This window comes from Hetaerina americana, unplaced genomic scaffold (assembly GCF_022747635.1).
Source record: "Hetaerina americana unplaced genomic scaffold, ioHetAmer1.1.p SCAF_3, whole genome shotgun sequence".
Lineage (NCBI taxonomy): Eukaryota > Metazoa > Arthropoda > Insecta > Odonata > Calopterygidae > Hetaerina > Hetaerina americana.
Genome location: NW_027286874.1, coordinates 49,500,113 through 50,076,828, shown reverse-complemented (window position 1 = coordinate 50,076,828; position 576,716 = coordinate 49,500,113). Strand labels below are relative to the sequence as shown.

The following is a 576,716-nucleotide window of genomic DNA, read 5'->3' as shown; positions in this document are numbered from 1 at the left end:
AGTTCGTCAATTTCTCGAACGTTTCTGACTCATTTTCCTGCAATGTTCCCGGAATGGCGATTGGAAATTGCCGCACGTATTCCTCTATCTCCGCCCTCCTCGATCATCCTTCCAGTTTCAATCCGTTCCCTAGCCCCTTTCTCATCTCATGCCCTCCCCCCATCATTTCCTTGGCTTATGCCGCACCGCCCATCCTCGAGGGAAAGACATCCTCCGGAGGGGGAGACTTGCACCCCCCTTAACCTCCTCTCTCGCGTCTCGCTTCCTCCTCATCCTCACTTCCCCTTCGCATATCATCGTGGCCTTCTTTTTTTCGTCTCCACACCGGGGAAGAGCGTCGACGCCTTCCTTCCACGCCGCCGCTCGATTGTCTCGTGTTTCTTCCGTGTCACGCCTAGTGTGCCTTCCTCCTCGCGCTCTCGCCAATGTGTGTGCCTGCCTCTACTGCCCTACGCCCTCCCAACCTCGTATCTCTCTCAGCAGGGGAAGGAGACAAAAATAAAGAAGGAATGAAAGGACCATGGGGAGGGTTGGTTTTTATAAATATATTTTTTGCGACGAGGTAACTGCCGACGTCGTAACTGCGCATGTTTTTGGGGATTTCACCTCTCGTCGCCTGCACGGAAGCGGGCTCCAACGCAGGCATACTTGCCTTGAAGGCCGTTATTACTTAAAGTTGGCCTCGTCATCGCTTTTTCATCGAGCAAGTCGTGAGGGACTTTATGAACTGGTGATGACACTGCTCGATTCATCTCCCTTGACGTAACTAAAAATTTTGAAATGCTTGTTTTGAACACTAGCATTAAGTTTAATATTCCGGGGAAGCAAATCCCCTTTATTCACGCAATCCATTCTAGTGAGAGTCATGTAAATGGCGTTTCTGTAGAAAATTTTCTCTCCCATTATTAAAATCTGATAGTTGCGAATATTTTCAAGTAAATGTCAAGCGCCTCTCCTTTAGGGGCCATGAAAAGGTGAATTCACGCTTGTACTCGTATTATGTATACTTGTATAAGTATATGTATATTTGTATGTATGTGTATATGTATATACACATATACACACACACATGCTAACACTTTTTGAAAGTCTCACGGACGTGAATAATAACGTATAACACTTAGCACTAGTGTACACAGACAAAAACACAGAAGCATACAAAAAAGAGATTCACTAACTTTCGAATTTTCGGTGGTTGTAGCCACCTTCATCAAGGAAGATAGGGATAGAACTGAGAACTGAGCTTCAGTTCTGTCCCTCTCTTGTGCTAAGTGTTATACATTATATATATATATATATATATGTAATGTACGTATATATGTATAAATGTGCATGTATATATATATATATGTATATATATGTTTTTTATGTATATATATATATGTAATGTACGTATATATGTATAAATGTGCATGTATATATATATATGTATATATATGTTTTTATGTATATATATATATGTGTGTATATATATATACATATACATATATATATATATATATATATATATATATATATATATATATACACACACACACACACGCATACATATGTGTTTGTGTATAAGTATAGGGAAAACGGATAGAGACACACCGAAACATGAGGATGGTGAAACGGACGGGATTCCAAATAGAATTAAGTTTCCTTTAGCAGTTCTCTAACAATAAGCTATCGAGGAAGCAATTTAAATTGAAATCCGCGGGATTTGATGCAACCAAGAGTCCCAATTCTTTGGTATGCAGGTGACGCTCGGGACCTGTTTAACCTATAAATAGAAATGAACGAGCACTCGAGGGAAGAATAAAATAGGAAAATGTCATATATTGTCGCAAAGGGTAGGTGCAGTGCGTTTAAAGGCTTGCATAGATAGAAGAAGGAAATTAGCTATTTTGGCCAAGCCCACATTGAGAAACAAAAACCCACCAAACGGTGGAAACATATTAGCACGGATGGAGATATAACGGAAATTTATATAAATATACACAGGACTAAAACAAGGTCAGTGGGGAAGGCGGAAGCGTGAGGATTTAAAGCAAAAAAAAGTGTCTTTGACTATGACTTGAACCACGGACTTGCCGAGGCTGTATAATTATTTTGGTAATTAGTTTTGGAAATTCTAAAGTTGGCTGCAGGAGAAAGCAGATGTGGCATATTTCTAATGCAGGAATAGATAATAATAGAGGCCTCTGCCATATACCAAGCTTGCATTAAACATGGGCAGCCGTTCTATTCCTTTAATATTCTAATGAACAGCAGAATACCTTATAAAAGAAGAAATTGTTATCAAAGTCCATGGAGCGCGAAAAAAAGCATGCAAAATCTAGTATGCTGAAACAAAATCATGCGAGCGCAGTGGAAATAAAATAATCTTTACCTCACGATACATGCATGTAGGTGGGCGGAATCAAAATGAAGAGAAAAAGACAAAACAAAATATCATACGAACCGACATGAGGAAGATGTCTTTTCCCACGCAATCGCGAAAGTAGGAAACCACATGAAAATTTATTTAAATACTTGAAAATTTATTTACTGCGGGAAAATACCATTCTAAATTTTAAATGACCATATCAATTTACCTTAACCCCCATGACAAAGTACTGTGGCGGCTTGTCGGATAGTTAATATTTTCATATTTTTAATTCGAAATAACTTTATTATAAAAACAATATATTAAAGTTTATATGCGTTTCTCGCAATTTTTGAAAAATAATTTTACAATGCTGCAGTTGAAGGAGGCAAGTGAATTGACGAGTGGTGATTAGTGGAAGAATACGTGGCTTACGTATTGCTTAGTGATTTTGTGTCTTTCAAATATTTTTGACTGCAACTTTTATGACGCTTAACTGAATCAGCCCCACGGTGTTCTCTGCCCTAAGGCATTCATTTTAGTTTTTCTTTTGAATTACAGTGATTTTCCAAGAGGCTGTTATTGAAGTTCTTTTAAAATCTCCTCATTATTATTAGTACCTGCATAATATATCGGTTGCATATTTTAAATAGTTTTATTTTACTAATCGTTAATTCATAGATAATTTTTTTCCTTATTTATTTCCTAAGAATAAGTATTATTCCTATAGGGCAAGATTCTGCGTATTTGCTCCTACCTGTATTTCAATGCCTGTTTAAACTATAGGTCTTTGCTAAATATATACTTATTAGGACAATTAATTGATAGAAAAATAGGGCCAGTTTAGGACCATAAGGTTCGTGTAAATCGTTGAATTTGAAAAATCAAGCCAATTACTAAATTAATTGTAACATATAGATAGTCTATTGCATTTCGCAGGGACAAATCCCGTGTAAAAGTGAGGGAATAGACCTTTTTAACGGTAAATAGTTTTTTGAGATACTCCGATGAGAAATCGATATGTAATACGGCAAGGCGCTTTTTTTAATAATGTAGAATCCCCTTCATTTATTTTATATTATCCAAAATTGAAGTTGACGCCGTCGTGTTGAAATTATGGACACCTTGCATTCAAACACCTTTCTTTGTCGAAAATAATAAATTTGGCCATTAGCTACGTAACCCGCATCAGTGGAAGTGACATAAAGCGAATGTATCTTTATTATAGTTGACAATAATATATTTATGGTGATTTCTAATTTTATTCCACTCATTAATAATTCAGAATTGTTTCATCGAATCATTTTACTAGTTAAATAACTAATCACGTTTGGTTCGTCACCAACTGTCATTATGAATAATTCTTATGTATCGTTATCATAGACTGTTAGTCGTTTTTAATGCTCAGTTTGCAACTTGGTTTTTGAATTATCGTGGTAGCTCAATGAGAGATGCATCAGTTTTATGCTTTGGTGAAATGAGAGCAAGTCTCCATCCCCCCCAATCCTCCCCCCGCAATGTTATACATGCTTTTAAACCTTATTCATTCTTTCCGTCGCTTTTCACCAACAAATATCTTCCTCATGCCTCCAGCATTCTCCCTAGTCTGTGATGCTCGTAGCGAAGGGTTCCTCTCCCCTGCCTCGCCCGTCTCTTCCCTCACTGTTTTAATCTTTCTACCTTCCGCCCCCCCGCACCCCTTCATGTCGGCGTCCCCTTTCGATATCCTCCCCACCTGCCTCTTTCCCAAAGTCTCCTCCTTCATTTCTTCCACCTCGCACACCTCGATCTCACCCCCGCCTTTCTCTTTGCTCTTCTGCCCACCTCCGTACCGAAATCCCTCCCACCCACCCACTGTACCTATTCCGACCTCCGCTCTTTCCCATATTGAATTTCGCCTTTCCGACCCCTACGACTCTCTCCATCATACCTTTGCTCTCAGCCCACTCCCGTCGCAGCCTCCCATCCCTGAAGCCCCATCTTCTCTCCCCTGTCTGCCTATTTTCTTCCCTCTTGTCCCTTTCCTTCCTTCCCTCCTCTCGTCTCCTCTCCCTGGTGCTATCTGTGCCGTCGATGCATGTACTCTCCTTTGACACATGTCCACTCTTTCCCGAAGATGCTTCCCCTTCGCTCTCACTCCCCACTCTCAACTCCCCTTTCTCACTCTTTTCGCACTCTTTTCTTAAGGGCCCCCTTGTTTTCTCCCTCAAACCACCCCTCACCTGACATCTAGCGCTGATTCCTTCGGCACGATGCCTTTGACCGAGCGGTACTATCGTCAACCCGCCGTAGGCATCGAAGTTCCTCATCCTCTTTTTTTCGGAAAATATTCTCTCTCGTATAGTTTTTGCTATTTGAATCAGATTTTAAACAATAATCAGATAACTAGTATATGCATGCATGTGATTTACTTCTTTTCTGTGATAAAAATTCACTGTCTCCAGGCTTAACTGAGATTTCCCTACAGGTCTATAGGCATACACCATTAGAATCGCGGAAAGAAAATGCATGGACGATATTTTCCTGCACCGTTTCTAGTACTTAAACCTAAGATATAGAGGGTACAGTGAGAGAGAAAGTAACCTTCTATTGAGGGGTTACCCGGAGTCGTCTGCTGTTGCTTAAAATATATTCTAATTCTCTCTGGTTTTTATTGCATTCCCATGCAGTTGGTGTCATTTAAAAAAATGCAGCTAGAAGAATTTGGTTATTGTCGTGAAACGGCTTTCCTATTGTGGCATGTGAAACGTAATACTTAGGTGTAGTGCTGCAGTAATCTATCTGTAAAACATGTAGTGCATTGTTGTAGGGAAGTTAAAAATTGAAGCCCTTCAAGTGAAATTAGTTGGTTTGGAGAGTTAATTGGTGTTATAAACCTCGCTCACTCGTGAAAGGAATTTAGACCTCCAAATTTATCATCGATTTTTGTTATCAACCCTAAAGGTTGATGACGGGGAGTTACAGCCCACTGACTGTTAAGCTCCACGACGTGCAATTCACACGTAAATGGGAAGTTCCTTTTCTTATGACGTCTTCGCTTTCTCGAAAAGTCAATACACTCAAAAATATCTCTCCCGGCTCCACCTTCGTTTGAACCTAGGAGCAGACCAAATGACTTGGTCACCGGGCTACTGCGCCGCCGTCGCCGCCATCATATTAATTTTTTCTACATTCAGTCTCTAAGAAGCAACCTTCGAGCTTTCGCCCTTTTGGATTGCGCTCCATGATTTCGTGCAGTGAGTGCGAAGAATTCTTGAACTTTTACTTTTTGTTGAACGCCATTGCAAGTCTCATTAGATCTTATTTAGTGCTTTTCGGTTTTTCATCTCATTTTTGGAACAAAGCAATATATTCTCTCCCATCGCCTTCCGGCATTTCTTGTACATTGGCATGAGGTATTTTTTTGTTATTTTCGCATTATCTCGCTGTCTTCCTTAACTCGTGTCTCTTCTAGGTTCCCATTTTTATGTAATTTATGTGTTTTCCTTTCCAGCAGCCTTTTTGGCTCCATCCAAATTCATTCAACCATTGCCAAGGGTTTGTTTTTAGAACGCAGCTCCAACTCTTCTTCTACTCCTTTCCATTCTCATATTTTTTACCTGTGTACCTGCTTTTCCATCTCAGTCTATTTAGGACCTTCCTACATGTTCTCCCGTCTATTTTTCGTATTAGATGCACCTTTCGCTGCTGGATTGTGTATCAAATGCTCAAATAAATGAATGCTCAACTGAAGAAATGAATATTGGCCCATTAATGTGTATGAGAGAAAATACAAGCTTGTAGCTAATTATATGTAATCTTCAGTAACTCGGTCTAGACGTATTTGGACCCATTTTTGGAATTATATACCGTGAATTTCCGTAAGCTCTTCAAATTTTCTGGGTAGTGAATTCATTCCAGAAAATGAGCGAGCAATGATTGAGCATTTCTTGTTTTGAAAATATAAGTTTCGTGTATATTGTCACGTATTACTTTCCAGTGTCAATGTTCTTATTTTAAAAATGATTTTCAATTGCACAAAAGCTCCCAGAAAATTCACCTGGAATTTTTGTCCGAGTTATACCATTCGCTACATAAATAACGAAACATGAGCCCTGTGGTGGTGATTTTTTGTCTGTATGCGTGCCTGGAAAAAGTTAACGCCCCATACCACGACTCCAGTAACGGATGTCATATCTTTCGTGTTTATAAATGAATCGGTCTGCTTGGTGCATTATATTGGCCTATTTTAACGTCAGTGATTTTCGTGGTTGTCAACCTAATGCATCGTCAGTTCTGTTCTCATTCCTTTGAGCCTTCATGCCCAAACTACCCTATATTTCCCACCTATTTCAAAATGTATGAATGGGATGATTTCAGGCTCTACTTGTGAAACTTCATAATGGTTTTCATAGAAATAGTTTTTAGATATCTCAGATTTTTTTTCACCCGACTGGTTTCATCGAATAACGGACATTTTCAGGTGCTCTCGGATAATGATACTGTAGACTTATGATTTCGGCATTTCGATGAAACTCATTCGGTGATATTAAACTCTGTGGGTATTTAAAGGTGATATGTAATCATTGGGTCTTAAAATGAAAAAAAAAGGACGTATCGGTGGTACTTGCTTGCGGTATTCAACGAATAGATGGTTTTTACATCAGGTATTACAGTAAGCTTAATCCATGATATTGAATGGTTCACCTCTTGATTTTTTTCAAGAATGCTAAACATTGCAGTAAAAACAGTACCAAAGAGAAGCAATTTGAAAATAAATGCTGATTAGAGTGCAGTATTCAATTACCATTAATTGAAATTGAACGAACATTTTCACCTTGGAAGCTTCTTCTCTTCAGAGCTTCTTTTGAATTTGAAATTATGAACAGAATACGTTACTTGACAGAGGAATTATTTATTCATGAAAGAAGGAAAATATTCATGAAGTATGTTTTTATACCCTTATGACCCTCGAATGAAGAAAGCATTAGGTAAATTAATCCCATCCTATAGTTACTAATTCAACTTTTTCATTGGTGGTTCATATTGATGTTTACTTTCCTTATTTTTTGATGCTATAGCCAGGTGCTCATTAAAACCACAAATTCAACCTTTTATGGTCATAAGTAGATCATATTAGAATTAAATAAATCATTTAGAATTTTTAAATCTCCGAGCGCATGATGCTGTTACAAACTTCACCCTGGAGCGTTGTATGTTTTCTGTTTTATATTAGGAGATTTCATGTTACATCTCCTCAGAGTTGAGTATGGGTAGAGCTTCATTTTCAAATGCACCTTGTTTAATAATGCGTTCATAAAAGCATTCAATCAAGTAAGACATATCTCATTGCTTCCGCGTGGTTAAAGTTGAGCATTTAAATGATCCAGGAAATCATGCTTTGTTTTCGCCTCCCTTTGGCCGCACTCACGTGAATTTCATCATATATTCGTCGTGACCCTTGCCGTTCCCTTAATTCCAGAGCCTTCAATTAACGGGCGCACCCACGAGCCATCCCCGACGTCATATCCACCGGCCAATCGCAAGACAACCGCTCTATTCGAAATCTGTGTCCCCGTTCCCCCGCCACCTCCCAGCTCCTTTGTGTGCACCAGACCATCCGTGGCGTGGGTTCAGTCGTGGTCGGACTCCCGTCGGAGGATCCCGACATGCATCCCAAGCGATTCGCCGCGGGGGAGAGTGAGGGCGAGGGACATCCCCGACCGCTCTTGTCGTGGTTTCGATTGTTTGGCCCCTTCTCCTTGGGACACCGAGCTCTAAAACTTCTAAGCTGCTGGTTTCCCCGCCGGGACAAGTGAAGGAGTCCTCTTTAGTAGCCTTCGAAGACGGATCCGTAACCGTAATGATTCATGCATCCAGGTCGTCACGGAAATCGACCTGAGAAGATGCCATTCACCCACGGCTTGGGGTGGTTGCAAAAAACATCTCTACCGTCGCCGCCTCGTCTTCCCCACATTCTGTCCAATGAAGCTACCACACGGTCGTCTCTTCCACCCTCCCCAGCGACTTAGCCACTCTCTCTCACTCCCATCGCCTGTCGCTTCCGCATATCAGCCCCCGGTCCCTCCTAATCTTCGACCAAACAGTATCCTCAACCTCCCTCCCCCCTTCCTATTTTTGTCCGTCCTCCCTCTTTTCGGAATAAAATCTTTCCCATCTTCGTCTTGAGACCAAAATATCCCTCACTTTTCTCATCTTACAAATGTTTTTATCGGAAAAGTTTTTCTTTCGGCTTTGGACTCATCGAATTTATCTTTATTTTGGGAATCCAAATGATCTCCGTATCTCTATCATATAGAGGGCATTCATTTTTTGTGGAAGAAATCATCGATATTCCAGAAACTCGGTATAATAGAGGTTTTACAAGGTTTCGTGGTTAATTACTTTCGAAGAAATCTATTAGGTCGATGGCACTGTGTGCCAGTGTTGAAGGGACCTCATCGAATTTGCTGATCTAATTTGTGCGTTAAGAGGTAATTAAATTTTCTTCTATGCATCAGTTACAAGTTCAGACTCAATATTAAAAATGTTACTATTTGTGCATCAATTCCCATAATTGTTCAGGCATTACGCCGTCCTTGCGTCCTTTCCTGTCTTTTTGCCATGACATTCATTCTCACAGCAGCCTCAAACTTAGGAGAGTATTTAATTTTCCCATGAAATCTATACATGTATACCAGCCCATTGAATGGGCTCTTCGTTAAAATTCGAATTGGAATTATTCTACACTATTGGAATGTATCCCTTCGCTGTTTTTAACTTCAAAATTACATTTCAAAGACTAATGAAAGCAACGGAAGCCGAGACCTCTAAAGAAATGAAAATATTATTGGTATTTCCACGAGTGCCGCTATCGATCTTATGACCTCGTTTCACGTCGAATCGCACTCGAGTTTTCTAAAAGAAAAATGATGAGGAAGAAGAAGTGGAAGTAAATTATCGTATGTCACTGTCTTTCATTCGTTTGCGTCGTGTGAGGAGTAACGAAGGCGTTCCTTAATGGGAAATCTTTGGCACATCACCAACTTTTCGCTAGCCGTCTCTCCAGTATTCGAAGAATTTTAACGACACTTCAGTTGTATCCGGAAAAACAAAGTCAAGAACAACCTTCTTAATTGATATTTTCCACTTCTCGATGAATTTTTTTCCCATATCATTTCAAAAACAGGCTAAAATGTGCGTACCATTTGTAGATATCTTAGGATTCATCTGTTCTGGTAATGCCTCCTGATTATGACAGGGAAAAGGAAGTTCTAAATCGCCTTCGCTCTGTTGCTGGGGCAATTTTATAACACGGAGAAAATGTTGCACGCAGCAGGAGCATTCCACTATCAAATTTGATCAACTTGGGCCTCAGATTTTATCGTCATGCGTTATATTCTCCATTCTTACTTCGATTGGGTTTTTGTGGAATTTGATCACTGTGCAATTGGACTTGTTGAACTAAAACTGTCTAGCAATTGTGATTTTAATTTGGCTCGTTTCCGGAAATAGCATGTTTCATTGTTCATCGAGTCTGATATATTCTTCCAGCAACACTAAATAACTGCGAAGTCCGCCCCCAAAAGTAGTAGGACTTATTTTTTCCCAGGCAAACAGGCAGATGGACGGGCGGGCGGCGAGTTTTGTGGCTAGTGTAGAGGGTGGGGAATCTCAAGAGATGCTAGAGGCCGGTGGCAGTTGGCTCCTAGCCTTTGAGGAGTGTGGATCGTTCGTTTGCGAAACCTCTACATGATGGCCTCGATACAATTTCAGCTGGTGTTTTATCAATATTCCATTCTCAAGATATCTCTTTTACTACGTTATCTTGAGTATAAAAGCATGTGTAAACGATCAAAAACAGTCCACGCAAAAACCTGATGATTTTCAAAATATTAGCTGTTTTGAAAATCAATGCCTCAACATCCGCTGAAGTTATCGCCAAGATCACTTCTTTGTTTCCTCTGTTAGATTTTCAATTTGAGACATCCAGGGTATGGAATTCTTTTGAAATAGTATTCGTAAAAACATATTTTTATCTGTATAATTCATTTTAAAAATACAATATTACTTGATAAACGTAATTATCGGAGGCATCCGGTGTTAAATGGCATTAAATTCACGATTCATCTTAATCGTTTCCGATCGAGGAAATTGTAGAGCTCATGATTCAATTCAGTATCTCTTAATATAGATTTAAAAAGTTCTCTAGCTCGTACATATGGCAGCTGTGTTGAAATGACGGTTTATCCTGTTAAGATATGGGCAATGAAATAGATTATGTCGTTTCTACTTGGAGATTCACATCATTTCATTTTGCTCCAGCCATTAAAAATGTGACATACGATTAAAAGATTGGCTTTTGCAATGTACAATTCACCACAAATATGACTGGATACAAAGTACTTATTTTTATCATAAACACATTCAGTTTGCTTTTGTGACACCTTAAGCACGCATGAAACATGAAAGTATTTACTTTCTCAATCACTGATTGAATTTATAAAAATTGATGCGAGAGCAAATTTATATATTTGCAGCAGTATAGTGATCACGTAGGCGTTGATGCTTTGCGCCGAGTTTTGTACACAGTTAGTGAAAATGAAGAATTAAAGCCCAAATTTTGTCCAAAGAGTAGAATATTTTAATTATCTAGGTGAACACACCCCCATATATGACCATAAAAAACCATAAAAGGTTTCCCAGGAAGATCTAGTACCCGAAAAATCCCATCACTTGGGCGGAGCTGCAGGTGCCCAGAGACTTGCCCGGGAATTGAACCCGGGACCCTTCGTTCAGTAGTCCAACGCTGTACCCCCTGGACCCGACCGCGACCCCCCCATATGTGACAACAAGTCTATATTGTTTTCAGAATAGAAAATTTGGACAAACGCTCATAACTAGATGCTTGATAAGCCAACATAGGGTCTTCATAATTGTTACTGGTTTATTTTTATTGGGAATCGTATGTCCGATACGGATACAAAACGTAATTTGGAATCTGTTCCCCAAAATAATTCCAATGCCGTTTTATCGGTTTAGTATTTGCCACGGAACAAACAAAAAATGTCAGTAATTGATATAGATGAAAATTTTATTCAGTACGGAGATTAATGTTAAAGGCTTGAACAAACACTATTGATGTTTTCGGTTGGAAAATGCAAATAAAAAAAAGGGCATTCATCGCCTTAGAACCAGTAAACTTAGACCTTATCGAGGAAATGCCGTCCTCTGCCCACGAAGCTGTTACTCAGACTGAGACTCGAACCAATTTCAACTTTATAATAATCGCATACCATGATGCTCAGTTCATTTATGGTTTTTCATCATGTCATAATATGTTAATAAGCAGATTTTAATCTGTATTCGGCATGCATTGTGATGCGACCGTTAAGGCCATCATGTGATGAGAGGAAGTTGTATGTACTCTACATTGGCATTAAACAGAATGAGTGTGTTGGGTTTTTTAGATGTTGCAAGTAGCCGAGTACCCTATGGTGCATCGACCGAGCGATATGGCAAGTCCAATTTAAAGAAGTTATTTTCGAGATACTTCAGCGGATTTAACTCAACTTCGTTTGCCCCTGTTAAAAAACCTATTGTGATATACTACGTCGGATACAGTATACCTAACGTACATGGACTCTAACCATCTATTTCATCGCCCGACAGCTAAACACGAGACATGGAGAAATGCAGTTAATTTTGCCATTCACGTGTGGACATCTTGGTCATAGCATTAAGTTAGCTGTTTCATGGTAGTTATTCCACGTCCGTGATCTTCTTCGTAATCAAGGAAAACGGGTAAGTAATTCTAAGATTGGGAAAGGAAAGAAGGGAGTTAGAGGCAAGAAATGTAGTTACGAGGTCAGCCAAAAGTCAAAGAAATACTTCAATGTATTCGCTGTACTCTGTCTCTTGTTGCTTCCTCAGTTGTGCTACGTCCATTGTGCATCCGCAGAATTATCTAAAATTAGTTACTACATCGAAAACCTCTTGCCCCCTGACAAGGTGTGACTAGAATCGTTCGTAAGAGGCACAATGCGAATGATTTCTCTGTCAACTAGGGATATGTTTTTTGCATATTCATCAATAAATAAATAGCATCACATTTCCTTGATGAAATTTCTCATTATTGTAGTTCACAAAAATCTTAATGTATTTCAACTTGTCCACCTGTGTGCGATATGATTAACTCTACAAATGGGAATAGACACGTTTGATGGAATTTTTATCGAAGGTTGAACCTTGTGTTTCATTCTCTGTATTTACTTTTTTCGAAATCTATTTTTCCATTGAAATCTAGGATGTTCCCCGAAATTTGGCGTGTTAGTATATCGCGAAAATAACGTCATTAAGACCTTCAAGGGAATTTCAAATTTTTATCTTCAGAATCTTGTTATTTCCATGACTTAGTACTGTTGAAACATTATGCTACAGGAAATAATAAAAGTAGTGCATATTAAAAAGAGGTATAAAATAAAAATAGTTTATCCTGAATTCGAACGCAGATGTTGACAGTACTGCCACACTTGTGTGTGAATGAATAAATTAGCGTCGGCTGGGTATTCATTTTTTATCGTTCACCTATATGCGTATTAGATTTGTGTGAAATTTTGTCTGTCCTAATATCTAAGCCGCCTAAGACTCGGGGCATGCATCGTCTGAAAGGTGGACATTTTTTGTCACTTACTTTAAAATAACAATAAATATATCTCAAATTATATTCTTCGAGTATTTGAAATCTTGTGAGCTCTGGAGCATTCTCATGAGCATTTTTCTATAAATTATTGGCCCATCGAAACGTTGTCAAGGCCAAAGAATTATTGATGGCACGTAGTGCCGTTTTTATTCTTGATAAAATATGCATGTGATTTTACAAAATGTTATTTATTTGCGCAACGCGCGTTGAAGGGTACCTAGTGTATTATGATTTTATTGCCCGCTAAAATGATTTGATAAAAATTACAAATTCTATTTTATTCAGAAAATTAATGTTAACCACATAGATAGACCGTATTAGCTCATACCCAAAATTCCCATGAAGATCATCAAATGACTTCTAGAGAAGTTTATTTCTAGAATATTTTGGCTAGATGTTTTGAACCGTTATAGAAAATATGGAATTGTCGTAAAATATAATTCGAAAACTAATTTAAATAGTGTTGATATTAATATTTATGTACATTTCTTTTCATTATACTATTTTGTCGGAGTTAATGTAGTAGCTTAATATTCGGGTTAATACTTCATTAACGCCCTAATGTTGGAGTTCAAAAGCTAACCCTGATGCCTTTCATGCAACACACTTAGCAGGCGTCACCGATCGGCACCTGTGTTTGAGAAATTCATTTCTAAACGTATTATTATGATCTTTGTTCACTTTAAATTTTGAAAACAATATGTACACTCATATATAAGCCATTACAGTAATATATGTGTATTAGATGAAGTTAACATATTGTAGTGCTTAGCTATAATGTAAGAACTCCTGTTAACCCTTCAGTTATAATCTGGACTTGAATATTCTATTAGACAATGACAAATTGTTAGTGTAAGTACATGCAGAATTAAAATAATCAATTATACAATATAACTTCCTAGTTAAAATTTATTGCATGAATGTAAGTGGCTATGGAGAGGTAAACATGAAAAATGATTCCGAGGAGTAAACATACTCAAACCAATAACCAAGGAGGTGTAAAAATATAAAGATCAGCGAAATCAGTTTATTTCTGTTTTTCCAATGAGTTTCTGCATCCTGCAAACTGGTAGCTCACGTAACAGCCAAACTCAAAGCCTACTGCACTTTGACACGGCCCCTCAGGGGGCTCTCAATCGGCCCACTACTCTCGACCGCCCGTGCTGCAAAGCTTGCGCCCCTATCTCTTGCGCTCCCTTCCTCCCCAATCCCTCACACCCTCAAACCAATGGGCTAATGCCCTCCCACGCTAAACCGCCCAACCATAATCGTAACTCACGTGCTCATTTGCAATCTCTGTCCCTCGTGCTACATTGTGGATTGCGCAAATTCCCTTTACCTCCGTTAAAACAATCATGTGTATTTCACCGAATCCGTGTTCACTCTGTTGATCTTTATGAATTTCTCATTCCATGCCGTCTTTGGAAAATGATTTTCCTGCATTAGTGTTAGGCTCCTCCCTAAATCCACCGATAGCATGACGTGAAGTCTCGTGGTCGGCGAACATTTGGACGTTCAGAGCTTCGGAATCTCGCCCTACCTAACCTGCCCTAAATGACCTCCCAATCCCCTTCCCCGTGCATCTCACCTCCGAAACAATCGTATACGATTAAGTGCCCTTTTCATGTGCCCGTGTGTATTGTGGATGACAATGGAATTCGGTGGCAATGGAATGATGAAGAGAGGAGGGAAGAATTGTATGCAAGCGAGATAAAAGCGGGAGAAGAATAGGTATATTAGACGGAATAAAAAGGGATGCAGGATGAGTGTGAAGTCGAGAAATAGATTACGAGTATCGCGAGTCAGGGTGTTAGGGTATTTAGTGTCATTTTATGCGGGACATAGAGGTGTAGCAGTCTTTAGTCCATCAAAACCTAGCGTTTTTGTAGACTGCCTTAAATAATGATATGATTGTTGTATCTACGTATATCCATGTTCACCTCTTGATTTATTGAGAGATTATCAGGTGAGAAATAAATACAGTTATTCAGTTGTAATTGACATTTAACATTCATTTAAATAAAAACATTTCGGTTCATCCGATTAATGCAAGTGGAATGTTGATTCCTACTTCTTGGAGTAAAGCTCAGATGCCTATAGCTAATGTTTACTCATCTCAATTTTATGAATCGATAAATATTTGCTTTTATTGTGTAAGAATGCTACGAATTGGAAGTAAATTTTCGGCCAATTTTATTTAAGCATCTAAGGTCTGCAGAAGGTCAATTAAATTACAACCGAAATGTACCTAAAATTTTTAAACTGCCGGAGAAGAAGAAAAAGTGAACCTAATTTCCAATTTTTAGCGAAAGTGTACCAAATGAATCGGAATTTTCATTAAAGGTAACACCAGGCGACATGCTCAGAATTCATCCATGTAAATATATCATAATTTAAAACTTCTTACTTTACCTCTGTTTTATTTCTCGGTCATTAAAACCTCGCATTTGTATGCGAGTGTTAAAGAGAATGATACGTAATATTTCCATTTTCAAAATTGGGTTTGTCATTTTAGCTCATATATCTTCTGTATTATTCTCTCGAACAATAGAGCAAAGTCAAAACAAAAAGGCCACATCATCGAATATATTTCCAGTCTTTTGTTCTATTATTCTCATTTCATACGCGAATTTTCTTCTTCATCTTATCAATAAATTTCGCTTGCGACCTCTTTGTTTGGGTAGATATTTCGTACCCAAAGCATTAATATTTTCTTAAATCATTTCGGCTGACTTTCTAGTTTACTCGTCGACATCGATCTTCCGTCTTGAGTGCCTTATACCGTGACCCATTTAAACGAAAAGTAATTCCCACCATATGGTCTGAAGGTTTCAAGACGAGTCTTCCCGTCGTTTGCTCTCCATGATTGGCGACCTCTTTCGTTTGAGTCTTGGAAATGATTTTCTTTACACCACCGTAGTAAAATTATTTACATTTTCATACCAGCTCTCTCCACAGTGGAAATATAGAGGGTAAGTCTCGCTGAGAGACTTTTTTATCTTAATTTAAAAGAAATAAAAGGATCTCATATCCCTGAGATTCAGAGATTTTAATTGATATTGGTTTATCTTCATGGGGTCATGATCACATGCCCCAGGATTTTAAAATTTATTTGCCGAGTAATGACTCTGTAACTCAAAATATTTATTTTATTCGCTTCCCTAATAGTAAATGCAAAACGATATATCGCAATTTAATGTATTGGCTAACACATTTGCATATAAAAGGCACTTTTAAGAGTATAAGCACAGAAGATAATATTGTAGGTATTCATGAAAAGGACACTTCCATTATTTTGGGAAAAAATTTAAAAAGCGTTCAGTCAACACTCGTAGTAGCTTTTATATATATATATATATATATATATATATATATATATATATATATATATATATATATATATATATATATATATCAATATTAATAAAACAAAGGTTATGCGATTTTCTAGAAAGAAAAAGGCCAAGCTTAACATTAAAATAGGAGGGCAAAAACTAGAGCAGGTAGAACAGTTTAAGTATCTCGCTAGTGTTTTGGACCAACACGGTCAAAGTAGTCGGGACCTTAGAAGAAAAATTGCGTTTGGCAAAGAGGCTTTCACGCGAAGGAAGTTGATGACAGGGACGTTGAGTAAGGATGTTAAGAAAAGACTCGTAAAAACTTTGATATGGAGCGTAGCTATGTATGGTGCGGAAACGTGGTCATTGAAGCAGGAGGATGGACGTAGATTGGAGGATTTTGAAATGTGGGTGTGGAGAAGAATGGAGAAGGTGAAATGGACAGAGAAGAAAACAAATGAGGAAGTACTTGGTATGGTGGGCGAAGACAGGGGTTTGTTGGGAGCAATCCTATGGAGGCAGGAAAAGTGGATGAAGGGGGTGTTGACCGGCAGTGGGATGTTGAAGACTGTGATAGAGGGTAGAATGTTGGGCAAAAGAGGAAAGGGAAGGAACAGGATAGGGATGTTGGACGGGATGAAGGGAGGAAGAAAGTACTCAGAGATGAAGAGGGACCTGATATAGAGTAGGATGATGGATTTTGTGTTTTGTTAGGAGTAATAAAATATTTGTTTGGTAGTTGTGTCCATCCAAAAACCTACCTTAACCGGTAGATTACCTTAAAAAATATATATATATATATATATATATATATATATATATATATATATATATATATAAAATATATAACGATTGTACGGAAAAACTCACGCGAGCGGCACAATAATGGGCTGACACAATATAACACAAATAGAATAGAATAGCAACATTTAAAGGGACACTCACACGGATAATTGTTCGAGCTTTCGGCCCTCTCAGAGGCCTTCCTCAAGAGAGACTGGTCTCTCTATGTGTATATATATATATATATATATATATATATATATATATATATATATATATGTGTATATATATATGTATATATATATATGTATATATATATATGTATATATATATATATATATATATGTATATATAAATTAACTTTTATCTTGCCAAAGGACAGTTTATGCTATTCAACAATAGATTTCTAAGCATGCGCGCTTAGTGCTAAATGCTAGGGAATCTGTGATATCATCAATTTTTATTTTTTATTCATGGGTGATATACCAGTTAAGTTAGGTTTTCGATGGACACAAACTGCCAAATAAATATCTTTTCTCTCCTTAGAAAACACGACCTAGCAAGCCCCTCTTCATACTCCGTATATTTCCTTCCTTCTTTTCTCCCTCCCCATCCATTTTAACGAGTATGATGGATTTCATAATTATGTAGTATAAATTTATATTTATATCTGTTGACGCTCGAGTGATTAATTTTCTGGCAGCCATTTCTCAAACCAGACGAATTTAAGTGTAAAATTCTAATTAACATTATTCTTGCTGCAAAACAAGTTGGGATGTAGTTGCTAAATCGTGGCTCTGTCGAAGGTGGACCAGGATCTGGGAAGTGTAAGAATCTTTAAAAGGAAACTATTTTTTATTCGGTGGAGTTGAAGGTGAAGATATAAAGAACCGTATTCTTACAGTTTTAGAAATGGTAATTATAATTTAATCGGTCCAAATTCCTATCTAGTGATCGTCTCCGGGGCAATTGGTAATCAATAAAGTTGTTGGTCTCCAGCTAGATATTGCTTGGATTTGTAGGTTTTGCTACTCCATAGATTAATAATATCAAAAAAATTGAATAATTTCGGCGCCAATCGAAAAGGCAGTACTTATATAAATGGTAATTAATAGTGCCGAATATTGGAAGAGTAATTTTTGGAAGGGAACTAGCATTGCTAGAGACTGATACGTTGTAGAACTAGTACATTCATCAACCTATTCAGAATTTCGATGCCCAATATTCACTATTCTATTTACCAAGCCCACCCCCATCGCAAATGAGTACGATTTTATCGCATTTAAAAAGTACTTCACCTGTGCTGGGATATGAATCCTTGAAAGTTTTCTTTGGAAACTCTGGATTCTGCGAAAACTATATTGATCCCTGTAAATGCATGAATATACTACGGGGCACGCGATCCCACAGTTTCACCGAGAAATCTTTAAGTGGTGTGGTCTCTTGGTAGGGTTTTGGATTAGATTTAGTGCTAAAATGGAGCGTAGGGAAAGAATCCCTTGACAGCAATTTGCCTTCAATAGAAGAAACTGGAAAGATATCACTTCCAGGACGAAATGGTTGCCATCGAAACGTGACTACCGAGCCCTCATTTGATTTCTAGAAAACAAATGCGCTATTATTTGTGCGTGAAAATGTTGGTATGTGAGAAAGAATTATGGTAATTAAAAAGCGGTTTTTAAATTTAAGTGTTCATGAAAACACAATTGATTGGAATCTAGTACTTCGTAAACTATCTTAATCTATTTTATATTTGATGCTGTTGTATCAACTTACTGCCTACTACTCTTAGCGAATATAACAAAAGCTTAAATAGCAGTAATTTTTGAGATAATTTATGATATTTACCCTGAATAATGAAGAATGGAGGGCTGCAGTAAACCAATCATAAGATGGAAATACTGATGACGACGATAATATCGTAACTTCATGAAATAATTTTACCCAGGAATTTACTAAATTATGGCAGTGAGTAGTTTTGCAAACAAAATACTTTTCGTTGAAGGGGATTGAATCTATTCATGACGCACTAAAACCGATTCCGTGCTGAATCACGCGACGATGCTTATCCATTCTTTCCTCACATTTCGTTTCGGGGTATCCGCACTTTTGATCCTACATGACAAGTCACGCAACCGTATGCTTTCAATTCAGTGCCTCCCCAAGTTTTTGCATGCCTACGCCTCAAGGAAGTTGGGAATTCTTGGGGACATCTCACCTCAACAATAGAGCAATTGATGAGAAATCGATGACAGTGTGTTCATCAGCCACAATTAAAATGAAGTTGTCGTAAAAGCAATCCAGTGTGTACTGTCGGTGTTAATGTTGACCAACTGGTTATTTTTTGCAAGATGAATTAGAAATGTTCGTCTCACGTAGCTACGTGAAACAATTTGGAAATAGTTTCTCTTCAACCATCTTCTTAGTTTTCTAAAAGTAATTTCCATTCATTTAAATAGGTTGACAACAATGTATTTTCTTTATTTGCTTATGAATTATGATATGGTTACGGTCATTTTCAACTTTAATGCAGAGGAAATGGTTAAAAATATGTATGGAAGGAACTGGAGGTTGGAATATAAGTTGGTGGAGGATCAAAAATAATTAAGCTGATTGAGAAAATAAAATGTTTTGGGTTTGCAAATGACAAAGCTTTAATTACCCAGTCAACCTAGAAGTTAGAAGCATTGTTTAGTGTATTATAAAATCAATTTCCTAGATATGGGAAGATAATCGATGGATGAAAAAACAGATACTATAAGTTTTTAGAGACTAGGGAAGTTAAGTTCAACGTTAAACGAGGAGGGCAAAAACTTGAGTTAGTGGAACAATTAGCTTGTATTATTAGTATTTTGGTCAAAGATGGTTGTAGCAATAAGGATATAAGAGGAACTGCGTTTGGTAAGGAAACTATCAACAAGAGGGAATTGATGATAGGGACTCAGGGTATGTTAAGAAAAGAGTTCTCAAAACTTTGATATGGAGCTTACTTAAGCACGGCGCGGAAACATGGTCATTGAAGCAGGATGATTGGTATAGAATGGGGGCTTGTGAGATGTGGGTTTGGAAAAGGTAAAGTGAAGAGGCACTAGGCCTGGTGGAGTTAGAGGGAGCATTGTAGGGAGAACTACAAAGAAGGAAGGAAAGATTGGTGCAAAAAATGTTAAATGACGATGGAATGCTTAAGACTGTGATACAGGGGTGGACTTCAGGCAAGCGAGGTAGGAATAGGATAGGGATATGGGCGAAAAGGAATTTATGCTGGATTGAAGAAGCGTTCATTATAGTGTGCAGTGTCCCGTAATTTCTTGTTAGGCGAGCCTGATAAATGCAGGAGTGGGCAGCCTTGTCCTTCCAAAGCCTACCACAAACGGTAGACTATCCAATAATGATAATTTCGCCGATGCGGATACTTTATTCTGTAGACTAATGTAATTGGTGCATTGCTAAATGCGCTCAAGATGATCTTACCATGTACGAGCTCATATAAACTGTATATTGAATATCATTTAATTCCATATAGTTTAGCCTTTGACTTGAGCATAATTTACTTGTCTTCATTGGAGACCTAAATATATTTGTAGGCTGTTGAAGTTGGTATTAATTTGCCGTAAGTCAGTATACCTAATAAGTCGACGGGTCAGAATGGAGCTTACATGTTTCCCAACTCCAGTTAGTAGTGGGTCTCGTAATCGTTCCGTATAATCCAAGAAATTGGGCTAATTAAAAGGGTGATGTGAGCCGAATCTTTTCTTGAATTATTTTATTTACAATTATAGAATCCTGAAGTTTTATGAACAATTTTACAAGGCTTGTATTCCATAACCGAAGTGGGGTACTTGTGGCGGGTCTTATTATAGCTAGCGAAGCTCTCATCTTATTATCTCAAGCGAAAGTACGGCGTTATGTGCAGGGTTCGTCCGGAAAGTAAGTGTACTGAGCTCAGGAAAAAAAAATTATTACACTTTTACATATCTTAAGCTAATATTCCTCAAAATAGGACCCTTTTGAGTCGATACACTTGTTCCAGCGGCGTTCCCATTCCTGGAACGCTCGGGCGAAGGCATCATCGGGAACCTCTCGAAGACTCGTCGTCGACCTCTTCTCTGCCCTCCACGAACATCTTGTGCCACCGAAAGATCATGTTTCTGGACATGGCTGACTCCCCGTAAGCCTGGTTAATCATACCGACAGTTTCGGTAGACGATTTCCCAAGCTTTACCGCAAATTTGATGGAATAACGCTGCTCCAAAAACTTCGGCATCGCGTTCCGTGACGTGGGTCGAGCGTGGAGGTTCGCGTTAACAGAGCTCCTCACTACACCACAGCTCAGAGCCGACTGCCTTTTTCAGCGTCGCTTGCCAACATACCCCCCTCCAATCGCAGCCCGTCAGAGCGGTGCTGGGCGCGCCGCTCCAGGCGCGCCCAGCCAAGGAGTCAGTACACTTATTTTCCGGACGAACCCTGTATAATTAGCTGCTAAACAGCAGCGACGCACGATAGTTGATAATTTAATATAATTAACATAAATGAAGGCTTTTACGTCTGTACTGTTTTTTTTGCATGTACCTTGCCTGTATCCTACCTCATTCGACACATACTCCTGAAGTGAATTAGATAACACCAGCGAGAAAATAATGTCGATAAAGCACGTGTGTCCAAGAATATTGTAACCCCGAACCGATGCCTTGCTATTAAATAATAATGGAGTCACCCACCACCGAGAACCAATGGACTCGCGTTCGTTGAAGTAAATATTTGCAATTTTAATGATCGCCACTAGCGGGGCAATCGCGTGGAAGTAGTCCTGATGGTGTTGCCCATCCAGCTGCTTGACGTGATAAAATCGATCACCTGCTTTTGCATCTTTTCTTTATTTAGCGTACCCAATTTAACACCGATGCTGATTTCATGAATAAGTGAGTGGAAGGTAATAATTACACCTAGCGTTTCAATAAAAGTAGAATTTAATAATTGTCTTATGTGCTTAAAGGGTAAGATTATTTATCCTGCAGAAGAAGTAAGTGTAAAAAAAGGTCACCAAAATAATTTGTTTCAACCTCGGCCCAGAATTTCTTTTTGTCTGTTTGTTGATCTCGTAAGTCACTCTTCCGTGGGGCACTAAATTTGATGATACCATTGTCGATGACTTTAGTGAACTTTTATATTGACCTAAAAATGCTCATTAATGTTTGGTTTCTGTTTCCCTATGTATTTCCATACCCAGTGCAAGCTTGATGTATCATATCACGTCGTCAGGAATTAAAGAAGTTCAATAAAGAAAGCTAGTCAATGTAGGAATGGAGTCCAATTTAGGCCTGCCACAACTATTTCAGGGGAGCAAGGTAATTTGAAAAGCGATTATTTGATCTCCACTATATTGTTAATTTATTTTGGTTGCCCTTCAATTATGATTGAAATTGGTCATAAGTAGATCCAATTGTTAAGAGGCTAAAAATTAATTTAAAATTTATCTTTTGTCTTTGGAATAGGAAAAGGATAATCCGCCTAAAGTAACAGCCTGTTAACATGAATGAGATAATCACTTTTTGTTACCTAATACATGTCCACCGGATCAAATTGTTGTAAAATCGAATTTGATGTAATGTAGTTTTCTTTAATGCTTATATGTGGAAAGTAGTTCCAATTTTTTCGTTAATTCAGCGAAAGCCATAAATTGGGTGTCGCATGGAACTGGATTCAGTAATATGCATTGCGAACCGTAGCTGTCATAGTGTGGAAGACAATCCAATGAGCCACGACGTAAATATCGAGGAACAGAGAAATGTGAACTCAAATAACTATCGAAATAAGCAAAATAAACGGATTCGGAACGTTTATGACCCCTGTTTACTCTGTACAGTGTCTATAAAAAAAGGACAAATTAGTGAAAAAATTGAGCTGCAAAATGAAAAAATAAGGAAATGGATTAAAATCCTGAAAAAGTATCATTATGATGTAATAGTGAAAAAAATGCCGTGGTAAAACCCACCAGGGAACTCTCCTGTAAACGTTTAACGGTAAACTTATTTAGACTCCACATTAATATTTTTTTGAGTTATTAAATTTTAAAGATGTGCGGAAGATGTTGCGACGGTCACCTAAACGGAGTTATCAGGTAATATGTTTTTAAAAAACCGGAGTTTCTTGGTGTAAAAATTATTCGCCATGGCGAGGATTCGAATCCCAGGTTGTCAAATCATAGTGTTCGAATCCCTGCGAATGTAGGCAAAGGATTTTGACGCTGTGGAATACCTGTATGTCTAATATCTTCACATAACTCGGAAAGGTCTTCATTAACAATTGAATTTTTGAGTGATAGTCAAGGTTTCGCGGCTTCTTATCTGTCTAACTTCTACCATGTGGAACTCTCTTCGCCGTTTTTTGGTGGAATTTTTTCATCATACTGATAAAGATAAATAGAATTCCACAATCAATATTAATTCTGAATTACCATGGATTCCGTGATTCGTCACTGTGTGCCATTGTCAGGTGGACTTTGATTTACACTTATCACGTACTTAGGGGTGATTCCAGGAGCGAGGCATTGACCGTTGAAGATGCTTAGGGATGCCATCCGTGCTTGATAATAAGTTTCCGAAAGATGCTGATTTTTTCTGCATTTATAGAGTGATTAACCCAAGAAACTGGTTTAGCCGTTACTTGCTATAATATTTCCACCGTACAGACTAACAGGTCTTAAAGTCCTTAGACCTAAAGATGCCACACAGTAGTGAAATCAAGTTCGTTGGAAGTACATATTAATCTAAGAATTGCTTTTTCATTTTATCTGAACCGTGTCTATTTTCTTTGAATTCACTTAGCACAGCCGTTTGCAATAGATGTTCCAAATAAGGTTTCTTCCTTGACAAATTCCAAAGAAACTGCGGGAGATGCCGCAACAGTAACTTTTAACGGAGTCATCCGCTAATGTGCATTTCAATGCAACAGTTTCAGAGTGTAAAAATCATTCGCCTTGACTGGGATTCGAACCCAGATCCCTCAAGGACGCCTCGGTAGCTTAAGTGGCTAAAGCACTCGACCGGATATTGAGGGATCTGGGTTCGAATCCCAGTCAAGGCGAATGATTTTTACACTCTGAAACTGTTGCATTTCTTCCTTGTCCTAAATCTCATCTATATATGTCACCGGCATTCAGATAATCTCGTTTTAATGGTTAAGTTTGCTACTAGAACAATATAGCATAGTGATATTTATTTTTAGGCAAGCAACGGTTCTGTTGCTGATGAATGAAATTCATTATTATTTAGAGAAAATCCTGTGTTTAAACAAGCTTGCGGACGTAATTAGAGGCCTAAGCTTCACGAACTCTTTATACTATATGTTTAATAACGTCTCAGCTTCTTTTAGGTATAGTTTAAGTTAACAGTCGAGTTACCCATTGGAGATTCCCCAACTAAGGACTGAAATATACCTCTAGAATTATTTGTTTTACACCCGGTTACCATACTTAATGACATAAATAATGTAATTCTGAGGAATAATCGAGGTAGAGGCAGAAAATAAAAAAATAGCCGCTTATATAATGAAAAATATGGCGTCGGATTGTTTCTGGGTCGTTGGTGTGGAATCAGAGCTCTTCTTTAAAATTTATGGTTCAATTTTGGCTAGCGTTCAGGAACAAGAAAAACTGTTTTGTTCTCCGAAAACAATATGCGATCCATAAAATATTTTTACATGCCATCAAATTGGGCAAATTATAGGTTGAACTCGATCTGTAATTGCTTTTCGCCGTTATGGGTAAGGATTTGTTAAGGTTTAATTGGTTGTGGGGTTGATTTAAGCCATATCAAATATTCTTTTTCCTCATTTACGTAATGGTGTCATCCTATTTCAGTCGCATGGTCTATTTTAGTTATCTGGGATTGAAAATATACAATCGTACTCCGTGTTTAGCCTGCTCACCAGTAAAGGTTGCCTTACAATGTTCATGCATGTTGCCGTTCAAAATTCAGCAAAATGTTCTGCTGCTTCTATGATCATATGTTTGTAAAAAATGTATATGAAGTAAATTTGTAATTTAGAGTACATGTTAGCGATTAGAACGAACTTTATGTGTAATAAAACTTCATATTTTTATTTTATAATATTATTTATTTTGTCGACCTAAATGTTGTTGCTGTGCAACATCGCTAGGTGTTGACGTAATGTGGAGCATCAAGTTGATCTCATGATGTTGCCTTGGAACGACACTTAGGTCGTGGAAATAAATAGTACGTACGAAAGGATATCGTAAACTTTTAATTGTTACTGAGCAATTAACGAAAGAGAAACTTTTTTTAAGAGATATACATTTTTTTTGTTTTTCTTAAGACAGCCTTACATAGCCATCATTCAGAGTTAAACATTTCTCCCAGCGTTTCTTGACTCTTCGAAGGCCGTCGTTGTGAAACTTAGCTGATTGCGTTGAAAACAGTTGTTCTCCCTTTTGAAGGACATCGTTCTTGTTGTTTAATCTCCGAACACGCGTTTGGTTTTGAATTCTGGTAATATGAAATATTCGTATGGGGTGGGAAGGGGAGATTAGGGCGGATTTGGTAAATTTTCAAACCCAGAGTTCCTTTTTTAGCTAGTCTCACAATTTGTTCGGCAGATGCAGAATAGGCATCAGTGATGGTCTTATCCTTCTCCAGATAATCTGTTTTCTTGCTAATTCTAAACCTCTTTCTTCTTTCTTCAAAGATTTTTATTGGGTCTATTTCATATAATTGATCTACCTTTTTTTTATAAATTTACGAATGCGTGGGAGAAGAGCTATACCACTGTGAAAATTTGATTGTTGAAGGTAGAACTTATTAGGCACAAATTGTAATCCCTACGATGTGTGAATAACAGACATTCGATGGGAGAGAAAGAGCAGTTATATTGCCTTTACCGATAACATTTTCCCTGAAACGTATGGCTCATAGCAATAATACACTTTTGGTTTTAGCTTGTGTCCAGGTGAATCACCTTAATTCAAAACCACGTTAGGCGCTTAACCACGGCCCCACCACGTAGTAAAAATGGAAATTAAATGAAAGCACAGCAAAGAGAGCCGGAGATCCTTGTACGTATCTCACTGGAATGCAAACTAGAACATATGAATTTAGTATTTGACACCTTGTTTACTTCAGTATATGGAAAGACCGAAGCGGAAAACCATCAACTGTTTGCATTACCAATTAATATTGTTCATTATCACGGATAGGTGGATTGATATTAGTTGATTTGGGGGAAAATATCTCATGGGCGAAGTGATAGAAATGGTCGAAAAAAATGGGATACAAGTGTGAAATATATCGAACATCAATCAATCATAGTGTAGTTTTTACGGCAATTCCGTTTTTTTATATCTCGTTTAGGTAAGTGTCTTATGTATATTATCGTATACTTGGGAAATCTCTATTACTTGTGGGTTTTTATGAATTTATCATGAATAAGTCGTTAAGAAATTGCCTTCCATTTCCTCCTATTAGTGTCTATTCTGTGTACACCATCATTCCAAATTCAGATCCCTCGTATCCCTTCGTTGTCTATTTAATTTTTTCCGTGAGGTTGGTTGTGCTCGATAAGCTGTGGAGGGGTATTGGGCTCCGCTGGTCGTTAATAATAGACTTTAATAGGTCATTCTTTAATAATGACTTTCCCTATTCTTGTCACATCCTTTCGAATTTGTTTTTTTTTCTTGTTTTTGTTCCCGTCCGTTACAGCGAGAATTTTTTTCTTTTTCTTCAATCATCATCAACCTCTAAAAAAAGATTGCGGGCATGCTCGTGTGGAAATACTGTTATTATGAATTTCAGTGGGAGTGCTTAGAGTTTGAATTCGAGTGTTAACATTTGCTTCTCTGCAGTTGTTCTATCCAAAACGATATTTGGACCAGGTTTGCCATTCAGGGGTCACGGGTACAAATTGAACCCCAGGCGTGGAATTTGCTTTGTGTTTCGGGAATTCTTTAAAAAGGGGTTGACTCATCTGTTTCTGAGGCCCGGCTTTGCCAAATATCACTGCCACTGGTTGCTATCTCTTGACGGATGGTATGCGGCCTTAGGAAAATTTTGGACGCCTTCGTTTCGGTGAGAAAGTCATTTACCCTGCCGTGCTTCATGTTTTATATCACGTCCGACGTAAACTTTCTTATTATGGCTTCTTTATCCGCATCTCAACTTTATTAGATTTTCGTTGGCAGTAGCGGCGTCGGTGACATGGTCTTATTTCAACTAACTGGCTCGCATCTCAAACCAAACAGCTCACGCCCACAAATGGTGGTTGGCATCCCTCGAATGAAATGTCCTCCGGCTTCTTACTCACTCTTTAATGCCACTCAGGAGCTTCCCATTTCCCTTTCATACGCACTCATGAGTCCTGTTGACGTGATTTCTCGTTTGAAAACATTAAATTGAAAAATAAACGTTGAAAAACAATGTGACCCTTTAAATGGCATCCTCGCTGATTCTAGAGTTTCAAGGAGATCATTTCTTCACTACCTCTGGACCATGTGATGGAGTGATTGAGTTTATTTATTAAATTTTCGAGAAGAGCGAGGAGTACGATGGATTAAGGATGAAAGATAATTCAGGAGGGGCGATGGGGAGTGGTAGCATGAGGTGCGTCATATATTTTTCCCCATTTTCGGGTGTATATCGCCCCAATCTCACTCTCGTTGGTCTAATAGTTTTTTGTTTATTGTTTGATTTATGTAGTTTTTAGAAACTTAACACCTGAATATTGTCGAATTGATCAAATGCCAATGTAAATAAGCATAAGAATATTTTGGGAAAGATTCGGAATATATTTTTCGAAGTGCGTTGATCAGAACGAAATTACTAACGCCACGGAGGAAAATTTGTGGTACAGAAATTTAATTTGGAGTGTTTTCTAAACACAATGAACTGCGAGTTAAACGGAAAAGTCTTACCATTTTCTATATTCATTTTTATACATTCCCATGGGTACTTCTTACCGAATAATTTACTTACATTCAGGGATGGTTAATTTGACTTACCAAATAAATATTCAACTCCATAACCACAGTTATTTCATGTTCCTTCCTGTGCCGAGGTTTTTATTGTTGAACATCGTATTTTGGAACATCATGCTGGAATATTGGTCTTATGAGTGAGAGTTAACATATTATTTGCGGTACTCCACGTAATGCTCCACGGTTTTTGCGCCTATTTTAATGAGAAGTATTGTTGGGTTAAATATTGCCTGCAGTAGAGTACTCAATTTTATAGATTAAAGTGAAAAATGGTATTATTTCACTTGCAATTGTTTTGAAAGCGTTGGTTTCAATTGTGTTTTTCTTCCTTGGGTGTATTTTTAAATGTTCTTCCGCGTGCAAACTTTTCTGTTGTTTTATTTCTTAATTAAATCTCTCTCTTTTCTCCCATCGCATGTGTTCAAATTATTTTTACTGACGCGCGTTCCTTTGTATTCCGACCTAATGAAAGTAAAGATCCAAAATAATATTATTTCAGTCCTTTCCCTGTTATTTATTTCGTTTAAATTCGGATTGCTTTCCTTATCCCTCGCCACATTTTTAGCTTTGTCAATACGCCTGCACAACTACAGATCTCCTTGCCCAGGCCCCATTTTTTTTAAATTTATTTCATCTCACTCTTTTTCCCCGGATGCATCTCTCCTTCCCTACCAAATTCATTTCCCTCGCCCTTCATGCTCATTTTGTGTAATTGAACCTCCGCTCGCTCGTTTCCGCAGCTTCCTCGATAATTTTGGTAAAGAAACTCAATGAAAAATGTACAGCAGTTTACAAGATATGTATTTGTTTCTGCAAGAAATGTGTAAATTCACGAGAGTGCAGGCTCCGGAATTCTTGTCGAACCCTTCCGTTCTGTTCACCATTGCCATGAGCCTACACGCCCGTACTCTCCGCTCTTAAATTAATTTCTCATGCTCCTCAATTAATCTCTTGTTTCTGCCCGTTTCTTTTTTTTTTTAATTTTTGCCCGCACCATTTTCCCACCCCGGTCCACATTTCGCTCCTTCCCCCGTACCCCCTTCCCTTTCCCGTTCCTTCGGCGTAAGGGCGTAAATTCTTCTCCCGGCGCAGTTACACCCACTCGCCTCGTGCCTCCACCTGTAATTCAGAAAAAAATGTCCGTGTGTCCTTAGCCCATCTTTCCACCGCCTCACTGTCTCTACCCCCCACTCGGGGGAAAGAGAGGGGGGGGGTGGGGGAGAGAGCGGAGGGAATAATTAACCTGCGACAACAAGAGAAAGGAGTGCGAGGAACAGGTGGCGTGTGCGTGTACGTATGTGTTTGGCCGAATGAAGTGGGTAGGGCGAGACGTGTGGCCCTCGCGGGAACGCGTGCGCCCGTGTGTTAGTGCGTGTATACGTATGCATGTGTGTGTGTGGGGAGGCGAGTGTTTTGAGTGCGGGTGTGTGCGGCCTCGCTCGTTTGAATAAACCCGACCCAACTGCTTTCGCGACCTTTGACCCTTTGCGTGGCGCGTCGGCGGGTTCACTCTCCTCCCGTTAAAGGGTTCCGCCCCGCCGTTTGAGCACCCCTGCGTGTTTTCTTCGTGCGGGTGCGTGCATGAACGGCGCCTCCAATGCAAGGTTGGGCGTGTTCGAAAGAGTGTGGAGGAGGAGGTAGTAGATAAATGAAAGAGGCAGAGAAAGTGATGGGGACACTCAGTTCGAAGGGTAGAAGAGGGAGTGCGTGGGTGCCCTCAAGGAATAGACGAAAAGACGGCGGCCAGGGTAAGTTGGTTTTATGGAAACCAGGGTTGAGAAAGGTCCTTTAGAAAACTTGGGAAAAGATTCCGAGTCTGTCAGATGCAATTAAAATTAAAGGAGATTTGCTCTTTTTTGTCAGCAAAATTGTGGTAAATAAAATGAAAAATAATTTTAATACTTTCCTTTCATTTGCAAAGATTAATTTACCGTAATAGAACTCGAAGATCATCATTCAGTCGAATAAATCATTTATGGTTTAAATTATGTTTTATCGTAATTACATGTATAAAGGAAATTTTTGATGCAAGTGCGTGTATGTAAGCCTCAACCTTATATTTTCGATGTTAATCAGGGAAAATATTTTTGGTCCGAAGCATGTTTAAGGTCAGTTATTTAGTAAATCTGTTATCACTTGTTTTTTAGCATTGTGAGTCAAACTTGAACTAAAAAATTTTTTGCCCGACAAAAACAATTTTGGTTCTGAGTCAGCTAAAAAATCGGATCAAACAACATATAAGCCTCATTGGATGGCAGATTTCTATGCTTCTTTCGCAAGCTGTCTGCAGAAGCCTATTTGGCTTATTGAAAGCTCGTTTAAAATTTTAAACTCTTTGACTAAAGAGCAATGGAGGGTTATGGTAAGATAAATTGGATTGGGCCTTTTTGAAAAGCAACTCTGGTGGAATTATATGTACGATTTTTGAGGATCATTTGAGAAGTTTCCGCCATCGGCCTTCCTGAATGTATTAGAAGGTTGAAAAAGCTTACAGTTTTTGTACCCCGCTTATTATTGCAGCCTGTAAGGCCGAAGAAATTCCAACCAGGCATATGAATTCAATACGCCTAAATAATATGAGAAGTTTGAACCATTTCATAGAACTTTGAGCGTTAAGCGACGGATTTCCGGAATGATTTTCGGGGAAACCAAATTTTTCAATTAATAGCATATTGTTTCTTTTGCCCTGACTATTTTGTCTCTTTATTTTCTCTGAAATGTTTTCTGAGCATATTAAAATGTTCTTTGTAAATAAAAAAGGACTCGTGAAAGTCCTGAGGTTTCACTTTCTTTCATTAGAATTTTTGTTGTGGTTGTTCATCATTCTCATTCTCGGTTTGTTGTTATTTTCGTATTTATTTTCTGCTAAATACTGTAAGGTATCTAAAAGGCTAAAAACTATATGCACGCTATCTTTCTGTCACGTATTTTATTGATTTTCTTCATCAAAATACTGCAGCTACTCCGGTGTACGCATAGATAATGCTTACACGTTACCAGCCTACGATCGTTGTAAGTTGTGTTTTGTTTAAGAGAGATATAAGGAATTGATAGATACTGGAATATTCCATTAATTTGTCTAGATGTGCGAGGCCTCTCTGAAGTTATCTCGGGAAGGACGGAATCCCCAGGACCGTTGCTTACGCCCAAGGGTTGGAGGAGTTCCTTTCGCCAGGGACGAATGGGTGAGTTGCTATGAGAATCCGCGTTGGGGAGGGGTGAAGGGGAGCAGGGTTGTTGGTGGGAGAGGTTTAAAGGGACGAGGGATGAGGTGTGGCTCCAGTGGTGGCTTAATGTTTAACCCGTTCTCTACCTCATTTATCGATTAGGGACTTGGCCGTGATGTTCTCCCTCACTCTTCCCATCGTACTCTCCCTTGCCCGCCCTCCCCAAACACCCGCCCCATCACCTCATCCGCAGGTCGACTATTCCTCCCAACCTCACGTTAGCCTCCTTTGAAAATGATCGCCCACGTCTCTTGCCTTTCTACCAACTATGCATACGCACGACTTTCCATCTTCATCGTTGATCCCAGTCAATCATTCGTTCCTTCCCCTTTCGCCGTAGATTGAATTCGTGTTACCTTCCCAGGGAGTGTGTTCTACTATAGTTTGTTTGTTCCTGTTTAGGCTCCTGACTGTGAAAATGGTTTCCGTCGGTCGACTTTCGAGGGCGTGTAGGTAGTGGAGCTGCACACGCACGGGAACTCCAATCAGACTCGATTGCTTATTTGACCGTTTTTGTCATCATGTGTTTTCCGTTCTCCCCTTATGTTTTTTCCCACCCCCCCCCCTGCTCCCACTCTCTTAATTTCGCCTTTTTCCACCTCCGTCCTCGGCCCCACCCTCCCAGCCCCACTCTTCCCCTTCCTCCACGGAAGCCCACCCATGCGCACCTCTGGCTGCTCAGCACGCAACTCATTACGACGATTGAATTCCACTCGCCAAAGTGGGTCGCATTTATTTCGCGCCCGCATGCAAGAGGGAGCGCGGCGAGCAGCCCCCGCCCTCCTCTCCTGCCCCTCACCCTCGCTCCTCCTTTCTTTTCAGCACCACCCTTCGGGGTCGCTCTTCATCAGCCCCTCGCGAACATTCGTTTTCTTCGCCTCCTTCATCTTCTTCCTTTTGTGTTCTCTTGACATCACATCTCTTACCTCTCCTCCTCTCTCCCGTTAGTCTTTTCATCCCTTTCCATTTCAATCACTCCCAACCCTGCTCTCTCCAACCCTCGTTTGTGAGATTTGAGGATTGTGCATGGCTTTTCAGCTGGGATTCTGCCCCAGTGACAAACATGGTGTGAGGCAGTAAACTTGCGTTTGATCTCGTCGCACTCGCTCTCTCCTGTGAAGTTCTATAAGAACTCGTAGTTTGTCAACTCCCATGCTCTCAGGGACGAGGGATTTTGTATGGATTAGAGAAAAGGCTACAATTTTCTGACAATGTGGCAACGTTGGATTTCTTTGCAGCGCTGAGAGCACTGACCGCCATACTCACTTCAGATATTCAATTCCAGATACTCACTTCTAATCATCAAATATTAGCGGACTTCCTACCATTTTCATTTGTGCGACTTCGACGAAATTGTCCGTGATAGCCTCATTCTATTGCAACATTCAATTTGCCGTTCATTCAATGGCTAGAGTTTCGGTTCATTCTGCTGATATCTTTTTGTCAAACAGTTGAATCAGTGAGTAAAGTTCAACTAAAAAAATCCCAGGTGCCCTACCATATTTATTTCAGTAATCTTTTACCTAAAATCGTTTTATTTACTGCATGCAATTTGGTTGCTGATATTTTTATTTAGCTAAGAAAAGCGCATTCGTTAGTGTAGGTGCGTGTGTTCCAAGTAAGTAAGGGTTGTAAATTCCCGTTTAAGCATGCTTCCTTTGTGAAATGCTTTAGAAACCTCTTGTGATCCCACCAGCATTTTTTTTACTCTTCTCTTCCTCGTCATTATTCACACTCTATAGAGCCTCCTCCTCTTAAGGAAATTTCTTTCCCTGCGTCTTTCAACACGATTCCACACAGATTTTTCCCCGCAGCATTAAATTTCTGGGTAATTCCCGCTGTAAATCATTAGCACCCAGCTGCTTTCGTGCTTCGCTTTCTCGTATTTATTTTTAGTAATTGTTGTGACGCCTCCCGGGTGAGTAGTTTTACTCCTTCGTTCGCGAAGGAAATAAGATTCGCGGCGGGCTCTTGCAAAATATTTTCATGTCTATTCTAGCATTGCATGAATCCATCAATTTTTGCTGGCGTGCTATCTTAATTATCCCCATCACGGCAGCGTATATATTTTCATTTCGTAATACCTTGCGCATTTCTTTATTTATTGGTGAGTTTGAATGTAGTCAAGGAATATTTAATGCTGCAATTTATCTTATGACGACTTTCCTGTGAAATACTCGCGAATTACAACGCAAAAACATTCATTAATTCTGATTATTTTCATTGCGGTCGTTATTGAATGTATTATAATGGATGTTAGCTTTCATCCTTCTTTCTTCCATCATTGCGTTTGTGTTAATATCTATTATGGAATGGCACAAATCAGAAAATGGGCTAATTCAAAGTGGAGTAATTCGAGTGATGCTTTCTTTGCGGAGAATTTTTTCAGTCATAAAAAATGTAAGCATATCGCCAGCTTCTCGTGGGGGATGATGATATTTTTTCGGCGACACTTGTGGCGTGCGTTCCACAAATATAGTTGAAAATTGAGGTACTCTTTCAAATTAGCTTGTTGTCAGCATGTTGTCAAGCAAAGACGATTTGGCTTCCGCGCGGGTCGATTTGGGAATGTGCTGTCCGAACGTGTGAAGTGAATTCTCTCTAAGCTTGTTACTTACTCATTTTTAATTTACTTTTTTGTTATTCTTACAAAACTATAGTGAGATGAAACAGATTTTTTTTGTTTACAAAGGTTTCGGTCTAAATTGGGCTATCTGTTGGTTTTTTATCTACAGGTATAACGTCTTGGTTTTTAAAAACTGAGTACTTAAAAAGAGATTGTAATTTTTCTTATTTATTTTATAATTCTTTTTGATTTTACGTCGATAAATTACATTTTATTGGTTAATATGATAGTGATTTTATGTTCTCGAGGCATCCGTTTTCCAAATTTTCCCTCTGACGTTGTTAAAACCCCTGATAAAGTGTGTTTTCTGCATTTAAGGTGGCCATTATTCTTAATGCCCCTTTTGCGTTGGCATTCATTCATTTATCCTTGGTGAACCATGTCTCTGACTCCTCATGGCGCAGTTTTATCTATTTGTCATCGAGTTTGAGTAAGGTTGGCACCTGACTAAGGATTCGTTCAAGGAAGTCTTATTGGAGAGTAAGTGGCGCTCGTGTAATCCGATAATTTTATCTGTTCTCTGTGGCCTTATTGGATAACTTATCAGTGAGAATTCTTCCACGATTGGAGGCTTTGGAAAAATGAATTCCCTCTGCTCTACGCCAGTTAATATAATTCCGCATATTCGAAGGAGGGAGTGAGAGGAAAATTAATGCTTTTATTGTCTACTTCGAACAGTATACATTATTTTAATCGTTTAAAAAAACAGTACGATTATCTCACAATTTTTTCTTTAAAAATTCTTTCTGTCTATGATGTCAGAAAAATATTTCTTCTTTGTAGTTACATATCATACAGTGCGTATAAAGATTGTTATGTGAGCTTATCTGCTTTAAATTGATAGCTTTTTACGGCTATCAAATGAAAAGGTTTTACGGATTATTTTATGAACGGCGGATACTTTTTTGATGCTCGAATAATGTTACTATATAAAGTGATCATAAACTATTGTCGTGCCTGAACGCTGTAAGTAATCGCGAACTCAAAGGTCAGAGGCTACCAAAAATCTTAATGTTTGAGTGCACAATGAATTGCATTGTGAGATGAAGATTAATCATTAGTGGTACAATCAATGTGATTCTCATGAAGGAAGTAGGTGTAAAAACAAAACATTAGTAGGGTATAAATTAGAGCTTATGGAGGATATCACTCATACGGGCAGCATTTTGAACGAAAATTGACGTGGGGGTATATTTGCACTAGAAAAAAGAGCATTTTTAAAGAGAAGGGAATTGATGACGAGGACACCTAAAGAAAAGAAAATTTAAGGAAAATTAATTCTTGTTCTTAATGTTGAAGGGTTTAAAAATACCTGAGCCATTGATTCTTGATGATGAGTTGAGGTCGTAATGATCTGGGTTTGGAGGAGGAGGGAGGAAATAAGTTGAGCCTTAAGGATAAAACGAAGAAGTGTTGGTTTTGGCTGAGGAGGAGAAAAAATTCTTGAAGGTAAGTTAGAAAATGAAGAAAAAGTGGATGGATGTGATTTTTAGAGGCATTGGAATGTCGAAAACTGTTATTATAAATGAGAGAATATTGAGCAAGTGGAGAAGAGGAGAGGTGATAAAAAACGGAGGTGACTTTGTAAAATAAATGAATTTGTTGATGTTTAAGCTGAATCTTAGCTGGTGTTTTGAATACATACAGAATGTAGATTAGTGGCACTATTTTCGCAGTAGAAGATCTTTGAGTAACTAATTTAGTTGATTTTTGGTGATTTGCAGGGCTCATTCCATCTGCTCCAATCGGTCGACTTATGCTTTATGATTCATTAATTTATAATTTCCTCAATGTAAAGCCACAAATTTTTTTCATTGGGCCGCATTGTAAGCAAAACCTCATTGTAATTTTACCCATATTATTTAATCAATTTATTTTGGGTACATCATTATTCCGTCCTAGGGATTATCCTGTCTTTTTAAAAAGTATTTTACCTTTCTTTTCTTTCCATTAATTGGCCATATGGGTAATTTTGATCGAAGAATATCTGTGCGATATTTCTTACTTATAGATTGAATGCAAATATAAATTTATTTCTGGAAGGAAAAAAATTGTCTTATAATAATTACTTTTCTGAAGATTTAGTCGGCGTATGACGAGAAAATTGCCATCTTTGTGAGGTAAACTGTTGAATGGGAACTTCTATAAATACGAATTTTGTGAGATTTCTTGGTTTTTGGCAAGGCATATTAAACATCCCATGTGTGGATCAGATAATTAATATGCGTGCTTATACGCCAATAAAATTATTCCTTCAATACTGAGCCAAGTTTTATGCTGTTGCAAAATCTCAACTATCATCATACCTTATGTCTCTTGATATGTCATAACAAAAGGATAAAATCATGTGCTGAACAAAGACTGAGCCACATTTTAATACGCTCAGTAGGAGCTTAAGTACGCTTCTTAGAGTCGTGGAGAATTGGAGAATGCACTCATTAAGAATAAAAAGGAAAATTTTTAATATTTTTAGCTAATATCGGTACTCCTTTTTTTACTTCGTTGGGAAGCGTACTATATTTGCCACTCGACTTTGATTGAGTTACTCAGCCACTCCTTACGGCATATTTTATAAATAAAATAAAGTAGATAATGTTCTGTTTAGCACAGTTTGGCTTCATGACCTAAAGGAATTTCTGTATGAAAATCATCATGCAGTGTATTTTCCTATCGTCTCATTCGTTTACACTCAACTGTGTGTCCCTCCTTTCCGTTCCCCCTCTTTAGTATACCCTTTAACACCTTTGCTGGTCTGTTTGTACTCTATTCTTCGAGGTCCTGGACTCAAGCGTACCCTCTCCGAACTTCCATTACAACTTCTAATTTTTTTCCCTTCTCTCCCGCGAGCACACCGCATCGCCTTGCGCACATGCTACTACTTCCCACTCCCCTGCCACCTCCAAACAATCTACTCCTCTTGCCACACTTCTCCACCCGGGCAAACCATCTCCTCCCACCTCAGGACGGCCCACCAACTTCCCCTCTTGTCGCCAACTCCTCTCCCACCCCATCAAACCCATTAGTCGTCTGAGCCTCTTTCAAGCCTCTTTACCAAACCCTGGGCCAAAGACTCCCCTATCTCCTACCTTCCAAACTCGGTCCCTAGGAGGGTTTTCCCCTCCATGGTTTCGCTGATGGAATCTCCCCGGTTCCCGCCGACCCCTCTCCCACTTTATCTCTTGCCCTACCGCGCCGCGTTCAGCAACTTCCTCCCTCTCTCTCACCCCTTGCCCGCCCAGCTCGTCCTTGCGGGCCTAGCTTAGTCATGCTTTCGACGGGAGAAGTTTGTTTTCCTCTCCTTCTCAGGTTTCTTATCTCTGGCCATTCCGAGCTTTCGTCAATCGGACGCAAGTACCATTTACTCCTCTTGGACCTATTCATTTTCACTGTCCTATCTTCCTCCATTCCCTTTCGCTGTGTCCTAACCTCAAAGGGCTGATCAAATTGCCATCGCATCCAAATTCGTATCCGATCTAGTCTCGTAACGAAGGTTTAATTCATAATTGGATAAAAACCTGGCATTTTGGAAACTTAAGATGAAGCTACTTTTTTGTTACAGAATAGAAAATATGAATTCAAGTGAAACATCATAACATACTTTATAATTGACAGGAAATTAGGAATGGCAGTGAACTATTTTTGGTAGAATATTTCACTGTCCAAATTAATACTAAAGGGATGATCAATTTGGGCTCGAGAAAGGGAGAGGCACGCGTGATGTCATTGTAGTAAAAGGTCACCAATAGATATGAATAGAATACAGTCAGCATGCATTTGCCTGCTTCGTTGATTTCAAATGGCGTTCAATAGAGTGATTTGGGAAAACTATCGAATATATTGCAGAAAATAGGAATAGATTAGAGGGATAGGAAGATAATCGACAATCTGTACTTGTATCAGACTGCTCAGGTGCGAGTGGGAGATGGAGAGTTCGGATGGGCAGTGTTAAGAAGAGGGGTAAGGCAGGGTTGTCCTTCATCACCTGTTTTGTTGAACGTATATGGGGAGGAAATGATTAAAGAGGCATGGGAAGACCTGGAGGTAGGAATGAAAGTCGGGAATCTCATAAAATCAGTTAGTTTACCGATGACCAAGCTTTCATTGGTCATTCAACCAAGTGGTTGCAGACATTGCTTTGAGAATGAAAACTTCAGTGCGAAATATATGGGATGGGAATAAATATAAATAAAACTAAGGTTATACGGTTTTCTAGAAAGAGAAAGTTTAAGTTAAGCGTTTAATGTGGAGGACAAAAACTTGCAGGTGGAACTGTTTACGAATCTCGGGTGTGTTTTGGACAAAAGTGATAAAAGTAGTAGGAGCATAAGCAGAAGAACTGTGTTAGGCAAAGAATTGATTAGGAAAGATTAGAAAAAAATGGGTCTTTTTTCTTCATTCAGTTAAATCTGCCGATAATTATCTCTCTCTGAAGAAATATTTAGGTTCGTAGTATTGTTTTAATATATCATTATTCAATTTCGTTACATTTTTTGATAATCTCATTTCTTTATTTTTATCGTTGTATTCTTACGTGTTTCCATTGCTGAAGAAGTCATCTTTTTTCGTCTGCTTGCAAAAAGATTTTAAAAATAATTTTATTCCATATTGTCCTATTACATCATATATTTTATTAACCGAATCAAACTTACGCGTTACCTTTTGAATTATAGACAATAGCCCATGCCTAAAATAAATGAAATAATTATATATGGAAATGGAACCTAGATACGTTATTTGTATGCCTTTCTGGATCATTCTGTTCTATTTTGCTTGCTTATCTGTGATTTGTTTTCATGGCAAAAGTGGCATACGGTATGCTATGACCTCGTTTAGGCTGAATAGTTTACCTGCCTAGCCTTTTTTGGCATCCAGAACGGAGTCTATCTATATTTTCATCGGCCTCGTATTCACGGTGCTAGAGGAGGGCAAATTCATTCGATCGTAAGTTGAGAAATTTAACTATTTCATAAACGATCACCGTATTACGGAGCCCCAAAGCGCTCCGCAGACCACTTTAAATATGCTATCTACTACTCAAGTGAGTTAGTTCATATTCATACTCAGGCGGTGAAGAAGAATTGGTCTTCAAGAGTCTTTTATTGAGAAAAAGGTTTAGTAGAAGTGTAAACCCACAGAGGTGAGTAGCGTCTGGAAAATCATTATATTTTTGGATCGGTTTTCAAAATATTGCGATCATCACGAAGAGTTTTTTTCGAAATGACTTTATACCAACTGGATTCGATTACCTACAAATTAGTCGCCAGAACCGTAGCAATCGCACTGTCACATTTTTATATAATCCTATCATTTCTTTTAATATTTTAGTTTGTATTAAAAACATTTAAATTATTGATTGACTTAGAAGGTATCTTTAATTTTTTGTAGAAAATTTCACTGTTCATATTTTACCGACTTTTTTTTACGAACATGCTAGAGAATGTGAAGGCCGTACGTTTGTGTGTTTAATGCATAACCTTATCAGAGTGGAACATTTGTACTTACTTGTTTTTGTTGTATAATTTTTTCCGTAAAATGTTGTATGAAAAACTAGTTCATTCAATGGAAACATTTATAGCCCTAAAATTTTATCACTAGGTTTTAAGCCCTCTTTTACTAAAGAATTATTGTGTTTTTTCATTTATAGTTACACTGAATAATCTGTTACTCAGATAAGTTAGTAACCCTGTAAGCTGCTAAAATATGTTATGCTATGCTGGTAATAATGTAAGTTAGCAAATATGGTATTCGATGTTGACGATGTTGTAATCTGGTAATAGGTAAAACCAGTAAAATGTCTGAACCATGGTATGTGCATTTTAAAGCAAAGCATTTCTGTCCCTCCTCCATTGGTACTTGTAAAAGATACTTTAAACTCTTCACGTGTTGATTGGTGAACGGAGAGCAGAAAATGTTCCCTTTAGTATTTAAAAAGTGGAGGAGTGCTCTCAGGCATTAAAGTAAGTCATGGGATATAATCATGTGAACTCGATTAATCGATTGTAAACGTTCATTGCTCTGATTGCTGCGGATGCAGTCGTTATGCTTAGGTGCTTGTTAAAAAGTAAATTGGGAATTAATGCAATCCTCTCTTTTTTGCTCTTAATTGTAAATTTAAGAAAATATGGCTAAAGTTAGTATTTTTATGAACAATTCACATGTAGTCTTAGGTTATAATAGATTCCTGAAAAGGTTTATTGCATATGAGAAGTGATTGGTTTTTCATGCCACTGCTCACTACTGCTGCCAACGCGTGGTTTTAAAAATGTCGTGCGTCAATCGTTTATATTATGAGTAGCCACCGAAGAATGTATATCGCCTTTTGACATTTTGAATATACGGATTCGTTCGCGTGGATGTCAGTGGGACCCAATTTTTTTGCGCTCTTCGCTCATCACGGCTGTCCGATGCGGAATTCGTAATGGAGCGATCGAAGTCTGAGAGGACACTTTTTTTGTCAACTGGTGGAGTGTCAGAATTGAAATTTTTGTCGCGTCATTTTACTGTGCGCATTTTCGCTTTCGTGCTTATTCCCTCCCCATCTCTTCTCCTGTCCTCTTCACATCAGCACACCCACCCAGTGCTCCCATCCTCTTTTGCTCTTCCGGGTGTCTCTCAATATCTCGAATCCTTACCCTCCCTCTCCGTTTCATATTTCTTGCATCCCTTTCCCATCCCGTTCATAATTTGCATTTCGCGCCGCCACCATTCTCATGCCCTCTTAATTCGTTATATCCTTCCCTTCTGATTAAAAAAAAAATATTTCTGCTCTGTCTGTTTTCCGCAATAAAAAATTGAATTCCAGATGCCTCTTTTCAGTTTTGTATTTATATCATCAAATATTTTTTTTCGAAAAAGGAAGTAGCTCAGAGGTTCGGGGTTGAAAATTGAATGAATGCATGTGAAGGATTGAGGTGCTCTCTTCGGAAACGTTGCGTCGACAGTTTGCCTTCAGTTTGCTGTATATTTTTTGCCTTTTTGCTTCTAGTGAGCATGTTGACGTAATTTTCGCTATCGTTGATTAAATTCTATTGCACTGCAAAGCTAGACTAATGAAATAATTATTAGTGATGTTATTTATTTTACTTGGGAGCGGTGTATTTAATTGTAAAGTGCTTTCTTTTACAGTTAATGTGATACATTGGAACATTGTATAAAGTTTAACTTTGTAATAGAAAGACAACGTCGATGCTGCAGTAAGGTGAGAGAGTAGAGGGATGTATGGATGTCTTATACCAATGCTAGGAATATTGAATATTTTTAATTGCCTTGATTTACGAGCTTTTCATTTTAATTCTCCGTGGCATTTCGAAGAAGAATTTTTTCCGATCCTTCTTCCGGAGGTTTTTTGTTTACTTTCTGTTGCTTCATTTCATTCTTTTGGAGTAATTTGGAAAAATTGCAAAATTCATGGATTTTAATATCCCCCAAAAAAATGTTTCACAGTAATACATGTATGTATTCTCATATGTTGATCATTGCTCTTTTTACTTCTCGAATATGGCCTGTTGAGTGCTCTGTGATGCGTAACTTTTTTTCTGGCTAGTTCTAAAAAAATCGAGAGGCAACAGTTTATAAGAAGTTGAATAATCCATTTCACTTCCTCAGCTTTCTTTAAGGAATTTTTCCTTTGAGAATGTTGATTTCATTAGTGTGTTTGAAGATTAATATAATAATTTCCTCCATTTCAAATAATTACTTATCTAATGTAGCTTTTACACTGTGTGATGCGAAACCTATGATGATACGAAATGAAGACTGTCGTTCGTAATGCTCCGCGTAAACGTTTATTCAATACGCGTTTCTGCTTCTCGGTGTCATTGTCACGTATATGTATTGATGAATAATTATGACGATTACGCATAGTAAATGAACTCAAAATAAGTCAAATATGAACCACTTAATTTTGTCACGAATTTTGATGAGCTAATTTTGTGAAGCAAACTTACATAATTTGTTGAGGAAGGCAAGAGTCCTCATCCGCTTTTCCATTTTTTCTTTTCACTGCGCTATCGTCCTTGATATCAATTTCTCTTTGTGATCCCTGGTTTTTAAATTATGATTTCTCATTGCTCCATCAAAAACCCTATCTTGTATACCCATTTGGATGGGATGGCATCTGAAATCGTTTTGTCTGAGGGTGGGGCAAACTTTCTCCCGCTCAGGAAATGGAATCCGTTAGTCAATCGGACGTGATTATGCGGAAAGTGGCAGCCCGATCAGCAATCGAGGTGCACGGGAAATCATCACGACGTTTTGCATCCGACATATCGACGTCAAAAGGTTCCTTTCGTCCCATCCGTCCCCCCCTTTCTAATGTCGCCAGAAACAGAAAATTTGCTCTTCAGGGCTTCTTTATTTTTATTTCGGCGACTCTTCATTGTATGAATTGTTAGCGTCTCTCTTTTTTGTATGTGTAATGGGAAGAGATTCGCATAAATTCAACATTGTGCTTTGAAACAAAATAATCGTTATAATTCCGTAGAGGTGTATATTTAAAATCGTGTGAACTGAACTGCATTATCACTTGAAAAATTCACGTTTTTAAAATTAGTAGGCTAACTTTTTGAAATCGTTTCGTATTAAATATAGTTTCTCGTCTGAGGTATTTCTCTTCCCCGCATATTAAAGTGTTGTTAGAATAATATCCGCCTATTTTTTTGTTTTATTTTGCCGGGCTAATCAACTTGCGCCCCCTGCCTACTTAAAGGGTCGGGTTCCACTTGGGTTGGATTTTTGGTAACTCAAATGGCATGAGCTCTTGGAAACTTGTTGACCAGCGAAGGACAGAAAAGGGGTTCCCAGTGAGCATACGATCCAATAAACAAACATGAATCAAGTACATTCCCGATCAAAGAGGAATCATCAGCAATGAGATATCTAGCTTTCTCATGACCAGTGTATTGAGAGCTACCTCTTGTATCATCTAATACATGAATACGAAAACGTTGCGACCGAATTAATGCCTATGTCCTATTGCTTATTATTATCCTCCTCGAAGAGGTGGTAAAGTTGAGAACCCTTGTCATACTCCGCATATAAAACAACTACTGCAAATAATATGAGGGAAGCAAAGGCTTCTTACATGTTCTACTTTAAAACATTATTGATGCCTATACTATCGCACTCGACACCATTAGTCATAACCTTAAAATTCAAATCCCAACGTGTGTCTTCACGCCGGGAGCCGCATAATTTCTCGTCGATTGCATTCGAGAGCGATTGGGGCACCCGTCTATTTGCTTGCCCTTCATTCTGTGGCTCCTTATTGAACGCGCATAGTCTCCAGACTTATGTTCAGGCAACAGATCAGGCATGTGTGCATTTGTGGAATTATTTCCATGCACCGCACGTGATGGTGACAGGTGGCGCGGGGAAAGGGACGGATCGAACAGGAGGGGAAGAATTGCGCGGGACGTGATCTTAGATGCAGATCGCCGGATGTAGGGAAGCGGGTTGGTGTGTGGATGTGCGGGACAAGGGGAGGGAAGGGAGAAGGCTCCACTTGGAAGGAGAAGTGGGCAGAGAGGTAGGGAAAAGAGTTAGAGGCTGCATAGGATGAGGGTGTGGGGATGAGCCTTGGATAGCCTGCGCGCGTGTTCGGTCGGCTGCCTTGGACGCCATCCAAAGGATATCAACCCAGCCATCCCCCACACTCCTCCCCTTTCATCCCTCTCCCCTTGTCTGACACATATTCCCTCACCCTTTGGAATTACGTGCCCCTCTCCTTTCGCCATTTCCCTCCCTTGGCGGCTGCCTTTCTTCCTCTTCCCGCTCCATCCTTCCCGCCCCCACCACCCGCCTCTCTCACCTCCTTCGCTCCGAGGCTCAACCTGCACTCATTTCTCTCGATTCTCTAACCCTATCTCCATTTTCTCTTGCTGTGTCCAGGCTCCTCTCTAAGCCCCCGTTGCCCATCCCCCGACCCCTTCCTCCGTCTTCCTGGGCGACTTCCCCCTCTAGTCTCCGTCTATACTCTGTTCCTCTAGCGTCTTACGCTTCCGTTTCCGTTTTGGCGCAGACGAGGGCATTGCGGGAGTGGGTGCGGAGGAGGGATATGCTGATTTCTTCCTTTTTTTCTGAGACCTCGGTGATTGTCCTCGGATTTCCTGGCCCCCTCTCCAGCAACATACTCTGGTCCATCGTCTCCCCGTTCACCGGTTGCTCTTCGCCAACGTTCGAACCCATCTTGGTGAGATTCGCCATCATTTCAAGCACGTTAAATCGCAAGAGTGGCACTGTTTCGCAGTGTCGACTGGTATATATTTACTTGCGATTTGAACTGAACGGAAGCCTGAGTGAAATTCATAATATATATATATATATATATATATATATACATATATATATACTACCTTGATCAAAAGGTTCCCGGAATAACCACCGTGTGGCGCTCCCATCGTTCCGATTTGAGTTCTGTTTTTTTTGTTAAATTGGTACATCTGTTGTTGATATTCCCTTTAAATCTTAGTGTCATAACTTGACATTTGCAAAAGTTACGTAGCCAAGAGTACATCTATCTCTGTGTGTGTTGGCGATTTTTTACAATTTCAGAAATGGATTTAAATTTGCAACAACGAACTTGTATTAAATTTTGCGTAAAAAACGGATTTAGTGGCGCACGGACGTTGGAAATGTTGGAAAAGTGTTTCGGCAACGATTCTCTAAAAAAAACGGTCGTTTACCAGTGGCACGAGCGGTTCAGAAGTGGTCGTGAGTCAATCGAAGATGATGAACGCAGTGGCAGACCATCGACATCGAAAGTCGGTGAAAAAATTGATGAAGTAAAAGAAATGTTGGTCAATAACCGCAAATTAACCATCAGAGAAATAGCGGAGGACTTGAACATTGCCTATGGATCCGCCCAAGACATTGTGGTTAATGATTTGGGTTTCCGTCGTGTAGCATGCCAAAATACCTCAATTTCATGCAAAAAAGAGACCGTGTTGACGTCGCAAAAGACATGATTTGCGAGGCTGAATCCGATCCCACATTCATCAAAAGGATCATTACTGGAGACGAGACGTGGGTTTATGAGTACGACACGCAATCCAGACATCAGGCAAGTGAATGGCGTTCACCAAATGAGCCGAGACCAAAAAAACCACGTCGTTTTCAGTCAAAAAAGAAGGCAATGCTGACGGTTTTCATGGATTACAACGGTGTAGTGCATCATGAATTTTTGCCAGAAGGCCAGACAGTAAACAAAGAGTATTATTTGGGCGTTATGAGACGTTTGCGTGAAGCAATTCGCCGAAAGAGACCAGAAATGTGGGCAGAAAACTCGTGGATTTTGCACCATGATAACGCACCGTCGCACAGTGCTATCATTATTCGTAATTTTTTGACGAAAAATGCAACAAATACCATCCAACAGCCACCGAATTCACCTGATTTGGCTCCCTGTGACTTCTTTCTGTTCAATCGAGTTAAAAAACCATTACGGGGAACGCGTTTTAGCAGCCGAGAGGAAGTAATGGAAAAATCGCAGGAAGCACTGATGGACATACCGAAAACCGAATATAAAAAATGTTTCGAGGATTGGATCAAGCGCTGGCATAAGTGTGTTGCAGTCGATGGGGATTACTTTGAAGGGGACAATATAGATTTAGATGAATAAACTTGTATTTTTAATTTTCTGAATAAATTCCGGGAAATTTTTTATCAAGGTAGTATATATATATATATATATATATATATATATATATATATATATATAACGATTGTACGGAAAAACTCACACGAGCGGCTCAATAATGGGCTGACACAATATAACACAAATAGAATAGAATAGTAACATTTAAAGGGATACTCACACGGTAAATTGTTCGAGCTTTCGGCCCTCTCAGAGGCCTTCTTCAAGTCAGACATATGTAAGTATGTGGGGATCGAGATGGTACGGGGGCTAACGTACTAGCTTCCCACACAGGAGGCCTGGGTTCGTATCCCGGAAACGGCAGACACTTTTCACGGAAAACCCGACCCCTACTTGAGGTGCTTTGTGGAGGGCATTTTGAGTGAGTACGCCTTCCGACGAATGGGACGTTAAGCTGCGGACCCCTTGGCGCCTTTCGTAAAGAGTAGGCTAATGCCGACGCCGGGTTTCTCTCCACCCTTCATGCTTTCCTGTCCATCCCCTATGGCGCAAATGACCTCGGCTGTCGGTCGCCTCCCCTCAGTACTACTACTATGTAGGTATGTATACAATACATTTGGATTGAAATATATGAAAAACAAGGCTAAATACTTAGCTTTTTTCTTTGAAACTAAGTAATGACATTGGTGCATTAAGAGGAGATGTAGGGAGAGAAAGAAGAATGATAAGTTAAAAGAATAGCATAGAAAAGGTACCCGTAAGTAATTAATAGCATTTTCATTTGAAATTAGCTAATGATTCTGATAATCAAAAAGGAATTATGATTGAGAAAAGATAATTAAAAGACGCTTATCGCCACTACTGTGTTTGTTGATTTGTTTTAGAGGTCAAACGAATATTAAGCATCTTAATACTAGAGGGAAATGTACCTGGGGCAGATGACACGGATTGATATATTGAGATGTCTGGTTGATGATGAAGATTTTTAGGGGCCATCAAAAGACATGACTGAGGGTAAAAACTACGTTAGTTACGAACTACATAAGAGGATTAATGGCAAGCGGAGTTGATAAGCTTGTGAGATATTCATGCGACCAATCATGATGTTCGCATAATGGTTTAGTACTTTGACGGCAATAAGAATTAACTTAAGTAAGAAGCATATCGCTCCTTGAAAAATGCCATGAGAGGTAATTCGATTTCACACAATAGCGTGATAGAAGTAATTTTCTCTGAGATATATATTTTTTAGATTGCAGCGGAATGCCGTGGATCAGTTGAGAGTACAGTTAACCAATAATCTCATAGTTTCACGTGGTAAAAATTGAGTACAGAGGAGTTTTTGGCTCTGCTTTACTTGTTCATAAGCTCTGCCACGTTTTTTTAGAGTCACAGAATTAGCTAAAAACCGTAAATAGATGACACTATCGTATTAATCCATTTTTCGGGTCACTGGCATCTGATTTAGGGTTGTAACGTGTTAGGTGATTTAGTATGAATGGTGGTACTTATGGTTATAATCATCCAAAACAAAGCTACTCTGACGAGACTCCCAGAAGGGAAGGATGAATGCAGTGAACAGCTGGAGCTATTTGAAGGCGAATAAAAATATCAGAAAAAGTTACAATATAATACTTATCTGTTATATTTGTACCCATGTTTTGAATGAGGTATATTTAGATTTTCCATTGCAGCTGGAATGATATCTATGAGGTGAGCATGGTTATTTCAGAATTATCAGCTGTGAACGATTATTTCATTGAGAGTATATCGTCTGTTAGCTGCCCATTTCAAAAGTATGACTCCGTTGGAATTATTCAGCCAACCCATAAGAAGGGTTAGTTGGTACTTTGGAGGCACAGTATGCTTTCCTGTGCCTTCGTTGGTTTAATGATGTCTGTGAATGTCGTACTCTCCTCCGTGCTCATTTTCCGCAATTAATTCTGTTAAGCTCAGAAGTCACCGTGAAGTTCTCTCGTATTTATTTTGGCAATTGTTCAGAAGCATTCGGATCGAACGTTTCTGAATTTTTTTTTAGATTCATCACTCTCCAACTTTTATAACTTTTCTTGCATATTACCCTAGCATTGCAATTAAAGCCAGAGCGCTTGTTACAGCCGTAATGGCTACATCCTAAACAGCGAAGTACCTTGCATTCCTTCGCTTCACTCGTGCATCTCCTTTTGTCTCATTTCCTGCTGGCGGGACTCGTTTACTACCGGGCACCATATCCCTTTACGAGGGTGAATTTTCCCGCATATTTCCCCGATATGTTACATCTCCCGAAAAGTTGTCTGGGTGAAGAGTTCACTTTGCCTGTAGTCGTAGGAAATGGGATAGGCGAAAATCCTCTCTTTCTTTATTGCCGCTCTTATTGTACTCCCCTTCTCCCTTAGCTACGGTTTTAATCCCTCGTCTCGTCCGTCTGTTTTCCATTATCCGGGTTCTCCTACCATCCATTTCTCTTTTATGGCTTACTGCGACATTTTGTCAAGCTTTTAAGACGGCCCGCCGTAAAATAACGTTGATCCAACTCTCCGGGTCCTTCCAAGAGGGAGGTGGGATCGTATTCCGCCACCAGACATCCACTCTGGGTCCGGGAAGGGGTGGAGTGGAGTTGGGGGGCGGCCCTGGGTCCAGGAGGGAAGGAGTACGTGGCCGCCGCGGATGTCTCTCCCACTACAGCCTTCCGCATGTAGTTAAGCTCTCCGCCCCCCCCCCTAATCACCCGCCCCCAGAGTGTGAAGTTTTTGGGAGCTGCGGTAGTACTCCAAAGAAAACGGATGCTATCGCAAAATAAATATGTTATATGTAAATATGCGAAGTTTCATGCCGACGGAAAGTAAGGCAGCGGGTGAAAAAGAATTAATAATCCAGATATCCTTATGAATGTTTCATTATTCTCAGCTATTAATGTAATTTCATTATTTCTGCAGCAGTGAGCTATGCTTCGAAATAATTTTTGTTAATGATTATATTTTTTTTTGTTAATTGTTTTCTTTTGAATGCTTTTGGAGATAACCCAAACCTGATTTAAACTACTAACCTAACTAAGATTGGTTATAACAAGGACTTTCTGAGCTATCTAAACTATCAGAGTTCCAGAATTCTCATTGGCAAGGCATATTTTGGCTATCAGGCGAATTGTTATTGGTTATACCAACAAGCTTCACTTTATTTTAGGCAATGATTCGGTAAGTGTTGGTGTATGTAGTTTATCATTAGATTCCAAGACTTTCAGCTAGTCGTTAATTGTTATTTCATGTGCATTGATATCGAATTAGGGGTATTATCACCGAAGTTTGTTTTTTTGTTTCAATCATAAATTTATTCTTTTAAAATTAATGTTAGTATATAGACTAAAAGAATCCTACCAACTCTGTCACTTTTTTGCTGTCCAATACGTCTGTGCTTTCATCTTTAAAACCTGTTCAACAGAAATTGCTTATGAATATCGGGAAACATTTATCTGTCTACGAAAAGCTTTGTTCCTATTTTATTGCTCTTTCATTTAATAGAAAATTATTGGCGAAAGTATATTACCTCTTTTTTCCACTCCTGCGGGTGAAAACTTGGAAATCATGAATTTCTTCAAGAAATGTGGCTTTAAGTAATTTGATAAAAATCCTTATTAGAGGTTGGGAAAGCTTGTATTAACCTTATCACGGTGAAGATGTCGACCCTCTCTTGGTTGTACATTCTCATATAACTTCCCGAATGAAGGACCGACTTCAATATTATTCAAAAGTAATCTCCCTACACAATCTCGGTGTCGAAAAACTTAAGCATTCTACCCGGATATATAGTATATGCTTGCTTACGGAACATTTTAACTTTTCTTTCTCTTGATCCAGAATAATCTACGCATTGCTTGCTTCATCAATAATAAAAATGATGTAATCTCCATAAATAAAATAGAAATCTCCATTCATTTTTCACATGATTTTGAAAAAGGAAATTGTTGTGTACGATAGCTTTATGTGAACCTTCTTTTAATTATAAGCATTTTCAGGGCATCATTCATTTCCCTTCCCCCATTTCCTTCCGTTTATGAGTAATTGGACTGATTGTACAGTGATATTTCTTTCGTTATAAAATTATAGTGTATGCTTCTCTTCATTAAAATCTGGGCCAACGGGCATGCTAAAGCCATAATACAATTTTAATTGTGATTTTTAATTATAAGAATTTCATTTAATTTCAAAATCATTAATTAAATTTTACCATTGTATTATTCTATAAAGTGTATTAGTTTGTTTTACGCGTAAGCATGCAAAACGGTGAGATAAGTTTGTGGAAACGTCCGTGCAGTCATGATAAGAATAATTACACCACTTTCGATGTTGAAGACCCATGCTAAAAATGATTGGTAATTTTTGCGTGGAGCGTAATTTTATCAGTAAATGCATTCCATTCTTTAAATAACACCACCTTAATTGTTATTCGAGTTTCAGTATACCATTGGCACACGTTGTCATTGACTACGGAAATTGCTCATATTGGTATGAGAACTGCTTGTTGGATGTACTTCTTGCAGTTAATTTACTGAATTACTCGTTACATACTGATTACTTGGAAAATTAGGGAAGTTAATTGGTGGATAATATTTTCTCACTGACTTTCATGGTTTCGTCTCTTTCTGTTTCAATTCATAAGGCTAATAGACCTTTTTTACTCTAGTAATTGTACTTTGCGCCATAAGAAAACTTTTACTTTCCCAATATTTGTGGAAACTGCTTCTCCTGTTGTTAATTGATATTTCTTCTCTAAGCATGATATTTTCTCTCTCAAGTAGATATAATATTGTATATTTTATAGCTGCTTTGAACGACGAATTTTATTTGGTTTAATAACAGAAGCCCAAGGGATTGAATGTTTTTTTCTAGGAACAAGAATAGACTTAACTATGTTTAAACGATTTTGAGCACAAGAGTCTTAGACCCATAATCGTAAGTGTTACTCTTCCCACGTCCCCAAAGTGCCTCAAGTGTCCTCAAGGTCCTGGGTGAAGCCTGTTTCCTCCGTCATATTCGGTTTTTAAAAATCCCTCATGATACTACGTCACAGGTTTTTTTACGTTAACTGGAGCAATCAAACACTTATTTCTGATATTCAATTGCTTTTTGAACCATCTGCAACACAGGGGTAAAAACAGCATGTGATTGTATTCTATGTACCTGCTTTCCAAATTTTATTTTTCGAATCTTAGGTAAAACGATATATTTTTGGGAAGGGATTTCCATTATTATGCCTTGCAATATTGTCATGTCAACTGAAGTGAATGCAAAATACGGCGACATATTAACAGTTAGCAATCTCGTAACTCGTATTAACGGTAGCAATTAAGTATAATTGGGAAGATAATTAGTATCAACCACTCGTGTTATGTGAGACATTTTACACGACCGTAAATGATACTTACTGGTATCCTAAGACATGTACATGTAACATATTTAAACATATTATTTAATTTTATTTTCCATGTATCAGTTACATTATGTCTACTGGTTTCGTATTTGTGATTAGTTTAGTTTAACTCGTCGTAAATTGTTATGCAACATTTGGCAAAATTTTCTGTTCAGAAATGCATTAAAACTCATAATGATATATACTGCATTGGTTAGGTGTCTAAAAATTGAGTGTTACATTGAGTCAAAGTCATTTGAGCAAAAATCTATATTTTTGCTTAAATTTCTTTGACTCATTTCAACTGAAAAATTAAGGGGAATTGCACGCAAATTATCGAGGAAAGATAGTAAATGATGGAGAAACAAGAACACTATGTGTCAATATCAGCATTAACTACGCGAGGCCGTATTGTTTTTGGGCTTGCTATATTTTGTCTTCATCGCTACTTTCCTTTCTGCATTGTGTCCTTTTGTTTTTTGTGATGCACAAAATGAATAAATACCTCAAATGTTTTGTTTGCTTTCGTAGTAACGTTGAATATGAAGGAAGTCGATACACTTCATGGCACTTTAATGGTGTAAATACTCGGTGAAGAAGTAATTGGAATTATCTTTCAATTGCGTTACATTTATTCCTGTATTTATGGCATAGTGTTCAGAATATTGGATTCTAGATTGAGAGAAAGAGCAGACATGTGACTCAAATGTAGATAAGGGCCTATCATGGAGAGCGGGGACATGCGCGATCTGTTCATTCCTCCGTTATTTGACATTGAGCCGGTAAAGTTTTTGTGTCATCTTGCAAGCTTGAATTTTAGAGCCATTATATTAATGAATAAATATCAATACACCCCTCATTTTTTCCTCCTGAGAAAAATATTCCAGTGATGCTATTTTTCTCGCAATTCGGGACGACTACACTCATCCGAAAACGTAATTATCTCGCAAAACTTTCCAAATGCGGTTTTGGATTTGAATAGGCGTGAAATACGGTTGGGGATTGCGACAAGGAAACGAATCAATGGGGATTGTAGGCTGAGAGGGACGGGAGAAGGCGAAGGGAGTGCGGTGGAAGAGTCAAGAGAGACAATCGTGGAACGAAATTCGCGGATATTGGTTGGGATGGAGGAATGGGGTGGGATTGAAAGGAGGGTTTCTGGGGCGGATTATCCCTCCCGCCTCTTGTCTCCCTCTTTCCGTTCCGTCTTTCTCTCTCTCCCTCTCTTCTCCCCCTGGCCCTGTCGTATCTTTCGTTCCTCTCCTCGGCAAGACGACCGTAAGGATTCGGCGAAAGAGAGTGCGCTGGAAAGCGGTCGAGTTGCGTCTCCCTTAGATGGAAAGGTGAGCGCTGAGAACGGTAAAAGGGTCGCAGGGTAGTAATGTGCGGTGGGGATCCCAGATAAGGAGATAAATGGCCTGGAACAGTGGTCCTCAATCTTTTTCAGCCCGCGGGCCAAATTAACCTCTCTCCCGTGCCCCAAGTTCGAAGTTCCGGTCCGAGGGGTCCTCTAAGTTTTTGTATTTGCCGGCTCTGGCTTAAACCATTTTCGTGTTGCCTCGGAAAAGTCGGGTGGCCATTCGATGCTAAATCATTTTCGCTCGTATAAAGGTGGTTCAGCAATTCCACGACTATTGCATCAGGAATGGTTTATCCTGCTTTATCGAAGTTGTTAAAAATGCTTTTAAAGATAGCAGTTATCTTGGATCCCAACTATACTCGGCGTGGAAAATTGTGTTGACTTTGATCTTAGCGTATTGAGGAAGGAGAGCATTTGGTTAGGAAAATCGGGAGACAGAAGAGAATAACTCAATTTTTAATTCGACTCAGAAATTCGCGATGAGCACAAAATTTATTTATAAAAATCTTTTAGTTGTGACATGAATTTGTGTTTGCCACAGGGCATCGCGCGAACAGGCTTTCGGTACAAACCGAAAATCTAGTTTCGGTTTTTAACGAACCGAAGCAGGATCGAGGTAATAGCATTAGCCTGTCCAGTGATGAGACAAAAAGTATCTAAAAGAATATCAAATTCGTTTGTGTGTTCTCTCGAGAGAAGAATCTGAACAAGAGACAGCATTTTTATCGGGGGCATTGGGAAAAAGTCTGGAATGGAAATTTAGAAAAATGAGTGGTTAGCATGTATCACGTGATTGATTATTTGAATTAATTAATAGTAGGTGCATGTTTTCGGTAGATGAATATTTGAGAAATCTGATAATCCATTAAAATTCCGGATTAAGAAATGTTTAATTTTAGTAAAGTTAATGAGATTTCCATCCTTCCACCTCTTCATGGCTGACTTCATAGGCAGCATCCGTTTCTAAATATCTAAAATGACATAACACGGTTAAATACTTACATCAATCACGCCACATTCTGAGAAAGTACCAAATCGTTCATAAATGTGTAACAATCATTTTGTATCAAAATTCCGAATAAGGGACGACTGAAATAAGTTTCCAAACGGTGTACCTATTTTTATGTGTGTATATATCGCATTTTTTTCTAAATATTTTTGATCAAGCACTGCCGCAAATGAAGTTGGAATAAGAGTCATGCCTGGTTTCAATTTTTTCACGTGTGATACGATTAATTAGTCCATAGGAATGAGTAACAGGAGTTCTTGAATTGATATATCTACGAATTAATTTCATTAAGTTGGATTAAAATTATAAACTTTTAAAATTAGTTGACTTTAGTAAGCGTTAAGAGACTAATTAACTGAAATTTACTCTTAAGCGTCGAGGCTCAAGGTTGCCACATGCCGGCTCTCTTCGAATTTGCCAAATGAAATTAATGACACTCCAGTGGAGGATTTACTTGATTCTAAAATTAGAGGCATTGATGAATGAGAATCCCAGAATTTTTCCCGCCAAACTTTTAATTTTTTTAACGAGGAAATCCCATTTTAATGTTTGGCATCGAACACCCCAAAACGTCCCATTCATGAGTGCTGCATCAGGGTCGGCCTCCTGAGCCCCTCCGCGATAATTTCGCATTGCTTCTCCCACCCTCGCCTTTCTCTCGCCTTTTCCTCTCTTCAAAATTTCGGTTTTCATTTATGAATTTTTTTCTCCATTCACCCCTCCCTCTCATTCAATCCCCCCTCCGCAACACATGCCACCTCTCTCCACCCCCGTTGCCTTCCGTGGCGCCCCTCCCCCCGTAATTAGAATTCCGCGTTCCCCATGTTCTTTCTGCGGGAACGCGATCACGAATCATGGGACTTGACATGTTGGGTTCCCCCTCTTTTGCCTCTCTCGTCCCTATTGTTCGAAACTTCCCCCTCGATAATTTTTCTTCCCCTTCACTCTCTTTCTCTCTCTCTCTCTCTATTATTTTTCGCCAAGCGGGAAGGGTAGGAGACAGGGAGGGAAAGAATAAGCGACGTCGAGGAAGAGTGAGAAAAGGAAAGAGAGAGAGCCCCTCCCCTCTCTCACCCTTCCGGTGAGAGAGGGGAGTGAGCCAGCAAGCCCTCTACCATGTGATGCAAATGTCAAAGGTCAAGCTTCTCTGGAATACCCTGAGAGAGGGAGGGAATGAGAGGTTCCCATAGCTCCGCGTCACTCTCTGCGTCAACGCAGATGCGGACCAGCGGATAACGCCCCGAGTGTAAGGCATATTCACGTCATTTAGTCCTGTGCAACCATCCTGTCCCCTCACCCCCCCCACTCCTCATTTAATCGCGCCGCCACCCAAGGGCGCTAACGCTTTGGATTCGAGCCCCGCGAGCTGGAAGCCCAAGATGGGTCTCTAATTAGTGCCGTCGCAGCGTTTACCTTCCGTCCATGTAACCTACCGTCATACTCTTCCTTCCTGTTCTCCTTTACGAGAAATGGTTATAGCCAATGAAAGAAGTGTTCTGTTTATAGTGTAAACCAGTAGTGTGCCTTAATGTATAAGTCTACACTAGCATTAGTATATATTCGTCACAGATTTGTCCGGTTTAGTTAGAACGGAGCAGTTAACTTCTAGCCATAAACGCCGGTGACCTCGTGCTTACAGTCTCGACTGTACTCGTATACAGCATATTAAGCACATTTCTTCTCCCATTGGATGCTCTTGAGAATAGTCACCGTCATCTGCTTGTAAAAAAGTTGCATTAATCGGTTGGAAAATATTATCCAGGTACTGCGCTCATTTAGTCAGCCATAGTTCATTATAAATGAGTTTGAGGGTGTTCGGTAAGCAAAGTTTTCCCAAGAAGCGATTCATCATTCCCTGGATCGGCCATGATATTTCTGGAGAACATTACGTAAATAATGTTTTAATGTTTATATGCTTGCAAATTATTGCGCGCGGGGGCGCTGCCATAGCTTTGCAGTGAACGAGTAGTAAGTGTGTATGCATGCTCACTTCTATTGCAAAACTTTCTGTTCTTGAAGTACTCCTCGCAAATATCTGAAATATGGGTATAAAAATAATCCCGGGGAAAATTCATTGCCGTTGAATATGATGCCGCACCCGTTGCACGGTGCCGGGTTTTGACATCCAGACAGGGTGTGTATAATTAGTCTGCGAACTCCCGTGGATGTATGTATGGCTCTCGCATATGATATAGGCAAAGTATGATGTAATCATTTGAAAGTAGGTCTGTCCCAAATTAGAATCGATGCATCAAAATTTTATAATCCAGCGGAACAATTTTAGATAACTATTTTCTATCTTTCAATTTGCATGAGAATGATGTTTTTGATTCACAGGTCAATATTTTAAATCGCTTGCATTGGTGAGGTATTCTTTTTCTTGGTTTTGGGTATATTTCCTGGGACGTTTCAAGGAAAAAGTGTTTGAAATTATTAAGATTATCTCCAGTACGTACATGCATTTAAGTGGACATTTTCAAATGATTACACGAAATGTAAAATTATACCCAGCTGCTGATTATAGGACATCCTTATGAAGACTTTTCTTCATTTTTTTAATGAAAGTTGATTACGATTAACAGCCATTAAAAAACTTTCCCGGTTTGCTGAATCCTCGGAATCCTTCTCTTTCGTTCATCCAATGACTAAGGGGCACCCTGAAGTTTTCCTTATTTAAAATAATATCCCCGATAAAAATTTAGTCATGCCATCTTGTCCACAACTAGACAGCATGTTGACTGTGCATGTGCTACCTTCAATTATCGACTAAAAATATGCAACCATGTTCTACGTTCTTCTTTATCTCTGGTACTTTTTATGGCTGCGGTTCTTCAGAGAATTTAATCCTTAAATAAACGATTTAAACTCGAATAATGCAGGAAGTAGCCACTACGTTCTACTTTCTGTGGCGTTGGGAGTGACTTCTGCATCCTTAAAATTCCTTCGAAATACGATGCTAATGTGCGACTTTTATTCATGGCATTTATTCTACCCTAGCGATAAAACATTCAGTTGTGCTAAATTCATTGCTACCGGGACACGATAATTCAATCCTATAATAAGATTTTGCATACCACATTTCCTTGGCTGTGGTGACACAATATAGCCAGATTATTGCAAGCAATTCCACGTATTTATGACGTTTAGAATGGCAAAATAATTCAGCTTCTAATGTGCTATGAATATTCATTATTCTAAATTAAAGTATTTAGAACTCGTGTCTAGTTTTGAATCTCTCACGTGATCGCATATTTGTAACGGGTGCAGATGTGGGACTCTTACTTAAGTAGCACAGAATAATAGTTCTCCTTTAGCTTTTGTATCCTAACTCTTTGAGGCATCAAAACTTAATTCCGTGTCTATGAATTTTTAAAACATTCCTTCACCTGAGTTTATTATAATGTATCAAACCTTCAACACTGCCATATTTCCTTTTTATCAGGCAATTTTTTCATAAATGGAGTGCCGTTCTTCTCTTCGTACTTCATTATAACTCGATCTTCCAAGTGTGTGTTTTTAGTGATGTGTTTCTTTTCCTCCGTCTACCCCACTTGAGGCGTCGCTCTTCCGCTTGAACCCTTCTTCGTGAGAAGAAATAACAATTTATGGAAGAGTTCGATCGCTTGACGTCCAGCTCTCTTTGCCATTGAACGGCCAAAAATACCGATCGTTTTGTTTATGCCGTGTTTTTTTCACCCTCTGGGCTATCACGGCCCTGCACGTTTCGCGGAGCGGCTAGCGCGGCAGGAGGCATTAAGGCCAGATTTCCGACGCTTTTATTATTGATAGACTGCTTTTTCGGTCTAGAGTTGAGTAAGCAGATCCGTTCTACAAATGGAAGGTAAAAACGAAGTTCTTTCCGTCTTTCTGAGTACTAGACGATCGCTTTCCTCTTTACATATATCCACACGCGTGGCCTTTCGCCAGGTAACTAGACGAATATCACCGGATTATCCTTCGCTATGGCAACGACAAGAGACTTTAAGTTTATGCTCCCGGTTATTCATTTGCCATTTTATATCTCAAATCAGCGTTTATCTTTGCCAGTTCAATGGAAAATGGTCGGTATGTGGTGTGCTCTTTAGGGCCACTCGTTTTTCATCAGGCCGATGCTGTAGTAAATGTGAATCTGTATTTGCTCATGATTCCACTCCATATTAGGTATTAGCGGACGGACTTTTTAATTATATTTTTATAAGTTCGTCTAGCTCATTGGTCATAGCAGTTCATTCATCTAGCTCAAAATTTCATTGATGGAAATGTTTCCAGTTCTTCGATCAAAGTTTGACAGACCCACAAAAGTTCATTGATTGCCCAAGCAGGCAAGTATAAACCGTCCCGGTGAGTGAAGCGTATAGACTGGACTTGGGCATCATATCATCTTTTCGTCAGCACCTTTCTAAATGCACTGTAGAACAGTTCAGAGAAAAATGGCGTATTCCATTTATCATAATGACATTTCCATTTTCTAAGCCAAACTTATCCCTCCATAGGTGGTTAAGATCGCGAACTGCACTCTTCTTAAATTCAGCGTGGCGCCAAATGTATTCATACGCCATAGGGCTTAGTAAGGTGTTCATTTCTTTTTATAATGTTATCAATACAATTCGTTAGCAGTTTAAATATTAAAAATGAGCTTGCAGGACGTTTTACATCAATATTGCTCATTTGTCAGGAAAACGCTATAAACGTCCAAACTCATTGCCATAAATAATGCCATAGCTCATAGCTAACGTTTCAGAGACTTGACTGTGGTATGGAGGCAGTTGAAGAATTCCTTCCTTGATAATATTTTTAATAGTTAATTAATGGTTTCTAATAACTGAAGAATACCCTCGCCTAGATAATATTCCATCAAAAACCGATCTCCGTAAAGAACGCCTCCTTAAAAGGTGGAAGTAGATATCACCTTGTAATAAGCACAATGGGGTATATGCAATTGGATGATATTTCCTCATTTTGTTCCCTCTTTCGGTTGCCCTCAAAGACTTGATTTTCGAGTGAGTATACAATACAGACGCCATCGCCAGAGGAAAGTGGCACCGAGTACCCGGTCGAAATGTAAAGAGAGAAATGGAACTGACAGAATCTGATGACTCAGGCAAAACTTATATTTTGTTCAGTGATTTCCTAATGTACATTTCTGACGGGTGTATTGCAGTTAAATCTCGCGAAAACTATGTTATCACACGTATCAAAAACCGTGGTATGAATTGAATGCTAAATTTTGGAACCAGTTTAATCTGACAGCAAGAGAAGAGAATTCTTACGATAGATGTTATCCCATTAAAACATTCTAAATAGCAAAAATGCGAGAATATGAAAACATTCTGTCTACATGGATATTTTGTGATATATCTGTAAACAACTTTAAAAAAGGAATATTTAAAATTATCACTGTCGGAGCTTAGTGTGTCTGACATTTCATCTGGCGTTAACTGACATTATATCGATCAATATTTCAATGCTTTATCTATTTTGCAGGATTTAGAAATGATTGCACGACGTTATTACGTATGGAAATATTTAGGAAGGTCTACCCAGGGAAATTTGTATGCGTAATCACTTTTTCAAACGTAATTAAGCTTGCTATTTCTAGCACTTCGTAAAAATAATGATTGCAGAGGTCTGGCAAACCTCATGTTCTTATCTATTTTCATGCATTTATTTCACTTAAATCTTTACACTTGTATTCTCCCAACTTTGCCCTCTCTGTTGTCTCTCAAACTCCTGTCCTCTCATGAATTTTGGCATGCTGCTTATTCGAAAAATAAAGCCGATTAAATTAATTAAACTGAAAATAAAATATTTTTTTGTAATTGGCCAAAGCAATCTCTCCTTTGTTTACGTTTTAGCTCTTCGAAATTAATATCTTCTTCCTTTGAAGCATTCAAACCATCTGCTACTCTTGGAGATATTCTTCTAGATCTGGAGGCATTTTTCTAGATCTATTTTTGTCATTTAAAGAGGTGCAAACTGCCCCAATAGCTCAAAGCGCGAGGTTTACATTTTATTTGCCTTGTAATAATACCATTTGATTTTCAACAATGGTAGTTAAAATGTTTGAAAAGATGCATCGGCTTCTTCAATTCTTAGTGAACTAAAATTTCTCTTTGGCGCTCTCTCCCAAATGTCTCTGTACAGTAAGTAGGAATGTCCAAGTGGTCATATCTTTACCAAGTTATGCAATAGTTCGGCCTGAATAGAAATAAATTAAATGTATTTAAATTCCTATGGCATTTTCACTTGCCTTTCGCAGTTTTATTTCCGTGACTTGCGGAAATGTTGCGAATGCATTGCAATTAAGGTGCCTTCCATTACCAGAAATTGTTTTTTGAAGTCACTGTCACTATGTGAACTTTATTGGTGTAATGGTTGCAGAATATAAATTAAGGCAAAAGCCTTTAGCAGTTAACGCGTGTATTAGAAACATAAAAGACTAATTAATATACTCTTGAATTTATTTTTAGAATCAAAATATGTTAATAGAAGTGACTCGATCTTTTATAAAAGACAGTCTGCTTTATTTGGCAGCGTTGCATTCACGGGTAATATCTCTGTCAATGACTTAGGAAGTTTAGGGCCATACCGCGTTTGAGGGGACAACGTACTAAAATCATGCATGTAGAGTGAAAATCTTAAAACAATATTTGCTACCATTAACTTATTTGCTTTTACTGTTCATCTATGGCAGCAATTCACTTCAGATGTAGCTGCGATTAAATAAAAGGAAATTGTGTTCATCAATGAAACTTTGGTTCTCTAGTATTCATCGAATTTTTCTGTGATTATTGTGAGCTATAATATGCTACACGAAGATAATCTGATGTACCGTCATAGTCGATGACTTCAAATCCAGGCATCTGCCAATGATTGAGGTGGTTTACGCTGCTAGAAGGCACTGTGGGTAAGCGCACGTGCACAGGATTATAGGAAGTCGAGTGGGGGTAGATGCAAACGTAGCTTTATCTAAGTGAAATTTGCCTCAGGTGGCACTTTTCACGCGACATCTGGGGAACGGATGTTAATTCATGATTCTCTTTCGGTTCCACTTCCTTTCATCTCCACAGCTGGAATCGTTTTCCTATTTTCCTTCTTGAGATTATTCAATAAACTTGTTTAGCGCGTGTGCTCGTCCATCTCTCTAAAATTACTCCATATCCTCTTTTACCTTCGAATTGTAGTCTTCATTATGTTAATTTATCTCTATCTTGTGTAATATTCAATTCTATATGCACTTATTTGCATTATTTCCCTTACCTTCAGGATCTTTAGTGTCTTTCTCTGCTCTACGCGTATTAATTTCTGTCTGTTTTGTTATCCATAGATTCTTAATTATTTTCAGAAACTCTTCTCATAGTTTCGTTTCCAGCTGACGTCTTTTTCAACAGCCGTACCTTTTTATGCTTTGCCCATCCTTATACCATTAGGTAGTATTTCATCAACCGATTCTTGATACTCCGCTCTTTTTTTATTATTAAACCGCCTCGATTCCGATTTCGCCACATGTTAACATTTTAATACTGTCGAATTCAAATTGAATTTGACATCCATTAAATAGTAATCCGTATTGGGATTCTTCCCCATTAAGTTGTGCAAAATATCTTTTGTCGTAAAATTGTACAGTAGTATTTCAGGTCGTCGGTCAGCATCCTCCATCAAAATGGCCATTTTCTGATTACTTATGCCGACGCGTACACGTCCTCCTTCATCACATTGCTGAGCTGTATATTCTTAAATTATGACTGTTCTTTTATAGTCATATCTGCAATGGGTGTGGAAGAGGGTATGCACTTGACGGTTCAAAAATATTTTACAGCGAATAGGAGTCAGAGAAATTCGAGGGAGCAATACAGGGGAGTAATGTATCCTGCCGCGGCCTACGCAGCTGCTTGCAGTATGAAGTGAAACGCTTATTTATGCATAAGTGTTTTTTAGATGCAACAAGGCATTTCAGAGAGTGGAACAGTGCTGTAATTAGGTAGGATTTCACTGAGAGAGTGTAGTTTTGAGAGGAACCTGACATCTGTGATGTTAAACAAATATTGACGAAAGGTGTTAAAGGTTTTACAGATCAACTACCCATCCTCCGGTGAGTTAACTGCGCTAGAAGTACTTTACTTCAGGCGTTAATTTATGATCGCAACACTTAAATACTCACCTGCAGCCGATTACCACTTCTCTAAACATATCGTTTGTTAGCTGTTTATAAATGGATGGACTCTTTCTATACGAACTCAACTCTCTAGACTGTTTAAGTAATGTAAATGATTGTGATAAATTTAGGCTCCTTCAGCAGAGTTACTTAACGTATTCCCAACTCCTTTTGTCACGCAGTTTGATGGATGCTTTTAAGTTTTGCTTGAATGCGAAGGTTGATCTCCTATTGGCATTGGTCTCCCTCACGTCTACGTCTCCTTCAGAACATTAGAGGTTTTGTATTAATTAACCTGTATATTGAACAGATTTTGATGCACACAAAATTGAGAGTATGTTACCATTTTAGTCTCCAGTGAGTCGCCGGGCTAGGTAATCAATGGGCAGTGGGGTATTGTAGGCAAGGAAATAATCATAATGATTGGAATTAACTCGGATCGAATTCTTTATTATATTTATTTAAAATTTTAATTGCATAAACTAAAATTATGGCAATTATGGCTGTATAATTAAGGGCTGAAATTTATCTCATTTTGTGTTTCAAATGCGATCGAAGAAAATATTGTTTTTTAAAAACGAGACATTGTTTAATATGCTTCGTAAATATGACTAATTATGTGCAGAAGTGTAAAATAGACGTAATAGTTAATAAAAATGCTGTCTAATACTTTTGCTCTCTTTGAGTTTTTGTTCATTTTAGGAAATATTTTTTATAAGTTTTTATTCCTCGATGCCATCTCAGTTACTGTTATTTGCATCTTTTGTTCCTGGCCATCGAATTGAAACGCTAGGACTGCCTCCCTCTCAGTTATGTGTGCTTTTAATATGTGCGAATTAATGAGCTACTAAGGCTATATATATATTATTATTATTATCTGCTGATATATCCCGATGATTTTTCTAAAGACTAATTAAGCATCCTTTGCTACCAGAATAGTAATTTTTTCGCGAAATGGAATGTCATCGACTTTTCTTTGTGTAGTACCGTGTATAGCGTTTGGCGCTCTGTTCAATGCGAATGCGCGCCGCGCAATTTTAATACAGAGTGGAGGACATATAGTTCCCCGTGTCGTCGATAGGTAGCGGTGGTGTTCCGAATAGGCTCCGCCGCGCTTTAGTTCTACGGAAGTGTGTGGGCGTTGGGGTCGCAGTTCAAATATTTTGGCGGAGAAACTTTGGAACTTGGAAACAATTTCTTTTACAAAAAAACATTCTTTAGCTTAGGAATTGTATCATGTTGGAACATCAGCTTTATGATAAAATGAAGGGCTTACAAAGGACTACTTTCTCGATCTTTGAGGTGACAGTATCTCTGGAAGTTTCCTTTTAATCTAAAAAATTTCCTCCTTGACTAACTTTTATATATTTGAAACCGTGGCGACTTTTTTTCGAGTAAATTCAATGTCCTTAAACATAATAAATACTTACTGGCCGATTGACTCTCGCCGTGGTTGTAATTAAACTTCTTTGATCGTGTATTTATTTTTGTTTGCAAATAACGAGAATATTTTGTTAAAATATTTACGTTAGTAGAATCATTATTGAACTAGACCTCTTAATAAGCTCTAAAAACAATTACATTGTGTGGATATAGCATTAAACCTTTGCGCTATTTATATAAATTGTGCTATGGAAATAGTTGCTTCAAAAAGCAGAGAATGAATTGCAGTTAATGGGAGGCACTTTTGTTGTCTGTTGAATCCTTTTTCGCCCATATTATGGAATGATGGTTTTAATTACTCTAGAGGATATCTTGTCATCTCGGTAAATACTCAATAGACTGCACTAAATATCATTATGTTACACATACGAATAATGGTAGATGATAACCATCTTTGATATTTATTTTATTCTGGCTGGCAGCAAAAATACAAGAACTGCAAATATTATAACACATCTCCCCTTTAAGGATTTAATCTCGAAACTTTCAACGGTTAATAGCATTTTTGAGAAGGCAATTCTATGTTACTTATACGCTTAGCTGTTCACTGGTTGTATGACTATTGGTGTGCGGAATTTCTTCAAGTACATCGGGATCATTAGAGTTTGCAATGTTATCATCGTATTTTAGTTTCACAATATCATATGCAGGCGAATCTTAAAGAGTTTTCACATCGTTTATTTGAGTTTTAATGTGTTTCACCGGCGTTATATTATTGGGAAGTAATGCACGAAACCAATCGATTGAATCATTTTTAAATGCCTCTGGACACTCATATTACTCATATTCTAATTTTAATCGGGCAGGAATATCACTCTTACCAGTTTAAAATTGATTAAGCACGGATGTTTTTATTTGAGTTTAGAGGAGGATGAACCTGAAGAAAAACTGAGTTTATTGTCTACCTCGAGAAAAGGCGTCAGAAAATCCAACTTGAAGCATCCTCTTTTATTGAATATTATATGTGGTTTATTCATAATGGTCAACAAAAGTCCGGGTTCTGAAAAATTCTTCTATCCCCAGAAAACAAGTCAGGTTTTAGATTGGAAAATGTGAGCACTGAGTTCACGCAAATTCCGTCCTAAAACTATAGAAAGATTCTATTGAAAGCTTCGTATTTGGAATTGCGGAAAACAGTGATATGTAAAATTAGTTGGTTGATTTTCTCTTTTCAATATCGGAGTGTTTTCGGTTCCTCTTACTCGCCTCGGTATCCTTACTGGCTGGAGCACTCGAGGGATCCGGGTTGGAATACCGGTCAAGGCGAATGATTTTTACCCTTTGAAATTGTTGACTTGTTATTTAAATTCAAGAAAGATCGACTTTGATGGCGGATAACGTATATTTCGGTGTTTAAAAGAATATATTCATTTTCTGGTGTACCTTTTTTCACAATAATCTGTCTCCCTCTTGAGTTTCTAAAAAAACATAGTTCTGCGTCGGTAGCGCCAGGGAAGCATTTATAACCGTAACTCTTCGTGTATAGAAGGTATTCATTCGAGATAATGAGAGGATGTCGAAGACTAGCATTCAACGACCGCAGAGTTCACAACTGAAAGGGGCATCTTTATAGACTGCTCGCTATTTCACCTCGCCGTATCACACATTTCGCGTCATTTTTCCTCCTCTCCCCAACCACTTTCACACATTTGGAGTTTTTTTTATCCGTTACTGTCATCACTTCGGTGTTTCACCTCGTTTTTAACTGCTGATGTTTTGCGCCAGCGCCGCTACCTTCTCCGACCAATCATATTTACTCTTTCCTCCGTCGCCCTCTGGAAATCCTTCCTCTATAGCTCATCGGAGAGAAGACGCCGTTGCGATACATTATTCAAGACCGCCGTGTTCCATTGTTTACGTCTTTTCAGGGAAAGGGAATCTTGACGCTAGCGGGTGCGTACACCCCAAGTACGGTGGGGATAAGGGTGGGGGGCGCCTTTCCATCTCCCCGCCCGCGGCCTATCCGGGCGCATCCCCACGCCCGTAGAATTCCCTCCTACTCCCCGACCCCTCCGCCTCCCATGCCCAGCCCCTCACGACCTCACAGCTCACCCGGGCAGTGCCTCCTTTCCCCGCCCTCTCGTATTATATCTCCCTTTTTCTTTCCCTCTTTTCTGTCTTTTTAATTCTTCATTCCCTGGATCAGCCTCCCGGCGATTCCCTTTTCTTTCCTCCGATTCCATTCCCCGTTTCCTCCCTCTCCTTACCGAAATATCCTTTCATGCTCTCAGGAGGCTGCTGTGGGGTTATTTAAAAAACCTGTCTTTCATTTCCGTACACTCATTTTATCTTTTCATCTCTGTCTTCCACTTCTTTGCGCGTTTAGCACACAGCTCTTCTCTCTCGCGTAGTTCGTCTCTCTTTCTCACCTTTTAAATCTTCGTTCAGTTTTGCATATGTTTCCCGTTCTCTCAATTCAACTTAGTTTTCATCTATTTGTATTAAATTGTAAAAATATATGGGCTATCGTATTTGAAATTAACAAAGTTCAATCAACGCTTATCAATTTTGATTTCTCTTGCTTGATATTATATCATGAGATATGTTTCTCGTGTTGTGAAGTTTTTAATTTATATGGTGAATCTTCCAATCGTAATATTAACATCTACGCACAAAATACTGACGACAATTTTCTCCGATTTCGTCGCTTCCATTTGGTCGGGATACGAGAAATTATCTTGATTGCCAGCATTAAGTATGATCAATCGCCGTTGAAAAGCCCGTTTAAATCGAAAATTTGAGATGAACTTCATTAATCCATGAAATTGATGATGTAAATATTGTAATTAGCAATGCAAACAGAGTATAACTGCCACTCCAAAAAATAAAACGTTCAATGATAAACCAAATCCTCTTTGCAAACACTATAAATTGACGTCACACACTTGTTTTCACAATTTTGCAGATTCGTCTGTTTGCCTCTCATTAATCGCATGATCGGAGGCTTTTACAATCACCCCCGTCCGGAGTCGAATAAATGGGACGCAGCCGGCAAGGACTTAATTTCTTCATTCATGCCTTTCTCATTTTCTCGTTTCCTCTGTCTGACCTCTATACTCCCGGTTACGATTCTCACTACCATTTCGTTTCCCACTTCCTCCGCATTCTGTTCCTTTATATTCTCAAGTTCTCTCTTCTCACGAATATATCCACTGTGTATCACGTCGGGACACTGGACCACGGCGATTTCTATTTCCCAAGTCCAATCTCTGCTTTCCCTGTCCCTCACATCAGTTATTCTGCCCCAATAGACCGGACGTCTCTGGTTTGATATATTAGTCGGACAGAGATGAGAGTGATGGTGAGTGGAGTTAGTGATGTTGGTGAGGATTCAGTTTGCTGTGTTTGAAATTTGAATTTAGAGCATCCAACTAGGTAGCCTTGGTTACTTCTAAGACTTAATTTCGATTCGCATTTCATTACTTTTATTTCTTCAGCTAGTTTTTACTCAATGTGCTTAAAAAGGAACATCGTTCCTTTTCTTTATTCTTTTCATATGCTGTACATGTTTTTTACGCTTATATTTGCTGGGAGTGCCAAGTAAGACTGTAGTTCCTCAGGGCAATAACTGGTAGAGCTACTGAGCCGACTATGTATCGGCCACCTTTCGTGGAGTTATCGAATATCTTGATGAACCAAAAGCATTAATTAAGAGAGAAATCCAATATATTTTACGTAAACCCACAAAATCTTTACGTTAGTATAAGGGCACATAATAAGAAAGTGGGCAAAGTTGCCGAAGTGGGTAACATTAATCTATTTTTGTTGAAGCAGTCATTTTTAACAGATTATTTACTTATTCCCTAAATGTTTTCGTGACATATTTTCAAAGAGTAATTATTTCTTTCTATTTGATTACATCATTATTAGTAGATATTTGTTCGAAAAACTGCCGTCATTGAATTGAGCTTTAGAATCTGGGCGTCTCCTTCATCCAAATAACATGTACTGCAATGACCCTGTGACATGTTTTCAAAGTAACTAATGCAGCAAACCAAGTTTATGTAATTTTACCTCTCGCCATCGGTAAAATACTGGTGTGCCATTTATAGAGTAACACGAGGCAATAATTTGATTAACGCCTCTGGTGTATTATTAGGTCTTGTTTAATTTAAACTTTTATCCTCGGATTATTTGAGGAAAAACCCGAAGGAAGTTATTTTCACCGATCTGAGTAGTCTTGGGTCTGAAAGAATGCCCGGAGGATATGGTTAGCTCGCAATCATATCCTACTTTAATGTTTTGAGTTTTCTGGAGGCAGCGACATCAACTTAACCCATTGTGTAAGCCATACTCAACACGCTCCCTCACCCAAATTATTTAACTCTTTAGGTATATATTCCAGTGCCATGCCACATATGGAAATAGTTGACCCAATACTCGTGTACATCAAACCGTACTCGTGTGCATCATCGTGTACTCTCTCATACTTTTGCACAACAAAATCATTCCTGTGCAAAGCCATACGGATAACTTCTCAAATATAAACGATATCATCATCATTGGTCGTTCCATCCTAAGATTGGTTGACGGCAGCCCTCCATCCTACCCTATCTGATGCTAATTGGCTTACTTTCTGATTTTTTTTGCAATGTACTTTCTTCTTTATTTATCCCATGTATTTATCCCTTGGCCTTCCTTTTGGGACTTTTCCCTCTATGTTCCTTCTATTATATTCTTCACGAATCCATTGTGCCTCAGGGTGTGGCATATCCATCTGGTACTTCATTTCTCTATGGTGTTCCACAAGGGCTGTTCTTCGTCTATTCTTCTGTATACTTCTACATTTCTTATTTTATCCGTCCCTTTAATCTTAAGCATCCTCCTCCGGCAGCATGTTTCGAAGGATTCAAGTATTTTCTGGTCTACTTTTCGATGGTCCTTTTTCGTCGTCGAAGTCGATGGACTTTTCCATGCTTTTGATCCGTAGAATTCCACGCTCCGTACGAATCTTTTTGTATTATCTTCTTTCTTCTATTAGTTCCGTCATTTCCCTCGTGATCCATGGTTTCTTCGTGTCGGCTCTCTTTCTCACAAGTTGCTCTTCTTCAACTTCTACGATTGCCCTCTTCAGTTCATCCCATCTCTCTTCAGAATTCTCTTGTTGATGGTTAAGCCGGAAGGAGAGCCCACGGACACCGCGATCGGACCGCGTGCAAGTATAGATGCCGACGTCTAGCCATACAGAAGAGGAAAAAGAAGAGTACGATCAGTTGGAAGAAGTCCTCGGATTGGTGAAGGGGAAAGAAAATCTCATCATAATGGGAGACTGGAACGCAGTCATAGGAAAAGGAAAAGAAGGATGAAGCGTCGGAAATTTCTGGCTGGGAAAACGGATCGCTAAAGGAGAGACTAGTCGAGTTCTGTCCTGAGAAGAATATGGTATTGGCTGACACACTCTTCGAACAACATCAATGAAGGATGTACATATCGAAGATGCCAGGGGATATCGCAAGATACCAAATAGACTACATACTAGTAAGAAGGAGATACAAGAGCAAGGCGAAGCAGTGCAAGAGCTACCCCGGTGCAGGCATAAATAGTGATTACAACCTAGTAAGCATATAATATATAACGATATAAATATAATAATTCAGGATGACGGTATTTCGAGCCTTTAATTTGTGATACGGGCGAACCCCTCCATAAACCGCTTTTGCAGGCTTGCCTTGTGCGCGAAGCGACATTTCCATCATACCCTTGAGTCTGCTGTATGTACTTGGTTAAGTGGGTTAATTAGGCAGTACGGTAATTGCTGTTTTTAAAGATTAGGTGTGATATTATCATATGTTGTTTAAAATTGTCCCACGTGATGTTTTGTACTCTAACAACTATTATTCCCTTACTGTGTTGATAAATGAGAGTTTGTTCTAATAATGCCTAGGTTGATTCAAAAGTTGGTATTTTCTGCATCCCGTAATACCTCCTCATAAGCAAGACTCGTCCTAGTGCTGAGATTCGCCGACGCACCCCTTCCTCTATTTGCCATTTTTTAGAAATTGCTCATCGCTGGTTTTTACAGAAGTCGCTGTTGTAGTGTTTAACCTCTTTTTATGAAAAATCCGGAGCAAGAAGTAAATTATCGCCCCATTGGAAATAAATGCCTCACTTTTCATCCCTCTTCTTTCTTATTATTAATCCGCCCAAAATTATATGAATCTTGTACGAAACGGGCCTGGTGTGTCTTCAGAGTTTTCTGTGCTTTCATGTGAGGCTTTTTATAAAAGTGCCTTTTGTGGTATACATTTATATCCATAGCACATGCCATCATCATTTCGTTACATTAACTGATTCTCGTTCAGTAGCTACTAACGCGTTCTTGTTTTGCGGCAGACGGTGTTTCATTTGGGCCATCGCGTGCTTTTCTCTCTACGGCGTGACTTATTTCAGTTTTGGGGTTTATTTGTTGCTGTTTATTTGTATTCCCTCCACGCCTATCTTATCTCCTTGCTGCCTGAACCCCCTGATCTCTACGTGCACTTAACTTAATTGCAACTCTTACGCGCTACGCGGTAGTCTGAGAGGTCGTGTAATCTCGCTTAATGCCTTCTTGAAAGCCCTCAGATCTCAGCCCTTTGAGATTGGAGGTGGAGGATTTTCGCTGATTTTCGCCATTAGGTTTATGAGTGGTGGAGGTAGTTGAAATAAAGGGCTGAAGAGAAATAAAGGTGAGACGAAAGGGCGAAAAGAGCAAAGAATTATAATTTTCACCGTCTAAATATCCTATTTTTATGCTCAACGACGTAGTGAAAAATTGTGAATAGTTCAAAACACATGAGATACCTACTTTTTCATTTACTGTCTTGCGTTTGCGGTGACGTTTTTTTTTCTTCTCCCACACTTTTAGTTGGATTTTACCCTTAATTAGTCCTCGTACTGAAATGAAGAGATCTGGTGTTCGGATGCGGATACTATATTTCTTAACTCCTAAATCCACGGTTTTAAAGCCCTAATTGCATCTCTAACACGCATGCGCGCGCACACATTTTAACACTTACGTACTTTACGCTTGCTTTTGTTGAAACCTACGTTAGTATCCGTCGTAAAGCAGGGCTGTTAATAACGAGCTTAAGTAGGGAAACACTTAGAGAAAGTCTGAAGGTCGGTGCCCTCGTCTGACCTCTGCCCGTAACCCTCTCTATATGATAGTTCGTAGGGCTCTTTCATTTTTATTTTCGTACGTTCTTTTTTCCTTTTCCATCTCTTCCCTTTGATTTCTTTTATTCAGGGATGTCTTGTATACTTGTTATAATCTCATAGCGCGTGTTTGAAATGATTCCTCTTATCGCTGGTTTGTCTCATGCTATCTTTCCGGAAGCAGTGGAAATCCATGGATTATCTTTTTCCTTCAATCCACGTCTTTTTAAAATTTTGATTCACCTGATCTTTGTTAAAGTTTTGAAAAAGCTCCTTTAACTCGAAGTTGATTTTAATATTAAAGGTGTGGTGGTTTATTCACCTAGAAATGGAGAAGAGAGTTTCCCTTGCTATAAATCCCGCCGTGGGAAAATTTCCTAATTTTTTTATGTGGAGTTGCATAATTATTTATAAATGAACTGAATCGTTACGTGTAATTCCAGGTTTATCACCCTTATGCTGCCTGTTATACCTTTTTTGGCTCTGTACATCCGCATACAAGTAATGACGCGTTTACGTGTCATATTTTATCAGTCATCATAGTACATTATGAGTGATATTCTCGGCATTTGAACTGGCCCTTAATTCCATCTTCAATTTACTCATTTCATAGTAATTTCATAGTTCGTCAGCTCTACAAACAAATCTTTAAAAAATAATATGATTTAGCTTATTTTTACGCAAATATGGTTTTTGTGATCTTACGGCGAGCATTTGGAGTAATAACAAAATATTTCCTAGTACTTATGAATGTTAAATACCATTTAACCGAATTTCGTGTCAGGTGAGAGCTTATTGCGTTTTATATCGAGTCCATGACCTTCAATACAAGTATTAGAGAACTGTTTTCTTGCTTGTGAAATGCCGCACCGGCTCTAATCGCGGCCATTTATCTATCGGATGCCCATGCGTCATCACCTAGCGCTTCATCGTCCTCTCTCCCCGGACATCCCGTTCGCTTCAGTTGCTCCTCTGCCCTCGTGCGAATTCAGCTGATGGCATCACGGATTTATATATTACACTTATTTTCTCGTAGTTTTATGCTTTAAAGTGGAAATTCTTATTGAAGTTATGTCATCCATTGATTCAGTTAGTGAACCCTCACGATATTTTTCGTTTTCCCCGTATTTACGTCAGTTCTAGTTCCTTTAGCTCCTATATCCCCATTCACATGAGTTCTCAATATCCGTAGTGACCAGGGAGCTAACAGTATTTAATATTTTTAGGAAATCGTAACGCAAAGAATGTAAAGTAACGTGGCGTTAATGTTAAAAATAAGCAACATAAAATAATTGTATAAAATAAGGCATAGCAGGTTGATAATAGGGGAATTAAATAATCGTTTTTTCATAGCTTCCAGTTTGTTTACAGTTTGACGAAGTTGACGTATTTAGGATCTTCCTTCGGCATGAATTTCATCTTTATGGTTACTTATCGGAAATTTCCGTAGCTCTTCTGACTTTTATGACGTAAGAACTCCACTTGATTTAGTAAGATAAAGGTTTAGTATAACATCAAATGCGTTACCTTATACTATTGCTATGTTTATTATTATGGTGTGTCAACCTGGTTTGGTGGTTAAGGACTCCGTAATTGTCAAAATACCCTCCCCAGTAATCTTCAACCCAACCATTTGGTTGATTATCCTGTATTATTTGGTTGTTAGGATAATTCTACAGGATGTTATATAAATTGTTGTTCGATTGTAATAACCCTTTAAATAAATAGGCCATGCATTTTTTTCAAATTTATTTGTGTCATTTTAATAGGTTCAGGATAATTCTGGTACCATGTAGCAATGATTCAAAATTTTTCGTTCAATCCCTTTACTGCGATCTTCTCAAAAAATATTTTTTTCAATTTTTGGCTTTGTGTGAGGAACTAAAATATTTTGACATGTAGATATTATATCCATTCAGAAATTAAATCTTTAATATCTGAATCATTTAATGTGTATTAATGTAAAACCTGAGAAAAGTTGTTTGCTTGATCTAATTTTAAATCAGTGGATCATGATTGGATGGTTGGGTTCTTAACAAAGGAGGTTGTCTTTATGTTTTCGAATTTACGTTCTTCAAAAATCGACAAATGGTGTTAAAAAGACACATTCTTGCTAAATTCCATGTAATAAATGACGTAAATAAAATAAAGCCTAAATAAGTGCCATATTCACGTTCTATTCCTTTGCTGTGTGAAAGATATGTCGGTATTTACTGATATTTTGATCTTATGTGCTTGAATGGAATTGGTAAGTCACTTAGTCATGTTGTCGATATTTTTGTTGTGGATAAATTTGTAGGGGTTAATTACCTTTAACAAGCGAAGTTTATAATTTATTACTTCCCTCTCTTAACGTTTCCAAATGTGGGCTTATCTACTCATCGGTGACTAACATACGTACTTTATATATTCATAAATGAACTTTAAAAATATAAATACTGTAATAAGTGAGTAGTGTAGTAAAAAAATCGCATTAAAGTGTAATTCTCTTTCCATAATTTGTGAAATTTAAAAGATTTACCAAGATTAGAAAGGTTAGCTCGAAATATTCGAAAAATGTCCAAATATGTCCTTCCTCAGAAAAGTATTTGTGAGGCCTTTATGCGATGAAATGTGCTCATTTTAATTTATTATTTACATATTCTTGAAATATATATATATATATATCCGAGCGTTTCGGAATAAATAAATTCCATTCTCTATAAATACTCTTATCTCGTTTTTGGTGAATTCATGGATAATGTATAGATATATATCCTCAATATAGGTTGGAATTAATTTTCTCAGCCCGAAGGTGGTTGGCATATGCGTCGGAAGGAAGTTGGCGTTGGGTAGCTCAAGAGTGAAATGCTTATCGCTAGTTAGCGGGTGCATCGGGATGTTGGAAGGTTCTCACGGGTGAGTAGTCAAAGCTTAGGTTAGGGTGATGTCGTGTACGGTGCGGAGGAAGAGTAAGTGTCAGAGAGCTTCTACGAGCTTGGGAGGTAAAGGAGAATGTCGCTAGCATACATGCGACATCAAAGCAAAGCCCACTATTGTGGCAACGGTGCGACATTTTTATGTGAGGCTGGGGTGAATTAGAAAATTCGTCATTCGTAATTGGTGACTGCAATTACATTACAGCTTTTCTTTTGTATTTGAATATGAGTGGCATTTTGCCTTTCCTAGGACCAAGAAAACGCCTATTTGAATCTTTCAGGATGCTTCATTAAGTTAATGTGCGAGCGGTTGGTTTTTGTTCTCATCGATGGTTTTAAATCTCAAATTATTCTGTGTTACAAATTTTTTGAACTGAAAATTAGAAATCCGCCCAATTTTGGAAAATTAATAATCTCTGTCAAACAGTACACTGTGGATGTGTGTTAAATATTTTAGCATCAATTGTACGCCAGTTTAATTCAGATTCATGCATTTCATAAACTCATGCATATAAAAAAATACTTGCCTGAATGTCTACTACAAAGAAAAAACATATGATATTCATTTTGCGCGAGGTATATATCATTAAATGTAAAATTAAACCCTTCTCCCATGCATCTCGCATGTATTCAACTGATGGAATGGCGAATACTTTTCGATTTAAACTTAGCTTATAAATGAGCTATCAGCCACGTCTTTGTAACATTTTGTCGTGACACAATTTATAATGGATAAACAAAAACATTTCTTGGTCAATGAGTCGCTATATCATGCGGTTGAAATAATGTATAAAAGCTTTGAGAAGATAAAACTTAATCAAATACATCCAATCGTGTTTGCAGAACTTATTTCGTAATAGTATATGATATTTTTGTGATTTCATATTTTATGGTTGGTAGTGCATGCAATTTTCTGGCTGGTCCCCTTTTAGATATGTTTTTCAAACTAACATGTAAAACTTTTTTGCTTGAAAAAGCCATTTAATGCGTTGTGAGGATGGCACCTGGAATTTAATTACTACGAATTTGCTAACTTATGTTTTCTTATGGCTTTGTGTGCATTTAGTACTCATTAAAATTTAGTATTCGAAATAAGCAAAGCTGGCATACAATACTGTCGTTTATATATTATTTTTATTTCTCTTTTTATAACATTTTTTTGGTGAAAGTGTATTATCATTTTAAATTAAATTTAGAATGATGAAAGCAAACACTTTACTTTTCCACGTATAATTTTTTTATATTACGACCTAGATTTCGTTACAGCGTAACATCTTCAGGTAAAAACCATAACCAATGCCAATCCAAACTCCATCCAAAACCAAATACCAATTCATAAGATCGTATTTTCTGTTTGAACTCCTGAGGGCATTATAGTTTTCCGGAAATAACCTCTTTCATTTGTAAAATGAACACCCATGACCCTTTTTACATCGTATACTTAAATAATATATTGTTGATTAATTAAAAATAGCAATTTTCCACAAAAATAAAATTTAATGCGACCGGTTTCAATGTTACTACATCATCATCAGGTGATAGTTAAACCTCAGAGTCCAGTATATATATGATTAAAGGCAAGTAAGGGGAGGGTGGAGGAAAAGAGGGGAAGAGGGGGGAAGGTGGAAGGCAGAATGGGTGACTATGTGAGTGGGGTGGGGGGAAGAGGGTTGGGGAAGACAAGGTGCAAAGACCCTAGGAGTCCGGAGAGCGCGTCGTGGCCGAATGGAGGGGGGTGTCTCGTTGAGGGTGTCCCACGGTGCGCCGCAAAGCTCTTCGGGCCGCGGGGGAAGAGGACGGGATCGGGGGTTTTTCCCTATGGTCGTGGTCTGGGAACAAGGTATCAATACACAAATAAGCACTGAGTTGAAGGGTAAAGATTGGGATCACTGTATAGTTTTAAGGGGGCGCCCTAGCGAGGTTTTAGGGAAAGGGTGTAGGAGGGAATGTTATCACTATCACATGCCGAATAGGGGGGGGGGGTTGGATTGTCCCGCAGCGGTGAACCTTCCCTCCTCGTCCGTGAGGAAAGGGGTGGGGACTCGGGGTTTCCCACTTGTCCGGGAAAGCATGGTCTCCGTCTGCAGAGGGGGGGGGGAAAGGAAGGAAATATCCAATGAGAAGGGGCAAGGGATCACTGGTCACATGTACGTCTTGGGAAGGTGATGGAGAGGAGGGGGGAGGGTGAAGATAAAAATTGGACTTCGTTGATCAGCTCCAAGTCCTTGCGATGTAAGATTTCCAGCTGTTCCATGGCATCCAGCTTCCTTCCTTTTTCCAAATTGTGAAGCACTTTGAATTCGAAATTGCTGAAATGGTTAGAATCGAGAAGATGTTTGGCAAATAAAGAGTTGGTATGACCTGTTATGTAGCCTTTCCTATGTTCCCCGATACGTGTCGAAAAACTCCTGCCAGTCTGACCAATGTAAATGGCCCCACAATCACACCGAATTTCATATACACCACTTTTGGTGTTGCAGTCTATAGGATCTTTGTTTGAGCATAGGGCTTTATATAGAGTATTGGGGGTATAAAAAGAAATGCGGAATTTGTCTTTGGGAAACCTGTTCGCGATTTTATATGACACAGAGTTATGGAATGGAAGTTTGCACCATTTGCGCTCAGAGACTGTAGTGACTGCAAGGGAGATGTTTAATTTCAGGGTCTGTTTCTTAAGTTTTTTCTTCAGTATATTATCAATTATGCGGACATGGTAACCGTTCTTAAAGGCTATGTGCTTGATCGTATTGAGCTCTCGTTCGAAGTTGGATTTGGACAAGGGGATACTGATTAATCTGTGGATCATGGAATTGAAGCTGGCTAGTTTGTGGGTGAAGGGATGGCAGGAGTCTGAGGGTATCACTTGGTCTGTATACGTGGGTTTCCGAAATATTGAAAAATGATGTGTGCTTCTTTTTATTTCAATAGTGAGATCCAGGAAATTGATTTTATGGTCCACTGCCGATTCCATGGTGAAAGTTATAGATGGGTGGATGGAGTTTATGAAATGTAAGAAAAGGTCTAACTGTCTATCACTGCCTGTCCAGCAGCATAAGATATCGTCCACATATCTAAACCAGTATAAAATGTTATTCTTGAATCTATTTTCACTTAGGATCTTGTCCTCTAAATTATCCATAAAAACTTCTGCGAGGAGAGGGGAAAGGGGTGACCCCATAGCCAGACCATCCTTTTGTTTATAGTAGGTGCCACAGAATAAAAAATAATTTTGGTCTACACAAATTTTGAGAAGTGAACTTAATTCATTAATGTGGTGTTGGTTCACATTAGCGTTGATTAATATATTTTCAGCGTAAATTAAAGTTTCATGCGTCGGAATGGAAGTAAAGAGACTACACACGTCAAACGATACTAGCTTAGCGTTGGGTGGTAAGGTGAAGGGCAGAAGACGTTCAGTTAAGGAAATGGAGTTTTCTATTGAGAATCTGGGTTTGAAGCCTGAGAGTTGTCGATAGATCGAGTTTAATTTTGCTGCTAATTTTTGCACTGGAGCACTGACACTAGATACGACTGGTCTAATGGGCACGTCTTTTTTATGTAGTTTAGGTAGACCATAAAGTCTTGGGGGTAAAGGGTTCATGGTGGTTAAGAAGAATTTTTCTTTATCGTTGAATATGTGGACGCAGGAAGCGATGGCCTCTTTGACACGCTTTTGATAATTGGGAGTAGGATCTTTCGGGAGTACATCAAAGGCGTTGGCGGATATGAACTTTAGGCACTTACTGGTATAATCGTCCCTATCTAGGATGACAGTGCAGTTTCCCTTGTCAGCTTTACTGAGCACTAGTTGGTTTTCTGCCTTCAAATCTCGGAGTGACTTTAAGATCTCACCTTCGGATGATCTTCGGGCAGGGATGGAGTGGTTCTTTATGTCTGTTATTATGGTATCGGCGACCAGATGCTTGATACCACGGGGTTGATTGGATAGAGCAACTTCGCAGTCCGTTGCCAAGTTTTTATAACCTTTGGAAGAAATCGGGATGGCCGGTGCAAATTTCAGTCCCTTATTAAGGAGTGAAAGAACGTCAGGGGAAATTTCACACTTGGATAGATTTACAACTCTCGTGGCGAATTGGTGTTCACAATGAATTTGGGGGGATGGATCACTGACGGAAGACTCTTGGCTAACACTAGTGAGCCGAAGGAGCTTATGGTTAATCACTGCACGTTTTTTATCAGCAACTGCCACTGCGAGGGACCTCACACGATCATCGAGGACACTAAATTCGACGGGATGCAGTTTGTGGCTGAGTTCTGCATGGAGGTGGTACAAATAGTAATACAAGGAATCCCGTTTCCTGTACCACGTTTTTAGCTCCGTCCGGATCCACACCTTTTCCGCAATGGAGACTGCGCGTTGAGCTGCTGTAGAAGATGAGATAGCCTTGATGGATATGTACTTAGGGGTTACTCCGTATTCGATGCACTTGCTATTAAAGTAAATGTTTAAGGACGCTATTCGGCACTGAACGGACAATTTGAGAAATAACTTTGCCTGGATTGCCATGCTAGCATTACGAATAAAAAGAGACGTTTCAGGCGTGATATGGTGGAATATCATGATTAATTAAAAATAGCAATTTTCCACAAAAATAAAATTTAATGCGACCGGTTTCAATGTTACTACATCATCATCAGGTGATAGTTAAACCTCAGAGTCCAGTATATATATGATTAAAGGCAAGTAAGGGGAGGGTGGAGGAAAAGAGGGGAAGAGGGGGGAAGGTGGAAGGCAGAATGGGTGACTATGTGAGTGGGGTGGGGGGAAGAGGGTTGGGGAAGACAAGGTGCAAAGACCCTAGGAGTCCGGAGAGCGCGTCGTGGCCGAATGGAGGGGGGTGTCTCGTTGAGGGTGTCCCACGGTGCGCCGCAAAGCTCTTCGGGCCGCGGGGGAAGAGGACGGGATCGGGGGTTTTTCCCTATGGTCGTGGTCTGGGAACAAGGTATCAATACACAAATAAGCACTGAGTTGAAGGGTAAAGATTGGGATCACTGTATAGTTTTAAGGGGGCGCCCTAGCGAGGTTTTAGGGAAAGGGTGTAGGAGGGAATGTTATCACTATCACATGCCGAATAGGGGGGGGGGGTTGGATTGTCCCAATTAATATTAATCATGATATTCCACCATATCACGCCTGAAACGTCTCTTTTTTAATATATTGTTGCATTCGTTTTCTTCTTGGGCTCATTATTTTCGGCCACTTGTGAATTTTGTGATACCAGTAGTAATCTCTCCCCTTGCTGTGTACAAATATGAATTTATTATTATAAAATAAATTGTGGGTGTGACTTGTTTTTGAAAAATATGCACAATGACAATTTTCCTACATCATCGATGAGCAATGGTGGAATGTCACTGTCAAAAAATTCTGTCGCCGGCTATCTTAAGTTCACACTTATATGTTAACGTCCCGACGGCGGTGGAAGCTGGATTCACCGAGGAATACGCCCACCCATGTTAGTCGTCTCATATCTGGGTTTGCCCCCGAGTTGCAGCTTGAAACGGAAGGCACAAATTCAGCCGGATCACCGCTCATCCTACCTCGACACCCGTCTTCCTGTCCTCGGTTCCTCTTCAGCCCCACTTCCCTGCCTTATCAGTATGAACTTCTCTCTTCTGCTATTCTCTGGGAAGCCTTAGATATGGTTTTATGGCTCGAATGCATATATAAATTACACGTGGTGCTTGCCAACTCTTTGTTTATCCTGTGTAAGTCTTTGACTACTCGCGATGTCTTTAGATACATTTCCCCCTTTTAGTATCCAAATGGTTACAGGCTCTTGTAAAATTTTTAATGCCATGCATGCTTCTAGAAATAGAATATGATAGAAAAGGAGATAATATCGTTTTAAGGGAAGAATATTACGTCATTAACTATTTGACTGCGCTTTACTGTGTTGTCACAAAGAGCCTGTTTATACCGATAATAGTATTCATGTGATCACCGTTGGGAACGTTGCCCTGAAATTTTTTGTGTCTTATTGTTTAAGTTTTTGCTTTAGATTACAATGCAATAGTTTCATTATTATAATGGTGTGGCATATCTAATCGATTTATTGACGAAAAGGTGATTTTTAACGTTATGAATTTACAATGATTAATTTAAAATTCGTTCATATTTAAATTAATTATGAGTTAAACTCGCACGATATTATTTCGATAGCGTATACATATATGTAAACTTCATTTAAATTTCATTTTTTATTTGCAAAATCAATATATACAGGCTTAATTAATCCTGTTGTGATTTATTGCTGGCATACAGCACATTTTTGTTGCATTGGAGAGTTTTAATATATTTTTTATGAAGCAAAATCATGAATGATGACTTTTCAAGTGCATGAGTGTAGTTTTTTGTATGTTTAATATAGTTGTGGCAGTATATCCTTTTAATTTAGTCTCTCGATAGTTTTCATAGACGACAATTGTTTAACCATTTACTCTTTCTCCGTGTGGCTGCCTTTTTCTTTATTTTCAGATTCTTTTTTTTCGCCTTGGATCCTGCTCAATTCTCGCCTGCTCCACCCTTCCAATTCATTCTCCCTAGCTTTTCTCCCTGCTGAATTAGCGATTTCTTTTCAATTTTCCCGTTAACCGTGTTCCAGTCTTCAGTTTTCATTGCCTTTAAAGGTTTGCCAAGCAAGTGTGAGTGAAATGAGCAATTGTGAAATGACTTTTTTTTGGAGGTTGAAATTCTGTCGTTCCCATCTACGCCATAGCAATGTCCTCTTTCCCTATTAAGAGATTCGATACGCTTCAAAATCCGTTTTATTTGCTCTAGACTTGTTTTACATGCTTGTGATGGAGGATTTTATGAAAGTTGCTCGTCAGTCATGTATATATTTTGATCTTTACCTTTGAAAGTTTTGTTCCTAGATTTTTCTGGTCGAAAAAAACTTCTGTTCTGAATTAACTATGATGGTGTTTTAAAGATGCATAGGAAGGCATATTATTGTCATGCGAAGTGGTAACTTCTTCAATATTTGAAAATTTAATTTTTATGAAAAATGATAAAATGTATTTTTTATAGATAAGTAGTGGTTTTAGCAAAACTATTTTGACAGTATCATGGATTCGGTTTTCTTCCCGGCACTTTTGGTCTACTGTGTATTTTTCGCGCTCTCTTTATTGTATTTGCGTGTAAGTTTACAAAATATAGTAGTTTGGCTTTCATTACTTTAGTGCGAGTTAAACGATGAGCCTGCTTTAGAATTAGAATTTTCAATTATGTCGTTGTATGTTCGTTTGCTTTTGCTTTATATTTTGTATGACTTTTCAATAATGAATGAAAAAGAAATACCCCTGGATCATAAAAAATTGCATACTTCGTTTGCAAATTAATTAAATACGGATTCTATGAGCTCATTGTCCAGTCTAAGACGAAGTTTCGGCTTCTTTATCAATTCGATAGAGCCATTTGTATTCGGGATAATAAATGTTATCCATTTAAATTGTAACTTTTCAGAGACGATTTTGGTTTTTGCCTTTATTATATATCATGGTAACTGAATATTCGCCATTTATTCGGCATTTTTGACGAAGTAATAGGGCTAAATGTTTTTTTGAAAATAATGCCTTTAGGTCTTGAAAGGACCCTGTTGTGGACTAGTTGTCTATTATTCGTTAGTCTGGTCCTTAACTTAATAGCACAAACAGTGTTGATATTAATTTTCTTTTGCAAAGAATACATATGCTACTCCATGGTATTGGATTTAGGTATGGTAATGGTTTTAATACTTTCATAATATAATCAGCTATTTAGAATATTAAATTTCCTTTTTAATGCTTATTATTTTGTTTAAAATGGAAACCCAAGACTGACCATGTTATAATGGCATTACTGCTCATAGGAATTGTCCACGAAGTTAAAATTTTGGTTTATATTGCACGCACTCATCATATTAAATTTTAAGTACTTCACCAGAATCTGATTTTTCGTGATTCATATTGTGGGTCAGATTCTGCATCTTTAGTCGTTACTATCATGTTTTCTACCGGACAGCCATTTTTACGCTCGTTCCAACCCCCTCCTGCTCTCTAAATGATTGCCATTTTTCGTCTTTTATTTCACGTTCGTCATGCAAATATTTGGGAAATGGAAACCTTACCGTTATCTTCGGTTTCGATCACCTTCCGTTCTCATAACAGCTTTTCGCATGCTTTCGTCATTTTATTTGCTCGGCTTTGTGTGTATCCTCTGCCTGTGGTAAATTTACTGTTCGTATTTTATTTTTCACTGGCTTATCCACAGTGTTGCACTTTTCATCGTTCTCTTTGGAGCACCTTTTTACGGCGTTAAAGCGGAGTGGAATTAAAAATGGAAGGGAAGTATTTTTTTCCTTCATATGTTCATCGTTTCACAGATGCTTGATCCTTTTGTCGAAACGCCTGCCGTTGTACGTTGATATATATTCGCGTTTAGTACCTGTAATTGTTTAATCTTAGTTACTAAAATTCATGGAGTACTCATATGCATTCGCTCAAATACATTGTTTAGACTTTGACTTTTAGTTGACCGAAATGCTTAATGGGTTCTTGGGTGGTGTTGTACTACTTTGGCAATCATTATTTGATTATTTTATAAATTTTGCTCATTAGCAGTAATTTTTGACTATTTTGCTTGATGCATTAAAAGTTCATAGAATTTTGTTCGTGATTTGAATCCTGCAGATGGTGTGGACTCCTATTGTATAGAGATTATGTGTAAATGATTAGCAATCAGTGAATGTAATCCATTCGGACTGTACCTGCCCGAGGTTAAATGTAATCATTCATTAGCCGGTCCGAAAATATTTTCTCCAGCGCCATACAAAAATTTAAATATGTGTCTAGTAATTTTTTTGTATTTATTGATTTCCTTTTTTTCCTCTTATGATGAAAAAAATTCATTATATACACAGAATCATTCTTGTTAGTTTTGCTAATATCTTCTGATTTTTTTATCTATCTCCTGGTTCATCCATAATTCGTTGTCTTTTGTCACAATGGTGACTAGAATCGATTACAGTACAGCTTACTTCCTTAAATTACCATGTACAGGTAATGAAAGAAAATTACGTGCCAATAAACTTATAATGTAGTCTGTCATACTGCGGAGGTATTTTACACTCATACATCTTGAAGAAACCGTCATAACTATGTTGTTATTTAAAATCATTCAATACTCGAATTCTCTTTACCAACACTAGATCTGAACTGTTATCATACGATCAGCCAATGTGTTGTAGATCCTCTGGAATAATCCGGTATATTTATTTGTTAAATTTTGATTAACAAAAAAATGTTTGCCTTTTTTATTCGATAGAAATATAATTCCTTTTATATCGCTATACTTTTATGTTCTTTCAGAAATTTTTGTATTTATTGTGATGAAATATTCATTAACTGCTTAGCTTAGTTATTTCGTTGAAAAATATTTATCCCCGATTTTGCATTTGTATCGGTATTATTTGTTGCATTGAACTTTATTTTTCCCTAACTTCAAAGGTTGGCTTGCCATAAAGCATATTGTTTATATCACATTCAAGTTACTTTGTACCTCTATCGCCCTTCATTTGATCTTTCCTCTCTCTTAGTAACATGAATATTGATTTTTGTTGACTTGTTTACGCTCTTCAGGATGGAGACCCAGGAATCATTTCCGGTGGACATTGGCGGCAGTGACTTGCAGATTAATTTCGCACCGTGCCACCCACACCTGGGAAGGAGGAGGAAAAGGTGAGTCTTCTCTTCCTACCTTTACCCTATTTTCCAGGGTAAATATTTTTATACACATTGCGGGGACGATAAACGTATTTCAGAATAAGTCACTGTAGATATATGATGCACTTGCTCCATGTAGGGCTAATCTATATATAAGGTTCATTTTTTACATGACCACAATGTAGCTCTATTTGCAAACACCTGTTTAAATATAAAGGGCATTGAATAAGCAAAAAGCCATTTCTTTGTATATGCTTATTTTCTTATTAAGATTGAATTGGTACCCAAATGTATGATCTTGCGTTTCACTCATGAAGTGGACGGTAGTTAAAAAGAGGAAAAATTGAGTTATGAAGTTCCCCAAATATCAGATATATTGGATTTGAGAGGAGCATGTATTTTAATTAGAATCTGATTTATACATGTTGGTAAAATGAACCAAATATTTTTGCGGAGGCGGAGAAAAATTCGGATTTCCCGAAGGTGGGCGAAAGAAGTTTGAGATCCTGTCGCAAGATGGCGTCGGCGCCCGTATTGCGAACGAGGTTGGATAAGAAGTTCGAATGAATTGGTGGCGTTGTGATGTTCATGGATACAAATCGGTGCTCAGGATCATCATTATATTGGAACAAGACTTGTTTACGTCGCCAACTTTAATACCTAGCTGCATTACCCATTTAAGTTTTGATGCTAGTTATGTTTAATTATGCAGGCGCATAATAAGATTTCTAAAATGCCGTATCGCGACTAAAAATCTATAATTCATTTGACTACGTGATTCACAATCAGTGGTGTAAATTACATTTTGGGTATTTATCTAGCTCGGTTACGTTTATTAATGAAAATATGGTGAGTGTTACTTCTGGCGTGAAAACTAGGATTTGTTTGTCTTGATAATATCGCGAGTCATTGAAATTTTACTACCAATAATTTCAATAATGTTTACGAAGGTCTAAATATGAGTTTATTCATGCAGGCCGAGAAATAATAGTTTGAAATGAAATTTAGATGATTCACATTTGCCGAGTCAACCTTCTTGTAAAAATATGGGACTGAAAGTTTTAATGCATAATTGTTGAAGTAATTTTTCTGTGCTTTAAGCAATATTGTAATAAATTTCGTTTTAGAGACTTATCTGTTTTTTTTCAATTGAATTAAAACTTTATTTCGCGTTTATAATGAAGCATAGTGTTGAATAATTCTTTCTTCTTTCATTATTTATCTTTCTGTTTCGCCGAGAAAGAAAATAATAAACTTTAAATATATTTTTAAAAGACCATTTGAGCCTGGATTTGGAGGTTTCCGTAATCATACGTCAGTGCTAATGTTTTGTGTTAATATTCGAATTATTAATTACTATTTTAACAACTCCTTGTACTGGTTGAAAACTTTAATTCTTTTGGCATGATATGGTCACAAAGTCAGATACATATTTACTTCTTTTCGGTAAACTTTTATTCAAACTGCATGCTGTTATAGAAAGTGCCATCGTCTTACAGCCGGTTTACAATTTGTTGTGAAGTCGCTTGAATAGTTCCAAATTTAAATTTTTTTAAACGCGTTACCTTTTGGTATTATGTTTGAAATCAAATTTCCGGGTAATTTTGTATAACAGGATTCCCGAATTCTTGTTTGCTCCACATATGATCATAAGTTCGATCGAGGCCGAGGTAAATGCGGTATTTTTCTTCGTTTATATTGTTTTTCTTTTAACATCTACCTTCTTTACCGTCTGGCCACTCACTGCGCATGGGCGTACGTAGAACGATGTACCCCTGTGGAACTTTGAGATTTCACCAGCAGATGACGACGCTGTTCATTTCTCTCCCTTCTAAGAATCCGTTGTCCTTGAAGGGGTGCGTCTGATCGCCAACCTTATTTCACTGTCAGATTTTGTGCCACAAAACCTCGGACTCCTCACGTCAAACATAAGCTCTGAAATTTTCATCGTTTTCGTTCCATTTCCTTTTCACCAACCCTGTCTCAACAAATGATGTATAGTATGCTTTCAGTTTCTTTAGCAATTTACAGTGGAAGTCCATGTGGCATGGTTCATTGATAACAGGAGGTTAGACATGAGTTAGGCTCGGACGTGTCTTGTCTGAAGTTGCTACGTGTTCATAGCTACATGTTGCTATATTTATTGCATTTATTTTCTGTCCTTAGTTTTTCTGGTGAAATTATGAGCGATAAAATGATCTCGGAAAGATAAAATGTGGTGCATAAATTTATAGTTCCTTAGCTATCAAATTCCCATTGTCTTCTTTTTATTATTATTAAAATTATTTTTGGTTTTTAAACTGATAGAGCTGCATAGCGATAATCTTGCGTCTAAGAACTACGGACCTTGTGATTTGTCGAACGTGCATTCAAACAGGGTATAAACTTGAGTGGTCGTTCATTTCATGTGTCGAAACGGATTGTGGTCACACAACTTTGGGTCGTTTTCCATAAACTCCTCTCTTCCATAAATATCTATGTATACATGTAAATATGCATATATATATATATATATATATATATATATATATATATATATATATATATATATATATATATATACATATATATATATATATACACACACACGCACAAACACTCCCTTTTTTCTCTTTTTTTGCGTGATAATGTGTTGGAAAATATTCCTAATATTTGAGTAATGTAATGTTAAGCTAAGCTGCTTATGTTCTTATCTTTCTTAACTTCCATTAATCTGTTTGAACACTAACAAGTTGTCATAAGGTTGATATTCTATTGGTTATGTCTTAACGCATAATTTAAACCATTTCGGGTTTTGGCTCATACATTATAGTATTCCAATGGTACTGGTCAATATCTGTGATTTTCAGACACTTATGTCCAGGCAGGCAATATTTTTTACGCGGCGTCGAAATTCCGTGGTAATCGACATAGTTTGTGATTCACAAGTAAAAAGTAAGAGTTTAATAGGAAAGAGCATTTACAACTCCGGCTCCCTGGTAATTCACTGCTTTCGGTCGCATGGCCTCGGTCGTTTGTAACTTCTATTAAATTACTAAAGCCTTTTGCGTTCCGGACTGTGTTCCAAAGCCTCGCTTTCTCCCTCGCCTTCTCGCCGTCTCCCCTTCGGCTAACTCTCCCGCATAATTGAACGCATTTCTAGAGAAACTTATCCTTCCAGCCGCTTCCATCGAGCCTCATCAATCTCGCAAATTCTTGGAAATGCATCCGGACACTAGAAAGAGATTACACACACTGTTTGAAGTTGGTGGTCGCTGTGAAAGTGTTCAACGCGTGGTGTTATAATGGATTTCACAAAAGCGGCTGTTTGTGAGTTTCAGCGAGTTTAATTCTAATGGTGACATCTGGAGATTCCGCCGGCAATTATTCCCCTTTACTAATAATAATAATGCTTGCTTAATTTAATTGAAATATTTTTGAAATTGATTTAAAAGTGATAAAAAGTCTTTTCAGACTCGGGCCAAAGCTTGGACTCATATTTTGATTCTGGAAAAGTTTGTCTAAGTAAACTTCCGCAGGAAATTATTACTCTGGCCAATACTTCCTGTGAAAATTTCGGCGATGGTTTTAGGAATTTTCTTCAATATTCGGGAGTGATAATTTTGTCCTCCGATTCAAATTACAATGGAAAGATTGAGGAAAAAATACTCATCTATCCACACTCGAATAGAAATGCCGCCCTACGTTGATTATTTAACAGAAACCACTGCAGCGGTCGTATTCGTGGGGTAATAAATTGTAGAATTCGTGTTCCCACGAAAAGTACCTTTCCGTGGTAATTTTAGTAACAACCTTCTGCCAGACGTTTTAAGTTAAAGATCTTGGTAATATTTAAATATGCTATTTTAATATATGGGTCGTGGTAGTCCAGTGGGTAGAGCGTTGGACTGCTGACCGGAGGGTCCCGGGTTCGATTCCCGGGCGAGGCACTCTGGGCACCTGCAGCTCCACTCAAGCTTCAGTGATTTATCGGGTACCAGGTCTTCCTGGGAAACCATAACCAGCACAGGGAAAGGAACTGGCCCCCCTACCCTGATGTGTGAATTTCACACGCCGTATAGGGTTTAGTACTGGGTGATCTCTAACATCACCTACTAAACCGACCTTCGGGTTGATTACTGTGTTTATGGTTTTTTTTATTTTAACATACATGCTATCAGGGGGATGTAAATGATATCTTCTGGTTCTTAATTTGAGATATATTACTGGTGTTTTGCAGTATATGAAATGAACACGTGTGAACCTAGTGAGGCTGAGTCCAAATAAGGTGTTTCCCTAGTACATAATCTTAGCGTAAAATAAAAGTTTCTGGCGTGACTTGGTGGTAAATTTTTATATTGAAATTGAAATTAACAACTTGGCTTTTTCACATAGAATCAATAAATAAATGAAGTAAATGAGTAAATACAAAATTTTCTATGTGGAAAAGCCAAATTTTTTCTTTTCAATTTCCATTACAATAGAGTTATTATGTTTAGGGCGTGGAATTTTAGGAAGATCAATTTATTTCAGATATTTTTACAATGGCTTAACATTCTTCAAAGTACATCCCGTGAGCATCTTTTGCCACTGACTTTTCGACGACTCTCCCTGGTAGGTGAATTCCGGGTAGGTCATTAATCATACAAAGGCAAGCTTCTTCGTCGGCACTTAGGGTCCCATGGTATTGCCCTTAGAGTGAGGCTTTCACTTTTGGGAATAGGAAAGAGTCTGCTGGTGCCAATTCGGAATTGTAAGGGGACTGGGGAATCGTCGCGATGTCGTTGCAGGTCTTTGCAAGCAGACCCTCGGCTCTGCCCTTGGTCGTCCGTGAAGACCTTCGGGACGAGTGCAATTTTCAGTGGTAATAGTGAGCACCGGAATCTTATCAATGCTAGCACGATCTGCGATCATGCGCACACGTCAGGAAATAATTGTTAATCGTACGTTTTATGCGAACTTTGTATATGTGTGTGTGTGTATATATGCATATATATATATATATATATATATATATATATATATATATATATATATATATATACATACATATGCTTTTGTCCATTGTAAATATGCTGCCATCTTCTCAGACACTCCACATCCCTTACTACCAACTCCAAACCCGACGCCACCTGCACATTAAAAATAATGTAACTTCTGCCCTGCCTTCTACGTGGGCGAATGTGCGACGACCACCCTTTTCCTCCGCATGAATAACCACCGCTATTCCATCAAATCTCCCACCTTTCTTAATTATCCCATCTCTACTCATACTGCTTCCAACAAACAACCCTCGGTGACAGCATCTCTGTTTCAGAGGTTGAAACCCTTCCCAAATCTGCAAGTAGCATAGGGGTGAGAACCCGCGAGATGGCGCATATCTGGGTGTCCCAGTCTTTTAAACCCCCAAGGCTGAACCAAGTCCACTGAATGCATCCAATAGCTGCCTGCATATCCACTCCCTCCCCCTTGTCTATTTCATATTTGTCCCTCACCTCTATTTCCCTCACCCTTCTTCCGAATATTTCCTCTCCGCTCTCCCCCGAGAACGTCATTCTGATGACGACGGTCGTGCCGACGAAAGGTCAAAACTACATATGTGAGTGTCCTTTCTTTGTGTTTCTAAGCTTTAAAAATCTACACCTGTGTTATACATATATAAATGTGTTCGACCACGGTTGTTCTTATTTTATTTCTTGTTTTATCTAAATTAATTTCTTGTATTCCACCATATTTATATGTGAAACAGGCGGGTAAATTTGCAGTGGTTCCTTCTTTTGGTTAAAATTCTTCTTAGCCTACCGCATTCCCTCCTCAAAATCCTCCCCACCTAAAATATTGAACCACAGTGGGTTATTCCCGTGAGGCACGCTGCGGGATACGGGCAATGTCTGGCAGACGTGTGTGACGTAATAGGAGGGGGATTTCAAATGGGAGTGCGCCCTTTCATGGTTCGTGGGTTTCACGGAAGATCATGGAATTGAACTGTGCACGCGCACGGGGTCGATTGTGAGCGCCCAGGAAAATTCTGACTCACACCGGAACACGCTGAAGGCAGTGTAGGCGCTGTGGGGTAGAACATGATAATGGAAATTTCGTTCCAAATTGATGCCGTGGTGTTTTAATGACTTATGAAATGTATTCGGGAATCAAATTGCGAAATGTGTGAATTGTATTGGAAGCTACATAACATGCGTTGAAACTCCTGAGTTACTATGAAATGCTGTTATGTTGTTTCAAATTTCTATGACGTTTAGGCCATAATTAATGCTGATAACTCGCTAATGAATTGAGTGAATTAATTCAATTAAATGTGTTCTGACTATTTTTTATTTCCCTCTCATGGTGCAACATCATAGATTAGGAAAATATTGGGGACTCGTAGAATATTCTTGTGGTTCCTTTTCTGTAATTTCTGCATAGGATTCTTACTAATAATAGCCATAGTAATATTAAAGGCATACTTTTATTGTACTTGTTATGCAATGTGGCATGAACTCTCATTTTAATAATAATAAAACCATGTTATTTTGCTATTAAACTGTTCGCTTTTGGTATTAAAAATTATTTTTAAAAGCATTTTTTCCTTTAGTTTATGCCAAGCAATCAAAACTCGAATTATCTAAGAGCTGCGCTCAATTATTGGTCTACCTTATCCTTTGTCTTCTAGAGTTTAAGGATGTTAATTTAGCGTATTTATTAATACACAATTTTATGTTCATATTAACAAATTTTCTCTTTAAAATTCTTATATTTATTTTGTCTTCGGAAATGTGAAAAACATTGCCTTTTTTCTTTACGCTTTAAAAGTTAATATTGACTGGTTCCTCCTTACGCAGTGACATTTAATGCTTTCGTATTTTTTATTTTATTTGTCCACATACTTTCGGCATTTCGAACTTATCATTGCAGTTGTTAGTTGGAAGTTATAATATTTCCTTACCTATGAATTATTTTGGTTTCACAATAGGTGGGAACTAATACCTGTCCTCGACCAGCATAAAATACTACTGGTACAACTGCTACCACTAAGATGTAGAGCTTTTCTTTAATTTATTTAATATTGTTGCCAGAATCCGTGAGAGATTTTGATTTCGAATTTTGTCATGTTTCTGCTGGTAGTAACTAGAAACTGTACCCTACGAGCTGTATACCGTCATCATCTTAAAATTTTAGTTTTACAACTTAGGGCTCTCGTTCTGATGACACGTTATAAAATAAATTTTATTCTTTAAATATATTGGATTAAGTCCTCGCTCACAATGAGGACAGGATCAGTCCGATACGGGTTTATATCCGTGTAATTATTTTTTCTCGCCATTTTATACATTTTCATTAGTCCTCAACGTAGCTCGTTTTGTCCTAACTAGCTTTGCTTGCCTTTTTATGCTCAAGGCATAACCCTTTGTACTCAGCACTAGAGAACGTAATTATTCGGTCTCGGGAGAGTGCTTAATTGCACGAATGGAAGTGAATTTTGTAGTTGAGGATGTGCGCATAAACTCTAACCTGCTCTATTTACTCTTATTATTTAAGAAAAAACCGTTGTAATTTTTCGATATTTCATCTGCCTTGCTCCAAAGAATAGATTTTGAGTCATTTGCTCAAAAATGTAGATCAAGAAAAAGCGCACACGAGCTCTACAATATCTTCAATATTAATATGCAGTAATGGTGGTCTCATGGCCAAATATGTACGGCAATATGACTCAAAAGAGTCGCGGAACATCGATTTTTTACATGTTGCTTTGAAAGCAAGCCCTGGTAGCATTGATTTTACTGGTCCGGAACCCTTTATTAATGTGAGAGATTACGATTGTTTATTAAGTCTTCGTGAATGAAAAGTGCAGATGGTGACACATTCTTAATATTACTAATGGTATTTGGTCAACTTGCTGTTGGCTTTGAGAATTAAAAACATTTATGTCTCTGTTTACATGTAGTTTTGAGCTTTTTTCTAATTCTTATGTTTTACGCGGTAAGTCTTATTTTGCGTTTAATTAGGGGACTTTAATTATTTTCTCCATGTTTGAAATATAATCTAGTCTTGAGTCTTTGTAAAAGTGTTGATCAAGGCTTTTTATTCCCGTAACTGAATGAGATTTTATTTTTGGGTTTGTTATGTTACTGATAATATGTGTCCATTCAGGAAGATATTTTGATACAACAAATCATGTATAGGATATTCATGAAAATTGTCGCAATTTATCTTTTTAGAATTTCTGCAATAGGCTGTCCACTTTCTCTTGCATTCCATTTGTGTCGAAGTGTGGTCAGAATGCGCCCGATCTTATTTTAATTGTTAAAATATTATATTGTAAAAAGAGAATTTTTGTTTATATTTCGGCGATTTCTTATAAAAAAACTATTAACAAATGTAAACTGCGTATATTATACGGTTGGGTATAAGACCGCAACATCGTTACTTGCAGATTTAATGGTCATCGTTTATAATGGTTAGCTATATACGCACAACTCTTAAGTTAAGATCTTCTGAAATGTCAAAAGTTTTTATCAGAAAATGGTAGTTTAAGTATTTAATTAGAATCAGGGGTATTAGACAATTTAAAACAAAATCTCCACATTTTAAATATCTTCCATTTTTCATTTTCAATATCCTATTTTATGTGTGGAAGGCGAGGTAGATTGGTCTACTAGCGCTATGAAATTATGCAGAAGCATCTGTGAATCATGGTTCTTCCTAAACTGAACGCTCCTTTTTTATCTTAGCCCTTTACTGCCCAAGTTGATGTAAATTTTCAGTCTACGTATTTTCCGCTAGATATTATTCAAAAACTTTCTTCCATATTTCCTCGGCTTTCTCACCATCTACGCCGCGGATGGCTTTCTGCTCCGTTCTGCGTCTTTAGAATAGTCCTCATTTTCTCTTTCATTGCCTTTTTTCTCGTCCCTCCGAATTCTTTCGCGTTTCTTATACTGCATCCGAATTCGATAAAATGGAAGGGAATGAGAGAGGATGGAAGTTGAGCGAGAGTGCCTGGGATGCGAAATATGAAGAAAAGTGGGGACGGAGGAGGTTGTAAGATTCGAGCGGTGAAGAGGATAGATGGGGGAAATTTAGTGAGGTCGTAGATCCGCAGCACCTTTTTCCCCTTCCGAATGCCGTATCCTCACCATGTATTCCAACTTTCTCTTTCCTCCCTTCACATATCTTTGTCCTCTTCCTCCGACTCAAATCGCCGTTTGATCGCCAAGCTCGTGATCGGTCTCCCATTTTTCCTGGGCCTCTCATTTCACCAATCCTTTTCCTTACATCCCCATCTCATCATCCTTACCATTTTTTTCCGTGTCACCTGTCCCGATTTTTTTCCTCTTACTCCCTCGGCCTCATCACCCGAAGCGATCGGATTGTGTTTTCGATTGAGGGGAAGAGTGAGGGGACGCGTGTGAGGGGATGGAGATCGGAGAATAAAGGGAGGGTGAAAGAGATTGATAACGGGCTCAGATATTTACTACAAGGGGGGAAAACGTCGGATAAAAGAAGTTGGCGGGTGGATTCGCAGAATGGAACGGCTCCGTGGAGATTTAGATCCCCATCGGTTCGGCTTGGATGAAAACACTGCGCGAGACTGGTTCTCTCTCTATCTCTCCATGCGTTGTATTATGGCGCTGTCCTATAAAAACCTATCTAACACTGATCGGATTAATTTTTCAATTTCCTATCTTTGTCGGGTCACCTTACGTCTTCAGAAGCAATACACTGTAGATTGATTTAGAATTGAAGCTTGCGTTTACTCTGGCAATGAAAATGAAATTTATATCGTATGATTAGTATAACAATCGCTGACTATGAATTAATGACATAGATTGTTAACCTCAAATGGAACAAGTAAAGGGTTATGGTCTGAATGACCTGTAGGTCATTCAGATTTTAGGTTTCAATCCTGCCCTCTCTTTCTCTTCCTCAAGATCCATGTTACATAATTGTTCATCATGGCACTATTAATGATAGAATTTCGTAACATTTATCTTAAAATTTGAGTTGAGATCCTGCCAGAAGAAAAATCCGAGAGAATGTACTTGTGGGAAATATAATATTGATTTTTTAGTGGGTACACGTTACGGAAAGGCGAAATGTCGGTATTCCTACTCAGTGCTACTAAGGCTTTATTTCTGGTTATGTTAATAAAAGATTTGTTAGTAAAAAATATGTTGATAAAAAATTGCAGAGGACTGAATAAATTATCTGAAACACGTTGTTCCCATCACACGGTCGTGACTAGCAGGCCATGGCTGGTGGAGGTAAACCCACGCCAGAGTTGGACAAAAAAAGCGCAGATGTGCTCGCAAAGTGTTTCGTCAGGATGGGCGTAGAGACCTTGGGTGTTAATAAGAATCGGATACTTTGGAAAGCGGGAAATAAAGACATACGGGTGGACGAGGCAAAAGGCTTGAAGAGAAACGGGGAAGGAATATGCTTCGTTATTGTGTGTGCACGTCGGCAGTGAAAAAGAAGGATGTGGGTGGAGAGTGTGAGGTGGCCCCGGTGGGAGGGCCTGGAAGGAAGAGACGAAGAAAGAGGGCGTGTGTTTGCGCGGGCTCTTGTGTGGGTGGGGGTCATGTGGTGGATGGAGACGGGCTATACCAGACCCTCCTCCCTTCTTCTTTCGTATTTATTTTGGCGGCACAGAGATCGAGCAGGAGAGAAGACCGCTCTCACGTGTCCGCTCTCACACAGCCTTTTCATCTTAACGCGGAATGCCCGGAGGGCACTCACATTGCTTCCGCAGAGAGCAGCAGCCTCAACCACCACAACCCGTCACAAAATGCGACGTAAAAGGTTACGTTTTCATTTCACGTTCTGGGTGTGTGTGTGCGTTTGTACTCGTCGCTGCGGCGCGTGTTTGTGTGTGTGTGCTTGCGCGTGCGTGGTTGCTTCAACTCTCATTTTTTCTTCTATTTTCCCAGATTCACGATCACACTTGCGCCACTACCACCAGCGTTCCCTCGGCTCTCTTTCGTCTCCGCTTCTTTTTCGTCTCCATTCTTTGGGTCCACGCCAGTCTAATTTTGAGGGGAAGCGAATAAATTAGATTCAGTGCGGTTGTGATTCTGGGATGGATCCTCGAATCTCATTTTTATAAGCTCTGAAGTGATTGGATTTAAGAAATTCAATTTCGACGCTTCTTGTTTGTCTTATGTTTTTGTCGCTTTGCATTGTGTTCGGGATGTCTCCCCGCTACCGTTTTTACGATGAATAATTTATGCTTATACAATTTATGTCTTTCGAAAAGAAGTTTATGGTAAATCTTAGATAAAGGAATTGATGAATTGAATTAGGATTTTCCTGTAAAATAAGGTGTTTACTTTTGACTTAGCATAAATACCAATTTATAATCTCTTTAGTACACATTTCAGTCATTTCAAAGTTATGTTGATAAGGCCTCTTTATGCCGGTGGAAAGGTGAATATGATTTCTAATACTTAAATTTAATAAACTGTACTCATAACGTCAACGAAATATCGCATTCGGTCGTTCTTGTAAGATTTTTCCAGCTCTCGTCGTTAACAAACTACATAAATTGCAAATCCAATGGCATCCTACGTATCTTGTACTAATTATTGATCATTTTCTGTTTGCATTTTGAAAATGTAATTGATTCATTTTAGCAATACTGTCGCTTATTTATGTTTTGAAATTTTCGGAGATCCCTGCCCATTTTCTTAATCAATTTTGCATCTCACCCTTTAATCAGCTTCGTTTCGCCGAATATTTTGTTGCCTCAATGAACAAATGTTTCGCGCCAACGCTGGTGTCCGTAAGCTTGACTTGACACATGACATGAACAGATAATTTTCTTTGACCTTTAAGCTTATAAATATATGATTCTGCCCTCCAAATAGTTTTCCTTTAAATCGATTGAATTTTGTATAATGTAGGACCACGTTAAATTAAATTAGGTAAAGATTATACTTCTGACTAGTCCAATTTCTTAATATTGTGTATTCTATAGGCACCGTTGCTTTCACTGAATGTCGAAGGCATCATTAAGGACGCAAGATTCTTGCATTTAATCCAAAAAATTAAGACTCCTATAAATTACGAATGGCTTTTAGGTGGTTCCCTTCTAGGATTCCACAAGTTTGTGGAACTCTCGTGTGGAGCATTTGACGTAAAGTTTTCCACTCACGAACTCTCCTCTTAAATGACCCTACGGCTCTCTTAGTTCCAGTATCGCGTGAACCAAACCTCCATGTAAATGACGTCACTTGTTAAATATACTGCATTAATTATCCCTTTCCAAATGTGGCCGCCTTGAATGTAGAGCACCTGTTTATCGCTCTTGCCTTGCGGGTTGCCTAACAAGTTAGGAAGAAAGCTGAGTAAAACTCAAAATGATGCCCGTTTAAGTACGGATATAATGTCCCGTATTTGTTACTTTTTCATTGGGAGAGGAAAGGTAGAACCACTCTTAAATATCCATATAGTTATTAATCGCTACGAATTCTTTCAATAACCCGTACGGTTTCAAAAGTTTACTGTGCAACAGGAGAAATTTTGACGCAAAGTCGAAAGAATGTGATTTTTTGCGAATGAACTTCGGGCGTAATTTTAATTTGGACGGAAAGATATTTTTTATTCAGTGCTTTCGCTTGATCTTTAAAATAATATTGATTTCCAATCATCCCGTAAAGTATTCCGTTTTTCCTTTTTTGCCCGTAGTAAGGAAAAAAGTGTAATGTTATCTCTGTCCTCTCTTAGTCAATGAAGTGTCGTTCCGATACTGTTGATTTTGTTCTGTGTGATTTTTACTAATTCTTTATTAGTCATTCAGAATATTTAAAAAGAGGCACGTTAAGTTCGATGCTATACGATTGGAATATTTAATGCTAATAAGACTATTTCTTGTCAATTTTATGCTAATATTGAAGATGCAATAATATTTTACTTCACTGGAAGGTTCGGGTAAGCTCATAGGTACTTTTTAATGAAAAATTAATGAATTAAAATGAAAACTTTATTTTTTTTAAATTATTGACTGAATTCTGTACCTTGTATGCCCTAATAGTTGTTATTTTTGATTCCTCACACATGCTTTATATCCTGGCATCATGCGTTCCTCTTTATTCCTCTATATTTCCTTACTTTCACGTCTGCTATCTTACTTCGCATGTATATGTTTTTTTGTTTCCCGTCCACCTTGCCTTGCACACACAAATAACTGGAATCATCTCGCTTCGTCATATCTATGATGAACTTTACTCGTATTTTCCAAGCAATCCCCTCATTACTCATTTTTCCAAGACGTTTTTGATAAATTCTGTCGAACACTTAGATATTCATCGCTAGCATTTGTCACCTGATATCCATTGATTTCTATCCTCTTTTCTTTGCTGCTGTCAACATCAATACTTACCTGATGAATTTACTGAGCAACATCACACTATTAACTGATGAATATTTCTAAAATATTTGAATAAATATTAATATAAGTTGAAGTAATGAATTGTTTTCATTTATGCTTAAGTTATTGACATTAGGTTTCCTTCTTATCTGCCAGAATATATTAGTTGTAGTGAAGTAATGCAAATGCAAACGATTCACCTTGCAGGACAAGTTTATGAAAGTCCATATCAACCATTTGTTTTGGGTGTATCGCTCAATTTATTGCCCTGTCGTCTTTGGAATGAGCTACCCATTAATATCAAAGAGCTGACATCGAAATGCATCAATTTCCTTCATGTATTGATACCTGCGTGACAGAGTAGTAGCTGGCGCTATTAAAGGATTCCTTCCTTCGCATTCCATTTATATCTCGCTCCAGCATTTTAAAGGTTTTCAACGCCGTACTGTACTTCATTGGAGCGTTCATGTAGGAAGCAACATCAGGTAACCAATTTGCAAAGTGCAAGAGACTAGAAGCGTTATTCAATGGATGGATCCAAATTGTTGGTAAATGCGTTGAATTGCAGTAACATTAAGGGAAATGCATGCATTGCCACGGATAAATTATTGACAGAAACGCTCAGTTGGCGGTACTTTTTGTTTGAGTTTAAAAGTAAAATAGAACTGTATAATGTTTCTTAGTCGTAACTGAGGCCATTTGCACCTTTAAGAATCATCAGCGTTGCGATATCGGTTACGCTTGCGGCGTAAAAGGTAGTAGTGAATCTTCCAACACGTCAGGTTAGTCGTCTTTGGCATCACACATGCGTCAGGAACGGCTTAGAGTAAACGGATTACGCGGCACGTCTTGCCTGTCACGTTCGCAACATTTGGTTATGTTTGTATGTTCAGACGCTCTTGCATCGTGCGTCAATCTCCAATACAGACAAATAGCGATGGCCTTACGTGCCGGTAGCAAATTGCTTCTCCTTCCATTTTATGAAATTGGATGCGATCCAGGAGATGGAGGTGTGATCGGCTTAGGTTCATCCCCTTCTAAGGATCTACATGCCTGGAGTGTTTGGTGTTCCAGTACTCCTAGTAGTCCCATTCGTATGTAGAGGTACTTAAGACTGCGTTTTTTATACAAAATCAAGAACATAAAAACAGTGTAATAGAGGAAAAATGTAGTCTTGTCAAGGTCCTACTTTCGTTTTTGCTCAATTCAAACGAAGTGCATGAAACGTTTGTTTTATCTATCTTAGCTTTCCTAGTATTTATTGATAAATAATTCTTGATGCATTTCAAAATTTCAATTGAAATAATATTTGTGAAAAAATAACTTCAATATTTCGCAGAAACATGCTGGCGTAACGATTAAGTGAGTATGTCTAGCGTGATACAAGGATTTGAACCTAAAATCCTTTTATTTTAGTTGCAGAAAATGGGTGTAGATATTTGCAATCATGTTGCAAGCTGTTATGTAAAAATGATTGATCATGGAATTTTTCCTGGCCATTGCTATAATATTGTTAGGGATACCGAAATTAGTCAGATAAGAGTGTGAGAGAACGTGCATTGGTCTAAATTGGTTGGTGCTACTAGTTGCTGCGCGTCGTTGAAGCCCGTACATATGTCATCTAGTCCATTAAAATATGCAATACTAAAATTTTACAAATTAGGGGTTCTGTTAAGTTTTTTAGACAATAATATTTGAAGTTCATTAGGGACAATAAAGAATCCTTAGAATTGAAATGATTTCGGGTAACAGAAGAAAATATGTTTTTAATGTCTATCAAACAAATAGATAGGATGTAAGTCATAATAGTACTATACACCCTACAACAACACTCCAATTTCACTAAATACTAATAGTATTTTTTGCCCAATTGATTTAAGCAAGTAATTCATAAAGTAAGCGAGAGCATCCTTTTCTTGTATACTGACCATATGTTTGACCGACTGTTGCAATGCCGCGATTCATATTCTGATCGGTTTACATGTTTTGTTTTCAAAGCACATCATATCCTATCGTCTTTACTTTAAAATTTGACTGAAAAGGATATTTATGTAAAATTTATCCATCATATTTATTTTTAATACTTCTTACTATGGGTAAATATTTTTCTAGGATGACATCTCTTCGAATTTTGGATGTTATTAATATTTTTAAATTCGTCCGTTTCCTGCATAGAATATGTTGATATAATTTATTTCACTTTATACTCTTATGTGGATGTATTTCTCCAATTCCGTATGCGTAATCAGTACCACTTAATTGGAAACCTTTCGGATATAATTTGACTTCATTTTATTGTATTTTGTACTTTGTTACTTTAATAATCATTCGCAATACTTCTAAATGGTCTTGAGGAGCCAAGCTACATTATCATAGCATTCATCGTCCCCGATTGTAGGTGGTATTTATGTTTTCAGCAGGAAAAACATTTACGTGTGTATGCAGTGCTACTACTTACGAGCTGTTCCGCAGCGCAGCAAGTTTACTTTCCTCTTATCATTACAGCACTTCAGCGGGAAAAAATACCTATTCGAGCCGTCTTCCTCCCCTTCCCCTTTATTTATGTGTCATGCCACGCAGCCGCCGTAGCGTCCCCACCTTTTGCAACCCTCCCTGACTTCAATTTCGAATGCGAACCTCCTTTTTCCCCATCATTCCGAGCAAGTACATCCAAGTGCCAGTCTCCATGCATGTGTCGTGGGAAATGTCCGTGTTGTGGGCCGCTAGGTGGAAGTACTCGGAACATAAGCATTATCCTCGGTGTCCACCCATAAAGCTACCGCATGTATACCTCTCATATACTCCGCCTCGCCCAAAAACCTCTATCCTCAGAAAGCATTTGCTTATATTTTTTTCCACCGTTTTCCACCGCTGGTGGAAGCTTTCCGTGCGATTCAGCCGAGCTTGCTGTGTTTTAGTACCATGATTTCTCCGTTGTTTCATTTTCCCATACTTTGAGCCTATTATGCCCGCACATTTTCGCCCATTTACCTTATTTCTTGCAACGCGGTGTGTGACTACCGGACCTTATGCGGTATTCCTCTTTCCTTCTGAGTTTGCCTCTCTGGGAAGGAGAGAATCAACCTAGGGAGGCCTTTCTTATCTTGCGCAGCAATTTATTTTTGATTTCGTGAAATTTTCTCACATTTTCTTGACCTCTATTAATATGAAAAGTTAAAACATATAAATTGATCTGGAATTGTTTTCATTATTACTTTTTTTTGGACGTGTAATATTAGGAGCGTCAAGGTGACCCTGTCAACACACTCTTTTCTTAAATAGTTTTTATACTTGGCTACAAGTTACTTGTATATTGCAATCCGACTGTGAAAACACAGCAAACAAACATTTTTAAGTATTTTTAAATTAAATACTTGAATTTTTACTAGGCATGGAAAATCTGAAGTTATGTACTCGAAATATATAGCATTCTTGGGCTATTTCCTTTTCGTGCGGCTACTTTGCAAGTTGCTTTATTTAATCTATATTCATATTATATGCTAATTCATCCTTTCAGTATAATGGCATTGACAGTGTTTCTCGATAAGCATGCCTGAATATAAAAAATATTGATGCGCTATGATGCGGTAACCTTAATTATCCGCAATTTCTCTTAGTTCAAGAAAGTAGTACTTAGGTTTTATTTTGAGCAATTTGATATCGTCCTTGCATCTTGGGAGATTCGTGCCTATCGCTATTTTACGATGAGCGTCTGAACTACCACGAAATCGAAATCGCGGACGGATGTCTATAATGTTGAAACCACCGTCTCAGCCTGGCAAAAAAATATGATGGAACCGAAGACAGCCCCCCAAGACCCACTTACCCCTTCTCTCCTTGTCGGCGACTGACATGTAGACGGAGGAGTAGACTCGGTCGTAGATTATGTCAGCCTGTTGGGAGTCCTCTGCTTGGAACGATGTGGCCCATGCCCACGTCTGCCACGAAGGCTACATTACCTTTGATGCCGCTTTGTCATGCTGTCTCCGCCATTATGTGGTATTGCCCTCGCGGTGAGAAAACGCTAGTTCAGTTGTGTATACCGCCAAAGGCAGTACGTGGTGCCGCCGGCTGTGCTATGTTGAGAACGTAACTAGTGGATATCACACGAACAGAAAAGGGAGAGTTTCGCTAGTGTGTGCGAGGGATGAAGAGAGATGTCGGGTGAGGTAGAGGCCAGGTGCCGAAGGATGTTTGTCTTACTACGGTGAGGGAGTCCACAGGACAAGCGGCGGCTTGTGGCGAAGCGGTTAGGGCAATTGCACGTGTCTCGCTTCGTTTGTGGAGTGCTTGCTGGGTGTGGAGCGGGTTTGGGGCAGCTAGAAGGGACGGAGGTGGACGGCGTCACGCTCTCTCAACGGCCCTCTCGTTCGTCCCCCAAGGGACAAGCTTGGGAAATGGCGTGGAGGTATGCCCTGGGGAATCTCATTTTAGCGTGGATTCTCGGAAAGGGACAGAAAGCTGAATCAGTGGGTATGGTCAGTCGCGTCCTCTCTACAGCCGCTTTGCATCTTCAAAGTAATTTGGGGAAATCTATTACAGCATAAAACAGTGACCTTGCTTGGGACGGGATCGAAGTCCTGGTCCTTCAGATTTGCTGATGGAAAATAGGGGAGAATGTTTGGGTGAGTGAAAATAAAAAGTCCCTTTGTGAGCTTCCATGAAAATAAGATTAGGACATCATACGAATTCGCCATTTGTCTTGGAACTTTTATGGTACGTGGTATAATTTAATAATCTGATTGTTTTATCCTTGTTTACAACGATTAGTCTAAAGATTTTAGGGAACTCATAGCCTTCTGAATGCTCTTTCCTACGTTTTATGTTACTTGGGATTGTATTGTTGAAGTAAAAAGTACTCGTGAAAATATACAGTAAATAAAAAAATAGCATTGTCTTGTTTTATACTAAATATGACTTCCCACCATTTAAAGCGAACTTAGTAAATCTTCCCGTATTATTTCATATAACTAAAGCTATATTTTTCTACCATTTCAAACCATGTCTGCTGTAAAATATCAGTATTGTTGTACGATACTACTTAACTGGTTTGTTAAGTGTAGATTGTTCTTCATAACTTCCTAAAATAGCCGAACTTTTTGTTAAATATGACACTTTACTTAAGGTCCGGGAGTCAAAGAGACAAGGAATAAAACATTTTATTTTATGGGAAAATAGTGGTAGTTGTTAATTTTCTCATCATTGCAAATGCTGATGAATCTTTGTATTCACCGCGCAGTCGTAAGAAAGAAAAGCAAGGAACGTTTCATTGATATACCCTGAATTTATTTACGTTACTTTATCTGATAATTTCCCTAGGCGTAACTGTTTATGATATTTAATCGGGCATGCAGACCCACCCTCAATAAAACCTAATTGAAGTGAGATTAATAGAATAAGTCGTTTTCTAACTTCGGTATTTATATATACTTACTTTAATGGTCATATTAAGTTTTAATATTTCCAAAATGCAAGTAGCAAACTTAGTTCACTTTTTGTGTTAATTTCAACGTAAAAAAAATGTTTTTAAAATATTTAATTCTCTAACGTTTTAATCATGTGTATAATTAGGCTTTAAATTCTACGTGTCTGATAAAATATGTTAAAATACATACGTTTACATAAATGTAATCAAAGTTTACCGACATTGAGTGGGTTTTTCATGATGGCTGATGGCATTTGGTAGAAAACCTCGTTGAATTTTCATGGCTTCTCAAAACTTGATTCATCCTAGAGTTTACATCTCCAAAATACATTACATCCACGCAAGCATTTTAACCTTGCTTATCATGAATGAATATACCAAAAGAATACTTAAGAAGGTATCGCCCGCAATGCAGACATTTTTTAAGCTCGCTTCGTCCATATTTTAAAGGATGCTCTCTAAATTATATAAAAGTGTGTGTAAATGTTGGCTAATTTTTTGACCGTCGTTTGGTGGGAAGCAACGTTAAAAAATATCTGGCTGGTTTTTCTATGTAATTTGAGAAAATATAAAAAAGGTTTGCTGATATCGACACATTTTTAATCTTCGTGCTCTCTTTTATTATTTATTCGGTTTAATTTGCGATCATGAGGAGTAGTCAATCGGATTATCGTAGATTCTTAATGAAAACTTGCTCAGCGCACTACTGCACTCCTATAAACTGATTAACATCAAATCAAAATATATAGTATCCTTAAATTCCATGCATACATTTTAAAAACTCATTCTTTAGCTCTGCATACGAATGACCCCATAAATTCTCATCATTTCCCGCTGTGCTAACTTCTTGAGTATTTCTCGTCGGATGTTATCTACCCCATCAGACTTTTTATATTTAATTTCCTTAGATCCTTTTTTCTATCCCGCATTCAAGTATTCCTGGTCATAAGATATCCATATCGACATCATATTCCCTTTCTACATCCAAACTCACCATATAGTTCCTCCAAATATTATTTCCCTCTCGTCAGATTCTCTTCTGCTTCGATTAATATTTTTCCCATGGCATCTCTGTAGGCGAAATTTCATTTCCTCGAGCGTGACAGTTCCTTCACCTTTCTCTGTAGCGCGTCTATTTCGTCCTGCCTCAGTAAACTCTTCTTATCTTCGCACTGAAACTTCCATCTTGTTTCTTTCATCCTGTTATATTTCTTGCTCAGTGTATTGTTTATCTCTTCGTAGTTTATTATCCATACTTTTCTGTTCTCGTTCTTTAATTCCTTTTTTCATTCATCGTCATGTACATGTCTACTGTAATCCTAACCCCTTTTCTTTGTACCTTTAATTTTGTTTCATTGCCCCATTTCGTTTATTATTGTTTCCAATTTTTTTCTACCGTACAAATACCCTTATCCTTCCTCAGAATTTTATCTCCTCTTATTCCTTCATTTTCTTCCCATTAACGTCTTCTACATTTAATTTTCTTGTGCTCCTTTCTTTTCTCAATTTCTAAATTAACATTATCTTTCATGAGTACCAAATTTTGATCCAAATCTTTATCTGCTCCCGCAAGACTGTATGAGCTGGTCACACTATTCCTAAATATATGCCCTGCCATAATATAATATAATTGATATCTTTCGGTTTTTATTTTTATGTCTATTTTGGTCTACTGTGGTGTTTAAACCAGGTGTTGGTTTAAATTAATTTAATCCTCCTTTGGCTTTTCCCTTGGTCTTTCCTTTTTCTTAGACGGTACTGTCTCACCTCATTCCTGTCCCTCCCTTCACCTGCCACCGAATTCAAATCCTTCATCACCATCAAGGGCTTTCTTCCACGTACTTTCGAAACACTTCCCTCTACCTGATCCTATACACAATGAGTGTTTACCTCCCTATGACTGCTTGTCGGTAGGTACACCTGGAATAGTATGAAATTTTCCGGGTCAGCCCTTATTCTACTAATTACATTGTCATTCACCTGTCCCACGTTCACTACCCTTCTCCTCAGTTTCCTAGTCAGCACTATCACTTCAACAATACCTGGTACCTTTCCATTTCACATCTCCCAGGCCTAACGTCTACAGCTCCTTTCTCCCTCTCTCGCTGGGATATTTTCCAACTGCTCTGTCCTCGGCAACATTCTACTATTCTAAGGCACTATTTTCACTATTTGGCATTCGTCTTCTGTCTCTTCTTTTCTGCTGTGAAAAGATTTCGTGTGATGGCGACTGCGGAAACTTTGCCTTTACTTATATCGTGATTGACATTAGGGTCCGGTGGCTGTCTCTCGTAGTTGTCCGGACTCATTTTCTCATTCGATTCCATTATATTTTCTTGGACTAAATAATTGAGATGATTCACCTCAATTACTTTCTCATTAGTTTTTTTAACGTGACACAGTCACTCAGACGACGGTGCCACTGGGGTCAGGCGCCTTTGTAGCCACCTCACCGAGGAACTGACTCTGCGCGGATGACCATTCGTTGGCGCCTGCCCTTCGACCTTTCTGGCGTGGTTGCCCCCACTACGAGCAATCCTAATAGCCCCGGCCAGCAGAGCTCTGTGAGTCATAAAAACACGCAAGCCTTCCCAGCACGTCAATAGTGTAGCCCATATGGGATGTAGTTTGTGATTCAAAAGTTTTAATCAAACCAAAGTTTTATTATGTAAGAAATTCCTTCTTTTAATACTAATTACATTATGAAAAATTGAGTTGAGGAAGAATAAATCATTATTTAATGGTCTCTTGCATTACGATCAGATTCTGGACGTACGTTCGTTAACTTATCATTATAGTCTCCCTCATCTGATTGGAGTGTTGTCTCAAAGACCCACTTTTCGTGTGACAAATAGCCGTAGTAGTTAAAGAGGTTAAGGCTATATAATTAGCCTTTATAACAAGCAGTTTCTCCGGTTGCTTCCATACCCGGTGATAAATCAGTCAATTCAATTTTAGGGTGCTCACGTTGTGACCTTCTTTAAGTATCTATTACTCAAGTTTCGTGTTATCATCGTATCATTTGATGGCTTTTGAATCACCCCTGAAATGTTGGCATCTTACCGCATGGTCGAGTATAAATGTTTTGACTTAAAAGTATGAGGTTGGATGACATTCAACTCATTTACACTCTCCGTTATTTTGACAGTTCTCTTTCAGCTGCATTACTAATACTCCAATTTTATTGAAAAATTTGGGGAAATGTATCTATTCTACAATTGATTGAGACAGGATTATCCCTAAGTTATTATGCCATTAATAAAATATCACCTGGCAACTGCCTGCATGCTTTGATTATAATAAGTGCCTTGCATCGAGTTGTAGTAAATCTGAATCCTCAGGAAAGACCTTCATAGTAAAATAAATTCATGGACGTAAAATCTTCTTTGCGACTTTGGTTGCCATTGCTGACTTTCTATTTACACAGCTAAGGAAAACGACTTTGGATAAAATTCTTTACGAGTGCATTTCCGCCCTCTCCGTCATGCCTTCGCCACGTTTTATTTAAAATCAAAAAAAAATAACCTTTTTACGATTACGAAGAAAAAAAAATAATTTTCGTACGAGATGAGATATTTTTAAGGCACCTTTACCGTGAATGAAAAATGTAATTCAATATCCGTTTTGCCCCTCTGCACAGAATTTAATCGATTCACATGAAATTTGATTGAAGGGAGAATTATTCTCATATTCCACATGTAAACACTTACTGTGATAATTTGATACAATACGTTTCTATGGAATAATGTGTGTATTGGCTGTTAGTTTTCGGATAATTTGGGGTATATTCTGTGTGAGTTGAGAATATTTTACTGTGGATAATTCATTAATACTCCATTAAGTTTGAGTGAAAGAGAGAGAGTAGATTATTGAAGCGTTTGCCACCATGTCTTGATTCTTTCAACCCCTCGCCACTCGACCGTTAAAGTAGGACACCCGTGTGAGGAGTTGGCGTGACTGCGCCCTTATCAGCCTTCCTACCCCCCCTCACCTCCTCCCTGCACACACACATCTCGGTTGGCGCTGCCGGAGACTACTCCCCTCTCTTTCTCACTCTCTTGGCGACGCCTCCTTGACCTCCTCACACCCTTCATCATCATCCTCCCACCCCTACTCCCTTCCCCCGTCCCTCCTCCTTCCAACCCCAATACACGCTTCGCCCGCTCCCCTTCCCACTCCCCAGCCACCACCCGGGGGCAGGAGGTTACTGCTCGGCCGTTGGTGCTGCCGTTACAGGCCGTGCCGGTGCCATTAGTCGGCAAGGGGAGGAGAGGTTTCCCGGGTGAGGGAGTAGGCGGGCTGGCGGCGGTGTGAGGAAGAGGGTCGGGGCGGGGCAAGCTGGGACAACGCTCTCGTGCGGGGGTTTCACCTGCAGATGACATGATTAGGGGAAGAGAGGGTGACATGAGGGGAGAAAGAATATGACGTTAAATAAAATTTTCCGGGGGGATACATTTTTTGTGCGAGAGAAAAGAAGCGAGCCCAAGGTGCAGCTTACGACGTGTTCAATTTGACGTAACTCGCCGCGAGGCACGAGTATCTCATTCTACCATGAAGACTATTTTCATGCGTCGGAAAGCACATTTTTGCTTTAGTATTTTTTTCATATTTCAACTGTTTTCCTGTGCAATATATTCGTCCAAGTCTAGTGCGGGCCTGCGTAAATAGCCTCAAGTTCTCTTTATAGTCGAGCTCTCCGCGTGTGGCAAATTCAGTTCCAAGTTATTTTTCTTTTTTTTGTGTAAAATTGAGACTTGGATATTAAAGTGAAATATTGTCATTTCACCTGGAACTGTTTTCATCCCTAAATTCGAGCGGCGTCCAGTGTGCCGTCACCACGAAACAAGCGTGAAAAATTCTTATTTTTTCCTCTGTAGAATTCATTTGAGAGTGCTAAGTGCATTCCCTTTCGTCTGAAAATCCATATTTGTACTGCAATTAGTGGCGTCGTAAGTTCTTAATTAATAGTAATCAATTCTTCCGGGCATTTTTTTATTATTTACTTCATTGATTATTGTTGGGAATGTATACTTTATTAATACCATCGATTGAATATCACAGCGCAAAAGAACGAGGAAAACGACTGGAAAATGTTTCTGATAATTTGTATAACGCTGCGTTACATTTTCTGTGACTTAAAAGACAGCTCGCCGTAGGAAATCTTACCGACTAGGACGTTGCCATTACTCGTACTGAGCTTTGCAAATAGATATACATATGCCCACATTACAAGCCTAATGCATTTTTTCCACCCAAAATAATACGTTGAAAACATTTTTTCTGAGTAGCAATAATTTGGAATCGTTAAGAGACTACTACTTTTATAATAATTAGACATGTATATTAGGAAAAGGAAGGTATTTGAAAACATCTGACGGGGCCATTAAGTGTTGGCGTGTGTCAAAAGAATAATGGTATTGATCGCTCTGTTTAAGGTGGACCCTTATTTATTGCCTACATACATGCGTATGTAAATAATGTTTGCTTCACAAGAAACGCCAAAAATATGCTAAAATTTAGCTGGCAGCAAGATGATGTTTAAACCTGCGATTGCTAAGAAACATAGTAACACTCTCAAAATCGTATGCATATTTCCTCTTATATTTTTATTCTAGAGGGAAAATTGAAAACGACTAAATTAGTAGGATCATTTGCAATATAAGCATATAAAGCTTCGGTTCAACAGTTCAGTTGATGACACAATGATAAAGGAGGCAGTGGTTTTAATCGTTTTTTTGTTTATTTAATTGTTAAGTTCGTCACCAAGCGATATCAATGACAAATTATCCAATTCCATTATAGTAAAGATTAGTTAGTCCTCAAATTTACCATTACCCACCGATTTAACGCTATCATCCAACCCATCTCCCATGCCAACATCTTACCGGCTCCATCCAGGTGCACCAAATCTCTGTCTCGTCCCTCTTCCCTTTTTCTCAGGTCTCTATACCCCAGCGAAAGAAGTCATTCAGCCTACGTTTACCCTTTCCCTCTTATCTTGTCCGAAGAATTTCCCAGCTCAAAAGGATCGTCCATTCCTTCGCCTTCCATGCTTCATTTTCGTCTCGGATGATTATTTCGCCACCAACTTCGAGAAGGCGGGTGCTGAGACGGAAGATGCGTCCCTCTCCTCGAAAGCCTTCCTCCGTCATTCTCCCATCTCTATCTCTCGCTCCCTGTCTCCACCGCAAGCCGCTATCTACACTCGGATGTCTCTCAGGCGGTCGGACCGTGCCTAACGAGCCTTTATAAGGCCGCTTCCAGTGCATTGAACTAGTCATAAACCTCCCGCAACCTTTTCCAGTCTTATTTTTCCCCTCTCCAAATCCCTCACCTCCCTTCCGTTCTTTCTTTTACAGCAGAGACACAGCTTTAACTCCCCACCCATTTAGACAAACATATCCGCCCCTCGTCGATTTCGCCTCACTCAATGTGTCCGGTACCCCTCCTTCCTAAATCCCTTATCCTCCCTCTCTCTGCCTCTGCGGTTCCAAACTGTGTCCCGAGTTATCCCATTGTATCCACCTCGATGGCACCCCTCTTATCCACCCACCTCCCTTACCCTCACCGTTTCTTCCACCCTCACCTCCCTACCCACATAGCGACGCCTACACCCTCCGCACCCGGTACAGGGAGGATGACGTGCCGAGGAGCGCGGGGTGCGGGAAAAAAATCTCATCTTCCGCTTCACTGGCTCGATCTCAGCTCTCCCATTTATCGTACGCTGCGGCTGCTGCGTGTAAATTCCTCCTTTGCAACCGCGTTCGCTTCCCCCTCGGCATCCTCCCACCCCTCTCCCCGACCCTTCTCGCACCCTCTCCCCACTCCCGTGGGGTGTGGAAAAGCGAAAAGGTGGTGTATCACGTGACGAGCCCCGTTGACAAGCCCTCTTGAATCTTTGTTGCTTGCCTGTCGAGGTATTTTTATGAGGCATCGTAGAGTAATTGCCTTCGGTCGACGCAACCTCCTTTTTTTTACGCCTGCGTCTTCAGACGAGGTCGCAGGGCTTCAGAAATGTGGGCTTTCATCGTCTATTTGTCTTCCTTTTTGTCCGCACTCCATAATGGAGAAAGATTACTCATGCAGGATTTTCATCAGAGGTAATAGCGTTTTCGTACCATTTGGTGGCTCTAATGCCTGACTTGTTGCTGGCGCTTCTTTGTCTGCGTTACGTTTCTTTTGACGATAGTGGATCTAGTTAAGTATCCTTGATTAGACTCGTTGTAGATTATGTTGAAGAGGTGAATGGATTCTAGGTGAAGCGTGGATTTATTCACATCTTCAGGAGAAAATTTACATTATTACAAAAGAACTTGGTTATTTCACACTTATCTTACACCTGACCAAGGTTCTGGCACCGAACACCACGTAGAATCAAGGAGTGCCATGGTCATGGCACTCGGTCCCCAAACCATGGGGATAATCGAAAGAAGTGTGAACCTTTAGTAAGTGATTTTAAATTATTATAATGAACTATTCCCTAAGGTCTGTAACATAATTTAGAAAGTTAATGTTTACATTAATTTAGTATAAAATGTATATACTTACTAAAGTGATTGCCCGGCTGTTCTAGACAATTTTTTTAACAGTTTTCTGACTATTCACTCTCTAAACATATTGTCGATTGTTTGACCGAATCCTGTGACTAGTGGGAATATGCCAAAATAATTTCCTTAACTGTTAATTACCAATAAAATGAAAAATATTGTATAAATGGAGATAATATCAATCATAGCTACATGCATTACGGTATTTTAGTGCAAAATACTTCTTTACGAATGCAAGACAAGCTGCTAGTAAACAGTAAAATAAAATGACTGAACTTCTGTAAAACAGCGGGTACTATTCTATTTCTGAGCTACTTAGAATTTAAAGAAATGATAATTTTCCCTCAGCGAAGTCGTTAGCAGATATTCTGATCCCTTTTCGTTCGCAGGAAAAGTGACATCTTCAGTCTTTCGGTCCTACACTTGATCTCTCTAATCTTATTTTCATCCTCTCCTACCTTTGTATTAACCTCTACTGTAATGATACATTTTCATCATCATTGAGACAAGCTTCCTATATGTGCATGAGATTTATTCTGTAAGTTAACCTTCGCCCAGCCAGGTTTTCCCAACAAATCCTCTAGTAGAGTATATCGCATTCATCATATCAGCATTGTACTAACCTAGCTTCTTTTTAATGCCTAAAGACTAATTCACAATGGGAGAAAATTCTTCTTCTTAAGAAAGACATATATGAAGTGAAATATTTTGCAGATTGAAATATGTGTAGTCTGCGAAGAAAAGTGTTTTTCCATTTTATCAATTGTCACCTTTGCAAAATTAGAATACTTGTCATAAGCTAAACGAGAGTTGTTAAAGGCATAAAATTCAAATCTAATTCTCTAGTTCTAATGGTATATGTTGACTTATGGGTGACTGAACATTTTTTGCAACAAGGCACCCTAACATTTGTAGGTTGTTGAAAACATTTCGAGCTACATCTGCTGCGTTTGCGTCACCTTGATCACGAATAAAAATGCGAGTTTTTCGATGTTTTGAATCTCTTTCGTTTGTGGACTTCGGTTTGTCCCGAGAGATTTTTGCACGTGTGGCAAGGCGAAACTCGGTCCAGTGCATTCAGATAGTGAAGTCGTGGACATTTGCAGAGGAATTTGCCTCGCTAATTCAACTGCCTATTGGGCACCCGAATGGAATTGAGGGATGACGAATGGTGGAAGGGGATCGGGGGATTTTGTGGCGGTAACAGAGGCCCAGCGAGTCGACCTCGAATTGGTTGGGAGTGTTCGAATAGGTTCGGGTTGCCGTCGAACCGGGAAGGTGAAGTAATGAGATTATTCCAGGGTGCGGGGCGCGGCGAGGGAATGGTGAAGTAGTGGGCGGAGACGCCTGGGTAAGGGAAGCAACAATGTCGCCTGGTCGCTTTGTTTTGGTGGGGTTCGGAGGAAGCGAGGAAGAGAAGATGAGCCGCGGGAGTGGCTGATAGTGGCCTTGGTTTGGCGGAGGGAGGGGGAGGGTCGCAGGGTGTCCGCTTCCATCTGGAGCGAGCGTCGAGGGGAGGGTGACAAAAGGTTGGTCGGGGAGAGTGAGGGAGAGCGCGCACACGCACGCCGCCATTTCCTCCCTCTGAATGGAGATAGTGTCGTGTTTTGGTCGAGGTGTGAGTTAAGGGCACGGGCGTGCTCGTGGTCGGGGGGAGGGAAGAGCGGTAGTGGGTGTGGCCTGGGTCAAATGGAAGCGCGACGCGGCATTGTGCGGGGACGGACGCAGATTGGCGAGGGTATCTTCCTCGAAGGGGGGGGTCTAAGGGGAGATTTGAATTGTGCCAACAGCGGAAAGAGACCGAGGTGAAATATTGTTCAGAATACGGCATTGGTTCGGCCGCGTAAGTGTCATAGTTGACAGTTGTTGAGATTTGATTTCATCTAAAATTGACCGAGAAACTTCAATCCTCTGGAAAATAGCATATGTACGTATCGTACTAAATTTGTTAAACAAGTTGAACAAGTTTCGCTGCGTTACTGAGGAGAGGGAAAATATGAAAACAGTTACGTAAGGTCGAGAAGGTGGGAGAGAGATGTCGAAGATACAATATTAATTGTACTCGTAATATAGTAGCTCTAAACACGCATTATTGTAATGATGCATGTTATGAGGGGCAGTCAAATGAAAACCGAACACGCGCTACAACTACTTGTCTGCGCACCAAGACGGACATAAATTATCAGCTACGTGCGCCTATGAGTTGTCACTATGCAGTTTTCCCACTACAGCGATGGCAGTATAGATACGTATTAAAGCTTGCTTTTATCGGACAGGGTCATGGCGGGTGTTCGGTTTTCATTTGACTGCGTCTGGTACTATACGCTCCGTGTTTATGGATCTATTGTTTCCGCACATTCTATCATCGTTAATGTAATTATCTACCAAACGTTCTGATGTGGCCGTAATAATATGAAACCTGTTTTTCAAACCCTTAACTTACCTCTCGTCTCTCTTTCCGTTCTTTGTCATGGTTTGGTTGGGAGAGAGTATCACATAAGTATAGTAACTTTTGATGAGGGAGACTACTCTGTCTGACTTAAAAAAAACCATTTTGCAGAAAACCTCTAATGCCCGTTGAATTCTCTGTTTCGCCCCTGCCGTTACCGTATATTGTAACCCTTAATCTCGATGCAATAACACATCATTTTACGAGCCTAGCTAGTAATGGGGAAATGGGATCCCCTTTGCAAGTGATCCCATTTCCTCTCAGAGGGGAAATGGGGTTATACTATATTACTCTAATAGATATACTTATGATTTCATGCTAAAACTGATCATGGACGCACAGGTTCGATGTTATCAGCTCTGAATATTGTATTCACTGCTTGCCTCTGTACCCCTCTTCTATTTAATTTTTTTAAAAAATATCAATATGCTCCCTTCGTGTTCAAATTTTCAAAACTTTTAAGTCAACCCTTGTCACGGCTCTTTCTGCTTTCCGAAAGATATTATTGCTCCGTAAATTTATATCAATATTCTTCTATCAACATGACTTTAAACTGGGGTTCATAAAATTTTTTTAGAAACATTTATATCTTTGGAAAATTACCAACGTTAAAGGATATTGTTCAGAACTGTTTCTGAATCTCACATCTTGAAGTCGGCTTTTCTTTAAATATCTTCCCCCGGAATATCCGTTTCTTGCATAGAATTTTTTGCTGATAAATCAATTTTTGCTCTAACCTTATTTTTTATTATGTACGCTTAAATCAAATTAATATTCAAGCCATAACTCTAACTAGATCTTTCATTGTTCATGTACTCTATACTTTCCGCTATTACGTAACTTTGAGACATTCAGTCGGGAAACATTCCAAGTTCCTTCGAATACTAGGACTAATTTTTCATTAAGTCCCAGTGCTAATGTTTTCTCTGTTTGTTTATATACCTAATGATTTTTGTTAAGTTTCCACCGTGTATTCGACCAAAGCGCAGAAGTTGTGCCGGCCATTTTGTTGCGTCAATTTATTTCCAACCCAAACTTTATAACAACTCCTCCAATTAGTAACTTACCCTTCCCCGCGCGTTTGCTTTGGCCCCCACCGGGGATGAGGAACGGTAATGGAAGTGGGCAGCATCCCTCCCACCCAACCCGAATTGATCCTACAGCTCCACAGCCTTGATCAACTCCTCCCTTGCGGCCATGAGAGAAAGAAGTTTCTCTTTTTTTCGCTCTGCTCAGCCTCCTGAGCTATCGCTCCTCCAACATTAATTAAAATTGAGCATTACCATAAGCACTTGCCTTGCAGTAATATCCACGGCGCGCCTATCAATAAAGCCGCCATCCTATAATTTAATCCGATCCTCTGCAACAGTAATTGCTTTCTGTTTAATACCATCATCCATTCAATGCCACCGCTGAGATATTCTACGTGATCCTAGTGCGCCATTTAATTTCGATTCTCTGTAGTGATTCCTTCAGCACTACCTTTTTTAGTCATGATTGTTACATTCATTGTTCATAAATCATTCCTTTCGTTGCACTATGCTTTACAGCAATGCATTATTAAAAAAGCTTCAAAATCAAGAAAAGTAGGTTAAGACAAACACTGTATAATACAGCGTGTGCAACGTTTATTTAAAGATATGTTTTTAAATACATTGTTTAGTAAGCGTTGCAAAGTCAATGTCTTCTTTATTCAATCATGGATGTGCACCATTCAGGATGTCTTTGTTTTTTTGTCATTTGATTTAATTCGCTAATTTTTTTGTAGTATGTGCTGCATGTGAAGTACGCCAGGCAGCACTCTAGCCGCAGGCATATTTAAAACGGGAAAATCTATCAAAGTATTTACTTTCGGACGAACCTTATCAGTGCAGTTTAGCAAGCGGTCTTTTTTTGCAACCTCATATAATTGAAATTCGCGTATTCGGTCCCTTTGAGTTTGTGATTTTAATTATTCAACTACTCTTATGAATGCATCTAGTAAGTACTCTTACAGTTCATCTAGTATAATATAGTCCTTTTTGCACCAGTGCCGTTTCTGACTTCCTTTAATTACAACGTTGTCAAACTAACAAGCAAAGCATAGCAAACTCTGTCAAACAAAGCCTATGCTTTGCTGAGCTTTACTAAAAACTACCTCCTAGAATGAAAATGCAACAATTTAAAATTGTAAAAATCATTCGCCTTGACCGGGATTAGAACGCGGATCCCTCGATGCCCGGCCGAGTGCTTTAGCCGGTAGAACTACGGTGGCGTCCTCATGCGCTTCGAAATTTTGAGGGAGTGCATTTTACACTTTGAAATTGTTGCATTGTAATGCGCATCACTCCGTTAAAAGTTACTATTGGGTATCCCCCGCAGTTTCATAGATTTTGTCCTAGAATTTAGTGGCACAAAATATGTTGAAATGAAATTTTTCAGTTCTAATATGGCGCTGTAGTTTTCACTTATGATTATGTTCATTAATGTGGCATGTTGATATAATTTGGTAATGTGTTATGGGCTTTGATCCACATAAAAAAGGACATATTTCCATCGATGACTCGTAGAAAACATGTCTGTGATTAATAAAAAAATATTTGTATTTGCCTGTGTTACTATTTTTTGAGAGCAGTGCATGCCTTATCTCTTGATTTTGCGTCTAATTCCGATTATGTGGATGAGGATGAGAGTTATCGAATTGACGAGAGAGAGAGAACCGAGTCATGTAATCTATGATATGCTATGAATCAGTAGTCTGGCTCCTTATAGCATACGATACTTGTTATGTTTCAATACATAAACTATCTTAAAGGAGGAATGATTTCTACATAGCATAAAGTATGTCGGTATGATATACTCAACAAGCGGATTGGGAACAAAAATCGTCGGGTAACGTCAGAGGTGGATATGGTCGCAGTTATTGAATCGATTTAGTTTAGTTCTCTTGGTTCACCAGCATCGATTCTCGTAGCACCACCCTGTAGACTCTTTTTCCCTGCAGGCTTTTAATTTCCTTTTTCTCCCTGTCTTTTGCCAAATTATTTTTTTCACTACCGTATCAGAATGCTCCTATATTTCGCTCTTTAATTTTTTTCCCGCTTGTTTCTCTTGTCTCATTAATCATTTCGTTGAAAGATAAAAAAGTTTTTCCTATCATTTGTTAGCGGGTACCATCCAATCAAGCGGTTGAATTGTATGCTATAATCATGCAAGGAAAAAAAATATTTACCACATTGAGAAGAGCCTAATACATTTCATATTCTTTCGTCCGCATTCTTTTTCTAATTACTATTTTTCTTTGAGTTTCGTTTCGTAATTTATTTTTAGTATTCATAGTATTTTTCTCTTTGGCGCCAGTTGATAATTGCTGCATTGTAAATGTCAAACCTTTGATTTAAATATGGATATTTTTAAGTCTTTCCCTCTTGCTTTCTGATTAAAAAATCACACTTATTTTAGATTTGATTAATTTAGGACATTTAACTGTTTTGATCCATTTGTTATAATTTATCTGGTTTCATTTAAACTAAATGATTCTTATTTTTCCAATAATCATGCTACTACGCCACCATTTTCGTTCTTCCTGGGCTCTCTCCACTACGCCTTTTCATACTCCGGTTTCATTTCTTACTGCTTTTACCTAGTAAAACATTTTACAAGTGTACTTGTATGCTGTTGTAATCTTAAGCATAGAAGTTCTCGTCAGGGGACTATATATATATATATATATATATATATATATATATATATATGTGAGTGCGTGCCTTTATTTGTATGTGTGTGTAATAAGTATAGTTGCTCTAAGAGTACCAGCCACCTATCCATTAGAAGTAATCTGATTCTTCAGAAATTAAGTCGGCTCATGAGTTTCTCAGTCCCATTCTAAGCATTTCCATCTAAGAGTTTTCTCTCGGTTTTCACGTTAATATGTCCCTCCATTCAGCCTCTCTCGTCTTCCTAATCACCTCGCCGGGTACTCGTCCTATCATTTGCATTTCTCTTGCTATATTTTTTCCCCTCCCCGTGAGAACTTTTGAGCCACCTCTCCTTCCACTGTCCCACCCTTCTCACCCCGTGTCTTTCATTACTGCAGTCCCCTTCCGCGCACCCACCCGCCTCTCCTCTGCTCCCCGCCTCCCTGTTCTTGTCCTCTCACTCCCCCTAGCCTTCCCGAGGCCTCCTTTTTTCCGAATCCTCTTACCTCGATACTTACTTATTCCTTTCCGCTCTCTTACTTTTTCATTTCTACTCCCCCTTCCTCCTAAACACCACCTCTCCCGTCTCTTTTAAGATGCGCCCCTCTCGTCCTCCAGGCACCAAACCCAACCCCCCCCCCCACCTCAGCCTATTTTTTTATTCCAATCCCCTCCAACCCCCGTCGCGAACTTTCTTATATCATCCCTTCACCTCTCTCCCATACCCCCATCTCCCATCTCGATCCTCTCGAACCTCAACCCAGCCAACACGGACCACTCGCCGCCCGTCCTTCTCACCCCTTCCACTTCAGCCGAAAAACCCATCACTTCATCTTCTTTTCTCAATTTCATCCCTTGAGTGCTCCTCTTTCTCACACTCTGTCCCCGTCTCCCGGTAGCACAGTTCCTCGGGATTTATTCTCTCGGAGACAAAAGGGAAGCTTCGAGGGGGCGGATGGGGGATTTAAATTCTTTCTCCCTCCGCCCCTCTCCAGAGTGGGAGTGATGTGGTCCCCACTTGCGGCGTGTGTGTGTGTGGGCGGTATCGGTTGAGTGTGCGGTGGGGCGGGTTGCCCAGAAGGGTGCGGGGAGAGAAGATGAAAATGGAGAGGGATGGCGCGCTGGATGAAGAATTCAAAGGCTCCTGTCGCGAAAATGAAAAAGGAGTGGGACGAAGAGGAGTGAGGAGGGCCGGGGTGGGGGAAAGTATGTATAACGGATAATGTTGTGGTTACGTGTGCTCCGGGGTTTGTTTTTACTGGAGTGCCAGTACGTGCTGCCATGTTTTTTTAAAGCCTTTTATTTTCGCGGGTTGGCTACAAGGAGGATGGGAGGGAGAGAGGGAAAGTTTTTACCGGCCCTCAGGATACGGGCCATGCATTATGCAGAAGCCTCAGATGGGATGCATCTGACGGGGTTTTTTGGAAATCTTATCCGCGGAGTGTTTCCAGCTGAGTGGTGTGTGCTTCCTCGTGCAACTCCGAAGGCGGACGTTTGAAAAGTCAGGCTCTCCTCGGAGGATGTTACTTCCCTCAATAGATTTAGTCCTAAAAAAAGACCCGGAGACTTTCTTCTCGAGTTGAAGTTCCAGCGCGAGTTTAAATTCATATTTGGAATGGGTGCTAAAACTTCTTGAGGGGACATTTTCTCCCTAGTATCATCGCCCAAATAAGTCCACTCCCTTCGAGGACGTTTTATAATGCCTTCAAAAAGAATGGCTGTCGCCGTAAAATTTAAAAATGTAAGTTTGGGATGAGATTTAATGAATTGCTATTTTTATATTTTTTCCAACATCCAGTTTTCGTCCGATTCCCATCACGTCTAATCTTAACTGGTTCATTGCTCAGTCTTACGGAAACATCCGGAAATCCTCTCTCATTCCTCTTTCCTCACCATTCCATCGTGGAAGGAAAACTTCTGATCCGCTCACCTGCCCTTCGGCAATAGAATGAAAGCCATTCTATCCCGTTCTCCGTCTCTTTTTCTTTCAGGCCTCTTATTCCTCGCTCACGGTCGAGATCAGTTTTCTCCCCTCGGCCTAATCTCCTCATCCTTCGTATTTCATGTTCCCACCCCCACCACAAATTCCCTAATGCTCCCCAGCGACTGTAACTTCCATTGCCACCGCCGTTTCTTGTTTTCGCAGACGTATTTCTCGTCTGGACTGGGTTTCCTTCCCAACCACTTTCTCCTTCCCATTCTTCTTTCCTACCCTCTTTTTCTAACTGTCATGAAGGTCTCACATCACACGAACCCCTTCCAGCTGTCCCTTTTTTTCGTCCATTTCCGGCCAATATTTGCCGTCCCCCCCCCTCCTTTCATTTGCCAGAATTTCCACCAATCTCTCCGAATGCATCTCTCTTTAAATAGCCTAAGCACACCTCTTCCCTTACTTCCCCCCTCTGACTACACCTTCGTCTCAAGCGCTCGATGTCTTTACTTCCTCCCCTCCCTACTCCTTAGGGTAAAAAAACCACATTTCGGCCCGCGTTACGTCACCGTTCGCTCGGCCGACGACCACCTCCGACCACCCATCCCCTAAGGATCTCCGGCATCGCTCATACTCTCACCCCGTCCGAAAGGCCTTCCTCTCTTCGCCCCCATGGCGACCAGGCCCCCACTCCCGTTTTGCTCCCCCCTTCCCCCAGAGATCGGAGTATTACGCTCCGATCTCTGAGGTTGGAGTCGGTGCCGACCGTTAAGATGGGCGGGGAAAATGGGAGAGAGTGGGGGAAAGATTAAAGAATGGATGGTGGGGATCTCGGATAAGGGAATTTTAGGGTCCCCTCGATTCTTCACCTCACTATCTCTCTCTTTCTGTCTTTCTTTCCTCACCGCCCCGCCGCCATCTCCTTAATTGACGGAACGTCAGTTTGGACGGCATCAAGGGGGGTGGGTGCATGTGTGCACGGCTGGGAGTAACGTTACGATTCCTCCTTCCGCATACTTCGCCCGTCGGCGCGGTGGTGTCGGTGCCCCCCGCTTCCTGTAATCAGACTTGTTATGCCCTTCTGACGAGTAGGGGCGTGCGCCCGTGAGGCAAAGCTCCTTGATTAATAGTCGTTCGTGAGAAGGCAGTGGAAAAGGGGGGCGGATAGTTCCGGCTCGCACGCGATGAAATGTTTCAATCTCCTTTTTCACCCCCCCCCCCCCGGCCTTCCTTCTAGCCCTTCGTCGTGGTACTCATATTGTGGCCTTGTGCCGCGGATTCTATGCTGTGCTCGTGCCCCATTTATTCATTCCTCATGGCACCCCACCCCAATCCAGTGTCCTGTCTTCTGGATCTTGTGGTACCATTTTTCATCTTTTCTTCAAAATCTCTTGACGGCCTGAATCGTTGCATTTAGCTGCACGCTGTATCGCGTTCGGATGGATCGGTGTTCTTCGATGAGATCGTGATAAGATAGTAGCACGAGCGAAATGAATATTAATGGATGGATCTTTGGAACTGAGAGTTGGTTTATCTTTGCGTTTCACGCCTATCAAGTGGCTTGCACGATTGGAATTATTTATTACTTTTTACTCGTTGATATTCTGTCGTTCTACAATTCTGTACATTTTTCCAGTAGCCCTAGGTTGCTTGTATGTCTGCATGGCTTCCATTAAAACTACTATTTAGTTTGAATCGTTACTGTGTGGAAAATATTTTCTGTCCCAGTTACTCTTGGCGTTCCATTTTCGCTTGGAATCCACATATGCCCAATGTTTTCACTAGACTTCCTATGAATCGTTACACACCGTACCATTGTACCAATCAGGTCTCTCACCCAATATAACGTAAAGAATTCGCGAAATACCGGACACCAGACTCTAGGATTGAAATACGAACACGTTATCCGACGAATTAATTTGGCCGATCAATATTTTTCAAGGATTCAAGGAAGGTTGGGTTTTATAAATTATCGTGCGACAGGGTTCTCGAAATCCATTCGATAATGTGTAAAGGATTAGCCGAATGAAGACTCTTTGTGGGTGTTTCGTGAAATTTCGCTGGTGAAAAGTAAACGAACATGTATTACTAATAAATGTTCGTTTATAATATATAATATATAAAATATAATATATGTTTTGTGGTACACCTGATGATTTTTTTTCAATCGGTGTCTGAAATACTCATAGTATGTGCTATAGAAAGATGTCGTGGAGCATTGCCTTGGAGGCTCAAATCTTTCTCGCTAGTATTATTGGTGTTGTATTGTTAAAGGTAGTTTTTGGCAGGACACAGACTGAACACCGTTACAACGATGCCTTCTTTACTTCTCTCCTAATGAAAAAAAAACAAATATTCGGCACAGCAATAAGCCCCTCTGCAGTTCAACATACTTCCTTCCCTCATTCCTTCCAACATCTCTATTCTGTCCCTGCCCCTTCCTCGTTTGCGTAACGTTCTCCCCTGTGTCACAGTCTTCAGCAACCCCTTGAAAATCAAAATTGTCTGCTCCCATGCCTCCTTTGGTTTCGCCAAACAATCTCCTCGCCTCTCAGACCATATCTATCATTTCCTCATTAGTTTTCCTCTCTGTCCATTCACCTCCTTTTCCTCTCCATCCATCCTTCTTCCCGCCAAAATGTCAAAATTCTAACGTTTACACTTGTCCTCTTGCTTAAATGACCATGTTTCCTGGCCGTATAAAACCACACTTCACATCAAAGTGTAAACGAGTCTTTTCTTAATATTCCTACATAATTTTTTAACTTAGACTTTCTCCCTTTTAAACCGCACAACCTTAGTTTTGTTTACATCAATTATGATCATATACCATACTGGGTTTCCAATGCCCTCAGCAATTCGTGCACCCTTTCGCTGAGTGACAAACAGCTTGATCATCTGCAAACCTATCTGATTTTATTAATTGCCCTGCGACTTTCATTCCTATCGCCAAGTCTTCCCATACCTCTTTAATTATTTCCTCCACGTTTACATTGAACGGCAAAGGTGGTAATGGACACCACTGGCTTACTGCTCGTACTAACACTGCCCATTCAGTCTCTCCATCCGCCAGTTCTACCTGAGCAGTCTGAGGCAGTCTCATATTATTCCAATATTCTTCTCTCTTCGGCAATACATTCCATAGTATTACCCGATTCACTCTATTAAATGCCTTTACGAAATCTACAAAACGGACAAATACATCCTAATTATATTCTTCATTTCTCTTTCTTAGTGCCATTTCTGCTATGGCATCACACGTGCTTCATCCCTTCCTGAATCCAAATTATTCATTCTCTAAGTAATCGTTTTTGATCCTGAGCAGCACTTAAGCTTCGTTTGGAGTCAAACTTATGGTTTTATTGCCCTAAAATACGATTTCCTTTTTTTGGGGATGGAAACTTTTACTGATCTGACGAAATCTTCCGGCGAAATTCCTTCCCCATAAATGCCACGAATTAACCCATAAAAAGTTTTCCTCTCACGTTTTTCTAAACCAGTAATTAGTTCCTTGGGGATGTTATCTTCCTTCGTGGCCTTATTTCATTTCACTCCCTTAATGTCTTTTTTTATCTCGCCATAAAATATGCCTGGACCTAAGCTATCACCATGCACGTCATATTCTCTTTCTCTGTCTAAGGTTGCTGGCCTAAAATCTTTCCATATATATTTTTTTTACATATCTCATGAATCTTTCTTGGTTCAATTAATACTTTTTGTGACTTGTACCTGATAGTTTATACGAACTTTCTCTTCTTACTTCCCTACAGTTCTGTCACCTTATTGTACAGCGCACCGATTTCATCCTACCGTGGTAAACTTTTCATATCTTCGCACTGGGTCTTCCACCGCGATACTTTTTTTTCTATTTTTCTCTATTTTTTCCCGCCTCTGTGGATTATTCAACTCTTGTAATTTATTCTATCTCTGTGTTTACATTCTTCTTTTTCCTTCTCTAGTCTATTTCTGGGAAAATCTAGGCTATAATCCATGGTTTCCTTGTCCTTTTTCCATTTAATTTTCCTATTACTTCGTTTTCGTCTTTCATATGCATGAATATCGAAATTACATATGGCTATTACTGTTGGGCGTCCGTGATCGTAATCTGGCCGGGTTAGTTTGGAGGAACTGCATCCTCCTGGTAACCCAAAGTCGCGTGTTGGTATATCATCCATGGAGTTTAATACTAGTGGTTGAGTTCGTTGGAAACCTGATGACATGGGGGATATTGTGGGTCACAGGATTCACCTGAAAAATCAAAAAGCACGAAAAACTTAAAGGGCAAGCCTTTTGTCCCGGGTGTCCCAGATATTGAACTGAGCCAGGTAATATGGCTCCTGGCCGGTATCGGCATAATAGGGGTTTAAGGACGTTTTATATAATTCCAGCCTGCGGCGAAGGTCCTTTCTAGAGGTCGATGCCATTTTCTTCGCCCTTCCTTTCCATCCCCGAGAGCAACTCCCCGGCTTCTCTCGGTCGTAATGCCCTGCACTCTCGCCGCATGGCTCTCTTTGGCGTAATAGGTTTGTGAGTTCATTATACTATGCGGGGGATAGCTGCCGTCTTCTCTTGTGCGTTTGGAGCTCCTAAGGAACTTTGGTGGTTGCCCGAGAGATGATATCCTTTTCGGCGGATACCGATTCGAGGGGTCTTGTGGGCCGCTCGGGAATCTTGGGCTCACGGAGAGTCTCCCTTCAGCACGTGGGGAAAGTGTGGCGTGGGGTAGAAAAGGCCCAACCCTGCGGCGTAGGTGGGCGGTGGGATAGGCGGGGAAGAAGGGAAGGTGGAGGATATACGAGACTTTGGCGTCTCTTGGGCGGCGGTGGTGGTGGTGGCGGCGGCTGCCGCCTGAATGTAGAGCCGAGATCTCATTACGGTAGACCCCCCCTCGGGGCAAGCGCAAGGCGTCATTAGGCGCCTCTCCGCAACTGTAGCGCCTTCTTCGAATTCCTGGACTAGGAGAAGAGGTATATTAAGGTACCTTAAAAGGGAGGTTAACCCGAGGAAGGAGATGAGAAACGCCCTCGTGATTAAGGGACGCCGAGCTCTTTTTTGCTGGCGCGCTTACAACGGCTTAAGTGGCGGCAGTGAGTTCGGATAAAATGGGTTGTCACATTTTTCTTAATACTTTCTTTCGAAAAATTGTGATGAGACCGAATGGCAGGGAAAGAGAGAGAGAGAGGTAAAATATTGGGAAACGTAAATTATCTTTTGCTCTACTTAATGTCCGTCACCTTTTGCAATTATGATTACATTTTTTTTAATATTAGTAGAAGGTTTTGTACAAAGCAATACGTAAAGGTCCGCATCTTTATTGTTGAAAGTTTTACTACCTTGCAATTTCTGATGACGGGTCTATCTTATAATCATCATCATTAAGAATCATCCTTAGCTCCTCAAGTGGGGAAGCTCACTTGCGTGGGATATTCAGACCACCTCGGTTGAACCCGTGTCCAACATTTACCACTTACCCCGAAGGTTGTTGTTTGAAAGCGTGCTTCGACAGTACTACCGTTAATGGTTTTTCTTCTGCTGTACTAACGATAGAATGGCCGAATTTGTGGACACCTCTCTGTCTTAAATCCTCATATCCATTATCGAAACCTAATAAGCCTTCATTGAGCTTAAAGATAATTGTTATGGATTGGTAACTCCGTCTCTTTACATCTTTTTTATTGAATCAATTTCATGTACTTCTGAGTATTGATTTTTGTTCATTTATTTGCCAGCTTTCTTATTATTTTGTCCGGCAAAAGCATTTTTTTTCAATGTGCAATTATTGTTTGAGATGTATTGGAAGAAGGTTTAAAAAATATGTTGTAGTATATCTGTCGTATGGGTATTATTGTACATTTAAAAAAAATTTTAATAGGTAATACCAGTTGAGGTAGGCTTTGTATGGACACAACTACCGATGCCTGTCGTAAGAAAACACAACCCAACATCCTACTCTAACCCAAGCCCCTCTTCATCTCTGTTTACCTCCTTCCTCTCCTCCTACATCCCTCTCCTATTCCTGCCCTCTCCTCCTTTTCCTAGCATTCTCCCCTCTATCACAGTCTTCAACATTCCGCTGCCTATCAATATGCTTTGCATCCATTTTTTATGTCTCCCTAGGATTTCTCCAAAAAATCGCTTCTCCTCCCCCACCAAACCTGTTACATCCTCCTTTGTTCTCTTTTCCGTCCACTTAACCTTATCCATCCTCTCCACACCACTTTTCAAAAACTTCCAATCTACACTTATCACCCTGCTTCAATGACCATATTTCCGCAGCGGGCACAACTATCCTCCATATCATAGTTTTCACAAGCCTTTTCTTAACAACCTTACCCAACGTCCCTATCATCAATTCCATCCTCCTTGGGAAAGCTTTTTTGCCTAAATTTCCTCTTCTTACGCCCCTACTACTTTGACCATTTTGGTCCAAAATACTTCCGGAATATGCCAACTGATCCACCTGTTCCTAAAGTTTTTCCCTAATTTTATCGTTTAACTTAGCCTTTCTCTTTCTGGAAAACCACTTAACCTTTTTTACATTTATTTTCATCCTATATCTATCATACTTAATTTACAATTCACTCAGCAATGCTTGCAACCCCTTGGCTGACTGACAAACTATAGCTTGGTCGTCAGCAAACCTAACTGATTTACGAATTCCCCACCGACTCTTATTCCTACCTCCAGTTCTTCCCATGCCTCTTTAATCATTTCCTCCACATACAGGTTGAACAGCAACGGTGATAATGAGCAACCCTGCCTTACACCTTCTTACTAACACTTCCCATCCGGACTCTCCGTTCCCCACTCGCACCTGAGCAGTCCGAAACATGTACAGGTTGCGGATTAGCCTCCTGTCCCTCTAATCCATTCATTTTGCCGTCCCCGGTGGCGGCGGGGTAACGTCCTCGCCTATCAACCAATTCAATTTTAGGACTTGGTTGTATGTGATTGTTTTCAATGTAATGTCTGTAATGTAAGAGTTAGGTGGAAGAAGGGACCATAGGTTTCAACCTCGTCCAATTAAGTCGATAAATAAATAAATAAAGTAAATAAATTTTCTCCAATATACTCATTAGTTTTTCCCAATCCGCTCTATCAAATGCTGTTTCTAAATCTACGAAACAGGCAAATACTTCCTGATTGTATTCTATATTTCTCTCTATTAGAGATGTCATGGCTGCCATGACATCAAGCGTACCCATCCCCTTCCTGAACCCATACTGATCATCCCCCAGGCAATCATTTTCCCTTCTCTCCATCTACGTTCTGATGATTTCGAGAACCACCTAAGCTGCTTGCGAAATCAAACTTATTGTGTGGAACACGCACAAACGCTGTTTAGACTGAGTCTTCCGGCCAAATTCCTCATAAATGCTACAAAATAGTCCATAAAATATCTTCCTCCTACATTTCGGTAAACCTTCATGTAGTTCCGCAGGAATTTTCTGTACTCTCATGGCCTTATTTTAATTCCATTAACGCCCTTTCTATCTCATCGACGAGTATACCTGGACTAAGCTGTCTTGAGCTACGTCATATTCTTTTTCTATGTCTAACTTTGTTGGTCTAAGTTCTTTACTAAACAGTTCTTCTATATATTCCTTCCATCTCTCTTGAATCTTTTGTTTCAACTATTATCCTATCCGACTTATCTCTATCAACACATCTTCCCTTCTTACTTCCCGAGAATGTTTTGATCTTATTGTATAGCGCACCAATTTCACCCTTCCTCTGCAAACTTTCCATATCCTCGCACTACGTCTTCCACCACGTTTTCCACTTAATTCTGTATTTACATTATTCTAATTCCTCCTCTCATCTAGCTTTCTAATAGTCTCATCCGTGATCCATTGTTTCCTTGACATTTTCCTATTAACAAATCATAGTGTATCATTTGCGGCTTTCGATATCCTTTTTTTTATGTATTTCCTTTTTCCGTGATAGCACTCTGCTCTTCTCCCTCATCCATAGGGGATCGCGATGGTGCGGTGGCTTTCATACTGGCTTGTCACACAGAGGGCCCTGGCTCAAATCCCGGTGGTGTTGAATGTTTTTCAGTGGTATCTCGATCCCTACTTGGGGTGCTTTGTGGAGGGCACTTTGAGTGAGTACGCCGTCCGTGGAATGGGACGTTAAGTTTGGGGCCCCTTGGCGCCTTTCGCTAAGAGCAGGCTAATGCTGACGCCGGGTTTCTCTCCACCCTTCATCCTTTCTTGTCATTCCCCAATGGCGCAGATGACCTCAGCTGACGGTCGCCCCACCTAAATACTTGTACTCCTTCATTCATAATTTTCGATACGGCCTGCTGATACTCCTTCCTTGTCACTCCAGTTAATGCTTCTACATTCAATTTTCTCACCCGCCTCCCCTACCTTATCTTTTTTAATCGCACACTTCACTTCATAACTACTAAATTTTGATTAATGTCCGCATCGTCTCCCTGGAAGCCGTGCCACTTGATTACGCTGTCCATACCTCTGTGCCTCGCTATAATATAATCTGATATCTTTCTGTGTCGTCTGTCATTTTCCATGTATACATACGCCTTTTATAGTGTCTAAAATAAGAAAATATTTTTTTGAGCTATAAATTAAGTTATAAGCTGTTTTTATTTGAATATTTTCAATCCAACCGATGTAGTGCAAGGCGTAAATGAAGGAAGAATAACTTTGCTTCTTCCACTAGAAATTTTATTTTTGACGATCACGGTTTAGTATCACGGCAATTTCATCAGGTCCTGATGATCGAATGATAATGTTACCTTGCGACGATACAATGGTCGTCAAAAATAAAAATTATGGTGGAAGTAGCTTAATTACTCATCCTTCATTAGCGCCTAATATAAAATACTTCCACCAAGTATCGTATATAGTGCCTTAGACCGGTAAAAATCGGAGCCGATTTTGAGTTGCTATTATTATTATGAGTATTTTTTCAATGGCAATTATTATTTTTGCTTGGATCAGGGTTCCGTCTTCTATGATTTTTGGAGAGGTTAGGACAAATATACGTTTCATCTTAATTAACTCAAGGGATGTGCTATCTTCTTCCTTACTACATTTTTTTACCGTAATGCCATTAGCGTCCAGAGCGTGGCATCCCATAACATGCTCATGTATTTATGTGTTTGTGCGATGGACAGAATTGACCATTACACATTTCTATAGGATTTCAATTATGTTCTTTTTCTGTTTCTATGTGCAATTAAAGTTATATAATTGGATTTTTTCCTACTTGTCGCTTTTTTTTGTTAACCCACATTTAAGTATTTTTGACGGAAGAAGAACTGCTTCCCTAATTAACCGCGCCGTTTGAAATTAAAGAAATTAATTATTTTGACGTGCACATGTTTAGGAAGGTATTTTTAAATATTTTATTGCAACATGTGATTTGCATTTCTTGAAATAAGCTACTAAATTTTTATCTATTCAAAAATTGCCGTTAAATGTTTATGCGTGGGAATGGGAATATTCCTCATGGATATAAATTCATGCATTTTTAAGAAATATTATTGTCAGTCTTCACAGTTAGGCTTCGCTCTTTAACATTACTATGTTAGATATTTATAATTTTTTCACCCGAAAAATAAACTATTTCAATTAAAAAGTCATATGTTTCCTTTGAACAATATTATAAATTTCTAGGAAATAGTTGTTTATATTTATTGGGTAATCATTCGAACCTGCTGGCTACATTTTTTTTGCCTGTAACATACGAGTATGTTGTCATCCGTGAGCAAGCAAGTAATTTTAATTTAATTTTTTATTTGTAATTTTGGACTAAACCACAAAATAATGGAATGAAGAGGCCCAATCGATTCCGAATGTCAGAAATGAATTTTAATTTGAGTTGAAGCCCCAAAGTTGAAATCGATACGCTCTGTTTGTTATACGATGGATGGTGTACAGCTTCCAAACTGTGTGGATCCAGTTCCCCGGAAGGAATTATTGTTATGACGCATTACTCTTTTTTGGGTTCCACCAACACCTCACCTTTTACCAGATTGGACACGAATCTGTGGACCTATTGCCGCCTCTTTTAATCAGTGGAGCTACTCTTGATTTATCTCCGTTCGTCCTCACACCCTAGCTCCTACCACCCTCAAATTTTCAACGTTTTATGCTGAGTAATTAGTAGTTCGTAAGATTAAGCATGTCTCTCCATAGAATACCGCTATTTACCGTATCTTTATCAACACCACGCTCATTTGAGTTCATCGGGATCAAATTATAATTGTCGTTTACATTTTGTGCTTAGTTCTCCACGCATTGAGTTTTGTGTTCGTTTGTAAGGTTTCCTTACTTCTTCCTTTTGCTTCTTGTGCTCCTCTTGTTGCATTGAAAGTATTTCTCTCGATGGAGGACGTCTCCATCTGTCTTTTTTCGTCTTTTGAGCATGGGTTTTCCCAGGGCAGCTTGAGAGGTAGAACATCAATCGTGCGGATCGAGAATGGGGGAGGTGGGTGAAACAGGAAGAGGTTACCTTACCACCGCATTTGGAGCACTTGAGGTGCTGGATATTTGGTCAGCGTTGGGAATCCGGTTGGAAGGACGTATGTTTTTATCGGAGTCCAAAGTGATGGGCGCGGTGAAACAAAGGAGAGAGAGGCAGAGTATGCATCGGATACGGGCTGGGGAGGAAAAGGGGCGGCGGACGCAGGAGAGTGTTTGAAGGCATGATGTTGTTTGTGAAATGGAAGCTGTTAGAGTGGATAGGGAAAAAGGAGAGAATGAGGTTGTGGCTACTCAGGGGATTCTCATCACGGGGGTTGCAGGACCCTGTAACTCCATTTCTCCTACGGTGGTGGCACTGTGTGTCAAGAAAGATCGTCATTAATTCCATTACAATAGAACCCCAATTTAGTTTACATTTTGGGATTTGTCACATGCACTATATCGCGAGATTTGCACGTTTGTACAGCAAATATCGGGAAAAGTTTCGGAAAAGTAGATTCATTTCAGATATTGCTACAATGCCTCAAAATTCTTGAAAGTGAATCCCTTGAGCATCGACACCCTTTTTCCAGCGGCTTATCCACAAATTGAAGGTTCCCTGGTTGGCGGTTTCTGGAAGGTCCTTAAGGGTGCCCCTGCAAACTTCTTTGACGGCACTCAGGGTCCCATGGTGGTGTCCTTTTAGGGAGGACGCTTTCACTTTCGGGAATGGGAAACAGTCTGCTGGTGCTAAGTCGGGACTTTGAAGGGGTTGGGGAATCGTCGCGATCCTTAGGTCTTCGCAAGCAGATACTTGACTCTGCTTTTGGCCGTTCGTGAAAACCTTCGGGACGAATGTAGCGCACATCTTTCGCATCGCCAAATTTCGGTGATAATAATGGTGTGCACTTGTCATCTTATCTATGCCAATACGATCAGCGATCATGCGTACACTAAACCGACGGCCTGAAATCAGCACTTCACGCACACATTAGGAAAAAATTGTCGCCGAAGTTCGAAGGAACATATCTTATCGTCAAGTGACTTTAGAAAATATGGTATTTAGGATTATGATTTACGTCGTTTTATACCCTAAATATTGATATTTGTTTGTCTCAATCAGCTAGAGCGGCTGAGAATGTCAACTTGGCATGATAGGAGTGTTGAAAGAGGCTCAACAAAGCATACCTAATTGCTGATCGACCATGCTTGTGGTTACAAGGTCATACTTAATAATACCAATGAACTGGTTTAAAATGTATTGGCATAATTTTACGTATAGGTAGGCATTAACTTTTCGTATATTCTGGTAAATCTCATAAAGTGGCACTGTGGTGAGGTTTAAATTGAAAAACATCTAAAGCCTACAAAAAGCGATTATGCGTGTGGTTTCATTGATAAACCAGATATAATTACGCGGGAGCGTTCTGAATACCAAGGGAAAGTCATTAAATCTGGAGACGAAATTGCTAAATTGCCAGTGTTGGTTAGTATCGCGAAGAGGCGATCAAAAGGGTTGGAGACATGGAGGGAGTTAATGGGAAATGAGGTAGACATGGAGCGACAGGGGTATTACCAGGAGGAAGAAAGAAGAGCCGATAAAGCCGAGTGTAGGGAGCGTTGGGAGAAGATGTAACGGGGCGTCGGGCATGTAGCGGGAGACTGCAGGAATTGATACGAGGCGGGGGAACATGTGTGATCGGGTGAGGATGGTTCTAGGAAATTGGGATTTTGTCAATTGTCGGTTGGGAGAGCACGTGTCTAAAGGTCGTGAACTCGAGAGGTGGAAGGAAGACAGTTGATGGGGTAGAATGAGAGGGCGATGGGTAAGTAAATGTTACATCCTCGATAAAGGAATGGAAAATTTAGAAGGCATGCCCTCTACAGAGGAATTCTTCACAGTGACGTGTGACCTGATGGAGAAACCCTGGCGGAACATACGCGACTAGAATATTCCGTTTTTTCATCTTTTAATTGGATTTTTTTTCGGTTAATTTTTCCTAACCCATGTCAGTCTTTCCATTAATTTAAAGATGCTAGAATTTAAATGTAGTGATTGCCTCAGGAGCTCATTTATTTCACTCCATTTTGCAATATTCATCAAATTATTTTCATGTAAAAATATAGCAGAAAAAATAGAGTGACTTCAATGGAATTCTTATCAAAATCTTCCTTGATGGTGATGTCACAAGCTGTCGAAACCATGGTCGGTGAACTAAGTTTTGTGTGAAAATTTGCGTAGTGATGTTTTATACTAGATATTGCGGATTTTCCTATTTTCAATTTGGTCTGTTAATCATATTTTTGCTCTGTCAGTAATTTGATAGTAAAAAAGTAGGGTTTACATACCTGACCGGAAATCTTAAGATCCGTTTTCTTATTTCAATCAAGTTAAATGATTTTGTCGATGCGTTTTCAAATCATTACTTAATTAATTGCCATTAATGTGCGTGTATAAGGCGACATTATTGTACTTCTACTTTGTTCTGTCTAAACGAGGAATGAGGGGAGACTATCACAGTTTATTTCAAGCCTGTCCAGGTGAATTATAATTCCTAGGAAATTACTTTTCGTCACCTTAATCTTCGGAAAAACTCGATGCTAACTATATTAGCATCATTAATGCACATGCCGTTCCTTTCTTGGCCTAAAATAATTTTATCAATAGTAATGCCTTTCATGAAACCCTAAGAGGCCTCTTTTTTATTTTCAGATGTCCTCTGAAACTCATTTTACTCTTTGGTTAGTGCAAAGGTCAATCATTAAAATGAGGCGATGCAATTTAATAGATTCTCATAGCTTTGTGGGTTGAGGCACGTTAGCCTACCGTGTATAGTGTCCTCCTGCCCATTGTAGAGTTTCGGGCTCAAATCTCGGGTGCCTTCGGACAGCCCAATCTAAAATTCAAGCGATGCGTTTCTTCTTACCATTAGAACTTCTTGAGAAGCCGAATCGTGGCACAGGAAAAGGATTTGACTCCCTCAATCTTTATTGACGTGTGAACACGACCCTTCGGCTTATTTCTATGTGGGTAAGCTCTATCCTCGCCAATTAAAACCAACTCTCGGGTCGGTTGCTGCAGATGAACGGATCTCGGTGGCAGTCATATATGATAGATATTTATTTTATGCAATAAAATGATATTATTATTTCTTGTAGCGCTCATTTCTTTAATAAAGCATATATTTCAAATGTGGGTCGCGGTAGTCCATTGGGTAGAGCGTTGGACTACTGACCGGAGGGGCCCGGGTTCGATTCCCGGGCAAGGCACTCTGAGCACCTGCAGCTCCACCCAAGCTATGTGATTTTTCGGGTACCAGATCTTCCTGGGAAACCACAACCGGCACAGGGGAAGGATCCGGCCCCCCTACCCTGATGTGTGAATTTCACACGCCGTCGGGCTTAGTACTGGGTGAACTCTACCATCACCTGCTAAACCGAACTGCGGGTTGATTACTGTGTTTATGGTTTTTATATTTCAAATGCGCCGTCTTGAAAATCTGATAACTTAACATTGTCATCGCTTCTTTCACATTTCTGTTAGCTTTCTATTTTATTGAGGTATTGGTTTTGAATTTGCGACATGTTCCGTGAAATTGGTATGCCATCTTTATTTGAATGAATCCTCCTGAGATTTTAGCCGCCGGAGTGAGAGAAAGATCAAGAACCAACTTTACTTTGACTGGCGCTTGGCAATCATCGACGGTGGATTCCAAGTGTCGACTGTTCGATTCCGAAATAAAATCTTTTGATCCTTTCCCCGTGTTCACCGCCCACCTTGCGAAGGATACGGGAGATCCATTTCCGATTTCTGATGCATTCACGTCATGCGTGGTGCGGTGTTCAGCTATAGCGATGGAATAAGAAACGTACCGTTCTCATACCTTTGTCGATCTCATTCTACTTTTTCATCAAGACGTTACTTCTTACATTGAAATAGTTCCATGTAGGTAAAAATGTACCCTTATAAGTATTCAGATGGGATGAAACATGTGGTATTCAGTTTTCAAATTATGCACCGCGACAGCCTTTTTAGCCAATTTTATCCTCATATAAATAAATAGCATAGCAATAGATGCTGGTTGAAATCCTACACCCTCGTCAAAATATGGTTCTTATAGAAGCTGCAGATATCGAAGTTAAATTTTTAGAAAGGCCTATTGTGTAACGGGTCTATTGAAAAATATGCATCTATAATAATTAATAGTGAATGCAAAAGCTTCCGCTAAATATGAGAAAAATTTTCTGGAAGAATGCCTAATTTATTGTCAACGTTGGCATTTTCTAGCTATTTTATTGGCAAATTTTGTTTTCATTGATACGGGTTCAAAATTAAATTACAGGAAAACTCATTTAAGATTTTAATGACTTTTGGTGAACAATGCCAGTAGTTACACGTGCCTCGGATGAGCTTATAATGATGTTATTCATTTATCGAATCTCATACAAATAAAAACCATCATCAAAACAGTCCTCCAAAATTATTTAACAGTCATTGCACACTTTGATTAATGTAACTGATTATTATTTAAACGAATGACCTTTTAAATATAAAAACTTTTGTGTAGCTACCTTTCAGACGAACCCATACCGTAACAGTAGATTCATGATTACATGTATATAAGATTGAATTCAAATACCACGTCGTTCATGGTTGCCCGCATGTAACGTCAGCCAACAGCTCAATGGAAACATGAAGATATATTTGCTCAGAGGCTTTTTAAGTACGGGTCTGTTCTGTTTAATCTTTTAACTTTGTTCCTTCTGCCTCTAATGTGGTCGAGGACAAATATACTCATGTAGGCTGTTGATCTTCTTGTCACTCATCCTCGTTTTCACAGATGAGAAAACAAATGCATTAAGTATCATTTGTTAATTACTCTTATACAAATTGCTAAACGAATTCTCTCTGCTTTTACTCCGTTCATGGGAGCACGTCATTATTCCCTTAGTTGAAGTGAATTCTTAGGTTGGTATATATCACGACCTATTTCCTTGTGTGATCACTTCAAGCTTTTTAATGGAAGATTATTATTTAGTGTACAACCTCATCTCGATGTTCCATAAGATAATTTTTACTTTCCAAATAATTAAACAGCCTAATAAAATCCGTTTTTACATTACATTAGGTTTATAGTACAATTTTGTCGTGGTCTTAATGTTTCACTGCTGTAACAACTATTTTCACGTTCCTAGAGTAATTAAAAATCCAAGATGGTTTCGGAAATAATCGTTTAGATTCGGCTAATTTTGATTTTGGTTTATATTTTTACAAGAGTTCCTTTCTAAGGTTTTGCACTACTAATCAGTCATTTAGCTCCTGTTTGCATACAGTGGCTTGTTGGTGAACTTGTTATGTCAAACATGAAAAATATTGCATGATATCATGCTTTCCCGGCGAATAGCTTTGGAAAAGGATAAACTGGTCTTCCACCGGGTCTGTTCCTTTTTCCTCCACGCCGTTTCAAAAAACGAGTCGTTTTCCATCCTCTGGGCTGATGATGTTGAGACTGTTTTTTTTCGGTTTAAAGTTGTTTATTTCCGTCATGCATCAGTGCAGTGAAATAAGTTTAAACTTTGAAATGAAAAACAATAACTTAACAGAAACCCCGTTTTATGAAAGCATTTCTCTTCGGGGTGGAGCAATAACAACAAAGAAGAAAAAAGGGAAGCGGGGGCGGAAATGACCGGTTTTTACATATGGGCAAGCTCTTAGATGTCCTCTGATTGGTCGGTGGATTCCCGCCTTTTTCTTGTCGCCTGGATCTTTCTGAGTGCGGGTTTCCGCATGCTATTGAGGGAGTAACCCGCGTCTCGATTGAAAATGTTTTCTTCAAGCAGAATCTCGATTGATTGGACGGTCTGAGGAAGATCAAGGTGACAAGAAAAAGGCGGGATTCCACCGACCAATCAGAGGGCACCTGAGGGCATACCCATCTGTTTATGAACCGTTCATTACACAGCCTCGACATCATCAGCCCTGAGGATGGAAAACGGCTCGTTTTCCGAAACATTGGCGTCATCGATAGATAAACTGACCCGGTGGAACACCCGAGTAGCCTTTTCCACATGAGAAAACATTGAATTAGTTACGTGCAATTCTAAAATAATCAATTTGAATCAAAGCCTACATTATTTTTGGAAAAAGACCTGTATTTTTCAATACCGATGAACACATGTATGTGCAATGAATTGAACAGCAGTATATGTTTGCCGCTATGATTAATATTTTTCTCAAAACCACGATTAAGTTATTAACGTATTTTTACTTTTCTGAGGAGTTCATTATTTCATTTTTTTCATATACTCGTATAGGCTTAAAAGTGTAACAAAAAAAACGTATATTCTTTTTTCCGATCCGAACATAACTTAATCTTTTCCCTCACGTAGAGTTCATCCTTTGCCATTTCTTCGATGCATGTAGAGTCGCTTTTACTCCTAAGATTGCCCTCGTAAATAGTTAAGTCATAAACGTATAGGGCACATGGTCTACTGTGACCGTGTCCGCGATTCGCTCTCTCAGTTACGCGCTAAAGCTGCTTCCTCTCATCAATTAGTCCGACTCATCGCTCTCGAGATTCGGTCAAGCGGCACTTCGGATTGATGATATTGGCGAGTAAACTAGGAGCCGGGCAGGTGAGGAGTAGTTGAGGGACAGTCCTCTCCACGGCACGGCTGGGAGTTATACCGAGCTTCCTTCGTTCCAAGTGCGCACCCTTATCCGCGCTGCAGCGGGGTGCTGGGAAATTTAACATCGGTGCCTGACGACATGATCGCGGCCGAGTGGAAAGAGGAAGGGTACAGCGCGTTCCCTTCCCCGATGGGGAAAAGTCTTGTGAAAAGTGAAAGAAGTTTTGCGTTTTCCCAGGCGATCGCCGACCCAGTATCTTGTAGCGCCCTGCAATCCTTTTAGGCGATGTGAGTTTTGGCTGAGGGTCTGGTCCCTCTCCCTATTTTTGCGATGCTTGTGAAGAGGGAAGGGTTGTGGAAATGCGGAGCTAACGTTGCCTCGGCAGAGACAGGGCGGACGGCTGTGGGGGGGTGGGGGCTAGGGCGTGTTGGGGGTGAAGCTCCCCCCTTCCCGCTCTCACTCCGCCCCCCTCGAACACAAGTTTGAAATCGATGGATGTGGGCGTGGGCCTCACGGAATGGCTGGCTTTTCCCCTTTCCCCACGGCCTTCGTCTCGATCCCTCCCCTCACACCCCCCGCGCCCGGCTTCAACCAGCCTCCAACCTTTCGCGGCCCCCATTCCTCATACCCTCCCTCCTTATGAACCCTCCTCCCCCCCGTTACCCCTGTCCCTCCGATCTGCCGCCCGTTTAGGCTCGTCGCTCCCGTTGCCTGCCCTGAAATCGCCCACCCAGCTGCCGCCCCGCACGAGATTTTATTTTGGCACATTTTTCCGACTTCCCTTGTTTCTTATTTTCGTTGCCAGTGGTTTGGGGGAGCACTGGTGGTGAAAATTTTGAATGGCTAATTGTCGTTCGTGCGGCCATTCCAGCCTCTCTGCGTTCCCCTTCCACCCACCCCTCTCCTCCACCCTCTCTCTCTTTGTCTCTCCCCCAGTAGTTGCGGCAACGTTGGAATCCCAAAACTCCCTGCGAACTTGGATCAATTAAAGCGTTGCCGATATGGCTCTTGGTTTTATTGCTAGCGTTTAATTGGAACCTGGTTGTATAATGCGGATCACTCTCCAGTTGCCATAGGTTTGTCGATACCCTGTGGTGTATGAATTACTAGGTGGATGAGATAACTATGTCGTGAATGTTAAACTTTCACTTTGTGCGATTGGTCCAAAATATTCTCATCGAAAGGAATCCGGTCTCACATTATATTTCGTTAATGACTCGTAATATTTCTTGTCCTGAGGGATTTTTAGCGTAAAATTTACATTTTAATTGCAAATAAATTACCATGCATGAGAGTATAATCTTTTATTCTTCATTTTTCAGGTTCCCCTTGGAATCATACTGCGGCCATTGCATTAAAGGTAAATTACCCTTATTTGGAAGTGTTTTACATTGGTGGAAATTATATCACTTTTCGGTCGGAACTGGTTTTTAATTCTTCATATGACCACGGTTTGTCATATAATTATTGTAACATTTAATTTATATTTAAATCAATCAAAAGAAGACGTGCAATAATTGTTTAGTGGACACTTACTTTCTCCTACCATGTTTAAATAAATAGGATAACATGGCCAAATTAGGAAACTGGATGACCAAATACGAGAAATACTGTAAATGTCAAACTCCCCATATTTCGCATTTCCAAAATATATTATGTTTGCATAATTACTGCGACCATAAACCAAAAAGGAATGTATTCATATTCGTGCGTTCTGTTACTGGGTAATGTGAATCGCTTTTTCTTTCTCTCCGTGTTCTTCTTGTATTAGAGTATGTAATCGCTCTGCCACTAGAAGGGGGTTGCGGCCTCCATTGGTTACTACCTTCCCTAGGGTATCACTTTTCATATGGTCACCTAACACTTCAGCTCAGTTTTTCAGGCTGCAGAGAAACTTGTACGTATCAATAATCAATTACCTACTATTATTAATTATCGTCTATATTATGCTTATTTTAATCTAACATAGCGGGAATTTAATTACAGTAATGTGAATCAGAAAGCCTTTCTAAATTAATTAAATGGTATAGTGTGTACTATTATTCCATCAAATGTATGTTTATATGATTTAAATTTTTCCCTTGAAATGCTTGAAATTGGAAATCTTAATAATCCGCCCGTTACTTTTCTCCATTGGAAATGCTATTACCCTGAAACATTGTAAATCCACGAATTATGCATTTTGCGAGAATACATGAATCAACGGCAAAGTCGTACTCATCACGGACAGGATGAGAGGCGTTCTCCGCCGCCACTCGCTCGTCTTTGCAGACTGCCGTCGAATTCCGACGCGAGCGAGAACGCGCGAGTATTTACCGCCCTACTCCACCCGGATTCCTTTCCTTGGAGCTCTCCGCTCGACCCTTTGGAGCCCTCCCCCATCATATTCCTCATGCCTTTCCGAAGCCGCATGCACTCTTGCTGCCTGACCGGCATCCTCTCAAAACCCCAATTCGCTGCGCGTATTTCATAGTGTAAACAGTTTCCAGTGGCCAGCCTTGCGTCTTCCCAACCCTCCCACCAAATGGAAAATAAATTCCCCATGCGGTACACAGACGAGCGGTCGAGCTCGACCCTTTCTCACACCCTTTCTTCCATCTCCTCACATCCTCCCTATAGCTACCGCTTTCCCAAAACCTTAACTGTCGCTCTCTCCTCCTCCTCCTTTAGTTTCCCTGCTGCAGTCCGACCCCCATCGTTGCTCTCTGTCCATCTCACTCACGGGAAAACTTTAGCGAATGTACTGGAATTCCGGTATTTTTCTCTTTCGTCCTTTGTTTTCTAGTCCTCTGATTCGCACTCGAGTTCCAGTGAGAGTTTACCCTCCTGCCCCGTCTCTCTCCCAATGCTCTATTAGAACTTCTCTCTTTGAGAAACACAACTTTATTGGGGATCACCGTATTGCGGTAGTAATACGTAAGTAATATTTCCGTGGAACGGAATAAAATATTACTTCCGCAAGTAAGTAATATTTCCGTGGAACTATGTTATGAAATCAATTCATTTTTAATAAAACAAACGGTTTCAATTATAAATTCGTACGTGCCTGAAGGTAAAACGTAATATTGTCTAATATTTTGTGGTGTTAATAGTTTCAATTTTTAAAGGTATCCTTGGATTATAAATAATGTCTTACTATTATTCTTAAGTGACTAATAATTTTAGTTCTAAATGTAACGTATCTTTGAACCTAATATGCAAACTATTGTGCCTTTTGGTGTGTCTATTTTTATTCTTATATTTCACCTTCTGTTAGGGATTTGGTTTCTAATTAAAATGCACCTTCCCATGGAGACAGCCGCTGTCCAAGTCTTACACTTTGACTATCTCTTCGTGTGTTAAATTTTCTGGATTTTAAGAAACATTATTGTAGGCTGAGAACGAACAAAAAGAATAATGATTTTATATCTTAAATGGACAGCCATCGTAATCACTCTTTTTGTTTTTTTGCTACGAGATCATGTTTCCCCCAATGTTGTCTTCTCTTCACTCCTCTTATTTTTCTTTCCTTCGCTCCATTATGAGGGTTCGAGTCCCACTTTCATTAATCCTTTCCCCTGGTTTTATCCTCTTCTGTATCCTCGGCCGCCTTTCATTCCTAGCTGTTAAACTTCTTCCATCTCTCCTTCTCAATTTTTCCCTTTCAAGTATCATGAGTAGATGCCCCCACCTCAAGCTTAGTCTCCCCTGTGTTCTTCATCGACCTCTGAGCCCGTTCGTGGCCGGGGTGGCATTTCATTACTCGGGATAATAACTCGTCCAAAATGTTTCCTTTCTCCAGGGCTATATTTTATACCCCTTTGAGGCCCACCGCCTCTCATTGAGATTCTGCCACTAATAAGTCAGTATACTCAACGTGTTTCATTGCATCCTCCGGTGTGATCCTTGAAATATTTCTTTCCATCTGGTTAAATGTGAAATAACCTTATTCATTGCGGCTTATGGCAGATTTCTCCTCCCCCACAAGTCAGTCATGTGATCCATTGCACATGATCGCTTTATGCATCGATGCGAATAATGACTGCAGTTAATTTGGATTAGGTATTTTTGTCATGAATGTGGTTCTTTTTCCATTTATAACTTGGGTAAATATTCTTTTAAGCCGAGCAGGTTTTGTTTATTCCTATCGTGTGTCTTCATTGTAAAGATACGTATGAAAGAATGGGGTCAAATATCTCAAAGAGTTGCCTAGTGATTTTTAAGGTTTACTTGTGTGTTTAAAAGAAACAGACTAAATTGTGTTGAATATATTGGATAAATCATTAGGACTGATATAAAAAAGGCCATACTTTTCATTACTGAAACAAGGGCTGAAAATTTTGATTTGAGAACACAAAGTGAAATATCACTGAATTTGTGTAGTGGTGTTTCTGAGAAATATAATTTAGCAAACTGCTAGTTCTCATTGTTGCATGGCTCCCAAAAATAATTAATAAAATTAGGAAAATATTTGAGCGTCGCACGTGATTACAGAAAAGTATATGTAGAAGCATACATGTAAACTGAATAAACATGAATATTTTTTAAAAGGTCCCCTAAGTTTTATCTCATATGTACAGCGAACTCATGATGTTAACTTTTCATACCTTTAATTAGTGCTTAAGTGAACGTAATTTGCCTGTAAGATCGAAAATAATAAAATATTTAGTAAACAACTATCCAAAAAAGATATGTCCGTATGATTATATGACTTTTATACGATTATTTGATATAACTGTTATGTTTACCGTTGTGAAATTAAGAGGTGTGTGAGTTAATTTCAAATAACATCGTATATTTTCCAGTTCTTGGAGCTCAAGTGACACTTTGTGCTCTGTGGATTACAATATATGTGATCCAGCTTTCCAAACCGTGAAGAATTAAGGCCCCTTAACTATAAAAAAAACAAAAACCTTTACTTATTGCACTAACTCGTCTAAATAGAGCTAATTACAGGATATATACAACAATATAATATTATAGTGCTCCGATACAGGTTCTTCGGCTAAGGGGTAGGGCAATGTATAGGCTACTTGCCCTTAAATCTCGTTTATGAGTGTACATTGTTACTTAGCGTGCCTCATATCGCGTATTTTTAGACTAATTTTTTAAAGTGCCCATTCTAAGCTTTTTTGATTTGATGCTAGATGTTGTTGAGGTACTTGCTCCGAGTACACTTAAAAGTGATAGGCATTCATACATAATAATAATCAATTGCCGTAAATCTGATTTCGATTATGCATGAAAACTGTTGTATTGGGGAATCTTGTTGAATTAAAAACATTTTTATATAGATTCATCAATTGAAACAAATTTTAAGCGATTATAAAAAGTTACTTCAACTCATAATTATGTTTCTCCGAGGTGTAGGGGAGGTGCACCGCGAAATGCAAATTCAAGAACTTATGTTGCCCATTGGATTGCTAAAGCCATTTATGCATTAAATACGTTCATATCCCGATACTTTTCTTCTTCTCCAACCGGGAAATCAAAATATTTGAATGAAATACAAGTCTTTAATGTCCACTTTCGTTAGGTTGAAGTATTTTGATGATATTTCCGTAAAAATTTCAAGAACTGATGTTTTTTTCTTGAAAGTACTCGGGTCTTACGAAAACTGAAATTAGGGACAAAAAGACTTAATAAATATCATTCCAATATTTAATATTTCTCGAAGGTATCTGTATGCTTAACTTTTCGACGATAAAGCTTCACCTAGCAAAGATGTGTTAGCCAGAGAATAAAATTTGTATGTTCCAAATATCACTTAAAGAAAATGAATGTATTTGTAGTAAAATAAATGTTGAAGTCAGAAATGAGATTGATATACTCATTTCAATGGAATCTTTATTGCTGTTCAACTTAATATAACTGATGTTGAACATACTGCAAATTTGTGAGTTATTTACTTTTATCCGATTGGTAAATAATTTTAATAAGTGAAAGGAAATCAGAAATAACTCCATTTGAGCAAAAAGTATATTCGTTAATAATTGAGTATTGCAGACATTATATAATATTGTGAAAATTCGCATGTCGTAACAGTTGATGGCAAATTATTTTTTGTATCCATTAATCGTTTTTCTGTTGCATTAATGCATAAGTTCTTTCGCATTTTCTATAACTTCATTATCAAAAACATCAGCCACTCTTAATGTCAATCCCTTTTTTGCAAAATAATGTTCGCCGTTTTAAAACCAAAAGCGTGGGAAATGGCTATTTTTGGGGTGAGAATGCTCTTGCAAGACCTCTTATCCTTGAAAAATGCATCCCTGACTTACTCATGGTAATTTCCTGCTATTAGACACTTTTTTATGGGGATTATATTTTGGATAGGTCGGGTTTTTGTAAGGTGCATTCTATTTAGTGTTATTTGGCTTTAAATTAAAGCTTTATTTTTCGCCAAAAAAATGTATGTCACATGGTGTGAGTCGGCAACAAATTATTTTCGCAAGGAGTTCACCAGACTAATAAGTTAGCAAATTGGTGTAAATAATTAACAATTCGCTAGTAATGAAATCTATTGTCTCCATTTATTCTTAAATTAATTGATATTATTAATCTTTTGCTCATGCATTTTCTTGGGCCATTCATAGTGATATCGTGAAAGGCATCGACGAAAAAAGATTGATTATATTGATGAGGAACATGGAAATATTTGTACTTTTCCGGGTTTCGAATACACTTCTGCTTACTTCTCAGATGTGTGCCAAAGGTCTCGAATGTTGTTTCCTGGACGTAATTTCGTGCAAATTTGAGATCCTTCAACCGTTTGCGCTGACAGTTTGAAACTTTTTTTTTGACTTGGTTTCGTATGCTATCTTGTTTAACCGCCACGAACCACGAGGATGGAAAAAATGAAGTGCTGTTCTCTAAGGGAGCGCCTCAATTTAGTTTCCGACTTGATAGTATGCGTATGCATAGTTCTTTTTTCGACACAATTCTCATCCCCTCGAGCTCTCTGCGGAGATAGAGGTTGAGGAAATATAAGTCACTGGTTGTTTATGTCTTCGCTTCCTCTTTCACTCGACAGAGTTCTGAGAGCGTAGGGAACCCAGGCCGGAGGCGAGGAAAGATAAGTCGATTCATTTGTTCCCCCCCCCTCCTCCTCTTGCAGATAAGGAGGCTTAAGGAATGAAGTTGTTGCCGTTACAGTTTCGCTGGCGTGTTTCACGTAGGAGCGAGCGAGGGTAAAATTTTATTTCTCGAGAACTCGTATCTCCTTCGTGTCTCCTGCGTCACTGTTGCGTTTATTCCTCCCCTCTGGATTTACTCTCCTTTTCCTTTGAATTTATTGGAGCGCCACAATATTCCAACCCTGCTTATCGTTATTCTCAAAACACCCTCTGGCCTTCCCATCTGCGTGCCCTTGACATATCACCCCTTGTCCCCGCTCCCCTAGCTTCACCGTCCTTAAGGCCCGAGGAGGCGTACCGCGGATAAGCGCCCCGTCGGAATGCGCCGTCGTTTCGATGGCTAGGCCCACTGCTAGGCCAACTGGCAAGAGGTGGATTCAGTAGTCTTAAGACACGGCCTATGCATGATCTCTTTTTCGTACTCATTGTGTTTGCATCAATTTTCTCGCAGGGCCGCATATTAAAAATGTTGTGCACTGTTAATTAAACATTCCCGTTTTATTCAAATGCTAATCTTTTGTTTCCCATCGCTTAACGCATTGTTATTTCGAATTGTTGGTTTCTAAGGTATTTCATTTTTTATCAAAGCGTTAATCGACTTCTGCCTCGGTGATTATGCGTTCATGGTCACTGATAAGCCTCCTTAACCTTCCATCCATTTATTGATTTTGGCAACCAAAGGAAAATTGTTACCATGTTTATGTTACTGATACTTTCATTCATCTCAAACAATCTATACAGGAAGCTGATCAATCCCTCAATAGCTCTTACACTTCACACGGCATCAAAGATTTGACGTGTAGAATCATCGTCCTAGGACGCACAATTCTAGTTTGATATATATAATGAATTTGAATTTCCTGTTGAACTGTTACTTTCTGCCTACGAATCTTAGCATATGTAGAATCGCCAACCTGTGTCTCATAGATTTAAAGGAAATTTAATTCCACATGAATGCAATAATAAATTCAGATCAATGATATTACTGCACCACTTACAATGAATGCAGTGGACCTTATTTAGATCAGACGTATTCATTCTCTTGTAATTCAGAATGCACTTGAAAGTTGTTTATCGCCCAAATTTAATTGAAAAATTCTCAATGCAGATGCATTGAAAGTCCCGAAATGAAGAGACTGAAGCTAGCGTGCGGATGCAGTCAAATAAGGGCTGTAAAAGACATAATTCGTACGACAAATGCCGAAATTGCTTTTATCTCCTCTATTGCAATGTTAAACCCTGCGGAATGCTCGCTCGTCGTCTTCTCATTTCACTCCGATTCGTTTTTCAACGTTTTCTCTAAACTAAGTCTCTGTGGAAGGGGATAGAGGTAGACTCTCTATCTCCTCGTCCTAATTTTGTACGTCATTTTCCTCCTCTCTACTCCTCTCCCTTATCAGCTTCTTTTCATCATCCTCACGATCTTCGTGATTAATCACATCTACACTCCATTCCCCTCGACTTCCCATTCTAGCACGATTAGAAACTCATCCGACTTCATGCTCTAAACTCAATAGGATAGGCTTTGTGTGCGCAGAATTCTGTATAAAATAGGTGAAAAAATGTAGAAATGTGAGGTACGTCTAGAAGAAAAATGGCTGAAAATTACGAGTTTTGATTGGCGTAAATATTAATCCCTACAAATGCGGGTTTGATGTATCGATTAGGAATAAATTTAAGAATTTATGTTGCCAGTTATATTAATTGAGACATCACCTGAGCTTGGAAATGACTATTTATCTGATCATTTTCCCGTGGGAGTTTTTGTGTAATATTTATTTTGTATAGTACTAAACTGTTTCAAAGGCCTGTGCATGTTTTTTGTCATTCCTCCAGCACCTCGTTTTGTTAATAGTATATCTATTTCTTAAAGACAGATTTTGTTGGCTTTTCTGAACTCACTGGAAAAATCGCGATCCCCCCTACCAATATCAGGCCATGTGGAAGAACACATTTTTTTCTATGGACCGTCTTGTACACACCTGAAACAAGTATTGCGGTATTTTTTGTTTCTTCGAACTATCGGTGGCGAATAGTTACTTATTCAAGTGTAAGGATCCTTCGGCACTTATATTTTGTTCCCTTACATGTACATTGTATCTGACTGTAACTTGGTTCCATCCGGCGTTCATTTCAACCGAAGAGTTTCTTTTTTGTATTTCCAGCGAAATTCGCGCTCTCAAAACTACGCCGTAGCATTCAATTTCGAAATTGCCAGGAATGTAGTTGTGGAGGTGTGGGGAGGAAGGGCAACGAGGGTGCTTATTGGAGAGTGGCTTCCCTGAGTAATAGCGGTGGGGCTCGCGAGATGGCCGCGATTCCCCATAGCCCACTCACAAAACACGTTGCCCCGGGCCATTCCCCAGCGCTCCGAACCCCTCTCCGTCTCTCTCCTTCGCCATCTATTTCCCTTATTGTCACACTCCTTTTCCTCCGTCTTACCTCCCATCTTCATCGCCCTTCCCCGGGTAGATCCCTCAATCCTCCTTCGGATGGGCGCCTTCCAATCACACAGTAATTGAAGCGCCGCTGGGGTCTTGCCGCCCCGGTACCATCACCAACACCACCCACCCAACCATAGCCCAGTCCTGTTCTCACCACCGCCCACGTAGGTGGCGCCTTATACAACTCCGCAGCCCCCGGAACCCAACCTTCCTCTTTGACCAGTCCCTACTCTTTCCTGTCAAGCCTGCATGCCGCCAAGGTCAAGGGCATCTCCCATCCCTCAGACCGTGTGTGTGTGTGTGTGCATACCGCCCTTTGTTATGTATCAGGTTCACCTTCGTGACATCTGATTTTAGGTGGAAATAATCCCTTTTGGAAACTAAACTTGGCCGACCCCGGTGGCGGCGGGGTAACGTCCTCGTCTGCCATTCCAAGGGTCGCGGGTTCGATTCCCGCCTGGGTGAGTTTTCCTCCACCTAGGGCTTGGGTGTTTGTGAATGTGACCATTGTTATCGTTGTTAATAGTTCGATGTAAAGGCCAAAATGTGCTGTTTTCGGACTAATACTGAATAAATAAATAAATAAATGCGACAGTATGTAATATATGAACGTACATAATTGCACAGGAAGTATTGTGCACAAAAATTTATACTTGTATTATTACACGTGTGTGTGTGTATATATGCATCACACACACACACACACACACACACACACATATATATATATATATATATATATATATATGTGTGTGTGTGTGTGTGTGTGTGTGTATATATTTATATATATATGTATATTTATATATATATATATGTGTGTATATATATATATATATATATATATATATATATCTGTGTGTGTATGCACAGGTATGTGTGTGTATATATATACGAGGCATGCTGTTTAAGTAAGGGCCGTTTGGTCACAGGAAAAAATATACTCAGGTGAAACACATTTTATTGGCACTTTTAGTTAGACACAAACCTACTTCACCCCTCTACATAATCGCCATCTAAGCATTTTTCGTACGACTGCACCAGCTTCTTTAACCCCTCTGCATAGAACCTCTCCGCCTCAGAGTTGAACCAATTGACTAAGCCCATCTTGAGTTCCTTTTAGGCTTCGAAACGTTAACCACCGAGCGACTGTTTCAAGTGAAAGAAGAGGAAGTAGTCGCTAGTTGTAAGGTTAGGACTGTACGGTGGGTGGTCAAAGAGTACCCAACGAAAATCTTGGCTATTCATATTGGTTTTTGCAGCAGTTTTTCGGTACCCACCTTGCATACCATTTGTGGTATCCGAGGTTTTCCGTGACAATATTATGGACAGTTGTGCGTCCAAGTTGAGGAATTTGTTCAGCCAGGTTATTAATCGTCAATCGACGATCACATCGCAGTTTTTGTTCCACCTGCGAAACAATTTCATCTGTCAGAATACTGGGCCTGCCGCCCGTCATGGACCGGACATCGATCTTCGTCATGGACATTTGTTCGTCCATTTTTAAAATCACGGCACCATTGTCTGGCCTTTCTTTCATTCATAACTGTAGTTCCACAAACTAGACATAGCTCGGGATGAATTTCAGCAGCCGACAATCCTCTTGCATAGAAGAATCGTATGACAGAACGTACTTCACAGCTGGCGGGATGGACGATTGTCGCGATTTTGGTTTGCATGCACGGACAAGCAAAAGACTTCTGAAACAAAACAAATGCTGCGATAGCTTCTCAATGAATCTGTAGATGGTGCTGCAGAAGTAAAACAGTGTTCTGAAGCGCCAATATTTAAATATAAGCACTTGTCCCTTACTTTATGACTATGCCTTGTATGCATACGTATATATATATATATATATATATATATATATATATATATATATATATATACACATACACACATGCCCTCACAAATGTTTCTGTGCCACTACGCTCCCAAACATAAATAAATATATATATATATATATATTTACATACACATATATTAAAAAACGGTAAACACAGTAATCAACCCGAAGGTCGGTTTGGTAGGTGATGATAGAGTTCACCCAGAACTAAGCCCGACGGCGTGTGAAATTCATACATCAGGGTAGGGGCGCCAGTTCCTATCCCTCTGCCAGTTAAGGTTTCCCAGGAAGATCTGGTACCCGAAAAATCACATAGCTTGGGTGGAGCTTCAGCAGTCCAACGCTCTACCCCATGGACTACCGCGACCTGCATACACACACACACACACATATATATATATATATACACACATACCCGCACACAAGTTCACGCATATATGTGTGAATATATACGTACACATATGTGCGTATATATAACCAGAAACTTCCCAATACATGGTTGTTCATTTGATAATTTATTTTTACTTAAAGTGCTTATTACCCCAGACATTCTTTGGAAGACTACCAAAGCATTTTGTCATTTTCTCGTACTTGTATCAGGGAAGCATTTCTCTTGTTTTCCAATAACTCTTGAAAATTCAGTGCCTAGTTTTATTTCGCCAAAAATTCATCTTTAAAGTTGTTTGTGAATCTCTTTACAAAAATATGAAGTAAGGTAATTAATTACTTCAGTCAAAATTGTGCCATAAAGTGTGTTCGATATCTAAAGACCAAAAACATGAATTCCTTTATGATGTAACGTACTATTATACTATGTGGTATAATGTTGAAATTAGAAATCTTGTGCCGATGAAAAAATTATAGATCAAAGTACTTATGATAAGAATAAAAATGGCAAAGTTTTATTTGCATGTCTTTTCTATTTTAATGCTTCAGAAATTATGCAAAAATATCATAATATCATGTTTATTTACATGCTTACGCTAAGTACTTTTAAATTCTCTGAATACGACGCCGTATCTGGGAGATTGACAATCAACGTCAATAAAGTTTAGACTATATCGAGTTGTACTAATGAGTTAGTTCGTTTAAGGTATTCGGCCTTTTCAGAGTTAATATTTCTTCACTTTAAGTGTTCCATGCTGAAACCATTTTGTATTTTTGGCTTAATAGCGGTAAGACCTCGTAGATAGTGTCTTTTTTTTCAAGGGACTCTGTTGAATTTGATTTTTTCGTTGCGTACTTACGGTTTAATAATGGCATTTCTATGAATAGTTTTCTTTATTTTCACCTTTCTTCAATATGAACGTTCATGTTCGAGACGAAATACTTTGTGGATTTATTTTTTATTGCTCCTAATTCTGCTGTATCGTTACATCAATTTTTATGGAGTTGGTAAATCAAATGTATCAGTTCGAAAAAATACGTAGTTATATTTGTTGAGTTGGTAACACCTCAGAAGTAAATCGATCTTTTGATTTTATTGTAATTGAAAGAGAGCATGTGTTTTCACGCGCGTTTTTTAATTGCCTAAATAATGCCTTACGTGATGAAAAAAAAAGATTTGCAATGATCTTTGATGTCGAACACTTCCTGAAATCCTCTGTCGAGGAAGTTGCCGTAGCTTCATTTGATTATCGTTGAGGTAAACCGGCATAATAGAGCAAATGGCAAAATGCCACCCGAATAAGCCGAGGCAGTTGCGGAAAATGGGGTTAAATAGTGATCGCATTCTTTTACAGATTCTACATATTCTACCGTCGAAATTGAGAGTCGGCTCATGCGTCCCATCTTCTCAGTGAATGTGGATTTTATCGGAGGGCTCTAGGTGTCGCTTCTGTTGGTTGCGTAATCAGTCTGTCTCTGTCCCCATCAACAATCCTTGCCTTTCAATCCCACCGGAACCTTATCTCCCTTACTCTCCTCCGTCCCGCTCTTCTCTTCCCCATCTTTGCGTCCCTAATCCTCAGTCCTCAACCTCTTCATCCATCTTTCCTCTCTTCCCACCCACCTCACTTAAACCTACCTTCCGTATACCTACTAAGTTCCCCACCTCACTCTGGCTAATCTCTCGATAACTGCTCTTAGGGTTTCTCTCACATCTCCCCCTCGCCCTGCAACATCCCACTCGGTCTCGTACATCTCTCGTCCCCATCAACTTTTTCTCTTCTCCTTTACTTCATTCCTCTCTTTTACCTTCTACATTTACTCCCCCTCGCATCTCTTTCTAAAGGTTCTTCCCGGATCGCGCCTTCTTCATGGGTGATGATGATAAATGGTGTTGTGAGGTGAATGAGTACAGTTTTATCTCACCCCAAGACCTTCTTTCCTGCTAACGCGCTCGCTCATATCGTTCCCTCTCATTTTATCACCTCTAATTATCTTATATTCCATCCCAGGCTTTTCTTATTACCTCTTCCCATTCTCTTTTGTTGTAGTTCTATCTCCTTGCCGTCCGTCTACTCCCCCATTAGCCAATTTTGCTTCGCCGACCTGCCCAGCGAAACAAAATAAAGTGGAAAGTTAAACGCCATTATGGTCCCGGTTGGGAATTAATTCTTTTTTCTTTGACTTTTCTAAGGCTTAATTTAATTGAAAAATATTTCATCCTTGTAATATTTAGTCGCAATATGAAAATATTGGCCTCACGGCGTGGCTTCGTGCTTTCTGTAATTCTCGTCCGGTGTTCTGTGCAATTACTCATATGCCTCGGGTGTTGAAAAGTGGCTCATTTTGCCTCCTCAATGTTCATAGTCATCGTATTCTTTTCAGTTATGTATGCGTATAGGCTTATCATGTAATCTCTTTTGGACTCCGTAATAACTTCTCCAAGGAAGATAATAATTGGCCTACAAGTGTCGAAGGTTGTGCGATATTAACTTTGGAAGAAACCCGCAATACGTTTTTAATGAATGTATTTGTTATCGCTTTCGAGGTTTTAGGTCATTCAATTGCTCTTGTTATGTCAGAATCTCTGGTTCATTTGTAATTGTACAACCTTTTTGAAAAAGCGCACGCAAAGAACGTTTAGAATTAGGTGGTTAGCTTTATATGAAATTAAATGCATAGTTCACATGGTTTCAAATTCGTGGTCAAGCTGAGCAACACCTTGAGTTTTCTCTTTCGGTGAAATGATAAAAAAACAGTATAGTATGCACGTCAAGTTTTGTTGAATCATTTTGATGAAAACAAAACCAAGAATTTAAGAGATTTATGTAAAACCGACCTTCGGGTTGATTGCTGTATTTATGGTTTTTTATATAGATGATGGAAAATTGGTTAATAAGGTAGCAAATGAAAAATTCCAAATGCCTGACATTGTATGTACGGTATTTCGTCACAACATCTAGTTCCTTTAAAAAAAAAAGCCCCAAAATTTCAGAGTTTCAGAGGACGCCTCGGTAGCTTAAGTGGCTAAAGCACTCGACCGGATATTGAGGAATCTGGGTTCGAGTCCCAGTCAAGTCGAATGATTTTTACCCTCTGAAATTGTTGCATAGAGGTAGCAAATGGTATTTACTTCTACATGAAACTGGAATATTGCATACTCTTGAGGGTATAAAGAAATAGTATTTAGATGAAAATTAAACGGCGCGGTGGTATCCGAGTTAAAATTTATGTTAGACCTAGACTGCGGGTGGGACTTAACCAGCCCCCGCCATGAGCCCTCCCCCTTTTTCTTCCACTTCCTCCTTGCACGCTTCCTCTCGACCTCCATTTATTTCCCGCAGCCCCCGTGCGCTCTCCGCCCATCGCCGCGTGTTTTTTCTACAGCATGCCAATTATTTTTCTATCTTCATCTTAATTCCGCACATTCTCCTCCCTTCCTGAGTCATGAACCCCAAGAGCCCATTTATCTCCTTTCATCCTCTCGTTTTTCGGCAATTGCCAGCTTACTCAAGGTTTCTCGAGTGATGTAAAATCGAAAACTGTATTGGTAAGTCAAAGATAATGAGGATGTTTCTGGCCCCCATCTCAATTTCGGTTGCACATGCAAATATGCGCAACGGACGCATATCGAATACATTTAAACTTAAGAGAGAAGAATTGGCCATTACAAATCAAGTATATAATTCAGGGTTGGCTTAATTTGGCAAAATTGAAGTGTTGATTCGGGTATTGGACTTTCAAAAGTTGTCAGTATCTTTTCGCGAAATTTTTTTTCGTTTACGCTCTAATCCAATTAGTAATATTCCATCGAAAGTGGGGATCGAGATGGTGCGGGGGCTAACGTACTGGCTTCCCACCCTGAGGGCGCGGGTTCAAATCCCGGCGGTGTTGAATATTTTTCAGAGGTATCTCGATCCCTACTTGAGGTGCTTTGTGGAGGGCACTTTGAGTGAGTACGCCGTCCGTCGGATGGGACGTTAAACTGCGGACCCTTTGGCGCCTTTCGTAAAGAGCAGGCTAATGCCGACGCCGGGTTTCTCTCCACCCTTCATCCTTTCCTGTCCATCCCCTATGGCGCAAATGACCTTAGCAGTCGGTCGCCTCCCCTTAAAACTACTACTACTCCATCGAAAGTGCTTAACGATTATTGATAACTGATATGTGCAATGTGATTCGTTTGTCAGATGGAGGCCCATCCACAAGTTGCTGTGACTCTTTGTCGCTCAATAACGTTTGGTTGATAAATAGAGTTTTCGTTTTCCATCGGGTATCATTCAATCGACGAAAATGACCTTGGCAACGTTCGGTACATTGATTAACAATTTCCCTGTAATTTCAATTTTGGCAGTTTCTGTATTTCGGAAAGGGCGTATGGGCGCCAATTGAAATTCCATGCTGCAGCAATGTGTTTGGTTTTCGTTCATTTATTTTTACCTTCGAAATACAAGATACCGCGAAATTGCTTTCTGTCTCGGATGTCATTTCCTTATTAACTTTATTTTAGCGGAATATTTTATAAAGAAACGTACGTTGATATAATGAAATAATTCACTCTTAGGTAAGAGTTTTGTTCAGTTGTATTTGAAATCTTTGTCGAGTCATAGTCTGTAATTCGTGGCATAAATAATTTAAGAATTTTCTTGCTTATTGATTGTTTTATCATATTGCAGTTCAGAAATTCGTTGATAATATGTAAGCCACGCTTGGTAATATAAATGCTACGTTTCGTAGTCTTAATCGGAGAATAGATATTCAAGTTGTCAATATTACTCTCAAGTTAGCGTTTCTAAATGTAATCTGAATTTTTAAATCATTAACAGTAAATTTAGTAAGAATCCGTCTGGCTGATAACCAATGTATAGTCAAAAATTAATGATAAATTATCAAATTGCTTGTACACATTTAATTTCATTAAACAAAACGACCTCCACGAATTAGCAATGTTTCAAATACCACGCATTTACATTATTTTGAAGCATCATCATCTTTTCCTACTGTCTAATTCCAATCCCTGTCACATTATTTCCTCTTTCTATAGTGGGAAAACACGTATATCAAATCTTATTAATTTACTGCTGTGAAGGTTTTCGTGGGGTGTAGCGATTAAAGATCCAAATCTTCCGAGATTTCTTCCCCTGGGGCCCTTTTTCTAGGACGACAGTTTCGCCGGCGTTGCAGTTTGCGTGTCCAAGTCAGAAGTGGTTGATGCTTATTTTCGCCAGTCTTATATAGGTTATTCCCTCAGACGGAAAACTAACATAAGACGGACGAAAACAAGTATCAACCACTTCTGACTCGAAGACGACGACTGCAACGTCGGCGGAACTGTCGTAATAAAAATTGGAGCCACGCGGAAGAAATCCCGGAAATTTTTTATCTTCCCTTCTTTAATTTATCCTCTTAATCGTTGAGCATTTAATTTAATAGTCTTGGTTAGTCTACTCTTTCTCCTATTCGTATTAATCCTTCAGCGGACGCCCTATGGGTAAATTTATTTTGATACATTCTACTCCTAGTTGCTATACTTTTAAGCAATTATGTATTCCATTGCTGGCAATGGAGGCAAGCGCACTGCTACGGTTTTCAATCCATTTTTGTTGCGTACTTGAGCATTTGTAATGGGAATCGTGATGATTTGACATAATATTTTGGTTGCCTTTACTAAAATTTATTGGTACCACAACGTGTACTTAAGTTCCCTCACTAAATAACTAATCTCAGCAACCAAGTGAATAATCATCCATATAATGCATGAATGAGAATGTAAGTGTAAAAGAGCTGGTGTCCTATCATCACCCAACACATCCTTGCGGCAGCTTATAGTGCATTTTGTAGATGTTAAAGTAAAAAAAAGAAATGATTCACGATAATTATAATTTTCTTGTAAAAATATTATCCCAAAATATTATTATATCTTTATATATTTCTCGGAAAATAATTTCTGCTTTTCGAATTTAGGGTTGTTTCAGTTAAAACTTTCTTTTAGTGTTCATGACCAGAGTATTCATTTCATTAAAATCCCTTAACACATTGATGGACGGACTGACAGATATCTTAATTAATTATAAGATCCCTTGAATTACTTTTGGAGAAAGTTTTTATAAAATTTTCATTTTTAATTCTTTGATCGCAGTCGTTGGAAGCATAAGCTTAAGCTTTATGATTATGGCGCATAGATTGCTAAAAAAAATAAGGAATGCGGTTAAAGGGGTGGTAGTCGCATGAGTTTTCGGTTGTGTTTGAAATAGATACTAAAAATAACGAATGTCAATTAATAGCAACTTTGGCTTTATTACTAGGGTGAGCAATAATACGGGTAATATAACGAAATTTATCCGGTTTGTACTCATTTCATACGAACGGTTTGAAATTTATTTGGTTATCCGGAGTACGTGCTAATCCATCCAGCCATTTAGCCGACGTGCTCATCCGTAGAGTAATGCGCCAGGGAGCTAACCTGAGTCTGACGGCTCGTATCTTGTGTTTGAGTCATGGTTGCCAACCTTGTGTCGTTTTGTGTTGCAATGGGATCTTCGATGATGTACTTTTGACTTTTTACCATGGTACATCTCTTTCATTAAGAGTTTATCCATGTTGTCTGAAAAATGGATCGCTTTTTAATCGTTCGATGAAATTCGAGAGCGAGTATCTTATCTAAGAATTTGAAGCCATTATTTAACCGCGCAGTGAAGTGTCAATATTTACATGAAAAATTGGAGGATCTGCAAATACCATTGGGATGATAAAGAAAATTTATTTTATGAGGATAATTCTTTTGGAGTATCAATCTAATGATTAAATCATAATCTCAGCGTTATTTTTCATCGTGTCACGCTAAACGAGAAAAAAAGTGTTTATCTTGATATATTATGTCTCAATCAATAGTGATACTAAATGGTGGACTCAAAAATGTTTATGTGCTTGGATGAGATGACGTTAGGCCAAATCCGCGCAGGACGATCGATCTTCCATATTAAACTTCCAAATGGAATGCAGGCTCACGAGGGAGGAAATGTCACTCGCAAATGAAGTGCTGTGGTGGACAGGTGAAAATTACGTTGAGAATGGGACTGAGCCGTACTTCCTCCGTCGTCCAAGCTATGTATTTAAACTACTAATGCTGCTTTTATTTGATGAGAAAACATGTTTGCTATTGCACGTGTATAATTGTTTGATGGACCATTAGAAATTGATGCATTTAAACCCGCGCTTTTGCTCGAAATCACCCACGACCTCCGCTTTATTGTGAAGAAGCTTTCTTAGCACTAGTGGCTGGGATTTCATGTTATATGGCTATTACTCTGCAAAGAAACATATCAAAAGTCAAATTGAGTCTAGTTTTATTGCTAACGCTAAGATTTATTGCGTAGTAATGGCCGAATATAAAATTTTCTTTCCCACACCATTAACCCTTCCACAATTCAAATGTTTTGTATTTAATTAGGTAAATATTGCAGTTGAAAATGCAACTGTAACAAAATTTCTTAAGCATCCTCCATGGAAATATCGCCCAAAACGTTCAAGGCGTATAATTACATACTCAGTGTTTATCTTGGTAACAGTGCTTTAGATTTAATGGTACGATTTACTCGTATATGCTAACTTTTTCAATGCCTTCATGGGAATAATGTTTTCATATAGATTCTTAATCTCTAGTATTTCAGCCAAATCTATGTCGCCACCTCAGATTGTGGATAAACATTTGCTATTCGGTATTAGGTAAGGTTAATGAATTAGATGTATTCAGAGTTATTTATTATACAAATTTGTTTGACATTTACGGTTCACCAGGATGTTTCCATTAGAGTAGGCTTTCATCATAACAATTCAATATAAATCTAAATAGTTGACCTAATAATAAGAAATCAACAGTCGGATGGTGGGTGGACAATTTTGTCATTATATAAGCACCTTTTTATCCAATTTTGTATTTACTGCTACAATAAACTTAATTATATCATAGAAAATAAAATGTGCTCAACTTTACTCTTATAGACCATTTTTAAAGCATAATTATAGAATGCAAAAGGGTGTATTTACCTTGGAAAAGTGAAAATCGAATGAAATGCATGTAAAAGGGAAGTTGTCCTATAAGATTTATGCTGTCGCTGAAAGATTTTTTGAATTTTTTTCTCCAACCTCAAAATAACTTTTTAATACTTTCTTTTGTCTCTATCCTTTTCCTCCCTTCCCCTAGTATTTATCTCATCATTTACTTTCGAAAGAGCGCTAGCATGTACCGGAGTTGAAAAAGTTTGACCTGGAAACTTTTTTCGCGGAATTCTTTGGAAATGGAAGCGTCCGGATAGACCGAGTGAGATGAAGCGGGAAGTAAAGAGCACATGGTGTGTTTAAGATTTATTTAGAGTGTTTTTGTTTGTTTGGGGAAAGAAATGGAATCGTCGCAGTGGCTAGTCGCTCTGATGCAAATAGGATTCTAAGTTTCGGTCCAAGACACCATGCGGAGCTCGATGGCGAGCGGTATAGGCTAATCGAGCGAGTAGATGCACTCTAGGGGGTGTATTTTTAACTTGCGTATCGCCAGTTTTCTCCGTCTTGCTTCCCATGTGCAGGCAGAGTTGTGAACGTCGATAAAAACGGATCCTTCCCCAGTATCAAAGTTACCCACTGTTGTAGCGTATTTTTGGGATACATATATCACTAGGTCAGATTTTTAGGTAGTGAGCACAGATTTTGCAGTGTCAAGCAACATGATCCATGAAGCTTAATTACTTACATATCTATGGTAGGGTAATTGTGTGTGAATTTCGATGTTCCGTAGATTTCAGGAGGGAGAGGGAAAGGGGTTTGTACATTTTTCCGTAACTAACGGCTTGCAACTCAGGTAATTGCTATAAAATTGAAAAAAAATGTTTAAATAATATGTTACATTCACTCACATTTAAATAAAGAGCATATGTATTTTAGTTATTATAACATATACATTTATAAAATCATCACCACCTTAATCATAACATTGGTTTACTGCAACTCTCCATTCTTCTCTATTTAGTGTCGATTCCTTCACCCCTGGGTAACTTTTCGAAATTTCATCCTTCTTAACTTGTCCTATTTAGCTATCTCTTGTTATTGTGCCTCATAGGTGTGTCCAATCCATCCAGTTTTTATTGTAGTGGTTTTTTCGGCAGGCGACCGACAGATAAGGTCATTTGCGTCATTAGGTATGGATGGGAAAGGAAGGGAGGAGTGAAACCCGGCGTCGGCATTAGCTTACTCTTGTCGAAAGGCGCCAAGGGGTCCGCAGTTTAATGTCCCCTCCGGTGGACGTCGCACCCACTCAAAGTGTTCTTTACAAAGACCTCTAATAGGGATCGAGTTACCACTGCAAAATAATTGTCTCCAGGATTTGAACCTGGGCCCTATCGTTGAGAAGCCTGTGCGTCAGCCAGCGCACCATCCCGATCCCCCTAGTTCATATTTGTAATAGCATTCTCTAAATGGTCCTACCCTCTTCTACTTTTACTAAACATACTTCCTCACTCCCTCACTGCCTGTGCATTTATTCTTCAGCATTTTCTTCAATTAAAAGGCTTCTATTCTCCGCTTTTATTTTTCACTTCATCTCCGTTAAACTTCTTCCATTCCTAGTTTTACGGCTGCCCAGGTGAATGATGGATTCCACTTGCTCTAGTTGCTTTCTTCGAATTGTGATATCTTTCATCTTCCTTCTTCCATAAACACGGATTTTAATTTTTCTTCTTCTTGATGCTCAGATTATCTTCCCGAAAGAATTGTTCCGTAGAATTCAGAGTTACTTGCAGGTCCTGTCACGTTTCTACCACTAAGGCGATGTCATCTGCGAACGGAAGCATTTTAACATATTCGTTCACCTTATCTCTTTTGATGCTAAATTCTAATTTCAAGTGTAAGGCTTCTCAATTATATAGAATAAAGCATGTATGATTAGATTTATCAACATCTTATTTTCGCCAAATGAGCCCTAATTTTTCCAAATAGACATGACAATATGCAATTATTTTTCATTTTGCTGTATCCTCTGACCTATGGTACATCGGAAATAGGAATATTTGGAATCTTTTCGAATATATTTGAAGGCGATATTTCAGTGCAAGGAAGAAAGTGTAGCACGTGAAATAAAGCAAGGGAAGAGTAATACTCAGGTACAATCCATTTATGCCACCTAGGTAGCAAAATCGTGGGTGATGAAAGAAGATAGAATAAAATAGCAAGCAATAATACGGAACGAAAAAGGCTAGCAGAGTCATTTACAACTAATGATAAATATCGAAATGCTGATTCACGAATATGGAAGCCATTCATAAAAACGTGTACGAGGGAGTTTCTCAGCTCGCAAATACTCGGGTGGCGGTTGATTCATGTTCGGAAGCTATTATATAGAGGTATATTTCAATGTGCTAATGATTCTATCAAACTTATGATCGCAGACTGTTTGGGGGAAATAAGTTCCTACATCTGTCCGACATTCTTTTGGCTACAGTTTTTGCGGCATGTTGATTTAGTGCAAGGCTCGGATCATTTCCGCTGTGTCACAAAGTGAATTCGCGCAGATAGTATTTCCAATAATTTTAATTTATCTTCAAGCCATTTATCCCCTGAGACACGCCTCCCATATTTTGTAGTGGAAGCTTGACCATCCGTCTTCCACCAAAACACCTTTTCGCGAACCGAGTGACTTGTCTTTCTTTTCGAAGAATGTTTTCTTCGTATTTTTCTTGAATTGCAGTTATCTTAGTTGAGAATCAAATTCTCGCTTCTAATTAAATGTGAGGCATTTGTAAAAAGAAACAGCGTGTTGCAATATCTGTACATTAAAAAGAAAGGTTTGGGCGACTGTTTCAAATTCGCATACATTCGTGCTCTTTTAACTAACTATACGATGATACCTTTTTCAGAACCTAAAATGGTATTTGTAAATTTTTATAGCCATTTCCTATATTTTGGAAGTAGTCCCATGAAAAAAGAATATTCGTGTCGCCATGTCTGTAATGCATAGTAGTGGCATAAGTCATTCATCTAAAGCTTATCTTTAAAACATTGTCAACAGTAGGAAGTAAGATTTAAACGTATTAGCGCCTTCTCCGACGTAATAGCTTGGGCTCGCGAGTAGTTTTTCCTCTCTCTTCTAATCTTGATATTTAAGTCATCCGTTCTTCCCCATTTCCATTTATTTTTCATTCAAAACATTTTATCGCTGAATTATTTTCCTAAGTGGCCCTTTCCCAATGAAGCACATGGCCCCGAATATTCAGTTAAAGATTGTAAGCCGCAGATTGCATTCAATCAGTCATTCGACAGTTAGAATGTCAGCCATGCTCCCGATTTGAATATAAATGGTATGGTGCCTGCAAGTCTCTGATTTTTAAAGTTGTTGATTCAGTAGGATGTATTTTTCGATGAAACTACTGAAATAGTCGCAAGGCCATTTTGATTAACAGTAACTTCTTACGGTGCACAGACCAATCCTTATCCACTCTGCTTGTAGTAGTATATCAATTGCTCTTTACAAATGGTACGTCATTTATCGGCATGTGCTATGTAGCTGACCTTTACATTCACTTCCTATTCCATCGGATTTATAGTCACTGTTTTTCCTAGCTTCAGGCTCTAGTAGGGTACTCTTTTCTGTGATCCATCTATATTTTTTCAGAGAGTAATCCATTTGGTTAAAGGCCTTTTGGGAGCTTGGTTTGTATGCTGGCTAAGCTCACTAAAATGAATGTCCATCTCCTTATTTTAAGGTCCTTGTAAACCTACCTCGCATGTGTCAATAAAGGGGCTCATGTTCATTTGTGTTCTAAATGGCATTAAAGAACATGTGCTTCCTGATTTCAAGTGCATATAATGAATTATAAATGTGGAGTTAAATTAACGTGCTTTTGTCTATTTCATTTATATTAAACTAACTGACCAGGCGAACATCGACCGCCTTACAATTAATGAACAGTTTAGTTACACCTTTCATAAATCATGAACGGCTGTACCGATTTTAATCATATTTTACATGTTATAATAATGTAAGAAAAAAATCAATAAAACTCCAAAACTTAGTATTACAATAGCTTGTCAGAAAGACGTTTTTTTATTACATCTATACTTACATACATTCGGATTTATTCTCTTAAGTCAAGCACCTTCTGATGTACAACATTTTTTTGTTTATATATCAGGCGGAAGAGCAAATAAAGGGGATGGTTTAAATGGTTTACCAACACGCGAACATGTCACGTACTCTTTACCATGAGAACATTACGAGTTTGCTAGATTCAGACCACAAACACTAAACGATTGGCCTTGTGATTTATTATTCGTCATCGCGAATGCAAGACGAATTCGAAATTGAATTAGTTTAAACTCAAAGGACAAATCGGTTGTGATCATGGAAACCCCTGGAATGAGAACTTCCTCATCTTTGAACTTTCATTTGAGTATAGTCGCTTGAATCACATAGATAATCAATTTTTTTTATCACCTAACGCGTTCCATTGTATAGTTCTGGTTGGTTTAGGTTCCGAAGCATCATGACCACCAAACCTATCTCTAGCTGCAAATTGTGCAGTGGTAAGCCCGGCACATCCAAGGAGTTAAAAAAGTCAAATGTATAGTTGGTGACTTCGTCTTCGTTTGTTACACTGTCAATAGATTTGAATGAATGGAGAGTTCCAACGATTTCATTCTGAATAACGAATTCCAAAGAAACTTTATGTCATGCACGTCTTAGCCGCCAAAATTGCCCGCTCACTCAATCATTTGTGATTTTTGTAGTTATCAATGATGTTCGGGAACAGTTTGTTGTTGAGCTCATCTTTCAATGGAGCAAAATTGTGAAAATTCCGAGGAAATGAAATCAATCCGCTCGAATCGTCGGGAAGAACAGGGCCATTACCGATAGTCAACAATTGCTTGGAGAAATCTACAGCAGACGGAGCGTTCAGCAATGTAACTCTCATGTTTGTTGTCAGTTAAAATTTATTCACACAGCGCCACAGATTTGATGATTTGAGGTAAGCGTTTATTTCATCGGCAGCAGTAGACCTTGAAATGACTGCCAGTGTTTGGCGGAAATCGCCAAACAGTAAAATCATTGCGCCACCAAAGCATCTGGACAGATCATTGCACAGATCTTTCGATCTGTGCTGTGTCAAGTGCTTCTAATGCGCGTTTGTGCGCCATGGTGCACCCGTCCCATATTATTTTAGATACTTGATTTGAAAAACATTTCGGCCATTGCGGACTGTTTCAAAATGTTGCATGTCCCTTGTTCTGAATTTTGTAGGTTTTACGGCACTTTTAATGCTGAATGAGCCGCACGGCATCCTTCCAACGATGTGTCCGCCATGCCAGAAGAAACAACTGCTACCGCAATGTCCGATCTCGCACGAATTGTGTTCAAAAGCAATGATATGAGGAATGTCTTCTCAGTTCCACCAGGGGCATCCAGGAAAAATAAGCTACCATTTCCATCATCAAATTCCTTCATTAATGTATCATATACTTCCTTCTGTTGGGGGTTCAGCAGGGATACATTCGTTTGAACTTATTGGTCTGATTCATGTCGATCATATTCACGTTCCAATTCTTGATTAAATGCGTCGTGCATTCCACGATCTGGCGCTGGCATTTCTAACTTCACTAATAAACTTCCGCACATGAGGTAACACATATCCTCAATCAACAGCAAAGCCTGGTTATGCATCTCCTCATATACCTCAATATCGAGATTTCTTGAACTTACACGAATTCGATGTAAAATTTCTTCTGGTATGTCATCCTTGTATTTGTTCCACAGGTTACGTGGATTAGATGGGAAGCATGTCGAAAGGATGATTGCAAATAATGTGTGTATCTGAGTTGGAGATGCTTAAATAGTTGCTTCAGCTATTGTCGTGTCCCAATAATTATCGTTTTCGAGCAAATTGAGCTCTTGACGTGTAGCACGATTGGGCACACTTAACCATTTACAGTTCGTAGAGATTCCTACGATGTTCAAATAGTCCAGTAACAGTATTCATCATTTTTCGGATGAACTGTATAAATACGGCAAAGAGCATCAGAAGAAACCATATCCGGATGACCAACAACCGCGTCGCCTTGCTTCCGACGTTGAAATATCTTCGATGATGCGATACGATATGATATTATGATACTATACTACGATACGATACTTTTAAGTTTTTAATTGGTTATTCTGCTATTCTGCGCTGACACGAATCCAAAAAACCAAGTATCATTAAAATCTACGATACGATACTTTTTCGATATTTAAATGGTTATTTTGCAATTCTTGGATGATATGAGTCCAAAAAAAACAAATATAATTAAAATGGACGATACGATGCTTTTACAATATTTTAATGGTCATTCTGCTGTTCTGGGCTGAGTCGTATCGAAAAAAGCAAGCATCATTAAAATCGGTGCAGTCGTTCCTGAGTTATAAATAGGGTAACAAACACGATTTACAACTTTGTTATATTGATATATATACTGTATTGTTGACCTTTAGGCTTAAAAATTGTATGTTTTGTTACTAATATCCATAAGGCTAATTTTGACCTCATAGGTTTCAAGGTTTTGTAATTGCCATTTGAATGATTTGTTTCATAATCTACAATTAGTATTAGTGAGTATTTCATATAGAGTCACTCCATCTTTCATTAAATTTAATTAGAGTTTTTATTTGGAGTTTCATTTTCTGTCAGGATGCGGGTGTGTATTCGTTACTCCATGAGGACAGTTTTCGCACATAAAACTTTCTGCTAGCTTATTAACTCAACTCATTTCTTATATAATCATGCATTCATAAAATTGACGCGAAATATTTTGGATTGAGTCCCGGCCAAAGATGTTTTAATGCTAGTGATGATGAGCTTTCTGCATTGGCTTGAATTTCATACGAATCTCTGTGAGGAAAATCACGTGGCCATTTTGTTCATTTGATTTGCCGGCGAAAACTCCCATTTTGCTGTGTGGCAGAATGTGGTAATAAAAGGGCTGGAGCGTGACTAGTGAACAAAAAGCTCATGGCAACATTGATGTCGTAATTCTCTTGGACATTTGATGTGGTTCACCTTGAAAGGATTTAGAAGGGGTGGACGGTTTTCAACCGTCTCCACAATGGCCTTCATTAGTTGCCAAGGAATAACCACCTTGCATTTGATCCGTCTTTGACATATCCTCAAAGGGCGAGACCTTGCCAGGGAAGAGGACAGTGCTTACTCTGAAACATGATAACCGAGAAATATGAAAAGAAATTGGGGATTGAAGTGGACGAGTGATAATCAGGTGTAACAATCAGGCCGGAAAAATATGAAAATTCACGGTCTTCACGTGCCATTGCAGAAGTGCGTAGGATGAATACCCAGCCTGTTTGCAAATCTTGGCTGAGGAATAATTTAGTCGTGTTGTAGATTGTTGACCCTTTTTCCATTTCCAATTTTTTTTTCAGTACAATAAGTGTGCACTTTGATGCTATTGACGATTTTTATTGAATCAGTGCGGCTTAACTGCAGCATATCGAAATGTAGTAAGGTCTAATTCAATTGAGTACATTTTAGTAACTGAAAGTGAAGCAAAATAAATTGTACTGTACATGATTTATACCAATCTTTTTTATCGAATAAAGATTAAGTTCTTACCGTTTTAAGCCTTTTTGATGAATAATTTACGCAATTTTAATCAGCATTGTATGCGCAAGTGGTAGAGTAGTACGATTTCCTGCATAAACTTTGATAAATCCCCCTATGGAAAATGCAGAAATGTTCGCGTTTTTATCTACAGAGTTTGGTGCTATTTACTTGTGTTTGATATTTTCCTTTAACACTTTCTTTGATTTATGATGCTCATTTAATTGATACGATCCATATTTGATGACATAGTTTATTTGGAAAGGACGTGTGCGTGATCCGGATTCCATATTGGACGAATAAGGACGTATTTAAGATTAATGACAGAAGTCCTCTGAAGGAATTTAACATTGTGGATTGTTAAAAGAGGTCTTTTGGCCTGAATCTTCAAAAGTGGGGAGTAAGCTAAAACGTGAATAGGTGAACAATATCTAATAACATAGAGACCCTGACTCTGAATTCATTGTTAACACATAAAAGAAAAATAATAATACACTCTTATTTTGTAATTGGTATTTTTCATATTAGCCATTTTGTCGCAATTTATTCCATAATCATCATAGTAGTAGTAGCTTTAAGGGGAGGCGACCGACAGCTGAGATAATTTGCGCCATTAGGGATGGGAAAGGAGGAAGGGTGGAGAGAAACCCGGCGTTGGCATTAGCCTGCTCTTAACGAGAGGCGCCAAGGGGTCCGGAGTTTAACGTCCCATCCCACGGACGGCGTCGGAGTGCTCTCCACGAAGGACCTCAAGTAGGGATCGGGATACCACTGAAAAATATCTATCACATCTGGTATTCGAACCCGGCCCTCTGGGTTGGAAGTGGGTACGTTTGCCTTTACACCATTACGATCCCCTAATGATCATTTTATTTCGTACTTAAATCATATTATTTTCAAATATTATTTGTGAAATGACGTTGGTTTTTATATTAATAGTGTTCTGCAACGTATTTTTCGTTGCTCTATTAGAGTCGGCATTTTATGTTTCGTATTCAACTCCGTTTGCTTTTCAACAAATAAAATGTTCCGTAGTGCGTGTTTGGTCATGTTACCCACGATCAAGGGTATCTTGTGTGCGTAACATATCAGTAATACAGCATATCCCTGTTCTGGGTTCCAAATGCAATGCATGAATATTATAAAGATATGACATGGTGTCTCATGTGTCATTTCAAATTCATCTGTAATGATAAAGTCTGACTTCTTTGTATAAGAATAATTGTACATTCAGTAGTGGGTCATGAAAATCAGATGTTACTTTCCAAGCATATTCTTTATTATTTTATTAGAGATTTTGTTACACGTTTAGAAGATTTACGTTTTCTGCGCTTTCAATTGCATATTTAATTAAGGGATATTAGTGCGGGAAAAATCCTATCACCTTTAAAAGTGTTCACCAAACACGATATTTGACGCAAATGTCCATTTATTTCCCTTTCTATTTCCAAGTTGCCACATTTGCCAAATACAAATAGGTTTCTTGTTGTAATTTTCCTTATTTGGCGTGGTCTGTAAACGACTGGATGAAATGGCATATCAAAACCAAGTAAGATTAGTCGCAAAAGTTGCCTATTTTTTGGGAAAGCAATGGGTCCGAAATTACTGAAAATATAAAGAATGATACAGTTAAAATATAGGCCAAGGGAATCAATACATCCTTTATAAACACTCGAAGCCAAGAAGGGGCATCATGGGGCGCAGACCTTTTAGTCTTGAAAAGACAACACAAACTGGCATACCCAAAGAGCCGACGTATATATTAGTAGTACCAGGTAACCATCGTTAGGCAAGCTTTTTGATTTGAGCTTGGGTGCAAAATTTTGGAAAAATATTCCCTTTCATCAATGTCATTATTTTTTTGCTTAATAATGAGATGACGTTGCCATAGTTTATATCAAAACTTAAATTAGGTCACCACCATACGTCGTTCTCCGTATTCAAGTTTACACGTATCTATGGTAATTAGTGAATAAAGATAAATTTTAAAAGCTTGAGTTTTTTCCAGGCTTAAGCTTTCCCTAATTGAAAGTATACGCTTCGCCTCAGCTTGCAAATCGCTTTCCTCTTCGATGTCAAAGTTGAAGTTTAATAGCGAATATTCATATGATGTGCGGATTATTATTAGTTCCTTGGGCAATGACATTTGTGTAAAAATTCGTTTAGTGTCTTTTAAGCTCTTGGGATTAAGGGAATATATTTTTTCCAAAAAATATTGCCCCTCTTCCCAAAAAACATGAATGCTTATGCGCCTCGGCAATTTTTTATGCTGATCATTTATCCAAATTCTCGAGCATTACTCACTCTAGAATATATCATATAGTGCTGGCTTATTTTGTAACTCTTTAGATAAGAATGGTCTAAAACCGTAGTTAATCTATCCACATTATAAACCGAGTCCTTTACGATTTCTCAGGTACGTTATGGTGAATGTTGTTTAAGTTAATTGCGTTTCAGTAATATTTATTTGAGACAAGCTGGATTTAATGAATGGGTTAATTATATTAAAATGATCGCATGGCGTGCCCATGACACGTTCAACATGGAGTCCAAATATATGTCGCGTATGAAGTAAACAGATAAAATGCCGATGAACTTAATCTCGTTTATAATAACCCGGAAGTTGAATCATAAAATTCAATGCATTCCATAATATGACTCCAAAGAAGATCCCAAAAATAATGCCTTCCACATTTTAGGGTTGTACAGTTATTAGTTGTAATCCATTTTTAGTGTGAATTGGATTGACATCCGACAAGTTGTGCTTCATCTCCAAATCTCTGAAATACTGATGTAGTGTAACAGAATCGTGTCGACTCCATTGAGGTCGGCATTATTGCAGTAAAGAAGTTGATACGTAATTATAAATTAAGGCTTAGCGATTGCATTTGTATTGTACTGTTATTATTTATACAGTGGTGACTGCCTTCTGGTTACCAGAAATGTTTCGGTGTGTTAAATGCTACTTTTGTTTACCCAACGAGTAAGGGTTTAGCGCATCATCAGTTTCCATAGATAATTCTGGACACAATGCCACGTCGTACTAAATTTAAGTACGCTGCTGAAAGTTACGTTAAAGCACGTCGATGCGTTTATGTGTTCTCTCTGCCAATAGTAGCAGATGTAAGTTAAATATTATTGGAGACAATCAGCATGCTGCGGGTGAGGAAATAATTAGATGTTAGAAACTTAATAAAACACCTGGGAACCCTGGATTTCTCGCTGATAATGTAATCGTCCAAACAAACACCCACCAATGAATAATGCTGGGTCCTCTCGAAATACATGGAATAAATCTTTCAGTGGATTCACATCGCCATGAAGGTCCAGTCTCTCGATTTATGGCTCCGTGGATGTAGGCAACCGTAGATACGCAGGTGTATTCCATGAGGCACACGGGTACGGTAACGGAAACGCCAGAGGGCGAATACGTTGGCGCGAATGGAGGGCTACTTTCCAGAATTTAATGTATGTATCTATGTATGCAAATATGTATATGAGTGTATGTATGTATGTGTGTGTGTATATTTATATGTATATGTATATATATATATATATATATATATATATATATATATATATATATATATATATATATATATATATATATATATATATATATATATGATTTCGTCGACGTAACACGGAAGTGTTGAATAATAAATTGGACAGCAACCAACAATATAGAAACACATAAAAAGATCTCTCACTCGTTAATTCTTGATCATTTTGACGGAATTCTACTTCGTCTTCATCGGACGATATAGAAGTAGTGATACTTCTCTATCTTCACACGGAGCAGAATTCCGTCGTAATGATCAAGAATTAACGTGTGAGTGATATTTTTATGTATTTCTATATTGTTTGTTGCTGTCCAATTTCATTATATATATATATATATATATATAAATTGGGCGGCACAATAGAAAGCAAAAATATACCTTAAATATACGTAAAAGGACTCTTAGATTTGAAATATTTGTAACTTTTGGCCTTCTCTTAGACCTTATTAAGGTCAGACTTCCATCAGGTAATCTGACCTGAAGAAGGCTAAAAACTATCTTACTTGGCTAATGCTTTTAGCTGTTCTCTATTTATATTTTGGTATTCTATTGTGCCATCCAAGTGTTAAATTGCTCTCATGATTGCTTCTGCATCATTTTGTACTTGTGTATATTAAAAAACGAAAAAAATAAGGAACAGGAAAAAGTGATAGAAACACACAAGGCGAGCTCACATGGCCAATTGGGAAGGTAGACTTACTCTTTACGACAATGTACGACTTCGTTCTGTCATCTTTACGTGACATTAATTTCTCTGGCAGTGGGTTAAATAGTTGCCCATATGGGCCAAAGAATCGGGGAATTCGGTTACAAGAAACCCCGGCGGATTTAAGTGGTATATAGTTTTCCTCGATAGATTAATTGGTAGAACATCGGCCCGGGGAAGTCAAAGGCCTGTGGTTTAGTTCCTGGTCAAGGATGTTTTTACTCCTTGGAATCCTTATATCTTCCCGGCAAGCCATGTGTCTGTTCTTTATATGCTTTACTTTTCCTTTTACCCCTACCTTTACCCGTTGGAAATGTATGTGGGTATATATTCATGAATAAATGAACAAGCGTATGCATAATTAAAATTCCAAATTCTGTGTGATTACAAACGCACAGTGATTTGGACTTACATACGAAAGGTACTACTGTAACCAAGAAGCACATAGTAATGGACTCTCACTCGTTATTTTTGTTTGTGTCAGTTTTGATAATTGTTGCCACATACTTTCCTAACTTATTAATTATCAGATTATTCCACTTGATCACCTTGCTGTATTGTTAATTTATATGCTGTTTATCTTACTTAATTTGCGTTAATCTGTTTAATAATGGTTAATTTCATCCATATCGATGCTTGTAATTACCTTTTAGTTACATTTAACTTATATTCCTTAAAATCTGATAATCTTTTGAAGTTGATATTTTAGATAATGCTTTGTAAAATATTTAAAATTCTTAAGCATATGCTTCAGCAGGAGTTTAAAGTGAGCGACTAATACATTAAACTGTTGAAGAGAAAATGTGTTCCCAAAAACATGCAAATCGTGATGGAAATTGATACCCGCCCATTTTGTGGCATGAATTCGATGGTTTTTAAGGCTTATGAAATGTTCCTGATAAATCATTATGGATTGCGTTTTTTCTCATAAAATAGCACGAGGAAATTTGCTACCCAGTTTAATCAAACGAGGAGGGTCAGCGCATGAGGATTTTGCTTCACGCTTTCAGGAAAGTTTTTCCAATCCCTCCTTGCCACCTTTTACTCCCGTCTCCCTGCGAGGGCCAACTTTTTTCTACCCTATGCTGATTTATCGCATAAGCAATGCGTGGGAAAGGGTTGGGGGGGGGGCTCGCTTGGTAGTCTCCACACTCTCGACTCCCGCCATCGATGGTTTGGGAATAACTTTGTGACAATACGGCGGTATGGGGGGGGGGTGAGTTGGCTGGAGGGGCGCCGACGGATGCTCTCCTCCCTACCTCTCGCCCCCTCTCTGGTTCGTACTTCTTAACATCCCCATGTTCTCCACCCTCTCACCCTCCCTCTTCTCCCGTTCCTGTCGCTCTCGAGTTCCGGGCAAAGGTAAGGAAGGGCCCTGGCGGCCGCCCGGGGAAAGTTTTGATCCCGACCGCCTCAGCCCCACGCGTGCTCCGTGCCTTCCGAACGTATTGATCCTGGGTTTCCCGGGGAAGCGAGCGAGCAGTGTGGTATTAGCCCGTTCCACCTACACGCGCGCCCTCGTCCATCTTTCGTCCTCTCTCACGGTGTCTCTCTCTCTCCTCCTCTTCTCCCTTTCCCATCTCAATTCCTCCATTCCTGAGCCATCTGTCACCCTTCCTTTCGCACCTCTGTTCATCCTTGGCCTCCTTGTGCGCTTCGTGAATCCACGCGGCCCAGGTAGACGAAGGGGATAGGTTGGCCCGCTCGAGGTGGGGGAACTCGGAAGAACTCCCTCATGGAACCTTAACCAGTCAAGTAGTTTTGTAGTGGGAGAGAAAGAGGAGAGTCGTTGCGGACAAGGACGGACCTCTTGCTGCTGTCGCAGAAACTGTGTCTGACCCCTTCGTGGAGTCTGGTCATAACGTCGTCCACTATCGGCGCATCCGTCAACCGCTGCATTAATTTTTTTATTTGCTTCTTTGGACTCCTTTGATTTATGTATTCATTCTACGGTGAAAACGGTCCGAGTTTTGATGCTGATAATCCGTATAGATAAATGTTATGTTGAAGAAAAGTTGATATTTTTAAAATTGTATATTATTAAGCATAAGAATAGCATAATAATGGTGAATTCTCTAAATTAGCCTCCACGTTGGTAAATATTCATAACAGTTCGTCCATAATTTTTGCCTGTCGCTAATCTATTTTAAGCATCAATTATTTCCTGATTTTAAATACTGTTTCAGACGGAATGCCTTCGTCATAGTTTTCAAGTTACCTTGGTGATAAACTAAATGTTGCATCTTTCCAACTAAACGTTTAGCTTCCATTTGATGTTTTTATTAAATATTCATTCAACTTAGACTGCTTAACTGTGCTTTTTACATTACTGCTGGTAATTGTATTATGTCCAAACACACTAATAAGAAGAAACTGGTAAAGGGAGATGGGACGTTTCCCACATTTGTTTCACTCTGTTTTGAATTTTGATTGTTTTCATGGTTAATCCTGAAAGGATACATTTTCGTCCCATTAATAATTCATCGTGCTCTTTTGATTAGTATTTGCGAGTAATCGAGGAATCATGTCCTTGAAATACATCAATTTTGAATAGAAGTTGCATCAGTCAATAATTAAAGGACACGATGTAGTTTATGTTCAATATTAATTGTATTCAACTTATTTTTTCGTCTTTATTTTGAAAATTAAGGGTCAAAAATTAAAATTGTAACCATTAGTGATGCTATTCAGTAATAAATAGATTATTTAAAAGAATTTTTTTTCCAATATATGCGTTTTAAATTAGAAAATATTATCACAAGCCAATGGTATTATACGGCCTTTCCCTTTTTAAAATCTGTTCTAATTGCCTGGGGAAAAATCTTATTGGAACCTTTCAAGCGATCAGGCAGTTAATTTAAAATAGCAACCACTCCATTTAATTTAAAATAATAATTTTATAGTTTGTTCTATAATAATTTTACTGCCCATCATTCTTTCTGTTTACATTTTTAAAACTGGTTATCTCCTTATGCATTGGTAGGTAATGTTTTTCAAATAAAAATAGAAAAATCCATCTCTACTATTTTCTTAAGTATCTTTTTAATCCGCTTCGTTCTATGATTTTTTTATTATATGATATTTACTCTATAAAAATTCTGGTATCGTCCACTGGTGAAAAATTTTCATAACATCTTTTAGCCAATCGAGTACGTCCTTAAAGAATCAACGTCGTAAAAGGAAATCAATTTCCCGACCCGTGTTTCTTTCAATTTCTCATTTCCCTTTCCTCATTCCTCCAATCAGCCCTTTCAGAGCACTTTCCGCTGCTTTGCATTCCTCGTACCTCGACGTCTTTGCGAGGTCGAATTAATCTTGGAGGCTGCGGATTCCATTCCTCCGACGACCATCCTCTGCCACAATCTCTTTCTTAATACCCTTCTCCTACGCCTTCTCCTTGCCCTGCGTACCCATCCCCCCAATTCATTCTCAAACGTTACTTTCCACCGCCCTCAAGTAAGATGAGATCCAGCTCTTTCAACTTGGAAAATGTCCGGCCAAACTACCTTCAGGCACACCTCCCTCCAGCTCGTCGTTTCCCTCCTCAGCAGCAATGAAATACCACACTTACGTCCGCACCTTATTCCACGTTCCTTAACCCCCCCCCCCTTTTCCATATTTTGCTGCAACTCTGAGGTTTACGTCTAACGGTGGCCTTTAAACCCGTAACCCATTATTGTTTCTAGAAAATGTTGCCTCCTTTGCAATTAAATAATTAGACACCTAGATTGCCCAGTAATGGTTTTTCTGGTGTTTGAGACTATAGGGTTCCAGAATTTGGTAGTCAGGGCATGACGGTAAAACGTATTTATTTATGACCCAAAATTGTATTAATTACTATTTTTCTCGTACCTGGCCACAATAATTAGAGAGCCATCGCAAAACGTCAGCTTTCATGGAAGCGACAAAGTATCAGGAAAGATTTTACTAAGTAATTGTGACAAAAAGCAATAAAATATTTAATTTTATCTATAAAGCACTAGCTGAAAGCTTACTTATTTGCGTCATGCGGTAAGTAAATGATTGCAATAAAGAGTCCAAAATAACATTTGTATTAATTAAATGAAACAAGGATAAATGTTCATACATTTCACAATCATACGGGGCATGGTCAACATTATTCATTTAGCGAAAGTAATAGCAGAAATTCAAATTTTTGGCGGTTTTAATTAAGCGCACTGAATAAAATTGTAACCAGTGAGAAGAGGAGAGGCTATTTTTATTTAAAAGACTCCTATGGCTTTAGTACGTTTAGAATGCGGAGTAATTTTATTTCATATTCGTCAAAAAACTATTCTTGTGGCAATGTGTCGCTTTTTTATTTCCTTCCCTACTTTATCTGGATTTGTAACAGCTGTATTTAAAAAAATGTTCATAGAATATTCACATGAACCTTTTTCATTGATTATGATCATACAATAGTACATAAATGTATGTTGTGGAACGAAATTGAATTTTTCGGCAAGCCTCATAATATTCTGAAAAAAGATTAGGTTTTCTGGTCAAATGTAAACGATTTCCGTCATTCTGCAACAAAATTGCGCTTTCATTTCTTCCTCTGCTCGTGTAGTCACTTCCAAAAATATCGCAAAAACAAATTCCACCAGTATTGATTCCAAACGCCAGGTTTTTTTTTAAGCTTTCGTTAAAAATTTCACCTTGGTAAACGTAGCTCGTTTTAACTGTGAATAAACCATGTATTTTTCACGCGAGCTTCATCAATAATGAAACGCCTTAATCTCCTCAGAAACGAAACGGTTTTCATATCGCTGCAGTTTGCTGGAAGTTAACCAAGCGTGGATTACTTTTTAATCGCGAAAGGAATCGGAAAATTCCTTTTCACAAACCGGGATAGCGGATATAGAGGAAAAATTCACTTTATAGTGTACGAGCTGGTGGTGGAAACCCAATTTGTGATTATTTAACCGAATCACTTTTAATTTCCTGAAAGAGGGGGGCGTGAGGCTTTCCTCACTTTTGACGGGAATCTGGTATTGGACGAGGAGCGTGATGAGAATGAGACGATGAAAGGCAAGGGGAGAATGCAGGCCTTCTTGAGGAAACAGAAATCTGCCGCCAATTCAGTTTTGAGGTTAGCCTCAAGCGTGAGAAGAAAGTTTATGGGAAAAGGTGTTTAATAGGTTGTAAAGGGAGGCGGCGTCTTTTTCCCTCTCAGTCTTCAATTTTTGAAATCATTAAATGTCTGCCTTGTGACTCTAAAATTCCTTAATAGAAGAATTTTAAACTTTGAAATTTTCTGCACGCTTCATCATCTCAGCTCAATTTCCCTGGCTCGTTTTTCGATCTAAATTAATCGAAAATGCGTAGAAAACTCAGCTAGGTGCTCATTGTTTAAGTCTGTAAAACAGATTTTAAATGTCAAGTATTTAAAATATTATATTTTTTATGATATTAGGGCGGTCTTTAATGATGTTCGTACTTAAAATATTTCTAAACTCCCATTACGCAAAAAACAGCTTAACATATTTTTGGTTTTATAGTTGGTATTTCTATCAGGCACTGCAACAGCTTATTGCTGTGTCTTATTGCATCTATATTCAAAAGACGTTTTCGTGCTGTATACATTATTTGCGATTTCAAGTACTCCATGACCATTATATTATAAATGATCATTACTGCAGCATATTTGAATTACACTAATTATAAAGATGGCGACTTTCTTTCCGTGTTGACCCCACTCCAAAAGTAGGGTAGGTATAATGTTCATTAGAAAAGTCTCTTCAGGATTATGTTGAAAATACAGGTTTTCGCTTACGTTTATTTCTGCCCCGTTTTCATAGGATTTGTTTAACTCTCTACGCTCCTATTCCTCTGCTGGTGGCCCTGCTTAGCCGTGAAGACAGTTCTTCCAATTCTTGTCTTTATCATGGTATATGTTTATCGAAATCTCATTTATCGCACTCTCTTATCGGACGAGATTTCTGTTAAGCAACGTCTTTTACGTATTAATCACATCCCTCTCGAATCTCTTTTTGTCTTAGGATATTTTGTAAAACAGCGAAATGTGTTGTAGTTTTTTGTTTACAAAAAAGCTTTTTTTTATATGTTATCATATATTTATACGCCTAAATGATTCTTTCTAAAAGATATGTGATAAATCCTTACATTTCCTTCTGATTGTTCTACACTTTACTCTGTCGTAGGACTCCACATGGCCTCTGCATCGGCATGCTTAGCTTGTGTTTGGTGTAAACAATTTTGCTATATGATTAATGAAATCAAAAATGAAATTTTATGCTAATCAATGGATTCATTTCATTGCAGAAAGTTAAAAAGACTCCATGCATTAATGAATTTAGTTTTTTCGGTTGCATTCATTCGCTTCTTCTGTCTCTATTTAATGACATTCTTTACTTTCCATTTCAATGAATGTTGGCTCACACCAAGCAATACTAACACTGTGGATGCAATTCTGAACTTTCTCTATTCTTGTACTCTCTCTGCGTCAATTAAATAGAATAGAGATTTTTATTACTTCAGGCTATTGCTTCAAAAAGCAATTCAGTAAAATCATGATGCTCTTGGGATTTGATTATTATATTGATGCTGGCAATAGTCCATACAACTTAAAAAGAAAAACCATGCCAAAACCCTTTAACGTGGGTTTAGTATCCTGTAATTTTGAATCCTTTTTTTCCACTCATGTAACTAAAACGCAGTTTTGGCTCTAGTGGCAATGGTATGTAATGAAATAATATTTCAATAGATGGTGATGGTATTTAATACTGCGCTTAGTAATTTATTATCCCGTAATCTAATTAAAAATTAAAAAGTTTAATGCATTTAAAAAATATCTTCTTAGTTGAAGCTATTAAACGTGTCTCTTCCACTTAAAAATTTTGCAGGAGAATCAGTTATTTGGTAAGTTATGTCATGTGGATGTATCATATGTGGAAGAAAACATTTCTCTGACTAAGTTATTCAAGTTTCTGTGTCATTGTTTTCAGTTTATCGCTTCATAAGTGGATTAGTGAATACATTTATCAACGGTTTGTGTACAAAATTTACGTTATTGTGTTGCCTGTCCAGGTTAACATAAATCCTTAGGTCTAGTGGGTTTACGCTCGATCTGCAAATTTGAATAATTATTTTGTTTTGAATTTTGAGTTCACGAAACGCATCAGTTATTCAAGCATGATGTACTTCATTGCCCGGCAATGTATAAATTCCGCACAAAATCATGAGAGTGAACTCTTTATTCGACAAATCATGCAATTAAGCCGATAAATGATCATAAGTTTAAAAAATTAGTCAACCAGGGCTATATTTCGATTTTGTAGGCGTCCATGAGTGTCGAATGCGTTTAGATTGGGTTTTTTTAAACGTGTTTTGTTATGGGATGAAGTTTTAATTTATACTCGCTCTTCAATTGGTAGAATACTGATTCTAAAATAATTGGAAAGACTGCGGTTTTAGAGGGATTTCCTTCATTTGATAGAATTATGAATGCATCTTAATTTTATTTTCGTTGGACACATCATATTGGCTTTTCCAAATCGATACCGTGTTTTTAACTCGTTTTTGCAAAAGGTGTATTTTACTGGCTTGGGTATTTGGTTGGTAGTAATAGCCCATGACTTAACTTGCAATATCTGTTTGAGTGTGGTGATATTATTCTATCCATGTAAAGTTTATTAATCCCTTCTTTCTCATTTAATCTTTACTAATTTCTACCTATTTTTGTGAGATTTTGTTTGAATTCATTAATTAACGTAGATATACACATTAGGGATTCAGGGTTATGTGGTGGAAATGTTCCATATTAGCATAATCAAAAGCACTGGGAGTTTTTCTCTCTTTTAAGTTTTATTTCGTTAGAATACATAATTTTCAAGCCTCAAATCTTGAACATGCATTCTTGAGAGTGATATAGAGCATCGAAACTACTTGTGAGTAGACTAATACAAGTGAAAAACTGCGTGTTGCAGATTACATGATAGAGACATTTATTATACTAATAATCACCTAGTTTACATAGATATGAATATAATTATAGCAATGGTACCTTAATTTTACTCTTATTTACGTGGTTGACAAAAATCCAAATATACCCATAGCGATACCATTAAATTTATTGACTTATATATTAGGATGAGGAAAATGGGTGGGCAAATAACTATTGATCTAACCTTATGGTCTTTCTTTAAAGTGAAAAATTAAAATTCTGCAAAAAAATGAGTACTTAATTGTATACTATTCCAAAATTACAGTACATTTATCGTATAAGATATGTTACACGACTTTTGAAGCGGTCACAGCTGTATACTGGCGTTACAAAACATATTCATAAAGAATATATTGAAAATCCTAGTATGAATTATTTTTTACAAGTGATCATGTTACCATAAATGGGTAGCTTTAACGAGCCACTTGTCCGTAAACATAAGAAACTGCTCTGATGAAGTTGTTTTCTAGAATCCAGAATAATTGGACGTAGTTTGTCGTTCACTCGACAGTAGAATTCGAAAGCCCCTTTTCCTCATTCTGGATTTGAAGCATTTAACCATTAATTTTCAACCACCGTCGCTGTAGTTTACGTGCATATGTGGACCACACCCTTCTCGCGGTTTTCAATCTCGTCAAATGTTCAGCGTTTAATCCTTTTGCATTTTTAATCTCGTCGGTTCCTTTCCATCTTCCCTCTTCTCCTCATATTGGTATATGCCCGGGCGTACAGGAATGTCCCGTTCCTGCGTCCTCGAGGTTGAAGTATCTAGCATAGGCAAACTCGTCAAATATTTAATTGTTCTAGGCATTGCCATCAGTCGCTACTGCTAAGCAACGGAAAATTAAAACAAAAGGGCATGTCGGTCCCGCCCGCGCCGTTAATGCAAGTTGTTTTCCTCGTTTCCCCGCGGTGTGAAATGCGTGGGGCGTGGCTCACGTTGCGGATATCGGGTTTGCGATGGGGCGGCTGTCCCCGCGAAAACATCGGACGGCTCTCAGATGCGAGGAGAGCCACTGCGGCATTGGCCACCGAAGGCATAGTTGTGATCGGAGGGTGTCGTTTTGGGTGTCTGGTTGGGAAAGACGACGGAGACGTAAGACTGGCATGGAAGTTCACTAATGGATGGGTTGTGCCTCCCTTGCCCGATTCTTTCCGAGGTGAGCGGGAGTTGTACTCCGACGCCGTGGGAAATCCAGGATTAGTTACAAATACCGATGCCTCACCACCTGTGGCTGTTGCCTCCGCGAGGTGTGTTTTAGGCGCCTCGTTTCCCTCCTCCCCTGCCACTGCGGCTGCCGGGAATGCCCTCCACATCAATCTTACTATGTGCTTGACGCCGTCGCGAATGGAGCTTGACGCTAAGTGAGTGGACCTTTCTTCCCCAAATTGCAGTTCATGTCGATGATTGATAATTGTTGACGCTTTTGAAAGAATGCACATCCCCTTTGTTCATTTTCTCATCGCAGGATGCTTAATTTTTTGAGAATAGCATATCGTGATTTTATTTTTGGTTTCAATCGATCGCATATGTGAATTGGCATGCTGGCTAAACAGCGAATATTCCTTGTCAGTTAGCCTGAGGTTATCCTAGATTTCACCTGGGTGAAATTTTTAAATAACATGTACATGGCATATTCTAGCTATATTGGCTTCGTGCGAGGAATGTGCAAACCTCCTTCATTATTAACCTTGGATGCTGGTTTTATTAACCTCTTGTATGAAAATATATTGACTTTATGCGCCAGAGATAGAAAGTCGATTCATTCATAAGCCCATATTCTGTAGCTGTTTCATTTTTCGGAGCTGGTCACGTTCTTATGATCAATTGATTATCTTCTAAAATGCGTGATTATATTCAATCTTGTTTCCTGGTTAGACACCGATAAGCAGGAATCAACTGCACCATTTTGTTTTTGTTGTGTCAGTTTTTTCATTTTATTTAAATAAATTTTATGCAGTTCGCTAGATTTTATTTGTTGTGGTACATTGATATACAGGGTGGCACCCAAAAGTGGTAGGACTGATTTTTTTACAAGAATTTTATTGACGATATATTTACATCGACTTAATAATCTTCAAAGTATGCTCCTTGAGCTACTACACACTTAGTATAACGTTGCTCCCATTCCCCGTACGCCCGCTGGAAATTTTCTTTGGGGATGCCGTTGATGACCCTCGTCGAAGCCTCTTGAACGGCCTTTATCGAGTCAAAACGTCATCCCTTGAGCTATCTTTTCATCAGGGGGAAGAAGAAGAAGTCCGGTGGTGCCAGATCGGGAGAATAGGGCGGGTGCAGCAACGCCGTATTTGGCCAGGAGCTGTCTGACGACGAGCGCGCCATGGCAGAATTTTCGGCACCATCTTGGCGCACACCTTGCGCATGGCCAAATCCTGTGAAATAATGCGTTGGACGTTGGATGCAGACAGACCCAACTGGTCTGCAATTTCTTCACTGGTTAAGCGTCGGTCTGTGTTCAGCAGTGTCCTCACTCTGTCCACATTCGTGTCGGTTCTTGCCGTCGACGGCCGTCCGGAGCGATGGTCGTCTTCAACGAGCTCCCTACCCTCTTTAAACAACTTGTGCCACTCAAATACTGTGGAACGGCTTAAGGCAGTGTCCCCATAAGCCTGCTTGATCATATCGAGGGTCTCAGTTGCCGTCTTCCCGAGTTTCGCACAAAACTTCACGGAATAACATTGCTCTAAATTCAGATTCATTTTGTTTTTCGACGCGGACAAAAAACTTGCTTCACTAAAAAATGTGTCCTCACTCAACGACAGCCCGCAGGCGACTGAGGTTGGTGTCGGTCTGTTGCTAAGAGCCCCCTCCACCTTACCCTGCCAGGCGGACCCCCCTCCACTGCTCCGTTCGCGCCAGAGAAAATCAGTCCTACCACTTTTATGTGCGACCCTGTATTCTAGCGTATCTCGTATCTTACATCTCACAGTTATACTTTATTGTATTTATATTAAAATTTTATCCCTCGCGAAAAAATGTGATCCGCCTTTGTAACTTTTGTTCAGAGGCAATTTCAATATATTAATATAATTCGTTGTTTCCTTCCTGGGAAAAAAAATTCGGTCTCCAAAAGGCTTTCAGCCGTACATGCTTTGCAACGTCCCGCTGACTTCAGCTCATTTTCCATGCCTCCGTGATTTCAGCAATTTATCTTTGTATTTCGTTCTTGTTTTTTTCTTATGGTCCTTTCGAGGGGTTAATGCGTTCAGACATTTCTGCTGTCGTGATAGCTTGAGTAATTTATGATCTCCGTGAGCGTTTATTATGCATTCACAGTGAAATGTATAGATTATTCTGCTCTACCCTCTGGTTCCATAATTTGATGCATTGTTTAGTTAGGAAAATATGTTGTCTCTGTATACCCCAGATACGCCCAAGAATTCAGTCTGATTTTTGGATATGTTATCAAATATGCCTACCCCGTTTACTGAAAACCCACATGATACATTAACATGCCAACTAATTTCTAAGCCAGTCTTCAAGTTTTGCATGAATTCGTGATGCATATTTTGACATTGTTGTCAAATTTACTTCACGGAGTTGGAATTTATGTATACCTACATTATATTGTATTTTGCGCGCCTGCTAAATGAATACCTGAGTTTTCGGCTAATGGGGCCATACAATAGCACGTCCTTGTGATATTAAAGGTATAATGTGTACTTAAATCTTCATCAATATTTCTTCCCATAAAATACCCTAATCTTGGACGAGACTAAGAAAAATGAACACTCCTATTGTTACTCCTATTACACTCCTAAACGGCTCGATAGGTTGCAACTTTATTCACGAGGTTAACCGTTTTCTCTCGTGCTCATCTAATTTCAATTAAGTACATTTTTACTTGATACTTATTCAACGGAATTTTTTAAGCACACCGTAGGGTTGCGTTGTCGTTAAAATGTTTTATTGTAACTCTTTTTCGGTTTCTGTGCTGTGAGGAATTGTTTTTATTTTCTCTTTTAATTAAGGAAAAGGTTTTATTTTTACACTTTCTTATTATATTTTTCATCACAAGAAACCATTACCTACCTACGAAGAAACTAAGACGCTGTTTTGAAATGTTCAGCCTCCTACAAGATAAATTAAATAATTCACTGCATACTTGTATGGAAGGTATGCCTTCCTAAAGCTTAGAATGTCCTCTATCGTAGGGCATCATTACTCTTCCACTTAGTCACCGTCCCTGTCCGCGCTTGGACACCGACCTCGGATAAGTTGTTGCATCCCATCAGCGAAGTAATCATGCGTCTTCCCCTCCACCATTGATTCATATCTGCTTGCAACTCTCCATAATGAAACTGTTTCTCATCAGGTGTTCTGCCGACCTCGGAAAAATCTTAATGGGCAGGAACCTGACTGCGCAGTGGGTGTGGTAAAATTTTGTGAATCTTGAGTCGCTGCAATCCTGCGTTTGCCGAATCGTCTTTGTACGGGTGTTGTCACGGTGAAGAGTTGTCTCTATTTGCCAAATTTCGGTTTTCTTTCATTTGAGGAGTAGAAATAATCTGCTGCAAGAGCTCAAACGAAGCCGGAGCTTGTGCCAATGCCGTTTTGATAAGGCGATTGGCACGAATCAGGTTATCCACTCGAGTTTGTTGGTGAGCGTGCGTTGAGAAATGGGTCATATGCTACAGGCCCGATCCTGGAGTCTCATCATAGCTTGATTGCCGCCTTTGAAACTCCTTTCCCAGCTGGAAGTGCGCAGATTTCGCCATAGAGTCTCCCTCATTCGTCAATGAATGTCGATCGGCACACAGTCCTCTAGCTTGAGGAGTTCAATCACAGTGTGTTGTTCCAAAACGAAATTCTATGTAGAGCTCAATTTCATTAATTAGTCTACGCATGCTTGAACTTGCAGTCAAATGCCACTCACTCATTGTTGTGATAGATAATTAATCGGGGATTTTTCCGGGATTGATTTCAGGCGTCTCGAAGCACGATGTGCAAGAGGAGGAGGAATAACTTTTTAGAAAGCCCTCTTACATGTACAATAAAATTGTGACAGTGGTCCTTATTGCCTTGTACCATTCCATAGAAATTTAAAAGTCTTCCAGCTATTGTCTATTTTCTTCATCCAATTTCATCTGATGTTAAATCGGTCAAAAAAATGCATTCGAATATAAAGCATATCTCGCAATTTTCGTAAAATTTTAATTACGCTGCCTCTCATATTCCTAATGAACTTCAGGTGAATATGAGAATATTTTAAGATAAAATCTAATGAACCTACTCCAAAAAAAACAATTTGTCCTTTATTTTCTGTGGATAAAATTAAGGTTGTACTGCGAAACATTTTCACGGGTGAACACCGCGCACGAGATTCCGGTAGCCCTCCTGTCCTTTTTTTTCATTTATAAACGCGATGCATGGCAGCGAGTGAGGACCTTTTTAATTCTTCATATTCCCTAAGGAGCCATGATGAGGACGCAGGTGGCATAAGTTTTTCTCTCGGGTTTTTGGCGGAAATTAGAAAAAATGAAAAAGGGTAGTCATGCTTGGTTGGCGCTTTTAAGTTCTCTCTCGTTGGAAATCTAGTCATTAATTTACTATACTGGTTTGTTTTTTCGTATGTATTCTTAGTTCGCTGATTACTGTTACTAAGAATTTCATAGTTTGTGTAAAAATTCCAGTATTGAATGGAGATGTACACATTCTCGGGTCACTTGTCTATTCTACTCAATAATCTCTCTTATCATTAAACTCAACCACTTTAGTCTCTCTTTATTCTTCTGTCATTGTCAATATTGAAATAATTTGGCCAGCTAAAATATTTTCTCACTCTAGTTCATTTTTTTACCTTTTCATTCCTAGTGCCATATATATTTCCTGATGTATGCCCATAGAATATCATCTCTTTTGTTTTATCATCATTTAATTATTGCACTCCTGCCGCTCTCAAGCCATGTTTTTACCCATTTAGATAATTGACTTGGAAAATGTATTTTTCACTCTCGAATTAGGTTCCAGTAATTTAATAAGTACATAGCTTATTCGGGCTCCATTAATAATTAATCGCATCACATATGGCCCTATCTTTATGACATATACTCACGCAACTAAGCCCTCAGCGATAGTGGAATCTATATTATCATTTGTTACAGAATGCATGTCTTAATTAATGGCATTAACGTTAAGAGTAGCTATTCAAATATTTTTTAAATCCTGGTAAACTTGAGACTTACGAATACGAAAATGAAGTCTGGGTTGGAAGACTTGTACCTAACTTCAATCCATAAACCATGCCATTGAAGTGCTTTCAGACTGTTTTGTATGATGTTCGATGTAGCCCAAAACCTCCACCACCCGTGAGGGTCCGACAATAACCTTCACCGTGAACCTCCGCCAAGGACTCTCTCCATTTTTTCCCTCAGGGATTGCCGTAATACCTGATGCTCCTTGATCCGCGCGCTAGTTTGTACGGCATCCCAGTCGCGATGAAAATGTCTCTTACACTGGAGCTCCCATTTCCTTAATGTACCCCGCTCAGCGTTCTAATTAGCCTGCCAATTGCTGCGCCACTTCCTTAATTTTCCGTCTCTCTCCAACTCTCCCGGTTCCTTTCTTTCGTCTCCATCCGGCTCCAACGTACCCTGCCCGTGCTCCGCGCTTTTCTTCTTCTGTCTTTTTCTCCAGACGGCCTTCTCCACCCGTTTGCAAGCACACACATCCGTAGTGTTTGTCTACGTACATATAATATACATACACACATACATATAATGTTTGTGTATATTTTATATATATATTATGTATATATATATATATATATATATATATATATATATATATATATATATATATATATATACACACACACACACACACACACACATAACACTCCACATCCAAGTGTCTGTCCCACCCTCCCCCCTCGCTCGGACAGAGTGAGTCTGCTCTCATGGAGTGTGATTGATGAAGGCAATCCCCGTGAGAGAAGTGAAGGAGTACCTCAGGTGGGGAAGTAAGTGGAGTGAAATGAGGAGTGCCGGGACGGGGGAGTAGAGGGGTTGAAGTGGGCGGGGGAAAGAGACTCCGCGCCGTCCCGGCGATTCCCCCGCTCCCTCCCGCCACTCGCCTCTCCGTCCTCGCCCCGGCCAACCTACACCTCCCAGGCCATCCTCGCGCGCTACACACTCTAGCTACCTTTATCTCATCCTACCTCCTCCCTCCCACCCTCACCTCCCATACTCTTTATATCCCGTCTTCCGCCACTCCTCCCTCCCCCTTCTCTCTCTTTCTCCTCCCACTCTCTCGGCCTCATCGCCTTCTCCTCTCCCTTCTTCCCACAGTCAGCTTTATCGATCCTCTCTCCCTCGCTTCACCTTTCCTGCACCTTTCTCCCTCCCTCTCCACTTTCTCGCTACATCGCTTTACCTCCCGTTTCACCCCGCAATAATAATGACCCAGCCTCAACGCCCTGATTCTTCCGATTTTTGCCTGTCGAGCCTAACACGTTTTCCAGCCTCCGTACACGCCCCGTCCCGTCGTATTTCGCATTTCCTATTCGCCGCTGACCTTGTCTTTAGTCAGTCTTCCCTTTCGCTTCATTCGGTTCCACGATTAATTTCCTGCCCGCCTTCCAAATTCACCCTGACCGCGACATTGGCTCTGGTTATAAGAGCTATCCTAGTAGCTGAGACTTATTCTAAGTCAGATAGTTCTACAGTACCCATGACTTTGAGTGATGATGTTTTGTGGGTTTCACTTGGAGTGTTGGGCAGAATCTATTTTTCATGCATAGTTTAGCTTTGGGGAATGCGTCTAGCCTGGCTCAAGAGGTGATTTATCGTTATTTGGGCATCACCAGCGCCACTTTTCTCTCTTGCTTCATCCTCTGCATCCATATCCTTCCATATGGTCGTCTCTAGCCTCTTTCATTGCTATCGTGAAGGACGTTACTTTTTCCCATCTAAAACTCCCTTGTATAGTGAATATTTGCTTTTATTCTTTGAATACATTTAAATTAATTAATTGATTAATGCTTAAAAAGTAATAACAAGCATTTTAAGCATTAAATTCTCGCTTTTACGGTTCTTACCTAGTCATTATTGACTATGTTATTATTTAATGTGATCAAAAATCATCTCTCGTGTATTTAATTGTTCATAAGGACAAAGCAGCCAATGCAAAAACGCTTGCCTAAAAACTGGAAACCTATTATTCTTTATTTGTTTTATGTATATTTTTGAAGAATCCGCACACATATACATACATATATATACACACACACACATAAACATATATAATTCTACATGGGGTGAGGAAGAATGGGCTCCCTAATTGAAAAAAAGCACTGAAGAGCGCGCAGGTGAATTATCGGAGTGAGAGTAGTAGCGTTAGCTGGAGGAAACGACGCTATTATCTGTAGTCGCCATGCAGTTCTGGTGAGCATTGAAGCGTTGTCGTAGAAACGTCCTTTAAAAATAATGATACTGTTGTGGCGACACAGGAGGTTTTTCCTGGGCGGTTTAGTTTGACTCGTCATGACATGGTTCCTGATGCTAAAACCATTGGGAATGACTAGCGTACGGGCGACAGGATCTGCACTTCCTAGAAAACCAGCTGGGCGACCCCAAAGTGTGCGGACACCTGAAAGCATCGTGGCAGTGAAAGCGTCCATTGAACAGTCTCCATCGCACTCTGCGCGGAAACATGCTGCTGCTCTTGGAATATCGCCCAGAACGGTTTGGCGATTTTTACACTCTTACCTTCACTTACACTCCTACAAGATGATGGTCGTTCCAGAATTGAGTTCAAAAGACTGGGTGAAACATACATATGCTTGGAAGGCAATCTTAACCTCTGTGCAACCTGACACTATTCTCTGGTCTAGCGATGAAGTGTATTTTCACCTCTCCGGCTCAATAAATAAGCAAAATTTTCCATACTGGGCGACTGGCATCCCTCGCGAACTTCATTCAAGACCTCTGCTTATTCTCTAAGCGACAGTTTGGTGCGCCCTGTCCTCTATAGGCATTTTTGGGCCTTACATTTTTGAATCCTAAGGTACAATTGTTAATGTGGCCTCTCTGCGCTATTGTGAGATGCTGGAGAACTTTTTATTCCCCATAATGGAAGAGTATTGTGAGTAATATGATACAGAGAAGCCTTTTGGTTTCAACAGGATAGTGCTACGGCTCATATCGCCCGTCGTTCATGCCAACCCCGGCAAGAGCAATTTCCCAGCCGCCTTTTCTACATACGAGGGGATGCTCCATGGCCCCCTCGCTCCCCGATTTTGAGCCCATGTGATTTTTTCTTTGGGAATATCTGAAAGTTGAGGTTTGCAAAGTTCGGTTAAGGGCCTTGGAAGCTCTTAAGAAGGCAATAACAGATGTCATCGTTGGAATAACGCAAGATATGCTGGGAAGAGTTTTCGAAAACTTTTCAAAATGACTCAACATGTGTATCGCTCACCAAGGTCGTCACCTGGATGGAATAATTTTCCTAATCTAACGAAAATAAAATGGTATTGAATTTAGTTTTCACGAGTACAAACCTTTTTTAACTATCTTCGTAGGTGTGTCTGCAATTCACCCGTCATATCAGGGAATCCATTCTGCCACACCCTGTACATGTAATTTTATGTGTGTATAGGAGTAAGTACGTACAAATACGCACACCTTGGTAAATGTGATTGTATGTATCTATATATTTATAGTTTGTGTATATTACTTGAGCCTTTTACGAATTTGAGTCCGTAAACAGGAAATCTATCGCGATCAATAGCCAAGAGTACACAAAGAGACTTTCGTAAAAGCTGAAGTTCATTTACATTTTTGGGCCCTTCCATTTCATCGGTTACTGGGCAACGCTGTCAGTTTCACTTTTCTTGGGCGTGCGCTTGTTCAACGGCCAATGCTTTGGAAACTTAATATTTATGGTGACAGTAATATTAATGAATGGTGTGACCTCACGGCCTCAATATTTTTCAAATGCTTTCGTTCCGCCTCTTATTTTGCCCTCATTGCTATCCCGTTTGTCCAAGTACTCCATTTTTTCCTCTTTCCATTCCTTATTCTTTGGTATTTTTCTCTTCCACTCCCCTTGTGTTCCTCTGCCCCTCCCCACCTCAATCTCAAACATGCACACTCATCCGCGCTCTTTCGTCGTCCTGATTTTTTTTATCCCGCAGCTTCCGCAACTTCGTGAGGCCTCGTCCAGCCGTCCCTCCTTCTTCTTCCCTCCTTTTCTTTGTCCCTTTCTCCTCTCTTCGTTCTCTCCTCGCGTCCAGTCCTTCCTGCGTTGCGTGCACTCGCTTCTTCGACTATTTTCATATTCTCTCTATCTGTATTTCTCACACACCCACACAGGAACAGCGAGCATCCTCAAGTTTGCGTGAGAGGGAAAGGTCGACGGGGTCTTTTATTACGGTGCAGTTGGATTTCACCTCCCAAAGTCGGTTCTATTTTTTTCCCTATCTACCCACTTCCCCGTCTCTTAATCCATCCTTCGCTGGCCTCCGCCTCCTTTTTTATCCTTCACCGCCTTTGGTGGGACAACCTCTTGACCGGGTGAGGCTTTGAACTTAGTGGTACCCGCTCGCTCCCGTCTCCCTTGTTTTCCGTGTCGTGCTTGGCCCTCCTTTTCTGCCCTCTTCTTTTTTTAGCTCTGTATTCCTCCTCACTTTCCCCAACCGTTCCCACCGACTTTCTCTGCGGAATTTATGCGGGCCCGATTATAAATATATGCAAAATCCTCCTCCCCTCCGCTCTCTCCCACGGCTTTGGTGCTTTTCGGATCGTTAATTTCTGTCAGAGTCGATTTCTCTGGTCCCTTCGTCGAGCCAATTTGTGGCCAGTTCTCATCGGTCGCGTATTACACGGGGGGGGGGGGGTGTTATTATTAGGAGGTATTATTCCCTTTTCCTCTTCAACCCGCCCCCCGTGTGAACCTTCTCATGAGTTTGCTTTTATATTTTGGTCAAACACTCTAAAATCTCCACTCAATGTTCCCTTTTACATTTTCCCCAATTTCTCTTCCCGTTCAATAAATTATTACCCTACGCCCAGCTCCCTTTGTCGTGTTTCCCTTGTTCCCCTCTTTGGAGGGCTCGGATATCTGATTTCATGCTTAACCGTAGCTGTATCCGACTCGTCTCCAATTAGCTCCGTTATTCGAAGAATGAATGGTTACCCGTGCATCACCCTTTCGGTTCCGTGTCTTTGCTACAAAGGATTTTTTCTAGAGTTCTTATTTATTACTTGCAATTAAAGTTTTATGATATTCATGGTGCAAGCCCAATGGTAAATTCAAATATCGAAAGTTTACATTTTGCATGAAATGATCGCTGTAAATATATTTATATACCCTTTTATCATTTTGTGCAACCTCAGCAGCATTACGTAATGGTTTTTAATAAAAAAAGGTTTGTAGAATTTTGACTCTCGTTTAGGCAAAAGTAAAATATCTTAAGATTGCCCCAAGACAACTGCTAAGTCACCTGCCTGCTAATGGTAAATTGTGACTAATATTACTTTTCCCAGTGATCCTTGCGGCCAAGGTGATTTCGGACTTTCAGTGATTCAAAGGCTACTCACTCACCCCATTATTTTATTATTACAGTCGACGTCCTACAGCTTATTCGGCGCATGGCGTCGTTCAAAAATCAATGCCAAGGGTCCATATTCTGTATGATCAGTATTATTTTTTTTGATAAACTTACTCGCGCACCCTTGGCTCCCCTTCATCCTTGCTTAGCGAAAAGCTTGAACTCTTAACAACTTATTTTTTCAATGGAGCCGCTCTGGAAATTATTTCATTGACTTTCGTTCACCCTGTCTGAACTTCTTTCATTTTCACGTGTATCTTTGTCTGAATTAAAAGGCTTTTCGATCGATTTAATTAATTAAGAGAATTTATAACAATTCAAAAGCACGATACCTAAAGAAAAATTTACTTTCTTTGATATTGTTGTCTGATTTAGTGAAGAGCAAAAACGGAAAAAAAGATCCGAGGAGAGTTTTCCGGCTTAAAGATAATTAGTGCAGTTCCACGCAAATCCAGTGATTCACGTTCTCGCTTTGTCTGAGATGAATGGAAAATGTTTGCTCGAGTGATGTTGTTTACTTGTGATTGATATAATTGCTCATAGCTGGAGATTTAGCATCCTCTTTCGTAAACATATGGAAACGTTGGCAATTTCTGTAGCGCACACTGCATTAAGAATTCCAATTTGCATTGGTTGGAAATAACTTACTTTTTGTCAAAATAATACCTATTTACTCCATCACTGCCTTATTGAGTGCATTCCGGTTGGATGAATCGATGAAGTATCTTGTCATTGTGATTAATAATAAGTGGTGGGAAAACACTACTCGATGCAATTCGTAAAAGCCACTCTGGTGTCACTCGAAATTGGTCTTTTTTCGAACTTTTACGATCTAGGTGCATAATGAAGCAATTTCATTAACATTTGGTGTGAAATTGGTTTCGATTTGACAGCCTTAAAAGGTATCAACCGTGCTCTCCGCCCTCAGGGAAACCTCCTTCGGGAGGGTTTTGGAGCGTTCACTCCGACATCCGTGCTCATCTTAGCACTCGTTGTCGTCCCTATTCCTCTCCACGTTATGCTCAAATTTTGCACCCCCACCTCCACGCTCATTATCTGGCCCGTTCGAAGTCCTCGTATCCTCGCTCTCTCGAATCCCCTCCTGCCCTCCCTCCATTCCTCCCATCCAGTCCAATTGTTCACTCGCTCCATTCACCTCCTACACCATACCTTGCCCTAACTCCGCATTTTCTCATTATAATGCCCCAACCCGAATGTCTCACACTCAAGTTCCCCTCGGTCTCCTTTCCTCCCTCCATTTCAATTCCTTCCTCCTTATCTTTCCCTCTCCCAGTTCCTCACTTCCGTTTTGTCGGAAATTCTCCCCTCGATATTCAGTCCAGTTCCCGATCAACGTTTCATCCACACTCCTTCCTTTCTCCCACGAATCGGAATAGGCTGCACAATAAGAAAGAGAAACGAGGAAAAGGGAGAAGGAACGTGGATTATTTCATTCATATCATCCCTCGCCTTCCACTTTTTCGACCCCTTCAGTTCACCTCTCCGTAATCGACTTTTTCCTCCTTTCGATTCCGGAGGGAAACCATTCGCTCTCGGATAGCGGCTCTTTTATCTCGAAAGCGCCATTTTATTCCCCGAGTTCCCGTTTAATCTTTCTCTCAAACATCCTCTTCCCCCCTTTTCCGACCTAACCTCTCGCCCTCCATCCGGATTCCAATAAAAAAAAGTGTCTAGCATCCGGAAAGGGTGTGGGGGCCCCACCTGGCCTTGTTGATTCCGTTTTCTGTTCACGTGTTTATGTGGGTGGGGAATATTCTGGGCAATTCTTGTTCTTCAACGCTTATATTGCCCCCCATTTTTAAGGAAATCGCCCCTATTCGCTTGCTAAGTATCTATCTCTTCCTCCTTGACCCCTTATTCCAATAAGTATGCTCTCATCTTCCCTGTCACCTTTGCACGAGACTTGTTTCCAGCGAACAGTAAGGAATATTTCGAACTCAATACCATGCAATGCGAAGCATTCCAATTTTCCTACTCTTCCAGCTCTAAGTTGCATTATGGATACACTTTTCTTTTGTTTAATGGCTAAGGTTCTCGGGGGTAATTTTTTAAATTTTAAAATAAGTAGATCTCCTGATGGATGCGGAAAATATTAATTAATTGGTGGTAATTTATGTGTAATAGTACCATAAATGTTCTTTTGAGCAGTGATACGATATCGGAGATTTTTGTAACGCAAACACCTAAAAACTAAAAGGTAGAGGGTTTGAATCGCACTCCAGATACAAGTGATGTGTTGTTAATGTGATTAGTAACGCCATTGAGATAATAAGATATCACATTGTCCGTTGGATCATCTTAAACGGAAATATACTATTTCTATTATTACTGCTACTTGATTAAGACTCCATAGGGTATTAAATGTAGAGCGTGAGATTACCTCAGATCCAAAAATTGAACTATAATTAAAGTATATGTATTCATATCATATAATTACTTCAGGTATTGTGTACATTTCCAGCGACCATACGTAGGTATTTAGGTAAATAATATGCACTCTTGAGTCGTTTTTAAAGTGCACTTTGTGAAGATTAAACTCTCCTGTAATCTTATTCCTTTTTTACTAGAAATTGGTCGCTCTTCTGTGTACTTCCATTCAAGTTAAAAATGTCATGTTTGCTATTTTTTTAATAAATCTTACCTTGGAATTGTTTTGAAGTGGCATGTAAATTACTCATCACCCGACTTCTCCACATTTGAATGTACAAGAAATATTTGCCAGCGTCTGTCCGTTCCCGAATTCTTGGGTGGAAGCGTGGAAGAAGAGCTTCCGTTGTCGAATTTCCTTTGAACTTGGTGAGCAGCTGTTTTTACTAAACTCAAGTATCCAAATTTTTGCTGTTTTAAAAAAATTAAATTTTCTGCGAAAATTATTTTATTACATAATGTATGTGAAAAATAGTTTTGTATCCTTCTTTTGGTAAATGATGTAAGAAATTTAAAATTTGTATCTTTACTTTCCTATGTAATCAGTAAACAGCCTCTGGTTTAAATGTTTTTATTTTCATTATTATAGAGTGTTTTTCCTAATTAGATGTGGGGAATACTTACTGGCCGAAATAAATGCCTTTCTTTGTCGATAAATAATCAATGCATAAATTATATCGGTATTTGCACCACCTATGAATCGTATTTCGAGTATTGTAAGATACTTATAGATAGATGTTGATGTGAAAGTGAACTGAGAAATTATTTAAATTATTATTAAAATTTTCAATTCAACACAATATGATAAAGGGAGACTTAACAATCGAAATATATTGGAGAAAGGAATGTGTCAGTTGTAAAACATGAAGACATCAATGTTTTTTATCTAAAAAATTATATCGTGTAATGTACATGATTTTTGTGTTAAGCATTGCTTAAAAGTGCTCAGGTCCTTAGAAGTCGACGGCGTCGTATAATAGCATCAGTAATCAATTCAGGGTTCTTCGTGAACCTCACCTCTTATTAGTTATAAGTAATCGTTTGTTCCAATTTTAAAAGATTTTCATGGCAGCTTATAAAACGGCTTTGAAGTGCCTCTTATGTCCCTCTGATTTTGTCGTTGTATTTGAAAACGTGAAACCTTCCTCAGATTCATCTAAGCTCTGCAGCTTATTGCGTTAGGTCGGAGCGCGTTGTCCCATTCTCAGTAAATGTAATGAACGTTAGGTTGTTACCTCCAAATCGAATTCAAATGTCACTCTATCTCTGGCTTATTTCGGCACTTGGGTTTCATTTTTAAATCTTTTTACCTGGGGAGATCCGCGCAATTGGATTTCTAATCCTACTAATTTTCGCTCATTATTTTGACTCGGCCGTCACCCAGTCTTTTTGCACCTTCAAGCCCTAATCCTTTGCTGAGTAACGAAGTTTATTTACCCCCGCCCCTCCAGACCCACCCGTCTTCTGCTTGATCCTCTCCCTTCCACTTCCCCCACCCCCGTTCCCACCCTGCCCTCCGCTTTCTTTCGCGTTTCTAGCCGTGGCCCGGGAGCGCGTGGGTCACTATGGGCCTGCCCGTGTGTGTCTGTGTATGTCGCTTGCCATCACTCTTCACCCACTAAACTTAATTGCCGATGTGGACTCCTGTGATTGAATTTCAAATGGGTGCAGTGGAGTTCTAATTGAATTTAAACGTGAGGCTACCAAGGGGAGCTGCCCCAATGGATTCTGGTATCCATTGGCATTTGCCTAAGTGAATTCAGTCATTGGTGCGGTACTTAGCGTACTCATTTTAACTATCGTCTGCTAACGCCCCCTCTATTGATGGTTTCAGTATCCACTTTCTCATATACTTTAGAAAATCATTTGTTGAAAAATTAAGAACATTCAGCTTTGTTTATGTTTATTCCGTAAATCTCATTCCCACTGCAGCCAAATATTATCCGGGGAATAAATTCTGCCAGTGTTTTAAAGTATTCCAGGATCAGTGATAGATTCAAGGTGTTACTCATGGAAACAACCTTGTGCCAAATTATATCATATCGTGAAGCGATTATGGCGATTCATTCAAACTCCGGGGTGTAATGGCATTTCACTCTGCACTTGTGGGAGCGATGGAGTCATCGTTTCTATCGACAGAACATTTATTTCTGAAAGGCGAAAATTTCGGGAAATAAATCGCTCCCAAATACACATTTGTGAATAAATCGCTTTCTCTCTCTCTCTCGTTGCCATTATTTTATTAAAATTGACGATCGGTCGGCGGAAGATTAATAATTCCCCGGACTCATTCGAGTGAGAACGACAGTGGAATAGTAGGGGAAGTAGGGAGACCGGAAGGCGTCTGGTGTGTGGTGGTTGATGGAGAGGTGGAGGTGGGGCGGGCTTGGATGCCCCCAGAGGTGGGTGGAATGGACATAGAAGGGGTCGAGCGCTAATTATTATTCAGCTCTCTCGTTATAATTGCCTCCTATTTTTCTTGCATTGTTAATTATTCTCCCTGCCTCTCCCCTCCTATCTTTTCCCACATATCACTCATACTCCCGTCTCCATCTCCACTATCAGCGCATCCTCTGTTCTGTTCGCTACTCCTCGTCCCATCCCATACATCCCCACTCGCACTCTTCCACCCTCTCGGAAGTCGTCACAACCGCCGCATTGAGATATTTGCTTCTCTTTGGCAACACAGTCAAAGCGAAACACGCTCTTCCTACCGTGCGCACAAAAACAAAAAAAATGTGGGGAATGGCAAAGTGGAGAGACAGAGAGAGAGAGAGAAAGATAGAGTGAGTGAGGGAAGAGACGGGGAGAAAGAGAGGCTATTGATTTTACACTTAACAATCTGAGCGCTGAGCGTCTGAAGCAGTGTTTGCCGAACTCTCGTCCCAGGTCACGCCCGTTCCAAACTACCAAACCCCCCACCCCGAGCTCCCCCTCCCTTATTCCCGTCCCGCCCACCCTCTATTTCCGCTTTCTCCACCCTCCACAATCCCTCCCATGACCTCATCTCCTTTTCTTCCCTGTCCGTGCTTCCTCCGCTCGTTTCCCGGGCTCTCCCTCCCTCCACCGACTCTCTGCTCTCTGGTCCTCTTCTGGCCCTCTTTGGCCTCTCCACATCTTTCTGAAAACTCACGAGTGCAAGAGGGAGAGGAAGGAAAGAGTAACATTTGCTCTTCCAATTAAGGGAGAGGACGCGGTCCACTTTTATTCCTTCTCTCGCATTCTCCCCGCCCTCTACTCTCGGCCTGTACTCTTCTCCTCCATTACTCCCTATTCCTCCATGTCACCATTTATCTTAATATGTATACCTCCTATTCTTCTTACTCATCTTCATCTCTCTTTTTCATCTATATTCTACTCTCCGCTCTCTCTCTCTCTCCATATCTCTCTCCCTCCTCCTCTTCATTTCATTCGCCCACTTTCACCCTCAATGTGAAGGTCTCCTGTGAGCGTGTCATATATTTTGTGTAGGCAAATAAATTATGATTATTTCATCGCAGTGGGAAGCTCCGTGTTCCCATCTCTCCTGGATGTCAGATTTTTCTCCTTAATTCTTCGCATCATTTGAGTGTTTTTTGCCCTCTGCTCATTGCAGTTTATTTCCTGAGAGAGAGGGGGAACATTATTTAGGCCCTTGTATTCTGGTTCTTCGAACACATCCCTGAGAGGGAAACTTCATTGTTCCCCTTATAGCACATTTAATCCTTTTAAGTTATATTAGAATTCAGTTTCGTTCGTACTCTTAGGCATATTGTTAGTTTCTTAAATATGTTCGAGTTTTTTTCCATTTCTACGTAATAATAATATGACTATGAATTTTGTCTATGAGTGCGTTCCGGCTATCTCCCAAGCTTTTATCAGTTTTGCATTAGCAATGGCTTATTTCATGTATCTAACCAAAGGGCTCATTTTTTTGTTGATTAAAGTCCACATTTTGTTTTGCAAGGTCTGTCCCAAAAGTAGTGGGACTGAATTGATAAAATAAAATGTATCGCCAGAATTGATACATTCACCCATCTTCGAAAAGTCTTCGAAGTGTCGTAGCACACTTTTGCGCCCACACACCGCTGGCAGCGGGTTTTCCTCACATCGCACGCCTTCTGGAAGGCAGCGCCCGGAAAGCTGCTAAGCTCCCTCGTCACAGCCAGTTGTAACGCTTCCACCGACCAGGGTTTACGTCCTTTCAGCACGGATTTGAGGTAAAAAGTCTGGTGGGACATAGTAAAAAAAAATTGGATCCTCACTCGCATGGTCGAGAAGCTGTTGGCAGATCCGTGTTTTGGTTTCCTTTTATAAGACCACTCGCGGCACCAACTTCGACAACACGCCTTTCTCATGCCACACTCACAATTCGATGCACATCCCTTTTAGGTGATTAGACTGACGTTCATTATAAAACATGCGAGCAAAAATCTGCGATCCCTGTGAATGTCAACAAAGCGCGGTCACGTCATAGAGGTTTTGCAAACGAACGATCCGCACTCAGTAAAGGCTGGTAGACAACTGCCACCGGGCTCCAGTCTTTCCTGAGACTTCCCTCCCATGAACCCAGTTACAGAAATCACCCACCGTCCGTCCGTCTATCCGGGAAAATAAGTCATACTATTTTTAGGACAAACCTTGTATTTATTTGCTTATCCTATGTACGAATTCCTAATGCTTAAATTTTTTTAAAGGATCGTATGGGGAGATTCCATTAATACTTTGGTAGAAAATGAAGCAAATGTCTGAAATTGAACGCTTGTTAGGTTCCGGCATTATTTCCAAATGGCATCTACGAAACTGTGCACTATTGTATTGGCTGAATCATTGTTGCAAATCAAAATAATTCTCTTTCCATGTCATAGCCCAGTTGCCACTGAAATAAAATGTTAAGTATTATGGTATTACTTAAGCGAAACTGGTCGAGATAATGGCGCCCAACGCAATAATATTTTGCAACAGCCGAGCTCTTTCTAACTGCCGATTTCTTCCTTTACCAACCAGATATGTTATAGTTCCTCCTTTGGTAGTCCATCTCTCTACTAGGTTTATAGCATCCTGTATTATTCAATAATATTTAAAGAGATTTGCAATCTCCTAAGTATCCTAAATTTTGATTAAAATAAAGGAACTCTTGATATGGCCATGGGGATGTATTGATTGATCTGAAGTTACTCCGTAATTGATTTTCAGGGCGTGGCTTCGATAGATGACTCCCGTATAAATACTTCAATCTCGACCTGCTTGAGACTTCACGTCATTCGGTCGCACTCAGTGTTACTTGGTTTTTATAGGTTTGAAGTGTTGAGATTTTGATAATTACTATGCATGCATTTAAGCGATATTAGATATGCTTTTCTATTTTAATATTCCTTCGATTCGGCCCCTCGTGTCCAAAACATTTTTAAGAAATGACTTAAGTGTATATTAACGAAAAAAAACCGACCAGTGTCAAAGTTCCCGCATTCTTTTTTGTTTTTGGTTGTCCCATTGGTTCACCAGATCTCTTTTATCCTTTGGTTGATAAGGAAATGGAGGAGGGGAAAGAAGAAATTTACTCATTTTCAATGTTTCATTGATCTCCGGTTTTCCATTAATCGTGCCTGTGAGCCATTACTTGGTCTTTGGAAAACCTTGGATAAAAATACTAGCGTTGGATTACATTCTTTAGAAACATGTAAACAAGAATAACGAGCCATCATTGAGAGTTTTGCCGCATTCATTTAATTCGAAGGACTTCGTTAGGGGTAAGGGGGCCAGGGTGATGTAGGTAAAAAGGTTTTTAGGTTTTTGCAGCTCTTAGAAAGAGATAGCGCCAGTGATATGCAGTCAGGTATATTTAGGCTTTTTAATTGGAGGTAGTTTGGAAGTATCGTATAAAAATGCTGCGATTTCGGAAACGATTTTCGTAAATTCAGACTGCTTCTCTCATTTCATTACTACTCCCTTTAATTTGCATGCCATTTTCTTACTGTTCGTGTGATTATTTTTAGGATATGTGATGTATTAAGATTTATTAGCTCAAATAAATAGCTGGATATCCTATTGAAGAAGATTATCTCGGAAATGAAGTCATTTCGGCAAATCCTTATTTGTATTGTTTCTGGTAGAAAATATTTCCATTGTAGTAGTTTGGGAAATAAATATTCCTTGGTTTCAACAGGTTAACAGTATTTTTTAGAACATTGGGATTCACTTAAAAGTAAATAACAAGCCTGGAAATATTTTATTGTCATTGACACCCATGGACTTAATATTTCTAATAATGGATATGTTAGCCATGGGAAAATATGAATAAAAAGGGTTATTTACACTTTTAAGCATACTTATTCATCGGGAGGAGGCATTTCCACTCTGAATATCACTTTCTCTTGTCCTGAAAAATCAATATCATTTTAATCTTCATGCTATCATGTACAGTATGTATCTCTTTTGCGATTCATTCATGTATATCGACTAGTTGCTTCCGTGAAGTTGACGCAAAGTTAACACACATAAGATTCTTCCTCATTTTTAACAAGTTTTAACCATCATATCATTTTATTTGATTACATTTAGCAAGTAATTTTAGTAAAATAAACCTTTTTCAAAGCGTAAGAAACTAGCTCGGATAAAGAGTAATGCCATGTATGTCACTATAGCTATAACCTGATAGTCTCTAATGTGAAAAAGTGTTGGCTTTTATTAACAACCGCAGAAACTGAGTCGAAGAATTAACATAGCATCACGCAATTTGGGGTTCAGTTAATTTTGCAGCTATCTGGTATCAAGCTGGTAATATTATCATACTAAAAATATTATCATTCTTAAATTAATTAATTCTAAAGTAAATGGTGTTTCACTTGCAGTCACGCGAGCTCGTGCACTCGTTTTGTCTCACGATATTATTACGCAGTTCTTTCACTTTCCAGTATTTTATTTCGGAGTATCGATTTCCGATCTGCAAGTTGAGTTTTCCAACCTATGTTTAATGGACGTCCCCCAACGTTCATAAAGAGATTTCTTTCCTTGCGGGCATAATAAGTAAAGTATGAGTCACCATTTGATGTTGTTTGAATGATGTGATAATAAAATATTTTACTACACGTAAACAGCATTAATTGTATTTTTTATTTTAATTTTCCATATTTTTCATTGGTTTTAATTTTAAATTTTCATATAAATAAACATTGAAATAACCGCCACGATTACGTATGGCAGGTTTTGTTTGATTTATGAAAATGTTACTATTGGCTGAGATAGTAATATAGTCCACGTTTCGAGTTATATATGCATAATTTTCAAATGTGAAAGGAAACTGGATAAAGTTGAAATCTCATTGAAATTGCCCCCAAAGGAGCGTCCCAATGAGTCCTCTATCAGGTTCAAATGTGAGCCTTGAGTATTGGGAAATGTGAGCCTTGAGAAGAGGGGAAAGAAAAATATGCAAATGAGTTTAAGTTACTATTATCGGATTTTATACTGTGATGGACGTTGCAAGCCATATATTCTCTCTTCGAATATCGTGACCCAGTCTCGTACATTACCCTTCATATTGAAATGTAATGAAATAATTGACTTTGTAATTCCACACACTTTATTTAAAAAACACACGACCCAGGTTTCGACGTTGAACGTCATCATCAGGTGGTCCTCATAGAAGCACGCTGGCTATATATACCTTCTGATCATAGGAGGGGGGGGTTGGTCAGAGAGGGAGGTCGGAGGGGTAAAAAAGGTTACAATGTAGCTGGGAAGAAAAGAGAATTACATTTTTGATTTAGAAGAGTGGTAGGTCTAGGAGTGGGGAGTGGGAGGGATACAAAATTTCGTTGGCAAGATCATCTTTCCAACGGACACATTTCAAAATTTCTAACTGCTCCAAAGCATCGAGCCTTTGACCTTTTTCTTCAAAATGAATAATTTTTGTCACAAAGTCACTTTTGTGATCACTTTCGATGAGGTGTTTTGCAAAGAGGGATGTTATGTTCTTATTTTTTACACATGTTTGGTGTTCTTTAATCCTTTCTTTAAATTTCCGTCCTGTTTGTCCAATATACTTTGTGCTACAATCCGAGCACTTTAACTCATACACTCCACTCCTCTCGTTTTCGGGGACTTTGTCTTTAGTGTGAGAGATCAGGTTCTTAAGGCATGAACGACTGTAAAAGGCACATTTAATTTTTTCTTTAGGTAAACTTTTAATTACTTTTTGAGAAATAGTCCCAAGATATAGTATTCTCCGCCATTTGGCAGTGGGATCTTTTACATGTTCGGGGTTGTAAATGTGGCTTAAGGCTATTTTTGTAAGTTTATTCCGGTAAAGTTTATTTATTAGATCTTCTGAATACCCATTGTTTACTGCTAACGTTTTAATTACATTAAGTTCCTTATTTACATTGAATTTTGACATAGGGATAGCGGTCAAACGGTGGATCATTGCATGAAATGCCGAAAGCTTTTGGGTGAAGCAATGCCTTGAAGAGGAATTAATTAATTGGTCTGTATACATTTCTTTCCTAAAAATGGAATACTGTAACCCATCTTTGTCTTTAGAAATGGATAGGTCGAGGAAATTCAGGGAACCTTTTTCCTCTTTTTCACACGTGAATTGTACATTAGAATTGATAGAATTTAGATGTGCTAGAAACTGATCTAGTTGCCTATCAGAACCTGTCCACACACAGAAGACATCGTCTACATATCTTAACCAACAAAATACATTATTAATGAGAGGGTAGGCTGAGGAGAACAAAACTTTTTCAAAATTGTCCATATACATATCGGCCAGGAGTGGGGACAAGGGCGAGCCCATGGCTAAACCATTGGGTTGTTGGAAATAGGTACCATTAAAAATGAAATAATTTTGGGAAACACACGTCTTAAGTAATGCACAAAGTTCACTTATAACTGGAATTGGGATGGATTTCCGGATGAGGATGTCTTCGGCAAGGTTCACCGCTTCCATGGGTGGCACGTTGGTGGTTTCTAGCACATCTAAATTCTATCAATTCTAATGTACAATTCACGTGTGAAAAAGAGGAAAAAGGTTCCCTGAATTTCCTCGACCTATCCATTTCTAAAGACAAAGATGGGTTACAGTATTCCATTTTTAGGAAAGAAATGTATACAGACCAATTAATTAATTCCTCTTCAAGGCATTGCTTCACCCAAAAGCTTTCGGCATTTCATGCAATGATCCACCGTTTGACCGCTATCCCTATGTCAAAATTCAATGTAAATAAGGAACTTAATGTAATTAAAACGTTAGCAGTAAACAATGGGTATTCAGAAGATCTAATAAATAAACTTTACCGGAATAAACTTACAAAAATAGCCTTAAGCCACATTTACAACCCCGAACATGTAAAAGATCCCACTGCCAAATGGCGGAGAATACTATATCTTGGGACTATTTCTCAAAAAGTAATTAAAAGTTTACCTAAAGAAAAAATTAAATGTGCCTTTTACAGTCGTTCATGCCTTAAGAACCTGATCTCTCACACTAAAGACAAAGTCCCCGAAAACGAGAGGAGTGGAGTGTATGAGTTAAAGTGCTCGGATTGTAGCACAAAGTATATTGGACAAACAGGACGGAAATTTAAAGAAAGGATTAAAGAACACCAAACATGTGTAAAAAATAAGAACATAACATCCCTCTTTGCAAAACACCTCATCGAAAGTGATCACAAAAGTGACTTTGTGACAAAAATTATTCATTTTGAAGAAAAAGGTCAAAGGCTCGATGCTTTGGAGCAGTTAGAAATTTTGAAATGTGTCCGTTGGAAAGATGATCTTGCCAACGAAATTTTGTATCCCTCCCACTCCCCACTCCTAGACCTACCACTCTTCTAAATCAAAAATGTAATTCTCTTTTCTTCCCAGCTACATTGTAACCTTTTTTACCCCTCCGACCTCCCTCTCTGACCAACCCCCCCCTCCTATGATCAGAAGGTATATATAGCCAGCGTGCTTCTATGAGGACCACCTGATGATGACGTTCAACGTCGAAACCTGGGTCGTGTGTTTTTTAAATAAAGTGTGTGGAATTACAAAGTCAATTATTTCATTACATTTCAATATGTTATGCAAATTCCACAAAGTTACGCCTGAGACAACAAAAAAAATTACCCTTCATACTTTAATTCATATAGAGGAATTTTTAATTATGATTGCACCTGATTATAATAATTAAGCATTCATTTGATGTAATAGGATTTGCGTGATGGGTTTTTGGGTTCGGGATATACTAGAAACCAAATCTTGACTTGCATGTTAAGCTCTTTGGTCCGCTCCCCTATGAGAACACTTTTAAGGTAGGCAGTACTATTTAATAATTGTCTTCTGAGTGGTAATACGAGCTGCATTGAATTTATGTTGTAAGGAAGCTCCTGCAAACCCTCGATATAGGCAGGTTCAAGCGTAAGCCGACGGAACGATCTCGGTCATTCCAGAGGTTTGGATTCCGCAGCTACTGAAATGTTTTAATGAAAGTTTACTCTGCCTTCATTTGAATCAGTCCCGCCCATCCAATCTGAAAATTTTAAAATTAAAATGAGTTTTTTTTCCATGGTCACCATGCGTAATTAAAGCTTGATATTGGGATTTTTATGTGAAAGTCGTATTGCAAATTTTAGTTTGAGTTCAAAGGTTATTCATGGCATAATTAATTTTTTTGTCATCGCCTTCCAATTTCTTTAAAACAACGAGCTGTCAAATTTCCCTCCCCAATATCCCTCCCTGCCACCTACCCTTGCTGCCGTGACGACACCGAGTATTCGAGGCAGCTGCTGCCCACCGAAAAACGCCCCTGTTTCGACCGCGTCGCGTTACCCCCCGCACCCGTTATGTGTCCTCACCATGTGTCTCTCCCATCCGCGCCCGAAGGTCTCCTCTCTCTCTCTCGGGCCACCTAACCCTAAACCTCATTCCCTCACTCCGTCGTCCGGGAGATTGATTCTCCCGCCAGCAGTCGTTTACCCTTGCGGCCTTTCTTCTTCTCTCCTCCTCCTCCGACGGATGTTGTAAAGAATAATGAAACGAGAAACAAGACTCCGACGGCGGTCATTTCGCGTGCCTCGCGTCATAGAGGCCGCCAGGGGAGAATAATGCCTGTGCGGTAGGGGATTTCTTTTTTTTCCGCCGACGTCCGCCCCCTCGTTCTCTCCCTTCCTCTGTCTCCCTGACTCCTCCTTCTCTCTTCCACTTACCTATCGCACACGTTCCCGTCTCTCCCTCACTCCATTTATCTCTCTCACCATTGCCGTCCGTGATGGTGAACCGTTCCACGCAAGACTTCCCCGTGGGGGCCGACGGGGAGGACTTTTATTTTTTTTGGCAATGTTATTTGTAGGTAGGAGGGATGGTGAGGGAGGGAGGAATCTGGAGAGTGGACGAAGCTCGTGGGTAGGGTGAGAGAGTGTGCACCGTTTCATTTTTTGCGCGTGCTAAAAGTGCTCCCGAACATTAACGAGTCCTCGTGGCACGATGCACGATTCCCGGTAGAAGGATTGGCTGACTAGTTTTTTTTTGTTCTCCATGCGTGTGCTCTTCGTGTCTGCCCCCGCGCCCCGCTGACGCGGTGATAAACTAGGCCGGCGGGAGGGAGAGACGAATGGCGGAAGCGCGCAGCCCTTTACCGCCCGATGTCCTCCCGTTCTGCCCGAGAGTCGTTCCGCGTTGGAGTTAACGTCTATTATCCGAAGCCGTTTGCTGTATCTCTTAAGCCGCACTCAGTGAGCCTTTTTGCGGGTTTCATGGCGTCGATGACGAATTTGAATGAGGGATTCTTGGCATTTTCCCCTCACTGCTTGGGGCTACTACTTGGTACTTCGTGCTACTTTCGTCCAGGAGATACCGAATTGTAGTCGACGACGTGTGTTTCCAGTGAAAATTATTCAAGGACGTGCATGTTGAGGGAGTTCACCCATTATAATAGGACATATGTTAAAGATTAATTAAACATCGGCATTGCTTCTTCACTTCAATCAATTCGTTTTTCCTTGTAACAGAATGATTAGTTAAAACGCCCATTGTCCTCTAAGTGAGACTTCATATTTGATCTAGAACAGTAATTTTCTTACTAGCATCCCGAACATTTTAATGGGTATGATTTCGATTCCTGTGCTTACGTTACCTAGATATTTTTACTACCTCAACCCATTTCTTGTTTAACTCCACGTTAGTTAAATTTTCAATGTTTTCGTTTTTTCTAATTCTTCCATTCGTCATTATCTATTAGGATAGTGAATTGTCAGGTAAAATCTGTTGATTTAAAATGACTTTCAAAGCTATTAATTTGTCGATAATCATTTCTCCTACGCAGCACTTAGTAATTAGTCACCAATTAAGTTGTTTATCACCTAAGATGTCTCCGCATTTTCATCATTTATGATGCATGGATGACTGCAGTGCGCCCACGCTTGCGGCGCCGGTGGAGGTGTTCACTTCCTTAATAGTTTCCGAGCTAAGTTTATTAAAAAGCCACTTAACGAAACTGCCGTTGATTCATTTAAATTTTGGCCCGTTAAGAAGCCTGTGTTGAAGTTATTGGAAAATATATTTATGCAGTGATGCATGCCGTATGAACACCAATTATGATTAAGTTTAGTACAATATATTATTAAACGTGACAAATTGAAGAGAATAAATATCAACGGATGACTTCTACTAATCCTTCAACAGCTTTTTTGTGTGTATAATTTGGGTCCTATAATAATTTCAATTGGCTTAAATATAGAGATTATCCATTTAGTTTAATTTGAGTACTCCACAAGGGGTAATGTTTATCGATTGCGATTTTCTTTCAGCAACATTTTATTTTTTGCTCCGGTCCCTTAAATAGACTCATTTTCATGTAATATTCACTCTCAACCGATGTCTCATTAATATTCTTGAGAGAATAGCATTCCCCACTTTTCAAGCCAGGGATGCATTTAGTCACTGGCAACATTTGCAAGTCTTAATAGCTTGGCTTCGGAATAGATAACCCGGGTCTGACTATATTCGTCGTAAACGTTATTTTCATATTCGGTGGTCTGTCTTACTTTTGTTTCTGCATTGAGTTGCTAGTTTTATTTGAAGTAAATAGTTTGGAGTAAGATGAAGCCATTTTCGGTTACCTAAACGCGAGGACAGATACGAGTAAAATAGAAATTGTGTTACTTTGAATGGAATGTTGTTGTTAGGATAATCGGTTGATTCGGGATTTGTTCACGTCAACTATGTCAAAGCGCGCCCTCCAACCATCCAAATATCGTAGGCTCGAATTTTGCCTAGAGTGGTTTTTAAGGTAACTTCATGGATTTTTGGATTTATTCTCGTAATTCACCGAGCAACCTGTTCTGAATCTTCGGTGGCCCATGATAACATAGATATTGTTCAATAGTACGGGGAATTCTTTGCTAAGGGTAAGAAATTTTCCTGAGAAATTAAATGCGCCCTTGATTTTTCCCCCATATATTTATAGCTATAGGAATGGTATTCATGGTTTTGATTATATTTGTTTTACGATCGGCTAATATAAGCTATAGAGCTAATAGTCAGTACGTGGGACCTTCAGTAAGTCCTAAGAAGATCGGAGAAATGGCGCTCGCATTATCAGAAAAGGTTTGCTTCTAGTAAGCCTCATCTGTCTCCGAAATGCCTTTAAAGTTTTAGTATAAACGTCGCGTGGTTTCATTTTCAAAGTCGATTAAAGCAACAAACTTCCATCATTTAAGAAAATAGAAAAAAGGAGTTTCGTGCGTTGATTGAACACTTCTATTCAATAGGCTCAACACCGAAAGAGAACAAAGCCGAGCTGGATCTACTACATTTGCTTATTTGTTTGTGAATGTTAATGAATGGGTAAATGACTTTTAGAGTAGCCGTATTTACACAAATGGAGAATATCGTTCGGGACGTAGAAGTAATTTCCTCCGAAATATTTGGCAAAATACACGGCATGCTTTTGAGTGATTGAGAAATGAAAAGTTCGCGAAATATTTAAGGCCACTTGCAGAGGCATTACGAGGAACGGCGTTTTCAGTTTTCACGGAAAATTAGGTGCGAGAAAATCTCGGTATGATGGGTTTCGCATTTGCTATCGGTTGAAAATGAACGAAATCGTATTAGAATCGGAGACTGGTTTGGCGCATTTCCGTCGTAATTCTGACAAGATTTTGTGCCAATAATTAACTGTGAACTAAACATGGATACACAACTACACTCTAGAGACAAAGGACTTGTCGAAACAATGGGTTTCTAAAGACATCTAGCTCTGAAGGGTATTATACGTCATCAATGCACCTGTTGTGCCAAGAAATCAAGAAAAAAACATACTCATTTAGCAAAGAAAAAAATGTCTACCATCAAGACAGTTCACGAATGCAATCCTGCTTAATTTTGATGGCGAAAATTTTGGAATCAAATTTCGAATGCAACGTCCAAACAAGTCATAACGTCTACCGAATTCATTAGATTTGACCCCCAGTGACTTTTTTTATTCCGAAACTTAACAACCGAAAAAAATGGCTCGGCGGAAAACGACGAACGAGGAAGTCGTCGCCAACGCAGATACATATTTTCAGAACTTTACGAAATCCAACTTTGTGGACAGCTTAGAAAAGTCAAAGAAACTCTGGGAAACATTTTTCAAATTTAAAGAAGATAATGTTGAACAACAAAAAAAATATCTACCCAAAATAATATACTCTTCAATTTTTGCAAAGGACTTACTAAGCGACTCGTGTATTCTTATAATATTTTTACAATGACTCAAATGAATCATTTAATGTAGGCAAGATTTGATAAATGCAATTTAAAATGTTGCCATTGCTCAAAATAATATTGCCTAATATCATGTATGCTGTAAACTTTTACCTTTTTTCTTTCTTTAATCTCAGGACGTTCCCTTGATAGTTTGAATATTTTGGCTGAGTTCTTAACCCTACCGAATTTGTTCGACTTCTTATCGTTAAGGTATTTCATAATGATGACGCTTACCCGTAGTCTAGCATTTGATATTTTAATTAAATTCAACGTCCGAGCTTTAAAATGCGTAGTTTGTAAAGAAAACGTTTTTTGTAACAAGGTTGATAAATTTCTTCTATTAAGACGGTTTCAGAAAAGTTAAACAATAAAAAATTTAGGCTTTTAGTAGCATTGAATATCGGTCTCTACAAGCGCGAAAAATGCTCTTACTTCTTTTATACCGCTGCATGAAGCCGATGGTATCTAAACAAAGGAAGACTTTTAACGTTGCGATGAGGTAAGAGATTACAGAGTTTACACCTTATTCACATGAAGACCTTTTGTAATTCAATAATTGCTCCGTGATTCGAGAGATCCTCATTTGCCCGGGCCTCCTCTTGGAGAGCGAATTTCCATTTCCCAGAAATCATATCGATCACGCAAAACTTACAATTAGTTTGGCGCAGTGTCGCGAGAACTGATCATACAAAAACAATCGTAGAATAATATCAAATTATCGTTGTTGAATACATATCCGTTCGTCGAGGGAGGTTTTTCTAGGTCCTATTGAAATCGATACTATGGATTCAAGGTTCTTAATGGCGTGTCCAGGTGCATTATGTCTATTTAGTGCAATAACTCTTAATGGCTGCGTTAGTCCAAATTTAGACTGCCGTCTTTGTGATCTTGTTCTGTTTTAATGTCCACGGAAACTCTCTGCTTTTTAGCTTAAACAGAAAACAATAAACATGTAAAGCATCTATTTTTCCCTATCTATACGGCGAAAGCTATGGATGCCGTACAGGAACGTCATGTTACTTAAATGTTTGATGAAATGTCATGAACCTTAACCTTATGATGAAAAATTTCATATTATTAAAAATTATGTTCTAAATGATTTTGAAATAAAATAGATAGCTAATATGTGATATTCCATGAAAAGGGTTTCTTCTTTTCACAGTTTGGACATTCATGAATATATAATTAGTAATAACAGTTGCACATAGCAACTGTTGATGTTATTCTCTCGTATTTTATTGAATGCATAAAATTTAAATACTACGGATGGATGTATATTACGTTTAGCTTTGGAACTTGTTCATAATGCTTTGCTTTTTTCCTTTAAAAACTATTTTTGGCATAATCTAATATTCTGTTTCATATTACGCCTTGCGCTATGTTATAATAAAGCATAAATAAATAACAGGCAGAACTTTAATTTTTAAGTTATCGCTCCCTTTCTTTTCGGAGCGAATTATCGGGTATTCCCTTATGAATATTGAGTACATTAAAATGTTAAACTGCTTCGGTTTTCCTTCCCAAAGAGACATTAATTTTTCCCGGATGAGGCATTGTACACTCAAGCGGAGACTAATTAAAATGTCCCCAGGCTTCGGGTGGAATAAAATTTTCGAAAACCAGGGGAAATAAGTTCTTGCCGTGTACTTGATTGCTTTAAATTTACTTTTTCTGGTTCTATTAACATATTCAGAAAGTGAGTGTGTTGTTAATTGACTTAAAAATATGCAATTTAATTTCTGGGTACTGATTCTTAAAGATCACAGTTGTAAATTAAGAATAGTAGTTTTGGATACTGAAAGCGTGTAAAATAATCTTTCGGAATTCCTTGAAAATTACACTAAAGCTGTTATATCTTTCTACTCCTTATAAATTTAATTTTCCGTTCAATTAGGAAAAATGGTCATTCAAAGCGTAAGGCATGAAAAGGTCAGAAATTTAATTTTAATAAATAATTGATATGAATAGCTATAGTTACGGTGCGGAAGCATTCCTCTACCTCTCATTATCTATTATATTCATAATTCCGCCTTTCTCGAATTTCTCTCAGCGACTTTCTTCGTATAGTTCTTCCCTTTTATTCCAGTCTGTATGCTCGACTAACCTCGTTGGCATCCTCTCTATTATCTGGTGGTTAGGCTACCCGGCTCTCACCCGGGAGGCCCGAGTTCGATTCTTGGATCCAGAATAATTTTTTTCCGATACCAGTGGATACGTAAATTATACTAAAATCTGTGGGCCGTTTATGCAACCATTGGCCGATTATTTGGCCAGGAGATGGCGTTAGGGAGTTAGGATATACATTTATTCGATAACTCAATGGTTAGAACATTGACCCGGCAAGACGAAGATCCCAAGTTCCCGGAAAAGGAAACTTTTTGCGCTTGTGGCCTGCTAAATTTCAACTTACCCACCATTCCTGTGCTCGTTTTTAATGTGTTCCTATCCCTTTTTCTTACACCTGTATCCATGTGAATGAATGTGTTAAATATTTGGCTGGTTTTCGTCTTTGAATGCGCGTGTGTGTGTGAATATATATATATATATATATATATATATATATATATATATATATATATATATATATATATATATATATATATATATATATATATATATTCACACATATATATAAGGTAATCTACCGGTTAAGGTAGGTTTTTGGATGGACACAACTACCAAACAAATATTTTATTACTCCTAACAAAACACAAAATCCATCATTCTACTCTATATCAGGTCCCTCTTCATCTCTGAGTACTTTCTTCCTCCCTTCATCCCGTCCAACATCCCTATCCTGTTCCTTCCCTTTCCTCTTTTGCTCAACATTCTGCCCTCTATCACAGTCTTCAACATCCCACTGCCGGTCAACACCCCCTTCATCTACTTTTCCTGCCTCAATAGGATTGCTCCCAACAAACCCCTCTCTTCGCCCACCATACCAAGTACTTCCTCATTTGTTTTCTTCTCTGTCCATTTCACCTTCTCCATTCCTCTCCACACCCACATTTCAAAAGCCTCCAATCTACGTCTATCCTCCTGCTTCAATGACCACGTTTCCGCACCGTACATAGCTACGCTCCATATCAAAGTTTTTAAGAGTCTTTTCTTAACATCCCTACTCAACGTCCCTGTCATCAACTCCCTCCTCCTTGTGAAAGCCTCTTTGCCTAGCGCAATTCTTCTCCTTACGTCCCTACTACTTTGACCGTGTTGGTCCAAAACACTACCGAGATACGTAAACTGTTCTACCTGCTCTAGTTTTTGCCCTCCTATTTTAATGTTAAGCTTGGCCTTTTTCTTTCTAGAAAATCGCATAACATTTGTTTTATTAATATTGATTCTCAGCGCACCGAATCATTGCTTTTGCGGGAAATTTATTTTTTTAATGGATTTTCAGTAGTCAGAATGATTGGTATCTCGTACATTTGTTAATGTAATTTCTCATCAAATGTCTCTTCAATTTTTTTCTTAGTGCGTTTGATATGTGAAAATAAACTTATTTATACAAATATTTCCCATTTCTATTCTCTTTCATTTTTGTAATTCATCCTATTTTCGTTGACAGGTCAACAAGTGGCATACCTGGCTTACCTCTTCCCGGATTCATCCATTTGCCGTGAGTGCATATTATTTATTTATCATTATTGCGTCAGTAATTTTTCATAGATGCATGGATCCGTCATAAAATCTCTTCTCTTAATGCCGTAAGTCTTAACGTATGTTTTCTATTGAGCCATTAAATAAACCCTATAATTCCAAATGCGTTACTCTCATTCTATACTTAATGGCCGAATTTACTATAACGCATTTCATTAAAAGCAAATGTGAAATGAATTTTTATTCACCGAATCGAATTCGCTGTCTTTCTATTGATTGCATATTCTTATGGATGACTGTTTTAAAATGTTAAGTTTTATATTTTAAATTATTTGGTAAATCGTGAAAATTTTCTAGCGACAGTTTTTTCAATGAATACTTCAAAAACTGCCGTTGTTACTGTGGAGCGTGAAGTCGTATGCTTTCACATAGATGTGACCTGAGTTGACATTAATGACTTGCGTCAGATTATAATTAAATTTTTTCGACGTTTAGCATTAACTCAACTCGTAAACTTTAATTTGCTCTAGCGTAATGTGGTCTTTGGCATTCTTTCAGATTCTTTTTCGAACGTGATGTCTGCTTACTCGGTTTTCATGCGCACTGATATGTAACGAGAGCTTCAGCTTTTGAAAATATGTCCCAGAGGAGTAGCTACGCAGCTGACATGTTTTGAACGTGTCTAATTAATAAGGAATTAGTGTAGTGAAGTGGCTACTGTTCCAACTAGTAGCGCCACGGGCCTGCAATCCGTTCTGACACACCTGGATTTCACGTCCTCTCCCGCCCGGCTACCAAGTGCCCGGGGGGGGAAAACAAGTGGTCGGAGTAGTGAGTGCAAGAAGGAAGGGGGAGGTTTGCGCTTTACGATTCGTGCAGTCTAAGATCTCTTCCCAAATAGTATAGAAAGAAATGGTGTAATTCTCCGCAGTAGTTATCCCACGTTTCACCAGCAGTTGCACGGCGTCTACCGTCAAAAGCACCTTTGTTGACCTTCTTGAGCCGCCGTGTGTGCAGTCAACCATTCTTCAATCCCCACAGAATGATCATGGATTGATTTTCTAATAATCTGTGATTTTAGAATCACCGAGCATCAACGAGGATTCCTTACGAACCTCTCTTTATTCCTCGGAAACAAGCGAGAATTGGGTGCCTCTCGTTTTCCATTTCCTCTCTTTTTTCAGTGGATTGCGCCAAGCAGAGGTGAGGGAGTTAGACTGGAACCTTCAACCTCGCAAGTGCTTCTCCCTCGCATTCCGTCTCACCTTGCGTTAACCCGTCTCTTTCTCATTGCCATTAATTAACGCTCACGTCCGGGCGCTCCGCTCTCTTCCCCTCCTCCCCCCCAGCAATCCCCCACCCCCCGAGCATTCTCGTCTCCATTCTAAACGCCTAAACACCTTCCTCCTCTGCCGCTCCACGGTATACTCTTGGCCACCCCGTTTCCTCGACACCCCGACAAACAAATTGGCCGATTAACCACCCCACCGAATGACGGCGATAGATGGCCGAGAAATTCCCTGAAGCCTTTTCCGTCCTTTCCCTCTTCCCGAAGTCTTTATATTGCCTCCCATGTCCACATCACTTCCCTTTCCTCTTACAAAATACCACCATTCAGTGGTTGTGGAGATGTTTTCGGGGAATAATGGAATCGATCGATTTACATCAAGTTTACATTAGTGGTCCCATTATAATATAAGTGCCGTTTTATATCCAGATCATCATTTGTAAACGAATGTCTGATGCACTTCCATGTGAATCCTCTTATCCCTTTAAGAATCGAAATGGTAAAAATTCACTCTTTCGTCCGTCACCGAAATTTATCCTTAGATCCCCTCGTTCTTTATCCTTTCCGCAAAATAATAATCCTCCCTCACATTCTTGCGTCGATTGTCAAATCAGTCTAAAGTTACGCTTCACAGATTTTTAACCCTTCATCCTCTAACAAGCAGGAATGTGTATCCAAAACTACCATGTTTACAAATACTTACGAGTAGCAATAAATATAGAAACTCTTAGGTTGCGATTAAAAAAAGCCACAGTGGATCATATGCGGAAGATAACAGAAGAATTATTTTCAAAACTGAACTCGAGCGACGCCGAAATCGCGGGTGGTTACCATGATATATAATAATGCAATATTTATAATGCAATGCGTGTCGTCTTTCTTTTCTACAGGATTATTAATTTTTGCTTTATGCATGTACTTAATTCACTTCAGGCATTATACAGTGAAAAGTAATATTCTTGTGACTCGTGCCTCAAATAATTCATCCCTCTTTATGTGGTTCTCTCTCATGGATCTTGTTCTACAGAATTTTGAATATTCGATTGCATTTAATTCCATGCTAACATTTTAATATCACCATGGTCAAATCACGTTATCACTGAAAGCAACGACTGTAAACTGTTTACTACCGTATTGCCTTTAATTCAATCCTTATTTAGCGGTTCTGCCAGAGCGAAATTCTTCATTTTCGCCGGCTTAGGTTTGATTTGATGCCGTCCCTCTGCTACGGACGAGAATCTCAGCAAAGCAAACTCTCTTGAATGTATACCATATGCCAAAGGACAATTATTCTGACTGTGATACGAAATGAATGTGCACTCCGAGAATAGATATCATTAATCAGTTAATGAAATGGTGTAAGCTAGCTTTGTGGGGCATGCAGCTGGAAAGTGTGAGACGAGTTTGGTGTATGGATTTCCAAAATTCCGAAATAAAGCGATTACCGTTGGAAATTATGAAACGGTTCCAATGCTGGTGCCGTGAATATTATTTCAGAGCATTAGTGTGACCAGTGATATCACAATAAACCTGGTAAATTTTCCGAGAGTTAATATATACGGTATTAGTTGCTCTGTAGTTCATTAAGTGCTACTATTTGTTAATGCTATGAATTGATTCAATGCAATTTATGTTCACTAGCTTTTAAAACTTATTAATTGATGTATAGATTTTTGTTTCTGTGCTTATTTGCATCACTTTAATAATTCTCTTACTGTTTCATTAATCATGGACTCTTTAGTTATCGCGAGCATTTCACGAAAGGTTTTTAAGAGATATCGTATGCGGAAAAGATCACGACTGTAATTTGTATGTTTGTAGAACATAAGTGGTGGAAGACCTTAAAGGGCAATAGGAAATTTACTATCGTTACTGAAGGAAATTTTTCGCGAGTTCTTTTAATTTCTTAATTTTATATTCCTTGTGCGATATTTTGAACCAAATTAAAACTGCTTTTATTGTTTTTGCGACTTGTGTCTTCCTGTATTCCGGATTTTATTGTAACTGATACGATGTCGAAATATTTAGTTCCAAAAATTTTCCCATACGGGTTCTCAGGTCTATATCGTATTTTCTCTTAGGTAATCGTATTTTCTCTTTAAATAAGGAATTTTATTGGTGCGGCCGGTGTCTACATCCCGCCGAGGAGAATGTACTAACTCACGAGTCTCGCCGCGCCGCAGGAGCCCATCGGTAGCTCCTTTTCCCGAAAACAGCATTTCATGTCATGACATGGATATGAACCTTTCAGCAACAATCCGTTCCCTAACTCCACGTTTGCGTTCTCGCTGCTCTCGGAGTGGCGCAGCCGCAGATGCAGGCTGGCGTCCCAGTTGGGCGTAGCTTCTCGTACGCACCAGAGGAATCACCTCGTTAAAAATATGCAGGTGCAGTCAAGTGCGTCCAGTCAATACGGCGGGATGCAGCCGGGGAACATGCCAGGTAATTTCTACATAAACATCTTCAGTGTACCAGAGAGCTTTATAGGACTAATTTTATTTTACGATGCAATATTATCATTCAATTCTATTTAGTGCCAACAAGTTGTCAACTCTGTAAAATGACACGCATATTTTCGTCGCACTTTATTCCTCGGAAAAGTAAAATGAAGTCTGGACACTGTTGTAAAAATTTGAATTTTGATCGTCTTTAGGAAGCGAATTAGCTAATATCTGGCAACGTTCGTAAAAATGGCGTGAAGAATAAAATATGCGTCGGAGATTTTTTCTATCAGAAAAAAACGATTTTACAAATAATAGAGTGACGATAAACAGCTAATGCTTGCGGAATTATGACTTCGACTTTAATTCGCAGTTGTTCTCTGATTAGATGTGCGTTTTTGCTAGTATTGGTAAAATTCAGTCAGTCTTGTGCGCACTGTTATGATGTGCTTTTTCCCAGCTTTGGCCAGTTTAGTCTTCTACTTTACTTTAAGAACAGTATTCGTCATGATTCACCATACTCTATGGAAGTGGTTATGATTGGCTGCTAATATTGCATTTGAGTGTGAGGTAATAGCGAAATGATGGATTTAAACTGTGTAAATTGAATGCACGCCTTGAGGCATTTGCCATTAATTTTTATATCATATATGCCACTTTGGTTGTCATGAGAGACATCTTAGCCGTTAATACTCTCTATATAAATACATATCTAAGTAAACACCAACTAAAATTGTCTGGAATAATTAAAAGCTTCACACACCCCACCCTTTCCCACCCCATTCTATTTAATTCTTGCGCTACTTGTGTCCATAATTTGGTTGTAAATATTTTTATTTCCCTTCGTGAAAAACATATTTTAAGATTTTTTGATAACAGCTTTCATTTTCCATCGTCATGAGTTACCGCTTCGGCGTGAATGTTATCATTAATTAAAAAATGCTCCAGATTCTGATGATAACCACTCTTGTAGAAAAAAATGGCGGCTGTCGTGGGCCATTAATTAGTCCGAAGCAAATGGCGAGAACACATCCGCCGCGTCTGTTCCTAGCACCCCATCCACCATTTCAGATTTTCTTTTACCCCTCCCACGAAGACTTACTTCTGCAGCTAAGAGCGACGCGTTTTTCTGTCGGACTGGCAGTTGCTTGTTAATCGATCATTGCTCAGACCCATTGTTTTGGATCGCGGGTTGGTTCTGGTGCATCTACTTTTCGCGGACGAATCCCATATCCCATGCCTCATCTCCATCTCTACATTTGTTTCCTTTATGCCCCGGAATCTCCCCTCCTCCAGCGACGATCTGTCCTTTTCAAACTCGGTGGAAACGGTATTTCAAACGTCATTCACTCGCACGCAGTGCCCGTCCTTTACGCATCCTCGGCGTCCTCCCCAGCGAAACCAACTCATTCTCATGCATCATTTGCAGTTCTAGAATCGTATTTATCTCCGTCGTTGTACGTACTCTCCGCCCTGTTGGGCGAAAGTATTTTGTAATAAAACAGGAAACTGGAAAATAAACTGGGAATCTTTTTCCTCTAATGCACCATATTGAAAACAGTCCCCATCGATTTTTCTTCAGCTTCCTAATGGTCTTTGGCTACTTCCATTTGCCCGGCATCGCTATCATTTTCCTTTATTTACAGTTGGTAAATGGGTGTTCGACAATTGGCTTTATTTTCGGATGTGAAACGGTTTGAGTTTTTGATGAATAGGCGAAGTTTTTCTATAAGGCAGTCAATTTCAAATGTATAAATTCCAAGCTTAACAGGGTATGTTACCATAAATTAGAGCTGTTAATTCAAAGCTATGATCAGATTCTCTAAATATACGGAAGGCTTTTATAAATGCGCGAGTAATGTGTCGCATTGCTTTGCATTGCCAGATCATAGAATGGTAATGAACTTTCTTCTTATTTCAAAAATTATCTCATCGTATTCGCATGAGAACGGCGCACATATGGGCGCCTTCAAATGATTAGTGTTTCTAGAATTTCTTTTATCTGTGAAAACATCGGCTTTTGCTATTTTCAACCAGGGTGAAAATTGGAAATTCGCGAGAATGGAGTATTTAGCTCTGGCATATTTTATATCGCCAAAAGAATACTATTGTTCCATTGCTGCAAGTCATCTGAAAACACTTCTTTCTCTTTCCCCACACATGAATATTTTATACGAGTGCACAATCCACCTTCTCTTGATGAAAAATGCTCGATCTTCGAAACAATCTTTCACATTTTATGTATGTATATATATATATATATATATATATATATATATATATATATATATATATATATATATATACCTGTATATATTTCCATTCAACAGAGAAAATTAATGCAAACATTCTCCTTGTATCGCCACCATACTTACCCCCTCCAACCTCCCGTCATTTCTCTAACTCTGGTGTGGCCTGAATTTCTCGTGGCGCACTACATTATTCTTTCTTTTTTTCTGCCATTTCGCCTTGACCCCGCGCCAATGACACCAAACACGCCACCGCGGCTACCAACTGGTCGGAGGGGTGAGACGACGACGAAGGTTCGATCGCCCATCTTTCGTACCTCCCGAGTCTCTCCTCCCTTCCCACATCCTCCCCGGTGTCCCCGCTTCCTCCTCGCCCTCTCTCCGACCTCTCTCCTTCGCATTGCCCCCCCCTCATCTTCCCCCGTCGCCTCCCATTCTACATTCGCCCGCCTCCGCCTAATCCACGTCTTGCAGTGTTTTGTGGGGATGTCTCGTTCTATCATGCTCGAATGGCTCTCTATACACCGCATAGACATGGAAATCTCTCCTTTTCCCGTCTGGTGGCGTTGTGTTATTCGTGCTTCCCTGGGGCCCATCGGCGTACCATTTTCGAATTACTGACGTGTGTCAAGCATAGATGGAAGCATCTAAATATATTTCAGGTGACGCGCTGCCTTCCCGTCCGTAACCCCGTCAGTGTAGCTCATTTTCGTGTTTAGCATTCATCTGCCACGAAGAGGTAGTCGTTTCGGCGAAAATTATAGTGTGACTGGAGCGGTGGTTTACTTTGCGAATATCCCTCTATCCCTCCCTTCACATTTTCTTCTTCTGATGCATATCCTTCCATCATTACCTGCCTCCCTCCCGGCCATCCCAGCACATTTTGCTCCCATTTTGCCCAACCGCTAGGCCTTTCATTCCCCTGCCATCGTCGCGCCACTTCCTCATGCCTTCTCCCCCAATACTCGCCGCTTCGACTAGACTCCTCCTCTGCGACATTGCAAGCGCTCATCGCCGGAGGAGGGTGAGGTGCACGAGAGGGAGGTAGTTTTTCCGCATGCGTTCCCTAAATTTCTCCCCCCCCCCTTCCCACCCGACTCTTTTGTTGGAGGAGAGAATAGGAGATAGTTTGATGCAGCCAAGTGAGAAAGGATGGGAGTGAGAGTGAGAGAGAGGGCATACGACGTGAGGTAACTTTTTGTTTATATGTTTCCATCTCATCTCTCCGTCGTTCTCTCTCGCTCGAGTTGTTTCTCTTTTCGCCCTCAGCGGTGCGCGGTTCACTTTTTTTCCAGCTCCGTAAGTGCTTTCGCCCGTAGCGCTGTGGGAGGTTGTGCGAAGGCCGGTGATGGGGAGGTGGGCCATTTATGCTGGAGATTTTCGACGGCATATGTGATCTTGTTTGGCATTTGGTCGTATAAATTGGTCTGGTGTGGGAGAGTCTTCAGTGAAGTACATTTATGCGAGGTGGACGGGGGTGCGTTTTTCTTGGTGCCCATACCCATCTCTTTCTCTCCCAGGTTGTATCTCCCTCTCCCTCGCACCGGTCCCACCCATTTCTTTCCTCCATAGTCGAGCACGTGAGGGCCCCCGGAAGGGACTGTCGTGCCAGCCGGCGAGCTGGGACTGACTAATCGCCGGGAACGTGGCCAGGCACCGGCTCTCTCTCTTCTCTATTCTCTTCTCTTCAGTAATCGCCCCGCCCATCACTCATGCCAATATTTCAAATATTCCCCCTCTCATCATCCGGGGTCTATTCCCCCTTCGAAATCGAATTCCTCTTTTTTTATCCTTCCCAGTTCCTCGTCCCTTTCCCCCTCCCTGCTACTAAACGGCGTCAGTCAACTCAAGGTTCAGGCCGCTACAGTTCACTCGTATTGTTTCTCCTTTTCTCCCCTCGCGTCCGCCTCCCCTTTCGCCGAAAAAAAATCAACGCTGTCGCCCACCCGTCCCTCTCTCTCTCCCGTCGACCGCCGTGTGACCTCGCCCACGGAACGCTGCCAGCATGAGGGCATTCCGGTGCTTCCTTTCGCCCACTGCATCCACCCCATCTAGTTCCACTCCTCATCCTATATTTCCCTCTCGTTCGCTCATTCCCACTCCCCTCTCCTTCTCCTCGCCGTCTTTTACCTTCTTCTTTCTTCTCCCCAGTTTCTTCGTGTATTTCGTCACCTTATCTCTCCCGACCCAGACTCCTCAGAATTCTCACAGAGTTAAGATCAGGGGATCGTTGTTGTTATAATCGTCATCTCTTTTTTTCAATCTATTTTCTCTTCAGTTCAACTGGTATTCGATCCTATTAGTTTCAATTTTACACCCATCTGGATTTTAAAATCATATGGTTTCAGTTTCTTGGGGTCTGCTTAACCTAGTGTTTCCTGCTTTCAGGCGTCAGATTTTATTTCCCCTCATTGATTTTTTTCTGAAATGAGTCGATTTTTCTCAATAATGCCCTATAATGTAGTATGTCTACGCATTTTGTTCTAAACGTATTTTTTAAAATATTTTTCATATCACTTCTAAAATTTACAGACTAACTTATGTGACAAGTTTTAAGACATCAAATCTAAATTCTGGAAAAATTCTGTTTGACACAATTTTCTGCTAAAACATAATGTTGTTAATACTTATTTCTGTATTTCAATGGCTTTATGTCCGCTTGATGGGAATTCATCCACGATATATTATACGAAATTTATTTCTCAGGATAATGAACCCCTGAAATGTTTCAGAATTCAGTCGAGGAAAAAGTAGCAGTTATGAAATCATCAAGCTGATATTTATTGAAGAAAATTACGGCGATTAAGGGTAGAGCACAAGTTAAAATTGGCATGAAATTGTTAATTTTTAATCAAGCCTAAGGGGAAGAGAGGATTAGTTTTTGAGAATTCATGCGTGAATAATTAGATGGGTTAAATTGGTATGTTGTCAAGTGCCTTCCGCCCTTCTAATTTTAGACAATTCAAGTTGAAAAGCAATGCAATTTGGTAGTTTTCACTTTTGAATTTGATGTCCCGAAGCTGAAGGTTATTAATGGTTTTTTATTTAATGCTTAAAGATAAACCAACATTCCCTCTCATGTCAGCGTAATATTTTAGCGTTCGTTTTAAGAGGAAGTTCGAATATTTGCGCGTGTGATAGTTTGGCTTCTTTCCAGCGATGCTTTTCTCATTTCATTTTGACGGCGGTGAAGATACGAAGCGACGCCATAAACTCGATTCAGCTTGAATCCAAGCCGAGACCTCTGTCCGTCTAAAAATTTTCTCGCGTATTTTTGCACCGGCTCCCATTTCTGCACTTCTGCCGTCCATTCCGGAAACTCCCCCACGAGTCTCTGCCGCTTCATCCCATCCACCTTCCGGTGAACGCCTCAACCGGAGTTCCCGGCGGTACGTTTGTTTGCAATCCTCATGTGACACAGCCGCGTCGGCTCCCATCAACTCGAGTGTTTTTGGTTTCCCGCCCCCTCATCCTCGCCCGGCCGCTCTCCCCATCCCCGTTCGTACCCCAACCTCTCTCTCCGCGAGCCCATATCTCTCTCTCTCTCACTTTTCCTCCGGTACTCGCTATCGCTTTCATTATGCACCGGACGGATCAATCTTTCCCAAACCACCTCGCGTAGTCCATCCCCCACCGTCCCATTCGGAGGTTCAGAGAGAGAGAGAGTCCATCACACTCCTGTCTACGGACAACTGTTAGGTTATTCCCTCTGTCTCTCCCTCCATTTCAATTAGTTACTACGTCGCCGATTTGTACTTGCGAGTTTGTAGGCTTCAATCTCTGTCAATTTTTTCGTGGCTTTTCGTCGATTCGCGCCCGTTCGTCTTTTCAAAGAGCCTCAAATACATCAATCAGACTTAGGGTTTTGTTCGAGTCGCTACTAGGAAATGTAATCGAGATTCGCTATACTCTCTTGATTTGTTTCCAGGTAAACGTATATGTATACATGCCAAGTCTGGGCTGGGGAACCACCAGGGTAGTGCTCCGGGCCAGGAAGTTGGTAACGATGAAGGACATGTGGCAACACTTTCGGCGCATGCCTCGCGCAGACCTTGCGCATTTCCATATCCTCGGTTACTATTCCATGTACTACAAATGTGGACATGGGTAGGGTGTCAGAATTTGCTGAATGCTCAATCGACGGTCGGAACGCAAAACTTCGCGCACACGATTCATGTTTTCGTCGGCTGTGGCCATTGTTGAGCGTCCGGAACGGGGTTCGTTGGCGACCTCCTCCCGGCCCTCCTTGAACGCCTTGTGCCACATCCCGGGCTGTGACCTTGAAATTCAGTCGTCCTTGAAGGCCTCTTGAAGCGTCTGTAATGTTTCGGTTTCATTTCTTCCCCCACAGCTTTTCCCGACCGGTTTTACCTTGCTGCCATGGATAGTCGCGCCACAATAAAATCATGCGCATTACTCTTATAATGGTTCACGTATATCAGATTCCCATTTTCTATTTATTTGCATGCTAAGTGTCAATATTACCCCACTACAGTGTGTTCTTTAATACTGATTGGCATTTTTATGTATTATTTGAATTCTGAAGTTAAACACCCTCGTTTGTGTTGTGCATGAGTAGACTTATTTTAAAACGGTATCTACCTTTTTTTGCGAGTTATTCTTGTATGCATTGATTCCCCGCTTTAATTTTATTTCATTTTTGTAATTTTTTAATTCAGAAGTTTGCGGTTTTCATTTGGTAACTCATCAGCATAGAGATCGTTTGCGTCACTGAAATGTCCATTTTTCAAATATTTTCACCGTTATTCTTGCGTCATCGGGAGTGACCTTTGATCTTCGCGGTCATATTTTTGAGTGTTCGGGTAGCGTTTTAATAATAATAGGTATGTAAACTTTCGTATATGCTAACAATTTAAAACATTTCGCTCACACTCATGAAATGTTCCTTGTAAGTCTCTTATTTTAGGTTGCCGAAACATCCCTAGGCTTTGCCGCCCCTTGCGGTGATATTACGGGTGTGCCCTCCCGCAGCATTGTTATTGGGGTAAACCAATCGATAATTCAGTGCCATATCGGAAAATGGTTTTCCAATTCGATATTGGTAAAATTATTATATGTATTGGGTTATCATATGACTTTTTTATGACTTTCATTTCTCTTAAAATATCTAGAAACAAAATCTCTGGCAAAAGTGCCCATGTGTGGATATTACACGGTTCTATGAAAATTGAAGAGATATTTTTATGCAGTGGATTTTCATCGCCTTAAATTGCTTGCTCCTTCCTTATGACTGACATTGAAATTAATATCATTATTCAATATGAAAAACAGGTTTATGATGCTGACAGGAAATCATTCAACAATGAAGCATTATTATAACATTGGGATAGAGCTTATCCACGAAGAATCTCGAGTTCAGTTTTCTCCATTTTTCATGTGGGCGGAAATTATTCTGCGAATCGTAAAAATTCATTTTAATTCGTTGATATAACATCCCCGATATTCCATATATGGTGAAGCCCTACGAAGCCATTTGAATCCAAACGATAAACCTTTCACTTCTGCCTTGGCATTGAGTTCCTATGGAAGCTGTATTGGTATATTCTGATGATAAATTTGGAATTTTTCATTTATTTAATATACTTTTTATTTGATTGTATATGTTATTTGCCAACATTTTCCAACCATTAAGATAAAAAATTCTGACGTGGTGTGGCAGTTCAAGTACTTCAAAACATTCACAATGCATTACGGGCACACACTTTGTAAAAAAAACATCGTTTTAAATCGTTTGAATGAGGTAAATAATTTCGATTTGTTTGCTCAAATCATTTTGATTCTGCCTTAGTAATAGTGATTAAGGGCTTGTGAATCATAATACGTATAATTTATCTAATTAATGGCTTTGTTTTGTTGAGTATTGAGTTTAAGTAGTGATTTAGATGAGCTTGCTTTGAACTGGCCGAGTCCTCAACAGAATTTCTGTCAGGTTTGTCCCGCAGTGAATGATAGCTGAGACGTATCTCGATGGCGTGTGAAATATGGGTGCGAATGACGCATTCCCCTGCGATGCCTTCCATTCATTGTGTTAGAATGCCGCGGTTAATTATCTGCGCACCTATCGCTGTGTGAGTATCGGGTCGTTCTTTTTCCGTAGCGTTTATCACACTTACATCACCATCGTTGTCATCACTCTTGACATCACTCAATTTATGGGCTTCGTAGTATTCAGAATACTGCTGAAGTCTCCATAGTGGTTCATCAGGTCTCCTCTTATAACCTTCTCATTAATTTATTTTAAAATCCCATGGAAACAGAAGAATTGCTAATGTAGGCATATTTGAAAAGTAAAACACGCATGTACTGTGTGCCTATGGTTTTTTATCCATAAATCCTTGTGTAGCTCTTTTCTTCATATTTTATTGTTGTTATTTGCTGTCCGCAAAACATAGCTATCAAAAACATACATTGTGACAATGTTTGGATGTTTATTTTCATAAAATGTATAATTGGTTATTGGTAATCGGGTGGTAAATGATTGGATGTTGCAAATTATTTTGCAGATGAAATCAGTTTAACTTCAAGGTTTTACGCACCATTCAGCTGTTACTTTTTCAGTTTTTTACGCAGAGCAAAAAGGTTCCAAGTTTTCCCTCTATCATAATTTGATGGGATTTACCAGGTGATTTTACGCTTGTTTTATTAAAATAAGACAATGTATTTTGTAGCTCTTTTGCATTCCGTTTACATTCAGTTGACTTATTAATCTATTCAACAAGCTATTCGCGATATGTTTTATTCACTCTGCGCTTTATTATTTCATATGTATTGATTTATTCCGATATGGAACCACTACACATCTCACAGAGAGAGAGAGAGACGGACAGAGAAAATCAATGTCGTTCATTAACTGTTTGCACCCTTGTTGTCTCTTTATTTGTATAGCCGATTATAGCGATTTTTTTCTCTGTAGTATTACAGAGGAACTGCAGATATTGGCGTGCGTATATCTAACACTGTGAAATACTCATTTTCCTCCAGAATAAGATAACATACGTGGTGCATTTGATAGCATAGTGGAGAGAATAGGAGATCTTAAAGTAAATCAGTCTAATTCATCGAAGTTAAAGAAGAACATAATGGTTCTTGGGTTTCTTAGTTAGATTTCCATTGAAATAACTCGAATCGGGGGATCGGGTTGGTGCGGAGGGTTCCTCCAGGTTTTGAACCCGGACCCTCAGAGCTTCTCACCCTGAGAACCCTGGTTCGAATCCTGGCGGCGACATATTTTACAGTGGTATCCTGATCCCTATTTGAGGTGCTATGTGGAGAGCACTTTGAGTGAGTGCGCCGTCCGTCGGATGGGACGTTAAACTGAGGACCCTGTGGCACCTTTCGTTAAGAGAAGGCAAAAAGGGACGCCGGGTTTCCCTCCACCATACCTCCTTTCCGATCCAATTATGTCGATCGCCTCCCCTAAAACTACTACTACTACCACTTACTGCAATCGTTAGAAATCCTTATTATACTGTTACTTTCCGGGAAGTTTTGCTTTCCAGAGTGTGTCCAAATTCCATTTGGTAATTATTTTTCCTGAAGAAAAATACTTTTGGATCCATTTGGTCGTAAAGAAATTGATTATTCTTCTTAATCACCTGGCACGACTTTTCGTTGCGCTTTCTGTCAAACTGAGTTTAAGTCGTCTATTAATAATAAATGAAAATTGTAATTCTAAGTTTTCCCTGAATCTCCTTCATCGTTTGAAACGGCTCACTTTTGTCTTTATCCATCAATCCCACCTAATAGAGCAGATTCTCCTTTCCTAATCTTACCAGTCATTTTATCCTTATATATGCATTCCAATTCACGGTCTCAAAAATGGCAGTCTAGTTTTGACGTCAGAGCACGTCGAAAGGTGTATATCCGAATCGGAAAAATGTATCAAAAACTTGTTTAATTCGCTTTAACATTGTAAAAAAATTCAGTCTTCCACAGTTTAAATTTTTATTTAAATTGGAAGATGTGGAGATACTACCAACTCGTGCAGATGCTGCCAACACCGAGGTTGGGTTACAAAAGTTGTTCATATTCATTAGTGGCCTCAAGCGTACTATTCCGATTGCAGCTCACGCGTAGCTTGCTCGAGATACAATTTTCATATTATATAAAATAATTTTTTTCATTGTTTTACTATAATTCTGGCCGGGGAGAAAATGTTCCCTCTCCAGGGAGTGGCTGGAAAGTGGCAATTTTGTGTCCTTCAGGGAAACCAAAGCAAATTTGTCACTATGCTAATGCTAGTCCTCTTATTATGTCTCTCTCCATCCCTTTAAATTATTTTTCAGTCCCAGTTTCCCACTTCATTACATATATTTTGTAATCCTGCTTTTATAATCCTGGAATCGAATGTTTAATTTTTACGTCTGGGGATACCCTTCATTATTATTAAATTGAAAACTTAAGAAAAACTTTTCAAATTAAATAATTGCCCGATCTTGTAGCGTCAGGGACGGGGTTGTTTTAGTTGTCCAAGTTGGTATAGTTTATCGGAGCTTTGCCAACGCCCCACATACACCAGTAGCCCCATAATGTTTCGAATCAAACATCCTTCGGTTTCGTCTGTTATGCTTCCCTCGACAATGCTCTCTGCAGAAGAATATGCCGTTAATAAAACCTACTATTACCAAGGTGAAATATTATCGTTGGACAAGCCTTCGCCCGCGGGATCAGTTAAATTAGTTAAAAAATGTCCCTGCATTTGGAAGTAATATGGCGACTACTAGTATTATTGAAGTACATTCCTCTTCACCAGTTCGTCTCCGTACATGGGTGCCCTTCAGGGACGACAAAAGCTTTCAGTATAATTTAATGAATGATGGAATGAAAATAGAGGTCAAATGGTAGCTATCCAAGCTCAGTTTTATATCATTTAAAGTTTTGTTTGATTCATTGTTGTTTTCTGTTAGAATTCGAGAATTGTGTTTGTTTCGGTAGATTTCCAGAGAAAATGGTGGAGGAATACAGAATGCTGGTTTTACGAGACCCTCTATTCGCGTATGGAAAACAAGAAATTGGTAAAAAAACTTGTCAAGTTCTACTGTAAGAATACTTTTAATCCTTACATTTCTGGTTCCTGAGAATAACACGATAGTAAGAGCCGCTGCGAGTGCCTATAGGGAAGTGAAGGCATTACAAACTGTGACTGCGGATTAGCTTTTTAACAAACAATTTTGAACTCGTTCAACATCTTGAGCATCAACAACATTGTGGATTTGGGTCGAAATTACTTTTTTTGAAAAACGGACGGAACTTAAGACTGCGAACGGGATTGTGCAAGAATACCTTCTCGAGGATAATTACTTTACACGCGTCTCCATCCACTGACAAGCCAGCAGCTGGGAATATATAGGAGCGAACGTGAGAGAGGGTGTGTTTGGCTGTGTTTACGCTGCCCAACGGCTTGTAAACATCCAGTTCGCTGCCCTAGAGAAGTGGCCGTATCAAGAGGGAGGTTCTCTGAACTTCCCTCACTCCCATCTATTTTTGGATCTATGCATTAAAAAAGTGTGGGAGTAGAATGCTGGCAATTCTATTTTTACAACGGATCTAACTTCGCATTACACACACTTAATTACGCTCGAATGAATATTGATCAAACGCTTTTTCAGCTGTTAATGGCGTCTCCAAAATTCCTTTTCTTCAGGTCCTTTGCTACAAATTTTAGCCTTCACGTTTTTGTTCCTAAGCATTGATTTGATAAATTGAGTCCCTTTTGGCAATTCATCGTAGTCATTTTTTTATCGCTTGACTTTCTTCTGTAGCTGAAATTGTTTAATGGTTCATGATCCTTGGAGTGTTGCAAGCATTTTTCTCTCTTCTGTTTACTGGTACCGCATTGTCGAAAAAGCGTAGCCAGAATAATTTTATTAAAGCTGTTCAAATTGTGCTGAATAATTCGTACTGCGTCTTCGTGTGCTGATTTTCGGGGTTAAAAAATCAAAGTTTTTCTATTTATCACGTTCATTAACTTTTTTTGTTTTGGATATTGTAAAAAGTATATTACATTTCAAAATGGATGTTTATTTTATTTGGTGTCGCTCTGTTTAGGTATTGCTTAGGCAGTGCTTAGAAGTGTGCAGTGTTTAGTTCCTGTATTCGTCAAAAGCCCACCTTACTCGCAGGAATAATGTAAATAAACATAATAGCAATTTTTTATATTATAGAATATCATTTTCAATTTTCCTCGCATAACTTCTTCAAAACATTTTTTCAGCCCCTAAAATTAAAACTTTGTACACAGGTACAGGCACATTGTGCCCATTCTTTAATTACGTCGCATGCATTATTCATAATTCGTGAATTAATTTGTCGATTTAGTTCCAACTGAGCAGTTTGCTATGCAAAAATTTCATATCCTTGTGTATTTACGCCGAGCATTCATAAATATCAATGTATTTTGTTAAATAACCAAAACAGTTTTCTTATTTCAGGTTGCATTTTGTCCCTTCATTAATTATTAACAGCTGTATTACTCATTGGCATCGCTATAGGTTAAACGAAAATATGCTTTGGTGAACAATGCCGTCAAATTAATTTAAAAGTTGAAAATCAGAAAATTATAGCAAATGGTAATTTAATAAGCAAATCGGTCATTCCCCTTTTCGGATAAACACTAGTAGTAAGGGATTCTTTTGAAATTAAAGTAATAACATATTTTTGCTCTTTCATTTTTTCAAGGCGACACTAGCTTCCACGTTATCATCCAAGCATCCCAAACGCTTGTAGCGTTTCGGTTTTCCTTTGATTATCTTAGTGTATTCCTTTTCATGGCTCTGATCTCGAAACGTCCTGAAGTGTATGTATGTTTGAAGAACTCGGAGGATTTAAAGTAGAAGTTCTTTCGGGAAAGTCTAAATATTTTAGGTGCTAACAGCGCTCTTGTTTGTCTTAAATTCATCGATCCGCGCAGAAAGTGGGATGTTCCCTGAAGGGAGCCTCTTATTTTAACCGAGTGGTCTTGTGAATAATCAAGGTAACGTTTTGGTCGAATATCCAGTACGTTGCATTTATTCCTGGAATATTTGATCTTCTCCAGCACACCATACTAGGGTGTACAGGATTTAGTTGCTAAGAATAAAAACACCGAAGTGTGTTCTAACGAACCTTAGAATATTCTCGCATAACTAATTAAATTTTTACTTTGACTAACAGTCGAAATTGCGAATGTTCAATTTCTGTCTCAAAGAAAACCCTTACTTTGCCAATATGTAATACATGTATCTGAGTTAATAATTTTATTAGAACAGTTCAATAGTCGTGGTCGTTAATTCTCACAGGAAGTGCGCGCTCTTGATGTGCAGGTGTTATAATTGCTCTACGACTTGTCGTCCTATATTAAGAGGGCGGGAAAATTCAATAGAAAGTCCTAATATTTAGACAATTTCCCTCTAGATTCACGTGCAAAGGAAGCAAATACGCTTCAGTTTTAAGGGAATACATTTTTTAACGGTCACATAATTTTACTGATGCTTCCGTTTGCCCCCTGGAGGAAAATCTCAGTTTGAATCTGGTAACATTGACTTCAACCTCCACCGAAATCTCACGCCCCGCTATGCTTTCACGCATATTCTCCTGTGCCAGTTCTGCCTCACTCGTTTACTCTAAGGCAAGCGTGTCATGGATGTCTCCTTTTCATCTTGTCTTTTCCTTTCTTTTCCTGTTCATTACTTCCTCTTCTCTGCCCATTTACCCCCCACTCCACCACCAGCCCAACTTCCTCTCCGACGAAGATTCACAGTTCCATTCCCGTGCCTTTTCCTAACTTCCTTTTCCCTTCCTTCCCCATCTACACTCCCAGCCATTTTCCCATTTGTCTTCCACCCAGTTGCAATGAGTAAATTTTCCGCCCCTTCCGTTATATTCGGTGTGTTAGCGGTGCTTTTTACGACTGGTGTAGCTTCCGCATGTCATACCTCCCTGTCCTCATTTTCGGGAGGTGCGGTTTGTTTACTTATTCATTTTAAAACCATAACATCCTGTGGTGTTGTGTAATTAAAAGCCGCCGCGGTATATGATTTACGTTCATGGTAAAAATCCTTGTGAGAACTTTGTTTTATTTTGCCTTATTCATTATCTAACAAATTGCTAAGGTTAAATAGTGTCTCTGTAGTTAACCTGAAAAGGAAATTTGTTCAATTCACTGATATCGCGCTCAACCTGTTTAAATTGTGTATTTTGTAATTATAAAAAAATCTTTATCGCCTTTTTTATACTTTGTGGTACGACCGGTTTCATTACATTCGTGGTATTTGGGGTACTTGAAGTGATCACAAATGTGACGAACCAGGTCGTACCGCAAAAGAGTTTGATGATATTGACTCAGTTTTCTTCTAATTTCTCCTTAAATTGTTGTTCATTTCCTGCTTTTACTCTAGATTTTATCAATTTCAATCGAAAAAATTCAGTCTGTGCAGATTTCGAAATCCAAACGCTGAATGTTAAAAGAGCATGCAACTGAGCTGCTCCTAGCGACGTTACAAGCAAGTGTAGCGTTTGTTTGATCTTAGATGACTCAAGAGTCATCAAATCATAATAGTTTGGTATGATACGGCAGTCAAGTGCCGTTTCAAAGTAAATACAGTTATTATACGCTCTCACATGGAGTCATAAAATCAATGTTGGATATAATTAGGCAGTCAAATGCCTCAACTAATGCCATTTCAGCATGCTGACAGCTAGTGTTTTATGGAGCCTTACGCCTCCCTAAATACTCTGGTTCATGACAGTTTGAATGGAGACTTCCTCAGTCTAAGTTGGGCATCTATTGTTTAAATAGGTTGTCAAAAAGGGCACGATGAAACATTTTCGCCTGTGGTCCGCAATAGAGCACTACTAATTTTCCAATTAAGGCTTCGTTAATTTATCAAATGGGCCACGTCATTAATTTCCTCACTGGCGCCTGCGCCGACACAGGTTATATAATGTCGTGGGAAGACGACGGGTGAGGTGTGACGTAAAGGAGGGAATGACGGCGAGGGAGGAAGGCCGAGAGGGTGGGCGCGAGAAGGGAGACGGGAGCCGTTGCGAGACGCTCCAAATGAGTCCCCCACCTTCTGTCCTCGCATTATTTTCCTTCGTCACTCTTCCACCCCCTTTCCGTTCTGGGGAGCGAGTTATCCCTCGAAAGAGAGATCGTGGAGAGGGAGAGAGAGGAGGAGAGGAACGGTGAGAAACGGACTGAAAGACTAGAGAAAAGCAGTGTGTGAAGTGGAAAATAGAGAGGGATAGCCGCTGTGGAAGATTTAGGAAAGCGGAAATAGTTCCGGAAGAAAGCTAATTGTAATGGCTAGAAGTTAGTTTTTAATGTTGTCTCCCTCTCATTTTGATGTCCTGAAGAAAGAATCGCGGAGAGAGGGTTAGAGGAGGAAGGCAGAGGCTCGTGAGTGTAGAACGCCGCTCAGTCCTCTGGGAGTTCTACGGGACGGATTTTTGCTCTGCTGGCTGGCTTCACTCTGCGCTTTGTTTGCTACCTATTTTCCTTACATGAGATGTAATTCTGGGTGGAATAGGTGCTCCCTAAGTTGAAGAAGTATTGTAGCTGGTGCGTAACTTTGACGATTCAACTGCTTCTGACTTGTCTAAGGAAGGCTTTCATGTCTGTCAGCCCGCCCTTACTCTGTAGGAGATTATAACTTGGCCTGAGGTTGTTCATGCCCCAAGAAACGGCCGCACGTAAGGTTTTCAAGGCCTGTCGTGGACAAAGTAAGTTTCTCTTTCCGCGGCTACAGTCTAGTACAGTTCTTTTCATTTCCCATTAGGGCAAGTTCCTTAAATCGTCAAGTGCAATCAACCCAACCATTTTTATGTGAAAATACGCGAATATCATGATTATAATTCGCGTTGTATGATATTATTTTCGCTAAAAGGCAATATGTCAGTTCTCATGGGTATTTCAAAGTAATCTATGAAGTTTTCAGTGGTGACCTACTATTTCATGCTTCAGGTAATGTTCTTTTTACTACATATTGTTAATTGTATGTAGCATATGATTTTGCATTTAGTTTCTTGCTCCGACTCTTCATTAACTCAGATTGAAGTCCTATCGACTTATACCTTGAATATTGCCCTCATTCATTAGGGAGGTCCACAGTCATAATGAATAATGAGGAAGGCTCCAATAGGGTCCCCGAAATAATTTTAATTGGTAACTGAGTTCTATTACGGGTATAACTCCGTCGGTTGGAAGTTGCTAATAATAAACATGCAGGCAGTGCGATTTCGTGCTTTGGGGCTTATTTACTTCTCTTCGAATCAGAATACGTACTATTGTTAATATTGCCTCAATTCAAACTCCTTACGCTCGTGAATAAGTTTTGTCTCGAGCGAAGCGAAGTCTCTAACGAAGTTATGACTCGGAGGAATTTGCTGCAGCAAATTTAGCCATGTATGTCGACACAGTCATGTACTGCAGCAAGTATTTCGCAGAAAAGCTGTGTTATAGGAATTTACGTTCTTTATGTTATTCAATCTTCCCAATAGCTTCACAGTGAAAAATTGGTTTTAATGTTGGGGACAATGAAGACGCCCGAGAAACTGTGGTTATGTATGGCATGAGTTCCTGTAACTCAACGACTCATTAAAGGTAAACCTTTAGTCGGCTTGATTAATTCAGAAAATTTATGCTGCTCCGTTATTCTCGCCAGTTTTTGAATTTCTTCTACGGTTCTGGGACGTCAAATCGAATGCCTACGCATTGGCTTCATCTCCGTTTTTCTGAGTAACGTTATTCACAATTATGTTTAAAACTCGGATATTCTGCCGTGACACATGATTTTAGCCTGAATGAGAGAAGCTGTCGCGCTATGGTTGAAATATTAATAAACCAGAATAAGTAACATGTAGAAGTTGCTGTTTTTCCCATTATGACGGGTGTTATACGGTAGAAAATCGGAATCTTGTGTGCTAACCTCGAGCCTCACTGACATCCGCGCACGTTCCCTCGCGAATTGTGACATCCTTGATCTGTTAGTCTCCGGAGGGTTGTGGGTCCCGTGGGAAGGGTTGAAGGCTTCGTATTCGCCCTTGTGGAGGATAGGAACTAGGTTTACCCGCGTATCAGTCCGACACTCCAGCCCTTACCACGTACGTCCTGGGAAAAGGAAAGAAGAGGCAGTTGAAAGAGGTGGTAAGGGCCATAAAGATTCTCCCTGGGTCGTCCTGTATTGAGTCATGTTTCGAGAGGAGATAAAAAAAGGGGAGGGAGGAAGAGTGGTGGTATTTTTGGGGACCTGAGTGGAGACCAAGCAAGAAGAGAGGGCGAGGTGGTCGAGTGTGTTACGGGAGGGAGGGGGTTCGGAGGGAGAGAGATGGGGGCAACAAAGAAACTGCGTGAGAGGTTGCAGGAAGGGGTGAAGTGGTGAGATAAGGGTGATGGAACTTGGTTTGAGGGATAGATGAGGACTGGGAGGGTGACAAACCGGATGAAAGAAAGGAAGAGAATGTGGACGGAGGAGGGGAAAGAAAGAGAAGGGCGAGTCGCGAAAGAAGGAAGTGGAAGAGGAACGCTATCGGAGGCGATTCAGGGTGGGATGGTTGTTGGGGAAAAATGGACAGGTTGGAATCATTCGACGGATTTTCACGGCAGGGAGTTGATAAAGCCATCCTTCTGCCTGGGTTCTCACCACGTAGATTGACTTGGTAGACAGGCTCGTCCACCTAATCTCTACTGGAGGCGTCTTCAGATCTTCGGCCAGAAAAAAAGATTCCATGGCGAATTGCGGACGGTGGTTCATTAGGTCAACCTTCATTTGGAAACACAGGCGCATAGTGTCATCCTCTGGACATTAAATCCATCTACATAAAGCATTTTTGATGGCCGAATTGATTAAGGTACAGATAAAGGCCGCTAGGTTGGTGGAAAATTCTAGTGAAAGGACACAAAGCGGCACACACATAATCTGGGATGGAAACTTTTAGATTTGCGAACACTCCAGCCTAGATTAAACTTATTACAAAGCTATAAAGCGTATGGTTTTTCATCCGATATCGGAGATGTAATTAAGGCCCCGAATTACATTGGCAGGGCCGACAATTGTCAAAAAGTAAGAGAGACAGTCGAACGGATAGATTCAAGAATTCCTTTTTCCCACACAATATTCGCGACGACAATAAGAGGGGGTAAACCAAAGACAGTAATAGCAGCGCGTTGTCGAAAAAACGGGTTTACAAGATTAAACCCTCCCCCAAAACTCTCTCCAAGTCGGGCGTCCCAACGCCTCCCCCCGTGCGCCTTTGTGCCGGCAATATAGTACCCTTTCTCGAAAACAGAAACTTACTTTGCCGTAATTATCTCGTATATATACGGAGATTTCTTCCGAACTTGGGGCTTTGTGTGTGTTTATGTGTGTGTATGTATATATATATATATATATATATATATATATATATATATATATATATATATATGTATGTATATATATATATGTTTGTGTGTATGTATATAATACTGTTTTACAAAACTAGCTGATCTACGCTCTACGCGATCTACTTCGGTCTAATTTGATGGTAAAGCTTTTCACACTTTTTTTCAGGGTAGGGGGTCACAGACCTTTCCGTATAATTGGTGGTTTTGGCGTGTTCTGGCACACGCTAATGCCTGTACTCCTGCTTCTGGCTTTGAACCTAGATCCTTCCAATTACTAGCTGGGACTCACCGAATTATAATGACAAAAATTGTAACGAAAACAGATGTCAGTCATTAATGAAAATGTAAAATTTATGGTTAGTTATAAATTATTGCCACTGCAATACAGTAGCGGTCGTTTAAATCCTTCGAGGGCACGCGGATGAAAATGACGGTCTTAGGTTCCCACGACGACGACTTGGATACAATCTTGACATTTCGAAAGTTTTGAAGCATTCCCTGGTCCCAGTCGAGAGGTGTGTGTTGAAAACTTAATGTGCCAGCGGCACAACGTTCTTCGGAGAATTGTAGGTCACAGTATATTCTCCTCTCGCAATAAGCGGTGGGGTATTTTGATCCAGCTTTTTCTCTAACGCTAGGTATTACTCTGCATGTACCTACGAATTCGCCGACGTAGTGCATGTATCTACTGTCGACACAGTTTCTCTTTTATGTCAGCTTCTCTTTTGCATGAGTCCCAGGCACCGAGGCGTAGCGGATTTCCCGTAAATACGAAATAAATTTCAACTAAATTATTATGTCATTACCATGCTATGCTCAATTATTACCTTTAAAGTTTTACTTAAGTTAGGGATGGATGAATGAGAGTAAATGGAGGTGGTGGTGTTTGAAGGTTTGAGAGATCGGTGAAATATTATTATCGACAAGGAAGATTTAAGGTTACGTTAGAATGGATGAGCATGGAGTCCTAATTAATGAAGGTTTTCAATTAAGGGATATAGTGAAAACATGCATCGAGTTAATAGAATAAAATAGATAGATGCAACGGTAAAATAAAATTTTCAAGATTTTTAACGCAAAATTCAATGGATCCCAGGGGTGAGTGGTTGGAACGGGGGGGAGGGAAAACGAGGTGAAGATGGGGCGAAGTTGCGATCTAGGTCAGACACGAGGAAGCTGGAGGAATGAAAAGAGGGGTAAGAAAGGAAAGATACCGTATTGGAGCATAATATGGGAAAACGGTGGAAGAAATTGAGAATTTGCTGGGATATTAAGGATGGATGATCCGGAAAGATGATTTTGAAGGGCTGGAAGGAGGGCGAGGGTATTATTTTCAGGGTTAGTTGTAAATTTGAAGGGATGAGAAAAGTAGCCTCAATTTTTTTTTACTTCATATTCAATAAGCAATAAATATTTTAGCTTGATAATTGACTGGACTTACCTTATCTTATTGTTGAAGAGTACCTTACGGTTTTATGTGATTGGGAAATGTTATCACTATCAATTGTAGCATTGATCTCAATTGATTTTTTCATACATAGTACTGGCGAATATCTCTACTTGGGCATACTATATAAAATTCACCGAAGCAACCACGTTATTTTATTGACCAAATTCTGCTAATCTTAAGTTTGTTGGTATTGTAAAAAATCTCAAATTTTTAATATATTCGCCAAATGTAAGAAAAAAATTGATAAGAGGTTCACCATTTGTGTAAAGAATTTTTCATTAAATATTTATTTTTCGTCGCGAAAGAACATTTGATGTGTACCAAGTATGCGTTGGGGTCGCCCTTCCAAGTTGGAATAGTGTATCGTGGAATCCCATATTCCATACGGTAATCGTGAGGTGGTGAGAGACTTTTGACATAGGGTTGCCTGATTAGGAGTGTGATTTTTCTATGGGAGAGGAAGGAAGTGGTCGCCGAAGGAGGAAGTGGGGACCTCTACTTAGTTGAATCCCAGGTGAGGGGCCAAAGGAGGAATCTGGTCGAGAGACTTGCTGAGCGTAGCAGGGAGTGGGGGTGGGGCCGCGGGCGTAGTTCGCGAGCCATCTTGGGCAAGAGGGGAGACGACAGGTCGATCGTGGGGGGCGGAGACGTGATGGGGGCCGGAAGGAAGGAGCGGAGGCAGGTTGAATCGAAGGGAGGGTGGGCGAGGCGCTGTGCGAAGAATTTTATTTGGCGAATAAACGCTCCCTTCGCGGTGGATCATTCTGATATAAAATTCCTTGCCGTCTTCCTTCGGCAATAAAATCTATCGCCGCATAAATGTATATCATCAATGAAAACATGTTTGTAGGAAATGTATGGTGGAATTTTTCTCAAGGAGTAGGTCGTGTCTTGCTTGTGGTGTAACTTAGGCATTCAATAGCTACTACCTACAGGTATATGGCGTATGCGTGCATCAGTGATGAGATCACAAGTTTTTTATTTTTAATCTTAAAAAAATGTCTTACCTGATTAATTGATAAGTTCCAACTTCCAAGTTTAGTTTTAATTAAAATGATATCCAACCATTACATCGAATAACGTCTCGAAAGTTCAAAAAAGTCAAAGTGTTGGCTAAATATTTGTGTGCACTATCTGGAAACCGAAAAGTAATTCCGCCCTTCGAGCATTACTTGCAATAAATAGCTACATTAAGTAGAAAGGGTTTTTCTTACCACTTATTTATCGGGAAACTATTTGAGATATGCGTAAATAAAAACTTTAAACTATGGCAAAGGAACGAATGTTTCGTGATTGTTCAAGTTGCGCAGGAGTGAACTAACTACGAAATAAATGTAAGAATAATTGCTTATTGTTATTTTAGGACTGGCTTAACTTGCGGGACAAAATGCTATCAGTTAATTCAAACATAATGTCAATACAATCGTTTGAGTTTCTGAATGACTGAAGGCCATTGATAAAATTTTTTCCTTGTATGATATACTCGTATAAGATGAAAATACTCAGAAAACATGCACATTCGTTAACTGCGAGTTTGACCATTTGATATATAGAGTTAAAACGCCTCAGATTACGTTTTCTCTTTAGAATGTTGTTAATAATACGAATTACAATTATTTAATCGTTGCAATTGGAGAACTAAAAAATAATTACACATATTTTACTGTGGCTTAAGGTTTTCTCTAAAATTTTCAAAAGTAGCGTAGCATTCTTGTTGAGAGATTTTAAATTGGTTTGTGATAGAATTGAAGCATTTTAATGAAAGGTTAACAAGTCATTTGTCGCTTCTTTTGAATTAACATTGATCATTGACAAGATACATTTTTAAAGACTGCTGTACTGACCGTTACTAATGAATACGTGGATAACATTTATGAATGTATGCCCTCGAGGTGTTTTTCAGTTGAATTTATTTCATGAGCAAGTTTCTTGCATTTTTCACAGGGTAACACCTATATTTATGCCGCCCATGCATTTTTTTAGATATTCGCCTCTATGAACTCCCTTTTATGTTCATCATACCCTACTAGCCACCGCTTGGGTCTTGGCAGGTGGTGGTAATTCTTTACGCTATCCGCTTTCCAGGTTACTAAATGTTTTATAACTATTTTTTTTCTTGTTAATTTTATTATGTTAATTATTAATTATGAAATAAATGAACGACATTAGATAAAATTCTACTAAGAATATTCCCAGAAATCAAATTTGAAGGGCTTTTGAGAAGATCCCACCATATATGTAGCGGAAGAAAGTCTGCCGTTTCGCCGCGTTGATTTTTTCATAGTTTTTGCGTTGCTGCCCCGTCGGAAGACGGAAATTAGTTGCCATAGGTCTAGTCGCTCGTGTTAATCCTGAAAAAATAAGGGTTTGCGGTCGGTGTGGCATCGTTCTATCGTTCCACGCGGCCTCCATTAATGCAATAGGAGCTATAAGATGACAAAAAATACTCCGACGTTCGGAAAGGAATCCTGCGGTGCCTTGGAGTGTTAAGCGATGTATGAGAAAAAATGTGAAGCGATCTTGGACGCATATTTTCCGCAGTCTTTCATTTAATGAGCTAATTAGTCATGAAAATTTAAGGTTCTGAATTTACGTTTTAATGATCATTAAGAATTTGAATGCGAATCTCATGAGAGTCTGATGTAAATTTGATATCAATGGAAGAGGTTCAGCTGCGTTGTTTTAGTTTAGGTTTTATTTTCCATCTCTCTGCCAATTTTAATATATATATATATATATATATATATATATATATATATATATATATATATATATGTATAGATATATATATATATATATATATATATATATATATATATATATATATATATATATATATATGTATAGATATACACACACACACACACACACACACATATAGATACATATTTATATATATTTAATTATGTATCGTTGGTTCTTTAGCATATCAACCTTGTGCAGTTTTTGTACTACTTTGGCAAAACTTCGCAAAAACAATATTATACAGTACGCTAATGTCCATTTGCCCATTAATTGTGACTTCTTGCTGTTATTTGCAAAGTATTAGCTGAAGCCTCCGGCAAGAAATGAAGAATATTAATTGTTGCCAATTTTATCGTTCTTCCCACGGTTCTTCACACTGTTTATAGTCGTTGAATTGATAAACTGGACTTCATCTAGTTATAATCTGGCATTCATCTAATTTGCATGCATCATCTGAAATAGCTCTATTTTAGCCTTTTTGAATTGAAGAATCAAATGTTGGTTAGTAATGGTTATATTTTGAACAGGAATAATTAAAAAAACATTTATAATCATTTACAACCAGGTTTTTCATGTAAATATTCGGTTGTTTTAGCCATTTCGTTGGACAGCACTTAAGCAATAAATAATCTTGATATATTCTGGCTTAATTTAACGTGTTTTAAGTTAGCGCCCCTCCGGTAATACTGACAGTATAATGTTTAAAAAATAGTTCATGCCTCTCACATGATCACGAATACGTTTTTGCAGCGCGTATGAATCCGAGATATGCGAAATCGTTACTCATTTCATTCCGTGCCAGCGAATGGAAATGCATCTTTAATTAATGAGATGCGCTTTTTTTGTCAGAATATCTTGTTTTATGGCTGGAGATGTACACTTCATCGCTAAAAATTTCTATTCAAATTAAATTTAAATGCGTAATTTTTTATTGGAATTCTTTATCTTGCATCCATAAAATGGAGGTTCTTGTTAGGATTTGAGATTTACATGATGAAGTGGAAAAATCTCGTCTCTGCCACAACATCTTCCTGTGGCTAATTAAAGCTGTGAAAAATTATCTTTTCCGAAGCGAACTTGGAAAGAGAGCCGGAGGAGATCCGTCAGTCCGTTAAAAAAAATGTTTATTCGCTCCTCTTGAGTTGAATGGCAAAGGCCAATTTTTCATTTCTTAATTTCTGGGATTTACTTATTCGTTAATCAATGAAAGCTTTGAGCCTTTTAACCAGATGAGGATAAATTTGGCATGCTTAGAGAACATCAAGGATGCTGTTTTACATGGTGAATTTCGGATATGCCTGGCTAAGGCCACCTGGCCATTATGCCCAGAAGAATTCCTTCACCTTTGATGGACCTTAGGAAATGGAACTGAAAATTTAATTTACTGCGCGATCCTGAGTCTTCATATTTTAGGGTCATGCTAAAAGGTTTTAGTAATAACATTTAATTCTCTGTGGCCGGAGTTGTTTAAAGGGTGGTTTGCGGTAATTCTTAAAAATTTCTTACGTCGCTAAATATCTTTATCTATTTTACTCTTTGCGTTGTTATCACTTTCATGGAATAAGCCTTCCTATAAACCTCTATCAGTAATACCTATTATCCACAACTGTTACACTCGAACGATCTCTTAATATTTTTAAGCTTACCAAACCTTTATGAGGAATATTTATTGAATTTTAATTAGTGATATTCGTGAATTCACGGCTGAGTTTTCCCCGTTTGTTGGAGACTCGCTTTGAAATGCAGTATCCGCCAAAACTAGATTTCGAACTCGTAACTCCGATTTATGGCCTGATGCTGTAAACCAAGTTAGCCACCGAGGCTTACATTCGCGCGAACCTTCGGTGCTCCGTGGAATGTTGAGCCCTGTATTCTTCACTTTTTGTGTGCGATTGCCTTTTTTGAACTCCCCTATTTGGGTTTTTTTAGTTATGGATAAAAATCGTCACAGAGATATATAAAGTCTTATCCGGTATATAAGTCTTTTCAAGGTACTCGGAAAATCGCAGTTGAAGGTTCACAATTCCGAATCTAAACACCTTCATTTCTTTCTCTTATCGATTCACGGTGTTATATGTTCGAATATTAATCAAGGAATCAAAGGAAAGCTAGTGTTTTTACAGGATTTATATCTACGGAGAAAGTTGAATCATACCAATTTAATATAGACGAGTGATTTCTTATGATTCAGAGAGGAGTTACCTCTGTGAGGCATAGTAAATTTGGAAAAGAGATTTAAGAGCAAAATACTTCACCAGTTGAACGGAATATTCTTTTCATTGCCCAAAATATTGGCAATAATATATGAATATAAAGTGTATTAAATTTGAATGCATAACATTTTAGAGGTTATTATGGCATCCGCTGTCCTTTTCAATGGGTACGACACACACTCGTACTTCATCCAGAATGAGTATGAATTTTTAAGTCTGAAATTTACTTAGTGTATCATTTCATTCGATCAGTTTGGTTGTTTTTTCTAATCGTAGCCCAACCCTTGAGGCTGAAAGAAACCTTTTATCATTATGCTTGGTGCCAGTAAAAATTCTTGGAAGTCATTTTAACATTATATTCCTGAATGGCGTGTTGACATGCTGCAATTATGTAGTTTTCAAATTTCCCTTACAGTTTATATGAGACGGCATTGCACAAAATGGAAGTGGATGAACACACCAATTGCCTATCCAGAATCTTCTCATTATTTAGCATTAAAAATTTGCCCTGCATGCCACTAGCTTTTAAGGCGAAATTCTGAATCTTCAAAACCAGTTACCTGAAATGAAGTTGGCCCGGGTGCTTCTACAGCCAAGAAATTTGGGAGTTTCACTCTCGGGGAAACAGGTGTGGTCGGGAATTGAAGGTGAGGGTGCCCGCGAGGGGTGGAAGAGAAAAGACGTAATGGATTGAATCGGTGCCCTGTCGCTGAAGCGTGTTATCGCGTTCACGGTGGGGATCTCTCAGGTTCCGGAGCTCGGAGATTTAGAAAGTTTTCCGGGAAAGGTCCCGTGTCAGCCTTGCTCAATGCCCGATCGACGGAATAACTTCAAAATCGGCCGACGACGTCCAGATGAATTTTCCGATGAAATCGATTTGTGCGGAAGGACTCTTTCAATACTCGAAAAAAATTTTATTTTGCTCCGGTCTTCCAGGGAAAATTTCCTTATTTTTTCAGCAAGTCCTCGGTTTCCATCGCACGGCATGCCGTTTTGGCCTCTTCTATTTGGCCCTTGCTTATGAGGCTCCGTTCTGCATGCGTGATTTAGAGGGTTGCGCTGTGCTGGCATGTGAGTACGTCCTATGGTGAAGATTGCTTTTATTGCATCCCTAAAGCCGGCGTGCCATAAATTCCCTGCGCTCTGTTTTCATTTTATGTCGTCGTTGCATGGTTGAAACAAAAATGTGATCAGTCATGACGGTGATTTATTGTCAGCTACTTTATAGCCATATTTAACAACCAGCCTCGCTTTTAGCAGAGAAGTGGAGCGACTGCAGGGAAAGCGTGGGAGAAAACAGGCTGCGAAAAGGTCGAGGTGTGTAATTTTTTTTAATGTGCAATAAATCCATTTCATTATTTGGTTATGCTTTGTTTTATCTCTCCATACAACGGCAACCATATCGTCCCAAAACTAAAACGTAATGCGTGTCTGTCTCTTTTGTTATTGCTGTTCCCATTTGTAGATTATTGATTATTTTCCTCATGACACTGACAGCGATTATTTCGGAACACATTGTCCATATTCCCATTCCTTGATAAGGCCCTTGGAATTCAGAAAAATTGCTGGATAAATACGTATCAAATTATAGAAGAGCAGCTCATTTATGTACATTATACGTTTTATTATCATTTCCACTCCCATGTTTTGTTTCCCTTTTCAAATTTTATGAAGTGTTTATCATAAATATGTGTATATTTAACTGCCGAGGGTTGACGGAGTGGCTGGGATCAAAGGTTAGGTCCCCGCGAATCTAGAGGAAAACTGGGGAATAGGATTCCCTCCGTTCAGGAAAACCTACAACTCGGGTAGATGAGGCAGAAAAATGAAGGCAGCTCAAATCAAAGCTTCAATGCTGTCGGATTTTTATTCAAAGACAAAAATATGACGGTCCGTCCGGGAAGCCGTTCCCTTTCTCCGCGCCCTCTCCCCTCTCCTCAGCCGATCCTCCCTTTTAAAGGTTTCCCGCCACCCAGCATTTACATGGGTGCAAGTGCCGACGGGCGATTCGGCCGTCGTCTTCTAGGTTAGTGCGTAGCGCAGGGCGTTAAGCTATAATATGTGTACTTTGTTATATGTATCAGATAATTATATGCTCTTACCAATCTTAAATTAGAGTCTCTTGAGACAGTCAGTCGCAGTGAATGGATGACACAATCTTCACAAAGCCTTGATCCCCAGTGGCGAAGAAATTTCAAACTTAATCGTGTTCCTCAATTTCAAGAGTCAGTCCTAGTCGAACTAAACATATTAACTGCCGATTCTTATTTTGTCGGAAATTAGAGTCTCATAATTGAACTAATTTCCGGACGGGAATCTTTTATTCCAGCGGTTGAGGCAGAGAGTTTTAATTTCTTCCTCCGGAAAAAACACGTCTTACTCACGCCTTGGCATAACCTCTATGGCTCCATATAGGGGGTTTAATTGACCCCCTTCTCAAATTAGTCTTAAGAAATTCTCTTCGGTCCCTGAATAGGTGTGTGCCCCCCTCCGCTCTTCCACTCACTTTTCCAAATCCCCACGGACGGCTGAAAAAATGTTTCCGGTTTCCCCACAGCTCATTCCCCCTCTCCCCCCATTTCACCCCCGACTCCTCTCTCCTATTCCACCTGCCCTCTCATTCCTCGCACTTCCTTTCCCTTACTTCGGTGACCGTGCCCGCTCGCGAGAGAGAAAATAAAGAAAATGAGGAAGCGGGGAGAGGAGGGATCGGGGGAGATGGGTCTTGTTTGGCGAGGGAATGGGGGGCGAAAGAGGGACGGAATGGACGAGAGGGGTAGCAGGCGGTGGACGTATGAAGAGGGTACTCGCTGAATGGGAAGTGGGATCTCGCGTCCCTCTTTCTCACCCCCTCCCTCTATCTCCCTTTCTCTTTTACCTCCACTGGAGAGAGGAGGGGTGGATGGGAAAAGAGGAGGAGAAGAGAATCAGACGGGGACTAGGGTGAGACCGAGGAGACAAAAATGGTTGAGACTCGGGCAGAGAATTGAGAGGGAGAGAAGGGAGTGGGGTGTGAGGAGTCATCCTGAGGGGGTTGACGGGTGCCAAGGTTGTCGTCCGCGGTGCAAGAGAAGGGGTGAGCGCCGTGGGTCCATTTTCGCGTCGCGTTTCTTTTTTTAAATTTTTATTTATCATCACTGTACTTTTTTTAAGCGGCCGAATGGGGTGGTGCAGAGGGTTTGTGGTTTTTACTTTCGTGTGCTGTGCGCATCCGTGTGGGTTGGTTGTGGTTCACGAAGGTAGGCTGGGTGGTTCGACCTACCGGGTAAGGGGAGGAGGTAGGTTAACCGTGAGGAGGAATCTCCCTCGGGCCGCTGGTTTGCATTAAATAGGCCCAGTGCAACACCCAAACACCGCGTTGTTGACCTAGACTCTTCGCGGAGTTCACCGAAAGGCCAACGGGAGATAATTGTCAGCGCTCGGGAGAGGGAGATAGTCACGTCTCTTTATTCGTCGATGCAAGAGGTGGCAGCGATCCACCGTCGTTCGATGGCCTTTGTTGCCCTTCCCCATTCCATAGAGAGAAAGGAGAATAATGTAAAAATCAAAGCGCACGCGTAGTCCTTTGGCGAGTCGCATCCTTGTTTGTATTTCCCATATCTCGCCTGGACTAGTTAACGAATCGTCGGCGAGGGCATATTGGTCTAATGAGCCGAAGGGTTTTTAATGAGGTGGATATGTGGGGGGGGGGGAGAGCCGAGGGATTTCGGGGGTTGTTTCGAAAGCCATGGGAATAGGCAATAGGGCCCGGAGGTGAAAGTGGGAGGGTTGAGGGAGTGGAGACTGCGGTGGACTCTGGGCGAGGGGGGGAATGAAAACAGAAAAAAAACGCCGGAGAGGGGACGAGAATGGGAGTGGATGGGAGCGGCGCTGCGTGAGAGTGGGGAGGTAGGGGGGGGGAGGAGAGGGAGAGTGGAGAATCGAGGCGTGCTGGAGGGATGGAGGAGTGTACCATTCCAGTCTGGGTGGGGGTTAGTGTGTGGAGTGTTGGGAGAGAGGGCCCAAGAGGGAGAGAGAGGGGCTGAGAGTTGACGGGAGGGGCAGAGGGGTGGTTGTATGCCAAGTGTGCGTTGCATATTGATCCGGCTCTGCTCCTGACGGCCTCGGTACAGTACCCTCTCTCACTCTCTCAGCACTCCCCTGTCCTCTTCCTCCCGACCTCCTCTGGTCCTATATCTCATCCCCCCCAAACTCTCCCCCTCTCACTCTCTTCACCTCATCGCCCCCATCTCCTTCCTATGCGCTCCCTCCATCAAACCATCTCTCCACTCCCGACCTTGTTTGTGTACTCCGTGAATTTTTAAAAAAATTCTGCCTTTTTTTCAAATACCTTTTATTTTCGCGCCGTATTCCTCTTTTCCTCGTCGCTCTCCTCTCACGTCCCTCCCTCCTTGTCTCCTCTCCCTCTCTTACACCATTCCACTCGGGAGGGAGATGGAGGCCTTCTGGGGTAGAACGGCGAGTCCGTCGAGGGAGAGGTGGCCGGGAAAGTTGACTGGGGAGGGAAATCGGAAGAATGGGAGAAGGGAGAAATAATTCAGCCAGGAGCTGTCTTTCTCTCTATCTCTTCCCGGACTAGATTTCACAGAGGACCGCCTCGAGGCAGGCCGCGTTAAACCACCAAACCAATCCCTCCCTCCCTCTTCTCCAACCTTCCTTCCATTCTTCCACTTCCCTTCCGGCCCCTCACCCTCAAGCCGCCCCTTTCTCGCTTTTCTTAATGCATCCCTCCCTTTCCCTCTTCCATTCTCACAGTCCGCCCCACACTTTGTACTTCATGTACTTACTAATATTCCAATCTCTCCACGTCTATTACCTTATTATGTTCTTGAAGCCCATGCTTCGATCTTTCTCCAACCTCCTGCTGCTCAATCGTTCGAGAGATATGTCCTGTCTTCATGTTCTTAGCCGAAGCCACGCCTTTCATTTTTATGCACACTAATATGTGTATTTTTCGGTACTCTCAAGGTTACTTTGCTTTATAACTTCCTAACATATTTTTTATTCAAATTTTCTTCGGATAACTGGGAGTTTTTGTTTTAACCGCCCCGTGGAGAAGGAGGCATTAGTGTAATTAAGCTTTACTGATTCATGTAACTCATAATGCCTATGAGCATCTTTCTCCAACTTAATGGATCATTAGATGGGAATATGACGTATTTTCTAATTAAGCAGCCATTTCCACCTCTACCTATCAGCTTAACACAGTTTTCTTGTTGTTTTCTTCACATATGCACTCGGGATTACCATTGCAATACTCTATAAATGGGTGTGAAAATATTATTTTGTAAATATCGGCCGTATGTATTATTAATTCTGATCCCAGGCATTAATTTCCTCTATACTGTGGCCCTTATAAATCCGTCGGTTGAAGTGTTACTTTACTTCCTGCTGCAAAATGACCTTCCGGTCAAAAATTGCTTTGCGTTTTTATGCTTCCGTGTACTTTGGATAGTGTGATTGAGTTTTCATACTGAATCGCGATCAGGGTAGACGTGCTTTTTTGTCATCGATTGGTCACAAAATAGCAAATATAAATGCGGAGAATAAACGTTGGTGTCATTATTTTTGACATTAATTTTAAAATATTGCAACTAGTAGAAAGATTTCTATACACGTAATAAGCATGGCTAGTGATTTTACCCCCCCCCCACCCCCCACCCCCCCCGCAATACGACTTAACGGCAACTTGTGGGGCATTATGAGTATTTAGATGAATGAGTATCCTTCTGTGGCCAAAGATGAATCATTTTTTTAATATTTTGATATTATTACTCGATTTTAAGGGTTTCTCTGAAAAATTTTAAATAACGAAAGTTTTCATTTGGGTGATTCGTCAATCATTTGTTTGTCAAAAAAGGTAGATATTTCACTAAAGCATAAATGTTTATTTTACGGATTTCGGCAGCGTCAATGCAAGAAGTCTCTTGTCTGAATTATCTAAAATGTCTGTCTAATGCTATTTTTAGAGCGCCTTAACATATTTCCCTAAACTATGTAAATGTTAGTCTGCATTTTCATAAATATTCAGTTCATATTTGTCCCAAAGTGATCTTTTTGAGGGACCAACATGCATAAGGGAGATGATTTTTGAAAACTTTGAGCAACTAATGGCGTGATTTCAAAATTTGGGTGCAATTACTTTATAACTTTTCCTAAACCCTCGCATTATGTTGTGTGCCCAGCATTTGATATGCATTGTGGAAAAGTGCATCAATAAAGATTAGTTTCACCGGTCATTTATTAATCCCCAATCAGCTGATCAACTGTTATAGCTATAACTTAATTAATTGTAATATACCATTAGTATTAATAGTCGCAAGTATTCATTGATTGCCGATTTGATGGATCATTTTAGTATTGGTATTTAGTCTTTGAAGAAATGGTCGGCGATCTAGCACCAATTGTTGTCGGGAAACTGAGCGTATGCTATTCATTAGATAGAACAGTAATAATGAATTTTATGAAAGAGTTTATCATCCAGAAAAAATTTAAGTCACCCCGCTTAGATTGAAATATTTCAATTCTTCGGACGTAAAATTTTGAATCAAAAAAGATAGTTGGTTTTGTGTAAGGTGAATCTTTTGTTATTTTTTTTTCTTTCTGCGTATGAATTTCTTATCAGCTTGTTATCTAATCATGAAAGAAAGAAAACTATCGGCAAGCCCAGCGTTGCCGTAAAGATTGTTGTCGACATTCCCATTCACCTGCAGGAACCGGAGTGTTTTTTTTCTTTTTCTCCTTTTAGCATCAGCTTTCCCCAGGCCGACACACACTTAGCCGTGGGTTGGCGTCCATTGTGTCCAACACCGCCCCCTGCAATCTCTCGGCCCGCCGCAGAGAATATATGTATGGAGGCCAGTCTCGAATACTGCGCATTCCCTTCCCATCGCCTCGAGCCACGTGCTCGCATTCTTTTTTTATATGCCGCCAGAGCCCAGCCAAAATTTTATGCGTCGGGAGAGCATTTAGCGCCAATCACGTTTTCCCGTGTTTCGCCGTTACTATAGTGCTTTGTTTTGTTTTCGAGTCGTATATTTCGTTCTCTCGGTAGCGTATTAAATGCTGCGTGCCTAACGAGTTTCGGTATCGGTAATCACATACATTCCGAGTGAAGGTTGATTAGCATGAATGACGCTTCTGCTTGTGGAACACATACAAACATTGGGCACGTTTTTCGTATCTTTCGTGGATCTAGAGTTTAGATTCCTCTCTCGCATCACTGCCCACAAGCATCGAATGTCAAATATTTATAGTTCGTTGCAACTTCCTGTACCATCATTGCTTCATTAATCACGTGCGCAGTTCCACTTGTTGTTTCACACAGTTCATCTATTTATTTGTTCCGAGTGGCATGCGGTTACCTTTAGTCTTCTATTGAAACTGCATGAGTAGTTTTCCCTGTCGAATGTATTATAATTGAAGCATTTGAAGTCATAATCCGACGGTTGTGATGTTTCTTTAACGCAGTCTTTGTGACAGTGCTAGATTCCGCTGTGCCCGCCCATGGGCGTCCGTTTAAGTGCTGCATTTTATTCAATACTGCAGTCTTGAATTGTTTTTTTTAATTTTATAGTGACATATATATCTCACATCAAATTATTCTCCTCTATCGAAAAAGAGCCATAATAATTTTATAGGTATTTTTTCATATCAATCCGTTTATTCTAAGTTTAATTGTTTACGCTGTGGTTTAATGTGAGCACCAAGGTTTAGGTATTATTTATTGACATAACTGCATTTGGCGATAGACACAACACCAGTAAAATGTGCATTGTAGCCTTGGAAAAATTAATCTCGAAGTGAAAATAAAAAGTTAAGTTTTTACTCAATTAATTTGAATGAGTGGGAAGTCGGCACCATGCAACAATACAACCGCTTCGACAAATGCCAACAATGTACAAGGTTCCTGCTTCCTATGGTGTGCTCTGTTGAGACATTGTTAAAGGAACGGATTTCATAAACTGAAGATATCATTATCGCGTAGCCATTCTTGCAATAATGCATATTTTTTGGCGATTTGGAGTTTGGGCAAAGTAATCACAAGAAAGCTTATGGGTTGATCCGTTGCCGAAATACAGACATAGTTGCATTCTAGAAATAGCAATGGCAATTTGCAGGGAATACTTAGCAGGTTTTCCATCGGGTCAGATGCCTAGGCAGCCGTGAAGACTTTACTCCAAGATGTCTCTTGCTTTTTTATTGGATGCAACCACTTCTTTATTATTCGGGAACGTATCACCCTAGGCAGGCAGCCAAGTCTGGGCAAGCTGACACCCTCATCCGGTGGAAAACCCGCGAAGACTTCACCGCGATCGTTCTCCGGGAATACGCCAAATCTTACAAGTGGCATCTTATTACGATCGCCTTCTCTGAATCGGCACTCTCTAATTAATAAATGTATGCACCCGTTGGCAATAAATTTATGCACCCGTTGGCTAAAATTATTTGAAGTTAAAAAATTAAATTATGTGAATATTTGATTAAGTTGCGAATATTGGTTATCAGCATGATGTACCAAACTGGCAGTACTCGGAAATATTCTTTATATTCAGGTACTCACAAACAGCTTTAAATTGCCTCCTCAACTCACACACGAGCACTATATATCAACGGAATCGGTCATGAGTAGTTTTACAAAATATCATGTCCCATATACCTTTTAAAACATGAAAAGTAATATCAGACGAATAGAATCTTCAGTCTCTGGCTGGCACATATATTTACTGTGCGGTCTCTTGAAAATGATGAGTTCCAGCCAGCAGGAGGTCCACAGCGTAAACAAATAGAAATTTTACGAATAACTGAAAGTTGGGAAGCATTGGAATTTGCATTAGATCCTTGTGTTTTAAAAGTATTTAACTTCTATTTATTTAGAATTTGTTGTTAAACAGATCTCATGATCTTCTCATCTCTTATCCTTAGGGACCATCTTTACACTGTCAGGTTGAAAAGGAATGCCGATGACTAGAAAAGTGTGAAATCATTGTGTTTAGTACGAGGGGAACGCCCGAAGTTACATCTCTATCCGTTGAGCCCAACCCATCGATGACTACTATTTGTTTGCGATTTGACGCAAGACTGCTGAAGATTTGACTGAAGTCTCTAATCCAATTAATAATTTTCTCATTGATTCCGTAGTATTTAAGTCTGTATGACAGTTCATTGTGTGGGACTTTATCGAAGGCTTTTTTTGAAACATAGGAATACTGCATCGACTTTTGTGTTGCTTTCTCCCGATCTAAGTATATCGTGAATGAAAATACCTCGTTATGTTTCGCAAGATCTGCTTTTCTTAAATCCGTGCTGGTTTTTGGTTAGTATTTTCCTACTATTAAGAAATCTCATAATGCTAGTGACGATATTGTATTCGTGTAAGGTGTGCACGTAAATTTAATGGTGTATGTTTCGTTACGAAATGAATGGGTATAATTCAATCTGTTCAAAGAGGTATCTTTAACTTTGGTAATCCATATGCGTTGTGTTTGAAGTAATGATGAATGAATGAAGCAAATTAAAAAATGTCAAATATAACACTGATCTGCACAGATATTCCATTTTGCCAACAATTATTTTCGTAAACGCATTGGCATTTATTATCGTCATAAATACTCGGTAATTTGTTTCTAAAAGGTTTTTTGTCTGAAAAGTATCCCGTTTCAGTTGATTTTCCCAATGAAATAACATGAACAATGAGAAAATATCGCCTTTAATCAGGAAAGAATTAGCAGTTAATTCTTATTGTTTCGGAATTATTCATTAATGTTAGTTAGTAACTGGATTAAATCCGCTCTTGGATCATAATTTTCGTTTGGGCTTCCTATTCAAATATTTGTTGTTCTATTTAACTAATCCTACATTCAGCTCCCAATCGAACTCTGCGTAATGGTTCCAAATTTTAATTTCTTTGAAAAGTTTCATTATGTAATTTACTGTAGCATTGCTATGCATGCAACTTTGTTTTTTATATTTTTTTCTTTGATTTCAGAGTGCTCTTTTCTCGGTGTATTTATTGCCATTATTCTTAATTGCAGGTCATTCGGAATGAACCTGCTGCAAAAACGGAGCGATTGGACACACATCACGAAAGGTAAGTTGTATTATTAAAATTATTCAACCCTCATGAAATAGGTAGCCAAGTAAAAATGTTGTAATAAACTCACTATTTTGTTATTTCCGTTTCGTTGTGTGATGTGTACATTTTTAGTATAAGGTTGGAATGTCATTACCTTATTATAATGATCTTTTCATTTTAGGGTATTTTTTATGTTTATTATAACTTCTTTTGGTGAATAATGTGTGTTTGAAATGGTCTAATTGATTATATCCTCGTTTTCATAGAACAAAAAGCAGTCCAAGTCTCATTTTAATTGTGTGATTATGTCTACTAGCAATGCGATCTTTCGATCTCTGGTAATGATCCGTTTCTCGCTGGCTATTGTTAAGAATCCTGCCTCACCCCATAGAAGGTGATATCTCCCATACTGGTATTCGGTTGTCAAATCATGAATTCTGATTTCTAAGCAGTTTCCAAGCGAAGACCTTATTCTACCTGCCCGAACCAGTTCATACAGACTGAATTTTCCCGGCGATTGACGTAGAGAAGTTGTCCCCTCTGTTAAAGATAGAACTGAATACGTAGTAATGATGCCGCAGCAATTGGGACTACATCGCTTTTTCGATAGTCCTGCTACCATAATGATAATGAGCGGAAATCTTCGGAGGTATGGATTGCTTGTGGGATGGGGCTCAGCTCATCTTTGGACGTTGCACTTAGCCGTGAACGGAATTAATAACGCGTTCCGGAAGGCAATTTAGAGTCAGGCCTGAGAGTTTTAGGGGGCCACATCCGGCGGGGCGCTGACTGCGGAATGCGCTTTGCAGGACCCGGGGATCCCTGGTCCGTTTGGGGCGGAAGCCGGATCCGGGAGTCGCTGATGCGGCAATCTTTTTCGCCAGTGACCAGGTCCCGTGCCCCCCCTCCACCCACGACCAGTCATCTAAATCGCCCGGCCATGGCTCTTGCAAGGGTCGGTCCCGAACCCCCAGAACAGGTCCCCCGGGTCCTCTAACCCCTCACTCCCTTTCCTCTTGTCCCACGTCGCAAACCAACCCCCACCCATCCCTTTCTCTTCCCATGCTCACACACCACTATTTTCGCCTCCACGACCAGACGTGATGGGTTTCCCTCCGACCATTCCACCGCCAAAACCCATCCAATCAGGAGAGGGGAGACTTGTTGCCGCATTCCCTCCCCCTCCACTAAATCTCGCAGAATAATGTGACGGCTGTGACAAATCCTTTTAGCTTGGAATTTATCACTGTTGCAAAACATCAGACTGTGTATACATGGTTGTGCGAGAAGATTTTCTATGCTGCGAAGGATGTTTGTTTCATATTGGCCGACGAAGGAAAATTCCTGGGGTTGCATTCCAATTTTAATAGCGTTATTGCCGACAGTCCCACCATTCTTCATGTAACTTTTTCGATATATTCTCCCAAGTAGTTTGTATGTAATCGTGGCTCTTTGTGCTAAATAATGCGTCAATTGTTGCCTTCCCATAAATGTAGAGATTTTCGGGCTACCGTTGGCGAAAAAACTCAATTTCCATCCACCGAAACATTATATAATTTTCCCTTCTAGCACTTAGTAACTGTATTTTAATTGCCATTCGCGAGGACTCTAATGCCGGACGCTAATCGCAGTGCTAGATTATAAAATGGTTGATTTTTTCGACCTTCACCTCTATTTCCATTTGTGACTACCATTTGTGGTTTTCATTCTATATTTGGGCTATGTATCCTGAAGACATAAACGGTACAAAAATACGAAATTAAAATCAGAGTGAAAATTTGGTTTAATCGCTGTAAATTTCAAGTTGATGTTGCCGAAAGTCGTTTTTATTTCAATGGTAAAGATTTTTTCTCTTAAATTATCTGCCCTCGTGTGTGATACGCGCGAAACGGCATTTGACTTAAGGTTCCTTCCTGGATGAATCTCATCCGCTGAAATTTTTACCCGTTTAGATTTCGTACTTGTAAAACTCAAGAATGTGCTTCATATCAGTCGCCATTATTTCGTGATTTCTAGTGTCCACCAAAGGTAATGCTGCTCTCAAATTCGGTACGTGAAAGTGATCACATTTCATTTTGGTGGCAGGGTTATAAGTTCCTTCTCGTGTCATCTCCAGTCCCTCCTCTTTCCCTTGACAACAATGCCCTGCCCCTTGCTCCTCCCGATCTCAGTGTGTTCACCTGTTATGTATGCCCCCTCCTCCCTCGTCATCTCATAATCCACCCCTGCCCTCCCCATCATCCCCTCCTCCTCCCCTCCCTCTCAATCCCCTTCCTTCCGGATGATCTTCCTTCACCACCACTCAACAGGTCCTCTCCGCGTCCGCCCCCTTCTGCTCTCCCCTGCATCCAAGCATTGCCCTTATTCTGCCCTTCCAACGCCATTCCCCCTACAAGGCTTTTCCGTCCTCCCCTTCTCTTTATATCGTTCCCTTTCCTCCTTGTGTCCATACGGGAGCCGAACTTCAGTAGGAGTTAAAGTCCTCCACCTCGCCCCGTTCCCCTTCCACGATCTCCGTAATTCCTTCCACCCCGACCTCCCCCCTCTCTTCGCATACCAAATGGTCCACACATACGCCCACAGAAAAAACGGCGGGAAAGCTTACGCTTTGCCGTGATGGTATCAATTCCGAGGGAGGATAAAATTTTTTGAGAGGATGGTATTTTCGTGCGAATTCAAAGCTTTTAGATTAAGGCTGCGTAATCCGGGGTACATATCTACATATAGAAGTTAAATGAAATGAGCGGTGCATATTAATAAACTTTCTTTAAATCCCCCCCCCCCCGTCATGTGAAGTGGACTCTCTACGGTTAGAAGATTTTTGGCCGTTTTTAGCGCTTAGTCCCATGCAGTGAAAACTAATTTTAGTGCGAATCGTTTTGCAGATAAAATGAATGCCAGCATAAATATGGATTTTATTCGTGTGAAAGTGAACATTTTTGTTGATGTGGAAAAAAATAACCTCAAAAGAGATTGCCTTTCGTAATATTAACGGCTTTGCTTTTGGCAGGCCGTAAAGGAAACTGTTTCCATTTGAGAAATGAAATGGCCCTTCATAAGGGTTTCTCCCGGGATAAATTAACAGTTCTGGATCTCATTTAGAGCTATTTGTGGAAATTGAGTTATAATACATTTTTCGATTGAACCTTGGGTAAAGGATTCATTTTTATGATTTGTCAAAAGATAACTTTCTCTGTATCACTTTGAAATTACTTCACATGCAAACCTATGCACGTGAAAATGCTCAGTATAGTTTCATGGATCTTCAGTAATTTAACAAGTCTAGATATTATTTTCAAAGAGCTCTCGAAGTGTGCACTTACCGTAAATGTATGATGCATTTATTTTTAATATTTATTGAAATATGCTTCCCTTAAATTGTGAAATATCTTCGTATTTCATATCATTATATGAAGTAATAGGTGTCCGAAATCAGCCATGTGATATTAAAGATATTTTATAACTGTTTGTGTAAAGAATCAGGATGTGACATTAACCGCAATGCGTTTTACATTAATGTGATCAATCGCTTGCATTTTAATGTTTATAATTCAAGTTTCAATCGAGGTGGGTGCTTAGTTAACTGCATAATTATAGGGCAACCGTGCTTCAACAAAACTGAATGGCTTAAACAACGATGAGGGTCCAATTAGGGTTTGCAATATTTTCGCAAAATATTGCAAGTTATGTTCGAGGATGGTTTTTTGGCATAGTTGTTCCTTGTACGTTTCAAACAGAGCATTCATTTTGGTACTTGCGACAGACATTATGAGTACAATTGGTAATTTTTTCTCGCAACAAAATGAAAAGAAACAAAATATATGCCTAAATTTTTCAGGTATTAAAATTGGCAAGTAGTCAGCATCTGTCATAAGCGGCATTATTATACCAAGCAACAGTACTCGGAGGTAGTTGTGATAGGTGAGGGTTTAGCTCCTGGATGATATGCCCACAGGCGAGGGATATCCCAGTCATAGGGAATGTCTCATGCTGTTTCACTTTCTTTCCTTGCTCCACCGTAAGTTTACGGAAGATATTGTGCCGATGATTGTGCCAATAATTTAGTCTTCCAAATTGTGTTTGGTATGGGACGACTGTAAACTGGGACTCTACAGTCAATTGCTCGTACTCCCCTCCCTGGGTTATTGATTGTTTTACGTGAATAAATTATTTATAATTGAACATTGGTTCATCACTCTATGTACATGGATGCCAGCTTCCGTATTTATAACTAAAATAAAGTAACAATGTTTCAAAATGTATTCAATATATTATTATTAATATGCATTTAAAAGCATTATTGATATGTATTACACGGGTTCAAGTCTGGTTGAGTCGTCTTTCAATCTCCACTTACGTCCAACAACACCTGTGTGGTTTTCCTTGAGCCAAAGCATCCAACGGGACCACAGTCGGCAATCAGAAAATAGATTAGGGTCTCCTACCCTGAAAGTGGATTTCACACCCCGTGGGGATTAAAACCCGGTGAACTCACCATTTTAAAATCGACATTCCGTTTAAAGCCAAGAGATATTCCTCACTGTCATATACCATCAAATGTTCATTGAACCTTCTATAAGTCAAAGTAGTGGGAATGCTTACGTTTATCTACCGCTCTCTGTCTACAGTTATCTCTGGTAAATCGGGACTCAGGTGAATCGCACTTAAAAGGTTTAGTATTTTGCAGAGTTTTATTTTGGGACCTGAAAGGGCGGGGAATTTGAACGATTAAGACCCATGTTGTGTTCAAACTTCTTTGACACTTACAAAATTCCATGTGGTTTAACAAATCTAGTACATGTAAATTGAACCCATGAGCAGGAGGAAAAAGATACAATGGTTATGGGTAGTCACTTCACTGGTAGTGCATAGTACATCTAAGTCCAAGATCTTCAAAGCTCCTTGATTTTTCTCTGTAACCTTCACTATTACAGGGCCGGGGTGTTGACCGTCAGCTTATGTTATGAATGAAATTTTTTAGATGGTATGCTAGAGGTGTTTACCTAGAGCCGAGTCTTCTCAAAAGTGTTTTTTTGACCAAAATCTACTATTTGTCTTCGACTTTTTCTTAATGGTATTACATATCCTGACATGATTCATTGGTCATGCGTCATCTAGTTTGTTATCTCTTTCGCATCCCCGTTAATATATCGTCACTCTCTTCAATTATTTTTTAGTAAATCTGGAGGCAATTAAATGAGGACAAAAATCTGTCATCAGAAAATGGTAATCAATTACACACCAGTATGCGTACATTCGGTGCTTTTCCTGTTTCGCACACCTATCCTTACCATTCCTCTCCATTTTGGCTTGCTTTCATCCTTCGAAAACCACATGTACCTCTTCCCTCTTAAGCTTTTCGTTCTACCCAAAAAAAACTCTGATTTATTGAGGTCAAATAAAAGAGCGCCGCCGATAATAGCAGTGAAGGCGATAAGCAATGTGGGAAGGAGACAGGAAAGAGAGGGATAGGAAGAGATTATTTTCCGGGAGTAGAGATGGATGTTGTGTGCGGGCGGGCCGGTAAAATAAAAAGAAAGACCCTCGCGAGCAATTTTGCGTGTCGGGGTTATGGCCGTGGTTCCGCCGCCGCAGGGGTTTCTTTCCAGCTCCCCTCTTTTACTGCCAAAATCAAATTTACGGCTCCACATTTTCAGCTGGTCCCCCTTTTCCCGCATCCACCACCACGCCCACCCTTTGTAGAGCACGCCCCTTCTTAAGAGAATAGGGAGGCCTTAATAGTAGTTGTCCCACAAAAAATAAAGAAGGAAAGGCAATCATGGGGTGGTGGAGGGATGAGTGTGAGGGATGGACCGTTTGAGGGGCGGATGGAGGGGGATTACGTCGGAGACGAGCGGAAGGAAGACGGGGAGAGTGAGCGGAGTCGGGAGGTGTGGGAGGGATTTTCTACGGGCTGGAGGGAAACTACGAACGGAGGAATCACCGAAAGAGAGCAGTATTTAGCGGGTGGGGTGTTGACTTAGCAGAAGAGCGAATGAGAGATTAAGAGTCGATCTTGTGCGACTTCCAGCGGTCCCCCTGCCGTCGAACAGTCTCAAGAAAGGGAATGCGGACGACACACACAGACAAGAGAGCGGTTCCTTTGTACGGGGAGTCCAACGAATTCTATCCCCCCAACCCGACGGCCTCAGGAAAGGGGAGCAAAAGTTGAGTGAATTCGGTAAAAAGGTTGTGAACATCGGTCTTGCTTAGCCAAGTGATGGCTAAGGTCGTTTTTGCGAATGTAATTAGATCAAGTCTTTAGAGGCGCGACCCTTTGGAGAGGCAAAAAATTCGTGGTTCAGGTGAGAAAACAGATGGGCGTCACCGAAACGATGTTTGAGGTCTCATGATTATCCCACGTCAGCGTCATGAGTAGCTCACGTTTTACCGTTGAATATCAACGTAGAAAATGCTTAAGTGAGATACAGACACTTTTAAATAGCGTCAAACTGTAATTTTATGAATGGAGTCGAATTCTGTAGACATGAAAATAGCAGTGACTTCAGAGTTTTATACTTTCATTGGAGAAGAAGGCTAATTTGTCTTTCCAGGTCTTATTCATCTCTTGCTCTACCAATATCAAAAATACTGATGATTGTAAAGGTTAAATTATTGGTGTTATCAATTCTATTAAAATTAACTTGTGTAGTTACTTCAGGATTAGCTGATTTATTTTTATTATTTTATCTTTTATTGTAATGATTTTTCATGAAGAAGTAAGGAAAATAAGATATCCCTAAAGTTAATACATATTTCGACGCCCCCCCCCACTTTCATGTTTCGTCGTTTCCATTTAGTATATGCTGTCATTGTACATAAATAAATTTCTCTTTATAGAATTATATCTCAAGTTAGACATTTTATGGGAATGGATTTGAGGAAATTCTCCTTGTTTGGCATTCTATTAGCACTCTTGTTCATTTAAGACGTGTCTTATCTCATCTACGTCGCGAACTTGGCTGCAATACAGATAGTATCACGAGATAGAATATCGGGATATCATTATGAACGTCATGTATGACCAATGGGTAATGATCTGCGATAATTGACAATGACGACATCTTGAATTCTGGCGTTGTCATGGAATCCGCCTCGTCTTCCAACTAGAACATCAAAGTTAACGTGTATCACGGGGCGTTTCGCTTTGCATTTGAAAGTGTGTACAAACTTAGAGAAGATTTCAATCTGTCCATTTGCCTTCCTAAGGGTTGTCGCGAAAGGGTCGCTTGCGAAATCCGCAACTCCTTAATTGATAACTCCCCCATCCCCCGTTGGGATATTGGTTGTGCGGAGCGGCTGCGACCGAGAGGGTTTTGGGTGTTAACGACCCATTAATGATGCCCCTCGTAATTGCAGGACGTCCAGCGGAATTCCAGAGAAAGGAGCGAGACCCAAATGCCTGTATTGGTTCCTATCGGGTATGGTTCATTTTTATCTGAAGCTTGGGATCTTGGATTTACTCGGTGTCAGAGAGCGTTGTAAGTCTCCGCGGGGCAATAAACGCTCTGATTTACTATGTTGATCTTGCCATTTGCAAATGTAGGTCGGCACTAAAATTCTTCTCGACGCCGCGAATTGACAGTAATTCATTGCCATTTTAAATCCGAGCTCGAAAAGGGCCCCAGATTGTAATTTCGTATGTTTAATTCCAGAATGTGTGCTCATTGGAGTCGGGTGCATATTTGCTCTTCCTGGATTTTCTACGTTTCTCTCTCCCTGCCTCTCACTATTCCCACTCGCTCCATTTTATCACAGGAAGTTTCGTCACGGCGTATACCATGCTGAAATCATAGATCCTAGAGCAGTTTATGGAATTGGTGGTGATTTCCGAACGGTGAAAATATGATTTGGTTCTATTTCGTTGGCATCTGAATTTGGATTGTTTTATTCCCGACTCATCGTTTTCGAAAAATCCTTCGTGTGTATTCTCAAGTTCCATTTACTCTAAAATACATAAAGCCACATAAAATCGTAAGAATAAGCATAAAAGTAGTAATCCTAACATTAAATATACAATGGCCTGTTTTTTTAGTGGTTCTTATGTATTTATGTGCATTTTTCATTTTGTTAGTGGCTGTCAAATTTGGCATGTTATTTTTCTTAGTCTATCGAATTTATCGCTTTTAGCAAAAAGGGAGAGATATATTGTATTTTTTCACCCGAGAGAGATATGATTGAGTGCGAGCTGAGGTCGAAAACATATCTCTAACTTAGTGCTGGGAATCGAATCAAACTACTGCGCGCCCAAAAGATGTACAAAAGCAATAAGGAAGAGCTGCTGTCATTGCGTAAATTTCTTCCGCAACACGGTTCGTAAATCGTTCCAGGAACCGTTAGAATGGATTGGAGAACTTATGTTTCTTAGACTGCGTCATTCAAACTCTCTCCTGTTCGAAAATAAATTGAAGCAAGGATTCCTTCCCATCATTAACTTGTTCAGAAGTTGCTTATGAAATGCTTATCAACCACAAATTTATACAGTTAGTGATTGCAAGGTTAATATGTCATTGGTGATGTGACACAAAAACGTTGTCGACAGATTTTAAAGTGATGAGTACATGTTATTCCTTTAGCTTTTTCATTTTGCTAAAATATTATTATTATCTCAATTGTATATTTTGTCAATAAAATTCGGATGCTACCAATTATTTTGCAGTCAATTTTTCTTAGTTAGCCTCGATCGTGTAATCTACATCTACATCTACATAATACCCCGCAAGCCGCCGCAAGGGCGTGTGGCGGGGGGTGTTAGGTCACCAACCGTAAAAACGAAAAATACCACATGCAAAAAACAACACGGAAAATTACACCCCAGCAGCGCACACACTCATGCAAAACTCCCTCCATCCAATACTCATGCAAACACATACACCGCAAAACAACAAAAAACTGCACCCCAGGATACAGCACGAAAGCCATCCTAAAACACGCAAGCCAGGACACAACAAGCAAGAATGTGAAACATCACTACCACATGAAAATGCACCACAAAACACTCAACCCCCCAAAGAGACAGTAAAAGGAAGGGAATTCGACCCAACGTTGCAGGTAGCAGGAATTTCCCCCCGCCGGGAGGGAAGAGGGACTGAAAGGGAAACTTAAAAACAGATGAACAGAACACGAATGATATCATGCGGAAAGAATGGGTTATTATAACAAAACACATAAGGTTAGTGGAGGAGCATGCATTTAAGTAGAACTAATTATTTTTTAGACACTGAGGGTGGCAAGTGGAATTTTTACTATCTATAATCCTACAGTTGCTATCCCGTATTGTCCGTGGGAAGAAGGAGTCCTTGAGTCGGCTAGTCCTGGCATCTATTTCCCGAATTTTATATGCATGATCCAAGCGACCAATGTATGTAGGAGTACGAATAATCTGCGAGACCTCGGTGCTGAAACATGCGGATCTGAATTTATTTAATAATTTCAGTCTTGCATTGAATCGTCTCTCTTCTAATGATTCCCACCCCAAATCCATGAGCATTTCGGTAACGCTTTGCGTTTTATCGTAGGAATTTTTTACAAAACGGGCTGCCCGGCGTTGAACCTTCTCAATTTCCCGAATGAGACCTTTTTCACTCCGGTCCCACACGTTGCATGCGTATTCTAAATGAGGCCTTACAAGAGCGTGGTAACAACGTTCCTTGACCTTTGAGTCACTTTTGCCGACAATGCGTCTAATGAATCCCAATTTTTTATTTGCTTGACCGCAGACTTTACGTATGTGAGTCCCCCAAGTTAAGTCTTTAGTGAATGTGACACCTAGGTATTTTACCGTATCAACTACTGCTAGGTCACCTCCAGCTAATTTGTAAGCAAATCCCGTTGATCTTTTAAAGAAATTTACCACTGAACATTTATTATAATTTAGAGTCAATCCCCAGTTAGAACACCATTTAGTAATGCAATCTAAATCCTGCGCTAGAATAAAACGATCCTCATCCCCAGATATCTCCCGATAGATCACCGTGTCATCCGCAAACATCCTAATGTTACTTTTCACTTCGCGGTTCAAATCGTTAACAAAAATCAAGAAAAGCAACGGCCCGATCACACTTCCCTGAGGTACCCCCGACGTGACTCGAACGCTGTCGGAACTAGCGCCATCAAGGACTACCCTCTGTTCCCGCTCTGAAAGAAAATCTTTAACCCAACTTATAGCGCCCTTGTTTATACCCGCGACCTTTAATTTATGAATGAGTTTACCATGTGGGACCTTATCAAATGCCTTTTGAAAATCTAAGAAGATGGCATCCACTTGCCTACCTCTCTCACCAGATACAAGTAAATCATGTGTAAATAATCCTAATTGGGTTTCGCAGGAGCGGGTTTTCCTGAATCCGTGTTGATTGTCACTTAAAAAGTTAATATTGTCAAGGTGTCTCATTATTGAACTGACAATTATGTGCTCTAAGATTTTACAACAGATAGAAGTGAGAGATATAGGTCTGTAATTACTGGGATCCTCCCTGTCACCACCTTTAAAAATAGGCGTTATTTGCGCGGTTTTCCAAATCTTAGGTACTTTGCACTCTGTGAGGGATTTGTTAAATATAAATTCAAGGTACGGGGCAATGTTTGGAGCTAAATGTTTTATCACCCTAGCTGGTATATTTTCGGGACCCGGGGGTTTGTTGGGTTTAATCTCATTAAGTAATTTTAGAATTCCTTGTTGGTCCACTGTTATTTTTTCCATGGGTGGAGTATGTATTGTTTCTTGGAGATATGCGGTGGCAACATCATTCGAGAAAACGCTTTGGAAGAATGAATTTAAGATGTTAGCTTTAACCTCGCTGTCTGTATGAATTACATTGCTACAATCCCTTAAGCAAGCCACGGTTTGTTTACTCCCATTTACTTCCCTAACATATGACCAGAAAGCTTTGGGGTCAGTGTCCAAGTGCTCGCAAAGTACTTTGCGTTTAAATTCCAGTAAGGCGCTACGTAATTGTTTTTTGGTTTCAATTTTAGAGGATCTATATGTGTCCCATAATTGTGTATTCTCAGGAGATGATGTGTTCACGCCTGCCCTCTTTACCCTAGAGTGTAGCATTCTCTGCTTTCGAAGGGCTTTTCTAACGTCTTTATTGTACCACCTGGGGTCGCGATTTGCTTTAACGTATTTTATAGGTATGAAATCTACGATTCCTTTTTGCATGATATTGACAAATTCTGTCCAAGTTTCTTCCACGTTGGCATGACTTAAGCGGGTTTTGAACTCGGGTAGTGAAGAGTTTAATTGATTGGCAAAAGATTCAAAGTCTGCTTTATGGTAATTATAAATTTTTCTTTTTGGTTTAACAATCTTTTTTATTGCTATGTCCAAATGGACATTAATTGCTTTATGGTCACTCAAGCCCTCATCAGTTGATACACTAATAATACGTTCCGGCGTGTTTGTAAGAAATAGATCCAATATGTTCTTTCCACGGGTGGGCATGCGTACTGCTTGATGGAGGGAGTTTCTTTGAACCAATTTTATCATGGAATTGCAAGATTCGCGATCGCGGGTCCCAGATTTAACGATATTGCTGTCCCAATCTATACCAGGGAGGTTAAAGTCGCCACCAATTATGTTTATGCTGTTATTATATTTACGTGTAAACTTGTGAATTTGATCGTTGAGGGTGTGAAGTGTTTTCAAATCTGAGTCTGGAGGTCTGTAGAAAGAGCATAAATTTATGTTGGGTTGATTGGTCCGTAGTAAGGTGCACCAAACACTTTCTATGTTATTATTTTCAAATGAAACTTGCCTGCTTTCAAAATGACTTTTAACTGCCACGAAAACCCCTCCTCCGGGTCTTGTATCTCTATCGTGTCGGTAAACTTTGAAATCTATTGGGAAAATTTCTTGGTCATTAATATCATTGCACAGCCAACTCTCTGTGCCTAATACTATATCAGCGGAATGAGTTTGGATTATGTGTTCTAGATCCGCTGATTTGTTCTTGAGGCTTCTGCAATTTATAACAAGTATAGTTAAATTATTTTGATGTTGAATAACGTCCTTATTAGTGTCTGACTGTAATTTAGGACGCCTTTGTGGGGAAGTGCGTGTCACATGTCTTTCTAAATCATTGCCAGTGTTGTCAATGACTTTTATATTTTTATTAATAATATTATACGCGCTATCCCCAGATGTTATTGACCCACTAAGTGACCTGCTCTCTATCCTAAAAAAGGCCTACAGTGGTCGAGTATCCTATCCGCTACCTTACTCGCCGCTTCCGCCGTGTAATGGACCCCAGATCGGTTAAGGGGAGTCCTGCAAGATCGGAGGGTTGGTCTGAGGTCGACGAAGGAGGCTCCTATGTCCGAGCAGAATCTCGATAGTCTCTGGTTTATGCCTTCCACTCGGCTCCAAACCAGAGACCCGCGATCCTCCCTCGGAACGATGCTGCAGACCGTTAGTCCCAGCCGAACCCCCTCGACGCCCTGGACGCGCTTCACCTCGGAGCTCAGTTCCCTAAGGGAACGGAGGACCTCCTCGGATCCACGGTCCGTGACGTCGTTGGTGCCCACATGGGCCACGACCTGCAGCCTAGAGCACTTCGTGCCTTTGACCGCCGCCTCGATCGCCTTCGTCACCTGAGGGACTCCTCCGCCTGGTATACACCAGGCGGTCACCCGTTGATCGGCGCCTACGCGGCGCGCCCTCTCCCTCAATGGGACCATTACACGACGGACATTCGAGCTACTAATCTACCATCGGAGTGATCATATATCTATCAAGGTATCCCTCTGCATTAATGTTGTAGGCGGAGGCTAGTGAATTCTTTTTTTTAACATTAGCTTTCCAAATGACATAATACTCATTTCAAAATATTTTTTCTTGCATCATAAGCGAATATTATATTTTCAGCTCCTACAAGAATTAGCCACAATACAAACACGTGAAAACGTAGGTTGCGCAGCGGTCTATACCAAGAACTAAAGCTCGATTTACAATTATTGCCGTAAAATACAAATGGTTTCCTTATTTTAAATGCTGTTTTAAGAATTGTTTCAATTTATTAAAATGTTGTCATCCATTGAAATATTCCGTTCATTTTTGGCTATCCCCGGCACCGAGATTTTGTAATTCCTTTCTCAACCGCTTCGTTCATTACACCTTAATTTATATGGCACGCGTGATTTTATCTCTTTCATTTCTATATTAGTAATGATCCCTTGCTCTCTTACAGTTTTCTTTGATCAGTATACTATCCTCTTGTCTTCGCAATTTTTCGTACGTAATGGCGTTGTTACCCTACGTTTCTCTACAAAGAGTATGTACCGTGCAGCTAGCTCGTGCATATTTTAGTCGGGCTCTTTCCTAGATCTTATTATTAAAAAATATAATTGGGGAGGTAGCTGTCCTTTCAGATATCTGTCCTCTCTACGGTTGTATACGTCTGAATCAAAATCGGAACGAGTCCTTAGTTTATCTCTCCTCTTTTACGTCTTCATTCCAATGGGCACAAGTATTCACATTCAAACGCTTATTCTCTGTTGTTCTCTCGCCACTTATTTTTGTTAACAGTAGTCTACCGGGTTTGGGTTGGTTTACGATGGACCCAGGTACTACGCACCATTGTGCTCCTAAGCTATGATTAATAAAACACAATGTATCCGTAATTCCCATATTACCTATACAAACTTATTAGCTCCCATGTACTTATATTGACTCATTATTTAGTTCTACATAATTTTAGCCTCCCCTAATTCCATCCAAGACGCTTATTATTTTCCTCCCTTTCCCAGAATTCTACCCTCTATCGCCGTATTCGGCATCCTGTTGCCTTTCAGTATCTCCTACTTATCCTTCCCTCTTCGAATTTCTCCCGACAGCCGTCTTTCTTCCCATACCATGCCCAGAAATTGATCGTTTCTATTTCCTTTTCGTCCATCATTTTATTTTTACATTCTTCTCTATATCCACATATCGAGGACTTATATTTATTTACCGTAACTCTTACCTCGATGGTCATGTTTTGAAACCAAATGGAAGTAGGCTCAATGTTTAACTGTTAACTAGTCTTTTCTTTTTTCATTGCTATCCTTCCCCTTAGATTCAAGCTACAATCACTCGCAGTCTTCGCGTGTATTGAAACAGTACATGAAAGTTAGTGAGTGATTTCTGTGAATTACTCCATGATTCACCACGCCTTTCCCACTTTTAACTTTCTTTCACACTTCTCTCCCATCCGTCTCTCTCTCCACCTATCCACCTTCCCACCCCTCCTCCCCAATCCTCTCTTTCCCTTAGTCGTTGCGTTTTTTCTGCTGGCTTTAGTGAAGAATGAGAGGCTCGTTGGGAACGACTTCATTCTTTGAGTTTCCCTTTTCTCCCTTTGAATCCGTAGGTTCTTCCCCTTGCAACCCTGGGAATTGGATGCTGGTAGTTTTCGTTTCTCTTCCTCTATCTCTCCCTCACCTTTCTTTCTCACTCTCTTTTTTCTCTCTCCATCCAGGCAGAACGAGTTATGGCGGAAGAGAAAATAGGATCGATATCCCAGGGAAACGAAATCCTTGAATGCCTCCCAAGGCTATTGGACCTGGGTTAAAAACTTGCGTTTGTATTTTTTTAAATATAATTTCCTCGCGAAAAAGTTACTCGCCGTTTTTCAATGAAGGGTTTTTTATCGAAGAGGAATAACGCAATCTCCCCGCGCATGTTTCCCCCAAAATGAAATAAGTTAAGTTGGCGCTTTCGAACGCCCATATACGCCTCTCTTTGACGACGAGCAGAGTGGTGAGGGAAAAAACATGTAAAAATGTACCCTGGCCGGATATTTTATTGTTCCTCAGTTCGTTTTTCTCTGAGCGTGTGCATTGTTCAATCCTGGTGCTCGCTTTGTCGTATCAGTGAATTCATACTCGTCCTACTTTCTCCCCTTCAATCCCCCAGGACTCTCCGTTATTTATTCAATCTTCCTTTGGTCATGTTTTTTTTTCAAATTTCAAAAACAGTGTATTTTCGTGATATTTCGTGATGGCGCCGTTCGATATCGCGAAGGGAATCGATTCAAACCCGCGATGAAAAAAATTGAAAGTCGTGCCCGTCTCTATTCTCTTTCTTACCTCTTGTCCCCTCCCTTTGCCTCTCTTTCGGTAATTACTCCCTCTCGCTGCATTCCAATAGAAAGAAACCCTTTCACTTGCATTTTTCCCGTCCGGAGTGGAAATCCTCAAATCTACCCATCTCGCGGAAGAAAGTGTGCCGCCGCATTACGTTCGGGGGTGGGGTAGAGGCTGTGGGATGGGGCAGGGTGGATCTTCTGGTGTTGGGAAGAGGAGCGAAGGAGGGCAACGGCTTTAGCCCCCACATCTCTGCAGCAATTCCTTTCGGCTCTGTCCTCCGCTCCCGACGCCTAGTTTTCCCAATTGCTCCACTTACTCCCTTAATCCTCCTCATCGTCGTTCCCCGACATCCATCCCTCTTAATCCCCTCTCCCAAAACGTTTCGTTCTCTCCTTCTCAGCCTCCTCCCGCGCGCTCACCCTTTTAAGCTCTCCATCGCTCTCGGGTGGGACTAGAAAGGCAGCAAGCACTCTCACCACTGCACCCCATGCAATTCCCCCATTCTCACGGCCATCTTCGCTGTCGCTCGTCCCCCACCCCCAATCTAGTTCTCGAATTGGGGGGGGGGGTAGATGGAGAGATACTAAATGAATGGTCCACGGGGCGGGTGGGGCAGTGAGGGAGTGTATATCCGTCGGTTGTCGGAGGTTCCCCGCGGCGAGCGCACGGGAGGGGGTGAAGGGACGGGGGGCTGCCGGAGGGGAGGAATGAGGTGTGGGTTGGGATGTGTGCCGTCCCTTTTCTCCTCTCCCCCGCCGTCGTTCCAGGGCCTGCTTCCTTCTCCACAGGGGTGCGAGAAAATGAAGGCCGTAACTCCGGCTAAAAAGAGAACGGGGGGGAGGGGTCTCGTCGTTTTAATGAGCAATTCGAAGAAGTCTTGTATATGAGAGGGTATTAAAGGCAGCTTGATGAGAACGGAAGGAGACCTGTTAGGATCTAAGAAGAAAAATACGAAAAATCAAATGGCAGACGTCTTCCATCGATGGAGATTACCTCAATGTTGCCCTTTAATAGTAGCATTTGTCCATTGTCATCGATCTATAATTTGAGGACTGTAAACAACGTTTGCGACACCTTTCCCCCTCGACGGATAGCAAAATGTAATAGCGTCCCTTCGTGCTCTGTATTTGTGCTTTGAAATTACGAATGTCAGGGTGGGGTTCATAATTCCGTTTCGGAGAATTTCGTTCTGAGAAGTGAATGCCACCGGCAATCGGATTTTGCTATTGATTTATCTTATTTCAGCGCATTCAGTCATGTTTATTACTTCCAAATGAGACTATTGCAGTACAATGAAGTAACGATGATACGAGTTCTATGGTCGCACTTCCTTCCATGGAATTCAACGTGCGGCACCTACATACGATGTTCGCTTTCATCAACCTGCTAGTGGACGCGCTCTTACAGAACAACATGAATGTAAAAAACAACATTTGTTATGATTTTTTTTCGTATAATGTTTCTTATTAATGCTCGTTTCAACTTGTTCCATTTAAAAATTGAAATTAAATTTAAAATACTTCGCCTTACGACCTAGATTTCGTTATGGTATAACATCATCAGGCCTACCACAAAGATTTCGACAGCTTCGAACTAACCGACTCAAATCGGATGATATTTTAATAAAAGCTTGTTGACCACTAGTTGACCGTAGTTTGCAATACAGATTTAATTTACTGCGTACATTTGAGGCAGGTTACTTATCTGAGGATGTTAAAGACATATTGCATGCCCCGTCTAACTGGATAAGATCACGTACGTAAACTCCGGGAGAAATAGGACGGATGGATTTAATATGCCGTTTTTTCCTCGTACTATTAGATATCTAAAGATATATATCCTGCGTCTTTTACTGAATTGACCCAAATTTTTAATACTTCTCACGCATGATTTGAATATAAAACCATAAACACGGTAATCAACCCTAAGATTGGCTTGGTAGGTGATGGTAGAGTTCACTCAGTACTAAACCCTATACGGCGTGTGAAAGTCACACATCAGGGTAGGGGGGCCAGTTCCTTTCCCTGTGCCGGTTATGGTTTCCCAGGAAGATCTGTCACCCGAAAAATCGCATAGCTTGGGTGGAGTCTCAGGTGCCCAGAGACTTCCCCGGGAATTGAACCGGGGCCCCTCCGGTCGGCAGTCCAACGCTTTACCCCGCGACCTACCGCGATTCCTATTTGAATACACGTACCCTTTTATTGAGTATTTTTGCATGCAAGAATCTTCTTTCGCGTGATTAACTTTGCTCCAGTGCATGATCAAACTAATATTTGTGCAGAGGTGTCATAATTGAGATCGTGCATACGTGACTGGTGACCTAACACCCACGGCCACAAGCCCTAGCGGCGGCTTGCGGAGGATTATGTTGATGCATATATACGTAACAAGTCAGGTTCTTTTTTATTTATAAAATATGAATTTATTTCTCAATTCCTGGGTAGGTCAATAGCCTTGCAGGGAATTAACATTTTCGGGAATGCTGCGCTATTCTATTGAATGTAAATGGAACAGTGAAACAGTTTCTGGCGTCACTCGGTGGAAATTCTTCATATTGAAATTAAATTTAAAATACTTCGCCTTTCCACATAAACCACTTTTATTACGACCTAGGTTTCGTTATGGTGTAACATCATTAGAGTGGTAGGCATTTCAACGCGTGGCAGGGTACATAGAATTCGGTCTGTAAATCCTTCTCTGTGTGATTCAATAATAGCCTATTCCGTTTCTGGAAAAGCCAAAGCTAAACTGTGCGAAAGAAAGAAAATGCAGTTTGAAGATGTAGAGTTTAAATTCTAAACGACGCGTATTCATTCTCATTACTTGTGATGCGAGCGTAACTCCTGGGAAATCCTTTTGCTGCCGAATCCAATGTCTAAAAAAATGTGTTCTGGAGCATCTACGCTCCGCCGTACAGGCAATCATACCAATCCTATTTTGCAATGCACTAAATGGGACAAGACAACTGAAGCGTTATTTACGCCTCTATCCGCGTAGAAAACTGATTTTAGACGACGCGTTTTAACAATTATAAATACTCTTCGACAAGATCTTCCACTTGTTAAAGTACATCCCCTTCCCTTGTCAGCCTCCTTTACTAATTGCCATCCCACTGCACTTCAGCCGCCCGCCTTACACTCACCTTCTTCGAACATAAAATATCCACTCACACAAGGAATGTGATCTATGCCTGCTATTTTCCCTTCGCATTTCCAACTTCACTCCCGTCTAGCCTTAACTTAGTGTTCTTTTTTATCGCATGGGGTATTTTTTGATGGAAACAGTTGTACTAATTTATTGTTGACCTTTTATGCTAATTATAGTTAAACCGAGTAATGCTGGAAATTTTTAATGTTCTTAAAATGTTGTGGCCCTTTTGTTTTATTTTCAAAATAAATTGATCAATATCTCTTTCAAAGAAATCTTTCCTCTGCCTCGTATCATCATTTTATATACAAATTGACTTGTACAATCGAACTTCATATTATTATTATTATTATTATTATTATTAAAAATCCACATTTGCTGATAGACAGTGTCAGGTGGCACACAAGTCCCAAGTAATCACAAAAGATACTAGGTAAAATCAGTCAGTAAAACAAAAGTGCACTCAAAGGAAACTTCCAAACACAAATCTCTTTAACAAAACAAGAGAATCCCCATCTCATTTACATCAATCAATCAGCATGAAAAAAAAAGAAATTAAAAAAATTAAGCTGTTGCATATAATTTTACACCACACATCATTCAAATTATTACATGTATTCCTTACATCTTTTCTTAAAAGTATGCACTCTGTTAGGAAAGGGCTCAAATATTTTTGCAGGTAAGGTGTTCCAATGAACAATTGTTTTATTTAGAAAAGAAATTTTTTTTTATTCGTTCTTTGTCCCCGGCATTTTACCTTAAATTTGTGGTCATTTCTCCCTGTATAATTTGGGTTCCCCGCCTCTTTCCTGAGATCTGCCCATGCTTTCTCCTCCTTCAGAATGCGGAACATTGCAAAAAGTCTGCTTGCTTTCCTTCTAGTTTGTAGAGGTTCCCAGCCCAGCGTTTTTAGCATGTCAGACTCACTCTCCATCGTCCTATGCTTCCCCAGTACATATCGGGCAGGTTTCTTTGTACGTTTTCTAGTTTTTTGAATTGTCCTTCTTCATGAGGGTCCCATACTAGATATTACCAAACTCCGTACTAGATAAAACTACAGTATAATATTGAATAGAAGCACCTTTGATTCGCATCTTGAAATTTTAAAGTGAAAACTGAAAATATACAATAACTTATGAAACGTAAGATTGTTAAATTGTTTATTATCACTCAGTCTGGAGATTGATTTTATTGACGACTAAGTATTAAAAAGTTGAATAATGCCTTCACTATGTGACATTGAGTACTTATATAATGGTAGATCGTCTCATTTAACGCAAATACATTTTAGAAAAATCCTACCACTGTTATACGAAAACTTCGTTTACTTATTTTATTTTATTTATTTTTTTAATTTTACCCTATAGTGGCAATAAATATCGATTTAGGCAGATGTGCAACTGGCACGTATACCTGTAATCAATCGTTAAAGTAAGAATTGAGATGTTTCTCTTTCATTCACTGATTCATTATTTATTTGACAATTTTTTATTTTAGTTTTCTTTTTCTTAACTGATTATTGTCGTAATTTGTTGCTTTTCGGGTGTGAAGCACACCAGTATTAATAATGTATTTCTGGAAAAAAATTGCTCCGTATGCTATTATAATAAGCTTTTTAGGAAAATAACTTCAATTTACTCAGGAAGCGATATTTTTTTCTTTAAACACAAAGACATAAATACATGCCGTGGTGTTGAAGTTAGCTCGGGTGGCAATGGTGACGGGTAATTCGTACGAGCGAGCATACCCATTGCTCGTTCAGCCGAGAGGCGTCTAGCGTTGGCTGTTTCACTCCAGTTCTAGATACAAATGGATCCACTTAAGACATAGTACTAAAATGAAGACGGGAGTAAGAAAGCGGAGTGAATGTTACCATTTAACCCTTGTTTGTTTAGACCAGGCTCATTTCGTGTTATAGGTCAGTTGATGAGAGGCCGTTGCTTGCACAGCGATAGAACCATGTCTGAACCGGTGACTCTACGAACTCGCACGTAAGCCTCGACCATAGGATACTCGTCTCTTACTGCGGGCTTTCCATTAGTTAAAATTTTAAGAAAACGAATTGCATTATCCAGTCTTGTGCGGAAACGCATTTTTTTAACGAAGAGAGTTTTTACCCCAGCCGAGAGGTCAAATGTAGTTCCTGCACAATTTGGACTCTTTACTATAATCAGAAACATACCTATAAACAGCTTCTAATAAGAATTGGTTAAAACTGTACTATCATAGTTAAGGCATATTTTAATATAAGAAAGAGAGCTTTCCGGGTGGTTTGCTGTGGGTAATTTATGGCTTCCGTTCAAATCTCTTCCCTATAACTATTGTGTCATCCCTTAAGTTCTTAAACAGCCTTCATTTTCTCTTCTCCTCAGACAGGACCCCAAAGTTTTTAGCTCTGCCAATCCCTTAGACTTGGCGGGGAGCGCTGTGGTTGGATTTTCCTCTTTGCGACGACATGTACCGCATTTCGATGAGGACATTTTCACTCTGGGAACACAGAGGTAGAAGACGAGGAAGGAGGTTACGTAATGGAAGGCGAGAGAGATCATTGGACGGAAAGATTGGGGATTGCAATCGCCCCAACGAAAACCTCGCAATCTCTCCTGTGGGCCGCAGACAGTTGATTAGATTGGAAGAGCTAAGAACTCGGATAGTTGAATTAGTTGTAACGTATTTTAGATAAAAGGAATTTTTTTATTATCCGGCGTCGCTCTTTTCGTCTTTTTTTTATCGGAGCTCTTATTTTTTTACGGATGAATAGAATTCTCTCATTCGAGGGAATAAAAAGTTCTTTTAATCCCAGAGGTCGAGGAATTTCTGTGGCGCCAACCCGGCGCGTGTTTGTTTTATATTCTCTCTTTGCTGGGGAAAATATCAATTTCAGGAGCTTACGAGTATGTACATGAGGGACGGTCTGGTTGTCCTGTATTCCGAGTGAAATTAATGTTTTTTCCCCTACGTTTCAAAATGAGTTTTACTCCTCTTTATTCTCATAACTCATTGTTATGTATGAGACGTCATAGTAATAATTTAATCGATAAGTCTGAAATCGATTTCTTTAACTTCCTGTGATGTAAATATTATTTATTTACTCCCTAGGAAGTAATGACGATTAAAATAACAGACCTACTGTCAATACATCCTCTTAAGTACGTGCGAGAAAGTCATTCATAGAGAATAGGACATTGTATGTATATTATTCTTCTTGCATATTCTTTGTATGCATGTACTATATAGATATTTTTTGACTAATTTAAGAGTACAAAAATTTCTCATTCGAAGTAAATTTGAAAAACACATTTTGCGACATACTATATCATGTAATATTGTAGACAGTAAAATGTTTCCTTTTGAGTAAGAATGGAAATAGGTATGTAATATATTGGCCAGACATGTTATTCATTTCAGCATTATTTTTAGTTTCACAGAAAATTCTTTCTCTTCCTCTGAGAGCACTGTAACTTTTCATCGGCCGTAATTAGCTTATTTCCCTCTCCTCATTTTCTATTTCTTCTTCTTTAATATTTTAGGCACGCACAAATGTAAACTGTTACTGCATGCGAGTCAAGCTCTCCTCAAACAATGAAAACATCATATACCGTCTTATTTTCTTACCGTGACCATTAGGAATTCTCCATCATTTTTAATACGCTCTAATGACATTTTCGCGTCAGTTCTCTTTGAGTCCAAAAATCTTTCGTACTTTTGGGCAGTATTTTTTCTCTTAAAGACAAATTTCAACGCCGAGATCGATTCATTCCATTCACTGTCACGCTTTTCGTCGCATTCTCTATAAACGTGCTTGGAATCTCTGTCTAGGAATTCGTGGAGTTTGGCCGGTGGATCCTTGTATTTGGAAAGTTCCGCTTAAGGATTGGAGATGAAATATTTGCTTGAGGGAGTATCGTGAACAGAGTGATATTAATTTTACGCATATATGAGTTTATGGAATAGAAAAATTCTGTGTCACAACTCATATGCATAGGGTCTTGTTTTTCATTATTTCTAATATCGTCCTTAATCAGGCTAATATTGATATGGCTAAAATATTACATGTTTTATAAGTTCTGGAATTTAACAGTATCTTAAAACGTTAGATGCTAAGAAATAGAGATTAGAAGATATTTCTGTCAGTTTTTCATGGCTCATCCATGTCTGTGGAGGATGACTCGTATGTTGCTCCTCATGGAAGATAAAATGAACTGAAGTTTGACAAATGTCTCCATGTACATGCACTAAAAATGTATATATGGTTGCAAAACCGTTTTTATTCAAAGTGTAAATGATTACGAGATATTTTTATTCATTAATGCCTTTATTTGTAAACATGGAAGAAGCCCGAAGATATACATAAAGACTATCGTACTTTCCCATAGGGTTCATCTTTCTAGTCTTATCCGAAGTTTTGCTTAGTATTCATTAAATAATTTCTCAAATAGACCAAGATCGATTTCCATGATGATTACAAATGAAAATGCAGTCTCCTTAATGCGAGTTCATCTCGAGTTACTGTCTCGACTGGTATTGTGGGGGCATATATTTCGATGAACTTAAAATGGTTCTCTGGATAAATTCCAAACTTGAGCCCATAAACCCTCGCCTATAGCAGTCATAATGAGCACTGGCATCGCCTCTGGTACTTGTGAGTAAAAATGCTTGTAATAAATGAATACCCTCATGCATGAATGCAAGATACCCTCCTTCACTCCACGGGAGTCGTAAACGTAATAAATTGTTTAGCAAAACGTTCCGTAACTACTCAGCGTCTGGATGCTGCCACCCTCGCCTTTCCCGACTCCTACCCCTTTCTTCCCCTTCTCTCTCTTTTCCTGCCTCTCCTCCTTCCTTCGCTTCTTATTCCTCACCGCTGCACCGCCGTCGGCGGGCGAGCACGTGACTCTGGGAAATAAGCCGCTGGTGTGCGTCTCCCTCTTCAATTCTGCATTTGCCCGCAGCAATAGCCTGCACGGCCCGGGGAGAGAAACAGTCCTTATCTCAACCATCCGACGGCGGTTAGCCGTGGTGCGGGAAAAGCGCGGGAGATGAGTACCCCCAGAATGCAGTGCGAATTCGTGCCAATTTCCAACGAAGACGCATCCGCGCCCGCCTGGCGCCACCCCTGTTTTTTTCCGTCCCCTTCCTAATCCTTCTTACTAACTCCCCCCCCCCTACGCTCCTCCCTCCTGCAGCTGCTTCTTTGTTTTTATTTATTCCCATCCGCTCGCTTCTTTTTCCCTCCCTACTTATTGGTTCTCAAATGAGATCCCGGAAAGCCGAGCGAGCTCTCTCATTTTTCCCCTCCCTTCGGAACCGCCCTTCATATACTTATTTCATCCTTGAGCCGACTCACTGGAACTGCTAAATGGGTGGGCCTTGTTCTCATCATCCAGCGGCACGAGCATTCCTCTCATCCGCCCCATTCGGCGTTCCCTTTCCTATTATTTGCCCGTCTTTCTGTTTTGATGCCTCCCACACCGCTCCAGAAGTTTTAAGGAGGAGGAGGGTCCCGTCCGATCCCTACTCACTTATCCGGCATCCGTCAGGTCAGCCAATAAAGAAAAATGCCAGGCTTCACCCTGATCGAGTTCCCTGGTCTCCCAGAGTAACGAAGTTCAACCGCGGTGACTACTTCTCGTTTATCGTCGCCTGCCATGATCCATCGCTTCCCGGTCCCCGGCTAACGTGTGGTCTCTCAGTTTGCCGTTTTGGTGCCGCCGTACGTCAGACTCGAAGGTCCATTGGTTATTGATGGCATCACGTAGGCACGATCAAACTAAAGACATATTAGGTGTCCCCGTATTTTATTAAATTGCAGGGAATGGAAGGTGTTACCTTGCGTTGGACATTATAGATCAGTGTAGCGGTAATTGGTTACAATGTTTTCTTTCCCATCTGAATCTTAAAACTCCTTTTTGATAACATTTTATAATTTTATAGTGAATCTCACTCTCCTCCGCTCCCATGTGACTCCGACTCTCGTTTCCACTCGTTCACGCCCTCCTGCTCGGTCTTCTTAAATTCACTCCTTTTTAGATTCCCGATTCGCTCTCCTTAAAACTATGACTCAGTATTGGTCAGATATGGCAACAGCGCACTGCTGTCAGTTTCTATTTTTCCGCGTGCAAATTTTGAACTTGGGGATCTACCATCTCCATAACCTGTAATTTTCTGTGATTTTCCGCAATTGCGGTTTGGAATAAGCTGTAAATCTAGTAAATTTCAGGAGACTCAACCAAGTGAAAATCAACAACATAGGTTGACAATTGTTCATAGCGAGGACAGTTAGACAAGAATTGTTTCAATAAACTAGCTTCGAAGAAATATATATCATTTATGTCTGCATAACCAATTGGTACGGGATCGTTCTCTGAATGAACGTGAAATGGAATTCATTTATTAATTTTGATGAGTTTAAATATATGCCTCTTAGTTTTTATTTCATATTTGATGATCATTTTTTAAACCGCTTTATCAATCCGTAACCCCTTGGAATTTATTTATCAGAATTTATTTGATTAAATCGTAGAGGAGCTTTTCGAGGCTGAGCCAATGAGCGGATTGAATCGCTTCTGTTTCAGACATCGAAATTCAATTCGGCATATCAGGAAAAAATATTAATGGCATAAATGTGAACATTTAGAAAATCATAGGATGGTTTTTCATAGCTTTCTTTCGGATATTTTGGATGTGAATACCGGACGACCTCTCGGAAACATTGTTCTGCACGGGCCTTTTAAAGTAGGCTTTTTATTTCCGCTAAAATTATACATCATGTCATTAACTGGAGAAGCAGGAAAAATTGTTAAGTATATAGATATGAGGTTATAAACAAGAGCTACTATAACAGATCTTCTATCGAGTAAGTGTTTTGAGCGAAGATAATAAAAGTGGTATGGACATAAAAAGAAGTATTGCGTTACACAAAGAAGCTTTTACAATGGGATTTAATGTCTAGGAACTTCAGTAAGAATGTGAAGAAAAGATTGGTGGACATTTTGATATGGAGTGTAGTGTTGTACGGATACGGGAAACGTTTGTACGGAAAAAGCTTCCCACGGGTCGATGAGCATGATAACCGTGGAAAGAAGGCTTTGGAGAATTGGGTGTGAAGAAGAATTGAAAAAGTAAAATGGAGGCAAAAGTGAACGAACGATGTACAAGGTATGTCAGGGAAGAGAGAGGGTTGTAGGAGAAATTCAAAGGAGACAAAAAAGTGATGTAGGGAATTTGATTGGCGGTGGAATGTTAAAGACTGATTGATGCTAGCAATGTCGGGGGTGAATATGGACTTGGTGGATGCATGAAGAGAGGCAGAAAGTGCAAGGAAGTACTTGCATGAAGGATTGAAGAAGGATTTTGGTTGTGTATTGTTACGCTGAGTCGTATTAGGTGATGCTTAGAAGTGTAGCGGTGGTGTCTGTATGCGCATCCAAAGCATATCTCAATCGGTAACTACCATTAGTAATGATAATCTATAGAGTGTCCCGTTCTCTTGTACAGGATTTGAACATCGGGAGGGAAAGATTATTGAACGGGAGAATAATTCTGAAAGTTAGTTAAGGCGAAATGCTGTGTTTCTTCGTACTTATTCGCTAGAATTACTGTAAATGATAGCATTAAGCAAGACAACGCCATGTGAGTGGATGCTTTTCATGACAGAATGTACTTGCACCAGCGATATTTACGGTAGTTATATTTTCTAGGCTTCTAACCGGCCACAAACCAGTCCTTTTCAGTACCTGTGGGCAGTGTTTTCGCAAATAAACTTTTGTAGAGTGTTGGTATTAAACGTATGGATCAATTCAATTTTGGAATTTTGTAACGAAACAGTCTAAATAAAAACTCAATGCATTATAGTTTTATCGCAGAACACAACGAAGCTGAGGCTTTTAAATCCAAGTAAAGAAGACCTATGATATTGCTGTAAAAATTACCTCGGAAATAAGTTTTTGTCATTCACTTATCGAGCCATACGGTCCACTCAGGCTATAAAAATAATTTTTCAGTAATTACCAATCTTCTTTGTTGCTCCTATATCTCACATAAGCCCGTGCGCCATTTAAACACGAACGTGCCTAGTAATAGATGTCTTGATATTAAATTAAACCTAATATTATTTTGAAATTTTCATGAAAATTATGTGGGTCTATGCCCTCAGCGTTATGAGTTTTCCGTGGAGACTACTCAAAATTTGCAGAATTTTACCTTATATATGAAAAATGATAAAAACGCTTAGATTTTGGAAATAACAAAACCAAGTGACAGTGCATGAAACAGAGAACTCAATCTTTTTAGATATTTTTTTTCCCAGCCTCTAACTTTTCCAGTTTCTGAGATTAGTCGCCGAGGGACTAGCAGGCTAAATGGCTAAAATGGCTAAAAATAAGTTATTAAGTATATGTTGGGATACTGATGCATTCCAAAATACTCTTTATCTATCCAATCACTCGCTTAGTCCCTACAGTTGAAAGTATTGAACAGTAGTGTGTTTAATCATTACGGGTTGTTAACAACGCCCTCAGACCTGCTTTGAATAATCCCATTTGTTAGAGCCAAGATCTTTGTGCTTTCTCTCCTCCCATCCTCGCCCCTCTCTTCTGTAGACGGTGAATAGCAGAATGCTGCGTAAGGGTGGCCCAGTAGATAATTATGCCCCCGTAAATTAAGTTTGGAACGGTTGGGGAAAATCCCTTAGCGCTCTCAGTCTCCCTCTTCCCCCTCCCTTTTGTCCATCCTCCCCGTCTGACTCTTTATCTCTCTTTCCCTCTCTCTTCCTCTTGGCTCTTGAGCGAAACCTTTTGTGAGTCTCCCACGAAACATGGTTGAAAACGAGGAGAAACAAAAGGATGAATGGGAAAGGGAGGTTTCCTCGAACCTCTCCTCAGCTCACTCACAATGCAAGGGGGCGAGTGAGTGGATTCTTTCCGAGTCGTTCTTTCCTTTAAAATTAAGTTTGATCAACCCCTTTTTTCCGAAACACCCACGCCCTTCTTTTCCTCGGAATTTGCGTCCCGTAGGCTCGTGCGTAGTAGCTTCTTCTCCTTCTTTTTCGCTCGGCCCTCGTCTCGGTGACTCTAAATTGGATCAAACTTCGGAAGCATTTTGCAAGGGAATGCGTTTGTTCATTGTGCCCGGTCGCCTTGCAGATCCCGGAAACTTATTCCAATTAAAGTTCCTCTTCATCAAGTGTCTTACCCTGGTTGTTTTCACGTAAGTCTGTATTAAATTCCTATTTCCCTTTCGTAATTTGTCTTTTATTTTTTGGAACGTGTGCATAGTTAAAACGGAATTTTAGCTACACCTGTGTCGCAGTTTGGTGAGAGATTACGAATATCGATTTGTACTAGATTTCTCTGGCGGAAAACGCAGCTCATTTTCCTCGAATTCACCATGGCGTGTATTTTTAAGTTTACATTTTCTATTGGTGATTTTTTGCTATGATTGGATGTTTTTTTGGAACTATTTAGTCATGGTAAAACTGTCACCATGGGGCACCCTAAACATGTGAAACTAGAATTTTAGGACGAAGAAAGTTTAATTCAATGTTATTCACACGAATAGATTCAAGCCGACGTAAAACATGTCCACTTAAATATTCCGAGTTAGCTTCTTAACCAATAAGAATAGTTTCAATTTAAACAAAAATCATCCTTTCTAAATCGAAGCTGTATCCTGTCCGTTCCCGGGTCTTTAAATTTACACCTAATGCCATTCCTTGCAAGACACGTTTTTGTCCTTCAGCCATCCATGCTCGCTTGAGTGCGTTTGTGTGTACACACCTCGGGAGGGTTTTGCAGTCGTAGCACTGCGGAATTTTTTGTCGCTTGTCCTCGTTGTGAGGGGGAAAAAACGAGGGATGAGTCGGGAGCCAGTGAAGAAAATATAAAAAAATAAAAGCGGATAAAAAAAGAGAAAGTAAAGGAGAGAGAGAGAGTATATCTACCCTCAATAGAAAAGCCCTGCATTGAGCTTCCCTTCGTTCTCCTGCCCACAACCCTTCCATCCTTCTCGGAGGGATGGTTGGGTCCGTTCTGAAAAGGCTCCTCCTCTCTTATCCCTCCCAGCCGCTCTTTCTCGCGCAAGGACGAATAGCACTCCTTGAGGCCATCGAAGGAATAGAGATATGGAGTGCCCGAGAGACGGGGAATGAAAGCGAGAAGAGTAGGTATTGAAGGACGCAAGTGATTTAACAGGTGAAGGAAGGGTGTGCGATGAATGGCAGATTGTAGGCGATGGCGGCGGCTGCAAGGGGTTGATCCGTCGTGAATGCTCAACCCACGAGATTTAACCTGGTGATGTAAAGTCATCGTTTTCATAATAACGGGTCGCAAATGGCTTTCCCGGATCCCTATTTCCCTCCCTTTTGAAGCCTTCCGTCCGTTTTCCCGCATCAACCTCCGCAGCCCCCCTCCTCCTCTGACCTGTCCGCGTAATTCTCGCCCTCACGATCGCCCTGACATAAATTTTCTCGTCCTCCCGTCTCCTCGGTCCTCTCGAAAACCGCAGTGTTTTAATGTTCTCGGAGAAACCCTCCCACTAATCTTCCTAGTTCCAACCGAAGATTCACGGAGAGGTAGGTATAGTACGATTTCGGTGTTTTATTCGCTGAATTTGGCGTGTAATGTGGGTTAAGCCTATCTTTTGTAGACTGGGCCTCGTTCAGACTTGGTTTCTTTTGTTTCTAACTTGATTTGGGTGTCGTAAAATAGAAAAAAGGCAATATGCAAAGGCAATTGCCCTTTGATGAAGGGTTGAATAGTTTGGCTACGTATTTTCCCAACTAAATCAAACGATGCTTGAATAATTTCAAACCTATTTCCGTGATTTGATCTTAAAACTTATAACCATCTTAAAGGGTATAATAATTTGACAAAGTAACAAAATCTTCAAACTTAAGAATGCATCGGGAAACCCAAAAAAAAGTTTTCTTCGAAGCGATTCTCTTCTCAAAGTTATCTAATAGAAAATCTGTATACTAAACCTGTGTACCTGTTAATTCTAATTTTCTTCTCCCATTTCGTTGCATCAACTAGGTAAATTTTGTTCTCTTTGATTCCAGGCTGAAGATACTTTTCAGCCCTTCTCGGACTTGTAACCTCGGCATCTTCCACCCATTAGGAAAGCCAGCCCTCCCTCGAAAATTGACACAATTATCTCTTTGGAGGCTTCTATTTTCGTCCTCAAAACTCTTTCTCCCAAACACCACCCTCCATGACCCTCACTGTCACCACCCCATTAGCGTCGCTTCTCGTTTGCGCTCTCGCCGATAGGATTCCCTGGCCCGTCCCCTTCGATTTTCGTCTGCCGCCGCTCCGTGGCTATTTCTCTTGCAGCTTAACTTCCGTGGGACGCTCAAGTTGCAGGCCACTGGCTGCCATTTGCTCCTCATAGTAAAATACGTCCCTCCTCTTCCTGCTTGTCGGTATTGTGTCGTTGGACCTTTCTCTTCTCGCTTCTCCTCATCCTCCGTCCGCAGGCTTCTTTCGTGCGCCATGCACGTCGCCCTTTCAGAGGACACTTCGGACGCACGACCCTCGGGTGTAAATTTTCGCTTGCGTAGCTGCGCGAATCGTTTCTTTTTCTCGAAAATTTCTCGCTTCTAACGCATATAAAATGTGTTCCATTGTCATTAATCTTTTTTTCCTTCATTTTCCTGTTTTCCTCTAATTTACTCAGTAAATGTTTTAGATGGTTTTAGCCTTAATTATGTTCTTCACTTTCAATAACGCTATTCTTTTCTGCCCACATTTGCCTCAATATATTCCTATACATTTATTGATGATTTTGAATTATGTGGACCGACCATTCATGTGACTTTGTTTTATGAACTGGGAAGTTTGTTTTGAGTTCTCCTTGTCGTCTTACTACCGGCGTGTGGCGGCTAATGAAAATACATACATTCTCGCACCTGTAAGATACCTACCTTTTCTGTGAAGATTTTCATACTTTGGCATGTTTAGTCAGCTTGACGCAGTTTCTTCCTGCTGTTCTTGCTTCACTTCATGCTGCATAGTCATTTTAACTTTTTCACAAGATTAAAAATAGCTCTATATTCTTTGGGAAGATGACAAACTTAAAAAGTGGAAAAGAGTATCCATCCGCAAGGTGTTCGTCGGCCTCAGTTAATGAAACGACTCGGAGAACGCTCGGACTAACTTTTCAGCACAGAGCACAACACCCGTTGCAACCCAAAGATGTATGTAGGTATTATTTTAACACATCTCCATGTACATCTTCGTATACATCATTCCCTGCTTGCCACCAAGAAGGTGTGTGGTAAAGAATGTTATCTCACCAACTTTTATAACGACATTGCGGATTTTCTGGCGTTCGGATATTTACCGGAGGGCGTGGGTCGAATCCGTGTGGCCTTAGCCATCCTCAACTTCGGGCAAGCTGTGTGTTTATCCGATTACCAGACTTTTTAGAGAAATTTCAGGTAGTAAAATGGGAAGAAACTTACCCTTCTAACATGAAATGTAGTATTTAACGTCGCAGGGGTCAGTGATGAGGTCTTACAAGGTGAGCTCGAGCTTCATCTATCAAAGCAATATTCGAGTAAATTACTATGATTGCTCATGTGTGCTGTAGGTTGCTCGTATTTCCTTTTAATTATTTCGTAAGTTACATCTGAATGAGCTTCGTTTTCTTACATTTCCTGGAGCTTCGATTAAAGGTGGAACTTCTTTATTTAACCTTCCATGATAATCGGCATTCTCCTTTGACGTATTATATTCTTATTTTGTAGGCAGATGTCATTTTCTATAAATACATTCGCCTAGGAACAACAGTTATGTGTGGCTGCCAATGTAATTAACGTCACCTTCGCCCATTCAAGGAAAAAAAGGAATTTGAGACAGAATGAAGAGGTAGTGTGATCTGCCGTCGTTAATTAGCTTATTTTAACCATGGAAGCTAACAGGCTGAATCAAGTATGACTTTTTGTTATGATGACAGGTAGATAGAGATTTCTAAATTGGTTCGTTCACCTTGAACACCGAAGAATATCATGTGAAAAATCCTGCGACTTTCCTGAATTGCCGTGGTTACGAAAACTTTTGGTACACTGAAATAATAAGTTCTCATTTGTTATTTCGTTAACATAATTTTAATTCACGTAATGGCACGCGTTATAATGAATGAATTAATGAAGTTATTTCGTCATTATATGAATGGAATTTGATCTATGTGTTATTAACTCAGTCACACTTACTACGTTTGGAGGCTTCTTGAAAGCAAGATTAGAAAGATACCGGAATACATAACCGTTCGCTAAAAAAATTCATTTTTCTCCGAAGCAATTGTTGGCATAGTTGTCAAAGACGTCGCTTAGGAAAAGTATTTTTGAATGCATTCTTGTTTGTGCCAATCATTTCATCTCACTCATTATTATGTATCTATCATAACTTGTATATTTTCTGATGCGTAGAGTGGTTTTAAATACTTAGATCATGTAGTGTTTTCGAAGCTATGACTTGAATTATTTCCATCGGCTGGGTTATTTAACTTCTCCGTTATCTGTATCCGTTTTATAGTTAAATTTTAGCAATATATAATTATGATCGTAACTGCCAGGTGGGGAATCGTACCATTCCATATAGCCTATTGGGGGCTTAAAGAATAACTGGTAAACGTAGTTATTAATTGAAACCCTTCGTTCTGCATCTATTAGCAGTCGATAGAGCTGATATTCACATAAGAATTCCGATCATCTTGCCTTAATTTTTAATACATTTTCAAATTATATTCTGTCGATCCATGTAACAAGTCCTACTCACTCTGGAACACGTAATGTGAAACTTTGCCTATGTATGTTCCTAAATTTACGAAAAAAATGAAGTAGTATAATACATCTTATCTTGTAATGGCATCCAAGCGCGTAAAATATAATCCCATAAAAGGGTGAATATTTCCCTTGGCGTTTTCGGCTCATATTTTATTTCTGGTCATCCCTTTACCTTTCCATAGCCGCTGGGTTCTCGTCTCGCGGAGAACACTCCAGCTCTCCTCACGCCTCCTCGCTTTTCCCACCTGCCTGGCCCACCGGCAGTGCCTCTCAAAACTTCTTTTCCTCTTCAACCCCTCTATCCCGCAAAATTCCCACTATCATGGCCCCCATCCTTCATACCTCGGGCCATTTTCTTTCCGCCCTTTCGGTAGCTGTGGCGTGTCTAACCCACCAGCCGTGGTGCAGGTTCTTTCATCAACAAGGAAACATCCAGCAGTCCAATCCTACTTTTATGTATGGGCCATAATGGTTTCACTCCCCGCTCCGGTTCCCACGTCGGTCGGTTGTCCGAAGAGGAAACGAACCTTAGTAGGGCACTGGATTGATTAAGAGGGCTTTGGCTTTATACACTCATGAAATGAAGGAGCTGTTTCGACGATTCGATATCGTTGGCCACTGATAGGGACCTCGATTTAACCGAAGCTTTCGTGATGGAATTACTGTGGGACACATTGACGTTAACAGGCGCAGTGTGTTCGGAGTATTTTGAATAATGATGGAAATCAAATATTGTCGAGTTTTAAAAAATGTAATCCTGATGTTTTCCGATTTTAGCGGCCAGCCGGCAACACTTTGAGTGGAAATGTCTTTTAGGTGAGGATTTTCTTCCCTCAAGATCCGTTCACGTTTGATGTGAAATCTGAAAAAAAACGTGCCTTATTTGGAGTTCACCGCTGGCATGGAAAGCCGCATCACACCTTAAGTACTTAAGAGCAACGCAAAAGGTACACACGCACTTATAAGTCGAAGTTGTTCAATTGTCCAATCACAAGCGAAGAGGAGTACTAAAGCTCTTAAATCACCTGCGAACCTGGTTCGTACTTCAGCGTCACGAGTGATTAATAATGACGAGATTTCGTAAATTTGGCTGGGTAAATGGATTCCAAATTGGCAATGTTTAATTGATATTAATGGAATGTAAGTCCATCTGAAATATCACTGTATATCTGTGGAATATCACATGTAAAACTATTCTGACGTAGTTTCATAAAGCATCAAGAAATAGGCTAAATTTGCTTTTGGCCAAGTAAGAGAAGAGAAACGATGACTGATAGTCCGAACTTGATGAATGACTTAAGCCATTGTGAACAGTATGAGAATTTGAGATTATGTCACGTCTTAGTGTTGAGCCCTTCCAGTCATTGTGAGACAGCTTTCTTTGCTTGAGCTTCCCTTCTTATTACTTTGTATTGTTTCCTTTGTAATTGCATCATTTATTTTAAGCGGGCTATCCGCGTTTTGGTGCTCTTTTTTATTTACATTGCACAGCTACGCTCCATGTACTACCCCTCACTTCCTCGAAGTCTTTCTTTTCAATTAGTTTAAGTTCTTCTAATTCCATTCCTTTCTTTTATTTTTCCGAACAATTCTGACGTTCTATTTTATAAAAGAATCTCGGTGTTAATTAGAATAAAGGGGGTAAATGACCATCCAATCGTTCGTACTTGGATGAAATTTGGTGGGAAAAAAGTTGAGAATGTTATTCTGCTTAAACTATTTTTGACTAATAGGACCTATGATAACTGGTTTTTTAAGTAAAACTACAAAAACTTTTCAAAATTTTAGTAGTGAGAAGCGCCAATATTTCATATATGACCACACTCATATCGTTAAAGAAATCATTTAATATTCCTTGTGTAGTTACAAGTTAATATGGCGGACGAGTGATTTCCTATGGGTGATTTCAGGGACAGCTTGTTGATAGCTGAAAAACATGAGAATATTGCATGTAATTAAATTAATTATAGTTAAAGAAAATTGAGACAGAGGCTTTGAGAATACCATTAACCGAAATAATTGGTGTATTTTTTTAATCTTTTAGAAAGAAATATATTGTAACCATTTCATTAATAACTTACTATTGATATAGTCTCATTCAAGTTTGCTATTTTATCGTCGCCTTCTCTCATTTTTAGGCATAATTTCCATTTAAATCGAACTCTGGTTCGACTTTAAAAATAAGAAATATATATCTTTATAAATAATGTACAATCCTTACTAATTATTGTGTAAATCGAATAAATGCCAAATAGTCACATTAAGGATGTCCATGCTTGGTGTATTTTTGTCTCAGTTGCGCTAAAATGTACATTTAGATTATTGATTGCTAAGATCACTTATACATGTATACTATATCAATAGTTATCACTTCAGTCAGTTATTTTAACTTTGCATGTTTTCAGTTGCCAAACAGGCTTTTTAAAGGTTACAGTCAAAATTTTAGACTTTCAATGTTTTCTCAAGCTCCTTTAATATATTTGCCTCATCTTCCACTTTCTCGTTTTTCCTGGAGCTCTTTAGGTGATCATTAGTATATTTTTGAATAATTTTTCGTACGTAGAATGATGTAATTCCCCTAAGTCATCTCCATAAAATCTGATTTTAATCACTTAAGCTATTTGGAACGCCAAGTAATTACTAAATTTTCCCATATTGTTCGATTTAGTTCCCCAAAAAGTTTCACTTTGCGCCAAAAACTGGAGAACATACTTGGATAAATGTGTCTGGGGATTCTTAGTTCAACTCTTTTGGTCCATGATTGTCATTCTGTTGAAGACACATCTCATCACTCATGTCAGTCGTGCATATATGTGCGTAGTCATATGAGTTGAATCCTTCATTCCCATTGCGGGAGATCCCAGTCACAAACCCCCTTTCTCTCCCAACTCTTTAACCCCCTTCCAGCAAATCGTCCTGCCCATCTCCAACGTCATCAACACTTCCTGCACCTCTCCCCATTGTCTCTCTCTCCCTCTCTACATCTCTTCGATCATCGCGTATTCACTTTATCTCCCATAAAGCCCAGTCCATTTTCGTTCAACCCCCAACCCCGCTTTCTAACGCTCTCTCCCTCCGTGCCCTGTCCCATTTATCGTTGCCCCCTTTCCATTGATCCCCCGACGCCTCCTGGTCGCGGGCAATTCGAACGCCCTCTCATTTCCCCCATGCCCATTTTTCCAATTCCGAGCCCCCTGTCTACCTCATTCCACCCACTTCCTCCCGTCTTCGCTCCTTCCGTTGGCAAATATCTCTTCCCTCCCCGAGCGATGAAATGTGTTAAGCCTGGAGTAAAAAGGGTACAGGAGTGTGGTGCGGGGATGGGAGAGTGGGTGAAGCGAGAGAGTTAGATAGGGAACGGGCCCGAAACTGCAGCGATAAGACTCCGGAAGATGGCGTCGGGAAACGGGAGGAGGAGGGATTGCTCGCGAGGAAATGAAGAGGAGACCACTGGGGGAGGGGGTTGGAGAGGGCGGAAGGTCGTCTCGATCCGGGGTGGGATGGAAGGTGCGGGGATGGAAGGGGAGATTATGGATGGAGGACGGTGGGAGAGGAAGGAGGAGAGGATGAGAAGAAGAATTCAGGTGGCGTCGTGCCCTGCTGAAGGAGAATGTTTTTGATGAAAGGGGTGCCTGGGGAGGTGGGCGGGTGGTCTGGCTCGCTGGCTATTGAATCGACCCAGGCTGGGAGCGAGAGAAATTCGTGGGCGGGGAACGAGGGGGCGTGTTGCAAAACGCGGGAGGGGAGATTGGCAGACTGGTTGAGCGGGAGAAGGAGAATCGGTCCCGAGGTGATTTTGCTGTCTCTCGCTAGAAAAGGAGGCACGCGACGCGTCTTAAAGGTTTCAGCGCCTCGTGTTTGAATTGACTGGCGGAATGAGTTCTCGGGAAACTCAATTCACCATGCATCAGGAATTTTATTTGACCCCAGGGTAATTGTCATTTTCTCCACTTCATTTGTGCATCAGGTTTATGCTGGATTTTTTTCTCTTCCTGGTGGATTAAATAACGATAGATGCAGTTGCTTTTTTGCTTTAGATGACGTCTGAATATTAGTTAGGAGGTTGTTTTCATGGAAAGAATGTGGAATGTTGGATGTGTGAAATGTTGGATATGTGAAATGTTGGAATAGAAATTGGGGCTCATCTAGTTTCTAAATTCTTTTATTCCTTTATTTTAACTTTATGTACAATGATCAGGGTAGATTTCGATGGCGTAATCCATGCAAGTCGTGTTTTGCTTTCGTAAAGCATAGCAACCTCATTCAGATAGTTCATTTGCGTAGTAGATATAACTAAAACCCATAATAGCTGACCTTTGCTTTACTTGTGACTGTATCAAGCACTATAGAATTCAGTTGCATTGAGAGTTTTTCTAATGCATAAAAAATGCATGAGCGTCGACATAATTATGTAGTTATGCAGCATATTTGTTGGTGTCGCTCGGACACTCTCGAATCCCACCGCACTTGAAGCCTGTTTTCAGTTCCTTGATTTCAGCGAACTGACAACCGCACGAGAAAAACAAAGCAACAAAAGAAAAAACTAAAGGAAAGCCATGATGCAGATGGGAAGGGTCGGGTTGAGCGGAAGGCGTAGGCGTTTCTGGAGGCAATATGGACGGAATGAAGTGAAAGAGTCGGGAATGGAAAGGTCGAGGAGGTTTGGGGTTGTGACGGTGGTGGTGGTGGGGCGTTGTGTTGGGGTGGTTTTGGGGGGAAAGGTAATAGGTCTGTGTTGGACTAGAGGGAGAGATAACGTCGGATAAAGTAGAGGGAGATGAAGGAAAGAGAGGGAGGCATAGGGCGAGTGGAAGGCGTAGCTTGGTGGAGGAGGAACTCCACCACCAAGCCCAAGCGCCGCCTGGTGGTCGTGTGAGCCGTGGAGGGGAATTGCGGGCGAGTTCATGGGTGTGGAAGGCGGGAAAATTGAAAATCTTTTGCCGGGCGTTGGCGTTTGCATTATCCCAGTCTCGGGGAGAATGGAGTGCGGATCCTTATTCTTCCATCCAACTCACCCTCTCAAAACCTCTTTCTGGTCCTCCTCTTCCTTCTCCCCCCCTTCCTCCTCCATCACCCGCGCTACTACGTACATCCTCACGCATCTTTTCACCCCTCCCTGCAGTTGCCCCGGTTTATCCGGTCGCGTTAAAGCTGACGTATTCGAATCGATGTGGATTATTGCTGCTCGATTGTTCGTGCACCGTGTTTTCGCCTGATGAAAAGTATCGATCTCTTCATCCCGCGGTGGTCTTCTCTCAATGCATTTTAGTTTTGTGCGATGTAAAGTGCCTCTCGAAATCGGAACTTTTATCCCTTCTTAATCTGGGGGATATATTCCCGAGTGAGCGTTACTCTGATCCTTTTTACGGGATTGGTTTCATTGCTTCATCATTGCCGCCTTTTCATAGTCATCGAGGAATAAATGAAAACAGATTTAACGGGGCAATGAAATATCAATAAATAAACCTACAATGTAAATGAGGTTTTCAGTTCGTCGTGCCGAGTTTTCTGTTGGGATTAGAGTAGGCTAGTAGACTTGCTACTTTCTATGGGCATTATAAGAAACCCTGGAAAGTAATGTAATCCAACTCTGGAGGATTTTTGTGCTCCTACTTTTTAGGTGGCTCTCATACGCATTGCAGTCCTTCTCCTCGGGAGAAGTACCCTGGTGTCTGTCGGATTAATATTACGCCCTCTCCTTTCAAATCACACCATGGCTTCCCCTGTATTTCCAAGCGGTATTAATTAATGCCTTTAAATGTTAGAGACTAAATATTGGAACCGAAAGCATTGGAAGGACGTCGCGTAACCATTTCGAATTTATCTATCGATATCATTATCATAATCGAATTGAACAATAGGGGAATAAATAGTGGCTAGAAAAATAGCTCTGGCTAGTTATAATAAGTGACTCAGTATTTTTCGACTCATTCCCTTGATTCTCGTCATCCGTTGTAATCTGGGCAATACCTGTTCGTTTTCTAGATTTTTTCACATTTTTTTCGTTACTGGGTGTCAGTATCACACCATGATAATTTGAATGGCGTCCTTGATATTTTTCTGTTCAGTGTCTTAAAAGGGATAATTTTTCACTCCTGGCGATTCATTTCTACCGTGCAAGCTTTTCTGTTATCGATCTACTGCAGACTAATTTAAACGACGTGTCGAGTACTTCATCTGACTTCATTGAAAAAAGTCGAGGTGGAAACTTTCGAGTGTGCCAAACTTTTAAACAAAAACCCGCATAGTCAAAATTTCGCAGCCAGCGTTTTTGGAGTCAGGCCAGAAATCTCAGCCACAGGCATGTTTGCCGATACTATGGGGGAGGGGGGGGGAGGAACTGGAGTCTGGCCATATTTCACCCTGAAAATTAAGAGGTGCTCGCACTCTTTCCTCTGCTTCCCTTCCAGCGTCCGTGGAATAGAGCTTGTTGATGAGTGGGCAAAAACGACAAAGTTGGATTGTACGAGTATGTAATTTCGGAGGATCGGTGCGTGTGGTGGATGGAACTGACCTCGTTAGCTTCCTTAAGTATGATAACCTTTGATTCATTTTCCCAGGCGGAAGTCACAAGGAATGTGACCTTATTGTGGATTTCTGCGGCGTAGTGAAATTAATGGCTCAAAGTTTAGCGTAAACTGGGGAGAGATAATCCTGCGGATTCATTTCAGTTTCACGCTGCGAAATCTGCTCGATTCTGAAGAAAAAGCGCTGGAGCACAAATGCCAGAATTAACTTCACAGCGTTTAGCCTGCGTTAAATGGGATTCAACCAACCGCTATTCTGGTTGATGCTTCCTCGAGAGTTCAGATATTGAACAATTTCATGAGCTGTGGGGGCATTCTGTCTGTTGTAACAAGTCCTCTAACAATTTAAAGATATCGATTTTTTTATGTTTCAACTATGCCATGAAATATATGTCCATGTCTACGTAGTAAAAAAGATTTTTCTTCAATTGGCTTAGTCCTAATTTCTGGAGGTTCAACCTCAGTTACTGTCCTGTAGTGTCTTTCCAATCAAATGGTGATTTCCTATCATACGGTAATATCAGATCTCTGCTATGTGTCTATTAGACTTTTGAATACATTTTTATATTTAAATATGTAGACCTTAAGGATCACAATTGGAAACGCAAAATTTGAATTCACAAAATAAATCATGGTCCTCATGAAATAGTTTTTCGTATATAGTGTAATAATATAGATCTCGGGGATAAATTTCGTCTGTCTCAATTTCATTTTCTCCTTCGTCGTTTCATTTCATGGTCCCTCGCATTGATAAGTCTTATACAAAACGTCCCCCGTCTTTTCGTAACAACCCCTTGCCCACATAACGGGAGAAGAAAGGGGCATAGGTATTCAAAGTAGCAGCAAAGGTATTTCCGGAAGAAATAAAAATAAGGCTTTCGCTCATAAGTGTGGTGGTGGGAAAATGAGGCATTTCCTCCCATTTCACCCGCTCAAACTCTCGCACTCTGCGGAGAAGTTTATTTTTAGCTTGCAAGTTTCAGTGAAAGAGGAAGAAAAAGTATATTGTGCGAGGCTCTCGGGGAAGGCACTCTTTTTCTTGAAGAAGCACAATGCCATAAATAATTCATCGTAGGTTTAATGTCGTTCTTCTCTCTTGCTCTCACCCTTCATACCAGCTGTTTATTTCCTCCTCGAGTGAACGCCGAAGCCCAAAGACACTTTCTGCAGCGAGTTTATGTGACTATGTTGACTAGGCTTGATCTAATAGAGTAATATGAGTTTAGAATCCCGCATCTATGGAAATTTAGAAATTGTGTAATTTTCGCTGGATACTAAGTTTTCTGTCCTCGAGAGATTTTTCAGTAAATATGAATGTGTTAATTATGTGTTTATCTTCAAGTCCATCAACCATATTTGGAATTTCTCCTAATCTATTACTGTATCGATATGACCCGTTAATAATGTAAATTCCTTAAATGTTCTTAAACCAACAACTCAGATCACTGTTGAATGCAGCTGTTTCCAAGCGTTCTTGTAGGCATAATGTATTCATGATTTGTCTCAAAATGTTATTATGCCATTAAAAAAAAGTATCGTGTGTATAATTTAAAAGTTAAGTTGGAGGCAGGAGTGATTCCGCGAATAAACAGAAGATTAGTTTAAGTTTCAGTCTTAAACTTATGTATGAAATTGGATCTCAAAAGTTCCTCACATTGAAAGTAAATTAGGAACGAATTGCTCATAAAATTTCAAATGACGTCAAAATTCATCATGGCCTTATTCAGTTGCCTGAATCTCATTCGCCAAGCAGCACACGGCATCGGTGCTACACGTTAGATATTTCTTTTTATCCTGACATCTTTTTATTTAACGGATGCAAATTGAAATATGCGAGCATTTTGTGCGGGTCACTTGACGCTACTCCGAAATAAGGGGCCAGAGGTGCTGCGAGCGAATGTCGTGCACTGTTTTAATTTAGACATCCGCAGTTTCCAGGAGAAGCGAACTGCAGAAGCAGGGAATTCTTCCTCTTAAAAGACATCCCCGTCTTCCGTATACTTCCACTCGGCAGCGAAGGGAACTACCCCACACCCCTCTCACCATTTCTTCTCCTAGAAGGGTAAACATCCTCTCCAGTTCTCATGCTCTTTCCCCTCTACTTTCCCCTCCTCCGTTCACCTCATCACTTCTCCTCCATCCATTCCCTCCTCCATCCATTCCCTCCTCCATCCATTCCCTCCTCCACCCTCACCCATCTCCTCCACCCATTTATTTCCCATTTTTCTCATCCTTTACCCCTCAAACCTTCAGCCCCCCTTTCCTTCTTACGTACACTTGAGAACTTCCTTAGTTTATTTTTTCATCCCTTGCCTCACTTCCCAGAGGAAGAGAGAAGAAAATCTCTTCCTCCTCCCTCTCACTCTATCGAAGGATCATAGCGACTACAGGCAGTTGCAGGAGAGTTAAGTAAGAGAGAGAGGTTCGGAACAAATAAAGGTTCAAGCTGTCTCCGAGCCCTCTTTTTACTTTTTCTTCTTCCTCACTTTCCCGCGCCTCCCAGTCCCTCAAACACAGCCCCTCTATCATCTCACGAATCTGAGTGTTAACGAGCCAGCCAACTCCCACAGAACAGCGAACTGAAACTGGGTGTTATTGAAAATTCTCTGCGGGTGTATGCATATCCAAACCCGCCTGTATTCTTTTTCTGTTTCTCTTTTTCGTTGCACCACGAGAATAACCTGCTATGGCGACACACAAACCCAAGCGGAGAAAAACACGCCCTTTACTGCCTACCCTAATCACCCTCATGTTTCCATCCTCTGCGCCCGGCTCCCTCGCGCGGATTCCCTGCCCCCTCCTGCTCACCCCGGGGAAGGCGCTAGGCTATCCGATTCCCAGCCGCAGGGCCCGAGAGTGGGGCATTCGCTCGGCTATCGCATACGTTCGTTCGATACGATTCCGTCCTTCTTCTTTCTCTTCCCCCCCCCGGGAAACCGTCGGGGAGCATTTCGACTTTTGCCGGGGGAATGAATTCAATCGCCGTTATTTCGCCGCATACCCTGACGCCACCGATAGGGCCTGTCATAATGGCGCACACGTTTGTGAGAGATGGAAAGAGACGGCGAGGGAGGGAGAGGGACCTAAACTACCTCTCGGTCTCTCTCATCTCCATCCCCATTTTCCCTGCTCCCCTGCCCCAACCACCATTCATTTGGGACCATCGTTGCCCCCTCTCCCCCACCGCCGTCGCCGATTCCCCCTTTCCTGCATTCCATCTCGATCATCCGTCCCACTCCATTCCTCTGGCTTCCTCTCCTCCCTTCGAGCTCGTCCTTTGCCTCCCCTCTACTCTTTATCCGCCGCCTCCTCCCTTTCCCTTTTGGCATACTCTTCGTTTTCCCCGGCTCACAGTGGGAGGGTCTGCATATTGCTGCCCCGAGGGTTATCCCACAATCGTTCGTCTCTTACAAAACGCCGCCCTTTTCAGAGAAGGCCGCTCGCTCTTGTCGCCCCCTTCCTCCTCCAATGGCTTCCTCCCACCGCGCACTTCCCCCTATTCACCCGTCTCTATCGCTTCGTGCACTCATTCCCGCAAAACCTCCCAGCTCCCTAAGTCCCAGCCTCGCCAACCTCTCTACCCTCCACCCACCTCCTCACCCACGCTCACACGGATCTCTTTACATTTTTAAGCAACGTCTGTGCTATCTCTCTTCCGTTTTTTTGGTCCAGTAAGGCTCGTATTATTCGTACCGTGATTTCCACTGCGTTGCTTACGCTTCCTCAAGAGTTTTTTTTTCCAGAACGTGGATCCTTTGATGGCTTCTTTCATCGTAGGACTATTTAAACACTGGTGTGAGCGTTGATTTTTCAAAGTGCGGAAATTTTACCAACTTTCGTAAGCTGTGTAATTTACTAAAATTTGTGATCTGCCGAAAAGAAATAATCGAACTGAATTAATGGGGTGTTCTATATTATACTCTTGAAATTTGGTGTACTTTTCCTCTAACCGGATTCCCCATCGAGATTCCAGGGGTATCCTAAATTTGCTGTACGGAAGTGTCACAGTTTTAAAATTATTCGCCAAGGCCAAAACTCGAACGCAAATTCCCATGGAAGTCGTGATGAACCGGGTTCGAGTCCCGGTCTAGGCGAATGAATTTCACGTTGTAAAAGTTCTGCATTTCGAGGGTTATCAGCGGATACTCCGTCAAATAACTATCTAAAAGGCTAAATTGTTTTAAGAAAATTTAAAAATATATTTTTAGGGTTTCGGCGTAGCGATATAAGTAAGCCGTATATGGCACTATGGCTAGCTGACATACTAGTAATTGAAAAATAGTTTGTATTTATTCTTTTATTGCAGGCCTCTTTTATTTAAAGCCCGCTCTTTCCTGTCCCTAAACGGCTTGCAACTATTAAGTGTTTCTTGGTGTATTTTATTGAAAATGTAAACGATGTTGATGACCTAAGGATTCAACGAGTGAATGTTCCGCAGCGGTTACACCAACGATGTGCATAAGACGTTTAAAGCTAGCTCTTTAGGATTTTTCGTTTGCTGGCGTTTGGTTTTGTTTTATTTACAATTTACGCGCGAGTCCTCATCCTGCGAGCTGCGATTCAAATGGAATGTACTCTATTTGAAAAATCAAGTTGTCTGTACTGCATTTCTTCAATCCGTGGCCATTTATTTCGTCCTCGGTCTTTTTTTCTCTGTCTAGCTATAGTTTTTGGCTCTGCACCCTAGTGTACGCTCCGATTCTATCTTGCCCGAAATTGTGTATATCCGATGAGGTAGTTTAAAGCCCCCATGAGCCATAGCTCATCAACATCAAAGATAGTGTCAATTCTTTTATGAAACAGCAGGAAGCGTGTTTGCGCCCGTTTGAGTTGAAAACTTGCTGTGCTGTCAAAATAACCCTAGCTGCTTGCTCTCTATAATCACGGTATCGGTCCCTTCTATCTAAAAGGCAATTTCATGCTTCGATTTAGATATTCCCCTACGACGGTCTTGTTGTTGGTTGGAGTTGATCGTGCGAAGGTGGCTCGTAGTTTGACGAGGTATTCTCTGGTTCATTAATAATGTACGGCGTATTTTCTTTTTTTGGTTAATGCTGGTCAACTAGGGCATTCATTGCGATCGTCCGGTAGGTCGTCAACCGCCTAATAGATTTTAATGCTTCACGGCCCTCTTAATTTATGACTCATTTTATGTTTTCGGTTTTAAACGTCCTCTTAGTAGCCCTTATGAACGGCAGTCTCCAATCTTGCGGGGTATAGGCCACTTGGAAAACCTCATTATTTCTGCCTTGGCCATAAAGCACCCTATAGACCTTAATTGGCCTCAAAGACTTCAATTTTTTGTATTGTCTTAAGACAAATGCCTCCTGCAGAACATATTTGGTGGTTTAATTCTCTTAGCAAATCTCTGCATGCGTAGATCAGGAGTTACGCCACCATACTTCAATCAATAGACATTATAACATTCTCACTACAAATATTTTTCTTATTATTTTTACTGTGGAGATGTTACCTATAAAACAGTGCCCATTCTCACGTTTCATTTCTCAGTTTTTTTTCTTAGTTTTGGCGCATTGGTTGATCGGATAAGTAACTGATTTTTCATAATTTGATTCTGAGGCTTTGTTTAGCGATTATTGATTCGCCTTGTGATGTCCCATAATAAAACATTGATTGTTTATCCATTGCTTCTCGTTGTTCTTCGTTGTCTTTCGTAATTAAGAAATCCTACTGGGTCACCTCGGAAACCACTTCCTTGAGAAATTATTTATTCTAAAGTCGAAGTGAACTCGTGAATTTATTTTCACTCGCGTTCAAAATTTGCAACAATAGGCTTAAAGAAAAATAGGGAATAGGAGACATCAATAGGGTTTTCAATTCCCTACCTGTTTAATTTTCATTCATGCGTTCCCGTCGACCGACTGGCTGAGTTACCCGCCCATACGGCTGGTTAAAAATGTAGGAAAGCGCATAGAAGAGGGCGGAATATCTATAGTGGCACATCTTGATTGTTGCCCAATGATAGCTGGAAACCTAGATGTATTCAGTGCGGGAGCGAGGGCCCATGCCTTGTGCTACGTCCCTCACTTGCAGCGGCACCATTTTGCGTTTGCATTTTTCATCGGTATCTCGATTTCCCCTTTTAGCAGGAATCTATGGTAGTTTTCCCTGCACAATTTCCTCCTCTTCCCGGTGTGCCATAAATGTATCATCTTTTTCCACAATGGCCTTAACGTACACCGCGTTTTCTCTTATTTAAAATATTCACTGCATTTACCACGAACTTCCATCGTCCCTTTAACTTTTGTATAGGCGACCCCTCAATACTATGTTATTTTCATCTTCATGTATTTCATGAAAATATACAATTTTAAGTAGCATTTTTCAATCCAAATAAGTCATGCTGTCGCCAAAGGAGAGCCTTAACCTTTTTCATGCAATAAATATGAAGTTAATTGTTTGCTAAACGTACAGTTGAGATGATATATCATTCAAGAAAATCAATCTAGGTAAATTAATCGAAATACAGGAGGTCACTGTCGTAATCGGAGCCGGAATTCGGCCCCCAAATTTTTGTAGTAGCCAGCGCGTAACTCATGTGTGTCGGCCACGTGTGATAATCAGTGGAAATGAGTTGGATCTAACTTATTTTAACTGTATTTTTTATCCGCCAATAATAGGAATGCCCTTTCATTTTATTCAAAATTCATTAATATTACTTAAAGTATCAATTTTTCAGTTTCAGTAATCATGTTCATTCCTCTTTTCATATTTCGATGGAAGGACAATCCGTCTTTTCTAGATGTTATCAATCATCCCTGTTCAATACATGCTGTAATTCATTTTATGAGGCGAGGAAAAGGAATGTGTATGTGAGAAATGTTACTCACTTTTATCTCCTGAATAAAAATGAAGGACTCTGTTACTTCTTCTTCCAGGATATAATGTTGGTATATCATTCCTTGTCCTCCCTCCGCCAGCAAGGATTCCTCTTTTCAGTCCACGTTTCTTCGTTTCACTCACCTTTCTGGCGAATCCATTTCTTTAGATGCGAGGTTACCACCCAAAGATCCCTTTAAACGTTTTGGTTTTGCTTCCCTTATGCGCCTTGTCCCTTTGAGCTAGCGGTGCGGTTCTTCCCTCTCTCTCATTTCCTACGGTCACGGCTATCCTTATTCCCCGTTCCGTTCATTTCATAGAATATCATTCTCTATTTACATTATTCACAATTTTTTAAATATCAAATTGACTTCTAACCTTAAAATTCTTTAGTCAACAGCAAGGTTCGTTTGCCTGGCGCAGTCTCGGAATGGCCATTGTTGATATCTGGTACTGAGAGCGATTGGTTTCCGTGTAAATGCTGAGATCTTACACTGGAGTTAAAATTCCTGTCGTGATAAACGGATGAATCCAAGGAAAATACGTTGCATCTTAATACGTAGTTTCATGAAAATCTATATGTTTGCATTCTCTCTATTGCTTCTTCGACCGCAGCAGGAAGTTATAAAAAATCTGCATCAGTTCAAGCATGGGAAAGTCCTCTCTGCTAACTTTTGACACAGTAAAAATAAGTATTTAAATATTGTTTGGTATCTATTAAACCTTTTCATGTCACCACCAGTCGCCTATCTCTCGACTCGAAAAGTCGAATGGCGCAACACGTCCAAGCACTTCCATTTCCTTCCAATAGCATCCAACGCACGCTCGTCTTACCAAACCAAATGCTCGAATCCCTTTCATTTCGCTTGGGTCCATGCCTCATCAAAGCCAGTTGAAGCTTTGCCTCTTGCTCCGTCAAAACCTGTCTATACCGCGTCCCCCTAAGCATTCTTTCGCCTTCTCCCTCGGTATTCTCAACCTCGCACATATTTCCCTCCTACCTCATATTTTGCCCCCCTACTTCCCTTTACCAACTTTTATCCAGTACCCCTTGCTTCCACAAACGTTTTTTTTTAGCCTTGGCTTCTCACACTCCCCGTTCTTTATTCGCTCCCACCCCGCCGCAGCACTATCCGTCTCATTTTCCGCATATATCTCCACGATCTTTGCTTCTCCTCCACCCCCGTGCTCTCTGGCACCAGCCATTCCGCTCCCGTAAACGTCAACGACTGGAAAATTGCCTCCACCACACCCCTCCCCAATGCTCTCCTCCCCCCCCACTCCCTCCCAGCGCTCCCTCCCCGTGGACCCGTGCTCCACTTGCCGTCATACACCGAAGTTAGCCGTCTACTCCCAGCCGCCGTCGCCGCTTCTTTTTTTCTCGCTCCCCGGTCGACACCTTCTGTGTCGCACCCGCATCCATGGAGGAGATCATCCCACTGGTGGTGGTTTAAGGATCCATGAGGTGCATGATCTGTGCCCATTTGTCCTAATTATTCCGCCTCTTCCATGTGTTAAGGGCTCTTAAAACAATATCCGCTCCACTTTCCACTCATGAAAGGTGGCCTTTTTCGAATTATCGTCGCCGCGTTTATTTTCCTCTCTAATTAAGGTACATGTGTTGCACATGTCTAACCATTCTGTTGTCGGTTTCTTAAAAATACATGCCAATTGATGAGTTCGTGAAGTTTGATTTTGTCGATACTCCAGTTGACAATGCACAGCCGATTATTTCATAATGTTTCACATAACGCCTACGGTAGTTGTACATGGCTTTTTAAGTCACTTTTAGCTGTAACATTATGTATTTTGCTATGCAGAGGTTAATTCCCGTTTAAGAGTCACGGCGTTGTATTGAAAAAGGTATGTTAAACCAATACCAGAGAAAATAGCTCTTCTTGTCTATCATGGTAATTATATCGTACATTCAATCACAATACTGCTAATAATTTTAGTCGCTTGTTCTCACCGCTTTCTTCATTTTTTGCAGTCCAGATCGTTTTTAACGATCCCAAACAATTTGTTGCTAATGTCACAAATTTCCATTTTTTTCGTTACCGTTTTGAATGTACACTCTTTCGATTAGAAAATTTTGTATGCCGAAATATATCTCTTACAGCATTAGAGAAAAAAATGGTCTTATTTATTGCCATAAATTCTTCTTAATTTTCTCGCAAAAGTTATCTTCCGAGGGAAAAATGTCTCTGACTGGAATTCGAGCCGCATTTCAATAGTCTTACGAATTGCATGCCTACTTGTTGTGGTGAAGGTCCTCGGGAGCTCGGGTACAGGGAACTCAGGGTGCAACGCGTTTGCCCGTTAACCCGAGTGTGTCTGGCCATGAATCGGGTATGGATGCCGTTCGTTTTATCGCGTCACCCTTGGCTGAGCTAACCGTGAGTCATCATAATCTTGACGCCTTTAGGATCATGTACTGATACTGTTGATGCTACTTCTTTGAGAATGCCGTTACCTCAGAATTTGTTCGGGTTAGCAAAAGTATCAGTCAGCCGTGCAATATAAATGAAATTTACTTTATTAGGCGAAACTTGTTAGAACTAATGCATTACTGAGGAATGCTCAGTGAACTTTGTTAAGTTCCTCAGAGCACAATTAAATGTATCTGAACAACCGGTTTCGCCGACTGTGTAATCATCTGTTACATATGCATCACTGTGAGTAAAAAAGTTAAAATTCAGCCATCTGTGTACGCAGACTTACAGAGTTGTTGGGGAGAGCGAGGGAAGGTGGGAAATGAAAATGAGTGGGAATAGGGAGGTGGGGATTGAGGGTCAGACTGGGGTTAACGTGATTGAGGGAGTAGGTGCAGTAGACTTTAACGGTTGGGCATGTTATTATTATTAAAAATACACATGTGCTAATAGACATTGTCAGGTGGCACACAAGTCCCAAATAATTGCAAAAGATAGTACATAAAACCAGACTTCAAAACACAAATCTCTTTGACAAAACAAGTGAATCCCCATCCCATTTACAGCCGTTAATCAGCAAGAAAAAAAAGATAAATTAAAAATAAAATTAAGCTATTACATATAATACATTACACCACACATCAATCAAATTATTACATATATGCCTTACATCTATTCTTAAAAGTATACACTCTGTTAGGAAAGGGCTCGAATATTTTTGCAGGTAAGGTGTTCCACTCAACAATTGTTCTATTTAGAAAAGAAAATTTTTTTTTTATTTTTTCTCTGTGCCCGGCATTTTATCTTAAATTTGTGATCATTTCTGCCTATAAAATTTGGGTTCCCCGCCTCTTTCCTAAGATCTGCCCAAGCTTTCTCCCCCTTCAGAATTCGGAATATTCCACAAAGTCTGCTTACTTTCCTTCTAGTTTCTAGAGGTTCCCAGCCCAGCGTTTCTAGCATGTCAGACACACTCTCCATCCTCCTATGCTTCCCCAGAACATATCGGGCAGCCTTTCTTTGCACCTTTTCCAGTTTTTTAATATGACCTTCTTCATGAGGGTCCCATACAAGAGAAGCGTACTCTAAAATTGGTCTTACTAGGGTCTGATAAGCCTTCTCCTTGGTTGCTCTAACGCTCCCTTTGAGGTTTCTCATTACCCAATGAAGAGTTTTGAAAGCTTTCTTATAGATGTACTCCACATTTAGCCCCCACCCTAAGTCCTTAGTTAAATATACACCTAAGTATTTGACAGTATCACTTCTAGGAATGACATTTTCTGAGAATTTATATTCCCTATTGTTTTCATTTACCTTATTGCTAAAAGTGATGGATTTGCATTTGCTAACATTAATATCCATCCCATTATTTGTCACCCAATCTGCCATTTTATTTGCCATATGTACCAGATGACGTAATAGTCAGCGAAACTGGTTATACATTTCGTTTTGCGATAATCGACAATTTTTAAATAGTTTTTTCCAATGATTTTGCAAATTAATTTATCATATAGATGGTTTAATTTTCTGTTGCCAGGGATTAAGACGATTCCTTGATTGACAGCGAAGTGTCCATTTTCGTGGGTGTTTAATGTGAACAGTATGCAGCTCCCTTACCTTTGATTGAAGAGTTAAAAAATACACAATCGTTGCGTGACCGAAATTTTCCTTTTGATGGGGCTCAACATTCAAACCATATTGTTTAGACTTTTAAGTGGCAGCTATTTATGCGGTCACGTTCGGTTTTCTCTGTGAAGCTTGCCTCTGGGTTCTCGACGAATGTTTCATCTATCTCTCACTTGGTAGTTAAATCTCAAAGAAGGGAAGTAGTTAGACGTGCAGGATTCGCAAAGGCCTTTTCATTTAAAAGTTTCCCCGCAAATTCCTCCGCGTCCGGCTCTTTTACGAACTCCATTATTTATGGCCTCGGCCAGGGTGTGACTCACATACCCATGCCCTTCCCTATTTTTCTACTTGCATTGAAAATGAGCCTCCTCATATGAAGAAAAATTCCTTAAGTGGAAATTTTAAATGGTAAACCGTGAGTTCTAGATTTAATTGCCGTCTTTCAGATTTTATAAATAGTATCTCCTTTGTTTTATTATTTTTCCTTTGTAGCGTCTTGAAAAGTTTCTTATCTTCCCTTATTACCTACTTGTGGAGGTTCAAAGGCTCAAATCTTTGCTCAGTGCGTACTTACATCTGTCTTTATAAGCTTTTTGCTCTCTTTATTTTTGATACTCCAGCTACAATGGTGGGTTTTTAGTAATATTCTATGACGTTTTAATTGCTACTTTAAATGCTACTGTTAATTGTGTAAACGGGGTCGACATAGGTAACTTGTAGCCAAGTACTTATAGATCACTCCGGTCCACTAGAGGCACTCCTGAAAGGGTCCCTTTTCTTTACAAGATAGATTTAGTAGATATGAAAAGCAAATACGGGAAAGAACGCTGTTCTTAAGTTGCATTTAAAATGTGCTCAATATTTGGGACCTCTAAGATAGGGCCTTTATTAAATAATTGCATGAACAACGAAGGAAATACTTTGGCTATTGTTACGTTAATAAACTTTATAAGACTATAAAATAAGTAGTAAGCTCCGCGTACTAAATAGAAGAAATAGGATCCCGACCGCAGAAATAGAATGTTCTTTTTGTTCGCACAATTTTTCATTGCAACAAAGTATTTGTGATAAAATAAATTGTAAGAATTAGTTTTAGTGTATTTTTATTTTATCCAATCATAGTAGTGTCGAAAGTATTGTATCATTGAAAAAATGACCTCCGAATTTCATCGAAATCCACGTTCTTATGATTCAGGCATACTGCTTGCTCATTTCCACAGTTATGGCTATCCATTTCTTAAACACTAGTGATATGAGTAGCGCCATATTTGATATTTAGCATTTTAATGAAGAGTGGAAGAACGTATTTTGACTATTACTTGTCAGAAATACGGCTCTGAAAGTGGTTTCACTCTATTTTTGGATTTTGTGGGTTACGACTACAAAATAGCTTTGATATAGATTTACGATAACAAAATAGCTTAGATTAAATTTTGTAAATGTTATAAGTATGTACAGTTTTTTTGAAGCTACGACGTATCGCACTTTTCCAAAATCAATGAATAATAAATATATTGCCTTTTCAATTCTTATATCTAATTTGCTTTTTAGCTCAAATGGGATGGTGTTTTTGGAGAGAAATTCTCCATGCAATAAAAATTTGAAAACTGTTTCCTGAGGAAAGATTTTCCTAAAGTTTAAAATGCAAAAAATATTGTATTTACGTTTGTCATTGATCTCTAGAGTGATTCAGTAAATGGTAACAGTTTAAGTTGTGGATAGTTTATTTCAACATTATATTGGAATGATTTTTTACTTCGGTGCAAAGTTCGTTACACTTAGCAATCTGGCATTTCTTCCAAGATAGTGAATGAAATGAAACAAAATATAATTGCTAGAGAAAAAGCAAGCATTTATAAACAGTGAAAATTTTCAAAAGAATGGTATCTCCTTGGCATTAATACTAAATGCGGTAATTTAGAAAACTATTCTGTTTGTATACTTGTGCCATTAATTTTTTCGTAATATGTTTGTGTCGACTGTTAAATTGCTTTGAATATTAAATATTAGCATTTAAACAGGGAATACCAAAACTGTGAAAAAATAATGACCACATCGGATTTTTTTCCTGAAAAATTCTTAAAATAAAATATTAAATCGGTAGATATTTATGCCCTTCAGCTCAGTAGCACATGGGCAAAGGACAGTTTTCAAGGCCAATATAGAATTGAATGTGAATTTAGTGAATTCTGAGGGTAAAATCAGCTCGGGGAATCACTTTTCTTGTGATGTTTCAAGTCATTTGTCAATGGTCTTAAATAAGTACCTTGTTAATTTCGGTAGTTAAGCTGTTTTATTTAGATTTAAATTCTTCGGTGACTAGAGTAAACCAAATTATTGAGATGGTATAGTTATATCGCAACATTCCATCGTGACTATTGAGAAAATTGCAGCCACATTAATGCACCTCAAGCACCCTCCGTTTAAATTTAGATTATATTTTTTTTAAATATGGTTAACCCATTCAGTCAGTACTCTGCACTGTGTCAATACTGTCTGCACATGGTCATCAGTACTCTTCCTGCGACTCATCTTAATATGACATGAGTTCGTGACTGTGAACGGAGGGACTACATTTTACGAAACACCTGCCAGCCCCCAACGCACGCACGTGCACCCTCCCTCCCTTTCAAATACCTAACCCAGGTGCTTCTGCGAGTTCGGGAATCCCTTTATTTCCATCCTTTAATCTTCGTGTGCTCAGTTCGACCGAGCGAGCAGCTTCCCAAATTTCTCCTCCGCCCACGTACCCCCTCCAGCACCCTCGCACCCTTGCCCTCGTAGCCCCGCGCAGGTGAGAGGGAAAGAGAGGAAAGAGGGACGCCGTTCACTTTGAGTCCGAAGAGCGGGAGGGAAAGATGGAGCCTTCTTTCCTCTTTTTCTTCGGGTACCCTGCAGCTCGCTTCGTCGAGCAGACGTCTTCTCTTTTCCCGCCTCACGCTGCCTTCTGCGTTCGCGGCCACTTCCACCTTGTAAAAGGAAAGAGGAGCAGGGTAAACATCAAACCAATTTCCTTTTCGGTCGTTTCCGGGGGAAAAAGGAGCTCCTTTCCCCCCTCCCCCGACCCATTCCGTAAGTCTTGGGCTTCCGGAACTCCTACCGACTCACCTCGTCGCTCTCGCCGTTCTCCTTTATTTCCCCTCCCTGTAACTTCATCTTAAGGTTATGATGATCGTACCGGAGGGAGGAAGGTAGGAGTTGACGGGGAGGACGCCCTGCACGCGCCAAGGGATACGCCAATTTGGGATGGGATCCGGGATACTGTCTTCATTGGGAGGAGTTGAAGGGAGGAACGGGGTTTGAGGATCTCTAATCTCGGGAGGTGGCCGTGGTTTTGCGATGCTTCCTATGGCAAGTCGTAAAGATTGTGCTCAGAATGTGTTGGAGCTATTGTCGTCTTGGTCTTATTTGTATATGCACTGATATCTACTGCTGAAGCTTTATTTTTCCAAAATTTCCTTGCTTCCCCGTACTTTATACGAAGTACGATATACATTAACGTATTGGAATCGTTTTCGCTTAAGAATCGAGAATACTAGAAGCGGGGAGTTTTTTTATTTATCGTGTACGCGATGAAATTCTGTGGTTCCACTTTTTTGTAGAGTTTGAGATGTGAAGATTGTGATACGGTTACGCGAATTACAGTTTATTTTATTTTATGCATATTAAACGAAAATGACATTACATTTCGAGTTGTGCCTAAGAATATTTAATTTTTAATTTCGTTATGCATCGCAATTGGTTTCACATTATGTACATCTCAATAAAAAATTAACATGTTGTTTGTTGGATTTTTCTTCTGTGCAAATGATTGATGTGGATAAAAACAGGCTATTATAATTTTGAATATTTATGTATTTTGCGCATTCAGACTTCGTCATTATTTTTCTGCGCTTACGATCATTTGGTCGAGTATGTTTCATAAATTCTCTGTAAAGTACGAAAAACCATAAAATACTATGTCGTAGGCTAGCAGAGGGAAACATATGAACTGCCATGCTAAACCATATTGTTGAGCAAGAGATATCAAGGAGTCTCCATTGGAATAAAATGAGATTATAGTCGTGTTTACGTCATTGTCGAACAGAACGGAAAATATGATTAACTTTGTAAATTATACGGTTAAACACGAAATTTAAGTTTCACAGAAAGAACTATAAGAAGAGTGTATTCGTGTAATGGCTTGCGCGAACTTGGGTGCTCATGGTTAGGAGGAAGCAGTTTAGACATTGAAGACAAAAATATTATTATTATTGCGTTTCCAAGTCTCCTTAAATGACTGTCCATTGCGTGGCAGTCATGTAAAGAGATTATATAATTTAACTATTTCTTGTTAAATCAAATTCCTCGGTCAGGTAATTTTTTAAATGGTTGTGTGTACTCTGAATCCGTATAAATACCGGAATACTTTAATTGCTAGGAACACTTAGATGCTTCTCTTTCTCAGAATCGTTCATTAATGACGAGAGAAATGCCCCGAGGGAAATATTCCTGTCTGGCATACAATGCGGAAGGTCTGAAGACTACTCAACTTCATTCCTCGCATCATCCTTGCTTTTTTATTTTAGTCCATAAAAGATTCTCGAGAAGGAAAAAAGGAGGAATAAATCGAACGTACCTTGAATACGATTTCTCTCGAATAGAAGGAATATATTTCAGTTCTGCTGACTGCGTTCGTCTTTTTTCCGACCGAATACACCAGGAACCCGGCATGAATTCTCGTGTGTGGTCATGAAACGAAGGACATCGCGATGCTCGTAAAGCGGGGAAAGATGAAAAATATCGCTCAGGACCGTCGTTTGTTTTTTCACCTTATCGACTCGAGTTCGGAACGATGGCGAACAAAAGTTTACTTCGTGAGTATAAAGCGGGCGAGTAACACCCACACACTTCCAATTTTCTTTCCTTTTTTACTCGTGACAAGATTGAGAACTCACTTCTGGAGACTTGGCCGAGACGATCCATATCCGTCATCTGTTACCACTTGCTTATCCGCAGACTTCCTCTGCCCACGCTGAAGTAGAACTCTTGAGTAAATCCAAGTGTAGGGTACTTTTGGTAGGTGATTGAATTCCTATACTACTCAAATCATTCCTTTTGCTCAGGTATTGTTCATCATATCATAAATGAAAAATCGGTTCAATCAGACGAGTTCTTATTTTGAGCAGGTTGCCTTGACAAAACAACGAGGAGTAACATCGAAATGGAGGCATATAGTAAGCTGAGTTCCTGGAATCTGAATTTTCCATTTTACTTATGGACACCAATAGTTTTATTCCCACTTACGCGGAGTCCAGAAAATGCATACAAACGGCCTCCTTAACGTCTATCTCTCCGTTCCTTCGTCTAATCTCATACTATTATTAATTTTTTCTGATATCCTTTTTCCTTGGGCGAAACTCCCTATATATCGCGCACTTTCCCTCTCTATCTCGTCGCTTTTATCGCATCCTGTTTTTTCTTTATTTGTTCGGCTCTTTTGGTTGATGGCGTATGCGTTCCTCCCTCACTCTTACTCGATCCTCTCTTTCTCTAGGATCCTCATAGTTTCTCCCTTAGGCAGTCTCCACTCATGCCTGCATAACCCTCGTCTCCTCGTTTCCCCTGCTGCCCTCCTCCTCCCTACCTACCCCATCGCCATTCCCTTCCCCGTTGGCGTCTCTTTGGACTCTCAGGCCATTATTTTATCTCCACACCTAGGTATTTTCTTTTGATCCTTTGGATGGAGTGAATGCTCTACCATTCTGTGCACCTCTCATCATTTCCCTTCCCTCGTTGGTCAACAGCCCGTTCGTTATATTTTGTCCCAACAATTGCTCCCGTTAATTCCACTCATTTTCCTGCCAGGACGTATTCTTCCTTTTGGCTTCTCCAGCCTTTTCCTCATCTGATTTAGTCGCTGGTTTCGTGAATTTCTGTAGCTCTTTTTATTAATTCTTCTCTTTCAATTGTATAATACACACAAGTCAGCTCATATCTCCCTGTTTGGGTTAAATTTTCATTTCATAAGGATATTATTTTTTAACCAACTACTCCGCTTCATTGCTTAGGGATTTGTTGACTTTTGTTTGAAGATCGGTTTAAGTGATAATTTCTGTGTACAAGTTTTGCGTTCAAAAATTTCAGTGATAATCATCCAATCTTCCTTTTGATTATCTTCTTCGATTGATCTTTCGTGTATTGTGGTGTAGCGGGAATGGGATTGCTCCCCATTTCCAAATTTGAGCGTATTACACTTATTATGTTTCCAGACGGATATTATGTATTTGAGTCGCTCTCCGTCGAAATTTCTGGGGACGTTTTATCCTGCATCATTCACCGCGCCCGTGCTTCAATGCTATTATTGCCTCGATGCTGACTCAGCTTTGCTCAAAGAAAACTCGGCGACTTGGCAAATGGAATCAAATATTCTCCCTGCATTGTCGTCTTCCTCTCCCACTCCTCCCGTCACATCTCGCCCCTTTTATTAATCTCATCTCCCCTTTTTTTTCTCCTATCCCTCCAGCTCTCCCCCCTCCCACCAAGCACTTTCTTTCATTCGCCCATTTCCTTTTATTTATTTTTTTGGCGAGGTTCTACGAACCCCCGCCCCTTCGTCCTGGTCTTTTTCCTTTATGAGAATCTATACCTTATTCCACCCTTCCCGTCCTCCACTCCGTCGCCGTCGCACCTCCTGTATTCAGAAACCAAAACGACTTCTTTCGTTTGTCTTCCCCGAATATTCCCATTCCAATTCGTCCCTTTGCTTTTCCCTCCGGTCGTAGCTTCCTTACGTGAGCTCTCCTTATCTTAAAGGTTGCCTTCCTCCTTCTCCCATCGGTAGGAATTCTGTCTTTCGTAAAATCCTCTCTCATTTTTCTTGGATTGCGTTTTTTATATTTATTTCCTTTTCCCTTCCTCTTCACAAATTCGGCCATATTTCACTATCGCCTGCCCCCGGGCTCAGTACAACGTAAGGTTCTCATTTCATAAATAACGATGTGGTAACTATTACGCTTTTCAAGAGTTCGTGGGCCACGTTAAAACTATTTCTCTCCGTAAGGTACCGCTTTAAAAAAAATCCAATCCCGTAAGTGTCAGCAGCACCTAGAAAGCCAGCTCAGGGGATGGTATATAAAATATCTTATTGGCTTTTGAGCATTCATGGTGATATTTTATACGAGGATTTTATCCGATTGTCAACCTTGCACGTTCTCCCCAAATCCTTCCACAGTATAATACCTCCCATTCCGTTCTCCCTTTGGATATTCCCATAAGTTCCCCAAATATCTCACACGCCGCCTTCTGCCGCCACCCCATCCTCCTGGGCCGTATTCGACCCGCCCCTTCCCTCAGTCCAGTAACCTTTTGTTTTAGCTCGCGTATCTCTCGGATGGCCAATCTCGAGACGATTCCTTTCGCCTTACATCCAGGACTTCGTCGGAAGTCCCCCCGCGTCACAAGCCATTCCCCGCAAAGTTGTTTCCCTCCCAAACTGTTCGTCAAAATTACCGAGCCACGTCGTGTATACTCCTATTTCCCCCCTCCTCAATCCTCTTGCGTCGTATCTCTTCCCGCTTCCTCCTTACGCCTTTCCCTCTTGAATGGTTCCCCTTTCCCACTCCGCCGCCGCTTTCTTCGACGCATCCCATTTTTTTCTCGGCCCTTTCTCTCCAGCCGAAAAGACTTATATCCGAGCCTTTGATGGCCGGGTAGGTGAAAGTGGATTTCGTCGCCGGGTTGTCTGGAGGGGGAGGGTGGGCAAAAGGAGCTGGATGTGCTTTGAATTTGCCAGCATTCTGCCAGGAGACATAGAGTCCAAAAAGTTGGTGGAATGGATCCACCCTTTTTTTATTATTTTTTGTGGTGGTAAATTTCGAGGGGTGGGTTTGTGGGGAGGGGCGAATGGAGAGGTACCGGACGCGCGGGAGGGCGCTCCAGGGATAGATCGGACTGTTTGGAGTTTTATGAGTGATTTGATGTTGAGAATAGTGGAGAGGGTGATTCATTTCCAAGTTTAGGTCCCTATGGCTCTTGTTTTATTGGATATTAATGTGGTTGTTTTATGGGTGCGTCGTTCGTTGATGAGTTTTGCTGCAGAAGAGACTGTGGAGTGGCATCCGATTTTTCTCAGCGTGTCGTTTTACAGTGTTTTGCAGAGGAAATTATTATCCGTTCGGTTGCTTCTTGGAGAAAAAGAGTATTATAGATAACGCCATTGCTCGTGTAAGATGCTCGTCTTTTTAATATCAAGGGATTTGTTGTTTTAAAATCCCATCGGTGTGTTCAGTTTGGTACAAGCATAAGCTTTTTGACTATTCATTTTATGGGGAATTTAAATTCATAACTTTTTGTTAGATAGTTCACGGAAAGGAAATTTTAAAATTCGTAGAAGGGAAGTCATTATCTGATTCGCTCCCGGATTAGCTATAAAGTGGAAATAAAAGGTGTAGCTGCATTAACTGTCTGCTCTGAACGTGTAAACTATTTTATTGCTAGGTTTACTCACTAGAGAGGAAAATTAGAATTGTATTAGTTTGTGTTCACGTCCGTTCATCCACCATCATCTAGTTATTCCGAAAATTTGTCGTATTCTCTCTTGTTTAGAAATTACCAAAGTTGTAATATATTTGTGTTGAAATTTTATTGTTTTCTGTCCGGCCGACTTCTGCCACAGTTTAATGTTTTTCGTCATAATTGCAGTGTAATTCAATTATTCTACAACACAGGCTTCCGTGTTTGGCCATGTCACGCCAACAAGTATGCTCTAGGGGACTCTGACGCTCAATATTTTTATTTTAACATTGGGCAAACTCAGTGCCACTATATTTCTGGCACATTCGCGCAAATTTCAGTTGGTAATTGTGTTTTTTTTCTGGTATGCGAAAAAGGCCCGATCATCCGCTGATAGCTTCGATGCTCCCGTGAAAAAAATATTTTCGTAACATTTCTCTGTGACGTCGTTTTCAGTGTTTTTCCCTCTCGGAGTGGCCCTTTTTTTATTAAAACTAGCCGCAGTACCCTGCTCAGGCTCCGCAATTTATAGCCGACGCGCTCCGTGGGGTATCACCCTTCATATCCTCACGTGGCTTAATCCGAAAGAGACTCCCTCCCGCGCGCCAATCGATAAATTGCGATCCAAAACTCCTCTCATATTTTTTCGATCCGCGCCCTCTTTTCCTTCCCCTTGCCCTTTTGCTTCTCTCCCAGTTCTTCCTTCGTATCGCTGCTCTCTCGACCTCTTTCTTTTTTTCTCATTTTCACCGTCGCCCAAGTCTACGGGTCCTCCACGCTCCCTGAAAATCCTCGTTATAATCCACCCTAGGCTCTCTCTCGCATCTCGCTTCCTTCTCTTCCACCCCCGCCTCTCCGTGTTGGCCCTTCCCCAATTCGATGGTTCCCCTTCTCTCTCGCCTGCTCCTCTTTTACTGCACACACGCTCACTCATACTCACCTTACCCCCGTGACTCTCTGCCCTCGGGTTGTGTCCCTTCACTCTCATCACCTCTAATTTCGTGAGAACCCATACCCTCTCGTCCTCTCCCTCTCTCTCACCCACATTTTTACTCTTTGTCTCACTTCGTTCTCTTTTCCCTTTTTCAATGGCTGCCGAAAGGTATTTTTTTTATTTTCTGCCACTGCGCTATCAGTTTTTCTCACGTGTTTCTGGATAGTTCGAAACTAAGGTGTAGTCCCGTTTGTGGTTCCCTTCGCGAGCGATACTAAGCACATACGAGTATGTTATTACTATGCATACGAATACTAATTCGTTAGCTTACATGTAAACCAACACTCCACAAAAATGTGTGTGACTAGCAAATTTGAAGTTATTAAAAAATGATGAAGAAATACAATATTCTTTAAATGTTTCAGCAGTTCTCTCGACTCGGGCATAATCTTTCGTGTACTTTGTGTTATTTTCAGGAATAAGCCATTTTTTAACGAAATGGCGCAGCCATCTGTCGTTCAATTGAATTGAGCAACGTAATTATGTAGATATTTATTACAAAAGCTCAAGCTTGCTCTTGAGAAAGTTGTAAATCATTAGAGATATGTTCCAGCAAATTTTGAACTAAAATACTTATTTTAAAACATCTATCTCGTATCTTCATCCGACTTCTTCAACTAAGCATCAATTAAATTTCTTGTCTGCATTTTTCTATAGATCCAGTAGTTTAGATAAGGGAACAAGGAAGTCAAGTTGGGAAGGTCAAGTCAAGGTAGTCAATTGAATTACCAGCCGGAGGACCTGGGGTCAACTCCGTGTGATTTTCTCCGAGTACCCTCAGGCTTACCCAAATTGTGTGATTTGTCGGGTACCAGACCTTTCTGGGCATCGAATGGCGACACTGGGAAAAGAAATATCTCATATCCAACCTTATGTGTGAATTCCTCATACAGCTGGGATTAGTGTTAGGTGAGCTCTACCCTCGCCTATCAAACTCAAACTCGCCTTTGCATGAATTGATAAATTTATATTTTTCCATAGTTTCATTGGTATGTTTTTGAAATGGCATTACTTCCTCCCAAAGGATTAAGCCGCAGCTGTCGCTTTTGTGTATCTCCATACGTATATAAAGAATATACAGCAAGCTACCGCAAGGGTATGCGGCGGGGGAGGATGTTAGGACACTAGCTATTTATGCATAAACAGGCAGTTCAACATTAATATGAATATATATACGATACATTAACACACGTACGTATAAATACATGCATGCCTATTGAGAGCATGTACATGTAATGGTGGATGTGTTCGAGTAAAACATTAAATTTTGCTTTTTAAATGGAAAATATTGGAGTGAATGGTATTGGTTTGAGTTTGTTGTGATTGATTGTCTTGCGAGAGAAGAACGAATACTTAAACTCTTTATTTATGGTGCCTTACTCCTAATTTTATCCTGGCAATCAAATCTGCCAACTCAATTTGTAACCATAGTAGTTACTACAATGGGTGTGGTAGTTCATTGGGATACTGTCCGGAATAACCGGGTTTGATACCAGGCGACAGCTCTGAGCACTTTCTTCTTCACGCAAGCTGAGTGAGTATTTGGTACCAGATCTTCCTGAGAAACCCCGGGCGACACAGGAAAAAGAACTCCCCCCCTACCACGTTTAACCTCCAATGCCTTTAGACTAAGTATCATGTCAGCTTTCCCATAGCCTATCAAATCAATTTTCAGGTTGATTGCAGTGATAATAATTCCCCCTTTGGTGTTGCAAATAATCTTTTGTATTTTGTGTCTTTTTAAAGGGCTTAGTTTTGCCTGGTGTCTTCGTGATTTAAGTAGCTCCTGTCGTAATTTCTCCAGCATCTTCTTTTCTTCTCGCTTACTGTCTTCTCGACAAATTTGGCAAAATGTTTAATAAACCTGAGGGATCGACCCTGAATGTTTTCACTTCCTTGATTAACGTCTTCTCGCATCGATCCCAAATACCCGCCTGCGTATTCCAAATGAGGACTTTCTAAAGCAAAGTAAATCCTACCTCTTTCCTTCCCATGACATTTCCCTACAACTCGTTTCATGAAACCTTTTTTTTTTTACTTTTCGGTTGACTCGTATATTCTTCTCATGTGTGCATCCCGTGAAAAATTTGATGTACATGTAAGTGTAACCACGAAGTATTTCACCTATCCTGAGTTAGTTATCACTAATAGTTATCCTACAGGTTAACATACCCATTGAAGGGTTTCCAAAACCATTGCCTTGACTGCCAAGAAAATGAGAAGGAAAGTCAAGGTGGTTTACATTTTCAGGCACTAGACTTCAGTCGCTGATGTTGCCTTCCTTCCCGAATCTTCAACTTCATACTTATTTTCTTTGTACATTTTCTCGTCTCCTACATTTTTTATTCCATTAGATCAGTGAAAAGATTTCCCCAAATATTTTCCGAGCTAAGTTTTTTTCCTATTTGCATTTTGCATGTATGTGTATATCTCCTCTCCAAATCACGGAATATAGCATGTTTCAATTTGTTTTCCTATTCCCCCTGCTCTATTTCTGCAGCTTTTTACAGATACCAATGTTAACCGCCGTCCACTAGCCTCCACGTCGGTTTTCCATTGAATGTGAATTTGAGAATTCCATTACGTTTTTCCTCCTCTTTTTATCATGGGAACTGACGTCAATAAATGGTGTAGCGACACACCGTGGTTTAATGGAAATCTCTGCCGTAAACGAAAAATGTCTGTATATCTTCAATGTGTATGCATAGTTTAGCCGGTCTTTCATCTTTTTTAATGCATCGTTGTTATTTATCATCGATGTACTCCGTGTGGATCCTTCTTTGGATTTCTCCACGCGTAAATTATCTTTTGCGCCTACTTGTTAAGCGATGTATATTAGGGGGTGACAGTGGAATTACTAAAGGGTGTTTTGTCAGTCGCAGTTTTCGATTCATGGGTAGCATGCCTCTCTGTGGAGTATATCGCCGCAAAATTATGTTTTTGGACTGATTGAGAATTAAAAATGGAAATTAATTGATAAATACTCTGGAATTCATCCCTTTTATATGTCACAATAGTCGCAGAAAAGAAAAGGCCGTGCGTCATTAGCTATTTGATTTCACTCGCTGTTGGTCTGAAAGTTACGGAACCCGTTGAAGCTTTAAAACTTCTTCTCATTGGGCTCAGAACCGTGAAAGATAAGTTATCCGTTGTAAGGTCGCATGCCAAGCTTTATGAGTGTTTTAGGACCTATTATGATAGAATTTATGATTTTACTACGTCTTGCGTTGCTGACTCTCTTAATTTTTTTGGAGGAAGGGAAGACAACCCCTTTTGCATTTATATGCTCAATCAGAAGCCAGTCTTGGCTTGCGTCTCATTTTATTTTCTTATTTTTCTCCTTCAGAAATTCCTTACTCCACTTTAATTTTATCCTAATTCTTCTACCAGGACATCAATTTTATCCCTCGCATTTTGTTTTGTCGTTATATCCGTAATATATTTCTCTTGCACCAGTTCATGCCAAAAACAAGACATTTGTCTCCCACCCGGCGTATTTTTCCTCTTATGACCAATCCCTTCCCCTAACCACCATAATCACTCTCCATCTCTCTTTTCGTTATTTCTCCCCATTGTCTTAAATTCTTCCTTTTCTCCGCCCGACCCTCATGCTCGCATTTTTCCATTTCTCCCCTACCTCGAAGTTACTTCTCTCCCTTCGTCCCTCCTCCTTGCTAGCCTTCGTAGGTAAGCATCCCTTCCCACAGGAGGATGACAAAATCGCGGAGGAAATACGATGCTCTCACCTTTATTTCCCTTCCCAACTGTGATGTTTTCTCCCTTTTCTGCTTTTATCCCGTCCCTCAAGGCGGTGAACCGCTAGCATCTTTCCCCTCTCCCGTTGCCTCACCAACTTTCCCCGTTCATCCATCGCCCTCCCTCTAATTCCACTGCCAACCAACTCGCCCACCACTCCCCCTCTACTCTCCCACTCTCCTTTTACCCTCTCTCTCACTCTCCTCCCTTCCACTCCGCCGAACAAACATTTACTCCCCCTTCATCTTTTCCCTCCGTACCCCGCATCCCGCCTTCCCTCGCCCATTCGCGCCATCCCGTTCCCCCGCGACCCCACGCCCGCTTTTATTCTCTTCAGGTACCTTTTACCAAGGGAGTAGAAGGTTTTTTTTTGGGTGGAGGCAAGGCGTTGGTGGTTTTGAGGCATTGAAAAAAATCGTGCTTTTGGAACTTGCGAGAAAAAAGGGGTAAGGTGGCGTGGAGTGGGTAAGGCTTCTCCCAACCTCTTTCCTTTTGGGTGCCCCGTGGGAATTTCTCGCCCTCAACTCAGGCCGGATATAGGGCGACGCCGCACGCGGTAACCCATCCATAAGAAAGGGGGAGTTAGTTTTCCCCTCAAAGTGGCGTCTTCATGCCCACCTTTGCGTCTCCTCGCTCCCCTCCCGTATCTAATCCCAGTCATAAACCCTGATGCGCTTCTCAGTTGGCCTCTGCCTCACGCCGCCCATAGTGCCTTGCAGGTCGATGAGAAGACTTCATAGCGTCAGACTCGATCTTGTTCGATGCTGGCTTAAGTCAATCTATAGTTTCCTCGCTCCATTGCCTCGCTTGCTTTCTTTTGTCCCAGCCGCGGCATCCAAGTTTTTTTTTTCTCTTCCTCGGGCGTCTTCTTTTGTATTTCTCGCCTCTGTGCCCTCCTTCCATTTTTGTGTCCGTGAATGTCGATATTGATTAAATTGACCGAATTCTCGCCGTACATTCACTGAATAGTTTGTGTGTTATCGGTTACCTACATTAAGATATTTCTTATTATCTTAATCCCCTCATCAACCTCTGGAAAGCTTTATTTTCGATAATTTTCTCTCCACATCCCTCAAGCATGAGCTTTCTTAACCATGGAATTTTATCTAGTTGCTGCGTGAAAACTTCGATTAACCAAAGCCTTTTCATGTGGGCATGTTGTTGAAGTTCCTGGCATAATATTTAGCCCAGAATTCTTATAGCGCAAAAAATAAGACTGACTGTCAATGAGATAAAACTTATATAGTTAACCGGCCATCACATCTCGCCATGAAATGATAATTTGGGAAGAGTATGACAGTTTCTTTAGCGTAAAATAGTTTATTTTGAAGGCTAACGTAAATTCCATTACTCAAAATGCCGCTGTCTTTTATAATATAGCTATCACGTTAAATAATCATTTCGGAAATAGTAAATCCTTTCCCGCAATCCAATTGTTTTGCTTTTTGTTCCAGTTCTTTTCCTGGAATCCATCTTTTAATATGGCACATATTTCTTTCTCCTCCTGGTCCCAACCCCACCTTGCTCTCTTAACTTTGGACCATCTCATTTTTTTTAAGAAAATCCTACCGAATTCTCTCTTACTCCCTGGCGCCTCTAATTCTTTTGACCCCCCCTCCCTCTGTCTCCTAGTACTTTCCCAGATCCAAATCTAAAGTCATGTGGTAGAAAAGGGAGAGAGGGCAGGGAGGGCGGTGACCTTGCCTCAGCAGGCGACACCGTGGGGGGGGGGGGGGCGGTAGTTTAGGCTCTCTCGGCCGCGACTGCGTTCCCCGGCGCCCGCCTCACGACACGACCGCCCCGATTCAGTTGTGCGACCGTCGATTCCGCATTCGGAACCCGCATCACGATCTCATTCCGCCACTAAGTCTCCTCCCCGGGCGGGGGGGGGGGGTCGAGGAGGGAACTCGCTTCCGCACGACCTGAGCCGAAGAGGAGACGCGCATGAGGTCGAAGACCCTCCCCCGCTCTTTTTCCTCGTGAATCTTTCTCTCCGATCCGATCTCCTCGTTTTAGGCATTATCGGATTCTCTCCCCTGTCATACACGCAAATTCTCGCTCAAACAAGCCTCCTTCCTCACCTTGCATGATAAAATACATTGAGACGAAAAGACTTGTTAGTCGGCGGTCTCACGCCGTTTCCTCATCCCCAAACAATAGAAACGTGAATTCGAGCGAAGCCGTTCCGCTAGCGAATTGTCTGTGTTCTGGTGACTACTTTCCAAGACTCCCTATCGTTTTTGTTTTTCCCGTACAAAAATAGTTCCTCTTGATTCTACAGTGTTGCTGTATTCATCCCTTCTGTTCTCTCCTAGGCATTATTCACGGGGAAATTGTAACACTACTTGTACTCTGACATTAGAGTTAGGTTTACGGTGGATAAAAAATGAAAACAGTCAAATTTCTTTGTATCTTCTAGCAAAATTCAACCTGCTATCCGTCACTAGAGTAAATTCTTCTTCATTTCCCATTGAGTAGCTTCAGGCGTGATGTGGTGAAAGTCGAACATAATGAATAACTGATCGAAGCACTTTTCCGCTTGATAACACATATCAAGTGGAAAAGTGCTTCGATCAGTTATTCATTCATTTCCTATGCTTCATTCCTCCATTCATTCTGTCTAACTATTCCATTCCTGCCTCCTCTTCACCTGTCTAACATTCTACGTTCTTTCGCAGTCTTCAGAATCCCATCGCCTAGCGAAACACGCTGTTTTCATGCGTCCGAATTTCGTCTAACTATCCCTTCTTCTCCCCACCTTGTCTTGCACTTCCTCATTGGTTTTCCTTTCTGTCCATTTCATCTTTTCCACCCTCTCCACATCCACAGGGAGATGTAATTGGTAAAACGCGTGTAGTTATTGGGCCCAATAAAAGATTTATCTAACAGCTCGAGTAAAAAAATATTAAGAATTTAGTTTTCATTTTGGACCGATTGGCAAAATAACCGTCTTCAAAAATACTCTGTATTTCCAAATTATACTTCATTCCAATATTTTAACTGGCTTGGGCGTTCTCTTTCCTTCTGTAAGTTTTTAACCCGTCATATGGCGTCAATTTTTCAATGATAATTGCGAAAAAATATCTTCACACACGTAAATGAATGTCGTGCTGTTGTTTCCGTTGTCTCATAGGGTTAATCTGATGAAAACTTGGTTACATCCAAAACTTAACCGCAAGGCTTAGTCAATTATTATGTATATATGTGTAATGTAAGATTTACTGTTGACCAGACTTGACCGTTGCCCTCATGACAGTTTCCTAATTGAAACGATATAAATTTTTAAATAGATACTAAATAAATTAAGCACCAATGTCGCGGTATTTCCCGCGGTACGCACTCGAGTATTTAAGGTCAAAGGTACTTAAAGAGTTGATGCTACAATCGTATATCCTGAGTGTTACGAATACTGCCACAACTCCTTTGTTGTTGTTTATCGATCTGCGAATCAAGGTCGCCGTTAAAAAGGTTTTTCTTTTCATGTGAGGGAAAGCGCCTCGGGAATTATTTTCCTCGTCACGTGCTGTTAGATGAGTACGCATTGTTGTAATTGGATATGGCTCGAGAGATGGAAGTATGCCGTGCCAGCTAAGTTAGGTCCTTGGCAATTTCTGCTATCACCAAGAATTAATGCAGCGGTCAACATGATGAATCCTTGCGGAAATGGACCTAGCAAAATTATCGAATTTTCATGACATTTTATATGATATCAAAGTTCTAAGAATTTTTCGCGGTAAGTGATGTCGAATATCTTAACTGATTTTATCAGACTAAAAATATCAAACTCACGTTTTTTAATTCATAAAATAACAATAAATTTCCAGGGATGCATTATGTGAAAATTATTGTCATTTACATATTCTTGTTAAAGCATTTTCCGTAATTAATTGTAATCAGATCCGTACCAATACCGGAGAAGTTTATCCTACTGCTCGTTTGAAACCGTAAAATTACCTAATTTTTAGATTCATTCATTCAGCCTAAAAAATCAATTTTAATGAAGTGCGCCAGTGTTGCTTTTTGCATGCAATATGTTTCTTGAAGTTATAGACGTAACTTCATCTGACAATGGTGTAAATCTCGAGTTGAAAGTTATTTGACATAAAAAATTCTTGAATGTATGCCTAAAAATAATTCAGGAATCGCGTTATAAAATAATCGCTATATTATAATTTTCGGCGTATTTCAATATTTGGTGCCCGTCACAGCTATGAAGAATGAACGCATGACCACTATTTTAGCCACCGAATCGCAATTTCAGATTTGTTACTGAAAAATCTTGTCGACCGCCATGCCTCGAAACAAATGTTCGGCTCACAGATATGTCTCCAGCTCACCGCCCAACCCTTATTCGCCTTTTCGTTAGGGGCTGATTCTTTCGTCCTTTCCATTTTAATTTATTCCAAGGCTCAGGTATCCGTCGCCCTCTCCCCACAACCCCTTTTGCGTGTACCCTTCGCCCTCCCTCGCCTTCCTCCTTTCCCCCTCGACAGTTACCTCCGCTGCAATTTCGTCGCCCTCGTTCGCAGTACTCTTAGCAGCAGCAGGGCAGTGCTAGGAGCTCAGCTTTCTTCTTTCTCCCGCTTTCCTTTCTACCCTCAGCCCCTGTATCCCTCCCAGCCGACCCCCCTGACGCCCCTACGGTCCGGCGCCCCAGATGAACTCCGCCGGCGCCTGCCAATTAGTCCCTCGGGGTTGCACTGCGGGCGAGAGGGTTGTGGATCTCGAGGCGTGCGGAGGAGGAGGCGATGGCCGCGTCAGGCTAGCGGACAAAAGAGGGGACTATTAATAAGATGCGAGGGGAAGGTGAAGGATTTAAGGAGCGACGAGGGAATGCAGGAGATAATGGTTTTACCTATATTTAAACTCTTTTACCCAGGTTTTGTTCTCCAGATTATAAATTTTCCTAATTTTCTCGTTCTCAGCAGCAATTGTCGTATGCAGAATATCGTGCACGTTAGGGCATTTTTTGCGTCTTAACATGGAAATTAAATTTCCTACCAGCCTGAATTTTGTGTATTTATTATCGTTCACTAATTTTTAAAAAGAAATATACATTAAATTCATTCATTTGCGCCAATCTGTAATCCTAGACTCTCTAAGCTGGATAAAAAATTCTTAAATGTAATAACAGCCTGCGATTAAAAATTTTTCGTCTTTGACTATTTTCTACGAAAGGAAAGTCTATTGAATTTCTGTAGTATTCGTAAACTGCTTTGACGTATATGAGCGGTGTTTATTTGCATGTGTATTTGTAATGTCAACATGACGTTTTGAAAGTACATAACTTGAACATCTCTATGACGCACAATTATCTTCCCACTAAATTAGCGTCTAGTTAGATCGCTTACAAAATCATAAATCAAAATTTCTAAATTTATTTAACGTGAAAAGATACTTTTTAGAACACATCTAACGAAGTAAATTCACGTCATAGAATTCATAGAAGCCGTAATTTGGTTTACAACAAAATAAATTAAACAGTGGGGTTTGTAAGAAACTAGGATGAAATTCTCTCCAGACACGAAGCATTCGAGATTTAAGATGAAGTCTGCTAGAAAGAGCTCTCAGCTTTTTGACCCAAAGGGAATTGTTAGAATACGTTAGGTTCTCGGTATATTAGACCCCTCGGATAAAATGAGAGAAATAAGATCCCAGCCAGAGTAGATTAATACACCTAGTGTTTCTTTCCTCTAGCTATTTTCTATGACATAAACAACAGATGTGCCCCCTCAAGAAAATATATTCGGATGACTAAGGTAGGTGTCATCTGTATTTGCTGTCGTTCTACGCTACGTCCTTGTTTTGGATGTCATTACTCATCATCGAATTCCTAGAGGTTGCGAGTTTATTTTATCGCGGTTATTTTAAGGCTTACCGACGGCATGGTTACCTAAAACCAAGTCCTCGGCTGCTGACCTGGCATATTTGGTGTTAGTGCACATTAGGCTAATGTTTCTGGAAACCCAGTAAAACTAGCGTTTTATTCTGAGCTCGATAACCTCATGGGATACCGCTAGAAGCAAAGGTAAAGGACCTGCGTCGCCCCTATTCCATGCCAGTTTTAAAAATCGAAGGATGTAGTACCAACTGAGCTTAAGCATCATCTATGAAACCAACACTTGGGTTAAAAACTGTGTTTGGCTGGTAATTGGTAAGACCAGCTAGGGAGAACGCCTGCCCTGGGTTGTTTGGTAAATTCAGAGAGATAAAGTCATCGGTATCCAAAAAATAATGTCCTAAAAATTTAGTTCCCTGAGGAAGAATATTATCGCCCTTCAGTCAAATCGAGTATCGTTTCTTCTTTGTGCATCTCCTAAGGGAGTGGGGAGCTGGCACCAGAGTAAGATCTACTGAGGTAAATAAATCTTTCCAGCTTATTCCTTCAGTGTTTAATGAGAAGAATATATCTCACGCTCCACGCATGTTGAGTCACACAGTACTTGCTTTAGTGACGGTAGTCCTTGAGGAAGGTAGCAATTCTAGAAATCACTCTGTTTCGTGAAGATACGTGGGCGTATAAAGTTTTTAAGCGATCAATTCGTCTGAATGTAGCTATAATCGACTATTCACCCCTTAGTAAAATGGCCCGCTCTATCTCAACTCCTCAGTCAGTACAAGGCTGTGCAACGCGCTAACGTCTGTTAGGACACGATTGTTTCTTAGTCTTCCATTTTAGATGACAATCTCTCAGCAGCTGAAGCTTTGTGTAGTGACAAAGTAAAAAATGCGACCGAAGAAACATTTTCAACGTTCACGTAGTAAGCTCTTATTTGTCATTGCACGCTCATTTTATGTGAGTCGTACCTCTACCACATTTAGTAGTTTCGATGAGTTTCAGAGTGATATATGTCGAGTGTTGTCTTCTTTTCATGATTATTGGGTGAATTAAAAAACTACCTGAATTAATAAGAAATGTGAATCAATTCGGAATACTGAAAAGCCAGCCGGGGCGTAATTTTTTACCCTTCCACCAAAACTGATATTGGTTAAATTCTGGTCTGGGAAAATCGATAGGCGGATTCCCGTTACATTCATCCCATTTAGCTGTTATACCCCTCAGTTAATATGCTAAAAACGGGTCCCTGAGAAGGGAATAGGAGAACGAAGGGTCCGACCTATGGGAAAGCGGGAATGGGGATAACTAGTGAGGATATTTTATGGCTTATGGCGCCATTTTCCTTCGATCCAGTGACCCTAATTCCCATCATTAATCGGCCATTGAATAAAATGACTGGGTATGGGTTACTAGATTATTTTCGGTAGGAAAATTGTTTTACAAATCAGTCATCCGTTATGAGTGGTTCCAGGAAAGTACATAGTTTACCGTACATATCCTATTTTCAAACGTATTAGTGTTACGTGTGTTAGAGCAACGTCTGTTCCACACTCCAAACGAAGCTGGCTTAAGTGAGAAATGTGTCAAGAACTATACTCAAATTAGGTTTATCGTTTCAACGCTTAATTATCCTTTTCCACTCTACCCGTACTGTTCTTTGAACGTGCATTGAAATAATCTGCGATTAAATCTAGCATTAGCCTTGCGTAAACAGATGCAATAACTGGGTGTATTTGTTCAAATTCTTTTGGAATTTCCCGTAAGTTCCGTAATTAAAGATTGGACGAAGATTCTCTGTCAATTTAATTCGTAAAATGCTTATGCAAATTTGTTGAGAGTAAAAAGTGGCTGCGAATTGTTCTGGAAATGTTGATCCTGTTGAGCATATGCCTTCAAGTTCATCTTTGAACTATTATTTTACTTTTCTTGTGATCGTCACGTGAGAAGAAAATAAGTATCATGGAAGTATCTTTAACAATGAAAGATAACAGTTGTTGTTTTTAGTTATAATTAATCGATTCCGATTTTCTTTGGAATAATTTAACTTCCATATTAGCAGTTTGGTAGAAGGTACTTATAAAATTACTTTGTGACGGTTTGAGCGTTTTATCTGTGTCATAATCACGTGATGCCCTCGCAATCATTTACTATTTTTAGGCCCCATTTATGAATTGGAATTTACGAAATTAAGGTCAACTGTTAGGGTCGGTGGTGTGTTTCATGCCCACAAAGTGCCAGAGGCCTGTCTTCATTTTCCCGAATAAGCTTCTCTTTCGAAGGTCGTTAGGAACTCCCCTGGGAACATTTCCGCGGCTCCCCAAGCACATTCTCACCCGTTCCATTAATTTTATTTCGCTCGCATCATCGCACTCCCCATGATAATTCGGCGGAGCATTCCAGCAACGTGGTGCCATTTCGATTCACTTTTCGGAGACTCCGTTGGAAGGCCACTTTGAGAGGATCGGCAGCGAGAAACGGCTGAGACAACCTGGTCGTTGAATATCAATCGACGGGGGAGTGAGCTACCACTCTTGCCGCATTCACCCGCTTGCCCGCTCGGTGCACTTACATTCGATGTGACGAGAGTCGTAAAAGAGGCCAAAAAAACACGGGATTGTATTTTTTCCCTTTCTCATTCTATCCATCTCTAGGCCGTTCTTCTACGGTGGTCAGAGAAGTGCAATAAAATAAACTCCGGTCCGCGTAGCGTTTTCACGAGTGCCTCGGACGCATTTCCGACGGTTTCGGAGATGTAGAAGCATCGACATTTAGCTCTGTAAACGGTACTCGAGGAGAGAATCCGGGATTGCAGGTGGACGGTTTTTTCTCCGTGAAAGCAACATGGCGCGGGATGGAGTGGACATTTGGATGGCAGGGGATTAGGACAAAGGCGCCAGGGTAACGGAAGAATCAGGCGGCGGGAGAGGAGTGGATGGAAGGCAAAACAGTGGTGTGTGGGGAAGACTCTTTTCAAATGCAGCCCTCACACTGTAAGGGAAGCAAACTGCAGGATACCGTTGTCAAACATTCACTAGAAGAGAGATGGATTTCCATGAGAGTATTAAAATTAAACTTGTCGCATACAAAAGTGCTCAACTTAACGAACTGATAGGTTTACTAATTGTATTCGCACGGAAAAGTGTTAAAAGAGGAAAACGGAATGTTTGCTCCTTAAAACAAATGGGAACATCTCATTTTGAATATTCTCTATTCTCAAATAAAAATTTCCTCAATGCACTTCGGATTTTTGCGCATTTTATTGCTAAGCTAAACCCCCAAAAAATGTCCGAAACAAATATTTGTCACTATTTATAAGCTTTTCGAGTGCGCTAAATGTACCATTTCGTGTGCTCCTAATTTCTCTAAGAAACTCATTAATAAATATGAACAAATCGGGCCTCCTGCATGCTTGGTTTTAGATCGCATGACACGTCCCATTCTAAACTTTTATTCTGCTTTTGTTTGATATATCTATTTTCCATTTTTGCTGACTACCTAGTGAATTTTCTAGTATTCCAACTTAACATTATCTTTATCTTTCAATTGTAGTAATTTGTTCTCATGCCAAATTTATCGAAAAGGTAATAAGTATCGAATTGGTTAAGTATCATTTGAAAATACTCGAATCCTTTTCATTCATTGGATCCTAATGTATCATAAGTTGGATCAGAGGGGACTTTGAAAATATATGTTATTCTTCTAATTCAATTCTGTCAAGTTTAGCTGTCGACACGTCTCGAGGGGTGTGAGACCTAAATTCACCAGGACCAATGGAAAACTGGCGCAAGTGTGAAAGATGGGTTTGAATCAAAAGGGGAAAAGTGCACAGTGACATGAAGGATATGTTCAAAGGATTTTAAGTTGAGAAGTGAAATATAAATATTTTATGTTGGCCGTTTCGCTCTGCCGAATGATGTGAGAAACTGAGAAAAAGTTAGAAAAAGCTTGGGAATGATGTTCCACGGTCTCACACCCCATATAAACTCTATTCGCCGAAGGGAGAAGGGATAAGTGGGCCATTCCCCCTTTTTTTCTCCTTGTTTCATTCCCCTAGGCCTGCTGAACGGTTGTTCTTGAAAAGTTCTCGAGATAATGGTAAACTGAAGATGGACCCTTTTTTTTATCCTCTTCGATCACTTAATGCGAATCGTTCACTTTCGCACTGTTCATAAAGAGTTCGTCAACTTTTTCGAGCTCACCAGGGAATCGTTCGCTCGAAAACTTTTCCCGTGTAGTTCTCGGCATGCTCGCTGATGAATGAGAGTTCATGAAAAGCTTGAGTACCTGTGCGTTTCGTGAAAGGTTTACATGAGCAACCTCGAAATGCGCGCCTTAAAATCCCCGATGTCGTTCCAAACCATTGTGTTAAATGCGTTAAAAGTTTGCAAACATTTTTTTTAAATCAGTCCCTTGTCTATTTTTCACTATTACTCGGAGGATTTGGTTTGAGGATGGAATGGAAGCGAGGAAAATAGAGGCGTGAGCGAGGCGCGTACGTCCCAGCTCCTCGTAGGAGACGGGGGGATCTCAACACTGCATGGGGTGAAGAAGAGCAGGGGAAAGGAGGTTGGCGGGTAAATATGGGTGACTGTCCTACTCCTGGGGCGGTGAGGAAGGAAACGCGTCGGGGGCGTGGGGTTTAATTAACGTCTCCGGGGGACGGGAGACATACCCCCACTCTGGTCCAAAACCGCCCGAATAAAGGAAAGTGGGATGAGATGGGGTAGGAAAGAAGGGCTGACCAGGGTACTGTGAGGGGGGCGTGAAGAGGGAGCTGGGGTAACTCCCACGCGCGTCACCCGATCCCCTCCGTCCCCTTTCCTCTTTTTCTCTCTTATCATCCCTCTGCCGGATTCTAATTCCACTTTTCCATCCCTTTCTCTGCTCTCCGATATCTCTCCCCCCAATCTTTCCCCTCTTTGCCCCTGGCCTCACATAGTTCCTGATTACTTTTCTTTTCTCCCCATCTCTCTCTCTCTCTCTCACTCTTTCTCCACCTTTCCCCCATTCTCACTCCCAATACTCCCCTCCCCAAGTCCTCCATGGCCCTACGCATCCTCCGACTTCCCCATAGTCACCTTTAGATGTGATAAAAGGGCCTCTTTCATCGTCCCCGACACACTTCCGTTTTCTCCGACCGTAGAACTATTCAATAGGTGACGTCATGGCTACTCAACACCCTTGCAATCGGAGAATCAAAACATTCCCTCCATTCCTTACCTCCTTATTATATCCGCACATTTCTCCTACGCGTGCCTTCATTCGTTTGTGTCATGGAAGATATTAATGCTTTTAGCTAAGCGTGAGAACTTTGAATGGATACCGCCGAAACGTATTCGAGAATCCGCATTTTTGAAAAACCTCCAAAAGTTTATTTTTAAGATTACCAATTATTATATTTTTCATTGTCTTCGGTTGCCGGTGTTACAGTTCACTGCTTGTCTTCTCTCTCCAAGACAAATATTAAAAGTACGTTTTACGCAGATTAGAAAATAATTGGACACTTCTCTTGTAGGTTGTCTGAAGGTCAATCCTGAATACCACTCATTTATGTCGTTGATATCATGGCAGCCGTATTTTTGGTCTCAGTGCTTTTTATACGATTCCGATTGATAATGTTTTTAGAGTTAGATGTGAGGATGACACAGTGCGACAGTGGATATAAAAATTGCCAGGAATTTTTTTAAATCCCATCTTTTATGCTTTCCCAGGTTACTTCTCTTTTTATTCAACCCTGATAAAATTATCTCTATCACCACGACAGCAAGATTTGAAATGTAGTTAATCTATTTTTCTGATGTACTTTTAGCTAAAAAATAAATGGATATTTAAGCGCTAAATTCTGTATTCACAGCTTATATTTTCATGTTTTTGGCAAGTTTTGTGTTAAAATTTTTCCTTGCGGATGTTTTAATTTTTCCTCACTTCGTCACTCAAGCTTTGATCGATCCCCCAGCATGCATTCCCATTTATTTTCCTTGTTACCGGCAGACTTCGTGTGACGTTTTAGTATCTCAAAACTTCTCCCTTGGCCATTGTGCGCATCCTTTACGAAGTCGACCAAGAGACTAGCAAAGGACAGCTTCCTTCAATTACCTGATCCTGCTACCTGCTTACCTTTAAGTGGCCCTTTTCTCGTATCAGCTTTCTCTTCTCGAGCTCCCTAATTGCGCTTCCTGTTAGCTCTATTTTTGGCTCATCGTCCCGTCTCCGAAACACTCCCCTTTTGTCCCCTCTGTTACCTTGTGATTTTCCCTTTTTTTCTCATTTCGCCTTGGAGGCATTAAATTGCTCCGTTAATTTCCATGGCAACTTCCTCGTCGGAAGGAATCTAAGTAGAGTTTAATATCCGATCTGTCTCACGCTGGATCCTTTCTTTAGGAAATTACTTCTATGGTTTTCTAATGCAGGGCATTTGATAGAAATGGAACTGTTAACTATGTCGTCAAAATCATAGCTGTAAATAGTCGAAAGTAATCTCAAATTTGTATATAAACTTGAATATTTTAGGCGTTTTGAAATGTCCTGTGACCATAATGATGATAAAAGGAATTCCGCTTAGAAGGGGCAGCCATAGATTTGTGGGTAATTTTTATAGCGCTCTTGTCTTCATTTAAAGGCTGTATGAATTCCAAAATGTCTGTTCTTTTTTGTATCCGTGTCAGGCCGTTCAGAAAACAACAAATTTGGTCAGTGTTCTCGTACAAGTGGAAGTATGCATTGAAAGTGGGAAGACATGAGGCGGCTGACGTAGCAATTTCGCTGTTGAAAATGTATAGCCAATAGGCATTTTTACTAGTGTGACACAATTGTCATTTTTATGACTAAAAATAAATGTGATATATATTGCGTACTGTTTTCTGAATTTTTTTATTTTAGATTCATGATTCTTTATTCATCCGTTAACTCTGTTCATCTTAGCATTGATGGTTTTTGTTAAAACCAGGTTAATAAATCCCATTAATTGCCCATCCCATTAGCTCTCGTGCTTTCATAATTTTAATACTTCTCTTCATATCAACAATGAGTGTTTCTTTCCTAAAAATTACCACAAATTTTCAGTCTACTTTTATCAATATTCAAATAATTTGAGCTTAAGTCGTACGATTTTGAACACTTTTTTAATCTGAGGGGGCTGCTAATAGGAGTTTTTCTGTAGCATTGACTATTTCGAGGGGCACAGTGGAATATATCCCATTTCGGGAAAGAAACCTTCCAGACAGCCACCTTTACTACGCACTCATTCCAACCCGCTTCTCCACACCTTCCCCATGGTTTACAAATTGTAAGTATCACATCCTGGTTTAGACTATAAACGGCGATCGACAGTCGGCACTTAGTAACGCACTACTTTTCTTTGCTTCCCCACTAGTTTTTTCCTGACTCGGCTCCGCACTTATGAAAGATATATATATATATATATATATATATATATATATATATATATATATATATATATATATATATATATATATATATATATGTATGTATGTATGTATAAAAACCCCTCTCTTCGCAAACTCCCTCTCTCTCTCTCTCTCTGGACCCGACATCATCGATCCGCGCGTGTAATACTTTCCCGTGTGTTATTTTTCTTTCATCTTCCATCTTTTCTTACTTGCCTCCTCCTTTCCAAAATCACCTCTCAAGTTAACTCCTTTCATCCTCTCTTTTTCCCTCCTATCGTCGCCCCAAGCACGCGTTATCTACCTCCCTCCCTCGCGCCCTTCCTCTCCCTCTCTTATTTTACGCCGCGCACTCTCAGAATCCTCTCTAACTTTTTCCATCCCGGCGATCACGTCAGATTTCACTTCCCACCCCCACTCGAGCTTTCAATCAAATCTACTGCTGTTTATTTTTCAGGGTTCAATAATCAGCTTCCAAAATAACTATAATTCTGTAAAATAAGCTATTTAATATTATCTATATTCTTGATCCATAATCTCGGAAAACGTCGATCTAAAATTTAATCTGTGCGTTTTAAGCCGTTGCCTGATGTTTTACCATCAGTTTAGACGATGGCTGAGAGTTAGTAAGGAACTGATTAACCACTCGTCTTTTTTTTAGTATGAGGGCTGTCCGGAATCTATCCAGCCATGCGATATTTTGAGAAAAAAAATGGCATACCCAGTACAATGAGACCTTAATCCCCGATGAAGTACTATATTAAAATGATACCATGTTCAGTATTATTATTGCATAAAAATACGCGAAGTTAATGGTATCGTAATCTTAAAATATCATAGAATTAAACTAATTATTCTGGGATTAATGAAAAATGTCCAATTTTATTTCCGCTGAAATGGGTCCGTGTATTTTTTTTCTCGATTTGAAATAGTTTACCACCTTTATTGTTAACTATCCTATCCGATTATATCAGAACGTAGTAGAAGAGTACCGTCATTATTGGAGTCTTTAAGTTTCATCGTTACGAGATCCATGGCCCGTTAGCTACCTTATATTTCTGATCATTTCAAATATCAATAAGTTTTTTCACTGAGCCCTGGTTAGTTAAATGGTAGTTTTAAATTTCCTCCGTTTCAAGATTAAGACCATGGATTCCCATTTCATAATCACTGTTCTTCTAGCCTTGTTCTCCAGCATTTTAGATCCTCAGGTGGATTGAAACTAGTCCTTCTTCAAGGGTGATTTACTTACACCTCAGCTAATATTTCTCTGGATTTTTTGAGGCTCTGACTATTGAATCGTTGGATTATTAGGCACAATAGTTAGGTTAGACTAGCGCAAATTAGTGATGCATCACAATTTTGCATAAAATTCTTCTTCATATTTTTCTTCGATAATGATTTTTGTAAATAAAGTCTGAATGTATAAATGGCAAAGTATCCATGTATTAAATACAAAGGTATTACTTAAACGAAAGAATTTAATCTAAATTAAATCTTTTAAGGTATTTACATAATGTTATAATGTTAAGGTATTTATATAATGCCGTGCAATTTATCCGCCCGAAATTTTACGAAGATTTTTCTATAAATGTTTTTTCAGCTGGCATGGTAAAATGTCATTTTTAGACCCGGCATCTTTGGCATCCAGTAGTGGGTCGTGAAGTATTAAATTTTATATTTTTGCACCTAATCACAGTTACTCTGTAAAACATTAAATGTACATAAAAATATATAAGTACAGGTAATATGCTGACCTATCTCATATTTCTTAATATATTTCGCAATCGAAATATCTTATTCTATCATCAAAACCTAAACCCCCGTTGGCGTATGCGTTGGGATTTTAATGCACCATGAATGAACTGTCGAATCTAAAATTGCTCCCATATCATTTCCTACCGTTTAGAAAAAAAGTATTATGGTAAAATCAGTCGCAATATCGTAGCATATTGCATGACTTATGAAATAGGCAAGATTGAGAGCACTTCGCCAAAGAAATGATCCGCCGAGATACTTCTTTGTAAAAGAGCTACCTTTTGCCCCGTTTTCCTGCATATTCAGGTGTGATTCATGTAGTTTAAACTCCGTTAAATTTAGTATAACAGAGCTTCTTTCAAGTAAATATAATTGCTTAAAAAATACTGTGTTGAAGAGTACTTTTATGGATGTATGCTTGCGTGTGTGTGCCTTTATTTATTTATATATATATATATGTATACATATGTATATATGTATATATATGTATATATATGTATATATATGTATATATATATATATATATATATATGTATATATATATGTATATATGTATATATATGTATATATATGTATATATATGTATATATGTATATATATATATATGTATATATATATATAAAATATCTTCGAAATGGAACGCTCTTCGGCGACACACAAATACTTCTTCTTCTGAAGACGACAGCCGTGCTGTCGAAACGTAAAATAATAAATTGTGAGTGTCCTTTCTTTGTGTCTCTATATTCTAAAAATCTACATCTGTGTTTTTATATATTTGTATATATATATATATATATATATATATATATATATATATATATATATATATATATATATATATATATATGTATATACATATGGGTCGCGGTAGTCCAGCGGGGAGAGCGTTGGACTGCTGACCAGGGGGTCCCGGGTTCGATTCCCGGGCAAGACACTCTGGGCACCTGCAGCTCCACCCAAGCTTAAGTGATTTTTCGGGCACCAGGTCTTCCTGGGAAACCATAACCGGCACAGTGAAAGGAACTAGCCCCCCTACCCTGATGTGTGAATTTTCACACGCCGCATAGGGCTTAGTACTGGGTGATCTCTACCATCACCTACCAAATCGACCTTCGGGTTGATTACATTGTTTATGGTTTGTTTATGGTATATATATACACACATATATGTATGTATAGATTATACATATTTATTAAACTAATCGAAAGTTTTTTCTCATATTGGGGTCATTTAAAACTTGAATTTCATAATTTCAATTTATTTTTCAGGTCAGTTGGCTTCATTACCAGTCACGATCCCATTCCGTAAGTTTTTTTCCGTAGTATTTTTATGTATTTTGGCATTTTATAATTTTGTTACCTAAGCTATTCTGGTAGGCTCTGTTAATTTGGTGAGGTAACTAAGGATGCAAAATGTGTACTTTCAATTATTTCAACCTCTTAACTCTAGTTAAAATATGGTAACACAATATTTTTTCACAATGTTGAGGTTTAAAATCGTTATTTCAGCGGAAAGGGTTTTATGACTTTATAATATCTATATCAGCCCTTTCATAATTGTTTTTAATAGTGTTCAGACCGTCGATTGAAAAACTCTATGAATTTCTCTGGAATTTATACTTTTGTGTTTCGTTAATCATGTTTGTCGCTTAAAACGCCTTTATAGCAATTTATATTTACCGTCCGAACCCGCTGCAGGAATTTCTTCTTTCGGACGATTATATTTATTTTGGGGATGTTGAGCTTATTGGTGACGAATGGGACCAACCAAGCGGCAAACTAATTTTGGTGGGTTACGTTGTAAATGGCTTTCACAGAAATCCTCTGGGGGAAATAATGTAGCAATGTACCGATCAAAAAATTTAAATTCTTTTCTCCTCTTTACACTCGTCCATTGCACTCTTCCTAATACCAGTAGATGGGAACTAAAAATATGGAATCTTTTATGCTTTAGCGAATTTAGAAAAATTCTCTCTCGAGTTGTCCTTTGCGTACACAATATATTACATTGAGGCCAGATCGGCGTCTATCGTAGGCCATTTCCTGGCCAGGCCGGTTATAAGTACCCCACTCTTTCGATTTATAGGTTATCTCTTTCTTTCATATTTCCCCCAGTCGTCTTCCCAATGGAATATAGCCATCTAGGTGATAACCCTGTTAGCGTGTGCACTAACTCTTGAACCTATTTCACTCTAATGACTGTTAAGGAGTTCTGAAAGTAATCTTTACCCATATAAATACTCATGAATAGCAATATTCGTGTTTATTACGATGTTCTTGAGAATAGCGCTGTCAACTTATTTTAAGAAACCGTGGAGTTCTGGTGTTGTTGAGCTAATAATACTGTGCAACAATGATGGAAGCTTAACTTTGTGTAACAAGGTAAGACGTGTGAATGTACATCGACGCATAATACTCTCGCGGTAATTTATAGTTTGTATAATATCATAACACAAAACCAGTACGTTTCTGTCTGTTTTAATTTGACCAACTTTGAGGGGTTAAGTGATTTTCAGGTGTTTCGTAATGCACGTCGTGTGAGAAAACTGTTTTGGAAATCCACCTTGGAATTAGGATAGAAGGTGTTTTCTCGAAGATTTAATTAAAAATACAATATTTTTCTTGCCTGAGAGTAATTTGAGAGCGACTAAACAGTTGGGTGTACCATGGAGGATTTATTTTAACGCGTCCACTGTGTTTGAAAAAAAAATGAATCCCCCCTGTGGAACTATTTTCTGGGCGAATTACCCTGTAAGAGTGTGGGCAGATTAAACTCCCATGTCGGCCATTCGGCAAGCATTCTTGGTGTGAAGGGAAACTTAATTGGCTTCTAAAGTTGCTTACTGGACAAAGTGCCAGTACTAATCCTTATCGGAGACCTCTCCCCGTCGCCCGGCCGCTCAGAATACTTCCAGCGAATCCCGATTAACTTTATATCCCCTCAATCTCCCTCACCACCCTGGTTCCCATCAAAGGGCCAAGACCGTTATGTGGGCCAACGCCCCGCCAATTACCGCTCTAATCAAATGATCAGTTGGGCACCAGCCGACCTCACCTCTTATACCCCTTCCTCACCCCATCCAAAGCACCCCGTGCACTCGCCTCCTCTGCTGAAGCGCCGAAACTCACTTCTCTCGCTCCCCCGCACCCACCCGGCCTACAGCATGGCACTCGCTTCCAATCACCCGACTCCCCCCTCCCTGTTCTTCTTCCGTTCACCCGACAGTCGCACCTCTCCCCTCGTAGACCTCGGGGTGAACGTCGTGTCCGATCCCCCATCACCGTCTACGAACACCCCTCGAGATCTCTCCTTTTGGTACTACCCATGCGTCTTTACATCTTTATTTGAAACCTTTCCCACGTTCCTCCTCTCGTCATTCAAGTGAATCTCATCAGCCCGTCCTTCTCCATAAGATTCCTTTTTCTTTATTTTCTCGCTATATTGTTTACTTCCAGGGCTATTTAGCACTGTCGCATCTCTCACGCCCTTGCTAGCTCTGGGCTTCTACCTTGGGAGTTCCAATTAATTATCCATCCTTCTCTCGGAATTCGTTTATGTTTGGAAATTTAGCGGCCGAAAGAAGAATTATAAAATGACTTTGTCGTTCTTGATACAAGATCCTAGTTATTTATAAGGGGGGGTTGAGGTAAAAGTGTGGGAAATTACTCCGTTCGTACATCGTCGTCATTACAATATTCGTTTCTCGGAATGAAGAGGTTTGCGCACATGCGTGAGGGCCCGTTGCACAGATATGGAAAGTTGGATCGTCTGATTCCATTTCAGCAATGAATTTTTATAATATATCCGTATCAAAATTCGGCGACAATCTGTATGTTATATTCTTATCTTTACGCGAAGAATCCATAATCAAAGGTAGCATGTTGTGCTGGTTGGTGGCATGTGGTTACGCGTGGTATTTGACTGAAGTTATGTCGACGCAAGTCGTACCGAGACAGTGTGAAGCCTGTGAGGAACAGAGTGCATAATTCTGGCGTGGTTTCATAAATTTGCAAAAAATGGCTATTTACACAGTTGTTGAATCTTCCCTGGACAAGGCTTTATTTTTTAGTTTTTCCCAACGTCGTGCCCATTTGTAATTCATCTCCAGGTAGATACAATAGCTATTTATTAATAACAGAGTCATTTTACTGTGGTTGAAAATGCAATGATTATTAAGAATGCATCTGTTATCCTTAATTTATTTATTTTTCTTCCCTGCCTTTCATTTGACACCCATTTTCTTTCTCTTCCCTCCATTTTTTTTCGCCAACATATATTTCCATAAAATTTATTAAGTAGTAAACTTAAATAAGTAGTTATTGCAACTATTTCTGCGGTAATTAGCATTTACAAAAGATTATTATTAAATTAATAACACAGATTTATTTTCAACGATTGGACACCGATAGACTTTCAGAATAAAGTCAAACGAAAAGCCCACCTACTATTTCTTACACCATTAATGTATTTTATTATGATGCCAAAAAATTTCATTTTTTCAGTTGTTTTACTAGGTTTATGAAAACTTTGTGCAACTTTACATGCGGGCATTGCAGTTGGCCGGGTGAACCTGGAATCTACAATAAGCCTTAGATTATTTTCCGGTTTCCCAGGGGTCGACCCACCAGAGTATGCATTCCGCCTGCACCCGTAGTGCTACTCGATTCCACGGTCTGCGGAGTGGGTGGAAGAAAATGTTTCAAAAGGTATAGAAGAAAAATGGATAAATTAAAGATAACATATGTTTCCTTAATAATTATTGCATTTCCACCTACAATACTACGATTATGTTATTTATCAATAGCTATTGTATCTACCTGGATATTTATTACAATATGGCCCGACGCTGGGAAAAGCAACCGGGTGCATTACCCACTTTCGATTTGTTTTTCCGTAACTCAGTTGAAGCTATAGCATGGCTTGATGGATAAGTACACATTCTATCCTAATCAAAACTGTTATCACTCCCGTAGTTGGATATTTTGTGATATAAGTTATGATAGTACCCAGGAAGTTTTAATTCACTTGAAGACCTTATGATTTTATTTGCTCATAAATAATTTTCTTAAACGTCGAATATCCGCTATGTTATTTGCCATTACTCCCTTCATAGGGCCTCTTCCGAAATTTTCATCGCCTTAATTAAATTTCTTCGAACTTCATTACTCAGCTTTTCCCTCATTCTTTCTCTATTTTATTTCTTGCCGTCGTTTTCGGTTGGATAATTCTGCCGGTAGCATAAAAAATTGAATGATTTGTGAGATTACTAACTTTGTAAAAGTAGCCATTTTATCTTTGACAAATTCCAAACGCAACAGTAACTTTTAACGGAGTCATCCGCTAATGTGCATTTCAATGCAACAATTTCAGAGTTATTTTTACATTCTGAAATTGTTGCATTGTTTCATTTTATCTTTGCTATTTACATACATATTACATATTTCTCGAGATTGCCAATGTTCTCATTGTTATATCCTTGCATATTTTGTATATTCGGGAAATTTCTGTCGTTAGTCAAGTTCTACAAGTGGACCTGGTAATCGGTAAGGATCAGGGTGTTTTAATTTGCTTTTAAGGGCTTGAGGGAATTTTTAAAAAATCACTCTGAATTCCTGAGATGTTGCGATAAATCCACGCAATGACTAAATCGCGAAATGTCCCTTAGGACTCAATTCCCCATTCCATGTGTCTCCTTTCCTCAACTCTATTCTGGAGAAGGAAAAATTTCTCTCCGGAAAATCCGGTAAAGTCAGATAAAATGGCGAGACGAGAGCAGTAGCAACCGAGATAAGTGGAAGATTGATTAAGAAAGGAGGAAACGCCCTCCATCCTCGGGCACGATATAATTTGCGCGGTTTGTTAATGTAATTTCCCTGTCGCACCCGTTTATCGATCCACCATCAACACCAGAGGCAGAAACTTCATCAGCGCTAGTGATGGAATTTCCGTGATTGCGCATTAAAAGATTTGAATCGTGTTCTTCGGGGGGCCTAGAGGGAGGGAAGGTGGGGGAGGCCGGGCGAAATCCCTAGCCCAAGTTATGACGTCACGTCCCACGTGAGTGAACTTTCGTCCTCTATCCTTCCCGCCACCTCCCTCCCCCACACGCTGTCGTCTCACCTCTTGACCCCTTCTTTCCTTCCCACGCTCGCTCGCTTACCGCCATGGCGGTGGTTTCTCCCGTCCCTTTTGCGAGAGGGACTCCTCCTGCTTCCCCCGCCCTCCTCCCGCCCCCCCCCTGACTCCCTCCTCCTCCGAACGCAGGCCTCGCCCAGCCAAACCACCCCCATCCCCACCTGCCCCCTCTCCGGCCTATCTCGGCCCTCGGCTTGATCAGCTTGTGTGTGTTCCCTCCACTCTCTGGCCCCGATGACGTCGCACCAGGAAGAGGTAGTTGGCTAATGTAGGCTGAGTTAAAGAGAGGTGGGAAAATGGCAATCACGGGGCGAGGGGAAAGAGTGGCGTCGATTCGAGCTCTTGCAGTGGGCGTCGGGGAGAACTGGGAGAAGCCGACTCCTCCCCCCTCCCCCCCGCAATCCCAACCTACCCTCTACTCCTATCTTTCTTCTTTTTCTCTCTCTCTCTCTGGAGGACCCACATGCATTTGGGTGGGTCCTCAACGCCGCCCCCTCGCCTCTTACCCTTTCCCTGATATCCTAAAATAGTGATCGGGAGTTCGAAATAAAAATATGAGAAAAAACACAATCGCGAAAGCCAAAATACGGGTGTGGAGGATGTGATTATTTTTCAAGTGCTCATGGGTGGAGTGCGCGCGTGTTTTAAGATGTGGGTGAATGAAAGGTCACGGTTTGGGCGGTGGTTTCTCCATCTCTCTCTCTTTTCCTTCCTCTTCTCTCTGTTATCGGAATTACTGCCCTGGTCTCATAGGCGGTCGTTTTTCGGCCCTCTGGAATCGATACGTCGGCCGGGTTTGAAATAAAAATAATCGTTTTTCTAACCTCCCCCACCGCCCCGCTTCGCTCCCTGTCTCCTTCTCCCCTCTCCCATTTCTATTCTGTTACTCGTGGAGAGAGGCTTTCGTATCAAGCGATCGGGTGGGCCTCGGAGGTCGAAGGAGAGGGTGAATGTGGGGCGGAGGGTATAGGAGTGGGGGGGTGAGTTGAAAGGTGGTGGACAGGAAGATGGGGTTGGCGGCACAGTGAGGGCTCCCGATTCTTTGGCCGTTCGATGATTCATCCATTGTTCGAGGTCAAGGGTTGCTGAACAGTATCGGTAGGAACGGAGTTCTCTGCATGCAATCCTCTCTCTAGGCAATGTTTTCGCCGCCGTTTGCTGTGCTTTAATGACCCCGGTTTGATGTGTTTATGTTTGAGCGTGGAAGAAGGTTCTTTGCGATTATGCCAACAGGTAATATTTTTCCTCGTGTTCGCGGGTAGTTCCAATTTGGCCAATTCATGTCTATCCACGATTATTGAATACCGCACCTGTTATCTCAAGGTTTGTGATTTATTTTTACCATCGTCCCCATGGGTGTTCGACTTCCGATGCTTCAAGTGTTCTTGATTCGAGTGATTTCCATTCACATCACTTTTGATAGAAATATCAAAATCATCCCAGTTTGGCTACTCTAACACTTCCCTGAATGTTTTTATAGTTAGAAAATTTAAATGATATGCGTCGAATTAATCAAAATGGAGTGGAAACTAAATAAGCTTACTTCAATAATTTTATGACATCCCTTGAAACCTCGGCTTATGTTGCTTTCCGTCAAATCGGTAGTTGTGTATTTTTCGCTACGTAGAGTATTAGCGGGGCCAAAATTAGTTTAACTAGGATGCTACATAATCCAATTTTTTGTTACTTTTCACGTATTAAAAGTAGTTCCGTGTGCTTCGTAGCTTTCAAATATAACTTAATCCGCTAAGTTTTTCCATTAAAATGTCTACTAATTGCTCAAAAAATTTTAGGATCTCAAAATTTGATTGGATTAATTATTGTAGTGTGGACTTCAATCTCGATGCGATTATCTCAGTAATGGTTAATAAAATAATGATTTACAATAGAACATTGTGTATCATCCACTCTCTCTTGCTTTGTTCATACTTATAGTTTAATTAATCTTTCCGCCTGGTAATGCATAGGATTTTTGGTTTTGAAAAAGGCCGGAAATATTCTAATTATCTACATGGCATAATTATCGAGCTCTTCGTAGGATTCATTATCGCACTGTCTCCTCCGATGTTACCCATCCATTGTGTGATGGGAGTGATTGATTTACCTGTCATTCCATTTCTCTAATTCTGAGCACTCAACTAAACACAGTATAATACATACCTTGTGACTTCACCTCCTTCTAAGTTTGGAAATTGTTACCTGTAGTATGTTATTTGATATAAATTGGTGAATAGCTCTCGGGGATTAAGTGATGGGGTGCCCATCGAGCATTAAAATATGACCTCGTATATTAAATCATTTTCATTATGTGTTATAGATGGAGGCTAAATATTTAATAATAGCTACTAGGAGTATATTTTCGTTCAAAGATGATTTTATTTCGAACTCTTACATTCATTTGAAAATATATACTTTTCCTTAGTACAATTTTCTTCCGTTTATATATATATATATATATATATATATATATATATATATATGTATATATATGTATATGTATATATATGTATATATATGTATATATATGTATATGTATGTATATGTATGTATATGTATATGTATGTATATGTATGTATATGTATATGTATGTATATGTATGTATATGTATGTATATGTATGTATATGTATGTATATGTATATATATGTATATATATGTATATATATGTATATATATATATATATATATATATATATATATATATATATATGTCTCCAACACCGTTATTGTATGTACTTCTTAACCCAGTCACCACAAGCTCACTTATTTGATTTTTTTTCCGAGCGAAGGTATGATGGATATGGATATTTAAATAACTTTTGTTGGGGAATCACCCCTTCCCCCTTGCTTAATGGTTAATCCTTATCAAGAAATGCGTATTGAGTATTTGTCGTGGACGGCATCTTGACGGAAGACATTTCCTACCGTATTTTCCTCCTCTTTGCCATTCCTCTCTCCCGGTCCATTTCCAACACTATCATCTATGTACTCCTCTCTCCGTCCCTTTTATTCCACGAGTCCATCCATCCTTTTAACCTCAGGAGGCCAATTCAAGCTCCCACTATTCCTAGGGCGGCAAATTTCTCTTGGAGGAGGGTGCGAGGGGAAGGAAAAATGAGGTCTGCCTTTCGTCTTTTCAAGAGACCGAATGGCTGCGAAGGTTTCCTTCCTTTGCATTTCCCTGAGACTATTTCTTTTGACGTGCGGGTGCGTAGCTCATTCCCTTGGACCCATGGCAACAGAGGTAAACCCGGAAAAATTAAAGCAGGAAGGGGGAAATGAAAGGGGCGAGTGGCAGAAGGATAAAGAAATCAAGAAGACGTAGGCGGAAATGATGCTGTCCCCATTTTTGAGTTTCCCGGTCTCTCTCTTCTCGGCCATGTTGTCTGCCATCCTCTTTCTCTCTCTCTCTCCAAGCAAGTCGCAGTTTTCTTTGTCATCTCTTCACCCTAGGGTTGCAATTCTCCTCGCATCAAAGAGGAGAAGAGTTTGAATTATTTTTTACTGGATGTACCGTCGTCAGCATTTATTCGAATTTCTACGAATGTGGAATAACTCCTTTTTTTTCTTTGGGCGTTCCATGTGCAAGTTGGGGATTGCCATTTTGGCATAGTATGTCGTAAAATATTTTCAACGGCTGCTATATATTATGCCTCGTTAGCTCATTTTGTTCAACGCAACACTCTTTCGAACTTCTTCGTTTACGTAAGCTGTTCAGGCATTTTTTGTAACTAAACTTAAACACACTTTGTCATTTCCAAATTCTTTTGAGAATTATTGTACGTCCTTAACAATGTTTTGTCCCTTGCCATCTATCTTATAATCTCGAAAAATTGAGCCTCTATGCTCTCGACAGATCACTCCAAAATGTAACATTAATTATTATATATATGCATAAATATCTAATAATTGTTATATTATTTTCGATGCTTCAGCGTAATGGACCGTTCAAGTTGCCTCTTACGCTTTAATTATTTTTTGCTGCAGTTTTAGTTGCAGGGCGCTGGTTGATTCAGTATTTCATGCTTAGATAAATCCGATTTTGTGCCTGAATAGTACACATTTGTTACTGCAAATCACTTTCAAGTTTTTTCCCCAAGTTCGTTATATTTAAGTCTATTTTCTCCGATTGCAAGGAGACATGTGCATATGATGAAATCTTCGTAAAAAATATATGCCGGAGACCTTGTAAAAATATAATTGTAATTCCCACGCTCTTCTTCGCTGGTTTTTGTCGTATTATTTTCCGGTAAGTTTATTATTGAAGCCTTTAATCCATTGAAATTTTACGAGAACTTGCTTCAGGGATAATTGGACGTTTTTTTGGCTCCCGGGGCAAATGAGCTTTCGAACGCCCTCTGCACGTTATCGACCGTCATTTGTATATCCAATTCATAGGCAAACTTCTCTTTTTGTGCGGCTCCGGCTGGGCCGGACTGAATGTGGTGCCGGCCTCCAGTTTTTGACTTAAGTTCGTCACTTCCTGGTTGACCCCGTCCAAACCCCTCGTTACGTTTGCGCTCGAGTCGGATGCCTTGTCGTAAGGAAAGCCCCGACCTTGGTTGGATATCGAATCTTCATCTAATGTCCCAAGCCAATTACGTACATGGCTCGTCGAAACGATTTTGGAATGAAACGCATTTGATACTCTGTCAGGTATTAAAACAGTCAATGTGATGAAATCGATTCCCTATTCACTAGAGAAATGTGGGAATAGGAAAATTGGGATTACTTTTTTCCATGAAATTCTAAATAAAAGTAGACTCGGTCAGCTGCCTGCTAATACAATAGTTTTAAGAAATTATTTTCCCATGGAATTAATGAATAACTGATCGAAGCAATTTTCCACTTGATATTTTTTTTAATTTTACGACCGGGTTTCGATGTATTACATGGTGTAATGCATCGAAACCTTGTCGTAAAATTAAAAAAAAATATCAAGTGGAAAAGTGCTTCGATCAGTTTTTCATTATGTACGACTTCCACCACATCACGCCTGAAACTACTCAATTTGTCCCATGGAATTATTGGGAAAATGTAAGCATGAGAAAAATCTGTAATGGAACTATTAATCTTCATGAAATCTGCATTGCGTATTCGTACAAGAATCACCTTAGAATTAGAATAAATAAAATTCCCGCATCAGGGACCGTTAATTTAGCCTCTTTCGATGTGTCGAATGTGAATCCCTTTGATGAAGTGGAAGCATTGCTTTCATTCAATTGGTCCACATTCCGATGATTCTGTGAATGGAATTTTCATTCACAATCGTAGAATGATGTCATGAGCGGCTACTTGTTTTCTCTGTCAAAATTCTGAACCACAGAAGTTTGAAAATTTATTACTGTTGAGTGTAAGGTTGTTCCTCGCTGAAATTTTACTATGCAATTAATCAGTGAATGGAAGCAGAATAGCGTGCCTTTGTTGGGAAGTAAAAATGTTCGAATATAGCCATCCTGGGATAATCAGGCTAGCAAATATACGTTGCTTATATTTGAGGGATTCTGGAAGGAATAGTATAAGTAACGTAAATGAGTTTACCGACTGCGTTAAATTAGTTCTGTGGGTAACTGCTTGTTTTTTTAAATGTTCGATTAATTAATATTCCTTTTTGCAGTCCTAAAAACGAATTCTTTACTTTCACTTTGAATCTTTTTTTGTCAAATCACAAATATCACTTATGCAATTTTATTTTCATTTACTTAGTTCAATATGAAAATATTCTTGCGAAACAAACTCTCATAGTTAAAAGTACAGTAAGTTTTTAAGACGGTGACGTTCGAAATTATTTCACTCTTGTTATTTTTCTATCTTTGTAGTGACTAAACAGACGTTGGCGTTCAGGTAATTTAAATAAAAGGAATTTCCTATGTTTGGCTCGTTAAAAGGCAACCCAAAATTACCTAATTGTGAGTCTAACTATGTCCTAGGGAATCCAGTCTAAATTCTCATCATGCCTAATTGACTTTTTGATGCAGGAAGAGGGATTGAAGGAATTTCGTCTTCCTTTAAATTCCTTGCGGTAATCATCCCTCAACCTTCTTTCCAACCCTTAGGGAATCCATTCAATGGCCCTCGTTAAAATTGTTAGCCCAACCAGCTCTCGAATTTGCCCCCCCCCCCCCCCGGCTTTCCACTTTTTTTAGCCAGAAATGGTGAATCCTTGGAGCTGGGAAACAATCCTTATTGAGACTTGAAGTGTTTCATCAGATAAGCATTTATGGTTGAATTGTTCCTGCTGCGGATAAATTCAGCAGCGCACCCTCCTAATAAATCTGTAAGTGTTAAGAGACATAAATGATGAAATAAAGCATACCTACGTTTTACATTTGCAGTCTCTATCTTCCGTCCTCCCTCGTCGCATTTCTAATATTCCCCTCCCTTTACGGACGTCTCCTTCCCAGCACCTGACTTTTTTCCACTCAAATCGAACTGGTTTGCATGTTTTCTTTTTGAAATTCCTTCTTCTCCTACCAAGCGTGAATATTTGTTTTATCTGACTTGGACTCCCGTCACTTCAACGTCTTGAGTCTCAAAAGAATCTAGTCTTTGCGACTAAAAGCATTTTCTCTTGAACCGTTGAACTTGCGTGAAATGCAGTTTGAAGAGACTCTTAAAAAAAAAAACTGGACCATGAGCGTTTCGGCTTTCAGAAATCTCTAGCGCTGTGTGTATTGTGTTCATTTGCTAACGGAGGTACCAAATCCATTTGAAGGATGTCAGACCATGGCTTCAGAAATTCTGATGCCATTCAACTGTGGTTCAGTCGTTGCAGAGCCGAATTCGCCTATTTCCGAACTCTTGACGTTCGCAAAAAGACGTATCAAAATGTCCATGTGTTTTCGTTCGCCGTTGTTTTTAATCCACAAAAAAGATGTGTCGGTTGGTGTTTTCCCGCTCTTGTATTCTGGTTGATTTATTGATTGAACCTTCTTTTTACCATGATTTATGCGACCGTGGAATCGTAATATATTTCCTGCTGTAAAAAAATGGACACCTGTACCTCCAAATAAATCATTTCTAACAAAATCAATAATTTAATCTTCTTGAGTGAAGGATAGTGACAACAAGGATGAAAATGTTTTGCGGGATAAAATCCAAACAAAAAAATGAGATTTTCAGCCTAATTTGGAACCTGGTAACCTTAATATATTCTTCGCAGAATTAATCCATGTTTCCATCCATTTGGAACATATACGGAATATGTCATTAATGGTCATGATTGTTCATCGTCATTTATATCTCCTCCGGTTAAAAATTTTTAAAAGTATTTCTATTGAATGAGTTCTGGCATTTTATCGAATCAGGATCATTGAATAGATTGTTCTTATATTTTTGAATTATGCCAATATTTTTCATAATGGTCCAGTTAATTCTTAAACTGGGCCAATGAGAAGCCACACTTATAGCCAAGTAAGCTCCGATTTTGCTTCAGTTTGCAAATGATTTCTTTATTTCCTGCATGAAAAGAATAGGTGAAGATATTTCCGTAGTCAAGTTTTTGTTGCTACTATTAACGGCCCACTCTCAGAGATGAGGATTAATCAAAAGGATCATTTGAAATAATGTTTTCGCCTTTCTCAGTGTTGATAGTACCTATAGGCAGTGGTATGAATCTCAGCACCTAAGCGATAGCTCGAGGGGTTGAACGAAGCTAGCTTTCCCGAAGAAAATTCTCTCGTTCTTCGTGTGGGAGAGTGGGGATCGTGCGTCGTGTACTCAGGCCTTCCTGACGTTTGACGTTATCGGTCCCGGTAAATAATAGGACGTGGAGCAGTGAGATTGGCAAAAGTGGACGGAGAACATGGGATTAGGAAGAGAGAACTCGAGGTGCGGTGATACTGTCTCCCTCTTCCTCTATTATGGCTGTCGGTATATTGACGATTTACGAAAGATATTGTTTCAGTTGAACGGGAGCTTTGGGGATGAGAATTTCCGTTTAGGCTGCCACTACAGGATTAACCTAAACCATAGGAACCCATGTTGGAGCCGTCGTGATGTGTCGGCTCTTTGCGATGAAAGGGCTTAAGCCAAATGGCATTTTGCGAGCGATGGTTCCGGAGCAATGCTTCCTGGGACGGGATAATGCCTTCGGAGGGAAGTAGAGGGAAACTTTATGAGGGATTAACGTAATCTCCGGCGGCCAAGTTTCCCTGGGACATCATGCCGAGTGTTGATTTTGGTTTTTCATAGTCCTTTTACTTAAGATTATATAATTAATTTCAGCCCCCGGCACTGAAGACACTAAACACATTTTTGATTTAAAATTTCGGAATATACCTACACGTTTTTAAATATAGCTTATTTTGGCCTAACACATACCAGTGTAATGATATATCCCTTGACGAAACAAATTTGACGTCAATTTTAATTATAATTTGCCAAGCATGCTACATAATTAATTTTATCCAGTATAATGTTTTAGCAATATCTGCGAATCGACCTCGTCAGTCTGATAACGGTCCAGTGTAACAACGTAAAAGACGAGGATTGGCATGTTGTATTGATTATGTTGATATTTTAATTATTTTAGTTCATCTGGATAGATAGTACAATGTAGCCTTAAGTCAGAGGTTGAGTGCACCTAAAGCTCACAAACTGTCCAAAATGCTGTAATATTTATCGCTATCTGGCTTGTAACTTTGTACATCAGTGAAGAATCGCAATGAAAATTAAGGCAAGGTTTCACGTGATCTAAGTTAAGGTAAAAGTACGAGAGGTATTAATTAAACAATGATCAAAAATTTGTGAAGAACCTACCTTTACTCATCCGCCAATTTTCGATTCTTCTCCTCTAAATATTCCTAATGCACTTATTTCACCTTTTCTCTAGTCTTCAAAGGCATAAAAACGGAGTCAGTGGTAAATGATGTGAGTTAATACTTCTCAATCGAACGTCATTTGAAAACTGAAGGATGTAAAATTATTTGGAATCGCCTAATTGCTCTTTCTAACCATGGGAAAAGTTCGATGGGATAGAAGGTATTTAACTCATAGGATGGAGTATATGGTGGAAGAGGCTCCAAGCAAACTCCATATTCGATCATATTACTGCGATAGGTGACAAAAAATAATGAATTCTGTCAGTTTTTAAATGATGTATCGAATACGATGCTTGATGAGCCATACAATATCCATCCCTGAAAAGATTTAGTAAAATTATTACTTTGAAAAGGTGCCCTTCGAAGGTTGCTTGTTTCAAATTATCTTTTATTTACATTTGAACTAAAATTAAGAATCTTTCTTTTATTGTCAACAGTAAGGTAAACCTGATGTTTTCTGGAACAAATTGTCGGAGGAATTGGAGCGCCAGCCCGCGAATTTTAACACCAGAACTGTAACTTTTCCCCGACTGCGTGCAAAGTATTTTCACTTCTCCTATTACATTTGATCTTCGTGGTGCCATATTCTGAGCACAATAACAATAGATTATCTTCGGCAACCCCGAGCAAAGGAAATATGAAGGCACGGAACCTATTTTGTGATTTAGATTTACAAATCCCATATCGTATGATGATGATGAACCTTTGATGAAACTACGTAGAAATATCTCCATAAATGTATATGTAATGACTCTTTCATCATTAGGATCAAATAAAATAGAAAAGGAATAAAATAATCTGTCAATACCCTCTAGAGTTAGACTCTTTTAAACACGTTAATACCTGGAACACATAGGGTTGACCGGTAGGCAGTTGGAGCTTAACTGTGAAGGACAAATAAGGATATAAAAATCGACTTTTAAAAACACCGTTCCGCCCTTTTGCATTTATTCATTGTCTAGTATGGATGAATGGTTGTGGCTGTTCTGTTATTAGTAATGGAAGCATCTGAATAGAACTGACGATGTGACTGAGTCATAAATATTTTGAAATTACGCAAATATCGTAATGAACTTGGGTTTGGAACCTGTGGAAAAAAGAAAAGAGTTAGCCGAAGAATATTTCCAAGTGCCATGTTCCAGCACTCGATCCCACTGGAGAAATATGCGAAGTGAGATTTTTAGATTTCCCCGTCGCAGCCGCGATTCGCTGAATGCTCTCGGAAAAGAGCACATTTTCAGTGGTCCGTGGATCTTCTTCGTGATAGATGAAGTGCATACGGATTCCATAAGCCCCTTTCTTGTGCGGCAGCATCGTCTTTGCCACCTCCCCGGAGCCTCGTAAAAGATTTCGAAGGGAGTAGAAGGGTGGAAGACTCACAAACCTTAGCGTCTCTCCCATGGAGTAGCGAAACAAACTATTCCACGCCTTGTGTTCCGCAGCGCCAGCGGAGACGTCGCTACCTCGGGCGGGGTGGGTGGAGGTGGAAAAAGATAGGAAAGGGATGGTGGGAAACCCCCTAGCCCATGCGGGCCTTACCCTATTTCCTCGCTGCGTGTTATTGTTCGTTCGTGGAATCGTAATGCTAACTGCCCTGGATCTTCGCGGAGCACTTCCGAGGGCCTGCAGCCACCTGGTTTCCCGGGGCTAGGTTTTAAGAAAGGGGATTATAAATCACACTCACACTAAGATGATGGCGTTCCTCGGCGTTCTCTCGTATTTTTCGTGCTTGCCTCCCCGTCCCCGCTACGCTTCCTTTCCCCCACTACGCTTCCGCCGTTTCCGCGACTGACTGGCGCTTCAAAACGCATTCCTCAAACAGTTTTCTCTTCCACTCATTACTTTTTATGGTGGTTCTCTTTCTTTTTTCTTCTATTTTCTCTGTTGTCTTGCGATTGCTATCATACGGACTTGAAGATACGATAACGTTTTACGAATATCCCTTCTAGCGCCCAGAGAAGTAAAACACTTGAAGTCAATTATTTTTTCGTTATTTTTTGTTTGATTGTTGTTTGGCACGATATAGTTTTTGATTCGTGAGATGTTTTCCATGCTGTGGAGTAACTTGAATTCACATCGATTGGGCTGCTTTGATGTTCCCCGTCCTTCATCAATGGGAATTCTGTAAAATTCAGAACGGGGGGAGATGTCGCTCCAGTTACTTTTTTGTGGAGTATTCCGCTGATGTGGATACAAATGTGAGAATTAAATTGCGTAAAATCATTAGCCTTTTCCAAGAGTCAAACCCGGATCCCTCGAATATCCATCAGATGGCTTTAACTAGTTAAGCTACCAAGATCCCCTCATTTTGTGAAATTCAAGGGGATATTAAGAAACAAGATGTTTGGAACCCGAATTATGCCGGATAGTCGAAAAATCAGGGTTCCGATTACGGTCAATGGGAATAGTTGTTGTACAGCGAAAATCTCTGGCCGTCAAACCTTAGATCAGTATAGCTCATCGCCCATCACTCAGCAATGTGTGCCGTTAAATAGATAGCCTTAAGGTAACGATTGTATTATAAGGTATATATTATGTAAATGATTAAATAATACAGAGTAAAAGTTAGCTCCATGATTGAATTTAAACTCATTACATAATATTGTTTTAGCTTTGATACAATCGAAAAGTTGATACCAAAGTAGAGGCAACAAAAAGCGAAAATATCGGAAAATGATAAATTAGCTGCATGGCAGTTTCAGAATAGCAAGATAAAAGTATGTACAATAGGTCATATAAATAACAGTGAAACTTAATTATCTCGACTTTTAAGTAGATTGTTCTATAATTCCGTAGAAAACCCATGAGATGGTGCCCGTACTTTCGGGAAAGGCTTCTTCGTAGTAGGCATCATCATTCACTAGACTGATGTCAAAGTTTCAGCTTGATCCGCCCAGTGGTTTCAATTTCATTGTCGATTGAAGCAGCAAACTTTGTTTATTTAGAAAAATAGAAAAAATAAATTTCGTGCTGTGATTAAACACTTCCATTTTAAAGGCTTGACACCGAAAGTTATCAAAACGAAATTGGATGAAGTTCATGACACATCTGCTCCTGTGTTTGCGATCGTGTGCAATCGTAGCAATGAGTTAAACGTGGTAGGACGTCCAGTGGGAGTGACTTCCTCCGAAATGATTGGCAAAATCCACGCTATGGTTTTCAGTAATCGACGGTTCAAAGTTCGCGTAATAGTTGAGGCCGCAGGCCTATCAAAAAGTTCAGTGTTTACAAATTTGCACGAAAAATTATATGTGAAAAAAAATTCGGCTCGACGGATGCCGCGCTAACTCTCGTTGGAGAATGAACGAAATCTTGAGGTATATTTTGGAGGCGGGTTATGCACTTTCTCATCGCAATTTAGACGAATATATGCGTCAATGCATAATTATGAGCAAAACATGAATTCACTGTTGCACTTCAGAAATTAAGATACTGTCAAAACAGTGGGTTTCTGAAGACGATCCGGCTCCGAGGAAGGCGAAGACGGTACAATCGGCCGACAAGGTGATGGCCACGATTTAACGGGATGCGCCCAGAATCCTCTACATAGATAAGGCGCATAAAGGACAAGCAATAAATGGAGAGTACCTCTTCATTGCACCGTTTGAGCGAAGACATCAAGAGAAAACGTCCTCGCATTGCATAGAAAAATTTCTCTTCCCTCAAGACAGTGCACGAATGCACACCTGAACAGCAGCAGAAAATTATGGCATAAAATTTCCAATCATTTCAGCATTCGCCCTATTCACGAGAATTGACCCAAGTTGCATTTTTAATTTCCAAAAATTTTTTAAATGTCTCGGCGGAAAACTATTCTCGTCGAACGAGGAGGTCATCGCCCACACAATGCCTATTTTGAGGGCATTCCGAAATTTTACTTTCTGGACGGCTTATAACAGTTGAAGAACCGAAGATGAGATAGTTGAAAAATCTAGCAAAAGGAATGTGATTTTTTTCCGACGACCTATTGAACGACTCACGTCTTTGGAAACAAAAATCCTTTTAAATACTGTGTTTCATAAATTAGACCAGAAAGAATCTATTTACGATGTAATTTTTATTTTAAAAATAATTTACTGCCGAGGCGTTGATTTTCCCAAAAGGTTATTTTTAGTGTTATTTCGGATAACAATTCATCAATTTCAGGGTGGCAAAACCATTCGCCTTGGCCTGGATTGGAACCCTGATCCCTCAATGTCCTGCTGAATGCTTTAGCTAGTTTCTAGGCGTTCTCTTTCATTCCCGAATTTTGGGGGGCTTAAAAGAAACAAGATTTTGTGACGTAACACCGTACATATACAATGTCACAGGCACCTTAACTAGCTATAGTGCTCGGCCTGACATCGAGGGATCCGGTTTTGACCCCCGGTCAATGCTAATAATTTTTACTCACTGAAATCGTTGCATTGAAATGCATATTAGCGGATGGCTCCGTCAAAAAGTTATTGTCGCGGCATCTCCCGCAGTTTCTTGAAAAGTCGACAATGGGACTTTGCTTAAAAAAGTCTATCTCTTTGAAGTGCTTCGTTACAGAGTTTTTTTGAAGTTCCAAATTAAAGTGCGTACTTAATTTGATCTTCCCACAAATGCTCATAAACTTTTTTAAATTTTTTCCTATCCGTACCGAATTGCATCCTCATTAGCGTCAAATCCAATTTTTCCTCAGGGAAGGCATAACTCTCACCTGTTGAAGACCGAAGTTTTTGAGAAATGGGCATTATCTCAGACAGAGGATTGTTTCTGCAAAGCCCTCTTTGTGTTCGGCTTCAGTGTTGGATGCTACCGGTAGAGACCGTGTTAATCAAAGAAGCCGTCGATTCTGCTCATTATGCATTTGTATCCATTATCCGCGAAAACATTTTCTCGACTGAAGTCATTGTTATATTTTTCAATCTCAATTGTTTTGCGCCAAATTGGAGAAGAGGTCGACATGGTTAAACTGATTTCAAAGAAACAGACTAGGTAATTTCTTTTAATTACTGCCGGTTATTTGAGTCAAAATTATTCAGTGAAAAGTAGTCGTGTATTAATGATTTTGAACATCACTTCATCGTGATTTTATAGTGTTTTGCGTCTTCGCTCCCTTGATATAGCCTTAAGAGATGATGTACGTGTTGACCATTAAGAATATAATTGCCTTTAGATTGATAATAGGTACGCGAGTTTTGATATGCAAACTCGCACAATGAGGAAGTCCAACTGGGGATGTTTGAGTGAATATTCAATCAAAGCGTTTGCCTAATTGTTGGCATTTCGCAGAAGGTTTTTTGTTAGAGGAGACAATTAAAAACCCATCTATAAGACTTCGTTCATACTTTTTTCAACGTGGACATACGTCTAATAATCTATCTCTTCCATCGTGGCCAGCCTGGTTTCTAGTTCCTAGTAATGGGGCATAATGCATGCAGAGGTTCATCATCTCATAGGTTATAAATCCTAGCATTGACTTTGACAGCCATCCAAGTTATACTTAACGTATCACTCTCTTGGTACCTTCATAGTTCTTTGCCCCTGTGGCTTCCGTCACTGGCTTTTTGCAATTCATCGTGGCCTTTCTATATAAATATTCTCTTTAATGTTTCCTTCCATTATTGACTTAATCAAACTATTTACACTCATGTGCATACATGCCCACACACTCTTGGCGTAAATGTCGATCAAGAAAAACACACACAGGTGATATATTGCACGCACTATGGAAACATTAAAACAATTAAAAAAAGACACTCGTGGATATATTTTGCTTCTTGGCTATAATGACGCCATCAATGTATGCGCATATAAATAGACACAAACACACACACACAAACATACACACTCACATATATATATATATATATATATATATATATATATATTTATATATATATATATATATAACGATTGCACGGAAAAACTCATACGAGCGGCACAATAATTGGCTGACACAACATAACACAAATAGAAAAGAATAGACACATATAAAAGAACACTTACACGGTAAATTGTTCGAGCTTTCGGCCCTCTCAGGGGCCTTCTTCAAGAGAGACTGAAAATATGCTATGGAACAGGAGAGGGGAAAGAGTTATGGGCGTGGAGGGGAGGTGTGGAGGGGAGGTGTGGAGGGAATGCTGGGAGGGAAATTAAATATGGCGGTTAAGGGTGGGAATTTTAAAGGAACGGAAGGATAGTATGTAGGCGGATTCACGAGTTCTCACCTCTATGTTGGTAGCTGAATCAGGTAGGGATTCTAGGATGCTGAGGGAAAAACACTGGTCGAATGAAAGGTTGTGGGAATTGGCGTGTGAAGGGATAGGAAGAGAAGAGAGTGAGGCAGAATTACAGGAGTATCGGTGATTATTCATTCGGATGGATAAGGGGGTAATGCATTCACCTATGTAGAAGGAAGTGCAATGCTTGCATGATAAAAGATAAATAATATTTTTTGAGAGGCAATTAGCGTGGGAACGAGGTGGGGGGGCTATGAGGGGATGTAGGGAGAGGGGAGTAGGCATAATAAGAGGACAGGTTTTACATCGGGGGCGGTTGCAAGTTGGGGAAATATTGGGAAATTTGTCACGGGGGGGCGCCAAAGGGTTGGTGGATCTCAGAAGGTTTTTGAGATTGGCGGGTCGTCTGTATGCAATAGATGGGCATTGGGGTAGTAAGGATGAGGTCGCGTCATTGTCATGTAGAATTGGGAACAGTTCTTTAAGGAGGGTTTTCAGTCTTAACTGTCTTAACGTATCTTTTATCATGCAAGCATTGCACTTCCTTCTACATAGGTGAATGCATTACCCCCTTATCCATCCGAATGAATAATCACCGATACTCCTGTAATTCTGCCTCACTCTCTTCTCTTCCTATCCCTTCACACGCCAATTCCCACAACCTTTCATTCGACCAGTGTTTTTCCCTCAGCATCCTAGAATCCCTACCTGATTCAGCTACCAACATAGAGGTGAGAACTCGTGAATCCGCCTACATACTATCCTTCCGTTCCTTTAAAATTCCCACCCTTAACCGCCATATTTAATTTCCCTCCCAGCATTCCCTCCACACCTCCCCTCCACACCTCCCCTCCACGCCCATAACTCTTTCCCCTCTCCTGTTCCATAGCATATTTTCAGTCTCTCTTGAAGAAGGCCCCTGAGAGGGCCGAAAGCTCGAACAATTTACCGTGTAAGTGTTCTTTTATATGTGTCTATTCTTTTCTATTTGTGTTATGTTGTGTCAGCCAATTATATATATATATATATATATATATATATATATATATATATATATATATATATATATATATATATATATATATATATATATATACACGCACACACACACACAAATATACGTACATACATTCAAACACGAAATCCCACCATGCGTCGAACAATTAATCATTCAAATGGGAATAGTTAGAAGGAAGAGGGATAAGAACACATATACAAGAGCATCTGTCCGGCAAGCCGAAAGATCTGGTGTTCAAGTCCCGGTCAAGGAAATATTTTTGCGCCGGTGATCTGCTCAATTCCGCCTTCCCCACCACTCCTTTGTTCGTCCTTTCTATGTATTACTCTCCCTTTCCCTTCTATATATTTTCCTTGTTTATGTGTATGTGTGTGTATTAGTTTTATTTATTTACGGATACACACAAACGTGCACTCGAAAGGACGATTTTATCATTATTTTTTAGTTTTAGCGAAATTACAGTTGGAATAATTTACGAAGAGGTATTAATGGCATGATGCCATACAACCCCACCAGATAATGTAAACTAGATTTTGAGTGAGGATGATATATACGCCGTTCTCCTGGGAGTAATCAGTTAGAGTGAGATGGGAAAGGAGTGAAATCAGACTTGCTTCCGCTTTGTTTGATGATGTCACCTACTCCAAACGCGATCATCTTGGGAATAACCTCTTCTCTTTGTTCCATGGTCCCCTGTTTGTTTATTTTCCTTTCCCTCTGCATTCTCTCCTCCATCAATTCCCCTTATTCTCTCTCTCCATCATTCCACTTTGTTTTACAACACCTTTCACTTTCTTTACAGCATCCTCTACTCTATTTTCTCTACTTCATTTTTCCATTTTTTTTAATTTTCGAATATCTATGGTCCACACCATAAAAACTCTACTTTTTCATCGTCGTTCAACATGCAACTAGGTGGCAACACCTTCCATGAATTTTCATACTTGCAGTTATAGTAGAGTTATGAGGCAGAAGTCATACCGCTCTGTGAACTCAGCGCAGAGGAAAATCACAAATTTGGTGAATCGGCATCGGAATACCAGGGCATGTATTAAAGACCTCCATTTACATTCTACAAATAGTACAGCTTCGGTTTGTCAATGTTTTTTTACCAGGAGAAGATTGCTGTATTTGGCGACTTTCTATCGCGCAAATAACTAAAATGCATAGTTTCCATATTTATGCTCTTTAATAAGAGTATTACAGTTTTAAAATACAGGGCGGCCGTTGCCCTATTGGAAGGCATTGATGAACAGCCACCCTCCTGTCATCGAAAGAAATGAATGATACCGGCGCGCGGTTATTCCCGTAGCGTTTCGCGTCGAAAAAATTTTCTCAAATTGTTAGATGGACGTAAGCAGCACTCTTAATTTTCACTAGACCTTTCGTGCTACAATGTTCACCTTCTCTCCGGAATTCTAGATCAGCAGATCCATAAAGTATTAATTCCGCTCGGGGTAAATGTACCAAGAGATGTAGTAAAGTGATTATAACTTTTCATCTTTGCTTCATCCATATCACAGTTAGGCAAAGGAAAGAGTCACCATGAGATCCCTTTTAATTTTGCGTCAAATCATGTGAGCAAAAATGTGGGGGGAAAGCCGTGGCCCTGAAAGCTCTTCTTTTTTTATTTCTGTTGAACTTTATTAACAAACAAGACTCGTATAGTCAATATGGGCCGTCGTCAATGTTGGCTAATTTTACAAGTGGCACCTAACGAAGAGCACGTAATAAAGCGTGGCTGTCGAAGAAAGTAGACTAACGTATATGCGTACATATCGTATTAATATACACCACACGTGTGCACGAATAAAGAAATGATCCAACTCACAGCAAACGCAGGTAAGTATCGAGTGTACCTCATGGCAGCAGTGATTTAATGTTGATCATTTATTTCTTCTCTGATGTGGCAGACAGTACTGGTTGAATAGCCTGTTTTTTATTAAATTATAAAATTACAGGAAATATTTTAATTTTTTTAACTTAGTCACGATTTTCGAGTTTTCCTCTCTCAGCGGTAATTGAAATAGGCTGATGCATAACTAAAAAAATTGTGAGGGTTTGGAAAAGTTTAATCGCAAGATTATTTTTAAGGTTCAGATTTCAGTTTTAATATTTCTGTAGCCATCTGGAATACCTAGGAGCCTTGCCTACGAGCGTAGTTGTATTTAGCTGAGGCTTCCCTAGTCCTTTCTAATTTCCCTAGCCCACTCCCCGCTGTCATTCACCTCTTTTGCTTTTATCGCTCCCTCTATCATTCTCCCCCGGCCCTCTAATTCCAGCGCTCTCGCAAGCACGTCGACGGGGGCGCCGCGATAGAGAATCGATCGGTCTCCCACTCCCAACGCCCGTCGTCCTCCCCCCCCTCCCTCTCCACTTTCCCCCTCTTACTCCCTGGCTCCACTCCTCTTTTCTTTCCTTCCCGAACCTCCGACGTCATCCACGGAGTCGCTTCTCACCCGTCCTCCGACGTTTGAGGGAAAGAGGAGTTATCCTCTTCTACCCGTGACGTTTGAGGACATCGATCGTCTTTCCTTCTACTACATCCAGAGTCCGCCACCTCCAACCGGGTCACCCCTCTCGCTTTACGATTCGAGCGGGTCTTTTGCGCCGCACGGGACGACGGATCGGGAGGAAAAAACATTTTTCATGCAATAACCCATCCCTCCGTACGCACCATCGTAGTGGATCTGAACTCAGCTTCTTCTATCAATTTCCGGGGGTAATAAACCTTCCGAATGCGCGGTAGGTCTGCCCAAGGAGAGTGGCAGTTTTAATTATTATAACGAGGTACTTATTTGCGCCTTTCGAGGATTTCGAGTTATTTCCCGCCGACATGAATTTGGGATTGGAGAAGAGATGCAAGTAATGGGTACGGCATCGGCATTAGCGTACCCTCGACTAAAGGTTTCGTCGCCATTTGACGTGATACCCACCTGACGGAAGGAGTACTACAATTGAGGTACTCTCCATACGTTAGTTTGATAGGGATCGTATTACCGCTTCAAAAAATGTCTGCATGGAAAAATAGTGCAGCGATCCGAATCAGCGTGGTATCCAGCGTGCCAGTCGGCGTTCTGGCCCGACCCCCAAAGAAAAATAGCTGTTCTTGTGTGCTATTCGTTCTTCTCTTCTCATTTACTTTTACATTGCGTACTTTTTTTTGGCATGGTCGCAACTTCATTTCTATTCTTGGCGTTTTTTGCTATTGTTGTTATGAGGTGCTCCGCTTTGAGATTGTGTTCCCGTTGTTGTTTATTCGTTCTTTTCCTTGAATGTTGAATTATATTTGGAGATTGATAAGTTAGTTGGCTCGTAGGCAGGAACTGTGCCAAGAAAATTCGTGTAGAAAAAGTCGTGCTCTATTTTGCTTCCCATACTACCCGTCGATTTTCCGTTGATATTTTCTTTTAAGACTATTTCTTCAGTGTCGTTTGGCATAGCATGGTTTCTATTTTATCGGTTTCCGACTAATTCGCCGAGAACTTGTGCTTAGAAAAAAATATTCAAAATATTTTTGTTGAAGAGCCAGATAAACATGGATTTGGCAAAACGGCAAATATCGATTTTAGTATCGAATATTTGTGTATCCACCGTGTTATCGCATTAGCCTGAAGCTTATCATGGTTACTCGTGCGTTCAACGTTTTACGAATATTCTCTAGCCGGATTGACGCATTGAAATGTAACAAATGGTGTGCTGACACCGTTGAAACTTAGTGATGCATACCCTCTCAAAAATTACTTTATGTGAGAATAGGATTGGTTTGTGAGAAAAGAATGAGTGATGGGAAGAATGGGTCAGTAGCCATGTGTACACGACTCAGGCCAGGCCGGTCAGATTAAGTGAAAGGGCTAGCAAGTTGAGTGAATGGAAAAATGTGGAATGGAATTTTGGATCGGGAAAATGATGTATGGGGAGTGAGTGGGAGAGACGTAGGGAGGAGAGAAGGGACTGAAAGGGCAAAGGGGAAGGTAATAGCGTTCTTGGATATAGTAATGGTTTTATCTGAGCATGGAGGCTACTTTACGCTTTTTCTGCAGCGAGGAATCTCCTTCACATTACATCAGAAAATGGCTGTCGTCGCAGTTGAAGTCATTCCAATTTGTTCTCACGGGATAAGCAAAATGACCTTGTTTGAGTGAATTTAAGAAAAGGTATCGCGCGTGATAAAAATCTGTGCAAGTTGGCATATTTCTGTGTGGAAGTTTATTTGTGCAACTCACCCGCTAAATGCTGTTGCGTGAGTCTAAATTTAGAAGGCGTTTCAAATCGATTTCGTCCGTGTCAGACGATGGTGTGATTCCTCACGATATCGTTGAAACAGGCGCTAATGCTTCACTGTTTGCCGCGCCTTGAAATGGAACAATCGGCCCATCAGTATTTCGTCGAGTCGTGGTTTCGTGTAGATGCAGACACGCGATAAATTAGTTGGCGGTATTTATCACCAATATGAGAACGTAATTAGTTCATTCGATATGGTTTGATCTGATTTTTTTATTTTATTTAATGCTGCACTCACAGATTCAAGCTGTTTAGCTTCATTTCACCTCTGAGTCATGCAAACTTTATATGCGGCGTAAAAATATAGGACGCTTCGTGAATTTTACTGGGCATGGATAAATTTTTTACTCTCTCAAAAATTCAAAATAGTGTGAATTCGCAATAAAATATGTTTATAATGTATAACAAGAACTCAGAAGCATATGATTCACCTGACTTTTACTCACCCGTACAGCATCATGCGGATCACTCTCAACTACAGTCTGTTGATAAAAAATTTAACTCGGAATCGAAATGTCTGTGCAGTGATAGACACTTTAATAGAAAGTGGAGAATCGTAATTACTTCATGTACTTAAGGTATGTCCGACTTGTATGGTTTCGACCAGGATATATACATTCAGTGCTGAAGATGTCATATGTATCCGATGGCTTGTGGATTTATTATAAAGCTTTATGTGACTTTTATGAAGTCAAAATTAAATTGTTATGGATCGAAAGATATATTGTGAGCATACTGTTTGTAAGTAAGGATGGGAGCAAACGAAATTTAATCTTAACATTTGCAATAGTGCCCCTTTAGGGACTATTATTTTTGAAGTCTTGGGAGGTAGTTGATATACGTTCTAGTTCAGTACGTCATAATTCAACTTGTTGCCACATTTTAAACTCATTCATGCAGGTGAAATGTCATTTTTATTATTCATGTCATGATGTGACCACAACTTGTTGGTATGCATATGGCATATCCAAAAAAAGATCGTTTAAAGCGATGCGGTCGTGAGAGTTCATTCGAAGTACATTGTTAACCCGTATTGATACGATCGTATATTATTGACCATGGAGAATAGGTAAAACATGTTATTAATTAGCTTGAAAATATTTTGGTATGATTATTTCCTCCCTTAAACTTGTAGAAGATAATATATAGATTTATTCGTCGGAGGTTTCAAAACTTTTCTTGTCTGATGCCGTGCAGAATATAATTATTTAAATGAAAAAAATATTGATTAAAAAATAGGGTGTTATTATGAGTGTCATAAAGCATAAAACCCGTCGAAAATTATGATAGAATTAAATAAATTTTAAAATATAGGTTTCCCTCAAGATAAGGAGGAAATGGTTGCGTTGAGAAACTAGTTATAATGGTACTGTCATAGGGTATAGAAGCTCAATACCTACAATCAAGAGAGAAGCTCAAAGTATAAAAAAGATGTGGGTCCTCTATTTTATTTTTGAGTTCGTGGAAATAATTTGCCCCAGCACACTCTGGGCAGACTATCATAATATATAGCGAGAGACGAGCGCCGACTGTAAAATATGTTTAGAATCCTTACATTCCCCCGACAATGTACAATCATATCAAAACTAAGATTAAATGCCTGAAAATTTATGACTGCGATCTTCTCATCTCCCATTACGTTTAAGAAAAACCCATAAAATTAAATCGTACTTTCGAAGAATTATTTAGTTATCGATTGCTGCCTTTGCGTTGCCTCCCACGTGGAGGCACATAGCGGTTGATGGAGATCGTTTCATTACGGCGTTTTGCTCGAAGAACTACACTGAAATGTGATATTGAATTGAATCAATTTCCCTTTCTTTCACAATTTCTGGAATTGCGACGGCTGCGTCATTCTCCTCCTGGCGGGGAGCAAGAAGAAAGGGTTCGATTTCTTTTCCGTAAGCTTGCCGTACCCATAGAAACAAGTTGCTTAGGATATCTCTTCCGTCTTGCCCCGTCCTTCTCCCCCCCCCCACCTCCCGCTTTCGGGCGGATGCGGGAAAGGGCAGCGAAATGGAATTTTGAAAAGGGCAAAACTCATGAGCGATTCCTCCCTCCCGTACCCTCACTGCGCCGCAGGTACCCGCGTCAGTTCGATCAATTGCCCGAAAGAAGCACAGCGTGTTGCCCATAAGAAATCTACGGGCCCCATTCCCCAACCTTTCCCCACGATATCCATCTTCATGCCCATGCTTTCATTCCACGGCTTCTCTCAACGTCCGTTCGCTCCATCTTCGTCCCATCGCTCGGTTGCCCATCTCTCCGGCCTTTTTTTTATCCATTCAGTTCTGGATGAGGAAAAGTAGGCGGATTATGGCCGTTGGAGGCGCAACTTTCCGGGCGCTGCGCGAATGCCGATCTGAGAGGCCTCGTCCTACTCATCAAGTTATTAGTAGTCACCGAGTGGAGGAGGATACGGGGCAGAAGGCGGAAGATTCAACATCCTCTCACTGGAGGGAGGGAAGAGGAGAGAGAGTGGGTCTTCCTATGAGGGTGGGGGTGGAGGGAGGATTGAAGGGAGAGAGACTCGCGGACTGTTCACACGACACCTCGAGGCATCTTCTTTCCTGCGAGATCCCGAGTGGTGCAGGGTCGGCTTCCCGCATGGGAATCCCCTCCACCCCCCCACCTGCCGCTGTCCTCGCTCTTCAGAGCGCGGCGTCCGACGGCACCCTCTCCTCCCCTTCCTCCCCCTCGGAATGAGGTAGGGAGAACCTCGTGGACGGTGACGAGATTTAGAGCGGACGACGGAAACAATGCCGCCGAGATTTCCAGAATGGGCCGCCAGGTTGTCGGAGGGGGAGGCGGGGACCCGCGCCCGCCCGCACGCGCGTGCCCGTGTTTGCGTCCGAGGTGTGTGTGCAGGTCGGCGAGAAGGGGATTGGGGAGGGGGAGCGGGTTAAAATGGCGAAGGGTGTGTTCTCAAAATCCAGCTCTCCTTCCTCCCCACCTCTCCCCTTGTTTGCGGCCTCGTCGCCATTGCCCCTATCTCGTGCAGCCACTGTTTAATTATAGCCCTTTCTTTTGCCGTATCTCTCGTTTACCCTGTACCACCGACTCCGTATCATTCTCCTCTGGCTCTTCCCGCCCGGCTCTTCCCTTTCTAGTCATCCTCTCGCTTGGCTTTTCATTTTCCCTCTTCTGCTCTCTATGTTTAGTTTCTCGTCTCTTTTCTCTCTCGTGTCCGTCTTTTGTCTCTCTGGGAATATATCTCCTCCTCCATGCATTCGCCTTCGGTTTTAGTGGTTTCTTTGCCAAGCGAAAAGCGATGAGCCGACGACTGTTTTTGTCCCCCAGTTGGAGCTCTGCGGTCATGTTGACTTACTTTTTGTTCAACCCTTCGGATACATGAAATAAAGAGTTCTGCCGATAGAAATTGTTGACATTTTCACTGGAAAATATTTTCTCACAATCACAACACGGAAATGGTGTTCAGTGGAAAGCATAACTTAGTTCCGATATCAAATATGTATATGTTGATACATGAGATTTATTTTAAATTGTTGTATTAACTATGTAATATTATTGCGTTATCAACGAATGTTGTATTATTAAACTAATATTTGACACTCTTTTATGCACAGGTAGATCCATTGTATATTATTCAAACTTTGGGCTACCAGACGAGAAATTTCTGTGTCAAGCTGATGAAGGTGACTGGGACCACCAAAAATTCCACACAAAAAAATAATAAAATATGTCCTACGTTTGAACATTATAACATTAGATTTACACCCAGCCCATTTTTCCATCTACTCGGATGCTTTACGTATATGCAGGGAATAAAACATGAAAGTGTGCAAACTATATACCATAATATAATCCCTCAGATTAACTCCAACAAGTCATAATGATAAGGATTTTAGATTCAAAAGACTATTAATTCACTTATGTTATTTTCCTTAATTTTGGAGGTGGCTGAATAAAATTTAAACAATCCTCCGCAGAGAAAATCCGTTTCCTAATCTCCCTTTAAACAAAAGGACTTTCTGACGGAAATTCTCTCTATCCCAATTCCTTCCTTGGGAGCAGCTAGACATGAGGTTCCAACTCCAATTCGGTGTTCTAAAATTGTTTGGAAATATAATCTCACCGTAGTAATCATTTGTTTTTGCATGGGGAAAAATTTCAGTGTTTAACACCCATCCTATCATATAGTTGTGCTGTCGTAATTATTGCTTTCGTCCTCCGAAAGCCCTTTTTAAGGCCCACCCTTCGGTTACCGTATCCTTAATTCTACTTCTTCGCAGGCAGTAGGCTTATGTTTTTGTATGTCTGTCTTCATTCTTAGGGTGCTCCATAATACATTACATCGCTGTGAATTGGAAGAATGTCAATCTTGTTTGTGGCTTGTAAAGTGTGTTTGTGATTTCTTATGTGTGAAAATGTTTGAATGAAGTAATAATAATATTGTTTTTTTGATGTTTTCATTTCATTAACATAGAATATTTTTGTGCAAATAAAGAGTTTAACCGCCATCGTAGAAGTTGATCACAACGGTCGTTACCTCCTCTTGGAAAAGCATTGAATTATTTGGTTTTCTACCTCTACAAAGGATCTTTATATTGTTTCACTGATGATTTGCCATTTTCTCCCAATCAAGATCCCGCCAGTAAAATTCAGTCATCCCCTTAACGTTAATCTTTTGCATAATGAACCACACGGCGTGCGTTTTGGACGGGAACCATATAAGCAACGGCTTGACCGTGCTGCCTTACCTTTGTCCTGTTTATCAATTGTCTCGCACATCCATTACCACAGCAATGCTTACAGAGTCGCCTAAATATGGAAATTAACAAAGAGATTCATTCATCTAACAGAAGATGAGGGTCCAGCATGCGGTAGCATACCTTCAGATTGCCGCCTAAACACTATCATGGTGTGGACTTCGGAACCTTCGTTAGTCCCATTGTGTTGTGCGCGTGTTGGGGTGTCTATAAAGTTCTTCGCTTCGTCGCTGTTCTCCGCCGCCATTCCATTTCTGTATAGGTAGAGGGAGGATTACGGACCGATAGCCCACGACCCACTTATTTCCTCTCCATCCCCGAACTCCGATGTCCTACATCCTGTTTTGCTCCCCGCCTGTGAATAGAATTAAGGTACTGATTCTAACGAGTGAATGGTGCTAAAACATTCATTCGACATGACGGATGGGGAAGGGGTAAAAGGGGAGTTTCCGTAGAGACTGGAACGGCAGTGTTTATGAGCAAGCAACCCCGAGGCCAGTTAGCCCTCCATCTATTCTAAGCCTTCTTTGCGAAGTACTAGGAGGGATCTGATGTGGGAAGTTCACGCCAACTCCAATTAGGTAATGGTATCTTAAGAAAAGTCACAGTAACTGAAATTTTAATTAAAAGCCACGAATAAATTGGTATAACACATCCTATCCAAAAAGGGTTTATTTTCGTGTATCGAGATGAAAACCATTTTGATAAAGTTCTGTTCATTTGTCATTCTTTATGGTAAAACTTTTCCTAGAATTTTGGGAAAACTTATGTTTACGTGAAATATAGGAATTTTCACTCGCTCCGGCATAGTTACCCCTGTAGTCAATTCATTTGTTCCTTCGGTATTTCCTAAGCGAAAAAGTTGAAAAATTACTTTGAGACAAGATAAAACTTTCAACCATCATAAATTGGTCCTGTAAACTTTTTATTAGCATGTTTTATGGAAACCTACATTCGCGTCTGAACAGTGGTAAAGTGCTATTCTATTCTAGTATTGAAGTTCGAGGCCTTAATGACATTCAGACCACGAAAGGAGAAGAGTACTTCTTTACCATCACTATATATACACACATATATATAGATATATATATGTATCTTGATATAAGCTGTTGAGTATATCACATGACTCCAGTGATTATTTCGCAAAAATCTTTGCGTAAATTATCTAGGTGTAGTTTTGTGAAATCGGCCTTTGAATTCTCGAAAGTTGATATAACCGTCTCTTTTGGGTTGAAAATCAGTTCCTACAAAATAATATTCGATCTAATCTTTTATATAAGTGGATAGAACCAATAAGCGGGAGAATGAAATAAAAATCTGTGAGAATATTTACCTAACATCGTTGATTTTTTCACCATAGTTCATGAGGCTCAGCAAACAACCGGCGGCGAAGAGCGTTTTTTAGGTATGTTTCTTTCTCGGCGTATTAGCCCTTCCATCCATTACGATTTCTGAATGCTCGCTTTTCCGTTGTTTTTAAACTTCTCCTTTTTTCGTGGTAATCTCGGATTGAATGGCTTTGAACAGCCGTGTGAAATGGCTTTTTTCACACATTAATATGGTGTCACCAAAAAGCAATCAGTGAATCCCCTAAATGACAGTTGTTTTCCTAAGAGCCCAAAGAATTTTTTTTAAGAAATGTTCATTAGTGGTTGGATGTGTATATTTAAAAAATTCAGTCTTATTTTAAACGCTTGCGAATTGAACGCAGTTGTGAAACATAAAACCGAGCATCAATTTGTTGATTTCCCTTATTTCATCAAAAAAATTGTCGGAATACATGCCTGTATATGTAGTTTATGCAAAATTGGACCCACTCCTGTTGGTGACATGCTTCCCTGTAAACAGATATGAACCAACTACCGAATGTAGCGTCTACATATGCTCAAGTATTTGCAATTTGTAGCTTTAGCTCCAAAATTGAATTTTTGAAGTGGCTTCCACCCTACGCACTTGATTGCGTTCATCTAGCAACAGTCTTTGCACCAACCTCCTTTTTTATTATTTCAATATCCCTACGATTCAATTTGCTGTAAATATTATGGGAAAGAGAATAAATTATAGTATCCGATATTCTATAGTAATGGCATTGAAAATACACTTGGTAACATTTTAGTCTGGAAGACTCTATATGCTCTCTAAAAGTACAAGTGGAAATCCTTACCGCTCCAACTTAATTTTATAACTACCCGACGAATTACTTCGATATCCTGGGTGAGGGATACCTCTGCTTCTGCAAGCGAAGCTAGTCACTCTGGTGGTTGGAAGCGTCTGATTGATTCATTTATCCCGTCTGGTCCCGGCCGTGTCCCATTCACCGCAAGCCACGCCCGCGTCTATCTCCGTACTTCCTCTTCCCGCCTCCCCTCGGCACTCACAATTCCATTCCCCGGTCAATCCTCTTCTTCCCTCGACCTCTCTTCCCGTCCCTTCCCCTCAGCGCTTCTTTCCCCGGCGTTGACGTCGCGTACTTCCTCTGCGACATCCCCAGTTCACAGACCGGCCAGTGGCGCGGCGCCTCCTTCCGTCCTCTTACCCATCATCCGCAGGTCTTTTGACTCATTCCTCCTGATCCTGGAATTCAATCACATTGATGGGCCATATTCCCATCCCCTCCCCCCATCTGAACCCGAACCTTTCCTTCTCCTTCTCATCTCTCTCGTAGTCCTCCCGCTGTCCTTCTCGTCCCTCCCTCATCCTCTCCGTATCCTCCCTCCCTCTTCGAGACCGGAAGGAGAAGATTCCGCTTCCGCGAAACGCCGCTAACGATTCGACGTACTCAGACGTGCCGTACTAATGGGAGTGGCGGCCCTCTTCAAAAAACGCCTCTCCCGGGTGGGGGGGGGAGTGGATGGAGAGCGAGAGAACGGTGTTCGTTGCAATAGTGAGGCAAGCGGCAGCTGCTTTTAAGGGATGGGAGGAAGGGAGAGAGAGAGAGAAGAGGGAACCTGAAGTGAGGGGGGGGTTCATTCGTCCCATTAAATGTTTACTCATTCCGAGAGCTGTTTTAACTTGTTTAGGGCGCTTGCCGGCGGTGCGGCTTAATCAGAAGTCCTCTTTTTTTCCTGTCACTCACTTCTGCAAATCCAAACCCCACCAGTTGTTTAAGCCGGCCTTTCTCCTTGGTCAAATAAACCAGTACTCCTCTTCATTGAATAGAAGTAATTGAGTAATACCGTAAGTTATGACTTTATTTTTCTCTTCATTAAAATTTTCAAATGCTCCCCATACATGTGGTTTCTTTTTTTTACCATTCAACTTTTATCATTTTATCGGTTAGATGCAAATTTGTTTAATCTCTTCGTAATGTTGATCATCTAGAGTGTGTGTCCACCAAGGCTTAAAGTACATGGCATTACTTAAACGTGTTAATATAAGTCATGCTTCTCTAATGAGATGGAATAATCTAGTCCCGTTTGTATAGTATCACTAGTTTCACTTCATTATAACCATCTACTAAAAAGTCCAAAGATGTTTCAAATTATTGGGAGAGTAAATTTTTTAATACTTACTAAATAAAATATGGATATGTATCAAAACCAGTCAATAACTTAAGTTTTAAATATAGATATAGTTTTACGGATATCAGTGAAAATCTGTGGCAGCTATTGTTGAACTAGATTGATAAGTAACGGCTCTGAGGTTTAATATTATGTAATTACTATTCGTGTTATGTGATTTGCCATCTAGATCCTGCTGCCGCAAAATTTTCAGAAAATTTATGATCGCTATGACCGGTTTGAAGTTTGAATGAAACAAATCACATTTATGGAGAGCAGTGTTTTGTTATTACAGTGAATGTGTTCGAAATGATTCACTTTATAACTCTTTACTAAAGGATATTGCGCTCACAATCATTAATAAATTACAGGTCTTATTCTTTTTATACATACACCTCCCTCCCTCTCCCGTCATCGTATAGTTCATTTAAGGCATCCCTCTACACCTCGTCCATACTTTTCCAAACATGGGTATTTAAATGAGTTTGATACGGTTAATTGACGACACGGAAATTGATTTCTCGCCATAGATTTGGTTCCAGTGAAATACTTCATTCTTCTCCTATTTATAAAATTTACAGATAAAGCCATCAGCTGTTGTTTCACCAGCTACCGATAAATCTGAATCTAATATGCATTGGTTTGCATATAGCCGCGCGAAAGAGGATATTTTAAAATCATCCACTACAGACAAAATATAACGTTCCCAAAGGACATCATGCATATGTTTCCAATAAATGAAAGTTATAATTAATATTTAGACTAAGAGATTAAAAATGCAGTAAATTATAATTAATATTTAGACTAAGAGATTAAAAATGCAGTAAATTAAACTTAATTAAAATTTGTTACTATCCTAATTGTGATGGTTACTTCCGTTAAGTATTTGGTTGTTGTATTTTTTTCATCTTATTATTTTGGGTCAGGTTTTATTTACCTCGCATCATCATCTACGCTCAAGTGATCTTACGTAGTGTTAGAGATTAATCTCCTCACTCAGTGTCATTATAACTATGTTAACGTATATTTCACTGAATTAAATATCAGGTGAGTGTTTCCTCCTAAAACCTTTTCAATTTAGCGAATATCTATAAACTTACAAGAACCATTAGGGAGGGTAATATCCGAAAAGGAATAACCGAATGCAAACGCAACGGAGGAAGTATTTAAAAGAATCTGAGAGAGTCAATGGAGCATTAAATGCAAACGAAGGACCGAAAGAGTGCACTGTGAGTCAGGATGGATTTGATTCGGTTGTAATAAATGTAGAAGGGGCAAATATAAAGACCAAATACTAGGAAATATAAGAAAGAGGAATTTTATGAGCGTAAGAGAATTATCATCGTATAGGGATGCATTAAGGTCTTAAGCTAACCAATTTTAGGGTTCAAAGGTTCGTACAGAATTTGTATCATGATCGATACTCTATGCGGATAATGTTAATTAATGTCAGAGCATTCGCTTCGGTTAGCGTTATAAATATATCTAGTGTGACTCGAAAGTGTTTGCAGAAACGCGCAGAAAATGTGACCTCAAACGTAAGCGCCCCCAAATTTGTGTGATAAATCTGGTGGATGCTGATAAAGTAATTTACTTTCGCTATTTGGAGCGAGGAATGACCGTTGGTCATCGCTAAAGTGGGCAGTGTTGTTTTCAATTTGAAAATTTGTGTAGCGGTAAACGAGCAGGTGCGACGAGCTATCAAGGTGAATTGTAAATTTGCGATAAAATATGACGGGAAACGGTGATAAATGGCCAACCCCAAACGTGAAGTAATTCATCGAACTGGTTCATGTTGGAATTGTTAATGAGAATGACGTCGGTCATTTCTTTTCATCATTTATGTATTCGCGTTATTAAAACCTCGGGTGATATATGGGAGAGCGGCTCCAAAAGGTGGGTATGGCCCCATCCCCCTTGGATTTAGTAAACTTTAAAATTAATATTACCTATATGCTCGTTTGAATTCCTGATGCCACCGTACAATAATATTATCAATTGTAGGATGCTTCTAAGTGATTCCGATCAGTTTCGAATTGATCATTATTTTCTGCTTTTCTTGGTGGAAAATTGTTTTAAAATTATTTTTGTTCAGGTATGAACATGATCCCTTTCCCCTGTAAACGTTTTCTAGATCCGCTCCTGGTGAAATTCTGACGTGCGGCTCAATAATTTTAAGGTATTCCTTGAACATTTCAGCCATCGTTTTAAGCCGTAACATTTAATGCTCCTCCTGTAAATTTTTATTATGGACTGATTATTTTTATCTTTTTTGGACAAGCCTAAAGCTGTGGAACATGGATGATCTAAGTGGGATCACTATGCTAAAGTTATGACTACTACTGCGTAGCAGAGGAGTGCTCGCAAAAAGCTCACAGACTTTCAAACTTTGATTCTTTGGTATCATTCTCGTCCCTGTCCTTTGACCATAATGGGATTTTGCTGGCAATATGTGATTCCCGAATGTAATGACTTCCTAAAGGATTCTTATTTGAGAGTGTAAAAATGATCACAAAGGAATGAGAGGTCAGCTCAAAAAGAATTGGAGATGAGATAAGCCTGAAAAGAGGAGTCATTTTTTGAATGTTGGAACCAGTGTGAAAAAATTCTCCCTTCAACTTCTAGCACCCATGACGAGAGCGACCATACGGCAAAGAGTCGTCGTCCAACCCAAGAGTCGGTTGTCAAAATTCAGCCGCTTAAGCGCTCATGTCGCGCTTTGGTCTCATCCGCTAACCATAATCCTCCTTTCATCTGCAGCTCTTAAGCTCCCAGTGAAGCCGGACGCTGGGTTTGAATACCTCTTGTCTTGTGAATGGTGATGTAAGTGGGAGTGGCGTGCACTTGTGAAACCTCCTCGCCTTCTCCTTTTTCACTTTTAGTTTTCCCGTCCCTTTCACATTATGAATGCCGGCGGATATTTTTGATGTCCCGTAATACCGGCAATCTTCGGAAACGGGATTGTACCATTGTCGGTGTTTTTCATTTTAACATTACACAAAGTAGCGAAACTCTGTTCTTCTATCCAAAAGGTAGTTCATCAACTTATTTGTGGTACGTAACAAACGTGTGTCTTCCAAATTCGGCATAATTGTCAAATATTCAAATATATATTCTTGTGAATTCTAATTTTCAGCTGGCATAAATTTCCGCGTTATAAGCGTTTGCGAGCTCTGTTTTTGAAGGTATGACGTCCCTCCAAAAATAATATTCCTTTTGGCTAAAATCAGAGTTCCCTTTTAACATACACGTGTACGAGTTTAGTAGCTTAATTTTACATAGGTTTACTTAATCTTAAAATACTTATTTTCAACATTTTTTACTCTAAAGTTTCCGTATCGAAAAATCTTTTTAAAAGTAAGGCAGAAGTGAATTGTTGCAATGCAGCAATTTCAAAGTGTAAATTAATTTGCTTTGACCGAAATTCGAACCTGTATCCCTCGATGTCCAGCCGAGTGCTTTATCCATTTAAGGTACCAAGGCGTCAGTCGGTAGCTATGATAGTACTTAGTCTTTAGCAATTGAATAAACCTCGTAAATAAAATATTGCGGTGCACATTGGACTATATAAGTGTATGTATGTATGTATGTATGTGTATATATATATATATATACATATATATATATATATATATATATATATATATATATACATATATATATATATATATATATATACAGGTATATATATATTCACATGTAAATAGATGTATTTTAGCATTTTGATCATCTATATCATTATTTATTACAATACTTTCTCTAACTCAATGCCAGCTTCGGAGTACACGTAATTGGTGGATTTGTATTTGCTTACCATAAATCTAAAAAAGTTATTTTATCAACCATTGCTATCGACATCTGAAGAATATTCATTGACTGGGTTTGGAGCCCCGAATTTAATGAATGTTAGCGTCATATTTCTCCAAATTACTTTAAAATTCAAATAATGCCGAATGAACTACCTTGTATATGTTAATTATTCCAGAATTTATTGTTGCAACTTATGTTATTAATCTGCATTCAAATGGGAGGAAATAAAACTTCAAATTTATTCTTATATGTCCAAATAAATCATAATCCCTCTGATAATTATTACAGGGCGGACGATGTGAATTTTTTCTTTACTTTTCAGTATCCATTTTTGCAAAATCTAACGATTTCTCTAACATGGTGTTACTGAAGTAGGTTTTAGTAAAGTATTACATAGTTTAACTCCTCTATTTGTTAACATAATGAAGCTTGATCCATCGTTTATGTATTCAAACAATGTAAGCAACCGCTATTTTTACGCACAGAATTAAATATTTTTCGACAGTGGAGTTTCAATCGACTTTTGGAACTCTTTTGTATTTTGTAACAATATGTGGACGTACATTTCCGAGCTTACCCTCGTTCATAGAGATCATAACATTTACGTTATGGGATTGATTGAGCTCTCTGGTAGGTAATCTGTAAAAAAATTGGAAAAATTCAACGCAGCCCTTTCTATTGGAATTCCTTGTGATGTCTCAAAAAATAATTCGACGTGTATCCACCGCCTACCGCAATTCACTACCCGATTGTTTAAAATCTATCATTTGATGATGATAAACTGATGAGGGTTTCTAACTTATCAACAGCCAAAATCAGCTTAAAAACGAGTTTTCAGCACGATGTTCCGCCATTAAATCCATCGTAGCTAAAAATACAATGGTGCGGAAATAGATGGTCTCTTAAATCAGCCTCGGGCTGTACAAGTTTGACTCGCTCTTTTTTTATAACGCTCACTCTCCTCAGGAATGTTCTTCAATGCCTCTGGCGTGATTCGAACCATGCCATCGATCTTTAAAGCTGAGGCCGAGAGGCACTGCGTCGGATCCATATTTCATGCCTTAAAGTGTGAAGAGCGGATCGAAAAACACCGCCATCCCCAGCATGATTTTACGCCCTGGTGGTTCAAATCGCTTGAACCAACAAAAAATAAATGCCCATTTCCAATTTAAAAAGAAAAGCGATTAGTGCCTCCTCTCCCGAAAGAAAGACTCGACGTGCTGGAGTTCTGATAACCTTCCAGAGGACGCATCACTCCTACTCTCTCGCCCACCACTTCTCACCCCGGCTCAAAAGGTGTCGACGGGCTCCGGATAGAGCCGGAAACTTGCGCCTGCGGGTGGGGGAAGTGTAGCAGGCTGTCGAAGGCATTCAGAGAGGATATTTGATGATTGGAAGGGATGGGTGAAGGAGTGCAAACGTGCGTAGGTTTGTGCATGTGTGGAGTTGGCAGAAGGGAAGAGGTGAGGAATGGTTTCTCGACCATCCTTTCTCCACCCATCTAAGGCCTTTCGCCCGATTGGTCTCGCTTCGTTCCTTCATTCCTTTCCATCCCCCCTCTCCACCTCACTCTCTCAACACTCAATCGCAGGTTGTGCCAGCTTCTCCTCGTCCCTTACAAAGTCAAAAGTAGACAGAAGCCGCCGTGGCCAAGTTGCCAGACTCCGCTCTTCTCCCATTTCTGCCCGAGTTCCCCGACTCCCTCAATGAGTGCGGAAGCTTCCGATTTTTTAAACCCCCCCCCGCCAGACTTGCTCTACCCCGAGACTTCCATCTCCCCACATCCTCTCCGCCGTCCGTCGCATCGTTGCGCCGCCCCCTCGGTCCCATTCTCCGAGTCCCTTTTGAGTCTCGCCAACCTCCGTACTCTTTCCCCTCCCCCAGAGTCTCATTCCTCCTTCGCCGCATTCTCCTACTTCCCCCGAACTTCTGCTCTCTCCTCCTCCTTCGCCGACTACTCTCCTCCTTCTCCCTCCCCACTCAGCTCTTCTTCCTCTCCCACGCTTTGATCCGCCGTCACTTTCACCCTCCAATCTAACCATCCAGCCTTTTCAGGGGGGTCAAAACTGTGCTCACTCCGCCCCACGATAGTCGTCGCCGTTCCTGTCCCGTCGCGCGTCCTCCACGCTTGCTCATTTTCTCTCACTTCCCTCTCTTTCGAATCTCCTCTAAGACTTCTCTTTCACCCCTCTCCTAACTCCCATCCTCATGACATACCAATTCTCAAATCCAGAAACTTTCTCGTTATCCCCATTCCTTTTCATCGACCATCGAAGCTCTTTTGCTTCGTGCATTGGGGTAGTAGTAGTAGTTTTGAGGGGAGGCGACCGACAGCTAAGGTCATTTGCGCCATAGGGGAAGGACAGGAAAGGATGAAGGGTGGAGAGAAACCCGGCGTCGGCATTAGCCTACTCTTTACGAAAGGCGCCAAGGGGTCCGCGGCTTAACGTCCCATCCGACGGACGGCGTACTCACCCAAAGTGCCCTCCACAAAGCACCTCACGTAGGGATCGAGATACCTCTGAAAAATATTCAACACCGCCGGGATTTGAACCCGCGCCCTCAGGGTGGGAAGCCAGTACGTTAGCCCCCGCACCATCTCGATCCCCTCGTGCATTGGGAGGAGGCATGCTCACGCAGTCCTCGGGTCACGTTCCGGTTTGAGCCGTCACTCGAAATGCTTGTCGCAGTCACGAATTTGATTACTGTTTCGTTTTTCTTGCGGTAAATTCCGCGGAGAGTTTGCTTTTGCTTCTTCAGTCAACGAAATCATAAATAATTTGCCAATTCTGCCCCACCCGGTGACTGCCGCCTCCAAAATTTCCAATGGGATTGATCTGGAAGAGGAGCGTGGGCTGAATCCTCGAAAAAATCACGTAAAAGGGAAATAAAGTCTTAACTCTGTCCCCGGATGCTGAGTGGATGGATTTTATCGAAGTGAATAATTTAAGCGTTCTCTCGTCACCTAAAATCAGGCATGCAAGGGAGCATCGTAAACTTTCAATTATTATTAAAAAATGAACGACATAAACTTATTTGTTATTTTTTATTCTTAATATTTCTCTACTTAGTCACCATCAGAAATTATTCATTTCTCCCAGCGTTTCTTGGCCTTTCGAAGCCCGTCTTTTTGGAACTCAGCAGATCGCGTCGAAAACTATTGTTCCAACTCTTAAATGGCGACATTTTTGTTGCCAAATCTCCGACCTCGCAATGGTTTTTTGAGTACTGTGATTAAGAAAAAGTCGTTTTTGGCGAGATCGGGAGGATATGGCAAAATTCCAAATCCACATCGCTTTGATTGCCGTTCGCGCCGTGGTCGTTATTACAGGTTTCGCCGTGTTTTCTTCTGTAAAGGTGTCCGGGTTCCACGACATACAGACGTGGAACCCAGCGTGCTAACTTCTTTGACATGTGATATTCTTCGTGACTAATTTTCCACACGCTGTCGTACCGAAGGTCAGTCTCATTCATGATCATTTTTAATGGTTGCTTTTCGGTCTTATAGTATGAAGTCCTCCACTTTCTTCACAGTGGCATCCTCGTCCGTGAGTTTTCCACTTCTTGGAGGGACACATGGCCAGTTTGGAAATTCGTTCATTCATCGACTCAAAACTGTGCCATATGATGGGGTATCATTTCGATAAACAGCCATCATTTTATCGTGGATTTGGCGGGCACTGTAACCTTCAAATAAAGGAACTAAATCTCACTGCGAGCCTCATATCTCCCTTTGCGAGTTACTTCATTCTACGGCTTCCGGAAACGAGCCAAAAAACATTAATAGCGGTAATTTACAACATCATTTGCATAATGATCAATTAATATGCAGAAGATAATTATCCATGTATCTTGGTTATCTCCTAGTAATAATTACTTGAAAACGAAAACCACACGTATGTTGGGGTTCAGATTGTAGCAGTAGTTTATTTACTAGCCTTTCCTACCGTAAAGCTGAAGATGAATTCTCACGGTTGTATCTATCGCGTTATAATTGGTCCTTTCTGTAACCCGGGATATAACGTTTTGTCACGACTGCAATGATAACTTCGGCCACTATTAACTGAAGGAACCACATTCTTAAGTTTCAAGGGAGTTAGTGTTGTCAAATCCTCATTTGTCACCTCATACCGCTTTAATTGGGGGATCATATTGTTGATTGCTAATACGAAAACAACGGACGTCATTTTCCTCGACACGAATCGATTGAAATTTCCGTGATTGGCGTGCTATGAGCGTACGCAGGAACTTTTGCTCGGTGAAGTATCGGATGAAATATCGTTCATTGCTCTTTTGGCACCGATATTGTCTTCTGAGTCAAGGACTATTGACTTCCGAACTTTGACTTTGGATATCTTTTCACACGAAGAGTTTAGTGTGAAAGTTCCGTATTGAACGCCCAGGCCTCCTCGAAACAAATCCTCTCTATATTATTCCTATCGTTTTTGATTATTCCACATTACCAAGGCATGAATAACTTAAAACTTAAAATACCAAGGGGTCCTTAATTAATTTATGGCCTAAATTATCATAGTGAGCCCTGTGAATGACTGAATAATGTATCAGGAAGAGTTCCGTTACCAAACCACGCGGCGAATGACTTCGTGAAGCCAGTATTTGTTCCCTGCGGCTTTGTGACATTTCTATTTTACAAAGCTCTAGCACCTTTTACCACTCTTTATTCGTGGTTTGTATAGGCCGACTTCTCTCTTTCCCCCCCCCCTCCACCCGCATTTTACCTCTCGCTCCTACGCCCTCACTCCAACTTTCCTCTTGTGATTCTTTCTTCGTTGTCTCCTCGTGGTTCTCTGCTGTGCTATAATTTTCTTTTTCTTGCCACATATAGGTATGAGCACCTTTATTTCATTAACTTGTTCAAAACAAGAGTAAAATTCCTCGCTCCCAATACACTGAATTTTTCACTATCCCCATTGTGCCATTACTAATTTCATTGAGCGACAGGACCGCGCGAATCGAACCGGACGGCAAAGGACTGTAGTACACCATTTCTCGAGAATCCACATTTGTTTACAATTCGATTTTTCAACTCTCTCGGACGTTTCAAAGTTCTCATTGAAGTAACCACTGTTATTCAATAATTGAGGATAAGACTTCCAACCTGATTTCACTTGAAGTAATATGTTTCAGTTTTCTTTTTTCGATTCCATTTCCTCGTTTCAATAGTTCAGTAGTTAGTTTATTTCAAAACTATTATGCGTTGGGCTCGTAAGGATAACTCAATCTGAGGTATTTGGTTATCTTTTAGGCTGAAATGGTCCCTGTTAATTAAAAACCTCGAAAACGTTGTCATCCACGTCACGAGTGGTCCATTCTAATGCTTGGTCTAGGGAATCAATCTATGGATGATAAATTTATGCATTGGATAATACGGTTATCTTCTTGCATTTCGAATTCTTGACTGTGGCATAATTTGTTATTCCCGTGATTCCGTCTTCTGCGTGCAAAAACAGCACTCTAAGTTCAGTAAACTATGGCGTCCTATCGGACGACTTGTTGACCCTTTCTTCCGTGCTCTTTCGTTTTCCCCCCCGGTGGCCTACTTCCATATCGATCGTTAATGATGCAAATGACCGAGGACCGCGAATGCCTCCTCGAGTTACTAATGAATAATTTTTACCTCCACCGTATATCTGGTGTCATTCAGTTTTTGCAAGCTCCCCCTAAAATCGTTTGCTTATTTTCGTCTTTTACCTCCTCCCCATCCCCTCTCCATTCCCCCACACCCAGGACTCACATCGTGTTCCCTGTCCCTTTTTTTATACACTCCCCCCCCCCGCCCGGCAATTTCCCCGAGATAAACCGACTCTCTCCCCTCCCCCTCCACTCGCCCCTTGCAAAACTCGAAGCCGAGCGATAGTTGTTCTCTCTTCACCGTCCTTTCAGCCAATTCGGCGTTATGACGTGTTCCGCCGTGACCAAAAGGGCCGAAGCCCGCCCCCTCGCGCAAGCTCACTCCTACCTTTCGCCGACACACACACACACGCCAGTTTCCCTTCTTGCCTTTGGCTCACGTTGGAGGAATGTGTTGTTTTGAGCCTTTACGAAACACGCCACCATCGGGGGTGGCGTATCGTTTGCAGCAGAAACCTTTTTTTTATACAGTTGACCGTGGTCGAACAGTTTACGTGCAAAATTGGATTGTGACGGATTTATTTTGTTTGCCATCGGAAACAATGATGTGCTTAGTTAAACCTAAATGTGTATATTTTATTCGGTCGTATTGTACAAAGTTTGTGTCCGTTGCTCGCCGATTTGTTTATCGCCCGCAATGTTTTCCCTCTCATATGTTCACATATTGCCAACATTATGGTATTTGTCAAATTGCCATATATTAGACTGAAAATTACCAATTTTTATGTGAATTTACTTTTACGTAAAAGGTTTTTCTGCAAATATATATTTAACTTAAATACATTTAATGACAGCGTGATTGTGAGCCAGTGATATCATCGAGATTGAGTTCAGATTTTAATGTTAATTTAAAATTGATAAATTAAATTGAAAATAGCATTAACTGAACTATGAACTCAAACCGTAATGAATAATGTGTTAATTAGTTGAATAAAACTTGCATGCATATTCAAGCACTGCTGTGCTGGTGTGTAGGTTGTCTCTACCCAAAACCCACATTAACCAGTTGATAATCAATAGTAATAATTCAATCCTTGATATTCAGCATTCTATAATAATTAAATGAGAACTGCTTGATTTTTAAATTCCATGGTAAAAGGTATTACCTACTCTATAACTTCAAGAATACGATTAAATACCTCAGTCATATTCTTATCATTTCAAGAAGATGTCCCGAAAATAAATTTTGCTATCGTCAAGAAACTGATGTGTTAAAGAACTGGGCATATACAGGCTGCGGCACATGACTTCCTTTTTTAAACAGATTTTGCCTTATAAAATAGGAAGTTATGTTGCCGCGCTCTCTGTGTGTGTATGTGTATGTGGGGAGTCCGGATGGGCAGTGTTAGGAAGAGGTGTAAGGCAGGGTTACCCATTATCACCTTTGCTGTTTAACGTGTATGTGGAGGAAATGATTAAAGAGGCATGGGAAGAACTGGAGTTGGGAATGAAGGTGGGCGGGGAGTTAGGTTTGCTGATGACCAAGCCTTAGTTTGTCAGTCAGCCAAGGGGCTGCAAGCATTGCTTAGTGAATTGGAAATTCAGTGCGACAGGTATGGGATTAATAAAACAAAGGTTATGCGATTTTCTAGAAAGAAAAAGGCTAATCTTAACATTAAAATAGGAGGGCAAAAACTAGAGCAGGTAGAACAGTTTACGTATCTCGTAGGTGTTTTGGACCAACATGGTTAAAGTAGTAGGGACGTAAGGAGAAGAATTGCGCTAGGCGAAGAGGCTTTCACAAGGAGGAGGGAGTTGATGAGAGGGACGTTGAGGGAGGATATTAAGAAAAGATTCGTGAAAACTTTAATATGGAGCGTAGCTATGTGCGGCGGGGAAACGTGGTGATTGAAGCAGGAGGATAGACGTACATCGGAGGGTTTTGAAATGTGGATTTGGAGAAGAATGTAGGAGGTGAAATGGACCGAGAGGAAAACAAATGAGGAAGTACTTGATATGGTGGGCGAAGAGAGGGGTTTGTTGGGAGAAATCCTGTGGAGGCAGGAAAAGTGGATGAAGGGGATATTGACCGGCAGTGGGCTGTTGAAGACTGTAATAGAGGGGAGAATGTTGGGCAAACGAGGAAAGCGCAGGAACAGGATTGTGATGTTGGGAGGAATGACGGAATGAAGAGGGGAAGGAAGTACTCAAATATGAAGAGGGCCCTGATGTAGAAAAGTTGCTGGATTGTGTTTTGTTAGGAGCCACAAAATATTTATGTGGTAGTTGTGTGTATCCAAAAACCTACCCGAAGCGGTAGATTACCTTATAATAATGATATCCATATGTATACATTCAAAAACGAAAACCCGCCATATGTCTAGCAAACATTCATTCCAGTTTTATTCATTTAATTTTTATTATTTATCATTTTTTTAATTAATTCAATTAATGCAATTTTTACACTTGTGATTTGCTCGATCCCGCCTTCTGCACCTCTCCTGTGTGCGTATTTTATGTGTTTTCTTTTTCCTTATATCTATTTCCATGTAAAGGAATATACCTGTATATATATTGTACGAACATCTCACGGATGTGAATAGTAATTCAAACGAAGGAGCGAGATGGCGTTGGCAAACAAAAATATTAATAACCACATAACAAAGGGCACTTACCCATGTACCGAAAATTTTGTTGCAAGGCTACCTTCCTCTTCCTATGATTTTCCCCAATTTATATATATATATATATATATATATATATATATATATATATATGTATGATATTACTGAAGGAGAATGATCAATTGTGCAAACATTTTGCTAAAACTATTTGTGCCAATGTTTCCCAGCATGCCATCACGTCCAAAAGTCTGGCAAGGTCGTATAATAGCTCTAATCTTTTTTCTCATCCGAGGTAAAGCGGTAGCAGAATTCCGTCAAAAATGCAAAGAGAAATTGGCAGTATATTTACCTTTTTTTAAATTGTGAAATTGAGCGGTGAAACGGTACTATTTACATATATCTGGTCATACTACTTGTATATTGTCCTATTCATGCGGTGTAGGTTGTGGGACATGCTTGTGCGCCCTTTGTTAGGATAGTAAAATTTCTTATAGTGAAAAGCTAACGACAGTTTATATGGCATGTGAGGGTGACGGTAGATTCTTGGGAAATGAAATTGGGACACGTACGATGAATGTGAGTGCCGCGGTTTAAGGGCCACAATGTTTGCATTTCAATGTTAAATTGTAGTAAAAGGCAGTACGGAGTGAGGAATGTTATGATTTTTGCTCGATCAAAAGAAATTTTCCACCAAATGTGTTTTTAGTATTCATAATTCTATGAGGGACACTCGTTTTTTGTGAGATTTCACAGAGTAAGTGCTGTTTTTTTTACCTTGCGGTTACCTCTTTACAAAGTTACCATATTTACCTTTTAAAAAAGTTACCATTTTACCTTTTTCACCTTTATCTTTGCCTGCGTAACGAGATGCACCAATTTGGTGGAAATAATCCTTCCTGCGCGTCGTTGAACATATAGAATGTGAACTCAAGTGAATAACGTTAGTTAGTCATTTCTCTTGTTTTAGTACCGCTTCAACCGAATGCTACCTATTTCAGTGTGCCCTAGTTTTAAAAGAAGTAATTTGTTATGCTCTCCGGTAGGTAATCTTATCTTCGCTCGGCAAAGAGTCTAAAGCAATCGTGCGGAAGCGCTTAAATTAATCCGCATATAACTTAAAATTTTGTGGGTCCATAATTTCGTTCTGGAAAATGTATTATATAATATAGGAATGTCCATGTGAACATTTACACCAAAAACAAATTTTTTTGGTGGGAAGTGGGTGCGATAATTACGTTGAGTTCGTGTGGTAATTCCGAGAAACTGCGGGAGATGCCTGGACGGTTACTTTTAACGGAGTCATGCGCTAAATGTACATTAAAATTCAGCAATTTCGGAGTGTAAAAATCATTCGCCTTGGCCATGCTGGTCTAGGCGAATGAATGTTACATTGCTAAATTGTTTTTCTTCGTATGGTAATGTTTAGTGGCTCAGTTACTCAGTTATAAGGAAACACATCTTTGAAATTTGGTAGTCATTTTGTTAATCTGAAATGCTATTCGTTTTTTCTGAACCGGAGGCTTTTGATTACCTGAGACCTTGTTAAAAGTGATTGAATATGATTAAGCTTGTGCACACGCAATAGCTGAACCAAGTTATGGGCTACATTTATTTCAATGTGGCATTTATTTCCTTCTCGTTATACAGCTATTAATTATACTTAAAACGTCTTCAATATTCAGTAGTTTTGACCTGAAGTTTGGGCTTACTTTTCAGTGTTATTAATTTCTATCATATCTTTACCACTGAATAAATCAATTTAGTTAGATATTTGACTCAGTCTATGGTAATGTCGTACGGAGAACTTTTCGCATAATGCAAACTTGCGAGTTGTGAGACAAAGTTGATCGTTTCATTTCTTTTGGTTTTCTCCGCAAATTGATTTGATAATGATGTGGCAAGTAACCAATATTCGTGTCCACCTGCTTTTTCGGTCATTATTCGCACAACCTTAATTTCAAAGTTGACCGAAATTATTTTTTCAAATGTTGTCATCATTCTCGTGTGTAAATAGTCTCTTTAAATTTAAATGCTTAGTTGAAACACTCAGTAAATTATTTTCTTAACATTTTTGGACTTGCGTAAATATATTGACCTTTATGGGATTTTACGGGCCGGACTTTTAATATATTTCTTCGGAGATCACAATTTTGAGGCTCGATGATACGATCTACCGTGCACACCAAATTTTATTGCAACCTAAATTATCCGCTTGCTTTCATCAAAATATCCCTTTTTTTTAAATCTGATTCAATCCAGCGCTAACAAAGGACCGTGAAATTGGAAGGGCAGAAAGGAGATTACGGGAATTTCCAATTTTGGGCGTGAACATCGGCCATCCATCCTCTTGCAGCCGCATTAAGTACTTCAATTTCTCCGAGTCTACGCCGTTATGCATCTTTGTAACCGTAAACAACAGCATTCTGTCTATTCCTCCTAATTTTTATCCGGCTTTAAAAAATGTATGTCAGATGCATCTACGCTGTTTGCTCTTATATCTTGCTTCATATGTAGTTTGCTTACTTTTTCGAGCTTCGTATTGGTTTACCAGGAAAATCCTAGAACAATGAAAAAATTAATGCTTTGAGTAACGTTAGTTCGTAACGTTGTATTTTTTCGGGAATTAAGAGATTTAATTTTGAATGAGTTTTCCTTTCTTCTTCTTCCGCCATGCTTCTAAACTTTGCGTTGGGGTATTAATCTAATCAGGAAAGGGCTTGATATGAAAGAATCGCAGCATCCTCAACGTTGACAATGGCTTTTTCTGCCTTTAGCCCTTTCTTCGAATTCCAAATATAGAGATACGAGTATAATGGCCCAGTGTGAATTAAGACGAAGAAGAGCAAGGGAGTCTTCATGTCATGAATAAGTTTTCATGATTTCGGGACCACCGCTTAGTTTTTCGAGGGATGCCTGAATAATATTACTAAGTTTATCCCTCGTGACGGTAAAATTAAATAGTAACTACTCCTCTATTCACAGCTTTCGGCGTAATTAATCGTTCCTTTTTTATTAAATAAGGTATTTTTAGGGTTAACTTAGTAAGGTTTTTTTTTAATAAAGCCAAATACACTATATCACCGCATGATATAATGTGTGTAATGTGTGTGTATGTGTGTATGTGTGTGTGTGTGTGTGTGTGTTCAAGTATACATGTGTATGTGTGTTTGTGGTTAAATGTCGTGATCAGTCAAATTACTACTATTTTAGTGTCTCCCATGCCGCAAATTACGCAGAAAACACATTTTTGTCCTGATACAAGTGGAAATCGGTATAAAATTATTTTTTTAACTCATATCTGGAGGCGGAGAAAATATAGAAAACCATCCGCGATTGATCATAAGTTAAGATTTAGAATGCCTTGCACAGGGAAGAAAGGGTATATCATTTTCCCAAATTCACAAAATTTGCGGTCGTCTTGCTTTTCGATAACCTAACTGCTCGTTCAGATCAGCCACTTTTGCTTCGCGTGTATACGGCAAAATAAAATCATTTCGTGTCAGAGTAAATGCATTGCATCACGAATACGTTTTATTTCCTTCGACAGACGACAATCGATGAGCTATAACGCACGCAATTTCGTGACCTTGCCCTTTTCTAATCCCAATTCCCACCAAAGGATTCCTTGGTGGATTCAAGAAAGGCTTTGAAGCGCAGTCAGCGTAGGCTATTAATGCTTGTTATTTTAATGATTAACCTCTAAGCACTGCGTCAAAAAGTAAGACGTTATTGCAAAATAAATTTTTTAATATTTTTCAGACTTGTTGATGGGTCAATGATATGACAAGATAAAGATATACTTTTATATGAAGAGTTACTCTCTTTTTATATTTTCATAGGAAACAAGATGTCATTCAGAGAAGCTCTCTGTGATACTTATCCTAAAAATGTGTTGCTTGAGTATAGCATAAAATCTATCCTCCAAAATGTTGTTTCCTTATTTACTCCTAATATTCATTTTGGATGACGTTTTCATTAGATAATATTTCATTGTCACCATGCTCTTATAACTCCCCTGTTCTTTCTGTTGAGAGTTAAGTGACTATGATAAGCACAAGTAAGAAGTTAAATGAGTTTTTTTTGGAATTAATTGGAAATTACGTATCTTACCCATTCGATGGAAATATTGTTACGTAGTTGAATCAAGTGGCTAGCTGTATTCTTTACTCACAACAATTACGCTCTTATGTCATGGATTAGCCTCAAAGCCTTTTCCGGCATCTAAAGTTTTGGTGTCGCTATCCATTCCGTATTTCTCTCAAAATTCTTTTACCACTAAGTGTATATTAAAGAGCTTCTCTTGGAAATTATCCTTCTTCCATCCGTTGCACACAGCACTTCCATTTTATCCCGTTTTGTATTATTTTCTCGTCAATCTCTTGTAATTTAAGACCTTCCTAATCTTTAAACTCCTTCGTCTATCTGGTCCAAAAATGTATTTTACTCATAAAAAAATAGTATTTCTGCTGTTTTAACCCTGTTTTCGTCATGTTGTATTTGTGTCCATAATATTTTAAGAGAATATAGGAGAGTCGGAACCGTCATGATATCATAGAATTGTAATTGTCTCTTGTCATGTGTTTTTCTTTTTATTGTTCATGTTATTGTTCTATTTAATGTGTTTTATGTAATATAGAACTCTTTCTTTATCAAACGCAATGCCAAATCCTAGCCGCTGAAAACTGCGTTACTCTTTCTTGCTAATTTCACTCTATTTGGGTTCATTATTGTACGAATATTTGGCTTTTAATTCTCCATTCTCATTCATAAATGTTTTACTAAAGTATGCTGCATTTTCTTTAAAACAGTCATGGGTGTGACGAGTTTGATTAGGTTAAAATAGCTTGAACCTTTCTGCATATTTATGATTTTTTTAATTACCCTCATTCATTTGTTTGTTTTATTATTCAATATATAATTTTTATATTTGTCAACATTCATTTGATTGTTGGTATTAATAAATGTAATCATTGGCATTCCTCCGTATTTTGAACAGTGAATTGAGCTCTTGCTGAAATGGTGAAAGAGTTGTCATTATTGTTGTGAATTACTTATTGTGCGGTTGACCACACATGATTAAATTAAGTTTTTCCTGGGTATGGTACCAATGTTTAAAAAAATCCAATTTGGCTAAAGAAAAATATGGGTAAAACGTGAAAACCAGCTGAATTTATTATTTCCCTGAACAGAAACCTTTTGAGTTTTTATTGAACGCTAATAATAAAATCATTGTTTCACGAATGCTCCTCCCAAATTGAAATGAAATCATAGAATTTAAAAGTTGGCAGAAGTAAAAGTTATTTAAGAAGCGAAACACGTGGGTAGTTTTCGAGATTTTTATATTTGTTCATTATACTTTTGTTATTTTTACTTTTAGCAATAAAAAGTCTGAGCGCCTGGATGGTGTGATTTTTTAAATTTGTTATTTCATAGAAAGTTCGGATTAGCATGTTTATTTATTAAATGAGTGATTTCTTTTAATTTTCCTACTAAGGAGGTAATTATTCAGTAACATCTGCAGGTGCAATGAATTTCAACTTTAAATTATGTTCTCTACATATCATCAGTAATCTTGAGTATGTTGTGAACAATTTTGCTATCAGACATACTATACTGCATGTGTATTTGGAAATCTTTTGGAATGACACAAGCAGTGTTTTGGCCGGCATAGCATTAGTAGGACAGTTGGCTTATATGTATAACAAAATTTGCAAAACATGTTTACCTTATCAACTATATTTTTTAAATCCCAGCAATCCTCTTAAAATCATTTAGGTTGAGTAAATGTTATTTTGGAGCTATCAGAATCTATTGGCTGTTGTCAGTGGAAGTGGGAGGCTCTTTGTCTGCAGATGGAAATTACTGTGATGTAAGAACTGTATTTTCATACCGCTAATAACTTTGCCGGCACTCAGAAACTTTCCGGAGCCTTATCATCTTATGAAATTTCGCTGTAAACGGGAATAGTATCCTCCGCATGGTTTAATTGGAGAGTGCATTTCCCAGTACACTGACCATTTAGCCGGCCATGCGAAAACGGTGTCAAATTATTTAAAATGTGGTTTCCTTCAATGTTTGGTCTTAATGTGAGAGATAATTTTTAGGATATGCTCGGTCAGTGAAGTGAATATTCTTTTTTCCCATGTTTCCATTATCCAAATTATTTGGGAACTATGGTAATCCGATAAGCGTAGTTTCGCTTCACATGAAGTCATCGTTAAACTAAAAATGGATTTTGAAGCTGAAGTTGCCGTTGGAAGGCCTTTCTTGCCTCAGTTGAAAAGAAACACGGACGCATTTTTTTTAAAGGAAAGTCGATAATTATCGGAATTCGCAGGCTTTAGTCAGTTGGCATCAGCAAGATATTTTCGGCGTCGTTCCACTGAATCCTAAACCCACCCCACCCTCGCCATCCTGTTCCTCCTCAATGACGCATAAACTCCGAGACAGAAATAAATGAATCGATTTAAAGTTCCCTCGGATGCACCCGTATTGCAAAGATATTGAAGAGAGTGGTAGGAAGGAGAGTTCACTCCGTGTGGTAAAGAGCATCGTCTAAGGTTTCATAGCGGAATGAGTAGTCTGGAGTAATGATCGATCAAATTTTTCATGACGAAAGAAGTGAATTAATAATGCATGATACTGCCACCTAAGCCCATATTGATGGTGGAGGAGAATTCACTCCGAAGCATTATGTCTCCATTAGCCGAATGGGCTCAATGATCTTCTATCTACCGGCAGGAATTTTTTTCATTTCTTAAAACCAAGGACCTCTCTTTGTAATGGATTTTTCTGGAAACAGTATTAAAACTCTGATATTGGCTCTTTACAATGTTTCAAGGCCATGGGTTCGACACATTGTAAAAATCATTAGAAATGTAAAAATGTAAGCTCTTAAAATGCATAGCTTTCGTTTTAAAAATTCATAGAAAAACAATGGTTGAATTTCTAGTAACTGTTAAGGGTATCTTATGAATTTTTCTTCCAAAATTTCTTGTAAACATTCTCTTCGAACGTACTTATCCGCCATGTGGATGTATTCGGCATGTGGATGTACACCACGTCAAGAATTAAATTCAATTTGTTAGCTTTGGAGAAGTCATTAATTCTCATGAAATATAGTTGACTGATAAAGAAAATTTTAACGTAAGAATTATGAATTTATAATTATCTAAAGCGTGTATTTTGACCAAAAATTAAATCAAAAACCCTTGTACGTATGCTTAAAACTTTCAGGCTTCACTTCGTGGAATGTTTGATGTCCTCCCTCCCCCTTCTACGTAGCCACCCCCTCACCTCTGTCCTAAGGGCTTATATTCCACTACTGCATGCGAAACAAACTTGTGCCTGACGATAGCGCAAGTCGGTGAAATACGTTGTACCTGAAAATAAAGTCGGTGGAAAATTACAAACTCATTTAATATGTACAGAAACCCTTGGTTTCAAACTTGAGGATAGTGTCATTCTATGAGGTGTATGGGAAAAGTTTCAAAGGACCAAGTGATTTTATGTTTGAATGGGAAAAGTTGTCTCGTTAAAAATACAAACATTTCTTTCGAACATTAATAAAATATGTATAATTGTGAAATCTTGCAAAAGAATGGGGCAGACTTTTTTCATAGTAATGATGACAACCTGTTTTAGATTGAATAAGAGTATATATCGCAGCATTTCCTGCTCGTAACCTTACTGAGATTGGCGTACGAGATACCAAATCTTAACTACATTTGCGCAAATGTGTTGTCCTTAAAAATAACTATGGGTACTTGGTTCCTTGTTCCAGGTATTGTACCTCTTCATCTCCTCTGCACTTAACGGGACGAACAAATTACCCCAGAACCATCCAGTGAAAAATGCCGATATCCGATGTTATTTCGTTGATACAGATGTGATTAGCTTCACGAATATTCTTTTCTTTCACTGTAGACTTTTCCTACCCATCATGTGATTATTCAGGCTGGCGAGACAGTGGAGTTGGACAGCCATTGAGCGAAGCGCTTGGGAGACGATGAAACGGCACCATTGTCCCGGCGTACCTCTAGTCAATCCTAGCAACCCCGCTCGCCGTCTGGAAGGAATGGGTGTGTCCGCGCGTGAGGGTCCTCTGCTCTCTCTCTCTCTTTTCCACCGACGCCGCCGCCACGTAATTTTTGGCGCCACTTCCACCCTTTTATTCGTCGCCTCTGACGAGACAACCCCGCCCCCCCTCCACCGCACCACCCGCTTGCACACACACACACGCGCCCGCGCGCGCTTTTTTCTTTCATGGCCCCATTCAATTCCCCCATCCAGCTCTCTCTCATCCTCCTCCTCCTCCCCTTCTGCTCCCCCTCTTCCTTTTTATCCTGCTGATATTATTTTTTCAATCCCGTTGGCTCCTCATTTTTCTCCCTCTTCATTTCTCGCCGATGGCCCCTCTCTCTCTCTCCCTTCCTCTCTCCACGTCAGAGCCACTTCCTCCCGCACGCTTCTCCCTCGCCCCCATTCTTTACCCTCCCCCTTCCCGCCTCCAATAGCTTCGCATTACCTTTTCCCTCCGCCTTCCTTCCCGTCCCGTTCCATCTCCCCGTCCCCTCGCCTAACCCCCCTGGTCTTAAAAAGCCCTTCCTTCCCTACTCTCTCCTCCCGCCATCCCTCCCGCCTGCTCGTACGATCCGCCGCCTGCTCTCTCGTGGTCTTCGCTGATAAGATTGCAGCGCGGGATGATGGATTCCGTGCGTGCTAGGGCCAAGGGATTCCTTCTTTCTCTTTACCCCCACTGGGAGTTGGTTTTTGTTGACCCACATAGTCATGACAAGATAGGATGTTCCTTCTGAGCGCCTTCCCCCGCACATCATGCACCGGAATGCCCACATCAAAGGCGGATTCGTACACGAGATGCTAGTTTGGGAAAGTTGGGTACGGTGGCTATCCCTTGATTGGTGGATTTTTGTAGGCCATTACCAGTGTTTTGTCTCCATTTCTCACTCATCCAAAGATGTCTTCGAGATTTCATAACGCGTAGCACTTGGAATCTAATCATGCTAAGCTTGTCTGTGGAGTCTCTCTTCTCTAAAAAGTATTTATTCTTAGTCGTCCTAAAAATCCACCGGTTGAAGTTGATTCCAATAAATATATTCACATTTATGGATGCACGAACTTTCACTCTTCGTGGTAGAGTGGTGATCATGTTCTTGACGGTTTCAGTTCCTATATTCTCTGTTTGGGAATTCAGATTATATTTAAAAAAATAATTTCTGTTCTTTGTCTTAAGAGTGTTTTTAATTGATCCGTCTTCGTTAAAATACATATATAGTATATAGTCTTACATTATATGCTAATTAATTATCTATATTTATGCTTTTCCAGTGATAAATGAATTTAAAATGTTATGTTTGTTAGTATTATAACCGTAAATAAAAAATCAAAAAACATTACGACTTAATCCTATTGTAACATGCAAATTCGACGTCTTTAACTCGGTACTATTTTCGAATGGCTGCGTTGTTATAATAGAGCAATGGGTTAAAGAAGTAGGAAAGTGGAAAAAAAATGAAAGCAATAATTTAAGGGATGATGGCTGAGGAAAATGTGCTTTAGCTTTTTATACGTTGTGGAGTTGAGACATAATGGGAGCGTCTACTTTGCCGAGGTGCTGGTTGTGGACGACATTAATTCTAATTAACTGCGATGGACGAAGTGCAGCCGTAAAACTTTCGCCAACCCTTTATGCTTCCAACGGCGTACCTTTTTCTTCTTCTCCCATTGCTGCTCCTCACTTCATTCCGTTTTTCTACTCCCCGCTCAAAGTTAGCCGCATTTCATTACTTTAGGTCATTTCAGATTCCCCATCCGTCGGTAGAATTAAGGACGACTCTTCACTTCATAATAAACGTCTCCTCTTAGTTGTAGGTGATAATAGAATGATCATTACTAAGTATACAATCTTCGTCTCTCACTATATGTGCATTGATGATTCGTTTCTCTCAAGAATGCATTAATGAAGCGCATATAGACTACTACATGAAAAAAAAAACTTTTTCTAATTACCCGTCATCATTAACTTGTCAAACAATAACGCCCACGAAAGAAAATTAGGAGATGGTAATGCTGGACCTAGTGCAATTGTTTGGTGGCACCTTGAGAGTCATCAGCAATCCTGATCCATTTTGGTGTATTTGACTTTTTGTGATTTTATTCCTATATGATTGCTATTATTCAATTGTTTCTGGCTCAACCATGATTGCTATTGTTTTCAACTGTTGATCCGACGCGGTTAACTACGTTTATTAATTTGTGTGTTTTGGTCGTCTTACTTCGTCCGCGCAATTTTTTTATGCTGTCGAAGGAAAATCACCACAGAATTTGCACTTTTTTACTGTGAATTGAAGTATTATTACCATTTTAGTGAAAGATGAAAAGTTAGGCATCTAAACTGACTCTCACCGCATAGCCTCCCTTCGTTCAGCCCTTTCGACTGAAATGTACCCTTAGGGTACGAGTTGCTCTGATTTGACACTCCGTTTCGTATGCATTTCCCAAAATATTTCTGGTTATAAATTTCTTCGCCTTATGCAGGCCCTGTCAAAAGAATTATTTTTTTTAATCATTTGAAGTCGTTTTCCTCAGATTGAACGAAACTGCCTTGGCGCTCCAGCGACCGAAGAGGACGTTCCGCTCCGTCGGAGAGCTCATTGTCTTTCATGGACCCCCGCACCCTGCATTAATTTTCATTTTACCTTGGAAGACTCTCACCCCTCTATGTCTAATCCCCTCAAGTTCTTTTCTTCTTTTTTTTCTCTTTACCTTTCTTCTCCCCTTGAGACGTATCCCTCATCCTCTCCTCCCTTTAACCCCTCATCATCCCGCCAGAGTTTCCTGAATCCTCCCACCACTCCTATCCCCCCCCCGCGTTGCCGCAACAGTCCTTATTGTCTTGATATTCGCGTTGACCTTCCTCGTTCCCTCGGTTTGTGATTCCTCCTGCGGCGAATTCTCCTATCCACGCTGTGCTTGCGCTATATCATTAAAAAAATGTGTAATTTTTCATTTGAACCAAAAAAGAACTTTTCACTACGCCGCAGTTGCATGTCTTTTGAAAAACAGCGGTAGTACAAAACCCTCTTAACTATTTAAAAAATTCTTGTGCGTTCTCTCCTCTCCTTGACGATTCGATTTATTCAAAAATGAAAAAAGGAATGATTAAAGTAAGGGGATTGTTGCGTGGACATGAATCAGATTATCTGGGGATTGTTAGCCTTATCCGTCTGCGTTTGTGATAGCCTTTGACCATGAGATTTTTATAGCTTGTAAATATGGGTTTATAAATAAATCCGAAGTTATGTACGTGATATAGTTTCTATTTCCTGTTTCTCCATGTAAGGCATCTCTTTGATTATAAATTTGATGCTAATGGTGATTGAACAATAACAACTCTAGCATCCAAGAAGACGTAGTCACCCTTTTACTTTACCACTGAAAGGGCACGATAGATTAGGTTATCTTTTCCAGCGAAATGGTGCTTAATGGACCATAGAATAGAAAGCACTTTATATGTAATTAAAATCTAATAATTCAAATAAATCAAAAATCTAATAATGTCGGGTAACCTTAAAGATTGGCTATCTGAAATCCGCCACTTTGTTATGATATTCATTGCTCCTACTTCCCCTCATTTGTTTTCATGTGGGCGTTGCGTTTTCCTGCATGATTTTCTGTTCGCACTACTGTATTTTAAGCAGTAATTTGTGAGATTTACTTTATCGTTTATTATCATTGATTTTCCCCGCCTTATTTTTCCCGCTCATTTTTTTACTTGGATATAGATATAGTATAGAAAATATCAATATAAGATGGTTATTGCGTGAACCAGAATAAGATAAACTGTGCTACTCTTATCCGACTCCAGTATCTTTGTGTCATAATCCTTTTCTTTCAATCTTATTATATTCTGGAGCCGCAAATACCCGGAATTTGAATCCCAAGAAAAGATTATTTGTGAGCAATGGAAGCCCATGCCTGGTTGTAATCTTTATACGGTCCTCATTACTGTTCCACACGTTTTACGCTTAGATTTGATAGGGAGTGTTGTTCTCAGGCTCTTGGTCGTGCCCCAGAGGGAAGGGAAGGAGTGTGGGAGGAGAATATGTGCGTCTACTTCTCATCACCATTTGGCGGGCGGGAAGTGAAATCCGTGAATCATTTGAAAGGAGCCGGCGGTGGTGAATTCCACTCGCCGTGACGTGGAGCCCGTGGCGATGTTCGTGCAGGCAATTCCCTCGGGAGACAGGAAAACACACATTCCTTCCCCTCGAAACCCCCTCCAGAGCGTCGTGTGAGCTCCCTCGACGAAAAACACTTCCTGTCGCCTCTCTCTCTCTCTCTCCCCTCCCCCTCCTCCAATCCCTCTTATTCCCTCGTCTAGATTACTCTCTTTGTCTCGCCCGCAATCCATACTCCGCGGCCTCCCTAGGTTAGTCGCACCGCTCTCCCCCCTACCCACTCTCCCTCCCTCTGAACGCATCGCATTATTCACGCTGCTCGGGGACTCGCCTCCTCGCTTCCTCCCATTCCCGGCCACCACACTTCCTCTCCACTGCCAACCTTTCCTTGCCGCGTTCGGCGACACAGGCCGAAATCCCTTGACGGCGCACCTTCTCCCTGCCTGTGTGGGACGTCCATAATGGAGTCACGCACCGAGTCTGGGAAAGGGGCTTGGCCCACCGTGAGGCTCTATGACAAGATGGAAGGGAGGGGTTTGGCTATCTCCTGGGACACCTTTGGTCACCGCTAGACGTTATAATAAATTGTTACCGCATGCCTGTCGTGTTCACTGGGCCTGATATTGATGATGTTACTTTGTTACCGGAATTGCATTCAGCAGGTTGTTACAGCAAGGCCTGCTGCAATGCTTTGTCTTCATTGTCTAATATTTTGGAACTTTCTCCCTAAGAGCAGGTGGCTCGTAGACGTCATAGAATTTGGACTGAAAGGAAAGAATTATAATAAAGCTTTATTAAGAATACAATGACTGAGAGAAAAACTTTACTTAAAATCCAATGGTTGAGAGAAAAACATTGGCCATTATCTTGAATAAAAGTAATTTATCTATTCGTTATCATATCAAATGACTGGTTAATTGTAATGTACTATAAAATATATTATTTGTTCTCTTCTGTGAATCATCCGAAACAAATTGATTTTGGGAATTAAAATATTTAAAAAGTTGCAGTTGCAGAAAAGTGGTATTGTCTTCTTCATGCTTTGTCTTATGTAGGGAATGGTATTAATTCATTATGGCGTTTCTTACTTGTATTCTTATTTATGTCTAACAACTAGCAGTTAAAACGTGTCTACCTCTGATTGATTTGTGAATAGAGAACATTACCATAGTACGTACGATCTCGAATGTCTCGGTAGTTTCTAGTTACAGGCTATTTAAAGGGGCTTGTTGTAATGCCTTAATGAATGTTACGTATCACAACTGTACTTTTGTAATACTCGGCGCCTATTTGAATTTTCTTTCTCTTTGAACGCGTTTAGATTTATGCGTGTTTCTCCAAATTTTTCCTTAGCCGATTTAATCGCAACACAGAATTTCCGTGCTTTTTTAATTTAACCGAATTTGTGTTTTGATGGGCTTACGCAGATTTGTCTGAATGAAGAGAAATTTTATTATATACTGAATTTACTCTTTAACATTGGTCCTAGTTTCTATAATAATTGTGTTAAAGTCAGGTGCAAAATGTTTGTAACTTTTTGCATAATCATTGTAAGCATGTCAGTTTGGCTATGTATATTGTGATAAGTCTAAGGAAAAAAAGAGGCAAAATATTTAGAATTTTCAAAGTACTCAGATATATTTTGCATTTGATATAAATTAATTTTGTGCTCGCTCTGTTTTTTTATTGTATTCAAAATAGCATTCATATTTTGTTATTACATAACGTCATGTCAGCTCACTTTTTGCCACGCATAGTAGATACGTATAGATAAGCTATGCCTGCTGTACTCACATGCGCGGTGAGAATGAAATCAACAAAAATTACAGGCTAGCAAAATTTTCCAAATAGGATTTAGTTGTATAAAGGTTAATAAGATGAAAAGTTCAACAAATGCAACTTAAATTCGAGTTTTAGTGCTAGGTGTTTCCATGGCTATGGTTTGTAATATTATTAGTACCGCTTATTTTAATGGGGAACTAAATTATCCATTTTCTTCTTCTCAATATCATTCATCTCCCCTTCATCGTAAGATCTCCTCCCCATTTGTTCTTCGGCTGCCAAAAATACCTTTCTGGCCCAGTCAGCAGATGGAGATCTGTTCTAGACTTAGGCAAGTACGGGCGAATTGGAACGATTGCCTTGATAAGTGGCATCCCCGGGATCGCTCTGAATAGGGCACACGCTAGAGGGGTCGTCATTTAGGTTCCCAGCTATAATGTGCTCGTGGTATTGGTCCGTAGACGCCCAAATTATCGTTTTCGCGCCAGGCGGCTCGTGAAATTGCTCTCTTATCCTCTTTGTTCAATGAGACTCGCATCCCGACCCACAAAGCCCAAGACAGCCTGCGTCGAGAAGATGATTAAATGGAGGAATAACGGAATCACTATCCAGCAACCAGTGTGACCGTAGAACATTACTCTCGTTTGCTTCTCTCCTGAAGATAATTGTTGTCTTATGTGAAGTAGTCGTGAAGGTAGTGTCGTGGGAAAATATTTTCGGAATAGGAAAACTTACCGATAGAACTGCTTTATTTTTTACATCAAGTCTGCTAATGACTTCTATAAAGACCATGGTATCTGGAACCATAACCTAAAAGATTTTCTTAGTAATATGCTCAGAGTTTTCTGAAGTGGAGAATGCTTGTGGTAAAAAATATTAAAGCGTGCATTTTTTCTTTTCTCTTGTTCAAAATTAAAATTGTTAATGAAAACCCTCAGGAGTTAACGTCACCATGGTTTAAATTGTGTAAAAATGCGTGTTTTCATTTATTTCATCTGAAATTTAAGCGAATTTTTGTACCAAATTTATCTCTTATGAAATGAAAGTCGTTAAGAGGAGTGTGTCAAGGGAGGCCTCAGATTCCCCGTAGTATTTCATTAAGCGAACAGAGTTTCGGTACAGCGAGTTTCATATCGCATCCCTTTCCAGTGATAGCATGCTGATACATATGACGACCAGTATCGTTTGCTTTTCGAAGAGAAATTAGGACTGCAGGCAGAGGTGCAGATCTAGTAGAAAAGTCCGGGCATTCGACCGGATTAAGTTTTTGTTCATTTTTCCCAATGAGGTGTCTCTTGGGTTGAGCTGACAGCAAGTTTCACGGAGGCGAGAACGGGAGTGAAGAGTATAGGGACTTGGCAGGGGCTAAATGCTTCCGTCGAAGACATGGTGATTTTTAAAAGTTTAAGAAACTAGGAAGTTGATATCCGCTGCTCTTTGAGGATAACGTTCCAAGAGAAGTCTCGCCGCCGCCCTCCACTTGACCTCTTCCCTTTCCATCCCTTTCCACCCCTTTGCCCCTAGCTCCAGCCGACCTCCCCTCCAGCCCCCCAAAAAACTCTCCTCGTCCTTCCCTGTCTTCCTCCCTTGGCCCCTACTACATCCACCCGAACTCCGCCCCCGCATCCTCCTCGCCCCTCCCACATTTCCCTCCAACGTCATCGCCCTCAATGCCTCGCACGCCAACCCACACAGACCCGTGGACTCGTATACTCCCAATTTCCGCGGAATGCTATGCATTCCCTCTCATACAAAGCTCCTCCCTCCCATCTAAATCTTCCATCTCCAATTTCATATCCCCTGCCTTCTAATGTTTCACCAAAATTATACCCTCTCCTCGCTCTGTGTGTCGAGGACTTCGCAGGCTCTCCGCAGTCGAACAGCGGCTTCCGCTAGCCCGCTCTGCGGTTCGACCCCTCGTTGACTGAAGTTAATGTGGAGAGAATTGGTGACTGGGCCGGGGTAATGAGGAGAAGTACTCCTCCCTTACGCTCTCAAGGGGTCTCGGGTTAAATACGAATTCTCCCGGAGTCCGCTCTTCCTGCAAAGTTGATTGCATGTCAATGCTGGGTGGTCCTTTTAAGCACTTCGTTGATGCCCTAGCTTTCTGTATTGCGTGCCGTGTAAGTCTTTTCAAAACACTCAAAGGATTGCATTAAGACTGTCAGCGTGATCGTCGTTAATCGTTAGAAAATATTAATATACTTTGAGCCAATGAAGCAATACTATCAAAATTTCGTGTTGTTCCTTTCGACGAAAGCAAAGCTTTAATTGTGCTTAGCATTAATATCATCTTGCAAACTCCTAGCAATACGCCTCCCCGACAGGTTTTCTTCGCAGGATTAAAGGAAATGTAGGACTAACAAAAACCCGCGTGTCGCAGTTTGGGTGCCGCTGAGGGAGGCAGCAAAGCTCAGCTAACATTTCAGGTGGCCCCACCTCTGTAAAAACTTGAACAGTACGCGTCAGACTGGGAGATTTTTTCGACCCATTAGTCGAAAGTTAGTAGGTAGTGTCAATTTTATTCTCCATAAGAATGAGCCTAGGGCATTTTCGCTGCGTGGGCATGTTCGGAATCGGTGTAGCCCGACTTAAATAAGTAGCGGACTTGAATTATTGAGGCGCTTAAGCTACAGGCTTGCCTGCCTTATTTGTTGAGGCAGGATGTAGGCACCGAGTTACCGTTTTCTCCGTCGTATTAGCTGCTTCAAGCAGGAATTGTGGTGTTTGACCTTAATCTGAAATTAATCCGAGGTTGTTGTGAAAGGCTTTGTTTTCGTAACCTGCACCTGGATTTCGTTACATTTCAAGCAAATGAAGCTAAACAACTCGCGGATTCAAAAGGTAATATTTGGAGGTACGCTCAATTCTGTACTTTTAAGCAAGCATAGGCTAACACGCAACGGAGGGACCTCGTTTAATTAACTTTGCATTATCCCCTGACTCCTGGGACTCGGAGATTACCCTCGCCCAGCCTTCTCATAGATAAAGGCATAGTGACGTCAATGATCCAGTGATGAATTGAGGATTGTCACGCGAACCGAAAATATTTTCTCAAATTATCTTAAGTATTTTAGTGGGTGCTACTACATCTTAGGTTTCAGGAATTTTTAATTGGCCGAATAGTTTCGAACTTCCAATATTTTGAAACCTGGTACACAGTATGAATATTGTGTGATTAAAAATTAACATGCGTAACTTGGTGTGGTTTTGGATGGGATTGGGAGCACACAAACACTCAATATTCATTAGGCTGTATATATCACGCTAGGCATGGAGTTTATGAGATCTGCTGCAATATATTCTACCATTCATTTTGCGAGATTCAATAAACGGAGAATTTTTGACTGGCAATGTCTACTCCCTTTATAGATGACAAATTATTGTTCCTGGTCTTCCACGCCATCTGTATAAACTATTGATCACCCATTCTCAATTTAACAGGATGCGGAAAATGGAGTGGCGTGAGCACCAATCTACGGCTCTATCACAGTCGGAAATTATTTAATCTGCAGTCTTAGGATCGAAATATGAAGCATGTTAATGTTACGTTCATACTTTTCAGATGAAATTACCTTAAAAACATTAGTTGAAATCAAGTCGCTCTGCAAATTTGATTGAACTTCTTAGGGGAAATGAACGTAATCTATCCTAAAGAGAAAGACTTTTACAGTCACTGAGTAATGGCAATTTCTGTGCCGTTGCATAGCAACTAGTGTTAATTTATAAGTTTTACCTTTCTTCTGATGAATTTCGTTCGCTCATTTTTCCATTATTTTGTATTTCAGTGTAATGCGAATAGTCTACGTTCGAGAGCCAGAGTGCACAAAGGTAAATACATGAAACCCATTTCCCCAAATAATACCATTTATTTCTGATTCTGCTTGATCCACGGCCATAAATCAAACAAAAACGGTTTGATTTATTTATCCATTGATAAACATGCAATTGTGGTATTGGTTTTCTGCTGTGAAGACGTAATAAGAAGACAGAAATGAAATCAGTAACTTTCAAGATTAAAAGTATGTTTTTCAGGTGACTAATATCATTACGTTTTCAATTTTTTAATTTAAAATTGAATTATTTTTTAAGCTATAACGATTGCAGTCTACGTATAAGTACATGCCGAGCTTAGATAATGTGGAGTAATTATTATATATGGAAAAGATATATAAATCGATTTCTTACATATGCTTTCGAATGATAATTATGATTGAAGGTTTCGAATGGAAAATTATAATTAAAGGTTTGGATAGAATTCGGCACAACCTTACAAAGGAGTTCAGAAATTGAAAGAATGATGATGGTGATATGCAAAGGATGATCAATAATTGATAAGTAGAAAAATTTAGCATGGAAGTTAACTATTTTAAATGTCCTATGACCACTTAGTTGCTGTTTCTTGGAGGTTTTTAATTATAATTAGAATTTTAAAGGAATTTAAAACACAGTACGATAAATAAAGCATGAATGGAGTGTTTATAAAATAATGTGTTGTGTTATGATGTCATTAAGAAAATCGAGTCGATTAGAATAACATGATATGAAATGTCAAAAAATTAAAAATAAGAAATTGTGATTTATTACTATGGAGTGAGAATTGATAGAAGCTGATTTAAATGTAATGTATGCATGTAATAATTTCATTTACTCTGACCTGCAGTTGCTTTCATTTTATCGCCCCTAATTATCAAATTTATCAGCGTTGTGAGCGACGCCGTGGCAGACCTTATGGATATTGCGAATTGAATTATTCAATCTTTAAGATTGTTTAAACCTTGGTAGTTAAACATACTGGATCCTTATCTCTTTATAACGCACTACTTTAATTATTTTTTAGTGTAAAATATTAACTACCATAAATAGGAATATGCTGTTAGACCAAGTATGGCGTTGCGTACTAGGTTCACCGCACTTTGTAATCTAGTAATATAATCTTTTCTCTGCACATACCTGCCTGCCTTTGATTCGCGTGCTTCATAAAGGAGAGAGACGAATCTTTTCAGATGCGAAGAATTTTGCTGCCCTAGCTTTGCTCGCTTATTCCATATCGTCCAGCTTCCATTCCGAAGATTTTTATGCCTTCCCCTGGCTTCCCTCCCTCTTTCCCTCCTCATCCATCTTCCGAATCCCCTCTCTGGCCGACTCTAAGGTCATTCTTTTATCCCTGGCGAGTTCCATCCTTTCCCTTGGACTTCCACGCACCCACAAGACAGTAGTATTAAAGTTTCTCCAGCATCTCTTTCGATGAAGTCCTCCGAGGAATCCTTTGTAGGAAAATTAACAGAATTTATTTCAGTTAGTATTTGAAAGTTATGTATATTTTTGTAAATCTTCTAAATATTATCAGTATTGGTAGCAATTTAGTGATTCATAAAATTCGAATCTGTCAAATTGATTGTGTTTGGTGAGAATTATCGGCACGGTATCGTAGCTAGAGGCATATTAATAAAATAAAGTAAATAGGTAAAATTTCGACTGGTTGGATAATTAAGCACTCCGAGCGTCACGGTGGAGGTTCGTCACCTAGACCAATCAGAGCTCCCGAGACAACAAGAGACTGCCCTAACGCTGGACTACGCAGATGTATTTTCGAAGAGGAAATCTGATTAAAATGTAGTAGTTTTCAATTTTCAAGTCTTTTTTATCCCTGGCCCTAAACGTCGCGAATAAGTAATATTTTAAAGTGCACAATTGCTGAGTTTATTCATCTTACTTTTAAAAAGTATGTGATGGTAATTTCATCCGTATAAATGTGGTAATTATATACTGGCAGCAGAATAGAAAAAAATCCTATTCCACCAAATAATCTTTTGGAGGGAAAATTAAGTTTTGTATTTCCTTCTTAGACTCAGGAAGGTTTTTTCATATAATGAGGGTGTGTCAATTTTTGCCATAATTTTAAAATGAATATAATTGTTAATCTCGAACTTTAAGCCCATAGTAATGAAACTGTGAACGCATAATTTTGCAGCACTATTTTTTTTATAATCTTAAGTTATGCGGGGTGAGTAGAGGCGTGTATCTTCTCAGCAATTCTTTTCAGGCCAGTTTTATTTTCTTGATTTAATATCAAAATCACCCCAGCTTATAGTGTAATTAGCAAATTGACAATCTTGTGGGTAGCATTAAAATATTCCAGGCCCTTCTGCTGGCCAATTGAAATTCCTCCCACTCTGTCCCAGCCGTCCCCTGCTCGAGAAAATTTTCCTCTCCCAGATGTCTTACATTCGCCATCCATCCAGTTCATTCCAAGTCCACGAGCATTAACCCCTCTCAGTCCGCCTCTCTCCCTTCCCTCCCCCCTCTTATGACGCCTTCTTAGAGAAAGGGGAAGAGAATATCTTCTTGAGGCCATTATCTCATTTACCCCATTCCTTCGCCCCTTTCTCAATCCTTTCCACTGTCAAACGCAACCAACCTCGTCAATTTCTGTTCAATTCCTCTTCCGTCTTTTTCGTCCCGTTCCTTTACGTTATTCACTTTCCATTCTATACTCTTTCCATCCTGCCCTTCAATTAGCCACTCGGCATCATAAACAATTCCTCAGCGTCAGGGCTCTCGCCAGACTCGCCACCGCCATCTTCTAGTTAAAACATCGTAGTTGAGAAATCGATTCAATTACAGCCCCGTTACACATTGCCCCAAAAGGTCTGCATTAAGCCATTACGAGTACGTTTTGTCTTGGTTCATTTATTTTTTCCCGTTTCCACTCACGCTCTGCTTTGGATGATTTTTTTTTGCATTGGTATAACATTTATTTTATAGACATATAAGATATAAACAAGTATTTTAAAATATTTGTCATTTTTGTATGATCCTGTTCTACAATTTTCAAAATCACGCATGGGGCCCATGGTCCTATATTGAGTCAAATTATTCCTCTCTCCACAGCCAATATATTTCTGCGATGGTCTTTCTTCTCTGCTGGAAATATTGGTTTTAGTAGAATGAAGTGCATTAGGAGTCTCTACTCTCTCCATTCATCTTTATTATTTTGTGATCGAGGGATGATTGCTTGATTTGATGATTAAATGATGAGTTTTTTATGCCATGTTGGTATTGATCTTATCGTAATTACGCTTTATCGGAGAAGGGTCCCACGGTATCGTTTGTTTTTGCTTTCATCATCAGTCATTTGAAAGTTTAATTGTTTAAAGAAGTTCCTCCCGGTTAGGCCTCAATCCCTTCCAGGGAATGGAGCCATCTCACTGCTCCCTCTCGAGAGCAATTCTCTCGTTCTCTCCTGCCTCCCTTTTCATTGCCTCCCTTTCCCCAATTCCCTTCCACTTCATTCTAGCCCATCGATCTCGACTCTTTCCCCATCCGCCCGCCAATCTCAACACGCGGGGCCTCTCTACGCCCCCTACCATCCAAAACCTCCCTCACATTCCACCCCCGTCCCCACCCCCACGCGTCCCCGCACCACCGCGGGCATCTTTCTTTTCCCTCGCCGCCAATCTGCCGCACGCCCTCCCTTGATCCGTAGCTTCCCTCCCCGGTGCCGCCGCCAGCAATCCGCCCCCACCCAAACTATACACTCCTCACCCACACGGAAGCAAATGGCTCATGGGGTGCAGACCCACTGGATTCCAGCACCTCCTTATCCTCCGTAGCAAGGTTGTGCGAGGGAGAGAGAGCGACACGCCTCCCACCCCACCCCTACGCCCCCGTCCTTGACGGCCCTCTCACCGTGGAGTAGAGTCGAGGAGGAATCGAGGGCGGCGGCTGTTAGGGGCCGATCGGTGCTGCGGTGGTGTCCCATTCCCGCAGCCGACGAGTGTGTGCTCCCGTCTCATACGAGAGGGTGTCGGGTTGGATTGGGTCCGGGGGAGAGGGGATTTACGGGCCCTTTTGCAATTGTGAGGGAAATGCGGCGAGGTGGGATTGATGGCGGGCGGACGGAGCAAGGCGCGGAGGTGGTTTGGAGAGTGAAAATCCGAAGGGCAAACCGTGGTGGAGAACAGAGTCGGTGCGAATTTGTTCTTGTCACGTCAGAGCAGACGGATTGTTTGCTGGCATCGACCTGCGTCGTGTGGCGTGTATGAATGATCAAACAGTAATGAAAAGGTTGTGATACGAAAGGAAGGATTGTAATTCCAGTGAAAAACAAGATTTTACCGATCGAATTGCCTCTGAGTAAAGAGGCGGCTATGGGTATTTTCCCCACAAAGGGAAAGGTCCCTGGATCATTTTTCAATTGATTCTGTTTAAGCCTGAGAACAATAACAAAGCAATATTTTGGTAAACCGGGCGATCAAGTCTTTTCCCAGAAGATTCCTTGACGCTCTTTAATTTCTTCTCATTTTTCGGAAATATGTTCAATTCTGTTGGTTAGTATTTAGCGGTTCTAAATACCAGTTGGTTATACTTAAAATATAAGAGTAATATAATCAGTATTTTGAGAGCCACAGTTTTCTTGGATGGCACCAAGCCGTAAAGTGTGTGGTTTGCTTGATAAATTGATAAACGTAGCTTATTTATTCATAAGACGGGGAGGCGAACTATTTTGCTAAGTATCCTTAAGGGTATTTACATGGATAGTCTTGAATAACAAAAATTGAAGCGGGTATTTCTTTTCGTTCCAGCACTCATTCAAATTAGATCACGAAACTGATTTGTCTTCAATAATGACATCGTATTTATGATTTTGGTGAAATCAAGACCCATCACGTTCATTCTTGCCTTTTACAAAAAGGTTTCGCAAAGAAATATACAGATGCCCTTTGAGAATGGACGGAGTTGGGCCTTCAAATTTTAGGTTTGCAGACTGCATTGCTAATTATTATTACCACGGCCTACATATTCCTTGTTCGACTAAGAACGAATAGGCGAACGAATATTGGTATATTTCGTCACTTTCGCATAAGGTTTCACCATTGATCATTGTTTCGTATTCCTGAAAACCCAAATATTATTTTATTCCATGCCTATTGATATCTGATTTACCCCTTTTATGACTCCCTCTTCCCACCGTATGACCTATTCAACGACAATCGTATCGCTAATAAATGTTTCATATCGTTTATTTATTTATATAGTAAATAGTTCGGCAGATATATTTTTACGTGCGTAGTTGTACCAAGAGAATTGTTCCATTTTGTTCTTAAATCCAGTAATAATAATTACGTGCAATCAGAAAAGGTTCCGCGTACATAAATTAAATAGTACTGAGGCTTGTTACTTCACTTCCGACTCCTGGATGGCATTCATTTTGAGTAGGCGAAGCATTAAGTGGAAAAGGAAAAAGGGCTAGCCTGAAAACCGCCCGTTTCGTGGAATCTGTACGTTGTAGCGTGTATCAAAAAACAGCGATGTGGAGAGCGTAGGAGGAGCGTTGGATAATGTGTAAGTAGTGAAGTGGAATGGAGAAAGACGTCCTCATAGATTTTGTGGTTTGTAACGAAGAGTTACTCGTCGTGGCGTATTGATTTGTGAGGCCGCCCGGTGGAATTGAATGCTCCCGATGCTAAGGGTTTTGCGTCGTGTAGTGATGGATACGAGCAAATACGGTCTCCTCCGGGGCCATGTCTCTCCATTGTCAGAAGATTTGCGATCGAGATCAGAATAGGGGTTTGCCATGAAATAGCTTCAGATTAATTCTCATTGTATGCTCTTCCATCATCCCTAATTCCATGATAGAAAGTTTACTTTCGGGCCCAAATGTTTCAGTTGAACTCTCAGTATTTCGAATAAAATATGCACGGTCTTTCCCTACTCGGTTGCCATATTTCAAATTAAATTCTTGTTATCAGTGAGACAGATTCCTAAATCGGAATAACTAGATCCAAATAGACAAGTTAAGAGACAAATTGATTGATAGCAGAGATAGTTTTATACCAATGTTTCAGCTAAGTTTTAGCTAAATATTTATCAGCATCACAGTCTTCGCAGCAAGAAAATGACTGACCCCATTACGATTTTGTGAAGTAAACCTCTGAGACATGTATTTGGGGTCAGTGCCCATAACTCCCAATTAACATGTCGGAAGTTTCCAAGTTCTCATTGTCAGGAAACATGGCTCTCCGTAAAACCGTCCAGTCTCAATAACGGATGAAGGTCACGTGTTTACTTGCGAAGAAAATCTGCAGCAAGCGTATTACGTCCGCAGTCACACCAACCAAGTTCTTTTCATTTTTATTGTTTTAGCACTGTTTCGTTTGCATAAAGTGTCCCTCGGTAGTTGTTACCCCTTGAGAAAGCACAGAAGCGGTGGGAAGGGGAATGTGTAGCGTGCCTTATGTCGAGCCAGTGGTTGCCTCTGGCCGCGCTCGGTTTGAGGCACGACCCTGGAATTCAGAGAGGCGCTTGCCTAAATTCCCGGGAAAGAGCCTCTTTCGAGCAGTTTACTAACGTCTTCTCATTGACGGCTTAATAAATGCCAGACTCTTGCTGTTTCTCTCTCTTTAGTCTTGGAAAATGGGCAAATATTCCATGTAAGCAAATTTAATCGATTCCCTGCGAATGGTCTGTCTCTGCGGGAAAACGTTTTCTTCGGGACTGGCATGCATGAAATGAGTGAAACGGATATTTGCAATAATTAAACATCAAAAGTACGCATGTCAATATTGCGAGGGAGTGACGGAATGATGCTTTTTACCTTCTCAGTCCTATTCTATCATCATTATGGAATACTATCTCATTATGGATCGGAATCAAGCAGTGCATAATACGTCGTGACTTGAAATTATCCATCCCTTTGCTCACTGCGCTGACACCATATGGCTTTTGGTTTACGATATTGCTGTTTATTTTATAATAGAATACTGTCCAAAAAATGATCTTAAAAGAAATCGTTTCGTTTCTGTACGAATCTCTAACTTTATAACCAATTAACCGTACCAATTAGCCATTGCATCGATAAATGAAAAGAATGTAAACATTTCTTCACTCTCTAAGTACGCTTGTAAAAACGTGATTTTAGCATTTTAATGTTTATCCCTCTCTTGGATTTGTCGTTTTATATCCCCAAAATTAGAACATCACGTCTTTATTGCTTTGGCGATGAAGTTAGGAGCCTCGCTGAATTAAATTTAAGTTATAGCGGAAAAAGAAATAAAATATTCTATCTGCTGGTGACACAGAATTTTGTGTTCCTTCGGGTATTTTGAAATATCATTTTTTTTATCAATTGTTCAGCCCTCAATTATATATTTCTCATTTAATGCTCCACCTGGAACTCTCCAAATTGAGAATATAATTTTTAAATAGCTCATTGCTCGCACCTGGGTACGTTTATTTTCACATTTTTCATCGATTGGATTTCCCCGTGCGTGAGTCACAATTTGAGACCACCCAGGAGACCAAAACTGGTATCAAACCGGTTTGAGCTGACGCGCGTTGCAATTTTTTTCGGAATCCCTGAAATTTGGTGAGCATTATGCCACTCCAGATTAATGAGAGATGAATTTAATCCTCCCTAATAATATAACTCCCATGGCTATCCTTTCCCAGCCATTTTGCCTTCCCCCTCTAACGACTCGTGAGGGTCTCAGTGGAACATGAGTTGCTTCCACTGGCAGGGCCCGTCCAGGACCCACTTCCCTCTCTCTCCGTCCTCCGCTGTCACTTTCTCCGTTTCTAAGTTCCTCTCGTTCTATCCAAAGTTCCTCTCGTGCTTCCCCTTCTCTGCGGTATTTATTTTTACAGTTTCTCTCTCCCCATATTTTCTCCGTCCCCAGCACTGTTCCCACCGCCCTCCACTCTCTTTTCATGTAACCATCTCCATCCCTATTCCTCTCTCGTCCCACCTACCTCCCTTCTTCACTCTTACCCTCCCTCTTCCCCATCTTCCTTTCACCCGTGCCGGCGTCTTGCAGCCGAACCGGTCCAGCTTACTGTCGCAATGCGGGATGCTATATCCTCCCCTTTTTCTCACGCTCCGCTGCCTTCCTCCCCTCTCCTCCGGTCTGGGCTCTGTTCCCCTTTCCCCTCTCTCCACTCCGCCACCCTCCCCTCGGAACTCCTCTCCCTTCCCTCTTCTCTCCTCTGTCCCTCAATCCCTCTCCTCCACCTCGCCCCCCGCCCGGCTCACCCTCAAGCGTGCCATCCTCTCCTCCCGCTCTTCCCTCTCCAGAAATTCCCGCCGGTCCCGCTTCGCTTGCTCTCCTTCTATCACCCTGCCTCCCGGTCCCCCTCTATTTTAACATTCCGTCTCGCGCCCACAGGGTCCCCCCCTGAACTCGACCCCTTGTTTCCAAACCCCCCCTGAACTCTTCTCCTCAGTTCCCTCAACTCCATGCTAACCTCTCTTTATGTGTCTTCGTGTGTGTGTGTATATATTTATATATATATATATATATATATATATACATATACATATACATACACACACACACACACACTCATACATACATATATATATATTTTTTTTTTTGCGGGAGTGCACGTAGCCCGTGCGTTTCTGAATCCTTAATTTTAGGCGAAATTACGTCTCCGCGAGAGGTCCTTTTTGTCTCGGGTCAACGCGTGTCAGGCTCCGGGAGATCGCCCTTTTCGTTTTATTTCGGGGTCTAAAAAAATCTTTCCCCATCCTTCCTTCACCCTGAGGCGCTGTCATGGAAAAGGGCGGCTTTTATTCGTAGAATCATCATCAGTGGCGTGATGATTCCCGCCTTGCTTAATGAAATAACGTCCCCGGCCTAGCGATTTTTTTAATTTTCTCAGCTTTGATGATGTTACATCCGTGGAACTTGTTGAGATGAAATTATTTGCTCGGAAATTCCCTAAATTTGTATTCGATTGGCAGGCATTCTATTTTGTGAAGACAGAAGAATTGCGTGGTCGTTGTCGGGAGAAACTCTTGGTGGGCTTCTGCTGGCATCATTTTTCCCTTTCCTACAATATTTTTATTCCATCCCTCCGCTTAGAATTGGTCAAGAACGCCTACAAAAACGCAAATATACAGTTTCTTCAGCTCGAGATTTTGTTTTTCGTAGCAGGGAATGTTTTTTGTTCAGTAACTTACTCCTAATCACAAGCGTTGTAGTCGAGGTTAGGAACGCAGGTGATATTTATTTTTTATTTCCAGTCCTTGTCTTAACGTGTTCCACATCTGAGATGTTAAAACTACCAGTAATATAAGACCTTCATTCCGGCCTTAGCTATTTATAATCCCGGTTTAGGGCAATTATTAAAAAACGGGATATATAAGGAAACACCAAATTCTATGAATATCGTAAAATCTCCTTATTCTTTCTGATGTATGGTGGAAAATCTTTCCACTTCAGAATTCTTGTCTGCCCATTTAATTCGTAAACTCTATTCTAAGGCATAACTTGGTGGAAACGTTTCATTACATATTTATTCACCAGGACTTGTTTATTCTACACAAGATCTTTTTAACGGAATAAGGTATAACCAAAACCAAACACAGCTTTGTGTTTTAATCCATTGATTTTAAATTTAAAATGATGTTCGTCTCTATTATTTTGGTGAACGATTGAACAAAAATTTCCCTTGAAATGAAGATGCTTTATTGATAAATTTAAACATTTGTGGGGTTTTCTTTGTAGTATTCATCGCTATTTTTTCATGATATATGTTAGTAACTCGGCTGGAGCATTATGTGATTTATGTTTTCTTATAAATTTACCGTAAATTTCCTATCTCAGCCGTCCGCACTACCTCATCTCTGTCAAACATTGCTCCCGCTCCTCGCCATTTCCGCTTCAATGCACGCGCGCTTTTTTATCGCCATCAGCTTATCTTTAATTCACCCGTCCTTATTTTTCAAGAGACGAAATCAATTGTCCTCTCGCTCTCTCCGGCATTAAGGTCTTCTCATTGCTCATGCTTATACAGCGTAGTTTTTTCTCTCATTTCCTGCCGTTTATTTTCCTCGGACGATAAACGACTGGAGCTGAAACTTCTCTCTTTCACTCTACTCCCCTTATCTCTTCTCCGTCTACCTCACTCCGGCCTGCCTCCCTGACGTCTCCCGGGTTGGCGCCCAGCTGAGTCTCCCTCCTCTTTGCACGTATCTTCCTATGGCATCAATATCCTCATCATATTTTTCCCTCTGCTCCTGGAATTTTTTCTCTTATTTCTCACCCCTCTGGAAGAGTGACGAATGCTCCTCCGCACTCTTCCTCCTGCGAAGGCCCTCTTCCTCCCCAAATGTGTCCTCTATGTCCTTACACTTCAGCCACGGTTGCTTCTTCCTTCCCTCCCCCCCTCTACCTCTCTTTCCCTCTCTCTCCCTCTACCACCCACTCAGATCCGCCCTCGTGCATTCCCACGAAGTCCGTTTGGCAGTCTTACGGGTTCATTTTGAGTTCTCAACCACTTGGTCTAGGTCGGAATCCTTTTTTTGCATTCCCGCACTTATTCAGCTTCTTATTTCCGCGGTCCCTTTTATCGCCTTTCCCTCATTTCCCGCTTCGCGCTCGCGGAAGGGAAAAGTTTAAAGATTGCGTTTGAAAATCGTCCACGCTTTGGGTTTCGTTCCTCTGTGAAGGAGGGGTTCGGGAATAATTTCAGCGAACGAGAAATGTCTAAGCGCACTTTTATTCATGTTTTCATGAAATTAACGTGATTCCCGAGCATTCTTTTTGTGAACAATGGCTTGAAAATTTGAAAATAGATTTATCAGCTCTTGACTAAAATTGGTTCTTTTAACCCATATGCCATTTTGGGATTTATTTGGACATCATCGGTGATGGGTTGGAATTTGAAAATTGGGCGAGGCATTGAGGATTTTGTCATTTCCAAACAGAATATATTAACTACTGCCGTGATTTTCATAAAAACGATGATATTTTATCTTCCTCGCGTTGCGGATCCTCTGCTGCTTCTTTGGGAATAAACTCGGTTTGTTCGCGGAAACTCTTCTTCCGCGCTCTCTTGTGAGGTGAGGCGGGAGCAATCACGGAACTGTTGCTGCCGTCCCATAGTGTGACACATTGTCGTAGGAATTTCGGCGTGCCAAGCTCTGATTTCTCCTCAAAATATTTAAAATACTACCTTGATCAAAAAGTTCCCGGAATAACCACCGTGTGGCGCTCCCATCGTTCCGATTTGAGTTCTGTTTTTTTGTTAAATTGGTACATCTGTTGTTGATATTCCCTTTAAATCTTAGTGTCATAACTTGACATTTGCAAAAGTTACGGTCGGTTTTCGGTATGTCCATCAGTGCTTCCTGCGATTTTTCCATTACTTCCTCTCGGCTGCTAAAACGCGTTCCCCGTAATGGTTTTTTAACTCGATTGAACAGAAAGAAGTCACAGGGAGCCAAATCAGGTGAATTCGGTGGCTGTTGGATGGTATTTGTTGCATTTTTCGTCAAAAAATTACGAATAATGATAGCACTGTGCGACGGTGCGTTATCATGGTGCAAAATCCACGAGTTTTCTGCCCACATTTCTGGTCTCTTTCGGCGAATTGCTTCACGCAAACGTCTCATAACGCCCAAATAATACTCTTTGTTTACTGTCTGGCCTTCTGGCAAAAATTCATGATGCACTACACCGTTGTAATCCATGAAAACCGTCAGCATTGCCTTCTTTTTTGACTGAAAACGACGTGGTTTTTTTGGTCTCGGCTCATTTGGTGAACGCCATTCACTTGCCTGATGTCTGGATTGCGTGTCGTACTCATAAACCCACGTCTCGTCTCCAGTAATGATCCTTTTGATGAATGTGGGATCGGATTCAGCCTCGCAAATCATGTCTTTTGCGACGTCAACACGGTCTCTTTTTTGCATGAAATTGAGGTCTTTTGGCACCAACTTTGCTGCTACACGACGGAAACCCAAATCATTAACCACAATGTCTTGGGCGGATCCATAGGCAATGTTCAAGTCCTCCGCTATTTCTCTGATGGTTAATTTGCGGTTATTGACCAACATTTCTTTTACTTTATCAATTTTTTCACCGACTTTCGATGTCGATGGTCTGCCACTGCGTTCATCATCTTCGATTGACTCACGACCACTTCTGAACCGCTCGTGCCACTGGTAAACGACCGTTTTTTTTAGAGAATCGTTGCCGAAACACTTTTCCAACATTTCCAACGTCCGTGCGCCACTAAATCCGTTTTTTACGCAAAATTTAATACAAGTTCGTTGTTGCAAATTTAAATCCATTTCTGAAATTGTAAAAAATCGCCAACACACACAGAGATAGATGTACTCTTGGCTACGTAACTTTTGCAAATGTCAAGTTATGACACTAAGATTTAAAGGGAATATCAACAACAGATGTACCAATTTAACAAAAAAACAGAACTCAAATCGGAACGATGGGAGCGCCACACGGTGGTTATTCCGGGAACTTTTTGATCAAGGTAGTAAGAGCTTAAGATCTGGGGGACACGATTTAAATTAAGGGAAACCACTTGCATTACCATATTCAGGCCGAAAAGTAGGTTCTAGCGTTTTTGTACCCAGACAGAGGGATATTCAAATTTGTGTTTTAATTTTTTTAGGCGACGTGAATTAACATCCCATGAATAAAAGGAAAAGAAATAGAAACTGCTAAATTTGCTCTCTTTCATTCGAATATTTTATTTATGTTGCCCGGTATAGCTATCGTGGCTAGATTCGTGGAAAATGGAAATTCATTGCTCGTCAACCTTGGTGCGTGCATTGGAGCAAATATTAAAGGCTGAGCCAAAGTTCCCATCAGTAGATTTGAAATGGTTTCATTAGAACGAAGCAGCGCTGGTCTCAAACCCCTGGTAAGGAGTCAATTAATTAATTCTTGGGTCTCACGGCCCTTTTCTCCTAATTTCCTTTCCCATTCCATTTCTCCTATAACCGTATAGTCTTTTAAGTTCCGTCTCTCTTGCTATCGGCATCGTTTCCTTCGACGCCATCCTTTAATTTTCCCGTTCTTCTTTCACCGGATCCCCTTTTCACTCACGAATGTATGTAGATAGCATGGCAGCCTCCCTTGAGTGGATCGTCCTCCAAAATCAGTGCCAGGAGTCTCCCCGCCCCACAAATCTATTCATCTCAATCCGCCCATTACTCTTCCCTCCGTCGAGTGGGAGGGACAAGGAGATATTGTGAGGTGGTCGTCTCTTTGTGCATGGATTGTTGAAGGTGGATGGAGAAGAGGTGCTGGCACTTGAGATACCACTCTGGTGACCTCAAATCAGGCCGGCATCGGCTCTTCCAAGAAATATGAATCAATGGATTTATTTTTCGCTCTCGAGTCTCCACGTGACTTCAACCGTCTTTCCGCGCAAATCCTATACTTGAAACATGGCTTGATATCTTGCTGCCAACGTGTAACTCGAATGTCATCGTAGCTATCGACCGTTAATGGTGACTCTAGTTCAGTCGCAACAATTTTCCAGGAATTCCCACTCAAAAGTTCTATCTAGCATCCAAATTAATAGAAAAATTGTTTAATCCCTGGTACGTATTGTCGTTCACGCTATGCCCATTATATGTCGGAAGACTACCATGAAGATGTAGCGTTTCGGCGGTCCTTGAAAACTGTTACACTATTGAGCAGTACACAACCCTGATGCACTATTTAAAAACCTTTAGCTCTCCGTTGTTCCCTGTAGGCCTCCTATATATTCCGCCCCATTCACAGTGCCTTCATTCAGAATATTTCGCCTTTTCCTCCCGTTTCTCCGACTAGCTAACGTTCTTCATATTTCCACTGCCTTCATCTTCACGCGAAGCCTTCCCGCCTCTCACACATTCTTTTCCGAATGCTTCTCAGCCATATATTGATTTTATTAAGCAATCTATACAGTGATTGTCTTGCAAGTATTTTGATCCATTATTGTGTTCATGAAATTTACTGACGGTCATCAATTGGTGAAGACTCAAAAGATAACAGATTTACTCCACGATTGTTGGCTAGACGAGTCAGGCATTGCGGTAAATGTTTGACGGTTTTGATATTTTTCCTGATAAAAACTGTCACACGCGCATACATACAAACATCTTGCCCCTATAGCGGCTGTGAAGAGATGAAAATGTATTTCGTTCCTTCGCTTCTGTCGTATTGTAGCAGCAAGCAACATGGTATTGTATTCAACCAAATTGTGGAAAACACCGTAACAACACAGGAAGCACTTTTACGCACGCTCAGGGCGCATCTGGAATTTCTTCCACAAATAGGCGTAGATTGTATTGTAATCTCAGTGTGAGAGATTCCATCCTTTGGTACAGCCAGGTTCGAACACCAAGAAAGTCAATAGTATTCGTTGAAAGAGAATCAGCCTTTATTTTATCATTGCCTCCCTTTTGTTGTCACAGTAATATTGCTTTTTTCATTTTCTTAAAACTTATCTTTTTTGTAAAAATCAATATTCTAGCAGTATTACAAAGTATTTAAAGCAGTTTTTCACTTTCATCTCGCCTGCATACGAGCATTGTCACTGTGATGCATGCTGTGATACTTAATGCTGATAATGTTTAGGTATTGATTTCTTCAATAGGTACCGTCAATTAATTAGCCATCCGCCTACCAGTTGTGACATTTGCTGCAAAAAATTCTATTTCTGTTTTGATTTGTTTCCTTGGGCAAAGAATGAAGAAAATCCGTGAATCAGTGGAACTCCCTCAAAACATGATAGTTCGAAAATAATTAATTAGTCATAAATTGGATTTAGTCAATCATTAGCTTTAATTTTTCATGTGCATAATTATCAATTTTTAGCGTTGTATGTAAAGGTAATTATAGTTTTCACACCTTTTCCCCTCATGGTCACTCATTTTAGTTGAGTTGAATGATTACCGGCTAAACCATCTTTCGCTGCAATTCATCAAGATTTACATAATGAAAACACCATATTCAGATGTGTTGTCGTATCCCACCACGTCTTCGCAGGGGATATGGCGACAATTGCTACCCACGAGTCGAGTGGCTGCCTCGTGGTTAGCAGCGAGGGTAACCCGGGAGAAGAAACGTAGACAGAGGAATGCGGGATACAAGTTTATTGAGTAAATGACTTGCCCAGATTAAAGATCCCCAGTCAAAAGTATTGCCCGTCCCTTGTTGCAGCGGACGCTGCAACTCCCCTACATCCGCCAAGCTAGCACGACAACCAACCAACGACCCCCCCGTTTCGGTGTCACCTCCTTATATCGGCTCCGTCAGGTCCGACGTCATCTTCATGTCTCCCCGCGGTCAATGCCCGCTGGGTGAGCATCGTGGTCATCCGTCCCACTCACGCTCATGTGAGATGTCATCACTCCGCACTCTGGACCTGTGTACCCTTCCTCGTCATAGGTACTACTCATCCTGATAAGTTCAGAAAGGGTCCTGAACTCAACATCACATGCCTGTGATTCATAGACGTCAGGATGCTACAGTGTGAAAAATATTTTTCGGTCACTAAACGATATCAGTAAATCCTGTTATTGGTAGAGGAATAGAATGTAACCTTAACTTATGAATTCACGAGTGGTATTCAACCAAATAAGTCCTTTCGACTTGGCACGTGATGGCTTGCGTTCTTCCATGCCTTAAACCGCAATGACCACAATGACTTTCTCTTCTGATCAAGTAGATCAAGATCGAAGTGCTCACTTTTTGTTTCGTGTTTTCTTGCGTATTTCTAACGACTCAGGTCTGAGATTTTCGCAATTTCAACCCAGTTTTCTTTCATTTCTCTTAGCGTACTTATGAAATTCCACCCTTTTCTCTAGGTTTATTTATCAAAATTCCATGAAATTAGTCAACCTTCCATTAAACTCTTCTTGATTGCCTTAAAAATCAAAGGAAAGTACGAAATAAATGAAATTTCCTATGTAATTTAATGAACAGTAATGAATGAGTGTTTTCGGAAGGTTTTAGAAATGTGGTAAACTCAAAAATAATGCCACGTTTTTCTCTCATTTTTGGTCTTTCTTTCAGCAGCGTACTTTTTTCAACCTTGCTCTCTAAGGGTACACGTCAAATAAGTGATAAAGTAAGAGGATAGGTAGCCAATATGCATAGCTAGAGCCTATCGTTCAAGTTGGTCCTTATGAGTTTACGTAATGTTATTGAATTCAAGGCTGGCAATAAGTTACTATGAATCCAGTCCATGGGAAGTGCAGGCCCCGCCACATTCCTTTGCAATTCTGTTTGCGAAAATGGATAACAAGTAAATCTACTCCGTTGTATTGCTGTGGCTAATCCCTATTCCTCACAAATGAAAAACCCCCTCAGCTTGTGATCGTGGGAATATGTAGAAAGCTTTTCGAATAGAAGGTGTATCCCTTTTAATGAAGATTACCTCTTGTTCCGAGCGAAATGGCATATTCTACATCACGCTTATTTCGTTGGTCTTTTACCTATATCCCACATAGCTAATTTTATTTACCTTTATTGCTGCTTTGTTTTGTCTGTAACCAGGTGTGGTGAAACCATGTATGAACTCATTCCTACATCCGCGAAGCAATATCGTAGTTCCTTCCCCTCTACATCTTCAAACCTCAGACCAATTTAACCCCATCGCACGATCGCGCCCCCGAGCAAGAACCCGACGCAAAACTCCCCTTCCAATCACCCTAATAAGACCTTGCCTTCCCACCCTGCTCCCCATTGACTTTCACTCGCAATTCGGGCAAGGTCTTCCCAATTTTCAAATCTACTTACATTCGATACCGCAACCCTCAGAAGCCGAGTTCCATTCCGAGCCATACTCCTTGCATGCATCCTTTTCTTTGAGTCTTCCGAAAGGTGTTACTACATTTCGTGTAAATATTGTACTTTTGATTTCCACATTTTTCGGGCTGCGTCCGCGTATGTCGTTTAAATGTACAACAGTTTCGCCAGCTATCCTGCTGGCGTCCTCAGGTCAAGGATGAAAAGAAGCTTGTTGTCCCGTCTTATACAGGGAAAATAATTCCATATTTTTCGTATTATATACGAAAAATGTGGAAATCACCTACTCATCGCCGCGGAAACCTGCGAACGAACATTGTACTTTCGTTTCACTGTCTCTAATGAATAATTCAGCTCTGATTTTCACTTTGCTTGATGTCTTTAAGTATCCTCTACTCCTCTAGAACTATTTTACCTCACCTGAGAGCCAAGTAAATGCTGCGAGATTCCCTTCCGCTCCATGCAGAAGCGCTTTGGTGGTTTGCATTTTGTCTCCAAAATATTACCTTCTTCTAGCTTCGTGTATCCAGGATTGCAGCATGAATATGAAAATGCATATTGGTTCTGCCGTTGTAGTTCTGTTGTGTAAAGTGTACAGCATAATTTGACTGTTGCGCTCTTAATTTCGATCAAGATTGATATCTGATCTTTCCGTCATCTTTAGTTGTAATCGATAGGTGTGCCTTCATTTTTGCGAATTGGTCTGGAGTTATGTTTTAAAATTCGTCGAAAACTACCACGAGCGTTTTTGTAAACAATGGTATGCATACTTCGCACTGATTTTATTTTATTTTTTCTTTTAAACAAGGATGTGAATTAATATTAATCAACCATATTCTATTACACATTTTTGTTAATCTGTGACAAATAGATTTAATTATCATTTAAAAGTACGTTACATTTAAATGTTTTATTGGCGAGAAGAGAATTCCAATAATGCCATGCTTAATTTGGATGTGTTGATTGCTTCCTTTTGACTACATTGAAGAACAATTCAAAATTGCAAACCAAAGAGATAAAAGCAATTGGCATTTGCCCTGTATGAAGATCGATCTTCCTAAAGTGCCACTATCGAATCTTTTATGCGATGAACAATCACAAACACAATTATATTGCATTTTACTCCTGTCAGTAAAAGCTCCAAAATCCAAGCTACCGGTATGGTTTACGTGAACGTGTTTTTATCAAAAAACAAACTATGATATTTAGCTTCAGTCTTCCTGTTGGCTTTTGGTTAAAACACACTTCATGACCGTCGGCAAGCTCAACCCTTCGTGAAAATGTACAAGTATCAGTTGCGCAGCGAAAGTTGGCCGTTTATTGGCCGGAAATGACCCTCGTAAAATATTTCCCCGGCGCCCCCTTATGGAAAATGGAAAAACTTCCTTCTGTTTCCCTTGAAAGGGTTACTACCAGAGACAAAGTTTCTGTCACTTTGAAGAATCGATCGAGAATCCTCATTGGTGGGAATCTTGACGTGTGTCCCTGGGGACGTTTCCAGCGGACCGCGCAGCTCCAAAGTGAGTGATGCGGTGCGGGGCGGAGTGACCGATGGTGGAAAGGTGCTTGCGTCTCATAGTCCCCCCGAGCCCCGAAACGGAATTGTTGGACGGATGGAAGAGAAGGCGTTTAAGCTCGTCGTTCAAAACTCCACCGCTCACCGTTCCCCGCACGCGGTGCCCCGCCACGCTTCTTCTGGGAACCCTCATTAACGTTTCATGAGTGCCACGGCCACCCGCCACCACCTTTTTCGCAGCTCTCGGATCCGCACACGTGCTGCGTAGAGGTTTTCGCTTTAAAATTAGGGAAGAGCGAATAAGTATTCGCGTGGAATAGCGAGGTCCACGGTGGTTACACGAGATGGTGGGAGTGCAGCAGCTTGAGTGTGTATGGCGATGATAATGTAAATGGCCAAGATGAAATGCTTTGTCCTCATTATATTTCTACTTTGCGAAAACCATTTGTAAAGTCGCGGCACCATGTTGGATGTGTGCATGTGCTCTACGTGCCTATTGCATTCTTCAGGAGTGGGCAAGCGTGTGTGTTTGATAATGCAAAAGATAAATATTTATTCATGTGAAAATTACTTTTTGATATTGGCAGTAAGCCTCTAACCTGAATAATGTGTGTGTTTGTTACTTTTACCAATCAATTTTCGGCGGAGCAAAAGCTGTTAATAACCCATTTGCATCAAGGACGGAATATCAGTAATTGAGGCTTGTGATTTTATTTTTGTTTTTTTCCGTATTTTGTCTTTTGATTTCGACACAATTCAATCTTTGAAATTGCCTGAATCTGAGCTTTTGCATACTGGGAAACTCATTATTTAATTACTATAGTCATATGAAAAAAACTTTTAAGGTGATGAAAGTTGAGAAAAACTTTGTAAAATCTATTTTTTATATATGTCGGAATTTAACATTTAGAATAACCTTATTGAGTACAAAATCGCTGGCAATGCTGATGTTCTGCTACTTCAGGCTCCGGACAGTTAGGGTTAACTTATTTGGAAATAATGTTGATCTCTATAATTTGACTTTCCCACACTTGATAGGAAACATAAAAATTAAAGTATTAAAATATTTAGTTGGGGAATTAACAAAAGACTCTCAAGACCATTTATCTGGTCGTATTATTAGTTGGCTTAATGCTAGTGTATTTCTCATGTGATTTATAAGTTGCACAGGAATTTTAACACACTTAGTAAAGCTCCCTGTGAATCTCTTACCCTTCATTAGTCCCAATGTCAATGCCTTAAAAAAGCAGTCGCTTTATTTTCAGCCCCATTCGCAATATTTTTATTCGTGGCGTGTTCATTTTTATTATCTGTTAACGTTTCCCGTCGACTGATGGAGGTGCATGAGCACGTATAAAATGTTCTTCGAACAGGTTTATGTTACGTAATTTATAATAAATAGAAATCATATGTAACGAAGATAATGGAAGCATCCCCTGGAGTAATGAAGGGTAATAGTTCTCCAATTAAGGTCGTATAAATTTCAGTAATTTACATCCTTTATTTGTTCCTGCGCGTGTCTCTCTTGTGGAAATAAAGACAATCTACTTGGTGGTGCATTTGATTGGTGTGTCTATTGTTTGCCCACTTGATAATTGCGTTGTATCGCAATAAATTTGTTCTCTCAAAACCCTCTACGAAAGCGCTCGCATTCATTTTGAATCGTGCGATAGACCTTACAATTGAAAGACGATGAGTCTTACGCATCTCGTAGGGACTTTTCATCAATTTGTTCGTGGAAGCGTCTGCCAAACGGACTTACTTGAACGCACTCTCTTTCCACGGCCGGAGTGGCTCGTGATTCATAGCTCACTCAAGGGCACAATGACTGCACCACAGAGAGGGGCTCCACGTCCGTGGAGAGGACAATTGTGAGGCAAAAGAACACACTGGCTGTGGCCCCAGCGGGAGGCGGCCGCCCTACTTTCCCGGGCGCTCCGTAACCGTCACCGCAGCTCGTCCGGGAACAATGGGCCAGGCAAACGAGAACGCAATGAGATGCAATAAATATCGACCCTCGAGAGCCGTTATAACATCTGTTGTTCTTCGATTACGTGCAGTGAGTTCTCTCTTCAGATCGCGATAAGTCACATCTATTGGGTTATTTACTCGAATTCTTTTGGGACTTCAGATACATTTCATAATGAGAACTGTCACGGAATGCGGTTTGTCATGTTCTTCTCCAAAGTGGAGATCTTAAAATCCCCGTCCGCTGAATATTTTCACTGATGAAAAGGTTTACAAAGGTGGTTAGATGTATTTGTTTATTAATGAGGCATCTGCCTCAATAGAAGATCAGTAGACTCTAGAAACTCATTCAATTCAAGTACTCCATGGAATAATACCCATAGCGTGTCTATAATCAGCGTTTAAGAAGAGCTAGTGTAAGTATTATTAAGCTGCAAAAATTCTTACAAAGAATGTAACGACCCGGGCCCTTGCGGGCCGACGTTTGTGAATTCTAATCTCGCTTTGGATTCAGACATTCAGTTTAGCCAAAGATCAGTCACATAGGTTAGATGACGCAAAGTTACCTTATCCGTTGCGGTAACTCATACCGAAGTTTTCTACTGGCCTCAACTGAAAACTACCCCGAAACGGTGGTGCCAAACGTGTGGTGCAAAAACAATAAAGCAATTGGTTGCCAAACCGGTGAATGGTTACCTTGCAATTTTCTTTTCAATCTGTAATTGTCTATGCTCCCGAAATACCAAAATATGTATGCGTGAAACATGAATTGTTTGAAGAGAAATACATTTGAAGAGTGAATTCTCAAATATTTCCACGCATGCTGTTTCAATTTTAGGCGTTAGTGGATGTTTGGCAGTAAATGTGTATTTTCTAGGTTTTTTTCCTAAAGAGCATTAGGGGCTCTTTTCCGTGCCTTGTGACTGTCTTATAAAATTAGTTGTTAAACTAAGTAAAAATTAGTATCTGGTTTCTACGAGAAAAAGATATCGACTTACTTAGTTCCATTATGTCATAAGGCACTAATATGATGATATTTTTTAGACTGTGGGGGAACGATTGCTCTACTGTTCCCTATCTGTTGACGCGTACCAAGCGAAGTAGATTTTTCAGTTTAATCGCGTGACTTTTACCCATCTTGGAATTCCTTCATCTTTCACCGCGGGTCTTATTCTTCGTGAATTTGCATCCCTCAGACCAAATATTCTCTGGAAGTTACGAATTGAGACACTCCTTATTTCAGATGAAAATTTCATTTGAATTTTTATTGTGATGCGCAGTAGTACCTAGGAAAAATATCACCCGAAATGTTTTTTTATAAAATTAAAGTTATGTATTAAAATTTAAATTATATCTCCTCGTTTCTGGTTGAAATATGCTAAGTGCATATTCATGAGCGGCGTTGAAATATATTCTCTCACTCTTAAGAATGATGAGAAATTCCGAAAATTTGTATATAAACGTCGGCTTACTCGGTTCTGGCACTCTGAGGAATACAAGTAGGTACTGCCATTTTTTACCCCTGCCAGAGTAAGGGTTTGAGCACAATTCTCTAGAACGGCAACGCTATTTTTTCACCCTACTCTGGTAACGTGGGGTGAAAAAAACACCCATTCAGCAATTTTCAAAAATTCGTATCTCTAACCCATTATGACTATGAGAGTCCTATGGGGGCTGATATTTTTTTTGTTTTTTAATGTAGCCATTTTTAATGTAATCACGTGATACAAAGATTTTTTTTCAAAGTTTATCGGATGAGATAAAAATGAGTAAGAAGGGCGAGAAACGTGAAAAATGAGCAAAAATACTCTTTTCGTAAATTTACGATATCCTAATCAATTTACCACCGAATTGAGTGAATCTAACGGTAATATAAAGGAGAAATACTATGCTTTAAGATGATACCAGTTGTTTTTCCAGTTCTGAGAAAAGGTATTTATTTTAAGAAATCAAAGTGGGCAAATTGTAGGAAATCGATTTCTGCCGCGGAAATGGGTATTGTTTGTAAGAATTTCGTTCAAATGGAAAAAAACTGGCTTTATTAGAAAGCAAAGAGCACATGCACCATCATTGTGCAAAAAGGTACAGATATCATCATTGCAAAAGTACATACGTAGCGATTTGTTTTTTCGCCCCACGTTACCGTTCTAGGTTTAACTTACGTATTATCCAACGAGCATGCAGCCTAGTCAACTGATTCTGCTAGCCAGTTCTGATATGGTATTCCGCGCTCTCACGGCCCGCATTGGTTTCACCCTACACTTTCACCTGTATTAAGCGAGGACTTTTCTCTAGGTCCCTTGTTGGTACTCCTGCCTATACCTCGTGTAATGTTCCTCTGTTGCCGTAAACGGTTGGTTCACCCTTAGTTTGATATTCAATGACCTCGAAGGAGTTGCATCTATTTATTTTCTGATGCTAAATCGTTATATAATTTAACTGGCAAAAAATAGTATTTTATAGTTAGATTCCTGATATTAGCATTAAAAAAAGTGAAGATATCAAGATATGTTTACTTAGAGACAATTTTTTGCTGTATTTTTGAAACTATCTCTTTAAATACATAATTGAGGGTTAATCACAAAAGTAGGCCATATTATAACTGTTTTAGGGAGTTATATAAACCTGCCAGGGAGTGTCAAACGTTTCATCGTTTGTGATGCGATTGGAAGTCTGAAGGTAGAAGTAAGTGAAGTCTTCATAAAGCTCACTATGCACGTATAGCTCGGGACTTGAACATAAAAGTTATGCAACATTTATGAAGGGATGAAAATTCTATCAAACCTGTAATAATATTACGTATTCTCAAGGTGGATTACGATGAAGAAACTAGCTTGTGGCTCATGAATCTTCGAGGAAAACTCGAGATGAATGGATTAAGACATCATTTTTGACTTCATTCGCTTTTACTTTACTTTGAGGCTATTGCTAGCAGCAATCTAAGTCTCAGAAGAGATGATGTGGGTTTTGTCTAGGAGTAAGGAAACCAGTCGTCGTCAGATGAATTAGACTTTTGACAGTAGTCGGAACACGACGTAAAGAATCACCACCTGTCTATTTTCTCCTTGGACTCCGAAGAACACTTTCTTTATCAATCTTACTCATTTTTCAACAAAATATCTTCATTTTGGTCACGGTTTAGCGTATCTCAGTTATCTTGTCACAATGGGAATAGCAGGTAACGGAAAATAATTCTTTTAATTACGTCTCGTGGAAGAATGTTCATACATCTTTGCACTGAGAATAGGGTCAGAGTGACCACATGGATGAAATAAAAATATCTACCTCTGCTAGTAATAATGTATCTTCTTTACTTTTATATAAATATGAAACACAATTGAAGAATAGACGTTTGCCGGGTTTGTAAGCTCCAAAGAGAAAAGTAATTCATTAATATTAGGTAAAGTAATGGTCCTGTTAGAATTTCACGTGTTCTTGCTATGGCTCAATGGTGTGGCCTTATGGAATACTGTTCGGCTCCTCGTATTTCCTTAATTTTTTAGTAAATTGTTGACGTTCATCAAAGTCTCAGTTTTCAATCTTTTCATCTCTGTTACTTGGAATCACAAGTATTTCAATTTGTTATTTATTAATCTGTTTTGTCCTATTTAAATTGAAGCGCCATCGTCGAACTGTCGTACATTTCCTATTCTTTAAAAAGAGATTTTGTATCAGCAAAATGTATCGCAAATACTGTGACTTAATACTGTGAATTTCCCTCAAGTGCTGGTAAAATTTGTGATCCTGTGTATTTAAAATAGTATTCTGATAATATAATTTATATGGAAATACCGTCCGAGGCTATGTTTTATGATCATTAGTGGCTGTGTAATTTGCTAAATTCATAGCGGTCCAGAGGATATTATTGTGCTTAAAGTACAAAAGGCATTGTTTGTGAATTTGATGTATGATGGAGTTATTGCTGCTAATATTGTAAGTGCATAACGTAGCCACACAATGGTAACCACCTGAATTCAATATTTAAAGTCAAGAGGCTTGAAATCTTGTCTGATTTCTATCAAAATAGAAGTGTCTGTGAATACGCCGTGCTCAAAAAAAATTTACTAATACTAAGTACAAAAGGGCATCTGTATAACAACTCAAGGGCCCTAGCAGGACCACATCAGTTTCCAATAGGCAGGTAAAGCCTTAAGCAGCCTGTTGATGGGTTCACTTTCCGAGGCTGCAGCTCCAACCCCTTCGACGAGGAGCTTGTTACGCCCTACTTGCTTCCTCCGAATGCTGCCATTTTGTTTTTTCGTATAAACAATGTATAAGATTCTGTAAAACGAAAGTATTTTATTCAATAATAAAAAAATTAAATTGATCTTATATTCTGTTAAAGCCAACAATATTAAATTTTGCTCACATTGTATTTTTTACCTTAAATATTAATTTATTAATCTATATTAATATTTGATGAAAATTCTGAATAAAATTAATGGCAATATTCCAACTATGTAAGGAATTTTTTTCCATGGATAAATTCGTTCTGAATGCCTCGGTACAAGTTATATTCTGTACGCAGTTTGCATAATGCGAGTCTTAAAATTTAATGAAATTGGCTTCAGTAATTACTTTCGTAATTGGTACTTTCTAAAACTATTGCCAATGAAATGTCTAATAATATCGACCTCGGCCGACCGCGCATGTCATGAGAGAGGTTCAATTTTTCAGGAGTGAGAGAGTGAAGTAAGAAGGAAGTAAGAGCAAGGGGCGAATAAGTCGTAAAAACTGCCGGGTTTTGCTCGTTATTGTTAATAGTATTTCGTGTTTTACCCCTTCCGTATAGTAGGTTTATAGTCGCGGGAAAAACTTCCTCTGTGTATTTCCGAAAAAACAATTTCTGTCAAGAACACCTTCTTGGCTATAGGGCGTCCTCGACTGAAAGGCCAGCCAATCAGCTTTCAAACGTGTATAAATGAACTCGAATCCCTCTAAAATGCATGGCTGTAAAACTTCAATAAGACGGCGGTTCAGGTCCGCCCAAGGGCAGCGCCTAGTGGTGGTTTTAAGCTCTGTTTTCGTGCGGCGCTAACTCGGAACTAATTCCAGTCGGCGCTAACCCATGTGAGAGGTGAGGATAGGGGCTTGTGAGTTGATGAGATGAGGACTACGTGATGAGACTACAATACCAGGCGGTTGTGATCAAGTTGGAATACATCAAGGAGGGATGTAAATTAGTAACGGTACGGCAAAGTGCCTCCTCAGTGCCCTCAAAAAAATTAATAATTTTTAAGCTTAAAAGAGCCCATAAATTTAGTAATTAGAACGTCCGAAATAAATTTAAAGTATGTAATTCTGGGAATTACTTGGAGGAGATGTGACTCTATGTATTGTGATTGTGACCGAATGTAAAATTTTGCAGGAAGCAGTTGCTAAACGAAATACAGCTGAAAGCTCTTTTTAACTTAAGTACATATATAAAAATGCATATTTCTTTTGAACTGGATTAGTTAATAACCGCTAATCCGAATGGATAACACTGAAAATCTTAAACCCTGATATTAGACCCGCATTCAGCAGCATGAGATATACATGTACCCAAGAGTAAAGCCCTAAAACGTATTCCCGGAGCTAAAAGACCTTGATAGCACCATAATGCTATATAATTTTCGACGTTGAATATTTTGTTGGCTCAATCGGTGTTAACAAGAGTACGATGCATATTATTTGTATTTCTATTTAAATGAAACTTAATTTGTATAATCATATTTATGCATTATTATTTCTTTATTCTTCAACATTTAACATTTAATTTAGCTACCTAATGTTAGATTCTTCTATGGCTTACCGGAAATAAGACATGTTCAGTTAATATTATGATGTGAATGGATTAAAATTAATTAATTTAGTAATTTATTTGGTATTTGTATCTTATAATAAAAATATGCATGAAGTGTGAAATTGACATATAAATAGGCATAATGATCCGCTAAAATCGAGACAGATTTTAGTGAGTTGTTTCGAATTATCTCATTAAATTGTATTTGAAGTAAATTTTTAAAGTATTTCAGAGCAAAAAAGTCATGTTCTGTGGAAAAAATTTATCAACATTGCTATCCGGAGTATAACATTTGTCTAATTCTCCATCTGTTCCGATGGTAAATGAATATGGTTTTCATTTAAACCTCAGTTATCAACCCGCAGGTCAGTTTGATAGGTGTCGGTAGAGTTGACCCAGCACCTGACCCAACGGCGGGTGAAATTCCCGCATTAGGGTGGGGGAGCTAGTTCCTTGCCTGCTCCGCCTATAAGCCGTAGGCGGAAGGAAGTTATCCCAGGAAGTTCTGGTACCAGAAAAAGCAAACAGCGTAGGTGAAACTGAGGGGGCTCATAGGTTTTACCTGGAATCGAACCCCACCTGTCAGTAGTACAGCTATCTAGTCACTGGACTACCGCATCTCCGACTGTCATTTAGTTACTTACTGAAATATTTGTTCTTAGATGTTGCCTGGAAAATACTTTATGTGAACTTTATGAAGAAAGAGGAGAATAATTTATATATGCTGTAATCATAGAAATTCCCATATTTCTGCCAATAACGCCGCGACGAGCGGAATAGAGGGATTGCACCTGATGAATGACAATGGACAATAAAACTCTCAAAACGTCTCATTACCCTTTCGACATAGAATTCGATAGGGAATTTGCTATTAATGGTTTTCAATTGCTTGAATAGAACTTTAGATGTAATCTGCTTCCATTCTGATTTCTTCGTTCAACTGCGATCTATGTTAACTTATTCTGTTTGTTCGCCACGCACTCTATGTTCTCTATGGGTTTTCCTCCTATGGAAATCAATTCCAAATTCAAAGCATAACGAGGAGAAAATGGAATCGTATTCATTCCATTCTGAACATACTATATACAAGAATGACGAGCGTACTACTCACGTTCGCTGGTAATCGTACTATGCACATGTACTCTCCAAGGAAGGTCACGAAGTAAATAAAATCATTCGGTCAAGGCAATAATGTTGGTTGCCTTAACGTCATCATCATGTTTAGTCGGCGTAAGCCATGCATCATTCGCACACCTGTGGAGTTTGTACCTATTGTTTGTGAAGCTGCTCACATGGATTTCGTGATCACCAGCTTTCGAACAAGTGTAAGGAGTGATAGTTAAGTATAAGTTTATGCTAGGTTGTAATTTCTTGATGTAAAAGTATTCATTTACATTTTTATATTTTATTCATCGTTTGGATCTATTTTTAGGTAACTTTGTGTATGGTGTGAAGCCTTAGGGATGGATCTACTAGTGCGTCTCATCACGTCAAGCAGTTAAAAAAAACTAGACCGTAGCTAAAACGTAAATAAAACTTCATGCGTTGATGTGGAAAGACGAGTGGCTATTCTAGAATTCAGTGAGGATCAGCATGAAATTGCATTTGATGGCATTGAATCATCGAAATGTGTTCCTTCTCGAAACATAAATAGGGATTGAAATGGAGTTTGATTATGTCTGGTACAGCAAGTCAGGACTTCATGCTGTGAATTACACCCAACGAATTTTTTAGGGATCGGCATTGGCATTCATTTGAGCTGCTGCTACGTTTGAAGCAATAGCATTAATAGATTAAGAAGAAGCAACTTATAAGGAATGGTGGACAATTGTGACAGACGGGATTTTGGGAAGCCAGTTGGTGGCGAGAAATTCGGCAACGGGCTCAGTTGATCAAAAGAAGAAGCCAATACCTTTACGTCCCCCCCAGGCTGATGAAGTGCTGCACTTGGAGGTGGTCTGGACACCGCATTCAAGAAGGAATCAGAATTCAATTAAAATTTGCGAACGAAAGGATTCAAAATCGGACCCATCGGAGCGGGAGGCCATAATTTTAGCTAACGCACTAATCAGATCCTCGTCACGCTCGCATTAATTAAAATCCGAGCTCTGCCAGCCGATCGCTTTTGTTCGACGGCATTAATCCACAATCCATCAACTGCTGTCATCTCTACGAGCTCCCATTTTATTAGGCTTTCGTTAGGAAAAAATCATCGAGGATTCTGGCTGTCATTTTGCACCCATGGTGCTATTCTGGGTTAAAAATTGAGCGCGCTTTCTCCCCCGGATCTGCTTTAGATGTGGAGTGCGCAATTCAATTTCATTCTGTCGTCGCCTATCCGTATCATCATTTCGAAAAAAATAAAGGATTCCGCCTCTTGAACCACCCTTGCCCCCAAACTCACACCCACTTTTCCATGCTTCTGCAACTCCCCATGTTTTGTTTTGCCGCTTCCGCGGCCGACTCGGTGTGTCGCCCGGATGTAGGGAGCGGCAGGAGAGAGTACCTTTCGGGCTGGCTGAATGGGGGGGAAGGTCGGAATTGTGGAGTGGCGGTGGGAGTCGGGGACAGGTGTGCTAGAGAAGGGAGAGTTTGTGGGGTGGGTGAGGGGGGGTTTAAGGCCGTGGGGTCGCGTATAGTCGGCGTTGGGGGGGGCAGCGGCAGATCGCGCGGCGCCGATGGGACGAGTTTATCGATCGCCGTGGCTCCTCCTCCTCTTTCCCCTCCTGCTCCCTCTCCCGGCCCGCTCGCTGCCCTCCCCTCTCCGCCATATTCCTCCATCAGCCTCTTCTCCCTCTCTCCCCGTCACGGTAGGGGAAAGTAGTAGCGGGAAGGTTCTACACATACACCGAGGGTGCAGATGAGGGTAGTAGGACTACTCATTCATGGCAGGCGTAAAAGATGCCCGGGAGGATTAAGGGGCGGGCGTTGTTGCATTGGTGGGGTCGTGGCTTTCTTTCGGGTGGCAATGGTGTAAACAAGGTCGCCCGCACAGAACGGGGACAGATGTGTGTGTGTACTCACACACACATTTGCATGTATATATATATATGTATGTTTGTATGTATATATATAGGTATATAGATTTATATGTCTGTGTGTATATATATATATATATATATATATATATATATATATATATATATATATATATTAATATATATGTGGGTCGCGGTAGCCCAGGGATAGAGCGTTGGACTGCTGACCAGAGGGTCCCGGGTTTGATTTTCGGGCAAGTCTCTGGGCACTTGCAGCTCTACCCAAGCTAAGCCATTTTTCGGGTACCAGATCTTCCCTACCCTTACCCTGATGTGTGAATTTCACACGCCGTCGGGCTTAGCACTGGGTGAACTCTACCTTCACCTACCAAACCGACCTTCGGGTTGACTACTGTGTTAATGGTTTATATAACGTATACTGCATACATTTATCACCCGTTCATATTGTCATATATATCTGTATGTCCAACTAATCTTCATCTAGACAATTCTTAAAATCCCTACAAATAAACCCAAAAGACATCCTTCCATTTACTGCACCAACTAATTAATTACGCTGGATTATTACCTATACTACCTGCATTTGTTTCACCTTTTGAGTAATTGATCACTTCCACGAAGTAAATCTGGACACTACATCGTATATTTGTTTCTTCTATCATTCAGCTGTGCTAATTCAAAATTATAATTTCGCTAATCCAGAGTTTGCATTTTTCTTTTCCGGAATCAATGATATATTTTTATTCATTGAAAATTAAACCTGGCAGATTTTTGGGCTGGCGTTCTTAATGTTGTTATCAATTTCGATTTCGCAAGAACGTAAATCAAAATTAGGTTTTTATTGCATAACCTTACTAGTTACTTAATGCAGTTTCTGGGATTTGTCAGAGCGCAGTAAATTGATAGGAATTCGTATCCCAGAATTGGGTAAATATAGCACTCTGAACAGAAATGGTCGTTTTGAGCAAATGCAAGAGACTTATTCTGTAACTCGCCGCACCCTTTATGTGCTAAATGCTAGTGATATTATAACAAATGGCCACTTCTATACCAGAGAAATATCTCCAGCAACCAAGTAGGTAATAGTTATCTCCAAATACTAATATGAACCTCCTCGGTAGAAACTATGATGTATCATGGGTTAGATCTAAAATCTTCCGTAGTATGAGACAGTCAAATCTGTTGAATCGTCCAAAATATGCCAAAGTTCCAAAAACCATTAATATGGTCATTACCTGTGTCTGTCAGATCAAAAACTCTTTCAGCTCTTCAGTTCATTTTTCCTCCCGTTTTGTGATTCCTTTTATGAGCCTCTGATAGCCTATTTATTGAGAATCAGTTGCCAGTTATTTGGTCTGAAAAAGAGCGCGGAATCTCTGATACCAAAATTGTGCTCGTATTGTAATTTAGTTGTTAATACAGGTATATATTGCGAAATATAATGCGATTATTTTTTAAATGTGATGGTTTTGAATTTCCAACTTATATTTCTAGTAAATAATCTCTTGTGTCCTGAAAGCGTCCGTTGAATTCTTAGAAGTGCTCTGTTTGACATTTACTGAGACGAATTTATTGACAATATTGTGGCGAGCTTCTGAGCTAGGATGCATGGACGTGAGTCGCCTTCATCACACACTGATTAAATCTTCAACGGAGGAGATGGCCTTTACTCAGTGTTAAACGCCTTCGGCCTCCCCAACATCGTCACCGGACGGAAATTCCGATCAAACCTCAATTTCCTCTAGACGGCTCATCATTGTCCATTCCTTTGGGTGTGCCCAAGTCCCCTAGGTATGGCTATGCGTGTCTCCCCATATATAATTCCCCCATCCTACTCCTCTTCATATTCCCATTCCGCTTCCCCACCCTCGCCTCCTGCGGCCTCCCAACGCTTGACCGCGGCTGCCGCATCTACATCCTGTCATCGCACCTCACAATGTGCCCCCTTCTACCCTCCCTCTTCTCCCTCTCCTTCACCGGCCCCTCGAATCACTTATTCAGGGCGAGATCTGCGAGAGTACACTGCGCTCCTCTGCCACCTTTCCTCCCCCTCCTCCCGCTTAACCCCGTCCCACCGATCGCCCGTCAGCCCACCGGTTTTCCCCTCGCAGTCCCCGTACGCTCATCTCTCGCGGCACTCAACCTCCCACACCCATTCTTCCTCCTGCCATTTGGCATTCTGTCGCCTCTTCCCATTCCTTCCACCTCCACCGTTTCCAAACCCTCAACCCATCAGACCCTTCCAGCCCAAAAGGTACCCCAGGTCCAGGGGTCGTCACTGACCCAGCACTCTTCCAGGTGTTTTTGTAAAACTTTGAGTGCAATCTTTTTGAGAATTATCTTTTCTGACAAAGCATCACTTCGGTGACTTGCCGGCCTCGGTGGCGGGTGGGTAACCTCATCGCCTGTCAACCCAGAGGTCGCGGGTTCGATTCCCTCCGAGGCGGGATTTTCTCCACATAGGGCTTGGGTGTTAGTAATTGTTTCTTATATTATGAATTTTATTGTTAAAAGTCCGATGTTAGAGTCCCGTTTTAGTTTTGTTGTATTCTTTCCCGAACCTTAAATCATTAACTATTGAAATTTTTAGATCTTTTTTTAATAATTCAGTGACATGCCTTCCTGTAATTAAGGACTGTTATGATGTTAACAATTACTCTTATTTTATGTTCATGGTCGCTCATAAAATGAAGATGTGCAAATTAAGTCACCTACGAAGCATATGAAGGTCAATTTCCAAAGCAGCATGCTGGCTTTGAGTTCATATTGAATCATTTTAATTTTCCAATAGACGAAGTACCTTGTATCACCCGGGAAAGCCGTCCAGAAGCCAACAATACGGACCTAAAATCAATCTGAATATTAGCGGGTTTGTAATTTTTAATGAGCTGAGTTCGAGTATACTAATTGTGAAACAAAATAAAACTCCTCGTTTGCAAATGGTAGATGTTTTACTTCATTCACGTAAATTTGAAACTTAATGATTCCCATTAAACTGCCAATGTAGATTTTGTGGTACTTCTATTCGATTATCGTGTAATTTCCGTAAGAATATTGCCAATCAGTAGCGCCACGTATTGGGTAATCTACTGAGGATCATAAATATGGACTTCTTGATACTGTTCGACGAGTTTCCTTTTTCCATTATTGGTCCGTAAATTGTAAGAAACTCTTTTTAGGCGGTAGCAAAACGCGACGAGCTTAATATTCTCCTTGGACCTGAGGAGAAAATTGAATAGATCTTATAGGAGACCAGTAGCGTACCAGACCCCAGGATAAAAAATGTCGATGACTTTTCCGCTGCTCCACATTAGTTCTATTTTAAAATTATGCAAGTTTTTCTTAAATATTAAAATCGAAGGTATCATATAACTATTATTTCCATGAGCTTGTACGCATTCTAAAGTTTCAAAGCGTCCTTGTTTCACTTTACAACGTCTGAATCTTGAGAAGTTTGGACTATTATGTTCAAGCCCGTGTTCCTCACGGCATTCAGGTGTTAGGAAAAGTGTTATTTGACATCTGCTTCTTCCGAGTTTTAATTTTATAAAATGTAGGTATCCAATTATCAAAAAGTGTCTCTAAAATATAAAGACCCGGGTACAGTATTTATCAGTCGCATTCGAATACTTCTAGGGTCCTTGGGATTTGAAAGCACAATGTCGGTGGGCATTTTTTTGGAACTCTGATTATATTATCTCTTTTCTTTTCAGTTTGTAAATATTTGTTGAGCAGTCGGAGGCTCGTCATCCTTGCTCATTAAGCTCCTCGGGTTCACTCCCCCACGCCTCCGTCCCCCATTCCCCCGGTCCACCCCTCACCCCACCACGCCCGCTCGTGGCCTTCCACATCCTCCGCCTCGAAAGTTCCCGATCGCTTTCTCTTTCTCCGTTCGGGGCACGGCCCGAAATGAATCGAGGTAACGTGAAGTCCATTAGGCCGGACGCTCACAGAGGAGGATGAGGGGCGGAGGCGGCTAGGAGGAGAGCTTTATACCACCGTCCGCCTCATGTTTGGGTGCCAGGGATGAGCGAGCGGGATTGACCGCCGGGGGTGTCGCAACGGCGGCGGCCGCTATCGGGAGTGCCGCTCGGCACGCGCTCACGCAAGCGTAATGGATGCACACGTACTCGGGTGAGGGGGGCGAGTGGGTTGCGGCGAGAGGGGCGGGTTGCAGAGAGAGAGACGGGGGGAGGACGCGAATGCTCCTTGCGGCTTGCACGTGTGAGGTCGCGGGAGGAAGAGTGGAAGGGGGTGGATGGAGAGAGAGAGAGAGAGAGAGAGAGGTGGGCATTGGGGTGGTGGCCCCGGGGGCCGCTGGAATTGCGACAGGGCGAACGGTGGAGGGCCATTCCATGTGTGCTGCTGCTTATAGGAGAAATGAAAGAGAATGAAAAAGGGGAAAAAAGGACGCACTCGAGCAAAGCATTCGGGGCGGAGTGAAATGTGTCGTCGCTTCTTGCATGAAATTTCGTAATGCGGCCACGTTTCGCGTGGGCTCGAAAAGGTCGCTTGTTGGGAATATTCCTACGTATATTTTAATGCCGTACTGCTGTGGAAATGTTTTCATACCCTTTACGTTGCTTGTATTTTCATGTTGTTTTTTAAGTCGGCGCAATTTTCGTCGATATATAAAAGCCTAATGATTGACAGCCCCAATAACACTGTGGTAATATGAGCCCGGTCATTATACTCCTAAGGAATTATTAAATAGAACGCTTTTTTCACACTCTTACCGCGACCGTGAATAATTGGTTTACCGACCTTGAGAATATAATGATACAATTGAGTGGTTGTAGTTTGGTCGGGCAGTAGCGAAATAAATGAACAGGCAACAGATAACATAGCTGACATTTTGTTTTACTCATGTTTATTTAATGACCATGCCTTGCGTTCACAAAAAAGTTGAATTATGCGCTAATGATTTTTCGGTTTTATAATTATTCTATAATATTGATTTTTTTTCCCAAGTTGAATTTTGTGACGCATATCGACCTTGAACGTATCCGCAGTTAAAACGAACTCTAACTGTATTTTTAACTAATGTAATCAAACTCGTATTTTTGGGTTTATGGTCGGGGAGGTCACATGATGGAAATTATTAGCCATTAGTTTTCCTTATATTGGTTTTTTTCCATTTTTTACCCTCAAACAGTTCATTATTTCCCGTCTTTTCATTGCTCGCTTCTTAGCCTTCCCTCTTGGTCTTCTCCTTTACCATTATTTTCTCTAGTTTCATTTCTTTCATCTTCGACTTATGAGACAAGCAAATGCAGTCGCTACTAAGCGCTTGAGCACTTGAAATTTTTCAGGAGAATTAATGTTTAGGATGACCTTTAAATTCTTGAAATGAATAAATTTTAGATTAATATCTTTTGATGATATTTAAAATAAGTTACAATAATGGTAAAATGGAGTTTATTTATTTTGGTGTAAGCAAAACCGGATATAATCCAATATGCCATCCTACCTGACTGTTATCTGTGTATTAATTATGTCTCCTCGAAAATGTATCGGACCTATTAATTGAAACTCGAATACATCCCTAGTTTCTCTATTCCCGGAGGCCTGTACTGTCTTGTCGAGATATTTCTCGAGAGAGATCACTTAGTTGACTCGGAATGGAGTCATGCTGTAGAATTTTATTGAACCTAGTCCATTAATAATGCCAGGAGAACCTTCGAGCTTCGGAATTATAAAAAACGATGAAAACCATGATCAAGGAATCGAAATATTACCTGTTAACGCTCCCTTATTTTTCATTTCGATCGCTTCTGCAGCACTGTGTCCCTGCAGTGCTGACGGACCTCTTCTTCCGTCGCACAACTCGAGATCATGACAGGAACAAGGTCAAATCAATCAACATAAATTACACCGGAAAGATCATTATAATATAAAATCAATATTGCTATGCCTGAATTTGCATTATATATCGTTGTGGCGTGATACATTCAGACATATGCACCAGCAGCAGCTTGGAGGGTGTGATGTAAATGTGAACTGATAGCCGATTTTCTCGCCGTCAGTTTTTCCCCAACATTTTGTCGCTTTTGGACCAGATCGACACTTTCTGTCGTACTCTCGAAATCAGTTGAGGCATTACACTTATCTGAATACGATTTGGGTCACCAATCTGTACTATTAATGTCCGCGATCATATATTATCCATTCGGGGATCGTTTTTGTGCATGGTACTCAAATAACTTCGGTTGGCATAAAAGCCGTGTAATGACCTCTGCCAGACGAGTGCAACATTAATGGCCATAGATACTGCATTGTTCCGATGGTTTTGACTTTGTGCCATCTTTGATGGCTACGTGCCAATTTCAGGGACCCATTATTCAAGCTTTCTTTTCGACGTGCGATGAAAGTGAAAAGGTTCTGTCGGACACGGTCTCGCCCTCTATCATTCCGACATAGACGCTCCGTGGATTTGTGTCAAGCTTGTTTGATATTCATGAACGTTTAAAGCTTTGAATTGCATTCGTACCCTCCTTCTTTCTCCATCATACGCCGCCCTTCCTCCCCGGCCCTGTCCCCCGTCCCACACGCCGTCACCACTGATTCACAGGAATCCCTAGAAAGCCTCCTCAAAGATTGAATCGGTTCCTTCGTCGTATCCAACAAGCCCTTTTATGAATTTCCTGCCGACTTCCCGCGCGTTTTTCCATGCCCTTAAACCCTCTCCCTTGCTCCGCACGCACTCGCTCCGTGTGCCTTCCATTGCCCTTACCTCCCGCCCCCCCCCCCCCCGCCTTTCCCTCAGTGTCCCATCGACCCTGGCACATCCCTTCAAACCTTTAAATTCTCTTCCTAGCCCACCCATTCGTACCTCTCTCTCTCCCACTCATTCCTATTCATTACCTCTTCACACTCCTTTTTCTGTACCCTCTTCTTCTCCTCCGGCAATGGCCGTCTCCCTTTTAATCCTCGGATTGCCTCGGTTCCCTTCGTCCCCACCTCGCCCACGTGAGGACGCTAAACGTCCCAACAACACGTCCTCCCGTATCGGCATACAATGGAATTGGATTGTTGGTCACCCACTCTCCTTGTAATGTCCCCGGCGAAGTTTTACGACGTTTTATTTTTATTTCCCAACGGAAAGGGAGGGGTTCGGCACGTACGCGCGCAGGATGTTAGATTAATCATCATCGAGGCGGCAGAACTTGACATCGTTTTGTAATTGGTGGGTGGATGTCGAAGTTTTTGTCCTGTATTTCATCTGTGATGTCTAATGGTTATGGCTGCAAAAGCATCAGAGCTTCATTCATTACATCATCGCGTGGATGAAACGGATAGCTAGAATGAACAGGACGGTTTATGTGCTGGGCATAATCCTTATTCAAAATTGTGTTCACTTTCCGGTCACTTAAAGCCGATTCAACCCGCTTTGATTTTTCTGCCGGTCGACCTTGGGCCGTTTCATTTACAGTATGTGCTATGGATTTGTTGGTTATTTGGTTGCTATGATATTCTAAATAGATTTATAAGTAATTTTCCGGTTATAAAATATAGATAGTTATCAATAAGCCATAGAATTAGAGTAATTAAGTTGTGGTTACGTTATTTAGAATTCGATTAAGCTACCTACACGACGGAAAGCCACTTTGGTGGAGCTAATTGCCTAGTGGAAACATGATGGCGAATTTAAATTATTATATTGTTACATAAGAAATATTTGGGTAGTATCATAGAGTATTTGATAGATCATTTGGCTGCGGAATGGAGGCTACTGGATCCGAGTATTATGGACATGATACTCGGTGAACATTCTATAACAGATATATATATATATATATATATATATATATATATATATATATATATATATATATAAAATCCGTTCGCTTACTGATTTTGATAATTTGATACAGAAATTCCCTTATATTGTGTGTGTGTGTGTGTGTGTGTATATATATATATATACACACACACACACACACACAATATAAGGGAATATGTATATATGTATATATATATATATATATATATATATATATATATATATACACACACACACACACACACACACACACACACACACAATATAAGGGAATTTCTGTATCAAATTATCAAAATCAGTAAGCGAACGGAATAATAGGAAACCTTGGGAAAAATTATGTAGAATCTTTTACATTAAAACGTCAGGCTTACAGTGAGCATGCTATCTTTCCTTCCGAGAATCGATATAAACGTATTTCTAATTAAATTGTTTGCGTTAATTTTCTCATGATTGAGCATTCATATTCAGAACGATTTGTTTTTAACTTATTTTTTGAGTATTTATTTAGCACCTCGTTGATATTGGATTTTAATGATTCTAACTAAAGAATTTCTCATCGGAAAGGTCATTGACTACTATTTTCAAGCTTGGGAGCATTTCGAAGCGTTCATTATTGATGAGGGCACTCATATAAATTTAAAATAAAGTTCTGACTAATTTTATAATATTTTTTTCGTAATTGGCAATTTTTTCGAATATTGCAATATTTTTCGACTTCCATGATTTTTTATTAATTTAACTCATTTGAAGTCGTCCTCCATCAGCTTCACATTTTCTTTAATGCGTAAATGTTCACCAGAGATAATTTCTAAATCATCGTTACCTCATTGTTCAAAGAGTGAGTAAATTTCAGCTCTCATTGACTTGTTTTCATAAATAACTGGCTACCAATTTGATCTAGTCATTGCGTTATCATAGGTACAATACGTAACTTTATACATTTAAATTATTCTAAATTTTCTTTTAAAATAAATCATGGTCTTCCGTGTTTTTCGTCCATCCCCACTCAAGAGTTCAACAGTGTTTGATTTAACTTATTTATATTCACCTCACTGTTCTCATACGTAGCTATTGCATTCGGTATGCAGCATCATTCAATGTTAACTTTCCGAAGTCCGTTTGTTTTTCGTACTTCTTAACGTAACGCTGACAGGGAAATGCGTTCCATGTGTGGAATGTACTTTTTTCCATCCTTTGTGACAAAAAGTTGTGGTCCTTTTTATGTATAGTTGCATAGCAGTGGGTTGCAGTCGGAATTTCCCTACATGTAAGCCCGTGTGGTTATTCCATTTCCTCTCCCTTCTTATGCCTGGTCAAAATTTATTAAAATTTAGTCATCCCAAGTATTTATTTATTTTCCGTCTCTCTTTTATACTTCTTTTCGCTGACTTAGAAAACATTCCCCCTTTCACGGCTACCATGGCACGTGTTCATATAGGATTATTTTTTAGAGGGTTAGGTGGCAGTCATCCCGTCGTTGACTTGAACTCAAACCTGCCGCAACCTCTCTCAACTTATGTCAATGGGATTTGCATCGCATTGCTATGGTCTCACGTTTCCCAAATACCAGTAAAATGTTTCTATTTCCTGTCTCATTTATTATTTCCTTTCTTCAAACCTCACCATTTGTATCAACCGGCTCTCTCCCCTCGTGAATTCATACGGGGGAAAACGACGACGTTCGATTATCGAATTTTACCTCGTGGTTGCGTTCGATAATTTGTTCATCTTGGATTTTTCGACAGGCATCACGCGGTCGAAGATGGTAGCCGGAAGCTGATGAGGAAAATGGGTGGCGCGAGTGGGAAGGATGGAGTCTACCCTTATGCCTGCAACGAATGCTTTTCCATCTCTTGTCGCCCTTAATTATGCTCACTTCCCGTGTCAATCTAGCCCCAGTTCCAAAATATTTCTGGATAATTACGACAAAATCTGGAACCTTTTTCGACAGTGATTCTCTTATAGACTGGATTCGATGTCCCCCCCTTCCCGCTCTATGCTTTTCCTCCAGGGTAAACTATTCTGTCCAAATCATATTTGTCACTCGTGAAGCATTCATTTGAACCGTCATGTTCCATTTATTTGCAGATAAACTGGTGAAGTTTTTGCGCTATTATGATGAAATATTGTTTTTTTCTGAAGACAATGATAGCCCAGCTTTCTTGCAGCTTTCAACATTACATGGATGATTCAGTAAGTTTAGACGAAGTGGAAACGTGTAAGTGTAAGGAGGGATCCCACCGGAAATTCTTCTACACTAATTTGTGTTACCTGTCTTCGTAGAGAAAATTTATATGCTGATTGGCGCTGCAAAGAGTTTTTAATTCTGATAAGCATTTCATATTTAATTTTCTCGTCCACTGGTTGATACAAGAGCAGCATTTTTCAGCGTTCGCTATCAATCGGAGTGTTTTCCACCGCAGTTTATTGCATATTGTGTGCAAAATTTCATTGACCTTCCTCTTGAATTATCTATTTCAGTAATACTACTGCTATATGTGGTAACTGCTTCCAAACCGATCAAAATATGGCTGCATCTGAGCCTTGATCTCCACTTTCACACGTATGTTACCCTCACCTTCGGATATAAGCGGCATATTTTATGGCGTCGTTCAATGGCAGAGGCACGGGACCTTCCTAGAATTATATATTGCTTGAGTACATGTTACACAAGGCCTCTACACCTCCTTCCTCCGCTGCTTTTAATTTACCACTTATTATTCATCGAGTACGCTCCACGAACCCAGTTAGTTGATTTCTGATTCGGAGTTCATCTCCACTCGCTAGACGCATATTAAGGAAAGTCCTAAAGCTATTTTTTACAAATTTAAATCTTGTCATATATATATATATATGTATATATATATGCATATATATATACATTATATATATATACACACACACACACACACACACACACACACACACACACACATGGGTGGTCTGAAATATTTTAGACCTCAAAAATTTCTGAAAAATTGTCTTGTATCTTTGTTCGGTCGGAAACTTTTCAGACCACCCTCATAGATATATATATATATATATATATATATATATATATATATATATATTATATATATATATTATATATATATTATATATATATATATATATAAACACAGATTTACATTTTTAAAACATAGAAACACAGAAAAGGACACTCGCATCATCAGATGACGACGGTCGTGCCGTCGAAACATCAAAACTACATATGTGAGTATGCTTTCTCAGTGTTTCTTTGTTTTAAAATCTACATCTGTGTTTTTATATATTTGTGCGTCGCCGAATAGCGTTCCATTTCGAATATATATATATATATATATATATATATATATATATATATATATATATATATAATATATATATATAATTATTATATATATAACACAGTTTCGAGCCTACATTTTGCTATGTATTATATATAATTAATGGCCGTAATCATGTAAGAAGTACCACTGTTCTGATGCCATTTCGAAATATGAGTATGCCAATTTGGAGAATACAAGTTAGTGGGAAACAATTTAGATCCGGAGTAGTCAATCCTCATTTTCCGCATTAGTGTTCATAAAAATTTTCTTGTTCTATTTTAGATCAGGGATGAACGTTTAGTAATAATACATTTTACGATAGATTTTTTTAATCACAATGTAGAGTTTTCAAGACGGAATGTTTTGCTCGTTACCGACTGAAATGTTTTGCTGCGTTACTAGATGAGGTCGTCTACATTTTGTTACCCTCTTAGTTTCGTTTAAATTGGCCATTTGGCCTTTTCTGGATATTTTTACGTTGATTTCGTATCTACTTTCTCTTTTTATTTCTCGTTTCGCTTCAGTCATTTAATTTCGTGTTCATTGGTAGCATAGTTAAAATAACCCTGCTTTCATATTCCTTAGAGCTCGGTTAATCGTGCAATCAGTTTTTGAACAACTGGGCATAGATTATCTCCTTTTTTCTTCCATAGACGGATTCTTTCATATCTGAGATTACAGTCATTGAGAAATAATGGCGACTCTATCGCAGTTTATGTGCGACTATTCTTCTCCTCGTAATTTTATAATTAATTGCATTTGTTTCTGTGCGCGCAGCTGTAGAGCAAGCCTTAAAATCTGCGCCTGCACTCGAACCAGAAAATTGTGCTCTCATCTCGTGCGAGCGAGCTGTCTTCGTGATTTTGTAAGTCATTGAATAAAAAAATGAATAATCATTAAGGTAACTGCCTTCACAGGAGTTCATATTGGAATTTAAGCTAATATTTTAGGCTCAAACATTTGTACGAAGGTATGTATAGTTAAATAGGAAGAAATTCTATACTTGATGACTTGATGATCCTTCTTATTGTGCTAATGGTAGGTATCAACGAAAAGTAATTATACGAAGACGTGAGACGGAATAACGTTTTGTTTCGGGAGAATGCGTTTTCCTTCAAAAGTGCTATAATACTAGGGTTCAAACTTTAACCGAAAATATTACCTTTGGGGAGTAAGTTAGACGTGAACGAAAAAGAAATTAAATGATGACTGTGGCTGCAAGAGCGAGATAATTGTTAGAAAGCCAAATTTGAACGGTTTGTTTAAATGAGTACTTACAAATTCGACAAGAAAAAATATATCAGTTATTTTTTCTATTTCGATATTAAGTTCACAGCTGTTGGTGATTTTGAAGCTGCATTGAATTTTCTCCTTAGGTATTTCCTGATTGAGATCGATAATCATTCGCCTGGTTCTTAATAACTTACATGTTAATGCGCCGTAAAACACCACCGCGCTTCATTCCATTTTGCGTCCAAGTTTTCGCCAATTTTCTGCAATTTTAGATCTGTACATTTAGATTCTCGGCAATACCAGTCAATCAACCAATTTTCAAACGCGTAGAGCACCTACGCGTAAGTGCATTTATACACACCACTGAGCGTTAAGTCAGACGAATTATGCTCGAATTTCTGTAGCTTACGATTGCGATATTTAATTTCACAAAAAACGCTCTCCTGGTTGGAAGTAGCGACGTATGAATTTTGAGGAAAATGAGATATTTTTATTCTGGAACCCAATGTCAAACCCGTGTAAACATTTTGCCCTGTTTCGGTGGCCGGCGTCCTTGTGAGTATTTTGACCGCGAGATTGTGCCATCAAATATAGACGCGCCGAGGAGTACTTTGATGGGTGCACCCGTTAATGGAGCATTAATGCCGTGAAATTCGCATTCGCAAGGAGGCGGAGGTGACGTCGTCTGCCGGCTGTCACCTCCACCACCCGTGCGCTTCCTCTCCCCCTCTCAACCCCCCTCCTTAGATGGCGATGACGCATGCTAATACCAGCGACATGCCTCGTTTGCTGAATGGGTATTTTCGCGGCAGTTATTATTCTCTTTCATTATTTTTTCGATCCCCGAATAAAAAGTGGACGGAAATAAAAAAAACCGTAGAGGAAACGGGCGGAGGGATATGTGATAAAGTCGCTTGATTAGAATTTTGCCGCAAAGCAGTACGGCCACGGACGCTTTAGCTTAGCCGGGTTGTCATTTATTCATCATCCATTCATCGCGTCTCCCCCTCGCCTCTTCCCTACCCGTCACACCGATCCAGGATCATGGCGTCGACTTTCGCAGCGCCTTCCTTTCCGTAATGTGGATCGCCTTTCTTTTTTACTTGCATGTTTGGGGCTGCGGTGGGACGTGGAAGGGGGAGCGTAGTTGGGTTTGAGGGAGGTTGAATCCGACAGGTAGATGGGTGTGAAATCGGGGAGAGACGTGGAGGAGACGACCGTTAAGCGATTGCGCGCGTCCCACCCCCATCGTCGATCCCCCGCGGATGAGCACCGGAAATGAGTGAAGAGTCTCGCGAGTTGGGTCTTAAATTTCAGACATCCAGTGCAATGAGTAGAGACGTATTTCAGTGAAACCGCCCAGAATTTTTCAGGTGTCCCGTCGTCGGCATTCGATCTTCCGATTTCTTTGAATTTGCCTTGCCCTGGGGGACTTCCAAAATGCGGTAAGTAATTTAGTAAATTTTTGGAAGCCAACGTACCCATCGCCAAGTAATGGGGGAGTTGGTTCCAGAGCATACAGAAATGTTCGATGCTTGTGTTTAATTGAAAAATGCAGCATTGCATCATTTTTACCGACTGATGGTTATATTTTAATTCGGTCAATAATGGGATTTCCCCAGTAATTTTGTATAATTCCGCTTGCGTTGAAAAAATTATCAGCCTCGTATTGATCATTGTTAATTATTTTAGGCGGCTATTTTGATTACCACTCCCACATTTCTCCTTCATCTTTAGTCATCTTCTATACTATAATTTTGTGCGTTACTGCAAAACCACCTGACGCCATTGGGACGGCCTCTTTAAGTGATGGTATCATGTTGAAAACACTATTGAGGAAGGCAGCGGGAAACCAACTCGATTTATCTTTCCCATGATACTATCGACGCAAACAGAGAGATTGAATGGTGGCAATTAGGGGACTCGGGCCACCTCGGACCAGGTGTCGTGCCCAGCAGCGAAGGAGGCAAAGCCTCCGCGGTCGTTACCGCCCCAAAACCTAGCACAACCGAGCTGAAAGTAGTGGAACGGAAGACTCAAAAGAGGACAGCAACAGTTAGGATAGCGGCATGGAATGTTCGGACAATTATGTGGACTAGTACGCTAAAGAGAAATCTAAATCATCGAGAGGTGAGTGATAGGATAATATTCGTGGAGATAAAAGCAGACCCTGGCAACTGTATCAAGGAAATATGGCGGAAAGATCAGTGTTAGGATTTGGATATATTTTTTGTAACAAGGAAAAGTCAAAGTGCCATATGAGAAGGAAAGGCATGTAGCAAGTGGGAAACCATGCCTACCATAAGAGATTGGGCAGGAATGTTATCAATAGAGCCAGAAGAGATTCAGAGACAGTAGGAAACCTCTGAAGATATCTCAAAACTACCTCTAAATCATCCACGACTGCAGCTGAGTACCAGTTGCGATTGGGCATTCGGACTTCATCGGCGTATACACGGACGGATCGAAGTCGAATTCAGCCTGTGCTCGCGCCGTGGCATTCTCCTATTATGGAGCCATCATGGCAAAAATCATTACGCTGCTTAGTTCCTACTCAGCGGAGCTCTTTGCAATCAGGATGGCTCTTAGTGGTATCGAGGGCAGTAATCAGTCTTTTATAATGTGTACGGACTCGATGATTGTGCTGCCATGCATTTCCAGTTTTCCCCATTTCGTCCTATCGCCCAGAAAATACAGTTGGCACTCATCATCCTTAACCATAAGGATGTTTAAGTATCTTTTCCATGGGTCCCAGGGGAAATGGAAATTACTAGTGTGACCCTTGGAGGATGGTGTCCGAGAACAAGCTCTTCACTGTGTAGCCCATGGTTTATTTATTTTATTTACACAATTACGATGCAATTAGGCAAATTTCCTGGTGGCAACGGTCAGGTTAGGTCAAAGATAACTACTAACAACGAAAATGTGTGTGTCATCTTCGGTGGTCAATGTGTGGTCATCTTCGGTCAGAAGAACACGGAGGGAGGAGGTTGCCATCACACAATTGGGATTTTAGGGCGCTGTGCTCTCAATTCACTGTTTCCTTTTCCCTGAAGATTTCACCCCTCTGTGAAGATGTTGACTTCCCACTGACCGTCGAGCACCTGATGTCTGAATGTGAGAAATATCGGGTGGCGCGTTGTTGGCTAAAAATCGGGGAAGGCCTCGTTTCTGTGCTAGGCAATAACCAAGATGTCCTGAGCAGAGTAATGAACTTTTTAAAAGAATCTGGTCTTATACAACTCTTGTAGCTTGCGAGTGACACAAGAACCAAGTCAATTCTTGTTTTCATGTTATTTTAATGTTAATATTACACTCTCTGGTTACAGTCGCATATCTTTCTAAGAAAGGTATGTGAGAGGCTCTAAATGACCTTAGTAGTCGGCGTATCCAATTAAATCTATCACCACTACTACTACCACCTTGGATACGAAGAAGAGTTTTCTGGTAAAGGTATTAGGCAATCCAGTTTAGATATAGAAGGGAATGCGACGTAGGAGGGGATGGCTGGGGCCCAGGGATAGCGATAGAGCAAAAATCCTATGAGACATAAAGTCGAACAAGGCAGTAGGAATAGATAATATCCCCGCAGTATTATTAAAATGCTATGGGAAAATGGAAGGAAGAGATTTTTCAAACTTATGCGTAGCATTTAAGAAGAAGGAATTCGGTCAAATAACCTTAGATCAATTTTGATCCCGATCCAAAATGTAAAGCATCTGAATGCGAGAACTATTGGACTTCAAATTAATTTTCAGATGCAACAAAAGTTGCTATAGAATCATCAATAGAACTCACTAAATAGTTAACTTGAGATTAGTAGCTAAGCTTAGTAAGGTATAATAGTAGGAGGGAATAAATTACTGCCGCCTAATCCATATATTTGGGCAGTATTGTAGAGGCATATTAGTGGGGACATTAGGAAAAGAATTGCGTTGGTGGAAAAGTAATTAGCAAGAAAAAGAGAATCGATGACGGATATATTGAGTAAATATGTGAAAAAAGATTAGTAAAAACTTCAATATGGAGCGCAGCGTTGTTTGGGTGTAAAACCTGGTCTTTGAGCCAAGTAGACTGGGATCGGCATGGTGCGGTGGCTTCCCACCCAGAGGACCCGGGTTCGAATCCTTGAGGATGCAGATATTGTTCAGTAGTATGGTTCAGATCCGTCCTTGAGATGCTTTGTGGAGGGCACTTTGAGTGAGTACGCCTTCCGTCGGATGGAATGTTAAACTGCGGACCCCTTGGCGCCTTTCGTAAAGAGTAGGCTAATGCCGACGCCTGGTTTCTCTCCACCCTTCATCCTTTCCTGTCCATCCCCTATGGCGCAAATGACCTCAGCTGTCGGTCGCCTCCCTTAAAACTACTACTACTACTCCAAGTAAATTGGAGGATTTTGATATGTGGGTGTGGTAAAGAATGAAGAATATTAGTTAAACATGGAGAAAGACAAACGCTGGAGTTTTAAACAGGGCGGGCGAAGAGAGGTAGTTGCTGGGAGAAGTCAGAAAATGGTTGAGAAAGTGGATGGAGGAATTATTGGAAGGTAGTTTATAGGTAGTAAGGGATTGAAGGCCGTGATAGAAGGGACAATGTTTTCAGTAAGCAAAGTAGAACAAGTAGGTAAGTAGGCTTTTTATGCAGCATGGAGACAAGTAGAAGTGACGAAGAAATGAATGAGGAATTGATGTAAGATAAATATGAAGTGCTCGTGATAGGTTGATAATAGTCTTCATGGATCTTCCAAAGCATACCTTTAAAAAGGTAGAATACCCTAAATGAAAGAATATTTTGTGCATAAGTTGAAAACGATTGCTCTAGTGCAAATATTTAAATATCCATTTAAAGAGTCAATGGTATCGAGCCCAACCTTGTGAACATTCATCTTGACGAACAAGATAAACTTTGTAAAATTCAGTGAATAACATTTTGCGAATGTAACTAAGTGTATCATATTCCATCCATTTAAAGCCTTTATCATGAACGGTCAATTTTTTTATGCACATTTGATGATAAAAACAAATAGTAATAAGCTAAATTGAACACGTTTGCTTTTTTGATGCATCAGTCACGAGTACTTTAGTGGCTATCCGGAATTTTGTGTTCCAATACTTTATGTCTTAAGAAACTGATTTTTCTTTGAGTTGAACGGAGTTTTTCTATGGACAAGAATTAAATGGATGTTATCGAAAAGGTAGTAGGGAGATTTGCTGGTTACCAGATGAATAATTTGTAATTACAGTAAGGATTTTGGTTTTGATCATTATTTGACGAGATAATGAGCGTTATAAGGCTTGGATACGCTGATCATCGAAGGCTGTCACGCGCTCATGCGTAATTATTGTACTCGTGATTCTGTCACCTGCGTCATTTCCCTACTCAAGTCAATTAATGTTTTTGGATGCATTCAACATTGTGGATGGATCAACTTTGGTTTTCCACAAAAATATTATCGGATTCGTTGATTAGTCATGAACTATCAGATATTCAATGGATCCAATACTGATCTTGTTCCTAACCCTCGGCCCAGGGAAAAACAATCTGCTCACTTCGTCAGAAAGCATTGGAAACGACTGCTTATTCAAAATAAGAGGGGGGAAAACTCCTTGCGGGCGTAGGTTTGTTTACGACTGATAGTGTTGGAAAGTTTGGCTAATAAAAGTGATTCAAACGAATATTCAAATAAAGGACTTTAATCCCACTTGGGATTCACTTACCATATTCGCACAGTTCCAAGAGTCACGAGGCCGAACTCCCGACTCTTTAGTGAATTTTTTTTATTCACTCTCAAAAGTCACACAAATGTCTTCGTTTTCACAACCTTGCACTTTTTGTGAAATTTTCCTTTCACCATTAAAGTCACACCGAGTTCCCTAAAATAGGCTACGAAGGATGTGGGTGCCCGTGCAACGAGCACTTATTAATGGTGTCAAAATGCCTTTCTAAAAACGAGGAATTCATCCTCTCAGCCCTAATGCCCTTATTCTTTAACTTTCTGTTTTAAGACTCGCCGAAATAGAGAAGTTAATCTCCCTGCGCCATTGGGGTCTCATTTCCTTCTTGAACTCTCTACCTCGTCATTCACTCTGGGGAAAAATGATCGAAGTTGAAAGTTTCGTGCGCAAACGTTTATTCATTCACTTTTACTCTAGAAAAGTTTACTAGCTGATGATTATTTTTTTAACCAAAGGAACATGTCAGGGAGGTCTATAGTTCAAAATTTTTTAGTCAAGATGTCTTCTAGTCACGGTACCTAATATTTTTCAATGAGCAAATGAGCTAAACTGTAACTCATGCACATTAAATTGATGATATATTTTTCTTTCACGTCGCAAACAACTTGGGTCTAAGTTCTCGTTACCGTGGGCAACGTTTACTTCGCCCAACTTAAAAATGCACGACGTCACAATTATTCCAACGCATTCGTAATCCTTACCTTTTCTTCTCCAGGCTCTCCCGCTTCCGTCCCTCGAGTGCCTTTTCGACCTCCTCGTTAGTTTCTCTTTGTAATAAGTTTCCATTTCCCCACGGGTACATCTTTTAGCTCTCCTCAAACTTCTCGCCTTTCTCCCTTCGCCCTCTCCATGCCCAACCCCCCCCCTCCCCTAAATCCCAAATAACCTCGTGAAGTTTGTTGTCTCAGGCGTAACTTTGTGGAATTTGCATAACATATTGAAATGTAATGAAATAATTGACTTTGTAATTCCACACACTTTATTTAAAAACACGACCCAGGTTTCGACGTTGAACGTCATCATCATGATGACGACGTTGATGATGATGATGATGACGACGTTCAACGTCGAAACCTGGGTCGTGTTTTTAAATAAAGTGTGTGGAATTACAAAGTCAATTATTTCATTACATTTCAACCTCGTGAAGCTTTGATGACAAACTCTTTTATGTGTGTTCCGAAGCGGCGAATTCGGAGGGGAGAGGGAAAAAGGAGGAGTAATATGTCACTCGCGTGATACCCTCCATTATACGATTCCATTTCCCATTTTTTTCAAAGCTGGTGTGTCCAGGTGGGGGGGGGGGGCGGTTCCCCGGCGGATCCTGAAATGACCGTTCCCGCAGAGCATTCCACCGCGGGGTTAAAGTTCTCCGTGGCCCCTTTGTGCCTGCCCCTGCGATTTAATGCGTTTCCTTTGCTCGTCTGCGGTGCCGATCCGGTTGTTTGCACATTTCATGTTTGTTTTACTAGGTTTGGTCGGAGGGGCAAAAATATTTCGCCGAGGTTTTGTTTTTATGGGATGTAATGGCTGTTTTCGGAGCTTGCTCTACTAACAGCACTTTTGTGTAATCGCCTTTGTTTACTCATGGGTGGTTTATGCATACAGATTGTTATTAGACTAAGGAAAGGAATATTATCATGACTTTTTTGCTCGAATTTTAATTTGATGCAGTCGCGTCTGGAGGATAACACAGGTGTTCAATGCAGAATATTGATATTAATTTTTCAAAGCTGTCGTCTAGTTTTTTTGCTTATCTCAATAGTATGTTAGAATCATGTAAACGAGAAATATTTCAGGATAATGTATTTTGATTTGATACATGATTGGTTTTGGTTCAACCGTGAGCAACATTAGAACCATTGGGATATTGATCCAGAAATATTTTAGGAGTTTATTTTGATGGATATAAATAACGGTAAATGACAATTTAAAAAGTAGATGAAGTAATGACAAAACGTTAAGAGGGGAATGAGTGAATCAAACTTTTAAACTAAACCAAGTGGTGTGACCAAACGTGTTCTTTTGACCCGGTACATGATTGGTGTACGTTCAACGCCATTGAACATCCATTGGTAGTACCCACTCCTCGTTCCCGCAAGCGTTTCCTTGTCACAGTATATCCTTCAAGCTGATGTCATGCCCGATGCAGATCATGGACCCACATCCATGGGATTGTGAAACAAGTACGTTGTCCATTTAAAGTGTTTAAAAATCATTTAGCAAGACTGTTGCTTTGTTAAGGAATGACTGGTGTTCTTTGCTTCAATATTCATTTGGATTATGCGATTAATGGAAAGGATTTCAAGTGACTATTTACTTTTCAACCATTTGAAGCCGAAAGGCAAAGTTTGCTGTTGAGACGGTGAAGTTCATCCAAGTGTTTCATCTCTCGTGAATTCAAAGAGGATGTTTGAATTCGCGCATTATTAAACTATGTTTGTTTTCATCGGTGCTGTTCGCGGTAAAATCGACTACTGCTTCCCTGACAGCAGCAGGTAATTAAAGACAGTTGTCTTATTTCTTCTCTTTGTCAAGTCTTGTCTATTTCCGACATGAAAGTTGAATCGGAATTTCTTTCAACATTTCGTATTATATCATAACCGTCTTTCATTACAAACCGTCTCCTTCTTTTTCCTTGGTTTCTCTTACCTTCCAAGCATTCTGTTATCTAACTCTGACAAATTCATTTCCCTTCTCCCCCAAAAGAATAAAATCTTCAGTCGTTACTATTAACGGTAATTTCATATGAATTTCCCCTTGCTATTCACATTGAAAGATAACGAAATATAATTATTTCGGAAATCAATTTCATATTCGACAAAATTGGTTAACCTCAACGATATTATCGCTGACTAATTATAATATTGGTTATATACGCATACTTGGAACTGGGTGAAAAGATATGTTAAATTTATTTTTTTGTTTTTTATGCCCGTATATCATATCTGCCTGTCACTAAGCAATTTTTTATCGATCCCAATAACGGCACTAGTTAATGAGTCTTCTCTTTATACGTATCTTTTGTTTCATCTGTATTTTTGTCCTGACGATTGGAGCCAAAATCAAAATATTTTCTTTCTTTTATTTTTTATCTCAGGGTGAACATGGTGGTCCGTTTGCCCCAGGGTTCTCGATAAGCGTGGCTTCTCATCAAATGTTCCCAGGGCTAGACCACCTGAGTCCCATGCCCATCACTCATGTCCGAGGCGGGAGTCGAACTCATGAAATTTGGGTTGTCTGGCGAGCGCGTTTTTCACCTAACCAACCCAACCAATTAATCATTTACTTTGATTTTCTAGAAATATGACTGCCTAAACGCTTGATGGCTTCGCAAGTCACGTTATCGATATGCCTGGAAGCTACCTTGCGAGCTGATCGCTAGGGAATTTGAGAAACATCCAATTCACTTGACTTGGAATCTCTGAACTTCGCATGTTCTTTGTTATGGGTCCAATGGAACATTCTGTTTGCGTTAAGGTTTCCTTTGAGTTAATAGCCTGATCTTTGTTTACGTAACAAACGAAGTTTTAGCTTGGTTCACCCGATGGCTTCTCATGTTTTTTGAAAGGGCGCGGCACTGCGATTGGGCACGCCTTTTACTGGGCCGCGATGTGAATTGCCTCCCCTTTTCTTCAGATTCTCATCTTCACCATTTCTTCACGTTAACCTGAGCCTTTAAGGTCATGGCGTCCGTTCTCATCTGCGACCACCCTTTCCTTAACAGCGTCGGCGGCCTTCCTTAAAGGTTTTTGCCGCCTCTTCGCTTTCTCCAAATTCCCAAGTTCCCTTCCGTTCGACCATTACCCGCACTCAGCACCTCCATAGCATCCCCCATTCCCACAAGGCACCATTGTTCACTCTTTTCAGAAGTGTGTGCCCTTTCATCGTCCTTCAGCCCAACCGCCTCGTCCAAGATACCATTCCCCACCCTCTCTCGTCTAGGGCCCCCTGGAAGAGCTTTTATCCATTGTGCTCCGGCACTCACTTTATTTTTTTAAATATCACTTTCCCGCTACCTTACCAACTCCTTTTGTCCATGTAGCCCTTTTCACATCGTTACTTACTCCATCTATTTCCCCACTAATGCAGGATTTTCTTCTGCAGCTCATTGTTAGTTCCTTCCTATCATATGCTATATACTGTGCCGAATCTTGACAACCGTTAAATAACGTCCTTCTTTCTCTTCCCTTAATCGGGATGTCGGATTTGGAAGTCTTAGTTATCACATGCACGCCCAAATGTGGATATCTATCATAGGCTGAAAATTCCTTTTGAGTGAGACCCTTCGATTAACTGTTCCAGTTCTCCCAGTAGTACTTTTGGGCTAACTATGGTAACAACACAGCTTTCAGCTCCAATTTTTCATGTCAGTAACCTGTGTGAATTATTTTGGTTTCCAAATTCTAGACTTCTGAGTCCTCAGGGTAAGGAAAATTTGTGGTTTCCATGAAATCCTCGAATATTCGCGGACTATCTCAAGCGCTAGAGTAAGGGCGTGTTAATCATTGTTAGTCACTTAGGACTGTATTTCTGGGTAATATAGGAAATGAGAATTGACACGGTAGAAGTTAGTTTACAATTCTCTACATTTTTGTGCCTACTTTTATCACAGTACGGAGAGGCTATTTTCGTGGCTAAATTTCATTTTCCTAAATCCTGCTCATCGAATATTTGTCTTGTTTTGGTTTATTCTGCCGAGTCTCGCCGTGGATTTGAGTAGCGATTTCCTTTCACAAAAGCCTCTTCGTAGATAAAAATTATTTTCAATAAATATCGGTCCCTTTGATTGGCTCATTCGTTTCAATAATGCTGCTTTCAATAATAATGCTGCCTGCAATATGTTGCTCATTTATCTCCACAACACTGTTAGATGTTCACAATAGGTAGCTGCTCTAAATATAAAATGTCACACTATTCTATAAGAGTGAATAGATAGGAGCGTATTTGTAATTAGATCCTTTTTAATCAGCTCTCATTCTTTTTATATCGTTACCAAAAAGTCATCACGTCATTTTAACCTATGCTTCTGTTTTGTAAAACATAAATTATTGAGTGATGCTTATTAATGTCTAGTCGCGGCAATCAATAAATGATATTCGTAGCCCCACGGCACTTATGTTTTGCTCTGTGAGCATAATGATTTATCTGACCCAGTTCATGCTAATTTTTACTATGAATAATGCGCTTTCTATCATGTTCTGAAATTTAAGATTGAAATCAATTAATAGGAAAGGGAAAAGGTGATAATGGCATGGACGGTGTTGAAATACTTTCGAATTTGCCGAAAACAACGGTTGAATTTGGTACTAATGGCCCTAATTGCGTGTTCGTAATTGTGGGATAGAATTGTCATAAAACGGGTAGTGTTTTCATCAGCGGGTACGATAAGGATTTGACTTGATTCGGTCTCTTTAAATAGAATATTACGACTACAGTTTGAATTGTAGAAGAGGCATGTTGGTACGGAAAGGAAGATAGTTCCAGAAAATCTACAATTTAGTTGTGTTAGGCACTATTTCCAAATAAATTTCTTTGATATTACGGTGTTAAAATATCTATACCTTGTAGGGTGAACTTCACATGAAGTATATTTGTAATTTCATTCAGAGTAGGAGGAAATAGTCCATTGAAAAGTAAATATAATCCTGTAAAATGTGCCATGTTTATCAACCTTGTACCCTTTTTATTCTTAAACCTTTACTACGGTTGGAAAGTGTGGGAAGATTGTCTTCCTAAATTTCTTCTGAATGAAGTCAATTGACTCGAAATCTAATTCTTTACTTTCCGCGTTTAAATTAATTTTGTATTTCTCTTTCAGTATGTTTATCATTGCAATCTTGCCATGTGACAAAATACCCTGAAGCTTGGTAACCTTTATTAAGCTCGAAGTCGTTTTATCGATTGCCTAGTCAAGTTTCAGGTAGCACATGGCATAGTAGGTCAAGCCACACCGCTTTCCGTGTTCCAGGATCATTTTCCGTGGTGCTGTTTACAGTTATTAGTCGTTTGTTATTCAGTGTCTCGAAGGCACCCCCGTGGCATGTTGACCGAGCCATGTCATCTGCACGTGCCTTGGGCGCGATTTCCAATTTTCGGGCGAGGCAAAATGGTGAGGAGCAGTTGGAAATCGGGGAATGAAAGCGGCGAGGAAGGGAAGAGGGTTGTAAAGAGGGGGGGGGGCGTCTAAGTCTATATTTTACGCCGCTCATCTCTGCCAAACGCAGGCCTAATCCCCTTCGCTGCACTGCAGCCGTGTATCCATTCCGGCTCCGTGCATTTTCCGACTGAGACCGCCGCGAACATTCGTTTATTTCACGAGCGCCAGCCTTTCCTGCATGCACCCACCCACCCCACCCCCCAAATTCCTCCCCCTCCCCACTCTCTCACTCGGGCGCTCCTTCCTCCCGCGTTTCGCCCTTTATATGCGCGTGTCACGCTGCCTCCTGCATTCCTTTTGGATCGCATGCGCCCCTCAGACCATAGGTCGGGAAATGATTTAGTTGTAAACTTCCTTAGGTTGTGTTTTGTTCCCACTTCGATGCCCTCCACTTTGCTCCCTCGCCTCTGCCCACCCTCCTGCCCATCTCCCCTTCCCCCGACACAACGAATCCCGTCCACCTTCCTAGCTCCACCCTTCCCCGCCAGCACCACTTATTGCTCCACCCTTCTTTTCACGCGAAGCTTTTTCGATGTCCGCCCCAAATGGCGTTTTCTCTTGTGTCTTTCGCCTCGTTTAAAGCGTCGATTGTCATCCTCCATTATGCTTTTGTTTTGGGGATTTCGACGCGGTCGAAAGTATAGAGATTTTTGTTTTGTCCTGGGTGGGAGGAGAGAGAGGAAGCAATCGGTGCGGTTGAATACTGCGACATCCGAATCGTCAGTTGATCGATGCTACTGTTTTGGATTACATGATTGGATGTACTCAATCTCTCCATTTTAATTTTGTGGAAAAAAAAGTTACGTGACCGTTCTTACGGTCTGATTGAAGCGTGATTGGCGACGCGCGGCGACATCATTGCGTTGGAAACTCGATGGTAAAGCCTTAGAAGGGGGCAATAAACAAACGCGAACGTGCCTAGTCCCATTGGATTCCCTTGATCATCGCAAATAGGTACTTCGCCTGGCACGCTCAGATCACCGGGAACCGAGCATGTTTGAAGAGTACATCGAATGAGTACGTCATTGGTTCATTGGTTGTACATTGCTTCTATTGTAAACGCAACCCTTAAATTGCATGGCTTTCTCAATATATCTATAAGATTCAAATGATTAAATAGCCTTATGTTTCAGTATTCTTAAGATTTGGTCTCCTGAGTTTATTGCCTCTGATGTACTCTATAGTCTTGTATCATTTTCCCGTCATTTCATAAAGTTCATTTTAAGTATTGAGCAAATGGTGCATTAAAAATGTTATTCCGACGTGAAGTGACTTTATTGATTACATCTCCTTTTGTTTTTTCCCCTCTCGAACGAGAAAAATGCTTCAAAATATTTTTTTTATTTATACATGTTCCGTATGTATCGAAATCGGGGGTTAAATTATTTCACCCTTTGAAATTAATTGTTTTCGTCTGCCAAAAATTTGAAAAAAAATCGCTAATGGAAAATTTAACCTGTATTGAATGAGTCCGTGCCGTATCGCTGTGATTGAAGGCATGCGCGCCCGACAAAGAGATCTCATTAGTTAGACCGTATTGACATTGCGAAAAATGTCAGGACCACTCAACTTTTTCGACATGCTCCTTTCGAAAAAGGACGAGACTAGAATGCCTTGCCGAAAGGTGGGATCCATATCATTTGCCTATCCACGAATAAAAGGCACGAATTTCCTCGGACGGAAATTTCCGCCGCCCTTCTCTTAAGACCCCTTTATCGTCACCCGCCGCCGCTCGGCGGAGTGATCAGCCCTCCCTCGTAGCTCTCATCGAATAGCACACCCACTCCACCCTCCCACTTGCTAACACCACCTTACACCTCCCCCCCTTGCCATTCAAAAGACCAAAAACGCGTTCCCTTTCTCCTAACCTTACCTCCTCGCTCTCACTCCCACTCTCTCCATTCGAAATACTGCCCTCTTTCTTGCTCACTTTCTCTCTCACTCCCTTTCTTTCTCCATTTCTTCCGTCCCTCAGTTACCTCTCCAATCGTGCTCTTGATTTCCCCAGTGGATTAGCGCGTCCCACAACCGCCGTAGTCCCCGGAAGGCGACATTGTATGGGCTCGTGAGTGGGTGGAGTGTGCGGAAGGGAAAGAGCGATAACCCATGTCTTAACATCAATGGTGTCGTACCTTTTCCTTTTTATTTTTGCCCAACCAACGTCTTGTCGCTCAGCATCTCGAAGGCTACATCTTATATACTTCGGGTCCTGGCCAATAACGCGGTTTTTGGAGTTAAGAAAAGCGCAGGAAAGTTGCTTTACCTCCACAGTAGTTATTGCAGTGTCATCTCACGTTAAGCTAACTTGTTTCAAAATTCTATTCCAAATTGGTCCCGGGAAGCGGTCGGTGATGAAAAGCTATGGTGGTGCATCACGCTTGTCGGTGTAGTTGAAGTTTTTCCCGAAACTAATTTGTCCCTCTTTACGAGAGTTATTCATCTGAAATTTACGGTTAGTTCTGCAGATTTTTTTATCCCTGGAATTAGGAATGATCTACGTTAAAACATAGCACCTTCTTCAAATTGAATAATTACTTGTGCTCGTACGACTCGTACGACGAGCGTACGTACGCTCGTATTTCATTGTTGCCAAGTTATTTTTATTAATTGAGTCAAATGAAATAAAAAATAATTTATATAAATGTAAAAAATAAAATAAAAAATGCAAAAATAATAAATGACTATGCACTATTTTGTTTTGCCTTGGGTTTGTTCACGTGTTATTATAATTTTCGTTATGATCGATAATATTTTGGCTCGGCTTGGATAAATTGTTTTATGATAATACAGGTTTTTGCTGGGAAAGTCTTTAGTTTTATCAGGTTATGAGTTATAGCTAATTTGTCTGTTTTAATTCCTTTTGCAGTAAAAATTAATAAACCCTCCATTTTGGGTAAGATCTTAAAAATTTTTCAATTGTAAAATGGCAATAGTTGCTTTTATTGGGTCAATTAAGTGAATATATTTTACTTCTTTGCGTAACTTCCACTATACGTTTACGTCGCCCCAACAGTATATTAATTATGTAACTCATTAATATGCATAATCGTAAGTGCAAAGTTATTTTTTCTTTTCTTTATTTCAAAATAAATCATCTTGTCCCCGTCAAGATTTCGTTTGCGTAATGGAAGCGCTTTTACTGAAATACCTTGTATCCGCCTTCAACTGGGTTTTGCATTGAATTTTGCACACAGGATTCAAAGGAATTTTAGGGGAACAGGATTACCATAAATGAATTCGGTCGGTATCGGAGTGAGTTTTGAGCGTATTCTATTATTTACGTCTGCAGAACTGTTACCAATAATTTGAATTAAAATTATTTTTGTATTTTTCTGGAATACATAAACCGTTCTTCTCGTATGAGTTATATTGTGGCACTACCTTTTTAGAATTAGCCATACATCCCATGCATTTCTGAACTTTTGATTCTGCCGATAATGCTTCTTGGATTGTTTACATCATATCGAATACTTCTAAAATATATTGAAAGAATCGCGGAAAAAATTTAAAAATAATAATGGCTAGTTAGCATACTTATTTAGCCGGTGATCTTTTTTTGAGCGGCATTTGTGTATTCATTGTCATCATCATCGGCTTTCACCCCTAAAAATGTAATGAAAGATGAATTCTTTGAAGTTTTCCACTTATGTTAGAGAAGTGACAAGTTTCAATCCTTCTGCGTCATTTGGAAGTGGACTTGATGTAGAAGCGTAGAAACCAGTAGAAACGAATTTCCTCTTAGTCTAAAACTGCAAATACAGGCCTGCACTCTTTTTTCCACGAATAACTTCTAGCATTTCAGTACTGTCTAGCTTTATTATTTATTCCTAAAATTGGTCAGACGTAGTTCTTCATTCAATCTTTAATCAGCTAACTTGGTCATATTTACGTATTTCTTCTCTTTGAGGTTTACCATCACTTTTCCTTGGACGGCTATATTCATCCGGCCATAATGTCTCAATACGCGATCTCCTCTTTAGAGTTTTCATTAGTCGTTCTTTCCATTTGATCATCGACAACAACATCGACTTTCCAACGCTTCCTATCTTTTTATTTTATCACGATGTAATTTATCCACTGATATTAATGGAGTACTAATTTATACCCAGACGCCTTATATTCCAGATAGCCATCGTGCCAAAAAGTGCTAATAACTGAAGTTTTTTTAACCCCAATGAGACTATATAAAAACAGAATACATCCATGGAACTGGATAAAAAAGCCGCTGTTTTTTCTCTTGCCACTGCGGTAGAAATGGATATTACACATCAATATGGGACTCAGTCCAATTATTTATTTTCCTTTTGATTATGGACGCTCTATGAACTAACCAACATTTGATTCGAACAAACCCCTGTAAAAATAGTCTTGTTTACCCCTATTGATTAACATAGCCCAGCATTCTATCAACTGCAAATTTAAGCTGTATATCGAGAAATATATATTTATTGCAATAAATCTTTTGAATGAAAATAATCAGTTTTGATGAATAGCGTCGTTTTACATGCAAATATTTGTCGGACCCCTGTTGACAAAAATATTCGTTACCAATTACACTATGTTCATTTCGCGGGAATCACTCATTCAATAAATGTCCATGGAGGTGGCTTTTTAGTATTTATAACATTCTGCCTCCTTTCAACTTAGTTAAATGCTTCGCCATCATTTTCTCCTATCTTTGGTTTTCTCTCCACACCTTTATACGTATCCTCTCCCAGCGATTCACTTTTTGTCTTTACTGCGCCCTCCCCCCGCTTAATGATCCTGAGCCGCGTTCATATCCCATCAATCACTTGCTCCAGGGAAAAATAAGGTGCCCGGAGATAATAATGACTCTGTTTTTGTGCTTCATCCCGCACACGCACCTCTCTCCTCACACCCCAACTCGCTTCTTCCCATCCCCCGTACTCTTTGTCTTTCCTCCAAACCCCCATATTCCCCCGCCCGCATTTTCCCCGTCGACTTTTATCTCTTCATTTCGATCGCCAATTTGCTGTCGCCTCCACATATATTCTCCCATACTTTCACATTCACCGTACCTTTTTGCAGCCTGCTCTCTCTTCGTAACCTCCGCTTCCCTCCCTATCACATCCCTGCTCCCCATTCCCCCTTATCGTTTCTCCGCCGCCCCTCGAAATTTCTCTCCATCCCCTAGGGTCGAGGGCCTCCTCTCGTCCCCCCCCCCCTGCTTTGTTTCGCCCGAATCTAACCTCCCCCTCCGTCATACTCTCGCCAATTTTCTTCAGCGTATGTTCACGTTCATACGGCGTACGGTATCGTTCCTCGGGAGTCTTTAACGAGGCAGCGCTTCGCTTTTAAAAATCTCTCGCAATCTGCCCCTCCTCTACGGTGCCTTTTCTTTCTCCTCTCCCCGTTTGCGCCACGATTCCCAGCGACGGGAATTAGTTTGTTTTAATGGACTCCTCCTTTGTCTCTTTCCCTCCAGATTTCTTCTTCCTTTACTTTTTTTTACCCCTTCAGTAGTTTTGTCTCCGTGGTAATTGCATTGTCCAAAAAGTTCTTAGTCCCAAAACCTTTTTCGCATATGCCAACCTATATTTCCGCAACGCATGACTTTGTTTTAACTATTCTTTCTCAGTAATGGTCTTTTTCATGACGTCTCATTGCCCCTGTCTTTTCATTGCTTGTTTTTTGTCTGTTCGAGAATTATGGAAATTATCCCGCAATTGCTTCATTGTTTCATGTCGGGAAGCTGCTGGCTTCAATATTTTTTAAGCGTCTACATGTAGTCGAAAAGGAACAGCCAAATTCTTTTATGGTTGTTGAATAGGCGGACTGGCATAAATTAATATTCTCTTCCGCTTTACTGAAACTTTCTATTTAATAATAATAAGCACGTTCCCTTAAGGGGCTAAGAATGCTCACCTAAAATGGTTTACGAAGCTTCCCTGTCAACCACATGGCAGTAAACCGTGGCGTCTGCTGTAGAAATTGAGTTAACTGTTATGCAATGGAGATTATTTTTCTTTTACTAAAAAGATACTTATTCCATGCCCAAATGAACTTCCGAGATCTGAATCGATCGACTTCCAACAACGTTCCCCCCCCTCGTTCCCTCAGATATTCTTTTATACCAGCAAAGTTTATAAGCTTTCCTGCACACATGCTCGTATTAGTTACGAAAATTGTGAATCTCTCACTTGGCCAGCCGCATAGCTTCACACCGATATTACTTCGTGTGTGCCTCGGGTTTGCTAAATATTCTGAAACCAGTTGCATTAAACATGCAAATGGTACGTCGTTTGCTAGTTAATTGACCCTATTAATTCCGCGTAGGATTTGCTGTCTTGTCAAGTGATGAGTTATCCTGGTGGTTACCGTACATCCAGATTATGGGTTCCTCTCTATCGTCGGTTATGAATTTTAAGGTATGCTTTGTGGAAATGAATTGCTACATAAATGGTGTAAAATGGCATATCTCCTGTTGACGCGTACAATGAGGCCACTCTAAGGAAATCAGCTTCATGCATCCAGTAGTCATTAGTATATTTTTGCAGAATTTTAAATACCCATGGTTAATAAATTGTAATCGTGCTGTTTCACGTATTAAATCACTTTTCCCACCTGTTTCATCGTATTATGCGATCACCTGGTACGTTCACATTAAATATTCAGGTTTATTTGCATAAAATTTAGGCATTCGGAGAGAGGTATTGTCAGTTAATGTTAATGATATCCTCTCTTAAATATATCCCTGTCGTAACGAATTGATTTAATGTGAAATCGGAATTGAAATTGAATCACTTTTCCTAGCTACACAGGAACAGGATCTAATTTCTATGTATCCCCGTTGCTTCCTCGAAATCAACCTCATTATTTTATGTTTACGAATTCAATATATTGGGTTTAATTGCATCAATTGCGTTCTTAAGACTGAGATTAAATTGAGGCTTGAGTTTATATCCTACTACTTAAAATCAAATCAGCCATTATTCGAGGCGAAATGGGTTAATCCGTCTGCTTCATTTATATATATATATATATATATATATATATATATATATATATATATATATATATATATACACACACACACAAACACGGAAGAGGTGGGGAAGCCGAAATCAATCAGATCACAAGTGCAAAAATATTTCCTTGATCGGCACTTGAACAGGATCTTTAGACTTGCCGGGACGATGCTCTAACCACATAAGCCACGTAATTTACACTGAAATCTGCATCGGCTCGGCCAGTTGAAAGAGCATGTGTGTTAGTCCCGGTCAAGGAAGTATTTTTGCACTTGTTATCTGCTTGATTCCGCCTTCCCCAACTTTCCTGTGTTTGTCCTTTTATGTTTTATTATCCATTTTCCTGTGTCTATATCCTTGTGAATTAATATTTGTTCGCCATATGGCGATTTTTTCGTATTTGAATGTGTATTCGACCAATATGGCTCGTCTCCTTCTGGCTATGCGTGACACGTAACGCACGGTTCCTATCCTTTAAGACGTTGTATGTTTGCTTTCGTACTGTCCTTACCTATTGTCGTTGACCATTTATCCTTTGGTGGGTGATACAGCTCCCTAACGCCATCTCTTGGCGAAAGAACCTGGGCTCTTGGTTGCATAACCTCCCCCGCAAAATGTCAGTGTAAATTATGTTTTCTCGATAGCTGAAGTGATTAGAGCATCGGCCCGGCAAGTCAAAAGATCCTGTGTTCAAGTCCCGGTCAAGGAAATAATTTTGCACTTGTGATCTGCTTGATTCCGCCTTCCCCACCTCTCCTGTGTTCGTCCTTTATATGTGTTCCTATTCATTTTCCTATGTCTGTATCATTTTGAATGAATATATGTGTGTGTGTGTTTGTGTATATATATATATATATATATATATATATATGCATATGTATATATATTATATATATACATGCATTCATACATACATGTATATAATATAAACCATAAACTCAGTAATCAACCCTAAGATCGGTTTGTTAGGTGATGGTAGAGTTCACCCAGTACTAAGCCCGATTGCGAGTAAAATACACACACCAGGGAAAGGGGGGCAGTTCCTTTCCCTGTGCCGGTTATGGTTTCCCAGGAAGATCTGGTACCCGAAAAATCAGTTAGCTTGGTTGGAGCTGCAGGCGCCCAGAGAGGATTATGTATCAATTATAAGTCTCCGTGGGAGTTCATGTGCTGCGGCACTGCTGACTTGTGTATTCTAAGATTCTGGCTTCTCATCGACGAAAGGTCCCGCCGCTTCCCCCAACCCTCTCTTATCTGCAAATTGTTAATTGCCCCTTCGTATCTTCGAGAAAAATCGTCATGCCGGAAGTGGCTTGAATTTGCATGAGGCGTGCTCTTGTGGCCTTATAGGGAGGGCGTAGGGTATTTTTGCCGGGGATTGCTTTGCGGCAGGATTTGAATTAATACTCCAGAGGAGGCAACCGCCGTACTTTTCCCTAATGTATGCGTCCCCTGCTCCGTTTTCCATCGCCTCCTCCGTCATCGTGTCGGCGTTGGTCCCCTTCTTCTGCGGATCTCCCCTCCACCCAATCCTCCGCGCCCTTTATATGGGTTATATTTGTGGAGGTGGGAGTTGGAGCCCCTCGTCTCCTCTTGCCTCTCATCCCCTTTTTCCTTTGACAAACAAGTATTTTTCCTTTGAATGCGGAAGGTTGTATTTATTTCGTCTAACATCCTTCCTCTTTCCACTATTCAAATGGAAATGCTGTTTGCCTCCGCCTACTGCTTGATTGTCATTCTATATTAATCCTCTAGGAGCGAGCTGGATTAAATCGCATTCTCGCGATCGCCCTCTCTTTCTCTCGATTAGTTCTGCAGTTCCCTCTTATTTTCCACGACCAACACTCCCCGCCCACTTGCAATGATTCGCGTAAGCGCAAGTCGCATGTGCCAAAATTTCCACGCGTTCTGTTTTTCTCATGTGATGTTGCTCTTCATTTTCATTTATTCGTTCCTCGAAAATCACCACCTCTCCCTGCTTTCGTGCGATGCGATTTAAACTAGGAGGTGCATCATATATTGGTGAAAACTTTTGGAGGTGCGCAAATAGTAATTTCCTTATATTTAAGCCTCATTACCTCTATTTGTAAAGTTTGAAGTTATAGAGCTATAAATGGAGATGTCAAATGCGACGTATGATTTGTCAGAGAGGTTATGGAAGGCACGAGAGCAAAGTTTCGGGAAAACTTGAGGCTATTGGCTTACATGATAGGCAGTGAGGAGCTACTTCCAAAGAAATACATATGTATTGATGACTTTCGAGCTTAAATAGTACGCTGAAAATTAAACTTGATTGTGAAATGGCCGCTGTAGCATCATGGAGGCTTGCTTTTTAAATCACTTGAAGAAACTAATAACGTAAAATATTGTGATACCCATAGTTATATTGACTCACTTTATCACGTGCTCAGTTATTCGAGGCTTAATCACTTGATCTAAAATTTTAAAAGATAATGTTGCGCCGATATTTCGTAGTTTCTAGCCGATTTCATGATGAGGGACAAAAAAGAACGTTTTATTTCCGAAGTTACAAATCCCTTCACCCATCCCATATTGTGCTGCCCACGATTCATTCTCCTCGACCTACGCTTATCTCTCCCACACTTCACATCGTGTCACATGATTCTTGACCTTCGCTTGTAAAAGGATCCAACAAAATGCGGGTTGGCTCTCGTCTGCATTCTTATAACTTCTTGATACTTTTACATTCTACTTTCTAAAGGGAGATCCGCTCGCATTCGTGAGTACTGCAGAGTGGAGGACTGTTCGTTACAATTAGGGAGGACACCATTATCCCTAGTAACCGCCGCGGGATTCCAAAAATTGTTATTTGGCGAAAGAAAGGAGAAGCTGCTGTTGAGGGTTTCGAACCGAAGCGATTCGACCCTGACGTCGCACTTACAGGTCATCTCTATGACAATCTTCCACCACGGAAATCGGAGGAACCATGCGAGTATTCCATCTGATCCAGTTTCCGTGAACCCCCTCCCCCATCAGGTGCCCCCAGAGCCGGTCTAAAAGAAGCAAGGGTTCCCTTTAAAACAAAGAGGTGACAAGTATCCAAAAACTTGAGCTACTCACGTGCTTTAGCTTTACTCTGGCGTGATTCTATCACCTGACCAGTCGAATAAAATTTCCATGAGGGCATCCAAAATGCCCATTTATTTCTCTCTATTTCAATGCCTTTAATTCCAGTGCTCATGTAACCGGTTCCTTCTTCGGCGTTGCGTCATCTCTGCCAACCACACCTTCAGTTTATATTACCATATTATATCCTCCTAGAATTAAAATTTCGTGGCAAAATTTAACGGATATATTTTACAATTCTCGTAGTGTTTCCTTCGAAAATACCTTTTTCAGCTGTTTCGGGTAACTATTATATTCGCGGAAAAAATGGACTTAGGGATTTCAATAAGTTCTTTACAAGTTTTATATACACCTAGTAAAATGTTTTCCGGTAATGGCTATGTGTGTATGAGTCATAAAGTCAAATGTTACCGAAAAAATTTGTTTCGAATCTATACGAAAAAATGTTAAAAGTCGATACGTTAAAGATAAGATGATTTTTTTAAGGTTATAAACTTTTCAAATTCGAAATATGTAACATGTGCCTTAAATTTTGATTATCTGAATCATAACGCCTTGTAAGAATTCATAAGTCTCATTGAATTTAAAGGACTTATATTCTTGAGGCAATTTAATGGTGATAATGACGGAAATATTGTAGTCACATTCTACTAGCTTAAAAATTTGATTGTATAGTTGCCACGTAATGAGTTATTCATTTTTGTCAATTTTTGAACTTTTTTTAGATTGATTCTAATTCATTTAAATTTTTAAAATACGTTGAACATTTAAAAATTTATTCTTACGAAAAAGAAAATTGTATTCTTCTTCATTTTGATGCAACTATATATACATGTATTTGAGTGCGTTTCGATCCTTACTTATATTACACGCGCTAAGGTTCAGTTGTAAATTATGGGGTTGTGTATTTCCTTGTATTAGCCCTCTATTGTAACTGTATTTTCCTCTTCCTAAGGATGAAATGCATTGGTCAATTAATTAATATAATTTCAAAGTGAAGCTTCCACTCCTTTAATGTTTTGCATTATGAAATTGAGATGCATAGTATTACTTAAATTAATCATTGTTCCATCTTTTATAGGAATTGAATTATCTTTTTCTATAAATATTCCGATTTTGATTACCCTATTTTAGAGAAACTTTGACCGAGTATTGTTACCAAGGGAATATTTTTATGCATGGTTGGTGTGTAAGAAAAGTATTAGGTCAAAATCGACTGCATTCCATCAGGTAACTATCACTATTCGGCCAGAATTTCCGCGTGATTACATGTATAAGGGGAAAAGGCATGCCTGGCTTTGGACGCCTCCATTACTTTTTTAATTGACGACATAATGCAATGTGAGAGGGTAGTTTGAAAATAGCTTCAATTTTTAATACATTTCTCTGTCTATGATTTCATAGGTGAAATGGGTTTTGTGGCGCGCCAGCCGACTTTGACACCTCACTGTCCCATCGAATTTACATCGCAAAATAATGGTAACGTTGAGTGCATTCTTTGTGCTTGTTCACATCAGTTTTACGATGGTTTTTAACGAATTATAATGTAAAATTCAAAATTTACGATTTACGATCCCTGGTATTTTGGCTAGTTTGTGTAAATATTGTTTTCAGTCATAAGTAGAAAAGTATTTTTGAATATTTGGGAAAGGACTTGCATATTCTACTGTTTTCAGGGCTTGGTCTCGTTTAATGAGTCTGGGTTTGCTGTTACCGGGATGAATTATTTTAAATATTTATTACTATTTATATTTTAACACCTTTCTGCGTCATGCCATCACTTTAATGACTGCCTGTAAATTAGAATGTGGCGTGCTCTATCAATTTAAGATGCACAAAATCGTTTATTAGTATAAAATGAGAGACTAGTGAAGAAATTAATTTATTTGAAGGTGATACTTAGAATAAATGGACTAACGCTGCTGAGGGTCATGGGCATATTTTCATTTATTCAAAATATGTTGATCAAACCTCTCTTAAAAGTTCAATTAAAATCCTCAAAAACTCTCTAGCCGTATTCATGAGGTTGGTCTGTTATAATCTATTTAATATCTAGTGACACACGTTGCATCTATGTCTAAAAAAAAACTCCTTTATGATTAAAAAAACTCTTCAGAGTGGTATTGGTGAAGTAATTCAATTTGAATGCAAAATTAAAGTCGGAATGCATTGTGCGTACGGACATTTGCAGCTATCGTGAAATATAACGTCACCTTACTTTCTCCGACGTAATTTATCGTGTACGAAAAGTATTATAATTATTTTTTTGTCGGTTGAGTGACTGTGCGTGGCATATCGTGTTACAATATTGATTTCTGTTGCCATGTTTTGCCTCTATCGTCCCAGTTCATCCCACATGTATGGGGTTCAAATCTAACAGCCTCGTTTATTTCTTTAATTCAAAGCTAATTTATTCCTAACTTATTATTGGATATGTTGCATTTTTGATATCTTAAGAGTATTCCGAAAAACTGGTTTTCATCATCGTTGATTTGCTGATTTTGCACTTCGAAAGAAATTTGCATCGGCGAACTAATCTCATTAAGATCTACAAACCGCATCTCTCGCAAGAGAGTATAGTACGCTACCGCATGGTTCTTTTTCACACTATTTATCAGAGACCGGCAATTGAAGTGGGCGTAGTAGAATGTATGAAATTAAGGTTGAAGTTTTGTATTCGAATGTAGATACATAAAGTAATACTTACCTAATTCTAATGCTATGGTAACATTAATATGTGGCATGAGCATTGCCTCTGAAATTTGAAGGTGGCTTCTATGGAATGTGTTGCTCCTCTATTGGCGGGAAGGAATGTGGTCATTTAAATTTCGATTTCATATGTAAGACAGAACATAACCTGATTACCATGAAAAAATTTGTCGGATATGGTTATTTGTTAAGTCGTTAATTAAGTGGACGTAAATGAAAAATTAATTAGCATTGGATAATTGCTACTGGGTGGAAAAACTAAATACAATATTTTATTAAATGAATAACTTAAAAAGTAATTAGATAAATTAATTTGTTAACTCCAATTACACGAGGGTTGAATCTGGTATGTTATATTGGGGCTTATTTCGCCGCCTTTCTATTAGATCAATACATCCCAATACAATAAAATATGCAGCATGGCCAATGTAAAAGATTTCTCTCCCTAATATGATCCACATAATTCAGTCTTCTTTTCTTCTCCTTAATATGAACATGATCTGCTTGTTCAGGGGATGTAAAATTTTACTTGATTAATTTATAATAATCCCATTTTAAATGTCGAATTTTATATATGATTAAGGATTAGCAGGTATTCATGAACGAAATTAATACTGTGCATGACGCCTTTTCCTCAAAACCTGGGCCATTGCCTGTATTCCTGGTACGTCACTGAAACTCATTTTACAAAGCTAGAACGCAAAGTGCGGGTCACCGTAGTTTACCCGTGGAAATTGTTCCAATGGCATCGCAACTTAGAACTCTCTTCGACTCATTAGATTCAGAGTGTTATATTGCGTTCAGTTCCGTGTATTTAGAGCCGCGCGAATAGGCTCAAATAGCTCCACGATCTGCTCGCCCTGTCGTCTTCACCCCAGCTCCGAGGCTTCAGCTAACCAATCCGACCCGGACCCAGCGTGCCCCTCATCGCCTTGGGGCTGCGGCATCGTCAGACGGCGCGGCGTACCGGAAAGGCGACCGTTTCATCGGGGAAGCGTGCGGGCGCCACGGGAGGAGGGGTTGGTCACGATGGGGGGGGGGGGGGTCCGTCATAAGGGGTGGAAAGAAAATCCGTGCGCGGTAAGTGAGGCCGGCCCCCGCGAGGTGGAGGGTGGTGGCCGGGGTGTGGGCACCCGGAGCAAGGAGAGGGAAAGTCAGAGTGGGGGGGGGGGATCCGCATTTGGGCAAGACAGACGGGGGAGGGTGGCCCGGAGAGCCGTGCCTCGGAATCGGTGGTCGAGTCGCCGACGCCAGAGCAAGGGGTAGCAGATATTCTTCTATTGATTTTCGTGTGGTGGATGGACGAGGTGAGTTTGGAGAGACCCGAGGGAGGGGGGTAAAGGTGTGCAAAGGGGCCCAAACCTCCCTTCCCCTCCCACCGCCCGTCAGCCTCCTCCGCCCCGCCCCCCGAAGGGTCATGGCGCCACCTTATGAGAGGCACGTGTTGGTCGGCGGGGGCTCTTTCTTCGAGCTCGACGGACGCGTCGCCGAGCCAGCTCGTTTCCTCGGAACTGCCACGAGTTCCCGATAGCGTTTCCTTATTTAGGTTTCAATACAAGCGCGGGTGGATGTGCATAGCGAGATGCGGGTATATCGTAGCATAATTCTAATCCCAATGTCAGTCGCACTAGTTACCCTTTTTTCATGGCAAAGGGTTTAACATAAATCGGAACAGAAACCAGGATAGATTTTTGTAGTCCGGGGTCAGTCAAAGAAATGATACACTAAAGGTACGAGTAATAAAATATATTCTAAATGTTACTGCCTGAATGAGTGCTGTCGGAGGCCAAGGAGACAGGGAAAAATCGGAGATTTGTTTATGTTATACTTTTAACAAATAAATAATAAAACTTTAACTTAATTATTCCAAATGAATATTTTATTACAAACGTTTTTCTAACTATTCGAACTGATGCTTATGTTTTTATCCGACATTAGAGCTATCCGCTCCATTAGCTCGGCTATTTCGAGGAAAAATTTGAGCGATACCTGTTATGACAGACATTATTTTGGTATGGTTTGGGTGTAAAGAAGAGAAAATTTAGATTTCCTTTTGCTTCGATTTTGGAGGTATGCTTCCATTTTTCAGCTACCGCAAAAAATCTCGTGAAAGTCTTCTTCCTCGCCTTAATTTCTAAATGCATCATCAAACTGTTGCAGTTACGCCGAAGTGATTTGATGTAAATATTATCTGAGGATTCGGATTTTAATATTAATTAAAATTCCTTCCAAAGTGCATCTTATTTGTCGTAGACTGTTATCCTTTCAATTTTCCAAATAAAATATCATCTAAGTAAATATATAATTCGTGTTAGAAACATAATAGAAGAAAATATCCCGCGAGGAAGAACAAGAGTCAAGTACGCAGGAAAAATTAAAATGGGCGTAAAACAGAGAATACATCAGTTGCAGTAAGCCAATTTAAGGATTGAAATGCAGAAAATAATGATTCATTTGTATATTGAAGAGAAGTGAATCTAAAATTTTCCTATGCTAGCTTAATTGGTATATTAATAATCCTTAATCAAATTGCTCACTTTATCTGGCTGGCCTTGCTGTTTTCATCGGATTTGTACACTATGATTTACCTGTACTCCCCCGATGGTCATTAGAGGCTCTTTTAATTACAGCATATGATTTTTCATATTATTTATCAACGTGTTCGTATTGTCGTTTTCAAACCTTTCAGACCATACAGTGATCTAGTCTGACAGCCAAACCTGACTTTTCTTTGAAAAACTTTGAAAGTTTATCATTAGTGGCATATTTTGAAACGCTATGAAGATTGAAATTGACTGAACTGTGCATTTTCCTTGATACCTGATCTGTAATAAAAATAATTAGAACTCCTAGTTTAATATTGCACCAGAAAATAAATGTGAAAAAATTGAAGGGTTACATTCTGTGCATTTCTCAATTTGACCCGGGAATATTCTCTCCTATGTCATCCGTACCTGCCTTGAAATCCTCGGTAAGACTGGTAAAAGTGTGTTTGTTGTATGTGTGCCCACCCACGCCATTAAGCAGGAAGGGAAAACTTTCACTAGAAGCTAAATTAGCGTCTTCTTCGCGACAAACTCTCAATTGAGACCCCCATCAATCATTCAATGTGCCTTCTCGAAAGAGAAAGATCTGCCTTGCATGATTTCACTTTGTTTTTCGAACTCTTGGCGTAGTCTTCAAGGTGTTTGTGCTGTTAAGGGTAGGAGAGATAGAAGGTCGTCAGCTCGGACACTCCAGGAACCTAGAGGTCCGACAAGGAGGAAGAGAGAGGAAGGGAGAATGCACGAATGGAAGGAGTAAAGAGAGAGAGGAAGAGTGGGAGAGAGATAGAGCGCGTCTCAATGACGAAAGCAGCCGACGATCGCCGACCCCCACCGAAAGAGTGTAGGGCTGCGCAGGTTGCCTCGCCGCCCTTAGTTGCGTCAGAGAGCTCATGGAGTTCGGGTTGGGTTGTCGTCGGGGCCCCAATTAGGAGAGACGGCCGCACAGTAGGCGCCTGGGCTCGGAGATAGGGGAAAAGTCGAGTTAGTTCCAAACGTCGGACACGCTCACTCCAGGAAGAGGGTTCAGAAGGGCGAACCAAGGAGGGAAACCACGTTGACTCAACGCCCATTCTCGACGCGGATGGTGAACCCAAGTGTGTCGATACGTGATTTCTTTAGGGATTGTATCACCGGTCGTGGTTGGTGTCCCATTACGTTTGCCACTTTACCAGGAGATATATCATAGTTATTTCCACTCTTGAGAGCTGGACATCGCTTGGGAATTTTATCAAGCTCCAATCAACTACCAGTCATCCGCCGGAGGGCCAGCAGACCCCTTCCGGCTTCGTCGTAGACAGCTCTAACCTAGGCTACGCCACGGTAAGCTATCAATAATTCACAAAAAAGAGTTAGGCGTGAGCTCTGCTCTTGTGTTAAGACCGCGACGGAGATCCCCCATGTGGGAAGGAAAGATGCTTTTGCTGTGTTATGTACTCCGGCTCCACTCGCACTCCTCGGCACGCGACCGTCGCCGCCCTCCTCTCCCCCGCCCCGGAGAGATCGAGTCCGACTGACGGGAGGGCTATCTCGGGGTGGGTTGAGGAGACTTTTCCTCCACCGCGCGACGCTGCTGTATTAGGGAATCTACCGCAGCGCCGCTTGGCGTCATGAGGTTTAAGCGCTAGTATTGAGGAATACGCTGGGTTGTTCGCATGCCGTTTCGGCAATAAAGCCGTGTTCTACAGATTTGCACGTATTCTTAGGGTTCAACCGTCGTTTAAAGAGCATTTTGACTCTATAGTTAATCGTCCTGATTTCTGGAATCTTCAAGTGTCTCCGAGGCAAGGTAAGGAAGTTTCGGGAGATGTACCTGGCGCGTTTTCGGAAACTGTATTCTGGTTTACGTTTGGAGCCAGTGTTCGTTTGTTTTTTTGTTTTATCAATAGGATCTTTGGGTCCCCAGGAAGCGCTTTCATGGTTAAAATTGTTTACAGCATTCCTAATCAATGAAAATATGAAATGTGAAGTAAATGTAAATATTTTAAATTGCACAGTTTTGATGGAAAAGTTGTACATACGAGGAAATATAAAATCGTTTTCAGATATCCACAGTTGTCTTGATGTTTGGCTGTTATTTATATTGATTACATTCTGTGAGTATTTGAGGACTGGAATTTCCCGCACAGGGCCCATAAAGCTGGGTGGGAAATTCTAGTTAACTTCGGGTGCATTTCTGGGATAATTGTTGCTTGGTTTTCTCCGTGAACTTGGTTAAAATTGTAGCCTTAATATTTTAAATAATCAAAATGGCTATTGCGAAACAAATAATCTAACCCACTGGCTCCTCAATAAATTTCTTTCGATCCCTCTATTGTGTGTTAACGTTGTTGTGTCCTCATGTCTATCAGTATTCCTGTCTTATGCATAATTTGAGAAATTTTAAAATTGTAATTCCGCTGAAGCTCTCCTCCCGGCCACAGTATTCTGCGGGTTCATAGTGAGGTTCACTCGTAGTAGACGTGAAACCTGTTGAGAAAATCGCGCATTGCGGTCCCAGTTATTTCGACTTTTCAACCTATGCCACTCTCTCTCAATGTCAAAATTTTCTCGTAATACACTTCTTTCGGCGTCTTTGCGGACCGTTTTTTTGCTTTGTTTCCATTTCGGTGCTCAATTTCATGTGAGGATCACCTCGAAGACAAAGGTTCTAGGGTAATTATTTTTTATTTTGTCTCAAAATTTTTAATTCTGCTATAGTTTTTAATCATTGTGACTCCATTTGTTTCTCCTAACCGATCGACAATAATATTTGGCGATTTGCTGTATCCGCGCAATCAAACGTCGATTCTCCCGTTTATTGGATTATGTGACTTCAATCATGAAATTCCCGGAATCACCAGCCGAGGTACATTTCATAAATTTAACATACAATAAGCTGTGGTTTGTTACCGTTTTCTCTTGTTACGTACCGTCGATTTTACTCTATTCGTTAATATTGTGTTATTGGTTACACTTTTAAATTGATCTACCCGTTTGTTAATATCCGAAATTTGTCGAGTGTAATTTTATTTACTTCGACTCTCTAATCATTGTTATTTCGTTTTTTTGTTGGGATATCTCGGTATCTGGGGCAGATTAAGGCCATTGTACTACTGTTTTCAGCATATCGAGTGTTTTACTCTGTCGGCCCAGCAGTTTTATTTTACGCGCGAAATCCCGCATTCGCATGTTTTGAGGAAATATGAGAGCTTGCGGGCAATCCATGCTTGTATTTTTTTGCCCCGCGGGAGTACTGTGTGTGTTGCTCTAATTTCAATTTGTCATCTGCGTCTTTTTACCACCATCACCATATATCCTTAAACTTTTTATGTATTTCTTTGCTGTGTTCAACATGTAGTATCTGTTTTACGATGACGATTTTAGCGAAAAATTTTATAATGACTGAATTTATAACAATAGGTTTTTGGAGTGCTTAATATTTTCGACGTGGTGCTTAAAACTATTATGTACCATGGCAAATATTTCACAGAAAATTATCAATTTGTTGTACCCTTGTTGTAATGGTGGATATGCATCGTATTTTTGTAAGATTGGTTGGTGGTTCTCTTCACACGAAGCAGGAGACCCCGGGACTTCAGTTTACTAAACAGTTTCTTTTGGCCGTAAGCCATTCGATGATGCAACGAGATGGAAAGAAAATGTACCGATAGCAATCAGAAACGCCTGCCAAATGCGGAAATCATGCGTGACTGTACTTTTAATTTGACATACTGCATGATAGGAGGGTGGTGGGTATTCCATGACGATGGACATGCAATATTGCTTGGCTGAGGGTATGAGAACGTTCAGTCGTAGCGAAACATTAGTTGAGACCCCGCCGCTGACGTGCATTCGCAATCACTTATTCAAAAGTTACCTGCAATCGCATGGGGTTGTGTTAAACCAATAATACGTTGTTTGATCGGTAAAATGCGCAAAAAAATATGTTAGATGTCATTATTAGTTGCCGCCTCTACCATTTGGCAGATAAGTGAAATTTATGCCGAAAATATAGGTATATTGTTCTTATTTTTGCTATACATAGTATGCGTGTATTATTTTAAAAGGACTACTTTGAACCCCAATAAACTGTTTTGCCTCCAATAATAGAATATGATAAATTATTATATTAATTACTAAAAGTTGACGTAATACTAATTAGAAGCTTCAAATATACATTCAAAGCCATATTCAGACACAAGGAAAAGTAGGCACATGACTCGTACATACGTATTATTTCCCGATTATAATTGAGTGGTACACGTTTTTAGTAAAAATATTTCCCAATTTAATGAAAATATATTCCGGTAAAGATGTTCACGGATCTAAAGAGCTCAGTTCTGTTATATCTACACATCCCACGTTTAATAGTGAGCATTTTTGTTGTTTCGGTTGTTTAATTCTCGATTTCATTGACGATGATAATTCTTCGACGATAATTCTAATTTTTTTAGTTGCATTTTATTTTATCATTATTATTTTACGTATTTTAAGTACGGTCGTTTCGTATTTACTGAAACATAAGTTTATCTTAATAATTAACGGTTGATATTGATTATTGTGAGAAATACGATATATTTTTGCAATAGATGTTTATGTTGGAAAAAATACAATGTGGGCTATATGCTCATGCCCTATGCAGGTATTCCTCCCGAAAAATGTAAGCCCGGCTCAGGAAACCTCCCGAAACCTCAGGAAACTTTTTTTTCCGTTCGAAAGATGTCCTTCCAATTTTATCACGTATTCTGTTTGTCCTTCGTTTCGCCTATTGCTCTGTACCTATTAAAATCCTCGAAAATATGTCGACACTATCGAGTATATTTTCCTGTAGGAATGGACGATATAATGTAGGGATACTGTGGCGAGTTACTAAAATAATTCATCATTAGTGTGAATTTTAATTTGTTCATTCCACTTTTCATAGTTTTAGAAGTGTGCGCCAATTTTATTCGGGCTGTCCATTTGTGCGCCAAACGTCTCCATAACCAACAAAAATATAAATATTAATTTCTAGTAGTTCTAGAAAAAATATCATTGTATAAATATCGGTTGTTTTCTTCTTTGATGTTTTAGTTGTGCTACGTCCAACAATCATTTGATGCATTAAGGCTCGTCGGACTCAAGAATGTTTTGTCCCATCAAAGTTGCTCGGAATAACTGCTTAAATAATAAAAAGTAAATGTTCCGCTTCCAGTAAAAAATTATTAATGAGAGCGAGTTTTTTTAAGGGCTGTAAAATGCTGATAATGTTCCGAAATATTAAAATGGTCTGTTTAAACTTTTGTCTTCCCTGAGTAGGTCATTTAGAGTCATTGAAAATGATTTGTCTGATTCCACTATACTAACCTGAAACTTCAACTATACCATATCTGGTCGGAATAAAATTCATAAGGAAGTTTAGATTCAATAGTTTAGAGAAGGCCCATTAATTTTCTGAAATTTTTTGTGTGCAAAATTTTAATAAAAGTTATTCCAAGCAAATTTCAAATATTTATATCTATTGTACAAATCTGTCACATTATTTCCCGGAGGTTTCCGCACAAAGAAATGTGTGTATTGTTCAAGTGGTATTCTTCCAATACATTTTTGTCGCTAGGAGAAAGTCCATCGGGTTCTTGTAGTTTGCTGAAGTGGCCTAAGGATTGTGCTCTCCTCGCGAGGTGGTGGTCATTCTGTTGTCTTCACCTTGAGACAAGCTCGAGAAAATTATCCTGGGTAGTGATCCAAATGAATAGACACGAGAGGGTTTTCGTCTCATCCTGGTTAGCGCAACAAAGCAGCCTCCCTCTACGCATATGATCCCTTGACACTTCCATTACTTACGACCGTACTCTTCATTCTGTGCAGATTGAGTTCAAGGCCGACGCTTTAGTCTGCTCGTTATTCATAGTGAATTCATCAGCCCACGCACCTTGGTGGTCAATGAGTAAATCAGCTCTTCAGCGATTGTTCCACGGAAGAAATATTCTCCTCGCGTTTCTTCGTGCGACCTCTGACACAAGGCCTTCAGAAAGTTAAGTTTCGACAGTCGGAATGCCAAGCATGCTTCCATTCTCTCTCTCTCCCTCCCTCTAACCTTATGGGTTAAATGGAAGAAGGGACCATTTGGTCTCAATTTCGCCCAAATAAAGACCGCTATCTATCTATCTATCTATCTATCTAACCTTAGCCGTGGCACTAATACCCTTATTCGTTTTACGATTTTCAGTATTTGTCATCAGTTTTCAGACTTACTAAACGTCAGGACGGCATTTAGCGAACGTATCCGTGATTTCTCTGCAGATGTCATGCCTGCGGATTCATCAAGTAGTAAACAGCTGCGGGTGATGTTCGGAGATCGTTCTAAACCGATTGCCTTTTTTCACAGTAATGTTCTTGTCATCGAGAAAAATCTCTTTTATGTAAATTTTTGAACGAGGAAGGACGCATGTTTGTTAAAATTGTTGAATATTGAGAGCTGTCCTTGTGGGACCTCCGCCTTTACGCTGGCTTAAAATTGTGTTTGGAGGGAACCAGCTGGCAAGTGACGAGCGGAATAGAAAATAGGTCTTGTACGTAGGAACAAAGGCAGCAAAGGAGGAGCAGCGGTGTTGCTCCGCATCGTTCGTTGAGCGAGCATCCTCCGGGCCGTACATGATCAGACGTTTTCCTGTGTGGTGTACTCTCTAAAACTGAGTTTCGCGGGCAAAAACGACGCTCTGGACAACCCTCTAACCAGTTCACTCCCGACTAGTAGTACGATAGCTGGTTGCCCCACCTCAACCCACTCTTCCCTCGCCGTGTTTTATAAGTTATTCCTGAAGAGTAACTGTTTCCTCCATAAATTCTAGTGCCTAACCTCCTTGTTCATTTCCAGTTATCAAAATAATTATCGATAGTAATTAGCAGTTTAGGTACAACAGGAAAACATAAAATTCCCTCACTAACTTCGGCAGCAATGGTGTTCATTTGTGCTTATTCTAAGAATGAGAAAAATTTTCACTAAATGTATGTTAATTTTTGTAGATAGAAAGTAAAGCTTTCTTCCTCGCACGACTTAAAAGTTGTTTACCGAGCAACTTAAGATCTACGTTGCACGATGTCAACAATTATATAGTATTTTAATTTTTTGTATGTATACTATATATTTCTCTAGCATTACGGCTCTAGCTTTTTATCCTTTTGATATATGAGATCGAAAGAAATGTTCAAAAGATCAAGCTATTCATTATCTTTCATGAGAAACTGGATGTAAATGCCGATGAATTGAATAATATTTATATTCGTTGAATTTATATTATTTTTCGGTCGAGGCTGATTTGCTGGACACAAGTCTTGTATGCATTTGGTAGTTTTAATTTAAGTGCATAATATTGAAATAAATGCATAATATCGTGTAGGTATCACTTGCCCGCCTCAATTCACCTGGCGGAAAATGCATTAGGGAATCCTCGACAAAGAGGTAAGGAATAGGCTATTGGCATACATTTTCTATTCGTAATTTGAAATTCCTAATGCTTCAATCTTTTTGATTAATCGGTCTACTAAACGTTTTCTACTGACTTTTAGGTGTCCCATTACAAAAAGAATTCCAGGTTTTCAAAGAGAATCGTATGCTTTTTATTACCATGTGGTTGAGTCATGGGTGTGTTCTCCAGTACACATTTTCCGTACTCCAGTACAGAAAAAAATAGTTTATTGAATTAACTTCCGTTATATTGGACCCCATCACATATAAAATCGACTAATATGTTGTCAACGGCAAATTTTAGTACCATTTTTTTATTTCAGCATTCATCTGTTCTCCATGCAACAGTTTAACGGAGCATAATTGCGACAATCGCCAAAACAACGCAGGTTTATATCGCATAAAAACTCTTCCTAGACCTAAACTGTGGTTATTTGATAACCCCCCTTCCAGTATGAGAAAATATTATTTTTCTCATAGAAACGTGTTATCTCTAAAGGAGAATTTTGCTAAATTAATTTGTGTGTATTCAATTTCGGAATTAATTTTCGAACTGTGAATCGATGATATCAGATCGCCTCACATTCAAAAGTAAAATTTTAAAAAACAATTTTTTTATGTTCGAAATCGATTTTAGCTTTAGCATTGAGTTTCTCGTCGAGGTTCCGCATTCACCTTTGTCTTCGAAGTTAATGTAGCTACGCTCCAAGTTACCCAAAAGTATGTAAGAAGTTCGGTAAATTTTCATTGTACTTTTGCTGAAAAGCCAGCCTGTTTTCTCCTTTTCTTCTAACATATAAATTATATTTTTACCTGACGAAATGTACACGCCGCACTTTCCTTCCTGTAAACAATCATATAAATCTATTTAATTTCCCGTTCCGTTCGTGTTGTTACCAAACAACTTGATTCGCAACTCAAGCAACTTATGATTGAAAAGAATTTTTGACCGCATTTCCTGGAGGCTATACATTTATGTTTCGATAGGTTAATTTGCAAAAATCTTCTTTTGGAGATGTTTTAGTTAGTTTGACCTCCTTATTTGTGGCAGTGGTTTTAGACCCTAAGTGCTTTCCAGGATAAGGTTTTTCTCACTTTGGCGAACTGACTCAAAAGCGTAGGTCTGGTATAAAGGCAAGAGCAACGGTTTAAAGAGCATTTTATTGAATGTTAATAGCTGCACTCCCAAGGACTTAAGTTCCCAATTCCTAAGTCAAGGTCCCTCTACCCTTAGAGGTAGAGAGACCTTGCCCTAAGTTATGAGATCGTAGTGACATCTTGAGCTTTAAAAGAAATTTAGAGCGCGTGAGAGTGCGTTCCTTCCAGTGTTGATGGGAGCACTTAATTCGCGGCACACACTATCTGAACTCAATTACGTGCAACTACTTAGTGGCTTTGTTTAGGATTGAGTAAGCGCCGAATTTTTTTCCCTTTTTCATCCTCTTTCTCCTCGTAGTTTTATTTCCGTTAGAGTCCCGTAGTGTTAATTTTTTTCTCCTGTAAGTCTTTTGGTAACAAATTTGTACAAATTGCAAACTGCGGTAATATTTTAAGGTTAACTATCGGCAAAAGTTAAATACGATGTGCACAGTCATAGAAATTCATCAAAATATTTCAATAATACTAATGACTTTATAAAACAAGCAGAGGAGATAAGAAAGCTTCTAAGCTTAAGTGAAGATATTCACACTTTGAAAATTTCAGAACAAAATTAAAAAGTATTCTTGTGGTGTTTATTTTAGTCATATCTCAGTAGCTGTATACTATATATTACTTATTTCATGGTGAACATAGTTGATTCTACTTCAAGTTATTCGAATTCTATTTAGTGTTTATTGGAAACGTTAGTTAGATGAATGGTATAGACGTTGCAGACGCCTATGATAGATACGTAATTACTTGGGTATCGCAGGATTAAGGAGAGAAAGAAAGGAGGGGGGAGGATTAATAGCAGTAACTTGAAACGTTGCCATAAGACTGCTCTCCTTGAGGACACCATATTGACAAACATTTTAGGTTGTCTAATTTGCGGATGGAGTTTTGCTTGTAAAGTGTTCCTTCTGTAATAACAAGAAAAACGTTGGGTGGAAATCAAATACCAATTCATGCTCCTCCTGAGCCTTTGAATATGTAATAAGCGTGCAACGTAAGAACCCTGAACAAGCAATTCTCGATGAGGATTGGTTTCCGGCAGCGTCGTCGCCGATCAACCAATGAAGAGAAACATAGAAAATAAGATGGAATTTGTGGAGTTAATATCGCCTTTATCTCCTTCCTCAAGGTGGGAGTTCCAAATGCTCAAGAGTTAAGGACGTGAAATGAATTTTGTTGACGACGATAAATATTTTTTACATTGGTATTGGCTGCTGACAGGTTTTCTTAACACTTCGTCGCCACGATCAGTATCCATTCACTTCGAGTTCCCTTCACGTCTGCATCTCTAATTTACACGGATATGAGGAGTTAGTTTGTTCGTGATAATATTCCGTGAGGGCAGTTGCATTCCACGTATTTTCTTGAGATATATCGTCATCACAGTCACTGACCTCATTCATAAGGAATACTCTCAATCTGTGGTCATTACAAACGACTGGAACTTTCATTCTCTGTGGTCCAAAGTGTTATAAAACATCGTGATTTCTTCCCTTACTCCTCCCATTTCTTGGAAGGTATGATATAATGTCGGGTCCGTGGTGAACTTCACTTTCCAATTTTGCCTCTCCCAGCTCTGGGCGTCGATATTGTTCGGAGGAATCGATTGATTTATTGCACTCGATAGCATTGTCACAAAGAGATGAGTTTCCACTCGTAGCGTAGCGTCAAAATCTTTGGCGTGGATCCAGTTTTGGGGTAACCTCGAGACTTGGTGGAGGTTTTGAAGATACAGTTAGAATGGATGTGAGCGTGGGCTTTCCTGCGTTGAATATCATCGAAATCTTTCCGTGCCCTCTTTGATTCCGACTTGCAGTCTTTTGTTCGAAACAATGGACGTCAACATTTTCCCCACCCATGAGTGGAATGCCATTCGTGTCGTCGAAACTTTGTGAGATCATTTCATTTGTCCTCAGCATACGGTGCTTCATTCTGAGAGCTCGGTTAGCATACTCATTCGCGTTATGTCAACGGTGAATGGAAAATATTGCGTTCCAAAAAAAACCAGCTTTCTTAGATATGCTATTGAACATTTCACTCTGCCACCATGTATCAATTCCATCCTATTGTGTACAAAGCTAGATAATTTTTTCGATGCTATTAATTAATAAGTATATAATCTTCATAGTTGTATTTCCTCTGTACACGCGAGTGCAAATATTATCCCACATAGGAGACAAGTGAGAGACTTCAAATATTTATCAATGAATTTACAATGGTGGGAACAACTACGTGTAAAAATATTAATGCGATTTTAACCTGGAAGGTCAGGCTGCTAAATTACTATGCAAATATCTTGATTAATTTGACAATGAAGAAACTAAACCTACATTCCCTGGTTTAACAAGCATAGCTAAATTAGAAAATATTGTGTGAAAATAGGCTAGTTCCAAAGAAGTTCTCAATTGTTATATTAGGGGAAAATAAATTTACATTATATTTGACTGACATTAAATAATAAAGCTAGTTTAATTAACGCCATTCTTGGTTTATCTTGCGTCTCGTGCTTCAATTATTCCTTATGCTAGTAATTTAGAGCTCTTCTGTAGTTATTGAAACCAAATTTATGAATTTTAACTCTACTAATATTTCGCAGAAAAATACGTTGTTAAGAGTGTAGATGGAACTGATCCCGCCGTCACTTAGCAGATCAACTCCATTTGAATTTTAAAATGCAGGTTTCTGCAGATTATTTATTAATCACATGACCTTTTTCCGGGAATCGTTGCTACTGTTAAAAAAACATTCTGAGGACGTCATCAGGGGAGTTCTCCTGATGATGTCCCCAGGAGAAAATGACGGGAATTCTCCTGATATGGTGCCAGTAGGAGGAGCGAAATGTCAAGTTTACTTAAATGGTAGCAGTTAATTCTGATAATATGTAATATGATAAAAGTTAATGTTAAATTGAATTAATTAAAAAATTAAATTGAACTAATTAAAGTTAAATTGAAAGCTGCATTATTCCATCTCTGCGTCAAGCAATTATTGTAGTCAAAATATTTTCGGTCTTATAAATTTTGATATCATATAAGTCATATGAAGTCATAAATGTTAAACATCAATTTGGCGTTGAAAGAAGTCTTCTCTGAATTAAGGCGTTGTTCGTGAAATCTCGTTAAGTGAAGCTGTGCTAGCCCAACAGACTTTTGAATCATGCACCTCAATCATTAGTCCCCCCACCCCCGAAACCCCATCCAATTATAATGAAACACCCTTTGTATCGATGATCGTTAGGTTCGGTTGCATTTTCGACAAAATGTCTTTTGAATGGAATACTATACGAATCCCCTGTCCATGCATTGAATTTTTGTTTTTTTTATCCAGATTTCCTTAGAAGGCATTGTCCTTGAATGAATTGTCTGCGCCGTAGACGGTCGAATAACCCCGTTTTAAGACCGTCGAATTCACAGGACGGAAATGAGATCAGGTCTCGGTTCTCATTTCAACGTGATCTGAGAGGAGAGGACATGTGGAAGATATGGAGTATGAAACCCGTCAATAATGCTATTAACCATTTATAGGAGAATCCTTCTATCCAAGGACTCCATTCATTCAAAGCAAATACATAACGTGTTAAGCTTGCGTTAGGGTGCACCTTGTTTTCTTACAAAGATGTAGTATTCGCGTTGCGCGTAAATTAAATGCACATTTTTCTCCTGAAGCCTTATACATGATTTTTTAGGCTTTATTAAAGTAGTGCCAGCAGCTTGTGGAGACTTGGGAAAAGTAAGAGTTTCTTGGATGACCGAATTATTCATGCGCTACCAAACTATCAATGAGTAACCTTCTATCTGTAATTGACTGACGTACAGAAAAATTAAATTGAACCAACTCAAACGGTCGAGTGTTCATTTAGTGGACTTATTTGGCGTTTTCAATAAAGATTTTTCCGACGCCAAGTTTCTCTCAAATTTTCTCCTCTTTCCAATTCTTTCCACTCTCTTCGGCGCGGCGTATTCAACTAAGCAAAGATTGTAGAAGTCGTTACAACCTTTTATTACTCGCTACCAAACAAATACAATCACCCAGGGAACATAGAATAAGTAATTATTCTCTAATGGTGGTCATGTAATGTTTTGTCGTAGGATATGTCGCATATTTTATTCCAAGGTAGGCACATTTTGAAGGTCCCCTGTTGACAACCGTCATCTTAATGGTCACACTAAATCAAAATTAATCGTCACGGAAATCGCCGCAAGTTAGCGTTGTTTTGCGATGAGCTTCATTTGATGAGAGGTTTTATCTATCTGCGTAACGTTGCATCAGACGTTAAGGAGTCTTCGACGGGAGCAGGCCTTGATAAAATGGATCCTCCATTGTGAACAGGCTTTCCAGTTTCTCAAACGAATTATCACTTGTGATACCAAAAGCAAAATTCAACTGACTCGAAGAAAATTTCTAAAAATGAGAATGTTTTTCAACGCCGGATTAGGGAAATTTTCATGCTATTCCTGATCGTGGAAACAGAAATTTCTGTAATCATTGTGGATGATTTTGATTTTTATGATTGTTACTCGGTCTATTATAATTAATTAAACCGTTCCATTGCAGTAGGAATGCTGTTCTTAATTCATAACAATTGATTTGGTCGTCTGACCAGAGAAACCTGACCCGAAGTCGTCTGACCAGAAATATAGCCTTGGATAGCAGTAATCAGCCTCCGTCGAGTTTGACGTTTATAACTATGGTTCAAAGTTGGCGATAAATTTAGGGGTATTTTTAAAACTCGTATTTATTTTAATTTATTTTGTATTAATGTCAAACTTTTCCATAGCGATGGTTCAATGGCTAAATGAATGATTCAAGGGAGGAAATTATGAGAAAATCTGTCCGCTCAGTTCACTCACTTTGAACAATCCATCGTTGAATTTAATTTAGCTTATTGCCGAGTTCATTTCCCTTGTACAATGGAAAATTCCTTGAAATTAATAGTTATAAAATTTTCCATGGAATTTCAAATAAAATGGGAATATTTGTTCGAAAAGGTCACTGTATTTAATTTGAAAAACGAGAATCTCTGAAACGCTCTAGTCTTTGAACCATCCTTTGTTCATTATACTGGCTGCCAATGAAAAAAGATGGATTTAAATGCAGAAATGCTAAAGCATGATTACCAACAGAATATTCCTACTCGTTCAAATCTCCTATGCACAAACGCTATCCCTTTGTGTAATATAAATGCCGCGAGATTAATTTCCATGGGTGTCAGAATTCAAAACATTTTTTCGTCGTCAACAGTCGTCGATGCCAATAAATTTTAACGTATAGGTATCTAAATCATCAATGGCATGCGCCAAGTAGATGAGAAATGTGTAGAATTTTCGAAAAAATTATATATTATCAATGATAATTTAATATCTGGAAATATGTAGGGAATCTGACAAACACAAAATGGTCGGAGGCCTGTCTGAGGCTCGGAACTAGGTTTAACGGTTGCAGTTGGTTCTCTTTTTCGATTAGTCCTCGTTCTCTCCAGGCAATATCACCCACATCTTTCTCCTCCATTTTACGGCGCCACATAATTTCTACCTTCAGTTAAAACAGCTTTGAACCTTATGAAATGGTTTAAGTTATTATTATTCAACCTTAAATTCAGACTTCCATATGACCTTTTATCATTTGATCGCTGTTGATTCACTCTTTCACTGCCACTAGCAATTTCACATTTTAAAATCTTCTGTTTTATTCTAATTAAAATTCCTTTAAGTCGATTAAAACTTTCGCATTCCTTAAATTGAACGAGAAGGTTTTTGGGATTTTGTCCCGCGTCCTTCTTGATTAAAACCAACGCTTCTTCGGCGCTGAGATTTCAGTGGGGCGTAATCCTCCGCTCTAGCGAAGTCTCCAGTGGTAGAGAGACGTTAGCTTACCAACAACGACACAGAAGCAGGAAGAACTCAAATCTCCCCTACCATTTCTGCTCCTTTTTCTTAGGTACTAAAAATAATTTTTTTTAACATCCCTTCTCCTTTTATTATAATTGAAATTTTGTCCTCTTCCAAATCTATATTATAACTGAATTTCTTACGTCTCCTCCTTTTTATACATTTTCTGAGGATTAACCGTACCGATGTCAAATTGCAGCTTAGAAATTTCCGAAATATCGCAAGCAAGTCCGATTGGATTGATCAATTTCTTCCACGCAAGAAATTTAATTACACTTTCAGAGTTTGCTATACGTTGTGTTTTTTTTCCTTTTCCTTGGATCTCAAATTAAGCAGAATGACGTCATTACTTTAAATCTCTCGCGGGCCGTGTTTGGTGGATGAAGTTCTTTGGTGATTTCGCATCCCCTTAATTGTTCCTAGAGTTTCCTCCCCGCTGCTGGATGTCTCATCAATTTTCTCTTGCTCGGAATATCCCGGGGTAATTAAAATCTTTAGCGAGATAATTGGACCAATTCGCATTGCTTTTAATTCGCTCTGGGAAAATGCCGTTTTCAGTAAAGCGGGAACGCAATTTTTAATTGAAAAAATGAGTTTTGGATATTTCGATATTTATCGCCAAGTATTTGTATTATATTTTTTAACTAACAGAATTGTCCCAGAATGCACCTTGCTTAATAATATTTCATTGAAATAATGTAATGATGATGCTTGGAATTAATTTAATGTGATTGTATAAAATACGCTGTTCTGCTCTTTGAACGTACATTTAGTCGTTTCTTTCATGACACCTCCTACATGCTCCGGAATTATAAGCTCATAGGTGTAGTGTGAGCGGTAATGTTAATTACTGCTTTACAATCTTGAATGCCGCAGTGACCTAAACGAATAAAATGTGAGGTGTAGGATATTCATTTCAATTTTAGTCGTATCATCAACTATTTTTGCATAACACAAAGTTTCTACACTCTCTAGCTGAAGATAAAAACTTTTCGTCTTTTTCGTGATTTATAAGAGATTAAGGAGGTTTTCCTGGCGGAATAGGTCAGCATGCTCAAAAATTAACGAGCACCACCTTTCAACAAACCATTTTTTTTTAATCTAATTAAAACCTACACTTAAGCCGTATCATCTAACTCTCCGAGACTTCTAAAATGCCTTAAAGATTCATTATGGAGTATTAGTCGTATTGTGCTGTGGGTTTACTATTTCCATCATTATAAAAATAATTCTATTTAATACCTTCCATCCGAAGCAGCATACGTAAAAAAAGGGAACCACTTGACTAACGGGGATAGTAAAAAGATAGCCCGTCCTCTTGCAGCTCTCTCAACCCTGGGCTCGGGAATAATAATGCTCCCTCTAGTCCTGTCCAGTTGCAGTACCCAAGATTGCTCTAAGGTGAGAAAGTAACTTGGAGAGAGAGATTTCCATGACATCCATGATACTTGTCGTCCGATGAGAGGGACACCGGAGAATCGAGGAGGAGAAGCGCCTGCGTCGAACTTTCCTCGAATTCTGAACGTCGAGAGAGTACTTGAAGGAAAAAAAATCAGCGAGGATCCTGAAAACTTCACAGCGATAGGAATGCATTCAATGTGGCGTCACTCTCATATTTGAGTGAACAGAGTAAAACTTTTTATTTCACCTTTGTTTTCTTTTCTTCACTCAAGATTTTCTCAGGACGGATTCTTAATGGCTTTTCCAAGTCCATCGTATAAGACTAATGCATCATGTGTTTGTATGTTGCACGTATTGATTCAAGAACAGGCTTTCGTTGTTTAGAAAGTGCGTCACTATCTAATTGTGAACTGTTTAAATCGTATTGAGTTCTATTATTTTTCTTGGTATATTTGTATTGAGCTTTGAGTATGTGCGATTGAAAATGTGCACACCCGTTTCGTCGATATTTACATTTCGCGGAATTTATCTTTGCTACATGGAGGCATTAATGGAATTCTTGAGTTATGTGTGAAAAAGAAGTTTAGTTTACCTTTATCTCAAAATTTATTTTTAATGATAGTTCGACGGGGTAAATCTTAAGCATATTTAAGTGTGCAATGCAACAATTTCAAAGTGTAAAAAGTATTCGCCTTGACCGGGATTAAATCGACTGATTTTTACATTTTGAAATTGTTGCATTTTGGCGTATATTAGCGGGCGACTCCGTTAAAAGTTACTTTCGCGGCATCTCCCTCAGGTTCTTTGAATTTGTCAAAGATAAATGATCTAGATGTAGCTTAACTAGCCCGAAACATTCCGCGAGATGGCGTTTTAGGATGCTTTAGCCCACGATCCGTTTAAATGAAGAGTGTGAACGGCGGAGAAAGCATGCGTGTGTGAAAGGGAGCTATCTTCATCTTTTAGATCTCTGGTCGTGAATTTTTTAAGAGAAAAAAGAATTCTTGAATGTATGGTTCGAGAGACAAGCTTCGTATAATTGTCTGGTCCGCTGATTTTGTATCATAATTGGATTATTTCCTCGACATTCCCATTGTAATCTCATTATTAATTCCCAAGTTTTAGGTTTAATCGGTGTTAAGTCCTCTTGTCGAAAGAGGCTCTCCTATTTGAATTTGTAGTCATTGAGATCGAGGGTTTGTATTTTTCATGCTTAACAATTTTTCACCATTTTGTTCATTTGCTGAATCAAAATGTTCTGAAATATATTCCAAAAGCTCACCGTGTGATCAGTGGACAAGGTGTGATCAGAAAAAGACAAGACTGATTTTATAACTTGTTTATTTCGACGGATACAGCTTAATCGAACTTGTCGCCCTCAAATTACATGCCTTGGCTGACGAAACACCTTTGCTATCGTTTCTTCCAGCTCTCGAACCCTGCCTGGTAAGCCGCCTTAGGGATCCTCTTCAGGTCCGCCGTACAATAGAGTCGAATCGGCGTCCTTTCAAGGTTGATTTTAACTTTGGGAACAAAAAAAAATGTTTTAAGAAACTCTGGGTCGGCATTGGCTTGATCCAGGAGTTCCTGACGAATGCCCTCACGTTTTTGTCTCTGTTCAGTCAGTCAGCACCCGGGGAACGAATTTTAATGCGACCCGCATCATTCCCAAAATATCTGTCAAAATTGTCTGGCAGGATTCAAAACTAATGTTCACTTCCTTGGCTATCTCCATAACAGTTAAACGGCGATTTGCCAGCGCCAAATCATTCACCAAATTGACATGGTTGGGGTCTGTCGACGTGGAAGGCCACCCCGTTCGCGAATCTTGATCTGTCGAAGTTATGCCCGATTTAAAACTACTGTACCATTTAAAACACTGGCTTCCACCCATAGCTTCATTAACAAAGGCTTGCTGAATCATTCCAAATGTCTCCTTAGCACTTTTGTCAAGTTTGAAACAAAATTTCACGCACACACGCTGTTCCTCTAGCTCCTTCATTGCTGCCGTTGCACGCGGCGACGAACAGGTTAAGACACTTACCGCTGCTGCTGCGTAACGACTAGACGTAAACAAACGCAACACCTATCGTTTTAGTCGTCAGGTATGTCGCTAGATGGCGCACTGTCTCTCGTTTCGAACAGTTGAACGGATTGCGCAGAATAAAATCAGTCCGGTCTTTTTTTGACCACACCTTGTAATTAACGCGAAATATCTTTTCTCCTTCACCTTTACGCTTCACAAATGCTATTTTTTTCAGGTGACATCGCCCGTTTTGTGGTACACGCAACAATGACAACAGTGGTATACAAGGTCGAAATCTGTTACCATTGAACCTCTGTTAAAGAAGTTTGTAAACTTACGTCTTTTCTTTGTCTATTGCTGTACGTCTGTATTGCTTAATATTTTAGACCCACGAAAACATTTCTGGTTTTAAGTAATTTTAAATCCTTAGTTTCGAGTCCAAGTCCTTTGCCTATTCCATCCAAAGGAATGCGTTTGAGGACTTTGATATCAGATTGAGCGTTTTTTTAGCGGTGATAAGTAATAGGAGCTTTCGAAAACGCATGTCCTCGTAGAATCTTACGAAATGAGTTCTGTAATTCTATGATTTATAAAATGTAGGATTCGAAAACTCAATTTAGTGGCTAACATGTTTTCTATTATAATTTTGACAAAACTTTGTAATCTCCCTTTAACCTCAATATTCAAATGAAATACAATCACATTTACCTGAACTTGTTTCGCCTTTGTAGTAATTAATATTAACAAAAAGTTGCCGTGAACACTGGTAATGCAGCTAGTTAACATGGATAATACTAATTTTATAAATCTCAATGCTGGAAAATTTGGTGATTTTGATTACAATACGTAATTATATATCATTTTGTGATTTTGGCTATTAATAATTTTTAATATCTAACCTGCCGAGTTATTTAATATCGTTATTTATAATAGAAGGTATTTTCTAGGGTGCATTTCCATGATATTCCCATATAAACCTGACAAGTTAATTATATCCGTGGAAATTAACTCAGTTATTGAGAATATACCCATGAATGCGTACTATTAAACTAATTAATAATGTTAATAATTTGTTTGTTTTATTTAACATGTTTTAAATATAATTGTACTGAAACTGATGTGTAGGTACCATGTGTTTTCTTGGCTGTTTCCGATTGAAGTTTCTCATCTTAAATTTTAAATTAATGCATTAACTGCAGCTCTACCTGGCAGATTACCGGTCGTATGTTTAGCAAATTACCGGGAGGGTCTCGGGTTCAAATCGTATGAAACATTCGGGCATATCCACTAATCCGTCTGCCCCAAGAAACATACTTCTCTTCAGCGATTGGGTTATTCAGGTTGCAAACTTTCATTCGGCATAGAGGCTTCCCTAGACGAGACGTGAGTTCGTCAAGTGTTTTCACCGGAAACTTTCCTTCCTTATCATCTTCAAAATAAAATTGAATAGAACGAACCACTTACGAAAGAATGACTTCAATTATTTTTTACAGGTGGCAAATTTCCCATTTTGTAGTATTTCTCGTGGACGAATACCTCATAAAAATCCATTCTCATGGCCACTGAGTTCTTTTATTGTGTATAGCAATCGACTAAAAAGAGTAGACCCATGAATCCATGGGCGTACGTATATTTGTTGCTGATTTGAAGCGGTCAGGGTGGAGTTAAAGAACGATGGGGGTAAAGAGTGAACAAGGCTTGATCGAGCGTATGGTGGGAAGGTTTTAATTTATTTTCTTCCGTTTTTATCTCGCTACCTTTGAAGCACGCGTGTAATAACCCGGGAGTGTTCCTGAAAGAGGGTGGGGATTTTAACGAGTTAATTCTATGCTGTCAAAAACGATCTTTATCCATTGTTTTCAATTTATTAACACAACGTGGACAGTAGGGAGTGGCCAGTACTCTCTGAGAATTCCTCAAGTGTGTGTGCATGGCCTTTCACTTGGTATAGGACCTCGCGTCGCGTTTCGCCAAGTGTATTGCGACGGGGCCAGTTTGGAACGGAGATTATGCTCGGACTGTGGTTTTCGGTGCTAGGTAACCTGCGCATACCATTTGAAAAGATGACGGACGCCCAGTTGCTGAAATACGAAGTCGGCTCTAGCGCTAGCGCGCATTCACTCTCACTCTTAGATGTCCTGGAAAACGGCTTTTTAATGCGGTTGATTCCAGTAACTGACTCGGAAATCTTCAGACTCTCTGAAGATGTATTAGATGTTGTTCTGGTCCGTATGCCGTGGTAATCTTAGATTTTTCAGTGCAAATAAGTTCTACGCAAACCTTATCGGAGCAAATTTTTATAGTTTTTCAAGTGAGTATAAACACCTAGTTTTCTTCGTCATAAAATCAGCATGAAAACGGAAATATTTTAGCGTATTTCTTAGCGTGTTTCGGTTCAGCGCTGCGTGAAGTAAAAAGATTTGAGAGGTCTGGAACCGTGAAAATTGACAAGAATACATCCGCGCGAAAAATACCGAAATTCTCTGTTTTTAGAAACTGCTTCTGTTCCTTCAAACAGATATAGATATTTTAGTACGGAAATGCGATTTACAAATCGAGACGAAAATGGATGCATGATACTCTAAGGCGAGAAATCGGTGATGACGACTACCATATGGACCATGAGAGTGTGTCAGTCTGGGACTTGATGCTCGAAAGAAGAGGTTTGGGTATATGCCGGAGACCTTTGAGATTTAAGGTTGCAGCAAAATGGAAGAAATGTAAGCTGGATGAAGAGTGAGACAAGTGCCGTGTTAGAAGCGTGGGATGAAACGAGGAATTGTGGTATGAATTTGAGGAAAACGTAAAGGAGTGCCAACTGCGGTAGATTAGTAACGCTGGAGTGTGCATACGAGTACATATTGAGATAAATTGAGATACTAAAATCTCTTATTGAGAGGTGAATGTGAGTTAAAAGGGGAATATGATGTGGGAGAAATTAGCGGGAGAAAATAGAGCGAGATGAAGAACGTAATAGTTTTGGCACTCGGCTGTTCATACTATGCAGTCTTTTGTCATAAGCTCACATTGATGTGCAATACTTAGGTCTCCTCAGGGGTTAGGTGGTAGAAGGGCGTCATAGTTTCCATGCCACCCCGAAATAAATACGACTATTTATATATCTCACGAAAGACTACCGTTAGAAATAATTTGTCAGTTTTTATATAACGCGAAACAACCCTGTGAGTGCCAACTCAGAAATACGCAAGCAGAGCATAGACGAAATTCGTTGATCTCCGTGGAAATTCTCATTCGTTCAACACAGGTGTTGAAGTAGTAAATAAGCGTCGCACCGTCAGACTTCTAATTCGAGAGCTATTAACCGTAGTCCTTTCTAATTATCGTTTCTGCTCTCTCGGACCATGGCATGCAGGACATTATGCAATTGGAATTCTAACGGTACGACGCGGATCAACTACTTCAACACCCATGTTTAATGCATGCGAATTTCAATGCAGATCAACCAATTTGAACCAGTTGGCTAGACAAAGACGTGGATGAGACGCTTCGCCGGATACTAAACGAAAATTTCAAGCTGAATGGGATACTAATGTCTGAACCATGTCCTCGTTTGGGAAATGGAGATGTCTAAGGTTTTGGAGCTACACAATCTTTTTGATTCTCGAGATCTTTGCTATTACATTTAAAATCAACCGATCAAACTGATATCGTCGCGTGCAACAGGATTTAAATGGGTTCCCCTTAGGTACACTGCTAGAGGAGATATAAGACATCGTTGGATTTCAAAAGTTAAACTTGTTCCTAGCCAATTTTTGCACAACACAAAGTTTCTACACTCGCTAGCAGAAGATAAAAACTTTTCGACATTTTCGTGATTTATAAGAGAGTAAGGAGTTTTTCCTGGCGGAATCGGTCAGCATGCTCAAAACTTAAACGTGTACCACCTTTCAACCAAACATGTTTTTAAAAATCTAATTAAAACCTACACTGAAGCCGTATCATCTAACACTCCGAGACTTCTTAAGTGCCGGTGGTCTAATTACGAAAAGTAGAAATAGGGCGAATATATTTGGGCTTTGCCTTTCCTGCCACTTTTGAAATTGGTCAGCAGTTCTACTACTAGCGAACAGATAATAGGGATATACCCTTGCTCTGAATAAGCTGAGAGAGAAAATCAAGATTAAAAATCACTGAAATAACGCCAATTGACCCTGGTAACGGTATGACCTAGTTGCTTGCTTACTTTATGTCAATGTATTTGTTGATTTTAGTCTTAATTTTCTTTATATGAAGACTCTTAATGAAAATATCGTAGCATTGCTGAAGTTTTTACTTCGTTTAATATCATTTAGAATTTATTTCAATCATTCTAACGAATGTGGGGTGTTGTCTGACCTGTATTATGATATGAATTTTAAGTCTACAGGTATGAATTAATTCAGCTTTCGTATTGATGATGTCAAACTGTAACTTTGTGTTTTTATTAATTTTATTTCTAACTGAATCCAGAGCAAATATTTCATTTGAGAAAATTGTGCGTACTATCAATGCCCATTTCAGAGATGAATCAGTTTAGACTACTAATAAAACTTGTAAGAATAATAGTGCTTAATACAAAATACAGTTTGATGGACCTTAATATGATATTATTCTAAAAGTCACATGTGTTAACATACGTTCTTCGTGAGGCGTAACCCTTTCGAAAGCGTAGCTCCTAGAGCTCACCTCAAATGGAACTTCTGTTAATTCCTTGGCAACAGAAGTTAGTTTACTCGGTGGTATTTGGTGAGCGTCAAAACATATTATTCTCAAGTTGTCAGACATTTGAAAGGATGCGCGAACGAGATAGACATTTTGCCGTAGAGTTGTTTTGATTATTCGGCATATGAAAAAATCTTGTGGAGAGTGTATTGAAATATATTGAGTAGCGATTTTCGTTAAATTTTCACGCCCTCCAAAATTCCATCTTTCTACCTTCGGTTCATCCCTTCTCATTTACTTGCCGTTGGCTGGTTTTCCAACTGAATCTTTTGCGCTTAATGTATCAGCCTGCCTTAATGGCCCTCAAAATCGCAAACATCAAAAAAATTATCAACACCATAGACGCATACTGATCACTGTATTTAAAAATAACTTCCAATGAAACATTTTTCTCCTCTGGAACCTCGATAACTCGGTTATTTTGAAAATGGGTATAGGGTGAATGTTACGTGGGGTTAGGTCTTATATAGTTGTAGGTCCTATGTATAGTTTTACGTCTTATAGCCCGGTCAAGGCGAATGATTTTTACACTCTGAAATTGTATTATCTTATATAGTGATTAAATATGGCCTGCCTCATTTTTATCTCTTGAGAGATTAACGAATGGATGTCGAGTTCATGAGTGTAGTTCGTCACGTGGTTGTCTCATGGAAAATAAAACTTATGTAAATTATAATGCTATTGCTCCACCTACATTTGCCTGGTTGCAATTTGGGGAAAATTTTATCTTTAGATCAGATAGTCTCCTTTCTTTAATGTGCGTGTAGTGATGAGCGATCTTATACCATATTCCTTTTAGTAATTGTGAGCGTAATTTTCTATTTAGATAATTATAAAAATGTAGCAGTCCGAGCAAGGTGCGTAGGGATTTCACAGATTTTGTAGTAACATGTGTTCACTACAAATTCGTAAAAGATACATTAGAAACCATCCGGTCTGACAGTGGCGAGCGATGACATTACTGCTGCTTGCCCCTTTGTGCGACATGTAGTTTGTTTTTACGTCCGACTAATGAAGTCCTTGCAATCTTCATTTCGCAATCGTATTGAGAAAATCTGGTGTCCTTCGGGTCTTTTGGATTATATATTAGCTTTTCTTCCCCCGTAATTATATAAACGGCATCCCCAATAATTTTTAAAAATTAAAGAAATCTTTCGCCTCATGGAGCCACCAATATTCCTGCTGGAGACCTATATTTTTCAATATCATCGGCCAATTTGGCTATTGTATTGGAGTCAAATGGAAGAAAAGGTTTGGAGGACGAGAGAACAGCATACTGCTTGCGTCTAAACACTGTCACTCTGCACGGGTGTGGCCTTAAGCTGACTCACGCACCTCTTCTGGCTTTGCCGAATAAGGGAAGTCTGAGTTAATGATTTTATGACCCCAATTCAAAGCAGCAAACTTTTTTTCTGGACTGGCACGATGAGTAATGAGATGTTCAATTTACAGCCGATGAAATGCGTGGCTTAATGAAAATAGTCAGATACGGGTATTTTACTCCGCCTAATCGTTATGGTTTTAATATCTTACATACATTTTTATGCTCAAAAAAACCACCTTAGAAATAAGACATGTGAGCTATTAGCTGTGAATGTGAAGTTAGGTTAATTATTGGGCCATAGGAATTAACCTAACTTCACACCACCATTGACACTCGGAAGTGTATCGATGTAATGATTGTTTAACGTATTCTTAGGAACTAATCGTTCCGAGGTCGTTTCGAAACACAAATTCTGTAACATCAATTAGATGACAGTAATTTCCTCGAAATTTCAGATTTCGTAAGACATAGTGCACCATTTTATTTGCTCTTATTATGTGTGTTGCCGGTTCAATTCATGGGATACTATAATTTTGTGAAGTAGAGATAATATATGTTGTGAAGAAAAGACCTGTTCGAAACGGATTTTTTTTCAGCATGAGTGAATCGCAACCTACTCTGGGAATGACATAGTTTTACAAGCCATGATTTTTAAAAGTGGAGGACGTTACCACCAATTTTTTAAATCGTCGTACTATCGAATTAAACGTGGAAAATAAGTTTCAAGTTGAAAAATATGGTCAAAATAGTATTCATCATTGAAGCGTATCACCTTTAGCCCTAAAATAGGCCATGAAAAACAACCGAAATCCCCTGTTTACGTATTTTGTGCGGTATTGAAATGTAAAAAGTTTCTAAATTGGTGAGCGATTCTTTTACTCTTTCCTCCCCCCTCAAAGGAGGCCTACCCTCCCACCATCGTGGGTTTCACCGAGTGTGGTACTTTCCCCTTTACTTCAGGTCAATCACGGAAAAATTGTAAAATAGCTGCTTACTTAAGTAATTGCTTCATAGTGCTGAGTTAAATGCCATGAACTCATTCAATGAACTACCGCTTGTGAAGACATATTTTCTTATAATTTAATGTAATTTACTCCTAGAATCTCTCACGAAAAGGACTCCAGGTTTCACTCCATTATTCCTCCAACCAAATTCTGTTGAAGGATCAGTACGAAATTACTCAGTGTTCAGCACCGCTCAAAGAGGTAGAGATAGCCAATGCTGGAAGAAGGTGAGAGTCACTACATGGTTAAGATATCTGGCCTCCTGATAATGACGAAATCGGTAGAGTTATTGCAATAAGTATGTATTTGTTGAGAGTTTTTTTATGTATTCGCACGTTGCGTCATTGTAGACATTTAAATTCACTGCCACTGTTTGTTCTCTCCGTTTCTGCTATGAATATTTGTTATTACTTAAGGCGATTGTTATGATTTTGCTGAGGCAATTCAACCCAGACGTATGCAACGAAGTATATACTAATTGATATAGATTTTAAGAGAAAATGAATTATTAGCATTTCCTTTCCGTAATTTTTTCAATGTATCGTCCAGTCATTCATATTATACTTTGCATTATTCCTCTTTCAGCTTAGTTTATGTTATTCAGGGAGTCTATAAATTTTGGGCGTTGCAAGGATGTGCCCTTAATTATCGATAGTTAATAATTTAAAGCGTCCACAGCAAACCGATTCTCTAGATAAAAGAACCACGCAGAGTAAGCAAAATATTAGTTTTATCTTCCCAACACAAGAGAAGCATCAAGGCTGATAGGCTGAAATTTAATCAGTCCGAGTTCCCCCTGAACCTGCACTAAGTTCACCATCCAGGGATATTTAATTCATTTTGTCATTCCAGTTGATGTCGAATTGCCAGTAATATCCTCTTAGCCAGACTATCGTTACAACCGGCCTCCAATTATCATGAAGAAGCTAAATTTTTATTGATATTGGAAGCATTTATGTAATGGTATAATTATAAGAAATGACTCTCAATATTTTCAGCATAAATGTGGGTAAAACATCAAAAGTGCGTGGATGTTTCACAGTTCACCTGAATGTTTGAGTTGTAACTGACTGAATTAATTAAATACAGATTTTAAAATCTCATTTCATCAGATAATAGAAGAGCTGTGGATTATTCATAATTAGGGATGAATAAATAAGCGACTACTGAAAGATTGTATGTAGCAATGAGTATCATTCTCTAATCGGGAGCATATTGCACGTCGTGTTTTACCCTGCTGAGTTCCCGGGGTGATTTCATACAAGGCGAAATTAGTTCGGGATGAATGAGGGCACGATGGGAAAGAGCAGTGGATGAAAAGACATGGGGGTGGTATTGTCGCAAGGCTCAAATGAACGGACTGAACTTCATCACGGCAGAACTCAGCCAGGCTAAGTGGTAAGCTTTGACCTTTCCCCTCGGGGATTTGTAATTAAGTTCTGTGCGTTACCCTGGGTGCATTGAAATTCACGATTCCGTTGCGGCTCTTGAGGAGCATCGGTTTTTTTTCTATTTCTCAGTGTCCTTGGAAATGAAAAAGCAAGCCTTTCGTCCTTGTTGATAGCACACCCGGTGTTTAATGAAGTAACTATTTCTATGAATCTTATCCTGACTACTTCGCTGGATTCAAGATAAAATGATATGCTTAGACTTTTTTTCTCATTTACTTCATCCCAGATTTCATCAAACAAAATAGGCCCCAAAGTGAATCTAGGCTGAAGTGTTTGCTCGGTTATATCATTAGCTCTGAATACATTATTCCGCTACGAAGCATTATTCATGAGCACTAATATTTTAAATGTATTGCATAAATTATTAGCTCACAGACGCTGAAAAGTTATGCGAGTTCCCTCTAAATTGATGGCTGTATTTATGGCTCCGTTATTGAATAAATAATCAGTAGTTTAATAAAAACCAGTTCGTTTACGACGATATCGTTTTCACGAGTTAATCAAAAGCTAATTTGCATTCGAATATTCGACCGATTCATTCAATCGAAGATAATTTTGTAATGATTAATGACGGGGCAATTAATTTCCTGTATTTAGCTAATTTGAATGAATATTCCTGCTCCTTTTTTTACTTGTCGTGATTTTGATTCGGAGTATGCGTAAAATTTAATTTCATAAATTTCGAGATGCAGAAAAACTTTTATCTGGGTAGTATTCGGGGTGCAAATGCTCAAGTCTATCTAGGGAATGACACTTAGAGGAAGTAGGTATGTTGCTATTTCCTTTATGATGTGCATAACTTACTATCTTCTATAAAATCCAGCATTGATTAAGTTTTCATCCGAGCCTCGTATCAGCCTACTATTTAGTAACACCCCTGTGTTTCTTCGCGTAAATATTTCCCATAGTCACATGTATACGAGTATGTTGTCGTCCATGTTATCATCCCTTTTTCTCTCCTGCATTTCGCCTTTTCTTCAATCACTTCATCGGACCAATAATTCTCGTAATTTTCAAGACCACTTTATCCCTTTGTCATGGTTTTCTTTTTGCCTTCTTTCAGTTTTTGCTTATGTAGAACTCGATGAGCATTCCAAAATTGTTTGCTCGAATAGTGTAAATTCTTTCTGTTTTAGGTCTTCTGTACGGATATTACCCTCGAAATCGGTAGTTTCATTAAGTGATATCTGTTCTATAGGATTATACTTTCTCCTATGATAATTAACCATTTTGGATGTACAATGAGTAAGGATTTCTTTTCTTTTGCAGAAATTTGTCTTAATTTGTGCTCTTATGCTCGGTCTGTTTCTTTTGCTTCTTCTATCGCCAGCAGTTTCGCTTCCCAGACGAGAAAATTGTCTCACTCCCTCAAATTCTTCCATCAGAGTTCTGCGTTTTTTCTTATGTTCTTTTTCCCGTAGCCCTGGATCATATCTTCATATAGTGCTTTTTTGTTTCCCCTTTATGTGAACTTCCGACCTTTTCAGAGCACCATTCTCTTCGGGGGTTGCTATGTCGCCGGCTATTTATCAGTGAACGCTCTCTTCTACAGAGAATTCATTCGTTTTATTCCCTTATCAAGATAAATATTGAACAAGATAGCCATGAGTGCTCATCCTTGTACGTTTTCCCTTATTCTTCATGCTTTTCTGCCGAGCATTTCATTTAATAACAGTATGTGAATCACGTTTACGGTTTTATTGGGTACTCCAGAGCACGTACACAAGAAAATATGGCCTTATTTTATGGTCGACATTTTCAAATTCTCGTCTCCAATCCCTTAAGCTCAATGAAGCTTTTTAAGGGTCTGATTCCACACAAGAAGCCCATCGGCTCAAGTAGATCTCCCGAATTCCCTTGACTTTCTAAGTCGGGATTTATATTAATATAAAAATCACAGTGTTTTCCATTTGGATCTTTTGTCAAACATTTCAGCATTTATTTCTTTTGACTAAATTGTCGGCAGATTGTCGCATTCATATGCCCTTATCTTATAGGGCTCGGAAAGATTATATAGCTCATCGCTATTTTCCCTTATGAGAGTATATTTTATACGTTAATTTTTAAGTATAGGGGAGTTCGTTTTCCAGTTTATTATTTGATCATCGATTATACTCGCAAGTCGTTGAGTCGTGAGGTCTTTATTCCCAAATGCACTATAGGAGCCCGAATTAATGAATAAAGCGCCATAATTAGAAACTGGAAAATAAAGTAGTTTGGATATTGTTTTGTATCATTTGAAAGTAGGAAAATGGCTCGTCTGAGAGATGTTAAATGCCGACATTCCTTTGTGCCTCTGTAGACAGCATCATATTCATAAATGTGATGAAATTTTACTAATTGGATTGCATTTAGATTAGTTCCATGAAATAAAACCCCACTTTGATGTTTTGTAATCATTCCTAGCACGCGGTCATTTTCTGCCTACGTCCGACAGTGTCTGCTTTTTGAGAACCCTCATTATATGTTTATTTTACTTTACTTATAGGATATTATACTTAAAGAATATTTACTTGAAGGATATTATGCTTGTATAAAGAATGTTTAATTTTCCCAGATTGGTGTAGGGCAAAGGTTACAGTTCATTTCGTTTTGGTCATCGGTGGCATATTTTCGCGTAACTATTAAGATATGTCGACACATTCTAGAACAGACTCAAGAAGCAGCTGCTGTTACGCATTACTCATATTTTCCAGCCCATCGTTCGGTCGGTTTGTCACCTGCATTTTGTTTTTATTCTCTTCATTCCCTTCAAGGATCTAAATTTTTTTGGGTTCATACCGGAGTTATGACATTAATTGAAAAGCAGGGTAATGATCTTCACCTAAATTGAATTAAATTTACCGAAGAAAAATAAGGCCCTGAAAAGTAGCGTCGTACCATTTAGAATATACTTCCTGTCTTCGAGTTTTTAATTGTAATTGGTCCCTACCGGCCCTCACGAAGTTAAATAGCTTTCTTTGTTTACAAGGAACCCAGCGTACGCAAATTTAATTGACGACATTATGATGTATGCAAATTTATCAAACTTTACGATAGTGTATTTTGCATCCCTCTAATTATTAGGCCAATGGTCTCCTACTAGGCCTTATGCGAAAGATCAAGTACGCTAGGCGTGAAGCTTTTAGCTGCAATTAATGACTGAGGGGGATGATTTTTGTCAGGTTCGATGACATTTGTGTTCGTGAAATTCACTTTCGTGAAATAAAAATATTTTTAAAAATCCCTTCCCATAATTTGTTTTCACGGTAATAGTGAGCGAGAGAGTTTTATTCTAAAACTATGTATTTCGTTACCGAATCTCAACTGTGAAATTGTTTGAACATTTTGATTTACAAATCTGAAGTAACCCTTTACGAAAATTAGATTAAACTCAGTATCTCTTTGCTCCTGATATTTAGCCATACTGCAAGTAAAGTACTGACTAAAAATTTGCCGTGCAATACGTTATGTTAGACAGTGTCGTAGTTTCTCGGGCTTGACGATTAGTCCGAATAGATTCTGCATTAAATTGTTCAATTTTATTTCTCTTTCATCCCCAAATGTATAGTAATTCCTAATTTAATAGTTTTTATACTATTTAACGTATTATTATGATGTCAATTCTACACGAGATAGAACCAGTATATTATAATGTTTTCAATAGGCTGGTTATTAGAGTGCCAATAGAAAATTTAAGTGTCATTACGTTCTTATGTCACTGGGAACTAGTGTTTAGTTTCCTTCATTTCGAGGATTTGTCCTTTTCGTGATAAAGCCAGCCTTTTCTTAGTGCTAGTGATACCATTGGAGCTATTTAACGTGTGGTTTTTCATTGTAGAACTTAGCGGGTTTCAAATGTTGTCTGCAATTTTAATCTTTGGCATAAATGTATAGTAGTATTCTTATGGGGGGCTAGATGGTAGATGCCATGTCTGCCGCTAAGGAGTGGCGGTTAATTAGAGATATGTATAAATTAGGAAATGGGGAAACTCCTCAACTGTCCGCTGTGTCACTCCCCATCCCACGAATAGTGTCACGGCATTAGAAATTCTACCCACATAAAGGGACCGGAATACTAATTTGTGACATCCACTTTCGTCGTGAATCTAACCTTTGCTTTCAAGAGTCGCAGGATGGCCGTGGCACCATCCCACCTTCGTATTAATACGTAGGTAATTGTCAAATGATCAATTTAACTCATGTTTGGTGACCTGTACAATATTCATAAGAAAACTTTTTTCCTGCGCCGCGTTATTGTAATGCAGAGCAAAGTAGATGGAATTTCTTTCGTTTAATTTTTTATTTTCATCGTTTGCCCTCGTGCCTACTATATTTTTTTATTGCAATTAAATGAAGTTACGAGTATTTCCAGTTTTCATTTCCTTTAAATTGTCAAATCTTTCATCCCATGTCCTTCGTAGGCGTTCGTGCCTCTTAACATTCCTCTTTATGAAATCTTCGTCCTTTTAGCTAAAGTTAGTACTTCTGTCCGTTCATTATAGCAGCCTCTCTGTTTGCCAATATTTCTCCCCATGATCCTCCATGTGCCCGACTAATTAATTGCAATTTGTGAAAGGCTATTTTTCTTTGGAGTTCCATCCTCATTTCCTTAGCGTCTTTTAGGTGGAAAAGACCGTTCAATTACCAGTATTCAAACATCTCTGCCTCCAATACATATTTCAGGTTAATTTACTGGTATCAAATCATAATTGCCTCTGTTTGAGGCTGTTTCGCTCACTAAATCTTTTGTTGCGATACTTGTTATCTGAAAAGGGGTAATTGTTTCATACTTGTCTTTTTCCTCATTCCGTAATATTTGTTTTTCATTTGCACGTCACCAATGATGAAGGGGAAAATAAAAGATAGCATTGTGGAGGCAAATGGATAAAGGCTTGTGGAGATATAAAAAAAATATTTGAGAATGAGGTATAATGATTAGTTCAGAATAAATATAAAAGAATGAAGGATTATGTTCATTAATAGAAGGAATAATGGGAAGCTACAGATGCAATTGTTGCTTTTATTTCTGCGTATTTATCAATTTGTCTTCCTCTTAAATATTCTCATCTGTTTTTCCATTCAGCGTTTCTGAGGTGCATAAGGGAAGGACAAAGAGTAGGAAATATCAAACGAAAGACCAATATTTAGGACAATGAACGTGTTCTGTGATTAAAGAAAGACACAAGGGAGTGTAGAAATTTGCCTGGAATAGGGAAGAGAACTGAAGATAGTATTTGCCTGGTTTGTCTATTCTGCCGTATTCGAGAGAGAGATTATTATTGAATGCGTCCGAAATGAATAGAGTATAATCATAACTCATAATAAAAATAAGCATAAAATGAAAAGGTCATCTTCATTGACTTAAAATAACTTTTTGAATCAAGTATGGGGCCCATTTTTATTAGCGTTGTTCAGTCCGACTCGGTACATTCGCATCTCTATGTAAGCACGGCATGCTTCGTTTTTTTCTTCCTCCGTTGTCGTCTTCCTTAATCGTTTTCAGGCGGACGTTATGTCTTTAGGATCCATCTGGGATCACTTCCTACGCATTGATTTGTAATATCTAAATTTATTCACCCGTCAATCGTGATATTTTATCCTGAAATATTAACTCCTTTGATTTTATGCTGGTCATTTTCATATGCACCATATCTAATATTGTTTGCAATATTATTTATTTCACTGCCGCTCTCCGAAAAGTAGAATTAGGAAAACGTGGGAGCGTTTATTGCTTGAGAATGAAATATTCAGGCAATCAAAAAAACATGGCTAACAATTTGGGAAATTTCTTCATTTCGAAATGTATTTTAAATATTGTTATTTCTCAAAACCAGCGAGAAATATTGAGAGGTTTCATGTTCACATTCCACTACATGTGGAAACGAAGAGTATGTTAATAACATTAAAAAATTCCTTTAGGTATAAAAATTACGATAGGTAAATTTTTCTGTAACCTTTTATTCAATTTGGATAAAGAATTTTGAGATTTTGTTTCTACAGAAACTTAATAAAAGTTTTCCTTCTCTTTGGCTATTAAATTAGCGTATACATGTGCCAACCAAATGGTTACAATCAGGTTTATTTTTTTCTCCCGGCTAAAGTTAATTACTTACACATTCTTTGGAATCCTCAGCTCTTTGAATATGGCTATCACGGTGGAAGAATTCACAATGTCAAAAGTGCATACCGTAATTAAATACATTCAGGAAACATTGTTTACCAGCATCGCGGTTTTCGTTGTTCCAGGTTCTCAGCATATTTTATACCTCTATTCAAATGTATATCAGGTAGCTTTGGAGGATGATATTAACCCCCTCCCAAAAGAATCTTTCGTTAATTATTTGCGGCTCCCGAGGAGCAAGCACATATCTCTCAATTTTAATTGCGGAAGTTGGTTCATCATCTGTAATGGTCCAATAAATGTTGCTTTTAGTTGAAATATCTAAAATATGGTCATATATGGTAAGCAAAGTAGGTGATTACCTTATATCACGATGGCCATGAACACAGCATCAACGCGAAGGCTAATTTGACCCAGTACTAAGCCTAACGGTGGGTAAAAATTACACTTCAGGGTAGGAGGCCAGTTCCTATCACTGTGCAACCTATGATTTCCTATGTCTCAATTGTATTTGCTCTTTATGTGTAATGGAATTAAGTGTTACACGAGTAATAGTAGTATGCATCATTATATCATAAAATGAAGTTAGTAGTGAAGGAGAGCGGAAGATCGCTATAGTTCACGTTATCATGTCCAAATTCAATTTAAACGAATAATTTTGATAACTCGTCGCATATGGTTTCTAAAAGCGTTGTTTTATTTTTATAATTATAATTAGAAAGGTATGGCTTCAGAAAGTGGCGTGCTACCTTGGATCTATTTCCAATAACTTCTGTTTGTGTTCGAAGCGTCCTAGCGCAACATGTACAATGTTTTCAGCTGGACGTCTCTTTTGTGGTCATTAATGACCTGTGGACATTTAATGAGGGAAAGCTTCAATTTTAGGCCACAATATTAATATCTATAGTCACATCTTAATATCATAAAGAATCAGCTTAGTTTCTTCTTAATTAATATAAGCCTACTTCTTCATGCAATTGTGTATTGAAGTATTATTTTCATATTTATTGTTCTAAGGTGTAAGAAATACACGAGAGTATTTATGCGGCCTATGATTCAGTTACTTGTAATTATTGACCTCCTCGAAGTTATACTAAATGAGATTCCTCTTATAAACCGTGTTCAACATAGTTTGATTTTTGATATTGTTTTTGAAACCAGAAATGTTAATAAAAGTAAAAGAATGGTTGGTTTAATCCCTAAAATTATATTTCCAAACAATTGAATACTTTTTCTATCAAGATTTTGATATATTTTACTTTCTATATTTCTATTGTTCTACGGATGGTGTCAAAATATAAACGTCTTGAAAATTAATTTTTTTCGTGTCTGGAGGATGAAGATAAAGATGATCGTTGCGTCACGTAAAATATTCCCGGAATCGCTACCTATATATTGCCAACTTGCTGAACTTAGTTCTCATCCCGTGAGTAAGCCCTCATCCCTCTCTCCCTTTTTTCACTTTCAGACCAAGCATCGCCTTTGAGGGGGCGCCTTTGACCGCCTCCAACCAGCAGCAAGGCCACATCCCGCACCCACCATGGGATGTTTCGGCAGCAAAGACAAACTGTCCAAAGAGGACATGGACTTCCTCAAGGAACACACTCGATACGACGAAGCGACCATCAAGGAGTGGTACAAAGGCTTTAAGGTGAGTCATTCAAACTCTTTCTTTGTTTTAAGTACCTATTAAGATTCTCGTTTCACCCGCAAATACAGTAAAATTTAGTTAATATTTCGTTTGAGTAGATCCTACTCAAAATCCAGTGCTGAAAGTGTTTCTTGTGCTGAAGAAAGGACAGGTTTTCACAAATCTAGTTGATATAAAGATTCTGATTATGTTTGTGTGTGTGTGTATATATATATATATATATATATATATATATATATATATATATATATATATATATATATAATATTTATTTCTATGTATTAAATGATGTAGAAGCACTCCCGAAAGCAATATAACATTTGAACGGCTCAATAGAACACGAAACAAAATAGATAGCACATAAAAGGACACTCACATTTTAGATTTTTTGAGCTTTCGACCTTCTTCAGGTCAGACTGAAAGGTCTTGGACGGGGACAATGGAGTCTTGGTGGGGGTGGGTTGTGCAGGATATGCTGGGAAGGGAATTAAAGATGGCGATTAAGGGTGGGAATTTTAAAAGCTCGGAAAGCTAATATGTATGCGGATTCGCGAGTTCTTACCTCTCCGTTGGTGGCTGAAACGGGTAAGGATTCTAGGATGGATAGGGAGAAACACTGGGCGAAGGAAAGGTTGTGGGAATTTGCGTGTGAAAAGATAGGAAGAGAAGAGAGTGAGGCAAGATTACAGGAGTAGCGGTGTTTGTTCATTCGAAGGGATAACACAAAACAACAGTGCACTTCATTTTACATAGGCGACTGCATTACCCCCTTAGGCAGTACCTAGTACCCTTTCGGAGTTCAAATTTAGGAACTGCTGCCCTTTCTTCTCACGTGCTGGCGCTGCCCCGTTGAAACTCGCCCAACAGTTAGGGTCAGGTGCATTATTTCCCATTTCGATTTCATCGAAGTAAACTTTTGATTCGCCATCGGCAGGTAAGTTTGAGTGCTCAGGGTCAAGGTAACTCCCATGGGTCATTTTCCTGCACTTGGAAAGTAATCGCCTGAATTCCCCGATAAATCGTCTTCATTGCAGCGTAGTTTGACGAATGTGCCAAGCTGTTGGAATAGTAAAGGCATACTACATTATTGATAGACTCGAAAAATCGATGGAATTCGTCGCGGTATCTTGATGTCGTAAAAATATAATTCGGCCCTTTGGAAACGGAATATTTGGTGAAAAATATCATAACGTGATCAATTATCAATTGCTTAACTTAACGAGGAATAATTTTACAGTAAAGAGACGAGATAGCTGTCAAATTGCATTTTGAATTGTTTGCTCTGAATAAGTCTGTAATGCGATCAGTGTCATTGATCACAAAAACCCTTCAACTTTGAATTCTAGTTTAATGGTCATTCATAGCCATCAATTGACAATTTCATGACACATCTATTATCGACCAGCAAATCAAATAATTGCTTTAAGGGGCTAGAATTGCGTCTCAAATTTCCTCGGACAAAGGGAGCAGGAATTATATCTGTGAGGCAAACTCGCTCATTCGAAGTAAAAATTAAAATTGAGTAACAAGAGGAGTTCTTGCGTCATCTTTTGATTCGTCGGAGGAATAAATCGCCCTTAAAACAGGTATTTCATGGCCAGTCATTGATCAGATATAAAACGTTTCTCCGTCCAACTGTTTTGGATATTAAATTGAAAACTAATACTCCATAGAGTCTTTTTATAATAGATTACCTGTTCTTATATACATCACATAAACTGTGAATGCAAAATCATGGGTAAATACGGTGTTAAGGTGACACATGTAATAAGATGAATGATGCATGGACTAGTATATTGGCCTAGTAAATACTTGATCGCCGTTTTGTGGGAGGTTATCAATGGCAGTTCATCCAATTTTACATTACCAATTTTTCACTCTCACCGCATGGTTAATAGCACGCGTTATTGGATGATTGGCATTCAAAAATAACCGTGCTTTAAGAAAATAGACTAAATGTAATTCTGTCTGACTACTGGTGAATTTTATTACACGATGTTATCATGGTTTTTATTGCAAATAAATTGTTTGGTTTTTGCTATCCACATTGTTTTTCTTTAAGATTGTAAGTGGCGCAAAATAGCTGTTTCCGTCGGCGCATTTAAATTCCTCAATCCGACTATTACTGATACCGTGAAACCTGTCGTAATGGCGTGTAGTAGTGTGTGTTAGTTAACCAGTTAGGAAAAAAAGAGGAAGTTACGAATGATAACTAAGTATTAATTTGTGAGTGCACCCCTCGCCTTGTTCTCTGATTGTGTCAAGTGAAGACGCAACCTCGAATCCATCCTTTCCGTTAGGATCTCCCTGAAATTTCGTCGCTTTAGCCTGACCTGCCCATTTAGTGCTAGACCCGGACTCGTGTCTTCAATTACGAGTGAAATCATGCAGTCGATACCTTATGCTCAGGTTAGGATTCGTGGGGTCAAAAGTTAAGAAAAAATTTGATGTATCATTCATACTCCAGTAGTGCGATTCCGTGGATGAAATAAGTGATTTATGCGAGGGGGTGTAGTGAAAATTTCACATATTTCCTCAGTTGTTTGCGAAAACTCGGGCCTGTGTGATCTAACCCAAATTTTCAGGATCCATTCGGTAATTACCTCGGAAACTCCGTGCTCTCTGCGGTGTACCGTGCTGCAGAACTTAAACTCTGCGTCTCTCCTCGTGGGGAAAGCCATAAGCTCGGTTTCGATGGAAGTCCTCCTCGAAAAACTCTTGTGAGCCGATGCGATAACTTTCCTTGCGCGCCTTTCACCCCGAGGATTGTGACCAAGTGGCGCCACTCGAGCCGCTGCGATTGCAGTGAGCCAGCCAGCTTCGCTATCCTCGCCGAGTGAGCTCCCCGCTTCGTTCTCATGCCTCCGACCTCCATCGTGCGCCGCCACGACCTCCCACTTTGCCCATATATGTATGGGGAGCCACCTCGTTCCCTTCCTTCCGTTGGAAAGCATGAGATCGGTACTGGATGCGGGAATGATGTTAGATCGCCCGAGATGAGGTCTCGAGAAGACCGGAGCGTAATTAACTCGACCGTGAAGTTAAACGTCTTCCTCTCGGAATGATTGATGCTGCGTATGTCCCAAGAGGTAATTGTCACGAACCTCATTCCCATGGCAGTCAACAGGCAGAATTGATAAATATTAAAAATAGCGATAGTAATAGGTGTAACAGGCAATTCACTATGACCTGAATATAGAAATACTAAACTATCTCCGAGCATCACAGTGCCGTGAAATACACGCAGGTGGTTGTATTGTAAGTTTTATTTCAAAATAAATCACTAGAGACTATTTCTCACAGCCATAATAATTTCTGTTGGTTTTGGCACACAGAAATCATTACATAATGGCAGCTCCATATATATATATATATATATATATAACACTTTTTGAAAGACTCACGGACGTGAATAATAATGTATAACACTTAGCACTAGTGGACACAGACAAAAACACAGAAACACACAAAAAAAGAGACTCACTATTTTTCGAATTTTCGGTGGTCGTTGCCACCTTTATCAAGGAGGAGAGGGACAGAACTGAAGGGAATACGAGGGCTGGAGCGATGGATGGAAGGGGAAGGTGGGGAGGGAATTCCGAAGGGACGGGTTTGGAGGGGCAGCGTTAGAAGGGTGGGGAAAATGTAGAAGGTGATGGGGGTGGAAGGGGGATGAAAATATAATTAGAACAGGGTAATTAGTGCCTAATATTGATTCCTGGCCAGTTCCAGGACTCCAAAAGCCAGATGAAGGATTGCTCTAGTGTTTTCAGTTTCAGAGGAGGATCAGAGGGTGGGAGGGATGCTATGATTGATACACTATAGCATTTATCAAAGGGAGTGTTGTGTTCGGAGGCGTGTTTGGGGATAGGGAGCATGTCAATGAAGGAAGAGTTTTTGCATGAGGCTCGATGGTTGTTGATTCTGATATTGAGGGGTGTGGTGGTTTGCCCAATATAATAGGCAGGGCACAGTTGGCACTTCAGAAGGTACACTACATTGCTAGAAGTGCAAGTAGAGGAGGGAATTGGTGGGAGAGAGTTAAAAAGCGGGTGGGAGAGGGATGGGATTTTGGTTTTGAAAATAGGGCATGTTTTACATCTGGGTTTATTGCAAGGCGTTGGAGTGGTTTTAGGACGGGTTGGGGATTTAAGGAGTGGATTTGTTGATTTGAGGAGATCGGATAGGTTGGCGGGGCGTTTGAAAGTAACTGAGGGGCATTTGGGAAAAAGGTTGGCGGTGGCATTATGATTTTTTAGGATAGGGTAGAGGTCTTTCAGGATTGATCGTATAGATTCTAAGCCCGGGAAGTATGTAGTGCAAATTGAGAGAGGGTGGGGTTCTGCGGTGGAGGAAGGTTTGGGAGTGTACGCATGTTTTCGGATTCTTTTGTTCAGGAGGGATTCGGGATAACCTCTTTTTAGGAGGGAACAGTGTAGACTTGAAAGGAAATAATCAAGGGAATCAGGGTCACTACAAATTCTGTGTCCCCTTGTGGATAGGGAGTAAGGAATGGAGCGTTTTGTGTGATATGGGTGGCAACTATTGTAGTGTAAGTATTGCTGTTTGTTTGTGGGTTTAATATGTACAGAGGTGTGAAATGTTTGGTTTCTTAATGTAACATTTACATCTAGGAAGGTGATTTGGGAGGAGGATACTGTAGAACTGAAGGAAATAGAGGACGAAGCATTGAGGTCGGAAATGAAAGCTTTCAGGGAATCGGTACCATATTGCCAGAGGAGGAAGATATCATCGATGTACCTGAGCCACAATAGAGGTTTCAGTGGTTGTTTTGACAGGAATTTCTTCTCTGCGAGACCAAGAAAGAGGTTTGCATAGGAAGGGCTGAACCTGCTACCCATGGCACAGCCCTTGATTTGTAAGAAGAATTTGTCGTTAAAGAAAAAGGAGTTGCGGGTGAGGATGAACTCGGAAAGACTAAGGAGAAAATCTGTGCTGGGTATGTGTGGCTCAGGGCGTTGGGAGAGGTAATGTTTGAGAGCGGAGAGACCTTCTGAGTGGGGAATCGATGTGTATAGGGATGTTGCATCTATGGTGGCCATAATGATCTCAGTATCTGGAGGGAGGGAGGTTGATTTTAGCCTTTCCAGGAAATGGTAAGAATCTTTGGTGTATGACGGTAGGGAATGGACTATCGGTTGGAGATAGTGGTCTACAAATGCAGAGATTCTTTCAGTTGGGGAGTGACGGGAGGATAAAATCGGACGACCGGGATTCCCAGGCTTGTGAATCTTTGGAAGGATATAGAAATGAGGGGTGCGTGGGTGGGGAGGGGAGAGGAGGTCCAGGTCTGAAGGAGATAGACCCTCATTTGGCCCGTTGGACACGAGAAATTCAATAAGTTCCTTCTGAAGTGCGGGGTTTGGGTCTTCGGGGATTTGCCGGTATGCGCACGTATCCGAGAGTTGCCTGTCAACCTCCGTTATGTAATCCGATCTATTTAAGACAACAACTGTTGAACCTTTGTCCGCGGAAGTAATGATGATATTAGGATCCTTAATTAGCCTTTTTAGTTCAGTGGATTCGGTTGGAGACAGGTTGGGTCGAGGATTTAGGGTCTTGAGGAAAGACGGGTTGGAAATTCTGGACAGGAGAAGGTTTATAAAAATTTCAATTGGATGATTTGGGGGGAGGGGATTGGGTTCTCGGGCAGAAGCCGGCTTGAATTTATGTAAGGCGTTGTGAAGGGGTCTGGAAACTTGCTGGAGTGACGGTTGGGAATCCCAAAATGCCTTCCACCGGAGATTCCGGCAGAAATGCAATACGTCCGCGAGGATTGTCACGTGGTTTACTCTGGGGGTGGGGGTAAAAGAGAGGCCCTTGTTCAAAAGGGAGGCCATATTTGGGCTAAGGGGTTTGGAAGAAAGGTTAACCACGTGGCTTGCGGCGTCCGTGTCTTCGTCTGGCGGGATGGGGGTGGTGGGTCTGGAGGGTCTGGAGCGGGGGTGTCTTTGGGGGAAAGGCCCTCGAGGGTTCGGTGGAGGCAGATTATACATGGAAGCAAGGTCCGGTTTGAAGAGGTGTAGGGGTGGGGGAGGAGGGGGGAGGGTGGCCAGGCTTAGCGGTAATTGGAGACCTTCTCGGAAGTGCGACATGCAGAGGTTGGAAAGTTTCCTGAGTAATTTTTGACGCCGACGTTGTAGCGAGCGCGCGGACGCCCTAAGAGTCTCTTCTACTCTGTGTAGGAGATGTGGCGCGGTCAAGGAAATGATTTTAATCAGGGAGTTTATTGAATTTTGATATGCGGCAATGAGATGATAGTACTGATTTCGTATAAAGTGACAGAGGAAAAATGAGTGTTGGAATGTTAGTATATTCAAGGAAGGACGCAGTTGGGGAGGTAAGCCCGAAAGTGGGAATTTTGTACGTAAACCATTGGGAATAATGCCTAATGTGATGCACGCCGAAAGAAACTCAGAGTGACCGGTGTATTGGGCGAGTTTGAAGGAATATTTTCTGATGTGGCGTAGCCATGAGGGGATGGGGTCAATGTTATTCATGTTGATGTATGCGACGGGGGATGGGATAGGTGTAAATTTGATAGGGGCGGTAAGAAAGAGGAAGAGGAAATCAAGGTAACACAGTGGTGAAAAGAGGGATAGGGCACACAGATAAAGGTGGTTGCGACTTACAGCACAGGAACCGAAGAGGCAGCACGTTGACAGAAGACGACGAAGGATGATTGCAATACGCACAATATATATAACACTTTTTGAAAGACTCACGGACGTGAATAATAATGTATAACACTTAGCACTAGTGGACACAGACAAAAACACAGAAACACACAAAAAAAGAGACTCACTATTTTTCGAATTTTCGGTGGTCGTTGCCACCTTTATCAAGGAGGAGAGGGACAGAACTGAAGGGAATACGAGGGCTGGAGCGATGGATGGAAGGGGAAGGTGGGGAGGGAATTCCGAAGGGACGGGTTTGGAGGGGCAGCGTTAGAAGGGTGGGGAAAATGTAGAAGGTGATGGGGGTGGAAGGGGGATGAAAATATAATTAGAACAGGGTAATTAGTGCCTAATATTGATTCCTGGCCAGTTCCAGGACTCCAAAAGCCAGATGAAGGATTGCTCTAGTGTTTTCAGTTTCAGAGGAGGATCAGAGGGTGGGAGGGATGCTATGATTGATACACTATAGCATTTATCAAAGGGAGTGTTGTGTTCGGAGGCGTGTTTGGGGATAGGGAGCATGTCAATGAAGGAAGAGTTTTTGCATGAGGCTCGGTGGTTATTGATTCTGATATTGAAGGGTGTGGTAGGGATGTAAAACATGCCCTATTTTCAAAACCAAAATCCCATCCCTCTCCCACCCGCTTTTTAACTCTCTCCCACCAATTCCCTCCTCTACTTGCACTTCTAGCAATGTAGTGTACCTTCTGAAGTGCCAACTGTGCCCTGCCTATTATATTGGGCAAACCACCACACCCCTCAATATCAGAATCAACAACCACCGAGCCTCATGCAAAAACTCTTCCTTCATTGACATGCTCCCTATCCCCAAACACGCCTCCGAACACAACACTCCCTTTGATAAATGCTATAGTGTATCAATCATAGCATCCCTCCCACCCTCTGATCCTCCTCTGAAACTGAAAACACTAGAGCAATCCTTCATCTGGCTTTTGGAGTCCTGGAACTGGCCAGGAATCAATATTAGGCACTAATTACCCTGTTCTAATTATATTTTCATCCCCCTTCCACCCCCATCACCTTCTACATTTTCCCCACCCTTCTAACGCTGCCCCTCCAAACCCGTCCCTTCGGAATTCCCTCCCCACCTTCCCCTTCCATCCATCGCTCCAGCCCTCGTATTCCCTTCAGTTCTGTCCCTCTCCTCCTTGATAAAGGTGGCAACGACCACCGAAAATTCGAAAAATAGTGAGTCTCTTTTTTTGTGTGTTTCTGTGTTTTTGTCTGTGTCCACTAGTGCTAAGTGTTATACATTATATATATATATATATATATATATATATATATATATATATATATAACACTTTTTGAAAATCTCACGGACGTGAATAATAATGTATAACACTTAGCACTAGTGGACACAGACAAAAACACAGAAACACACAAAAAAAGAGACTCACTATTTTTCGAATTTTCGGTGGTCGTTGCCACCTTTATCAAGGAAGAGAGGGACAGAGTTCTGTCCCTCTCTTCCTTGATAAAGGTGGCAACGACCACCGAAAATTCGAAAAATAGTGAGTCTCTTTTTTTGTGTGTTTCTGTGTTTTTGTCTGTGTCCACTAGTGCTAAGTGTTATACATTATTATATATATATATATGCACAAATATACATATTATATATGTACATATATATATATATATACATATATATATATATACATATATATATATATATATATATATATATATATATATATATATATATATATTAACACAGTAATCAACCAGAAGGTCGGTCAGTTTGGTAGGTGATGGTAGAGTTCACCCAGTACTAAGCCCGACGCCGTGTGAAATTCACACATCAGGGTAGGGGGGCAAGTTCCTTTCCTGGTACCGGTTATGTTTTCCCAGGAAGACTGGAACCCGAAAAATCACATAGCTTGGGTGGAGCTGCAGGTGCCCTGAGACTTGCCCGGGAATCGAACCCGGATCAGTAGTCCAACGCTCCAGCCCCTGGACAACCGCGACCTACTTGTGTGTGTGTGTATATATATATATATATATATATTTATTTATTTATATAATGTTACCACGCGTATCACTCTTTCAAATCCCGCTTTTTTCAGTGAGTTGGGAGGAGAATTTAAGGTGGAATCGTTTTGAATAATTTTAATTACTATGAAGCTTCTGGTGGCATAGAGAAGAAATCATTTTAGATGACTGACTGTAATATCACTTAACTGATCCTTTCCTCCAGTTTCAATTGATTCCTGTGCGCATACTGTATTTTTATGTATTCCGGTGTTTTCATTTGAATTTCCCTACTTTTAACCACGGTTGTAAAGAGTGAAAGTGCTAAGGGGTAAGGATAAGTCTGGTCTGCATGACCAATGATTCTAGAGTTCCTAAAATAAAGTTTTGATTTGGACAGTACCGGCTGAGCAGCTGTGGAAATATCATTAGTTTTGTGATCATATTTTGCCAGTGATGCTTATTCTCTCATATTTTTGTTTTATCCCCGGGCGGCCGCGACCTGGCGTTGAACATCCGTGTCTCCTCTTGCCCGTCCGATTCAGTGCGTGACCTTGGTGTTGGCCCACATATCGTTTCTTGGCGACCTTAAAACGCGGCCGAAAGCGTATTGTGGTGACAATACAGAGATGAATGGAAGGTCACTTCATTCCCCTGCCAACCTACTGAAAATTTTCAGACTCGTATTCTAGTATTTAATGAGAAGTTATCATCTTAGTATTGAATTGTCAACGGCAGCTCCCTTTTTAAAAATCAGTTTCGTCAAAATCGTCAAATATTAGTCATTAGTAATTCTTCTATATTTAAGCATTAGTTATATATATATATATATATATATATATATATATATATATATATATATATATATATATATATATATATAATTTTTGGGGTTATTTGTTCCACCAATATTAAATTATGCCAACTGTAATAATGCTTAGTCCTTATTCTGAAGGAATATATAAACTTATTTGAAAAAATCTTGTTGATTGCATGTATTTCTTCTTACTTACATCGTTCATATAGAATATTCTTTGAGAATTTTTCGAGTTGCGGAACACCTGAATGAACTCTTTTTTCGTGGAGCAGCAACCCGAAGAAGATAAACCGAGATCAATAAAGCAGATTCACGTAATTTCCATATTCAGTATAAGCTTTCCTTTAGGTAGATTTTCTGAGATTGACATAAACTACGGCCGCATTCTCTTGCGTGACTGGTTTCTTGCGGAACCTGAGGAACCGACGGATCCCAGTTTGGAAAACCCTGGCCTAAATACTCGTCTTAGTCCACTATTCGTGCCTGCTTACGCTGTCACGGAAATAAATAAATGCCTAACCTTTCAAGATCCTTTGGATCTTTTGTTATAAAATACCTGTATCGTGCTAGAGTGGGAAGAGCAATGTGTATAGCATGTGTTCCACTTATATGAAGCAGGTTTTGCGTCATTCAGGGATTAGTATCTCCACTATGACAATTTACAAGATCCGAGAGTATGTAATCGGATATACGTAAATGTTTTGGGCGCTACAAAATGCTCGATTAAAGATTTCGCTCGTGTCCAAATTAGAAATCTCTTGGTGTATGATTGAGCTGTTAATGGATTTCTAAGCTTAGATATAAGTAAACACTGGTTTTGGGAGTAATTGCCAATTACTGCGCTCGCCAATGTGAGTGTGATGTATCGTAAGTAAATTGTTGCGCCCAAGGTATTACAAGAGTAGTGGCTTTCCTTGAGTTGAATTTTAGGCGCACTGGGTTGGCTAATAAAACAAGTACTCTCCAACGGAATAGACTCTGTGAACATAAGCTACCAGTTGATATCACTAACATCCGTGAAATGTTTTCTCGAATATAGACTGTTTTACTATGCCTAATTGAATCTGAAGATTTTATATTATGGACAACTGTGTAGGAAAATCGTGTGACTACCCTGAGGAGAAATATTTTTCACTGCATTGGATGTACGATGTATCCAATGGGATAAGTTTTTACAAGCTATTGCTTTAATCATCTTCATGGTATGGTAAATATTCTGGCCTCCGACGCCAGAGAGAGAGTAGGTAGGATGACCAAATTCCGCTTTCACATGAGGCATTGTGATTACCTCGGCGATTTTGAGGCTTGCACGGATGTAAATAATGCCATAAAATTAATTTTTCGTAAAATTATTTATAAAACTTCTTATCATTCTTCAATCTCCCTGGCGTTAATTATTGAACGATTAAAAACAAAGTGGCCGATCTTAAAAAACTCCTTTCATAGTAAAATTTCCATTTTATGTATGGGGTAAATGTCATCCTTAAAAATCGAATTTTTCAGTTTACTGTAGTGAACATCAATAGGGAGTACCCTAATGCTACTTTGTAATTAGAAGATGAATTGAGTACGGTGTTTGTGAGTGCTAATGATGCTACTTTGTTATCATGTTGTTTTCATTGCCCGAACGTTGAGTAATGTCAATTTCTAGCTCGTGTTCTGCAAAAAGTTTTATTGTTTACTTTTCTATGAAGAAAAAAAGTATGATTCGACTATTTTATGGCTCTCTAACCGCCGATAATGTGGTTATGGAGGCTCATTTTCTACGAAAGCTAATCCGATCGTCCGCATTATTGCAAAATCCTTTCAAAAGCTCACAAACAACGAAATATTAGGCGTAGTGTTGAAGCTTCACTGAGGTAATGATTAATCCCGCCATCTAATGCAACCAAATTATGGAGTTTTATGTTGTTACATGCCATATAAATTTCCGGGTGTACCTTTACTGGGAGCATATTGCTACAAGTAATTATCTTTGGCCTAGTTTCAACTCCTCTTTAACATTGTTTTTTTATTTGGGAGTAGAAATTGTGGACACGCTCTTAAATTTTTAAGAGGATTATTTGGTAGGAGAAGTGTTAAAGCGAAACGTTCAGTGAGTTTTGAAATAGTAAGATAAATTCTTTCAAAAAATAGAATAACTATCCTTAAATAAACTCATGAAAAGGCACCTAGCATGTAACATTTAACTGTATTTGTAAAAGGTTATCAGGTGATGTCGTTTCACTAAAGACATTTGAAATGAAAATGTCCTAAATTAATTCTACCTTTATTAATTCTACAATGTTACTTGAACTGCGTACTTTTCTCTTAGTTTATAACGTGTAAATTTTAGTTTCTGATACTCAATAAGTCTCTGGATTTGAAAGTTTTTACTTATTCTGAAGGTTTCCCCTAATACTACCTTGATCAAAAATTTCCCGGAATTTATTCAGAAAATTAAAAATACAAGTTTATTCATCTAAATCTATATTGTCCCCTTCAAAGTAATCCCCATCGACTGCAACACACTTATGCCAGCGCTTGATCCAATCCTCGAAACATTTTTTATATTCGGTTTTCGGTATGTCCATCAGTGCTTCCTGCGATGTTTCCATTACTTCCTCTCGGCTGCTAAAACGCGTTCCCCGTAATGGTTTTTTAACTCGATTGAACAGAAAGAAGTCACAGGGAGCCAAATCAGGTGAATTCGGTGGCTGTTGGATGGTATTTGTTGCATTTTTCGTCAAAAAATTACGAATAATGATAGCACTGTGCGACGGTGCGTTATCATGGTGCAAAATCCACGAGTTTTCTGCCCACATTTCTGGTCTCTTTCGGCGAATTGCTTCACGCAAACGTCTCATAACGCCCAAATAATACTCTTTGTTTACTGTCTGGCCTTCTGGCAAAAATTCATGATGCACTACACCGTTGTAATCCATGAAAACCGTCAGCATTGCCTTCTTTTTTGACTGAAAACGACGTGGTTTTTTTGGTCTCGGCTCATTTGGTGAACGCCATTCACTTGCCTGATGTCTGGATTGCGTGTCGTACTCATAAACCCACGTCTCGTCTCCAGTAATGATCCTTTTGATGAATGTGGGATCGGATTCAGCCTCGCAAATCATGTCTTTTGCGACGTCAACACGGTCTCTTTTTTGCATGAAATTGAGGTATTTTGGCACCAACTTTGCTGCTACACGACGGAAACCCAAATCATTAACCACAATGTCTTGGGCGGATCCATAGGCAATGTTCAAGTCCTCCGCTATTTCTCTGATGGTTAATTTGCGGTTATTGACCAACATTTCTTTTACTTTATCAATTTTTTCACCGACTTTCGATGTCGATGGTCTGCCACTGCGTTCATCATCTTCGATTGACTCACGACCACTTCTGAACCGCTCGTGCCACTGGTAAACGACCGTTTTTTTTAGAGAATCGTTGCCGAAACACTTTTCCAACATTTCCAACGTCCGTGCGCCACTAAATCCGTTTTTTACGCAAAATTTAATACAAGTTCGTTGTTGCAAATTTAAATCCATTTCTGCAATTGTAAAAAATCGCCAACACACACAGAGATAGATGTACTCTTGGCTACGTAACTTTTGCAAATGTCAAGTTATGACACTAAGATTTAAAGGGAATATCAACAACAGATGTACCAATTTAACAAAAAAAACAGAACTCAAATCGGAACGATGGGAGCGCCACACGGTGGTTATTCCGGGAACTTTTTGATCAATGTAGTATATCGTCCAAGGTGTATGATTTCTAGGGTGTCGCATTTTGGTGTAGATCCTGGTGTGTGTCAATTCCACGCGCCGTGTATGGCTTCGGATGATGTGAACTCTTACCCCATATATGGAACCAAATTTCCCATTGATTACGGTGGTTTTATGGAAATAATAATATGATATCCTGCTCTCAGAAATATATTTGTCTTATTTTATCGATAAAAATTGTACAGAAACAAGCTTTTCTGCTCGGTAAACATGCCCACTGCTTTGCTATTCGCTACTGACAGTTCCTTGAATACCTGATGAGATCAATGTGGGAATTTGTTTTCTCACATTTATCTCATCTTTATGTTGAAAGTTTCCGGTAGATTCTTGATATGCTACAAAGACTTTTCGAAATTCTTCGTGTCTGGCTGAAACCATCCAGAATATTCGAAAATTCGTGAGCTATATTAATCTCCCCCTACATGAAAATCTATCTTCCAACAGAGGTGCTCGTTGATTTAGTTAAATATTTGACAAGCTATGCCATCCGGATTGAATTGTTATCAACTCTTCACGCTGTATTTAGCTATGTTAAAAGCAAGCATAATACTAGTATTTTTCATTGAATACAGGGTTCGTCCGGAAAATAAGTGTCCTGAGCTCAGGAAAAAAATGTATTACACTTTTACATATCTTAAGCTAATATTCCTCAAAATAGGACCCTTGTGAGTCGATACACTTGTTCCAGCGGCGTTCCCATTCCTGGAACGCTCCCGCGAAGGCATCATCGGGAACCTCTCGAAGACTCGTCGTCGACCTCTTCTCTGCCCTCCACGAACATCTTGTGCCACCGAAAGATCATGTTTCTGGACATGGCTTACTCCCCGTAAGCCTGGTTAATCATACCGACAGTTTCGGTAGACGATTTTCCAAGCTTTACCGCAAATTTGATGGAATAACGCTGCTTCGGCATCGCGTTCCGTGACGTGGGTCGAGCGTGGAGGTTCGCGTTAACAGAGCTCCTCACTACACCACAGCTCAGAGCCGACTGCCTTTTTCAGCGTCGCTTTCCAACATACCCCTCTCCAATCGCAGCCCGTCAGAGCGGTGCTGGGCGCGCCTGGAGCGGCGGGAAAAAAATCAGTACACTTATTTTCCGGACGAACCCTGTACGTGGATGATAAAGACAGGAGTGCATCGATAAACTTACTTCCACTTTTAGCGATGGAGCCCCATCATTTGCCACTGTGAAACGCTGGTATGACGAATTCCATCATGGCCGCCGTTCGCTCAGCGAAGAAATTCGTGAAGGTCGTCAATAATCAGTTTTTGTGCCAGAAAACATTGGTGCTGTGGAAGAACTAGTAAAGGAAGATCTTCATGTGACTTATCGTGAGATTGAGGTATTCTTGGTAGGACGAGCATTAGTAAGATATTGCATGAGGATTTAGCTGTGAAAAAAATTTGTCCGCGTTGGATCCTGCTTAATTTGACAAAATCTCAAAAAGATGGTCGTGTCAATTGGCGCAATGAAATGCTCAAGAAATGCAATCACGGTGCATGAAAAGCTGTGTATAACCTCTACACAGGTGAAAAATCTTGGAATTATGCGTATTAGCCCGAAATAAAACAGAAATCCACTGAATGGGTCTCCCAAGACGAGCCAAATCCGACAAAACGATTCGTGCACGAAGCAAATGATCGCCTGTTCCTTCGGAATAACTGGATATGTGGCAACCGTACCGCTTGAGCAATGTAGAACCGTGGATTCTGAATGGTACACGAGCATTTGTTTGCCAGAAGTGCTTGGAGAAATACGAAAAAGAAGCGGCAACAAAAGATCATTCTTCATCATGACAATGCAAGCTCTCACAGATCGGCTCAAAAAACTACCTATTTGACTGGCCAAAACGTCGAATTGATGGGTCATCCTCCATACAGCCCTGATTTAGCGCCAAATGATTTGTTTTAATTGCCCTGTATCAAGAAAAAATTGCGTGGCCGTGGAAAAACGTTTTTCGGTGCCTGAAGAAGCCGTTGATGCATTCCAAAACCATGTTTTGGAGATACCTCAATCGGAGTGGAAAAATTGTTACGAAACTTGGTTCGAGTGCATGCGAAAGTGTATTGATCACCATGGAGAATACTTCGAAAAGCAATATAGCAATTTTCAACCATAAATTACTGTATTTTCATTATTAGGCTCAAAGTATAAATAGCAACCCTCGGATATTCCAGATATCTCATTTGTGAAAGGTATAAGATCGTAAAATAATGTCTGGAGGGGTTTGAAAGATGTGTGTGAGGTTGGCTGTTTTAAAAGAATTTGAATAAATAGGTTTGGTCCAGAAGTCTAGTTTCCCTTTCTGTATGTTCTCTGTGCACCTCATAAGGTGATTGATAAGAGTTTCTATTTTTGAGAAAACGAAGGCGAATAAGGAAACTCCTGCGCGGAATTAGAGAACAAATGTGTGCATTTGCATAAAATAATTGGAAGCTAATAAGTCTTCCCGAATTCCAAATTCCCTGTCTCCTTTTCACAGCAATTTTTTCTATCCATTACTTATGCTTATCTTCCCATAATTTCAAGACGTAAACACTTCTAAGACAGCTTCCTCAGGAAATGGGTAATCCATATTCCTCTTTCCTTCAATTTTAGCCGGGTGGGCTAACTCTCCTGGTGAGTGCGCCAAATATGCCGGTTTCGATTAGATCTCGCTGGATGAAGTTTAATTGAGATTTTCTTTTTGGGGTCTTTTTAACCTCAGCGGTTGGATCGCTTTAAAAATCAAATTAGTCATTTTTCATGGCGTTGAAAAATGAAATTTTAATTAACCTATCTTTTCTATTCAATTCTGCCACAGTTCGAAGATGGGTTATTATGTAGCGGGAAATGTAATAGCAAAGTGAAGATGAACATCCTTGAGACAATCTTGTCAAAATACTCGTCAATAGCAATTCTTAACTCGTCATACATCTCTGCATGTACAAGTATTAATGACTTTGAGGCATCTACCTTATTCTCTCAGAGCATCGCATGAAATCATCAAATGAATATACTTAAAAGTACGTTGTTGAAGTGGTGCATTGCATGATTAACCAGCAGGAAAGGTCCTGAATACGTATTTTTTGACGATTATCCCATTTAGCGACATTTGCCTCATAACTCAAATATGCCTCTTAATTCATATAGGGTGTACTGTCAAGGATATCTCTTTATTTTATGTCTGTGCACCCGGTTATCAATTTTTTACGTTATATATACTTAATTTCGATTGCGTAGAACTGGACTCCCAAATGCTAGTATAATCTGGAAAAGCAAACCATCCGGGTATGAAAGGGAATTGGCAACTGTTGCAGTTGATAAAGTGATTTCCAATGTTGATAAAATGATTCCTTCACCTTTAAATATTGGGTTTTTTCGCCTTCAAATTCTACTTCTGTGTATTAAACGTAAGAATTTCATTAAAATTTTAATTCTAATCGTAGGAGTGGAACATATTTCCTTTCGGTATAACAGCGTATACTGGGCACATCTGATGAAATAAATTTGTATAATTTATAACGAGGCCATTGGCCAGATTTGCCTTGAATTGATAACCGAATTACAAAAATGAAATGCATGTTGCTATCAACAATATTTACGTTTATGGATGTTACTTAGTTATTCACATCTAATAGTAATACGCTTCCATTTTGGATTGAAGAAGACGATAAAATCTATAAAGTTGGAGGTAAACTTATCGTTAGCTCGTTTATTATGACATTAGCTATTTTTGCTCAGCCGAAGGTATAGACACCATTCAATAAGTTGATAATACCCAGAGTATATTGTATTGGAAAATAAGCGAATTTTCTCTGCTCTGCTGAGTAGAGCAACTTCATTTATTTTCCAATAAAATATTAAATTTACGCAAGTATTTGCATGGACCTTTTACAAAAATCACGCCATCCCGCTCAAGTGACTACCAATTTTAGCGTTATTCCTTAATCGTAATGAAGAAGAGCACCTTCATAGGATATGGTTATTGAAACTTCGCCTTTCGACGTCCGAGTAATTGACGATTATTACCCATTTGGCTTGATTCATCAAAGGGCACCCAATACTCTTGACCCACTGCCACTATTGGGGTTAGTTGGAAGAGTAAACTTTCTAGGTCACAATTTCTCTCCAATTATAGGCATTTATCAATCTCCCTATCGATTCTTTTTGCGAATGGGGCACTCGCTATCCACTCTGAATAATATTGCCATTTGAAAGACGTCCCAACATTCCTTGGCTTATGCCTTTTAAGATAAATATTAATTTTCAGGGATGTACGTACTACTCGAGGATTGGATCAAGCGCTGGCATAAGTGTGTTGCAGTCGATGGGGATTACTTTGAAGGGGACAATATAGATTTAGATGAATAAACTTGTATTTTTAATTTTCTGAATAAATTCCGGGAAATTTTTGATCAAGGTAGTATGTTCAAATATTTATCTGCGGAGGAAGTTTGGGAAGTCTTCTGTTAGCTGATAATCTATGGAAAATTGACTTAATTTTTTTAAATAATATATAATATGGCAACATCCAGTTGGATATTACTATAGTCTATTATTTTGTCTGATACGTTGTATGAACACTCGGATGACACTAATTTCGAAGCGCATTTAGCAATACTCCTGGATTCGTAACTGCATTTTGTCACACAGTATCGAGATAGTGGCTGCATTTCGGCCACGTGTATTCAAAGGCGCGTCACTCATGCTAAACCTCAAGAATTTAAATATACGAGGCCTATCCAATAAATACGCGAACTGGTGCTATCTGGCAGCCATGAAGCGGACTATAGCCTCGCCCACTAGCGGACCCACCTGAGCCCACACCTGAGACCCAATGAGCCGTCTGTGCTTCGCGGATTGTCGAGCTGTGGGTATGGTGGCAGTTATGTTTTTTTCTGTTGTCCTTGTTTTTACTGTTTGTCAAAAATATAAATTGACGAAATAACGGAGAAACGAATCAATATAAATTTTTTAGGTGAAGTGCCGTAAAAGTTATCAAGAAATTACTGAAATGTTGACAGCTGTTTACGGTGATAATGCTCTGAAGAAAACTTCCGTTTTCAAGTGGATTAAATCAAACCAAAAAATCAAGAAAAAGCCGATCGAAAATCATAGCCATGCTCCTGGTTTCTTTTATGTTGAAGTTGTTGTTCGTCATGAATTTCTTCCTGAAGGACAAACAGTAAATACTGAGTTCCACCGTACAGTTCTCAAGCGTTTGAAAGGTCGTGTGCGGCCAAATTTGACTCAAGGCGATGGATAGATACTTCACCATGACAATTCAACAGCACATTCAGCATTGATTGTTCGCGAGTTTCTGGCAAAAAAATCAATCACCATCCTTTATCATCGTCCTTATCCGCCAGATCTCGCCCCCTGCGACTTTTTCCTATTCCCAAAATGCAAAAATGTGATGTGGGGACATCACTGGGAAGGTGTGGACACAATAAAACAAGAAACGATGAAAAAACGAAAAAGCCTAACTGCCGAGGACTTCTAGGGGGGCTTTAAACAGTGGAAAAGAAGATGGAATAAGTGCATAGCAACGAATGGAGAGTACTTTGAAGAAAATAAAATCGATTTAGACTACATTTTGCAAAATAAAGTTTGTGTGGCCTCATTTCTCGTATTTATTGGACAGTTCTCTAATGTTGGATAAGTAAGATCTGGTGCTTTCCTAGCGTATTTGCTTGATGAAGTTTTTTCTGATTTTCTACCGGGTCAGGGGTTCCATATTACCGTCCTAATAAGATATCGTCCTCATATACCCTGAGGACGATGCACGAGTCGAACATCGAAACGTCGGCCTATCTGGAACCCCTGACCCGATAGAAGATCCGAGAAAACTTCATCATATGTTAAATAACTTGATCAATTTTTCGGTCACCATGTACCGCACTTGTTTCAAAAATGAACTGCAGGAAACATTGTCTCGTAATTCAACTCGTAACTTCAACACTAAAACAACCGTAAAATGTATCGACAGCCTCCAAAGTCAGCCAAATCCTGCATGCATTTCTGTTTTTTCTTATGCTTGCTTCGAACTCTACGAACTCAAACTCTTACGATTGGTGATTTAGCACTTTCAACTGCGTGCACTGTTAAACACGAGTTGCCTTAATTAAACCATTCATAGTGATCGGAATTTGGCCGACTAGCCTTAGCTTTTAACTATGCCGAACCTGAGGCTTTGCCGAATGCATCAGTTGAGTTTGAAATTTCAGATCTGAAGCGCTTTAACCGAGCTAACCTGGTGCATTTGATTCTGACCCCACCCCTCTTCCACATGCCAACGAGCTAGTTACTACCGCTTCTTGCTAATTATCGGGCGCGCAAGTTTCCACAATAAAATCACAGTGACGTATCCCAAGTATCCATTCAAGTTGTTCCTTCTTCAAGGCAAAATAAAATATACCGAGTCCGAATGGATCAACAATTAACTAACGATATTGTCAAATGACAGTGTGACTATCTCTTATATTGCGTGGTTGAAATCCTCATTTGAATCGAATGCCAGAGAAATTTTGGCTCTATAATTCATTGTAGTCATGTTTTGGTAGTCTATGTGCATGGCAGAGGACTGCAAGAATATTTTTTCGTTGATGGATCTGAAGACTTATTCGATCTGGTCCTTCGATGACGTATTTTTTTTAGATATATTGTTGAACAATTTCTTATCTGTTGAAATCAAATATAATTCAACACTTCTAAAACAACTAGCTAAGGTAATTAATTGGAGATGGAATTAGCTTTGTATAAAATAAAGGAATTATTTTGAAAATGAGCGGGGTTGACCATCTGGATTCTTGAAACTTTGATCGCACTCATGAACATTGGATGGATTATAGTAATTTTTAATATCACCATTCTCACCATATAGTATAACTCATTTGTTTTTCCAATACCAAGGTGATGTACTTTGACTTCATTTTGGTGTGGTGATTTTGCATTTCAAACAGTTCAAGGAAATTTCCACCTTTCAATAATAGATAGTTGCTAAAAAATGTAAATAACGTACTATAGACATATCTCGCAAATAATTTCAAGTACACCCTGAAGGACAGTGAATCAACCTTTGAAACATTTTATAACCAATGTACTATATTGTATGGTGCATACTTGTAGATCATTGAAGTCTCTAACTCTAATTAAACCCTAGGAGCTAGTGCTACCACGGAATGTTATTCAAATGTTTTAAAATTTTAAATTATTTATTTTTTCTCATAAGCAAATCAAAATTGATGGTTACACATTCATGTGTTGGGAGTTAGTGAATTTTGAAATGGTTCTTTTAACGTAGTGTAATTTAAAGGTTGCAGCTGTATTTCTAGATCTACTTTCCCAAAGATGGGAAGTTCATTGTAAGAATCAGTTCTTAATGGTTAAAATATAAAAATGGCTTTGTAACTATAAAATATATGTATGTGTAAATTTTAATTGTTCTTTAAAATTAGACTTTTTTCATTTTGTTACTTCATTCAGTTGCTTATGTATCTCAATTTTTTTTTCATGTGCCCGTGCATTACTCCACTTCGATGAATTTATAAACATGCAGCAAGATTGTCCCAATGGTAGATTGACCCCAGCTAAGTTTGTGGATATGTATAAAATGTTCTTCCCAAGTGGTAATGCAGAAGAGTTCTGTGACCATGTCTTCCGTACATTTGACATGGATCAAAATGGATACATAGACTTTAAGGTAAGATTAAGTCCTAGTTCTTAAAAATGTTGTAAATGGTATTGTTTGATATTTAAAATATATCATGACTTATTTTTAATTAAACTCTACTTCTCCGATAACTTTAACTCCTTCCCTATTCCATATTTTAATATCTCTTTAAAATTAACTATTTCTCCAATATTATTGGACAAATGCATAAAATTTCATTCCATTACAATTGCAAAAATTGCATTCAATCCATTACTTCCCCTCTCTGTTGATATTCCTCCAAAAAATTTAATAAGTTTGAAACTATTAGTTTTAAGATAAGCCTTAAAATGAGCATAAAATATCTTCTCTGTAATGTGTGAAAAAAATAATTTAGCAATGAAGAGTTGTTCTCAGCAATTGTTCTTTATGTTAATTTCTTCATTTTAGGAATTTTTACTAGCAATTGATGTTACTTCATCGGGAACCCCTGAGGAGAAGCTCAAATGGGCATTCCGAATGTATGATGTGGATGGCAATGGTGTAATTGACATTCAGGAAATGACAAAAATTGTCCAGGTACGACTCTTTAATTGATATTATTTTAATGTACCTACCAGATGAAGTGGCACAAATGTGTGTGTTGCTAATTTATAATTAACCCCTCAGCAAATTTTTTTATACCTTTTCAAATGTCTTTCTTTTTGAATTAAGCGTATGTTCAATGTACAGCAAAACTTCCCCAAACCTGGAGCATAGCATGAAGGTATCAAACTATATGTACATTGAAGGAATCATTAGTCATATTGAAATGAGTGATTTATATTCCATGATTGGAACTTTATGTCAAAGGGGTTTTAAAAAATAATGCCATAGCTTTATTTTCCCAGAAATAAGTGAAAAAAATCGAATGGTATAATGTTAAATTCTCTTTAAAAAATGTTTTATTGCTATTGAAAATAGAATATTCACATAATTTCCAGTAGGACAAATTTCATTTGAAGTGTTATTCCTTTATACCCATGAAATGCTTGAGTAAATAATGATAAGAGTACAATTCTATAAGTGGTCATCAACCCACACTATGTTCACCGCTTCCAATCGGGGGCAGTCTGGGATTCATCAGACACCAGGCACTACCCTCATTCCTAACCACTGGGGCCAAGGGATGAACCCACGGAAGGAAGTCAGCAAAACATTAGGGGAGACATGTGGACTAAGGTGTGAGGATTGAGGAGGTCGCTTACTTATGAGAGATAAGAGGTCTCCAGTGATCCAAATGAAATTGGAAGGAGAAAAGGGTCTTCAGAGGTTGAGATATAGGTAGGCAGGCTGTAGATGACTCATATTAAAGTGGATACATGGAAAGATAACTCTTTAAGTGGCACTAGATTTCCCTTCTGGCTTTGCCTGTACTATACCTAAGGTGAGCCTGGGCTTCTTCAGATCTTGGATCAATTGTTCAGCCAAAAAAAAAAAACTCTTTGGAAAGCAGTTTTTGTCTCTACCAGTGATACATATTGAAAAACATATCTCATATCCTAATGTAGGAAGTGTTAACAGGAGCGCTGGGAAAAATACTAGACCTAATGTTTTTGTCTGCCTGCCTAATGGTTCATATCATAGATTCATTTATGTCATGGTATCCTGCTAATGTTGAATAACATACAGTTTTTTCAGTCTTTTATCATCACTCGGAAGCTGTAGGAGCAGAATTTTACTAGCTAGCTCAGGTTATAAGTGGGTGAGAGGGTTGCAAAGTCTCGGTGGTTGATTCCTTTAAGTAACTTAGGAACTGTGATGAAGATGTAAGTTGAGGCTTCGGGTTAGGATGTAGGGCAGAGGGAGATGCATGAGGAGGATGGCCAATGCAAGATGAGCTGCACCATGGCTGGGGCCCAGGTGCTTGTTCATCTTATCCCCAGTCAAGATAGCATAGGGTTAGCATAACAAGTTTTGACATATATGTTAGCCTATGGGAAAGGTTGACCAGAATTGTGGATGTTGCCAAACATTTCTTACTTTTCTAAATTCATTGGATATTCATTGTGTGACTACTGCAAGCTCAATGCTTCACCTTTAATCAATTATTGCTGCTTAGCTAGCATAAGTCACTGCAATTTCTAATATCTGCTGGCTATCAGAAATCATTCACAGCTATGGTGGCATGCCAGCACATGTAACTTGAGGTATATACTATGATTAAGGCAATATTGGTTTATCCGCACTACTCATAAATGAACTTGCAAGATGGAATTATTCAATAAGACAAATTTGTTTTGAATATTTTTCAAAATGTTACCACGCCTAGTATAATTACAGTTGGGACATTTGAAATCTGGTCAGCCTGCTTGAATCAATTTTACACATCTTTGTTTTCAAGTTTTATTATTTATCCTAGGATATAGGCCCCGGGTATGTTTCCTATGTTTTAGGTAAAGCACTATACAATTCTGGTGTAAGGGTGAGGAGTGAAATTAATGGATTTAGTTTATTTACTCTGGTCTATGTATGTTATGATATCTCTTACAACTAAGATAAAACCTGTCATTTGATCATCCTCCTCATCATTTTCCCAGCGCTCATTTTGTCAAGGGGATAGAGATGGTGCGGGGGCTAACATACTGGCTTCCCAACCAGAAGGCCCGGGTTCAAATCCCGGTGGTGTTGAATATTTTTCAGAGGTATCTTGATCCTTACTTGAGGTGCTTTCTGGAGGGCACTTTGAGTGAGTATGCAGTCCGTCAGACGGGACATAAAACTGCGGACCCCTTTGCGCCTTTCGTAAAGAGTAGGCTAAAGCCAACGCCGGGCTTCTCTCCACCCTTCATCCTTTCCTGTCCATCCCCTATGGCGCAAACGACCTCAGCTGTTGGTCGCCTCCCCTAAATACTACTACTCATTTTGTCAAGCATTTGGAAGAAAAAGTAACTAAGGAAATCTATGACCGCGAAAAGGGTTCTGCACCTTAGGCTTGTAAAAAAGTATTTAAAAAAAAATTGTGAGTATAGAGATCCCTAGGTAAAGCATGTACCAAAAAAAAGCATCGGTCGTATTTTATATCCGTAATAATTTTCATTTTACCATGCCTGTATATTTTTCTCACCCAAAAAAGTTGCTTGTACTTCATGACTTGTCTTTTTATCAAGAATCCAATCCATGCTAGAGCAAATTTCTCTTATTCTTGCCAAGAAATCTGATCAAATTTTCTAGTTTCCCGCTGTTGAACCACAATCTCTACCTATACATTGCTAATACTGAATGCTATTATTCAATGCTAAAGTCTTGGTAACTAATTTTAGTCAATTAATTTGTGCATTTTTATGACACTTTGTCTACATATGACTTGCGTGTCAAGGGATCAATCCAGATAATTTTATTATTAATTTAATATGATGGCATAGTTGAAATATTGGGCATCATATTTTTCTCTAGCTTAATGCTGCTGTAAATATGAAAGCCCCCATCTGATTTTCCGTGATTTTAATGATGCAAACGTTTTTCTTTCATGACCAGGCAATCTACGACATGCTGGGTGCTTGCTCATCAAATCGCCCAGCAGATTCTGCTGAGGAACGTGCTAAGAACATCTTTGCCAAAATGGACGAAAACAACGATGGTCAGCTTACTCAGGAAGAATTCCTGAAAGGTTGCCTGCAGGACGAAGAGTTATCAAAAATGCTTGCTCCTTAATGTGGGCACATTGTGGTGTCTGATTGCGTGTGTGCGTGTGCCAACAGCAATGCAAAAGTTCATACGTTTAATTGGGTGTACAGAAAAAATAATGTGCATTGTTTTGGAATTGAAGTTGGAATTGTGATCAAACAATAGAAGTTTGTTCTGAAGTGATGATGGGTGTGAAGGAAATAACTGGTCAGGAATCATTGTTGAGTTTATGTGGCATGCTGACCATAAAATGGAAGAACCAAGAGCATCCACAAGGATAGCTAAAGAGGGGTTTAAAAAGTTCATCATCTTCATCCAAGTTGGCCAAGTTAATTCATGTGGTCTGAAGGCAAACTTTTTTCAAATTGGTTGTGTTTTCAGTTGGCATTCCATTTTATAATATTGTACCTACAATGCATCATATTGTATTAAAGGTTCTTCAACTATGTAGATGCTTTGATCAATAGAAATATTGAAAAAGGTTGTAGATATGTGACACATCCAATTTGTTTATGTATATTTACCATTAGTATGCTTGAGAAAAATATTTAATGATGAGAACTTCTTCCTGCTCTTCCCCATTCACTCTCTACTATCTATACCTGAGACTCAAAAAGGTGCTACTTTTAGGCTGTTATATGAAAATATGCTTTTCAATTCACATTCCTCATTGTATAAAGTTATGTTTTGGTTATACATAATATGCCATTTATGTCCATGGAAAGGATATGAATGTTTATAATTTATCTATAACTGTATTTAAACATGGATTTAGAAATCATCTTCATGCTTACAACAGTATAAACCATAAATTGAGGATATTGACTGTAATTCAAACCTGATAATCATGTGAGAATGTTATTAATTGCTCTATGGATTTAAATTCTAATACTTCCTTTGTTTGGCTTAATGGGACCATATTTTATCGTGGATGTATTAATTTCTATTTTTTAAATAGCTGTCATAGTTTGCATTAGAGTCATGAAAATTCCTGTTCAAGACATTATAAATGTAATGTGAAACTGTGAGAATTTGATTCACTTAGGTGCTCAATCCATTTACATTGATTAACAATAATGCCGATATAATCATAATTATTGACACCTACTATATATTATATGGCCATTATATTTCATTCATTAATATTTCCTGAATATTTAAAATAATTTTTCAGCCATGCATCTCCTTGATTTTTTCCTTTCCACTTGCTCACATTTTGTGTAGTCTTTTTCCATGTGAATCTTTACTGTGAAAAATTACTCAAAATATGTATAAGCTGATTGGATATGTTTAAAAGTTTGCATTCTCATTCGAGAGCAGGATACAGAGTTTTGTCAAGTTGGTGGAGCTAATTTGTGCTGTGAAATGTTCTGTATAATATTGTTTCAGGTTGGTCTTTTAAAAGTGCACAAAATGGTTGTGGTTACATTTTAATGACATTTGAGCTTTCCTCCTTCTCACATATCAAATTACATACATTGCTTGAAAGCCTCTTTCTTCCCTGCTGTGGTGTTCAAATATTTGATCCACGTAAAGCAGGTCTTAACACCAACTTCCTCTTCCAAAATTGAAGCTTGCCAATGATTAATATATATTAAAAATAGTAGTGAGTGTTTTCTAGCTTCAAAACTGTCAAATTCTTAATTACCTCTTACTTTATGATACAATAAATTAGACAACTGTTAACATAGAAAGTAGAAGTAGTTGTTTGTTTAAAATAATTGCTTTTCACTTTTACGTCATAAAAGTGTTGCCAAAGATCTAATATGTGTTCATACCATTAACTTAGTTGTTGTATATATTTTTATCAAAGTTTATTTGAGACGGGGAAATGTGTTGATTTTTGTTGAGTTGAAGAAAGAAGCATTTGAAAGTGAACTTAACGAAAAGACCCTATCAACCTGGGATGTCCATGTACTTTTATATTTTTGTACATCTCTGCACATATTGTATAACTTTTATCCAAATCAAAATACAGTTCTGTTAACTATGCTTATTTTTGAACTTTTATTGAGAATTCTGTAAACATTTAATGTACATAGTTTATTAAACATGCTGTAGATCTGATTTGCATACTGCCACTGGATGTGAGTTTATCTTTTGATGTTATGAGTTTACAAAAAAATGACAATGACAAATGAAAAGGTCAATACGATTGAAGGTCAGGAATTAAATATTTCAGTAATATAAATACTGCTGTTAAAGTACTTTATAATTGTTAAGCATTCAAGTAATATGATGATATATGTTTGTTGAATTATATCTGTTTGTAAAAATTTAACCCAAACCAGGGAAAATGAAAAATTAATCTTCAAGAATAATTTTGAATTTGTATGATTTGGTTATCATTTTTAACCCCTGTCTTTGAAATTAAATATTTATTTGAAGATAGAGCTGAGATTACTGATTTGATCCAAAGATATCCATTCATAAAAATCCCAGTATAGGAGTACAATCCCCTTAACAATGGTCATTATTTCATAGTTTTTACTCTTTAAGTTTATTGAATATGTACTAAAATACGGTTTACCAATTAAATGTATTAAGTAAGCCTCTTTATTTCTTAGCATTTGTTTAATCTTTCACTTTTAACTTTCTTTCAGCCTTGAAGAGGTGGTAATCAATACTTGTATTATAATTATATAGTTAGAGGAAAAAGTCATGGGTAAGCAAAACAGTAAACTTAAACCAGAAGTTTTAGAGGACCTACGCCAAAATACGGAATTTTCAGGTATTGTGAGATAGTGTAATGTGCATGAAATACAAATTATTGTTCTCTTCTCTTTACTGAAATTAATTATTGTTTTATTTTATCCAGATGCTGAAATCCAAGAGTGGTATAAAGGGTTTTTAAAAGATTGCCCCAGTGGTCACTTAAGTGTGGATGAGTTCAAGAAAATTTATGGAAATTTCTTTCCATATGGTGATGCTTCAAAGGTAAATATGTCACAATATTCTGACTTTGTATCTAGGAAAACATGATATAAATAATGCCTTTCTAAATACTTGTGTATTAAAAAGTCTTGTCTGTGAAGTAATTGTCATATGATAGTGAACATCAGATAATTGAGTTTTTAGTTTCATCCTTGTTGCATCATAGTTCTCAAACCGAATATATACAAAAGCTCTTCATTGTTAATTCTCTCCATCAATACTCTTGTCAAAAAATTTAAGTTTAAATGAATGGAAGTTAATATCCTATAGATAGCATATATGTCTTTAAATTCCTTTTTTCAGGGATTAAAATTAATATATTGTTTACATTTATTACTGCCATTCACCAATGATATTTTTACTATCAATCAATTCATAGCCTTAATCTATAAGTAAACTATATAAAGGTATGATATTTATAAAATCACTTGTAATGCCCGAACTTAGTTTTATGCCTGCAGTGCATTATTTTAATGTAGCATGTTAGATTTTAGGTTCCCTATTTGATTTTCTTGCTCAATCATGTATATGCCAATAAATTTCCCTTTTCCATGAACCTCTTATCTCCCAATCAATTTCCACCAGATTTAAGGTTCCAATTGAAACAGCTAGATAATGAAACAACATCAAAACATTTGTTTTATTTTGTGTAATAAATATAACAATTACAAAGTTTGATATTAGCATCTAGGTTCCTACTTAATTTTATAGATAAATAATTACTGCTGTAATAGATTTTAGGGTTACCAAAACATATAATTCATTGAATTATGCGAAAATTGTCCTTTCAATGAGATGATGAATTTTCATCTCATTGAAAGAATATTTTCTATATGTTTAGCTTATATCTTTATTTAGTTAAAACTGAAATTCAGTAAATGTATTATTTCCTATGCTACAAAAACATCCATGAGCCAATTAACGAGGTAAAATTCACAAAATATATAGTATTTTTTCACAAGTCGTCGGTGCACACTTAATACACAATTCACCACAGCTTTTGAAAACATGAAATTTTTAAATTGCATGGTTGAATTTGAATTTACTAGCATACACATATTTAATTTGTTCACAGTAAATTAAAGTTAAAAGATACTGTTAGAGATCATTCAACTGTTAGGATCAATGATTTCCAGCTTTGTGGCCTCTTTCTTAACCCATTTAGTTAATTACAAATTAAGATAATAAAATTGAATATATAATAGTAATGTAATATTTGTGATATTATCTTTGAGTAAAAGTTTGAGGCAATGTGGAAAAAATAATTGATGAACTGGTTAGTAATTTTAAAACCCTATGTAAAAATCTTCTGTTTAAATGTATTTTACAGTTGCAGTTCAAGGTTTAACATATGCATATTAAGTGGCATAATGCAAAATTTTAATTAGTATTCCCCTACTATAAAAGATAACCAAATAATTTATGGAAGAATAGATAGTATTATCAGTTGTGATAAATAATGATAGGATTAAATGCAATAACTCTTATTAGGGGTACCAAAACAAAGATGGAAAACAATATCATGCCCTGTGTAATTGTACATAATGTTCCTGGTTCAACCTTACTGTTTTTTCCCAAAGTTTGATGCTTTTACTTAATCTTTCACTAACCTTTCGATTTTTCCCTTGGCAGTTTGCAGAGCATGTATTTCGTACGTTTGATGCAAATGGAGATGGTACAATAGACTTCCGGGAGTTCCTTTGTGCACTATCTGTAACATCCAGAGGTAAACTGGAACAGAAATTGAAATGGGCTTTTTCAATGTATGATCTGGATGGAAATGGTTACATTTCACGGCAGGAAATGCTAGAGATAGTCACAGTAAGTAAACTTTTGGAGAAATATATTTTAATTTTTTTAGTTTCAAATTATAACAACTAAATGCACAGTCAAGTTACTGTTTATGAATAGTTATATTATTTAAGGGAGGGCAACTCTCGCACTCATTTATCTTACTCTTTATTACTTTTAGTTAGGACTACTTCTTCATTGTATTGTTTTATTCTATTGAAAAAATGGAAGGCATTCAATGGAGCAATTTCAATTAATTTTTTATTCGCATAATTTTTTGTGAAAAAGTCTACATTTCTTTTATATTGCCAGCTTAATTTGTAATGTACGTATGGTCCAAAGAGAGGACATAATAGTATGGCGGTAGCATGCTGGTATGCTGACTAGAGGCCAGAATTAAAAACAGAGTGATGCCTGTGGGTACCCTCGGCTTGACCCAAGCTGTGTGACTTTTTGGGAACCATATATTCCTGGGAAACCATAGGTGATACAGGGAAAGAACCCTCCCTCCCGTCCCTGATGTGTGAATTTCACATGCTGTATAGGGCTTAGTGCTAAGTGAGCTCTACCCTCACTTATCAAACAAACCTTTGAATTGACAATCCTGGTTTTTTTAATATAGCACAAGTTTGATTGATTTGACTTCAGTATTGCCATCAGTGGCATCCATTTTAAGTTGAAACATGTTCAGTTTGCCTATGCCTGCTTCTTCACATTGTTGAACAATAAAAAATTATATGGGGCTAAATTTGGACTAAGTAAAGGTTAAGAAACACTTAAAAATAATTTCCTTGAGTTAATTGCAATTTCACAGGTTTTGTGGAATCTACTGCATACAAACACGTATAATGTGTAATGTTTCTGTTACTAACAAATGTGTGGCTTCCAATGAAATTTCCAATATTTCTCATATGCTCTTAACATATTCAATATTTTCTCACAATGGTCGGTGGTGTTAATGCTTTTTTATTTAAGAGAAGCGGTTGAAGCTCTGGGTTCACATTCCTGTGAAATAATCCATCTTTAAATATCTTAAACTGTCTAATAGCTACATCAATGGAGTATCAGACTCTCCACAAGCATCGTGTGGTGTTACTTTCCTGCCTTTTCTGCCTCTATTGACAATTTGTTCAAGAGAAAGCAAAATATCAGCGCAGCATCATGTGTTACCTCCATCATTACCATAGGCAAACTGAACATGTTTCAGCTTGCAACAGCTGCCACTGTTGCAATACTGGAGTTAAATCAATGAAATTTGTACCAACTATGCTTCATGCATTGAGCTTGCATGATAATAAAAAAATTAAATATTCGCACGATAAATTATAAAATAAATTTAAAAATAATAAATCATATCGTTCTTATTGAACAGTCCTCACATTTTCTATAGGGTTTTATTTCATTTATCATAGTAAACTAAATGAAACGGACACAATAAATTCCTCCTGTTATGATGGAATTTATTTCAGCTATCTTTGTGTGGAGCTAATGCATATCCAATGAATACATTTAGCTGAAAACATTATCATTGCTTGTATGCAAATTTAAAAGAATTTTTTAAAAAATATGTGAATAGGTATTAATTTATTTTCTTTTGACTTTTTGAATTACATTTTTAAATTTTCAAATATAATTTTATCTATCTCTACAAATTAAAAAGTGGCCCTTGTAAGGCATGGTTGGTTATCCATATGAGTGTATGAAGGTGGCTTGTTGCTCATAGGTAACTAAGTGTCTATGAGTATAACAAGGTGTTTATTGATCATACAGGAAAAATAAAGCTAGCATATGTTGTGGTGATTGAAGTGTTCTCTCAGGTTGAGAATTCTCTTCCAGGTATTGGGAAGTGCATACAGTATCTGATTCCCTGGGTTATCCCTTTGTTTTGCACAAATTCATCATTAAAGTGGAGTTAGAATATACTGTTTGTAAAGTGTCTAATTTTAAGAGTTTAAGGTGTATCATGCATTGCTTTTTTGTTTCATGGAAAACAAAGGCATAGTTTAATTACAAATATTTGACTCTTCTTTTCAAAATAAAGATTTTGCATCCCTTTATCTCTCTTTCTGAAATATTTGTTAATTATTGAAAATTACTGTAGATCCAATGATGTTGATGACTATCTTTACTTACTCCATCTATGGTCATGTTTCATCCATGGGATTCAAACAGAAATGCTTGTTTTTTTATGCTTCCTCATGTGATGCTAATGTTGCGCTTGAGTTAGATTGTGTGTGGAAAAGCTGTGTGTAAACATTTTTTATCTTGCACTGCAGCAAGCACCTTCGGAAGCATTTTCACTTCACTCCTGAAGATGCTCACTGAAACGCAAGAAAAGCTTCATGGACAATCAAGCTCAAAAGTTACCTCAGGATCAAAAAATCACAGTGAAAGTTAATGATCTACATCTAGTCTTTTATTGTTGTATCCAGCCTACCACCACTCAGATCATTTGCTGGTTGTTAGCTTTCAACCCCAAGCACTCCACTGCACACTCAATTTTCATGCATAAACGGAGTGAGGGAGGTTTTCAGCTCTGACAGAAAATCATACCTCTTTCTTGAACTATTACCAGGATATGTTTTTATCAAAGGGCAGAGATGATGCAAATGAGACGTTCTAGGTCTGATGAATAACTTTGGTGGTATTACTATTGTATCCCACCAATATTCTCACTATAATGATTTTGTTATACTATGATTGAGGTGTAATGCTGTAAAATTGCCTTGTATCCTTCAGAAATCTAGCTCCCCTCTCTCTTCCATTTCACAAGAACATTTAGGTAAACAAATTTTGGTACAATGATTGGGATTTTCTTCAATCGTGATAGTGAATTCAGGGTGTAAAAATGAAGTTTAATTATTGGGGTATCACAGTTCTTATTGTACCATGTGCAAAAGTATGAGATTCATGATTCTGAGTAAAAAAACAGTTCCTATGTGGTTGAATCTGCAGTCTTGTAAAATCCTTAATTTAGAAGTTGGTCATCATTGAAGAATGAGACAGCTCTCATACTATTATTATCAGTTCAAATTAGATGGAACTCATTGGGTCGCTATTTTAGCAGAAAGGCCATGTTTAATGATGAATTTTAAACTTTTTAAATGAAAGAGGACATTCTGACACCTATTGGATAAATGAAATGCCAAATTATATTGATAGAAATATTAATTGTGCCAATTTGTAGAGGGGTGAAATTGTACCTTCATACAAATACATGATGAACTCTGGCCTTTAGCTCAATATGTCTTCATTTGTTACTAAAAAGGAATGAATAATACAAAAATGTAAAAAACATGCATGCAAAATAATTTTGACACACACTAAATTTGAAATATAGCATTTTCATTCATCCATACGCTAGATGATATTAAAGCAGTCTTTTTTTGTAATAGGTGTATGTTACATTTGTCAGTATTTCTGCAGCATACATGCAATCTTAGAATACTTATAATCACCCATCAAGGTAAGAACCTGTTTGGGTATTTACTGTCAATACCATAATTCACAGTCCAAACAGTTCCGATGAGTAGAAGGTAAATGCATAGATCCTTTAATTTTTTTGGTCTCTATCTGCAGCATTTTTTAAATTTCTTCTGCAACAATCTGTATTTTGAAAGAGATTTTTGGTCATACTTTTTATATAACAATGAACTTAAAAATGTTAAATTGGGGGCTGTTCTGATGGGATGACTATCAAATCTATCGCTGTATATGTTCTTTTACAAGTTTTAATCTTTAGAATTGTGAAATAGAGTATTGGGCATGTATAGTAAAGGAAAATTGTTTCCAATTTCAAACTTTTTGCTGAAGTCATTAGCCCTTCTTCAAGAAAGCCTTGTTCTGCTCCAGTAATTATAATTTAAGGTAGAACACTGCAAGTAGCTGTTGCAATGAATGACAACATTGAAACGAGTGAGTTTAATTACCAAATAGTTAAATGTTCAGGTTATAGGTGCCAGTGTTTTGAAATGGCATTCAATTCAGAATAGGCATTAATTTAAACTGAAAAATATTTTCAGGTATGGCTTAATGTTGGAGCAGAATGAAATTGTGTCGATCTTAATTCTGAGTGAACAAAGGTTTCCAAGCATTTAACAATTAATTTATCCATTCTAAAGTAAATGATATATGATTCCCTTGTCCTTTTGTTCCCCTATAACTGCAGAGATAGTCAATCAATATTTATTTTTTTGTCTTCCCCAGGCTATTTACAAAATGGTTGGCTCCGTAATGAAAATGCCAGAAGACGAGTCCACACCAGAGAAGCGGACCGACAAAATATTTCGGCAAATGGATAAGAACCAAGATGGGAAATTATCATTGGAAGAATTCATTGAGGGTGCAAAGAGTGATCCATCAATTGTGCGCCTCTTGCAATGTGATCCCCAATCTCAGTGAGGAACGTATTATTAATGGAGAGATAGCTGATGGTAAATTAAAAGGGCACCACTTGTAGTGGTGCCAAGAGTGGGAGTTGTAGATGCTTGAATACTTGTGAAGATTACTAGTGATGATGATGATGATGTGGATTTTTGGAAGGAGGAAAACAAGTTGGAAATTGCTTGGGTCTTATTCTCTCCAAACAAATTAAAGTGGATAGTCTCCTGATGTTTAATAGTGGTGCAACTATATAGGTGTTACCAGTGTCGGTCACATGTGCAAACTTAGCATTTGGAGCATGCTAACCCACACTGTACTTGTACACTTAACACATGAAACCAACTCCCGGAAATAATATTGAGGCCACTGCAACCAGTCATTCATACTCAAAAAAAAAAGTGCCATTTAGGCAGTTTCATTTGTTTTTATATCAGTACTCAAATTTCATCATTTTCCATGTATATTCAAACCATTATAAAGTGGCTTGATGTGCAGTGTGTACACATATCAGACACACACAAGTAAGCATGCAAGATCCCAACCCAATGCTGATGGATAAAAATAAATCTTCCCGTCTCTTCTCTGCAGGGAGGTTGCCCATGGGTGTCACATGAAGTGATTTCCATGACCCATTTTCATCCTGTCTTTTGTTGGTTACTTTACTGTACTTTCCCCTACCCCCATTATTTACAAATTGAACATTTAGAATAACATAAATGTGAGTTGATTATGGTCTATATGTTTTGATTCTGTATTAATTGAGTCTTATTGGTTCATTGTGTTTTATTTATAATACCACTCAATTCTTGATGAAGTGCATAAGAGAAGTGGCATTAAAAACCTTCCACTCCTGTTATTTTTACTTCATTTTGCTGAACGAAGCTCCTATTATATGACTTACATTTCCTATTAATAGACATAAATTCTTTTCTATGAATTTTACTGTATCCAGCCAGCTACACTTCTGATAGAATTTTTCTGAATTGCAAATGAAATCTTTATTGCATGGTACCCCATTAAAATTAACACTGGAGAGTTTCATTGCATAAAATATATTCTCTCTATCTTTTCCAGAAGAGATTTGCTATGCTGATTATTTGAGTGCTTTAATATATGAGCACATAGGACTGTTAGGCTTTTGGTCTAACCAGTATTTTCGAATGGAATGATAGATATGATAATGGGTGTGTGTTCATTTATCTGTTTTTTATTTATAGTTTATAGTTTTTACTCTTACTTAATTCATTGATCAGATTTGTCTCTCATTAACTCTGCAGACCAGGCAACTTCTGTGCACTGCCTTTTAATTATTTTTAATTTTGTTGCTTTAAGAGAATCCAAACAATTTTATGACATCATTGGCTTAAATGTTAAAGAGGATTTTAAGGAGAAATAACTATGTGAAATGATGTTTGTTCCATTTTTTAAAGTGCTAAATTGCAGTGTGCTTAAATCAATGCAGTCAAAGAAAACTAGATGATATGATTGCCATTTCAAAAAAGTTTCATATTTTTGTAGTGACAACCACTGTGCAGTTTTAGCCAAATTGATACTTGGGTTTTCTATCAAGGTCTGCTTTTCTGCAGAGTACTTGTTATAAAAATTGTTAAATCAAGGGTGTTCTTCTCTTGTAATAAAATGAACTGCGAATGAAAATGTTTGTAACGTTGTTCATAGGTTTTTACATTATATCATTTAGTAATGATTATGCACAAAAAGACAAAAATTACTGTTATATTTACCGATGCTCTGACAAAAGCCTAGATTGTTAAGAGTTGTAATTTTAAGCTTTTTCAGTGAAAATTATTTGAATCTTGTGCATGTAATTAGTCAGAGAATGATCATGGGTGGTAGATCTTGAAGCAAGGGGAAAACTTGAGAATTGGTGGTCTTAAGGTATGCTGAGGTAGAATTTATGCTGCTGAAGCAGGCAAATCAAGCATATTTCCGTGTAAATATATTTTTCAATCTCTTTCTCAGGAAAATTTAGAGAGAGTGTTTACTTATGATATTACTTAGTATCTTTCGATTAGACTTAGCTGAATTTTTAAATGGACTTAAATGGTTCATCATAGATGTTCAAATGTAAAACAATGAATGCAAGGTAAATCTACTATTGACTGAAAAGGGGCAAGTGAGCATGTTACCTAAAATAAATAGAATTGTATAATTTTACTTTAATGACTACAAAATATTAAAATATCTTAAAGTGCATACCTACCTATTATAAGATTGGACTTTTTCCTTCCAAAGCCTTTTGTAATATTTGTTAAGGCTATGAAATGAAATGTACAAGCCTGTTATCTATAAATTATTAAACTTTCACTGTAACTGGTTAAAAAATATACTAATCTCCTTCTTGAATTTATACCATTCAAGGTCTAGATTCTTTTAAATTTCCATGGTCACGTAAATTTCAATGAAATCCCCAAAAATCATGATCTTCATGTGATCCTCTCTCATGCTGTGATGTAAAAAAAAAAACATTTTTATGTGTGTTTCTTGAACCATGAGTGTAAGGTTTCATATTTATGTATTTTTACCTGATGTTTTTATCATATATTTGTAGTAGAGGATTTTAACTTAATTAATATTATGTCTGATGTTGAAAAATATTTATCCTAAGTGGCATGTGATTCTTAATACCATTAAATGAGTGGCCAAAAGTTTTCTTGGGTTTTGAATGTTAAATAAAATAATGATAATAGGATGAAGATAGATTTGCCTTAATGAAAGCAATTTATTATATTTTGAAATATTGTAATTAGCTTTCCTCAGAATGTCTTGCGAATTAACTAGAATTAATGTCCTTCCAAACTTTATTTATTATTTATGTTTCATCACAATAATGAGGAATTGAAAGCAATATGTGATGGCTAATTTGTGCCATTAATTAGCCATCAGAATGATGTCTGATATATACTTAATCTCTCCACATTCTAAGTGGAATATAAATTTTAAGAATGTATCTTCATCCTAAATTGTTGCTAATGGTGTAATTGTGTGTCATGTAAAATATTTAATTGTCCTTCCTAATGATATCCAATATTTTCATATAAATCCATGGATAAATAATTTTTCCCTTGATGAAAACCCTTAGAGCACAAAAAATCATGCATGTGTCTACTGCTTGCTTATGGAAATATGGTTGCCATGATATCCATAAGATTTTGGGTTACTTCAAATACACTTGTTAAATTCAAATGTTGGTGGAGAAATGTATTGATAATCTGTACTATTTTTGTTTGTAAAGTCATTTTTAAAATTATTGATGCATTTTTACCATTATGAGGCCTAAGGAGACATCTCTGTATTAATCCATATATTTAATGTTATTGCACTTTTCGAGTGGTAATGACTCAACCATCTATGTACTTTCCATAACTTGGCTTTTCACAATGTGTCATGTTAATGAAGAGTAAAATTCACCTTTAAATTACTTGCTGCTAACATTGTGAAATAAATCTGAGCACAAATTTAATCAGTGCAATTCTTGGTCCTGCCAAGCACTTGAATTTCTATTTATGTGGCTTTCTGGTGTGTGTACCTCTGTTATTTCACTCATCAATTAAATGTGGGTTTACCATTCTTCACCACATTCCCTATAAAATGATATTTGTGTATGTTTTCTTGGTAATTGAACATTGCTTACTTTTCATTCACTATTACGTTGTGCATTTCACTATTCATGTACCCCAAGAGGCATAACATCATTGTTTGTAAAGTTGCCTTTAATGAATAAAAGTGGTACAATGCAATTCTTTTTATCAAATTTTATGAAATTTAAACTCATTCTGTGAAATTGAGATTTTAACGCAATTTTATAGTATATATTTCAAAGTAGACCCCACACATATGTGATTTAAAAATTGATAGGCTGAAAAACTTCATTTTTAATCGAAGGCATGGACAGTCCATCCAGTTAATAGATTGTCAAGAATTCCATAAACCCAAGATTATTTATCATGATTTGAATTAGCATGCTAGGATTCATAGATAAAATCCCAAATGTAACCATCTAACAGACCAAAAACCATTCTATTCATTGAAAAAATCCATTGAACATTTGCATAAATTCTTCAGTAATTGTACAGACTGGCATTTTTTTAGTGAAAGGGAACAAGTAGGTAATATTTTAGGTTTGATCAGAAATGAATAGCTAAAAACCATCAAAATTACTTCAATTATTGTTTGGACACTTATGGAGTGTTCTCTCGGATAAATAGATAATTTTGATATTGGTACTTAACATATACTGCTATTGATAATAGGTACAACAATAACAATTAAATACGAATAGTCATTTATATAAATACCTATAGCGATGTCAATAAAATAATCAGCCTTTAGGCATCTAATGTTTGTTACTCAAGTGAATCAAAGACAATTGCATTCATAGTGGCCATAGAAGTTAATCAGAAGGAATAATATATTTTTCTCAATGTATGGTTTTTATGAATTACAAGTGATCCATGCTTGGAAACAATGAAGAATCATTCCTCAAGATATTGTTGACACTGATGTACTAGCATAGTTGAGTGAGTGAATGTAATGCACACATTATCAGCCTAAATACATTTTTGAATCCCCAAAAACAGCTATTTCAGTGCTAATACTTTGTGATTGTTTTATATTTTAATTTTTTTAAACTTACTCATTTTAAACTTATTAGCACAAAACTTATTAAATAATAATTATTATTACTATTAGGAGTCACACTGGTTTTTTATTAGTTCAAGAATGTGACTGGGTGATATTCTTTATTAGTGTCACATTACCTTTCATATGAATGTACATGTGAGATTGATGTTATTTCATTATCTACAAGAAAGTATAGCAGCAAAAAGGCTCGTTAATAAAGGAATTCTAGCTCCATTTGAAAATCTAAAGATACTCAGTTGCAGAAAACACTAGGTTTGTGGAAGGGTGATCATTTTTAATAAACCATTTAATATCTTAAAAAAATAGGAAAAATTATTTCTTTTCTGATAATCTTTGCCTTATGTTTTGTTAGACTCATACTTTAATATTTATGAATTGTCTAATTTTATAATAACCTTCACTTTCCAAAATATAACAGAAAGGGAGTATTGAATTGAACTATGTATCAATATGTCAGAGGTGGGATATGGTTTAAGTCAATGGTGAGAGGGTCATCTGGATAACACTTTCAAATGTGCCACTTGAAATACTTGTGCACAAGGGGAGGAGGCATTCAAAAGAGCCATTCATTCTTTTGAGGATGTTTACCTGCTCAATTTAGAAGCATCAGAAAATTTTTTATGATCACTCTTTAATGCAGAGAGAGTTAAAATAAAAGTGAATTAGGGGCCTCTGGTCCAGGCTCAATGCTTTAGTAAAAAAATAAGCTCATATAGGTAGAAGTCAGTGACTGACTATGAAACACCTGTATGAGAATTCTTTTCTTGGATTTAATTGATAAATTGCAATAACCTGGATTAGTGCCTTCTACTTGTAAAGAGTTCAATGTCAATTCTTTCATGTCCACATATGAACACAAATGTTTTATGCCATCCAGATTTCATTCTAGACTTTTCTCTTATCAATTTTTCTTCTATTCTTCCCTATTCATATTTACTCACCATTCTAAATGCTTTATATACTCTCCTGCTAAACTCCCTGTTTCTTATATTTTCTATGGCCTCTATCAGCTGGTACTTTTCCCTCGCTCTCTCCAGAACGTCTTCATTGCTTGTAAGATTTGGTGTTATCCTAGCAAATGATTGCAGTGAAGTCTCTGATGATTTTCCATGGGATCAGGGTACTGCCTTGGTGGGAAACACACAAAGCCTTCATTGCATACTTAATTTGTCCAGGGTAGTTTTAATCTTCAATGGACGCACCACATTTCAAAAGATGAAGTTTTCTATTTTTGGCAAGAATCAGCTTTCATGGCATACACACATATATTGCCACACTACATACATTGGTTTTTATGAAATATTTGTTTACATGTCTGCTGATCATTTCAGGTGTTAAATCCTGCTCTTCATATTAAATGCCTCTTCGGCTGAAGCTATCTCGACTGTGAAATTCTGCTGTCTTTCCATTGGACTTAATAATGTTTTCAAGCCAGCAGAACATCTTAACCTAGGTCAGCATACCTCCTTCCAGACTGACGTAAGCCTTTCCATTTCCATCCCATTTCAATGCTTAATTTTGCTGATAATTATCATCAGATGACATTTTTTTCTTTCTTTGGTAATTTTTTTAAGAGTCCTAGTCGTAGGGATATTGTCTCCATGCTAGCACCCATGGCACTGTTGTCATGAATCAATTCAATAGAGAGTAATACCCCAGCTCATTTAAGGGTAATTCAAAACCTTGCTACTTTCAATTTCATGTATTAAATTTAATTGGTATTTAGTCGTTATCATCAGAGTAAAATAAAATAGACTTTCAAAGAAAAGGATTGAAAAAACATGTGCATAAGCAAAAACCAATGTACTTGGTTGTGGTACAAGGTGCGGCAACATAACTTCCTTTTTCAAAAGCAAAACGCTTTCAAAAAAAAGGAAGTTATGTTGCGGCACCCTGGATAAGGACTGTAAATATTTATTAATTAATCTGGAGCATGATGAAAAAATCAATTTTCCATACAATTTCATAGTTCATGCAGCCTTATATATTGGTTTACAATTTTTTCTCATACCTATAGTTAAAGGCAATGGCACAATTACAGCTCTCCCAACTTCAATTTTGCTAATTTCCTTTGAAGTACATTTTGTATATAAAGCCAAATTGACATTTTAAGCACATGGCTTAAGAATGGTAATTATTATTTAAAAAATTGTGAAATATTAACAGGTTTTCTTCCAGATCAGGATTTCAGCTGCCAAGGTTTCAATAGCTAACTCAATAAATGATTTATCATTGTGAGAGTCATCAACACTCTGAGGACAATAGCAGAGTTAGCTCTCGAAATGCTGGTAGTTGAAACCCTGTCACATTGGAAAACTGCCTAAGACTTCATTGCAATTGTGCCTTTGGAGAAAACCAACTCTTACATATCATTCGGTTAGTTAGTTTAACTATTGAGTCAAGCGTAGAGAGTAGCAAAGCAAATGATATTCCATGAAGGGGCATGAGGAAGGCCTCTATTATGAGGAAACGAAAGCTTCCTCATATGATGCTAGAAATTAAAAATAACAGCAAGACTGTCTGATAACTACCCATCCAGGGTGCACCGAGCCTGAATATGTAAGCTCTTGAATTTATTTGCTTACCTCCGGTGTAAACAGCTAATTGATCCTCAAAAAACCAGTGGTGTTTGTTGCCTCTCTGACCGTTTTTCTATTTCTCAGCTATAAGAGTTTTCATCCTGCAAGGGAAAATTTCAATGACTTGTTTTCATCATGCTTGTTAGTTACAGGAATGCAGCTTAGAACAAATGCAGGCGGAAGAGCTGCATAATACAATTTGGATTGGAAATAAAAATAAGAGAGGTGCATTTTACAGTGAGGAGAATATGTTAGGTGCCTAATTTCAGAAACAAAATAATCGAAGAGTAATGGTAAATGCCAGTTTTTACAGGGAAATATCTAACTAGATTATTTTTATTCAGGGTAAAATGTTATAATTCGATGATCAAAGCTTTCAATGTATGTAGAAGAAATAGCTGCCGCCCTCCAGAAAGATATTAAAATTTCTAACAACAGAATGGTCGATGTAGTGACTGACCATGATGGTGTCTTAGGATTATTATTAAATAAAAATTGAGTGATGATGAGAAAACCGAAAATTGCCTTTGGTGATAGATAATTTCTTTGCTTTCTGCCAATTCAAAAACAGTGTAGAAAATGAAAATATTGACTGTTTCCGCATGGAAAAGGATGGTGGTCTGGAAAATTGAAGCTAAGTAGCCATGAGAATAATTTATTAAAAGAAGCGAGTTGTAATACTTAGTGGGTAATAAGTCCGCAAATTGAAGAAGCAAAGAGAAGGGAGGTAAAGAATACATAAGGTACGTCATTCTAGGATGCTGAGGGAGAAGCCGAATCACTTAAATCAAATTTGAATAAAATGAAACGACTTTAAGGGCAAAAGGAAATACAAAACGATAATTGATTGAACAGAATGGATTGGGTGATAAGCGTCGAGTGGAACGATAACCTACAATTACTTGAGAGACATTTGTTCATTTTAAGATATCAGAGTAATCTGAATCTAAATATAAATAATCAACTTACGAGCGACACTACAAAACAAAAGGTTGCGTAGAAACAAGATCCGCGCATTAAATAAATAAAGACACCGCCGACTAGCTTTGGCTACCACGACCTCGACTCTAATATAAAAAAGCGCTATAAACGTCGGATTTATAAGGTTCCAGTCGCTGGTGAGTTACTTTTCTCTCTCTACAATGCTCCTTGTCAATATAATAAAAAATTGTTGATACCATAAGTGAATGAAATCTAAAAATAAATATCAACTTTGTAAAGTTTCACCAAAAGTTAAGCCAAGTAGCAAGGCTTAAAAGGTATCGAATGAAGAAGGCGAGAGAGGAGCTCCCACTGTATCGTCACAAATTATTCGAACGTCATGCTACATAGACCTCCAAGCCACAGTTACAAGGAGTCTTTCTTTATTTAATGTTCGAAGGAAACCAGTAAAAATAAAATAAGAGGTAAATCAAAGCTGCGAAATACCACCAGTACTATTCAGGAAAAGAAAAAACAAGCATATTTATTGGTAGTCGAGAGAGTCGAGGTTAATATATAACCATCATCTGTTCCCCAGTTGAGGTGAATATAACCAACATAAGCGAGACGAATTGATGGGATATTTTAATTAAGGGACATTTATGAGATATATTTAACCGTTATAAATTACAATCCTTTGAAATTTACACAAACGACAAAAATAGCCGACACTAGACAAGATGTCGGACAAGGATGCCCGCTTTCACCATTTTTACTCAACTCATTCATCGAATAATTTATAAACACAATGAACTAACAAAGGGTATTTAAATAAGTGGGAAAGTCATCCATATGATTAGGTTTTCAGATAAATGAGATGCAATTCGATCAGATTCATAAAAAAATGTCCTTGGTGCGCGGACTGTTCGTTGTAGCGTGTATTCTGTTTTCATATGACTGCCCCTCATAGTTAACGATAACGCAGAAACACTCGTTGTACCTCTAACTCCTTAGATTTTACAACTGCCTTTTTGTATGTCATCTCCACTTTTGAGCTGTGTAGTATATACAATAAATATTAAGTCAATAAATAAGTCTCAAAAAGTCATACTACCAATGCAGGAGCTGCTACGAACATCATTGGGAACGCTTAGAGCATTCACCGTTAAGTCCCGATTTAGCCCCAATGATTTTTATCTGTCCGGCCCCCTAAAAAACTATTTGGGTGGCCGACGTTTTTAAAATGTAATCCAATAGGTTACTCGCTGGCTGCGACAGCAAACAAAAGCCTTTGCTGCCGGCTATCAAGGGCTTGTAAAGAGATGGTATAAGGGTCTGATGTACAAGGTAAATATGCAGAAAAGTGAAATAAATTTCAGGAATTTACTTTGATTATTATTGTCTCTATCCAGTTTTTCGAATTATTTATAATGGTGTTTGAATCATGTCTTAAATAGGGTTAATCTGCTCATTTCAGCGGGACTCAGGAAATATCATGGGTGGCCGTTTTTCCTCGGCTGGCAAGATGAAGTTCTCTTCTTACAATACAGAATTAACTAAGAGGGAAAAACATCGCTTGCTACGTCGCACCTCCATGGACAAGCGCACTATAAAGGAGTGGCACAGAGGATTTCTGGTACATAGAGCAACTAATTGCGAAACCAAGGCTTTTATATTTAAATGTTGTCCCAGATGCCCTCATGGAACCAATTAACCAGCATTCCCTAACATGCTGATGCTAATATTAGTGTAGATCCTATGTTAATCTATTTGATTCTCTGGATTGCAAAATTTGTGAACTCAGTTTGAATTAAGCCTCTAAGTTCTCTGTTTTGATTTAAAAGCAACAAGTTGGCTCAGTAGTAGTTATTATCATCCTCACAGCAAATTTATTTTTGCATTTAGTATTATAGCATTTTAGTACCCTGATAGCCACCACTAGGGTGTGTTGCAGAGGGTGAATACACACGAGACCAATTGTGACCCGAATACTTTTACCCTGCCGTTGTCAAACACATTATTCTGATCCTTTATCGCTCTTTAAAAAACTGGCATCTTAAATCTATCCTTTCTACGCTTAATATCTCTAATGTTGCTGACATTATCTCCCCTACCTTAGTACGATGGGGGCAATAATAAATTTTCAACATCATTGCTAAAGAGACATCCTTCCAATTAATGCAAGAGAGCAAATCTGTAATTTGACCCCCGCTCAGTGAGTGATTTCCAGCCAAGCTCCTCTAATAATTTTGATGCGCTACTAAGTTAATCATAACAATGATTTACAAATCTGGCAATTCCTATACACTGCACGCGATTGAATTCGACAAATAATCCAACTTCATGAGGATCCTGAATGCAAGTAGCATATTCTAAATAAGACCTAAAGAGCAAAAAATAACATTTCTCCTTGACCTTTTTTGCATTCACCCAGAAATCTTCAAATAAATCCTAATTTTTTTATTAGTTTGTCTGTTTATTCCCCGTATATGATTCACCCAAGAGGAGTGAGGGTAACGCCGAAGTATTTAATCGAATCTACACATTCCATTTCGTTGTTCCTGATGCAATAGGGAGGGTATTGCTCTTTTTCCAATAATTCATCATTACGCCCTTTTTAAGTAAAATTTTAATTGCCAAGTGTCGCACCAGCGTTGTATAGCGTTTCGGTCATCTTCTAAACCTGCTTTATCCTCAGGTACATGGTTATCTCTTCAAACCACTGCATCGTAGGCAAATAAAAGTATCTTACTAGTGATTACGGAGTTGGTGTTAACGTAAAGAGAAATAAAAGAAGTCCAATCACACTTCCCTGGGGAACGCTCGAGGTGAAGTGTACTGCATTGGAGCTAACTCTATCTATGACGACTCTTTACACCCAACCATTCAAAGTCTTTAATCCAATCCAGGATATTTTTATCTATGCCCTATGCTTCTAGCTTTGTGAGTAGTTAACTACGAGTTACTTTTTCGAAAGCTTTTTTAAAATCTTGAAAAACCGCGTACACTGGAACATTGCTCTCTCCTGAACTAGAGAGACAATGAAAAAAGCGGAAGTTGTGTCCCGCAGAATCTACCCTTTCGGAAACCGTGTTGATTTTTCATGAATAACACCTGACTATCAAGGTGTCTCACGATCGAACTAGCAACTATAAGTATATTCCGTGGCCTTGCATGATATGGATGTGAGGAAAATACTATAAGTCTGTAAATTCTTGGTTCTTCCTTCTCTCCGTTTTTAAATATTGGTGTTACAGTAACCGTTTTCCAGTCACTGGGAACCTTGTGATTTACTATCGATTTCTTAAATATGATTTCTAGATACGGTGCAATATCCGAGGCTAGTTCCTTATACAGCGGTCGTGGGGCGTCCGACGCGGTGCTCGTCTTCGATGAGCTTCCTGCCTTCGTTAAACATTTGGTGCCACTAAAAAACTCTCGTGCGGCTTTAGGTATCATCCCCATAAGCCTGTTTGATGAGTTCAAGGGTCTCCGACGCGGATTTCCCGAGTTTAACGCAAAGCTTCACAGCGTAGCGTTGCTCGACGGTGCGCTCCATGCTGGCGCGACGACACCACAAACAACCACACGTCACAAAAGCCCACCTCCTGTCTCAATGAATCCCCGGAGGCAACTGAACTAAGTGCGCCTGATTGGTGGGGGGCCCCTCTACCGAGCCGACCGGTCGGACCCCCATCCACCGCTCCGTTGAGGCTTCAGCGAACCAGTCACGATACTTATTGTATGGACCCTGTATTTTCAAGTGGGCATGTGATCGAGTCCGCAGGATTTGTCAGGGTTAATATTTTTCAGCAAACGTTCTACATGTATTCCATTCTTTTGAGACTTCAATTTTAGGCATCGGGTTGGAAAGCTATCGGAGACATTCCGTGACACATCGGTGAAGACACTGTGAAAGAAGGAATTTAATAAGTTGGCCTTTTTCAACCTGCTGGTTACTATTTCGTCTTTATCGTTTTTGAGTAAATTAACTGTTGACTTATTTCCCTGAACTTCTCTGATGTACAACCAAAATGCCTTCGGACTCTCTTTAAATTTTTCTGCTAATCTTTTCCTTTTTAATTCGCTTAACGCTTTCCGGAACTCCTTTTTAGCATTATAGGTTTTATAAGATATTTGTAATCATCAGTGATATCATTCCTCTTGTTGCTATAGATGTCATCCCTTATATTTTTCTTCTTGGCGTAACATAACCTTTGACGTCGCAATGATTTTCTTGCATCCGCGTTGTGCCATCAAGGCTGCTTTTTATCTGTTATAAAGTCACTTGGAATGAATTTTTCGACTGGATTCACTGAACTAAAACCCTAAAGGCCTCATTCGGTAAAAGAGTTTTTGTGACAGAAGTAATGCCGCTGAATGGAAAAGTTAAAAGCATACCGTTACACTTATCTCTCATGGATACGCTCCACACTCGCCTGAACAGTAACAAGGACGAATTCTGTAATTAAACAGGTATAAACGATGACTTTCTGGATTTAGATCTGCTGCATACAAAATACCTCGGTGGTCAAATAAATTATGCTTAATCATGAGCTAAATAACTGGAGAACAAATTAGGTTCGGACTTAGACACACATCTACAGCTGTATTATTCTTGTAAAAACTACAGGAAACCAGAAATTGGTGGATAATACCATGTAGATTATACAAGCCTCAAAGAAATCTTCCGAAAACTCCAAAATTTATGCCAGTATTGCATGGCCTCATGAAAATCTTTATCTGTTTCAATAATTGGCTCGTGCCAATTATCGAAACAGTAAACTGTCATTTCATTTTTTTTGTAACTTCGTTTTGCTTTACTGTGAAAGAAGCCTGTGGGTTCATCAAGTTTTATTAAATAAAATTTTATTGAGCGTGAAACAGTGGACAGTCCCTTTAGGCATGGTAGACTCGGTTTCGTGAAGTTTGAAAATCAATGGTTTACGTGTATACATTGCTGTTGCGGCCGTTGACTGAAAGGCTTTATTAGGTGTAGATTATATGAACAAGGGAAAGTGGTAAACGAAACACTGTTATTTTTCATTAGCGGCTACTGTTTACTTATTCGTGGTCGTGACAGAAGGTGTATTATTCTTCCCATTTTATATGAATAATAATAAGAACTGTATTGCAGGTACCGATTGAATAATTTTATTTTTGATGCAGAGAAAGATGAAGTACGAATTCTTTTCAGAAGCTAAAACAGCTTGTTTAAATGAGAACTGATATACATTATTTTCTTTATTGTATGTTTTTCAATTACTATCTCAATCCTAAGTCGTTTAATAGATATCTAAACAGATTTCGATTCATGTAGATTTCGCTGGTTCCAATAAATATAATATGAAATAAAAAATATTTTCCATGTGATTTCCATTTCAACGAGCAGATGGACTGCCCAACTGGAATACTGGACCTAGAATCTTTTAAATGGCTCTATCAAATGTTTTTTCCATGCGTTAACGAAGATATCTGCAAAGAAATCTATTTCGTCTTTTGCCAAAATATGAGTGGGCGAATGAATTTCAAGGTAAGTATGCTAATGACGATACCTTGACACTCAAATAACACGAGATGTTTTTTAATGAGTACCGGTAGAATAATTCTATCGAGTCTTCCTTTTGAGAAGCAAAATTCTATCCTATTGAACCTTTCTATTTGTTTGCGGCTAATTTTCTATTGCAAAATACATGCATACTGATAAAAAATTTATTATAAATCACCAGTAGTACATGTAATCCTGTTTATGGGTGTCGTTTGAATGCACGTTAGTTTTCCTCCAGTACGTCACAGTTGAGGTATGAATTAATCGAATAGCATATATTTTTCTTCTTTTCCATAAATAATTACGCCGATATGGGTTAAATTAGACTCACACCACGTAAAACAAAACGCAAAATTTTATCGTTATCATAGAAACATTATTCTTCTACGTAACTGCCGCTTTTAACCACAATACATTTCTAAGCGCCACACAGATCGGTTCACTGCTGAAGAGAAAGTTAGGGGCTTGAAGCCAGGAGAGTCGAAATACTGTCTGCCCGAGGTGATAAATTTATTTTATAATTAGTCTAAGGTGAAGCAGTCTTGTTTGCATGGGAGCTTTGACTTCTTTTTATCCCTTGACATGTATGTTCTATCAGACTTAGGTGTCTCAAAGAGACAATGGAGTTACCACTTGTACTGGATCAGAGCCTAATCGTTTTCAATGTCATGAGAAAGTTTTGCACATTTTTCTGAATCGAAACGGTCTTTTTTTCGGAAATTGCTGCCAGTTGAGCCCTTAGAAGGACCATTTTTAATAGGCTCCATTGTCTCTGAGCATCTCGGATATTTCGTGCTACTGTAATTTATTTACCTCGGCTTTGGCGTTCTCCTCCACGTCTAATTAGTTCTCGGACTATCCTGGTGCAGCATTCACGGAGTTTTTTTATCTTTATGCTACCTCTTTCCTCTCATCTTCAGCTTTCATGACTGTCACTTACCATAATTCTGGGGTGGGTCGAAATACAACATTTTTGGAATTTTGCCGCTGATCTATCCTGAATCAGTTAATTATTCAAATCTCCGGAACAATAATAATCTTAAACAGCGTGTAACTCCGAAACAAATTTTTTCATGTTAAAACACCGTGAAAATAACAATTAAATTTGTCTGCTTCGTACTTCCGTACTCCGTGTTACTTTTGCAAATTATTTACTAAAACGCTCAGCGACGGATCATAATTAGTCAATTTAGTACAGCTCGACAGAGTGCAACATCTTCTGCTTTATCCCCTATGTTGTATTATAATGTCGGTACATGATTTTCTGGACAACTGGCCAGTCTAACCTTGCAAAAATCTCTCCAGTCATCTGATACCTTGATTCACTCCGCCATCTGTTTAAAAGTGTCGACGCTTCTTGCTCCCAATTCTCATAGAAATACTCAGTGATGTTACCGTCGTCCGAGCACATGCTGAGGTGATACGTCCGCAGAAGTTTTTACGTGAGGCATTTTATAATTTCGGATTCAAACGATTTCGTGAATTCACAATAGCTCAATTAATTACACGAAGCATGAAAACAAGCAATATAACGAAACAATATTGTGCATCGCCAATTTTACCCCGTAAAGAACTTAAGTATCAACAGTTGGTTATTTACTGATATACTAGTGTTATTACTGTGTGAAAGATAAAATATAGAAGTACGATCTCTATATTATGAACTTACCATAATAACGTTATCTTCAGGAATTTGTGCAAGCAATATGTATCACGTCACTGGAGGCAGGAGAGGAAAAATTTAAAAGGACATTCCGCTTTTTTGATCGCAATGATGATGGTCTATTAGAAGTAGAAGTAGTAGCTATTTGCTTTCAGGTAAGTTAAATGAAACCACTATGATTTCATTATCTATCTTTAATGAGTTTTTAATCGATATTTAAACTTCTTTGGTTCTTTTATAACACGCCATGCTGTTTAAGATCAACCTTTTCATATAGGAATTGAATAATTTAGCCATAAATAGTTTCTTTTCCAGTGGTATTTTAGTTATAAAATCCGTATAATTCATTAATCATTGCACGAAATGCATGAACATGGATTATCATCATATTTTATGATGTTAATCCTTAACTGATAATTAAGGCAAATGTAATTGAATTTTGGAACGACCCTTTCACGTTTAACTACAAATTATCGTGTATTTGATTTTACATTTATTATAATGTTAGCAAAACTATTTTAAAATAAAAATATTAAAAGATTTTTAGAAGCCCGTTATCATAATTCCTAATCTTCGTCAGTATTTCACTCCGAAGACGACCAACTGCAACCCTTTGCTCTTCTCTTTCTTATGTTAACTCTCTTACTCACTAATACGAGATACTCGTAGATCTTCCGCCATGCATCCGCATCTTCTCAGCCAACTTATGTGACCTATGGCCTTTATCGCGGGGTGTTCCGTTCTATTATGTTCATAAAAATCCATTGTATCCCCAGCTTTGCCCAATCCATCTAGTTCCTCTCACACGTATGGCGCTCTTCCATATTGGTGTTTCCTCTTCTCCACTTAAGTAGTCTTCCTCGCGGCTCACTTTGTTATTTTCTTTCGATATTCACCACCCGCCTCCAGCGCCAGGCTTCGGGGACCTCTATTCTTTCTTGTCAGCTTCTTTAATGGTCCATGTCTCGGATCTTTAGGGAGCCATAACCCATACGAGCGCTTTGTCTAATTGCTATCTTGTTCGTAAGCTTATATCCTTAAAGCATCTTCCTATTCAACTCTTCATTTGCTTGTGCACAGAGGCCTTCCCGTCCGATCTTATGCTACTTACGGGATAGGGATTCATTGTTTTCTTATTGGTCTACTCTTAATGCTATATAATAGTAGTGCCATTTTTTGCTCTGGCTCATCTCTTTTTCACGCTATCATTTTAGTGTTCATTCCATTGATTTTTGCGTGATATTCGTTCAATTGCTTGGTTCATTGTGTTTAAGGATGGGTACAGGTTCTCTGATTTCACTATTATTATTATTGTGATTTTACCTTAAACGGATTGCTGCAATGGCATATGATTCAAATAAACACTATCTCCACTCACAATTTCAGACCTCAGAGGGAATGATTAGTCCGTAAACATGAATTATGAGGTTGCGATCAAGGCTATTAAAATGAAAATGTTTTAATTTTCGTGGTCAGCACCATTCACAAGTAAAGTGAAATGGAAAAAAAGATCAATAAATTGGTAGCTATGCTTTTACCGTAAACTTGGTAAAGACTGGATAATCAGTCTATCTCATAAAGGATGTCAAGCTACCATCAATCACAAAATGTTAATTAAAATATCATTATTTTTTAATAAGGATATCTACGCCACAATGACAGTTGGAGAAAAGAATCATCCGAAAACACCATCGAAGACTTTGGCGCCACTGTTTTTTGAAGCGATGACCAGACTCTATGATACGATCAGTGAGGAGGAATTCGTAACTTATTGCATTGTTAAATTCCATGAAATATTCCATATGCAGTTTAGTGAGTCCAAGAAAGAATTGTCTAAAGAGTCGCCATTTATACGAAAATCTAATAACTGTTGATGGAAATACTTGCATACTAGAGAATCTAGGACAAGCGTTCCTACAGCTACACTTTTAATGCAGTGTATTAAAACATAATCCGAATAACTATCAACGGGAAGACGTTACATATATTGTGCATGAGCTTCACTTTGAGGCAGCAATGTGACACAGAGACCCCGAGAGACTTCGAACCCATCGATATCAGTGACATTGCATACCTTAGCATAGCAAATCCGTTTGGGCCGAACCGCCGCGGCGGGTCTAATAAACAAGGGGATCGTTTTTGGGAGTGTAGGAAGCAGTGGTCGAATCTTTTAAGTTGTCATTCCATTTGATTCAAACGAATTAGAAAATAAAATTAAATGCCATTTAACTTTGAGCCGGTCTTGTTGAGTCCAGTGCGAGTTTTGATTCTAAAGCTTTCAGTTGGAGTGGTCCACTCTGTGGCCCGCACAAAGTTTGCTGAGACGATCGGTAATGCAATGGCATTCGTGCACAGCACGCCACAAACTCGGGGCACTTATTGAGGGCCCATTTCATTCAGAACTCTCGCTTACGTAATGCATCATCACTAGAACTCAACTTTAACTCAAGCAGTCAGTGGGCGTTCCACATGCCAGGCTGCTTGGTAGTGGAATTTTCACGTTCCAGTTCCGATACCTGTTTTATCCGAGTGATCAGTCCAACGGTAGACCTTCGGTTACTTTTTCGGCATGTGAAACAATAGAATCATTCGATCTGAATGAATTTAACGTGAAAATAAGTGTTCTATTTGGTGACAAGTATATCATAGTGGAACTCGTGCCCCTAAAGTGTGAGTGCGACTGAACTGTACGTCGTGGCATATCCTGTGACAAAATCATTTCGAAGGAAGGCATTTAATTTTAAATTGATTTTTGCCGGAGTGTGAAATGAAACCATATTTATCGTGTCGTGTTCATTAAGTGCATCAACAGAATGCAGTGCCATTTGTGGTCATCTGAGGTTCGTGTGCCACTTTTTGTCGATTCTTTTCATGGAATACCAAGTGCTTACGGAGGTGAACAGCAAAGGAGTGCAGCCAAAGTAAGGTACTTATTATTATAGAAAGTCTCTCAGATATAGATTTAGAATGAAATGTTGTCCTTTAGGAATTCGGAAATATTTCATCAAGTATTAAAAACATTTTTCCTAGGTGTTCCGACTGTATATGAGAAGCGCTTATAATTAAAGAAATTGCACTTTCCTGGTTCAGTAAAATAAACTCAATCTTTGCGAAAAGACCTGGTTATTAGTCATTTGTATGAATATTTACTGAAAAACTTTTATATCCCTCGTTGGAAAATAATTCAATGATCACATGATAAGTTTTCGATAAAGCTGGAAAAGCAATTTCGTTAAATATGTTATTCAGGGGCGAGGTAAATATGTGGGTATAGCACTGGAATACCAACCGTAGGGCTCTTTTTCATTTTCGGGTGATTGCTCAGGACGCCATCAGCAGCTTCACACAAGCGCTGCAATTTTTCGGGTACCAGATCTTCCCGGGAAACCGTGTGCATTTCCCGTAGGGCTTAATATTATGTGAGTTTTACCCTCACCAATAAAGCTGACCTATGGGTTTATTACTGTGGTTGGTGATGGTTAATTATGAAGGTATTGATTTCGTCAAGGAAATCTCTCTCAATAGGTATCATACAACCTATAATACATGAATTCCTATAAAAAGAGAAAGAGTGGTTCAAAAGCTGTTACCTACAATATCTGTATGATTCACGGATTATCTTTCAATCCGGCCGAGAAATGGAAAGCTTAGGACATTTATATTATTTGTATGTCTAGTTGGTCCTAAAGCGACGTGAGTTGCGTCGTTTCGATTCGAAGGTCAATATAAACATCACTTCAGCTGCTCTAAATGATGTGAAATTGCATGGCAACATTGCAATATCGGAAACCCCAGTTGTCACGTTCTCATAGGGCGATTTGATCGTTAAAAAATAGGGAGGACGTTCTCATTTTGACAGCGCTTTCTTTCACATCATGGACTTAAAAGACCGTGCTCTCGCATCAATCAGTTGGACAGGTCCTATTTTTTTCTCCAATGGGTCAATGTATGTAGTACAAAGAGTGCACAAAACATTACCCCGGCTCCATCTTCGTCAATGAATATTACAAAATATCAATTGCGGTATAGTTTTGGAGTCAATGAGGGTTTGTATTATTAGTTAAACGGAAGTAGGTTTGAAAATGGATAACAAATAAAGCTATTACACTAATTAACATTCAGGTTGAATCTGCTAAATCTATATCACTATCACAATAGCATCTATAAATAAGGGGAATCACGTATTATTTATTGAAATCCCAACACATTTTATTTTGTGGTTTTTCTTAAGAACAATAATCTGGATATTTAATAGTTATATTATTGGTGAGTTCAACATAAACACAAGAATATTTACAAATAAATATCAAATTATGATATTCAAATCTTCACCGAGCAATCAGAAATATCACACATATTTTATTGCATAAAACATTGAATCACGCTATCATTGCACCCAAAATCTGTAATTGACTACTACATAAAATATTAATAGAACTATGATAAAACCCTGGTTTGTCTAGAAACAGTCTGTTGCTCTTAGCAATTACCAAAGCAAGGATTATCTGTCTATTTTGTTAACCTCCCTTTTTGTGATACTATACTAATAATTTTAGTGTCAGACATACTATATTGGCGTGTAGAAATTCCTGGCAAATAACATGTGTAAAATTCTACTTTCTCTATTAATAATTAAGGCATTTAAATTTGGAATTTATTTGGATAATTACTCTTACAAGGTTGCATTTCATAATTCCAATGATTTGTTTAAAAACAAAAAACCCACTGCTTCACGTCCAAGAAAACATTGTGCTGCTAGAAAAATTCTTGAGGTGTGTTGAACGACCCGAACTCGTGCGGCCATTCGTCAACTGAAATGTGGAAATGGATTTTGCTACCAAAAACTCGACGGATTTCAATCGTCAAATCTATGGTCTTTGTTTTGATGAGCACGATGTTACTTCACTTCTAACGCATCCGATATGATACTCCCTCCTCGGAGAAACATCTTTTCGATGATTGCAGATATTATCTTCACTGCCTGTGATTGTTCGTTTTTATGGTCGTTTTTTTTCTCTCTCTCTCTCCTTTATATCTTCTTTCCCTCGTGCTTTCTTTCTGGGGTTAGATGACCGTTCCACGGTGTGGCGTGGAACTTTACGCCGGGAGCTCGATGGAAAATTTCCCCGGCACCTCCCCCCCCCTCACGTCGCGGGCCGGAACCTCCCGCTTTATATGTAGGTGGAGCTGTGGGTTCGGTTGAAGAATTCCCTCGTGTGGTAGTGGTAGTTGTAGTTGGACATGCGGATGCGCGATAGGAGCTCGTCGTCCTTTGACCTCTCGTGAGTAGAACGAGACTTCTGGGTGTAAGTGCGGAGGGCCCTCTCGGCCCAGGTCTGAGGCCTGGGGATGTCCGGGGAGCTAGTGCCGCGGGAGCGCCTGTCGAGGTAGTCGATCACGTCATCATAGTAGTTGTGGCGGTAGTCGTACAGGTAGCTGTACTGCAGGTGCTTGGGCCTGCTCCACACGCGGAAGTAGATAGGACGGTTGGGGTCGCGGGGGCGTGGAGGTGGGGGCGTCTCGTCCTGGGGAGGGGGCGCCTCTCCCTCGGCAGGGGGAGCCGCTTCTCCGCCCTCCAGGGGTGGGGCATCTGCGGCTTCGGCGGGCGCGCCCTCCTCCGCTGGAGTGTCGTCCATCCAATTGGGTGACTCGTCATCCATGGCGACTGCTTAAACCTGCGAGGAGAGAGAATGGGACGCTCGTTAAGGCTCTTCTCTCTATGAATTAAGAGCGCGATTGAGGGCGCCACGGCCAGCCTCCGGCAGTCACTCTCTTATCAATGTGGTGTGTCCCCAATACAGAATGAGTGTCCGGATAGCATAGCCTTCAAATTTCTACTTGAGTAATCAAAACAAGGATAGGGTTTCAGGAGTCATTTTGCGGATATATTTTATATTCATTACAACAGAAAGAAAACAGAATCCCACATCAATGTATTGCATAATGCTTTCTGGAGTGCCATAATCAATCGACTAAATAAGAGGCACTCACAAGTTATGCGCAAAAGATTATTAGTAATAGAATTTCTGTTTTAGGTACCCCAAAAGCTAAGGTATTATCACGCTTATATGACTTATATATCCTTAATTACTAAACCTGAAGCAGAAACGACATCTTCTGTTGCCAGACCGGTCCGTTAAGGATCAAACTACCGCTACCAGCTATTTTATAAAAAATTAAAGAAACAAACTTGGATAGTACAAATCGATGTCTATTTGAAATCAATCACTTGTTTTTAATCCTCTTTATCAGTCAAGAGCAATTTTGATTGATCATATGCTATGATGCACAAAATTCACTGTCTCGGTCATACTTCAAACACTAATTGTAGCTAATTTACGTAACAAAGAAAGGGCTTTTGATTTATTCCCATTATTTTCCTTTGAACCAGCTGCCTAAGTATGTTGCGATCTATAAAGTATAAATATTGAGATTTATATTCTTAAATTTTAGCATTCTTACCGTGAGGGATATCACGACTGGATTTGAATGGTAAGGATAAATATTTTGTATCGTCTTGGAGCATGGCTAAATTGAATCCATTTACTAAATTATGAGGCTCGTAAAAATCGACTAAAGAAGTTATCACGACATTTTAAAATTTAATGGTATGGTGATTCAATTTATTAATAATAATACTACCTCACGATATGAATCGTAAAACTGAGATTTTTAAAAGTGAATGATTAAACATCAAACATTTGAAGCCTCGACAAAATGAGTATGTAAAGATAGAATTTTGTTACAATCATTTGCTATTATTCTACTGATTCTATTACCATTCGTGCAAATGAGTGATTGTAATTTATTTATTAATGTGAATATATGAAAAGGATTTTAAGCCATTGATTGTGTGCCCAAAGGTCAGGAACTTGCTCTAAGTAAGCAGAAACAATATGATAAGCATCAGTATTGAATTGCTCATATTGATAAGGTTACGATATATACAATATAATAATCCTGAATCAATCAAAGTATAAATATGATACTGGGTTTACATACCTAGTCTCGATTATTCAGCTATTGTAATTGATCAAGTTGAAGGCTATTGTGACGTAGTTGATACGCAGCTGCAGAATTATACGGAATTACTAATTTTACCCCGACAAACACCACCTTTAAATTTTGAGTGTATATATTTCTTTATTAAGTAATAGTTTTGATATTATGCAATGTTATTAATCTAGTAATGGACTGATCATGTGTCCAGCGTCCTGACTTCTTCACCATGAGGTCATGGACTCGAATCCCAAAAGAAGGAAAGTTTTATTGGTATTCCAATCCATCCACGGATGTCTTGTGTACGGCAATTCAATTACAGCACTCCTTTCGTCGGATAGGTTGTTTAATTATAGATCCGGGAATGTATATCATTAACAGTAGGATAATATCAACTCCACATTTTCTCAAGACTTCTTCCGCTCGCTAAAACAATATGACCTCTACCAATGAAACCATCATATTTTCCTTCATACGGTTCCTTTATGATTCCCAGTATTTTCTTTGGGGCACTCTCGACTTGTCGGTTATAACGTCTACAAGAGATATTTATTCCTCTTCAAACTCTTCGGTAATCAATTCCGTAATCCAAGCAACTGTCATTAAAAATTACTGTCAGGGAAATAAATTCTAAAAATAAAAATTTATTGATGAACATTCTATTATGTGTACTTAAAAACTACAATATCAGTAATTATATTGGTTATCCCCCCACTTCATTATTATGACTTAGCACACCGCACAACTTGTAATGCGCGATTCTGTGACCCTATGTGACCGGTGTTTGTGTAGTAGTATTCGGATAGTAAATATGGTGATATTCATAAAATGCTTAATATCCCGAAGTGAATAGCTCAAAGTAAAAATCGATAAATTATAAGTTCACATCTAATTACTTTTGTAAAATATATTACGAATTTAAGTCAACAAAAATTGGTTTACGTAAGCAAGTTTCATTGTTTAGGCAGTAACATTGCAGTGTATTGAAGAGCTGTCATTGAAGCATTTTACCAACACCTATATTTTTCAAAACTCCATCTTACAACTGTCCTATTCGTACTTGGAAAAGGAAATATAAGAGCCATCAGGGAAATATGTTATCAGAAAATTACGTTTCTACTTTTTCCATGCAACATTTGTTTCATATGTTATCGTCATTTCGACATCATACTCATTTACGATCAAGTCTCTTGATTGAGGTTTTAATATTTCGTCAATGATTTCTATTAACAATTAATATGATTCCTCTCCTTCCATCTTTCTACCTGACTCGGCCTATCTTCCTCGACAAATCGAGCGATAGGTTCTAGTCCTGCGCGGTAAGTGATCTCGCTAGATTCAAATATCAGATCCCTAGGCCAGCTCCCGAATCGCCTCCGCATATAGCTACTTCAACCGCGAGCACAATAAGGGACCGAGTCCTTGACAGATAGGATTCTCCGCCCCCACTGAGCTCGAAACTTTCCCATTAGGGCCATTGGCGTTAAAGTGGGTAGTTTTACGAATCAAATGAATGCTTTATTCGAGATAACACTTTTTCCGGAGCCAGATACCCGGAGTATTCACGACGTCTTGTTCCAACTTTACTTTTAGCACCACATAAAAACTACAGGCTGGCGAAGGCTTAGGACTAAAAATAATATAAAATACCTCCGTCGTTAGAATTGAAATCGGTCTTCCGTGCGCTCCTATGGCAAGGATAGACGTTCATTATGGACGATATCCTGGCCAATAAATCATACATTTCACTGATGAGATAACATATGCTTCTCAACTCCTCTTGTGATGAAGCGAGCACCTGACGACCAAAAAGGTTCAGACCCAATTATCTTGCATTCGTGAGTGTCGCTCTTGATTATGTCAACCACATTTCGGGTTCACAATCCGTGGTGATGCCAGAATCAACCGCGAGTGTTTAGATTTTCGTGTATAATTGAAAAAAAAATATATATATATAGATGCTGGAACAATGAATAAATAGTTTAAACAAAAATGCCAAAGCACCTTTGGCATTTTAGTTTACAATGGCTTGTTCAAATTGATTTATTTGTGGGTTATTGTAGAGCGGTACATTCCAGTATATTATTATTAGACCCTGTTTAAAAGACAGATTTATTTCTCGTGACATAATTAAAAAAGAATCATTGTCAGTATGCTAATCAAAATGTATATTATCTGCCATCGCATTTAGGTTGCTTCACTTCTTTCATTTTGCTTCTTTAACAGCAATGTGAAAATAATTTAATAATCACTTCATATATTTTCATCATTTCCAACGGCAACTCGGGAAACAATTTTAAATTCACTCTGAAGTACTGACATTACTTCATATTTAATCATTTTATAGTACTGACGTTATTTTAAGGTTTTCCCTTAGTTTAATTCCACTAACTTCAAATCGATTGAGTCAGCCATCTACTCTCAACCATTAACACAATGAAAACACAGCGGGTACATCCAAATTTTCGTAGATAAAACATGGAGAAAAGATGTAACACATACTGCTAAGGTTTGAGGTGAACACCTTGACTAAGTCCAATGACCATGCAAATGGCATCCAGCAGAAAACTGGATAATGCAAGGTGTCAAGGTCGGTCACCGATAGTGGGCGTGCCGCGTTAATTATAGTGGCTCATATTGCTCATTCAACTTGTAGTTTAAAGAAACTCCATTCCTCACGAAACAGCTGTGCATTTGAAGGTGCGAGTTAGTGGGAAACTGATCCCCAACTCACCGAGACCGTCATCTTTTAACCTCGACCTTTCACGTCATCAGGTCCTTGCCTAACCTCTCCATTACTTATATTCTTGGAGGCACCGAACCCGAAATGAAAAACGAAGCACGCGCTCCATTTCACAAGTTTGCACTTTTTCAAGTCCCTTCATCCAACACACCGGCTTCCCTTCCAGAACGTGGGCGATTGTGTATATACAGCCTTTTGATCCCATTCCCCATAAAGATTCTCTTGCCAACATCTGGTCTCATATAAAGAGGGGCGTATGACACGGTACCTCTGTCTGGCTTTCCCTCTCTCTATCTATCTATCTTCCCCCTTGTCTCTCCCTCAAAATTTGGCTCTCGTCTCAGGTCCTCTCCCTCGCCTCAGGCGGTCTGACAGCTATATTCCACTGTCTGATCAAGATCTGGATGACCTTAACTCCACACCGCAGAGACAACAAGGAAGTCCTCCCACAACAGGTCGCTCTTCTCGTCCGTGGGAAGTCGAAAGGGCTTCTTCCCTTCCTCTTTCTTTCTCTCTCCCAAAGACCCTCCCCACCACGCCCATCCACTCTCCCTTTTCACTCGCACTCACGCAATGTCCACGTACTCCTCTTCTACCGTAATCTCCGCCTCAGAACAGGAAAATGGGATCCGCCTATCTCTCGTCTCTCGGACTTAACGAAGGCGCGCGTCGACTGAAGTTCTCTCGCTCTAATGAACCCGATTGGGGGCCAACTACAACAGTGAGTGGAGACGGGTCTCATGGTCGCTCGGGCCGAGAGGAGGGAAAGAGAGAGAAGACGGTGACTCGTGCGAGAAAAAATTCAAAACGGCGTCCACCTCCGCTTTCGTTTCCCTCCTCACAGCCCCTCCACGTGAGTGTTATTCCTCAAAATATTTCCTCGACGTGGGATGCGGGCCTCCGGGGCTCCCCCCCTTCAGCTCCAGAGGCGCTCCAACTCTCCTGGCGATCGACTCACCTTTGCCTCCCCGGAAGGTCTCGTCTCCAAACCGCCCGCTCCGATCTAATGTCCCGATCCACACACCTCGGCTACAAAACCACAACTAATCGAGTCGGTCCCGTGTCCGGCACCACGCACAAACTGAAGAGAGATAGTCGAATGAAAAGGACCTACCCCCCCTTTTCTCACTCCTCCTCCCTCCTCATTTCGCCCCCCCCTCTCACTGGACAAGGCAACCTCCTTCGCAAGACGCCCTTCCCGCCCCCTCAACCGCCCCACTCCCAGATCCCCCCCCTTCACCCCCTCCCTCCTCTCCCAGGGTCTCTTTACCTCAACCACAAACCCAACTCCTGCCACGTTCGATCCGGGTGATTTTGGGCACCCCACCCCCGTCCCCTTGCCCTAACCCGTCGTCCCCCTTCCCTCAGAACCCCCGTCCCTCACCACGCTCAAGCACACACACACGCACGCAAGTTCCCCCCGAAACCCCCGTCACCCCGTACTCCTCCGCACCCCCCTCCTCCACGACCACATTCGTCACCATTGTTATCCCACCGGGTCGCGCTAGCTACTCTTCACTCCCAGCCCTCCCCCACCCTCTCCTCTTCGACCCCACCCTCCCCCTTCCGGCGGCGTCTGACGGCGGACTCCTCTTCCTAACTGGCCCAATGCGTAAGCACCGTCTCACCCTTTTGGACCCCCCTCCGCATGCCCCACAACTGCTCCTCCCCGTCCCTACCTCCCTCCCTCACCCCATGACCTCTCCCTCCCTCACACCCACCCACCCCCATGTCTCCTCCACTCAGCCCCTTCTCCGCGGTCCCCCTCTCCTAGCCCCCCGAACCCGGGGTATCCCGTCACACCGATCCCTGCTTCATTCGCCCTCACCCCCCGAACCACCCACCCTTCCACCCCCTTTCGCTCGCCCTTCTTCCGCGGAGAGGACACTCCCCCCCCCTTTTCAAAGAGCACCGCGCCCAGCCAAGGAACGTCCTTCCTCTCCCTCGCCCCCCACCCTTTTCGCCCCCCTCCCCCGCCGGACTCTCCCACCCCCATTTGGATCCCTCCGCCCCGTGTCCCCCTCGAGCCGAAAACCCCCTTCGATCCCCCATCCTCCCCTTCCTCGGTTCCCCTTTCTCCAAATTAATCCTACACCACCACCTTTCTCATTCTATCTTGGCAGGCCTCTCTTATTGGAGACGCTTGTGGACAAATTCACGGATTGAGTCCTCCGGGTTGTGAACCCCTCCGCCGGTGCTGAACGCGATTACACCACCACCCCCCTTTCCTTGGATATGCAACCTCTCGGTGAGGACGGATGTTCTCGGAGAGGCCGTCCACCAGATTTCCCCTCCAATAATATCAGTGGTTGATAGGAGGAGTGTGTAGGAAGGACAACGGGAGGAATGTCCTTTTAATTCATCTATAATACTTTCCTGGCCGAGAACAATGTAAATATTAGATAAACGACAACTATCATAGAGTGACCATTACTATTTTTCTGGTTCCGATTTGATCAATTACTCTTGGAATCTATGGAAGTTTTATAAATAAAACGAATGAAGGGGCAATAATGGGCATCGATTTTTCCTAATGCTATTAGAGCGCCAAAATGAAATCGAAATCAATTGTGTCCAGCTTCAAAAATAGAATGCGATATGCGTAAAACTATATAAAATCGTGCCACAAAATGAGGGAAATTGAATTTATAATCTGCTCTCACATTATAGATGAAATAGTTTCGTAGGATTGAGTTCATGGTAATGATGTAAACTATCATATAATAAGCTCTTGTAATTTATAAAACATTTTATTTTAAAGAGCCTTATTGTTCATAAAACGTTTAAGTTATTTCTGGAATGCTGAGGTGCCCTGAAAATTAAACTATTAGTAACAATCGAATTATTTAATTTTGTAAAGATCTTTGTATTCCGAAGGTAATGTTTTTTTCTATTTTTTTAAAGTCACGCTTCAACTTAGCTTGAGGAATGAAAATCAAATATTTGGGTGAATAATGCCGGAGAAAAAGATAGAAGCTTTAATACTCTGACACTCATGCGTGAAAAGAGGTAACAACTGGATAATGTGTGGTTTTCATATTAAAGAAGAAAGGTGTTTTTACGTTCTCTTCACTTTCAAAAATTAGGTGTGAAAAGCCGGAGCGAATCCCCCAAGAGAAAAGCTTTCATCCCGTAACGAAAAAAAATCACGCCACAATCTGTTGATCTCACGGGAAATCCATTTTTAAGCCAACAATCTTCATGCCGTTTCGCTTCCCTTGCAATGCTATTATAAAACGACGCTAAAAGAGTAAATAGGAGTCATCCCTGCCGCCCCTCCGCGTAGATCTCCCGCCGTTCCCCCCACCTCTAGTCCTCACCGCCGCCACCGCCGCTCAGCCACCTTTAAGACATATCTCTCTCACTTGTCACTACCGCGTCCTTTCAACCCCTGCCAAGGGGTTGACTGATTCCATTATGAAAGCTTAATTGGAAACTGCATGTGTGCTTTCTCTTTCTCGTAGGGAAAGCAGGTCACATTACAAATGTCTATCCAAAAGGAAGTATCGTCGTATCTTGACTTTGGAAGTTTCTGTCATTCTCTCAGTAAAAATTGCTATTTTCGTATTTCATTCGTCTTTTTGTGCATAAGGATTCTGGAATGTACAGATAATTGATTAAACGTAGATATCTCGAATGGTTTTAACTGTGATACGACCAATTTTATCGTATCAATGGATTTCACTCCTGGAAACACGCGACCATTGAAAAACGTATGTGGTGAAATAGCTAGTCAAAAAAAATACGTCAAGGCACGCACTGAGTTCTTTTTTGTTTAATTTAATCATGGATGAAATAATTAAGAAGTGAAACAAAAATAAGCTGTCACTCGGCCAAGTAGACATTTTATCCTCGATCTATTCTAGTAGCTAAAACCGATGATGATCTACAGCGATTGTTTTTAGGATAAGGATTGACTGTGCACCAATTCAATTCAGTCTTATACCATCGAACTAAAATAATAACAATGAATGATAATATTGTGCAATAAATTTAAAAAATATGATATTTATGAATAGACTTAACTAGATACAGTAGCTTGAAAGAACAGACATGAGCAAAACGAAGAAGCTAACTGAGTAGAAGGGTTCTCAAAAAGCAAATGAATGATAACCAACGCGAAAGCACGAATCATTGAGGCGAGGATGTTTTAGACCGATACAAAAACTAAATGGGACACGAAAACCACACGACACATTTTAGAGGCCTTAGAAATGGAGGTATTAGGAATTTTAGCCTTCAAATCACCAAGAGAGGCTAGAAAAAGTAGTTTTGTAGAGGCAACGAAAAACGGAACATCTTATATTTTGAAAATACATCGGACTGAACAGGGAGCAGAAGAAAAGCATGGAATGATTATGTTAGCCACATGGGAGCAAATAGGATAGGGAACATAGTCACAGACAAATCCATGCTAGGAATATGAGCCGTCGGTAGACCCAGGGAAAAGTGGAGGGCTAATCTGGAGGCAACAGTCAATGAAAAATGAACTTGTGAAAATTCCTATAGTAAAAATTGTAAGGAGAATAGGAAGAAGTGTTCTTTTTAACTCTGAACTAAATTCAGCCTCCCTCGTGATCGAACCCGCATTTTTCTTTAGAAAACATAGAAATAGTAATTATTTCCTATGAATTTAGTCATTAGGTAATTTTAGAGCAGAAAATGTGTTCTGCTTGGAAATATTCGCAGTCAGATTTAAAATTTACTGTATTTGTGATCTGCATACATTTCTCTTGCTCTTATTTTTATCCCTAGTAGGACATTTTTGTCTTCTGCAGTATTTCTGTTTTCTGTTTGCCAGTCTACCTGTGCTTGCGTGTACCCACATGCCCACCTGTGCGAAAATTTCAAAATCCACCAGAGAAAACCTTAAGATTTTTCCTTGAGACTTAAGTTTTCTTTTTCACCATCTCTAAATGTTGTCTGGGATTTTCGAAAACAGGATATTCAAAGTAGCACAATTTTGAGCATAATTATGATTATATCCGGCCTTTTAGGCTTGTTTAATTGCACTAGTGTTGATTCTTCTCAATATATAGTCTTTTATTCCTGTCCGGAGAGAATATTGGATAAGAAAACCAACATACCTGTAGTCGCAAGAACTGTTCAGATAACGAACGCATCGGATACCTTTTAGTTTTTAATCCCAGGACACCACAATTTCTCAAACTTTGTTTTCTAGATTTCACATGAGAGAAGACTGCGTTATTTTTACTTTTAACTTTCACTGGATAGTCTTTACTTCCAAGTTGTTGTTGTTGTTTGATGCAATACGTGTTTGTTCCTCCAGGAAAAAAATTATTACTTTCTTTTTTTTAGCTAACCTATGATGCCGCTCTTCGCAAGCCAGAAAACACTTTAACTTTTTATGATTTCTTTTTTTAATTTTTATTAATAAATTCCTTCTTCTCGTCCATTACTCCATGCATTGAGAATTTTTTATCGAATACCATACCTTTCTTAAACACGTTACTGTGATTTGAATGAAAATCTGCCATTGTCATGTTTTCATTTGTATGTTCACTGTGGTTACACGTTAAGGTTTCCAACTCAATTATTATGTGAGGTTATCCAATGCTATGTACTAATTATTGGTACTGGATGCAAAAACCGCATCGAAAAAGTAATGCGCAGAACACATAAGATTTTTTCATGTAGGATAAAATGTAACTATTGAAACAATGGGCCAAAACCTCCCTGAGTTCATTTGATATGCAGTACATATTAAAACATGCAGTACAATCTAGTTCTAATAATTAAATGAGAGTTTGAGAAGTAACCCCACAAAAATTTCAAATGTCATATTTCATAGTTATTATTTATTTAGATCTAAATTATCCGGAATCCCATCGGCCAGTAACTATACTTCTAGGAAAAATTAAGGTTAAAGAACCTGGTGATTTTTTCTACTAACTTTATGGGCTATTTAATTTACTTAATAGAGGAGATTCGATTTCTTCCCCCACAGCCACAGAATTATGTTGCTATTTTTATGATCTGAAGATATCCTGATGTATTTTAAAACGATTATATCTCTGCTCTAATCTAAACTTCTTCAGTGGTAATATTTACCTGTCAAAGACACGAATCCCAGAATCCTATCTTAATAAGTCGTCATTTAGGATTCTCATTATTCCTCTGATTTTCTTGAACGTATTGCTCAAAGTGTCTTAATAAATCTGCGCCACTGTGATAATTTACCCTATTATCAAGCCGATAGGCAGATAGTGTACATTATTTTTTTGACTTTAATGGTATTGAAATTTCGGTTTTATCTTGGTTTCTTGACAAATCAATCATGAAAAGGAAATTTTCCCTCGAAACTCGATTTTCCAACTGAGATGAGCAGTTCTAAAATACAAGTTAGAGGTCTGGAAACCTGATTAGTTTATACATAGATATACGTATATGTATATATATATATACATATACATACGTATATCTATGTCGTATATATGTCGTATATACGTATATCTATGTGCTATAGGTCTGAAAACCTGATTAGTTTATACATAGATATACGTGTACATATATATATATATATATATATATATATATATATATATATATATATATATATATATATATATATATATATATATATATATATATATATATTTGTGTATATATATACGTGTATATGTATAATATATATATGTGTGTATATATTAATTATGTATATATAAATGTGTATAGTATATGTATATATATATTATATATATATATATATATACATATACATACATATACATTCAAACACGAAATCCCGCCAAACGGCGAACAATTACTCATTTATATGGAAACAGATATATGGAAAAGGGATAGGAACACACATGAGATTTTTTTTATTTTCAGAACGTGCGGAATGATTCCATACGTCGGAGCGCTTAACTCTAAAGCGGAATCCCGTTTACGTTTCTGATCAAAATAATTAAATTATTTCATGGAGTTATGGGTAGTCGTTTTCCCTGCATTATCTTTGGAAAAAGGGTGATAGGACGTAAACCACCAACTCAATGTATTGTTTTCACTACTTAAAAGTACAGAAACTCTTATTCTAATAATTGCTGGTAGAAGAAAGTACGTATCATAACGTAATAATTTCTTTTCATGTGAGAGTTACTTACGTTCTCACCCCATGTTTCAGGTAAGTGTGCCCTATTTTGAAGGACTGCATATGGCTTTCAATTTTATTATTTTTAATTCTTCTTGTACAGTTCAAAATACGCTCCTTGCTTGTGGCTATATAGAAAGTTGAAAGGGGGGGTATGGTAGCGACGGATCTTGGGTTGTGTTGTTTTAGTAGATGCATGGAGAGTATTGCTCTACCGTTTTCTAGCTTGAGTTCATGAAACACCTAGCTTATCTGGTGTATTACCAATTGCAATAATATATGTTTATATTTTCTCCGAAGAGCTAGGCTATTGTCTTTAATTTAACTAACTGCAGTTTTTTTGTAAAAATATATTCAAGTCTGGTGTAATAAGAAAGAAGGCGGGACAGTATACCTACAGTATGATAATAGCTATTTAAGTAACTATATTATGTTTGTAAAGTACTACGTCAGTTCCATTTTTCTGAAATCAAAGCACGAAAATATTTCGTACAAAAATTCACTGCTAATCGAATAGATTTAATAAATAATAACTGATTTAACTTATTCTACTCATGTTTGTCTATTGAATAATTAAAATAAACATGAGACCAACTTCATTTTTCATACAACTGCATGTCATATATCATGAATCTGTGACGTCTAGTTATAGAATGATAATCGTTTTGGGTTCGGAGTACTTGAATCAGTTTTTGCCTATTACTTCACTTGATATGCATTAATTTGTAGATAATGGAAGTGAAAATAATCGATCACATAGAAATTAATTCTATTCCAATCCCAATCGGGGATATGATTTGTATAAAAAATTACCATAGTTGACTTCCAATCATCTTAGTAATTATTAAAACTCGTCGTTGCTCTCGATCGTCATTTAATGCCCCAAAAATATGAAAAAACGAGCAAGATAATCATCAATTTTTACATTAATTAAGTAATCCTTACCTAATTTTAGAGCAAGGGCGCATCTTGAAGCTTTTTAAATTCTACTTGCCTCGTGGTAATTGCGAGGTGTGGGTGCCCCTTTCGTCCCACAAAAATGTCGTAAATAACACCCTGGATACTATTTTGGATCATCATTTCCGAAGAGCAATGGGGAAAGAGTAAACAAAACAAATCAAGGAGCAAGGATGTCGTCCCAGGTTATTTCTGAGTTGAAGCTGAACTTTATACTGCTGAACTACGAAAGCGTTTGTGTTTCTGCTAGTTGCTAACGACAAAAAATAACAAGAGGTGCCGGTGTGTTCCGATCAGTCGATATTGCCCATCGCCAATATTCTGAATTAATTTATTCCTCTATGAAGTGAAATAAAACTCTGAATGAAATCAAGCAAAAGCGTAAGTACGCATAAATATCCATCTCTTCGGATTACGTTCATGCACGTGGATAAAAACGGTGTTGACCCAATGACCACATTATAAACAAGACAAGGGGGTGTCTATTTTCGAGTCAGCGTGTCCGTAATCGCATCCGGACCAATAGCCCAATTGGACCTATTCATAGGTTAGATGTGCTCGTGACATCGCGTGAGTCGCGATCCCCTCGTTCCTTACTCCAATTACCGTGCGGGGAGTCAGTGGCGACAGTGCAACAGTCGATACGAGTAAGCACTCTACCCGCTAGGCCAACTCACGTTGCAGCAGCTAGACCAATCGAATTTTCTGCGCGGAATTCACACTTGTTTAATCCGATTCGGTGATTCTCATCTTCTAAACTTGATCTTTTCTAATTCCTTCCGGTTCTTTGACTTAAAAAACCCAACTGGAAAACAATTTTAGTCAGTAAAAATTTATCAAATGGCATGATTCCCTAAGTTGGAGCTTTAATTTGAGGCAACATGATGTTATTTCTTAGTCGATGGGAGGTAGTCGTGTGTTGTTATCAACTGTAGTCTGAGACTGATGGAATTGAGTGTGTTTGGAGGGAAGTCAGCGGAACAATATTTTGCAAAACATAGTTGATAATACCCATTTTATGCCTTAAAACGCGAATTTCTAAAGAATCTGAACGTTTGGTGCGTGTACAAATTAATGGTATTTTAGAATACCTCGCCAATGCCTTTAACCGCGTTTTTGAGTTAAATTGTCAATTAAGCAGTGTTTAATCAATGCACTGGACTCGTTTTCGCTTGAAGTTCCCCTTCGCTTTGTTCGTGCTTACCTCTCGAATCGTTCGATCTTTGACTTTCACTTCATCAGGCGCTGATGGTACGTAGGCAGTTGATAAAACACAGAATGACGTCCGTTTGACTTCCGTGGGATTGAGAAATTTCAAAATAAAGAAGTCGAATTCTATGAAAACTCTTGTGATTATAAGAAATGAGCAGTCATTTCAATATTCTCCAATTATTTCGTAGTGTGCTCGGAATCATTAGGAAGAAATATATTTTGCCTTGTAATCTATTGACATTCTTAGGGGAGGCTCAATTACAATTGCCCTTTGAATCAACCGTAGTCCGCAGTAAATGACATGCTGATCATGTCATTTAAACAAAATAAGAGAAATACATGCCAGAACTAATAGATTTGATAAGGTCATTTTTTCATGAACAAGGCGTAAGAACACAAACCTAAGTGTCCTGAATCTTAATCCAATCTTTAAATTTCACTACCTTCGCTATCCATCCGTAGTTGTACCGTTGACCATAAATCTTTGAGCAGATTTTAAGGATATGAATGTAAATATAGGGAATGTAGGATTTGATTCTTTAAAATATTATATACATATTTTTTCCCCAAGCAACAAAATTTTTTCGTCCCCGAAAGGATCCAAGACGATCAAATCCCAGTTCAAATATCATAATGCAAACATGGAAAGAAAACGTCGAATACGCCATTGCTAGGAGATGATAGCGCTTATTCCATAAAATAAGATAGATATTGAGTATTTACTATGGGAAAATTACTACGTAATGATCATAGAATCACTTTTACATGTTATATCCATTTTTACCGTTGATTTTCCATCATCTCCGCTCCATTACTATTTCTTTTGCATATATATATTTTTTCTTCTATTGTGTAAATTATATTTCCAAGACCCCAAGTGAAATTCGTGCTATTGACTTCATTGGCATAGCTTGTTATTAAATGTATTACAATTTTTAACCTAGAAGAGTTTACTTGTGCAATCGAAAAAATTTTGCCTGATACCATATTTAACTCTACCATTTTTAAAACCATCATTGACGCCTCGTTCTTGTACTTTAAAATAAGACATTAGTTCTCGTGACTATGAAAAATAAGTTTACCGATGATTTAGTACTAAACCTTCGAAAAATTGAATAAGTGTCACCCGATGATTTCTCCTTTATTCTAGCCGTCTTCAGGGCTAAATTATGCTCTTCAATTCCTACTTGTCGCTAACTTGCATTTGTCTCACTCAGACTCCTCTCTCTTTATTCCCATTGGCTTTGCTTCTAGACCCTGGCTCACTGCCTTAAAGACTAGAATTCCCCTTCTTAAGTCGCATCCAATTCTGTGTTTCACTTCGTCTAAGAATTTTTGTTCTTGCTCATCATTAGCTACCGCTGGCAGTTGGCTCCTGTGGTTTCCGAACGCAAAACCCGTGCAGAAGTCAGCTTCATTAAGCGTACTGTTAACGAATTTTGTCTGCCAAAAGAATGCTCCCTACTCTGTGTGTGCATACAGTTCTGCTCGTTAGGTATTTTAATTCTACATTGTGTTGCATACATTTTACTAAAATTAATTTTGTTACATTATCTAAATGTAATTGAATTGGTGAACGGTGTAAAAAAAATTAGTCTTCCTTTTCCTCGGAATCGTCGTTCGTTTCGCACTGAATTTGGCATTTTTTTCATAGTGAGGATATAATAGTCGACCCTCCTCAATCTTCAATCTCCCATAGAACTCCGTGAAAAAATGTTGAACAAGTTCCAGGAAATTCTCGAGATATCCCTCTCATTATCATAACAAGGATTCTGAATGATGCGCTCCGCGCATTTACCAGATGATTTCACTCCTGTTTATTTTTTTTACGGTTTTCTCCGAAGCGAAATTCAGCTGCATACTTCGTCCTCGTCAACCCCCCCAACACTTCACCCTTCGTCCCCGAATCCCACCCTTCTCCCCCATTCTTTCTTATTCCTTCGGCCCTCAAATTCCCATCCGTTTCTCCCTCCAACTTCCTCGCCTCATTCCACCTCCTATCCACTTACGTCCTCTCTCTCACCTCCTCCCTCCCGCCTCACGTCTCCCCTGCACCCTGCTCTCACCCGCGTCTTTCCCCATTCTCCCCCTCTCGCGCCCAGCGAGAAGCTATCCCCCTTCTTATCTTCCCCCGAAGCCTTTTGTCTTCCCAACTCACCCTGAACCTTCGGGAGGCGCGCGATCCGAGACGACGGCAGCGGAGTTCGGGGGTGAGGGGAGAGAGAGGAGGAAAGGGGATAGAGAAAGGGGGGGGCGTGACCGCTGCTGGCGCCGTAATCGAGTTCCTCTCTACCACCTCACCCCAGCCAACCCCCGTCCTACCCTCCCAATCCTTACAATGCTTCGCAAACTCTCTCCTCCTCTACCCCCGCCATCCCGTCGTGCAATCCCCCTCCTTCAACTACACCCACCCTCCCCCACAATTGCGCAACATATCCGACGCGCCCGGAGGGGAGGAAGGGATGGTGGAGCATCCGCATCCCCTCCATCCGATCGGTCCATTCGTGCCGTGTGCCTGGGATTTCGGGATAGCCCGCACCATGGTTGGCGGGAGGGAGGAGGCGGTGGAGGGCGCTCCACTCCCTCCATCGCCTCCTCCCGTCGTAATGGGGTGATACTGCCAAACCCATCAAAACGGAAGCGGAAAGGTGAAACGCGGGGAAGAGGAGAAAAGATTCGGGGGGTTGGTGGCAGGGTCACTGCGGTGAGATATCGCCGCACAATTCGCATTCCGCTTTCCACCGTCCTTTTTATGTCGCCGTCACCAGGCGATTTGAAAACGCACGAAAACTATGTCTACCTGCTTCGGTACATTTAAAAGGCAAGGGCAGATTCTCTTTCTTGAGTCGTTTCAAATCTTTGGAAGCATACGTCTCGTTTCACGAGTCCTTCCCTAGTTAACATGGTCATATTGCTCTATCATTTTTTTCCGGGTCGCGAGTCCACTCAAATAATTGCAGGGTTTTCTGTTCTTCTTTAAAGTCCGTAATTTCCTGGCGAGCTTTGAGCGAAGGTGCGATTCAAATCCAGATATTTATGAGGTTCATGGATATTTCGAAGAAAAAACTTATCGCAGATGAACACTTAGGAAATGACCATAAAATAATCAGGGTACATTTTTCTTACCCATCTTATCTTTACACACCTCACGCTATTTGGGTTTGAACTTCACACAAAAACATTCAAAAATGTGTTTCTGATTACAATATGGTATAATTTTCAATTGTTTTTGTCTCTGATGCGTTACAATTAGATTCATTGATACACTTTAAAATTCACCTGCACTCTATGAAAAGCGACTTGTTGGAGTGGATAGGAAGAGGACTTTCGAATCACCTTTGTCATTCACCACTGTCATCGTCCAGATTCTCCAAATCATCATAGACCGCCTGGGCAGTCCTTGATTGCTTGATAAGTATTCCATGGAGCAAAGGTAGGTAGTTATTAGTCTATGAAACTAATGCTCTTCTTGGAAATGCAGAAAGCTTTAATCAATAACAGTTTTGTACCTTTATAGCTACTGATCTAAAAATGTTAATATAATTCCACATAATATAATCATTCCTTTACATTTTGAATAATTTTCATGTGGTCTAAACTGATTGTTTGGTTCCTTCTTTATTAAATGGTTACTAAACAAACTTCATTTTACTCCTTAACGGAGCAATAAACTTCAGACTTTCCTACTCTAATTTGTACTTACTTACATTATCCATCGCATGGAAGTCTCTCCTAACCCAAAAGCTCCAAATCACACTCTCTACATTCAAAACTCACTTTTCAGATTCGCGCAACATTCCACACGTACAGACAATTTTTCCATAAACTATACCCCTGCTTCTCTACTTATTACTTCTTTTATTATATTAATCCTATTTGTTAACGTCTCATCCGGCATCACTATGTACTTTTCATCTTTTTCTCAGAATCATTTTTTCCTTAAATTTTTCTGGCATCACATCTCGTTACCCTCTATGATATTTAATGTATTTCAGGGTTTTTTGTAGTAACTTTGGTTACAGTTTTAATATATATTTATCATGTGCTAACTTAGTAGCTGAAAGTAAACTTTCAGTCAACTTTTACTATCATCACTAAATCTTTCTCGTGCCTTTTCTACCGTTCCTTTGTGCAGGTTAAGATCCCAGAAAGATAGAAAACGGCTCTGTCTCACGCCCCACTTGCGATTCTCTATCTGCTTCACTTTTTGCTGACTGGTCTCAGTAGAGATTACTATTTACACGCTTATTCCCCCCCCCCCCCACCCCGATGTACTCGCACCTTCTCCAGAACTTCCCTCATCGTTGTCCTCACTCTGCCAAAACCCTTTTCGTAGCCCGCGATACATACTCCGACTGCATACATTGCGCGATACATACTACTACTGGAATCTTGTCAATCAGTGTCCTCATCACGCGCGTTCCTTTGCCATTCCTAAACCCAAATTGATCCTCACATAAGTATTCGTTGGCTCCCAACAGCACTCTTCTATTTTTAACTCCCAGTCCCACCTTTAAGAGATAAGAAATCAAACGTATATTCCAGTAGTTTTCCGATTATCTTTTTTTTTATAATTGAGAATTATATATGAATATAAATTATTTTAACCATACGCCTTCATAAATCTTATTGAATTGATGAAAATTTGATCTCATTTTTATTACCAACCATTTGATTAGTATATTTTATAATGTCTATATTTTATAATGGGTATATTTTGAAATGCTTATACTCTCTATATTTTTACTCTATTATTAATTTTTAATTTGCGTAATTATATAAAATTACAACCAACTAAACTAATATCAAAGGCAAGAATCAAACCTTAATTTACACGCTATTGTTACACATATCCATGCATATTTCAAAATAATATTTATTTCCGAGTTCATTCATTAGCAAAATGTATTGACACACAACAAAATTTACTGAAATTCAGTCAGAGATCTTTGAATAAATTTTTATCAACTTGTAAGCAAGTCTAAGAAGAGAAATTTTGAACAAGAAAAACTATGAAATTCACAAAACCTTTCCGTAAATTTTTCTAAATTTCTGAATATTTTTCTAGCCATAAAAATAGCGTCCACACAAAATTCCAATCATCTCTCCAATGTGTGCCACCCTTTAACATATATCACATTTGATAAACAGTAATCGAAATATCAGCAATTGAAATAAACACAGGTACCGCTGATACCATGATTACCAACTCCACCACTTCGAAATTCAACACAAGATCAACCTCACAAGTCTGGGCTATTGTATTCGTCACCTTGAAATTCTACGTTGACGACTTTCATCTCACATTTGCTAGCATAGATATCTAGCAAATGCTGTTTTCATAACTTCGATTTTCCAAGGAATTTATTGTGAGCAAAATTGCTTCTGTTCCCGTACAGTGAACGCAAATGCACCATAGGGCAAATCTAAGATTTGGTCGACACACAAGCGGCGCACCGCAAACGACCAAAATTTACCGACGCTCAGGTTAACGCAACAGTACTATAATCAGTCAATAGGAAGTTGACACATAGCGGCGTTGGCAAGGGTAGTGGTAGAAGAAGCGCAACAAATTTTTTGAATTCAAGAAATTTGGCTGATTTTCAGCAATTCCTTTTTTTGTTGAAAAATTTCTGCTTATTTTAATCCTAGGAACTTACTGAATTCAAGAAATTTGGCTAATTTTCAGCAATTTTGGTTTTGACTGAAAATGTCTAGATTTTGAAGTCCAGGTCTGAATGACTCATGTTTTAAATACTATATGTTTAGTTACGTGTCTGATTCAAGAACCGGATTTGTTAACCAATGACATGGCTCTCTTCTCTGACTTCCAGGATTCCCAGTCAAATGTAGATTACATAGATTTATATTTCCATGGAGGAGTGTTTAAAATTGAATATTTAATGATTAAAATGTGAAATAAAAAGTTATAATATTCTGTGTTCATTATCCAACTGAATATTAGTGAGATGATCAAGCTACCTTTTGGTACTATCGAAAAGTTACACAAAAAATAATTGAAAATCGATTAGCTAATCGATAAAAAATGAAAAATGCTTACGAAAAAATGTAACGATATAGAGAAATTTTTTCCGTTGTCACATATAGCAAGCTATTCTGTCTTTTGATAAATATGTTTGTTTTGATGTGTAGACGATGAATGTATATAATCAACTAGCTGATAACGCATTGGATTTATTTTTTATTAACTTATATTTTTGAACTAATTAAAAATATATTGTCCATAAATGTGCTTATTTTAACGTGTAAATATTTCTCAGCAAGTATTCTCTCTTATCATTCATTTTTTTCTCTGTCCTTTTAAAAGAATAGAAAGCAGCCCCATCGCAATATAAATTTATCCAATCTAGCTAGGGTCTAGGTTCCTATGACCTTTTGCATAGTTCCTTCGTGAAACTAGTGTACGGGAAAGTAAGTCTTGATTTTGGAACTGGAATGGTATTAAAAAATGACAATGAATATTCCCTACCATTTGTCACGCTTGACGTCAATGGAGGGGACTCCGACTCCGCCCACTATAGCTAATAGCATTCTGACACATTCTAGCCATCGAATTGGCAGTCAGTGAAACTTCCATTCGATTCCAAGTCGAGAAATATTATTTAATACTTCAAAACTAAACATATGTATCTGAATATAATATCTGTTATTTTTTGTCGCATATTTTTTTAGTATTCCAGTTGCAAAAGCGATCATAAATATGAGCGCTAGATGGAAATAAAGGCCAATTCCTCCCAAATTACTTTTATTATTTTTCTCGTTCTAACTTTAATCGTTGGCTACTACACCGAGTTTGCCGATCATTGTTTTACGAATATGGTCCGCATGTGCGGGCAAAATTGGCATCGGCGAGCATTTTCTCCCCTCTTCCATTGCTTCTTGTTAGTGTGTGTGGCCCTTAAGTTCCGTAAAGAATGAATCAGTAACATATAAATAGCGCAAAAATGCCTCGGAAAATCTCCTTTCTGCCATGAACACAAGGGCCTAATTCTGCGTTTCACAGCACAACTTGGGGATGTGATAGTTGCCAGGGATGTTGATCCCAGCTGTTTTCAAAAGACTTACACAATTACTATTGCATCATGTGACACCACTTCCAGACCAGAATGCAGACTTAAACACAGCGGTTTAACATGGGTTTAATTCCAAAGCTCTACTGTAGGTACAATTTGCTTCCGACGAAATTATCTATCCCTCAGATAATAATACTAACGAGATCAAAATAGTAATTTTGAACATAAATATAACAAATCTTTTCATGGTACATGTTTCTGTCCCCACGAACTCTCATCAATTCAGTTTAGGAAAGCGCTGCTTTTTATAGTTTTACGTCAGTCAAAATCACAATACAATGTCAGGAGAAGGTATTGGTATTCTCTTTCACGTAATTTTTCATTTTCATCTAGGTATTTTATTTCGTGAATGCGTAAATTGGGAACAGGATTCCACTTCTCTTTATATTATTTCATCTCTGCTCTCTCTTTCTCTTTCTATTATTTTCGTTGTCCAAATAGTTGTCGCTTTCAGTCATTTAAACTCACCGCCACAGGATAGGAATCCTAGGGAACGTTAACGAGGGCTGTGAGTCTCAATTCCACCCCGATCTCATTAAGACTAAAGACTGGAAGTGTCCCTGCTCTCAAGACCATCGTAAGATTACTAGATGCTGTGCAACTGATAAGAATAGCTGCGTCTACTCAGTCCCCGTTATTTAAGACCCTTCGGTTTCGAAGCAGTCGATTTAAGTGGACAGGAAGCTAACTCGGGTGCCATGTGATGCGTGGCCAACTCCATGCTTTACTGTAAGACATTCAATAACAATAGAATGATGAAGTGCGGACGAGAATGAAGATAACCTATGTGCAAAAGTGATAACTGAGCCCTTATTCATGCACACTAAAGACAAATTTCATCACGCCATTTACCACTTCCAAAGGTGATAGAAATGGAAAGCTGAATAGCTCTAGCTTCTACATCAATATGCTTCCCGCTTATAATTCAGCCAATTCTATTTTCTTTAGTTAAGGTCAAAATTTTATCGACATGTATAAATGTAAATAATGTGCTAAACTTTATTAATTCAAAAGTGTATTGGAATTTAATATTTGGTGCATAACTTCGTTTTAAGAGAGCTAATTTCGTCATGTTTAAGAATATTTAATCCATGACTTTAAATTGAAGAGTTATGATCACCTAATGACCTTTAAACACTTACTTTTATGGTATAATGAAAATGGCGAACTTCCATCAAAAATGCTAACTTACGTTTTCTTTCTTATGTATTTTTTTAATTCGTAACTGAATTTCACGAAAATATTTTCAGGTGCACATAAAATTGTAATGTTTTTTAATCTCATTTTTACCCTCTGAAATTTTTGCACTCAAATGGTTTGCTTTGGTTAATGAACGTGCTGTCACATCCAAATTCTTTTATTTGTGGTGAATTCCTAAAGTTTGTATGCATAAAATATTCTGGAAGTATTTTAACGTTCGTGCGAGACCTATTATTAGAAAAAATTGGGGATAGTCAATTTGATTTACTCCACTTATTACTTAGACAGCAGTATTGGGAATACGTTCAGCGATAATTGAATTACAGTAATAAACTCCTATTAATGTGAAGATATTATTATTGCAATCGAATGTGTAACAGTTTTTCGTCTGAGATGCTCACAACTATTTTACATTGCGGTCGATACACAATGATTTAAATGAATCGATAGACAGCCATGTCGACTGAACCGCGTCGCTCTCATTGGTTGTGATGCAATATCTGCTGTCCTAACCTTCCTTGGAACTCAGTTCCTTATCCCATTGGAAAATGTCCAATAGATATAATTACTACACCCTGTCGATTCTTCGGCGTAAATCTTCTGGAGAAGTTTAGATGAACTACATGGCGAGACAGGCTTGTGAGATGCTCAATGTTCCAGGATATTCTTAATGCCGGGGATATGATAATGAATTTGTACTACAATTATTGAATAAATTACGTCAGGATGAACTTTTTCAGCTTACACTTTAACAGCATGCATTAATCTCCACATAAATTAATTTGCTGACATGTTGAAAACGCATTCAATAAATTAATATTGTTAACAATAGCGATGCTTTGGATACTTGTTTGAAAAAATTATATTTTTCTATGAACCACATGTGTGTCTCGAATTTTCACGCATATCACGAGTTTGAAATACTCCCGCACAAAACATCCTCGAGTAAAGAGGATTGAGAAGTCGTCAGATGAATATGTGCGGTAAACCTTAATAAAACAATAGTCTAATTGATCTACCTGGCCTAAAACACTAGGCTTGATAAAAATAAATACTTTTAAACATGTCAAAAACTTGCAATCCTAAGTCTAGTACTGTTTAGGGAAATTCACACGAAGAATATGCAGTTACTCTGGGAAAATTGTATTTACTCTAGCGTATTTAAAAAGGACAGCGGAAAAAAGTAAAGTAGATCTTTTTTCTGTATTATTTCGACGTCACACTAAAACTATCTCTATCATAACGAAGCACTTTCACTAGCTGTGACGGCAGCAACAATGATAAATTTGGAATAATCAAATATCAAAAAATTGAAATGGGACGGTTCGTCAGGATGACAGTATACTTTATAATGTTTCATAACTGGTTTCATGGCTTTAGGATTTCACATTATCTATTAAAAGATAAGTTTTTCTCGCTATTTACTTGTATATGAGACTTGTGCTCTCATTTCTTATGTTAATATTTTATGAATTTACTTTGGAATATAAGGCAAAGCAAACCTAGATGTATCGCAGAAATTTTAAGACAATTTAATAGAGTCGCTATTAGAAATAAGTAGCAGTTACCGTGATTACTGTAGGCCATTTTTGAAAAAAAAATGAAAATGTACTTCCCAAACCTTAGCCATGAAAACTAGCGCCGTATTTCATTCAAAAAAATATATCAATTGAAGTTAGGTTTTGGTTGGTCGGTAACGTCTACTGCGTTCCACTTAGCACGGCCTTACGTATATCAGCTAAGAAAAGCTAAGGAAACTATTATACTTATTCTATACACTGGATGTTACAATTAGGTGAGTGTATAACTGTGAATTTTTGGGTCATATGAGCTAGATGTGAATTAATAACACCCGAAATCTCTTGTCTGATTTCACTTTATGGCAGCCCCGTGGAGAACTCATGTTTAATTCACTCGCCTTCTAGTTGGAAGTCTGGGGATCGAACCTGCACCCGGAGGAATATAATGATGTAGCGTAATTTTTTTAATAGCTGAATAACCGTGTAAACTGACCTAATCTCTGAGCCACTTTCCCATGTCAGTTTTCTGTTTCGTGGTATCCTGATAAAATGAAAAATGAAGAAATGAGCCTAAATGTTCCTAACACCATCACTGAGTCATTAGGCTGAATGTCAGTTACCTTTCCACTTCGAATATTATCCATTGCTGTCGATGGTAAGTAAATGTTTCAAAATATTCGTTTAAACGGAAATTACTTTTAATTTGGTATCCTTTAAGGCGTCTTGCTTTCGCGTTTCGGATGCAAAAGAGTGGGCTTATCCCTTTCCCGCGTGAGGTTACGGCACCGCGGCACATTGTTTTTGTGGTTACTCAGAGAGACGCTCTAAGCCAGGCCGAGAGCCACACTTCACTCATCCACGCCTGAGCGGCAGCGTGCGTGCCTCTGGATGAAATACAAGGGAGGAATGCTTTCACTCGGGTGGGCTCCTTAATATGCCGCCCACGATCGGAGGGAAAGACACTTCCGGAGGCTTAACCACGACCTCGCCACCTTGAGGAGGGTCCGCATCTCGTCCGGAAAACGTTGACATGGAAAACTTGCTCCGTTCCCAAGAAAAAGCGAGATGAGTGAGCTGCCTCTGCCGCTTTCACTCTCAGCGGCCTCTGTCGCCGCCTCCCCCTTTGGCCGCAGGAGTAATTGCCCGAGAGCTGGAATCATGCCGCCGGATGAACTCATCGCGGTCCGTTCTGACCGCCGTAAATTCAGGGAGCCCCTCCACAGATCAAGCGTTCCTAGGGGCGCATCCGCATAGAAGGCGCGAATGGAGAGGAGGGGTTGGACCAGCTAATGGATGCAATTGCGTCCACGACTCCGCGGGGCGAGTTAGTAGCGGTGCCTTTTCGTCGTTTTCGTCGGGAAACTTTCGCATAATAATTTTAGAGTGAGAATTCGATGGTTCAAACATTAAGGGCAATATGGGTCAAAATAATATGACAGAAGACATAAATTTGGGAATACGCAAAGTCTAAACACTGATCGGAAAGCATTTCGTGGAAACCAATGGAAAGAAAAATTAAAGTAAAAAATTACCAAAAATGAACTTGGGACATAATTTTTTATTGGACTAAATATTTCACAATACATGCTCAGAATTCGACGTAAGATTCCGTAGTACTGGAACAAAACAAAATTATGTGACTCATAAAGTTTTTTCAACCATTTAAAATAATGCCAAAAACATTCTGTAGGTAATCTGATATTGCTTAGCAAGTTTATGCGTGAATCATAAATTCGCCGCACTCGAATTTTCAAAAATCCATACATTACTTAGGATTATAGTATTTGATATATATATATCTTTTTCCCAATTATCAGTTCCCATTTTACTCTCATAGTTCATCAATAAACACGAGCATTCTTGCCTATAGAATCATTACCTTTAGTCCAACTCTCCCTTAAACGCATCCTTATAACAGAACGACGGTTAAATGTAATTTATTTGTCTTTCTCAAGCGAGAATGGCCGGGGCGAAAAGTTTTTGAATTTAGGCATTGGCTACAGTGCAAATTTATCTGGGAGAGAGGCTAAGCACGGTAATGACTACACCATTATTTTTTCAGAACCCGCACCCAATTATAAGGTTTTGCTTTGGGCTTCGGATAAGTTTGAACCCAATTATTAAGACCTCCAAAAATTACCAAAACAATATTAATATACGAGTAGAAATGAAAATTATTTTGATTCATCTATGCAACTTTGAACAAAATTGTTTTGATGATTTCCCTCTAATGAGTAAACTAAATTAAATTGTTGAAATCCACTATATGAGCTTGAAGTGAAACAGTACACACCATATCTTGATATTTATAGCACTCTTTAACATCTGAATCCACAAGGTGCAATATCGTATTGAGGATGAAATCAGACATTCTCAGTTCAGTATCCGTTTCTATAACTTGGCACCATTCGAAGTCGCCATAACACGGGGTAAGTTGATTATCAAATTACTCATCAAGTAATTAATACAACTGAGCAGTCGAATTTTAAACAATCATGAGTAGCGCCTGTGAAACTCTCATTGGCTCTTGTCCCCTTTTATGCTTTTTTTTCGGGTTGTCTAACAGTGAATGTAATACTTTATATCGATTATTGATGGTATTTATATATATGGCATATATATGGTTTATTTATATATATAGCATTTGTATATATATATACATATATATATATATATATATATATATATATATATATATATACATGTCAAATAAATGCATTGCAAGCCTAACATATAATTTTGCTCTCTTCGTATTCCCAATCAAAATATATAAAACATGGGTGAAAACATTTATATATATATTTTTTAAATCTACCGGTAAAGTTAGGTTTGGGATGGACACAACTACCAAATAGATATTTTGTTACCTAAGAAAACACCATCCAGCAACCCACTCTACATCAAGTCCCTCCTCATCTGTGAGTACTTACTTCCTCACTTCATCCCGTCCAACATTCCTATCCTATGCGTGCCCTTTCCTCGTCTGCCTAACATTCTCCCCTCTATTACAGTTTTCAACATCCCTCTGCCCATTAATACGCCCTTCATCCATTTTTCCTGCCTCCATAGGATTTCTCCCAACAAACCCCTCTCCTCACTCACCATACCTAGTACTTCCATATTTGTTTTCCTTTCGGTCCATTTCACCTTCTCCATCCTTTTAGGGAGGCTTTTAAAATGAGGGTGTGAACCCTCATTTTAAAAGCCTCCAAATCTACTGCTATCATTCAGCTTCAGTGGCCACGTTTCCGCGCCGTACCACGCTCCAAATCCAAGTTTTAACAAGTATTTTCTTAACATCCTTACTCAGCGTCCTCGTCATCAACTCCTTCCTCCTTCTGAAAGACTTTGCCTAGCGCAATTCTTCTCCTTACGTTCCTATTACTTTGACCGTGTTGGTCCAAAACACTTCCGAGATACGTAAACTGTTCTACCTGGTCTAGTTTTTGCCCTCCTATTTTAATGTTTAGCTTAGCCTTTTTCTTTCTGTAAAATCGCATAGCCTTTATTTTATTAGTATTGATTCTCATCCCATATCTATTGTATTAAGTTTCCAATTCGCTCAGCAAAGTTTGCAACCCCTTGGCTGACTAACAAATTAGAGCTTGGTCACCAGCTCTAAATGATTTTAGCAAACCTAACTGATTTTTTGTATTCTTCTCCTACTTCCAGTTCTTCCCATGCCTCTTTAATCATTTCCTCTGCATACAGGTTGAACAGCAACGGTGATAATCGGCAACCCCGCCTTAGACCTCTTCCTAACACTGCCCAACCGGACTCCCCGTTCCCCACTAGCACTTGAGCAGTCTGAGACATGTACAGGTTGCGGATTAGCCTCCTATCCCTCCAATCTATTCCTATTTTCTGCAATATACTCATTATTTTTTCCCAATTCACTCTATCAAACGCTTTTTCGAAATCTACGAAACAGGCAAATACATCCTAATTGCATTTTATATCCCTCTCGATTATTGATCTCATTACTGCAACGGCATCACGTGCGCCTCTCCCCTTCCTAAACCCAAACTGATCATCCCTTAAGTAATCATTTGCCCTACTCTCTATCCTTTTGTTGGTGATCCTGAGAACCACTTTAGCTGCGTGGGATATCAAACTTATTGCTCTGTAGTCCTCACATGCTATAGCCGTTACCTTTTTCGGGATATGAACTAACACTGATCTCACAAAGTCTTCCGGCCAGTTTCCTTCCTTATAGATGCTAAGAATCAGTCCACAAAGCCTCTTCCTTCCATATTTGCCTACACTTTTTAGTAGTTCCGCAGCAATGTTGTCTACCCTAACGGCCTTATTTACCCTCATCTCCCTTGAAGCCCTTTCTATATCATCGTCGAGTATGCCTGGACCTAAGTTATCTTCCTCTACGTCATGTTCCTTTTCCATGTCTAACTTTGTTGGCCTAAGTTCTTTACCATACAGTTCTTCTACATATTCCTTCTATCTCTCTTGGATCTTTTATATACCAACTATTATCTTACCCGACTTATCTCTAGATGTTAACACAGATCTCCCCTTCTTACTTCTTTATAGTGATAAAACCTTGCTGTATAGCGCCCCAATTTCATCCTTCCTCTGCAAACTTTCCATATCCTCGCATTGCGTCTTCCACCATGCTCATTTTTCTTTATTTTACTTTATTTATATTATGTATATAAACATAAATGTTTTCACCCGTTTTTATATATTTTAATGAAAAATACGAATGGAGTAAAATGATACGTATGCGAGGCTTGCAATACATTTGACAAAAACAGAATTATGTTACCATAACGCACTCATCAATATTTGCGAATGGCCTAGAATCGGAATAAATGAACTTTTTCATGCATATATTATATTCTGCCATACTGTTATGTTATTAGGTACTGCTAGATTTTGATTATATCTTTTCGTGGATAAGGTGAGAAGAATAAATTTAAGGGTCGTTTTCTCAACAAATTTCTATCTTTTTGAGGAAGTAGTTGGATACTGTGATACCATAATATATCAGTGATCATTCTAGCGAGGCCATATGCATACGCGCATGCATAAGTTCCGTGGATAAATACTACTTCATCTGTAGTATAAGTTTCCCTTAGCGATCTTACGTTAATGTCAAAAATGATTTAATTTTATTTGGCAGAATCTTTGAAATAGCTTAAAACCCAACCTGATGACCCTGAAGCATCTATAGAGTAAAGGCAGGGCTGTCCTGGAGGTACATGAAATCATACAACTCAAAGAAAGGCCACAGTTAAATTTATTTTTTTTAATTTTTTTGCCCATCCTAATGACAAAAATGTTTTCGTGCTATAGCAACACCATTCATCTCAGAATTTAATCTCTTTGCATCAGTATAGAGGAATGGCATACTTTCAAAACCTTAGGTCATGAACGGAAAAGAGAAAAATCTAATATCGCTCTGTGATGAGACACAAGATCTTCAAAACACGGTGTCCTTCAAAATACAGCTGAGACTTTTTGTGCCCTGGGGAAAAGAAAATAATCCTCCTCCCCGAAAAAATTTCAGAGAAAAGATTTTAATCTTAGTTGATTTTCGCTTAATCCCGAGCTCCTCCGACCATGGCTCTGCCAAATCGATTAAAAAACTCGTAATCAATAATATTTTCACAAATACTCGCCGAGTATCCCAGACGCCCACACTGAGTATCGTAATGTGGCGATCATCTGGCATCGTCTCTCACCACGCGCGTCAGTGCCGCACGTCGAATCTGTCTTCGTTGCAAGTGGGTCTATAGGCCAGCGGCTGAGGTATTCGGTCCTTAGTAAGGCTCTATCCCCGGCTGCTATGCGCCCCATTGGGGGTGGAAGTATAGGGAATGGGTCGCGGGTTGTGGGGAGGGGGGAATGAAAGGGGTCCACGGGGCTGGCGGAGGAAGAGGAGAAGCGAGGAGAATAGGAAGGGGGCGTGCAGACTAAGGGAGACGCGCCGGCGCTCCGGTGCGGGGGATAAACTAGAGCTCCCGAAAAACTATCCCCTCGCCCGATGATATCCTCCCGGCGGCGGCTGCCACTACGGGAATAGATCCTCCCCCTCCCGGTCCACCCTGACTAACTTCCAAGCCCATCTCCCACCCCCTCCTCTCCTCCACCAACACCACCTCCGCCTCAATCCACCTCACCACACTTTCCGAACACCCATCCCCACTACCCACACCCTCATCCCTTCTCCCAGCGCACCTCTAACCTCATCTCTTTCCCAACCCCCTCTCGCCTTTCCTCCCACACATACGCAACCCTCTATTTCTCTCGCCATCCCCCAAGCACGACTCTCCCCTCGCAATAATCTACCCCCCCATGATAACAATCCACCTCCAGAAGCACCCAATTATTTCCCCCTCTCCTCATCGCCGATAGTTCCAACTCCACCCTGCCCTCCCCCTCGTTTACCGCCATCCATGACCTCTCCCTCCCTCATGGAGATTGCCGCCGCGCCCTCTTCCTATGACCGGTCCGTTTCCGCCTCGTTCCGGTGTCGTTCACAATCTCCCTCCCGGTGAGCGGTGTGAAAACAAAACACGGAGCGATGGGTATGTCTGATCCGAGCGTGGAAAGAAAAATGTCTCCCCGAAGTGTGTTCAAGGGGTTTCCCCACGGCGATGGGGGCGAGAGATGTGGATAGGTCTTCTCCCTCTTCGCGAAACGTGACCAAGAGCTGATTGGGTGTGGGACGTGAAAGAGCTTCGAGACACCAGGCGTTTCTCAACGCTACAAGTCAACTTACGCGTCCTCTGAAAACAGTCTAAAATTTAATATAAAACGTATACTGTTCAATTGAGGAAAGTAAGAAGGGATGCGCCATCCGAATAATTTAATGTGCAAATCACAAGGACTCGCATACTAGCTCGTAGATTTGTGAAATGGTCACCAGAAGACCAGAGTTATTGAACCGGATCCATACGCTCTTTCAATAAATGCCGGTGTTTTAAATGCCATTTTCTTGTAATACAAGCGGAAAACAGCGTGTAAATCGTGTATGCATTTCACTAATCTAAAATCGAAGCGCAGATACATCGGGGGAAGTCACGGAGGGATATAGTAAGTAGGAAGTCACTTGTCTGAATGGAAGTTGATTCGGGAAAAATGAATCGGTTATGTTGTTGCTTTTGGCGCCTGTGTAGAAATTGTAGTCCTGCAAGTTATTTTTCGTTGGACCTAAAAACCCCATTTGTAATGAAATGAACTTTTTCATTTCATGAAATGCATTGTGAGACATTTCCCCATCACTTCGCCTAACTTGATGATGGTATCGACAGCAGACGTTTCTCCAGTAATCGGAAAATATACAGCGGGCTAATAATTGAGTAAACTAACATGATTAGTGATGATTTTATCGTGGCGAAAAAAAAGTTCTTTATGTGAAATTAAATAGCGACGACCTAAGTTGTCATTAGTCTGCACTATTGTAATGTCCTTGTTGATAATAAACATGTAACTAAGTCTCAATAATTCTGTCAAGCGGTGATTTATTGCGGCAAAATGATTTGTCATTGGCTAAGCACTAAAGAGAAAGGGTTATAAATAGAGACCTAGTTTAATAGACTTGAGAAATCTTGAAATAATAGTTAAAAGAATCTTAGGCGGAACGCTGAAGTTCAGATAGGTTCGAGGTTATAATAGTAGTTCTAAAGTAGAAAAAGAACGGATTGCGAAACAAGATTAATTGATCAATGGGATCTGTTATTTTAGTGTCTTTCAACAAAAATCTGCAAAAAAGCAATGTAACTCTAGAGTAATTTTATGATATGCATAAAAATTAGACCAAGTTTTTGCAAAGGATGCTTCGGGAATTGATCAGAAGTAAAATGATATAGGAAATATTAAAAACATTGTTGTTGAAAGATAGCTTAAATTTTAAAATTTTTTAATGGCATTAAATATTTAAGTTAATATTAACGACTATTGTTATATCGTTAACAGAAATAACAGTGAGGTGGATAAGTAAAATAAGCACAAAATTATCATCGCCCAAGGGAGAAAGAAATTTAATATGAAATGAAATTACTGTAAGGTTATTACTCATATTTTATGGCATTTTTATTGCATTTAAGATTAACAATTTTATGGACTCGTGCAATGTCGATTCAGTAAAATCGATGATTAACGCGCATGGCATGCATAATGGATTCCGAGCTCACAATGACTGTCAGAAACTAATAAAAGTATGTAAAGTTTAAAGTTCATTATTGATTCTTTAACTCTCCGGTGTCTGCGCGCCTGACGTAATTGTACTAATTACTTTTTTTGGAACTCAGAAAACCTATAGTAACGCTACACTTTATCGTGAAAGTTTAGAACTTCAAGGTTTCTTAAGATTTTTGAACTTAGGATCCTTCGGCCATTGTCCCTCCATAATTTTGGATGCCTAAGCATTGCACTTAATGGCTCAAGGAAATATTTATGTTTTCTTGCCTCAGTACCTCTGAAGCCTCTTTTAATGCGTGTTCTTGTTAGTATCATTTTAATTTATTATAACGCTAGAAGTTCCCTGTTCCTTGCCTGGCAAAGATTCAATCTGCATGAGGGACGAGGTTGTTTTTTATAGCAGCGAAGCGGGGAGGTAAAAGCCTCTGCCGTGATTTAGCTTCGCAACAAAGATTAGGAATATCTACCATAGTCCTGTGGACAAGGTCATGCAATGTTTTTCAAATATAGGAATGACTGCTCTCTTTTTTTTTCAGTTATGTGCTTCGTGAAATTTTGGAAATGTGCACGAAATAGTACTCGGATACATATTTGCACTCATACTGAGTTATCTCTGTAATACAAATAAATTAGTTCAGCACTCGCGTTGCTCGTTTTATATGGGCGAAAGTTGCCAAGACTGAGTGCTGGTGAAGTGTTTCTCTTACAATTAGCTCAACTAAAAATACATTGCAACCAACCTAATTGGGGCGTGTAACCG

The 576,716-nt window shown here is 39.5% G+C and overlaps 3 protein-coding genes across 5 annotated transcripts; 2 read left to right on the top strand and 1 right to left on the bottom strand.

The window, feature by feature from the left end:
- The first annotated feature begins 135,501 nt into the window (after positions 1-135,501).
- On the top strand, positions 135,502-516,837 carry LOC139690723 (neuronal calcium sensor 2). 3 transcript variants are annotated; one of them, XM_071588245.1, is made up of 8 exons: positions 135,502-135,533; positions 206,125-206,175; positions 244,961-245,016; positions 429,902-429,973; positions 489,717-489,899; positions 510,715-510,858; positions 511,258-511,386; positions 514,324-516,837. In XM_071588245.1, exons 5-8 carry the CDS (start codon positions 489,789-489,791, stop codon positions 514,498-514,500), a joined length of 561 nt encoding a protein of 186 aa, XP_071444346.1. In that variant the 5' UTR covers positions 135,502-135,533; positions 206,125-206,175; positions 244,961-245,016; positions 429,902-429,973; positions 489,717-489,788; the 3' UTR covers positions 514,501-516,837. The 3 variants fall into 3 exon arrangements, with proteins under 3 accessions (XP_071444346.1, XP_071444345.1, XP_071444347.1); XM_071588244.1 differs by lacking the exons at positions 135,502-135,533; positions 206,125-206,175; positions 244,961-245,016; positions 429,902-429,973 and adding an exon at positions 456,642-457,071; XM_071588246.1 differs by lacking the exons at positions 135,502-135,533; positions 206,125-206,175; positions 244,961-245,016; positions 429,902-429,973 and adding an exon at positions 457,397-457,537.
- A 240-nt stretch (positions 516,838-517,077) lies between these two features.
- Positions 517,078-527,330, top strand: Nca (neurocalcin homolog). The gene is made up of 4 exons (XM_071587725.1): positions 517,078-517,204; positions 517,292-517,410; positions 519,040-519,228; positions 523,405-527,330. The coding sequence occupies exons 1-4, from the start codon at positions 517,135-517,137 to the stop codon at positions 523,597-523,599; spliced, it is 573 nt and encodes a 190-aa protein (XP_071443826.1). The 5' UTR covers positions 517,078-517,134; the 3' UTR covers positions 523,600-527,330.
- A 16,264-nt stretch (positions 527,331-543,594) lies between these two features.
- Positions 543,595-549,794, bottom strand: fln (flightin). Its single transcript, XM_071588740.1, has 2 exons — positions 549,655-549,794; positions 543,595-544,629 (listed from the first exon to the last, which is right to left on the bottom strand). Exon 2 carries the CDS (start codon positions 544,612-544,614, stop codon positions 544,126-544,128), a length of 489 nt encoding a protein of 162 aa, XP_071444841.1. The 5' UTR covers positions 544,615-544,629; positions 549,655-549,794; the 3' UTR covers positions 543,595-544,125.
- Positions 549,795-576,716: the final 26,922 nt, after the last annotated feature.

What these genes read in the sequence shown, in the direction of transcription:
- Nca (XM_071587725.1), top strand. Translation starts at nt 517,135, where the DNA reads ATGGGTAAGCAAAACAGTAAACTTAAACCAGAAGTTTTAGAGGACCTA. An exon ending in CCAAAATACGGAATTTTCAG is followed by an intron (nt 517,205 to 517,291) that starts GTATTGTGAGAT and finishes TATTTTATCCAG; the next exon opens with ATGCTGAAATCCAAGAGTGG. An exon ending in CATATGGTGATGCTTCAAAG is followed by an intron (nt 517,411 to 519,039) that starts GTAAATATGTCA and finishes TTCCCTTGGCAG; the next exon opens with TTTGCAGAGCATGTATTTCG.
- LOC139690723 (XM_071588245.1), top strand. Translation starts at nt 489,789, where the DNA reads ATGGGATGTTTCGGCAGCAAAGACAAACTGTCCAAAGAGGACATGGAC. An exon ending in AGTGGTACAAAGGCTTTAAG is followed by an intron (nt 489,900 to 510,714) that starts GTGAGTCATTCA and finishes ATAAACATGCAG; the next exon opens with CAAGATTGTCCCAATGGTAG. An exon ending in ATGGATACATAGACTTTAAG is followed by an intron (nt 510,859 to 511,257) that starts GTAAGATTAAGT and finishes TCTTCATTTTAG; the next exon opens with GAATTTTTACTAGCAATTGA.
- fln (XM_071588740.1), bottom strand. Translation starts at nt 544,614, where the DNA reads ATGGATGACGAGTCACCCAATTGGATGGACGACACTCCAGCGGAGGAG.